This window comes from Molossus molossus, unplaced genomic scaffold, assembly GCF_014108415.1.
Source record: "Molossus molossus isolate mMolMol1 unplaced genomic scaffold, mMolMol1.p scaffold_m16_p_9, whole genome shotgun sequence".
Taxonomy (NCBI): domain Eukaryota; kingdom Metazoa; phylum Chordata; class Mammalia; order Chiroptera; family Molossidae; genus Molossus; species Molossus molossus.
Genome location: NW_023425403.1, coordinates 48,963,100 through 49,491,727, shown reverse-complemented (window position 1 = coordinate 49,491,727; position 528,628 = coordinate 48,963,100). Strand labels below are relative to the sequence as shown.

General features: G+C 41.3%; 2 protein-coding genes and 2 pseudogenes across 13 annotated transcripts; all 4 read left to right on the top strand.

The window, feature by feature from the left end:
* The first annotated feature begins 78,678 nt into the window (after window positions 1–78,678).
* DOCK9 (dedicator of cytokinesis 9) lies at window positions 78,679–371,688 on the top strand. 12 transcript variants are annotated; one of them, XM_036250431.1, is made up of 56 exons: window positions 78,679–79,134; window positions 219,228–219,344; window positions 239,100–239,189; window positions 242,850–242,932; window positions 245,005–245,074; window positions 246,911–247,006; window positions 247,975–248,109; window positions 254,351–254,525; window positions 255,929–255,996; window positions 265,864–265,938; window positions 267,209–267,349; window positions 267,625–267,828; window positions 268,483–268,605; window positions 272,015–272,097; window positions 272,690–272,812; window positions 283,089–283,168; window positions 283,252–283,439; window positions 283,574–283,639; window positions 284,816–284,908; window positions 285,953–286,076; window positions 286,411–286,532; window positions 287,741–287,827; window positions 288,438–288,527; window positions 289,831–289,946; window positions 290,207–290,276; window positions 291,205–291,330; window positions 291,922–291,993; window positions 301,895–302,041; window positions 302,262–302,345; window positions 302,888–302,999; window positions 307,151–307,329; window positions 307,573–307,686; window positions 309,607–309,727; window positions 314,230–314,363; window positions 316,383–316,497; window positions 320,869–320,935; window positions 322,306–322,353; window positions 324,971–325,038; window positions 332,063–332,178; window positions 336,308–336,445; window positions 336,564–336,746; window positions 338,251–338,364; window positions 338,483–338,698; window positions 340,355–340,412; window positions 343,063–343,169; window positions 352,828–352,950; window positions 353,648–353,761; window positions 353,984–353,989; window positions 354,431–354,466; window positions 355,364–355,510; window positions 358,669–358,879; window positions 364,172–364,362; window positions 368,023–368,123; window positions 368,258–368,396; window positions 369,296–369,303; window positions 370,365–371,688. In XM_036250431.1, coding segments are annotated over exons 1-56 (6,144 nt in total). In that variant the 5' UTR covers window positions 78,679–79,005; the 3' UTR covers window positions 370,366–371,688. The 12 variants fall into 12 exon arrangements, with proteins under 12 accessions (XP_036106324.1, XP_036106313.1, XP_036106322.1 ...); XM_036250420.1 differs by lacking the exon at window positions 369,296–369,303 and adding an exon at window positions 341,360–341,437 and having other exon boundaries at window positions 324,902–325,038; window positions 370,365–371,602; XM_036250423.1 differs by lacking the exons at window positions 78,679–79,134; window positions 369,296–369,303 and adding exons at window positions 200,520–200,823; window positions 341,360–341,437 and having other exon boundaries at window positions 370,365–371,602.
* A 58,803-nt stretch (window positions 371,689–430,491) lies between these two features.
* SLC15A1 (solute carrier family 15 member 1) lies at window positions 430,492–468,875 on the top strand. Its single transcript, XM_036249793.1, has 23 exons — window positions 430,492–430,654; window positions 430,704–430,720; window positions 431,115–431,196; window positions 431,302–431,443; window positions 432,609–432,728; window positions 434,772–434,871; window positions 435,098–435,188; window positions 437,183–437,266; window positions 443,352–443,434; window positions 446,974–447,060; window positions 447,615–447,704; window positions 449,674–449,718; window positions 449,876–449,908; window positions 449,992–450,080; window positions 451,477–451,558; window positions 453,259–453,378; window positions 454,950–455,096; window positions 457,916–457,965; window positions 464,949–465,056; window positions 465,181–465,289; window positions 465,824–465,967; window positions 467,050–467,157; window positions 468,137–468,875. Exons 1-23 carry the CDS (start codon window positions 430,492–430,494, stop codon window positions 468,320–468,322), a joined length of 2,280 nt encoding a protein of 759 aa, XP_036105686.1. The 3' UTR covers window positions 468,323–468,875.
* LOC118622566 lies at window positions 455,752–456,314 on the top strand (annotated as a pseudogene).
* Window positions 468,876–470,834: 1,959 nt separating the features above from the next.
* Window positions 470,835–496,698, top strand: LOC118622374 (annotated as a pseudogene).
* The last annotated feature ends 31,930 nt before the right edge of the window (window positions 496,699–528,628 follow it).

Genomic DNA, 528,628 nt, shown 5'->3' with positions numbered 1-528,628 from the left:
TTCTTCAGTGGTTTAGGTTGTCACAGTGAATTGGGGGATACCACATGGGGTCCAGGGATGCCAGACACAACCCTTTTTCAAAAATGGAAGTATTTTTTTTATATATATATATGAATTTTTATTTATTTTTTTGTTACAGAAATTTTACCTTTTTACCCCATTGGCACCCCCCACCCCACCCCCCCTCCACCCTGTCCCCGGCTTAGTTGTCCATGTCCATTGGTCATGCATACATGCATATAAGTTCTGTGGTTTATCTCTTCCCACCCCCCCACCCCCCATCCCCTCTTCTGAGGGATGTCAGTCTGTGCCCTACTTCCATGTGTCTGGGTCTACTGTATTCCTCAGACTGTTATGTTCATTATATTCCGTATATAAGTGAGATCATGTGCTATTTGTCTTTTTCTGCTTGGCTTCTTTCACTTAGGATAATACTTTCCAGGTCCCTCCATGTCGTCTCAAAGGATAAGAGATCTTTCTTTCTTACCGCTGCATAGTACTCCATTGTGTATATGTACCACAGCTTTTTTATCCATTCGTCTACTGGTGGACACTTAGGCTGTTTCCAGATCTTAGCTATTGTAAATAGTGCTGCTATGAACATGGGGGTACATATATTCTTCCTGATTGGTGTTTCAGGCTTCTTAGGATATATTCCCAGCAGTGGGATCACTGGGTCAAATGGAAGTTCAATTTTTAATTTTTTGAGGTAGCACCATATTGTTTTCCATAGCGGCTGCACCAGTCTGCAGTCCCACCAGCAGTGCACTAGAGTCCCCTTTTCTCCACACCCTCGCCAACACTTGTTGTTTGATGATTTGTTGATGGCGGCCATTCTGACAAGTGTGAGGTGATACCTCATTGTTGTTTTAATTTGCATCTCTCTGATGATTAGTGATGTTGAGCATTTCTTCATATGTCTCTTGGCCATTTGTATGTCCTGTTTGGAGAGGTGTCTATTCAGCTCCTCTGCCCATTTTTTAATTGGGTTCTTTGTCTTCCTTTTGTGGAGTTGTATAAGCACTCTATATATATTGGAAATTAACCCCTTATCTGATACATCATTGACAATAATGTTCTCCCATACAGTGGGTTGCCTTTCCAAAAAATGGAAGTATTTTCTTTTCTAACCAACTGTTGAGTCTCCCACCTCATGTTTCTTATGTAGGTAATAGCCTGTTTATATTTGAGTCCAAAACCATTTCCATTTTAGATGCAAACATGTGTGCTTTGCAGAGTTTTAATTCATGCTGAATTTTCCAAGAATACAACTGTTATACTGTTTTGGTTGTCATTTGGAACTTAATCAATAATTCAAAAAACCATACCATCTATATTAACACTGCTCATTCTGTCTGAGTCCCCACTATCAGTTTACATTGTGGCTGGTGTATTCTTAGTGATTCTATACCTTTCACAAAAATGTACTAATGTTGCCCTTATTTATTTATTTTTTTATCCTTACCCAAGGACATTTTTTCCATTTTTTTGTTCAGATAGAGTGGGAGGGAGAGAGAGGAAGAGAGAGAGAGAGAAACATCAACGTGAAAGGGACACATCGAGTGGTTGCCACCCACACGACCCAACCAGGGCTGGGGACAAACTGCAACCAAGTTACATGCCCTTAGCGGGAACCGAACCTGGGTCTCTCAGGACTGCAGGCCAATGCTCTCTAACCACTGAGCAAAAACAGCAATTTTTTAAATACTATGTAAAGAAAAGGTGTTGAGCAACAAAAACAAACAATCCAATTGAAAAATGGTCAGAGGACCTGAACCAACACCTCTCCCAAGAAGATATACAAGTAGCCAAAACGTATATGAAAAGATACTCAACTTTACTAGTTATTAGAGAAATGCAAATCAAAATTAGAATGAGAGACCATCTTACAGTGGTGAACACACAATGCAACATACAGATGATGTATAATAGGATTGTACACTTGAAACCTGTATAATTTTATTAACTAATGCCAGCCCAATAAATTTGATAAAATTTTTTAAATGTTGAGAATATTTAGTTGAATATTTGAAAGTGTCCAAACTGACAACATAGTTTTTTAAAATTCATCTAGATTAAGTGAATATTTCATTTTTTTAAAAGATGCAGAGTTAGAAAAGATGGAAACTTCAGAAATTAAAGGAAACTTTGAAAATCATAGTACTATCCCCGAAATGTTTCTTTTAAATCTAATCTGAAGGACATAAGGTATCATTTCTTAAAGAATAGCACAAATGATAGCAATCTGTGGTAACCCAAACAATAGAAGAGAAAATTAATTTTACCAGCTATAAAAGAGGTTACTATTATGAGTGTAAGAGAGTTAAATGATTTATTCTACTCTGTTGAGCAATAACATTGTATGAGAAATCCAAGGAGGTAGAATATAGGCTATGAAATGATCTACAGTCAGGAGAATGTTTGTTGCAAGTGAATGCAAAAGCTTTGCTGAACACAAATGTAATATTTATGGGAATAAAAACAGGGCTTTCTCGCCCTGACCAGTTTGGCTCAGCAGTTGGAGCGTTGGCCCACGGGCCGGAGAGGCCTGGGTTCAGTTCCCACTAAGGGCATGTACCTCGGTTGCAGAAAATTGATTTCCATATGTACAGACAATGGAAACTAAGAGTTGTGAAATTATTAAAATAATTTTACAGGAAAACTTTTTCAGTATCATCATGCAACAAATGGAGTAGCAGCCATGGTCAGCTAGTAACATGGGTTTATAAACAACTTAAGGGTAACAACAGCCATGTTTGTAAGTCATTGAATTATTCATTAACACCCTCAGTCACCACAAATATTTAGTGGAAGACCCACAAATCAATGAATGCTGTCAGTGCTAGTAATAAAATTAAAATTTATGCCTTGAATAAAAGGTCATTTTGTAATCTTTGCAGTTACTTTAAAATTCTTGTTTTTATTTATTTTTTTTAGAGAGAGAAGAAGGGAGAGGGAGAGAGAAACATCAATAAGAGAGATGTTTGCAGCATTATTCATAGTGGCCAAGAAATGGAAACAACCAAAGTGTCCTTTGTCACCTCCTGCATGCTCCCCACTGGGGGTTTGGCCCACAACCTAAGCATGTGCCCTGACTAGGAATTGAACTGCCGACCTCTTGGTCAATGCTCAACTGCTGAGCCACACGGGCCAGGCATCTTTGCAGCTACTTTAAAAGGAGTGTGCTTTAACCAATATGGAAGTTAAATAGCATTCCAAAGGAAAAAGTTTTAAAATATTTCAGGTATTCTTTAATACTAACATGCAATATTTATTTCTATCAATAAAAAAGTAAATAGTGATATCAAAATATTATGAAGTAATTTGACACATATTGCATATGTATTAGAAATGTTAAATGAAGTCCTTAAGTTGCAAACAAATGAGATTGATATTATTAAAGAAGGATTATCATGAGAATTTTCAACAAATTTACATCATTTTAAGAGCTTTCTCACCCTGACCAATTTGGCTCAGCAGTTAGAGCGTCGGCCCACGGGCCGGAGAGGCCTGGGTTCAGTTCCCACTAAGGGCATGTACCTCGGTTGCAGTTTGTTCCTGGCCCTGTTTGGGTTGTGTGGGTGGCAGCCACTTGATGTGTCTCTCTCACATCGATGTTTCTCTCTCTCTCTTCCTCCCTCTCTCCCTCCTGCTCTATCTGAAGATGGATGCAAAAAAAAAAAAGCCTTGCCCAGAATTTTCACAGTTCTTTTATCTGTAGCAGATACAACTAGGTGTAAATTACTGGTTTTGAACTTTATTGCTAATTTTGATGCTATTTAAAAACATACAAAGATTATATCTGAAGATCATTTATAATAAATGTGGGTTTATAATATCAGAATTGGTGAGTAATACACTTGAAAATTCTGTAACTTATTAGCCCATGCTTGCAGGTAATGTTAATTGGGATTAAACATGATTTGGGGGACAAAAATTATGATTTAATCTAATTACAAAAAGTTTTAAATTCAGCTAAGGCTTTTATTTGTCCTTTTGTAACATGGGAACTACATTATTTATTATAGTATTTCCAACTGCATATTTAGGTAGAAAGAATTTCAGTGAATTTAGGTAGAAAGGATTTCAGTGCAGTGAAACAATTCTTGCAAAACCAACAAAATGTAACAGAACATTTGAGAATTATTTTATCAGAATCAGAACCTCATTAAATCTCATCAATCAAAATTTAAAAAATATTTTAGATCATCATCATATGGTTTAGTTTGGGTCTCCCCAAAAGCAAACTCTAAGCCAAAGTTTCAAGTTTTCTGGGAGTAGTCCTAAGAAAGACCAATGTGAGAATGGGGAAGTGAGACAGTGAAAGGAAAGATGGAAGACAGGAAAGATGAATTGTCAAACAAATTAGCACTGTGAGTAACGAGCCAGTGCTCGAGTCATCCCACCAGAGGGCAAGGCAGCAGAGGTATTCACCCACTGCATCCCAATAGAACTATTAAGGACTATCCCAAAGCAGTGCAATTTCCCATCACTTTCAGCCCCCCATGTGAGTGGGCAGAGGCTCTGGGGGCAGGGCAAGCCCACAGGCAAAGAGCTGCAGTTGGGAAGTATACCCCCAACTTGGGATAGGGCAAGACGCTGACAGTATCGCCTGCACTACCCTGCCTCTGGTTTTCATAGCACACTAAGAAAATCATGCTGAGAAAATTACACATGGAAATCATGGTTTGGGAGATTTTAAGAGAAGTGATGGGGTTGGTTTGTTTGTTGTTGCTGTTCAGTCTTCCTCTAGTACCCACCTTAGAAGTCCACCACATCATTTCTCTAGAGCTTTTTTTTCCTTTCTGATTCATCTCTGTTTCCCATCACATACCAAAGAATGTGGTCTCCAGTGTCTATGTTCTAGAGATGGAACATATACCCTAATATGTGGTGGGATTTCAGAACAGAAGACAGTTTTCTGTCCAACTTTATCACTACCACATTAAAACATGGGGCAATGTTTTTAAACCACTGATCTAGAGCCTGTCATATTTATCAGATAAACACACTTCCTCATCTTCTTCACCCTGACCATCTGCTCTTTCTCAAAGGTGACTTAAGGTTACTTCTCTTTCTTATGTTACATATAAACATGTCTGGTATGTTGGTACCACTCATGCCCACGCTCATCCTATACTAGTTTGTATTCTGCTCTTTCGTTTTTCTATACATCCTGTGTCACTTCTATACATCACTTCTGATCTTCTTACTTCTCTTATATATAAACTAAATATATATGTATAGGTAGATGCAAGCATTACCTCCTAGTGTAGTCCAAATACCTACAGATCAAAAATTGTATTATTTTAAGATAAATTTATTTTCTTTGTTTCTTTATACCAAAGTAAGGGTTTTATTTTGATTATTTCAATTATGTATAGCTCTTGAGTTTCATTTAGAATATTGAAGGCAGAATTAAAGAATATTTGTTATAAAAAGGAGAATTGGGTCTCCTAGGATTGAAAACCATTAGATGAGATACACGCCATTTACGTCATGCATACATTTGACAAACTGTAATTGAATTTTGAATAGCCTAATGAGAACAAAGACAATGCAATCTTAAGTAATCTTCAGAATTATGTATCAGAGGTATAGGCATTTTCTTATACATTGTTTTTAGGCATATGACATAAATAGAAGACACAGCAGCTTTTCATTAATGCAATATGGCCACATATATTCCATAACACTGACCATTGCTTAGAATATTTATAATGGTACACATATATAATTATTTCATTCCCATTCATTTTTATTTCCTGAGAGTAATTTTGATCCAGCAGATAAAATCTTACTCACAGTACACTGCAGTAATGAAAATGGAATGGATTCCTAGCCTTCCTCTGTAGTGTGTCAATAACACATTCCTCATTTCCTAGCCCTTCCATAATGTTTAAACAAATTGAATAAGCTTCATAAGAGGCAATATTGGGTATAATACTATTAGTTGTGTTCCCCCAAAGCCAACCGTATGACAAAAATTTGGGTGCAAATCCCATCTCTGTATTTGAGAAGTGATCCTAGGAAGGATGATGAGGAGCTAGGGAAGTGAGACAGGGAAGAGGGTAGTCAATAATGAGTGAGTACCTAGAATTAAATCTTACTGGAGCCCTCTAAGAGACTTAGCAGACCACACCTCAAAACTATCTCACCAGTAGGCAAGGAAGCTGAGCTATCTGCCTACCAACTTCTTTCCCTCATTGGATGAGGGTTGCTTCTGGGGGTTATAACCACCTCCTACCCTCACACTGCTGCATGTGTGGACCAAGCATCCCACATCCAGAGAAAGCCTTCAGGCAGAGGGATGGTTGAATGAGAATTGTCCTCCAAAGAGTTAGGTGACCTCCAGGGTTGGTGACAGGGCCATTGTTGGGACACCAGCCAAAAGCGGAAAGAAGGAAGTGAGTCCAAAATGCCAATTTCTCCTGTCCTCTTACACCTGGTCCCAGGACAGGACATTTTTGTGGAGCCAGCATCTTCCTCCTCTTGATGAATGTGGCTAGCAATCAATGCTACATAGGTGACTTCTCCTGGATCATGACATAGCTGCCTTGGATCCTTGCCAAGGTGCAAGCTGGATTTCCGGGCATCATCAAAACAGAAAGGATATGCCAAACATCTTTTTTTTATCCTCACCAGAGAACATTTTTGCATTCATCTTCAGATAGAGCGAGAGGGAGAGAGGGAGAAACATTGATGTGAGAGATACACATCGAGTGGTCACCACCCACACAATCCCAACTGGAGCCAGGAACAAACTGCAACCGAGGCACATGCCCTTAGCAGGAACCGAACCCAGATGTCTCTGGACCATGGGCTGATGCTTAACCACTGAGCAAAACTGGCCAGAGCTATGCCAAACATCTTAATTTTATCCCTTGACCAAGATATGTCCTCTTATGGAACTGCCCAGCCTCCTCCTCTCCATCAGAGCAAGGCCAATGCCCACAGGTCTACTTCCTCTCAGGTTGTTTCAACAGAACTGGGAGCTTATCTCTCACTGGCTTACTTTTAAGATCTACTCAGAGATGTGAGGGTCATTATTGGCTCAAATGCTTAATCTTGCTTCTGTTTCTTTGTGGTCAGGTCATGCCGACCAGTAACACATTGATTTGAATTCATGTATTCATCATAATGTTCTAAAACAAAATATATTCATTTGATCCTTTCTTGAGGTATAATTAACATATAACATTATATTAGCTCCAGGTGTACAAAATAATGATTCAATATTTGTATACATTGTAAAATGATTACCACAATAAGTCTAGTTAACATGTTAACACTCATTTGATCATGTTTTTATCCTTATGAGATAAATATGAAAATATTGTGTAGGAACTTCCTTATCACTCTTATTTGAGCTACTGGCACTGTTTATTATTGTAAATTCATGGAAATGCAATTGAAATATGCATATACAGGAAAAGTGTCATTACCACAGCATCTAGTGAAAAAATAAAAAAAATATTTCCTATGTCTTAGAAAATAAACTAAAAATTACAAAGTAAAGTATTAATAACTGACTAATCATTGTATGCTACTTGATTTTGCTTATTGATTTTAGATTTTCTGTTTTTAGGGAAAACTAAGCCCAGGATTCTCTTTTACCTACATCTTCAATTCTTTTAGTGTTATGAGTTGAATTGTGTACCCAAAAAAGGTATATTAAAGTCCTAGCCCCTAGCACCTAAGACTGTAGTCTTATTTTCAAATAGATATAATTAGTTAAGATAAGGTCATTATGAAGTAAGATGGAACCTAAGTCCAACATGACCAATGTTCTTATAAGAAGGGACTGATGCAGACACAGGGACAACACCGTGTGACAACGAAGTCAGAGAGTGAAGTGTTTCATCTGCAAGCCAGGGAAATCCGTGGATGACCAGCAAACACTTGAAGCTGGAAGAGGCAGGGAAGGATCCTCCCCTACAGGTTTCACAAGGAGCACAGCCTGCTGACACCTTGATTTTGGACTGCTAGTCTCCGGAACTGTGAGACACTACATATCTGTTGTTTTAAGCCAACGAGTTTGTGTACTTTTTATGGCAACACTAAGTAACACTCAGCTTTTCTCTTTAATTCATTTTTTTATCACCTGTTGATGGATATTTTGGATATTACAAATAATGCTGCTATGAATATTCATCATGTCTTCATATGGACATATGCTTTCTTAATAAGCAGAAAATGACTGAATCTGTGATATGGGTAAGTTTATTTCATGCGCTTATTAGCCATTACCTATTATCTTTGGTGAAATGGCTGTTCAAATCTTGCATCTATTTGTTTTTTATTAGGTTGTTTTCTCACTGTTGAGTTTTGAGAGTCCCACATGTATATCCTAGTCACAAGTCCTTTACCAGCAATATGATTTATAGATATTTTCTCCCAGCTGATGGATTATTTTGTCATTTTCCTTTACTTTTTTTGACATGTAATCTTTTTTATTTATTTTTTGAAATTTATCTTTATTGTTGAAAGTATTATAGATATCTCCCATTTTTCCCCCCACTGTCCCCCTTCACCCTAATCCTACCCCCCACCTCAGGCCTTATTTCATCTGCCATTCATCTGTTTCTCCTTTCCTCCTTAACTTCTACCTAGGGAAAAGCTATACTAAGGTTTTACTTCTGCCCAGCAACCACAGGGCCACAGCTCACCAACCACTTTATAGCAACCTTCTTGTCCCAAAAGTGACAATATGTGTGATATTATCTGCCACGTGTACAATGATAAGATCATGAACCAAAAGGCTGTTGTTGCCTGGCTGGTTTGGCTCAGCAGTTGGAGCATCAGCCTGTGCACCAGAGAGTTCCAGGTTCGGTTCCCGCTAGGGGCACGTACCAAAATAATAATAATAATAATAATAATAATAATAATAATGTTAAGGCTGTTGTTTTCAAATCTGTTCAGCATAAGGAGAAACTGTTAGTAACTCACATGACTGGCTCTAGACCCTGGCACCAACCTTTCCCGACAGTCATAGTTCACCATAATCTTCCTCAGCAGATGAACCTGTGGCCCAGTTACTAGGACCAATTCTGACATTAGGTAAGAGAAATTTGAGATTCCAGTCCACTGCTCTGTGATGGGGGCTGGATGCCATGCCCTTGGGCTCCATCTGCCCTTGGGTATTCTTTTATCACACTACATCGTGATCATTGCATAGTAATTGCTTATCTCCTCCGCTCAACTGCAAGCAGGGCCTGTCTTTTATCTTTGTTTTCCAGAGTCTTGGTACAGTGATTGGCTCACAGTAGGGCTTCAGTATATGTTTATATATTGAATGAGATGAGTGAGGAAGTGCAGCATCAAGCCACACTGGCTGCTTCCCCCAGTTTTGAGTTGGGTGGACTTTAGATTGTCCGGAGATCCAGGGTCTACCTCATGCCTTTGATTAATGAGTAGAGCATGCCTTGTGCTCCTAGACTTCTTTTTCTTGCTGTTATACTCCACTCTGCGGTGGTAAATTTTATGTCAACTTGGCTAGTCCACCATACCTAGATACTTGGTCAAACACATCTGGATGTTGCTGTGAAGGCAATTTTTAGATGAGGTTAACATTTAAATCAGTTGACATTGAGTAAAGCAGATTACTCCTGCTATGGACTGAATGTTTGTGTTCCCATTCCAGATTCCTATGTTGAATCTCAAATCCCCAGTGTGATGGGGTTTAGAGGTGAAGACTGGGAGGTAATTAGGTCATGAGGGTAGAGCCCTCATGAATGGGATTAGTAAGAAGAGACATGAGAGACATGATCTCTCTATTTACAATAGAAGGACACAGCAAGGTGTCTATCTGCAAACCAAGAAGAGGGCTCTCACCAGACACCAAATTAGCTGGTACCTTGATTGTCAACCTCCCAGCCTTCAGAACTATGAGATATATACTTCTGTTGTTTAAGCCAGCCAGTCTATGGTATTTTTGTTAAAGAATCCCAATCATCCCAAAGGTAAAGACAATCCTCCATAATGGGGGAAGGACCCTCATCCAATCAGTTGAAGGACTTAAGAGAAAGGCTGACAGAAGAGGAAATTCTGCCAGCAGATGGCCTTCAAATCAAACTGCAACATCAGCTTTTCCCCTAGTCTACAGCCTGCTGGTCTTCCCTGCAGATTTTGGATTTCCAGCCTCCAAAATCACATAAGCCAATTCCATAAAATAGATAGATAGATAGATAGATAGATAGATAGATAGATAGATAGATAGATGATAGATAGATAGATAGATAGATAGATAGATAGATAGATAGATATGGAGAGATAGATGAATATATAGATAGATATATAGTCATATATTCTCCTGATTCTATTTCTCTGGAGAACCGTAATAGATCATCCCATCCCCTTCCAAGGACCAACAACCTGCTGGAAATGCCAGATTCAGCAGCTCTCTTGCAGACAGATGGTTCCTATCTCCTTGCCTCTCCAAATAGAGTATGCCTGCAACTACCCTCATGCTCTATGATCAGTCTCATCACCATGTGCTCTGACAGGCAGCCCCTGTTGCCAGTCGCACCATTCCCCAGATTGTGTGTGTAGACTGCCTGACTACACTTGGAACATGAGACCCCTGTCTTAGTCATGTGTTTTGTTTTCTATACTTTTGGTGCTCTGAAATACTGGGGCCTGGAAAGACTGCATGCCTTTCATATACAAAGCAACCAATCCAGGGCCCATGCCCCCAGCTGCCTCCTTTATCTAACTCTCAGATACCAAAGCAATAGTTCTCTGCCCTGAATGGCTCAGGGCCAGGTCCCAGACAACTAGAGACCACCCATATAGCTCAGAGCCCATGAAAATTATTCAAACTGTTTAATCCTTAACTTGCTTAAATTTGTCTACACTTCCTTGCTCATTCAATCCTGCAGAAACCACAACAAAGGCTCTGGGCCATGCTCTCTCCTCACTTCTGCCTCCTGACTGACCCTGGTGCTTCCCCCATGTGATCCTGTGTGGCCTGACCTGATCCCTCCTCTTGGGAATGGTAGATAATAAACTTTTCTTCAAAGACAGTTGTCTCCATGTCTGTCATCATACCATACCTGGTTGAAACAAATCCTAGGTACATTTCAAGACAACTCCACCTTCCTTCTTCCTTCCCATCCTCCACTTCCCCTACTCTACCAAGTAAGGACAAAGGATTTCCAAAACCATTGTAAAATAAATTATGTTCTGGGATAGTCTCAGAAAGTATGCTGGTAGAACTGCATAAACAGAGGGATTTAACATTGTCTTTTATGATATTTCAGTGATAAATGTATAAAAACTGAAGTTGGTTAAAAAGTTAGGTGATGTCCTGGTTTGTGTGGCTCAGGTGGTTGTGCATTATCCCATGCACTGAAAGGTCACCAGTTCAATTCCTGGTCAGGGCACATACCTAGGTTATGAGTTCGATCCCTAGATGGGATGCATACAGGAGGCAATTGATGAATGTTTCTCTCTCGCATTGATGTTTCTCTCTCTCTCCCTCACCCTTCCTCTCTCTCTCTCTCTCGCTCAAAAAATCAGTAAAAACATATTTAAAAATAAATAAATAAAAAGTGAGGTGATTGTTCTGATTTGGCAATTATTTATGTGTTTACACCTGCTGGGATTAGAGTATTTATTTATAAGGAAATCATTCAGCAATGATCACCCCACCTATGGCCAAAAAAGATATGAAAGAATAATAACCTGGGTTTTCTGAACCAGCTGATAGCAGTCTATCCTAATGTGCAGGTCAAGGAAGTTTTACCCTGTGCACACGTGCCAGGCCAGCAGACTGGGACTCAGGTGGACCCTGCATGAAGGAGCCAGACTCCAAGGAGGATGGACCACCCACAGTAGTGGTGGGATCCTGACACTGATATTGGACAGTCCCTGAGACCATATGTCCCCTCTAGCAGAGTAGTGTTTAATAAACCACTGCCTTTGTGTTCCTATCATTTTTCCAACAAAAACATGCTCTTCGTTGGTTATAACCCTGATCTCTGGTGCTTATGCCCCTATTTTATTCCCTTGCAGTTGCTTGGTATAATATCCTTAACCAAACCTGTTCTACCAGTTACTAGAACATCTGTTTAATATCCTCCTGGTTTGTTATACTCTTTGAAGTGAGTTTTTTAAACATCTTCAGTCTCTTGTCTCCAGATTAAATATTTCTGTAACTTTTCAATCCTTTTATATTTTTACTCTTTTTTTGAATACTCTCCAATTTTCCATATTATTCTTACACCATGGAGTTTAAGTGTTATATAAATAGAGGTATTAAACATTATCAATCATGCTATATTTGTGATACTAACTGACAAGGTTGAATCTCTTACTTCAGATTTCCTAATGGAAAGGAAAAGGGACACCAACACAATCTGCCAATAAAGCCGAGAGTTGGATTGATAAGGACAACAACCCACCTAGATTTTTAAGATAAAAAGCATCATTAAAAAAATCATTTCAAGCAAATTTATAGCAGAACAACCTTTTCCCCAATAGTTTATATCAATTCCAGCTAATAGCCCATCATGCCAATTACGAACAGGCCAGAGCCGATATCAACAATTCTATTTAGAAGAAATTATTTATATAATATTACAATATGTTATATGTTTCTTATCACCTTAAAATGTGAACACAAATGTGTTGTGTACATAAAATAGAAATAGGTAATTATGCCCTCTGTGGTTTTTATGGCACCTTGATATATTGCAAGAATTAAACAATTCTAGGCATCTGTTCAACTTCTTGGGAGAGTCAGGTAGTGTAGTGTAGTGGTCAAGTGCTCAGAGTCTGGAGCCTGGCTTCAAATTCCGGCTCTGTTCTACCTCATTTCCTCATCGTAAACAGGGAATGAAGGTAATAATAATAATACCTGCCTCCAGGGGTCTTCTGAGCATTAAATTAGTAAATTCATTTTTTAACAAAAGATGCTAATAACAAGTCCTGCCCATAGTGCGTTCTTGCTTTTATTATTATCATTTTAGCAATTACACTCTGAACATAGGCAAGGAGGCTAAACCAGTTCTCAAAATTGAGTCTATTTGTGCCAGAACACTCATGAGACAGTTTGTTCCTAAAGTAATACCTAGAAATAAAGAACCAGAAGAGTGTGATCATGCAGTTTGATAAAGGACATGGGCATGCAGGTTTTGGCTTAGTTCTGCCAGATCCTGATTCTCAGGGGGGTTGAGCTATGCCTTTCATGGTGTTCCTAGGGATGCTGAAGCACAGGGAGAGACAACTCATCCTCCCTCCTTCCCCCTCCTTCCTTTCTTCTTCCTCCTTCTGGCAGAATCCATCTTTGATCTGTTTATTACTGCAGCTCCTCTCACTGCCCTGAGGTTCAGGTGGGCCATCCCCGAGGGAAGCAGGCTGAGTGTAAGCAATCAACAAACATTCTTAGCTGGCATGTTAATCATACGGTAATATTCTCCCACTCACACAAATAAATGTGTTCTCTCCCAGTTTGTAAAAACACAGGATCACTTGATTAATCTTTCATTTTCCTACTTTTGATAGTGACCCAGATACAAAGAACTGGTTTTGTTTTCCTATAAAAAGTCAACAATACAGCCTTGGCTGATTTGGCTCAGCAGTTAGAGCACTTTCAGTCCAGAGAGACCTGGGTTCGGTTCCTGCTAGGGGCACGTACCTCGGTTGCAGTTTGTCCCCAGCCCTGGTTGGGTTGTGCGGGTGGCAGCCACTCGATGTGTCCCTTTCACATTGATATTTCTCTCTCTCTCTCTCTCTCTCTCTCTTCCTCTCCCTCCCTCCCACTCTGTCTGAACAAAAAATGGAAAAATGTCCTCAAGTGAGGATAAAAAAAAAAAAAAAAAAGTCAATAATACAGTCATCAGAGCAGCCCCTAGAGTATAGGGATAATACGAAGTGGTAGAAAATGTGTTGAACTGGTCAACACAGGTCCCATCTGAAGAGTTGAGCCACTTCTAAGTTCTATGCAGGAATACCCTGAGGTATTGGGGGATATAGAAATGCAGCCCAGAGCTTTGGACTTGAATGAATGAATTTCCCAACTGTTAAATGTTGGCTTATACTGATATATGTAGACCAATTGAAATAATGTCACAGGAAGGCTCACCCTACAGCTTCATGGGGTGCCATTAACATTGCAAATTGAACACAGTATCAATGGTGACTCCGGAGTTGTGCAAGACAGTGGCATGGTTCCAAACCACAGTAAGCAAGGAGTCGCTGTCTCTGGGCAGATTCTCCAAGACACTGTTTTAAAGACTTTAGTATGCACAAAACTACTAAGATGCTTGTTTAAATTGCAGAATCATGAGGCTCGTTACCTGGGATTCTGATGGAGGTTCAGGAATTTACATTTTTTAAAAACCAAATATTTTTAGTAAACTTTATTTTTTAGAAAACTTTCAATTTACAGAAAAATTGAGAAGATAGAACAAAGAGTTTTTATAAACCCTACCCCTAGTTTTTCCCGTTATCAATATATTATATTACTATATTTGTCAATTAAAAAACTAATACTGATCCATTACTATTAACTAAAGCCCATAGTTAAGTCAGATTTCCTTAGTTTTTACCTGCTGTCTTCTTTCTGCTTCAGGATAGCACCTTGGATGCCACAAGACACAGTTGCCAAGTATCTCGGCTCCTCTTGGCTGTGACAGCTTCTCACACTTTCCTCGTTTTCCATGACCTTGACAGCTTTGAGGGGTACTGGCTAGGTATCCTGTAGATTTTGTAGGGTATCCCTTTATCGGAACTTTTCTGACATTTTTCTCATGTTATGATTGAGGTTATGGATTGCTGGAAGACCACAGAGGTAAAATGCCATTTTCATCACATCATATCAAATGTACATACTACTAACCTGACTTATCACTGCTTATGTTGACCTTGATTTCCCGGCTGAGGCAGTTAGTGCTGGTCAGATTTCTATCCTATAACATTTCTGCTAACTACAGAATCCCACCCATTCATTGATTCCTTCAGCAAGCAGGTAAAGAGTGACTTCTAAGTGCCTTATCCATTCAGCAAATGACTGATTGTCACTCCCTGCCTCCTTCCTGCCGGCACTGTGCTTGATGCTGGGAATGCAGACCTGGCCTAGAAATTCAGACTTGGGGATGAATGTGCTATGGAGGAAATATGGATATAGTTCACAGAAGAGAGTAAAAGATGTCCCTACCAATCCATTTACCTATATTTAGTCAGCTCCCCAGAGAACGTAGAAAAGAGCATGTTAAAAATTGGGAGAAAAGCCCTGGCTGGTTTGGCTCAGCAGTTAGAGCGTCGGCCTGCGGACCAGAGAGTCCTGGGTTTGGTTCCCGCTATGGGCACGTACCTCTGTACCTCCATTGCAGTTTGTCCCCAGCCCCGGATGGGGTCGTGTAGGTGGCAACCACTCGATAGTCTTTCTCACATTGATGTTTCTCTCTCTGTCTCTTCCCCTGTCTCTCCCTCCCGCTCTATCTGAAGATAAAAAATGCAAAAAAATGTCCTTGAGTGAGGATTAAAAAAAAAAATTGGGAGAAGATATGTTAAGGAACAGAGCATGGTCCCAGAAGACATGACAGGGGGTGGGGATGAGCTCAAAAGCACCTATGGATGATTTGGAATCACACCCAAAGAAAATGCTTTATCCTCTGAGAAGAAAATAAAATTGGCCATAGAAATTTTTATAAATTGTATGGTGTGAGAGGCATGTTTGAGGTCACCTTTAGTAGCTCTAATTTGCTGAATGAAACTGGAAGCCAGGTCATCCTTACTAGAGTGAGGGGTCTGGGGTTAAACATGCTGCCTGGGAGAACATTAAAGGCTTGAGATGGTGGTTTGGGGTGGGGGTGGGGGTCATGATGTATCAGTTAGAATCCATTCAAGTGAAAAAAACCACAGCAATAATTTGAAAAGAGAGAGCTAAATATAAAGAATTGTTAACTACATGAAAGCTAAGAGAGAATTCCAAGATATCACAGAGGAAATAGCTACCACCTCTCAGGCTGGGCAAACAAGGTAAGTGTCTGGAATTACTGAAACCTACAACTTAGGGGAGTGGGACCCAAACCTCTGAGTGGGGCTGCTAGCTGGCTGGTGATGGTCAGGATCAATGAAACTGTCTCTGCAAGGGTGGGAACAACTGAAAACAGAATTCAGCTGCTGCTGCAAGAAGGCACAGCCCCTGTAGCTGAGGCGTGCTGGGGTGTTGCTCAGAGGAACCACAAACAGAAAGGAGGTTGCAAGTCCCTCCTTCCTCCAGGCTTGCAGCCTTCCTGTAGCACCCCTAATTCATAGAGCCCAACATAGGGTTTGCAAGGTCTCAGCCCAGCATCACAAAGCCAAGTAACGAAGCGTAGGTTTGGAGCTGAGAGTCAATGTCAAGGGGACTACACAAAGCCATTAACCGTGTGAGTGACATTTAGGGACTGTATACACATGTGAGTCTCTATACTGACTGAACTTTCTTTCCTCCCTTGTCTGCAAACCATTTCTTGTTCTCTTAGTCCCTTGCCCTGTTGCAGATGTTGCCTCATTCCAGGAGTCAGCCACTGGTTTCCTTGGTGGCTTAACCTCTTCCAGAAATGCTTGATGGACCACCTGGTTCAAAAGAAACTAAACAAGGGTTACAAGTGTCCGCTGAAAAATGAGAGGATAAATAAAATGTAGAATATATATATGATGGAGTATTGTTTGGCTTTAAGAAGGAAGGAAATTCTGACACATGCTACAATATGCATGAACCTTAAGGACATTATGATAAGTGAAAAAAGCCAGTCACAAAAAGACAAATTCTACATAATTCCACTTAAAAGAGATACCTAGACTAGTCAAATTCATAGAGACAGAAAGTAGAATGGTAGTTGCTGGAGGCTGCAGGAGGAAAGAATGGGGAGTTATTTAATGGGTACAGAGTTTCAGTTTTACAAGATGAAATGTTCTGTGGATGGATGGTGGTGATGTTTGCACAACAGTGTGAATGGACATAATGCCACTGAACTGTACACTTAAAATGGTTAAGATGGTGAATTATATATTATGTATATTTTACCACAATTTAAAAACATTTTAAAGGCACTAAGCAAAGGTTACAGGTGGAGAATGTGGGTGGGCGACCCCTAGCCTGATGTGTCACAGGTCCTCAAGTTCCCATAGTGATTCATTCCTCAACTCACCTTTATGAGCAGCATTTTCCAGGCTTTGCTTCATGAGTTCCAATGTACTTCTGTCCTTGTTTGCTCTGCTGCACACCCTCCCCCACAAGGTGCATATGCGTGTACAGGGGCAGCCTTCCCCTCTGGTCTTCCTGTGAATAATACGTTATTTCAGTGGATGATAATGATAGCTAATAGTAATTGAGTATTTCCAATATATCATGTATTATCCACAACAAATATCTGTTGTAAATAGTGTTCTTGTCTCCATTTTACCGTTGAGGGAACTAAAGCTCAGAAGCATTGTAACTAGCCTTAGGTCACCTATCTGCAAAGTGGAGAAGCCAGGACAGATCTGGGCTCTGACTCAGAGCCTATGCCCTTAAACCCTGTACTCCGCCGCCCCCTAGTGGATCTAGTCTTGAATGGGTCTCAGGTAGGAGCTCCAGCTTCTTTCCCACTCAGTGAGAAGTCATTTCGCAGTCGTTAGTTATGCTTTCAGTGCATTTTCAAGTTCTATAGCATGGCCCCTCTTTTCCGTACTGGCACCACATTGGCTGCATTATGGCAAGTGGCAGCAGTGGCTGAGTTTTGCTGCACACCTAGTGAGCTGTGCAGATTCTCAGCTCCCAGCAGCATCCCTGGTGGCTCGCAAGGCTTGGAGCAGGATTAACGTGTTGGTTACAACAGCCCTGTCACTCTCCACAGGAGCATCTCTGATAGATTTAGGAGTTCGCCTAAGCCTCTCTGGCTGTGTCGATCCTTTGAATGGTAAAGAAATCTCTGGATTTCTATTTTCCAGCTACATGAGTATTTGGGGGTTAAACAACTCTCCCAGTTTCTCTATTGATCTGAGTGGTCTCTGTGGGGTTCGGAGTGGGGGATCTATTCCATGAGAAGTGCCTTATCTATACCACAGAGGCCACTGTGGATGTCTTCAGGATTTCTGGCTGCTAAGTATGGGTATGCTGGGTGATGTAGATTTCTTCTGTTGTTTGATCCAGTATTCAGTTGAAGTTCACACATTACATTTGGTCGTTGTTTATTCAGTCTCTTTTAATCTAGAGTAATCCACCTGCCCTCACCGTTTTTTTGGTCACATGGAACTTTTGGGAAGGTTTCAGATGAGTTGTAGATTGTCTTCCACGACGAATTTATGTGACAGTTTCTTCATGATTAAATTCAGATTCAATAATTTTGGCAAAATTATGTAGATGATGTTTTGTACTTCTTATCACCTTATATGAGGAGGCACATAAAACCTCATCTGGGAATTACACTCAGCAAATATAAATTGAGTGTGCCGTATGGTGTGCTGAGCACCCTGTTGTGCAATGAAGACACATGAGACCCACTGATCCAACTGTGAGGTGAACAGATAAGAAAAACAGAAGTACAGGCTTATCAATGGGAACTAGATTTGCTTATACATAACAGAAACTCCACTTACAGTAGCTGTACCAAATAGAGGGAGGTTTGTTTTTTCTTTTTTTTTTGTTTTTTATTTATTTATTTATTTATTTATTTATTTTTTTCATTTTATTTATTTTTTATTTTTCCACATCTTTATTGTTGGATGTAAAATGTATTACAGATGTTCCACATTTTTCCCCCATTGACCCCCTCCTCCCCACTCCCACCCCCCTCCCACCTTTTCCCAAACTATTGTCCGTGTCCATTGGTTATGCATATAAGTTCTTTGGTTTATTTCTTCCCACCCCCCCAACCCCTTTCCCTTTGAGGTTTGTCAGTCTAGCAATGAATTTGTGCTTCTTAATCCCTTCACCTTTTTCATCCATTCCCCCAACCCCTTTCCCAACTGGCAACCAACAAAATGTTCTCTGTATCTATGAGAATGTTCCTGTTCTTCCTGTTCATTTTGTTTGTAGATTCCATTGTTGATAGATATGTATTCATTGCCATTTTGTTTGTTCATACATTTTATCTTTTTCTTTAAAAAGACCCTTCTATATTTCATATAATACCGGTTTGGTAGTGATGAACTCCTTTAACTTTTTCTTGTCTGGGAAAGTTTTTATATGTCCATCGATTCTAAATGACAGCTTTGCAGGATAGAGTAATTTTGGTTGTAGGTTCTTGGTTTTCATCACTCTGAATATTTCTTGCCACTCCCTTCTGGCCTGCAAAGTTTCTTTTGAGAAATCAGCTGACAGCCTAATGGGAACTCCCTTGTAGGTAACTAGCTGCCGTTCTCTTGCTGCTTTTAAGATTCTCTCTTTGTCTTGAACCTTTTGCATTTTGATGATGATGTGTCTTGGTGTGGGCCTCTTGGGGTTCATCTTGTTTGGGACCCTCTGTGCTTCCTGGACTTGTATGTCTTCCTGGACTTGTTTCCTTCACCAAGTTAGGAAAGTTTTCTGCCATTATTGTTTCAAACAGGTTTTCGATTTCTTGTTCTCGCTCTTCTCCTTCCGGCACCCCCAAGATGCGAATGTTGGCGCGCTTGAAGTTGTCCCAGAGGCTCCTTACACTATCCTCATTTTTTTGGATTCTTTTTTCTTTTTGCTGTTCTGGTTGGGTGTTTTTTGCTTCCTTATATTCCAAATCGATGGGTTGCTCCTTGGATTTACGTACTCTATTATTGAAGCTATGTAAATTATTCTTTATTTCAGTTAAAGCCTCCTTCATTTCTAACTGTGCAGCGATCATTTCTGACTGGTACTTTTTTATGCTCTTGAGGCCCTCACTGAGTTCATTGAGCATCCTTATAAGCAGTATTTTGAACTCAGCATCTGTTAGGTTGCTTATCTCCATTTCGCTTAGTTCTTTTCTTGGGGTTTTGTTCTGTTCTTTCATTTGGGACCTGTTTCTTTGTATCCTCATTTTGGCTGCCTCCCTGTGTTTGTTTCTGTGTATTACTTAATGAGAGGTATGGAGCTCACTGAGACCCGATGCTGCTCATTTGAAAGAATTTAGGAAAAACCTGAAGCAGGATCCAAGACAGGCCAATCCTATGGTTAGGCAAGTAGCAACAGCTTGGGTGGGCTTGAAAGTTGGGTGGGGCGGGGCCTCAGGGAGTCAGCAGGGCGGGGCTACCAGTGTGAGCCAGGTTGCTGGAGTCCCAGATATGGTGGCTGTCTGCCGCCCCAGGGAAGGGCTCACCAAAGGAACAAAGGCCTCTGACAGCACGTTTGTCCCCGAGAAAGCCCCCTCTCCAGCCCTCGCTCCAGTGCCAAACAGCTCAGTTCTTCCCTGTATTTCTCTGGTGCCCCTCGAGCTGCCTCCCCTCCGAGCTTAGAGGGAGAGAGTCCGATAAGTCCGTGCGCGGGCCCTTTAGGGAGCTGCCTGTGGCTCCAGCCAGGTCAGCTTCCCTGAGCCTCAGTTTCTGCTGGTTTTTCCAGCCAGAAGTTATGGGGACTTCTCTTCCTGGCACTGGAAACCTGAGCGGGGCACCTGGTGTGGGACGGGGACCCCTCAGTCCTCAGGAAGGACCTTCCCAGCCACGGGAGCCTCCTGATTTTTATCTGCCATACTTGGGTGTGGGACCAGCCCGTCGCGCTGCAGCACCGCCACTGGGCCGCTGCCGCTGCCGCCACCGCCACCCCTCGTGCTGCCGCCCCTCCTACCGGTCTGGATGTAGCTGCTTTTTTTTTTTTTAATTGCGTAGTTGTAGGACTTCCATTCAGCTTGATTTCAGGCGGTTTTGGATGATGGTTGTTCTGTAGTTTTGTTGTAACTTGGATGTGGTTGTGGGAGAACGCGATACTACGTTTCCCTACACCGCCATCTTGACTGGAAGTCCGAGGTTTGTTTTTTCTTGCATAGCTACAAGTCAGGAGGCAAACAGTCCAGAGATGAAATGATAGCTCCACCATATTCTCTTTCTCTCTATCTGCCATCATTAAGGTATGGATTTCATTACAACATGGTTCCTGCCCGCCACAGACATTGTGATCCCCTTCTGAGCAGGAAGAAAAGGGGCATGTCCAGTGACTGCACAACTTTGGAAGAGTTTTCCCAGAGGCAGCACCCAGTGATTCTGCACATATTTAATTTGTTAGGACTGTGTCACATGGTCAACCTATATTCAAGGTTGTGTGGGAAATGCAGTTTTTGGGAACATTGCAACCCTTAACAAAAACAGGATTCTGTTAGTAAGGAGGAAGGGGAGAATGAATAACAGGTAGGCAATTTGCAGTCTTTGCCATGGAGGAGAAGGCAGATATGTAATGACTAGAGAGACAGCTACACATATTATACATGAGAATTTAAAAGTTCGCATTAACCTGGGGGTGGGGGGGGGACTGAGTCTTCTGTAGCCATGGTAACAACTTGCCACCAGAACCAGTTTTACATCTGTTAAATTGATCAATGACAACTTGCCTCAATGAACACACTTGTACAAGCTAACCAATCAGATATTGACTCACTTTACTAAACACACTTCTGAGTGCCAACCAATCAACAATAGCTCAGCTAGCAGCCATAACTCTACAGAGATGTTAAACCCCTTATGCCTCTGACAGTCTTTCAATCCCCAAACCCCATGCTCCCAAAACCTTTTATAAATTAATACAGTTTTCTCCTTGAGAGACTGAGCCCAACTAGCATAACTCCCCCTGACTACATAGTAAACAATACATTCAGCTTTGTTTTCTCATTTCTGGTATTATGTTTAGTCCTGTTATAATCAAACCAGAACCACAATCCTTAACTTCTTTGTATCCTTCATGGAGAACTCATTCTCTGAGCAAAGCCTTCAAGCATCTCCATTTGTAACCTCAGTGGATTAGGCTCCAAAGCATGTAGAAATGTCAGCAGCCCAGGCTGATAGAGAAAGAGACAAAACAGGGTCTCAGAGCACCTAGCGTTGGGGAACCATCCAGATGTTGACAGGTAATCTGTCTATTTAGAGCACATCTATTGCTTATTATAAGGGAATTATTTAATCTTAATTACCTCTTTAAAAGCCCTTTCTCCAAGTACAGTCACAGTTGGAACTACTAAGGGTTAAAGCTTCAACACATGAATTTTGAGGGGACACAATTCGGGTTATAACAGGGCTTGTACATCATTCAGGAGATACTAGGCTTTTACATAGCAACAAATTCTTGACTCAATCTAGTAGTGATGGTGTTGGAAGTGTAGAAAGGTATATTGATGTGCTCCTGCCCTCATAAATAATGGCTCAGAAACTGAGCAGGCCTTGAGTCTGATAGTGAAGAAAACTGGCTGTCATGGGGCTTGCTGAGGACAAGTGTTAAATACTTCCTTTTTGACACATTGTATTTTTATTCATTAAAAATTAATTGCAGAATTTCTTGGCTTTTTTTCTTATGACAATAAAAAGAAAAGAAAATCCAGTATAATTTTAGCAACAATTAACCTGAATTCACATAGGAGTGCTTTTGCCCTGCTGTGAGCCAGCTTCAGCAAAGGTGTCCAGTCCAGGTTTTCCTCTGGGAATTCTGCTCCCATATCTCTCTGTCTAAAAACATCATTACCCCTTCCATGGTTATCTCTTCCCTATTTCAAAAAAGGCACAACTAGAAAACACCTTGAGGGAACATGATCAGACACACTTTGGGGCCAAGAAATGACCTGTCCCTCAGTGAAGGCAGCTGGGGCCAAACTCATGTCATATTTTTCTTTCTTCTCTCTGACTCAGAGGCAGAAAAATGCTATAGTGTCTGACCTCTGACATGAACAAGAAAATATAGACGCACACACAAACATAAACCCAGCCCACAGGTCCCCACATTTCAAGCCCCTACCAACAGAACAAGAATAGAAACTTTGAAATGTTTAAAACAAAAATTTCACATGGACTGACCTTGTTTCATTTTAGGACACTGGAACAGATTCTAGTTAGACGAATTTGAGGCAACAGAGATAGAGGATCCAATTATGAGAACTATAAGACAACCCTTTTAAAATACCATAAAACTGCCCAGCCAGTGTGGGTCAGTGGATTGAGCAATGCTCCAAGGACTGAGAGGTCCTGGTTTGATTCCCAGTCAGGGCACATGCCTGGGTTGTGGGATTGAACCCCAGTAAAGGGCGTTCAAGGAGGTAGCCATTCGATGATTCTGTCTCACATTGATGGTTTTATCACTCTCTCCCTTCCGTTCTTTCTAAAAAAATCAATAAAAACATATTTAAAAAATAAAATACATAAAACTACCAAAATGTTTCCAGTGTACCAAAACTGATTTGGAGAATATAGAATTATTTGTTTAAGGTAATATCCTCATAGGGCTGCTTAAGTATACTTACAACACAGCAGCTGGCTTCCTCCAGAAAGAGTGATCCAAGAGAGCAAGGCAGAAGTCACAATGACTTCTATGACCTAGTCTTGGAGGTTACCTATCACCATTTCTATTTTGTCCTATTGGTTACACTGTTCAGCCCTATTCGGTGTGGGAGGGGACTACACAAAGCATGTGAATACCAGAACTTGGTACCAGTGGCCATCTTGGAGGTTGGCTACCACAATGACTATATCACAATTTATTTGTCTTTTTAATTTATTTATCTATCTATCACAATTTGCAGTGAAACCTTGGTTCTTTTTTATCCTCACCAGAGGACCTTTTTTGCATTTATTTTCAGACAGAGGGAAAGGGAGAGAGGAAGGAAGAGAGAGAGAAACATTGATGTGAGAGAGACACACCAACTGGTTGCCACCCATATGACCCCAACCAGGGTCAGGGATGAACTGCAACCAAGATACGTGTCCCTAGCGGGAACCGAACCCAGGACTTTCTGGTCTGCAGGCCGAAGCTCTAACCATTGAGCCAAGCTGTCCAGGGCGAAACCTTGGTTCTTGAACTTAATTTGTTCCGGAAGGCTGTTCGAGAAATGATTTGTTAGAAAACCAAATCATTTTTTCCCATTAGAAATCATTTAAATCGAATTAATCCATTCCATACCCACAAATGATTTCCTGTTTCAACCTTTCTTATATATAGTCATGTCTAATCTATAAACAAACACGTATTTTCTTAAATTTATTGCGCCACTCCTACTAGTCTTAAACAAATCACTGTCTGCACTGGTTCCAGGGGTGTCTTTCAGGTCAGCATGCAGCATCTTCGCCTTTTCACACATCACTGCCTCCAAAATGCTATCACCAGCTAGCTGCTTTTTGTTTATCCAAATCAACAAGTTTTTCTACCTCTTCAATTGCCTGTGATTGTTACGTGAGTACTTTCACACCCGTAGCAACGTTAGCACTCCTGATGGACTCTACATTTTAAAATTGTGCTAAGCATAGATTTTGCCAGCAACAAAAGCATCCTCTCCTTTGTTGCTTGAAAAACAATTTTTGTCATACTGAGGTATCAGCATGAAAGGGTTGTCAGGTCAAAAACTGAAGTTCTGATGAACAACTTGGGGGAGAACTGAGGTTTGACTGTATTTATCTATTCTCATGTTAATGACATTAATGTTCTTTCTTTCTTTCTTTTTTTTTTTTAATTTTCACCAGAGGATATGATTTTCAGACAGAGTGAGGAGGTCTTTTTTTTTTTTTTTGCTGTTGTAAGCAGTACTTCTGTGATCAGTCTTGACTGAGGTCTTAAAAATATTTGTATATACTTCCTTCAAACACTTTTGAAGTTCTGCTTTTCATATTTAGGTCTTTCGTCCAAGTGGAACCTGTTTGGTAATATAGGGAAGGTGGGGACTTAATTATAATGTGTGTTTCTGTATGGATAGTCACTTGGCTTCAGGGACATCACTTACTCCAGGTTTTCCTTCCATCTGACTCATTGCTTTTTCTTGGTCTCCATTGCTGGCTCTTCTTCTCTCAGAGTCCTCTAAATGCTGGAGTGATTTGGGAATGCCTCTCTTCTCTTGTTTATCTAGTTTCGCTCAACATTCTCTCTGTAGTTCAGGGATGGGGAACCTTCTTTCTGCCAAGGGCCATTTGGATATTTATAACATCTTTTGAGGGCCATACAAAATTATCAGCTTAAAAATTAGGCTGCTATAATTTGGTGAGATGTGTGATGTTAGCTGGTATTGATTTCATGGGTCTTACGTGGCCCGTGAGCTGGACATTCCCCACTCCTGCTCTAGATGATCTCATTCAAATCCCTGTCTATGAATAATATTTGTATGCTGAACACTCCACATTCATTTCTTTACCCCCTTTCATATCCCTACATGGCTCACTCCCTTTCATTTCTTAGGGCTCCTATCAAATGTCACCTCCTCAGAGAGGCCTTCCCTGACCATACTATGCAAAATAGCAGCAACTCTATACAGTTACCTTGCTTTAGTTTATATCAAAGCATCATCAGTTACCTCCTGACCTTCTATTAAAAATCTATTATATATTGCCTGCTTAGAGCTAGAATATATGTTATAATTCATGGACTTTGACTTGTTTGCTGATACATCTAACTGACTAAGAACAGTGTCAGTGTCTGACTTAGAATATTATAGATGCACAATAAAGATTTGTAGTAAAAGATGCAATGATGACCTTCATTCAATAGTGTTTCATAGCTTTTATGTATCCTTTACATGCAATCATGTTTCTCCTAGCAACAGTTTAATCCACAGAGGTGTGATTTTTGCCTACATTTGTGAATATCAGAACAATAACATCCTTTCGAGGTCTCTTAAAACTTTTTACCCAGAACCTTTCATTTTATTCCCAGTTTTGTGCATTATTAGGTGTGTGACTGTCACTTGAGGAGATTGAACTATAACTTCTCTTAGATGACTTTCGGACCACACACTCTATCACTTAGTTCACATAAAAGGAATGTAGTTCTGAGAAAGTGACAAGCAATTCAAATTCATGCAGGTACAAAGCTATTTGAATGTTAATCTTAAACACAAAAAATGCAGAGCTACTTAAACTAGTGGTTTTCAATCATTTCTTTTCAACCAAAATACATGACCATGGGCTACTTTGATTTTTATACAACCATAAACATTTTTGCTGGAAACAAAATACTATACAACATTCTTATTCACCACAACTGTCAGCAGCTAACTCTCAGAATCACAACCTACACTTACACCCAGGGTTATCTAGCAGACATGGTCTTTTCATTGGGCCCCTTCAGGAGACATACAGACAATATCCAGACCTCTATCCATATTGTATTATTGTAAAGCTAATAAGTCTATGTGGCTAAGTCCATAAAAATACACACTTAGCAAAATTGAGCAGCTAGAGAAATTCATTCATTTACTAGGTCTACTGAGGGTTTTTGAGTTTAATACTTGAGAATTTGGTCACTTGTGTCAAATTACTGCTTTGCCCTCTGACTCATTCCACAACACAAATAGAATGAATTTGTGCATATTTCTCCCTGAGGACACAAAAAAGGGAACTTGAGGCTGATGTTAAAATAGATTCCTAATTCTCTGGGAATTTGGTGGACTGGTTATGTTATCGAAAGTTCTGACCCTGTGTGCTGACAGTTCACAATCTTAATGCACATGTTCAAGAAAATGTGGGAAAGATTCCGGGCACTTTGCAGGAGTGTAGGGGGGCGGGGGGTGAAGTTTTAAGGCCTGTTAATAGAGTTGGTGAAGACAGGAGTGACAAACTGTAAAGCATTGTTTTATAGTTTGACTCTGGAAAGTCAAAGCCTGTGGTCAGCAACAGAGCTAACTGTCCTCATGGAAATCTCCTGCTAAGGTTGCTAGACTGATTGACGCTGAATGGTAGTGAAACAAAAACTAAATCAAGAGGATGAGCTTGCCTTGGGTACCAAAAGAGCACAACACCAATGTCTGACAAATCCAAGAGCAGCAGTTATGTCCAGGTAAGAGTCTTAGCAATTTCATCAGAATCTAAGAGGTATGTTGTACATTATTCAGGAGAAGCTCACTTCCATAACATACAATAGTCAAATCCAATTGGCTTAACAAAAAGGTGTCACAATCCAATGTGGATTGGGGGGTGGGGCAGGGGGCTCTGTTCCATGTAGTTATTCAAGGTCTCAGCCTTCATTCATCTAGTGGCCTGTCCAGCCTCTAGAGTCCTGGAGTTCTTAGAAGGTTCTCTCTATCCAGCCAACAGACAAGGCAAGTGGGACACATGGAGAATCCAAGGAAGGATTAGGGGCCACATCTGAAAATGCCACACATCACTTCTCTCCACATTTAATGGCTGAGACTAGTTTATGATCACCCCCAGGCAACAGGGACCAGGGAGGTGCAGTCAGGCTGTGTTACCAGGAAGCAGAGGAAAGCTTGATATTGGTAAACCTTAGCAGCCTCTGTTACAAACAATTTATAAAAGAATGAAGCTCAGTTTTGAAAACAAATTTGTTAAATTTAAGAAAAGCCAACACAGGACTGACCTTCAAAGCAGGTTCTATAAAACATCATATGTTTATTTCAAGTAGTACTGTCTGTTTTCAAAATGTTCTTTGGCCCAGCACCCTTGGAATTTCCTTCAGAGACAACACAGACTCTCATTTTTTCATAGTCATGCTGGTTTAAGCCAATCCTCAAAGGATTGAATTTATTCATCATTTGAAGAATATTAATCACTGATACCCTTCACTTTGATATTTGATTCTAAAGAAAATGCCCTGAGTTGCTCAGATCTTCACAATTAGAAAGTATAAATAACATAAATCTCTGCAAGGTATGAGTGAACAAAGATAAATTAATCTTCCCAGGTATATTCTCAGTCTTTAAAAGGAAGTGACATCAGCAAAATGGCTGAATAGGATTTTTCTACTGTTGACTCTGAGAAGGAAAATTAATATGTGCCAAGAAGGTCTCCTTGTGGTTAATTGGACCCCAAATCATAACTAGGGTCTAGCAGTCATTGCTACTGGAGGCCTCTCACATATACATTGCATTTCAGAGAAAAGCCACAGCCTGAGCTGCCAGCCTCCTGCACTGTGCAGACCCTTATACAAAAGTTGCTGGTGTCAACTTTCAACCAATGAGCTGAGACCTGTCCCATCCAATCAGAACTGCATAGCAATATACTTATTTGTATTCATCTTTACTGACCAATCAGAGCTGTTCCATAACAACTAATCAGAACACGAAATTCCAACCAATCAGAACATTGGACCAATCAGACTGTGCAAATTTGGATTCCTTAATTGGATAAAATTGGGCCAATCAGGGACTAGGACAGGGATTTTTTTCTATAAAAAGTGGCCTCCTACCCTGGCTGGTTTGGCTCAGCTGTTAGAGCCTTGGCCCTTGGACCAGGGAGACCCAGGTTCATTTCCCGGGTACCTGGGTGGCAGTTTGTCCCCAGCCTTGGCTGGGGTCATGTGCCCTCTCTCCCTCCCACTCTATCTGAAGATAAATGCAAAAAAAAAAAAAAAAAAAAAAATGTCCAAGGGTGAGAATAAAAAAAAAAAGTGGCCTCTCCTTTATCTCAGTGGAGCACACTGTTCAAGTTTCCACCAGAGGCTATATCTCCCCAGTTTGCAAACTGTTTACTTGAATAAAGTTTTTTTTTTCTGCACCCCAAATTGGGGACTCCTTTTGATATTAGATTGGTGGCAGTAAATTTTTGTTGACACTACCATCTTCCCTCTAAATTTTGACAGTCTCCCGCAGGTCAGAGTATATTTTTGGAAGTGGAGGAATCCAGCAGGGAAGTTCCAGCACATTACTGGAGGGAAAAAAGGGGGGTGAGGTATGGGATGCATTGAAGATGGTAAGAGGCAGTTTCATTTTATCTGTATCACCCCTCCCCCAAAGCCATAAACTGAATGCCAAGAGAGACGTTCTCTGCTGGTGACAGCATGTGAGTCAGCACCTGGCTTCCCCAGCTGTGCAGGACACTGCCAAAGAGGACCACCTCTTTCTCGCCCCATGCAGAATACTGAGGTGTGCTGCAAGGCTCTGGAGGGGAGGGGCTGAGTAAGCAGCAGCCAGTGCTGTTGGAGGGCATCTAAAGGACACAGATCCTAATTGCTTCTCAGACTCAATCAGGAAGCCTGCCCATGAGCCACTGGGGCTGCCTTGCCTGAAGTTCCATACAGATACTGTAGTAGTGGCAAGTCGATCTTTTAAAGTAGGTCTTTTAAAGTACAATCAGAAATAGAAAAAACACTGGACTTCAAGTCTGAAAACCAAGGGTGGGTTTTGGCCTAAGACAAGCCAGTGGCCACATATGTAAAATGAGAACTAACCATTTTCCTACACGAAAGGAATTTTTCCCTTTATGTCAACACAGCAGAAGTAAGATGCTTCTAGATCAGTCTTCCTAAGACAGCCTCTGGTCATGTTCTTGCATGCACAAACACCTTCAAGGGTTCTCCTTGTCTCAGTGTCTGAGGGGTTCTCGGAATCTGAGGCCTCCATGCTCCCGCCCCAACCAGCCTTTCTAGGCTAACTTCCAATAACTTGTGTTCCAAACAAACCCGATAATCTGGTTCCTGCATTCCCTCTGCATCTGTGCCCTCCCCACACCCTCCACCTGGAATGTTTCTCACCTCTCTCTGTAGCATTTGCCAGTGGAACTCTCATCCATTCTTCAGGGTCCAGGATAAATGCATCTTCCTCTGTGAAATTTCCCCTGATCTGTCTGAATCCCATTACTCTTGAGTACCCTCTTTTATGTCAAGTGTTTTGTTATTATTACTGTTTTTCAATCTTCAACTGAGATATGTTTTTATTTATCTCAGATAGAGTGGGAGGGATATATATATATATATATATATATATAGAGAGAGAGAGAGAGAGAGAGAGAGAGAGAGGGACCACCTGCAACCGAGGTTCGTGCCCTTGACTGGAATCAATCCTTGACTCATCGGTCTGCACATCGACGCTCTACCGCTGAGCCAAATCAGCCAGGGCTCAAGTACTTTGTTATCTATGTAATTGTTTTCTTCTCACCCCTAGGAGAATTTATGTTTCTCTCAGTGGTGTATATATCTCTTTCAACTTTCTGTTCCCCCATACAGCCTAGCAACACCACTTTTACCATGTAAAAATACACTAAGTATTTTTTACGTATTCATGGACTTAAAATGAAGAAAATTAAAGACATCAACTTTGTCAAGTAAAAAAAAAAACAACTTTTATTGAGCACTTACTATGTACTAGACTTTGTCTTAATCGCTTTCCATGAATTATATAATTGTCATGTAGATATTTCTACATAAATAATACTTATACTTTCTTTGAGTTGGTTTGACTTTTTTATAAGTATTTTATATTTAGTTAATTTGTGTATAACTTAATAATTCACTAATTTGTAATGTATAAGCTCCAAAGAATATCAGAAGAAATAAAATATAAGTTTTCCTATTTAGATAGTGATGTATAGGAATTTCACATTTTTTAATTAAAAAAGGCTTTGATTTAAAGTATATTGATGTTTAAAATAGTGCACATTAGTCAAAATGAGGGAGGGCAATTAATAAAATCAAAGAGTAGATTTCTCATCAATTGTGCTCATGATAACAACAATTAAAAAAACTATTATTGCCCTGGCCGGTTTGGCTCAGCGGTTAGAGCGTTGGCCTGCGGTCCGGAGAGACCCAGGTTCGGTTCCCGCTAAGGGCACGTACTTCGGTTGCAGTTTGTCCCCGGCCCTGGTTGGTCGTGCGGGTGGCAGCCACTCGATGTGTCCCTTTCACATGGATGTTTCTCTCTCGCTCTCTCTCTCTTTCTCTCTCTTCCTCTCTCTCCCTCCCACTCTATCTGTACAAAAAATGGAAAAATGTCCTCGAGTGAGGATTAAAAAAAAAAAAAAAAAAACTATTATTTCTCATTAGATCATGACTACCCACTATTTTTTAAAAAGTAGTCTTTAACAAAAAATTGTAGAGAAGTTCTGCTCTGTGAGAAGAATTCTTTTCCTGCCCGACATGCTTCCCATTGCTAACATAAGGCACAGGTCAAATTTTTGACCTCTTATCCTTAAGAGTATTCCCTTAATCACATTCTTCCTTATTCTGTCAGCAAGTCAGAAAATAGACTTATAGGGAGGGAAATTGGGGTTTTGGATGAAAAAAGGCAAGAGGATTAAGCAAAAATACCCATATATATAACACATAGACACAAACAACAGTGTGGTGACAGCCAGAGGAAAAGGGGGAGTTGGGGGGAGGTTGAGGTGGGAAATGGGGACAGAAAGAGGCATTGTTTGGGGTGATGGATGCACATGCAGTGTGTAGATAATATTTTGTTGAGTTGTACACTTGAAACCTGTATACTTTTGTGAACCAATGTCATCCCAATAAATACAATTTTTTAAAAAAGAAAAGAAACATATCTTATAATGAAAACCAGTACAATATTCCTTGAAGCTGTTGATTTTTATAGTCAATCAAGCCTAATCATCAAGTTCATTGGTCATTGCCAAGGAGATTGTATAACCCCTATTATAGTTAAGTTTCTGAAGTAAATATTTTTTTTACTGTCGTAAAATAAATATAACATAAAATATAACATTTTAACGATTTTTAAGTATATGATTCAGTGGCCTTAAGTACATTTATACTGTTGTGTAATCATCACCACCATTATTTCGAGGTACCCATTAAACAATAACTCTTGGCCCTCGCTGGTTTGGCTCAGTGGTTAGAGCGTCGGCCTGCAGTCCAGAGAGACCTGGGTTCGGTTCCCGCTAAGGGCGCGTACCTCGGTTGCAGTTTGTCCCCGGCCCTGGATGGTCGTGCAGGTGGCAGCTGCTTGATGTGTCCCTTTTGAGTTGATGTTTCTCTCTCTCTCTCTTCCTCTCCCTCCCACTCTGTCTGAACAAAAAATGGAAAAAAAGTGTCCTTGGGTGAGGATTTAAACAAAAAAACAGTTAACTCTCCACTTCTCCCCTTCCCAAAATCTCTGGTGACCATAATTCACTTTCAGTCTTTATGAAATTGACTATTCTAGGTACCTCAAATAGAATCAAGCACAAAATATTTTATAATAATCTATTAAAAAACTCATGTGTTATCTGTCTTAAGTATCTTAGATTAAGCAAATTGGCTAGTTTACTCAAAAGCCTAGATAAATCTTTTTCTACTTCCATCAAAATGGGACTATAGAAAAGGAGTTTTTTAACCTGTTTGTGTATCATAGCTTTTTCACTATTGTTAATCCTCACCCGAGGATATTTATTCATTGATTTTTATTTATTTATTTATTTGCATTTACCTTCAGATAGAGCGGGAGGGAGAGAAGAGAGAGAGAAAAACATCAATGTGAGAGAGACACATTGAGTGTTTGCCACCCATACCACTCCACCCGGGGCTGGAGGCAAACTGCAACCAAGGTGTGTGCCCTTAGAGGGAAGGGAACCCGGGTCTCTCTGGTCCGCAAGCTAATGCTCTAACCCCTGAGCCAAACCGGCCAGGGCTATTCATTGATTTTTTAGATAAAGAGAAAGGGGAGGAGGGAGAGAGAGAGACAGAGACAAAGAGAGAGGGTGAGAAACATCGATGTGAGAGAGAAACATTGGTTGCTTGTTTCCCGGGGAAGAACCTGCAACCCAGGTATGTGCCCTTGACTGGCAATTGAACTCTAGACTCCTCAATTCTCAGGCTGACGATCTAACCACTGAGCAAAACTGGCCAGAGCTGTATCAAAACTCTCCGTCAGGATTCCAAAATGGCGGAGGGGTGAATGGAAGCTACACAGACCACCTCCCGGGACCAAACTGGAATTACAACTAAAACACAGACAAATCGACGGGAAAAAGCAACAGAAAAGCAGCTTGCAAGGATCATATAACCGGGGACACTGACTAAATCCTGGTATGATTGTGGAGGCATGAGAGGGGGGCTGGGAGCCCACAGACAACAGTGGCCTTAGCTGTGAGCAGCACCCTCAGGTTAAACTCCCAAGTGGCTCTACAGCACAGAGCCAGGACAGACGCTATAATAGCCACAGCCACTCACCTTGGGCTCTGGCAGAGGGAGGGCGGACTGGACTGGAACTGTGTGTGAACGCTCGGATTTTGGAGGGTGCTCAGAGCTTTTGCTGAGTTGCAGCCACGCAGGAGGGTGGACATCTTGCTCCTTCCCAGAGCTCTGGGGAGAGGCAGCGGCCCCTCCCTTGGACATTCAACCCCACCCTGTGGCCACTGAAATGCAAATTGAAGCTCACTAACAACCAGCATCTGCCCCACCCTTGGGAAATCCCCTGAGCACCTGAGGGAGTTTTTCATTCAACTGACAACCCAAAACTCTTCAAGTAACCTCTACTGATAGCTTCCAGGCAAAAAGCTAGAGGATAACTGTACCATTCCTAGGCTAGCAACAATAACCAGGAAAGTAAGACTTGACAGTGGTGTTTAACATGGGTCCTCCCTCGCTCATCCAAACCCAGGAGAGGGAGCCACAAACAGCAGAACACCAACACCCACAGGGAAAATTTGGCAGGCTTCACAGCCCACTGTGATAGCCGAAAAGGTGAAACAAGGAAACAAAAGCCAAATGAAAGTACAAGAGACTTCTACCGAAGATGAGATAAATGTGGAGAGGTAGGCAAGTTAAAAGAGCTAGAATTCAGAGTCATGAACTCGAGGAAGCTCAACAGCATGAGTAAGGACATAGAGATGTTGAAAATCAACCAATTGGAAATTAAAAACCACCAAGAAGAAATCAAGAATGACATATCAGAAATAAAGAACACATTGGAAGGTCTAAACAGCAGAGTAGAGGAAGCTGAGAACTGGATCAGTGAATTAGAAGACAGGGTAGAAAAAAATCAACCAATCAGAAAACCAAAAGGAAAAGACAATTAAAAAACAGGAAGACAGCTTAAGAGAACTGTGGGACAATTGAAAATGTAATAATATTCGCATCATAGGAGTCCCCGAAGAAGAAGAAAATGAGCAAGGGTTAGAGAATATATTTGAAGAAGTAGTGACAGAAAACTTCCCTAATTTGATGAAGGAAGAAGGCATTCAAGTTCAAGAAGCACAGAGAGCCCCAAGTAAGAAGAACCCAAACAGGCCCACACCAAGACACATAGTAATCAAACTGCCAAAAATTAAAGACAAAGAGAGAATCATAAAAGCAGCAAGAGATAAGCAACAGGTTACCTACAAAGGAACACCTATAAGGCTATCAGCTGACTTCTCACAAGAAACCTACAGGCCAGAAGGGAATGGCATGAAGTAATCAAGGTCATGAAAAACAAGGATCTGAATCCAAGATTACTCTACCCAGCAAGGCTGTCATTCAAAATAGAAGGTCAAATAAAGAGCTTCCCAGACAAGAAAAAAGGCTAAGGGCCTACATTAGCACCAAACCAGCACTGCAAGAATGTTAAAAAGACTGCTGTAATTAGCAGAAGAAATGGGAAGAAAAATAGAACCACACTAAACAAAAATGGCAATAAATAAGTACATATCAATAATCACCTCAAATGTAAATGGACTCAATGCTCTGATAAAAAGACAGAAAGTAGCTAATTGGATAAGAAAGCATGACTCATCTATATGTTGTTCACAAGAGGCCCACCTCACAACAAAAGACTCACATAGGTTGAAAGTGAAGGTATGGAAAAAAATCTTCCAAGCAAACGTAAAGGAAAAAAAGCTGGGGTAGCAATACTCATATCTGATAAAATAGATTTCAAAATGAAAACCATAAGTAGAGACAAAGAAGGCCACTACATAATATTGAAAGCATCTATCCAACAGGAAGACATAACCTTGATAAATATATATGCACCCAATATAGGAGCATCAAATATATATTTAAAATCTTCTGGAGAACTTCAAAAAAGAAATCAACAGCAATACAATCATAGCAGGGGACTTCAACACCCTGTTGACACCTCTGGATAGATTCTCTAGACAAAAAATTAGCAAGGAAACAGAGACTCTAAATGAAGCACTAGACCAAATGGATTTAATAGACATCTACAGAGAATTACACCCCAAAACTACAGAATTCACATTCTTCTCAAGTGCACATGGGACATTCTCAAAGATAGACCACATGACAGGACACAAACTAAATCTCTACAAGTTCAAGAAGATTGAAATCATATCAAGCATCTTCTCAGATCACAATGGCGTGAAACTAGAAATCAATTGCAACAAAAACATGCAAAGACATTTGAACACATGGAGGATAAATAGTATGTTATTAAACAATGAATGGGTTACCATGGAGATCAAGGAAGAAATTAAAAACTTTCTGGAAACCAATGAATATGAACACACAACAACACAAAATCTATGGGATGCAGCAAAAGCAGTTCTGAGAGGAAAATTCATAGCACTACAGGCCTACCTCAAGAAACAAGAAAAATTTCTAATTGACTGTCTAACCTCACAACTTAAAAATTAGAAAGCAAACAAAAAGAAAACCCCAGAGCAAGTAGAAGGAAGGAAATCGTAAGGATCAGAGCAGAAATAAATGACATAGAGACCAAAAAAACAATTCAAAGGGTCAATGAAACAAAGAGCTGGTTTTTCGAAAAGATAAACAAGATTGATAGACCCTTAGCTACACTCACCCAGAAACAAAGAGAGAGGACCCAAATACACAAAATCAGAAATGAAAGAGGAGTAGTAACAACTGACACCACAGAAATACAAAAAATCGTTAACAGCTACTATGAACAATTATATGGTAACAAATTCAACAATCTAAGTGAAATGGACAGATTTCTAGAAACACACAGTCTCCCAAAACTGGAGCTAGAAGAGATAGAAAATTTGAACAGACCAATAACAACTAAGGAAATTGAAGAGCTAATCAAGACTCTCCCAGCAAATAAAAGCCCAAGCCTGGATGGCTTCACAGGGGAGTTTTACCAAATGTTCAAAAAAGAACTAACACCCATTCTCTTCAAACTATTTCAAAAAATTCAAGAAGAAGGAAGCCTTCCAAACTTGTTTTATGAGGCCAGCATAATTCTAATTCCAAAACCAGAATAAGAGACTACAAAGAAAGAAAACTACAAACCAATATCCCTGATGAACATAGATGCCAAAATCCTGAACAAACTACTAGCAATTTGGATCCAGCGATATATCAAAAAAATTATTCACCATGACCAAGTGGGATTCATCCCAAGGATGCAAGGCTGGTACAATATTCGCAAATCAATAAATGTGATACACCACATAAACAAAATGAAGAATAAAAACCACATGATCATATCAATAAATGCTGAAAAAGCATTCGCCAAAATCCAGCATCCATTTCTGATAAAAACATTCAACAATGTGGGAATAGAGGGATCATATCTCAACATAATAAAGGCCATATATGAAAGACCTACAGCCAACATCAATGGGCAGAAACTAAAAACATTCCCCTTAAGAACAGGAACAAGACAGAGATGCCCAATTTCGCCACTCTTATTTAACATAGTACTGGAAGTCTTAGCCACAGCAATCAGACAGGAAGAAAAAATAAAAGGGATCCAATTTGGAAAGGAGGAAGTGAAACTGTCATTATTTGCAGATGACATGATATTATTATACACAGAAAACCCTAAAGACTCCATCAAAAATCTACTAGACTTAATAAATGAACTTGGCAAAGTAGCAGGATACAAAATTAACATCAAGAAATCAACGGCATTCTTATACACCAATGATGAACTCATAGAAAGAGAAACTGAAAAAACAATCCCATTTACCATAGAGGCAAAAAAAATTAAGATACCTTGGAATAAACTTAACCAAAGAAGTAAAGGACCTATTTGCAGAAAACTATAGGACTTTGAAAAAAGAAATAGAGGAAGATATAAAAAAGTGGAAGCACATACCTTGTTCATGGATTGGAAGAATTAACATCATTAAAATGTCCATATTACCCAAAGCAATCTATAGATTCAATGCAATCCCCATCAAAATACCAACAACATATTTCATAGAACTAGAACAAATACTTCATAAGTTCATATGGAACCAAAAGAGACCCTGAATAGCCACAGCAATTTTGAAAAAGAAGGACAAAGTAGGTGGGATCACAATACTAGATATCAGGTTATACTACAAAGCGACTGTAATCAAAACAGCCTGGTACTGGCACAAGAACAGGCATATAGACCAGTGGAACAGAATAGAGAACCCAGAAATGGACTCAAGGCAATATACTCAATTAATATTTGACAAAGGAGGCAAGAGCATACAATGGAGTAAAGACAGCCTCTTTAATAAATGGTGTTGGGAAAATTGGACAGCTACATGCAAAAAAATGAAACTAGACCATCACCTTACACCATACACAAGAATAAACTCAAAATGGATAAAGACTTAAATGTGACCCATGAATCCATAAAAATTCTAGAAGAAAATGTAGGCAACAAAATTTCAGACATCATACGCAGCAAAATTTTCACTGATACATCACCGAAGGCAACAGAAACAAAGGAAAAAATGAACACATGGGACCACATCAAACTCAAAAGCTTCGGCACAGCAAAAGAAACAACCATCAAAATGGAAAGGCAACCACTGTATGGGAGAAAATCATTGCCAATGATATATCAGATAAGGGGCTAATTTCCAAAATATGTGGAGTACTCATACAACTCAACAAAAGGAAGAAAAAGAACCCAATTAAAAAATGGGCAGAGTAGCTGAATAGACACCTCTCCAATCAGGACATACAAATGGCCAAGAGACATATGAAGAAATGTTCAACATCACTAATCATCAGAGAGATGCAAATTAAAACAACAATGAGGTATCACCTCACACCTGTCAGAATGGCTGCCATCAACAAATCATCAAACAACAAGTGTTGGCAAGGGTGTGGAGAAAAAGGGACTCTAGTACACTACTGGTGGGAATGCAGACTGGTGCAGCCACTAAGGAAAACACTATGGTGTTTCCTCAAAAAAATTAAAAATTGAACTTCCATTGACCCAGTGATCCCACTTCTAGGAATATACCCTGAGAAGCCTGAAACACCAATCAGAAAGAATATATGTACCCCCATGTTCATAACAGCACTATTTACAATAGCTAAGATCTGGAAACAGCCCAAATGTCCATCAGTAGATGAATGGATAACAAAGCTGTGGTACATATACACAATGGAGTACTATGCAGGTGTAAGAAAGAAAGATCTCTTATCCTTTGAGACGACATAGAGGGACCTGGAAAGTATTATCCTAAGTGAAACCAGCCTAGTAGAAAAAGACAAATACCACATGATCTCACTTATTTATGGAATATAATGAACATAACAGTATGAGAAATAGGGTAGACCCAGAAACATGGAAGTAGGGTACAGACCGACAACCCTCAGAAGAGGGGGTGGTGGGGGGAGGGAAGAGATAAACCACAGAACTTATATGCATGTATGCATAGCCAATGGACATGGACAACAAAGCCGGGGACGGAGCAGGGGGCATGGGGAGGAGGGTGTCAATGGGGTATAAAAGGAGAAACATTTGTAACAAAAAAAAAAAACTCTTCATTACTCTGGCTGGGTGTCTCAGTTAGTTAGAGCATTGTCCTGACATGCCAAAGTTGTGGGTTCAATTGGGACACATACAAGAGTCAACCTATGAACACTTGAGTGGGTGGATCAGCAAATCAATGTTTCTCTCTCTCCAATCAAATTTTAAAGCTTTATTTATTTATTTATTTATTTATTTTTAATTTTTAAATTTTTATCCTCACCTGAGGACATTTTTGCATTTATCTTGAGATAGAGTGGGAGGGACAGAGGGAGGAAGAGAGAGAGAGAAACTTTTATGTGAGAGAAACACATTGAGTGGCCACCACCCACACGACCCCAAACTGCAACAGAAGTATGCGCCCTTAGCGGGAACCAAACTCGGGACTCTCTGGTCCGCGGGTCAACGCTCTAACTGCTGAGCAAAACCGGCCAGGGCTCCAGTCAATAAATTTTAAAAAATTAAAATTAAAAAATAAATCAATGAATTTTTCTTAAGGAAAACAAACACAACTCCTTCAACATGGGTTAGTGCCATTGGGAGTCTCTGAAGATGTTTCACTTCTATGGTATAGGGAACTATCCCAAGAATTCTGGCATTTCTCCAATCTCAAGAAAAGGAGAAGTTTATGCTTTTTTATTGTTAAAGTAAAAGGTTTTGCTTTTATTTTTTTTCCATTGCGTATGAAAGGATATCTGCTGAAAGGAGCACAGTTTTTTGTTTTTAAATCAAATCAAATAGCTGAAGTTAACTGGTTAAAAAATTCAGTATCATTTTACAGGTAGTTTAGTTTTACTAAAAATGAATGATTGATTTTAGTTTGATTTGGAAATGTCATCAGAGCCCTGGCCAGTTTGGTTCAGTGGTTAGAGCATCGGCCTGCAGTCCAGAGAGACCCAGGTTCGGTTCTCACTAAGGGCACGTACCTCGGTTGCAGTTTGTCCCCAGCTCTGGTTGGGTTGTGTGGGTGGCAACCACTCGATGTGTCCCTTTCACGTCGATGTTCCCCTCTCTCTCTCTCTCTCTTCCTCTCTCTCCCTCCTACTCTATCTGAACAAAAAAATAAAAAAATGTCCTTGGGTGAGGATTAAAAAAAAAAAAAAAGAATGAAAATGTGTAATAATTGTATACAGGGTTCCTTTGAGTTTGTGAATGTAAATTTAGGCAAATGGAGCTATTTGCTTTGGCTCAATCACCTGTTCTTCTTCAGTGTTAAAAAGGACAATATAATATGTCATAATATTGGAAACTTCCTAAGCACAGACAGACTCACAGTTTGCCCCCCTCCCCTTCATCTCTGCAGCCGTGTGACAGAAACAGGCTTCCTGCAGGTGCAAAAAGCCCCCCCCCCCGACAGGTCTTCTCAGCACTTCCTGTTTTCTACTCTAAAAGTGTCTACTTGGCACTCAGGTATGTGCAACCTGTCAAGTATGGGCAGTGTCCTGGTTAATTTTATGTGTCATCTTGGCTGGGTCATGGTACCCAGTAAAATAAAGATACTTTACTTCACCTTGGAACTAATACATTATAAATTAGTACATTATTAAGAATTATACATAAAATAGTCGATTATAAATAATCAAACAAAAATGTATATTATTTATATAGAAATAGCTACATGACTAATAATGTAATTTTCACACATTATTCTGGATATTTCTATTAAGGTGTGTTTTGTTTGTTTTGTATGAGATTAACATTTAAATCAATGGATTATGAGTCAAGCAGATTGCTCTCCCTGGTATGAATGGGCCTCATCCAATTAGCTGAAGACTATAAGAGAAAAAGACTGACCCTCCTTTGAGCAAGAAGGCACTCTAACAGAAGATGGCCTTGGTACTCAAACTACAACTTTTCCTCGAGTCTTCAGCCTGCCAGATAGTTCATCAGATTTTGGACTTGCTAAGCTTCCACAATTGTGTGAAGCAATTCTTTAAAATCTATCTATCTATCTATCTATCTATCTATCTATCTATCTATCTATCATCTATCTATCTAATTAGCAGACACTTGGTCCTGTCTAAAACATCCATGGGAACATTTGGTCCATGCCAAAAGGTCCTTGATACTTGGTGGGGAGAATAATAGAAAGGACATAGGTTTGGGAGGGGAAATCCTGAGTTAAGTTTTGGCTGACCCTTGTTCTCTACTATTTTCTATTTCTGAACTTTATTCCCTCAGACTTGTGATGGTCTATTTTTAGATCCTTTACTTTTGGTTATCCTCGGGTTTCCTTTGTCTGCATGACTCCTACTTCCCAATTTCCTTCCTAAGCAAGATCTTAACTTCGATCTCCTGAGGTTAGGGGCTGTCTTGCTCAATGTGGTCCTCACCACTCCCCTATCCTCCCCACATTGCAACTTTCAGGAGACCACTTGCTCTGTCTACTTAAGGTAGGCTTGGCTGCTCGTGTTCATCACTGTCACATGGCTACTCCTATACTTGATCTCACTCAAATATTGATTATATCAGCAAGTAAAATATGTTTCATGAGAATAATGAGAGACTGGGAAAAACGATATAAAAAGGGTTAATGATTCACCCCAGTAGGTGAACTAAATTATTAGTTGGCAACTGCTTTTTGGCATGTCCAATAATTTTATTATCAAAGGCATGTATGAAAAATAAAATATTAAAGATTTTCAGTAATACTTTCAATAATGAAAAACAAAAACAGATTTTCAGAGATTTCCTTGAGATTGGCTTAAATTTCCAGAGGAGATTATTCCATAACATTTTTTTTCCTCTTTCAGTAAGATTTTCTTCCCATTGTGTGCCAACATTAGGTTGCATAGAAGTATTAATCATCTGTGTAGAATTTTATGTTTTCCAAGTCTCTTAAAAAATCAACCTTATTCTCCACCCCCATTAACTGAGCTCACACACCATGGCCCTTTGGGCATGTACAAACTGGTCTGATTTTTTTTGTAATTGGGTTCCCAGGCCATGTTGCTAAACTGACTAGACTCATCAGTTAACTTGTAAATTCAGAGCAAACTAGTCAAACTTATTTAAATCAAATCTAGACACAGAGGTGGGTCAATGTTTCCCTTATAGCATAATTTATGTTCAAGTCTCCAAAAGAAGTCACAAGCAGACATTGGGTGAGGCAATGATGTTGCAGGTACTATGTTAACTCCCTTGGTCCCTAAGTCACTACCTATGAATATATGCAACATAGAAATGACAGTTTCTGATATACTAAATATATAGCTTGACTCAGCATTTCACTTTGACACAAAGAACCTTAGGAGACAATGAATGAATATTATAAAAGCAGGCATGTAGAAGCATGTTTCTAAAACAGGTTAGAGACTTGCTCCTCCTAAAATCTTGCCCATCTCTATCAGTTACATCATTGCCCACCTGGTTATTCAGGCCAAAAACCTTAGAGCCATCATCTCTTTCCCTCACCTTACCCCTCCCCACTACCATATTTAATACATCAGCCAAGCTCTAGCTTCATAATATCTACATCCTGAAAACTACATCCTATCACCACATCCACTAGCATCACTCTAACCCAAGCCACCTGACCTTCCTATCTGGACAACTGCAATAGTCTCTCCTACCTTCTTGATCACAGGTTCTAGACCAACCTGAAGAACTTGACCTATAGGCAAGTGGGATCCAGTAACTAGAAGGTAGTTTTTCATAAAAGTACAACACATGTTGTTTGTTGAAATCAAAAGCACCCCAAAGAAGGAAAGAATACAATGGTGGAAAAAGATGTGAGAGAATCAAGCAGAGCAACAGCATCATCCAACATGTCCAATGACCTGGCTTGTAATATTTGGAGTCCAGAAAGCAGGATACTGACTTCCAGTCCTGTTATTCACTTGAGTAAATCTGGAAACATACATTTGCATCTTGGGCCTCAATTGGCTCTTCTGTTAAGAGATAATAATGATGCTTTACAATTTTTTTCACAAAAAGTTCACTTCTCAGGGCTGAAACTCATCTGGTATAGTAAAATATCAACTGTTAAAACATAAATAGATCTGGCTCTGTCTGGTTCGGTTCAGTGGTTAGAGCATTAGCCCACGAACTGAAGAGTCGGGGGGTTTGATTCTGGTCAAGGGCACGTACCTCAGTTGCGGTTCGATCCCTGGCCCTGGTTGGGGTCGTGAGGGAGGCAACCAGTCAATGTGTCTCTCTCACATCTCTCTCTCTCTCTCTCTCTCTCTCTCTCTCTCTCTCCCTCCCTCCCACTCTATCTGATGATAAATAGAAAGAAAAAAAAATAGCTTCGGGTGAGGATTTAAAAAAATCATAAATCTGTATTGGGTGGTAAATAGTCACTGCCTTGAATGCCCCATTCTACTTTGGCCCCTTCTCTGGAACCCCTGGACTTCTCTATGACCCCACAACTAAAGTGCTGGGCACCGCTGGGGGAGTCCCCAGTGCTATGGCCAGTGTTTTTTCCACCATGGGAGGTTAGTGAGAAGATATCTGTCTATGAATCAGGAAGTGGGTTCTCACCAGACTCTGGATCTGCTGATGTCTTGATCTCAGACTTCCCAGACTCCAGAATTGTGAGAAATAATTGTTTGTCATCCAATCTAAGGCTGCACTCTGAGTCTCCTTTATAAGAGCGCTAATCCCATTCATGAGGGCTCATGACCTCATCACTTCCCACAGGCCCCATCTCCTAATACCATCACTTTGGGTATTAGTTTCAACATATGAATTTGGGGGGTACACATTCAGTTCATAGTACTCTGCAATCCTGACATGTAAAAGGGAAAGATTTTCTGTGGGAAAAATTGTAAAAGCATTATACAAGGGCTTAGTATTAATCTTTCAACTTTCCTGAATGCTTGAGTTCACCCATGACCTTCAGGTTTCAGTAAGGCTCCAGGCTACTCATAAATTCATCAGTCAGTGGTTTTATTTATGCACTTCCCACCACTTCTACATTTTTTTCATAAATCAATGAGCCCTTTTCACATTGTGTATATAGACACAAATATATGTAATACACAAGGAACCTGTAAAATTTATCATCAATATTTTCTGTAACAGGATCTGTGGCATGTTAATTTTCAGCAAAAAGAGGCTTTCTCCAAGGCAAAAATAAAATAGCCAATGCAAAGACACTTGTGATTTCCTTTGGAGTATTCCAAGTCGTGTGTGTGTAAGGGAAAAGAAGATAATGGAAGAAGACCAATAATCTCCCCAGTGTAAGGCTTTGAAATATAAATTCATTTTCACTTTGGGTTCAGAACTTGACCATAGACCAGAAGATGGACATTTGAATGAAAGCACGTTGATTGTGAGAGTTGCATTTGGCCCAAGTGTTTACATCAGTGTCAGTTTTCTGAGGTAGAAAATATGACCAAGACCTACCCATGAATATTGCCTAATTGGTGTGTTCTCAAGGTCTATGGAGAGTCAAAGATGAGAATTACGTATAGTGATTAGAGCCCAGGACCCAATTTAGGATAAGTAGCAGCTATTGGGGAAAACCCTTTTATTTCCTGGAATTTTGAGTGGGCTTTGGAACATAATTTGGGAAAACAATGAACTCCTTTGCATAATTTTATGTTGACATCTAATTGTTTTCATCATAAATTTGCCATTTCTGAAGTATTATAAATGTTGACGGTTTAATTTTTAATCTGTCACATCACTCTAAAATAAACCCAATGGAATCTAAATGCTATAGCAATTTAATACTCACATCATCCATTTAAAAAACACAGATCATCTTTTAACAGTTGGACAGTCCACATTGTTCTCTCCCCACCCCCAACTCTTATTTCTTTTCCACTCCCTCCTTAGAAGTTTACCCTGGTGTCATTTTTTTTAAAAATGTATGTTTTTATTGACTTAGAGAGAGAGAAAGGGAGAGGGAGAAAGAAAAAAGCAACATTGATGTGAGAGAGAAACATTGACTCCTGCACATGCTCCAACCTGGGGATCAAACCCAAAACCTGGTATGTGCCCTGACTGGAAATCAGACCAGCATCATCAACCTTTTGTACCTGGATGATGTTCCAACCAACTGAGCCACACCAGCCAGGGCTAGTGTAACTTTTTATGCTTGAAAGTTTTTTTATTTCTCACCCTTTTATGATATTTTGTAATAAAAGTATATATATATATATATATATTTATATATATATATTTATTTTAACTTTCTGTGATAGAATTATATTTTATATTGAATTTATATTATAATGGCCACAATTGATTAAAACCCAAAATATATTACAAAGTCTGATAAATGATAAAGTGCACTTTTATTGACAATAGTGCCAAACACTAGGTATCCATCAATAGAAGAATCAGTAAACCATCTGTGATATATTCACACAGTGGAATCCTATTTAGCAGTAGAAAGAAATTACTTATGCATGAAACACTATGGTTGAATCTTGAAAACATTATTCCAACTGAAAGAATCCAGACACAAAGAGCACATATTGTGTGATTCTCATTTACATGAAGTTCTAAAACAGGCAAAACTAATTTATGGTAGATGAACAACAGAACAGTGGTTGCCTCTGGGGTGGATTTGAGGCAGGGACTACTAAGAAATGATATCAGGGAACTTTCTGGATGATGGTAATGCTCTGTACCTTGATGGAAATTTGAGTTACATAGATGTATGCATTTGTTGAAACCAACAGAGTGGTTCACTTAAGATTTGAGCATTTCATTGTATGTTGATTTTACCACAAAAGAAAAAGAAATAACCACCTGCAAATATTGAATTTAACTAGTGATACATATACTTACATATTTCGGGGGGAAATGTACTTGTGCCTGCAATTTATTTTGAAATTTATATAGGTTGATAGGTGGAGAGAGAGAGAAGGACAAATGGATAGATATGCGACATACCAAGCTTAGTAAAATAACTCTAGAGTCTAGGCAGTATGTATAAGAACACTTACTGCAAAATCTTTTTAACTTTTCTGTAGGCTTCAAGTTTTTTGTAACAAAATATTATAAAATGTATTGAAAGTGCATCACTTACTGAGGTGGGTGGAAATATCTTCAACCAGTTCATGTATTCAGGGAATATTAATTCTTGCTGGAATTAATGCTAGAGGTAAGCATCAACTTCATGTGTACTTTCTTCTTTTTAAATTGTAAGCACTGGGAAAACATGTAAGCAGATGGAAGAAAATGGAGGTGGGTAGAGAGAAAGGCATCAGTTGAGAGATGGAGAGGATCTGACCAGGATTGGTGGTGTGGAAAGAAGACACTGATGTAGAGACACTGTAGAAGTAGAATCAAATGGACTCATTGCAGAGAGAATGACCCAGACTCACCTGTTTAGGGAGATAAGACAAAGCGTTTCAGAGCCTTCTAACCCCAGAGGCAGTAAACATGATGATCCCATCAGCAAAGGGATCATATCTGGAGCAGAGAGTGGTCATTCTTGGACATGTTTATCTTAAGACACCAGAAGAATATCTAGAGGGAAATTCTGAGCAAGAATTCAGAAGTTGTGGTATGAAGTTCAAAGTGAGCTCAGGGACAAAGAAGTTGATTTTCAGGATGGATATTTAGATGATTTTACTGCTTCCATGAACATGCTAATGCATGAGAGTAGATTAAATTATCAAGAAGAAATGGAGAGATTCTAGGAATCTACCTACCCTGGGGATGATTGAGAAAGCATAGGCAATGAAGAGAAGAGGAGGATTGGGGAAATAAATTCTCATTGAAGTTGGGAGAAGAGAGAGTTTACAGAAGGACATCATGGTCCGACAACAATGTTAAATGCTGTGGAAAGTAAGCAGGATTAGGACTGAAATGGGATACTAGTTCTTCTTAATCAGGGTAATTTTGTTTCCCACAGCTGGGAAGGTGCTGCTACTGGCATCTAGTAGGTAGGGCCTGGGGTGCTGCTAAATATCCCACAATGTACAGAACAGCCCTTCCCACAGCAAAGAATTGTTCTGCCCAATATGTCGATAGTGCAGAGACTGAAAATCCTGCTGACACAGCAACTGGATTTTCTGGGATAAAATCATTTTCAAACATTCTTATCAGATCAGAGCATTTATCTCAAATACAGGTTTAGATGTCTCAAATGGGTACTAATTAGGGGTACCCTGAGGGGAATCATCCCCTATAATTTAGCCAGGGGGATAGAATCTGCTTTCTATCTTATATTGGAACCTATTTCCCATTGACTGGCCTCTTTTCCACTCTCGTTTTTTAAATCTTTGATTGATACTCCTGAATGATTCCTAATCTTTCGTGATCTCCAGTGAACCATGTCCCAGTCTGCTTTAATTATTCTCACAAAAATTCTCTCTCACACACACACAGACACACACATACATGCCTCTTTGTACACATTCCCTATCTTCCTCAACACATCATCTAACTTCTCTTGACTTTCCACCAAGAGGTCTGGTTGAAATAACCTGAAATTGCCTCCTACTCATTGGGTTGGTCTATTTGTTGCCACTTACCTGATCCTTACCTAATACTGACTTGCTCATCACAGCTCCTCCACACTCTATGCCCAGTATACTTGAAGGTTTGGAAATTATGTGCTGGCCCTGACCCCTTAATAAGAATTAGAGTTGACATTTTTTTTTAAAAAGAACAAAATTTGTTCCTTCTTATGTAGTCTTTTTTATCTTTTCCCCATAGAACTTTTCCAGTGAATTTCTGGGTTGGTTAAAATCTACTTGACCAAATTCCATGTTCTTCACAGTACTGATTTTTCTCTTTCTTATTCCTTCATTGCTTTGGATATGACATCAAAGGGCCAAACAGCAATTAAAAAGTAAAATAAAAGCATTTAATACCTCTTTTTCTCTTATTAAACTCAATAGCACCTCTTCATCCCCGTCCCTTCCCTTTCATATTGGCTAGAAGAGCTTCCTGCATTTTGGCTTGCCAAAGCTTTGACTTCTGGGACTTTCATTTTGAGTTACTTTCATTCTGTTTTCCAGCATTACATCTGTCTTCTGAGAGGGGGCAGGAGGAAGTAAGGGGTTGATGGCAGCAGTTCTGTTCTCCTCTAGCCAATGTGTCCCATATTCTACTTTGAGCCTCTTCTGGCTTGAGAATCCGGAGAACCTAAAGTTACTATTGAACTTTGTACAATTAAACTGAGCACTGGCAAAAAGTCCACAGTTTCTTGGGGATTTTTTTGTATATTGTAGATTAACCAAACTTGTTTCTATTTCTTTGAAAATGTCATAGAACATAAAACAACAATAAAAATAGATTTTCCAAACTGTTATTTGATACATCAGTTGGTTACCTTTAAGTTCCCTACTCCTCTTGTTAATATTTCAATGAGTTTATGCTAATCAAACCAGGAAAGATTTTATTTTTAATAATGGATATTTTATTGTCAGTCTCCTAGTGGGCAGCTTTAACTTTCAATCTAATGGTTTATTTATTTAGACATTGGCTGTTTTGACCATTTGTATATTTTGTTTCTGACTCATGTCTCCAAGGCTCGATTATTTTTTTTTATCCTCACCCGAGGACATTTTTCCATTTTTTGTTCAGATAGAGGGGGAGGGAAAGAGAGGAAGAGAGAGAGAGAGAAACATCGATGTGAAATGAGTGGTTGCCTCCCGCATGGCCCAACCAAGGCCAGAGACAAACTGCAACCAAGGTACGTGTCCTCAGCAGGAACCGAATCCGGTTCTCTCTGGATCGCAGGCCAATTCTCTAACCGCTGAGCCAAACTGGCCAGGGCATTGATTCTTTTGAAATGTAGAAGCACAAATAAGGACAGTTATACAATCAAATGACGATTTGATAACAGGTACAATGGGCACCAGACATTAAATATGTATTCAAAGGTCAGATAACAAGAAAGACAGAAAATAGACTGAAACAAAAAAGTGAACAGAGCCTCAGGGACCTGTGGGACAATAACTAGTGATCTAACGTTCTTGTCATTGGAGTCCCCAACCTTTACCAATGAGCACTAGGGAATAATTTCTACTATTTTGAGAAGACTTTATGAGGTGCAGTAGTTTATACCACCTGCCCAGAGAGGGTCAAACTTTCAGTTGTGCTTTTTATGAAGTTGTGGCAAACTCCGAATACACCCCTTTGTAACCACTCTCCCACCTTCTCTGCCTCTTTCCCATTTCCCTCCCTGCTGATTCAGGGAGCTTGCACTCACCATGAACATGTTAGCACAGAAGATTTGATTATTTTTTCTAGCAAACCATATCTTTCTACCTTTCTATAATCCCGTTATTTTTCCTTCTAGTTATACTTTTCAAGGTTTTTTCCTCTCTTATGATTTCCATTACTTGATATGTTTGTCCTGTCTTGTAAACTTTTTCTCCTACTTGTCATTCATGCCACCGCGTTGGATCCTGACATTGACTATTTTATCTTTTAATAATTTAGTTTAAAATGTATAGTTTTAGCCTGGCCAGTGTGGTTCAATGGATTGAGCATCATCCCATCGACTAAGAGGTCCCAGTTTGATTCCAGGTAAGGACCCATGTCTGGAGTTTTGGGCTTGATCCTAAGTGGGGGTTGTGCAGGAGGCAGCCAATCAATGTTTCTCTTTCACATTGATGTTTCTATCTCTCTTCCTTCCTCTCTCTCTAAAAATCAATAAAAACATTTTTGGAAAAAAAAAAAAGACATCTTTAAAAAATAAAATGTATTTTTTAAAGAACTTTAAATTTTATTTTTTAATTACAGTTTACATTTAATATTATTTTGTATTAATTTCTATGTATAGCCTGGCTGGTTTGGCTCAGCGGTTAGAGCGTCAGCCTGCGGTCCTGGGAGACCCGGGTTCGGTTCCCGCTAAGGGCATGTACCTCGGTTGCAGTTTGTCCCCGGCCCTGGTAGGTTGTGCGGGTGGCAGCCACTCGATGTGTCTCTTTCACGTCGATGTTTCTCTCTCTCTCTCTTCCTCTCTCTCCCTCCCACTCTACGTGAACAAAAAATGGAAAAATGTCCTCAGGTGAGGATAAAAATAATAATAATAATAATAATAATAATTTCTATGTATACCATAATGGTTAAACAATCATATACTTGGCAAAGTATCCCCACTCCCACTCTTTCCAGTTCTCACCTGGCACCATACATAGTTATTACAATATCATTGACTATATTCCCTATGCTGTAATTTGCATCCCTGTGACTATTTTATAACTGCCAATTTGTGCTTCTTAATCCCTTCACCATTTTCACTCAGTCCCTCAACCCCATTTTCACCATGAGTCCCTCAACAGACTCATAGACACCCCCTTTCTGTGTCTATGAGTCTGTTTCAATTTTGTGTGTTCATTCATTTTGTTCTTTAAATTCCACATATAATGGAAATCATATGGTATTTGTCTTTCTCTGACTTATTTTACTTAGCCCTCTAGGTCCATTAATGCTGTTGCAATCATAAAATTCCATTCTTTTTCATGGGTGAGTAATATTCTACTGCATATGCAGAGTGTCCCCCAGAAAAAACATATACCTACTTTATTTTATCTTTTTTTATTTTTGTTAATCCTCACCCAAGGATATTTTTCCATTAATTTTTTTTTTTTTTTTTTTTTTTTTAGAGAGACTGGAAGGGAGGGAGGGAAGGAAGGAGAGAGAAAGAAAGAGAGAGAGCGAGAGAGACATTGATGTGAGAGAGACACATCAATTGGTTGCCTCCCACACAATCCAAACCGGGGCCGGAGATCAAACCTGAAATCCAGGTATGTGCCCTCATTGGAAATCGAACCCGAAACATTTTGGTGTATGGATGACACTCCAACCAACTAAGTGGCCCAGCCAGGGTTGTACTACTACTTTTTTATCCACTCATGTATTGATAAGCACTTGGGCTGCTTCAATATCTTAGCTATTGTAAACAATACTACAATGAACATAGGGACACGTACATTCTTTTGAATTTTGAGTTTCTTCGAATTTATACCCAGAGGTGGAATCTCTGTGTCATAAAGCAGTTTCATTTTTAATTTTTTGAAGATGTTTCATGCTGTTTTCCATGGTTGCTGCACCAATCTGTATTTCCACCAACAGTGCACGAGAGTTCCTTTTTTTCCACATCTTTACCTGCATTTGTTTGTGGATTTACTGGTAATAGCCATTCTGACTCGTGTGAGGTGATACCTCATTGTCATTGTCATTTTCATTTCTGTGATGATTAGTGATGTTGAGCAACTTTTCACATGTCTATTGGTCATCTGTATGTCTTCTTTCTAGAAGTGTCTGTTCAGGTCTTCTGCCCACTTTGCTGTTGGGTTGTTTTTTTGTTTTGTTTTTCTGGTGTTAAGTTGTCTGAGTTCTTTATCATATTTGTTAGTGATAATTAGTCTCTTCAGATTTTCTGTTTCTTCTTGATTTAATTTTGGATGATTGTATATTTCTTGAAATTTATCAATTTCTTTCAGAGTATCCAATTTTATGGCAAATAGTTGTTCATAATATTTTCTTACAATCTTTTGTATTTCTGTGGTGTCAGTTGTTACTGCTCTTTCATTCTGATGTTATTTATTTGAGTCATTCCTTTTTTTCTTGATGAGTCCGGTTAAGTGTATATCAATATTATAGCTCTTTGCCCTGGCTGGTGTGACTCAGGAGGTTGAGTGTGGTCCCATGCACCAAGAAGCTACTGGTTTAATTCCTGGGTTGTGGGCTCGATGTCCAGTAGGGGGCATGCAGGAAGGAGCCGATTGATGTTTCTCTCACATTGATGTTCTTTTCTCTCTCCCTTCCTTTCTCTCCAAAATCAATAAAAATACAAATTTAAAAAAATCAATGTTTCATTGATCTTTGTATTTTTTTGTTGTTGTTCTATTTTGTTTATTTCTTCTTTGATCTTTATTATTTTTTTCTTCTACTTGCTTTGCTTATTGTTCTTTTTCTAATACTTTATAATAAAGTTAGATTGTTGTTTTCTTTTTTTGAGATTTTGTTTTTCTTGAGGTAAGCCTGTAATGCTATGTATTTCTTAGAATATCTTAGGATTGTTTTTGCTGTGTCCTATAGATATTAGGTTGCTGGGTTTTATTTCATTTGTCTCAAAGTATCTTTTGATTTCTTCCTTGATTGCATTGTTAACCCATTCATTGTTTACTAACGTGTTTAGTCTCTATGTGTTTGTACGTTTTTCAGTTTTTTTCTTTTAATTGATTTCTAGTTTTATACTATTGTGGTTGAGGAAGACGCTTGATACGATTTCAATCTTCTTAAATTTATTGACACTTGTTTTGTATTCTAAAATGTGGTTTATCCTAGAAAAAGTTCCATGTGCACTTGAAAAGAATGTATATTCTGCTGCTTTGGAGTGAAATGCTCTGAAAATATCAATTAAATCCATCTAGTCTAGGGATTCATTTAAGGCTGCTGTTTCTTTGTTGATTTTCTGTCTAGAAGATCGATTTATTGATATCAATGGATTGTTAAAATTCCCTACTATGACTATATTACTGTTGATCTCTCCCTTTATGTCCATCAAAATTTGCTTATATATTTAGGTGCTTCTATGTTGGGTGTATAAATGTTTACAAGGGTTATATACTCTTGTTGGATTGATTTTTTATTATTATGTGATATTCTTCTTTGCCTCTCATTATAAGTTTTGTTTTAAAGTCTATTTTGTCTGATGTAAGTATTGCTCTCCAGGCTTTTTTGTCTGCTTGTTTCCATTTAGATGAAGTATAAACATTTTATTACCATTTGTTTTATCATTCATGTTCTATGTTTTTCTTCCTCTCTTTCTAAATATATATATATATATATATATATATATATATATATATATATATAATATTTGTGGTACATATTTATATATACATACATACATTTATATACATGTATTCATATATATATTTATTCATACTATATATGTGGGTATATATGTTTTTTTAATCCTCACCTTAGGATATTTTCCCACTGATTTTCAGACAGAGTGGGAGGGAGGGAGAAAGAGAGAGAAACATCAATGTGAGAGAGACACACCAATTGGCTGACTCCTGCATGACCCCAACTGGGGACTGAACCTGCAACCCAGGTACATGCCCCTGACTGGGAATCAAGCCCATAGCCCTTTGGTCTGCAGGCCAATGCTCTAACCACTAAGCAAACCAGTCAGGGCTATAGGATTTTTTAAAAATCTGAATAACTTAAGAATAAGTTACATTTACCATAGCCTTTAACTTTAAATACTATATTACACATGTTACAAAAGGGATAGTCTCTTATATAACCACAGTAGTTATCAACCTCACAAATTTACACTGGTACAATATTTTATCTAATCTACTGTCCATAGTCCAATTTTATTTATTTATTTTTATCTTTATTGTTTACAATAAAGAAAGTATTATAAATGTCTCCCCCTTTCACCCTCAATCGACCCCCTCTTCTCTGTCTCTTGCTTTCTCTTTGTCTTTAATTATTTATTTTTTTATCCTCACCTGAGGACATAGAGTGGGAGGGAGAGAGAGGAAGAGAGAGAGAGAGAGAGAGATAGAGAGAGAGACATAAAAGGGACACATCAAGTGGTTGCCTCCTGCACGACCCAACCAGGGCCAGGGACAAACTGCAACCATAGTACATGCCCTTAGCAGGAACCGAACCCAGGTCTCTATGTACTGCAGGCTGATGCTCTAACCGAATAGCCAAACTGGCCAGGGCTTGTCTTTAATATTTGTCATTTTAATCGTTTGCTGCTCTGATTGGGTGTTTTCTCCTACCTTGTCTTCAAAATCTCTGATTTGATCTTCTTCTTCATCTAACCAGCTGCTGATTCCTTCTGGTGTATTTTTCATTTCAGATATTTTATTTTTCATTTTTGACTGGTTCTTTTTTTATGATTTCTTCATCTTTTTTTAATGTTAACTATCTCTTTAAGTCCTCACTTATTTCATCCATTCTTCCTCTAAATTCTTTGAGCAAGCTTATAACCATTGTTTTGAATGCAGTATCTAGTAGCTTGCTTGCCTCTATTACATTTGGTTCTTTTTGGGGGATATCTCCTGTTCTTTCATTTGGGGCTTGTCTCATGGTCTCCCCATTTAGCTGCCTCTTTGTATGTGTTTCTGTATATTAGGTAGATCTGCTATACCTCCCAATCTTGGTATAGTGGTCTTATGTAGTAGGTGTCTTGTGGGCTCACTGGTGCAGTCTCCCTGATCACCTGAGCTAGGTGTTCCAGGAATGTACCTAGTGTGAGTCATATGAAACTTTCTGTTATAGTTGTATCTTGATTGCTGTTGGCCTATCTGTGGATTGTCAGGCTAGTTGACTATAAGGATCTATTCTGACCATAGTATATGTGCTGCTATGCTGGGGCTGATCCCATGAAGAGTAATTCACACCAGCAGAGTCTGGTGTCTATTGGGATCTCCCTTGGGGTGTACTGTTTCTGCAGCTAATTGGATTGTGCCCTGAGGTGGTCTGAATCCTGTTACCAGGTGTGTTGGTTCTGGGGCCTTTCGAGCGGGGGAGGACTCTGGTGCAGGTCATTGTCAGGTGCTACCTATGGGCTACCTGTTGGAACTACAAAGTAATTAAAGTTTGTGGCTGTCTCTGCTGGGCCTGGGAGAATGTGGGAAGAGATGTAGACCATGGCTGGCTTTTACCAGCACCTAGCCTGTGCACAGGTTAGCAAAAGGCCCAAGGTACCCCAAGATCTGCCTCTGCCTGCTGGCTGCCTATTAGGCTCATTCACAAAAGTGCCATTGGCTATACATGGATTATGAGTTGTGTGGGGTAGGTTCTCAGTGAGTAACCAAGTAGGGGCTAGTGGTGTTCATCAAATTCATACAGATTCAAACTTGGTGTCAGTACTGGGTCTGAGGCTACTCAAAAAAGTCTCAGGGTATGCCAAGGATAGCTACCACCTGCCAGGTACCTGTGGACTTTTATGGTGGGGCAGGGTCTCAGGGAGTTTTCAAGGTGAGGACAGCAGAGTTCATCAGGCCCTTGCAGACCAAGATTTGGCTGTGTGAAGGGAGGGCTCTGCACAGGAATGGTGGAACCTGTCAGGCATTGGAGGGAAAAATAGCCCCCGCCTTAGAGTCACACAATTCAGTGTCTTCTTGAGTCTAACCAGACCTTCTCAAGAGTCTTCCAAAAGAGCCTGCACTGCTAGTCCAGGCTTGTCACAGACAGCTGACACTATTGCAAAGCTCGAGCTTGGCTGGGAGGGGCCACCAGGAGTTGGAAAGGTGGGAATAGCAGATCTCTCTTAATGAGGCTAGTGGATCTCCCGTGGGGGTGTGGTGCCAGTCAGGTTCACAGGGGGAAAGGGGAGGAAATGGTTTCCACCCAGAACCACACGATTCAGTCTCTGACACCTGTGTTCCCCCTCAAGAGCCCTCCAAGAAAGTCTACACCACAGGCCTAGGCAGCTGACTCCTCCTTAAGGTTTGAGTTTGGCAGGGCGGGGCAACTGGAGGTTGGGAGAATAAGGCTAGTGTAGTCCTCCAGGCTACAATATAGAGAGGAGTGAACAACTCAGAAATGATGGCATCTCTTGATGTTGTGGAGGAGAGACTTGGCACGGGGTTTTTGAGTTCTTTCAGCTCTTTCCCCCAAGCCACACAACCAAGGTTTACTCCGCATGACTCCAGTTTGCTTCGATTCGCTCTTCCTCTGCTGGAGCCCAGGGTAAGTGGTCACAAACGAGATTTTATGTGTTGTTTTTTTTAAGAGGGCACCTGGGTTTCTAGCAGACTCCATCAAATTTTGGCTGACAGAATCCCAGCTGATCTTCACCCCGGCTCTGGTGCTCCAGGCTGGGGAGCCTGATGTGGGGTTGAGAGCCCACACTCCTCAGTGGGGACCTTTGTAACTGAGATAGCTGTCCAAATTCTCAGCCACCATACGTGGGTACAGGGATAGTGCTTTTTGTGTCTCCACCTTTCCTACTAGTCTCAATGTGACTTCTGTAAATCCTTGGTTGATTGTTCTATAATTTAATTGTAATTCTAGTTTGGACCCAGGAGGCAGTGAGTGTAACTTCTACCCACTCTGCAGCCATCTTGGAGCCTCCTCTGTATTTTCCTCAAAATGTTCCAGAAAGTTTATGAGTGTGTGTGCTGTGATTAATTCTTATATGCTCTTCTTATATTTTACTTCAAGTTTATGTCTGTCTTCTCCAACAATTTTATTTTCCTAAAACCTATATTATAAGTACTCTGATGGTTGTTTCTCTCTGGAGGTTCTAGGGAAGAATTTATGTCCATGTTTTCTTCAGCTTATAGAAGCTATATTCCTTGACTCGTAGCCCCATTCTCCATCTTCAAAACACTCACCCCAGCCTCTGCTTCACTGACTCTGACTGTCCTGAAACCTTCTTATACGAATATTTGTAATTACATTGGCCCCATCTGGATAGTCCAAGATAATTTCCCATCTCAAGATTTGTAACTTAATCATATCTCAATATCCCTTTGGCCATGTAAGATAACATATTCAGGTTTCAAGAATTAGGATGTGGACATCTTTGGGGGAGGGTTAGTATTCTATTTACCACATTACTTAAATTGAAGTCATTCTTTGAATGACAAAAGCAAGACACTGCCTGCCCCAGTGGGCCTGTTGTGTAGCAGTTAACATGTCATCAGTTCTCTCCTGTGACACTGGGAACAAGGCCCCCTGACCCCTCATGTTCTCAGCTACGTGGGTGCATATGTTCTCAGCCTCAGCAGTAAGACACATTTGCCCCTTCCCTCCTTCTTCAGCTTCTTGGAATTCAGGAAGACTAGTAGGTTCTTCTGGAGATAACATAAGGGGCCAGAATTATTTCTCTCAGGGGCCTGTGATGGTAAATTTTATGTCAACTTGCCTAGGCCACAGTTTTTAGATATTTGGTTAAGCATTGCTTTGAAGTTATTGCATTGTAGTTATTTTTTTGGTGAGATTAACATTTAAATCAGTAGGCTTTCAGTAAAGCAGATTACTCTGCATAATGTGTATGGGTCTCATCTAATCAGTTAAAGGTCTGAAGAGAAAAAAAACTGAGAAAGAGGGAATTCTGCTTCCAGATGGTCTTTACATTTAAGCTCCAACATCAACTCTTCTTGGGGTCTCCAGCTTGCTGGCCTGCCTTGCAGATTTTGGACTTGCCAGGCCCCCACCCCACATTGTATGAGCCAATCCCTTAAAAGTCAATCTGTTTGAAAACCCTCTCCAAAAAGACTTCTCTGATTTTTCTCCAAGATTTGGTCACTTGTCCCATAGCACCTCTCTGATCTAGTGGTGGTAAGTCCTGGGCTGACTCTAATAGAATGGCAGCACAGCCCAAGGCTCTCCTCTCATCTTCTAGGTTCCCTTGGAGTTCATTAGAGTTGGGAAGGGAGTAGAACATGGGGGCATTAAGACAACTTTTTCTCAAATTTTGTCAGAATTCTTTTTTTTTTTAAGGTGTTTTAATCTAATTTAATTTTTTTTTTTTTTTGATATTTTGTTCAGATAGAGTGGAAGGGAGAGAGAGAGAGAGAAACATCGATGTGACAGGGACACATCGAGTGGTTGCCACCCACACAACCCAACCAGGGCCAGGGACAAACTGCAACCGAGGTACATGCCCTTAGCGGGAACCGAACCCGGGTCTCTCAGGACCACAGGCCGATGCTCTAACCGCTGAGCCAAACCGGCCAGGGCAGAGAGAGAAATATTGATTGGCTGCCTCCTGCATGCCCCGTACTGGGGATCAAGCCTGCAACCTGGGCATGTGCCCTGACCAGGAATCAAACCAGCGATCTCTGTGTGCATGGAACAATGCTCAACCAAATGAGCCACACCAGCCAGAGTTGTCAGCATTCTTTCTGAACCTGACTTTATAATCCAGAATTTTGCTAGCTTCCCAGAATTTTATCATTTTCTAATTTGATAACTATTCATTTTATATCTTTATCTAAGACATTGATAAATACATAAAATAGATGAAAGCCAAAGCTACATCCCAGAAACCATCTCTTTAGGAGCCAATTATTTTTGTTTTCATTTAGTCCCTCATTTTCCTAAGATACTATTTTTAAATACTAAATTTACTTTTTTTTTTTTTTTTTTTTGCATTTATCTTCAGATAGTGTGGGAGGGAGAGAGGGAGGAAGAGAGAGAGAGAAACATCAATGTGAGAGAGACACATCGAGTGTTTGCCACCCACACAACCCCAGCCAGGCTGGGGAAAAACTGCAACTGAGATATGTGCCCTTTGTGGGAACCGAACCTGGGACTCTCTGGTCCACAGGTTGAGGCTCTAACCGCTGAGCCGAACTGACCAGGGCTAAATACTAAATTTACTTTTGTTCTTATTCTTCTTTGGGGAACTTGGTGGTCTTTTCGTCATGAGTCTCAATTTTTGAAAAATGGGTGCCTCTCTCCCTCTACTTTTCAGGAATCAAAATTTTTATTCTTGGGGATTACTTATAGTGTGATCTGCCAGATCCCCTGCCTCTGTACCTGCCCTCCATGTTCTAATTAACTAACATTCTTCCCTCATGCTACACACATGCTCAGTAAACAATCCTCCCCCCACCCTACCCCAGCACCCCCCCCCCTTCCCGCTTTGGAGCCAACTACATTCTTAGCTGCAGCTGCAGGGAATTCAAAAGTGTGTAGGTAAGTACTGGTAGAATCTGCCATGTCATAGGTTTTCTTACACCTTGATTCTCCTTCTAGAGGCTGATCACCTGCCCCTTCCTACCCCACCTCTGCCCCCAACCCCACCTCCGCCACACTTAGCAGTCAGTTCTGGTGTCTCTTGAGTTCTAAGATTACTTTTGTAGCCTGACAAGTGACTGCTGCTTTTAGCCAGTCCTGTGGCTGTTAGACATTACTACTTGTCTGTCTGGCTCATCATGTATTACCCCCTCCCTGCTGCCATGCTTCAGTGGTCTGCAAACACCAACATACTACTTTCTTTTTGAACTTCAGAAGTGCTGAGCACTGCCTGGTCCTTTGCCCCCCAAGGCTCTCTCACCAGGTGATACTCTGCCTACATGTGTGTCCACCTCTCTCCAAGCATCTATCTTTGTCCCATGAGCATAGCTAGACTCCAGGTTAGACCCTGCCTGGGCTATTCTGTCCCATCCACTCTATCTTAAGCTCCTGTTCTGATAGAAAAGATGTGGAATTCAGAGACTTTCCAGTAGGGCAGCTCCATGGAGATGGGGGCCTCATTTTACATGTTCTCAACTATATTGAACTCTTAGTTGTTATGAAAAAGAATCTGGTTTTGCTCAACCATATTAAACTCTTACTAGTTATAGGGAAAAAAATCTGATTTTTGCATTCTCATTTTACCTCCAAATGTATATAATTTCATCAAACTCCCCTTCCCAAATGGATCTTATGTAGCTAATTACCACAAGGTTTTGTTCTTTTATAAAACTATATCAGAAAGTTTTGAGCGTCTGAAACTGTGAGGAAAACTTCATTTCAGCTTGAGCATATAAGGAGAGTGGTCAGGAACATTTTCTTCCAGGTCTCCTAAGACAGCCGCTGTAGTCTTCAGCACATTCTTTTTATGGTTTTTGTGACTCATTTCCTCATTTGGGGCACAGAAATATTGATGCAGTGCCAACCAACCACGAAAGAGTGTTGTGAGAAGTCTGATCACAGAGTAATTAAAATTTTATTTTATACATCATTTTGACCTTATATATTTATATTCTAATACTTTGGGCTTGAATATCTTACATTATTTTTGGCTTTACTTATTGTGATTAGAAGCTGTGAACTATATAGACCATGATGGAAAATCACTCCCTGCATAGCACCCCAGACTGCAGTGTCCATAAAAGGCAATGTGCTGGCTTGAGAAACTGAATGATTTCATACCTAACCTGTGATCCTAGTCTCCCCCCACCCTCCTTCACTTTGAAAGCACACTGGCACAGAGAGGAGAAAAATCTCTTCACATGTTTTCATCTTACAGCTCCTTTTTCAGGTCTCCTTGTTGGAGAGACATTTATTTCTACACAGGCAGAGTATTGCTCCTGGAAGAATTCTTCATGGTTATATGCTCTAGCCTCTTTCCCCATGCAGAAATCCCATTTTCAAAATTGGCAGAGGACCTGCCAAGGATTAATTAATAATTTATTTACTGAGTGCCTACTGTGTACTTTAACATTGTGCCAGGCCTCACACATTGGCAGATCCTGAGATAAAGATTCAAGTGTAAGTAGTTTCAGAGAGAGTCCCAGGAAACACTGGCCATGATGGACATTAGACAGGGAAGGAATGGAAGGCAATGAAGGGTTCATTGTCAAGCAAGTTACTACTGTGGGCAGAGAGCTCAGTCGCAGTAGGGAACTCTCAAAACCAGTGATCAGAATTAATCCAACCAAGGGGCAAGGGAGCTGGAGTATTTATTCATCAATTCTCCATTGGTTCAGGGTGCTATCAGGATAATTAACTATCTGGTATTTCTGGTTTCCTTATGCCTGGGCACAGTGTGTTCCCAAGGCCAGGAAAAGCTTTCAAGTGGATATTTTCGGGGTAAGCTATAAGCAGCTTTTGATTTTGGAAGTGAATCCAAAAGGAGGTAGGTGTAGTGGGCACCAATAACATCTGCTGTAGTAGGAAAACAGAAAGAATTAAGATTCCCTCCCTCTTTTGACCTGAAGGAGGGAACATGACATTCATTCCTTAAATCCAGTGGTGTCTGAGGTGGGGAGGGGTACAAGCGAACAGGGGAAAAACACTGCAGCAATGGAGGTGACAAGTCTGAGGGAGTATGTGCAAAACCTAAGTCAAATTGGGGTGAAGATGATCAGTGAGAAGCACAACAACTCCAGATGACATCAGGCCATGACTAGTCGCCAGTAGCCCCAATCATGAAATTGTCAGAATGATATGAAAATGCCAGCCTTCCTGCAGTTGTCTGAAGTATATGGATGTTCCCTTAGGGAGAAAAACCTGACACAGAGTCAAACCTTGGGTAAAGGGGTTGGAAGGAAATAGGTGAGCTGGGAAGGGCTTCCAGTTCCTCCTCCATCTTTGGGGAAAGCCAGATAAAAATATGTGTTAGGGAGCCAGGCAGGAGGGCCAGCAGGGCAGGCTAATCAGGGACATGGAAGATGCAAGGCCTGGACTGCAGCGTTTTAATTCTACCCGGCACCGTTTAACACCAGTTACTTAGGACAATGCAAGGATGTCAAGACTGGCCCAAGCCCACTTGCTTGCAGTGAGGAGTAACTCACATCTAGCTGGGCTGCAGGTTGTTAAGGTTATGAGAGGAGTGAGGGCTGAGCCCATTCAAAGTCAGAAATCATTAAGGGGAGCTACTGGATGCTGCGGCTAGTGGGGGTGACTTTCCAAGATAAGGGAGCTTGGAGTGAAGCATTTCAGTTTTTAGGATGTTGTTTTCTGGGTTGGACTGAAATTTACCTCCCTTGAACTTCTCCTTGGTTCTACTGCTGCCGTTTGAAATTCCTTGATCAGTCCCAAGAAAGTTTTTGTCAATGTAATGCCTAGTCCATGGCAGCCAATAAAAACTTGCACTTGAGTAGGTGTTTGTGCTTTGTGAGATATTACAAAGGTTATGACAAAAATGTTGTGGCTAATACCACTCCCCTAGTTTTGGCTAGACAGCCTACTCCATGGACATGGACGTGAGCTTTACTGCCAGGCTCCTCGTCTCTAATCTACTTACCATTCCAGGCTCACAGTTCAAGGCTCCATCTCAAACAGCAATGTCTTTCTCCTTTTCCTTTGGTCTGCCATTATTATTATTACTATTATTATTATTTATTTATTTATTTATTTATTTTTGTTAACCCTCACCTGAGGATATTTTTTTTCCATCAATTTTTAGATAGACTGGAAAGGGAGGGGGAAAGAGAAACATCGATGTGAGAGAGATACCTCGATTGGTTACCTCCCGCACGACCGCGACCAGGGCCAAGGATCCAACCTGCAACCTACTTCAGTCCTCAGGCTGACACTCTAACTGCTAAGCCCAACTGGCAAGGGCTGGTCTGCCATTATAAGCCCATCACTGGGATTTCTCCCCATTGTGATGCTCATCTTCTTACAGAATTTTAAATACATTCAACATTTGTTCAGTTTGACTCATTGAAAGAAACATATTTCACTACCCTGTCAACCTGCCATATGGGCCAAGAAGGACTTTAATTTATTTTATGTTATCTGAAACTTAAAGCATTAGATTTAAGAATGAATGACAATGATGTACACATATTAGTAAGTCTGTTTGTGGTCACTCTGGCAAATTTATATAAATGATACTCTTATATCCTGATTAGGATTTGAAACATTGCTCCTTTTAAAACTGAATCAAGAGTTTTATTGTTCACTTTGCTTTATATCACCTCCCAACTAAAGACAAGAGATAATTAGGTTAACCTAGAAGTTATAGAAGGGAATTGAAAAGTTTGGCTAACAGTGATTGTGTCTTTTGAGCTAAATATTTTCTATTTCATTTTAATTGCATGTTTTTTGAATTTCTGAAAAATTAAAAAATTTAAACCTGGAGAATTTACATATATACACATATTCTCCAACATCAAGTATAGATAGATAAGTAAATAGAGAAACACTATCTTTTTTAAAAATATGTCTTTATTGATTCTTTTTTAGAGGGAGGAAGGAAGGGAGATAGAAATATCATTGTGAGAGACAAACATCCATTGGATTTCTCGTGCACGCTCCCTACTGGGGATCGAGCCTGCAACCTGGGTATGTGCCCTGACTGGAAATCAAACCATGGGACAATGTTCAATCCACTGCGCTACACTGGCTGGGTGAGAAACACTTTCTTTACCTTTATGTTATTTACCCTGAATCTGACTGAATATGTATTTAATGTGAATATATTTCTTTCATAAATGATCTTTCTTCTTTCTCTATTTTATTTGGAAGGCCATTTCTATTAATTTCGAATCTATCAAAGAAGGAACCTTTTTAAAACTAGGTTAAATGTTTTTTTCTTTTCTTTTGATCTTTCTTAATAATTGATGTAAAAGTAGGTTATGTCCTACTTCTAAGAAGAGAAGCTATGTATGGTGAGGAATACATAGAAGGGAGTAAAAAGAAGTCATTTGTCATTCTGTATTTTCTAAAATATTGAAAATATCAAAGTTGAAATTATCCCTATACAGGATTTTGCTTCTTCTAGTAGTGGTTCTCAACCAACCTAATGCTGCAACCCTTTAATACAGTTCCTCATGTTGTATGTGGGCATATCTGCATGTGGGTGGACCCACCTGGAGACAGATAGAGGAGAGGTGTGTTGGTTCCTGAGACCATCCGAAATTTTCCGATGGTCTTAGGTGACCCCGGTGAAAGGGTCGTTTGACCCCCAAAGGGTCGCGACCCACAGGTTGAGAATCGCTGCTCTAGAGTAATACAGATTTATGATGAAACTTAAATCCTAGAGCAAATGTCATGACCGTTTAAAAGGAAAAACAAATTTTTTCAAAAAATAAACAGAGCAAACTATGGTAGAAACATTGATGTGAGAGTGAAACATCCATCAGCTGCCTCCTGTATGCTCCCTACCAGGGAATAAGCCCCAAACCCAGGCATATGACCTGACTGGGAATGCAACCTGCAACCTTTCTGTGCACCGGGCAACACCCAACCAACTGAGCCACATTGACCAGAGCTTATCTTTTCATTTAAAAAATTCTCCTAAAAAGTACTTACTGGTGCCTTGTACATTAAAAGGCTGACTAATCATTGTCAATAAATTGTGCTGATAAAAAATGAAAATTAAAAATAAAAATTAAGCCCTGGCCGGTTTGGCTCAGCAGTTAGAGCATTGACCTGTGGTCCAGAGAGAACCGGGTTCGGTTCCCGCTAAGGGCACGTACCTTGGTTGCAGTTTGTCCCCGGTCCTGGTTGGGTTGTGCGGGTGGCAACCACTCGATGTGTCCCTTTCACATTGATGTTTCTCTCTCTCTCTCTCCCTCCCACTCTATCTGAACAAAAAATGAAAAAATGTCCTCGGGCGAGGATAAAAAAAAAATTAAAAAAATAAAAATTAATAATAAAATAAAAATGCAAAAAAGATTAAAATAAGGGTTCTATGAGTAGGCCACTTTTTGAAACTATCACTTGGTAGTATTGAATGTAATTCTATTTTACATATGCTAATTGTACTTCTATTGTACATATGCTGAATTGTAATTACAAAGTGTTGATAATGCACCTGACAGTTTGAATGTCACTTCATTTTAGAGCCTTCGGCTCCTGAATCTTCCATTTACTCGTGTAATATCTAGTATACGTGGAAGGGCAAAGACTAGTAGAAAATAGAGATCATATCTGGGGCATTCTAAATTGTTTTGTTATTTTTCATTGGTCAAAATAGATTCTTTCTTTGTGTGAACTAAGCGGTGGGGGAGGGGGAGGGGGATAGTGGGGGTGGAGGTTGGTCCATAGTTGGCTTTTCACTGACTGTCACCCAGTGACCCGCTCACACGGGGAACATTGGCTGCCCTAGCTCTGGGTCAGTGTAGACCTGAGCTGAGACTCTGCACCCTGGGAGGCTGAGAGAAATTTGGCAGCAGCCAAAAAGGGAGAAGGAGAAACATTTCCATCAGGTTAATGAAATCTGTCAGCAACCGCAGGGCTCCAGAGCATGATATCCCAGAATGCCAGAGAAGTGGAAAGGCAGACAACAAAAGGAGGAGGAGGGGATAGGAAGAAACGAAGAATTCTTCATCATACCCATCGCAGGACTAGGATGAGTTTGACAGGAGACGGTCATGAAACAAAATAAAATTAAAGTATGGTTCAACAATTAGCCAACTGTTGACATTATTCTCTGGGCATTACTTCTAAGGTGCAGTTCTATTGAGGCTGGTGGCAGAGGCAGCTTACCTACGCTTGAGGGCCCCTTTGTGCACTGGCCTTTCCAAGGCCTTGGGAGGGGCCATAGCAATGTTTCATATGGTCTTACTTTTTAAAAAACACATGGAATCAGCCCTGCTGGTGTGGCTCAATGGATTGAGCATCCTTCCATGGAGTGAGAGGTCCTGGTTTGATTTCCAGTCAGGGCACATGCCCAGGTGCAGGCTCAATCCCCAGTAGGGGGAGTGCAGGAGGTGGCTGGTGGATGTTTCTCTCTCTCTCTAAAAAAATCTATAAAAACATATATATTTTTAAAAAGTGCATGGAATCAGAATTTTGTTTTTTTTTTAAAACTCACCCGAGGACATTTTTTTGTTTTTTATTCAGATAAAGTGGGAGGGAGAGAGAGGGAGAGAGAGAGAGAGAGAGAGAGAGAGAGAGAGATCGACGTGAAAGGGACACATCGAGTGGCTGCCACCCGCACAACCGACCAGGGCCAGGGACAAACTGCAACCGAGGTACATGCCCTTAGCGGGAACCGAACCCGGGTCTCTCTGGACAGCAGGCCGACGCTCTAACCGCTGAGCCAAACCGGACAGGGCATGGAATCAGAGTATTTTAACTGCAGTCTTTTAAGCCCATAATGGCTTTCCATTTCTATTTCCTTCATGGACAATTTTGAGATTTGCCAAAGGAAAGTTCAGTTAGGAATATGCTATATTAAGTGCAATTTATAAAGATGTTTCGGAAAATTGCAATAAAAACACGGGACACTATAAATCTTTTAAATTTACACAAAGGTAGCTTATTTTCTATTTCTTAAAATTAATGGAGTATGAAACAAAAGAGTTAAGAGGAGTGATTAAGTCAATAGAAGTTTTCTGACATCAAGAAGGAAAACATAACACAAAACTTTCACATTATACTAAAACCAGTCATTCATTGGTTGGGACTATGAGGAAGGGACATTCTATCAGGAGAAATAGATGGTATTTGAATTGTTTGAAATTCGATTAATGAAGAACTGTGAATTGTAATAACTCACTGGAAAAGAATTTGAAATTCTTATGAATTAAATATGAAATATTGACATTGATAAGAACATAAAACTCTTTTTTGTTGTTGTTTTTTTATCCTCACCTGAGGACATTTTTCATATTTTGTTCAGATAGAGTGGGAGGGGGAGAGAGAGAGAGAGAAAAACATCGACGTGAAAGAGACACATCGAGTTGCTGCCACCCATACAACCCAACCAGGTTCGGGGATAAACTGCAACCGAAGTACGTGCCCTTAGTGGGAACCGAACCCGGGTCTCTCTGGACTGCAGGATGATGCTCTAACTGCTGAGCCAAACCGGCCAGGGCAAGAACTTAAAACTCTTAATACTCCAATACAATGAGGACTTTGATGACAAACCGGCTATTGAATCCTGTCAGTTTGAAGACATTGACCAAAAACCTTAAAAGACACTGAAATATTCAAATTTGACAAAATCCAAGAAAGTTATAAGACATTACTAACAACTAGTTGCAAAGTTAAGAGAAATTTTTCTAAGTTATCAATAATAAAATTTTCAATTAAGGATGCGTAAGGAAAGACTGAATTTTCTTTCTGTTCCTGCTATTAAAAATATGACAAAATCATTGTCTTGAAGAGACTATCAGAGTGTATGCACACAAAAATTGTAGGAAAAAGGTATTTTAGAGATACATAAGGAAGTTAATTAGAAACACTTGATTTTATGATGTTTGCGGTATCTAGTAGCTTTAAGAATTGTAATTTGTGTAATTTTTCTTATTCTAAATATTTACTTTTGTATCTATTTTTTATTGTTTTTGTAAAAAGGGCCCCTTGAAAATTTATGTTTCATGTATTTTTTTATTTTGGTACGTGCCCCTAGTGGTAACCAAACCCGGGACTCTCTAGTCCGCAGGCCGATGCTCCAACTGCTGAGCCAAACTGGCCAGGGCTCATGTATATTTTTTAATTGTGATAAAACATACATAACAAAATTTACCATCGCATCCATTTTTTTTTAAAATTATCACCCAAGGATATTTTTCCATTTATCTTCAGATAGAGTGACAGGGAGAGAGGGAGAGAGAGAGAAACATTGACCTGAGAGAGACAGATAGACTGGTTGCCTCCTGCATAATCTGACCAGGGCTGGGGACGAACCTCAACTGAGGTACGTGCCCTTGACTGGAATCAAACCCAAACTCATTGGTCCGACGGCTGACACTCAAACTGCTGGGCCAAACCGGTCAAGGCCATCTCACCCATTTTTTTGTTTTTTTTTATTCCTCACCCGAGGATACTTTTCTATTTATCATTCGATCGAGTAGTAGGGAGGGGAAAAGAGGGACAGAGAGAAACATCGAAATGATAGAGCCACATCAACTGGTTGCCTCCCGCACAATCTGACCAGGGCCCCCTACAAACTGCAACTGAGGTATGTGCCCTTGACTGGAATTGATCCCGTGACTCATTGGTCTGCGGACCAATGCTCTAACCGCTGAGCCAAACCAGCCAGGGCCCTCTCATCCATTTTTTAAATGCATAGTGGCATTAAGTACATTCACATTGTTGTATAACCATCATCACCATCCATCTCCAGAACTCTTTTCATCATTCCAAACGGAAGCTCTGAACCCATTAAATTCTAACTCCCCATTCCTTATATCACCCAGCTCCTGGCAATCACCATTCTACTCTCTGTCTCTATAACTACATATCTTATAAAGTGGGATTATACAGTATTTGTCTTTGTGTGATTGGCTTATTTCACCTAACACAATATCCTTAAAGTTCATCTGTGTTGTTGAATGTATCAGAATTTAGTTTCCTTTTTAAGGCTGCATAATATTCCATTGTATGTATAGAATATGTTCTGTTTCTCCATTCACCTATCATTGGACACTTGAGTTGTTTCCACCTCTTGGCTATTGTGAATAATATTACTACAAACATGGGCATACAAATATCTATTTGAAACTCTGCTTTCAATTCTTTTGTGTATACACCAAGATGTGAAACTGCTAGATCATATGGTAGTTCTATTTTTAATTTTTTTCAAGGGCCCACCATACTGTTTTTTCACAGCAATAATATCACTCTCACCAACAGTGCACAAGGATTCCAGTTTCTCTACATCCTTGCTGACACTTGTTATTTTCTGTTTTTTATTTATTTTTGGAAGGCAGCTATGCTCACCACTATACCACCAACGCCCGCTGTTTTTTATTTATTTTTGGATAGTAGTATTCATTTTAACGGGTGTGAAACCCTTTATATATATATATACACACACACACACATATATATACATATATTTATTTATATATTTATATCTTTTTAAATTAATTAATTTTTGTTACAGATGTTTCTCCTTTTCTCTCCCTAGACACCCTCCTTCCAATTCTCCCCCACTCCCAGCATTGTTGTCTATGTCCATTGGTTATGCATACATGCATATAAGTTCTTTGGTTTATCTCCTACCTCCCCCGACCCCCCTCTCTGAAGTTTGTCAGTCTGAACCATACTCCTTTTTATGTCTATTTTCTTCATCAGCTTTTTCTGTTCATTATATTTCACAAATAAGTGACATCATGTGATATTTGTCTTTCTCTGCTTGGCTTGTTTCACTTAGGATAATACTTTCCAGGACCCTCCATGTAGTCTCAAAGGATAAGAGATCTTTCTTTCTTACAGCTGCATAGTACTCCATTGTGTATATGTACCACTGCTTTTTTATCCACTCATCTATTGATGGGCAGTTGGGCTGTTTCCAGATCTTAGCTATTGTAAATAGTGCTGATTGGTGTTTCAGGCTTTGTAGGATATATTTCTAGAAGTGGGATCACTAGGTCAAATGGCAGTTCAACTTTTAATTTTTTGAGGAAACACCATATTGTTTTCCATAGTGGCTGCACCAGTCTGCATTCCCACCAGCAGTGTACTAGGGTCTCCTTTTCTCCACACCCTCGCCAGCATTTGTTGTTTGCTGATTTGTTTTTTATTTTATTTTATTTTTTTATCCTCAACCGAGGACATTTTTCCATTTTTTGTTCAGGTAGAGTGGGAGGGAGAGAGAGGAACAGAGAGAGAGAGAGAAACATCGATGTGAAAGGAATACATCGAGTGGCTGCTACCCGCACGACCAACCAGGGCCGGGGACAAACTGCAACCGAGGTACATGCCCTTAGCGGGAACCGAACCCGGGTCTCTCAGGACCACAGGCCGACGCTCTAACCGCTGAGCCAAACCGACCAGGGCTGTTTGCTGATTTGTTGATGGCAGCCATTCTGGCAGGTGTCCCTTACTATATTTTTAAGATATGGCTAAGGATTTGGTTTTGCTGGGCAAGCATTTACACAACATCACTGAATTGATTCTCCTCTCTCTCTTTTTAATTTATTGATTTGAGAGAGAGAGAGAAACAATGATTTGTTGTTCCACTTATTTATGCATTCATTGGCTGTTTCTTGTATGTGCCCTGACTGGGGATCCAACCTATAACCTTGACATATTGGAACCATTCTCTAACCAACTGTGCTACCCAGCCAGGGCTTCAGTTCTCCTCTTTATGGCTACTTCCACAGTCATGGTTAGAACACAGCTCAGGCCTTGGCCAGTTTGGCTCAGCGGTTAGAGCATCAGCCCTTGGCCCAAAGAGTCACAGGTTTGATTACAGTCAAGGGCAAGCACCTCAATTGTAGTTCGTCCCTGGCCCTGGTCGGGGTTGTGAGGGAGATAACCAGTCGATGTGTCCGTCTCACGTCGATGTTTCTCTCTTTCCCTCTTTCTTCCTCCCTCCCACTCTATCTGAAGATAAATAGAAAAATATCCTCGGGTGAGGATTAAAAAAAAAAAAAAAGAATACAGCTCAGTAAAGCTTTTCAATTTTGCTGCTCGGTGCTTCTGTATAGTTTGGCTTCTCTTTTTCTCTCTCTTGAGGTCCTTGGTATCAATTTATGCAAACTTGGTTTTGGGTGATATCACGAATCCCAGCTTTGTGGGTTTCTTGTTTATTTCTATTTTAGAGTTTACTGTATATACGTACATTTCTATCCCATTGGACAAGAGGATTCATTCTGTGTGCTTGTTCATTCTACCATCTGTCAGAAAACTTTAAGGTCATTCTGTAAGGATCATTTCCATATATACTCAATGATGATGCTCTTTCTATGTCTGGCTGATGTTAAAGCTGGTATAGTTGCTACTGTGGGACTTGTTGCTGAAACACTGAACCGTGTCCTCATTGGCTGATAAATAACCACTACCTTGTAACTCTGAGCACTTTCCTATCATCTTGCAATCATATGGAGGGTTAATGGCTGATGGAGAAGAGGCCTCCAGGCCTGTCCTTAGAAGGGCTCCTGGAGCCCTTGAAATTCTTTTGAACATTTTTATTTTCCAGGGGGCTTTACAGATTATGTAGCCAGTCCTGAACAGACTATGTCGATTATGATAAATTATGTAGCCAGTCCCTCAACAGAATCATTACCCTTTTATATGGTTTTATTAATTTTTTTTTTAGGGAGAGAGAAATAGAAACATTGATGTGAGAAACATCAATCTGCCGCCTCTTGCACGCCCCCTACTGGGGGTCAAGCCCACAACTGGGGCATGTGCCCTGACCCGGAATTGAACCAGGACCTCTCAATCCATGGGATGACACTCAGTCCCCTGAGCCACACTGGCAGGGTGAATCAGTACCCTTTCAGACAATGGAGCTTTTTCCCATCTGGGAAAGGGATTCTGCCTTAAGGTTTCTTCCAGGGTACAATGTAGGGATGCCATATCAGGCCTCTGTGCGAATCACAGATTCCCTTTGGCCCTGCTCCTCTGCCATTTACCCTGGCCAACATTCTCCTGGAGCCCAAGTCTGCAAAAAGGTTTTTAAAGATTGGCATTTTTCTGTTGTGAGAAATAGTATATTTTAAGAGGCATAACCCTTTTATAAGTTGTTTCCCCTCCTAATTCTCTTTTCCTTTGTTGTTGAAGACATCCCTCCATCTGTTTAAACTATATTTTTATTCTTATTACTATATTTTCTAGAAAAACTACATAAATTTTGCTAAATAAATCTTTTTTCCAAAGGAAACTTGTTTTCAGGTCTTATTTCAACCAGCAAATTCAGGTAGATATTTTAAAATCATGCAGGATAGCCCTGGTCGGTTTTGCTCAGTGGTTAGAGCGTCGACCTGCGGTCCAGAGAGACCCGGGTTTGGTTCCCGTAAGAGTATATACCACGGATGCAGTTCGTCCCCGGCCCTGGTTGGGTTGTGTGGGTGGCAGCCACTCGATGTGTCCTTTTCATGTCGATGTTTCTCTCTCTCTCATTTCCTCTCTTTCCCTCCTATTCTATCTGAACAAAAAGTCAAAAAATGTCCTTGGGCGAGGATAAAAAAAAAAAATCATGCAGGATTTCTATCTAATTTCTGCTGTATTGGTTCATTGAAAAGCCTTACCTACAATGGAAATAAACAAGGAGAAAGCTCTAGTTATTTCTTCAGATAAGACCTTGATGGACAAGGCCCCTTTTATCCTTTTCTGAGAGATACTAAAAGACCAGGAACACATTTTTATTTATGTTTATACATTTCACCTGTGACATGAACTTTAACTTATAATGCAGAAATGTTGTGGAAATTCATTTTCTAAGATCAGAATGATTTCAACTACAGCACTTTTAAGCCAAACTAGTATAATTGTGCATTCACTGCTATCACATATGATCATTATTTGATTATATCTAGTATAGCTGTGATAATAGTTGTTGATATTCAATGACAGTAAAGGCAGTTTCCAGTCAACATCAGTCTCCAGCTCTCTTTTATTAAATGACGGCATGACAAGCTTAGATTTTGTAATACAACCTGCTGCAAAATGGTATTAATGGTATTCTGAACTACACATTACAGACCTAAAATAAAATGAACAAACACCATTTGCTCTTTTGGTGTCACTGAATCTTTGTAGAATGTGAACAATGTTCAGAAATAAAAGCAAAACTGCTGGTGAGAAGCAGTTAAAGAGAGTGACAATTTGAGGCTAATTCAGAGAGTAAAAGAGAGAAGTAGCCTTGGGGTATTTCATCTTGCTATCTAGACCCTTTCAGTGCGTATAGTAAACAGCTCTGACAACAATTTTTTAAAACACCTTATAATTATTTGATAGCTAATAATTATTAATCATTTATTATGGGACAGATTCTGTGTTGATGTTTATAAATGTTATCATGCAAACCTATTGTGCCCCAGGACCTCTTGCTGTTCTAGGCACTGGTCACAGCATCCAGTGAAAGCATCCACTTCAACTTTATCTTCTCTGTGAAGTGGCCTGTGGCTCAAATATCAAGTTAGTTGTTCCTCCTTTGTTCCATTTTCCTTATACATGGTTCAGAGCTATATTTATGAAGCTGTCTTCTCCATTAGACTGAGTAGCTTTTCAGAAAAGTGGAATGCTATTTTTATGAGTAAATTAATAGACATAATCACAGTTCTCTCTTGGTTGGGTTGTTATCATCTTCATGATTTACTTGCCTCCATTCTCCTTCCCCAATCCCAGTCAACCTAACAATACCTGAACTTGAGTGGTTTAACACAATCAAAGTTTCTTTCTTGATCACACAAAGTCCAATATGGTTATTCCTGGTCAGGAAGCACTCCGACGAGCTCTCCTCTAAGCAATGACTTAAGGATCCAGGTTCCTTCCATTCTGAATGCCTCCATCTTCAACATGTGGTTTCCATGGTAGCTGTAGGAGAAGAAACAGAATGTATAAAGGGTCACACAGGGAGTTTTATGTCTAGGCTTGGAAATGGTATACATAACTTTGATCTGCTTTTGTTGACTAGAACCCAGTCACAGAACCCATTAGGTTGGGAAATGCAGTCTTCTAGGGTGTCTAAGAAACTGGACTAGTTCACATCTGACAATATCACTCAAAACACACCAGTGACTTCCTGACTCAGTGGCCTCACAGTGGCCTACAAAGTACCACCTAATCTGCTCCCTCGGTAGGCCCTATGGTTCTAGCTTCACATCCTCTGTGCACATTTCCTCACTCCACTCCAGCCACACTGGCTTTGCTGACTAAGCCTTTGCACTTCTACTTCCTTTGCTTGGGATGTTCTTCCCCTAGCCACTGTGTGGTGGGCTCACTCTTTAACTTCCTTCGGGTCTTTATTCAATAGTTCCTTTCTCATTGACACTTTCCCTGCCGGAAATTACACTACTTACATTTCAATCCATCTCATCCACAATAAATCATAGCCCCTTCCTTGCTTTATCTTAGCACTTGCCCTTGACAAAATACCCTACCTTTTGCTTATTTGACTTTGTATGGATTGTCTTCTGCACTAGAAGGTAAGTTCCACAAGAGCAGAAAATTTGATCTTTTTAAAATCATTCTATATCTTCTACCTAGCGCATAGTGGATGCTAAATAAATATGTGCTGGCTGAATAAATTTGTGTTAATTAACAAAATATGAGAATAAATTAATGTTTTGCAGAGATAGGTATTTCCTAATGCTATCTCTAGGTATCATTTTAAGAACATTCCCTATGTGAAAGATAATAGAATGTTTTCAATTTGTATTTTGATGTTAGAAAATGACAGATCATTCTAAATTATCTAAACAAAATGACAGTGACTGAGAAAAGAGTAGTCAAAATAGGATAAAAGGAAAAAGTCTGAACCAAGAAGTAGCACATGGTTGCCCTGTTTTCTATCCCCAGATCCCTTACTTAAAAAAAGATTTATAAGTTAATAGAATCATTTTACTAATAATTCCTTAAATTTTATTTGTATATTACTGCTTAACTGTTCCTTCACCTTAATAGTAAGGGCTGTTGATGCAGCTGGATTTTTTTCTCTGCTTGTTGGATGGCAGAAGTATTGAGATTGAATGTCAAAGCAAGTGAGGAAAAGGTCCTGATTAACACTTCCATTTGCCTGCAGTTTTTCAGACAGAATAGGTTAGGACAGGATGTTTGGTTATGACATTGATAGCTCAGTAGCTGTTTTATTCTTCCATATCCTCATGATACAGCACTATGAGGGAAAAATTTGTGTGCTTAGAATTTTTAGAGAGAAACTACATAGGTACTAAAACAGTCATTGGGTTTAGTTGGGTAAGATTAAAGTGATCCCAAATGAAAAATCTGGGATGGAAAAAAGAATGGTAAACAAATAAAGTAGTAAATATGTAAGCATATCTAATCAAATATTGACTACATAAAACAAAAATAGTAATGCCTAATTTGTGGGGCTTAAATCAATTCCAAATATAAAGCAGGATGATGTTGACTAGTCATTTTATATATTTTCTGTGGATTGGTTATAAGTTTTGCCCATTTTCCTATTGGGTGTTTGGTCTTCTTTTCTCTTAAGTTTTAAAGGTCATTTGGAGGAATTTTAAGGGTTTGCAGTTGCCATATTGCTGGAAATGGAAGCCTAAATACTTGCCACTCACAGAATGTGGTCTGCAGATCAGTACCACCTGCATCAGTGAAGAGTTTGATGTCACCCGGGAGTTTGTTAGAACTGTAGAATTTTGGGCACCACACTTGACATTCTGAATCAGAACCTGCATTTTAAGAAGATCCCCAGGTGATTTATATGCCTAGTATAGTTTGAGAAGCCCCGGTCTCAACATCTCTTAAAGACCTCATATTTCATCTCCTCTAGGAATCTCTCCTAACTAAAATAGAAGTGAAAGAGGACATTATATTCTTCCAGCAACATTAACCCTAAGTGGTGTCTGAAAACTTATGTGTTAGATTAATTGCATACCTTTCTCCAGATGCTCTATCTTGAAGGAAAGTTTGTGTCTTCTATTTATGTTAGTAAAATTTTAAAAAGTTTGTTTTCTAAAGTTAATCAATCAATTTTCTTAGAAAACAAACATTATAAGAAACATTTAGAAAATGAAGTATAATATAATGGTTCCTCAAAAAATTAAACATAAAATTACCATATGACCCGACAACTCTACTTCTGGGTTTATACTCAAAACAATTAAAAGCAGAGATCCAAACAAACATTTGGACACTCATGTTCATAATGACGTTATTCACAATAACCCAAAGAGGAAACAACCTAAGTGTCCACTGATGGATAAATTGATAAAAAAAAGTGATATATATATATATTTATATATACACACACAATGGAATATTGTTCAGCCTTAAAAGGAGGAAATTCTGATGCATGCTAAGTGAAATAAGCTGGACACAAAAAGAATTATATTGTATGATTCCATTTACATGAGGTACCTAGAGTAGTCAAATTCACTAAGACACAAAATAGAATGGTAGTTGCCAGGACTGAGGGAAAAGGGAATTACTGTTTAATGAGTACAGACTTTCAGTTTGGGATGATGAAAAAAGTTTTGGAAATGGGTGTTAATAGTGGTTGCACAATAATACGAATATACTTAATGCCACTGAACTATATATACACTTAAAATAGTTAAAATAGTAAACCTTATATTACATGTATTTTACCACAATACAAAACCCAAAGTCTTTCACTATTAGACAGTAAGACACTTCAGAATTTTATTACACATTTTTGATCTCTAGTAATGCCTTGTGTACAAGAGTTCACATTTTTTTATAAAACAAAAGGTTCAACTTTCATAGGAAAAAAATGAAGTATAAAATTAATAGATGAGTATTTTTAAAATGCAATTAATACAAGGATAAAGTAAAGAATGAAAGTCTCCTCTGCACTTCCTTTGATGCTACAATCCACAGATCTGACTACTCTTTATAGGTTACTTTTTATATATGTTAAAAACAGAGGTGCTGTTTCAAGATATACCTGAAAAAGGTTTAAAAATAATGATGTGTCGTTAAGACACAAATCATATAGCAACCCTAACAAGAAAATGATGCAGTAAGATGTTATTTAAATATGGTTAATATTTGAATTACAAATATTTGAGCATAGTGCAGTCATTTATATACAATTTCTTAAAACAAGCTGCAATTGAATCTCATCTCCACTACCTAGTAGTATCATCCTCATCTAAAGGAAAGTTTTCTTTCTATAGTTTTGGGAAAACCAAGACAGGGTTACTCCTCAAGCTAAAGTAGTTGGATGTATCTTCTACCACACCTTAAACACCATCCATTCATTCCCTTTCCACAAAGTGCCTTTGCCTGGAGCTGATGCTCCTTCTGTAAAGGCATGACTGCCTCTCTCCAGGAGTTGATTCAGTGAGAGTTCACACAATTCTAGGTGGCGATTAAAAAAAAAAAGTCTTGCCCTGGCCTGTTTGGCTCAGCGGTTGGAGTGTCAGCCTGCGGTCTGGAGAGACCTGGGTTCGGTTCCCACTAAGGGCACGTACCTCGGTTGCAGTTTGTCCCTGGCCCTGGTTGGTCGTGCGGGTGGCAGCCACTCGATGTGTCCCTTCACATCGATGTTTCTCTCTCTTTCTCTCTCTCTCTCTCTCTCTTTCTCTTCCTCTCTCTCCCTCCTGCTCTATAAAAAAAAAAAAAAAAAAAAGTCTTTGGTAAGTGTATTAGTTTCCAAAGATTGCTGTAATAAAGGACCACAAACTGGGTGGTTTTGGACAACAGAACTTATCCTCCTACAGTTCTGGAGGCTAGAAGTTCCAAATCAAGGTGTTAGCAAGGCCATACTCTCTCCAAAGGCTCGAGGGAAGAATCCTTTGTCTTGTCCCGTTCTGGTTGTTGCTAGTGATCTTTGGTGTTCCTTGACTTGTAGATTCATCATTGCAATCTTTGCCTTTGTTGCCACATGGCCTCCATGTGTGTCTATGTCTGTTGTTTTCTCATAAGGACATCAGTCATGTTGGTCCAGTATGAGCTCATTTTAACTTTGTATCTGCAAAGACCTTATTTGCAAATAAGGTCATATTCTCAGACACTGGGATTAGGACATCAATACATATTTTGGGGGGATACAATTCAACCCACAACAGTGGGACCAAGTTTCTGCTGAAACTTAAGCATGAGAAATGTTCCCTTTGTTAACAACACACTTTACCAGGAAGAAGGGAATCAGCTCTGGGTTGCTGAGAAAATCAGTCTTTCTGGGCTTAGTTCACACTTCCATGCTTCCTTCTCTGACTGTAAGAACTAGCGTTTGGTTAGACACTGTCAGTAACTACTGTCAGCACCTTACATACCATACCCTGCTTTCTAAATGACAATCTGCCAGTTCTAGAATATAATGAGTCAGCTAACAAGCAGAGAATTTAGAGTTGGTAGAGGATGAAATTAGAAGGTTGGCGAACCCTTCACTTTCCAGATATGTGACCTTTTCTTAAACAAAACAAAACAAAACAAAACAAAACAAAACAAAACAATACAAAACAAAACAAAACAAGAAAGAAAAGACCTGCCTGAGTAGATCAGTTAGTTAGAACGTGGTCCCAATATGTCAAGGTTGTGGGTTCCAGCCCAGGTCAGGGCACATACAAGAAACAGCCAATGAATGCATAAACAAGTGGTACAATAAATCAATGTTTCTCTCTCAAATCAATAAATAAAATACTTAAAAACAAATTAAATCACAATAACTAAAATTTAAAAGAAAAAAATCCAACAAAAATAAAAACCAACAATTTTGTGTACTTTTGTTGTTATATATAATCTGTTTAGCTACCCAAATTAACATAGAGGGTAGAGGTTTGTGCTGTTTGGGACTTCTTCAGGAGTCAGAAGCTCAAAGGGAAATCTTAATTTAGGATTCATACTAGCATCTGACAGTTCAAGTAAGAACTGAGCTGACATACACCAGTGTAGCTCAAAGGTGTAAATTTTGGGTGTGGATGCATAGGGTCCCTATGAAAGGCAGGGTGAGGCTGGTCTGTACCTCCCTATCCTATTGAGGTAACCCAGTCTACTCTTATAACAGAAGAAACCTGGGAAATGTCTAGGCCTGTCTCTGATTTCATAGAGGAAATAGATTATTGTGATTGTTTTTATTATCCACACATTACTTGTTTTGTTTATCTTCCAGTCTGTCAAGCTTACTGAGAGCCACATCCTGCATCCCAATCCACTAGGAAAACAATCCAATCCAGCAAGTATTTATTGAGTGTTGCATGCCTAACTTCCATTCTTATTATGTGCTAGACCTGCCCATTAAATCCTGAACGGCGGTGTTTTGCTTTCAGCACTGGATTGGTAGTTTTTCCTCCCACTTAAGATTCTGCTTTAGGCCAGTGTTTGGTTTTCTAGCAGGGTGGGACGCAATGGGCGGCCTACTTTTCCGCAGTATCAGCGGTTACCACGCCTCTGGACACTTGGGCCAGAGGAGCGGCTGGGATTCCCGTGAAGGACCGAAGCATGAGGCCAACGCGCGCGCCGCGCAAGCTGATCCGGCAGGTAAAAAGCTGTCCATCAGCAGGGCATGGGCGTGGCCTGCGCAGAGCGGCCAGTCATCGGAGCCACTCTTAAGTCGGTTGCCCCGGGATCCGCCCAAAGCCAAACCACTGAGCATGCGCCAAGGTCTCTGCGCAAATTGTCTGCCTGCGCAACCCTCCGCGGCGGGGGTCAGTGATAGGATGATCAGGATTTCCTCAAAAAAGAGAAAAAGAGGAAAGGCAGTGGGTACCCTTTTGGGATGGGAAAACAACAGAGGCTGAGTGAAGAAGTCCCTCAGAGCGGCTGCGGTCGCTAGCAGCCGCCAGCTCTCGGGTCACGTTGCGCTCGCAGCCCGGCGCTTCAGGGTTTCCCGGCCCGCGCTTTGCGGCCCGGCCGCGGAGGGGCGGCAGACCGGCATGTCGTATCGTCGCAGCCTCTTGCAGATTGGTGTCCTTAGTTTAGAGAAGAGATATGGGAGGCTCAGAAGTTTTGATCCCGTCCAAGGTGACGCAGCAGGTCTGCGTGACTCGCAGCGACTGTCCCGGCCTACGACGTCCCTCACTCCGGGGGCTCCCAGAGGCTTCCCAGTTTGCTCGACGCCTCGGGGTGTGAAATGGTGGATTTAGGCCGAGAAGCGCCACCACGGGGGCCTGGGGCGCTCCGTCCGGCTCCGCACCGCCTCGGCTTCGGAATGGCCCTGTGTTCTCTCGGTGCAGCTTACAGGCCACCTTCCTAAAACTCCTAGTCCCTTAGGTCCTAAGCGCACGGGGGGCGTGTGCCCCGGAGCCCAGACCCTGGGGGTGACCGCGGAGTCCCCATAGGGAGGTGGGGGCTGGCTTCACGGACAGGGCACCCAGAGTCCCAGCGTACGGGCGCCCGTTCCTAGTCTTCGCCCTTTTCCAGCCCCGGGCTGTACGGTCTCCCACCGGCGTGCGCGGCCCTCGCCTTGGGTCATCGGGCGTGCAGCTCCGGGAGCGTCGGGTCGGAGCGGAGATGCCCCCCGAAGTCGTCCCTGCCCCGCGGGGGACTCTGCACCGCATGCCGTCCGCATCCAGCTGCCTCACTCCCGCGCAGCGCCGTGCGGGCCGGACAGCCCCGCGGGGTCCGCCGTCCCGCCGCGCCGGCCCCTCCTCCCTCCGCCCCGCCCCGCGCCGCGCCGGACACCCCGCCCCGAGGAGGCGGCCCGGCAAGCGGCCGCGAAGGGAGGCTGGTGGCATGGGGGAGCCGCCGCCACCACAGGCACGGTTGCCTCTAGCAAGCCCAGGCGCTGCTCCGGACACGGGGGACTGCGGACGCCGCGAGGGTCGCCTCGGAGCGTGACACGGCTCGGAGGGCGCGGCCCGGGCTGCGCCGCCAGGACCGCGGCGGAGGAAGCAGGCAGGCGGCGGCGCTGGGAGCCTCGGGCGGACGGGCGGGCCGGGCGCCGAGGGCGCACCTGGCGGCGGCGCGGCCAGGCCGGAGCGCGGCAGCAGGCGCGGTGGCCGCGAGGATGTCGCAGCTATCGCTGCTCCCCGCGTCGGCGGAGACTCGGAAGTTCACCCGGGCGCTGAGTAAGCCGGGCACCGCGGCCGAGCTGCGGCAGAGCGTGTCGGAGGTAGTGCGCGGCTCGGTGGTCCTGGTGAGTGCAGGACGAGGGGACGAGGGGACGAGGGACCGAGGGACCGAGGGAGGTGGGGGCTGCCGCCGCCTCCGTGCTCCTTTAAGTCGGCCAGACCGAGGTGGAGCAGCCGACCCTTTTGCGTCTTACAGATTAAGAGGTGGTGAGAAAGGGGGTCGGGGGCGTTGGTCAGTGAAGAAGGTACCGTACTGGAGGGGCAGCAACTTCCAGATGCCATCCTGCGTCCGGGGGTCCTCTCTTCACTGCTGCCCCTCCCCTGGGAGTGAGGCCGCCGCCTCCATTAACACCCCCCTCCCCTCGCAAGTTTATCTCCCTTGCCAACTGGGAAATTACTCTCCTCCCCACAACCCCTTTTTTCTCAGGTATGTGGAAGGGCTTGGCACCTGTAGCTCGGAGGGGCGCAGGGCACGGAGATGGGGGCTGTCTCTTCCACTTCGCAGCCCAGGGTTGGAGATGGCCCTGCGGACCCTTTGGGTGGGCTGAGCTCCAAAAGGGAAGGGGTGTTCCTCATCCTCTTCTCCAACCCCTTCTTCCAGCCGGCATCCTAAGGTTTGGCGTCCTTTTATGAAGGATCAGGGGCCATGATAGGAACCCTTGGTAATTTCTGTTTCGTGCAAATTACTACGAAGTTTTGGGGTTTGAAGCAAGCGAGGCAAGCATCTGAGAGATTAATCTGATTGTAGCAGAAGGTCTTTAGAGAACAGGCCCCTGGATGCGAGGGAGATGAAGTTTTAAATCAACTTTTCCACAACTAGGGCTAGTCCTGCTATGTTTGGAAACGCAGTATGCCAGATCACTTGGATGGTGCGGGAGAGGAGCGACAGTTTAACCAGCAGTGTGCTCTCCAGGGCAGCTGGAAACTTTTAGTAGCGACTTGTCTTGTCGCTGACGTTTTCTTGAGAGGGGCTTGTCTGTGGATGGGTGACTTGTGGTGTTTGTTGGAACGATGCAAGAAGATGGGCCTTGGGATGGATTCATTATCTAGATTTTGTGGCACCGAGTGGGGTATTATCAGGGTGGAGTGCCAGGTCCTTTAACACAGGGGCTGGGCCATCTTTTTGGTGGCAGATAGATGCCCTTCCTGGGCAGACACAGGATGACATGAATGATGTCTGTGGAGATTGGAGATGAAGTTTCTCTGATTTCCAATGTCATCTTGCTCAGTTTGATTTTTCTCTCAGTTGCGGGCTCTGCCATCTCACTCCAGATTCCACATACTCCAATTTGTTCATAATAAACAGGGATTTTATTTTTCTATTTTACTGAAGATCCACTGATGGTAACAAGTAGAGCAGAAGCTGGCAAAAGACCAGAACCTGGCATCTCATCTATAACCTGAACTAACTTCTGATACTTTGGCATAAGTAGGATGTCTTCATCTTCCCAACTTTAGCCAATGTGTGTATGTTAAGGATAAAGCCCACAAACATCTGTGGCATCTTTTCTGTTTTCACACAAAACTTAGTTCTTTAAACTGGGGGCTGCTGTTCTCATCAGGGATTTGAGGCAAAAGAAGAGTAAATAAAACATGACAGTGCCATGATTCCCAAAGTGCTGGCAGATCAGGACTGAAGAGGAGGTATTAGTTTAATAAGCCATTAGGTTGAGCACAGAAGAGCCAACATAGACACAACACTGCTAATTATTGATGTGCGACAGTCCTTGAGTATCTGCTCTTCCTTTTGGAGGATGGCCTACTGATAGTGGCTTAGTGTCCATTCCCGTGTGTGACATACTTCTACTGTGTTACCTTATTGCACTTTTAATAGTATATCTGTTTTCCTTGGATACCCTTAAGCATGAACAGCCAGGCATCTGGCCGGTGTCTCAATTCCTAGTGTTATCTATCTGTGATCACTTGTCTGATGGAACAAATACAAAACACAGGAAAGCAGGTGGGCCTACTCTGGTGAGTGTGCAAGGCTTCTCCTGAATAGGAAATGCATTACAATGGTTCTACATTGCAGAAGGAGGAATTTGGGATAGCTTACAGATACTAAAAATTACCCGTAAACTTCACTTTCCTCACTTCCTGCCAGGTACTCTGCCACTGACTCCTTTCTCTTGCTTCTCCCCAGTGTCTGCCAGGAAGCCACAGCAGGTGCGTCTGCCACACATGTTCTGGCTCAGCTTTATTCTAGGAGGACTAAGAAAGTAACTCTGTTCTAGGCAGAAGACAGAGCCATAACCAAACCAGGCTTTAGAATCCCATGGTCCATTGATCTATGCCTGGATGGAAATACTACTCTGCTCTATCTTTGACTACTTGTGTCAGTGCTAATACAATGCCTCCAGCATAATAAACACTTACTAAATATTCTTAACTAGCTGACTAATAAAGCAGTTTTGCAGATGGATTAAAAGAAAAAACAAATAGGATATCGTTTTAACTAGATCTTCCCATGATTCTAGTATTGATGATGGCCGGTAGTGAGTTCAGAAACAACAAAATTAAATAGTTTAGTGGGTTATTAAGGGTGCCTTTTAACAAACAAACTTTAAAATGTAAAAGTGAGATGTACTCATACATTTTTCATTGTTTCATAGCTTTTTTTTTTTTTCTGTTTGGGTCATGGACCTTTAAAAATGGCTTTGCATAAATTTACTTGAAAAACTTGAAAATAAAAAAGTGGAGACAATAATATAATGAACCCTCATATTCCATAACCCAGATTCAATAATTATCAAGATTTGGCCAGACTTATTTTAGCTGTTTCTTTCTTTCTTTCTTTTTTTTTTTTTTTTTGTGATTGTGAGTTCCAGGCCTCTAGTTATTTCAGCCTTATATACCTAGTACGTATTTTTAAAAATAGGGATATTTTCTTACATAATTATAATGCCATTATGATAAAGTTGACAATAATCTGTTGTTATACTATGCAGTTTTTCCAGATTACTTAAAAAACATCTTTGATTAGTAGTTTGTTCTAATCAGGCTCTAGCAAGGTTTGCAGACCTTTTCAAATGTAGTTTGCTTTTTCATGAGCCTTAGAATTATTTATGGTGGAGAGAATCCTTGGTGGGGTCAAGAGTCCTGGGTTTTAATCCTAGAGGTTTAGTAGTTCAGAGCATGGGCCCTGGAGTCACACACAGCACCTGGGTTGTAATCCCAGCTCTACCTCTTATCAGCTGTGCAGTGTTAGGCATATAATTTAACCTTGTTGTGCCTCAGTTTCCTCATCTGTAGAGTGGAGATAATAATCGTACTGAAATTATAGGGCTGTTGGGAGGATTAAATGAGCAATATAGGTAAAGCTTTTAGTGCTTGGCATATATCTTAAAAGCTACTTGAGTCACCTTGTGCTGTCACTTAACTTCTTTGAATCTCAGGGCTCCTGTTCTATTAAATAGGGGGCTTTACAGGATTGTTTCCAAAGTCCTTTTCCCCAACAACAGGCTTTGACTATAAGCTGTTTTTTATAAGAGTAGATGTTCTACTAGTAATATTCCAGTAATATTTACTGTAGGAAAAGTAATTTATGATTTTGAAAGGGTAATGAAAGAAGAATCTGCACGATCCCAGAATTGGCTTTACATGGTTTAGAATCTTCAGGAGGGCAGCATGCTCAAAATATATACAAGCTAAGAAGAAAAACTAGAAATAATTCCCAGAGCAGAGTCGAGTTGTGATTGCTTTTGGAGCTCCTGAGGCATTTTTTACCTTGGGTCTCTCAATGTATTAAAGATAGCATCATAATGGCCTAGATCTAACAGCATACCACCCAAGGCCTAAAAATATCCTTGCTCTGAAAGATTTGTTTAAGTATTGTGACACAGCTCTTTGCGTGGATTTGCTGACTATATGCACTTGGGTATTGATGCCCAAGTCATTTGGCTGCTGGCTTCCTTACTGATCTTATCTCAGTATTTTCAGTTTCAAACTCTTCCATGTCAAGCCCCCGCCAGTTACACCATTCTGTGCCCCTTGGAGATCTAGCAATATGGAATGAAATGGAAAATGAAATTAAATGACACCAAGTCAGGTCATTACTAAATTTTCCTTTGTGTTACTGGAGAAGGATAGACAGAAGGTGTGGAATGATAATCTCCCAGAGTATATGCTTGGGCCTTCCTCACCCTCCCAGCTCAGTCAGCTCAAGATTCCAGTATTATCTGAGGTAATGTGAGATCCGAGTGGTGTTCTTTGAAATGGTCTGGTAACATAAAACCTTGTTTTGGCTGTAATTTTAAATCAGATATGTTAGTAAATCGGCAACTGAACTGGCCTGAGCTTTACCTCACTGTCTTTCTCCACCCTCTGGTGGAGTCCTAACAAACAGAAATATCCCAAAATACAGGAAGCAGGGTGGAGGCCCATCTCTAACTAGATAATCAACAACAGGTTCTATTTCTTTGGCTTCTAGTCTATTTAACTATTAGGACACAGAAGGGCCTTGAATTTGAAAAGGGAGGGAAGGAATTATGAAATCTTTATCCACATTTATTGAGGGCCTGCTCTGTGCTTGAACTCTTTGCTGGGTGCTGAGGATATGCTATTTTGTTAGAGCAGGCCCTTATCCTGAAGGGTTTATGGTCTAAATAGATGGACGGATAACAGTACAAAGGATCAAATTTAAAGGGTTAAATGCCTGTTTCCGAGAATTGAGGAAGATGAAATGAAAGAACTGATATATTAGGAAAGGATTTATGAAAAATTGAACTTGGAAAAATTGGACCTGGAAGATGCAGACATAAGGGGGACTGTTTTTCCAGAAAAGAATGAGAGATTGAACAAATGTTAGGATGCCCAGGTAGTCCAACAGGGAACAGAGCAGCTTGGGCAAAGAGGACCAAGTTTTAGGAGGAAAGGAGAGAAGTTTTGAGAAATACAGTTGCCAATTTGAAGGATAGTTTCAATGATTGGCTGAGAACACATCATAAAATTTTTTTTCCTTGTCTTTGTGAAATCTGTTTTAGGAACATACATTTTTTTAGAGTGATCTTCCTCTAAGTATACTTTTGGGGTAAATGTGATAGTTTATGTCATGCAGGCCCAAGGACAGGGTAGACGTCTGTGGTATGGAAGAGAAAACAGAAACATCTCTGTATGTAAGCATTTAGGGTATCATGGGAGGAGTCAAATATGGTGGGTGCACCATTCCGTAAATGGTGTTGCATAAGAACAGTGCTGGGCCCTGACTGATTTGGCTCATTGGTTAGAATATCAGCCCATGGACCCAAGGGTCACAGGTTCGATTACTGGGTTGCAGATTCAATCCCTGTGTGGGAGGCAACCAGTCAGTGTCTTTCTCACTTTGATGTTTCTCTCTCTCCCTTCCTCCCTTCCACTCTGTCTAAAAAAAAATCAATGGAAAAATGTCCTCAGGTGAGGATTCACAAAAATAAAAACAAAAACCAAAAAAACAGCCCTGGCCTGTTTGGCTCAGCAGTTAGAGGGTTGGCCTGCGAACCAGAGAGTCCTGGGTTCGATTCCCACTAAGGGTACATACCTCGGTTGCAGTTTGTCCCCGGCCCCAGTTGGGGTCATGTGGGTGGCAACCACTTGATGTATCTCTCTCACATGGATGTTTCTCACTCACTCTCTTCCTCCCTCTCTCCTCCCTGCTCTATCTGAAGATAAATGCAAAAGTGTCCTCGGATGAGAATAAAAACAACAACAACAAAGAACCAAAAACAGTGTTGGAGCCCTATCTTAAATCATGTACTAGAATTAATGATAACTAAATGTAAGAGTTACACATAAAATATAATGAATTATGAAACAGCATAAATCTTGGGTGAATAATCATATAAGGCTGAAACAAAAGGGAAAAACCAGTTTGGCCTGGCATTGGGAGGTGAGCTGTGACTTTGCCACATATGAACTGAGATCTTTGAGCAAGTTACTTCACCTAAGCCTTCGTTTGCTCATTTGAGAATTGGGATTGTTATTGTTATTTTAGAGAGTTTATTTAAAAAGAAAGATTAAATAAGGTAATGTATGTAAAGTACTTAATAGTAAGTGCTTAACAAATACAAGCTTGTATTATGTTAATAAAGGAAAATACTGATTTTCTTGACTACATATATATGAAGCCAGCATTGAGTACTTACGATGTCATAGAATATGTGTGTTAGGGCTTTACACATAGAAGGGTAAGTCACCTGAAGGTCACACAGGTAAATGGAGGGCCTGGGTCTTGAACCTGGACACCGTGACTTCAGATCATGTGTTCTTTTTTTTTTTGGTATGTGCCCTTAGTGGAAATCGAACCCGGGACTTTCTGGTCCGCAGGCCGACGCTCCAACCGCTGAGCCAAACTGGCCAGGGCAGATCATATGTTCTTAATCACTGTGCCTACTGCCTTCCCATGTAAACAAACCTCTGTTCTGTATGTCACAAATACCATAAATGTAAAAGTTAAACAGTAAGCTTAGAAACAGTATTTGTAAATTAAAAGTTACCATATGACCTAGCAGTCTCTCTCCTGGGTATATACCCAAAAAACTAGAAAACATGTATTCGCAAGATATATGTACCCCTATAGTCATTGCAGCATTGTTCACCATGGTCAAGACATGGAGACAATCAAAGTGTCCTGGGATAGAGGATTGGATAAAGAAGATGTGACACATATACACAGTGGAATACTACTCAGCCATAAGAAAAGAAGAACTACTGTCATTTGCCACAACATGGATGGACCTTGAGAATATAATGCTAAGTGGAATAAGTCAGGCAGAAAAAGCTAAGAACCATATGATTTCATTCATACGTGGGATATAAAACTGAAACTCGTGGACACAAACAACAGTGTGGTAGTTGCCAGAGGAAAAGGGGTAGGGAGGTGGTGGGGAGAGGGCTTAATATATGGTGACGGAAGATGATTTGACTTTGAGTGGTGGGCACACAGTGCAATATACAGATCTTGTAACATAGACATCTATACCTGAAACCTATTAGCCAGTGATCCTATTAGCCAGTGTCACTCCAGTAAATTAATTAAAAAAAAACAAAACAGTATTTGGCCCTGGCCGGTTTGGTTCAGCGATTAGAGCGTTGGCCCGCGGACCAGAGAGTCCCGGATTTGGTTCCTGTTAAGGGCACATACCTCGGTTGTAGTTTGTCCCTGGCCCCGGTTTGGGGTCGTGTGCGTGGCGACCACTCAATGTGTCTCTCTCACATTGATGTTTCTCTCTCTCTTCCTCCCTCTCTCCCTCCCGCTCTATCTGAAGATAAATGCAAAAATGTCCTCGGGTGAGGATAAAACAAAACAAAACCGTATTTGTACTCTATCTGTTTCTGTATCTCAAAGTGTTACATTTCTAAAATATATAGAATTCTTACAAATCAATAAGAAAAATCAAAACACTCCAATAGAAAAATGGGAAAGGACATTAATAAGCAATTCTTCCAAGAAAGGAATACAATTAGCCAATAAAGAGCAGAAAAAAAATGTTCAGCTTTACTAATAATCAAAGAAACATTACTTAAGATGCCATTTTGCCTGATAAATTTGCAGATTTTCAAAGATAGAAAAGGTATTTACAAGCATAGGTGAACTGGGCACTCTTATTTGCAGGGCTACACCATTCCACAACTCCAAGGGCCCCATTTACATAGTATTTTATAAGAATCCTGTCTCCTATATTTTATAACATGGTGGATGATACAACCTTTTTGCAGTTGGTCTGTATCAAGAATTTTAATAAGCTCCTATTCTTTGGCCCAGTACTTAAATTTGTGGGGATTTCTCCTAAGGACTAACCTGAAATGTACATAAAGTGAAGTCCCAGTGCTGACTGTTCAAGGCAGAACATGTGAAATGCTGACCAACTGCAAACTATCTAAAAGTCTTAACATAGTTTTAAAAAATCCTGGAACATGAAGTATTTGTGATGCCAGTAAGTTTTGTTTTAGAAGAATAATGACTCGAGAAAATTCTTCTGTTATAGTATTGGAAAGCAGGGACTTGGACCTGGCTGCCCAGGTTCTTTTTGTTACTAACCACTGTGTGACCTTCAGTTGTAACCCTGCAACCTGGCTTCTATCCTTTGTGTGGGGTGGCTTCTCAGTCTTCCTTTAATTTGTCTTCAAGATGTCTGCAGCACTTGATACCATTCACTACATCTCCTTTCCCTTCTGTGGTTCTCCTTCCTCCTCTGTTATCTTTACTCTGTCCCCTTGCTACACTCACCTCCCAAGGGCTTTCTTAAATAATTTCTTCTCCACCATTGGCTTAGAATTTAATCTCCTCCCTTCACTCTGAAGGGAGCTGTACACCTTTATTGCAATTTCTAGGTCTTTATCTCAGTTCTAATTTTTCTTCCAGCTCAGATCTGGTTTTCTACTACCTTTCCTGATGTATACTTGGTTATCCTACCAGTCCTTTACCTTCAGCATCTATGAAGCATAAATTGTCACTTTTCTTCCCAAGTCAGCCATCATTTTTGCATTCTTGTATCATTTTCATGGTCACCAACTTTGAAATCTCCTTTTGCCTTCCTCATGCTATCATCGCTACATCTATTATGTTCTATTTCTGCATCAGTCAGTATGGGCTGATGACTTCCAAATCTCAGTGGCTCAAAACAGAAAGATTTATTTTTCCCTCAGTCTTTCTCTCCATTGAGGGTGGCTGGGGGCCATGTTTCCATTTTCTGGAACCTGGTTTGATAGAACAGCCACCATCTTGAATGTAGTGGGCCTTTGTTGAGGGAAAGAGTGTGGGGACTTCCTCATAAGCTCTTAACTTCTACCCAGCACTTCTGCTTATGTTTCATTGGCTAAAGCAAGTCTCATGGCCATATGTATCTCCGAAGGGCAGGGAAATACAGTCCCATCTGTATGCCTGGAAGGAGAGATGAACTCTGGTGAGTAGCACTCATGACTATTGCAACCTGTAATTCCTCCCCTCTGTCTTTTGCCCTTATCTTGGTCCCTGGTCCTTATCTAGGGTTCCTGTATCTTGGCCCCCAGACCCTTATCCAGAGCCTCCCTTCTGGTCTCTGCTGCCATTCTTATTCTATCCTTAAGGCTTCAATTCTGAATCCTTAATACATGAGTATTTCCCATGGTCCTTGGAGTAGAGTATCTTCTCTTGGACAGTAAGGTGATCTTATCAGGCACCACTCTGTTTTTGCTCACCAGCCTGGCTTTAAGATTCTCCCGATTCCAGGCTCTCTCATACCTCAGGACCTTGGCAGAAGCTCTTACCTTTGCCTGGGGTAATCATCACCTCCTTGTCTGTCTTCTCATCTGCTAGGTTGCTCCTTTTGGTCTTTGGAACTGTACTTACACAGCTTTGCCTATCCACCCCAACTGAAACAGGCCCTGCCTGTTTTTTGTTTTTGTTTTTTTTATTTGTACCACTTAGCACTTGTGTATGCATTTGTCAGTACTTATTTTCCTCATTAGACTATTTGTTCACCATGATTTTTTCAGTGCCTGGCTCAATAAATATTTTGTGGATTAATCCTGAAGACTCTACCTTACATGTTTTAGTTTTTCATCCTTTTTTGATTTCACATGTCCCTAAATTCTCTCTTCTACACCTGTTTCTATTTACTTCATTCAGTCCTATCTCTCTCTGTCAGATTAATTTTCCTAACACACAGGTTCCATTATATTATTAATTTTTCATTGCCACCTGACAAATTGGTGGTATTCTCACATGTATCACTTTGGGGCTGGCCCTGTGTTTACAGTAGTTTAGAAAAAGCTAGTCAGGTTGTCAGCGAATCTGCATCATCTTTGCATAATTTTTAAAACAGTCACACATTTTGATTCAAGTAAGGTTAATTGCTTTTTTCAGGACCATTTGTTTTCACAACTCTGGGGATCTCCAGTATGTAAAAGAACACTGATCTAACTCTTCTGTTAGGTTTTAGTAACTAATTTATTTGGAGAAAAAAAACAATACACACACAAAACAAAATAAATATACAAATAATAAAAACCATTGGAACTGCTTTTTATTCATTTAAACCATGAGGTTTGCAAAACATCAAGGAGCACTTACTTGGATGGTGAAGTTGTTTATATTTCTTTACATTTTTGTCACTTTTTCTCTCATGGATTTCTTGGGTCATTACCAGTGAATTTGTAGCAAGGTCTTTATCTGATCAGAATTCTGTAATGCCAAATGGTTTATTTGAATCTCCCTGCCCTTCATTTCTTTGAAGTTGGCAGGGATAATTCAATTAAGATAGTGCTTGGGTGTGTCTACTTAGAAGCAGGCTGGGTCACTGCATGTGTTAGAGACATGCCCGTTTATTTATTATAGATTAACATTTATTGACTGTTAATCTGAAAGTGAATCTGAAAGCAGATGTCTGAACTGCTGAGGGTTTCCATTGACCACTTGAGGTTTATTCACAAACTCTTATGTACTTAGTTTGAGATTCACATATTCTATTTTCATACATTTTGTCTTAATAGAAAATACACGTTCTGTTGTGTGGTTATAGTTGTAAGGAAAGATGTTTACCATGCTAAGTTTAAAAAATTATAAACAATATTTACACGTTTCACTTTTTAAAAAAATAGCAGTATTTTGTTCATGAAAAAGTTTTATAATTTTACAGGTGCTATAATAAACTATTCTCTTTTGTTTCAGGAATAAGTATCAAATGTTTAGTTCCTGAATTCTAGAACATAGAAATCATGGTGGTATAATCAAGTTTCTATTAGGGTGTTTTTTTCTTGCTAGGAATGATAGATAGTAGGGTATAGTTGATAAGAACTTGCTCTGAGGAGGTTCTAAACCTTGCACTTCTGAGAAAGCTCTTCACTTTGAAAATGAAAATTATACTAGCATTTATCCCATAGATCTTTGTGATGATTAAGTGAGCAGATGCATATAAAGCACTTAGAAGAGGGCCTGGCACACAGTAAATACCCAATAAGTGCCAGCTTTTGTAATTTATGAATATCATATAACCCTTACAGTGCTGCTTCTGGAGAATTTATAACATGGAAAAATTATAATGTCGGGTGAAAAAGACACTCAGGATTTGGAAATATGTATGATCACAGCTGTGTAAAAAACATAACTTGTATGTTAAGAAAAATGTGGAAGGAAAGACATGAAAAGTAGGCATATGGCTTTTTCTTATATAGTCTAACATTTTCTGATTGTTTTACTTTTAAAATAAGAGAATAGGTAATTATCAAGAAAAATAAGACTGTGAATATAGGAGGGAAAATTTTGGCATATAAGACATTTAAATTAGTACTCTTTGAGAATTATACCTGCACATCTTTAGTGCTTGTACAGGTGTGCATCTTAATGTAAAATGTGTTCCTCAAGTGACACACAGACACTCATCCTGACAGCAGTATTGTCAACTAGTTAAGGGCCCCACTCATTAAATGCTCTTAGAGGAAGGAAGCCCATGTGAAATAATGAAATTTTGCATTGGACTGTGTTATAAAATTCTTTCAAAAAACATCTTGCTTGAGCCTCTGGAAAATCTAGTCAGATAGGGATAGTTTTTTAATTTCTGGTTTTCAACTCACTTAAGGTCACCTAGCTAATAGTTAACATCCCCTCCTCCCCCAATTTGATGGCAGGAATTATCTAAAAGGTACTTTAAATTTCTTGGAAACTTTTGTTAACTTGAATCATTAAGCACTTTTCTGGAAAGTACCATGAATTCTCTGGGTTGATAGAAATTTGTGACATGGAAATGAAATCATACTGTTTGGAGGTGAAAGGTATCTTTAAAGGTCATTTGGTACAATTTTGCAGATGAGGAAGATAAGGTCTTCGATTTATCTGTGATTATGCAGCTAGTTAGTATTACAGACAAGAACAAAATCTAGTTTGCTGACCCCTGGTCTAATGTATTTTCCACCGACCACAGGAAGTAATTGAATTGACTTTGTTTGCACTTGCATTTTTCATCAAGTATCTTTACAGACCATGGTAATGGGATAATATCAGAATATGAAACATCTATTTGTGCCATGGATCTCCTCCCTGCTTGTATATTTCACTAGTCCTAGGCCAGTTTTTAGGTGAAATTGACATACATTTTTTCCACAAGCCAAAACAAGAGTTCTGTATTTCTGTTGGGGTATTAGGAGGGATGAGAGAAAGAAATAAAAAGCAAGAATTATAGGATTAATCTAAGAAAGGTCTCAATAGAAACTTATTAAAGAAGGAAGAATTAATTTAGTAGTCAAATAAATTATTTAAGGGAGGGAAAATCATGGTTTTGTGTATACTTTGGTTAAAATAATTATGTGACTTGAGAAAAACACCTTCCCAGGCTCGTTAACCTAAAATTCTTTAATGTAGAATAAACTCTGCTAATCTACATCATTTTACCTTGCAGGCTGCTTTGCTTTGGTGAAAATAAATATTCAGCTATAAATGGCAATTTGGTTCAAATTGTATGATTACAGAAAGAGATGTATTTCTAAGATTGTTTAGAGAATTTATTCAGTCTGTCATTTTAACATATTGCTGTTTTCTTAAGTAGACAGCAGAGTTCCTTGGTGATAGCAGAGGTGCCATAATATTTATAGTATATTAGATTCATTTATAAACTATTATACTAGTTAGAATTTACAGGATATTAGATCTGTTAGGTGAACTTTTTTTCTTCCCAGGCTTTGCAATATGTTCATTTATCCTTTTTTATTTTCTTTATTCTTTGAAGAAGACCTCTGAGGGAATGCTAATTATTTTTTTCTAGAAGATCAGAAGTAACTGATGTTATATGGTTTTTTTCCCCTTTAAACTGAATGATGTGTGTGCTTTATTGACTTCTTTGAAGGTGATTTTTGTGGAAAACCCAATCAATATATCAAGTTTTTAAAGGAACTTAAACTTCTTAAAACTGAGAGGGCAAAGATTCCTGAAACAGTGTTAGTTTCTCTTGGAATTAATACATTAGGCAGACCTGAGTGAACACATTGGTGTTGAGATTTTTCTTAATGTGTAAGAGGTGGCATGAGAGAGGAGTGATGACCAATAGTAGGTGATGGTTTCTTGAATTGGGAATAGTCACATTTTATAAATCATATACCATGGTTTGGAGTTTCAAAGCTGGAGAGGAGCAGGTTGAAGATTATGGGCCCTGGAGACCCCATTTGGTGGGTGGTGGGGATAGGCTCCTTTGGTGTAGATAAAGGGAGCTCCATTTGAGGCAGGGGGTTTCAGAATAACTTCTACAATTTGATAATCACAGATGTCTTTCTCCATGGCTTCAGTAAATTGTCAAAAAGAAAGCTGACTTCTGTCTTCAAAATATACACTCTTGATGTTTTGGCTATCCTCCACTCTGCTAGTTTGAAGTAAGCCCCAAACTAGCCCTACCCGACAATCTCCCAGTATTTCAGATAAACCATTGCAGATATTTCAATGAGCAGTACACTTTTTGTCAGGAGAACTGGGTTCTGCCTGTGATACTTACTCCTTTGTGGTCTTGGCCTGGTGCCTGAGTTGTGTCATCTGTATGGTGGGGGAGACCCTGACTAGCCCAGAGTGGATTTAAGCTACTTTCTGACCAAATCCTTTGGTTTGTAGCTTGGCCTGGTACCGCCCTGGAGTTCATCTCATTTCCATCAGCAACAGTGTCTGGAAGAAAGGAGCAGAGGCCAGATGGAACTCCTCTTCTCTGCTCGAAGCTTCCCTGTGATCTTCTACATTATCAGGCCAGGGTGTTTTGCCTGGGAGCCTTCTGAGGATTCAGTGTTCTTGATTATCTTTTAGTAAGGGTCTTAGCAGGTCTTCAGACATCTTTGAGTTCCTAACAATGACATTAGCAGATAAAGATGTAGTGTTATTGCAGTATATTAAAGCTCTCATGCTTCAGTATTCATTGGTCATTCATTTACTCTAACACTTAAGGCTAAACATTTGGTTAAGACATTAGACCTTGTCCTCAAGGCGCATGTAATCTAGAGGGAAAAAGGAGCATAGAAGCTTTTGGGTGGTCTCCTTTGAGAGTCCTCTACCTCTTGGCTCTTTTGCATTCTTGAAGGAAGAAGAAAGGCTGTGACCAATGCAGATAAAATTCGTAGGAAGGTGCTGAGACTAAAGTCAGCTTTCTGGGAAGTAGAAACATACCAGGACTTCCACATTTATTACTCTGCTTTCATGAGACCCAGGAAAACATGTGCATGTTTATTGTAGGAGTAGTGATTGAATGTTTCTTTCATAAAGATATTGGGAAAGTATAGATGTCAGTGATGAGAGTGCAATGATAATTGTGGATCAGGGCTCAAAGGAATAGTCTAGAAAGGTGGAGGGAAAACTCTTATTTTTTATGGTAATTAGCTTATAACATTCAAAAGAGTCCTAAAATTAAGATTTTTAGCTATATACATGTAATTTACTTTTAAGTAAACTGGGCATTGAAAAGATTTATTTCTCTTGGCATCTAGAATATGTCCCTTGGTGCAAAGAACCTCAAATTTTCAGGGATTTGGATCTCAATTTTATCCTTAATTAATCCTAGAAATAACATATGAAACTTCTGTTAAATATCATGTTAGCATTTTAAACTTATATAAGCTAATATGGTAGTATATTATTGTAATTCTTTATATACTATATTTGAGGGTGCAAGAACTATAAAACCTCTGGTTTCTTCAGAACTAAAAATGAAACCAATTTTTGTGGAGCTTCAGATTAAAAATAATCTGAACTGGTTATGAGAGCTGTGTGAGAAGAGAACATTAAGTTTTTTTTTTTTTATGTAAAATCATCGGAGACTTTAAGCTCCATGGAACACAGATTTGCATGGCGCCATTGCCTGGGTTTTTAAGTAAATGTAAAAAGTACTGAATACTTAGCATGGGGGTTTTTATAAGCAAGGTGACATCCTGCTTTTTGCAGTTAGGTTAATGATAGCATTACTAAGGTACTGGTCATTGCTTCTAGAAAAGCACCACTTTTGAAGTGCCAAGAAACATCTTTATTTGTAAATACTAAAATTGGTTCTTATGTACAAGTGTATGCACTTGATTTAGGCTTGATTTTTGTTTAGTTTTATCTCATTAATTTTTTTTATTTATTGATTTTAGAGAGAGACAGGAAAGGAGAGAGAGAAATATTTATTTGTTGTTCTCCTCATTTATACATTCATTGGTTGCTTCTTGTGTGTGACCTGACTGGAGATCAAACCCACAACCTTGTCATATTGGGACAATGCTCCAACAAACTGAACTACCCAGTCAGGACCAGTTTTATCTTTTTTATTTATCTTTTATTTAACTTCCTGCCATTAAACACTTGTGTGGATCATGTTAATAATCCCATGGGGAAAAGAAACAAGTATTTAATTGACAAATATGCAAGCACATGTATTTTGTAGATGTGGGAACATCTATATTATGCACCTATACATGTATAATATACATTGCAAAATAAGCTTTATACACATTTACATGGAAGTCTGTGTCATTGGAGAGTTATAAGTAAAGTGTTAAAGGGACCTAAGGAGAGAGACTTCCTTTCATCTAGGGAGTAAGAAAAAGTTTAATGAAGGAGATGGTATTTTGAGCTAAAGCAGACTTGAGAGATAACAGTTGTTTTAGATGTAGGGACCTGTGTGACTGAAGGCCCAGAGGAAAGAAATTATGGGCTATATCTAGGGAATAGTGAGCAGTTGAGTGTAGCAAAGTGTAGGAAGAGTTAGGGGTACACAGGTCTGGGTCACCCATGGAGTGGGGAGGTAGACAAGGGCCAGGTCGTGGAGTGTCACCTTTATTTTCTGTTGTAGGTTTTGAGCTGGAAGGCACCTAGATCAGAGCTTTGCTGTGGGAATATGGTGACTGTGTGGTTAGAGCCTACTAGCTGGGGGTTGGGGGGCATAGAGCTGAGGGTTTAGATATTACTTAGGAAACCTTTGCCATAAAATACGTAACAGTTAGTAAGGAGGTCCAGAAGTAAAGAAGTTATGTATGAGAAGTATTTTGGGATAAAGTGGATGGGTATTTGAACCTGATTAGATCAGGCTATTTATTTATTTATTTATTTGATGAAATATTTACCAATAATTCTTCATCCCCCACACCCTGGTGAGGTTGATGTTCCCTAGCTAGGTGAGATAGAAAAGCTGGAGGTATTAAATGTAGCCTTAGGTTTCAGCCCTGTGAGACCTGGAAGGTGGTGATGCAGAAATCTGAGAACACCCACCCCTGTTACCAGGCTTTGAGGGGAGTGTAAATTTATCTGGTCTCCAGCTTTCAGATAAACCATTACAAACAGATTAGAATCTCATCTCCCGTTATAAACCACCACCTGAGAAAGGGATTAGCAGTTAGGGAGCTTCATTTTTTAGAGTGTTTAGGATAGAGCAGGCAGCTTTGAAAACCATCTCTATAGTCCTCTTTAAAATAGTCATAATCAGTGTGCACTTAACCGTGAGTCCCCGATCAGCTACTTTCTTCACCACTGTGCCTTCAAGGCTGGCATTCTGACTTTGTATTGATTTCCTAGGATGAACTTTCATCACTCTTCTTTTTAAGGGAAAATGAAAGATTTTTTAAAAATGGTAGGTTTGTAAACAGTTTTTCAGAGACAAGATAGTTAATTCTTTAATTTTTTTTTTGGTGTGCACATTTCTATAATATACTTGTTTTAGGTAAGAGAAAATAAATGTAACTGCTTTGTACAACAGAGGTCTCAGTTCATTTTTGGATGTGAGCTTCTTTAACATTTTCATTTACAAGCTAAGTCACTCACTATGTGGATTGATAAATTATGGATAAAAATGTGTTCTCAGTTTTCCTCCTCTTGGATTTCTTTGCTTCCTAAAACCACAGATCTCTCTTCTTTGGAATTTTGTTTTCCTTTGATATCAAAATGCTGTTATTATTACCTGGTTATTAATCAGTATGGTAATAGTGGTAATAAAGGTAAGTATTTTTTTGTATCTTTCTTTTTCACTGCTTTCCCATTTAGCTTCCTACTAAGAATGAGGACTTGATGCTGTTCTCCTTCCACCTTCCAGAGAGTTTAGTTACTACCTTTATTTTGATGACTCATCCCCATGTCTTTATTTCTAGCCTTGACTAAGACATTTGTGAGGGTCAGGAGAAAGCCAGTTGGTGAAGGAATATGATAAGTAAAAAGGGGGGAGGATAAATAAGAATTTCTCCCAATGGAAGAAGATCTGCAAGTATTAGTGGAAGCCTTCAGAATGTAGAAGCACAGTAGGAAGTGAAGGTTTTGAACCTCCATTTCTTGTTGTAAGGCAGTGCTATACAATGTGAAATCCAAGGGCAGGTTTGTCTGCGAACTGTTTATAACTGACTAATGATGAGATATGTATAGAAACTGAGAATACATGTTTAGAAACCTTTAACAATTTGAGAGGGCAACTTTAAGTCTGTTGAATCTAATAAAAATTTGGGACTTATATTTTACATGTCTTTGTTTTATTTATTAGTTGTTGTTCTCATTTTGTATTTTATGCAAGTGGATTGGGGGAGGAAGTGGACCTTTACCACAAGTAGTTTGAAAAAGCCTGTTGTGCCTGGCAGGTGTGGCTCAGTGGATTGAGCATCATCCCATAGACTGAGAGGTCCTGGTTCAATTCCTGGTTGGGGCACATGCCTGGGTTTCCGGCTCGATCCCTAATAGGGGGTGTGCAGGAGGCAGCTGATGAGTGTTTTTCTCTCACATTGATGTTTCTATCTCTCTCTCCTTTCCTCTCTCTCTAAAAAAATAGTAAATATATATTGAAAAAAAAAAGCCTGTTGTAGGTTTGTGGGGATGGTAACTTTATTTGAAGTGTTTGGTTTGGGCAGCTAGAACTAGGGATACCTGAGGGAAGGCTATCTTGTGTGATGGAATCTTGTGACTTGAGGAAGTCACAGGTGGAGGACAGTGTTTGGACACATGGCGCCTATACCTAGGTGAGGTCTAGACCCAGCATTTGATAGGAATGTGTAATATAGTACTTCCCATTATCCGTGGGTGATACATTCCAAGACCTCCAGTGGATGCCTGAAACCATGATGGTACCGAACCCAATTTACTGTTTTTTTTTTTTTTAGACATACATACGTTTTCACCTAAAGGAAGCACTTTATGGCTTCTCTTTGGCAATCCAAATTGCCAGCAATACTACTCTTGTGCTTTGGGCACTATTAAATAAAATAAGGGTTACTTGAACACACGCACTACAACACTATGACAGTTGATCTGGTAAATGAGTTGACTGCTAAGTGACTAATGGTTGGGGAGTGTATACAGGTAGATACACTGAAAAAAGGGATGATTCACATCCCAGGAAGGTGGAGTGGGACAGTGAGATAGTCCATAACTCTACTCAGAATGGTGCATAATTTAAAACTTAAGAATTGCTTATTTCTGGAATTTCCCACTTAATATTTCTGGACCTCAGTGGATGACTGAAATTGCAGAAAGAAACCAAAACCATGGATAAGGGGAAACTACTGTATTGCCCATCTGGCAGGGCCTCATAGCCTGGAAGGGATTCCCTATAGTCTGAGGAAGGGCTTCTGGATTATCACCTGTAGTGTTGTTTTTGGCTCACTGGACATGAATAGGGTATCATATCTTTGTGTGCCCTAAGCTTGCTTTCATCTTTTATTGTCCCTGCACTTTCCTGCTTTGACTCTGCCTAGACATATTGCACAAGCCTTAGTGGTGATTCTTTTGTTTTGTTTCTCAAACCCTTAAAATTCTTTCAACACAAAGAATGATTCCCTCTGTTGATACTTTTCCAGGCACCTTCCCGTGGCCTTAATTCTATCACTTGTCTGACTGGCTAGTTTTTCTTTCTGTGAAAGGTGATGTCATGATGGATGCCAAGCAAATATTGTCACCAGCAGAGCACATTCTGGATCCCGGACTGGCAACTTCATAATTCTCCCTTTTCCCCCAAAGCGACAGGATATTAAACCACTGAGCTGGCGCAGTCCTTGGCTGCCTGCCAAAGGAATATTTGGGGAAAGAATGGACCAGCTTTTGTTTCTCTTGCCTTCTCTGTAGCCTTGGGGTTGGACTCTGAGGGGATGTTTTTCCTTGCCCATTTGGTATTGAGAAAGCAGGAAAGCGAGTTTTCCTGTTACGAGTAGTGAACAAAAAGCAAGCAGCGGATGGAGATATCCTGTTGGAGAAGGCTTGGGGGAGTGAATGCAGACAAATGTACCTCATTCTTTCTGTGTCTTTAAGGAATATAAGGAGATGGGAAAGAAATCAGTCACTCTGCAGGCCAAGTCAAAATGAGTTTCCTTTTATTTATGATGCTTAATAAGAAGGTTATAAGTTTATGTTTTGTGATTTAAAAAGTTGTCAGATTCAAAGATGTATAGCATCTGACAAATTAGTAAAACAAGAGTTTTTTTTTTTTTTTTCCCATGAGGTCATTCTGAGTTTGCTTGGGATGGGGCAGTGAACTGTAAAAGTAAATGTAAACTCTATCCAAGTTTTATTTATTTTTAAGTTTAAAAATCACTTAAAGTGGTAAATTCTTGCTGAATTAGGTTTATAAGACGATGGCTTGTCTTCTATTCTTAGGGGACCCTTCCTTGGTACTTTTAAAAAAGAACTTTTTTCTCTCATTTATCTTCAGATAGAGTGGGAGGGAGATAAGGAGGAAGAGAGAGAGAAGCATCGATGCAAGAGAGACACATTGATTGGTTGCCACCCACACGGCCCCAACTGGGGCTGGGGACAAGCCGCAACCAAGGTACGTGCCCTTAGCGGGAACCAAACCCGGGACTCTCTGGTCTGCGGGCTGATGCTCTAACCGCTGAGCCAAACCGTCTAGGGCAAGAACTAACTTTTTCTCTCTTATTGTAAGAGCAATACGTATTTATTATAGGAAAGTTAGAAAATACATACAGGTAACTGAACAGTACAGGAATGGTCTAGAAAGATATGAAAATGGAAATTAGAGCCATGTGGTGAAGGAGGGAAAACCAGGGTCTTCTGGGAGCAGTGGGGATGGGGACAGGGTCAGGGAACATCTACCTAGAAGCCCCAGGGAGGCTCTCTTGCCTGCATGCCATACCTTCAGTTGTGACTTCATACCCTTTAAGGCTGGCCTCCCCAGTCTGCCAGAGGTCTAGATCTGACCATTCCAAGTTAGGTTAGAGCTAGAAAAACTGTGTAATGACAAGTTGAAAGTCCAGTTAATTGCCCACATTTTACATCTCGTCAGTCAAGGAGAAGGAGTGCAAAATGAGATTGTCTGAAGAGACAGATTTTTATCAGTGAGTAAGTGTTGTCTGTGTGTGTGTGTGTGTGGAGAATATCTTTGAGAACTTTGGCTGTAAGGGAGATAAAGAAAATGATGAAGAGTAAAATAATTTGGGTGTGGGGAGGTGGAGGAAATGTTCAAATGACTTCTGTCATCCTTCATTGTCTTCTTGACTTTCCCATTCCCCCCACGTCTTGCCATATTGACAAATGCTTAGGTGTTCTATGGAATAAAGAATGTTCAGTGGAATGAAGAAACTTCACTGAACAACTGTCAGAGTTTACACTTTCAGTCAATTTTAACTTACATAGCGAGAGAAATCCTTATAAGGCATGGGATTAAATTGTCTTGGGCTTTTTTTAATGTGTGAAAATATAATCTATCATCAAATCCACCAGTCATTTTTTTACAAGTAATGTAGGATTAACATGTCAAATGGGAAGCCTAGAGGCTTGGTCTGGATAATCTGTTGATTTTGGTAACTTGTTAATTAACAAATATTCATTGAGTACTGTTGTATACCGTCGCTGGGCCAGAACTTGGCAATAGTACTGTAAATTGGACAGACACAGTCCTTGACTTTGCAGACCTTTCAGTCTGATCGGAACATAAGTAGATAACCAGACAGCTCCAATATAGTGGAATAAGACCTCCAAAAAGAGACATGTAGGGTGTCCTGTGATAACATGGGAGAGGAACTAAAAGCTGGTCAGTATGGCCAAAACCTGCAACTCCAGGAGGGAATGATAGAGAGCTGGGGCCCAACACGAAGGGTCTTCTACAGCATGTTAAAGTGTGTGAAATTAGGAGTTCAACAAAGATGCAGGACATCAAAATACAAAAATTAATAGTATTTCTATACACTAGCAATGAACAAAATAAAGAACAATTCCATTTACAATACCATAAAAAAGAATAAAATACTTAGGGCTGAAGTTTACAAAATAAGTACAATACCAGTATAACAAAAAATTATTAAAAGAATACTAAATAAGTGGAAAACATCCAATATTCATGGGTTGGAGGACTAAATGTTGTTAAGATGGAAGTACTCCCAAATCTATCTACAGATTTAACACAATTTCTGTCAAAATTCTAGGTCCGTCCCTTTATAGGTATTTATAAGCTGATCCTAAATTCATATGAACATGCAGGGAACCCGAAATAGTGAAAATAATGTTGAAAAAAGAACAAAACTAGAGGACTTACATTTCTTGAGTTCAAAACTTACTACAGGGCTATAGTAATAAAAATAATGTGGCCCTGGCCAGTTTGGCTCAGCGGTTAGAGCGTCGGCCTGCAGTCCTGAGAGACCCAGGTTCGGTTCCCGCTAAGGGCGCGTACCTCGGTTGCAGTTTGTCCCAGCCCTGGTCGGTTGTGCGGGTGGCAGCCACTCAATGTGTTCCATTCACATCGATGTTTCTCTCTCTCTCTCTCTATCTCTCTCTATCTCTCTCTCTCTCTCTCTCTCTCTCTTCCTCTCTCTCTCTGTTCCTCTCTCTCCCTCCCACTCTACCTGAACAAAAAATGGAAAAAAATGTCCTTGGGTGAGGATAAAAAAAAAATGTGATCCTGACATAAGGACAGACATATATATCAATAGACTAAAATTGAGATTCCAGAAATAAATCCATACATTTATAGTCAATTGATTTTCAACAAGAGTGCGAAGATCATTCAATAGATATAGAATAGTCTTTTCAACAAATAGTGCTAGAACAACTGGATATGCAAAAGAATGAAGTTGGATCCTTACATCACACCGTGTGTAAAAACTAACTCAAAATTAATCGTAGATCTAAATGTAAGATCTAAAAGTGTAAAACTCTTTGTAAAAGAATGTGGGTGTGAATTTTCATAACCTTGGATTAGGCCATGGTTTCTGAGACATGACATCAAAAGCATAAGCAACAATGTAAATGTTTGTGTTTCAAAGGACACTATGAAGATAGTGAAAAGACAACCCACAGAATGGGAGAAATGATTTGCAAAACATATGTCTGATAAGGGACTTGTGTCCATAATGTATAAAGAACTGTTACAACTCATTAATAAAATAATGAGCAAAGAATTGAAACAACCATTTCTTTTTTCTTTTCTTTTTTTTTCTTATCCTCACTGGAGGACATTTTTGCATTTATCTTCAGATAGAGTGGGAAGAGAGAGGGGAGAAGAGAGAGAGAGAAACATCTATGTGAGAGACTTATCAACTGGTTGCCACCCACACGACCCCAACTGGGGCCAGGGGCAAACTGCAGCGGAGGTACATGCCCTTAGCAGAAACCGAACCCTGGTCTCTCTGGTCCACAGGCTGACACTCTAACCGCTGAGCCTAACTGGCCAGGGTGAAACAAACATTTCTTTAAAGAAAATGCACACGTGGATCTGCTCAACATCATTTGTCATCAGGGAAGTGTGATTCAAAATCACAATGAGATGCCACTTCACACCCACTAGGATGGCTACTATATAAAGACAGGCAATAACCCTTATCTGTTATTGTCTTGTTGGTAAGGATGTGGAGAGATTTGAGCTCTCATACATTTGCTGGTGGGAATGTAAAATGCTGCAGCCACTTTGGAAAACAGTTTGGCCGTTCTTCAAAAAGCTAAATATAGAGTTGCTCTGTGACCCAGCAGTTCCACTCCTGGGTATAGATGTAAGAGAATTGAGAATATACGTTCACATAAAGAATTATACATGGATATATTAGTCAGAATTCTCCAGAGAAACAGAACCGGTGGGATATATATGAATAGAAAAGATTTATTATAAGGATTAGTTGACACAATTATGGAAACTGAGAAGTCCCATGATCTGCTGTCTGTAAGCTGGAGACCCAGGAAAGCCAGTGGTGTAATTCAGTCTGTGTCTGAAGGCCTAGGAGGCAGGAGCACTGAGGGCAGAAGATCAGTGTCCCAGCTCACGCCACCAGGCAAGAACAGCCAAATTCTTCCTTCCTCTGTCTGTTTGTCCTGTTCAGTCCCTCAGTGATTGGATGATGCGCACCCATATTGCGGAGGGCAAACTGCTTTACTGAGGTCACTGAATCAAATGCTACTGCCATCCAGAAACACCCAGAAATAATATTTAGCCCCTTAAGTCAGGTCCATGAATGTTGCACACTGGGCTCCTGTGATCCAGTTAAGTTGACACATAAAATTAACCATCACAATGGATGTTCATAGTATCATTATGGATAATAGCCCAAAAGTAGAGAACTCAAATGTCTATAAATGATGAATGGATGAACAAATGTAGTATGTCTCTAAAATTGAATGTTATTTAGCCATAAAAAGGAATGAAGTACTGATACACCTCACAATGTGTAAACCTTGAAAACATGATCAGTGAAAGAAGCCAGACATAAAAGGCTAACTATTGTTTGCTTCCACTTCTTTGACATGTCCAGAATAGTCGAATCCACAGAAACAGAAAGTAAAGTAGTGGCTGCCAGGGACGGGGGAAAGGGGACATGGAGAGTGACTGCTGATAGGTACAAGGGTTTTTTTGAGTAATGAAAATTAGATTGTTGTGATGGTTGTACAACCCTGTGGACATCTTAAATCACTTGAATTGTATACTGTAAATGGGCGAACTTTGTGGTATGTGAATTATATCTCAATAAAACAAAAGAAAAAAGAAGTGTGAACTTTATCAGGAGCTTAGTTGAAGGATTTTAAGCAGGACAGTGACATGGTTGGATTTGGGTTTTTGAAAGATCTTTCTGTCTGTAGTGAGGAGAGTGGCTTAGAAGGAGCAAGACTGGTGGCAGGGATCCAGTAGAGGTTATTAGAGTAATACATGTGAGAGACTGATGTTTTAAACTAGGGAAATGGCAGTGGGAATGACAGGAAGTAGACAAGTTTCAAAATACAGTAGCGTTTGGTGATTGATTAGATGTGGGAGGGAGGAATCAAAGATGATGCCTGTATGCCCAGATTAAGCCATGGGTGGAGGAATGAGCAGGTTAGGGAAGAAAAGGTGACCTATGAATGCCCCTACCTGGACCCAATGAAATGTCCCTGAACCAGGCACATTGAGATGTCCAGTAGGTAGTTGATATAGAGCTCAGGAATCCCAAACCTCAGAGGGCTTGTTAAAAATGCAAATTCTTGGGCTTTACTCCAGACATATTGAGTCAGAATCTTTGATCAGGATGACTGTACCTAAAATGTGAGGCCTCCTGTGGATGTGCCTTGAAACCATAGGAGTGGCTGGGATTTCCTATGGACAGGGTGTTGAGACAAGAAGAGACTTCATCAACATTTACATGCCCAGTAGTGGAAGAGGAGACCTCACAGGGGCCTGGGCCCTGAGACTAGAGAGAGAAGAGGTATCTGGGTGGGTGGGCATCAGGGAGGCTAAGGGAAGAGTGTTTCAAAGTGAGGAAGTGCCCAGGGGTGTTAATAAGCTTTGAGAGATAAGAGATGCAAAGTGTGAATTGGATTTACCAACAATATGGTGACTTAGGTAAGGGCCATGAATGATGCAGACATGTCCCCAAAACAGGGCTTGTGTGGTACTGCCCCATGTGACCCTTGGATGCTCCAAGGGTGGAGTTCTTGTGCTGATGGCCAGCACCAGCCAGCATGTTTTTCTTGGCTCTGCCCCATTCCATGGTGTGGCCTCATAGCACAATATTCACTTCCATGGCCTTTGCTGTGGAATTGACGCTGAATGTTTGACCAGGTCTGATGGGGGAACCCTTGGTGAGTGGCCCAGGCATATGGGGTACATAGACCTGGGTGGGGGAGGGGAAATGCAGCATTAGGACAGAGGGTCTCATGGCCACTTGAAACAAGCAGATATTCCATCTGATTCTTCACTTGGCCTAGTAGAGCCCACTGCTTGGCTCCGTCACCCCTACACTGTTTGTGTCAAGATATGGATTGCTATGCTGTGGGTCTGAATCACTGAAGCCCTGGGTTTTTGAAGTTGGGGCATTACATATTTTTCTTGGTTTGTTGGTCTTGCACAGTTTTGAGAGCAATACTGTACAAATACTTGGAAGTAATAGCCATCTCCACTCCACCCCTGATTTTTGCACATTCTTTTTTGCTTTTTGAAATATTGTCTAGTAAAAGTTATATATTCTCTTAAAATTTTAAATCTACCTCTCATCAGTTTTCGGTATAACAGTTACAGTGTATTATCTGTATAAGAAAAAGCACTGTGAATGACAGTATCTTCAAAAACACAGATAAACAGAGTGCCTGCTGGTCTTTAGTCTGTTGTGAGCCAGCCTGGAATTCTGGGTCTGCTTATCTGTGTTTTTGAAACTGCTGCTCTTTAAGTAGGGGATAGTTATTGTTTCAAAGGGCTTTGAAGCTATTCCCCTTATAAACTTAAATTTACACTCTTAACCTTCATTTTATAAATTACAGTTAATTTTTGTTTATTAAAAGGAAGCACATTAGTGTTATGGAAACATTTAGGTGTTCAAATAAATGTGTTTTTTTTTTAAATTTGGGGAATATTGTACAGCAGCAAGATATGGAAGTACTCTAATTGCAAAATTGACCCCGTGTCAGTGATTAGTAAAGAAATCAGAGGTGAAATGATAGCTAGGTCATCTGGCTCAGCCAGGACTTCCTTTCCTGAGAGACAGGGTGATGATTTAAAAATGAGGATTTAAAACATCATTTTTATTTCTGTTCAATGCTTATCTATTTTGTGCTGCAAGATTTCAGGCACAGTGTATCAACCCCTAGTATTTTGAGGGCAATTCTTTGGTGTGTATGCTAGGAATTCTGTGTATTTTTTTTTTGACTCTCAGTTATAAGTAACAGAAACTAAATCCAAGTAATTTAAGTATAAAAGGGGACTTTATTATAAGGACACAGGGTATCTCCCAGAGCCTAAGGGTGAAGATGCAACTAGGTGTATTGAGAAGTTTCCCAACCTCCAAGAATCTCCCTCATCTCTGCGGCTGTCCTTCAGTCTGTTCCTTTTCTACCTGGAGATTTCATTTCTTTACTCCCAGTCTGCATGGTGGGAAATGGCTGTCTCAGAGTCCAGTTACTTGGCAAGAGACTGGTTCTTTTCTCAGGCCCACTCTAAACCCCTAGGGAGGGGATCTGTGTTGGGTCAGATGTTCACCCTTAGAACCCTCTGCTGTGGTTGAGATCACTGGTCATTGTAGGAATGTGGCTCCTGGGAGCCCCACTACTATACCCATGGCTCCACAGGGCCACTGCCTTTTGTTAGAGCAAGGGACTGCTTCTTGGTCCCAGAGAAGAACTGGCCTGGATGGTCTTTCATCTTGTTCTGGCATGAGTGACCCCCATGCCATGGAGCAGGAAAAAAGGGACATCTCAAAAAAAGATGTCTTTTGGGGAAAGGGAGGTGCTGGGCATCCACTCCAACAGATACTCCATGAAATTTATTTTAACTTAGAAAACCAGAATTGGGTAGGGATGTTTGTAGCTCCAAAACATAATGCATTCAGAAATGACTTTTGGATTGCTCATTTCTTTATAGTGGATGGTTAGGGGTGGTTTCACTCAGAACAAAGCCTGGGCCACACCTAGTTGAATCATTACAGACATAACATCTTCCCTCCTGTCCCAAAGTAAATGTACAAAATAATATTAGTTATTCTTCATAAGGATGCTAACATATCTTTATAATACTGTTGATTATTTAGTATTTAAATCTCCCTTGGATGATGCTTTTTATTAAGATTTGTTGCTTTAAAAGACAAGCTCAAAAACAGCTTCATCAGCACCATTTCATGTGCCAAAAACAGTTAAAAAAGAAAGTAATTGGATGTCCAGGGAAGCTGAATTGCCTATCATTAGTCTGTGTGGCTCAACATCTCACAAATGCATTTTCAGAAGTATTTTCTACATGTATATTCTAAAAATGACCCCAACATATATTTAGTGTTCTTTTTATCATGGAAAAAAAAAAATTCAGGGAGACATTCTGCTCACTAAACTGGAAGAAGACCTTAGGAATTTGAATTTGTCATCTTCAAAGCATTTGGTGTGGAATACAATAACCAGATTAGGTTCTTTTTCATTCTGCTACAAAGGCACTTTTATTGTTAAAATTCCATGTCCCTGTGATATTAGTACAGCTGATATTTGGTTCTGATGGTGCTTTTGGAAAGCTTGGCGTATTTCAGAAAAAGTTCAAATGCCTTGGGCTAGGAATTTATAATAGGCCTCAGATCCTGAATCTAGTTGCTGCAGACGTCTAGGATCTGTTCCGAGCTGTCTTCCTCATATTTGCTGTCTGTCTTTATTTAATGCTGGAGAGAGGCTGTGCAGGCTTAGTCCTGTTAGAAGCCTGGAGAAAAGTTGACTCTGTGTATAGTAGTAATTAATTACAGTTTATGCCCCATATAATTGCATATATTTTTCCATTCAAATTCATATTTCTTGTGCCTCTTTTTCTGCTCTGCCCTGTGGTTTTGAAAGACCACAGTGGGAGTGCTTGCTAGGCTGCCCTTCTCTTAGAATCTCTTCCATTCATTCTCTTTGTACAGAGAAGCCCCAGCTAGCTTTCTTGTATCAGGTGCAGCATTGTCCTGCATTCGCCTTCTTTCATTTACTATAACATGCCCAGCCCAAACAAATATCCAGTCTCTCAGTCCCACAGGATCTTCCTCTTTCCTTTCCTCACAGGGGTTCCCCTTTTCCTGCTTCTTTCTACAAAGGGACATAGATTTTGCTATTGAAAGTTTCTAGAATGTTCCTTTCGTGTTGGTCTTCAGTGGAAGAAACCTTACACAGAGGGCAAATTAATGTATTTTTTCCCTATTCTGTTTTTTGGTACTGATCATCTTCCTAAAAGCACACAGAAAAAGCATTAACTAGATATGATTTCTTTTCTACTCTGAAATCCCACACTTTCCTTGTACTTTTAGGCCTTTTAAAAGTTCTGTCTTATATTTGTGTACATATGTGTGTGTGTTACATGCCATTGAGTCAGCTCTGATTCTTGGAGATGCTATGACTGAGTGATGTCCACTGTGTCCTGTTCTCAACAGCCCTGCTCAGCTCCTGTAGCCTCATGCCTGTGGCTTTGTTGATAGAGTCAATCCATCTCATATTCAGTTTTTCTGCGTTTTTGAAAGACCATAGTGCTGCCTTCTTTTCCCCCCAGCATTATTGTCTTTTCCTAAGAACACTGCCTTCTCATGATCAAGCAGTATTTAATTTTGTATCCGTTGAAACATCCAATGCAGTGCTATAGTGAGAACCTTAATAAGTGGATGAATGCAATCATGCAATCATGATTTTTCTTACTATGTCCAGTTTCTCCCACTCACTCAATAAGCCATTTTTTATGTGTCCTCTGTGTGCCAGGCTGCAGAAATAAGTGGGGAAAGAAGAGAGTTGTGGGCTACTTTCCCCCTTTGTTCTGTGGGGCTTGGGATCAGGAAGAAGGTGAGGCACACAGAAGTGGATGAATGAGACAGCCAGCTTTGCAGCTGAGGTGATAGCTGGCAGGTAGATAAAGAGTGCTGTTCCTTCTTCAATTTTTTAAAAAACAGCTTTATTAAGATATAATTCACATACCATATACTTCACACATTTAAAGTATATAATGCAGTTGCTTTTGATGTATTTATTAATTTTTTAAAATCGTGGTAAAATATGTATGACACAAAATTTACTATTTTAAGCTAAGCAGAATTTGTGCTAAATCTTTGGGATGCTGAAGGAGATGAATGGGCTTTGGAGTGAACATGGCAGTTAAAAAAACACCTTTTTTTTGTGGACCTGCATATTTAGCTGATTTGCAATGCAACTGTTTCCTTATTGAATTTCAAGCATAAGACTGCTGCAGTCACATCACAATATTCATTGGTGAAACCCTGTTTGTTACTGTTATTCCCACTCCCTTTCCTTTAGAATCAGAATAAGGTTGAATTTCAGATATCAAAAAATTTACTATTTTAACCATTATTTATATTTATTTTATATATTTTTTGGAATATCTCCCAGAGGCATAATTTAAAAAAATTTTTTCAGTTAGGTGTACAGCATAGTGGTTAGACAATCATATACTTTCCAACGTATTCTCCATAATATTTCTAGTACCCACTTGGCATGATACATAGTTATTATAATACTATTGACTATATTCCCTATGCTGTGCTTTACATCCCCATGACTGTTCTGTAATTACCTATTTGTACTGCTTAATCTTTTCACCTTCAATCCCCTCCTTTCTAGCAATTCACACATCATCAGTCTGTTCTCTGTATCTGAGTCTGTTTCTGTTTTGTTTGTTTGTTTTTATTGTTCTTTAGATTCCATATATAAGTAAAATCTATGGCATTTATCTTTCTCTGACTGACTTAAATGTATCTATTATGACTGTAGTACTGTTGATCTCTCTATGTTCTTCAAGATTTGCTTTATATATTTAGGTTTCCCTATGTTGGGTGCATAAATGTTTACAATGTATACTCTTATAGGATTGATCTTTTTATTATTATGCAATGTTTTTCTGTGTCTCTTGTTATAACCTTTGTTTTAAAGTCTCTTTTGTCTGCTATAAGTATTGCTATACCAGTTTTTTTTTTTCTCATTTCCATTTGCATGCAGTGTCTTTTTCATCCCTTTCAGTCTATGTGTATCTTTTGTTCTGAGGTAGGTACACAATATATATATATATAGGTCCTGTTTTTTCTTTTTTCCATTCAGCATTTAATCTATTTACATTTAAAGTGATTCTTCATAGGTATGTATTTATTGTCATTTTATTCTTTATAACTATGTTTCTCTTTGTCTTTATTTCTTCTTTTTAAAGAAGTCCTTTTAACATTGCGTGTAATACCGGTTTGGTGTTAAGTTCTTTTAGCTTTTTCTTGTCTGGGAAGCTCTTTATTTCTCCTTCAATTTAAAATGATAGCCTAGCCCTAGCAGGTGTGGCTCAGTTTGTTGAGCATTGTCCCATGTACTGAGAGGTTGCCAGTTAGATTCCTCCTGGTCAGGGCACATGCCTGGATGGTGGGCTTGATCCCTGGTAGGGGGCATGCAGGAGGCAGCTGATGGATGTTTCTCTCTCATCAATGTTTCTCTCTCTCTCCCTCTCCCTTCTTTTCTCTCTCTAAAAAAATCAATTAAAAAAACCCATATTTAAAATGATAGTCTGGCTGGGTAAAATAGTCTTGGTTGTAGGTCCTTGGTTTTCAGTACTTTGTATATATCATGCCAGTCCCTTCTGACCTGAAAGTTTCTTTTGAGAAATCAGCTGACAGTCTTATGGGAGCTCCCTTGTAAGTAACTGTCTTTCTCTTGCTGCTCTTAAGATTCTTCTTTGCCTTTAATCTTTGGCATTTCAATCGCGATATGTATGGGTGTCGGCCTCTGGTTTTATCTTGTTTGGGATGCTCTTTGCTTCCTGGACTTGTGTCTACTTCCTTCACCAGGTAGGGAATGTATTAGTCATTATTTTTTTAAGTAGGTTCTCAATCCCTTGCTCTCTTATTCTTCTGGTATCCCTATGGTGTGGATGTAGTCACTTGATGTTGTCACAGAGGTCCCTTAACCAACCTCATTTTTAAGAAATTCTTTTTTCTTTTTGCTGCTCTGATTAGGTATTTTTTGCTACCTTGTCTTCAGAATCTCTGCTTTGATCCTGTGCTTCATCTAACCTGCTACTGACTCCTTCTGGTATATTTTTCATTTTAGATATTTTATTCTTTTCTTTTTTTCTTTTTTACGATTTCTTTGTCCTTTTTTATGTTTACTATTTCTTTGTGTAAGTTCTCCCTGAGTTCATCCATTATCCCTTTAAATTCCTTGAGCAACCTTATAACCATTGTTTTGAACTCAGTATCTGGTAGCTTGCTTGCCTTTATTTTTTTATTTTTATTTTTTTTTAATCCTCATCCGAGGACATTTTTCCATTTTTTGTACAGACAGAGTGGGAGGGAGAGAGAGGAAGAGAGAGAGAGGGAAACATCGATGTGAAAGGGACACATCGAGTGGCTGCCACCCACACGACCAACCAGGGCCAGGGACAAACTGCAACCGAGGTACATGCCCTTAGCAGGAACCGAACCCGGGTCTCTCCAGACCGCAGGCAGATGCTCTAACCGCTGAGCCAAACCGGCCAGGGCTTGCTTGCCTTTATTTCATTTAGTTTTTTTTTTCTGGGGATTTCTCCTGTTCTTTCATTTGGGGCTTGTTTGATTGTCTCCCCATATGGCTGCCTCTCTGTATTTGTTTTTGTGTATTAGGTAGATCTGCTATACCTCCCAGTCTTGATATAGTGGCCTTATGTAGTTAATGTCCTATGGGGCTCAATGGTACAGTATTCCTGATCATCTGAGCTAGTGTTCCAGGAATGTCCCTTTTGTGGGTCATGTGAATCCTTCTGATGTAGTTGAGTCATGATTGCTGTTGGCCCAGCCATGGGTGGGTTGATTCTCAGGCTTGCTGACTATGAAGATTGACCATGACCACAGTGTATATGCTGCTGTGTGGAGACTGACCCCATGAAGAGGAATTTGAATCAGCAGAGTCTGGTGCCTACTGAGATCTTCCTTAGGTTTGCTGCTTGTAGAGCTAATTGGGTTGTGTTCTGAAGCAGTCTGAATCCTGCCTCCAGGTGTGTTGGTTTTGGGACCTCTTGGAGATACTGTGGTAAAGATCAATGTCAGGCACTGCCTATGAGCAGTCGTGGGCTACTTGTCTGGCGCTACACAGCAATCCACAGTTTATGGCTTCCTCTGTTCTACCTGGGTGTGTATGGCAGGGGCCAAGCTGCGCATTGAGGCTGGCTTCTACCAACACTGAGTCCAGGCACAGGTCAGCAAAAGGGCCAAGGCATCCCAGCTTTTCCTGCTTGTTTCCTGTTAGGCTCAGTCACTAAAAAAGCCTCTGGCAGTATGTGAGCTCTGTGAGGTAGGTTCCAGGGAGTCATGAGGTAGGAATGAGTGGTGTTCATCTGATTGATTACTGATTCAAATTTGATACCAGTACTGGTTCTGAGGCGACTCAGAAAAGTCTCAGGGTATACCCAGGCCAGCTGCCACCTGCCAGGTGCCTGAGGACCTTTGTGGTGGTGTGGGGTCTCTGAGTCATCACGGTGAGGCCATCAGAGTTCATCAGGCCCAAACAGACCATGATTTGGTTGTGTGGAGGGAGAGCTCTGCACAGGAATGGCATGCTGATAGGGTGTGTGAGGGAGAAATGAACCCTGCCTTGGAGCCACACAACTTGGTCTTTCCTGGATTCTGCCCAGACCTTCTCAAGAGCCTTCCAAGAGAGTGCAGGGAGGGAACAGCCTGGCTATAGCCAGCTGACTCCCTGCAGGATGTGAACAAAACATAAATTTGCTATCTTATCCATGTCTAAGTGTACAGTTCAGTGACATGAAGTACATTCACGTTGTTGTGCTATCATCACCACCATTTTTTCACAGAACTCTTTTCATACTGCAGAACTGAAACTCTGTACCTATTAAATAATAACTCCCCACTCACCCCAGCCCCTGACAACCCGTTTCACCTTCTGTCTCTATGATTTTGACTTTTGTAGTACCTCATATGGATGAAATAATACAGTTTTTGTTCTTCTGTGACTGGCTTATTATTATTCAGCATAATGTCCTCAAGTTTGATCGATGTTGTAGTATGTGTCAGAATTTTCTTTGTTCCTCTTTAAGATCGCATAATATTCCATTGTATGGCTCTACCACCTTTTGTTTATTTATTCATCTGTTGGACACTTGGATAGTTTCCACCTTTGGCTACTATGAATAATGATATGGACATGGGTATATAAATATATCTTCAAGTTTCTGCATTCAGCTCTTTTGGGTATATACCCAGAAGTGGAATTGCTGGATCATGTGATAATAATGTATTTAATTTTTTGAGGATATTTAAATGATTTTTAAGTGTACAATTCAGTGGCATTGATTACATTCACAATGTTGTACAACTATCATTATCTATTTCCGGTCTTTTTTATCACTACAAACAAAAACCATGTACCCAGTAAGTAATAACTCCCTATTCCTCCTCCCCTGCCCCTGGTAACCTCTATTCAACTTTCTGTCTTTATGAATTTGCCTATTCTAGGTAGCTCCTTATAAGTGGACTCATAATGCATATTTATCCTTTTGCTTTTATCACTTAGCATGAGGTTTTCAAGGTTCATTCATGTGGTAGCATGTATCAGAATTTCATTCTTTTTTATGGCTGAGTATATTTCATATTTATATGCCACATTTAAATAAATCTGTTCATCTATTGATGGAGACTTGGGTTGTTTCACATTTTGGCTTTTGTGAACAATGCTTATCAATGAATCTATTCGAGTCCTGGCTTTCAGTTTCTTTGGGTCTATACCTAGGAGGGGAATTGTTCCTCCTCTCTCTTGACACATTCTCTGTGTAAGTTAAACAGAATCAGTTAAGCCACTGAACTCCCAAGTAGTGGTGCAATGGGCCATTCATTCAGAAATTTTCATAACAGAGGCTTTCTGTATTAAAAAATGGATGAGAACCTTTCTCTCCCTACTTCGTATCTATGAATAGCAAGTCGCGACTGTGATTTAGTTTCCTGGTCCATAAAATGGGTGGATGAAAACCTCTTTTCTGAGTTGGGAATGTAAATGGAGAAGGTGCCGCATAATTCTGAGATACTATCATTTATATCTCTTTTGTGGGATATTGATTTTAGAAATGGCTTATAGTAAAGGCAAGCTCAGATGAAAGGTAGTTTGAGGGTTCCTCCTTTCTCCTTTGGCTTCATGCCTTAACTTCAGTAAGTGATACCTGTATAGTTAAGAATCTCCTAGCAGAGTAGAGAGAACCTAAGTAGCAAAGGTAAAAAGAGGAACAGGTTTCATCAAACCTCAGTGCTTTATGCCTGGGGCACAAAACAATAGCAATAAAAGATATTTGATGTTATTTTGTGCCTGTGTTTCTTTTGTACTTGCCCTCAAACCTTGTTCAACAAACCAATAAACAAGAAAAGCTCAGTGTTTAGGTTTGCCACAGTTAGGAACTCAACTGTATTGTGTGGGCTTGTGTGGTTTTCCCCAGTTACTCTGTAAAACCCGTTTCATCAAGATTTGTATTATTCCTGCTATTGTGGGCTCACATTGTCTGTGTCTGGTTTTTCGGGATGTACTAAGATAACGATTAAGCTATCTTGACCTAGAGCTATAGATAATAGTGGACTGTGTAGCTCGCCTTCTCTCAAGTTTTCAGCTAGGACAGAAGTCAGGTCCCATTAGGGTCTCAGAGAATGGAGAGTCACATTTCTATATAACAGTTACTCTAGAACTGAGGCTTCTTTTTTCTAGGTGAGAGCAGTTATATTTGTAATTCTGCATCCATCAGGGTTTATAAATAGACCTGGATAATCCCCACGAACTAGATTTCAGAGTATGCCACCCCAAGAGTTGCATCCTTTGACATGTGACAAAGCATCACAACATCTTTTATGGGAGAAAAGTGAAAATGAGCAATGTAGAAATTCACCCCAGATTTTGACCTCAGTTTCTCCATGATTCCCTCTTTCTTGTTTAATGTGTTAGGGCAGATAATCTTCTTTGAAAGGTGGTATTTAAACTGTCTCAGTCCTAGCTGTTATGTGTTTTTCCAATGTAGAATTAACCTTGTCCCCAGAACCACCTGGTATTTTCTTGGGTGTAGGAAGGTGGGTGTGTGGAGGTGGAGGGTATGGCATGCTGTGCTCCCTTTACTAATAACCCTCTGAGTCTGGGCTATCTGATGGGCCCAGGCCTATCTGTCTATCACTGGGGAGCAGGTAACAGTCTGAGGTTTCTTAGTTACTACAGTAACTGAACCTGACTCCAGCTTGTGGCAGGAAGCAGAATTCTCTAGTACTTACTGAAAGCTGGGATCCTGTGTTTATTTCTTTATTCCTTTGTACACCTATCTGAGTTACAGAGGTTTCTGTTTGTTTCAGAAAATTCTTACCATTGCCTTAAATAAAACCAGGTGTCTTTCTTGGTTCAAGTGGCTTATAGAAAGAATATCTTTGAAAACAATTTAGTGTAATTACATTAAATTTGAATAAATTGAATTTAAATAATTAAGTTTAAATTGAATTTGAATAATTAAATTTATATTTTTAGTTTTTTTCTTAAAAGCACAATGTGATATTTTGGAAATATGTATCAGAGTTGCTGGAGTTTTTTTTTTTTTTTAATCTTCACCCAAGGATATTTTTACATTTATCTTAGACAGAGTGGGACGGGGGAAGAGAGAGAGAGAGACAGACAGACAGACAGACAGACATCGATGTGAAAGAGACACATCAATTGGTTGCCACTTGCAAGACACCTACCAGGCTGGGAACTAACCGCAACCAAGGTATGTGCCCTTGGCTGGAATCGAACCCAGGACTCTTTGGTCCGCAGGCCAGTGCTCTAACTGCTAAGCCAAACTGGCCAGGGCAGAGGTGCTGGTGTTTTGTTTTTTTTTCTTTTTGACATATATGATTTGTGTGGGAAAGTATAGTACTCATTGCTGCAGTTTTGAACAACATACGAGTGACAAAATTTATCTTAGTTCTCCTGCAAATTTAATAGGCTTGTGAATTTTTACTTTTCTCATTTAATTTACTTTTCTCATAGTTTAAAATATAATCAACATAATTCTTGCCTGATTTCAATAGAGAAGGATAGAAAGAAAGTGAACACAGTTGGAAGCTGGTAGAGGGAGTGGTGTGATATAGTAATTCATTGTTTGGGGTGGGGAGTGGAGAGGTTGCTGCTCAGAGGTGGTATTTTCAGGGCTATTTAGGAACAGGGCTCCTTGTGACAACTGAGAAACAGGGTTCTGGAAGTGGTCTGAGTGAAGGTTAATGGGAAAGACTTCATTCCACCATGTAATCCTTACTGAGACCTGAAAAATCTATTAGTAATTCATTTGTTTGTGTTAAGCACAGCTGTCTTCCTGTCATCTCCTTTTATTGAGTATATACCACTGGAGCAATAATGTCTTAGCTCACTAATATCTTAGTGCAAATACGTTTTTCTGTGAGATTTTCTAATTAAATATTTTATGAAACAACTGATCTCCCAGATAAGATGAAAAATAGAGGGGAGGAAAAAACATAAAATGGTAGAGCAACTTCATAAACTTCCCAGATTGGCCTTGGTTGATGGCCAAGTTAGCAATGGGATTGGGAATTTCACTATCAGGACAGCTGTATCTGGCAGGAATGGATCAGCAATGATTCAGAGCACCTTTTCTCTGTCACTGATTTTCTACTCTAACCTGGCCTGATGATAGATGATGTGTATAGAATATCTGGCTTAAGCTTTGGCAGATGGTAGGCATTAAATTCATGAAGCCTCTGAAAAATAATATATTATTAGTGGTTATCAATAACTAATAATATAGTTTTACTCTCTTTAACAGCCTTTCTTCCTTGGAGATTGTGGCAAGAGCATGACTGGAGAAATTGATACTGGGAAATATTTTAGGATAGTAAAATTTTTTGTTGATTAGTATTATATTTTCAAGGAATCTGGGGAGATGGGGAGTAAGCTGTGTACTGGCACCCATTTAGCATAGATTTTTCCATCCTATTTCATGTCCAGGTAATGGGTGGTGGCCAGGGAAGGGCTTCCTGTGGAGGAGAGTCTTCTGGTGCACCCCTTCCTTTGCTGGGTATCCACTAACCTGGCAGGTCCCTCACTGCTTCCTCATGAGCTATGGAGTGGTGGTTTTATGCCAATCACCCTAGTTCTGCTGGTGTTCAAGCATTTCCATGGAGAAAATGGTCATGCTGGGTTGCCAGGAGCTAATGTCTTACGGTTATTAAGGATGTTTTGAATCTTTAAACAGGAATGATACCTTGGCTGAATATCAGTTTGGCTTCTGTTGCTTCTTGAATTTCTTCTTTATTTTCAAAAAGTCAGCTTGTTTCTCTTTCCTGTGAGGAATTTCCTGTGGTTTTGTGGGCAAATTTATAATGAGGGAAGTTCAACAGATTATGAGTTCTGACTTTTTTTTTTAGCCACTAGAGAGGTCAGACGTGTTCTTTATCTCCAGATTGAAACATAATTTTTATTTGATGATTTTCGAGAGGGTTTTTGTAGTTTGTGGATCATCTTTAGCAACTAGGACCTTTTATTTTTGGTCTGTGGATTGAGGTATTTGCAGGTGAGAAGGATGAATATGATGGTGGCGAAAGACTCGATTCTGTAGCTAGTCGAGTCCTCTATAGATTGTCTTCATCATTCACATTGTGCTTTCTTTGATTTGCTCCATATCTATCAGTGAATGACTTGTAAATCATCCTGATAACTTTAAGTCCTGGGTATTAAAAGAAACCCACAAGTTTCTTGTTTGGGTGGTATTTTCTTAGGCTTGAAAGCTGCAGGCTTCAGGTTCCTGTTAAGGGGTGGAAGAGAAGAGGGAGATGTTAGGAAGAAAAGTGTTAGGCCCTTGGCCCCAAACCCTGGGTGAGGGGTATGTTCTTCTGCTCTGTCCTCAGGGACTTAGAGAAGGTTGCAGGTGTGGTGAGCATGAATAGTGAGTGTGTGTGAAAATCAGTGAACTAAAAAGCTATCATTGAGCTTTGGAACTGAGGAATCAGGGGAAAAGGGTAGCCTGGGAGAGTCTGCAGTTTTAATTGTCAGGTCCCTGTTAACAAAGTGTGTTGATTTAGCTAATAAGTGAAGAGAATCTGGGTCAGGTTTCTCTTCGGCCTTTCAGGTTCATTCTTTCCCCTTTGCTTCAGGTGACAGTGGAGGGGGCTGTAAGTCACACAGAGGGCAGAAGCCCTCACACCCACTCTTGCTGGATTGAGGTGTCCTGGCGGACATGGGCTTGGGGGCTGAGTGTGAGGGTGGGCGCTAGAGAAAGAGGTCTCCCACCTGCCTCTCCCTCCTCCTTACGTCCACTTTGGGAAATGAGCTTATCATGCTTGGCTTTACATACTGGTATCTGTCTCCAAAAAGTTTTGATCTTTGATTTTGAGAGTCAGGCACCTTTGGTCGGGAACCCACATTTGGGGAAGTCATGTGAAGTGGAATCTAATTTCAGAGCCAAAAGCACCTTAGAGTGGGTGGGGCTGCGGCTGTTCCAGGTTATAGATGAACAGTTCACGGGACTTGTTTGTCAGTGTCTGGGATGTAGTGAGTGCTTAGGAAATGTGTATTGAATGGACAAGAGAGTAAGTGAGTCATTCAGAATCAACTGTTTGTTGTTGATTCATGCTCCTGCTTTCAAATGTTTCTACTGACCTATTACCCTAGGGAAGCTGTTTTGTTTACTTCTGCTACAGGCCTGGAATACAGGACAAACTGTAGGTAATGGATTATGATTAAAGCATTACTGAAATTTTATCTTCTGGTTTGTGATATACATAAACTACACATTCTACGTGTGTTTCAGTTTTTTATTTGTTTTGACTTGCTGTCTCTCCCTGTTTGAAATTTTAGACAGGATCCAACATGTAATCAGGTGTCATCTTACATTCTGAAACCTACATATCTTCTATAAACTTTGAAAGCTTCATAGATTATTTTAAATATATTTACATATTAAATAAAAATTTTTTTGTTTGTTCATATTTAATAACTGCTTGTATTTTTAGGTATGATTAAGTTGTTGGCCTAGGGTAGTGCCTACAGCATTGATTACCTTGGAACATTAATAATTTCCTATTGAAACTCAATTTTATGTGTTAGGAATCATTACCTGGACACATAGTATATGTCACACCTTCAAAAATTTATATCAGTAGCCTTTAACTGGCATCCTCAAATCAGATTTCTCTTTTTCTAGTATGTCCTTACTTCAAAGCTACGGCAAGCTTCCTGGAGCTCTGGGTTGGCCAAGCCGCCCTGCTCTGGGAAACCTTCACCATCACCATCACCTGTTACCTTCCCTCAGCCAGATATTCTGAAGTTGCAAGGTGAGAGGGGACAGGTATGGTGTGTGAGTTTGGAGGTATTGTAAACATGTTCAGATGAACTCAGTGTTATTGTTTATGAATTTTTGCTTCACTGTTGGGCTTCACCTCTAAAATTTTTAAGTAATAAGTGACTTGAGTAAGAATAGCCATTGATTACATTGCCAGTTGAAACCAGGGAGCAGTGATTTACTGAAGCTCATACAATGTCAAAGCATTAAATTCCTTTTCATTCCATTCTCAGCCACATAATTTATCAATTCATATCAGTGGCAAAACTAAATTCCAGTGATTCAGATTTTACTTTTTAGTAGTGATATCTTTACAAAGTGGGAAGTTAAGAGAAACTTGCTTCAGTGGTAGATTAGTATAATAAAGTATATTACTTAAAGTTACACAGGTAACTAAAGAGACCTAAAAATAGTGACTTTGTGAGATGATGGAAATGTTGTTTGTGTGCTGTCCTTATCTCTGGGTCAAAGGGGAACCCACATTTGGGGAGGTCATGTGAAGTGGAATCTAATTTCAGAGCCAAAGGCACCTTAGAGTGGGTGGGGCTGTGGCTGTTCCAGGTTATAGATGGACAGTTTGTGGGACTTGTTTGTCAGTGTCTGGGGCATACAAGTAGAAAGTTGATTGGAAGTGCTTAGAAAGGGTGAATTTAGAGGTACGGAGGGAACTACCAGGAGACACACCAAAATCATTGAAAGGATTTGCCTCTGAGGAGCAACACTGGGAGTAGAGTGGGGTGAGCCAGGCTATGTTTGCTTTTTTTTTTTTCTTTATTGATTTTAGAGTGAGGAAGGGAGAGAGAGAGAGAGAGAGAGAGAGAGAGAGAGAAACATCAATGAGAGAGAACATCCATTGGCCTCCTCCTGCATGCCCCTGACTGGGGATGGGGCCCACAACCTAGGCCCTGACTGGGAATTGAACCCGTGACCTCTTGGTGCAGGGTCGATGCTCAACCACTGAGCCACCCTAGCCGGGCAACACATTTGCTTTTCATTATAAGCCCTCTACTTATATTTATATTTTTAGATATGTGCCTATGTCACTTTGATAAACACAAAATGCTCAATATTGAAAATTTTACCTTATTTTCTCTTCCAGAGTAGGTACCAGATAGAGCAGAGTGGTGAACGCTAAGCAGTGGGAGTGAGGGATGAATTCGGGGAAGCCCAGAATCCTGGTCACCCATAGGCCATCTCCAGGTTTGCTTCTTTCTCCAAAATCACAGTTTGGTGAAAATTTTGCCAGAGCTTTGAACCATGAAAAACAAAACAAACAAAACAGTAAACCAAGAAATGGACAATGGCGAATCATTTTTAACACATGTAAACATTTCCCAGAATCTTGAAGCACAGTGGACTGTGTTATTGGTGAGTACCACAGTGAGCTTTTGGATGGATGCTTTTGCTGCCACTGTGGTCTCTGGTGCCTCCCACTGACTAGGGCCTTGCCAGGCTCCAGTTTGTGTCAGAGACAATTCTTTGATTAGTAGGAGCTCTGCTGTGGAGGTGTATGATATGGGAAAACAAACAATGCGTTCCAGACTTGCAACGGCCGGGAGGGAGAGCAAAATGTTGAGTTTGTGTCCAGGGGCACTGTGGGAAAGGCTGTTGCTTCAGGTTCGTGCTTCTTAGAATAACCAATTCTGAGAACAAGTTTGTGGAATTCCTGTTTAGTTTTTTGTTTGATCACTTTCGAACATCCCGGGAGTGAAAAATAATGTCAACAAAGGAGACATTCTTAGACCAAAAAAGTTTAAAAATTGAAAAAGAAATCCCTAATACTTGTCTCATTTCAGGACCTTGACAGTAATAGGATTGCTTGTTTGAGACCTGAACATCTGGATGGCAGGGCCCTGTGTCCAGCCCCGTACTTCTCAGTCTAGCAGCTCTCTGCCCTGTCTAGGGAGAGCTGGGACCTCAGTCTTTCATCTTCAGGTGAAGACTCTTTTCTGAGGAAATCAAGGATATGAGCCGTGGCTGGGTAGCTCAGTTGGTTGGAGCATCATCCCATACACCAAAAGGTTGCAGGTTTGATTCCCAGTTAGGGCACATACCTAGGCTGTGGGTTCAGTCCCCCATGGGGATGCTTATGGGAGGCAACTGATCGATGTTTCTTTCTCTCTTCCTCTCTCTCTCTAAAAAAAAAAAATCAATAAAAACATATCCTCTGGTGAGGATTGAAAAAAAGGAAAATAATATATAATTTTTTTTGGTAAATAGGCCGTACTTTACTTCCAGGGTTAATTGGAATATATTTTAATTATAGCTTATCATCTTATGACATTTTACTATTGTGAAGAGTTTAGTGATAAACTAAGTTCATTTTATTTATTTGGCCCCCATATGTGAGTCCAAAAATGATTTCAGTGGCTTTTTGGCATTGTTTTAAATAAATATTTTATCTATTCATTATTAGGGATACAAGAGATTAAACTTTGATTCACTCAACATTTGCTCTCTTCACATTCAGCCTATGGGAGAGGAAATTTCAAGATGAATTTTCACTTGAAGTGTAACCTAAACAAGATCCTTTCAGCCCTGGCCAGTTTTGTTCAGTGGTTAGAGCATTGGCCTGCGGTCCAGAGAGACCCGGGTTCAGTTCCCTCTAAGGGTGCATACCTTGGTTGCAGTTTGTCCCCGGCCCTGGTTGGGTTGTGCGGGTGGCAGCCAATGTGTGTCCCTTTCACATTGATGTTTCTCTCTCTCTCTCTCCTTCCCACTCTATCTGAACAAAAAATGGAAAAATGTCCTCAGGTGAGGATTAAAAAAAAAAAGAAGAAGCATTCACAGCTACATTTTCTTTTTTTTTAAATCCTCACCTGAGGATATTTTCCCATTGATTTTTCATTCAGATAGCGTGGGAAGGAGGGAGAGGAGAAAGAGAGAGAGAGAAACATGGATGTAAGAGAGACACATCAACTGGTTGCCTCCTGCACAACCCCAACCAGGTCTGGAGATGAACTGAAACCGAGCGAGGTATGTGCCCTTTACTGGAATTGAACCTGAGACTCTTCAGTCTGAAGGTGATGCTCTAACCGCTGAACCAAACCGGCCAGGGCATACACACACCTATGTTTTGTAGCATCAGTGCATGTGTAAAGTTAAGCATGATGTATTTCTGGGGATATCTATCAGAGTTGGATATAAGAATGAAATAAAGCGAATGATGGATTTAGATAGAAGATAGATATCAGAATCTAAGTTTATACCCTCAATAAAACTGGTTTCGAGGGTGTGTAGGAAATACACTTAAAGTATTTAACACAGCAGTGATTCAGAGTGGCTCATTAGGACCACCCCCTCTGTGGGCCCTTGACTTTCCTGTCAGGTATGTCTCTTAATAACCATGCAAGTTCTATGGGGTGTTTGCTGCTAAGACAGATCCTGAAAGTTGGGCAACCCTTTAATTGCTATTTTCCAGAATAGACCCAAGGGTGTTAGCACATTGGGTGTAAAATCCTTCCTCCTTTTGAAAACCTCAAAACCAACAAACTACTTCCTCTTTTAATCTCCAGTGCTGAGCCTTTAGTTATGTAATGTGTGTGGCCCCAAGGTCAGGATCCTCCTACTCAGAGCCCATGGGCGTCATTCCAGCAAAACCTGTTGGTGAATGTTCCACCTTTCATCTTCCAAGTGGAGAAACACAGGTGGGAGCAGTCACTCAGCTTGGTTCTGCTGAGTTTGGGGTGGCTGGCCTTTTCTGTCTTTGCTTTAGATATTTCCTGGTTGTTTTGTTAGTGACAGACACTGACACTGATTAACATAGTAAGGCATGTCTTGCGGAAGGTCTATCCACCTGGCTGCTGCTAAATGGTTGGTTGGTGGATATTTTATGGGCTAGAATTAGGGTGGAAGTTTTTCTCCTTTTTTTTTCTCAGTATGATAAAATCCCATCCTGTCCCTGAAAAACAAACAAAGAAATGACGGAACACATACATGTGTGATGTAAGCAGTTGCATGTATAATCAGGAATAGTTCTTTTAGCTTTAGTTTTACTCCTTGGTTTTAAAAACTGTATTGTAGTGGGGAAAATGATCACTCTTGTCTTCAATCCATTGTCAGTATGGAAACAATTTCTTTTTTTATCCTCACCTGAGGACATTTTTCTATTTTTTGTTCAGGTAGAGTGGGAGGGAGAGAGAGGAACAGAGAGAGAGAGAGAAACATCGATGTGAAAGGAACACATCGAGTGGCTGCCACCCACACGACCGACCAGGGCCGGGGACAAACTGCAACCGAGGTACGTGCCCTTAGCGGGAACCGAACCTGGGTCTCTCCGGACCGCAGGCCGACGCTCTAACCGCTGAGCCAAACCGGCCAGGGCTGGAAACAATTTCTAAAGGAGCCCAAAAGTATGTATCTTTCAAGATAACTTAGTTCTTTTTTCTAAGCTTTTGGATTTCTAAATTCTATTTTTTCTTTCTTTTTTTTTTGTGGCAAAATTTGCACTTATATAAAGCATCAGTGAGTAGTTATTATATATCATTTTAAAATAAAGAAGTAGGAAGTAATCCTGGTTTTCATAAATAGTGGTCTTTTTTTCTTTCTAGTTGCTACCACATCACTGCCCTGAGTGGTGTGGGTCTGGCTAGGGCCCTCAGCCAGGTGAGGGGACATTTGTTGTCTCCAGAGGTCGAAACACCTCAGCTATAGAAAGCATCTGCTGCTGCAGGAAGCCTTAGGGTAAGCATTTATTGATGGCCTACTGTATACCAGGCATCCTGCAGGCTGCTGAGGAAATAAACATAAGTCTTGCCTGTGGCTGAGTTGCCTGCAGGGTTCTTGTTTGTTGAGTCAATGATTCCAACAGAAATAATTGCAAGAGGGCTGGCCAGTTGTTTCTCTCAGTGCCTGTGTTTAAGATCAATTGGCTTACTAAATCCGGGGTGGTGAATGGTCAGGGTTGGCCCTGGTTTTCCAGAATGAATGTTGCTGGAGCAGTTGAACATGCTTTGTGACCAACAAACCATGACTGAACCTCCCTGAGCTATTGTTAGCAGATAACTTTATAGCAAAGTTAATGTGTCATATAAAGGAGAATTATAGGTGGGTTATATGGTAATTACATGTAAATGATAAGTAAGTGCTCACGTTCATTCATTCAGCAAACATTTACTAGAAGCCTCTGGCGCCAGGTAGTGTGGAAGGGAGGTCACACCAGCTACAGTAGCAGACATACAATGGCTAGTGGGGGGCTGGTGTGAGCAGACACCGAAGTTTACCCTTTGTGGTCTTGGGGGGCTTAAGAGAGAAGCTGATCTGAGTGTGGGGCTATGGACATGATGATTCGGGTAAAGGAGTCAGTTCTCCATTATTAACGCTGCCTGCTTGAAACCCCTAGTTCCCTTTGGGGTGTCCTCAGCTTTCCTTCCTTACCCTCAGTGGGTTAGGAGTAGAGACAACCGTGGCGGCTACACCTTGTCTACCTCATTTTGTTCATGGGTCCTGTTTATGTACCTATCTGTCTGCCTACCTCTCTCTCCCAGGTATCTGAAGAGTCCTCGAGCCCCCTGCTCCTGGGTTCTATGTCATAGTGATAGAAAACTAGAGGGACGGACACTCCAGGACACAAGACTAGAGAAACAAGATGAATGACCCTTCTATACACGGGGAGAGGAGGCTTGTCCAGAATTGCTGAGCAAGGGAGGCCCCCAGAGGTCTGGGGCACAGGGATGGCCACACACACCAGGTGCCTGCAACTGAGGGTAGGTTGTCTTCAGGGCCAGCTCTAAGGAAAGTTCTATTTCCAAGGCAGGAAAGAGTCAGGATGATTTCTTCCATTTGCTTTTAAGTCCTGTGGGGGTGATGTAGTGGGCTCAAGAGACTTGGGGCTGGTCAAGGGAAAATTTAGGTGGTGCTTGGAAGGGTTGTCTGAGTCCAGCCAGGGATTTATAGTGAATGGACCACCATTCAGAGGGGGAGGAGGGCAGGGGATTCCCGGGGCAATGGGGACTGGAGAGGGCTCCTGTCTAGGTGATGATGTACTGCTCAGCAGCAGAGAACTCCGAAGGGCCCTAGCAGCTTAGGGCCTTGTACCCATAAGACCCTATCTTATCAATGTCAGGTGAGGTTCATGGGCTATGTAAAGCAGGCTAAAATGTAAAATGGCTAAAAATCTGCTTGCTTGCGCTATTTTATTTAATTAATTAATTAATTTTTATTTTTTTATCCTCATCCGAGGACATTTGTCGACATTTTGTTCAGATAGAGAGGGAGGGAGGGAGGGAGGAAGGGAGGGAGGGAGAGAGAGAGAGAGAAAGAAACATAGATGTGAAAGGGGCACATCGAGTGGTTGCCACCCACACGACTCAACCAGGGCCAGGGACAAACTGCACCCGAGATACGGGCCCTTAGCGGGAACCAAACCCAGGGCTCTCTGGACCGCAGGCCAACGCTCTAACCGCTGAGCCAAACCGGCCAGGGCTTGCTTGTGCTATTTTAAAAATAATGGGATGTGCCCTGGCCAGTTTGGCTCAGCGGTTAGAGTGTCAGCCTGCGGTCCGGAGAGACCCGGGTTCGGTTCCCACTAAGGGCACGTACTTCGGTTGCAGTTTGTCCCCGGCCCTGGTTGGTCGTGCGGGTGGCAGCCACTCGATGTGTCCCTTCACGTCGATGTTTCTCACTCTCTCTCCCTTCCTCTCTCTCCCTCCCACTCTATCTGTACAAAAAATGGAAAAATATCCTCGGGTGAGGATAAAAAATAAAAAAAAATAAAAAATAATGGGATGTGTAAACATTTGTGTTTGGTGCCAGTGGGCTTTCAAGCTAACCAGTCTTAGCCTATAGTGAAGAAATAAACTACCTGGGGGCCAATGCACAGAGGCCATCTTTGGCCCATTTATATAACAATGACAAATCTTTTAGTTCCACAGTTGAAAGTAAAATGTCTAAAAATGTAAATGCTTGGGGAGTGGTAACTCACTGGTGTTAACATTTTTAAGCCCAAGTTTAAATATATTTCCAGGTTGCTTCCTCATTTGACAGGGAATTCAGAAGTCTGGGAAGCATCACTCTGCTCTGTAGGATGGGGCAGTGGCGGGTGTGTGTGTGTGTGTGTAGCTGATGGACAGGACGAGGAGTCTGGACAGTGCAGTGAACCTAAACACATTTTTTTGGATGGAAGGCATGGAGGTGTAGGAAAAAGACATTTAGTGGATTCAGGGGTGTGAAATGCTGCTCCATCCTATGTTACTCCATGCTCTCAAGCAAGTTAACTTTTGGTGAATCCAGGACTCTTTGTAGAACAGAGATAATACTTATTTTGTAGTGTGTTAGAATCATTGGCTACCACAGAAATAAATGTGCCTGACTGTAGGCTGCCAATAAAAGGCCACCAGAAAATTTTACAAATTTCCTTGTATTAAAAGCATTGGTCTCTGTATTTCTTTCCTAAGGCTACCACAGCACATTATTCCAAACGTGGTGGTGTAAAATGGCTTATTCTCTCATAGTTCTGGAGGCCAGAGTCTGAAATCTGGCAGAGCCGTACTTCTTCAGAAGGCTCCTCCAGCTTCTGGTGGCTGCAGGTGTCCTTGGCTTATATCACTCCAGTCTTGGCCCCTGTCTTGGTCTTTTCCTCTGGGTCTTTGCCTTCTCTTCTTCTGTCTCTTCTAAGGTCACTTGTCATTAGATTCAGGGTCCACCCGGGTAATCCAGGATGAGCTGATTGCAAGATCCTTCATTACCTCTGTCGAGTCCCCTTTTCATAGGTTTTGGAAGTTGGGACATGAACATATCATTTGGGGAGATACCATTCAAGTCACTATACTTTTCGTTTATCCTGATGACTAGACAGTGTACCAGAGTCACCCCATGGTCTGCACTAGGTGTCCAACTCTGGGGGGAGTGATACTTTTAGATATCAAGGTAGTTTATTCTTATTGTAGAACATTGAAAACATACAGAGGAGTATAAAACCAGAGGAAGAAAATGTACCTGCTTACCAGTATATATCTTCTCTAGCAGGGTAGGAGAAAGTAGCTTATTTTTGCCTGCCGTCCTGCTTGAACATCTTCATGCCTCCTTGTACTCCTTTCAGAATGCTCTGGCCATAGATACTCAGTACTTCCTCTTATAGGCTGAGCTGTGCCCCACCCCCCAATTCATATTTTGAAGTCCTAACCAGTACCTTAGGATGTGACGGTATTTGGAGATAGGGTCTTAAAAGAAGGAACTAAGTTAAAATGAGATCATCGGGGTGAGCCCTAATCTAGTAGGACTGGTGTCTTCATAAGAAGAGATCAAGACACAGACACACATAGAGCGAAGACCTTGTGGAGACACAGGGAGTAGATGACCATCTATATGTTGCGGAAAGAGGCCTCAGACGAAACCAATCCTGCCAACACCTTGATCTCTAGAACTGTGAGACAATATGTTTTTGTTGTGTAAATCATCCAGTCTGTGGTACTTTGTTTTGGCAGCCTGATCAGGCTAATATACCCCCTCACACCTAGTAACCCCACAGTTATTTGATAGCTCTTAGATGCCTGTGGACAAAGGGTTCTGCAGAGCCCACCCTGGGTGTGAGTACAATAACTAGGAACAGGAAAACCAACCCTCCAAACGTTTGTGTGAGCTACCAAACCAGTTTTCACTCTAGTTTGCTTTAAAGAAATAAAGCCATCTTTTGTTACACTGCTGACTTAGGGAGGATAGTCTCCTGCAGGGATGCTTTGGGGGTTCCGGGTGGAGCAGTGAGGCAGGAAAGGGTTGGTCAATACTTCTGTTATGAGTAGTGTCCTTCCTCCCCTTAGTCTCCCCATCTCCTGTTGTCATGGGCTCTTTTAGGAGGGGAGCAGGTCTTCCCTTTGTGTATCCTCTCCCTCCAGTCTGGAGCAGAATAAGATGTCTCCATTAATGTTTGGTGAATGAGTGCTTGAATTCTGGAGATCCATGAATATTTTATGCTGCCACTGAATCTCTGGTCCAATGTTTGGATTGAATTTTGTAGAATGGTTTATTTACACAATCACTGTGTACATCATTTTTGGAAACCTGTGTATCTCTGACTGAGGTATCTTTGGCTTTGTAGAGAGTCAGTATCAGTTTTTTTCTGTTTCCACTCAGGTCTCAGCAATACTTGTAGATGTCCTTCCTGCTGAGTGTGATATAAAAAGAACTGTATAGTGATAGCTAGTATTTATGGAGCACTTACTATGCTAGAGGTAGGAACTGTTACTATCCCCCTTCAACAGATGGGAAAACTGAGCCTTAGAGATGTTAAGCAACTTGCTCAGTAAGGATGGAGTTGGAATTCCTCAAACCAGTGCTGTCTGACTCCAGAGCCCCTCCAGATTTTGAGCACCCTCTTAGTATTAACCATAAAATATAACTCCCACAAGGCAATCCAGACAGGAACTTATAATTAAAATATATAATGGTACTTGGCCTCCTTGAAGGTGTTGCTGTGCTGATGATTGAGCAGATATGGAGGAGGAAACAGTCTATTACCAAGAATGGGCTGGTCTTTTATCTTGTGTAGAAAACTTCTCTACTAGACAGAGACCCTTGTGGGATTGAATTACTTTTTTACTATATTTCCTCCACCAAGCATAATGCTTGTTGAAAGACTGGCATCATTTTGTAGAGAATAGCCATTCTGTTTTATTAGTAGTAATATTCAATTAAAGTATTACATGTATGATTTTCTACCAAGTTTTCTTTATAACATTTTCCCACAGTTTCATTTGAGAATTGATTTTATTCTATTTTAGTAGTTAAAAATAAAACAACTCCCAAGTGTTAAGAAGTAAAAAACATTTTTTTTTCTTCCCATGAGTCATGGTTGACAGTGCCATTTAAAAGTTAGGTTGTAGAGCCATTTTAACACCCATAAATTATAGGGTTTATTTTGTGAGCTGGAATGTTAAGACTTTTTAAGATCTTGTCTTATTTATTGGAAACTTTATTAACATAATTATTATGTGTACAAAACAATACATTTTATAACTTCAAAAAGTAAAATATTTTATATACTGGATCTATTGCCCAAAGAGATGTTGTTTTTAAAATCATTATTTTAATGATAAAAATCATAAAAATTAATCTATAAAAGGTATGAAAGGTTTTGGTACTTCATGCTGGGTATAGCAAATGCAGTAGCACAGATTTTTATTTAGAAATTCTCTAAGGAAGTAAGTAAATATAAACCAAGTAGATTATAAAGTTAAATTACTTTTTTTTTTTTTATCCTCACCCAAGGACATTTTTCCATTTTTTGTTCAGATAGAGTAGGAAGGAGAGAGAGAGAGACATCATGTGAAAGGGACACATCGAGTGGTTGCCACCCACACAACCCAACCAGGGCAGGGGACAAATTGCAACCGAGGTACTTGCCCTTAGCAGGAACTGAACCCTGGTCTCTCTGGACCGCAGGCCGATGCTCCAACCGCTGAGCCAAACCAGCCAGGGCTCAATTACTTTTTTTATGTTTCACAATCATTCAGAGGATGATGTGGAACAATAATTGTCAAGCACCAAATGTGTATAGCTTCCAACATATCCAATGATATTATATATTTATGAGTTTTTTATTGTATTTTGAGAGATTTTCATAGTGGAATTATGAGAACTTTGGTTCGTCCACTAATGCTTGATAACTTTCAGGTACTACTTGTCCTTTTCTTTCTTAACCCCCCTTTGAAGAATATACATGTGCACACACTGAGTGTAAATGTACTTTCCCATGGGAGAAGCCAATAATGGCATTGGGGAAAACTGAAATTCTCTTATTTTTCAAAGGACAGTGTGAAATGCGTGTTCTATGTTTTTCAGAAGTCAGTTTTGTTTAGAGTTAAAATGGCATAATGTCAGCTTTTCAGCTTAATGATTAATTCTAGGGTATTTTGATAACTTTAGAGCAGAGTTTGAATTAGATTGGTTCAAGCTAAAACAAGTGAGTATACATTTGAGTCTTTGTGTAAAAATGCTACCATAAAGATGTTTTCCTTAAATAGCTTTATTGAGGATAATTGACATACATTAGACTACACATATTTAACATGTAAAATATGATGTTTTGACACCTATAAGACTATCACCACATTCAAGATAGTGAACTTATCCATCACCTCCAGAGTCTCCTTGTGCCCTTTTGTAATCCATTCCTCTTGTTTCTTACTCATTTTTAGGTAATCACAGATCTGCTTCCTGTTTCTATAAATATGCTTTTAGAAAAATGCAGTCAGATGTTACCTGTTTTGATATCATTTTATTCAGCATAATTATTTTGAGATTTATTTCTGTCATTTTATATTTCAATAGTTCATTCCTTTTTTATTGATGAGTAACATTTGATTACATGGATATACTGTAAATTATCAATCAATCAATTCACTTGGACATTAGGGTTGTTTCCAGTTTTTGGTTATTATAGATAAAGTTGCCATGAATATTTGTGTATAAGTTTTTTATGGGTGCATATTTTAATTTCTCTTGGGTAAATATCTAACAGTAGAATGGTTGGGTCATATGGGTGGAGACTGTTTTACTTTTTTTTTTTATCCTCACCAGAGGACATTTTTGCTCTTATCTTCAGCTAGAGTGAGGACATTTTTGCTCTTATCTTCAGATAGAGTGGGAGGGAGAAAGGGAGGAAGAGAGAGAGAGACACACATCAAGTGGTTGCCACCCACATGACCCCAACTGGAGCCGGGGACAATCCACAGCTGAGGCACATGCCCTTAGCGGGAACCAAACCCGGGACTCTCTGGTCCACTGGCCGAAGCTCTAACTGCTGAGCCAAACCGGCCAGGGCAAGAGACTGTTTTACTTTTTAAGAGACTTCCATACTGTTTTCCAAGGTGGTTATACCATTTTATATTTCCACCAACTGTGTATCAGAATTTATTAAGAGTGCCTTTGCTCTACATCCCTGTCAGCACTTGCTATGGTCAGTCTTTAATTTTAGCCATTGTAGTAAGTGTATAGAGGTAGCTTGTTGAGTTTTAAAATTTGCTGATTACTAATGATATCAAACATTTTTTCATGTACTACCTTCTGTGTATCTTTTTTGGTGAAGTATTGTTTATTTTTTAAAAAATTATCATTGAGTTTTAGAAGTTCTTTATATATCTAGATACAAGTCCTTTATGAGATATATGATTTGAAAATCTTAAATCACTGAGTTAAAAATTTTTTTTCTGAATTTTTCTTTTTGCATTCTTTTTTATTGTTGTAAACTATACATAACATAAAATGTACTGTTTTAAACATTAAGTGTATAGTTCAGTGGCATTAAGTATATTCACATTACCCCCCCCCACACACACACACACACTAGTCCAAAGTCTTAAAAAGCCAATCAGAGTGTGAGCTCTTAGTGTGCAGGAATTGCACCTTATTCTCAGTTATATTTCTAGAGTCTATACTATGCTTGGCATATAGGTTCCAAATACATATTTGTTGAATGGACAAAACGTTTTCACGTTTGTAGCGTTTCAATATTAGCTAGGATTTAACTTTTACAAAGACTAAAAAACAGTGGCTTATAAAGAATGAAAGTTAGGTTCTTTCTGACATAATAGCCCAGTTAAGCCCAGGCTTAATTGATGACTCTACCATTTTGGGGCCCAGGTTCCTTCTGCCATCTTCCACATGATCTTTCTTTTTTGTAGTTTCAGATAATTGGTACTCGAGCTTCTGCTGACTTGTCGGTATTCTGGTTTGCAGAAAGAGAAGATGGTGAGAGGATGGTATTCTCTTTCTCATTAAGTGCATGACTTTAAAGTTGCACACATGACTTCTGACTACATCCCATTAGCCAGAACCTAGTTATGTAGCCACACCTGACGGCAGGAGAGGCTTAGAAACGTAATCTTTAGCTAGGTGGGCATAAGCCCACAAATACTTCTATTATTATATTGAAAGGGGAGGCTAGATATTGGAGTTAGGGAGGCAACCAACAATTTCTGACAGTGTTCAGTGTTCAGATTTTGTGTTACATTACAGTTAATAGTTTAATTGTAGTTTTACTGCTAATATTAAATATGCTCATTCAAAACGGAAAGGTTGAGAGTTATGACTCAACAAAAGGTTCATAATTGGTGTAATTGAATTTGATCTTTTTTTAAGCACTTAAAACATAAGTCTTGGGTGAACATGTATGTTCAAGTTGACATACAACTTGTGAAACTGAGGCAGAAGACAGAAACCCACCTTGTTAAGAACATTCTACCACATTCTTTGGGAAATGGGTTGACAAAGTTTTGGAGCAGTGTGGGAATGTGACAGATTGGGGTCATGGAAGGATAATCTGGTGGCTCCCCATTAATTGTTGAATGAAATACAAACATATTAATATGGTTTACAAGGACCCACCTTTTTGTTTCACCTCAGCTCGTGGCATCTACCCTTATCACCTATGTTTTGTTCACACTGCGTAAACAACAGTTCCTTGACTGTTCCTTATTATTCTGTATCTCCTTATCTTCTAGTAACTCTGTTTGCCATTTGTATTATCTTTTTAAAATAGAAATTTTGAGGTGAAGAAAAAGAAGGAAAGGGCCCACAAATTGGAGAAGTGAGCCTACTTAGATCCATCTGTATGTCTCTGCCATTCACTGAGTGCTTTGGTCCTGTGGGAAGAGTGTGAAGTGCTTCTCATTGGTCATCCCTTTTCATGTTCACAGAAACCCTTTGGGTCTACCACCATCCATGTTATATACAAAGTAGGGACCAGGCAGGAGTTAAATGGCTTACTCAAGGTTGCAACATTCAGAAACTTGGCAGGAACAGGAATGTTGGCTGACTTCTGAACCTGGGTTTTTCTCACCATCTCTTGTTCTTTACTTTGAGAGCTAGCTCTACTCTTGGATTTAAGATGAAGATTAGTAGCCACAGTAGTATCAAGGGACCATAGAATGTGTGTGAGCTTCTAAGTCAGGTCTGAGTTAGACTGGCTGGGGGTGTGCCACCTGAGAGCTCCTTCTTTGATTACTAGTGAGGTGAGCTGCCTCACTGACTCTTTATGACGTTGGGGGGAAAAGAAAACAGGAGAGGAAGCAAATTTAGAGGACAGTTTTAATCCATTAGAATGAATTCATCCTTGACTATTGAAAGCTTGTAATCTTAATCTCCTTTTTAGTGCTGCTATATTTGGTAGAGGTGTGGGATGGCAAATGAATGCTTCAGGGTTGTGTGAGCTGAGCAGTTTTAAAAATGTGCATTTCCCTAATCCTGAGGATCTTCCATTAATCCACTAGATGGAGCACATGCTTTAAATATATTTCATGATTAAAAGGAAGAAAACATGTGGTCTTCACATCAGAGCCATATTGCAGACCCCTGAAGTTGGTCAGGCATTTTGATCTGTACATTTTTCCCTCTATAAATATAAATTTTCTGTTTACTTAGGTGTAAGGAATATGCGAGGTTCTTTAGGGGCCTGACAGAGAGCATCATGGTAGAGTAAAAAGAGTTCTAATCTGCAAGTCGGGGGATGAGGGGATAGATGTTCTAGTTCCGACACTACTCTGTTTGGTCATGTCTTTCTTTTGCATTTATCTTCAGATAGAGCAGGAGGGAGAGAGGGGGGAAGAGAGAGAGAGAAACATCAATGTGAGAGAGACACATCGAGTGGTTGCCACTCACACAACTCCAACCGGGGCCGGGGCCAAACTGCAACCGAGGCACGTGTCCTTAGTGGGAACCGAACCCGGTACTCTCCAGTCTGTGGGCTGACGCTCTAACCACTGAGCCAAACCAGCCAGGGCGGTCCTGTCATCTTTAAACATCTTTGAGCCTCAGCATCTTCACCTGTAACTAGATAATATGTAAGATGTTGTAATAGGTGATATGTAAGTTGTACCTCATACATGTTAGGTATATTGGGCCTTCCTGACCATCCCTTCAGCTCACCCTTTTTTTTCTAGCTCCCTTTTTGTTTTACTGAAATTACACTCACAGCCATTGTCCATAGAATGGAGGACTCCAAATTGCAGGACCCGACAGGATTTTTGAGGCAATTTTAGTTCATTGGCCATTGCCAAGTCACTTGCCTGGTGAGCACACACTGGGGCAGCAGTTTCATTTCCTCCCAAAGAGCCTATTCTATTTTAGAACACTGGTGATTAGAGAATTTTTACATATTGGTCTTTCTAGAGCAGCCCAGATCTTGTAAATCTAATCTGTCTTTCATATTCAGAGTTGCTGTTTTAGAGCTCAGAGGGAGCATTTGTCTTTGCCTTCTCTACTTCTGGGCATGGCTGAATTAAAGGATCTGTAAGAAATGAAAAGTATCATCAAGATCTTTGTCAGTTTTTAGTTCTGACCTAATGGCTAGAAAAGTGGCCATTTATATTTAAATCTGTTATATGTGCCCAGCTATATTAAAACATCATATGTCTTAAAATTTTTAGATTTCATAGCAAGGAACTATAACAGTTGTTAACACATGTTCCTAAAAGGCAGTGATATCTTAGACCACTGGAATATGCTATTAGTGTTTAATGAAGTAAAATTAAAACTTTCATTTTTAGGCATCTTTGACCTTTTTATGGGGATGGGTAATTTCACCATTTATAATTTCTGTTCATAATCTTTAATTAAATAGACATTGCCAAGTATAAAAGACTTTGTGATATTTGGAAGCAGATTCTTCGCAATTTCTTTAAAATTATACAGGTTTGGTGTCTTCAATGGAAAAGCAACAAAACGACCAGCCCGCTTTAATTTATAGTATATGGTTGATGAAAAGGACCTGATCTCAGTCTTTCTTTCCCATATAGAGGGGTCTTAGGGATTCATATATTTGAATGGATTTTGGAATCAGTATTAACATTGGTATGTAATCTCCTCTGAATCGTCGTTGGCATTGAGGTAACATTAAATATATATGGCCATTTTCCTGTGTATTGGGTGAAAACTAAGAACTGAGAAACTTTCTTGGACTGAGGCCATTTAGTGTCGGTATGAACTATGATCTCCTGATGACTTCCAGCCAGTGATCTATGTTGGTGACTCTGACAGGTTAAAAGAAAAAATTTTTCCTTCATAAATTTTTTCCAGGAAATATTGAATCATCAAGATATTTCTTTGATCACCTAATAGGTACAATCAAGCTATTGGCTATTATGAAATTAAGAAGCATGTCTTCTCAGAGTGGACTTGAGTTTGTTCATTTGTTGAAGTTGGAAGGTTCTAATTTCTTCCTCCCATCATAGGTTTATCAGATGGAGTGTCCTAAGCAGGCAACTGTGACATCAGTCTCTGAATTCCCTCACTTTCTATGGAAGTAGAAAATGCAGGAGGAGGCCTTCAGACAGATTTTACACTGGCTTTACATGAATCATCCCTGCTATTTTAGAGAGGTCTATTATGGGAGGTCTAGATAGTAATAATGACACCTGGCTACTTACTGAGGATCTTCTTGGATGCTCTTTGGCTCTGGGGTGTGTACCTCCCCTTTTAGTTGATGAAAGGATGTAGCCCTAGCCTTAGATTTCTCAAATAGAGGACCAGCTCTGTTTTAATGAATATATTTAATGAATATAACTACATAATGCATTAGAAGGTCAGGTTCTCCCTCAGAATCTAACATATATAAAGACTTCATAATTTTTAATTCCTCCTTGTGTAATCATTATTTTTTATGGGATTTGTGACATGCTGGAAAGAATAGGGACTTGGAGCTAGGGAGCCCTGGTATGTGGTATATCTCACATACCCACTGTGCGACTTTCCTCAAGTTAGTGTACTTCTTTGAGCCTCAGTCTTACCATCTGTAATGGGATTGAGTAGGTGACCCATGTCTCATGGACTAATTATTAGTTCCTGGATAAACATTTATAGAGATGTCTCTTAAATTGAGCTTGTATATTTCCCTTAGGCACAATGTTACAAATTTGGATTTTATTGCAGAAAATAATTTTATACCATAAAAGTACCAAAGATTATTTTTAAGCAGTTATAATAAATACATGTTCTTTAAAACATTAATCATGAAAAACAAGATATTATAACATTTGTTATTCCTTTTTGAGATATTTTACATGGATTTAGGGGGAGGTCTTCTTAAGGTATGTATGTAAAATATGAATTTTGGGCTACAGAATAGTTCTTTTCTCTGTAGCAAGCATAGACATTTTTCATCATCCAGGAATCAACAAATGAGTTTAACATCTGAGCTGTTCATTTTTTAAAAAAGTATTAGCTTATCTGAATGGTTTGTTTAGTGGAGGGAGTGTTTCCATCTTTAGAGATCTCCTGCCTTTATATTGTAATGGTATCTGAGTTCAAGTTTATTTTCAAGGTCAAGCACCATTTCAGTGATATACATGATATATTTAGTTGTACAGTATTTGATGCCTATGGACAATTAGTCTTTGCTGTTTTGAATGAGACATCAATCTGTCTTCCTTGTCAATGTCATTGCCATTGGTCAGAGGCATTCTTCAGGGGAAAAAGAGCCTGTCCCTTCACACGAGAGAATGTTCTCAACTTTAAAACAGTATCTTCCTCTTTAATGACATTAGCTAGATCGGAATGCTGCTGTAATCCCATTTGTTCAGTTTTAGACAGTCAAACCATCTTTCACTCAAGCTGGGCATTTCTTTAATGTCTTACTCCAGACCTATTCTTAAGCACTTGAAAGAAAGACTTTTCATTTGCTGAAATTATTTGATTCTTAGGCATGCTGTATTTATCACATGCAATTATATGTATGTCCAGACACAAACATTTCATTTTTCTATTGTGATTTATTTCATTTGCCTGTGACACTAGATTTTCTTCAAATCTTTTTCCTATTTTTTTGTTTCATAGCTTTATTTAGAATTCACTCTAAAATTTAAATGTACAATTCTATGAGTTTTAGTAAATTTACAGACCTGTGCAGTCATCACTGTGATCTGATTTTAGAACATGTCAGTCACCTCCAAAAGAAACCTTTTTATCCTCACTCGAGGACATTTTTGCATTTATCTTCAGATAGAGGGAGGGAGAGAGAGAAGAAGAGAGAAAGAGAACATCAACGTGAGAGAGACACATTGACTGGTTGTCACCCACACGACCCCAACGGGGGCTGGAGACAAACTGCAACTGAGGTACATGCCCTTAGTGGGTACCAAACCTGGGTTTCTCTGGTTGGCAGGCCGACACTCTAACTGCTGAGCCAAACTGGCCAGGGCATCCAAAAGAAATCTTATGCCTATTTGCATTTATTCTCAGTTCCCACCCACAGCTCCAGGCAACCACTAATCTACTTTCTGTCTCTATAGATTTGCTTTTATTGAACATTTCATATAAATGGAGTAACTTAGTGTGTGGCCTTGTGTCTGGCTTTTTTCACTTAGTTTAATATTTTTGAGGTTCATCCATGCTGTAGCACGGATCAATACTTTATTCCTTTTTATTGCCAAATAGTATTCCATTCCATTGCCTAGATAAAGCACATTCTGTTTGTCTCTTCACCAGTTGATGGACATTCCATGAATGACATTGGTTATCATGATGACATTGCTGTGAATATTTTTATACAAGTCTCTGGGTGAACATGTGCTTTCATTTTTCTTGGTGGATACCCAGAAGTAGAATTGCTAGGTTATATAGTAACTTTTTGTTTAACATTTTTAGGCACTGTTCAACTGTTTCCAAAGTGGCCTACGAACAATGTATGTGGATCTCAGCTACTCCACATCCTTGCCGGTATGGCCGGTTTTAAAATTTTAGCCATCCTAATAGATGTGTAGTGGATGACATCGTAGTTTTTATTTGCATCCCCCTAATGACGTTGAGCATCTTTTTATGTATGTATTGGCCTTTCTTATTCTTTGGTGATCCTAGTCTTTTGAATCTGTTTAGAATCTAGTATAGTATAGCAGTTAGGGTCCAGCCAGGAAACAGAAATCACGTCAGTTATTTAACAGAGAGAATTAAATATAAAGAATTGTTATTCGGTATGAAGTTAAATAGGAAACTGAAAAGGCAAAAAGAGCATTGACATGTTATAGAAGTAGTGCCTGCAGGAAGCAGCCATCAGCCCTGGGGCTGGGTGAACTGTGGGATGAGATTGTGATATTAAATCTTAGAAGCTTAAAGGAGGGGCCCCACGGAGCTGAAACCCAGACCTCTGAGGAGTGGATGCTGGGTGGCTGGTGATGGTGTTTCTGCGGGAGCACAGTGAGGATAGTTCTGTAAATGCTGGCAAAACGGCAAACCTGATTCAGCTGCTGCATAGGAAGGAACTGCAAGTGCCAGGGTGAAGAAGTGTTGTTGGGTGAAATGAAGAACCAAAAGCCAGAGGGAAGCAGGCACCGAAGAGCAACCTCCTTCTCCTTCCCCAGCTTTATAAGTTTCCCTTTGGTGCCCTTGGTGGTGAGCCTAAACAGAGAGTGAATTGGTAACCCATTGTGGTTTTCAGAGTGCCAGACCTAACTAGCATCACAGAACTAACTATGTAAAAAGGTGGGGTGGGAGCAGGGAGACAATAACTTAATAACTGGTGCAGTCCTACTCTTTGACTACTCAGCATGCAGACCCATCCTCCCAAACATATCTGAACTTCCTGCAATAAAAATGACTATGTTTCAGCCTAACAGAAGACAGATGCTCTTTATGCAAATGAAGATGTTCTAACTGGCTCCTCAAAACAAGGAGTCACAGTCTCATTAGTCGTTGTATCCATCTTGAAAGAGACACACAGTATCATCTCTGGGCTTTGTTAATTTATCCTCAAATTCAGTTGCAGTCTTGCATGGATATGTGCTACCCAAACTCTAAATTGTAGAGTTAAGTTTCAACAATGTTTGTATATGGTGATACAAGAGGAAGGAGGAGAGAAGAAATTGGTACACACACACACACACACACACACACACACACACACAGAGAGCAGGAAAGCAGGAAAGCAGGAAGGAAATATGCATAGCTGCTGCAGTGCTCGTTTCTCTAAACTCTTATTTCCTTTACCCCAGGCAGGACCTCAACTGATTAGAGTTCTTTACCTGAAGGTCTGAATTTTCAGTGGTCCTGCCTTTCTTTGGATTGCTCTGGTGTTCCATGAACTTTTTATTATTTGAGATAGAAGCATTAATTGATGCCCTGAAGAATATACCCTGGGCTCTAGCTGTAGTCTTTCCTTATGTTTGGAAACAGCAACCCAATTCCCTCTTACTCTGACATTGGGAGAGCCAGCTGATTCAAAGCATATACTTTATTGTATGAGATAGAACTCCATCCTTTCAGAATGTTGTCTTACAGCTGTTGTCTTATTTAGTAGGCTATTCTGTTCTTCTACTAGGCCAGCTGCTTGTAGGTAATGAGATATGCAGTGAGACTGGTGAATTCCAAGTGCTGATAGACACTACTTAGTAACTGGTGTATGTGTTATTTTTCAAACTGTGGGCCATGAACCAGTGGTTCTGAAAACAGTTCAGTTCTCTTCCTCCCTCTCTTCTTTCCTCCCTTTCAATGAACTATAATAGACAGGAGAGGCTGGAATAGAAAATAAAATGGTATAACTTGCTGGAAAGGTAAATGTTCTGGTGGAAATATTCTTACACAGATTTACTATATCATGATTTAAAATTAATTTGTTACCATAACTCATGGTGACAGTATTTTGAAAGGAGATATTTGAGCTTGGGGATTACTCATCTCCAATCCCTGTGGTTTATTAGTCCCACTGCTCTGATGTTAGTGCTGGTTTCAGTCTTTCCATGGGCCCACACACAAGGGTTTCTGTAATCGTGTATACTTGAAACAAGGTCAAAGAACAGCAAACATGAGTGAGATCACCTATAGTGTAAGACTTAACTTTTAGAGTTGTTTAGAAGATTAAATGGGACCATGGGGCTACATTCTTTGTTCAGTGTTTGGCATATAGCAGGAATTAGGTCTATGTAACACACTCTGTTAAAGATGTGCCCAGCACAGTGCCCTGGCTGGTTTTGTTCAGTGGTTAGAGCATTGGCCCATGGACCAAAGAGTCGCGGGTTTGATTCTGGTCAAGGGCATGTACCTCGGCTGCGGAAAGGTTCCCGACCCTGTGCAGGAGGCAGCCGATGGATGTCTCTTTCTCACATTGATGTTTCTCTCTCTCTCTCCCCCTCCCCCCTCCCTCCCTCCCTCCTACTCTGTCTGAAAATAAATGGAAAAATATTCTTGAGTGAGGATTAAAAAAAAATGTGCCCAGCACTACTTAAATAATATTTTTCTTTAAATTTTACAATAAAATTTACATTTAAAATGTAAATCTCTTAGCATGGCCTAAATAGAGCAAATTCTGCGATTTGAATAAAATTTCAGATCCCCTGTTAACAGCCTCTTTCCATTCTTCCTCTGTCTTTTTGTCCAAAATTATTATTAGTTTTTTCTTTCTTGGTTCTTGAGAGCCTATGGTTAAAACAGATGGAAATTTTGTGGGAAAAGATCTGCAAAATGAATTTCTTAGAATGAATTGGGATAGATGACTTGGCTCTCAGGGCCAGATCTTGCCTAAAAAAATGAATGAGCCCAAAGTTATGGACCAGACAAAAGGTTTCCCTTAAGTGCTCTATAACTTTGAAGCAGAATAACAGGCCCTTGTCGAAGAAATCATCTTACATTGTCTTCTGTACTCTCTTTCACATATACAGTGCCAGGAATGCTTTTGGAAATTCGCTGTATTGGAGGTTGATGTGTTGTGGAGAGAACATTGTGTTGAGGACAGAGTGCCTTCAGGAGAAATACAACTTCTTAGAGGTGTGCCCCTGATATGGCCTTTCTTAAACAGCTGTATCATAGCAGCATTATTCATAACAGCCAAAAGGTGGAAGCAACTTTAATGTCCATCAAAATATGAATAAACAGAATGTGGTATCTGCATACAATGGGATATTATTATTGAGTCTTGAAAAGGAAGGAAATTTTGACATGTGCTACAACATGGATAAACTTTTCAGGACATTATGCTAAGTGAAATTAGCCAGTTACAAAAGAACAAATACTATATGATACTTATTTAAAGTGTGCAATGCAGTGGTTTTCAGTATTTCATAGTTGTGCATTCATTGCTATAACCAATTTTAGAACATTTTTATTACCCCCCCATAGAACCTTGTACCCCTTAGCTGTCACTACCCAGTTTTACCCTCCTTAGTCCACTAGCCATAAGCAACCACAAATCTATTTTCTCTCTCTGTAGATTTGCCTTTTTGAATATTTTATACTAACAGAATCATACAGTATGTGGTCATTTGTAACTGGCCTCTTTAACATGTTTTTAAGGTTCATCCATGTTGTACCATGTATCAGTACTTCATTTCATTTTATTGCTGACTATTATTCCATCATATGGATATACCACATTTTGTTTATTTATTCATCAGTTAATGGACATTTGGTTTGTTTCTACTTTTTGGCCATTATGAATAATAACTGTTAAATTCATGTGCTACAAATTTTTGCATGGATAAAAATTTCAACTCTCTTGGGTATACAACTAGAAGTAGAATTGCTGGATCATATAGTAATTCTATGTTTAACTGTCTGAGGAACAACAGTAAGACTGTTTTTCAAAGCAGCTGCCTTATTTTACACCTCCACCAAGAGGTATGAGTGATTTAGTTTCTTCACTTCCACAACAACACTTACTGTCTTTTTTACCTTAGCCATCCTAGTAGGTGTGAAGGGTTATCTCATGGTTTTCATTTTTATTTTTCCAGTGACTTTTCATTTGCTTGTTGGCCATTTGTATATCTTTTTTTAGTTCTGTTTTTACTTGGCATGGAGGGTTAGCAGTATCTGTAATCTGTCCAATTCTTATGTGGAAAGTGGTTTCCCCAGAACACTTCCCACTTCTCTGACCTTGTGAACTCTGCTTATGCATTAGGGAATGTTTGGTTGAAATAATATTCTTTTAGAACACAGTTATACTTAAACGATAACTCAGCCATAGGCTGTGCATAACAGAGAATCTTATGAATGTTCTGAATTTGTGTTTTTGTAAAAAGAAATGAAACTTTGTAAGGAGTCAGGTAGAGAATCGAGTTTTGTGAGACTTTATAAGCAGGGACATGTGATATATCTAGTTCCTTCTGACTTGACTGGAGCCTGGACAAAGGAGTACATATTTTATTTTGTGTCTTTTCACTATGCTTTTTCAAAACCATAGGAATATTTTTTTAAATTACATTTTCTCTCCTATATTTTGGAGAGGTAACCACTGTAGTATCTTTGTGTTGATTAATCTAATTGAAGATCCAACTATATTGCAATAGTTTTTAAACTGGCAAACTAAATTTCATATTTATGTTTTCCTTTTTATTCATTTTTTTTCCTTGCTCTCGTGGAGACAATATTTCTCAGTTGACACAGTAACAGGAAAACATTTAAAATGTTAAAAGGTGATAAATAAGGATTTGAGGTACGTAGACTCTGAAATTCAGTCTCTCTTCACATGAAAGAACATCTTTCCAACAGCTGTAACTCCATATTTGAAGCACATAAAACATTTCATGGGTGCATTTGTACATGAATTATGCTGTGTACTACTTCTGTTGTTTAAAGTCAGTATAACTTGCTGCTAAGTGATCTTTTCAGAGGTGTCTGTTGACAATAGAATTTCCTTGAAGAGGCTGGCAGAGGCCAAGAAGAGGTCACTGTGAGCTCTGATTTTATTATGCCATTGTGACTTTGCTTGACTTCCTTGCTTTTTCACTTACTGTCTCATTTTCAGTTGGACACAGAAGCTTTACAGTATTCATTTCCACCTTCTGTGCCATCAACCTCCCTTCTCCTACTGATGTTTGTACAAGATGTAAAGCTTTGCAAATAGCTGAGCTCTTTTGGCAACTTCTCATAGTTGACATTGGATCAGAATTTGTGGATTTATTGGTTTCTCTTCGAAGAACTGTTTTCCCTCAGAAACCGTGATTTTGTTTCATGACATCTCATAGCAGTAATTGAAGTTCTGGTGTCCCCTGCAGCTTTCTGAGCTGAGGGATAAATTAGAACCTGTATAAATGCTGTTGGTTTGTTCATTTTGTGACCTGCAGTGAAAGAAGTGGAAGTTGTCTATGAATCAGGAATTTCAATCTCAGCTATTTTTCTGTGATGGTACCTAGTTCAAAGGTTTTTCTAACAAGTGCATTACCAACTAGAATGATGAAATACTTATTAGTTATGTAAACTATAGTGTATAAATTAATCTAATATAAACTATTAGAAATAGTTATGAGGAAAATAAACATTATGAAGCCTATTCCTTGGGCTTGTCTGCTCTTTATGAGGTGTAGGGAGAGAGAAAGGGAGAAAAGATTACTTACCCTGCTGGTTTTCTGTTATTTTACATCACTTGTTCCTGGAAGTCATAGGAAAGCTGTGCCTAGTATGTAAATTGGTTTTCTTTCTTATTTTTATGTTTATTATGGTAAGATTTACATAACATAAAATTTACTATTTATATCGTTCAGTGGCATTAAGTAAATTTACATTCTGTGCATCCATCTATCTTCGGAATTTTTCATCATCTCAAACAAATTCTCTATTCATTAAATAATAACTCTACTGGCCCTGGTAACCACCATTGTATTTTCTTTCTCTGTGGATTTGTTTATTCTAGGTAATTCATATAAATGGACTCATATAGTATTTGTTCTTTTGTAACTGACTAATTTCACTTAGCATAATGTCCTGAAAATTTTATCCATTTTGTAGCATGTGTCAAAATTTCCTTCCTTTTCAAGGCTCAATAATAATATCCCATTGTATGCAGATATCACATTCTGTTTATTCATCTTTTGATGGACATTTAGGTTGCTTCCACCTTTTGGCTATTATGAATAATGCTGCTATGGTCATGGGTGTCTAGATATCTTTTAGAATCTCCACTTTCAGATTGGGTACCTATCCAGAATGTGGACTTCATGGATCATGTGGTAATTCTCTGTTTAATTTTGTGAGGAATCACCATACTCCATTTCATAGAGGCTGCACCATTTTACGTTCCTACCAGTAAATAAGTTGGTTTTCTTCCCTTAGGAGATGTTTTCTTTTAAAAGCTTTTTAACTTGGTCTCCTGCCAAAAAAAAAGAAAAGAAGGATTCTCCTTTCTTTTGAGAGATTGATCATCTCTGGAGGACCACTGCCCTCAGTTCTGTAGATCCCATTTTGTTGCTTACACTCCTTTTATTTGGTCACCCAGGGATCATGTCAGGTGTTCAGAGCAACCCACAGGGACTGGTTGCCTCTTTAATATTCTAACATCAACATGGAGGCACCAGTATAACTTTGCATTCTCTACTTTTGAGACTGTTTAAATGCCACTGTGTTAGCAGTAGACCTGACTCTAATATTTTATGTGGTCATGACTTTAGAGATACACCTTTTAGCAAAGTTATTTTGTTTCACCATAGTGGTATACAGGAGTACCTACTGTAGCTCTCATAGGGGTCTAAAGCTCCTGTCTGTACCATTGTCCTCTAGGCTTGCCTCTCATCTCTGTTCACTTAGAGGTAACTGGTACTGGCATTTCAAAGTGCTTTGAGGTGGGGGTGATAAATGGTTCGTAAATTTAAATATGCTTAAATCTACTCACCCTATTCCCCCATCAAAATTTGAGGTTTATGTTCTTGAAATACATAATGGTAAGAGAATTCACCTCTTCCTTCTTTTTTAAAGGTTCTTGTTTAATAACACTTCCTTAATTTCCCTTATTAAAAAAAACAAAAACATTCTAATGATCATTGCTGAAACCTCCACTTCTTCACCATCTTAACTCCCCTTTCCCCCCAATACCTGCATTTTTCTGTTTTTATCATTTTTATCAACAGAAGCATATTGTAGGTTGACTTTATTAGATCTGAAATCCTCATATTCTTTAACTATGTCACTCTTTACTCTTAATATCAAGGAAGGAAAATATTTAATTTGGGTTAAAAGGGAGGAGGGAGACCAACATTTGTTGAGCACGTGATATATATTAGGCCCTGTGTTAAATATTTTATTCTACTTACCTTTGATTTTACTGATTGAATATAAAATGGATAGGGTGTTGACAAGCCAACTTATATCAGGTTTCTTTGTTCAGCCGAATTCACTAAATCAGCATATGAAATATGTACTGTCAGGGGTGGAAATAAGCTCTTCATATGGACTGGCCCTCATCATGGTACTTAAATAGAATAAATGACATGTTAGATTGAGTTCTACCCATACTCCATTTATTTAGGTTTTGTGAAGTGTGGCTGTATCATGTGTGATGTATTATCATAAGGTGAGGTCTTCATTTCAGCCAATGCAGAACAGACAGAAGTTCACTTCCTTTCTGGCCTCCTAAGGTAGGACCGAAGGTCTAACCTAGGTAGAAGACCTTGTATCTGTTTGAGATACAATATTACTTTTCCTTTGTAGTTCTAGATTTTTAGGTGTCACATCAGATTCTTTTTTATCCACATTGTCCTGGAAGAATATTCAGTAAATCTATCAGTCAAACAAAACTGACTCTTAGAAGATATTTAAAATAGAAAGATTTTGGGAAAGAAAGAACTGCAGATGGGAGCATCTCTAGATGGATACACCTTGTAGGATATTTGCTATGGTCTCTGTGGCTGAATGGTAGAGGTTTGTTGGTGAGCACCAAGTGGGCCAGCAAATCTTACCCTCATCTTATTGTTTGTACAGGCTTTCTGGTGGTTTGTACAGCATGGGGCCATTTCCTCTGGTCTGAAGTGCACACCCTGAAGGCAGGCACCCATGTTACTTGCTGAGTGTATTTCTGAGAACTGGGGCCAGAGCAACATTCAGAGGTTGTTAAATTCATTAAGCAAGGAGACTATTTTGAGTTACTCAGTAAATCCTTTGTGAAGTAGAAAACAATAGCTATGTACATGTTTATAGCAATTTCATAGTTGAATTCTTTCCTATTATTATATTTGAACTTGACAACCTTTGGGGTGGGCAGAGTAGATGTTTCCCTCCTCCCTTCTCCTATTTTTAATAACAGCTTTATTCACTTCTGGGGCCCCTCCACGGAAACAGCATGGATCTATCCCCAACATTTTCTTTGGATGTTGAGGCTAATGACACCACACAGACACACCACAAGAGGGTGTGAAAAAGTTTATTACTCGTGTAGTGAAGCTTTCTAGGGAGAGCAGGGATGTCCCCAAGCAGTCCCTAAAATGGCTTAAAGAGCAGGGAAAGGCGACTAGCTTGGGGTTTTTGTGGTGGTGAGGGGAGAAGCTGGGTGAGTGGTTTTTAAACTTTCCCACTGGCACTAAAGGGGGGAACCACCTGGAACTTCCTTTCAGCTTGTCCAGATGTTGGACAGAGGGGGAGAAAAAGGGGCAAGACTTAAAAAGCTTTCAACAGTAAAACAGCAAGCCCTGGCCCGTTTGGCTCAGCAATGAGACCATTGGCCCTTTGACCAAAAGGTCTCAGGTTCAATTCCCAGTCAGGGGCATGTAATTGGATTGCAGGTACAATCCCTGGCCCTGGTCGGGGTCATTCGGGAGGCAACCAGTTGATGTGCCTCTCTCACATTGATTTTTTTTTTCTCTCTCTCTTTTCTCTCTCTCTCTCCCTTCCTCCACTCTCTCTAAAAAGCAATGGACAAAATATCTTTGGGTGAGGATTAAGAACAACAACAAAAATGGAGTCAGATATTTTATTATATTCACATACCATAAATTTCATCTTTTTAAAGTGTGGTTTTTTGTATATTCATAGACTGCATTAGATAATGTAGATGTTAGAAACACTGTCTAATTTCTGAACATTTTCATTACTCCTAAAATTCTGTACCCATTAGCAGTCAGCCCCTATTCCTTCCTCTCTCAGCCACTGGTAACCACTAATCTACTTGTAGTCCCTGTGGATTTGCCTGTTGTGGACATTTCATTTAAATAGAGCGTATAATATGAGATCATTTGTGACTGGCTTCTTTCACTAAGCATGCCATTTTTCAGGTTCATCCATATTATAGAATAAAGTACTTTATGGTACATTGTATCAGTACTTTATTCCTTTTAATGACTGAATAATATTACATTGTGTGAATATACTATCCTAGTTTGTCGTATTGAAAGATTATTGATTTGGACCATCTGAGGGTGAGGCAGTGATGGAAGAAGTATCAGGAGAGGAAGACATGTGCTTGGATCGCAAAAGGGAGTCAAGGGGGACATCCAGTCTTGGGAGTTGTGTAAATTACAGATGACATTTAAAGATGTGAGAATAAATGTGATCTCTATAGTGAAACATGTACTTTGTAGGTAGCTGAACTGGTTGCCAGTATATACCATTCATCTATTCCTGTCCTCTAGGAATTCATGCTAATTATCATTTTAGACCAATCTAAGATTATTCTGATGCAGAAAAATCAGTGAAACCAAGTACACATTTTGAATGATTCATTTTGTCATACTTCTGTTAGCATGAAACCCATTTTTTTGGCCTTTTTGAATTTTTTACTCTAAATATTTTCTGATGTTTTTCTTGCCCATGAATTCTTTTGGTTAGAAAATGATTAGCATTTGTATTTAAAATTGGTACAGTTGCTGAAATGCTTTTTTTTAAAATCCTCACCCGAGGATTTTTTCCCCATTTATCTTTAGATAGAGTGGAGGGAGGGTGGGAAGGGGGGAGAGACATCTATGTGAGAGACCCATCGACTGGTCACCTCCTGCACGACCTCAACCAGGGCTGTGGATGAACTGCAACCAAGGTAATGTGCCCTTGGCTAGAATCGAACCTGCGACTCTCTGGTCTATGGGCTGACGCTCCAACCACTGAGCCAAACTGGCAAGGGCTGAAATGCTTATTACTGTATCTCTAGGAAGCATTTTTTTTTCCCTCTGAATGATTGTTAGAAAATTATTCCATTTTCTCTCATTTTAAATATTAACTTAGAGCTTTTTAAGCGAATCAGTTGTATACCATTAGCTTCAAATTTGCTTGGTGAGACTTCCGGTCAAGATGGTGGCGTAGGTAAACGCGGTATCGCGTCCTCCCACAACCATATCAAGTTACAACTAAACTACAGAACAACCATCATTCAAAACCGCCTGAAATCAAGCTGAATGGAAGTCCTACAACTACAGAATTAAAGCAGCAGCCACATCCAGACTGGTAGGAGGGGTGGAGGCATGAGGGGCGGCGGAGGCAGGACGGGCTGGTCCCACACCCAAGTGTGGCCGATAAAAATCAGGAGGATACCTCGGCTGGGAAGGTCCTTCTTGAGGACTGAAAGGTCCCCGTCCCACACCAGGTGCCCCGCTCAGGGTTCCAGTGCCAGGAAGAGAAGTCCCCGTAACTTCTGGGGGGAAAAACCAGCGGGAACTGAGGCTCAGGGAAGCTGAAGCAGCTGGAGCCCCAGGCAGCTCCCTAAAGGGCCCGCACACGGACTTATCGGACTCTCTCCCTCTAAGCTTGGAGGAGAGGCAGCTTGAGGGGCGCCAAAGACATACAGGGAAGATCTGAGCTGTTTGGCACTGGAGCGAGGGCTAGAGAGGGGGCTTTCTCCGGGACAAACGTGCTATCAGAGGTCTTTGTTCCTTTGGTGAGTCCTTCCCTGGGGCGGCAGACAGAAGCTATATCTGGGACTCCAGCTCACACTGAAAGCGCTGCCCTGGTGACTCCCTGAGGCCCCGCCCCGCCCCGCCCCGCCCCGCCCCGCCCAGCCCAGCCCAGCCCAACCCAGCCCAACTTTCAGGCCCACCCAAGCTGTTGCCACTTGCTTAACCGTAGGATTGGCCTGTCTTGGATCCAGCTTCAGGTTTTTCCTAAGTTCTTTCAAACGAGCAGTATCTGGTCTTAGCTAGCCCCATACCTCTCGTTAAGTAATACACTGAAACAAACACAGGGAGGCAGCCAAAATGAGGAGACAAAGAAACAGGTCCCAAATGAAAGAACAGAACAAAACCCCAAGAAAAGAACTAGGCGAAATGGAAATAAGCAACCTAACAGATGCTGAGTTCAAAATACTGCTTATAAGGATGCTCAATGAACTTAGTGAGAATCTCAGTGAACTTAGTGAGGACCTCAAGAGCATAAAAAAGGACCAGTCAGAAATCATGGATGCGCAATTAGAATTGAAGGAGGCATTAACTGAAATAAAGAATAATTTACACAGCTTCAATAATAGAGTACGTAAATCCAAGGAGCAAACCATCGAGTTGGAATATAAGGAAGCAAAAAATGCCCTATCAGAACAGCAAAAAGAAAAAAGAATCCAAAAAAATGAGGATAGTGTAAGGAGCCTCTGGGACAACTTCAAGTGTGCCAACATTTGCATCTTGGGGGTGCCAGAAGGAGAAGAGCGAGAACAAGAAATCGAAAACCTGTTTGAAACAATAATGGCAGAAAACTTTCCTAACTTGGTGAAGGAAACAGACATACAAGTCCAGGAAGCACAGAGAGTCCCAAACAAGATGAACCCCAAGAGGTCCACACCAAGACACATCATCATCAAAATGCAAAAGGTTCAAGACAAAGAGAGAATCTTAAAAGCAGCAAGAGAAAGACAGATAGTTACCTACAAGGGAGTTCCCATAAGGCTGTCAGCTGATTTCTCAAAAGAAACTTTGCAGGCCAGAAGGGAATGGCAAGAAATATTCAGAGTGATGAAAAGCAAGAACCTAAACCAAGATTATTCTATCCTGCAAAGCTGTCATTTAGAATCGATGGCCATATAAAGACTTTCCCAGACAAGAAAAAGTTAAAGGAGTTCATCACCACCAAACCGTTATTATATGAAATGTTGAAGGGTCTTTTTGAAGAAAAAGATAAAATATATGAACAAACAAAATGGCAATGAATACATATCTATCAACAATGGAATCTACAAACACAATGAACAGGTAGAACAGAAACATTCTCATAGATACAGAGAACATTTTGTTGGTTGCCAGTTGGGAGCGGTATTGGGGGAATGGGTGAAGAAGTTGAAGAGATTAAGAAGTATGAATTCATTGCTAGACTGACAAACCTCAAAGGGAAAGGGGTTGGGGTGGGGGGGAAGAAATAAACCAAAGAACTTATATGCATAACCAATGGACATAGACAATAGTGTGGGAAAAGGTGGGAGGGGGGCGGGAGTGGAGAGGAGGGGTCAATGGGGGGAAAATGTGGAACATCTGTAATATATTTTATATCCAACAATAAAGATTAAAAGAAAAAGAAAAAAATTTGCTTGGTAATCATTTATACTGCTTTGTAAAGTTCAGACATAATTATTTGCGTCTCAAATAATGTTCCCTGGCTTCTATACTCAGGATGTCTAAAATAGGTAATAATAATACATTGTTTTAAATTTTTATGTACCATCTTTTTGGATTCAGTAAACTATAACTTTTTAAATTGTTTCTCTTGTAATATAGAAGTTAGGTTAATTGGTGAATTTCCTGATTTCTCAAAACACACAATTTAACCTACGTGTTGAGTGTTTTACAGTCTCAAATATTCAGTTTCTTCTTCTTTTTTTTTTTTAATCTTCACCCAAGGATACATTTATTTATTTATTTTTAATTTTATTTTTGTTACAGATGTTTCTCCTTTTTTACCCTATTGGCACCCTCCTCCCTATCCCCCCCACCCCGTTCCCTGGCTTTGTTGTCCATGTCCATTGGCTATGCATACATGTATATAAGTTCTGTGGTTTATCTCTTCCCTCCCCCCACCACCCCCTCTTCTGAGGGTTGTCATTCTGTACCCTTCCTCCATGTTTCTGGGTCTACCCTTTTCATCAGACTGTTATGTTCATTATATTCCATAAATAAGTGAGATCATGTGGTATTTGTCTTTTTCTGCTTGGCCGGTTTCACTTAGGATAATACTTTCCAGGTCCCTCCATGTCGTCTCAAAGGATAAGAGATCTTTCTTTCTTACACCTGCATAGTACTCCATTGTGTATATGTACCACAGCTTTGTTATCCATTTGTCTACTGATGGACACTTGGGCTGTTTCCAGATCTTAGCTATTGTGAATAGTGCTGTTATGAATATGGGGGTACATATATTCTTTCTGATTGGTGTTTCAGCCTTCTCAGGGTATATTCCTAGAAGTGGGATCACTGGGTCAATGGAAGTTCAATTTTTAATATTTTGGGGTAACACTATATTGTTTTCCTTAGTGGCTGCACCAGTCTGCATTCCCACCAGCAGTGTACTAGAGTCCCCTTTTCTCCACACCCTGGCCAACACTTGTTGTTTGATGATTTGTTGATGGCGGCCATTCTGACAGGTGTGAGGTGATACCTCATTGTTGTTTTAGTTTGCATCTCTGATGATTAGTGATGTTGAGCATTTCTTCATATGTCTCTTGGCTATTTGTATGTCCTGTTTGGAGAGGTGTCTATTCAGCTCCTCTGCCCATTTTTTAATTGGGTTCTTTGTCTTCCTTTTGTTGAGTCGTATGAGTACTCTATATATGTTGGAAATTAACACCTTATCTGATGTATCATTGGCAATGATGTTCTCCTGTACAGTGGGTTGCCTTTCCATCAGATATTCAGTTTCTGTGTAGATGTGTTCCCATATATTTATATGCCAGCATTGTGATGTCACATGAAGAATTGGATCTTCTGATGTCAGGTTCTTGGGTGTAATTTTGAACACTATAGCTCTGTTTTAACAGAATTACCATTCTGAAGCAGAACATTCTAGATCATATATAAGTCGTCTGTTTTTTTGCCTGTGGCCAGTGTCTCTACTCCTTTGATCTCCTGTGGTTATTAGGTTTTTGCATAAAAATGCAGGAGATAGACAAAGCCTAGATTTTTTGTTTATCTATGGGGCCGAATAGGTGAACTAGACACAGAAAACAAATTTGGGGGTTATGTGACTGCATGGTGTTCTCTAACGATCTGCTTTTACTATATTACACAGGTTTCTGTTATTAACCATAGGTACTCAGTCATTCCAATCCACTCTGACTTTGAAATCTATACATAGAAAATGAAAACCCTCTGTTGCCTTATAAAATATAGAAGAATATCAGAACAGATCTTAAGAGTCACTCTTTTCAGATGCCATGTTATAGGTGGAAGGGGATTGCCTGTGTCTTTTTACATAATTCTCCTTTCACTTTTTAGAAGGAAAATGACAAGAGTCAACTTAGTATTATATTAACAACAAGCTTCTCTATTAGCTATCCCCAAAGATACACATAAAGTAGTATAGTGTCAGTGAGTTCAGCCTGTAATGGAAGGATCTGGATTACTTATGCACCAAAAATTATAACCTTGTTGGCTGTAGGACTTCAGTGTGTATTTACCATTGCACACTGCTGCTGCTTCAGAAGGACCAGGTAAGCCTTTATTGGTGTTCTTATTTGCATATCCTTTATCCATGTTCTCATTTGCATCTTTGGGTGTCAGAAAGGAGAGAATCCTTTTAAGCAGTATAAACTTCTAGCCCTCTCTCTAGCAAAGAGTACAAGTGGACAGAAGTCAAAATCAACACAGCAATTTTGTGTTCCCTTGTGTATTGCTGTCAGCAAGCTATTACCCACACATGCAAACGTTTGAAGTAGGCTTACACGTGTTTCCATAGCAGCAGTCATCTTAGTGATTTCACTCTTTTTTGGACTTTTTCTTTTTTCTTTTGCTCCTCTGTTCCTTGCTGATGCAGGATTAAACAAACAGCATATTTAGGTCAAGGAAAGAGAAGTTTGCTAATATAGATGCTAGGCTAAGCATTCTGGGAGAGTGATTTCTTGCAGCAGATGAACATTCTTTGTGCCTTCCAGCAGTATCTGCAGCAGGGTGGCTGTCTGGTACCATCTTTTTCATTTTGTGCAGGTTCTGAGACTCAGACCAATCCCAAGCAATCACAGGAGCTGGCAGTTTCCCGGTAACCACATGTAAATCTTCTGCTTATTTGTTCTTTGATATTAACAGTGAAACAGTCTCCTGGAAAAAAACAATACTTTAAAGGTTTTGGTGTGTCATCTTGTGTTTGCACCACCCCTCCTGTTTTACACCCGGAGCTTGGATTTTTTTGTCAGGCTGTTGGGCAGGAGCAGATTCTAGTGCGACAGCTTGGAGCTTCCCTTCTGTTCCGGTGCCGGCAGCTGCCTGTCATGAAGATGGTACAGGGAGCCTGCTCTGAAGAGCCAAGGAAGATGATGTGGAAATGGAGTAGAGATTACTAGAAATCTGAACATCCACACCTTGGGGATGGGTTGCACTACTAGTGTGATTCTGTTTAAAGGCATCCGCACCGTTTTTGAAAGAAACTGTGCTTATATGTGCAAACAGCAAGGAGAGAATAATGCCTTTGAATATACAGCATACAGTTGGACAAAAGAAGATTCAGAACTATTGATCTCCTCCTGTCTGGTAAATGCCGTTTTGCTTAATTAACAAGTAATTTGGTGGTGTTAAACTAGTCTTTACTTGTAAAGCAAATATATTTATTTCAATATGGCTTATATATATATACATATATATAATATATATATACACACATACATACATATATATATAAAATCTGTGTTGTATAAATGGGTAATTAGTAGCCTTAAGTTTAAATCATGAGGTGCCCATTTGTATGTGTGAGAATGTTATGTATTAATCAAAGCTAAATACATACAGAGAAAAGCTGGAGTAGGCTATTTGATTACAGAACAGTTTTCTAAGTTAGCGTTATGGGCTTACATGGTCTTGGTATCGTCACAGAAATAATACTTGGTAAAGTGTGTTTTTAGAGTATTAAATATTGAACCCTCTTTCTGTGATAGAGAATTATTCAGTCCCTTTACATCTTAGTTTGTTACTTGGTTACATTTTTCTTACTAATGGCTTGTGGTCAGTCCTGTGACTCCAGGGGAGAAATTTAAAGGGAACATGAAAGAAACTGTGATGGGTATAAGAAAAATATAGTTTTGCTATTTTAAATCCAACTATATATAATGTTTTTGGGTGTGATGTTTTATTCTCTTTACAATGCTTGAAGAGGTGTCAGGTCACAGATGGGTGTGCTCTCCATGGCCTTCGACAAATTCCAGGTTTGTGAGGAAGCTATATATTGCTCCCTCAGGATGACTTGTCATTTTTTCTTCTGTTCTTATCACAGTTTTTGTCAAAACGAGTGAGAATAGTACATGCGAGAGTTCCTGTGTGTGTCTGGCCAGCAGCAACTTGGAATGGTGAGGGCAAATTGTGCTGAAACCCCAAAACCTTCCCTGGTTATTGGGCTGCTATGTGAGACTGATTCATAGGGCTGGTGTGCCCTATGAATCTGGGGATCAGATTGGGTCAACCCAACCTTCCAGGGCCCAAAGAAGGTGCATTTTGTGGAGGGGCTTATTGATGTTAGCTCTCTAAATACTTGGAGGAAGAAATGGAGAGCATCCCTCAAGCATCAGATGCATTTTGGAAAGCCGTATTATGCATGGGTATGGGATTTAAGTGGTGCTGTATTAACTATTAAATATTTTAAACCCTAATGTATTTTGGAATGGTCTTTTGAGAGTAACTGGTATCAGAGATCAGAAGGACTAGCTCATTATGGTGTCTGTCCCATTAGCATGATCCATAACCCTGACAGCCTGGGACTGCTTGTCTAGTAATGGCAATGCCTCTCCCACCCTACTAGTGTCTACTCCCTCAGGCCACTGACTTGTCTCTGGTTAACCCACCTTTGTTTTTGTTTTATTGCATGAGGGAATAATAACCTTCCAAGGGCTTTGTTTGCGCTCTGGACTGGATTTGGAGACACTGCTCCTGTGTGTTGGGTTGGATGCTCTCTGTCCACCACCCTTGCCTGCACCAGCAGATTGGGAAAGCTGATATGATTATGCATGCATGGGGCTGTGAGGTCCTTTGGGTGGGAAGATACACCCTCCGAACTGGTCTCCCTGCTTCTGTCCTTGATCCTATGACTTCTTTTCCACATGGCAGACAGTGGCTTTCCTTTGAAAAGGAGAGTCAAACTGTTTCTTCTCTGCTCAGGGTAAGACCCCGTATCCTTCCAGTGGCCTCCAGGTCTGTGTCAAGCATGCCTACATCCTCTTCCCCACCTTCCTTTACTTATCACTCTCTCCTCATTCCTCACTTCACTCCAGCCTCTGAAGCTGCCTTGCTGTTCTCTCCTCCTGGGACACGTTATTTACCTGGTTCAGTCTTTTATATCTTAATTTAAAATTTTTAATTTAATTTATTGGAGTGACATTGGTTAATAAAATATATAGATTTCAGGTGTACAATTCTATAATACATCATTTGTATATATGATATATATATAAGCCTCACCCGAGGATTTTTTGCCATTGATTTTCAGATAGAGTAGAAGGGAGGGAGGGAGGGAGGAGGATGAGAGAGAGAGAGAGAGAGAGAGAGAAAGAAAAAGAAATATTTTGATGTGAGAGACACACATCAATTGGTTGCCTTCCACATGATCCTGACCAGGGCTGGCGATCAAACTGCAACTGAGGTACATGCCCTTGACCAGAATGGAACCTGAGACTCTTTGGTCTGTGGGCCAAAGCTCTAACCGCTGAGGCAAACTGGCCAGGGCCATCACCTGTATATTGTATTGTGTGTTCACCATCCCAAGTCAAATGTCCTTCCTTCACCATTTATCCCCCCTTGACCCTCTCCTACCCCCCAAAACCCTTTCCCTCTGGTAATCACCATGTTGTTCTCTATGTCTGTGAGTTTTTTGGTTTTTTTTCTTAATCCCTTCACTTTTTTCATCCAGCCATGCAACCTCCCACCCTTCTGTCTGTTCTCTATCTGTGAGTCTATTTCTATTTTGTTAGTTTATTTTGTTCATTATATTTCACATATGAGTGAAATCGTATGGTATTTGTCTTTCTCTGACTGGCTTATTTCACTTAGCACAGTGTTTTCCAGGTCTATTTTTGTTGTCACAAAAGGTAGGATTTCCTTCTTTTTTATGGCCGAGTAGTATTTCATTGTGTAAATGTACCACAGCATTTTATCCACTCATCTACCGATGGGCACTTGGGCTGCTTCCAGATCTTGGCTATTGTAAATAACACTGCAATGAACATAGCATATAGTTTCTCAAATTGGTGTTTCAGGTTTCTTTGGATATATTCCCAGAAGTGTAATCGCTGGGTCATAAGGAAGTTCCATTTTTATTTTTTTGAGGTCACTATACTGCTTTCAACAGTGGCTGCACCAGTCTGCATTCCCACCAATAGTGCATGAGGTTTTCCTTTTCTCACATCCTTGCCATCACTTGTCGTTTGTTGATTTATTGATGATAGCCTTTTTGACAGGTATGAGGTGATATCTCATTGTGGTTTTAATTTGCATTTTCTGATGATTAGTGACGTTGAGCATCTTTTATTATTGGCCATCTGTATGTCTATTCAGGTCCTTTGCTCATTTTTAATTGGATTTTGTTTTTGGTGTTGTGTTTTATAATTTCTTTATAAATTTTGGATATTAACCCCTTATCAGATGCATCGGCGAATATGTTCTCCCATTCAGTGACTTGTCTTTTCATTTTGTTGGTGGTTTCCTTTGCTGTGAAAAAACTTTTTAGTTTGCCATAGTCCAATTTATTTATTTTTTCTTTTGGTTCCCTTGCATGAGGAGATATATCAGAAAAAAAAAATAGTTACAAGCAATTTCCAAGATTTTAATGTCTATGTTTTGTTCTAGAATTTTTATGGTTTCATGACTTACATTTAAGCATTTTATCCATTTTGAGTTTATTCTTGTGTATAGTGTAAGAAAGTGGTCTAGTTTCATTTTTTTTGCACACAATCTGTCTAATTTTCCCAACACTATTTATTGAGAAGTTTATCTTTACCCCATTGTATGTTTTTGCCTCCTTTGTCAAATATTAATTGACTATAAAGGTGTGCGTTTATCTCTGGGCTCTGTATTCTGTTCCATTGATCTATTTGTCTGTTTTTATGCTAGTACCATGCTGATTTGATTACTATGGCCTTGTAATATAGTTTGATATGAGGTAGCTTGATTCCTCCAAATCTGTTTTTTTCCCCTTAAGATTGCTGTGCTGGTTCAGTCTTTTTTTTTTCTATAATATGTTTTTATCGATTATTTTTAGAGAGAAAGGAAGGGAGAAAGAGATAGAAACATCAATCGGCTGCCTCCTGCACATCCCCTACTGGGGGTCGAGCCTGCGACCCAGGCATGTACCCTGACCATGGGATGACTCTCAATCCACTGAGCCACACTGGCTGGGCTAACTCTTGATCTCTTGCAAGTCTTTGCTCAGATTTTCTTTTCTCAGTGAGGCTTCCTTATCCACCAGTGTCATCTTGCCACACCTTCAGCACACCCTTCTCTGATTCCCTGCCATAGTTTCTTCATATTCCTACCTGACATATAGTTAATCAAGAGTGCCAGTATAAGTATAGCATTGGTAGTTAGTAGTAAGTATCACTTTTAGTAATAAGTACAAGAGTAAGATTTATGGTGGCAGGAATTTTTGTCTGTTTTATTTACCACTCTGCCTCAACAGCTAGAACAATTCCTGATTTATAGTTAAGTACTCAGTTAATGAGTGAATTCTGATGAAATGGTTTTATTATCCTGAATTTGAAGTTGGAGAAGCTGCTGAGAAGATAGATGATAACTACTTATTATAAAACCAAAGTCTTGAAAAAAATTTATGTAGTTTCCCCAAACAATAACTGGCTCATCTTTAGTAATCGCTCCTATCCGGTTGATCTTCCCTAGAGTTATACTTTGCAACCCTTTGTCCTGAAGCTACACCAAATAGTTATGTGGTTCAAGACTGAATGTTCCATGGGTTTGATGTGGTCATGAGTGACAATTGATGATACTATCTTTGGTTTTATCCAGACTAGCTCTATTGAGACCTATTCCATGGGGCTGGCATTTGGGGACTTTTTCATCTTTTGGTTTGAGGCAGCCAAACCCTTTCTTAAGGGAGCACTGCCTGTTGTACTCCCTTAGGTCACCTCTATGCAAAGGTAGGCTGACTTTCTCTTTAGGCAGATGTTGTTAGGCTCCTCTTTAGCATTGGTTGGGAGGGTATCTGTTCTTCCTCGGGCTCAAGTGGCCACTCCAGCCTGTGACTCTACCTTAGCTTATCATCAGGTTAGAGCTGTACTTCACCTGTTCCTCAGAGTATAATTCCTACCTTGGCCATTCAACGTGTACCAAACTTTTTTTTTTTAAAGTATGTTTTTATTGATTTTTTAGAGAGAGCGAAACATCATTTGGCTGCCTCCTGCATGCCCCTCACTGGGGATTGAGCCTGCAACCCAGGCATGTGCCCTGACTGGGAAGTGAACCAGGACCTCTCAGTTTAGGGGACAACTCTCATTCTGCTGAGCCACACTGGCTGGGCAACGTGTACCAAACTTTATGGAGGGAAAGTAATATTCATGAAGAATAGCTGGAAGGGCTTGAGGCCGCCCATTTTTCTAGAGACTCTAAATATCCCAAATATCTGTCCATCAGTCAAACTCACTGCCTTATTTTGGCCCCAGTGAAATTGCTGCTCCCGAACTAAGTAAACTTTGTATTTTTTCTTGGCCTATACTGAAGGATGTCATAAGAAACATTCTTATGAAAGAGATGTCTACTATGAAGGTATTTTTGAGGGCATTACTCATTTACTTTCAGAACAGTGAGAGAAAGCACTGTGTGTAGTAGTTAAGAGTCATCTCTGGAGCCAGTCGTCATGGTTTGAATCCCAAATCCACAAGCTGCTAGCTGTGTACTTTCAGCGGTTTACTTAATCGCTCTCTTCCTCAGTTTCCCTATCCACTATACACAGATCAATAACAGTACTTACCACATAGGGTTGGTTATTAAATATGTGGATACGTCTAAAGTTCTTAGGACAGTGTCTTGCACATAAGTTAGTGCTAATTGTTATTCCTGTTGTTTAGTGTTCTCTTTATGAGGAGCCTTGGAAAAAACTTCTCTCCGTATTCTGAATGGTTTTACTTTTCCTGAGGAGCTACTTTGTTTTCATTTTATATGCGTTTTGATTCAACTGACCTTAGCCATCTCTTCAGTTGACTATTAAAAGAAAGCCACCCTGGCTGGGTGGCTCAGTTGGTTGGAACATTTTCCCATACACAAAAAGTTTGCAGGTTCGATTCCCAGTTGGGGTGTGTATAGGAGGCACCTGATCAATGTTTCTCTCTCTCTCCCTTCCTCTCTCTCTAAGATCAATAAAAATATATCCTTGGGTGAGGATTAAAGGAAAAGAAAGTGTAGTTCCAAACATATGACCCAATTCTAACAGATACGTAGGCTCTTTCAAATGATTTAAAATTTTTTATTTTATTTTATTTTTTCAAGTGATTTTTTAATATTCCTCTTCAACTTTGCTTTTTATTTCCCTATATTACTATTTTATTACAGCCTGCTTTTCTCATCTTATTTAAATATTTTAAATCTTATTTTATATGTATTTATGTAAATCACATTAAATCCTTTGTAATTTAAGGGCAAAGTGTAAATTAATAAGCCAGTAGAGCCTGGCTAGTTTGGCTCAGCGGTTAGAGCATTGGCCCACAGACCAGAGAATCCTGGGTTTGGTTCCTGCTAAGGGCACGTACCTTGGTTGCAGTTTGTCCCCAGCTCTGGTTGGGATCATGTGGGAGGCAGCCATTCGATGTGTTCCTTTCATGTCGATGTTTCCCCCCACCCCCCTCTCTCTCTTCTTCTCTCTCCCTCCCACTCTATCTGAACAAAAATGGGGGAAAAAAATGTCCTCAGGTGACAGATAAAAAACAAAAAGCCGCCCTGGTCGATTTGGCTCAGCGCCTGTGGTCCAGAGAGACCCTGGGTTCGGTTCCGCTAAGGGTGCGTACCTCGGTTGCAGTTTGTCCCTGGCCCTGGTTGATTATGCAGGTGGCAGCCACTCGATGTGTCCCTTCCACGACGATGTTTCTCTCTCTCTCCCTCCCTCCCTCCCACTGTATCTTAATAAAAAATGGAAAAATATCCTCGGGTGAGGATTAAAAAAAAAAAAGCCAGTAGAGAACTGTGTAGTGAAGAGAAAGCCTTTTTACAATCATTAAGTTGGGCTCTGAAGCAAAAACTAGATGTCCTGAGTACAGATGTCAGCTTTGTAAGACTGCGTCTGTGCAGTCTGTACTGGAAGCTTCCTTTTATATTTCCAGCCCCAGCCTGGGTCGTCCTCTAGGAAATGGGCTTATCTGGCAATTTCAGTGCATTACACTTAAATTTTGACTAGTAATTCTGCAACACAAGAGCAAGGCTGAATTGGTATAGATTTTATTCCTGAGTGTAGATTTTTCCTAAAGTCTCCCTTTTCAAATTAGTTGAATTTGAATTTCATTCAGGAAACTACCCTGAGTGCTTTTTTTGTGTGCTGGATATACAGAAGTGATGAGGAAGTGCACATCCCCTTTGGGGGAAGGCTGACATACAAGGCCCCCAGGGCACTGTCAGAAGGCCTGAAGGCATCCAGACTGGGCATTTTCCCTGAGGAGGGGAAGTTTGAGCTGAGACAAAAATGCTTGTAAATCCCATTTTTCCTTGTCTGTGAAGATTTGTGATGGGCCTAGCCCAGCCTTATTGACTAGGGCTTGACCCGTTTTACTCCTAGCTAATCATATAATAGTCTTCTCTTTATCATTTCTGTGGAAGAATTGAGGAGCTGTGGGATTATTCTGTACCATGTTCTCTTTCTGCCATTTGTACCTGAAGTGGAAGAAGTCACTCAGTTATAAACTTGACGGCAGCTAGGACCCTGTTGGCAGCTTGATGAAGAGCAAATAATAAGTCACGGGGAAGAAAAAAAAGTGTTTTGTCTTCAGTTTCTTTTGTGATGTTAAGACAGTATAGTTATAATTTTACCCATTTTAAATTAATATTTAATTTTTTTCTTACCTCCTCAAAGCTTTAAAGTTTTTTCATGATTTTCCTATTGCAAGATTTGCTACATGTCTTCATTGTGTCCTCAGCCTTTATTACCGTATAGAATTTTATTAGATCACCTAGATTCCCCAGGCCAAACAATCATTTGTAATTTTAAAAACCTATTGTCTATGGAAATCCTTTGATTTATCACATACTTATATAACAGTCATTTATTGAATATATGCACTGTGCAAAGGGAACAAGAGTTGAAGGTGATATGATCTCTGGCTCATAAGAGCCTGCATTCCTGCTTGTGTGTGTCTGTGTGTGTCTGGAGGTGGGGATGGGTGGGGTGGCGGTGGGTGGAGTGGAGCAGGTGAGGGAAGGTGGTGGTATAATCAATGGCAAGTGAAAAATGGTATAATACCTGTCAGTTTAATGCAGTTGGAAAAGTAAAGGTTAGATCTTGATTATTTTAAGGTGTTCTTTCATAACTGTTTTTTGCATTGTTATAACTGTCTTGAAGAAAGGAAGAAAGCAGGAGCCTACTTGGCTGCCTTCTGGAATACTTTCATTCCAGTTCTGGTCATGGGATGATGGCTTTGGGTAGGCTGTGTTTTACATTTTATTTCTAATATTCTTCTTAATGATGCTCAGGGTTTTGTTGTTTATTTTGATCACAACAATAAATTGGGCTGATGTTTTCAAGGAACAGTCTGCTCTCATTCCTAGATCCATTTCCTGTCTCCTGAGATTGTACTGTTCAATTGATGCTGCTTTTTGTGAGTATAGCCACTGTGAGCTAGCTAGCATGAGAGCATACTGCACCTTTCTCCAGTGCTTTACTAAATGTATCACTTTATTTATCTATGGGATTCATTTGTTTTAATATTTATTAAATTATAAACAATTATGGCAGAGACTAAGCATGCTATTTTTACTACACAGAGGTAACCACTGATTTAAACATTTTGAAACAAAATCTTTCAGAATTTTATCCATGTATAGCACTGTGTGTGTATGTATGTATGTGTGTGTGTGTGTGTACTGAATTGTGTGCCCCCTCAAAATTTATATGTTGAAGCCCTAACCCCTAGTGTGACTGCTTCTGGAGATAGGGTCTTTAGGAAGTCAAGTTAAGTAAGGTCATCATAAGGGTGGAGCCCTAATCTGATAGGACTGTGGCCTTATAAGAAGAGGAAGATCCCTCTTTCTCTCTCTCTCTCTGACATGTGAGGACACGGCAAAAAGGCAACTGTCTGCAAGCCATGACCTGAGCCCTCCCCAGGAACTGACCATGTTGGCACACTAACCTTGACTTCCAGTTTCCAGAACTGTGAGAAAATAATAAATACATTTCTGTTGTTTAAGTCACCCAGTCTATGGTATTTTGTTATGGCAGCCCTAGCTGACTAATACACAAGTATAATAAGTGTGTTATTTTGTTTTATAGTCTTATAACTTGCTTTAAAGAGACTCTATAATATATCACAAACATCTTTCCATGTCAGTAAGTACACATTTATGTCTCCTTCTTAGTGACATAATTTCACGGTATGGATGTGTCTTAGCTACTGTAACAAAATAACATAGATTGGGTGGCTTATAAACAATAGACATTTATGTCTCACAGTTCTGGAGGCTGAGAAGTCCAAGATCAAGGCATCTGCAGGTTCGGTGTCTGGTGATGGCCCACTTCTTGGTTCACAGATGGCTGTTTCCTCACTATAACCTCATATGGTAGAGGGGGCAAGGGATCTCTGTGGAGTCTTTTTTGTAAGAACACTGATCCCCTTCTTCACGAGGTACCCATCCTCATGACCAAATCACTTCTCAAAGCCTTCACCTTTTAATATCATCACATTGTCGCATTAGGTTTCAACTTAGGAATTTTAAGGGGACATAGACTTTCAGTCCATTGAAGGATGTGACATTTTATTTAACTTATATCTACTATTTTTTGTTTGTTTGTTTTGGTACATGCCCCTAGCGGGGGCTGAACCCGGGGACTCTCTGGTCTGCAGGCCGACACTCCAACCACTGAGCCAAACCGGCCAGGGCTATATCCACTATTTTTTTTTTTTAATCCTCACCTGAGGACATTTTTTCGTTTTTGTTCAGATAGAGTGGGAGGGAGAGAGAGGAAGAGAGAGAGAGAGAGAGAGAGAGAGAGAAACATCGACGTGAAAGGGACACATCGAGAGGCTGCCACCCCCACGACCCAACCAGGGCCAGGGACAAACTGCAACCGAGGTACGTGCCCTTAGCGGGAACCGAACCTGGGTCTCTCTGGACCACAGGCCCGACGCTCTAATTGCTGAGCCAAACCGGCCAGGGCTACTATTTTTTTTTTTTGTTTTAAGAATTGTAAATGCTGTGATTAACATCTTTGTATGTGTGCTTTAAACACTTGTAAAATTGTTTTCTTAGCACATATCTAGAGTTGGAGTAACAGGTCAAATCATATTTACTTTTATTTTTTTTCTTTTTTATCCTCACCTGAGGACACTTTTGCATTTATTTTCAGATAGAGTGGGAGGGAGAGAGGGCGGAAGAGAGAGAGAGAAACATCAGTGTGAGAGAGACACATCGAGTGGTTGCGACCCACACGACCCCCGGGGCTGGGGACAAACTGCAACCGAGTCACATGCCCTTAGTGGGAACCAAACCCAGGCCTCTCTGGTCCACGGGTCGATGCTCTAACCGCTGAGCCAAACTGGCCAGGGTGAATCATATTTACTTTTTATAGAATTTTGAAATATATATATATATATATATATATATATATATAGCCAGATTGCCTACTAGAAAGATTATTTTGAGATTAAAAAAAAATTAAAGATAAGAAAGTTTGTTTTCTCCCTTTCTGACTTCAAGTAGTTTGCCTTCCTTATTGGTCTTTATTAAGCTATTGACAGAGTGATTTGCTGAACAGAATAACATTGACTTAGATGCTGTATACTTAGGCAAATAACATAGTTATACTGGGGTTCAAATTAGCACTCATTTTGCCTCAACTTCTGGAAGCATGACCACTAGCATTCTTAAGTATCCCAAGAGAATTCTGAAATGTTCCATTGTGGGGCTGGAATGTGTTTGTTCTGGGCGGTCTTTACCCTTGTAGAGTTGGAATAGCTATTTCAAAGAGACTAAAGTGGGAAGGAGCCCCAGAAATACTGAGTAGAAACAGATGAGTAGAGCTGTTATTGCTTTGCTCAAGTCTTCCTTTTTAGATATCCAAAGTAGTTGATTTATGTTTCTTCCACAGATTTAGTGAGAAGCAACAACTTTTTTTGCTTTTTAAAAGTAACATTTATCTTTTATATTTAGAATACATAATTATTACAGAAAATTTAGAGACTACAGAGAAAAATAAAGAGGAAAACAAAAATCAGCCATAATCCTACAGCACAGAAATAATTACTTTTAACATGTAGTGTATATTTTCTAATGGTTTCCTTCTTATGCACATATCAAAAAATGCTATAATATTTTATAAATAATTCCTGATGTCTTTTTAACTTATCATTTTCTTATGACCACTTTCTTATACCCATAAATGTTCTGCTAAAACATGGTTTAATATATGCATAATACTCCATTGTAATGTATGTACGAGAATTTGTTAAAACATTTCAGTGTTGTTAGGCATTTAGGTTGTTATAAATTAAGATTATAGAGGACATCTTTATTCCAAAATTTTTCTGTGGATCTATAATTATTTTCATAGGCCAGATTCATGAACCTGGTAAGGCAGGGATGAATTTTTTAAAGGCCTTTTAAGGCATATTGTTTGATGATTGGCCCAACTTACATTCCCAGTACCAGTTAATATTAATCTTGTTTTGTAAATGATGATTGTCAGCATCATTTTTGCCAATTTTAGAGGCCAAAGATGAATTTAAAACTCCAAATACTCTGTAATAGTCATTTAAAATATTTCTCCATTTTATTTGCTCTAAATTTTGTTTACTTTCTTTATAGTACTTATTTTACTAACAGAAGTTTAAATGTAGATGATAAGCATAATCGTCTTTTCCTCTGTGATATTTTTCATTATATGCTTAGAAATTCTTGCCTATCTAAGATCATATGTTCACCAGTATTTTCTTTTCGAATTTGTTTGCTTGCTTATTTATTTATTTACTATTTGACTTTTTTTGCCCCAGGGGCCTGCTTGCCAACTTTTTTTTTTTATCCTCACCCGAGGACATTTTTTGATATTTTGTTCAGATAGAGTTGGGGAGAGAGAGAGGAACATTGATGTGAAAGGGACACATCGAGTGGTTGCCACCCACATGACCCAACCAGGGCCAGGGACAAACTGTAGCTGAGGTACATGCCCCTAGCAGGAACTGAACCTGGGTCTCTGGACTGCAGGCCGACGCTCCAACTTCTGAGCCAAACTGGCCAGGGCTATTTTTATATTAAAAAAATTGTATTAGCACATAGCCACACCTGTTTGTTTACATGCTGTCTATGACTGCTTTCACTGTGGCAGAGTTGAGTGGTTGTGACAGAGACTTATGATATTTACTAACTCGCTTAAAATATTTATTAACTGGTCCTTTATAGAAAGTGTGCCGACCCCTCCTTTAGTCAAACTAGAATTTATTTGGATATGCAGTTTAGTTGAGGTCCTAACTTGATTTCTTCCTTAGCCCAACACTCATTTGTTTCTAATCCTTTTTGTTGAAGAATTCATTCCTTACTCATTGATTTGTGATCCTTCCATCATTATACCTTATGTTCTTTTATATACTAGGATTTGCTATGGTCTCTATATTCATTATAGAAGCAAAGTTCTTATCCAGGTCTATTCAACTGCAATTTAGTAAAAATGGAAACAAGAAATTTGGAGAGCCCTGGCCGGTTTGGCTCAGCGGTTAGAGCGTCGGCCTGCGGTCTAGAGAGACCCGGGTTCGGTTCCTGCTAAGGGCACGTACCTTGGTTGCAGTTTGTCCCCGGCCCTGGTTGGTCGTGCGGGTGGCAGCCACTCGATGTGTCCCTTTCATGTCGATGTTTCTCTCTCTCTCTCTCTCCCTCCCACTCTATCTGTACAAAAAATGGAAAAATGTCCTCGGGTGAGGATAAAAAAAAAAAAAAAAAGAAATTTGGAGAGAAAAACAAATTCTACAGGATATATACTGCATAAATTACTGAGTTAAGTAGTTTAAAAAGCACATATTGGTCAAGATTCAGGAGCTAATGGTTAAGGTTTGAGTGTAGAATTAAGTATATTTGTAAATTTGTTTCCTTATGAAATAGTCTTTTTGCCCTGGCCGGTTTGGCTCAATGGTTAGAGCGTCGACCCATGGACCAAAGAGTTGCGGGTTTGATTCTGGCCAAAGGCATGTACCTTGGTTGTGGTTCGTCCCTGGCCCTGGTCGGGGTCTGCAGGAGGCAACCAGTCAGTCTTGGTGTGTCTCTGTCTCTGTCTCTCTGTCTCTCTCTTCCTTTCTCTCCCTCCCCTTCCCTCTCACTGTATCTGAAGATAAATGGAAAAATATCCTCGGTTGAGGATTAAAAAACAAATAGTCTGTTCATAAAGTAGATTAAGTTGTCTGTATAAGGACTCTCTGATGAAAGAAAAATTCCAGTGTGGCAGCTGCATCCTCAAGTAACCTTGATTTGAATCTATATTTTTTGTATATCCGGTCTTTGCTAACAATAGGAGTCCCAGCAAAATATAAGCAGAAGTACTACCAGAGTTTTCAAACCAAGTGTATTTGTGTCTGCAGGAAACACATCTGTATCTTAATAGATGGAGAGTAAATTCTAGTTTCTCTTTCAAATATACATTGTATGAATTTCAAAGATAATTTATTTTCCATCTTACCTACAGGTTATGTGTGTGTGGTTGGATATGTGTATGTCTGTGTGAATGCATGTGTGACTGTATGTACTTGTGTATTTTTTGTTATCACCTCAGTACTGGAATAAATGGATAAAGGGGTACTTCACTTTTTTCACATGTCAATAAACAGTCCAAGGCTTTGTTGTAGGATGCATTTCAATAAACATTTTTTTCTCTGCCAAGGAAAAACCCATATCTGAGAAAACTGAAGTAGATGTGACCTGTGAACCTAAGCAAAGGGACATGGAGCTAGTTGCTGACTGATAGGTGTTCTCTTCTCTCCTGGAGGAGGTTCTGCACTTGCAGAGCCTCTGTGATGAGAGTTTGTTTATAGAATTCTAAGATATGGGTTTGGTGGCAGTCCTATATGCTAAATAGCTTTACCCTTCTGCACGTTTGCTATTCCCCACGTATTTTCTAGGCTTATGAGAAAGGCAACAGCAGCATCAAAGAATCAGTCTTATACGTTACTCTTCTTTCTCTATGCTCTCTTTATTGTTGAATAGCAGTCAGAAGAGAACACTGAACCGTCTTCCTTGTTTTTCCCCTCTACTAGAAAAAACGATTTCCTCTTCTCACAGCACTTCTGACATCAAATGTGTGGGTTTTCTCCCTCACATTAAACAGTTCTGACACTAACTACCCAGAGTTAGTGCACACCCCACCAGTTAAGGGCTCAGTCACACAAGACTGCCCTCACTTCAGATGCCAATCTGAGTAACCTGTGCTTCTGTCAGATCAGCTATAAATTGGGGTTTCCCATGACCCCCTCCTTGGGTTTGATAATTCACAGAACTTGGGAAAACACTTTACTTACTACTGGTTTATTATAAAGGATACAACTCAAGAACAGCCAAATGGAGGAGATGCACAGGATAAGTTATGGGGAAGGAGTATGGAGCTTCCATGCCCTTTCCAGGTGTGCTACCCTCTCCAGGTGTGCCACTCTCCCAGCACCTCTGTGTTCACCAACCCAGAAGCTCTTTAAACTCCTTCATTTAAATTTTTTATGCAGGTTCCATTATGTAGATATAATTGATTCAATAATTGGCCATTGGTTATTAAACTTAATCTCCAGCCCCTCTCCTCTCCACAGAGGTCAGGGAGCAGAGCTGAAATATACAACCCTCTAATCACAGGATTGGTTCCTGTGGCAACCAACTTCTTTCCTGAGTCACCTCATTAGCATAAACTCAGATATGGTTGGGAGGGGTTTATTATATATAACAAAAGATGCTCCTCTCATCCCTTTCACTCAAGAAATTCCGAGTTTTGGAAGCTCTATGCCAGGAACCAGAGCAGAGGTCAAATAATATTTTTTGTTAGGTCACACCTAATATCAGTTGGATGCCTGCTGATACAGTGGTGAATAAGCCACAGTCTGTGCTCTCAGAGAGCCCAGAGATGGCTCAAGTGGGATTCAGACTGTAATTGGAGTAAGAACAACTGTCATGAGAAAACCTACAAGGGACTCCCAGCTCATTTATGGGACAGAGTCAAGGAAGGCTCCTGTAGGAGGTGATGTCTAAATGAGTCTTACATGAGAATAATTTAACCAGGTGAAGGAGTAGGAGAGGCACATTACTGCCAAGGGAGCAAAGTCCCAGGGAGGGAGAGCTGAGACCTCCTTGGAGCTGCTAATAATTCCACAAGGCTGGAGGGGGCTTATTGGGCTGGAGGAAAACTGTGGGGGTACAGGGTACAGTGGTGACCAGTTAGGCTAGAGAGGTAGTCAGGGACCTGATCATGGTGGGCCTTTGGGAACTTTATTCCAAGATTAGAAGGGAGCCATTTACTAAGGTTTTCAACAAGGAAAGAGGTGGTCAGACTGATGTTTTTAGAAAAATCACTCAAACTGCAGAGTGAATGATGGGTTGAAGAAAGGGGGGTTCTGAAGACAGGAACACTAATGAGGAAGAACTTGCAGCAGGGTGGCAGGTGATGGTGACCTCATTAAGGTAGATTGTAGCGGATATGGAGAGAAGCATCTGGATTTAAGAGGCAGTTAAATGAGAGGAGTCAGGAATGTTCATATGTCTGCCTAGAGCACCTCCAGGGTGTCATCTGTGGAGCTGGGGAACAGTTTTGAAGGAATGAGTCTGGGGAAGTTGAGATGGAGAAGAGGATTTCCGTTTGGGACATCCTAATTTTGAGGTTAGGCACATCAAAATCGAGACATCTGTAATTTAATGGGCCATGACTGTTGGGACTATTTCACTCAAGAAATTCTGAGAGTTGTGGATCTCAGCAAGGTAAAGAAGGCATGGGAGTAGATAAGGTCTCCTGGTGGGAGTGTACAAAGAGCAGGGACTTGGGAAGAGCATAGAAAAAGGTGAATAGCTTTCCAGAGTGGAGTGGTCAGGGAGGTGGAAAATAGATTTGCATTTGGTAATAGGATCATAGCCACCTAAATACCCAAAGTTTGGAGAACTTTGCCTGCATGTGTTTGTTTAAATCTCTTGTCTCTAGTGCACTAATATCGTCATCTATGTTATTCATAGAACATTTAACAAAATATGTGCACAGTATCCTTCTTGGGGCAACAGACTTTCAAGGTAAGTGTTTCCTCTGTCCTTAGAAGGGGCTTCTGTAGTGGAATGGGAAATAATATCTTCCCTGTCTTCCTCCTACCCCTCCCCACCCTACATCAGACTAGGTGATGTTTATTGACTGTTCACTAGTTATCATCATGCACTATTCTAAGCTTTTTATGTCTGTTTACTCATTTAATCTTTATGACAACCCAGTGTGGTAGATACTCTTGTTACCTTTATTTTATTATTTTATTTTATTTTTATTTTTATTATTTTTTATTAAGGGGAAACCAAGGAACAAAGAGAAGGGTAGATATTGTCTAAAGTCACATAGCTAGTGAGTAGCACAGCTGCGAATCTAACCAATTCATTGAGTTCCAGAGCCCTGTGCTCTTGACCATTATACCTGAGAGTCCTGCCTTCTAGTATAGCACACATGAGTATTAAAGCAAAGTGAAGATGGGGCCTGGGAGAGTTCATTCATTCAAAAATGAATGAATCCCACAACAGTGGAAGAGTGAGGAAAAGATAAAGAGGAGTGAGAAAGACAGAGATGAACAGGGAGCCTGGTCTAGTTTGGGAGATAAAAGTAAACAGTAAAAAAATTGCTGAGTTCCAGAGACATCAAGGGGTGGTGTAAACCAGCTGAGCAGGGCAATGGGGGGAGGATTGAAGAGAAGGTGGCATTTGAATTGGGTTTTGAGGGGTTGGGATGTGGGTGTGGTGGGGAGAATCTGTAGCTGAAGGGAATAGCATCTTCACAGGTGTGCAAGCAAGGGTGAGGAGGAGTTCAGAGCTGGGTGTGAGAGGAGTTAGCCAGTCTGTGCCAAGCTGCGCCATGTGCTGAGTAACTGGTGTTTGTTCTGAAAACTTATTTTAGACCATCCTTCTCATATGAGAGTGGGGTCAGAATGAAAAAGCAAGAGACTGCAGGCAGGGGACCAGGGGTAAAAGCTCTGAACCCCCAAACAAACTCTCTATTGAGGGAATGGAGGGAAAGGGTCAGACTTGAGGGATTAAAAAATTTTTTTTAATTGATTTTAGAGAGAGGAAGGAAAGGAGGGAGGGAGAGAGAGAAAAAGAAACATCTATGTGAGAGAGAAACATTGATCGGCTTTCCTTCTGCATGTGCCCTGACTGGGGATTGAACCTGCAAGCCAGGTACGTACCTGATTGGAAATCAAACCTGCCACCTCCTGGTGCATGGGCCAACACTCTAACCAATGAGCCACGCCAGCCAGGGCTGGAGGGATTTTTTATGGAGCTGGAATTTACTTGACTGTCGTGTACCGGAAGTGGATAAGGGAGCAGAGAGTAAGGACTCCCAGGGAGGTGGTGATGCCATTAATAAAATTCCTGCACTGAAGGGGTGGGCACATTTACGTTTAACTGATATGAGAGCAGAGGAAGGAGGAGAGAGAGAGATCATGAATTCACTTTTGGTCTTGCTGAGTTGGAATGCCTGAGGTATCCTTGGGTCAGTAACAGATCCAGCTTTTGTGGGGCCCTGAAGCTTTTACAACATAGATTCCTTCCTTAAGAAAACTGATAGAAAATTACAAACACTTATGTAGGTACAGGACCTTTGGAGGGGCCCCTACTAGGGAGGATCCTGAAGCTTAAGCTTTATTAACTTCTGGTGAATCTACTTTGCATCATGGCAGGTGTCTGAGGCTCCCTGAGGTTCTCCTCTCAACCTTAGGATGGTCACCATTTGTTTAGATTGTTACAAGTAATTTAAGTTAATCCAAGGATTCCCTTAATGTGATGTCTAGCAGGGCCAATGCTGTGCCTTCTGACTTTTCTGCAGAAAAGGTAACTGCTTCCACGGTCTTTCTAACATACAGGAGAAATGGAAAGGAAATGCCATAAAGAGCTTGTATGGAATGAGGGGTTCAGTGTATTGTCGTTACCTATGACCAAAAGAGGATAATGCTATGAGGTATGCTCTCTCTATTTAGATTATCAACAGGAATTAGTAGCCATGTGTACATTGAGCTGAAGCACTTCCAGCTTTTTCTGTTAGGAAAGAGTTTTGGGGGAACCATTCTACATAAAACCTTTTACTTTGGACAAAACCTTTTAAACCAAATTTAAATGGTTTCCAAATAGAGATGAAAATGGTTTCATAATAGTAAATGTAAGCCAGCACATTTAGATAGGTATCTCAGTAATATTTACAGAATGGGTTCTGTTACAGCAAGATGGGAATGGCGAACACCAGGATTGTTTAGTCTTTCTTTGATAGCTCCTGCTGAAAAGCCTTTCCTTTCAGGGAGATAATTGCTGACACCACCAAGGACAAGATTATATTTGGGCAGAATGTCCTGTGTCGTCCTGCTGTGGTGTGGTCTTTGAAACCCACACCAGAGTGGCTGCTCCTCTGGGTAGCAGCCCACCAACCCTCCCTCGGTGGTCCAGAATTCCACCCTCATTCCTTTTTCACCTTCAGTTTCTGTGTGTGAATGATCTCAGCTAATTGTGAGGCTCTTGTCTGATTAAGACATTCACACCATGGAATAAATAGCTAACAGAATTATGTCTGCTAAGGGGTGTCTGCATTTTAGAGGGGAGTTTGCTAACTAAGGGTAGCACTGCAGGCGATCATGAAAGATTTTGGAGCAGATTGTCATTCATTTCCAAACTGCAGAATGAATGGAGTTTGTATGCCAGTGAATCTCTGTGTGTGAGTTTGGGTTTTGTTTTGATTGCAGGAGGAGAATGTTTTGTTTGTTTTTTTTTACCTCATTTTTCTTCTTCATTTTCTAAGTAGGCCTCCGTTTTCTGTATATAGTTATCTAGAGCAAATTTCAAATGTTAAATTGGGGAGAGCATGAGGTTTTTATTGGTGGCATTCTCTGCTGTGTCTTGCCAACTACCAGCCACCTCGGCTCCTCTTCCGAAGCCTCATAAAGTTGAGCTTGGAAATCTAGCACCTTGCTTTGGAAAGGCTGGCCCTGCTCTTGTGAACTGAAAACATCTGCATATTGTGTGGCTGGGACTAAAATCCTGGGTCTTGTAAAGACAGGTCACTAAGATGTTGCTTTCCTGTGTGAATCTAATGTTCTTGAGTCTGTGTTTAGAACTGAGTGCTGCATCTTAAGGAGGACATACAGGGCAGGAGAAAATCCAGAGAAGGCCCATTGAAAGGACCGGTACATCTGTATAACCTACGGTTGGTAGATGGCAGCCTCTTCTATACTCTCTCCCAGAGCCTTAAGTCAGACCAGGTCATTCTGCTTTTATAAATCTGACTTGGGGGTTGGTTGGGATGGAGTATTGAAGTCAGGCAGAGCCCTGAACGTTTTAGCCACTCCCCAAAGTAGGCATAATGGTCTTATTTTTGGTTTACCTTTTCCACTAAAAAATAATAGGATTTCACTAGTTCTCCTTTGCCAGATTAATGCGGGTGCATTGACGATTTCTGGGAACTTTGAGGCAGGCGAGTTAGTGCTGAATTTCCGTTTTCACTTTTCACCCTTGTAATTCAACCACCTTTTAGACTGGGCTGTTGTGTTAGTTAGAGAAGGATGGAGGCCACTGTCCAAATCATACTCTCTTGTGACCAGTGTTGTAAAACAAGTGGAAACTCTGATAGTTTCTGCAGATGTGTGTTTATCTGAAGAAAGCTGGGCACTGTCCAAGGCAAAGCAGGCAGTTATGTTTTTAATTTTAAAAACAACCTGCACCAGAACCTTAAAACTTTTCATTTTTTATTTCTAACCACCTTTTGTTAAAAAAGAACATAAAAAAAAAAAAGAAAGAAACACTGAGGATAGGTTTTAGGACTGCTTGTGTTATCTGCCAGACATGCAGGACTTGGCTGGAAGCAGGCAATTAGAGAATTCAGGAGAAGGCCAGATGATCTTGAAACAGACAAGAGAGTTCATCATTTAAGAATTCCATCTATTGGGAAATGCATTATAAAACAACAACAACAAAACTTAAAACTATTTTTACTTTTCTTATTAAAAAAAGTTGTTTTGTTATCCTCTCCTTGGCCACTTTCCAGTATGTCAGTATGTGTGGTTTTTATTTTTTTTTTTGGAGTTGGGTTCATAAGCTGTTCTTATGAACCTTGTTCCAGGCCACAAACCCACCCTCAGAGTCTGTGAACAACAAGATTAATTAGTTGGAAAGACTGTTGAAGGAACTCAAGAGAATTGCTATACTAGGTTTTGTGAGAATTCTTTGGCCATTTATTTCCAAAATACACAGTATATGAGCTTCTCGTGCCAAACTGAGTTTGGGTCAGGTCTTCTTATCACAGACATAACAGGGGGAGTTGATACATAGCTTTGACTTCCTATCCACCATGTTATCTGTGGTTAGATGACTTATACAGTAGAACTGTGATTCTAAGCTTGCATCCGCTTTCCTCCTTTCTCTCCCCGCTCCATCCACAAGGACATTGTGGCTGTCTTTTTCTGCCACCCACTCACTGTGTGTTTGGAATGGAAACTGATTTTGGTAATAGCCCTAAATGAAACATTAGGAAGATGAATCTGGTTGCTAAGATCCATAGGCAAATATAGATGGTTTTGGATTGTCCACCATGATGGACAGTCTGGCCCATCACCTCTCTTCATTACAATTTTGGAAGTAATGGAGAGTAATCTGAACGACTGAGAAGAGTTATATGCCTAGAGTGCCAAGTTGCAGTGTTAGCAGCCCTATAACCTCCCTTAGAGGGTGTTTCTATTACTCTATTGGGTAGGAGATAGATTGGGAAGAACTCAGCTGGGTGGGGAGTCAGGGAGGCTGGTCTGGAAGGAGGAGGTATTGACTAAGACCATGCTTCCTGAACCACAAGTCTTCCTTTATGGATTTTACCAAGTCTCTTAGGTTGGAAACTCATAAAATACTTTGGCACTTTGCCTTGAGTCTCTGCGCGACTCAGATGGAAACCGAAGCCCAGAGTGGTGTGAGTGCACTCGAGGTTAAAAAGGGCTCATCACATAATTGGTGACAGGCCTTTTCCATTTGTCTGTCTTCCTGGACAAAAGATCAACCCCTAGTTGACACCCAGCTGGTGAGCACAACTTGAACCATGAAGGTGGTGTGGTTCCTACCTCCAGTGGCGTCCATTTCATTTAGTAAAATGAGGTCTGTATGCAAAGGTAAGAGGTTACCCCAACCCTGGCTTTGTCACACTTCCTGTGGCTTTTCTGTGTGATGCTGTCTCAACACACTTTATGGCTCCACCGAGCACCCAGATCCAGAATTAGCTGTTCTCAGCTGTGACTCACTCATGGAAGGCCAACCACGTGCAAAGGAAAAGCAGAGGAGGGTGTCAGAGTAGGCACTGTGGTGTAACTTTACCACCATCTGGGATGTTTCTGGGGTCTGCAGCACATCTTAGTAAAGCATACCGGCCTCTGCCTCACAGTCTGAGACACTCCTCAGGGTTTTAACAAAGAGGATTCCGGGGATTTGGCAGGGATTTGTTCTGTTGGCAGAGGGTGGACTGGGCCAGTACCACACCTATGCAGAGCAAAACCTTCCCTTAACTATGAGGTTGGAAAGCAGTGTGCTTCTCCCCATGCTCCTAAGGTCCCATGTGGAAGTGTTTTTATTCTGTAACAAAGATGCACAAAATCAGGGAGTCTTTGGAGTGTTCCTGTCAACCCAGGACTTAACATCTATCTGGTCCTGACCAACTGTGAATGAATCAGTACAGAGAGAGGGGAAGTGAATTCCCAGGAAGAAGCAGTGAAGGCTGAGCATGCCCAACCCTGGGAAATAATCTGAAGATAGAGAGGTAGGTCCCGTGGATGGAGTGAGGCAGGGAAGTGTTGAGAAAATGCTGAAAGGGGTCAGAGAAGTGGGTAGTTTTAAAGATAAACCTTATTTCACATGGTTACTGGTCTGCTGTTCCTTCAGGTGTGGCAAATATGAATCTAGTGGTCAACTGGGTGATATATTATCCAAGCCCCTGAGAGATGTTCTCTTTACAGAGTTTTTTTAGTCAAAGCAACTCTAATTAATCTTGTTCAGCATGACTGAGAAGGCTTTTAGTTAGAAATCTGAGCCAAATTGGTGAGTTCTTTTTATTCCAAGTTTTTATATTGCTCCTGTTTGGAAGTGGGGGTGGGGAACTGTGCTTAATTAACAAGAGGAAAGTGTGGCTTTATCTGTGGAGGTCCTCAGTGAAGCAGTTTCACTGTGTGTCCCTGAAATGACTGAGGTGTGTGGCTCCCCAGACAGCATGGGCAGGCACCCCTGTTAAGCAGGTGTGTTCTGGACTGACTGCCCCCTGCAGGCCTCTTTTCCTGTTCAGAGGTTGTGGAAAGGCGAGCATGCCATCTCTTCTTTTTGCTGTTAAACCAGCTGAGAAATGAATGCAGATTGGGCCTAGCACAGATGGAGTGTCTTTGGATTTCAAAACACTCAGACATTTTTCTGTAGAATGCTAGTGTTATTTGCTTTCCCATTGGCAGAGCAATTGAATTCCAAATTATTATTATAATAAAACATAAATTTACATAGGAAATTAGGCATTGTGTTCATAGCCATTCTTCTAGAATAGCCCATGACCAGTGTGAACAGACCTTGACCAGATTGCTTAATTTTCCTGAGCTACCATTTTCTTGTATGTAAGGGGAAATTTGAATTAGATGATCCCTTCCACGTCAGAAATTCTTTGAATTTGAAGTTAATTATTGGAATTTTTACACACACACACACACACACACACACACCATCAGGGAACTATAAAGCACAGTCCAGTTGGAGTAGGAGATATAATAGGTGGAAGGTTAAATATATAATGTTAGTATTGATGTTAGCTCAGGATGACTCTACAAAATGCAACATAAGCCAGCTAATGGTGAATTGCTGTTAATATTCAGGATCTGGAAAAAGATGTGTGCCTGTTGTCATAGCTCTGTTGGTTTATACCACGAATGCAGTGTGGGTAAGAAGGAGAGTTTGTAGTAATTACTGGTAGTACCTGTGTTATTGAGGGCTCTGGCCTTGGCCAGCATTCTCTTCTTAGGTGATACCATTCACTTGTATTGTGTTAGTCGCCACCTGCCTCTATGTGGTTTCCCACTATATCTGCATCTGAGCTCTGTTCTTATCCCCATGCATTTATGGCCGGCCTTGTGTCATTTTCTGCTTAAAACCCGTTAATAGCTTCCCATTGAGCTCAGGTTAAACACACAGCCCTTAATACACCTATCAGCACAATCCACACTTTGTTTACACACCAGGCTCATTGTGAGCTATTTTCTCCTGGACCACTGCACTGAAAACACTTGGGCACCTTTCAACTCCCCAAAAGGAACAAGCTCTTTTGTGCCTCAGAGCCTTTGCTCATGCTGTCCTCCCTGCCCTAACTACAACTCAGCCATTTTGACTTTCACTCTTCCTTCTAGCCACAGCTCAAGAGTATCTTCCGCAGATAAGGCTAATTTGACCATAGATTAAACATCTTCTGTATTTCTTTCAGTACACTTACCACAATTGTAAACAAACTAGTGATTATACTGCTAGTTGCTTACTGGATGATTCCATTGACCTCTGGATATGCTTGTAGAAATCGTGGACTGTTAACGTGTCTCCCTTTGCGCCTTTCTCCCAGTTCACTCACTGATGTAACAGAAGAACCTCTGTAATGTTATTACTTCAAACAGTACCCTGGCATTAGCTTTATATGAGTGAACAGTATTAATGGAATGTCCACAAAGGCCTTCTGGGGAAAGGTGTTTCTGTAATGGTGGGACTCAGTGTCCTCATAGTCTGACGACCTGCATGTAGACCCAAACAGTTGAGAACCATTGACTGTCTAACAGATGGACTTCTAAGAGTATGATTTAGATCTTAGTGACTTTTTTTGTGTATAAACATTTCTTTAGAACACCTGGATCATTTACACAATTTTCTATTTGTAAAATGTTAGTAATCGTACCTCACTAATGTGTTAACAGTTTTTTACTTGTTTACAATTTAAAGTAAACAGAAACATAAAACTTAACGTTTAATATTGTTAGGCTTCTGGAATGTACTCTTCTAAAATGTAATAATTATATACTTATGACACAAAATTATAAAAATATTAGTTGCCATATGTAAGGCCTAGATTTTTGCTAAGCATGTTTCAAATTTTTTTTACCCAGAAATCATACAAAAGAATATATGGAAAGAGAAGGGAAAAGGAACTACCATTTTATATACAGAATGAAAAGACGTTATATTGAGAGGAAGGAACAAAGACAATGAATTAATTGATCTTGATTAGCAACATAATTGTAAATATATATGATTATAAATAACAATTATGAATATAGATAAATATATAATTATAGGATGAATGCACTAAACTCTTTGGATATATATTCCCTTGTTGCAGAAGAAGACTGGTACATTTGAGGAGAGAGTTGATATCTCCTCTGATAGGATTAGACAGGGTTTGTCAGTCTTAGCACTGGGCTAGATAATTCTTTGTTGTAGGAGGCTATCTGGTGTATTGTAAGATAGTTAGCAGAATCCTTGGCCTCTACCCAATAGAGCCAGTGGCAACCTCCCCTTTCACAAATCATGACTACCAAAAATGTGTCCAGATATTGCCAAATGTCCCTTGGCAAAGTCATCCTCAGTTGAAACCACTGGATGAGAATATCTGATGCTTCAGGTTAAGTCTGTATTCTGAAGGGTGAGTACTTAAAACAAGCCCAGCATAGGCAGAAGAGGTGCCTGTCTACATCAGAGTTCCCACTGTGGGAGATGGGTGCATACCCCAGGTTCTGTTGGGACTCACGTCAGCAGCCCTCCACCTGCAGTAGGTGTCTCATTCTGGACTTCTCTGAAATAAATGAAATCTAGTTCACCGATTTAACAAAATCTTGAAGCACCAATCCAACTCAATTATTCTTTCAGAGCTAACTCAAACCCACCTTTGCAAGGAGCAAGGTGATCATCCATCAATTCCTGTGAGTTTTTTGATCTGTGTAGAAATGAGAAACATAAGGAAAATGTGGTGAACTCTTAAAGATTTAAAAGCTTTTACAAACAATTCCAACATTACCATTCCTAATTTTAAGTGTGTGTGTGTGTGTGTGTGTGTGTGTGTGTGTTTATATCCTCACCTGAGGATATTTTTTCATCCATTTTCAGATATAGTGGGAAGGAGAGAGAGAGAGAGAAACACTGATGTGAGAACGACACATTAACTAGTTTCCTCCCTCATGACCCCGACCAGGGCCGGGGATGAACCACAGTGGAGGCACATGCCCTTGACTGGAATTGAACCTGCGACGCTTTGGTCCAAAGGCTGACACTCCAACCACTCAGCAAAACCGGCGAGGGCTGTGTGTGCGTTTTAATAGTCTTTCTTTACAAAACAGTGGTAGTGATGAATATTATTTGGTTTTGGTTGTTTGGGTTTTGTACTTTAGTATTATTACTTGGCAAAATAAATGTTGGAAACCTATGACAGTGCCCTGATAAAAATAAATTGATAATATATGTGATACTTTTTTTATAAAGTATGTGAATGAAGGCTATCAAAAAGTATCTTCTCATCTTTTTTGTTGTTGTTGTTAATCCTCATCTGAGGATATTTTTTCCATTGATTTTTTATTTTATTTTATTTTTTAGAGAGAGTGGAAGGGAAGAAGGGAAGGGGAGAGAAAGAGAGAAATGTTAATGTGAGAGAGACACATTGGTGGTCTCCCGCAGGAGCCCCGACTGGGGCTGAGATAGAACCTGCAACCCAGATATGTGCCCTTGACTGTGAATTGAACCTCCAGTGCTCAGGCTGACCCTCTAACCACTGAGCAATGCCGCCCAGGGCATATCTTCGCATCTTGTGGCTTGATACTATTAAGACATATTGATGAAAGTAATATCATAAATTATTTTTCTCTTTGACGTAAAACAAGTTTACACTGTTGAATTTTTGATATAGCAAATTTCATGTATTGCTCATCTAAGTCTAACTGCAGTGAGAGAAAACATTTAAGAAGCTTCTTTTAAGCAAACCATTTTGATCACTTTCTTTTTCCTCTAAATGATCATAAAGGGACCATTTGATTTCCTTATGCAGCAAAGACTATATTAACTTAAACAGAACTCTTTTTCCTTATGCCATTAGAAAGAAAAATACTAAAATTTTTTCCCCCAGCATTCATTTGGATACAGTATTGTTAGCATACCTGTTTTATCATCTATCACCTACCCAGCAACCTATTTTCACCATTTACTTGTTATGGTGCCTGTATATTAACACCTGCGGTAGGTAGGGATGGGAATTTTGTATAGTTGTAAAGTAGGCTATGATTTTAGAGGAACTTATTTGCAGCTATTCATAAGACACCAACACCTGGCTTTTAATCCAGTTGAATGAGTTGGGAACTGCTTTTTATTTTTGTTTTTTTTTTTCAGTCTGTCCTGAAAAGTGGGAAGAAGGGCACTCAGATTCTACTACCAGAAAGGATTCCTAGTGAATTCTTGGTATTCCACATAGTTCCTGTCTTCCTTAACCATCACATGCCCATATCTTCCATCATGGTCTTTATCAGTTCTGGTTGTTTCTCTCCAAAGCAATTAACCGTTCATATCTTTCCAGGTTGAGTAATACCTGGTTAAAGTAATGGAGTCTCTTTGTATATAAATTATATGCTTTTCCCTAGGAACACATTTCTTTATTTTTCTACATCTAATCTCCCAAGAGTTCTGTGAGGTGGATTGAAGGTAAAGGTTACTCTGCACAAATAGCAGTTAAATTGTTTTTCAAGTCACATAAGATTATAATAAATGGGTGGTTGATCCAAGAGTTGTGATTTTGAAGTCTCACACTTGGTCCATAATGGTCAAGTTATCATACTGTACCCCTGTCATTTCCCAGGGGTACATAAACAATGATTATGTACTTTGTTTTATAACATTTTGTAGTTAATTGAAGTATTGGTGTATGAATTAGTAAGTATTCATATTTTCTTTAGAGTAAGTATGAATTCCATATGCTGTGGAAATGAAAGCTCTGCTTCAAAGTTCTCATTGAAGAGGCAGAAGCCAAACTCCTGACTGCTGAGCATCTTTTCTTCCCATACTCCTTTCCCAGCTCCTGTGGTGCTTCTTCACCAAAAGTCTTGCTTATTCTCTGGAATACATGTTCTTCCAGCCCTCCAAACTTTTCTATATATGAGATTTCCATTTCCCTTGAATGCCTTTTGTTCTTTTCACTGCTTGGTAAAATATTGCTCATCCTTTAACAAGGCAGTGCTCCCTGCCTAGTTGATGCTGTATCTTGAGAGTTTGTTAGAGATGCACATCTTCACCTGTGCTCCGGACCTACTACATTGGAGGGGTTGGGGCAGGGAGACTGAAGACAGCTCAGAGAAGGGAGAGGGGCAGGGGTGGGCGACCTGTTGCCCGTAGAGGGCCAGCACTCTCACACAGACTTTCCTTTCTAGCTGGGTCATCCTACAGAGGATTAGAAGAGGAATTCAGCAGTCTGTTTTTACTAGCTTTCTGAGTGATTCTGACCAACGAGTTCAAGAACTACCACGTTTAGACAGGTCTTATCTTTAAAGCTTATTCTGACAATACTTTTTTTTAAATTAATTTATTTTTGATTAATTAATTTTTGTTACAGATGTTTCTCCTTTTCCCCCCACTGATTCCCCCCTCCCACTCCCTCCCCGCCCTGTCCCCAGTTTGTTGTCCATGTGCACTGTTCATACATACATGTACATAAGTTCTCTGGTTTATCTCTCCCCCACCACCCCCTTTCCTGGGGATTGTCAGTCTGTACCCCACTTCCACATCTCTGGGACTACCCCATTCCTCAGACTGTTATGTTCATTATATTCCACAAATAAGTGAGATCATATGATACTTGTCTTTCTCTGTTTGGCTTGTTTCACTTAGGATGATACTTTCCAGGTCCCTCCATGTCGTCTCAAAGGATAAGAGATCTTTCTTTCTTACACCTGCATAGTACTCCATTGTGTATATGTACTACAGCTTTTTTATCCATTCGTCTACTGATGGACACTTGGGCTGTTTCCAGATCTTAGCTATTGTAAATAGTGCTGCTACAAACATGGGGGTACATATATTCTTTCTGATTGGTGTTTCAGGCTTCTTAGGGTATATTCCTAGAACTGGGATCACTGGGTCAAATGGAAGTTCAATTTTTCATTTTTTGAGGTAACACCATATTGTTTTCCATAGTGGCTGCACCAGTCTGCATTCCCACCAGCAGTGTACTAGAGTCCCCTTTTCTCCACACCCTCGCCAACACTTGTTGTTTGATGATTTGTTGATGGTGGCCATTATGACAGGTGTGAGGTAATACCTCATTGTTGTTTTAATTTGCATCTCTCTGATGATTAGTGATGTTGAGCATTTCTTCATATGTCTCTTAGCCATTTGTATGTCCTATTTGGAGAGGTGTCTATTTAGTTCCTCTGCCCATTTTTTAATTGGGTTCTTTGTCTTCCTTTTGTGGAGTTGTATGAGCACTCTATATGTATTGGAAATTAACCCCTTATCTGATATATCATTGGCAATTATGCTCTCCCGTACAGTGGGTAGCCTTTCCATTTTGATGATTGTATCTTTCGCTGTGCAGAAGCTTTTGAGTTTGATGTAGTCCCATGTGTTCATTTTCTCCTTTGTTTCTATTGCCTTTGGTGATGTATCAGTGAAAATTCTGCTGCGTATGATGTCAGAAATTTTGTTGCCTACAGTTTCTTCTAGGATTTTTATGGATTCATGAGTCACATTTAAGTCTTTTATCCATTTTGAGTTTATTCTTGTGTAAGGTGTAAGTTGATGGTCTAGTTTCATTTTTCTGCATGTAGCTGTCCAATTTTCCCAGCACCATTTATTAAAGAGGCTGTCCTTACTCCACTGTATGCTCTTGCCACCTTTGTCAAATATTAATTGAGCATATTGCCTTGGGTCCATTTCTGGGTTCTCTGTTCTGTTACACTGGTCTATATGCCTGTTCTTGTGCCAGTACCAGGCTGTTTTGATTACAGTGGCTTTGTAGTATAACCTGAAATCTGGTAATGTGATCCCTCCAAATTTGTTCTTCCTTTTCAAGATTGCTGTGGCTATTCGAGGTCTTTTTTGGTTTCATATGAACTTTTGAAGTACTTGTTCTAATTCTGTGAAGTATGCCATTGGTATTTTGATGGGGATTGCATTGAATCTATAGATTGCTTTGGGTAATATGGACATTTTAATGATGTTAATTCTTCCAAGCCATGAACAGGGTATGTGCTTCCACTTTTTTATATCTTCCTCTATTTCTTTTTTCAATGACCTGTAGTTTTCTGCAAATAGGTCCTTTATTTCTTTGGTTAAGTTTATTCCTAGGTATCTTGATTTTTTTGCTGCAATGGTAAAGGGGATTGTTTTCTTAGTTTCTCTTTCTGTGTGTTCATCATTGGTGTATAAGAATGCCGTCGATTTCTTGACGTTAATTTTGTATCCTGCTACTTTTCCAAATTCATTTATTAAGTCTAGTAGATTTTTGATGGAGTCTTTAGGGTTTTCTACGTATAGTATCATGTCATCTGCAAATAATGACAGTTTCACTTCCTCCTTTCCAATTTGGATCTCTTTTACTTTTCTTCCTGTCTGATTGCTGTGGCTAAGACTTCCAGTACTATGTTAAATAAGAGTGGCGAAAGTGGGCATCCTTGCCTTGTTTCTGTTCTTAAGGGAAATGCTTTCAGTTTTTGCCCATTGAGTATGATGTTGGCTGTAGGTCTTTCATATATGGCCTTTATTATGTCTAGATATGATTCCTCTATTCCCACATTGCTGAGCGTTTTTATCAGAAATGGATGCTGGATTTTGTCAAAGGCTTTTTCGGCATCTATTGATATGATCATGTGGTTTTTATTCTTCATTTTATTTATGTGGTGTATCACGCTTATTGATTTGCGAATATTGTACCAGCCTTGCATCCCTGGGATGAATCCCACTTGGTCATGGTGGATAATTTTTTTGGTGTATTGTTGGATCCGATTTGCTAGTATTTTGTTCAGGATTTTGGCATCTATGTTCATCAGTGATATTGGCCTGTAGTTTTCTTTCTTTGTAGTGTCTTTTTCTGGTTTTGCAATTAGAATTATGCTGGCTTCATAAAACGAGTTTGGAAGTCTTCCTTCTTCTTGAATTTTTGAAATAGTTTGAGGGGAATGGGTGTTAGTTCTTCTTTGAATGTTCGCTATAACTCCCCCGTGAAGTCATCCGGGCCTGGGCTTTTGTTTGCTGGGAGAGTCTTGATTACATCTTCAATTTCTTCTGTTGTTATTGGTCTGTTCAAGTTTTCTATCTCTTCCTGGTCCAGTTTTGGGAGACTATGTGTTTCTAGAAATTTGTCCATTTCTCTTAGATTGTCAAATTTGTTGCTGTATAGTTGTTCATAGTAGTTGTTAACGATCTTTTGTATTTCTGTGGTGTCAGTTGGTACTTCTCCTCTTTCATTTCTGATTTTGTGTATTTGGGTTCTCTCTCATTGTTTCTTGGTGAGTCTAGCTAAGGGTCCATCAATCTTGTTTATCTTTTTGAAAAACCAGCTCTCTGTTTCATTGATCCTTTGAATTTTTTTTTTTTTTTGTCTTTATGTTGTTTATTTCTGCTCTGATCTTTACTATTTCCTTCCTTCTATTTGCTCTGGGGTTTTCTTTTTGTTTGCTCTCTAGTTCTTTAAGTTGTGAGGTTAGATAGTCTATTAGAGATTGTTCTTGTTTTTTGAGGTAGGCCTGTAGTGCTATGAACTTCCCTCTCAGAACTGCTTTCGCTGCATCCCATAGATTTTGTGTTGTTGTGTGTTCAGTTTCATTGGTTTTTAGGAAGTTTTTGATTTCTTCCTTGATCTCCTCGGTGGCCCATTCATTGTTTAATAACATGCTATTTAGCTTCCATGTGTTCAAATGTCTTTGTATTTTCTTCTTGCAATTGATTTCTAGTTTCATGCCATTGTGATCTAGGATGATGCTTGATATGATTTCAGTCTTCTTGAACTTGTAGAGACTTAGTTTGTGCCCTAACATGTGGTCTATCTTTGAGAATGTCACATGTGCACTTGAGAAGAATGTGAATTCTGTAGTTTTGGGGTATAATTCTCTGTAGATACCTATTAAATCCATTTGGTCTAGCGCTTCACTTAGAGTCTCTGTTTCCTTGCTAATTTTTTGTCTAGAGGATCTATCCAGTGATGTCAACAGGGTGTTGAAGTCCCCTGTTATGATTGTATTGCTATCAATTTCTCCTTTGAAGTCCTCCAGAAGATTTTTAATATATTTTGGTGCGTCTATATTGGGTGCATATATGTTTATCAAGGTTATATCTTCCTGTTGGATAGATCCTTCCAATATTATGTAGTGGTCTTCTTTGTCTCTAGTTATGGCCTTCATTTTGAAATCTATTTGATCAGATATGAGTATTGCTACCTCAGCTTTTTTTTCCTTTCTGTTTGCTTGGAAGATTTTTTTTCCATCCCTTCACTTTCAACCTATGTGAGTCTTTTGTTGTGAGGTGGGTCTCTTGTGAACAACATATAGATGAGTCATGCTTTCTTATCCAATCAGCTGCTGTGTCTTTTTATGGGAGCATTGAATCCACTTACATTTAAGGTGATAATTGATATGTACTTATTTATTGCCATTTTTGTTTAGCGTGGTTCTATTTTTCTTCCTATTTCTCTTGCTAATTACAGCAGTCCTTTGAACATTTCTTGCAGTGCTGGTTTGGTGCTGATGTAGTCCCTTAGCCTTTTTTTTTTTATCTGGAAAGCTCTTTATTTGTCCTTCTATTTTGAATGATAGCCTTGCTGGGTAGAGTAGTCTTGGATTCAGATCCTTGTTTTTCATGACCTTCATTACTTCATGCCATTCCCTTCTGACCTGTAGTGTTTCTTATGAGAAGTCAGCTGAGAGCCTTATGGGGTTTCCTTTGTAGGTAACCTGTTGCTTATCTCTTGCTGCTTTTATGATTCTCTCTTTGTCTTTAATTTTTGGCAGTGTGATTATTATGTGTCTTGGTGTCGGCCTGTTTGGGTTCTTCTTACTTGGGGCTCTCTGTGCTTCTTGAACTTGAATGCCTTCTTCCTTCATCAAATTAGGGAAGTGTTCTGTCACGATTTCTTTGAATATATTCTCTAACCCTTGCTCATTTTCTTCTTCTTCGGGGACTCCTATGATGCGAATATTATTACATTTCCAGTTGTCCCACAGTTCTCTTAAGCTGTCTTCCTGTTTTTTAATCGTTTTTTCCTTTTGGTTTTCTGATTGGTTGATTTTTTTCTACCCTGTCTTCTAATTCACTGATCGGGTCCTCAGCTTCCTCTACTCTGCTTTTTAGACCTTCCAATGTGTTTTTCATTTCTGGTATGTCATTTTTTTATCTCTTCTTGGTGGTTTTTAATTTCCAATTGGCTTATTTTCAGCATCTCTATGTCCTTACACATGCTGTTGAGCTTCCTCAAGATCATGGCTCTGAATTCTAGTTCTGTTACCTTGCTTAACTGCACCTCATTTATCTCATCTTCGGTAGAGGTTTCTTGTTCTTTCATTTGGCTTTTGTTTCTGTTTTTCACCATTTTGGCTATCATAGTGGGCTTTGGAGTCTGCCAAATTTTCCCTTTGGGTGTTGGAGTTCTGTTTGTGGCTCTCTCTCCTGGGTTAGGATGAGGCAGGGAGGACGTACTTTAAATACCACTGTCAAGTCTTAACTTTCCTGGTTAGAGTTGCTAGCCCAGGGAATGGTAGTTATCCTCTAGCTTTTTTTGCCTGGAGGCTATTAGTAGAGGTCACCTGAAGAACCTTGGTTTCTGAGTTGCCTGAAAAACTCCCTCAGGTGCTCAGTGTAAGAGGATTTCCTGAGGGTGGGGCAGATGCTGGTTGGTAATGGACCTCAATTAGCATGTCAGTGGCCACCAGGTGGGGTTGAATCTCCAAGGGAGGGGCTGCCGCCTCTCCCCAGGGACCTGGGAAGGAGTTAGATGACCACAGCCCTGCGTGGCTGCACTTAGCAAAAGCTCTGAGCCCCCTCCAAATCCCTAGTGTCCCCACACAGTTCCAGTCCAGTCTGCCCTCCCTCTGCCGGAGCCCAAGGTAAGTGGCTGCTGCCAATTCAGCCTCTGTCCAGCCTCTGCGTGGTGGAACCGCCTGGGACTTTTAACCCAAGGGCGCTGCTCCCAGCTAAGGGCGGCTGAGGCTGCGGCACCAGCCAAGGGCGTAGCACTCAGCCGAGACCACAGGACCCAGCTGAGACCACAGGACCCAGCCGTGGTCGCCGGATGCAGCCTAGGTGGCAGCAGCTTCCAGCCTAGGTAGCTGGACCCAGCCGAGGGTGTAGCACCCAGCCGCGGTCACAGGACCCATCCGAGGGCGCAGCTTACAGCCGAGTCCACTGCTCCCAGCCGAGTCTGCTGGTCCCAGCCCAGGCCGTTGCGGATCGTGGCCTCCCGGCCCCCTCTCGCGTCCTCGCAAGCCTACCAGGTTTGAGTCAGTGTCGCTGGTTATGTGGTCCTCCAAGCTGCTTTTCGGTTGCCCTTCTTGACGATTTGTCTTTATTTTCGTTGTAAATCCAATTTGGTCCTGGGAGATGGTCTGTGTAGCTTCCATTCGCTCTGCCGCCATTTTTCACTCTCTCCTATTCTGACAATTCTTGAGCAGATAGTCATCCCTCCCATCAAAGCACTCATTCTTAGTGTATTAATTAATCAAAGTATGTTAATTGCTATAACCAAATTTCAGTAGCTTAACATTGTGTTTATTTTTCACTGGTGATAAGATCTCATTGGCTATACATCAGGTGGTCTTTTCATGTGATGATTTAAGAAGCTGGTTTCCTTACATTCATGGCTTCTCTCTTGCCCAGGACCACCTGAGAGGCCTCTTGTGGAATGTCTGCTTTCAGCTGGCCCATCAGGAAGGGGGGTGGGGGGGGGAGAGCACGCATGAAAGTGGGTGAGAACACTGGAATGATTATGTACCTTGTTTTATAACTGCATCTGGACTTTGCTGCCTCATTTTCCTTATATTCCTTTGGGCAGAATGCAATCACATAGTTTTAACTGAACTATCAAGGAGTTTGGGAAATGTGGTCTTTCTGCCCAGGAAGAAGAAACAGTATTAGGGAGCATCTAGTCCAGCATTGTTCAAAAAAATACAATGCCAGCAACTTATGTAATTTTACATTTTCTAATAGTTGCATTTAAAAAGAAGTATAAAGAAATAGATGAAATTGCCCTGGCCGGTTTGGCTCAGCGGTTAGAGCGTCGGCCTGCGGTCCAGAGAGACCTGGGTTCGGTTCCCGCTAAGGGCACGTACCTCAGTTGCAGTTTGTCCCCGGCCCTGGTTGGTCGTGCGGGTGGCAGCCACTTGATGTGTCCCTTTCACGTCGATGTTTCTCTCTCTCTCTCTCTTCCTCTCCCTCCCACTCTATCTGTACAAAAAATGGAAGAGTGTCCTCGGGTGAGGATAAAAAAAAAAAAAAAAAAAAAGAAATAGATGAAATTAATTTTAATAATGCATTTTATTTAATCTGGTGCATTCAGAGTATTATTCAACATGTAATCAATAAAAATTATGACTAAGGTGTTTTATATTATTTTTCTCATATAAAGCCTTTGAAATCCAGTGTGTATTTTTCACTTAGAGCATTTCTCTATTAAACTGGACAGATGTCAGATGTTCAATAGTGCCATGTTACTATTGGCTATTATATTGGACAGCACAGGTCTATCAGGTCCCAGTCACATTTGGTATTGAAATCGCTCCTTTAGCCCTGGCCGGTTTGGTTCAGCGGTTAGAGCATCGGCCTGCGGTCCTGAGAGGCCCGGGTTCGGTTCCCGCTAAGGGCATGTGCCTCGGTTGCAGTTTGTCCCCGGCCCTGGTCGGTTGTGCGGGTGGCAGCCACTCGATGTGTTCCTTTCACGTCAATGTTTCTCTCTCTCTGTTCCTCTCTCTCCCTCCCACTCTACCTGAACAAAAAATGGAAAAATGTCCTCAGGTGAGGATTAAAAAAAAAAAAGAAATCGCTCCTTTACATCTTTCCATCATACTCCCTCACTGGACTGTGCACTCCTTACATCTCTCGGTCCTTGCACAGTACCCTGTGGTTAAGAAATATTGTTGAGCCCTGGCCGGTTTGGCTCAGCGGTTAGAGCGACAGCCTGGGGTCCAGAGAGACCCGGGTTCGGTTCCCGCTAAGGGCATGTACCTCGGTTGCAGTTTGTCCCCGGCCCTGGTTGGTCGTGCGGGTGGCAGCCACTTGATGTGTCCCTTTCACGTCAATGTTTCTCTCTCTCTCTTCCTCTCTCTCCCTCCCACTCTATCTAAACAAAAAATGGAAAAATGTCCTCGGGTGAGGATAAAAATAAAAAAGAAATATTGTTGAGTGATGGAGCAGGCAGGGTGTTAATGCATATATATGGGAGAACATTCCTCTTGGCTTTTTTGAATACTTAGTGAAAGTTCCTAAGACTTTTTCTTTTGTGATAAGTACTTGTCTCACAGAGTAAGACAAGATTGGTGTCATAGAAGAATAAAGCAAACCCAATTAACTGTAGAACTGATATGTATCACTGAATTGCAGAAAGTTTGAGTTAAAGAAACTTGACCATCAGATAGTTTGATGTTCTCATTTGATAGACTTGTTTCCCCCAGACAAATAGAAATTTGGAGATTGCACATGAACTCTAGGGAGCTGGCTCTGTCGATATTTTTGGCGGATTTAACTCTATTGCAATAAATCTAGAAGTCATGTATTTCTTCTAAATTAATGAACACATATTGTAGGCTATGCCAGTTATTTCTAAATGAGATGATATGGGAAGTGTTAACATAATCTTCGTTTTAAAATGTTGCCAACAAGATTGGTTTAAAAATTTTTTTTGTTTATTTTAGTGGCTTTTCTTCAAGTCCTAAATAAGGGACTAGGAAAACTCATGAAAGCTATATCAATACAATATGTAATATGAGTAAAAGAATCTATTTAAAAGAAAAATAAAATACATTAAGCCTGTAATATTGGGGGGGGGGTATTTTTCCATCACTGGCCTAATTGCAGGGAGTTGTGGAGGATGCATATGGCGGATGTAACTTTGGCATGTTATTCCTCTTATGGCAGGGAGGAAGGAAATCCTTAGAAGCCCATGTTGCCTCTCTCTAAACAGAGTGTTTCATTGCTCTCAGTTAGGGACATGGGTCACACATGTGAACTTGAATGAGAGCTTGTAACTGAGCTGGCAAACCAGGAAGGTGTTTGTGAAGGATTCTAGGCAACAAAACCCTGGGGTTGGTTTTGTTTTTCACTATCTTTAGGAAAGTATACTGTTAAGCAAGTATTTAATTACATGATCATACCATAAACAGTATCAGAGAGATGTGTGAGGCTTGTACTGTTTTGTAGGTCCTTTCTTGTTGACTCAAAGGGCATTTTATTTTGGCAGATGTGGGAGAGAAAAGAGCAAGGAAGGTGGGTGAAGGGTAATTCTGGTGGAAGAACCCACCCACAAAGTTATGTTTTTCCAGAAGTTCAGCTAAATAGAAACAATTAGTCATTAATGAGTCAAAACCTTCCATGGCATTTTCAACAAGGCTAAGGTCCTGTGGAGGATAGTAAACTCTTTGGTCTCATCCTCACCCCACCCTCAACTTTCAGCCAGATATAGTCATCTCTGTCATACCTGTGCAGAGACATGTCTGGGAACCCACCTATGGTCCCTTGTGTCGGATCTGTGTCTAAACACCCTGACTGTTCTTTCTGTATCTTGTAAATTCTTAGATCAGTGATTCTCAGATATAGATAGATGAATAAGCAGCATAAGTATCACCTGGGGAGCCGTGAAAATTACAGATCCCTGGGTCTCAGCTCAAGATTCCAATTCAGAAGTTTTGGGTCCTGGAGTCTGTATAATAACAGAGGTGAGCAGACATTGGACAGATTAAGATGAGGACGTGGTAGGGGGACAGCATTTATGGAAGCATGAAGGTAAGGCTTGAGGAGGCAATACAGTCCGTGCTTCTTGTGCATAAAGTTAGGCCAGCGGGTGGTAGGAGGATGGAGCATCTGTGAGCCTCATAGCCTTGAAGGCCATGGGTTACTCTGAAGGCCATGGGATGAGGGTTGTCACAGGGGAGTAAAACAGAGACTGCCTTGCCCTGGGAGCCAGATCTCCAGGTCTTTTTGTTTCTTCCTTCCTTCCTCTGGGGAATTAAAATGAGAGGAAAGGCTTTGACTTTACGTCTGCATTTCCTCTTTCCCTCACTCTTTTCATATTTTGAACCATTAGGAGGTTTCACCTGTGTGTGAATAATAAAATAATAAAATAAAATAAAAGTTTTTAATAGAGTGAGATTTGGATCCTTTGTCCAAATTGCCTCTGTATTACTTAATTTTCTAAGGAAGAAGAACTTATGTCGAGCTTGAGTTTTAAGGCTTTCAAGCTGTGCATGATGTCTGAAGATCTGGTCACTTGTAGATGAGTTTTAAAAATAGTTGTTGATTTTATCTTTATGGTCAAGGCAAATAAAAATAATCTCTTATTAATCTGTTTAAAGTTGTTTATCCACATAACAGCTCTGTGTCTCAGTTTTCTCATCTGTAAAATAAGAATACCTATCTCAGGACTGGTGGAGAAATAAATACACTGCTAATCACAGTGCCTGGCACAGAGTAAGGCCATGCTGAGCAGAGCCATATTGGAGTCTGAGGGAAAAAAGTATTTATTCTATCTTTATTTCAGGTTTTGACTTGTTTATTTCAGGCTTTTTTTGGGGGGGGTATTAATTTTGATTTTTATATTAGTATTTCATTAAGCTTTGTTTATGTTGATGGCCAAGGTTTTTAGCACCCTCTAAAATTCTGTTCCTGAATTGAATGCCTCACTCACTTACCCCAGCCCTAGAGGAACCCTGTATGTGCACCAGCTACTTTGTGGACATTATCTGTTAAAATTCCCAAATAGTTATACATGGCTTTAAAAGTTTAAAAAATGTGTTTAGTTTAAAGTAATTCATGCTTATTAAGGAAAAATTGTAAAATATACATAAGTAAGGAATATAAAAGCCTCTGTTCCATATTTCAGATACAACCACTACTAATAATAACTTTGGGGTTTTATTTCCTGTTATATTCATTCTTATATTTTCAGGCCTTAGAAAACTCTCCAATAGTCTGTGTGGATCTCCTAAAGAGATATATGTTCTAAAGGAAGATAAAATTATGTTTGAAATAAAACTTAAAATATTCTGATCTATTTAATATCCAGGTTTAAGATTAATTTTGGAACATACCACCAAAGCATAATAACTGTGTGAATTTAGGGTAAGCTATTTAATTTATAAGAACATCAGTTTCTAGAAGCATTAATACCTAATTATAGTATTGGTTATATGTTTTATTGTAAGGGTTAAACTGATCTAGATTAATTGTGCATGCATGTCAAGGGCCTAGCACACAATAGTGGCTTGGGAAGTGTTTTCCTTGCCCACCTCTGTCATTCATTCTCTTCCCTTTCCTCTCCCCTTCTGCATTGAAATATCTCTATGACAGTTACAATAAATAAATAAACATTGATTTCAAAACAATAAATAAATATTGATTTCTAGATTTAGGTCTTGGCAAAGCATAAATGGAAGTGTGTGCCTGGGGAGTTCCTAAATGGTTTATGTAACATTGGAAGTCTCGTTCATTTTGTAATTATTTAACCTGCTATTTTTGAATCAACAGGGGATTTTAAGACTTGGCTCCTCTTTGTGGATGGGCTAGTAGGATATTCATAGCCACTGGTGGTCCAGTTTTCGGATCTTGATTAAACATCACCCTCTCTTTTAACCACCCATTTTCTGGAAGAGATTTTTCATTTGTTTGAGAGGGAAAAGCTGAAGCCCATTGTGTCACATGTATAGTAATTTAGAAATATAATGGGAGTACATTGGACTGTTAGTAAAGGACCAAGGGTGACTGCAGCTTCTTCTCTGTCATTGTCACCACCACTGTCATCATTGGTTTCTAAGCTATGTGATGTGTGTGTTTTGGTTTGGCAGTGAAGAGAAAGGAAGCTTCGATGGCCTTCGGCATTTGTCCTCCCCACCTGCCCTGTTTATATCTCCAATTCTGGTCACCCTTATTGTAGCATATCTATAGAGAAAGTCATTTAGTTTGGTTACATATTTTTACAGTCACTTGGGGAAAGTGTGACTGGTCAGGATGTGTTGCCCAGGAATAACATTTGAGTCCCCTCAAACTTGCTGGCTTCTTTCCTTTTCCTTGGCAGTCTTTTAAGTTCACATAGGAAATCAGTCACAATGAGCTGGGAAGAAGTGGAAGGCCCTCATTTAGGCAGCAGGATGAGAAGGGATACATCATCTTTGTTGCTGATGAGTTCACCTTATGGAAGGGACATAATCTACTGCTTTTTAGAAGAGGGGACTTCCCAGTTATTGTTAGGGAACCTGGTATTATTGTAAATGATCGTTGTCTTTTAAATACAAGCTATATTAAGCCAGGGGGCAAGGGGAGAATCTAAAACCCCCTTTGTAAAGTTTCCTCATAGCGAACTTTCCCCTTATAGCCTGTCGGTGTTTTCCTTTTTGCAGAAATAGGTGTCCAGCATTTTCCTGTAGGCCTGTCCTCTCTCCTACCCCATGTTAGGTAGCTGATGGCCATGAACTTTGATACTGGGGAGTAGTCCGGGTTATGCGACCTGTGCCAGTCAGTCCCATCTCTGTCATCTATAAATCTAGATGGTTCATTTGTGCTCTACTTTATAAGCACTGATGGAACTTGCTGTGTGAATTTAACATACACAAAGATATTACAAAAACTATAAACTTGGAGGGTGGTTATTTGCATTTTACATTAGGTTGCTTTGGGAGGTGGATATGGGAGAAGTGGAAGAATGGATATTTGTCTTCCAGTTGTAATTGAATGAAGCATTTTATTTAGAAAGAAACACTTGCCCGGCTGGTGTGGCTCAGTGGTTGAGCATTGACCCGTGCACCAAGAGGTCCCCGGTTCAATGATTCCTGGTCAGGGCACATGCCCAGGTTGTGTGCCAAATCCCCAGTCAGGGGCATGCAGGAGGCGGCCAAGCTCTCTCATTGATGTTTCTATTTTTCTCTTCCTCTCTCTCTAAAATCAATAAAGAAAAAAAACATTAGAAATAAATGCTTTTAAAAAAGGTTTTGATTGATTTCCTCACCAAGCATTTATTCTCTGGTCCTCAACCTCAACATTTGTCATGTAAAAAGGACAGTTAGAAAATCCTGCTCCATGTGAACTCCTATGGGGCTTGGGTCTCTGATAAATCAAACCAAGATGAGACAGTTTCATCATTCATTCTGTAAGCAAATCATTATGGACTGCCTACTATATACACAGTACAAAGAGTGCATGTGTATGCACACGTGTGGATACCTGCACACATACATACAGGGTTTAAAGCTGTCAAGAGGTGATAAAACATGCCAGGATTGCTCCAGTTAAGGTTGAGACTGTGTGGCAGGCCAGGCTTTGGGAACTCAGTCTCAGAGTTTGGTTTCCTGAGAAAAATCCCAGGCACATCATGTTTTCCTTGGCTTTGTAAATTTCCATTTCTAAAACAAATCATGGACACTGTTGGATGAATAGTTATTATTGTGATGAAAATAAATGGACAGTTCACAAAAAAACTATTGGTGTCCATAGTGTAAAAGCTCTATATCCAGACTGAGGAGATCCTGACCTTCGGTGAATTCACTCAAGAAATGTTTTGTACCTATCCTGTTTTAGGACCTATGAGTAAAGCAATGAACAAAATAGACAAAATCCCTGCTCTTGTGGAGCTGCTGCTGCTTCTTTTTTATTTAAGTTGGGGTTAGACATTAAACAAATAAGAAAAATAGAATAGAGAATAACAGATGGTGATAGAAGCTGTGGAAAAATGGAAGCGGGAAAAGGGGCTGTTTTAGGAGGCAGTCGGCTGTCTTTATTGAGAAACTTTGTTGTTTTTTTGTTAGTCTTCAGGCAAGGATATTTTTTCCACTGATTTTTAGAGAGAGTGGAAGGGAGGGAAGGAGAGAGGGAGACACACACACACACACACACACACACCCCGATGTGAGAGAGACACATCAATTGGTTGCCTCCTGCACGTGCCCTGACCAAGGCGGAATTGAACCTGCAATGCAGGTATGTGCCCTTGACCGGGAATCAAACCTGTGATCCTTCAGTGTTCAGGCCGGTGCTCTAACCACGGACCCACACTGGCCAGGGCATCAATAAACTTCTTGAACATGGCTGCAGGCCATGCAGTAGGGCATAGCCATTATCCCACTTGGGCCATTGGAATTAACAGAATCTACCTAGGATTATAATGGTGGGCATTGTAATTCCTGTTTTCCGGATGAGGGGACTGGAGCCCCCAGCATGGTGAAGTCATTGTACTAAATACACATAGCCAGTATCAAAGAACCATCTCTAGAAATGGATGGACTCTTCCCATCTTGGTTTCTCCCCTGCTGTCCCAGCACTGTAGGCTTACCCTAGAGCTGTGTGGAGAGGGTGGCAGTCCTCCCTCGGCACTCTTCTTTACCAAATGGACATCTTTTAGTTCTTTCTGTCTGCTAGCCTCTCAGCTCTTCCTCTACTCTGTTGGAAATAAGGGTTTGACACATTCATAAGTATGTCTTTGTATTTTTCTTTTGTGTGTATTAGAGCAATATGATTTAGAAGTATTTATCATTCCATTGAGGTGATTTATTTTTCCCTAAATGTCCTCAATAAGGGAAGTTTTAATAGTTAATGTTATAGGTTTGTAGGGCTGGAAAGATCTTTTGGTCGAAGTCATTTATTTTACAGGACCCGGAGAGGTGGGACCTAGAGAGGTACAGTGAGTTTTGTAACACACACAGCTGTTGAGGGGTACAGTGGAGGCTAAAACCTCAGTGTGAACTTTTTCTATACCATTATCTAGTAATCCAGTGTTTTCATTTATTTCTAACTGTAGAAGTGATAAGTGCTTTTGAAGAAAACTTAGAAAACAAAAGAGTTTCAAGAAAAAAAATCACTAATAGTCTCACCTACCAGAAGTCATCAGAAGTCATATATTCTTTTAATCCTCACCTGAGGACATTTCTCCATTTATCATCAGATAGAGTGGGAGAGAAGGAGGAAGAGAGAGAGAGAGAGAGAAAGAAACATCCATGTGAGAGAGACATCGACTGGCTGCCTCCCGCACAACCCAACCAGGGCCAGGAATGAGCCACAACCAAGGTACATGCCCTTGACTGGAATCAAACCCTCGACTCATTGGTCCACGAGCCGAAGCTCTAACTGGTCGGCCAAACTAACCAGGGCCAGAAGTCACATTTTTTTGTTCTTCTTTTTTGTGAGCATTTTCTTAATGTCATTAAAAGTTCTCAGAATACAATTTTATTGGTTATATTATTTACCCTGTTTTGGAGTTACACTTTATTGGCCTTGGGTTGTCCACTGGGCATTGGGCTTCAGGTAATGACCCACTTGCTGATCTGGCCATCCATCAACAAATGAGTAGATTGTAGGTGTTGACACTGGGGATTGCCTTCTGAAGCTTATTTATTTAACTGGGACTTGGTATTTATATTGTTGTTATCTCTGCTTGAATAGAATTGAACCTGCTCAAGTGAAGAGCTTTGTATCTCAAAACTTTGGGTGGTTTTCCAGCTTATCTCTTTAGACCTCAGTTTCCTTATTCTGAGTGGAAGGTCTTCCCTTGGTTCCTTCTCTAAGAACTAGATGAATTCCAGAGTCCTCTCCTCAGAAAAATCACAAGTACACGAAATTTTAAATGTAATTTTAGAGGGTTCAGCCGTGGATTCCAGGCTAAGAAACACTAGACTAGCTGATAATGCATATTCCATTTCTGTGATCATTTGTTAAATCTCTAATGACATAATTGAGGTGAACATCAGGCTTTATATAAGAATGTATTTTTAAATACTAATTCTTCTAAGAGCTCCAAGGGTTTCATGTGGAGACCCTCTCTTTTCTCTCACCTCCACCTGCTCCCACATCTGTTTCCTGTTCATCGCTCCTTGCCTCTAATCCTCTCCTGTTCTGTTTTGCTGCTTCTTGTGCCTCCTTGTTCCATATTTTTGTTTTTCTCAAAAGGCAGATCATTTTCCTGACACCTTTTCTTTTCTTTGGCCAGCAAGCTGACTAGTAACAATACATCGTGGAAAATATGTAGTCATTTGCTCCTTTTTGCAGTTTTTCTTAATAATTTTTACTTATTGTTTCAAAATTTTCCAGTATAAGAAAAAAGGAATGATTACTTTGGAGTAGAGCCATATATGTACATATATTTAATATTTAGATACATATTTAAGGCTCTATTCCAAAATATGTGTATGTGTGTTATATATATCTATATACTTAATATATTTAAATATACTTTATATGTACTCTAAAAGCACATATATGTACCTTAAAGTCTTTACACACACACACACACACACACACACGCACACTCTTTTAAAGTTAGTTATTATATTTTAAATATGCTTCTGATATGCCAAGAGCCTCGAATAGGAGAGTAAAAAAAAATCCATTAAGTTGAGATATTTATTCTATGTATGGTTATTCTTTACATGGTTATTAGCTAAAGCAGAATGCAGTTTCAAATTTTGTATAATTTATTGCTAGATACAAGTTTATTGTTTCCCAGTATACCTTTGTCTCAAAAAATGACAAACAAGTTATTCAGTATAAAATTTTCTTAAGGAACACTTTAATTATTAGTAAATGGTCCAGTGGGTTTCAGTTTATGAACAATTGAATTCTTCTGCCTTAATTTTGGCCATTAACAAATGAAAATGTTTGCATATTTTTATAACTGCTAAATTCCACTTTGGGGCTAAATATAACCAGTGACATTAAACTGCCACAAGCATTAAGTTCAGCAAATATGTTTTGAGTGCTTGCAATGCCCAAGTCACTGGAGACACAAAGGTGATGAAAATATAGTCCCTGCCCTTATGAATTTACAGTGTCACCAAAAAGTATGACATGTGCAAACTTAATAAAAAGAAAACTGTGAAAAGCTCCAAAATAGAAGTAAATAAAAGTTTAACAGAAGAGGAGTTAATTAATTCTGGCTAGGAGGATCAAGGGAGTTTCCTAGAGAAGGTGCTATTTAAACTGGGTCTTTAGGCATGCATAGGAGTCCCCTGGGTGAAAGGGTCCTTTAACTTCTTGCTTTTCAGAATGTGATGGAACCTCATTGTACAGTGGGAAGGGAAAGATGGGGGCTTTAGAGTCTAAAGTTTGCCTTACAGTAAAAAATTGCCCTTAGAAAATCTTTTAAATTTCCCATGTTTTTATGGTTTTGTGTACCTAATCTGTATAATAATTTGTATGTATATTAAAATCTGAGAACTGAAGCCCATATACAGAAGCATTCATTCCATCCTACTTCTGAAGTGTTCCTATTTCCCCATGGGGTTTATTTACTCCATTCTGTTTTAACAGTAAAACTCTATATCCTTAATACATGTTCATAGATGTGTTTGTTAATATAAGAGGTAAACCAGTTAATGTGTGAAAGAACTTGAGGTTGCTAAGTAGTAGGAGCTCAGTAGATGTTTGTGGATTTGAATCTAGAAGTCTAGCATATACCTTGTTCTTTGAAATGGTGTAAAGGAAACCTTGGCCACCTATTTCCTGTCCTTCTAAGATGGCATTTCCTCTTGTGGCTGTTCTGACCAGATGTCATACTCTTGTCCTCAGACACTGATCTCATAAACCCCCTAGAGAAACCACATCCTACTCGGAGGTTTAGGTTCTGGAGTTGAATGCTGTACCATGTGACTGCTTGATGGTCAGATTTCTCAAGTGTTGGTCTGTCCTAAACAAGCAGAATATAACAAGGACACCTTACATTGCCTGAGAAGTTACGTAGCAGAAAGGCTCACGATAGCATCCCCATTCCTCTAGGTTGTGGGAATTTCCTTCTTCCATAAATTGGGCCCACTTGAAAGCGATAGACTAGATGTCAGTCTTGCTCTCAGAATTGCTTTTCTTGATCCAGGATTTAAGCATAATGTTCTGAGATGGTGGTGAGAAAGCCATGTGAATTTGGCTGCTGCCTTTTCTATAAATATGTTGAGAATCTTGTGTAGTACAGCAGTCAACTTTTCCGTAAACCTCCCTATGAGAAACTTTTTAAAAAATTTACTTGGTTTACAGCTTTGTATGTTTTCTTGTTTTGATGATATAAATCATGGAACTGATCATGTTTGCCTTTCTCTCCTGGCTACCTGGAAGCTCAGAGCCAATATGAAATTTTTTCCTTGATTACAAAAGAAATATAAATTCACTGCTAAAATTTTGAAAAATATGGAACAATTTAAAGAGGATGCCTGGCTCATGGCATGAACACAGGGGTTTCAAGATAACTGTTTGAAGGCATTTGTCGTAGTTGAGCTGCAAAGAGGGAAGAACAGTTGATTTTAAATTGCTGAAGCACTTTGTAAAGTGCTATAGCAACACAGTTGGTGGAATTGTTATTTTAGATCACACAGCTAAAGTTCTGAATTCAAGACCAAAGTAAATTTCATCAGATTGCAATAATAACAGCAACAATAACAGTAGTTGCCTGGCCGGTGTAGCTCAATGGCTGAGGATCAACCCGTGTACCAAGAGGTCACTGGTTAGATTCTCAGTCAGGACACATGCCCAGGTTGTGGACCAAATCCCCAGTGGAAGGCATGCAGGAGGCGGCCAATTGATGTTCTCTCTCATTGATGTTTCTCTGTCTCTCTCTCTCTCTGCCTTCCTTTCTCTCTAAAATCAATAAAGGGAAAAAAATTAAAAACAAAACAAAACAATAACAGTAGTTACCATTAAATGAACACTCACTGTCTACCAGGCACTGCACTATGCTATTTTTACCTTTTTACCTCTTCACTAAATTATCTCTATGGGATTAAACCCAGATGCTGCCTTTATCTTTAATTGCTGATCAGTAGATTTTACATATTTGTACTTTTTAGCAGTTGGCATAGTTGGAATAGACAACTGGCTCAGCATAGTATCATGGGTTAACTGTATGTACACTGGATCCATATTGCTACTGCTTGTTGTGTGACCTTCTGCACACATGTAACATCTCTGTGCATCTATTTTCTCGTCTGGAACATGAGAATAACTATGTTACCCACTTCATAGGGTTGTTAATGAAGATTAAATAAATTTATTATCTAAGCAGGGCTTGGGACACAGTGAGTACTCTAGTTTCATAAAGTATATAACCGCTTATGTTCCTTCTTATTACCTAGAGAATGTCAGGGTATTTTGACCCAACAAATAGGATAGCATTTCTCTCAAAGTCCAGAACTTCTGGTGGCTTAATGATGATGGGGATGTGAGGAAGGACTGGGCTATTTAGAACTTCTCAGGCCATTTCACAAAGTTTTTTGAGTTGTTGGTTATGCTGTATTTTACTAAGGCTCAGTTTGTCTGTTTAGTGCTTGTGGCTTAATCCTTTATTGCCTCTTCTGATTTATAGGACATTTATAAGTTTTTATTTAACTATTATTTTAATTATTTATTTGTGTAACTGGGGCTTTTTTCCTATTTATTTATTTTTAAAATATGTTTTTATTGTTTTTTAGAGAGAGAGGAAAGGAGAGAGAGAGAGAGAGAGAAATATTGATGTGAGGGAGAAACGTAGAGTGACTGCCTCCTGCACACCCCCTACTGGGTATTGAGCCCACAACCTGTGCATGTGCCCTGACCGGGAATTGAACTCAGACCTCTCAGTCAATGGGATGATGCTCAATCCACTGAGCCATGCTGGTGGGGCTGAGATCCTCTTTTAAATTTACAAAGATAGAGTTTTTAAATTCATAGAGCATATTATTTCAAAACACATTTTGGTGAGTTTATATTTACCCCAAAAGATTATCCAAGGTTGAGGGATTGGGCAATTTAAAAAAATTATTATAGAAATACTAGTATTTTTATTGTGGACTTGTTGAACTCTTGTGATTCATTACACAATTAATATCCACACTCAGAAGGATTGCTGATGTATGAGTTACAGGTGCTGTTGGGAGGAAGAATAACAGGTGGGCATAGGGTGCTATCTCGGCACCCCCAGGGACCCCCCTGAGCCCTCCTAGGCACAGTTACTTTGCCTGGAAAGTGGGAGACTTGTACCTACATCTTATATAATAATTTATATATTTCCCTGGGTGGTATACCTTATGGCATCTGTTGTTGCTAAACATCACCCCTTTCCACTGTTTATTTACTAGTGTACTACTTCTGTTGTGTACTGTAACTAAATCCCTGATTTGAAGAACATAAGCAGAGTAACTGATTGGGAGAAGCACCGCAGTAGCCCAAGAAGTGCAGAGTAATACTTAATCCCATCCTAATGCCTGTTTTTATGAATTTTTAAATACATCCCTTAACACTTCTGTTTTTGTTTTCCCTTAGAGATGATTTTAAAATAATTTAAAAATTACTCCACTATTATTATTAGGAAATAATAAAAATAGCAGGATTTTGGGAAAATACCTTTTGGGTGTGATCCCCAATGAACCATAGGATGGTGACTCAGCTACTTTCTCGTGCTTTGTGTAAATCTAGGTTAATTTTGCTACTCTGTCACTTACCCTGTCCGTTCATCTTGCCTTCCCAACTAGCTCTGACACTGCTTGAAGGGAGACACACTGCCTTTTGATGGACTTAATGTAACATTCTGCTTAATAAGAACATTCACCATGATATGTGATTTCTTGTGAAAATGTTTGATGACCTTGTTTTTCCGGCACAAAGTAACGCACAAATTAAGTTTTGCATTCAGGGAGAAACTGTTTACACCTGCAGCCATGAGGCACAGGCTATGGAATCTCTTGCTGGCTGCTCTTCTGGCATTGGTCATCAGCCAAGTGTTTGGTATTTAACCATAACATGAAGAAAAGTATCCCAAAACTAAGAATTTTGGAACACCCAGATGACCGAGCTGTCTCTTCAGCTCCATGAGCTTTAGATTTGAAGTAATTATTGAAGGAGTCTAATTGTGACTGGTTTTCTTTTAAACACTGTACTGTTTTGATTCATGTCCATTTGGCCCACCCTGTGTGGAGCAGACACAATGAGTCCGGTCTTTATCAGAGAGGCAGTACACTGTGTATTGTACAATTCAGGGTTTGTTTTCCTTTGGCCTGCGAGAGGGAACCTCCCATTTTTTGAGCAGTAGTAACACCCCTGGAGGCCGGCTCTCACCGACATGCCCTCCCACCCCAGCCGTCTCTTCAGACCCAGGCAGTGGAGCTGACCACTTGTGCCTGGGCAGTCAGCTAGCTTCCTTTCCTTCCTCAGGCCACTGGCATGTGTGTGGCTTGCACAGCCAGGGACTCACAGCTGTTCAAATTGCAGACTTTCTGACTTGCATTTTCAGCCGAGAATGCAGGCTGATAAATGCAGGACAAGTAGTAGAAGTGTCAAAAAGGAGCTGGTGATTGAGCCCCCTCTGCAACGCAAGGATGCAACTCAGGGAGAAGTGGAAGCAGAGAGCCCAGGGCCAGTGCTGGTAAGGGGCTCGTCCACAGCGATCTTGTTGCCTTCCCCAACAGTGCTTATATTGTGTGCATGCTTAGTGCCTTCTTGCCCTCTGTTGGATTTTAAAACTTGCTCTGCCTGTCTCCTGTGAACTCTCCTCTCTCTCTTTTCCTGTAGATTGTCTTCGGTTCCACTTTGATTTTCTTTGTGAGGAAAGATATGTTGACATTTTGTGGGTGAATGTGGCTTCCAGAAGGCTTCTTTGTATAGAACAAAACCATGTATTGTTCAAAATTATGTCCCACTTAGCTGCAGTGTTGCCAAAGGTATACCCAGGGAGGCACATTTTAATTGCCTTCTATAGGGTTAGAAAAGATGTCCTTTGCAAAGTTAAAACACTTTTACATTATGTATTTATGTTATTGTGAAAATGAGGAAGATGACATTAGAGGGTTTTAAGGAACATAACTGTTAAAGTAACATGTGGTCTCACTCATTTTAACAGGTTTGCCTTGAACAAAGAAAGAAATAACTTTATTTTGACCAATTAATTGATAGAAAAGTTTCTGTTAACATTAGCTAACTCATAGCAGTTTGGTAAACTCAAGAGCTTCGGTAGACTTTGTAAGGGAGGAATGTGAAAAATGGTTGTGTTGTTAGCACCACTGAGTAGGTTGTGCTTCTCTCGGAATTTCTTTAGTACAATAAAGGCACATAATTTTTTTAAGCAGATGAAAAAAACCACCAACATACGCTTCAAAGGGACAATTGAGCCTTTTAAATGAGCTGTTAAAGGGATTGTTACACTAGTACTTAGTGATTTTATATAGTGATTTTTAAAAACAGAGGTGCAGTTGCCATTATCATAAAGTGTTTGGTTAATTAACTTAATTTTCAACTAATGTCTTTGAGAATCTAAACTTAAACTTTTCTATAATGGATTTAATTTTAATTAAACTGCTTTCCTCTGATACATGAGTGCACCTTATACTGAATTGCTTTCAAAATTATATTGTTAATCATCAACTGAGGAAGCCAGTCAAGTATGATGGGTCTTTTCTCTGCAGGTTTTCTTCTGAGAGATTTAGACACACACACACACACACGGTATATTGTTTAGAGATATTATTCATTATCTTGGAATCCTTTCTGCTAGCACAGTAGTTCATTTATTTATTGAGTAGCTTGACCCACTTACATGCTATGTAGATTTAACTGGTTAAAACTCCCAGCTGATGTAGCTTATGATTTCTTGGAGGAAGTTGTGTGGTTTGGGTTCCCTTGTGAATCTTCTTAAAAATCTTTTGTCAGTGATTCTTCAGATGTGTAGATATATTTGTCCAGATGATTAAATACACTATAGAAAGATGCTTTGTGATTTACTTTTAATTTCACAAGTGACTGTTAAAATTTTTTTTCTTTCTAGTGCTCAAAAAAAAAAAAAAAAAAAAAATCGGCTGCTAATATTTCAGTCACTCTCGGCATTTCCACGAGGAGTTTTTTCCCTACTCTAATGGATAAGGCTGTGCTGGCTGCAGCTGCACCTGGTGGGAATGCTTGTCAGGGCTCAGCAGCTCTGGCAACATGAGAGTCTGGCTCTCTGTACCTGCAGAGGGAGGTGTGAGGGAAAGGTGAAGGCAACAGTGATACAAGAAACTTGTCCTTATCTGATAGTGTTTCTTTCTTCCATGGGGATAAGCAAGATAAAAAGAGCTAAGATCAGATAAGAGAAGCAAAATTTAAGTGGGGCCTCTGTCCAGAGCAGATCTCCTTACCTGTGATTATCACTGCCCACAGCAAATGAGAATTCAGCAAACTGCTTGGAAGACAACTTTTTTCCAAGATGGTTTCTAAAAAGTATGCCTGCACAGCCATGAGATCTATTTCTTAGTGCTATTTGTGATGTCAGTAGTCCAGTGATACTCAGTGAGAATCCCCAAGTCTATAATGTTTAAATGTAAATAACTTACTTTATTCAAGAGATAGTATTTTGAAATCAAGTTCTGCTGGTTTTAGTTATGTATACAATCAATCCATGGTGGGAGGTGGGGTGGGGGAGGGTGAATATTACATAGTTTAGAAAGCATGAAAGTAATTAATGCATATAATAAAAAATATAAATAGTGTAGAAAGATGGAAAAATAAAGTATCCAGTATTAATTATTTGGTGTATATACTTCCAGACTTTCTCCTCTGCATATAAAAATACAGCTGTGTGTGTGTGTGTGTGTGTGTGTGTGTGTGTGTGCTTGGAAAATGTGCGGTACCATAGATTTCTGCATTAATTTTCTCTCAGAACATATCAAGAACATCTTTCTTTGTCACTATATGTAGATTTATGCCATTCTTTTTAATAGCTGTATATTATTCCACTTTATAGCTGTACCAATAATTCAATGGTTATTCAATTTATTTTCACTATTTGCAATTATTACCATGTACAGTCATTGGAAAAATGACTTTGTGGGCTGTGAACGACTAATACTAAATGTACTAGTAGATATATCTCAAAGTACTTGTATTATAAAACTTCTATCAGAGTCTCCCCTGGGCATTCATTGGCAGTGATCTATCTTTCCCCTCTCTCAGGACCAAGGTTAAGGTTGCCCTTAGCAGTGGCTGCTTGTTCTGTGCAAGGTAAAGTCAGTGTTTCTAAGAGAGGTATGTGTTTGGACGTAATCTAGTTCCAGAGGCTGCAGTGTTCAACTTATGGGCACCTACGTAGGTGTTGTCCTCTCGTTGTGACAGTAAGCGGGGGAGGAAGTGCATGGTGAAATTTCCCTGTTCCTATCCAGGCTCATTGCCAACCCCATTGAAAAATGCCTTTGTGGACTGTGAATGACTAACAGGGGAACAATCAGGATATTCTTGATGTATACAAGTTAGTTACTCTGTTTACATTTGAATAACTATTTTTGTACCCCAAAAAGTTAAAGTAATTCCTGGAAATAATGCATTCTAATTGTTACTGCCCAACAATTTAGAGGAAAAGGGTGTGGCCTCCCAGAGTCAGAAAAGGCGGGGGATGTGTTGTTTGTGCTGTCCTTTCATTGAATTACTTTCGAAATGCAGGTAAGGACTGCAGCACAGGTCTTATGGAGGGAGTTGTGAAAGTGGAAAGATGTGAAGATAGAAAAGAGTTGAGCCCTGGCCAGTTTGGCTCAGCGGTTAGAGCGTCGGCCTGTGGTCCAGAGAAACCTGGGTTTGGTTCCCGGTAAGGGCACGCACCTTGGTTGTGGTTTGTCCCCGGCCCTGGTTGGGTCGTGCAGGTGGCAGCCACTCGATGTGTCCCTTTCACATTGATGTTTCTCTCTCTTTCTCCCTCCCACTCTATCTGAACAAAAAATGTCCTCGGGTAAGGATTAAAAAAAAAAGAGTTGAATTTTTATGAGTTAGATATACTCATTAGTTAGTTTTTGAAAAGTTTCTTTTCAGAGACACCTTTTCTATTTATGTTATTTTTTCTGGGATCTTCAAGTGTTAAAAACCGAATCTGGGTTCTTACTTCGATATTTGAATGAATAGATGATTAGCTATCTCACTACGAGAGAAGGCAGCATGTGTGCCAATATAGAAAGGAGGAGGGGACTGGGCTTCTGGTTGGACAAGTCAGTGCATTACCTGGGAAAACCTTTTCCCTCTCCAAAGTTCTCTTTACTTGACAAATAGCAGAAGAAGTGAATTAAGACACAAACCCTGAAGTATATGCTTATGGGCAACCATCAAATTGTTGTCAATATCCAGATGTCTGTGATAGTTTAATTAAATTATACTTATAAAGCCCTTCTGCCCTACAAGTTTTCCTACATCCCTGTAGATGTCTTTAGAAAGAATTAATGGTATTAACTACCTTGGTGATACTTAATAAGTAATTTGTAATTTGTTTGTTTTAAAAATATTGAGTGGTAAAGGAAAAGCTTTCTTGCAAGGTTTATGTAGTGACATGTTCCCAGATGACAAAAATGGGAATTTTACTTATTCAGAGCCACAAGCCTTCACTATGCTTTTTGGTTTGCTCTATTTGTTCATTCTTATGTTCATTAGATCCATATTTATAAGCACTGAGATTTGCCAGATTACTATATAGTACATTGGGGAGACAGGTGAGCGAGACCAGCATCCCCTCTCTCCCCAAACAGCAAGGTCTGGGTAACCAGGGGCTTTGTTCCCTCTGAAATGTTTTTCACACAGTGCTTGTTAGGCACGAGTGAGTGTTAATTTCACCCGTCCTTTCCCACTAACACAGATAACATTTAAATCGTGGCTCCAGCAAGGACAAATTGTTGATTTTTTTTAGTGTCTAAAGTAGGCCTAGCCATGCTTTATGGAAGGCACAGGGGTCCCTGACTGTTCATGAGGCCCCCAGAGTTTCACACATACTCTGTGGAGTGGTCAGTAGAAGGCGTCTTTGGAGAGTGCGTGCTTAGATAGTGTCGGAGGAATTTAATAACCTTGCCAGCATGGAACACTGTCCCTGGGAAGGGCCTTCCGCAGCAGTGTCACTGCCTCATGGCAGCGCTGAGCCGCTCTTACCTCTGGGCTTCTTGTGTAGAACATGAAAGTCCACCCAGCTCCAGTGTGTTTCTTTGCCCATGTCTGTCATTAGTGTGGAGGCAGAATGGCTGGTCCCTGTTTTTTATAACAAGGTAATGACAATTATTTTGTGTGAGTGTGTGTAATAATAAAATAGGAAAAAATATATAGTGCCTTGCTCTGTGCCAGACACTGTTTTAAGCCTGTTAAATATGTGAAATGAGAAGCATGTAGTAAATAATCTCTAAGGTCTCTTCTGGGACTAATATTTCAGGGTAATTAGCGTTAATCCCAGAATAATCTGATGGAGTCAGGTCAAGACCCTGGAAATTTTAGTTTTAGGTTCTAAGCTTAATTTATCCAAAATCATTTGGGTTTTGAGTTGTAACAGCTGCAAAACGGGGATATTGGCTTTTTACCCAGTGTAAATGAGTAACACCAGTGGAATGCATTGAACAACCTGGAAATAAAAGTGGCAGCAGAATTTGGAGTTAGCAGGGAATACTACACAGGAGAGGCAAGAAGCCAGTTTGAGCCTACAGATGACATATGACTACGAGTATAATTTTAGAACCAAGGAGGCTTGGAAATTATAGTTTATCCTCAACTTTCCAGAAGTTTGAAATATCCCCGTAATGTGATACAGCTAGTCCTACATTTCTCCTCGCGTGACATTTTGAGGCTTTAGAAGTTTTAGTGCTTGATTTTTAGACAAGTGTATGTGCCACTTACCAGCAGGTCTCTGAGGGCTTGCCAGGTTCTGTGGGAGGATCTGGTCTGTAGTTCTGTTTTGGGATCTCCTTGCTATTGAGAGTTGTCTGAATTGAAGTGAGAAGCTGAAGTGAGTGGTGCAAAGGGGACCTTGTGTCTTTTAAACACCACTTGACATTTCTAAGCCGAGATTGCACTCCTATCAGATGGAGATAGTATTAGTGTCTGCCCTCTAGACACTTCATCTCCAAAGGTTATCTGGACTGCCCAGGTCAGCTTACCATATTCAGTCTTTCCTTACTCTGAGCCATACTCCAGTGTGCGACCTGACCGTTTTTTTGTTTGTTTGTTTTCCTTCAAAACACAGATAGGATTATTAACTTCACAGAGAAGGCAAAGCATATCCTATATGACCCTCAGAGGCTGGCCCAGAACTTACTTGCTGGCCTCCTCTCCTGCAGCTCTCAAAATTCATCCTGCCCTGGGCTTTCTATTTTTCCATTGGGGATGCTTCCACACCTGGGCACCGCTCTTCCTTTGCCGGTCATGTGCTTCACAGCCTGACCATTTCCTTTTATCCTTCAAGTCCCAGCTCACATGCTAGCTCCTCCAAGAAACCTTTTCAGACCTGTCCCCACATGTTCCCATAGACTGTGTACTCCTGTGACCCATCATTGGCATCATTATTCTAGTGGGTTAAATAATTGTGCATCACTGACATATTGTAGCTAAGGTTTATAACTCCAGTCTCCCTCACTAATAGGGGGAGTATATTCCTAGCAGGAACCATGGTTTTGGGGGTTTGTGTGTGTGTGTTTTGTTTTGTTTTCAATTGCAGATGACATTAAATATTATTTTAAAAGTAAAAATAGATGCAGCTAGAGGAATCTGCTTGACTAAATATGATGTGGGTATTATGCCACCAAACTCTCCCATGCTTCTGTTGTTTTTATCTAAATTAAAACATTAGCTGACATTTTCTGTATTTGAGTACAGAAGTGGAAACTTAAAGGACTACAGTCAAAAGCCTTCTCTCGCTTCCTCTTAGCCAGCACCCCTTCTGTTATCAGTACCACCTCTTCCTTGTCAGCCACACCTGAAACCATAACATCACCTTTGATGGTTGTAACACACTTGGAAAAATCATTGTGTGCCTTTTTACTAGCATCCCAGTAAACTGATTATACGTGGAAAAGTGTAAGGTTGTGTTTTTCTTGCAAAGATCATGTCCTTGAACTATTTATTGGTAAATTAAGTATGACCTACTGACATTCATGTGTTCCAGCATTCAAACCCAGTTCTTCAGGAAGATTTAATATTTGGGAATACGATTTTAATATTCTTGAGGCAGAAAAATGAATAACCTTTAGGAAAAGATTCTGCCTTTTCCCTCTTCTTTGGTGAGATCACGGGGCCTGGGCAGTTCATTTCGGCTTATGTTTCCAGATATCAGAGCTGGGCAGGGAGCAGAGTCTCAGACTTCTGTCTTCTCTGAGGTGTGGCGGCTGAAGCATCACAGTGTGGAGTGAGGTTATTTAGTTCTCATACAAAGGGAAACGGAGTGACTGGGGAAGCATTTCCTGTCCTAGAACTCTGAAATTCCATCATGCTTATTGCCAGTCAGTTATGGGAAGGGTCCTGGGCTTGGAACCAGGAGACCCAAGGGTCACCATCTGTGTGACCTTTATTCATATAACCCTTCTGAACTTCAGTTTCCTCATCTGTGAAATGGTGATGATACAACCATGGAGTTTGGGGGAAGTTCAGTGAGAGAATGTGTGTGATTCAACAAAGTTGTGTATGTTGGAGGGGCTAAAATTCTCTATGTCAATAATCAGTGGAGTCAGGATTTCTTGAAAATACTTTTAATATGAAATTCTCAAACATACACTCAAGTAGATAGATTAATAGTTCTCAGCTTGGGTGAACATCAGAATCACCTGGAGGCTTTGTTAAAACCCAGATTGCTTGGCCCCAACCCCAGAAGTTCTGATTCAGTAGGTCTGGGGTGAATTTGCATTTCTAACAAGTTCCCAGTGATGCTGATGTTGCTGGTTTAGGGACACACTCTATAAGAAACTGGCAACTGGTATTATGATCCCCCATCGACCTGTCACCACCTCCAACAGTAGTAAACATTTTTGGGACCAGGATTTTAATCCTCAGTCCCTACATCTGCCCTTAAATGGTCTCTGAATCACCTTCCTGGCCATGAGGTATGTAGAAACTCTTTTGTGAATTACGTATATATGTTATGAATATTCCATCTTCTACCGCCAATGTCTTCAAATAAGTAGCTTAAAGTAAATTGTTTTGAAATCTTACTAAATCTGGCTCTTAGAGCCCTTTAGCTGAATTACTTGACCTCCTCATTTCAGAGTTCTAAAAATAGCTTTTGTGGCCATAGGAAGAATTAAGAATTTCAGGCCATAATGCAACAAAGTGGTGTGTGTGGGGAGGGATTATTGGCCGGGAAAGAATCTCTAGTATAGATTTAAGGTGGGATTATTTATGCAGCTACCATGGGTGCATCATTTTCTCTTTTGCTTTCACATGTGAAAAAAAGGCATGCAGAATTAGAAGCTGGGATGGTTGTGTGTGTGAAAGACACATGCTGAGCCCGCCACTCAGGCTCTGTATCTGTTCTCTCTCTCTGTTTTCCTTACATCCTTCTTTGCCTCTCTTAGATCATCTGTGTCAGGATAGATGACACTTCAAGGTCTGTCTTTGCAAAGGCAACTGCCCCATCCACTTAGCTTTCTGTTGTGTGCTCCCTGGTGAGGAGAAAGTCCCCTAAATCCCTGTCATGCCTTTCTTCCTTCATTAGCATTCTTCATAGCATCCCCAATGAGCACAGCTGACTAAAGGCAAGCATTTATGGGGGTTTTGGTAATCAGTATGATTATTTTTATGATTACTTCAGTTTCCATTATTATGTTTCTCTTACATGATTTTCTAGATGCTACTGATTTGATAGTTTTTTTTATACAGTCTTTAATTCTGCTCATTTTAGTAATAGAATATTAATTTTGGGAAAGCCACAGTTATTTATAAAGCTGACAAATACCAAAAAAACAAAACAAAAACCTAGTCTCTTTTTCTTCTATCAAATTGATTGATTTTGAGTGTTCAAGTTTTGGTAATGCTGCCAAGCCTAACTAAAGAAAATCTTTGTTCAGTAACAAGTTCTCTAATTGAATGCTTTTTAAAGACTGTATGAAAAAGGGAATTTATCTTGCCCATGTTTATAAGATACAAAACTAGATTAATTGAACTGCCATTTGACCCAGTGATCCCACTTCTAGGAATATATCTTAAGAAGCCTGAAAAACTAATCAGAAAGAATATATGCACTCCTATGTTCATAGCAGCACTATTTACAATTGCTAAGATCTGGAAACAGCCCAAGTGTCCATCAATAGATGAGTGGATAAAAAAGCTGTGGTACATATTCACAATGGAACATTATGCAGCTGTAAGAAAGAAAGATCTCTTATCCTTTGAGACTACGTGGAAGGACCTGAAGAGTGAAATAAGCCAATCAGAGAAAGACAAATACCACATGATCTCACTTATTTGTGGAATATAATGAACAGAAAAAGCTGATGAACAAAATAGACATAGAAAGGAGTACGGTTCAGACTGACAAACTTCAGAGAAGGGGGGCCGTGGAGGAATGAGATAAACCAAAGAATTTATATGCATGTATGCGTAACTAATAGACATAGACAACAATGCTTGGGGGGTGGGGGAGGGAGGTGAGGAGGGTGTCTGGAGGGGAAGAGGAGAAACATCTGTAACAGAAATAAATTTAAAAATTAAAAAAAATACCTGAAAAAATTAATTAATTTAAAAAACCTAGATTAACAAGTATGCCATTCTTGGTGTTAGTCTGTTCTTGAAGATAACCCCACATTTCAGTGTGAGAAATATATTTAGATGTCTGAGTTAGGTGGTCGTTACACATTCTTCTAAACATTTTCCATTTCATTCACGGTTGTGGTTTAATGCTCAGGTTTGATCTTGCTTCTCAGTCCAAGCTTAGATAAGGTTCTCCCTTTCTCCAGTTTTTTTATATCATGTGCTGTGCAGGTTGTCAGTGAAAGTGCAAAAATTACAATGCAGAGGCCAAGAAGGAGAGCATAGACCATGGATCAGCAGACCTGGGACCCAGGTCCAGTATTGCGGCAACTCCTCCTGGGACCTGAGACAGTGACTTAATTCCCATGCTCCCTAGTTTCCTTGTCTGTAAGACGAGAAGGCTAGACCAGATAATCTCAGGTTCTAATGTTTGCACAACTGTGGTTCTAATGTTACTGAACCTCCAGCTCTTTTGAAACAAGCATGCTTCTAAAGAGCTGCCAAGACCATTGTTCCTACACACACTGGTGAACAATCTGGAGAAGAACACGTACTACTGAAAAGGAAAGTGATACTTTGATTATCAGGGTCTCCTAAGTGTTAATGTCCTGCGTTAAGGGAAGAAGAGCATGTCTATTACAAGGTGATGGGGGATCATTTTTCATGGCTGGAGGATGGTACGGGATCTAGTTTTGTCTTTAGTCCCCTTCTTCATTCATGAATTTGCTGGCTTCTTTAGGGCCCTTCTCAACATAGTCCACCTGCTACTCTGGCCTCATCTTTTATCACAGGTTGTAGGCCAGGGGTGGCTTTGAGACATGTTGCATCCCAGGCAAGCTGATCATCGGTGCTCCCTCAAACGGGTGCTATTAAAATTGTTTTCTATTTTAGATGAGAGACTGAGGACTGCTTAGGACACAGGTGCAGCAGGGACCCTTGTAGGGAGCCATTGCTCTCTGATTCCAGAGAAACTAAGGCCCTGCCATTAATCATCCATTGTTTGTTAAGCATGTCCATCTAGAGTCCCCACTGCTCACCTCAGGTATTCTTTGCAGTCACATAGGAGTTCTCATAAATGTGGTTTTCTCCATCATGTTGGATTTCCAGTGATGCTGTAGCACCCCTGGAGACTCTGCCCCAACCCTTGGCCTGCCACCACCCTGTGCCCTTGATGCAGCTCTGCCCCAGCTGTTGAAGCTGCTTGCTGCTTCCTGAACACACCGTGCTCAGAAGAGGATTTATCTTGAAGCTAGTGATGTGTCAGTTTCAGGATCCCTTCCAAGGTCATGGGAGGGACTCCAGCAATTTCATATTCATAATTTTATATATTTTTAACACCCCCTCCCTCGATTATACAGATTTCAGGTTCCACAAGATCCAGTTCCATCTGTGAACACACTCTCTGGCATCTCTGTTTTCTTTGCAGGGAATCCCCAATCCACCCTGAATCCTGGCTAACTCATTCATCTCTTAGACTCAGCACTAACAACCTCCTTTAAGAAACACCCCTGTTGTCGGGTTCCTTCTCTTCATCCAACACATTTATTGAGTGCCTATCCTATGCCAGGTGCTTTTCTAGGTGTTGGAAAAAGTAATGAATAAAATAGAGAAATCTTTACCTTCCTAGAGCTTGTAATCCAGTTGAGAGGAAGTCAGGTTCATTCTGGTGGATCAGATGTCACTCATGGTTCCCACTGCTGTCAGTCATTCTATTTTAATTGTTCACACATCTGTCTCTGGTCTGGATTGTGAGCTCTCTGGGATGGGGACTGTGTCCTTTTTATCCTGGTGTCCCAAAGACCTGGCACAGTGCACACGGACAAGCTCCATAAAATTCTGGAGAGAAGGAGCACACAACTGCTAATAACATTTGCTTGTGAGAAAGGGAGGCAGCTGCTGATTTCCTGTGCCCACCCTAATTATAGAAAAATGAGGATTCTTCCTTCAAATTTGACAACTTCAAGAAGTTCTTGGTGGGCCCAGGATGGTGTGACTCAATGATTGGAGTGCCGGCCCTCGCACCAAAGTGTCTCTGGTTCAATTCCCAGTCAAGAGCACTTACCTGGGTTGCAGGTTTGATTCCCGGCCCTGATCTGGGCATGTGTAGGAGGCAACCAATTAATGTGTCTCTCACATCGGTGTCCCCCCACCCCCTCCACTTGCTCTAAAAATCAGTGGAGAAAATATCCTCTGGTGAGGATTAAAAAAAGAGAAATTCTTAGTGGGAGTTTGTAGTGAGATTTGTTCACAGGAGAGTAGTACAGGAAGCCTTGTGGGGCCGCACTGATATTTATCTGACTTCAGAAGCCCTTTCTTTCTTATTACAAGCTCATTGTCCCCCTCCCCAACAACAGTACCGTGTCCTATTAGCAACATTGAAAAATGTACCATTTTGAAAATGGACCAAGTTCCATGAAAGTTTTTATCTCAGCTGATTGAGTAGCTTTCATAGCCATGGAGATAAATCAAGGAAGTCCTAAATTCTTCATGAGCAGAAATGATAAATTTCTCATTTCTTATAATAGAATGCCCAAGAGTTGCCGTTTCCTTAATTTTCTATTTCAAGAAGTGGCATTTGGAGTTTGTTTTAATTACCAGAGACACAAAGGCAAGAAATGACTAGAAAGATCACAGGAAGCTATCATGTCAGAGGGAAGAGCAGTAAAATCTGTAAGCCTTTTTGCTTAGCTCTTCCCATGGTTTTCTAGACTTTATACGTGTTTGGCCAAAACTTCTTTGTGGTCTGACTCTTTCCAGTTCTGCTGGATTTTTGAGGAATCTCATTTTCCTGGCACGGAGAAGATTCCCTGGTTTCTGATTGTCTGTGGATCTGGAATTTCGATTTGTGTGGATGTTGAGCAGCCAGACCCACAGCAGCACATGCTGTAGAAGGGAGGGAGTTCAGAGAGCCTCAAATTGAGACCAATGGGAGGGCACTTGAGATCCGCATGATCACTGGAGATTTGCAGGGCTGCCTGCTGCTTTGACCAGTAGATGGAGGCTGGTGGGGCATCCGCATCAGCGGCCAACCTGTGCACATGCTGGTTGAGGTGGAGCTCCTTCTCTCCATTGTTCTGATTATGTGGCCCTGGTCTCAGACCTGGCCTGTGGGTCTCCTCCATGGAAGCCGGTTTTGATGATCTGTTAGAAAACCATCTGTGGGTCCTGGACCTTCCAGGCTCTCCAGCTGAGTCTGTCTCCATCTTCTGTCTCTGTGGGCAGCATCCCTTGGGGTTTACTGCTTGCCCCTCTCTTCTCCTTTGGAATCTTAGATCCTGCTGCTCTGGTGGAGCTTGCCTAAGGGGAGTGGGTCTAACGGGCCTCTGTACACCCTGATCCCACCCCCAATTGTTGTTCTTCTCAGTCCTTCCTGATACAAATTTTATCAATACTCTTCAATTCAGTATATAATGTAAGCATCTATTTATGTTTATTTTGGGCCCAGTCCCTGAATTCCAGTGTCATCTCTATTTATTATTGTATAGTTAGTTTCCTCTGTCTTTGGCCTTTTGTTTTTTCTCCTTTGTGAACGCCCCTGCCATTGTTGTCTGTTTTACTTCATATGTTCCTGGAGGGTACGGAAAGTTTTGTAAACAGATTGGTAAAATTGAATGTACATAGAGCATTAAAAAAAAAGTAAGATCACTGTCATGTAAAACAACACATTTAATAATAATAGCAACAGTTATTATGTGTTTATGGTTTTGCCAAGCTCTGCCAAACATTTTACCTGCATTAATGCATTGAAACCCAATAATAGCTTCATGTAACTGCACAGCTCAGCTTTCTTTACCACTTTTGCCTTCAGTTTGATCAATATGTGTGGGAGTGTTGGCCCTGTCAGGGCAGATCCAGGTTTTGTGAGCAGCGAAGCTTAGAATTTTGGGGGCCTTGTCTAAGAACAGGGATTCAAAGTTACCAATACAAAATAAGACATGGAAGTGAATATTCAGAATTTGAAAAGAAATCACAACAAATTACAAATTTAAAAAAGGTAACTCAAATGCTAAATGTCGGAAATACAGGAAAACGATACATATTAATCAATAACTTCTTAACACAACTCAGTAATACTTTCTTCCCTACATTTTTTGGCTTCATATATGATCATCTCTTCATGGGATCACGATTTTGTATCATCATTCTATATTGCAAGGATAGATAATTTAATATTTTTCGTAGCATGATTAGTTGACATTTGTATTTTATTAATCATAGTTTAGAAAAGTTTCTTCCAGCTTCATAACATTAGGTAACATCACATTCATTTTTAGGACTGGAAAAAGCCTCTATTAGGTTTCTTTCCTATATGAGCTGTATTATTTTGGGGCATTCTCAGTTTGTGCAATAACTTATCCGAAATACCCCCAAGCAGTTCTGGGGCCACACACCTTGGGATCTGTCTATATTGCAATATAGCCAGTCCCTCATGCTGCACTTCCGTGTCATGAGTCATGTCAGTGGGTGGACTGACAGTGAGTGTGTTCCTACACATCATCCCAATAAGCCAAAATGCTGAACTCTACACATACATGGGGCCTGGAGAGGTGTCTGTGCAAGTGATGGGCATTAAGTTGTATTAACCTCACAGTCAATATGTCTTTGGGTTCTGGGCTAGATGCTGAGGGGACACAGAAATAATGAAACCTGGCCCTGTTGCAGGGCACTAATAGTTGAGATAAGCTACTCATGGGCCATTTCAATCCAAGCAGAACGAACTGCACCCTAGGACTGCTACTAACCAGGGAAGCAGCAGTCAAAGAAGAGAAAGGCTACCTTTTAATGGGTTGAGGGAGGTGGTGCCCAGTTATATGGCTAAGTACTGCATGTCTGGGCTAGAGCAACTCTGCTTTCACTTTTTGGCATATTTGTGTGTGAGAAGGATTCTTCTGCTAAAATAAAACATTTGTACACCACTGCCTGAAAGGCTAAAGGACTGTAACAGGAACAGAAGTGTGAGGGCGTGACAGGAGCAGGCTCATGTCAGAAATGGTGAATTGCATTGCTTGTGTCATGGGTCTGGGGTTGGGGAAGTGTGACGGGAACCTGCACATCGACCTAGCCGAGGAGGGCTGCGTTGTGAAGGAGTTCAAAACGCTGCCCACCTGAAGAATTCTCACTCTGGAAGTATCACTTCCTTGGTGAAGTGAGGAAACTTCACAGCCCATGGATGGCACTTGTCTCCACTCCTCCCTCAGTTCTGTGTTTAACTTCTGCCAGCACCTCTCACTGTATTGAGGTGTTTACGAGCCTGCCTCTCCCACTAGTCCAGGGTGTCTTCAACTCAGTTCCATGGCTGTTCTCCAGGGAATGACAACCCTCCCCTCAAAACTGGATGTAAAATTTTGGAAAGTGATGTGTGTATACATTTTTGGGGGAGTGGGTCCAGGTTTTCAAAAGAGACTGTAATCCCAAGGAGGTTAAGCTCAGCACTGGGCTTATTCTGCCTCTGAATTTACAAATTCCAGCACAGTTCCTAGAACATCATTATATACTGAGAGTTCTTCAGAATCTCCTGGAGAGCTCGCCTAAGCACACATAGCTGGTCCCCACCCCTAGAGTTGCTGCCCTAGTTTACTTTTGTGTCAACTTCAACTTCCAAGGTGATGCTGATGCTACTGTTCCTGGGACCCCACTTTCAGAACCACTGTGAAGAATGCTGTACATTGAATGTACCACATCCTCTCCCTTTTTGATTTCATAATAACCTGAGAAATGAATGTTTATACATAAGGACTTTTAACCTCCAAAACTGGGTAGAAATCTGAAGGACTTGTGTATATAGATCAAGTTACTTTTTTCACACACTGTGAAAGCAACATAACCACACACTGTACCAGTTCAGAATGTCATAGACATAGGAGATAGCTGAGTCCCCCATCATGCTTAGGAAAACACAGTGTCCTTGAATAGTTAAAATTCAAACACTGGTTTCAAAGCACAGTGTTTCTGATGGTCTAGGAGCAGCTCCATTCATGGCAATTGGTCAGTTTGGGTAATTCTGGGCTCAGAATCTTTCTTTGACAGAAAATGAAGAACTTAGCTCTTGTAGCTCTGCCACCAGGGGAAAGATTGAACTTAAGCATGTTGACATGACTTTACAACCAAGGCCGTGTGCCAGACCTGTGCCATGCCTCTTCTGAACCAGAGGTAGGGGACTGGCAGTCTGGTAATCAGCCTAATTTCATTTCACTATTACGGTGATGTTCTTGTCACCAGTGATGCTGCAAGGCAGTGAGTTCCCTATCCTAGTGGGCTGTCCCCAACTCATGTGACCACTTGGAAAAGCTTAGAGAAGCTGAAGAATTGTGAACAGCTCTAACCATTGAATCATCAGTTTAAAGAAGAGTAGAGAAGAGGCATTTTTACTCTTAACTCACAATTTAGTGAGCAGAGTGATGGGACTGCCCAGAGACCTACCTCAAGTCTCCTCTCTTCTGTCCTTCCTTTTTGTATCTTCTTTTCCTCTTAATCTTCCTCCTGTTTTCCTCCATCTCTGCATCATCTGCCTTCCTTATCCCCAGGTTTCTGTCCCTTTTGTCTCTTCCTCCACCATCTCTTTTTTCTGTCTTCCCTCTCCAGTTTTCATTCTCAGCCTTATCTCCTCTGATGACCTCTTTCTTTCCTCTTCCTGAGGGCCATGTACAGAAGGGAGGCATTGTGTCACTTATTTGTATTTGAAGCAAGAGCTTTTTGCCTTGTTTTAACTTAAGTAGCACGTGAGTCACTCAGACTTGACCCTTTTCCCTTGGAGTCAGTGGTTTGTCCTGGAAAGTTCTCCCTGCTACTGACTGCTAAAGACCTCTGCCCAATCAGGTCTCCAAGGATTCATTTCATTAGGTGACCTAAGGGCTTGTACAGCTTTCAAATCTTTGTAATCCTTGAGACTAAAGAAGACGCATCATTGTTCCACGAAGTCTCCCAGTTGTTGAAATCAGTCCTGTGGGCTTTCTTAGTCAACATGCATCGTTCATCTTTAGCAGAAATGTTGGTTAATAAATTCTGGACACATTTACTACGGCTGAGCAGTGGTGATCCCAGACCATTAAAAGGGCAGCCTGGAGAAGAAGGAGTCCCACTGGATAGAAGACTGTGTTCCAACCCTACTGGTTACTTGGGGGGACACTTTAGGCAATTAGCTCAACTTGTTATTCCCAGTTTCCACCCTCAGTAAGACAGAGCAATGTGTTCATGTCTACCTTTGGTGTTAAGAGGTTTTAAAAGATAAACAGAGGCATATTAAAAAGTTTAAGAGTTTATTTGAGCAAAACTCAGTTCAAATCAGGTAGCACCAAACTGGAAATGGTTAGGAGCATTCAGCTGACAGAAGCTGGGGAGGGCTTTATATAGAGAAAGTGTGGGAACAAAGAAAATAAATTATTTGATTGACTGTAGCTGAAAGCCTAGTTGGCTGTTTGTGATTAGCTGTCCTAAGTATTTTGATTTTGTAATCATGAGGCATTTACAAGTTTAGATTTTAGTTTGGTTATGTAGGCTGCCAAGCATTAGAACCACCTCAATCTAATGGTCTTGTTAATTAATTTAACAGTGGATTAAGTGTGATCATCTGTGTGGAAATACCTTGAAAGTTACATACTGGCACACATAAGCAAGACAGTCCTAATATAATATTACATTCTGTCATTAAATACTTCCAGGATACCTTCAGGCAAAAACAGTAATTCACCTATTTAGCAAAAACATTAATTTGTGCTAAATAGGTTGTTGACCTTAAACAAATAGCCAGATATTTCTCCAGAAAAATGGGTTTATTTAGGAACAACAAAGAATTGTAATTCGAGACATGTGGTCTAATAGCTGCCCACATGCAAGACCAGAGAAAAAAAGGAGAGGAATGCTCTTTTGGGACTTGGGAGGAGCGGTTGTAAAGGACAGTCTAGGCACTGGCATAGTCCTTGTCTGGTGAGGCCTGCTTCCTGGTTCATAGACAGCTCTCTTTCTGTGTCCTCACATAGCAGTAGGGACAAAAGATCTCTCGGGAGTCTCTCTTAAAAGGGCACTAATCCCACACATGAGGGCTCCATCCCCATGATTTCATCAGTTCCCAAAGACTTTACCTCCTGATATCATTATATTGAGGATTACGTTTCAACATATGAATTTTGAGGAGATACAAACATTCAGTCTGTGGCAAAGGCTTTTATGGGCCAGACTTGGCAGTGGCCACATCCCTTCCACTCACATGTCATTGGCCAGCAGATGGTCATATAGCCACACCTAACCATGGGGAGGCTGGGAAATGTAGTCCAGCTGTATTTGGAAGGAAAAGAAACAGGTTTTGGGAGCATGTAACAGCCTCAGTTACCATATCCCATTTAGATGCTACATATGAGATGTTTTTTAATATATATCTTATATTAATTGTCATTTTAGTATATTTAGCATTTGTTGAGATTATGAACATTAGATGGTTTTTAATTAATATTTTAAAAACATAATCTTGCTCTGAGTGTGTGGACCTATTTTAACACTTGACATACTGTGCTGTAGTCAGTTGAATATGTATCTATGTCCCTGACCTAGCCATTAGTGCCTTGCAAGTGGGAAGCCATCAGTGAACACCATGACAATGACTGACAAAGATAAAAGAGATTTTTACTGAGAAGAACAACTTTGGAAGTAGTTAGAAAAGGCATATTATCTCTTTCCTTTCCCCACTTGCTTGTTGCCTCTTCTCTGAGTGCATGGTAGGGATGGCTATCTCTACCCGCTGAGGTGATTTAAGTAGTACTCTTTTTCTCCCCCTGCTTGCCTGGTTTTTCTTTGTTTAGGTATTACATATCTAAGTTGTAAATATTTCAGGATAGACAGGGATATTTTGAGACTCAGAGATGAGTTTCACAGAGTCTTATATGAAATACGGAGCCCTGTGGATGCTTTAAGCCCTGAGCCAAAAAAGGGTGATCATGGCTGGAGCCACTGTGGGCATCCAACCTTTACTGCCAGACCATAGCTGGAGCCCTATGTGGGCAGCTCTGGCAGAGCCTAAGGCTTGGAAGGGAACTGACCTAGCCAGGGATGACCCAAGACATGACTGGAAGTTCCACCAGAGTCCATAGCCTCCTTTGTGCTTAAATAACTAAGCAAGCATGACTATATATAGATAGAGTGCCTGAAGTGTCTTCTTTTCCTTTGAAAACAACTTTTATCTCTTGTTTCTGATTCTTCCTGGTAGCAGAACTAACACACTCTAATTATAGAAAAGTTGGAAAATACAAACATTTGGAGTAGAATTTATAAAGTTCTTTACTCTTAAGAAATTGCATGTATCTATAAGAATGTTTCAAGTGCTTATTTTTCACCTTCTAGGCAAAGCCAAAGCTGATTGAGCCACTTGACTATGAAAATGTCATTGTCCAGAAGAAGACACAGATCCTGAATGATTGTTTAAGGGAGATGCTGCTCTTCCCTTATGATGACTTTCAGGTATATAACTTTTCAGTTTCTGTAAATAGAACCATATGGTTGATCTTTACAATTATTTTCTATCTATTGATTTATTGTTTGTTTAATTTAGGATTGTTAATAGATGAAAAGATGTTATTTACTAAGAGGGAAGTTATGTCATTATATTCTTTAGGCATTATTTCATGAGTTGATATTTTTATTTATTTATTTTATTAATTAATATTTGTTACAGATGTTTCTCCTTTTCCCCCCACTGATTCCCCCCTTCCTCTCCCTTCATTATTTTTGCACATATATGAATTATAAATATATGTTATATGCGTGTGTGTGTATATATGCAAACATATGCATATATATAACCCACACACATATTACTTTTTTTTTTTCGTGTGTGTGTGTGTTTTATTTTGAATACAAGTGCTATTCTTTGGGCTGATTTAATGGACACAAGTGCTTCCTTTGTCTTGTGAGATTTGTTTGAAGAGGACTTTAGGGTTTTTCCCCTAGTGCCTTAGAGTCTTAAGGTTGAGATCTTCTGGGGAGAAGTGGAGGATTTTGTCATGCACCTTTTTAGGAGACTGCCATGAGAGAGGCTTTGAACTGAATGTGAGCTCACAGAGAAGGGTTTGGAGGTAACTAGGTGTGTCATGACACCTACCTCTCTGGTGCAGTGGCAGGTGCTGTTCTTTGGAGCCCAGTAAGCTAGCACAGCTTCTGCTGTGAGCTGCACTCGAGATTGCTACTAGAAGCCTTTCAGACTATGGCCTGCAACTGACTGACTCACAGAGACTTTGAGGCTAGTGAGGAGCAAGAACATTCTTCCTCCAGGAACTTCATATAGTAGTGTTAGATACCTGGTAGCCTAGAGTTACTTCTATCTATTTGGAGGTCTGGTTACTTCCCTCGCTCTTCTGGAACCTAATCTCCTTCTCTACCTTGACACTTTTCTACCTGAGGCTGTTACTGTCCAAGCCTCATCTTCTGTGAATTGAGTTGCCTTAGTTTTTTAAAAACTTCATTGATTCTTTGTTTTTAATTTTAAAAATACTACATACTTATAAACAAACAAACAAACAAAGAGCTATTATCGAAATACTTGACATTAAAAGCCTCACCCACCACCTTCTTTCTAATCCCACTCCCAGAACATAACCTACTATATCCAGTTCTGTGCATGCAGAATTGTCTTTGGAAACTTCCATGTTGATTACAATTGTTGAATTACATTCTGTAACATTTTCTTACCCCACCAAATTTAAGATACTTAGTGTTGAAACAAGGCTGAGAATTTTCCCATATGTTCACTTTTTCTAACTTGTTAGAGGTACATACATATGGAGAAAATTACTGTTCTTTAGATCTTTCCTGAAAAGTAAGATTCACCATGGAAATTAAATTGACCATTGGTGTGATGCTGCTGCCAAAGTGTGTTCCACTGATGAATGGTTTCAAATCATGCCTACAAAGATGATGCTTTGAAAACCTCATTGCATGGAGTACTATGCAGCTGTAAGAAAGAAAGATCTCTTATCCTTTGAGACAACATGGAGGGACCTGGGAAGTATTATGCTAAGCGAAACAAGCCAAACAGAGAAAGACAAATATCATATGATCTCACTTATTTGTGGAATATAATGAACATAACAGTCTGAGGAATGGGGTAGTCCCAGAGACGTGGAAGTGGGGTACAGACTGACAATCCCCAGAAGAGAGCGTGGTGGGGGAGAGATAAGCTACAGAATTTATATGCATGAACAATGGACATGGACAACAAACCTGGGGACAGGGCGGGAGGGAGGGGGAGGGGAGAATCAGTGGGGGGAGGGAGAAACATCTGTAACAAAAATAAATTAATTAATAAAAAATAAAATAAAGAAAACTTCATTGCATGAATAAACTACTCAACTAAAGGACAAATAAATGGAAACCTCAGAATGATGCCTCTTGTCTGTGATTTTGGCAACAAATTAACCTAAGTTAATCAGATGATTACAAATTGCAATCTATGTTGGCATATTTTTCCTGGAGTGTGTTCAGAGGAAGCTAAAGGTTATCTCAAATTTTTCTGAGAATGAAGTATATACATTCTTGGTATTAATTAGAGTAACAAAGTTATTTCATGTTTTGTAACCTAGAATGAAAAGTTGTATTTGCAGTCCTCAGATAAAGCTGCTTAAGAAGCAAACAAACCAAAGAAACAGATATGATTAATTTAATTTCATCATTTATCCCAGAGACAAGGAACCCAGATGTTTAAGCAGTTGTAGAATCAAATAGCTGAAACTTCGAGAAAAATTCCTTTGTCCTTTTTGGCTGTAATTACTTCTCCAAGGATACCAGGTAGAAATATTCTAGGAAAGGCAAAGAACTTACTGACGTTTTGCTGGCCAAGATTGAACAAGCAAGTGTTATTTTATGTTTTGGGGAAGTTTTTCCAGAGATTAAGGAACTTGAATTTCAGCTTTGATCTCCATCACAGTAATTGTGATGTTCTCCATTTAAGTTTGGATGCTGTTATTTGTTTTCTTGGAGACTCCCATTTTCTAATCAAGTAAGACCATTTACACTGTGCTTTCTTGCCAGTTTGTCTTGGTAATTTTAATAACTGTCTAGTTAGCTAAATAAGCAAAATGTCTTAGTAGTGTCACAGATTCCTTTCGTTTGTCCCTGTTTTTGTTTTTTAGAGGCAGTGTAGGAATGGAATTACTATTGTATTATTAGATGCAGAGGGAACAAATTAGATCAGGGGAAAGTATTTTATTTCATATGGAAAAAAGATAGCAAGTGGACTAGCAAATGGTTCATATAGTGAGCAAAATGCATATTAATTTGCAGTACTGTACTTACTAGCTAAACAATATTAGTTAACTATTAAAATAATAGAACTATGTGTAATTCTGTCAAATAAATTCAGAATAATAATTTACTAAAATATAAGTGTGGATAGTGGTGATACATTTGTACAGTTCTTGAGGGGAATACAGCTCCTAAGGACACCTAAAGTGTTACCTGAAAACGAGTCTCATGGAGAGGTTTGTTTGTGTGACGTACTTACCTAAGTATGGGGGAAAAATAAGACCTGAGAGACATGAAGTAAATGTGGATTTTAAAAAACAAAAGGATAATTCTCAGCCCTCAGAATATTTATAAAGTGATGTTTTCATCTTCCATGGCCAGAGACAAGAATGCCATGGCTAACATAGTCCTTATTAGTCTACTATACTTTTTTTAGAATCAGATTCTGGTACTTTGGGGTCTGTTCTGTTCTTTCTCTGTCTTGGCTTTGTGGTTCTCCTTGCCAACAAAATCTTCTCTTCTTTTCCATCCTCTAGAACCATCTGAGGCCACTTCAAATCCCACAGTGATTTCCCCCACTCCCCCCATTCTCTTATTTCTTCTAATGTTTACTGTGTTACTCTGTGTACATTAATATCCAAGTACACTGAGCTTTTCCCTAATAGCTTCCTATGCTTTTTGTGCTCAAGTGTCTCTACCTTGCTGTGGCCCTCAGGAAGGCTAAGGCCTGGTGTTTGTGCCACTCTAGCCTCTCTCCTCCTGCCCACCCACCTCCACATCACATAATCTCTGCACACTGGGTACTGGAGTTTGGTACTTTCAGCTTCACTTAAATTAGTAAAATCATTGTGAATACTGGTAGTTTTCTTTGATTCAGGAGGTAAATATGAATGCTATTGAGCATGTGTGGAAATCCCAGTGACTAGATTTGTAAAATTTTTGCCTGATCATTGATTTGGTTTGGTAGAAGTTAGATAATTTCTGAAATAAAAGAATGAAGGTGAAACAGAGTCTTAAAAGGCATACGCTTTTTGGTGGCTAACGAACCTTTATTCTGAGAACTTACTTTTCCATGGGCAAATTGTAGGTAAACTTTACTGGGCCAGTTAGATAGAGATGATAACCTTTATGATTAAAATGTTTTAGATCAAGGAATATAAGTTGATTCGTTGCTTAAGAAATGACAAATTTATGTATAACTGAAAGTAATGCCCAGGAGTCCTCCCTTCCTATCCGAGATATAGAATTCGGTGTGGGTTTGGCCATTGATTTACAGTTGTCATTCTCCTTCAAGGGAAGACCTTTACCAGATGCCGCTGCTGCTGTGATATTCTTAACTGTTGCCATCAATATTGACTCTATAGCTGGCTTTTTGAGCTCTTATATCCTGAATTGTTACATAGCTTACTAATGTTTGTGTAGTTACATAAAGCGATGGAATATGGAGAAGGTAGTAAATGATAAAATAAATAAATAAAAGGATATTGGGAAGCAATTTATGGATACCATTTATATTTTATAAATATTAGGCTTTGATGTGTGATATGAACTAACCAAGAATAGAGTTTGTATGGAAGGAATAAAAGAATATGTCATATCCCACTTATGGGGATATATTCAAATAATTGAAAGTAGGGACTCAAAGAGATATTTATACACCTATGTTCACAGCAGCATGATTCACAATAGCCGAAAACAACCCAAGTGTTCATTGATGCATGAATGGATAACCACATATGGTAGATGCACACAATGGAATACTATACAGCTTTAAAAAGAAAGGAAATTCTGATACATACCACATCATGAATAAACCTTGAAGACATTATGCTAAGTGAAATAGACAGTCAATAAAGGACAACTATTGCATGATTCCACTTATATGGGGTTCTTATGATAGTTAAATTCATAGAGATAGAAAGTAGAATGGCGATTGCCAGAGGCTGGGGGAGAGGGAGTGGAAAGTTATTGTTCAGTGGGTACACAGTTTCAGTTCTGCAAAATGAAAAGAGTTCTTTGGATGGATGGTAGTGATGGTTACACAATAATAATAATGACACCGAACTGTGACTTAAAAATGATATTTCAGCACAGTGTTTTTTAAAGAGCCTGTTACAGGATTTCTGTGCTACGTGGATGTGAAATTATTGTCATCCTTAACACTGTGTGTTCTCAGTTGCTCTTTCTACTGGTATTTCATAGTGTATTATCAATGTTGAATCTCTTAGCAAAAGAATTCAAAAGGAAAGGTAGGAGTGAGTATAAAGCAAAGATTATTAATAATTGGCAATTTTATAAATTCTCACTTTTGAAAATGCTTCGATACAGGAGAATCCTAGTGTTCTCAGCAGTGTATAGGAAAGTGTGGTTAATCCATTTCCCTTTAAATAACATCCTGATTTTTATTTTTCTTCTGTTTCTTTTCCTCTTCTACTTACATGAGACTGATAATGATCAACCAACCACTGACCTGAAAAGGAAGCCAGGCCCCGCTATTGACAAAGGGTTTGGCAGTCTCTGATCTCATTTCCCATCTGTTTTTTTTTGTTTTTTTTTAAAGAATTTTTTTTTCTGTGGGGTCTTGTCCTCACTTTTTATTATATGCTGCCAAAAAATAATCTCAATACTTTATTTTGGGCTTTGATTGAAAAGTGTGGGGATTTTTTTCTGTAAATTCCTCGAAAAAATTTTTCGGTCAGAATTCAGTGGCCAACAGTGTAACTTTCTGTGAACATTGTGGTTTGTGGGCTGTTCATGTCTAGGATTGTACTTTCCTGAAAAATCTGGATAAATAATATTTCTGAATTGATGTTGGCCAGAACTTTAGGAGATGAGCACTTTAATTATAGTTCAAGTATAATGCCTTTTACAGAAAACAGTGACAGGTCATTCCTTTATGATCAAATATGCCTTAAAGAGAAAAGCTTATTTTTCAGATAGCACCAATTAGCTGAGTTGAAAAGTGTATTTGTTTAGTTTGTAGTTTATGGTTATACTACTTGTGCAAAGGGCTCAGCCTTGTGAGATACTCAGCCTTATAAATACATGATAGGGTTTCTGCTTTCAAGTTGCTCAAATCTTAGGAGATATCAATATTAGTAATAAGAAGGAGAATGTGACCATGTCATGACATAAATAGAGTCCCATGGGAATTTCTTCTATTAAGTTTGAGATAGTAGGAGATTCTGGTGTCAAGAGTCCATTATGTGTTGGAAATGGAGAAGTTCAGTCTCAGAGAGAAGCCAGGGTTCTTGATCCGGGCTCACCACAGAAATATGAGACAATAGTCAAAGGAGTTAAGAGCATGAGAGTGCTTATGGGGACCGCATCTTGGGGAGTACCTTCACTGGGAAAAAGGGAGTTGGGAAGCAGAGATAGAAAGTAAGAAAAGAACCAGGAAACTCAGAGATCCTCCGAGGTAGCAAGAGCAGTTTGAGGAAGGCAGATAGACAGCTGGCAGTCATGCACTTCTGGCTCATGAGGTGGGAAGAAAGGTCCTTAGAGTCAGTAACTAGGGTGGCTTTGCCAGTTAAGATACTTTCTAGCCAGGGCTGAAGAAGTGAGTGGGTGTGGCACAGAGATTAACATTAAATAGTAGGAGAGAGAAGGAATCATTTGGTTCAGCAACAAGAGGTTTTTATCAGGATTGGGGAGAGGTGAGAATGAGCTAAGGAGAAGAGTCCAGGAATGAGGAAGAGATTGAAGGTGCAAGGTATTATGGGAATGTGTTTTGAAGCAAGGTGCTTAGGGGCTTATAGGGATGAAATTAAAGTTCTTTGGGAGAAGAATTTAGGAAGGAGAGAGTTCTATATCTGAACTGCAAAGAGTGGACTGGATATTGAGAAATTGAGAGGTGACTTGGGCTCAGGTTGACCCAGGTGAGGTGCAGCTTGTGGGGGAGAGTAAGGAGGGTTTGGAAAGCAGGCCATAGGGAATATGATGGGGAGGGGGTAACAGTAAGAGTCATCAAATAGCATTCCCACTGCTGTGACCATGGCCACAGCCCTTACCCTTTCTTGCCTTAGTTAATGTAAGAGCCTCCTGGATCAAGTCTTCTGAATCCTGTTCTTGCTCCCTTCCAGCCTATCCTAACAGAGTAGCCAGAGTGACTGTTTAAATGACATCACTCCTGTGTTCAGACTCCCTCAGTGAAGGCCTTACCGTAGCCTGAAGGGCCCGTGATCATGTCTACCCACTACCTCTCTGACCATCTCCCCAATCCACTCCCCACTCTCACCTGCAGCCACACTGGGCCCCACGGAGAGGGGAGAGGCTCCTCTGCCACTCCTGCCTTAGGGCCTTTTCTCAGGCTGTTCCCTCTGCCTGGTACATTATTTACCCAATTGTCCCTTACCTCCTGCCAACCTTTTCCTAGATCTTACCTTCTCAGTGAGACCTTTGCCACTGCCATACCCTCTAAACCCTTTTGGCATTCCTGGCCTTCTTTACCTTGCTCTGTTTTATTTATTCTTCTCACTGTATCACCTATCTGCTTCTAACATACATGTTTATTGTTTATTCATGTGAACTCTACATGGATAGAAGAAGGATTGAACCAAAATGATGTTTTATGACACAGATAGCTTAATAAGAAAGAAGACCTCTTATCCTTTGAGACGACATGGAGGGACCTGGAAAGTATTATCCTAAGTGAAACAAGCCAAGCAGAGAAAGACAAATATCACATGATCTCACTTATTTGTGGAATATAATGAACATAACAGTCTGAGGAATTGGGTAGACCCAGAGACATGGAAGTGGGGTACAGACTGACAACCCTCAGAAGAGGGGGAAGGGGGAAGGGAAGAGATAAACCACAGAACTTATATGCATGTGACATAACCAATGGACACGGACAACAAAGCTGGGTATGGGGTGAGGGGATAGGGAGGAGGTTGTCAATGGGGAAAAAAAGGAGAAACATCTGGAACAAAAATAAATTAATAAAAAAAAATTTTTTTAAGTATTAAATATTCAAAAAAAGAGAGAGAGAGAGGTTAAGTGGGTGGAGACTTTTTTATACTATATCTGTAGCATTCATTAAATATCGTTCTTTATTATAATTTATTTGTAACTATAAAACTGTTTATTTTTCCCCAAATAGAAAATAAAATCTCCGTGAGAATAGCAAACCATGATTGTTGGGTTTTTATTACAAACTGTAGTTTTTTGGCATTTCACCTTTGCATTTGCCAAAGTTTCTACAACAGGGTATTGATCCATGGTAAGCACTTAATATGTATGGAAGAAATGGATGGATTTGGAATCTTGGCATCAGCTGCCTTTGAGATTCTAAGAGCGTATCTCAATGGGGCAGATCAGGAGAGTAGAAGAGAGGGAGACACTGTCTGTAGGCATGCAAAAACAGAAAATAAAAGTCCTTAAAGAAAAAGAAAATCTAGGTTTTGGCCTCAGAATTAGGATATGCCATTTAACATATTACCAGGTACAAAATCTTTGTGGGTCCTACTGTGTCTGTACCTCTGCCCTTTCCTACCAGGTTGCTTGCAGAGCCTGGATACTGCTGAGTGCATCCTGCATGGGTCTGAGCAGCGTTGTGTGAGCAGCACCAAGTGTGTGCATGAGATCCAGAGGGGACAAATGAAATTCAGCAAGGTCCCCTGATTTCAGAAGTCCTCATATCAGCTCTTCCCCATCTGCTGAGCATTTTATCTGCAGAGCATAATTGCTGCTCTGAATAAGACCATCATTTTGGTGGTGCTGGTAAATGCATGGGGAGATTTGAGCAAAACGCCCCTGGATGCATTAGTGAAACCTTACACAGGAGTGATGAGGGCACATGAGGTACTGTGACTTCCTGAAAGTCGAGTTTATTGGTGTATTGGAATATGTAAATAGCGGACTTGTTTTAACATGAAGCATATTCACTATGCTAGGTGTTCACACAAAGGTATGGTCTCTTTAGCAACTAAAATTGTGTTCTAAAGAGAGACATACAGTGCCATATACAGACAACTAGAAAACTTGCTCACACCTCCCTCAAGGTTATGTTACCGAATGCAATGCAAATAACTCAGAGGGATGGGAGGTGCTCTGGTTGAGAGGGTTAGTGGCTAGAGCCAAGGTTTAGTCATGTGACCCTAGGTTTTAGCCCTAGGGCTGTGGGTTACTAATCTGGGTGTTTGGGTAAGCAGTATACCCTCCTTAAAGTCACTTTTCTTAATCAGTAATTCAGAGACATTTGCCCTAAAATGTGTATTCTCATAAATGGGTGAGAATCCAAAGAGATCCCACCATTCAGGAAAGCTCTTTGCATACCCTGGCTGATGTCCTTCAGTTGGCAAGGAGGGAGCTGAGGGACTAGGGCTCTTATTGCAGCCATCTTCCTCTGATCTAGGTAAGATTGTTTCATTTTTGAGTATGGCAGTTTTTGATTGCAAAGCCAAGTGATATGCAACAGGCTGAGCTCCTTACTAATCGGGGAGCCATTTGTCCCCCAAATGACTACAAGACCATTCCTGGTTTTCTGGATCTTCTCCCCTCCTCACTTGTGTAGTGGTACTTAAGAAGTGATTTAAAACAAGCTTCTTTGTAATACCAAACCAAGCATAAACTAAAAAGTATTCTCTTTTGAAACTAAACTTGACATGTCTGGTCATTCAGGGTTCTGAGCATTGAATTTATTTAGTTATTGTTTACTGTATTTGAACAGGCAATTATAATGCATAATTGGTGGGTTTGAAAAGGTAGCAGAAGAAATTTTTATGAAACTTAAAGGTCTACTGAAATTTTTAAATGTATATGACATTTTAGGAACCAGGACATTATTGCAGTTAACAGAAGCTCTGTGATGTCTCACCAGTTGCTGAAACACTCTCATTTGGAACCTCAAGTGATCTCACAACTAAATAGAACGATCTCCATGTTTAAAAAATCTGTTCATTCATTCACCAACATTTATGTCATGCGAGATGTTATGTTGGGTGTTGGAGAAACAAAGGTGAATTGTAGTTGGAGGTTCTCAAGTCTAAAAGGAGATACAGGAAGGTTTGTGAGCAATTTCAGCAGAATGACGTGTGCTGATTGAGGGCAGTAGGCTGCAGGAACCCTGAGGTTGGTAAGAGCGCTCTGCAGCCAGGCAGAGAGGTCGGTGCATTAGGGAGTCAGAAGTACCCCATATGCTGGAGTGGTGAAATGTAGGAGAAAAGTCAGGAAACGTCAGTACGGCTGATCTAGGAAGGTCTTAGGTCATGCTGAGGAGTTTCGACTTTGCTCTGGTGGCAGTGAGGAGTCATTGAAAGAATTTAATCTGAGGCATGATGCTATCAGATCAGAGTTTTAGAAAGATGACTGGCACTGTGTGGTGAACGGATACAAGGGATGATGGAAGGAAGGCAGGCATGCCAGTGAGGGAAGGTGCTGCACTGAGGTTCATACATGAGCACTTTCATTCTGTGCATTGTCATGGGGATGTACAGCAAGGAGAATCATTGACCTCACAGGTTGTCACTGTTGAGTGACATTGTTGAGCTTTGGGACCATGCAGGAGCTAGCGAAGAGGAGCTGTTAGGAAGAGGTAGAGAGATGTCCATTTCTCTGCACATAATCAAGGCTTGGCCCTTGTAATGTTTTAATTAATTCCTTGGGAGTTGTTTTTTATTAGATCCCTCCAGAAACCTAAATAGAGTTCCTTCTCCAGATTCTTGTCTTGTCCCATGCATTGTCGATTTTCTTAATTATTAGTGAATTAAACATTGAAAATTCTCAGGAAACTGTTTCCTTGAAAATGGAATTGTGTGATCTTAATAAAACGTGTTGGTCAGCTGCCAAGACATGATCTGGCAATGAGGCGTGGGGAACTCCCTGTATGGATTGCAGTTTCCATCCTAGTTTGGGACTGAACCCTCCTGAAAGCGAGTCATCTGCTCTGAAACAAGTGCATTGCCAGACATTTGGAAAGGCTTCATTACTGCTGTGCTCAGTCAGTCACAGTAATGTTTGGTATGGCCCTGGATGCATCCAGGGGTGTATCCAGCAGACATGAAAGGGACCTAACTCCACAGACATGGAAGGCACTTGCGGATTGCCTCAGACCTAGAGACAAAAGGAAGGAGGCATTGGGAGCCATCTCTCTAACAGGGAGTAGTTGAAAATCTGAGATAACTTGAGAGCATTGAAGCAGACACTATCCACTTGGCCCAGTTGGCACAGTAAACATTCAAATCAGAGCTTAATATTTAGTAAGGGAGATGGGCCAGGCCTGAGGGATGCCCACCTAAAGGGCTCTTAGTCTTACCTAGACTGCCTGGGCTCTCATTTCTGGCAGCATCCTCTTCCCTCACCTAACTGAGCTCTGGGCCGTTCCTACCCTCGCTGCAAGGGTGTCCTTTTCCTGGCAGATCAAAGGACTCTTTCTCTGACAAATGCATTGAGCTCGCAAAGGTTTAAAGGGATAGTGCTATTAAATATACTCAAGTACAGGTGCCTTATATGGAATTACAAAGAGGAGGGGTTGACTACTAAACGAAGATAGTCTGTTTTAGCCTAAGAGTAGATTGGAGTTGGCCAGGCTCTGAGATCTGGTGGGCTTCTCTGTCCAGCAGGTCAGCAGAATGGCTCTTGGGCCTTCTTCTCTGACTTCAGGCCATCTGCACCTTGGAGGTAAAACAGCAGGTACTTAGGAAATTTCCCTTTATGTGGCTACTGGCCTGTTAGAAGAGAGCCCTCTTCCTTCACCTAACCCAGTTGTTCCATTTAGGACACCCTAGAAGCCATCTCTTCCTGTTTCAAAGCCTGCACTCCCTTCTGGGCTGCCTGTGATGTTTGTTTTTCTGTCTAAGGCAGGACACTCCCAGCTCTGTGCTCCTTTGAACAAGATGGGAGGGAGACAGTCTGTGGTGGATCCACACAGCTGGCTCAGCTGCAGCCCACCCACTTCTCTAGAATATTGTCTTCAGCTCATTGTTCATGTGGTCCCAGGAGAAGGGTGGGCCATTGTTTCAGTCTCTTAATTAAAACCTTATAAAATAAGATATTGTAAACACCCAGTGGATATATTTCTCACCAGGAATTAAGAGGGCTATTCTGTTATAGTTTCATGTCCATTGTAAAATGATTATTAAAATACCCAGTGCCCATATGGTTGCGAGGTTTAGAAAACTAAAGAAATGATGACATGTCATGGCTGGTTTGGCTCAGCAGTTAGAGCATCTACCGGTGGACCAATGAATTGTGGGTGCGATTTCAGCCAAGGGCACATACCTTGGTTGCACTTTGACCCCATCTCTGGTCGGGATTGTGCAGGAGGCAACCAGTCGATCGATGTGTCCCTCTCACATCAGTGTTTCTCTCTCTTTCTCTTTCTCTCCTTCTCTCTCCCTCCCACTCTATCTGACGATAAATGGAAAAATGTCCTCCGTGAGGATTTAAAAAAAGAAAGAAAGAAATGATGACACAAAGCATGTCTTGGTTAACACTTATGCCTCTGTTTATTTAAGTCTTTGTGGTGAATCTTCCTTCCTTTTAATCCGACAGTTCCTTTCATTAAACAAAGTAAGCGGGGGACTATAAATCAAAGCAAATACAGTATTAATTTTTTTTCTGGACATTTTTTATGTGCCAGTGTCTCACTAAACAATTCATAGCACTTACATAAACCATTTGAGAGAGACAAACTTAGTATTCCATGTGCACAGAACTGTGGAATTTTAAACCACAAAGGAAACCTGGAAATCCTAAAAATCTCTTTATTTTATGGATGTGGAAAGTTGAAACTCTCTCCCAAGGTCACACAGCTAATTAAAGGCAGAGCTCAAATGAGAACTCAGGTTTCCTGGCTCTCAATTCAAACCCCTTTCCAATGTCACTTCTCAGATTCTCCCCCAGGAAGTTTAATTAAATTGTGCACTGCACATTGCTTGTGGCTTGCAACATGAGCCTCTCGGATCCCAGCCACAGTGGGTTAAGGTAGCATATTGGCCAGCACTGATGAAGGAAGACAGAGCTCTAACCAGGTTGGGGTCAGGATTTTGATAGTAGAGAGGGATTCCAAGGTGAAGCTGAAGATACAGGGTTGCAGCAGGCCATCAGGGGAGAGAAATGAGTGATGAAGAGGAACAGGAAATGCCAGGAAGCCCCAGGGTTGGCCCCAGGTATGGAGACCTGATACCTCTGTGTGTTCCCTTTAGATGGCCCTGACTCTGCCCCCTGGGCTAATAAGCATCCAGATGTGGCTCATAGTCAATCAAATGATCTCAGTTTTTGGAGGCAGTCATTTGAACCAAGAGAAAATATGTTTTTTAAAATTAAAAAAGGATCTGTTTAAAATTTGTTATTCCAAATTAGATTTTCAGATTGTTGTAAATTTTACTCTTCATATTCTGGTCTGGAGGGACAACTCTGTACTTCTTCTTCTCATTCCAAGGCGGGGAAAAGTCCTATACAGACTTACCTGGGGCTCTCAGGTGTTTATGCATCATTATATAAGCCCTTTGGAGGAGGACTTCATCCCTTCCTTTTTCTTCTTTAGCAGTTCAGTTTTCCTTTCAATTTCTCCTATAATTTTGTGGAACTTCTGCCCTGGCCAGTTTGGCTCAGCAGTTAGAGCGTTGGCCTGCGGTCCAGAGAGGCCCGGGTTCAGTCCCCACTAGGGGCACGTACCTCGGTTGCAGTTTGTCCCCGGTCCTGGTTGGATTGTGTGGGTGGCAACCACTCAATGTGTCCCTTTCACATCTATGTCTCTCTCTCTCTCTCTCTCTCTCTCTCTCTCTCTCTCTCTCTCTCTCTCTCTCTCCCTCCCTCCCTCCTTCCCTCCCTCCCTCCTACTCTATCTGAACAAAAAATGGAAACATGCCCTTGAGTGAGGATAAAAAAATAAATTTTTTTTGTGAAACTTCTCATAAGACTCCTGCCCATACTTGGTCAACATATTTAAGGATTTCTATGTGTCAAAGATTATCAGTGTTTAACTTAAGTAATGGTACTGACCAAATATAGACTATTTGTTAGACTCTAAATAGGCTGTTTTTTAGCTCTTTTAGTAGCTAGAAGAGGGCTTTATTTTTAAATTGTGCTTTATGCTGTGAGATTTATATCCTAATGGTTGTCTGAGATGCTAGCTATGTTTAGATTTAATTTTAGGTCTTATCACACTTCATAATGTGAAATGTTTTTCCCCTCCTCCTTGCAAATGTAGAAAGTTACTTAGTCAGAAGCTACTAAACTTTCTTAGTAGAATGGAAATAATTTATTTCCAAACATAAAAATGGGACTTATAATCTTTGAATGTCCAACCTTGATACTTATTTATGTAGAGTGGACACAGACTCATGTTTTAGCAGGAATATTATAATTTTAACTGTTAGAAAAGTAGAAAAAGAATACCACAAACATGAAAAAGAAAATTTAGCTAATTTTTAAAGATGGGCTTTAATGTTCACTGAGTATAAATATTCTGGTATTGACTTGAATTCTGTTATAAGCCAGATAAAACTACAGAAATTTAGTGTGAATTGATTTGGCATACACAGTTGACTGTTATGCGAATGTAACATTTAATACCTAAAATCTGTGGAGCAATTAAAATTGAGCATTCACTTACACTATAGCCTTCCCTTGTCATTTCCCATAATGGACCAGGTAATTTTTGAAATAAAAGGAAAAAAACCATATGCAAGTAATGGATGATTATTGGTAGGTTCCTCTTTCTTTCTCCATTGTCTATTTTATTCATTCATTTATTAAGTGCTTGGCACAGAGATGCAAATAGAAAGATGCATCTCCTGCCTCCAAAGAAAACCACAGTCTGGTAAGGCAGAGAAGGATGTGCCTGCAGGAGACTTTTGGATAATAGAATCAGAGATTGATGAGCTACCTATCAGATAGGGCCTCATGGGGCATGGTTTAAAAGGTCATCATCCTCTAGCATCAGATCTCTACTTTGCAAGTCCAAAGACAGAGTTTGGTCAATATAACCAGAGTTATTTGGGCTCGGGGGAATTGACTTATGGTGGCCAACCCCACAAGAGAATAAACCAGAATACCCTTTAATAATGTGCATTGAGAACTAGAATTAATAAGTAGATCAGGATATATTCACTGGTATGCGTTCTAACTAGCAAAGTCTAAATGGGGATCACATTATAAACAAGTGGATTGTTGAGACTGGACTCAGAGCAAAGGCAGTGAGTGGAAGACCTTGGCTACAGGGGGTGTTAAACAATGACTTCTTATTGATGCCAAGTCCAGTAATCCTCCCGTGGGTCCCAGCCTGATGGATCCCACCTTTCCTTTTACAGATGCTGAGAAAAGTGCTCTGGTCATGAAAGCCCTTTTCTTTCTGTTGGCCCATTCTTTCCCCAGATGAATTAAAACCACTGACTAACCTGTGTGTTGGTGGGGTTTTAGTTTAATTCAATTTTTTTTTTTTTTTTTTATCCTCACCCGAGGATATTTTTCCATTTTTTGTACAGATAGAGTGGGAGGGAGAGAGAGGAAGGAGAGAGAGAGAGAAACATCGACGTGAAGGGACACATCGAGTGGCTGCCACCCGCACGACCAACCAGGGCCGGGGACAAACTGCAACCGAAGTACATGCCCTTAGCGGGAACCGAACCCGGGTCTCTCCGGACCGCAGGCTGACGCTCTAACCGCTGAGCCAAACTGGCCAGGGCGTTTAATTCAAATTTAAGTAGAGTTCTAGGATGTTTTTCCTTGGACATAGAATATATTTTAGTTCTAGGATTTGATGGGTTTGTTTATTTTGTGTGTATGCAAAAAGCTAATCTCATTTGTTGTGTCTTGACTTTGCTCTTTTAACTTTCCAAGAGTAAGCTTATCTCCAAGTTTTAAGTGTACTCAGTTGAATACACTTGCACTCATCCTGTACAATTTAGCTTAAGCCTCAGTACACATCTTCTTGATGTCCTCTTCTCCTTGTTGGATTTAGTCTCCCCTGCTCTTTCCTCTCTTACCAGCCTGTGGGTCTGTGGTATTTTCCCTTGTACCCCTGTAGTACTTGTCACACTGTAATGATTTATTTCCTCATCTTCCTCTGTTATCAGACTGTAACCTCTATAAGAACTGAATTTTATTTAACGAGTCTCTAATGCTAGTTCAGTGTCTGTTGGTAGAAAGTAGGGACCCAGTAGAGAGAGGGAAGGAAGGAGGGAGAGATATTTATATTGAGCCCTTAAGTGATCAGTAGACTGTTCTTTGGGAAGAGAAGCCACTAAAGTCTATTCTCAAGGTCTAACAGACATTTTTCTCTTACTTGACTGCTCTTAGGACACTGACTGAATGGAGGGTGAGTGTGGAAACCAGATTTCAGCTTAGTGTAGCCGCTCAATGCTTCTGTCCTAACACTATACTGTGATTCGCATTTGAAAGACATTTTCATGAAAATGGCAATATTTTCCAATATTTTAATTAGGAGATGTTCCTAGTCTCTTACAGTCTTGTTACAGTTATCTGTTGCTGAATAACAAATTACCCCAAAGCTAGTAAGACAATAATTTATTGTTTCTCACAATTCTGAAATCTGGCTGAGGCTAAGTTGGGGAGTTCTGCTTTATTTAGTGTCTACAGGGGCTGGGATATCTAAGATGACTGCTTCACTCACACTGAGGTACCTCAGCTAGGATGACTGGAACCAGCTAGAGGCTGGTGGGGCACCTTTCTATGTATGGCCTTTCCATATGACTAGCTTGAGTACAGCATGGTAGTCTCAAGGTAGTAGATCTAAGCTAATCCTCACCTGAGGATATTTTTTCCATTGATTTTTAGAGAGAGTGGAAGAAGGGAGGGGGAGGGGAGAAAGAGAGAGGGAAACATCAATGTGAGAGATACACATTGATTGGTTGCCTCCCACACACACCCTGTAGGCAGTAAACCTGCAACCCAGGTACGTACATGTCCTTGACTGGGAATCAAACCTGAAACCCTTTGGTGTGTGGGCTGCCACTCTAATGACTAAGCCATGCTGGCCAGGGGGGTAGTAGATCTTTTAATATGCTGGTTGTCTTCCAAGAAGGAAGAATCAGAAGCTGCCAGTTCTCCTAAAGACTAGGTTCGGAATTGGCACAGTGTCACATCTACCTCATTTTATCTGTGCGTGGCAGCCCGGATTCCAGGGGAGGGGAAGTGTACTCCACCTTTTGGTGTGAGGAAGAGGATGAACATATAGGGAAGGACGGTAGGCATCTGAAAAAGAGGATCTAAAACAGACATGTACAAAAAACTACACATAAAAAGAACATTTAATCTAGATGTGTACTGAAGAAGCATGTCTAATTCAAGTGACTGATTTTTTTAATTTATTTTTTTATTCTCACCCGATGACACTTTTCCTTTTGTTCAGATAGAGTGGGAGGGAGAGATTGGAAGAGAGAGAGAGAGAAACATCGATGTGAAAGGGACACATCAAGTGGCTGCCACCCACACGACCAACCAGGGCCGGGGACAAACTGCAACCGAAGTACATGCCCTTAGCAGGAACCGAACCCGGGTCTCTCTGGACCGCAGTTCAACACTCCAACTGCTGAGCCAAACCGGCCAGAGCCAAGTGACTGATTTTAAAGACCTGTACAGAGTTTATTAGAGTACAGTCTCTGGGGGAATAAAGGGGCTCTCTGTGATCAGAAAACTAAGCTTTACGAAAATCCTAGACTTGATCAGTAATGGAGTCAAACCTGGTATTCTGGTATTGGTGGGTGGTAATAAACATGTGTGTGATTGGTTTAATTATGTTCAGTGCTCTCTAAACATTAAGTCAGTCTTGAATGATTTTTGCTTGCCTGCTTTTTTTTTTTTTTTTAATTTTTTAATTCTTACCCAAGGATATTTTTCCATTTATCTTCAGATAGAGTGGGAAGGAGGGTGAGAGAGAGAAACATAGACATGAGAGGGACACATTGACTGGCTGCCCCACGCACGACCCCAACCAAGGCAAGGGATGAACCACAACCGAGGTACATGCCCTTGACTGGAATCAAACCCAAGACTCATTGTTCCGTGGGCCGATGCTCTAACCTCTGAGCCAAACCTGCCAGGGTGATTTTTACTTTCTTTTTAAAGTGTGAGCATAATGGCAGTTTGATCCTCAAGAATCAAAAAGACAAATTTTCTATTATTTTTCTCACCTTAAAGGAGTGCTTAGTCAAGTGTCACATATTCAGAGTTTCCTGCATTGGTAATTCACTGGGAGAATTTTGTAATCGTTTCTCTCTTCCTAGTCTTGTGATGGGAAATGGTCTGGAAATGACTCCTAATGGTCCTATTTCTTAACTTGAGCCATTTCCTGAATATTTTCAAAGTATACTCATTAGTTTCAAAAATCTTAATAGACCCAAATAATCAAGATAAGGACACAATAAGTGGGGATATTAAAAAGTATACATAATTTCTTAAGCAATTTCCCTTTACTCATTTTTGCCTGATTCTTAACAGTTTAGGCAATCTTTTATAATTGATGTGTTATTTTGAAGCTTTTTGAATAGATTGTGCCTCTGTAATGCTTACTGTCACATATGGCATTTCATGGGGACAGGTGTGTAATGAGAGTCACCCTTTCTTTGAGATATTCTCAAAGAAACCAAGACACCCAGGGTCTCAAAAGCCCTCTTGGAGGCTGAAAGAATTAATAATTCACCTGTAAAGGGCTTTGGTAGAGAATTGAGTTCCATACTTTCCTTCTTATAGAATAAGGAAGCCTTATTCTAAAAATAGGTAAAATTAATTTCAAAGATGGACACAGTGCAAGAAAAGACTAAATATCAGTGAGGCAGACACAACATAGAGAAAATGTGGGCAGGAAATCAAATTAAGTTATACACAAAGTATATGCCCTGGGGTTCTCCACCTGTGCTGGTGAGGGAGGGATCACAAATTTGACCCAAAGTTTCTTCTAACCAAAGGAAGAAGAGAAACAGCTGGAGCAGCTGTTGGGGGATTCCAGCTTAGTAATTAGCCATGAAGAGCGAACAGGATAGATTCTGTTTGCAAAATGTTTTCATATATGCTGTTTTATGATCTGTTAATAGTTCCAAGGACTGTAGTCCATGGGAGAAGAAATCTAGAACATTTCTTTCTGAAGCCTGAGACCCAGTTTCCTCATTTTTACGTTACTGTCCCTACCAGACAATGTTAACTGGGGTAGTAGACATGCTTCTGCCTATAGTCTTAAGGCATTTTATTATTTAAAATAAGCATGTAAGCCTCATGAAACAAGAATCGTTTCTTAAAATATGTGTTTATTGATTTTTGAGAGAGAGAAACATCAATGTGAGAGAGATACATCTATCTGCTGCCTCCTGCACACCCCCCACTGGTGATTGAGTCCACAACCCCCAGCACGTGCCCTAAATGGAAATCGAACTGGGATCCCTTAGTCCATGGGATGACACTCAACCCACTGAGCCACACCTGCTGAGCAACAATAGTTTGAAGATTCATAGGAGGGGAGGTAGAATTCACAATTCATAGATTCAGTGAGAACCTTCTACCTGTCTGGTTACCTTGTTCTTGGGCGCTGGAATTGTGGCAGTGAACACAGACATAAAGGGCAATTAAGAGAGATGGATGGTGGTGATGGTTGCACAGTAGTGTAAATGTACAGTGACACTGGACTGTACACTTAAAAATGGTTAAAATTATAAATTTTATCTTATATTTGTTTTACAACAATGAAAAACAACAACAATTAAGGCAAGTAAAAAGCAGTGTAATGGGACTAGATCAAGTACCTGGGGGCTTAGGGACTTCTGAATGGGCCTCTGCTTTGCCTTGGGGAGCAGAAGGGCTTCTTAGAGGAGTCACTGGGACCCCGATCCAGAAAGAAGCAGGAGCCCTTGCCCTGCATGACTTTTGAACTTTAGGGTGTCAAGTGGGGTTTGTTGTGTGACCTAAGGAGGAAGGTAGTAGAGGCTGAAGTGACTCTCCATGCCAGGCCCTGCTGCCCTTGGAGGCTGCCCCTTTCCTGGTTCACCTAACCAAGTCCTTGCTTGGTGCTTTCCTCCACAGACTGCCATTCTGAGGCGACAGGGTCGGTACAGATGCTCCACAGTTCCTACAAACGCCCAAGAGGAAGCGCAGAGCTTATTTGTTACAGAGGTAATGTGTTCATGCTACATTCATTTATGTTATTTTAAAGTCACTTTTTTCTCCCACCGCCTTTCTTTAAATTTTAATAATGTTTTCAAGAAAGTGTCAGGGAGACAATTGTACTTTTTATAATGGAAGTTAAAATCAGAATAACATGAGGTTTTCAGAATCTGAAACTTAGAAATGTCAACAAAACATTCTGACAACAAAACATGAATTCTGCAGAACTTATAAATAAAGGGCAACTTGTCAATGAACTCACTGGTGTAATGTCAGAGGCTTCGTTATTGGTATTTTTTTTAATGAAGGCTAAGCACACACATTTTTGTCTTCATTGACACTATTTACATGTTTATGCTTGGAACTTACTTTCAAGACTAGTTCAGTATTTATAAAGTGCCAGGTGAAAATGAGCCAAGACTGATGATCCCTGACCAATGTATGATTACTGTTACTTTTGTCTGAACACCCAAGTGATGATCATCATGAGGAGGAAAGAAAAGGCATTGCATTTAGATTGCTTGCCCTCTACCCATCTTGGGGTGTTTTTTCCTTCCTCCAGGTGCCTTTAGGTAGGATGAACTAATTAGGTGTTTATTTTTGTTTCTTTGAAGTGCTCCTTCATTTCAAAATAATGGAATTTTATTCCCATTTTCTGGATGATAAATATGTCCATCGATAAATTTGCCCACTATAAGAAAGTTATGTTTTTAAAAATAAAGACCAATCAAAATAACAAGATTTAATTTCTCATGATATTTTTGAAATGTATTAAAATGTTTAAGTGAGTTCTCTCATGCTTCTGAAATAACTTATCTTACCTCTTTTGCTACCATATTAGTAAAATTAATTCTAGACAAATATAGCCAAGTATGTATATATAATCTTTTTATTTTTAGTCCTCACCTGAGAACATTTTTCCATTGATTTTTTTTTTTTTTTTTAGAGTGGGAGGGAGGAAGGGAGAGATTGAGAGAGAAACATCGATGTGAGAGAGACACATTGATTGGTTGCATCCCACACGACGCGACCAAGACCAGGGATTGAACCCGCAGTTCTTTGGTCTGTGGGCCAACACTCTAACTGCTGAACCAAACTGTCCAGGGCTGCTTATATAATCTTAAATGTTTATTTTAAAACTGGATATAGGCAGATTGTAACCTACAGGTAAAGTCTGGTCTGCAGCCAGTTTTTATAAATAAAGTTTTATTGCAGCATAGCCACACTCATTCGTTTACCTATTGCCTATGACTGCTTTTACATCACAGCTCAGAGCTGAGGGGTCACAGCAGAGACAGTATGTCTCTCAAAGCTGAAAATGTTTATTGTACGGCCATTTGCAGGAGAAGTTTGTTTACTTCTATTTTAAAACATTTAGTAAAATTATTAATTACTAATTTAATTTTCCCATTGCTTAAAAAATACAGTTTTTGAAGGGCAACTCTCCATTAAGTTCTTTAATCTCTGCGGGTTGAGCAATAGCGGCTTCATCCTATGCAGCTGGAGCCAACATAACTAAACCCTCTTGGGACCCTTCCACTAGGGTGGAGTGCAACAACACTTCCTCTCCATCCTCTTGTCCAGAGGAGAGTGACCTAATGGCTTTTTAAAAAACAACTTCAAAAACCTTTCAGTATAACTTCAAAATATTATTGACTTTTACAAGTTTGAAAGGTCAGTCATGAAATCAGATCCCTGTGCTTTTAGAGATACAGTTCTCTGGATACTGATTTCTGATTGAACCCATTGTCTCCTAGACTTTGAACATCCCCAGAGGGATGGGTATTGCTTGCCTTATTCTGTGTTTCTACCTTGGAATTTAGTAGATACCTGCTATGTGGGCAGTCAACAATGGCTCACTAAATGAATGAACCTCTGGCTACTTAACCTGGCTAACATTTTTGTAGTTCCTTATAATTTAAAATATTTAAACATTATAGTTATGTTTTTTATTAGTTTTATCTAAGGTACTAAACATTTGGACACTCAGGGATTCCATTCATGAATGCACAGCACATGAACATGTATGCCTTGTGCTTATTTATGTTTTAATTGAGTAGGTACATTTTATACTTCAGAATGGTTGTAGTGACCTGCAAGAGACTTTGGTAGCACTTTAGTGGCCGTGCTTGATGGAACCACCATGGCCCTACAGGCTACTACTGTCCCTGATTTGGCTTCCACAACAAATAGAGTAGAGGCACATCCACAAGACTACATCATACGCAGTCAGACTTGACTTAATTATGATAATGGACCTACAGGCATTAGTGGGGAAAATCCAAACTTAAGGATAATTCTGAAATCATATTGATTTTGGAATGTAATTTTGAGTGTGGATGTCTGATGTTCTAAATGTGAAAATGCTTTGAAAAAATTTTAAAAGCATTTACAAGAATAAAATAGTATTTAAAAACATTTGTAACTACGTGGCCAAGAAATTGAAAAGTTGTTTATCTCCCACATCTGACTCTGTCCTTAACCCTTTTCTGCTGTTTATTCCACCTCTCTGACTGATGAAAGCTTATACTACCTTCCCTTCACAGCCTTGCCGGTAAAGTGCTCAGCGTAGGGCCTGGCACAAGAGAGGCACTCTCTGTTGTTGCTGTAGTTATTTTTATAACTTTGGGGTGGAGGACAGTTTGCCTCAGAAGGCCTTCATCTACGAAATAGATGAAAAGGTGCGTAATTAAACAATGAAGAGAAGGCAGCAGAACAGAGGCTTTGTTCACAATGTTAGTTACAGCCAGTGTCGGGTCAGCTTGGTAAGACATAAACACATTTATCACCTATGTTTTCACTTACTCACTTCTTTTGCCATACTGAAGTGTACATACATGTAGTCAAGAGCTGATCACACAGAAAATTTATTTGGGCTAAGCTGATGGTAACTAAATCAAACACTATTGATTTTGACTTATTAATAATGTATTTGATGTATATGAAGATCTGGCAGATGCGTCCTTATAAAGTTCAGACTCTATATTCTACTCAGTGGATCCTTCTGGTAGATGAACGAAAGACACCATGCCGGCCCATTGAGTCTGTCATGTAGTTTAATGTAGTCTCTGTTGGTTGTATCACCGATAGAATCATTGGCAGTGGAATGCTCCATACTTTGTGCATTCTGTGCACACATGAAGATGTCACGGTGCCACTGTGAAATGGAATCTTTCCTCCTAATAACCTCACTCTGTTCCTTACAAGTAGAAGGATAAATTGAGGGCAAATGTATGTAATACTAACAGAGCCAGTTACAATATTAGGAAATATCATGAAAGAGTCTTTTGGTTCACACTTTCTGTTCATGTTCATGTTCTAGTAGAGGCCACACAATTTTTTAAAAAAACAAGTGCTTTTAAGTCAGAAACTGTACACTGTTATGTAAAAGTAGCAAGAAGAGGTGAAGTTTGTCCCCTGTAAAATCTTTTGTCAGACTACGAATGATAGTAACTTAAAGTGACCCCTCTCCCAAGGGTAATGATTCAGTGGTTCTTAAGTGTCACAGGAACCTCTGATGGTGGAATTCAGGCATGAGAGTGTTGAAAGGTAAGAATTTTTTTGATGTATGTATGGGTGTTTATTCATAAACCTTCCCAACTGTTCTCAGTAAGTCACCACATTTTTTCTCTCATATACTTTCTATTTTTTTTAATCCACCTTCAATAGTGCATCAAAACCTACAACTCTGACTGGCATCTTGTGAACTATAAATATGAAGATTACTCAGGAGAGTTTCGACAGCTTCCAAAGTGAGTAAATGGGCAGACCACACAAGGTGCGGTTATACACAAAGGGAAAACTCTTTGTATTTAAAATATTGAGGGACGTATGTAATTTCTAGCAATCAGAGTAATTGGAGAAAATATTTCTAGATGGTTTGTGTGTATATTGGGTAGCTGTTGTTTACAGGGCATTTGATAATGGGTCTCAATCCCAGTACCCTAGGATTGGCAGGCAGTAGTAAACACAGGGGTGGTTTAATTATGTCCAGTGATTCTTCTCAGTATACCACTGATAAGGCACAAACAGGTGAAATTCTTTCAGTGAGAAATAAAAAAGAAAATGTATGAGTATTGAAATATGCTATAATGTGTTTTATTTTTAAAATAATAGTTTTAAGAAACAGAAATTTTGTTTTATATTGAATGAATGACATTTTTTCTTCATTTTTTTTACTGAAAAAATTTTATGTTAAAAGTATATCAAAGAACAAGCATTTTCCCAGACAAATTTTTTTACCTCCTTTAAAGTATTAGCACATTCTGTAATACACAAAAAGCACGTGTTTAGATTGATTAGTGGTGGTTAAGGTAAACCAGGAGTGGGTAGGTCTCACCTTGAGAGGATATTTGTTATAAAATGGTATGTCTTTAAATGATTCAATTGGCAAATTTAAGTGTAGTTTATTATGAAAATTGAAAGTAAATAATGATGGATTGTGTTTCAGGAGTAGCCATTGCCAATGAAAATTTTACTTGAGATCCTATTAATATATTTTTCTTTGTGTTTGTTACATCTATGGGTTTAATCTATTTATACAGATTGATGGACCTAGCTATTTGTTTTTTCTTAAGCTATTCCTTAAGAGGGTTTAGCCAACTTCCCAAATTTCTCTTTTTATTTTATTTATTTTTAAAAAATTATTATTTTTTTTATTTTTTAGAGAGAGAGGAAGGGAGAGAGAGATAGAAACATCGATATGAGAGTGAGACATCCATTGGCTGCCTCCTGCATGCCTCTTACAGGGGATTGAGCCTGCAATCCTGGGCATGTGCCCTGACCGGGAATCGAACCGTGACCTCTCAGTCCATGGGATGGTGCTCAATCTACCAAGCCACACCAAATAAGCACCAAATGCCTATTTTTTAAACCTCAGCTGAGAACATTCCCTCCAGCAGTATCTTCTCCTGAAGGGCATGCCTCTTAGCTCTATGTTCACCCAATACTCATGTGGGAATTTCTGAATTCTTCCCATTTGATCAGATTAACTTATTTTTGCTGATAGTTTTGTTAGTACTATTTTCATAGACTGTGAGATATGTTGTACTTACTATATAATACTTTACTTTTATTGCTGGTAGAGTTTACTTTTTGGCATTAGTAAGTTTCTGATTATGATGAGAATGAGAGGGAAGATTGTAACAATGATTAAAAACAGATTCTGTTCTACATCTGCCTGTGTCATCTACTTGCTCTGCTCTCAGTAAGCCTCAGTTTTCTAATCTATTAAATGGTTTTAACACCAGTCCCCACCATCAAAAGGACTAAGGAGAAAACACATGAAGTACATAGCACAGTACCTAGCACATACTTGTTTAATAAATGCTACCCGCTATTGTTATTGTCATGTTTTTGTCATTAATGCCCACCAAGTCTTTATTTATTAATAAACTTTCCCATTTTAAAATACCTGTGTAACTCCCAACAAGCTATGCCATTTTTTCTTTATTTAAATCAATGTGAGAGAGATACATTGATCAGTTGCTTCCCACATGACCCTGACTGGGGCCAGGGATCAAATTTGCAACCCCAGATACATGCCCTTGACCAAGAATCAAACCTGTGACCCTTTGGTCCTCGGGCCAACTCTAACTGCTGAGCCTAACCAACCAGAATAAAAGCATATTCTGTCTTTTCTACATAGCTTTTGGAGTTGTCTTAACTCCAATGTGAAAAGCAATGACATTGATGGTTTTTATCTTTATCTGAGTGGGCCAACTTTGGATTTGTTAAATGCTGGTTCTTCTGATGGAAGAAGAAATGCAGTATCTCGTCATGGATCAGGTATTTATAAAACAAGTTTTTTTTCTTCTTTTTAAAGCAAAGTGGCCAAGTTGGATAAACTTCCAGTTCATGTCTATGAAGTTGATGAGGAAGTTGACAAAGACGAGGTAGGATGATTACGCACAGATTTAAAAATTGATTGATTTTACAGACCTAGAAGATTAATTAGAAAATTACCAACATTTAGCCAAAACAGGAATTGGAATTTCTTGAAACGGGAAGAATTTTTTTTTTTTTTAATGTGTTGTTTGATTGATTGAAATACGGTTTCTGTTTCTACTTGACTGCTTAGCATACGTAGCGTGTTCTCCTGGTCCTGTTTATTTGTTCTGAGATCATTTTCAAAGGGCTGGATAAGATTTGGCTACACTATTAAAAGATATCAAGATTACTTAGACCTTACATTTATGTTGTTTTTCAACAGGATGTCTTAAAACAAACTGGTAGCCAGTAAATTTTAAATGGCTGTTTTTCAGTGATTGCTTTGAGTGAAGTATGTAGTACTCAGAAGCTCTGATTTTAACAACCCTGCTTCCCCTACTACTGGAGAAATTATTAGGGCTAGGAAAGTGTACAAAGAGAGCAAGGCATGAAGGTGACTATGTCCACTGAGCAAGGGAAACCTACTAAATGCTGGTGCTGCCCATCGAATACAGCTAGTGCTGTATTTCTCATTTTCCTCTGCTCACTACTGGATACCTCATCGTGAGTTTAGTTTTTCTTTTCTTTTTTAATTGTCAGCTAAGCCAATAACACCAGCCACTCAAGAATTTTAGTAATGTCCTTGACAGCAAATTATTTTAGAAACCACTTTTTAAGTAATTCTGGGAAGCAGAGGTAGTCATTCAAAATGAAAAACAAGATACTAAAAACTTGGTACTGATTAATAGTAAGAGGAGGACCAATTAAAATAATACACGTAAGGACACACAAAGCAAAGTGCAAAATCCTAGACAGAAAAGTTACTTCTGTTACTGCCAATAATAACAACAATAAAACCACCAATATTAATATTGAGCTGGTCCAAAACAAAGCATAAAATGGGTCTTTATGCAGTTGTCTGCTTGATTACAAAAATGAGGATCGTAATTAGAGACTAAGTTTAGGAGGTGTGAGCTGGGTAACCTGACACTGTGTGGCCTTCTCTTCCCAGGGTACCTCCTGAAGTGTGTATTGGGCACAACCTTAAAGGGGAAGAAAGTCACATGGGAGCACTCTTAAAGAGTGTGGAAGACTTGCTAGATTGTGTATTTGTGTGTGCATATATTTCATCGGTCTGTTTATGTGTACAAATATATGCCTATATTTTTAGCAGCAGCTGGCAGCTGCACCCTCTTAAACCCAGATGTCTGAGCCTGGGGTCAGAACTTGAAGAAGCATGTTTCTTTACTTTTCTAGCTGTTTCCTTTCTCTCCTCCTTTCCTCTGTCTCTGTTACATTCTTCCCTCTTTCCTTCCTTTCTGTTGCCTCGTTATGTTACCTCTCTTTTCTTCATTGCCTCACATTTCCTTCCTTCCTGTCTTTATTCACCTTTCCCTGAACTAAGCCTCTGGGAAGTTTTCCAGGAATTTGCTTTTGTCCTTCAATTATAGGGGATTGTAATTTAAAAACATTTTTCATGAAACCAGGCGAGACCTTACAACCTGAGTGGTCAAGTATGGTATGTACTTTCTGTGGCTCATTAAACACTTACAAATAAAAATTTGTACTGGAACTAGCTTTGCCTTTTAATGGACCAGGGTTTCAGAAATTTAGGCTTGTTCCTCTCTTTCCCTGTTAAGTGAACTCTAAAGTGACTTGCAGGTGTTAGTGTTAGATGGTTACTCCAATAAAGGGTCAAAGGGCAAGCTGGCATCAAATGAGTGATCTTTTTATTAACCAGGCTCACAGCAAATAACAGATAATAACAGGAGAGTGACTGCAGTGTTTTTCTTCTCTCCTAGGATGCTGCCTCCCTGGGCTCTCAGAAGGGTGGAATCACCAAGCATGGTTGGCTGTACAAAGGCAACATGAACAGTGCGATAAGTGTGACCATGAGGGTAAGGAGGCCTGCCACCCTGTTTTCCCCTCTGATAAACCCTCTTTGCTGTAGGTCTTAGGAATAATGCTCAAGGTGAAGAGGTGTACTATTCTTTCTGATGAAAGTGACATTGTCTGGTTACTAAGATGCTCCCTTTGGTTAGTGAGATCAACCCCCATTCGTACAGACACTTCCACCCATGCACCCCATCACCCTCTCACCACCAGTGTGAAGAGATCGTCATTGGGCTGGTATGAAGGTCCAATTGTGAACACAGTCTTTTTTCTCTATATTAATTACAAAAATGGTACTTGGCACCTCAAAGAACATCCCCAAGAGGCTAAACCTAAGCGTTTTTGCGGAGGTCTACTGCGACAGTCAAGTGAAGTAAAAATTGAGGACTAAAGGTAAAATGGTCATGTGGAAGAAGGTTGCAAACAGGAAAGTAAAACCAGTGTAAAAATCTACTCAGGAGAGACATAGGGCAAGAGAAAGACCAGGACTAACAATAAAGAGAAAAGAAGCAATGGAAAGAAGACAGAATGGAGAGGGAGATAAAAATTATATCACGGGGAAATGCTGACTGTTTTAATCCTGAGGCTGGAAAATCATTCAGTGTCACGAGACAGTTTCTATTCTGTGTGAGCAAGGAACCCTGGGGATTTGAGAAAGTTTTCATAGCTCTGAGCTGCATCCCAAATAAGAACTCACTGCACTGCTTTTGGATAGGTATGTAAAATCCCAAATTCCGTGGTGAGAAAAATGACCTGTAGATGTTAGGTGAGTCACATTCTTAGAATTGAAATGCAGTGGAATTATTAGATGTGAAGGAGAGTCTTAACTCACCCAGTTACCTATGGCATTGGCCAGAATTAAATTTCATTTGAAGAGAACTGAACTGGTTTTCATGTGTCAAATTGTAAGTTATTAATAGAGATTGTGACTCTTCATTTTGAAACAATAGCTTTGTGTATATTTTTCTCTTAGTCATTTAAAAGACGGTTTTTCCACCTGATTCAACTTGGTGATGGATCCTACAATTTGAATTTTTACAAAGATGAAAAGATCTCCAAAGAACCTAAAGGATCAATATTTTTGGATTCCTGTATGGGTGTGGTTCAGGTAAATATGGAAATAATTGTATAAAGTTTTCTATTTGTAAAGGTACCATCTGTGAATGAGCAAATTCAAACAAACACTTCCAAAAATGGCACTTTTGTGGTAGAAATATAATAGCTGACTTCAAATGAGATAAGGTTTGTTTTTTGTTTTTTAAAAGATGGCAGGTATAACATAGAGGCAGAATTATGTTGTAGTAGTTCTTGTGCTTAAGATCTTGTGTTTAAAACCTGACTCAGCCACCTGGCCAGTGTGGCTCAGTGGTTGAGCGTCGACCCAGGCACCAAGAGGTCACCTGTTCGATTCTCGGTCAGGGCACATGCCCAGGTTGTGGGCCAAATTCCCAATAAGGGGCATGCAGGAGGCAGCCAGTCGGTGTTCTCTCTCATCGATGTTTCTGTCTCTCTCTCCCTCTCCCTTCCTCTCCTCTAAAATCAATAAAGGAAAAAATGTTTTTTAAAACCTGGCTCAGCCACCTTTTAGCTGACCTTGGACAGCTGTTACCTGAAGTTTCTTCATTTTCCAAATTCAGATAATGATAATGCTTCCTTAACAGGGTAAGTGGGAGTATTGGTTGAGCTAACTTGGAAATATTTAGTACAGTTCTTAGCATTTCAGTGATGACTTTTATCACTACCACCATAGACCAATGGCAGAGTAGTATATTGCTCAAGAGATTAGGTTTCAGATCCAAACTGAGTTCAAATCCCTGCTCTACCACGTAGCAACTGTGTAACCTTGGAGAAACTATTTAACCTCTCTGTGCCTTAGTTTCCTCCTTTGTTAAATAGGGATGGTAATCGTATCAAATATGGTTTCTGAGATTAATTGATGGAAGAGCTTAGAATAGTACTGGCACATGGTAAGCATTCAGCAGCCAGTATTAGATATTTTTGTCATAGTGCTATTGCAGTTGTAGAGTTATTCTTAAAAATTATCTTTGGCCCTGGCTGGTTTGGCTTAGCGGTTAGAGTGTCAGCCTGCGGTCCTGAGAGACCCAGGTTCGGTTCCCACTAAGAGCATGTACCTCGGTTGCAGTTTGTCTCTGGCCCTAGTTGGGTCATGGGGGTGGCAGCCGCTCGATGTGTCCCTTTCACGTCGATGTTTCTCTCTCTCTTCCTCTTCCACTCTATCTGAGCAAAAAAATGGAAAAATGCCCTTGGGTGAAGATTTAAAAAATAATTATCTTTGGCCTTGGCTGGTTTGGTTCAGAGGTTAGAGTGTCAGCCTGCGGTCCAGAGAGGCCTGGGTTCGGTTCCCACTAAGGGTGCGTACCTCGGTTGCGGTTTGTCCCCGGCCCTGGTCGGGTCATGTGGGTAGCAACCACTTGATGTGTTCCTTTCACATCAGTGTTTCTCCCTCCCTCCCTCCCTCTCTCCCTCCCTCCCTCCCTCCCTCCCACTCTATCTGAACAAAAAATGGAAAAATGTCCTCTAGTGAGGATAAAAAACAATTATCTTTGATTATAGATAATACACAAATATATACATATTATGACAATCAGACAATACTGATAATGTGGAAGTTCTTGTTGACCCCAGTTGCTCCCTTTCCCAAAGAGCTGCTTTTGCCAGTTTGGTGTTCTCCTTTCATACCTTTGTAGAATTGTCTTTGAAAGCAGATTGCCAGTTTTCCTCTCTGTTCGACAATCTAGCCATCTACCCAGTCCCCTGCCATTTTTCAGGAAGATTTAAGGCTGCAACTTACAAGGATACCATATATTTAAAGTGGGTTTGAAAGCAGAAAGGTAAACAAAAAGTCAGGGTAGGGAGGAGGTAAAGTGGAATTAAGGTAAGGAAAAAATATGTGTTATAAAGATCTAATACCAGCTTTGGTGGGCAATAAACTGGGCCCTGCACTTCCCAGCTGGGAGACCGGTTCAGTCACACAGCACACAGATACAATCTAATTAGTCAGAAGCTGCTCAGGCGATCTCAGAATGAAGATCATTCAAGCATTTCTCTTGGGGGCCCTCATACAGAGGGCACTGTGTGATTAATGAACAATCTCCTTGACAACTGCTCACAATAGATACTGTCACTACTATCAGAGAATTCCCCCTTAAAATGGCTCAACGTTAGCTAATGACATCAGTCAGAAGCTTGATTCTACCAGAAAGGTTGTTTTGTGGAGCCAGAGTGGTTAATTTTAGACTCACAACTCTTTGGTTTGACCCTCAGGTATACTTGTTTATGTATGCATGTTTACTTAAAATTACATTGCATTTTCACTTAAGTAATTGTTCAAACAGTGCAGAAAGCTAACACTAAAGGCACAGTCCTGCCTGCATCACCCCCACCTCACCCACTCCTCACTCTCCTAACATGGTCATGTTCAACTCTTTTCATTAGTTTTTCTGGGACTTGTCTTCATATTGCCGGAAGGAGTGTTTGTGCTCTTCATTCATCAGTTGTGGACATTATGTGCTGGTGATAGGATTTTAGCTCCTGCTTCCTTCCTTTCTGCTCCAATCTGGACTACATTTGGCCCTTGAACAACATAAGGATTAGGGGCACCAACCACCTGCAGAGTCCAAAATCCATGTATAATTTTTGACTCCCTCAGAACCTAACTATTGTTGACCAGAAGCCTTACCAACAACATAAACAGTAGATTAATACATGTTTTGTATACTATATATATATCCTGCATTTTTATGTTTGTGCCATGTATGGATGAGTTTTTATAAATTTTAACTTTTTATAATAGACTTCTGAATATTTTATTTTTTTAGAGAGAGTGGAAGGGGAAAGGGAGGATGGGGAGAGAGAGAGAAACATCAATGTGAAAGAGACACATCGATTGGTTGCCTCCTGCACATGCCATGACTGGGGCCAGGGATTAAACCTGAAACCCAGGCACGGGCCCTTGACCAAGAACTGAACCCCTGACCCTTTGCTATGAGGGCTGACACTAATCACTGAGCCACACCGGCCAGGGCATCCCATATATTTATTGAAAAAATACACATATAAGTGGACTTGTGCAGTTCAAACCCATGTCATTCAAGCATTAAATGTAATTGCATCAAATGTATTTCAAGCCTCTGCACAACCACCATCCTGAAAATTCCCTTTACCTTCTCCCCTGTGTTGGGTTCCCTGTTTCAAGGACCCTATGTCGTCTTCCTTCTTATTTTACTTTCTTATTTTGGAGGAGTACATCCTCCAGTAGCTTTTTGAGAAATTATGTGTAAGATGTTAATATTTTTAGGGTTAGCATATCTGCAAATATCTTTATTTTTGCACTTATACTTAACTAATAGTTTGGTTGGATATAGAAAATCCCATAAAATTTACCTTAGAATTTAAAGGCATTTCATTATCTTCTAGGTGACCATGTTGTTTTGGAATCTGATTTTATTCTTAGTCCCTGTTCTTTATGATCTTCTTTTTATCTCTGGTGACCTGAATTTTAAGTTATTGTGTCTTGATTTTTACTTTTTGGTAAGTTTTTAGTTAAGGCATAACATAAAAAAAGAAAATATACAAATAGTGAATGTGAGACTGAATTTCTACAAAGTTTGGATCTCTTTTGTTTTTTGTGCTAAGAGCTCTGTTCTCATACTGAAAATTGCCCTGCAAGTTCTAGCCACCTGGGTCTTCCTGACCTCCAGTCTGTCTCTTCAACTCAGGGAAACTGAAGGACTCTGTTTGGGTTTCCCTTCCTGAGCCATGACCCAGATATTGCCTCCAGGCAAAAAGCTGAGGTGGTGGTAGGGCTCACTTCATTCATTTCCCTTCTCTCAGGGATCCCAGAGCTGCCCTCCCTATCGTCAAATATCTGAAAACAGTTGTTTTATCCATTCTGTCCAGTTTTCTAGTAGTTATGATGGGAGAGTAAGTCCAGACCCTGTTACTTTATCATGGCTACAAGTAGAAGTTGACGGTCCAAACTCAGATATTTTCAGGAGCTAAGCAGATAATTAAGTGACAGAAGAGAACAGGGTGTAAAGCAATAGTGAATACTCGGGACTGTGACAGCCGGTGGTCCCACTTAAAGAGGATGCTGCCAGGTGGAAACACCAGATTAGGGTTGCCAGATCATCGGGTTTTTCAAGAGAGGTGGAAATACAAAATTTAAGTCAAATCTTGGTGTTGTTAATTATTGTTAACTAATTAAAAAACAAAACTGTGCAGAACCCCCCACCCCCAGATTGGGAGAGGAGTGGAATACATGAAAGTGTATTTGGGCCCTGGATCAAGAGTAAAGCATCACTTAACACTGAAAATTATTATGTGTCAACAACTAATTGGCATGTGGATATCTTCTGGCTAGTAACCCAACCTGACCTGAAAGCTGCCACTGTAGAAACCTAATTATATCACAGTATGTTTATTCTCAGTGTAAAGTTAGGAGCACCAGAGTGAATTGGTCTGTGATGGCAATTTAATTTCTTGTATGGGATTCCCAAGTAGGAGTTTGATTTATCTTTTTAAGTTGAGAGACTATTTAAGTTACTTTTTAGTTGAGCTTTCTGGCATTTGGAAAGTAGGAAGTAATTGCTTTGTTTCATAAGAGTTTTGTTGCTGGTCTTTGGCACAGCGCATACATGATTTGTAAGTACAGCATCTCTGGGCTATCATTCAGTCTCTGGAGGGACGTCAGAATCTGAGGTTCTGACTGCATATTCTTTTGTAGATGTGGCTGATGGTGTTTTTCATTTAATAAATTGTATCTAAGGCTTCAGAAAGTTAAAATCATTTGTTTTTATCCATATCCATTGTGAGCCAAGCTCCCCAAAGTTGTGATTTAAGTGTTTTGGGGTCTTTAAAAAATATATTGCTATTAGACATTATTAAAAATTAGTTGATCAGTGCTGTGAGTTCAAAGAAATGCCTAAAGTAAAATTTTAAACTAGTCCTGTATGGAATTCAGGCTAGAATGTTAAGCCCTCAAAGTATTTTAGAAGCTTGGAGTGATTATACTTATTTTGTAGATAAGGAATAATTCAGGATCAAGGCCTAATGTTCTACCCACACCCCCTTTAACATTTTACTTTCAGAATCGTGAGGAAAAAGAAAACTCTTTTCACTTCCAGACTTTGATTCTGATTCTTGCCTTGAAGTGAAGTTGAAGTGAGGTCCAGGGCAGCAATTAGGGCACCCACAGTGGGCAGTCTGTACACAGCAGTTTGTGTGGCTTTGCTGGGAGCAGCACTCCCCTCCCTTCCTGTTTCTGAGAACTACACTGAGAGGCCTTTGGGAGGGTGTCTGTGTCCCTGAGACCTGCACTGAGAAGCCCCCACAGGGACTGCAGCTGACCAGCTAGAATTTCAGTGGACAAGGGATCTGCTCCGCACCGAACAGATTGGCAGGAGTTTGTGATACCATGTCCCTCAGCCTTTACCTACAAGGAATCTTGTGCCATGATCCTTAGAGCTTAACCTCTATCTAATGCAATCACAGGGGATGATTTTACACCCCCCCCCCCCTTGGGGATGTTTAGCAATATCTAGAGACACGTTTTGATCTCCACAACTGGAGGGGAATGCTACTGGCATCTAACGGGTAAGGCCAGGCAGGGATGCTGCTAAACCATCTACAGTGCACAGGACACCTCCAGAACAGAATTACCAGTCCAAATATCAGTAGTGCAGAGCTTGAGAAACCCTAGTCTAGGACACATTCATCCTTCATTTAATGCATGTGGACTACTGTTTATATACTTTGAGTCAAATACCCTTTCACAGGCGTAAAAACTACAGGCACGAGGGACTGGGAAGATAGACACAGTGCCAATACCTTTTGGGACTCATAGCGATGAGAAAGTTCTAGAAAAGGAAGTCAAGCAAGTTCATAGATAATAGTTTGCTTTTAAAAACGTAATACCACACACTAGTTCATTAAAAGGGGGGGGGGGGGGGACTGGAGGGATTGAACATTTTCAGTGAAATTTCATTTGCTCAGATATCTTTCAAAAGCCTTTTATTTGTCAGGCAGCATTCTAGAAATGGGGATACAGCATTGAGCAAATGAAATCTCTGCCTTGAGGAACTTCCATTCCATTGGAGGGGACAGACAGCAAATAAGATGAGTATTTAAACTATGGAGTATGTCAGATGGAAAAACAAAGCTATGGAGAAAATAAAGCAGGAAAGGTGGACATTGATGGGTTTTATGGAGAGGGGGCTTGTTCTGAAATGCCAATGTGATAGCATCCATCAGCAAATAATAAAGAGAAAATGTTTAAGGCCATTCCAATTCTTTTAAAATATATCTCTTTACCCTCTGTTCCATTTCAGAACAACAAAGTCAGGCGTTTTGCTTTTGAGCTCAAGATGCAGGACAAAAGCAGTTATCTTTTGGCAGCAGACAGTGAAGTAGAAATGGAAGAATGGATCACAACTCTAAACAAGATTCTCCAGCTCAATTTTGAAGCTGCCATGCAAGAAAAGCGAAATGGAGACTCTCATGAAGGTAGGTAGGTCTAGCTTTCCCCAAGTGCAGGGTACATTCTGCAGGTGTCCTTTAATTTTGCCAGAAGGCATAGAAAGTAGACAAATATATTGCACATGTACATGAGAGGTGAGGCAGATGTTTGCTTTTCACAGAGAGCCTATCTAAAAGACATTTTGTCACATTACAGTTTACTACCCTGACATCATTGTTATAAAGAAATCATGTAATTGGAAGAACCACAGGATTTGGAAGCAGAAAGGAAGAACTGAGTTTGAATCCTAGCAATAAATACCATTTTTTCAGCTGTGAGACCTTGGGCAAGCTGCTTACATTTTCTGAGTGTTGGTTTACTCACCTATAAAATGGGACTAAAAAATGGAATTTGCTGATTAAGGGGAAGATTAAGAAAGATAATGTATGTTTTTTTGGTTTGTTTTTTCAGGTCTTTAGACAGGTGATTCTCAACTCTGTCTGTGTCTTAGAAATGCCTAGGAACTTTTTTAAAAATTCTTTTTTTTTGGTCCCACCAAGATTCTGACTTAGTTGGCCTGAGGAGGCCTGACTTTCAGCATGTCTGATGGGTGTGGTCCTGTGAGCTGATGTTCATGGCTAGTATCAGTTCTAATTAGACAGTGTCTGTTCATGCTGTACCACCTATCAAATGATGAACTCTCACCATTGGGCCTGGGCATCAGAGTTTGTTTTTGTTTTTTTGTTTTTTTTAAAGAATAGTTTATTGATTTTTGTTGTTAATCTTCACCCCTCACCTGAGAATACATATACATATTTTCCACTGATATTAGAGAGAGTGGAAGGGAGGGAGAGAGGAGGAGAGAGAGAGAAACATTGATGTGAAAGAGACACATCAATTGTTTGCCTCTTATACTCACCCTGACCTAGGCCTGGAATCGAATCTGCAACCCAGGTACGTGCCCTTGCCCAGGAATCAAACACTCAACCCTTCAGTGCACAAGACCTATGCTCTTACTACTGAGCAAAACTGGCCAGGGCCGTCAGAGTTCTTTTTTTAAAGCTCCAAGGTGTTCATCGGCCTGCGGACCAGAGAGTCCCGGGTTCGGTTTCCACTAAGGGCATGTACCTCGGTTGCAGTTTGTCCCCGGCCCTGGTTGGGGTCGTGTGGGTGGTAGCTAGTCGATGTGTCTGTCTCACATTGATGTTTCTCTCTCTCTCTTCCTTCCTCTCTCTCTCCTGCTCTATCTGAAGATAAATGCAAAAATGTCCTCGGGTAAGGATTATTAAAAAAAATAAAAAATAAAGCTCCAAGGTGTTTCTAATGGACATCCAGAGTTGAAATCCACTGCGTTCTAGGGCACATAAGAGAAATGGCCTTCCTCCTCCTCTTTTAAAAAATATGTATGTTCAACTGCAAGTGACTCAGGTAATCTTTTTTGCCATTTTAGATGATGAACAAAGCAAATTGGAAGGTTCCGGTTCTGGTTTAGATAGCTATCTGCCTGAACTTGTCAAGGTAACATCATCTTAAATCTTTTGCTCTACATAGAATGATATTAAACTATTTCTCATTTCATCTGTTGAAATGATTAGGAGTTATATTGTAGTAAATCATTAAAATGACATTGTAGTTCCTGCTCTTTCATTTCTAGCTTTGATATTTGCTGAGGTGAAATATACTAGTAGTCTGAGTCAAATTTCAGTCTGTTTTCCAGAAAGTGCCTTACAAAGTATATCTTTAAGTCAGTGTTTTCAACTGGTATGCCATAAGAATTTTTAAAACATGCAATACCTGATTATTTAGTCAGAGACACTGACCTCCAACAGCCAACACAATAATAGCTGTCTTTTGATTCATTCAAAATTATACCTATTTTTTTGTCAGATCAACAAAAATTTAACATTTTTTGGTGTGTTGTAGAATTTTAGTAATTAGTTTATGTGTCATGAGATGAAAAAGGTTGCAGGTCGCTGCTTTATGTGTTTTTCCCTCCATAATATTTAGTACTGTATTACAAGTACTGAAGAAATGACCAAAATACACATGGTAACAAGTACTTATGCAGCCCTTATTCAGTTAATAGACACAATTCCAAAGATGATGATTCCATGGGAATCTTGCCTCTAAACCAGAGAGGGGTAACCTATAAATTGTTCATGGGTCATTCTGAATGAAATAAAGTTACACCTGTTTTTTATAATTTTGAGAACCTTACAAGTTTTACTGAAAAACACAAAGAACAAAACAACTATATTCCCACCACCCAGATTCAACACTTGTTACTATGTTTCTAGCTTCCATATATTTTAAAGAAAGAAAATACCAAGTTATAATTTTTTTTAAACATCGTTCTTACTCCATTCCATCCTTTTTCTGCAACCTCACCCAGAGACAACCACTATTAAGAGTTTTCTGGGGTTACTCCCATTTAATTTTTATCCTTATCAGTATATCTGTTATAATGACATATATGGTTGTGTTTTGTATGTTTAAAAATGTTATATTAAAAATGTTATATAAAGGCTAACATATTATTTTGCACTTGTTTTTATTTTTTAATTCAGCATGGTTTTGAGCTCCATCCAAATTGACATATAGATCTTGCTTATCCCATTGTGTAAGCTTTTATATTAGTTGTTCTATTATTTTTAGTGTTTTCTGTTACAGTGTTACAATGAATATTCTTGTACTTGTTTCCTTATGTGCATCTATGAATGACTTCTTTTTTAAATGAGAGAAATATCTTTGTCTTCTCTAGCTCTTTCTATGCTTACTCTGTTACTGCCTTTCTATTCTTTTCCCCCCAAATACAATGAAATAGAAACTGCACACACCCACATCTTAAACACTGTAATAGAAAACATGGTTTATCTATATACGATTATAAATAGACTAGCATTCAGCTTTGACCTTTCCGTTAGACAAAATGGTTCTAAAATATAAAATCTCCCTCCCTGGCTAGGACCTCAGAATATTGTTTTTCTTAAAACTTGACTGTTACCACAATATCTTTTTAGCACCTGCCTATTAAAGCTAATTTTAGTACCACCATTGTAACCACCTTTTAGGCTGGAGAGAGTTTTGGTGTGTTTGCTTTTTCGTGTTATGAACTTCTGTGCATCTTATTTTACATTGAGATTTGCTTTTTATTTCTAGATGTTTGGGGCTTCATAATTTCTCAAAGCAAACATTTGTTGAAACAGATAATATATGCAATACAATTCTAAAAGTAACTTTCTACACTTACTGGGTGAACACAGTGGATACCTAGGAAAAAACTCATTATTTGAGCCTAATGTTGATTAATTAGAAATCTGTATTCTTTCTTGTGAAGACATACAGGAGTTGTGCTCTCCTTTCTTCTCTCATTGCCTACTACTACCTAGCTAGCATAATTCAGAATTCCTTGATCCTAAGACCTAGGGAGATTTAAATATATATATATATATATTCATTCATATTTGGAGCCATTTTCAAATGGGGCGTAAAAACCATGTAGCTGAAGCTATTTTAGTGGGTAAAATCAATTTAATTGGTTTCAACCCCCATTTCTTATTTACATTTTGTTTTATTTTTTATTTTTTAATTGAAGTAGTACTTACATACACTGAATTATCAAGTACTAATTGTACAGCTTGATGGATTTCACATTTGTGTACCCAGATAACCACCATAGATCTCAATACATAGAACATTTCCAGCACCCAGCAGACTGTCTTGTAACCCCTCCAGCTGATATGCCCGTTCTTTTGATCTCTGTCATTGTGGATTAGTCTCAGCTCTTCTAGACCTTCCTGTAGATGGAATCATGCAGTGTGCACTCTCTGTGTCAGGCTTCTTTAGCTCCACATTGTGTGACCGAGATTTTTAATAAAAAAAGGATAGAGGATAAAAAACAAAAAAAAAAATTTAATTTTTAGCCCTCGCCGGTTTGGCTCAGCGGTTAGAGCATCGGCCTGCGGTCCGGAGAGACCCGGGTTTGGTTCCCGCTAAGGGCATGTACCTCGGTTGCAGTTTGTCCCTGGCCCTGGTTGGTCTTGCGGGTGGCAGCCACTCGATGTGTCCCTTTCACGTCGATGTTTCTCTCTCTCTTCCTCTCTCTCCCTCCCACTCTATCTGTGCAAAAAAAAATGGAAAAATGTCCTCGGGTGAGGATAAAAAAAAAAAAAAAAAAAAAAATTTTAAAAAAGGATAGAATTGAATAGAGAATGTGAAGCACACTGCTCTTAATGATGATATATATTACATTATAACTATAGCTATAGATACAGATATTGCATGTGCATTGGGTTGTGATGTAAATGTATTTTTTACTGTGGGTCATGAAACATGCAGCATTATAAGGGGCTTAACTGTTGTCTTTTTATCCCTGGCTCTCAAGTGTTTTAAAGATACTTTCATTTAAGAAGGTAGAAAGAGGCAAAAGGTCATTTTTCAAAGGGTAAAAAAAAGAATAAAGAAAATTAAGATGTATTATCCTTCATCATGCTGCCATCATGCTCTTAGGTGGCAGGTGTCCATCCATGGGTGTTGCCTTTGTGGTGCACAGTGTGAGGGGCCCAGGTTCCTACTGTGCCCGGCTCTCAGCTCCTTTACAATCTAGGGCCCCGAGTATAAGTGTGGTTTTGGCTGTTTACACCTCCCTCCAGTGTATCTGGAGTGGTGATCATTTATACCTGTTAAGAAAGCAGGGATATTGACCAATAACTGGTCATCTGGTTTTAGAAGGAATGGATTCAGTAGTGGAGAATTTGTGATTGAAGTGTACAGAGTGGGAGCGGGGAGGGAGAGAGGCTGGAAGCAGAGCTGTACAAGGAGGGGAGTTTAATCAGGGGATGACAAAGTTACAAGGTCAGTACCAGGGAAGGAAGGTGTAAGAAAGGGCCCAGCTGGTGATCAGGCCACAGTTAAGATTTTGGAGAAAAGACTAGAACAGTGGGGGCAGGCAGAAAGCTGTTAAAGGTATAATTTAACAGCAATTCCTCTCTGGTCAACTCTTCTTTCTGCTTCATTTATCCTGTTCGCCTGGTTTTTGTTTTCCACTGTGACTGAGACATGACCAAAGAGGATATGAGTGACAGGAAGTTGTTTTAGTACAAAAATAACTGAAGTCTCATTCTGGAATGTAATGGAGGGGCCCTTTACATGTGGTAGGGGATGATATGAACTTAGGTTTCAGAATATTTTGTATATTCTTGGCCCTTATGTTGTTTGTACATTTAGTGTTGAATATTGTTATTTTATTAGGCAACATGCTGTATTTACCCTAAAACCTGTTCTTTTCTTCCTTTTGTCTAATATGAAACCAAACATGTTTGTTGTCAATTTAACAGCATTTATAGCATCAGAGTACTTAGTCTTATAAACATTTTTATTGGTTATATAAACTATAAAGTTAGTTAACTCTTCAAAGTCTAGGGTTAATGTGACCAGATTATTAAACCTGATTACTATTTAATTTCTTTCTCTGGTTATATTTATCTTCGGTGACATTGGGACATATATCCCCTCCTTGTGTAGAGACAGTATGAAGAAAACCTTCATGCTTCTAACTTATATTTTTCTCCTCCAGTTTTTGTTTTATTTTTTTAGCTTTTTTTTTTTTAATGTTTTTATTGATTTTTTTTAGAAAGAAAAGAAGGGAGAGAGAGAAACATCGATGTGAGAAGCATTAGTGGGCTGCCTTCTGCATGCCCCCTACTGGGGATCAAGCCCACAATTGGGGCATGTGCCCTGACCAGGAATCGAAGTAGGACCTCTTAGTCCACTGAACCACACCAGCTGGGCTGAGTCTTTTTTTCCCCCAGTCCACAGAGAACAACACCTCACCTGAATTTGGTCTGAAAGAGAAGCATTATTTTATGTTAACCCAAAATTGCTCACATCCAAATACCTTATAACTTCTCTTTAGCTAAGGCACTTATCTTTCTGGGTAAATCTTCCACAGTTATGCACAGAATAAAGAATGGTGTCCCAACCTTTATGACGAGGTTGAGTAGGGTTGGGTGGCTAAGCTCAGCAGTACATATCAGAACCCAGTTTCACAGACACCTTTGCTGATTTTGTAAACCAAGTCTGCAACAGATGTTTTCTTCCCTATATCCTAATCCAGAAAACTGTGTAATTGTATTATGATCCAAAGGACTTGGCGAGGGTAGTGTTTGTGAGGGCAGCTGGCGTTCCATGTCTGGGGCCTTCTTATTCGATAATGCTTTACGATAGCTTTGTGACCCAGGATGGATGGTCCTGGGGAGTTGGGTATCTTGGAAGTAGTGGAAACAGAACAAATCATGACAGCTCTTTGAATTAAAAAGTATATTTTCTGGCCTCAAAGGATTTTGCTAAATTTTCCTATTTTAACTCATTCTGTTTAAAGGAACAAGCAATCAACACAGTATCATTCTGATAACTCATTTTCAAAATAAAATGCTGTTGGCCATAGTCTTTGACCTTTGATGGTTTTGTCTGTGCTCAGAGGTAACCTTAAGATGTAAAGTAGGGCCCTGGCCAGTTTGGCTCAGCGGTTAGAGCGTTGGCCTGCGGTCCGGAGAGACCCAGGTTCGGTTCCCGCTAAGGGCACGTACTTCGGGCCCTGGTTGGTCGTGCGGGTGGCAGCCCCTCGATGTGTCCCTTCACGTCGATGTTTCTCACTCTCTCTCCCTTCCTCTCTCTCCCTCCCACTCTATCTGTACAAAAATGGAAAAATATCCTTGGGTGAGGATAAAAAAAAAGATGTAAAGTAGGCCTACAGCAGTCCCTCTTGAAACTTGAAATGTTTGGTCCATTATTACCCCTTAAGACAGGGGAGAAAACATTGTCAGGGTGTGTCATTCGTGGTTAAACTTAGGGTTTACAGAAGTGGGGGAATAGCCTTTGTTCTACAAATCATTCTCTTCTTTGACTTCTGAGCAAGTGCCAGTTTTTACAGAGAACAGCTTTGTCATTGTCCATTTTCCTCTATACTGAGCCCAAAGTATTAGATGGGGCTATGGATAGAACAGCAGCTACAGGGTTTGGGGAAGCACCAGTCAAGTTCTTCCTACCTCCACAGTATGAACTAACCACAGGTTATTTTAAAAGCAGAGCTGGTTTCTGTCACTTTGAAAAGTGTTAGATGGCATAGTCTGTGGGATAATGTTTTTGTTTTGTTTTCACAGCTATATTTTGTAGGCCTTTTCAATTGTGAGAGTACATAACAAATTTGTCTTTACTAAAATTTAAGTAAAAATAAATGTGCTTACTGTAAGTAAAAATATCCAAAATTAGCCCTGGCCATTATGCTTAGTTGTTAGAGCATCAAGTAGAGCTGAAGGGTCATGGGTTTGATTCCTGGTCATGGGCACATGTAGCAGATTCCCTCCCTGGCCCTGTTTGGGGCATGCATTCTGGAGTTAAACAATTGATGTGTCTCTCTCACATCTATGTCTCTGTCTCTGTCTCTGTCTCTCTCTCTCTCTCTCTCTCTTTCTCCCCCTCCCTTTCCTTTCCTCCCTTCCACTCTCTCTTAAAAAATTAATGGAAAAAATATTCTTGGATGAGGATTAACAACAAAATATCCAAAGTTATATAAAGAAAAGTGATTCTTCTTCCTCATGCTTCATTGCCACATTCCTTAGAGCACCCATGTTATTAACCTGTTGTAATTCCTCTTTCACTAAACCAGTTACTCATAGAAACATAAACATGTATGTAGTGTTTTAAATGATTTTTTAAAAATATGCTCGTGATGTATATGTTACTCTGCAGCTTGTTCTATCACTTAAAAGTATTTCATAGCTGTCCCTGCATCTAGTTCACTCATTTTCATGGCTGCATAATATTCTAGATTTGGATATTGCACACTTTTTTTTTACTATGTTTTTACTTACGAACACACTTTTTTACTTATGAACACTTAGGTTATTTTCCATTTTTAGCCTCTACAAACACACAATAAACATTATAATATATTTATGAGCTTAAATACAAGTATTTTTATTTCAATAGGAGAAATTTTCCAAAGTGGGATTTCTGGATCAGAGGTTAATGTTTTCTTAATACTTTTAATACAGGTTACTTTCCCCGTAGGTTGTAACAATTCACATTTCCATTTTCTGCATCCTCGCCAGAAAGTGGTGTTTCACTGCTTTAATTTGCATTTCACTGCTTAGTAGTGATATTTTTTATATTTTCATATATTTATTTGCCATTTGGATTTCTTTCTGTCTGACTGGCCTGTTCATATTCTTTACATATTTTGTTTCTTGTCTAATAAGAGCCTGGGTTGTGAAACCAGACAGCTTCGGAAGCCAGGCTTCTATTTAATGTGGTGAGTTCCTAGGCAAAGTATTTACCTCTCATGCCTCAGTGTCTTCTCTTTTAAACAAGGATAATAATAGTACCTGCCTCCTAAGTTTGTACAAACTTTGAATGTGCACATAGGATACCTAGCATAGAGATATTTGCTATTATCAATAAATACTCAGTTTATCATTATGATACTTCCAGATAATTATTATTCCCTGACCCTGGGGCAAGGCCTTGCCACTCCTGAGCCTCATTTTCTTACAATCTAGGTTTTACTTGGTAATTTCCTCAAACACTGTTTATCGGGCATCCCCTCTGTTTAACGCATCCTGGGCTTTGGGAAGGATAGGAGGAACTTTGAGAAGCTGAGTTTGCTGTTCTGTCTGTCATAGCAGAACTGTCCGTGCATGTAAGGTGGATTATAAGCTTTTCGGTTATTTTAACATATAAAGTTGTCCAATCTTTCCTCTTAAGTGATTTCTCTAGTGAAGACTCTATCTCTTGGATATAGCGACAACATCAAAATGCTTTGAGTTTATTTTGGCTAGTTGTTGACTTTATTCTTTTCATGTGTCTGCATCCCTGTTTGTCCTCTATTTGTATCGAGTCATGGCAGTCATTCTTGCTTGATTTATTTTTCATGTCCTAGCCCAGTCAGCTTGGGACAATGAGCATCTTTCAGAAAGGCTCTAGGAATTACACCTACATGGAGAACCCACTGCTTTGCTCCAGTGTCTGAGATGAAAGCATTCACCTTTGTTGAAGGACTCAAGCAGAAATTCAGGAGTGGGATGCATTATTGTTGGTGGCTCACAGCCCCTCATACTGATGTGTTTGTTAGGAAACATTATGGCTCTGTCAAAGTGAAGCAAATTCTTTGAGTTCAATTAAGTAGATTCTGTATACACATGTTCTGGCTCTTTTGATGGAAAAATTAAGAAAGGTGATAGGAGCTTGCCTCAGCCACGGGCACGTGTTTTCCCTGGTAAGCATGAGCAGACGATCTGTAGGAATGCCCCTTACCCTCCAGAAGCCTGAAGCTCTCAGAGAGAGCATCAAGATAAACTTTTCTGTGGCAAGAGACCTGAGCCATCATCTTGTTCAATATTTTTATTTAGAAATGAAAATAGAGACCAAGGAGGCAAGTGACTTGCTCAAGTTTACACCGCTAGTTAATGACTGAACTACCACTAAAATCCAGTTTCTTAGTTAGTATTCTGGTGGTCATTTCATTTTGCTAGACCTATAGACTATTGGTTAAATACAGTTATGATAAAATTCAAGTCAATGCTAAGAACCTATTTTAACAGCTACATGCCTGAGAAAATTAAGGCAATGCCCAATTTCTTGTTAGCCATGATTAGAAATGTAATAATAAACCTTGTTCAGCCATCAGCAGAGAGAACAAGATACACTCTACTCTGTGACTCTCACTGACCCATCACAGGCTGAGATGTGACTTGTGATCTTTGCAGAAAGGAGCACATGAGAGAGGACATTCTATAGATTTATAGATTTAACCATTGAGATGGAGAGTAACAAGAAGAGCAGGATATAGATTAGAGGCACTGGGTATGAGAAATAATAAATGTGGTTGGAGATGACTTTGTCTTGTAGGTATCTTAGAATCGTCATCTTTCTGTTCCCAAAACCCAATTCTCCAGTACCCATCTCTGCCATCATATGTCTCCTTCCCTCGATGGCTTCTCTTCTCAAGTCTGTGATTCTAGCCTTCATCCCTACCTTGTGCTCAAATTTCATCTCTCTAGCTGTCTACTAGATGTTTCCAGTTGGAAGTCCCACAGATAACTCCAAACTCTAATTTATACCCTTTTCCACAGACTTGCTCTTCTTCCTGAACTATCTATTTCAGGTAATGGATTGAGTCAGCAGACTACTCCAGCTAGGAATGTGGAATTTGTTATGGGCCTTGCTGTGGAACTGAGAGGCAGTTTTGATAACCCAGGAGAGACCATGTGGGCCTCTTTGTCTTTCTCCTTTTAGTCCAATACCTCAGCCCTGCCCAGATGATGCTCCTGAAATGCAAGGTTATTTTATTCCCTTGCTTAAAATACTGCATGATTTTTTTGGATTTCTAATGAAATCCCCATTCCTCAACATACAAATCCCAGACTCATTTTTCTTTACTTTCTCCATTGTGCCCAAACAGTCAGTTATAACCAATGATTAAATAATTGCTCAGGTGTGACTTGCACCTTTGTACCTGCACTACCTCCTCCTAAAGTGCTCTTTGCTCCTTTCCTGGTCAAATGTTCTGGTCCTTCAAGATAGGCTTTCCTCTGGGAGCTTTGTCCTGACTTTCCCCTCCTGGTCCAGGTTAGCTGTCACTGTCCCTTATGCTTTCTTCTGCCATTCTTATTGTCCATTCATATCCTGTCTTCTAAGCTATTATTCCTTTGTTTCATTCATGTTTGTGTCCCTAGTGCCTGGCACATAATAGGTGCTCAGTAAATGTTTGCTTAAAGAATCATCGATACTTCCTCCCTGCCACAGACACCTGTGGCTGTCCTTCAGTATCTGCCATAGTTTTCTGTATCCTGCCATTCAAAACAGATTCTTTTCTCTTCTGTTGCTTGTACCCTCAGTCTTAAGTGGACCCTAAATTTTTCCACTATCTGGGTTCATTTCCTCACTCTGTATCTATCTATCCATGCTGTGCATCCTCTTCATTCAGCTTCAAATGTTTGTTTTCTTCCTTTTTGCTGTCTAAATTCCACCCTTTCTTGCAAAGCCCAGTCCCTATTCCATTACATTATGAAGCCTTTCTTGTTAGTAATGCTTACTTACTCTCTTTTGCTTTCTTTGTATTGTTTCTGACTCTCCAGTTGATTGTCAGCCTCATAAGGGCAGGGATCAGGTGCTGACCTCTTTTTCCTCCCACAGCACTCTCACTGTGTGCTACCTGCTTGCCAGTCTGTCCTTGTTCCTTGGCATGCGGCTGACTCCTCGAGCTGAGGGCAGAGTCATCTGGCAGCCTGGCTCTGCAGGCCATCCTACAAACATCCTCGGACACCTCTGTAAGACAATGGGTTATTTTTAAATGTAATTTGTATATTTTTTTGCTTATCTTTTCAGAGTACCCGAGAAGCAGAAATCAAACTGAAAAGTGAAAGCAGAGTTAAACTTTTTTACTTGGACCCCGATGCCCAGGTAGGAACTCTTTTAATGTTTAAAATGTAAAACTAAGTTTGGGAAAGAAAACTTTTGACAGATTATTTCTTTCTTTATTTTTTTATTTTGAATTGACAAACAGTATAACAACAGTATAGAAAATTCAAGGGGAAGAGGAAAAATAAAAATAACTTATAATCTCATTACCATAGCCCAACATTGTGAACATTTGATATTCAGTAGATTGTTGAAAATTGAGTGAGATTTATCCAAAGACATTTTCAGGTCCACAAAGAACATGTAACTTACTCCATAAAATAAGTCAGAAAATAACACACATCGCTGCAGATGCCTGGTGGGCGATAATGTTTCCTGACTAGCCCAAGCTCAGTCCCAGGTACAACTGGCAGTGCACAAAATGCACATCTATGTCCCAGCAAAATCCAAGACATGGCATGATGAGCACCAGCAGGGCTGCCCACAAATGGGGTGGCTCTGGAGATGTGGTTCTGCAGTACTTCCTTCTGTGTTTTCCCCTTTTCATCTGTGGCCTTTTTTTTTAGAACTTCTTTTCCCCACTTAACTTGAATAATAAATGTTGTTCTATGTTTCTTCAGTGACTTTATAATCATATACATTTTTTCACTTTTTGACCATATTTTACTTGTTGTGATACAGTATACATAACATGGAACTCACCGTGATAACCCTTTTTAAGTGTGCAGTTTAGTGGTTAAGAACATTTATGATGCTGTGCCACCGTCACCACTGTCCACTTCCAGAACTTTTCATCATACCTCACAGAGACTCTGTACCCACTAAACGACAACTTCCCCTCACCCTGGTAACCTCTATTTCACCTTCTGTCTTTGTGAATTTGCTATTTTAGAAACTTCATATATGTGAAAGCATACAATATTTGTCCTTCTGTGTCTGGCTTATTCCATGTAATATAATGTTTTCAAGGTCTATCCATGTTATAGCATGTGTCAGAATTCTATTTCTTTTTGCGGCTGAATAATAATATTCCATTGTATGTATATATCACATTTTGTGTATCTATTCATCTCTCGATGGACACTGAGTTGTTCATAACCATAATTTTTAAACTCTGTATGATAATCCATTGAGTAGCTATACCATCATTTTTGACTGTTATTATAAACTATATAAACTTATAAAATAGTAGCACTATTGTGAGTAATGGCATTTATGGCTTTTCCATATGTCAGTTTCCTTAGGGCATTTATTATGAAATTTTTTTTTAATGTGAGCATAATGTATTTATATGTTTACTTTTTTAAAAAAGAAGCTTGACTTCTCATCAGCTGAGCCAGAAGTGAAACCATTTGAAGAGAAGTTTGGAAAAAGAATTCTTGTCAAGTGCAATGATTTATCTTTCAATTTGCAATGCTGTGTTGCTGAAAATGAAGAAGGACCCACTACAAATGTAATTGTTTTTTTTTTAATTTCTGAAAAAACAGTCAGAGGTTTCTATTGTGCCATTGCAGTGCAGTCGGGACATGAAATCCTGGTTCCTGGTATCAAGGAGGTACAGGTTTAGATCAGGATGTGGGGGCTTGTTTAGCCTACAGGGACAGGATGTTTGTGACAAAGGATCGGGATTGAGGCTATTTCTCTTTAGCAGTAATTTATAGCAGCAGTCATAAATAAGTCTAGTACTTTGAGCCACAGTGATGGTCTGGATTGTTTTGTTTTGTTTAGGTAGAGCCTTTCTTTGTTACTCTATCCCTGTTTGACATAAAGTACAACCGAAAGATTTCTGCCGATTTCCACGTGGACCTGAACCACTTCTCAGTGAGGCAGATGCTGGCCAGCACGTCCCCCGCTCTGATGAATGGCAGTGGGCAGAGCTCTCCTGCCCTTCAGGACATCCTTCATGAAGCCGCTATGCAGTATCCGAAGCAGGTGGGGGGCTGGAGCCCAGCAGTCATGCTACTGACACTTACCTTGCATGTGCTCTGTAAATACATAGAGTCTTTATAATGCATACTTGGGGTGAGACTATTGATTATATTGACAGCTTATCTAATTAGACAGTAAAAGCAAACTGTGAGAAGTGATTGTGAATTCCTCATTCCCCTTTTCTAAACTTTCTGCTAGTTGCCTCTCCCGCCAAATAGCCTATTTTAGCAGATGATGAACTGTTGATCAGTTAACCAGTTTAGCACTAGGTGCTTCTTCTTTTTTTTATCCTTACCAAGGACATTTTTGCATTTATCTTCAGATAGAGTGGGAGGGGGAGAGGGAGGAAGAGAGAGAGAGAAAGAAACATCGACATGAGAGAGAGACATCTACTGGCTGCCACCCACATGACCCCAACTAGGGCTGGGGACCAACTCCAACCGAGTCATGTGCTCTTAGCGGGAACCAAACCCATATCTCTCTGGTTCACGGGCCGACTCTCTAACCACTGAGCCAAATCAGCCAGGGCGGCACTGGGTGCTTCTTAATAGCTAAACAGTTTCGCCATGCTTTGCCGCTTAGAACCTTTAATGTTCGTGGGATTTGTTTCATGTAGCTGTGAATTCTACTTACTGAAGAAAATCTTTTGTCCCCTAGGGAATATTTTCAGTCACATGTCCTCACCCAGATATATTTCTCGTGGCTAGAATTGAAAAAGTCCTTCAGGGGAGCATCACTCACGGCGCTGAGCCATACATGAAAAGTTCAGACTCTTCTAAGGTAGGGATGACTGTTATGCTTTCTAAAAATAAATAGCAATTGGAAAAAAGGGCTCTCTGTTGAGGTAGAAATGCTTAAAGAAGTCAAAGTTAAACTGTATTTATATTTCCAAAGATGGATACTACTGTACATAGATTTACCCTTATATTTAACCTTATATGTCCAGTTTTCAAAGAAAAGTAGTCCTATGTGTAAATAAAATGCTTCATTTGGCTGGACTGTCCTGATGTCATGAAATAATTTGCAGAGGAATTATCAGCTTAATGGTAAACTTTCTGTCATTATGAAGTTTGTATATTGTATTCAAATAGAGTTCATTTCACTTGTTGATGTCTCTCTCAGGTTTTGGAATTATGTTTGGGTCTATTTACACTTAAATATGAGACTGAGACTGGGAGACTGTCTGGCTCAGATGGTATGGCCAGTAGGATTGCTGGTCCAGGTCTACTTGTGTTTTGTCAGATGGGGCAGGGTTATGGTGGCAGGAGTAGTATGACCTTAGGTAGAAGAGGGAAGGGAAACATATAAGGTGTGTGTGCAAAGGACTGTTTCTTACCTCGGGAATGAATGTGTAGGTGTGGACATACTGTCGACTTATTGATTATCAGAAGGCATCTAGTTTGAGACCTCCTTTCAAAGGACACTTGACTGTTACTTGCTAGCACATTGAGCTTCCTGGTTAGAGTAAGCTGTTGAGTGCTGTCCCTGCCAATTTTATGGTATTTTTATTTTGAAATGTTTTTTATACATGGTCATTTGAAGATTACCCTGATACATGGACCAAAGACTGGTCAGCAGTAGGAAGGGATGCCCCAGAGGCTCTAATGGGAGGTCTGCTGAGCTGACTCAGTTTCCTCTCTTCCTTTCTGTGGCCATTCATACATCACAGGTGTGTCCACCAAGATGCAGGATGGTCTTCAAAGAACAGGTCCTAAGAGTCAGACACACACGTGCTGAGCACCTAACTAGTCTAGGTACTTTGGACAAATCATGTCTCCTCTCTGGGCCCCAGATGTTTCATCTGTAGCCTAACGACAATGTTGCTACCTGCCCCTACTTTCCTCTCAGGGACAGTGCTAGGAGCAAACAGATAATGTAAAGGACAGCGCTGATATGGTCTCCACAAACCACTGACCCATGTAGGACATCGTTACCATTTATTACAGCCCCAGTCAAGTAAAAGCCCATTTACCCCGGCACATTGCTTCCAACAGTATGCATTTCTGGCTGATAAAGTTTGGTCTCTGGAGAGAAGCTGTTTTATCTTTTAAATCAAGTCTGTAAAACTGTGGATGAGAGCCCTTTCAGCTCTTTGATGTTTTGATTAATAATCAAGGAAGGTCTAAGACAAGATCTGCTCCCCTGACTGTGCATGAAACACATTTCCCAGGCCCATACGTACCCACTTGGCTATTTCTGTCTGCCACATGCATGGTTTGAATTGTGGCAGCTCACCCTGGTGCAAAAATCACCTATCACTGTGGGCTAGACATTACACTGCACACTGCCAGTGTCCATCGAGCACACCTGCTGACGTCTGCTGTTTTGTCATCACTTGTGAGTGGAGCTCAGCCATGTGCACACCGTTCCATTTACTCACACCTCCAAAGCAGTCAATTAAAGCAGAGGTTAAGATTCAACCATTTTACACCAGAATAGAAGGTTTGGCAGAGATGACAGAAGGATGATTCTTTTCTGTATATAAAAATTGTCTCTTCATGTTGTCCAAGATGGTCTAGAACATCTTTTGGCGTAAATTTTGTGTTGGAAGAAATTTCTATGAAAAGTCTCTGTAGGTCCATCACAAACAGATTTTTTTAAAAAAAGAAAGAAAAGAAATAAACCCAAAAGGCAAATATGAGTTTCTCACTTTGACTTTTACATACACCGTGTTCCATTTGCACCATTGGGGAGTCTGAGAACCCAGTCCTCGTTCACTGCAGGGAAGACTGAAGCTTGTTTGAAGCCTTGTGTTTTAGCTTTAAATTTTATGCAAATGTTGCATTTTACTCCACAACATAGTCATTGTTGTTAAACCTAAAAATAGTAGTTTCTACCAAAATTGCCATTACAGAAAAGCAGGCCATTTTACCCCAAGTCCCCCATGAACGCATCCCATCTGAAGAAGAAAGGGAGGGACTAGATGAGCTCCTGACATTTATTTCAATCAAGATGTGTTTTCCAGTTCACTTATGAAGGCAGCAATTTCCACAGCATGATTATGGTAGAATCATAATGTTTTGTAATGAAAAGTATAAACCAAGCCCTTCATTTTTAAGGTATGGAAAGTGGAACCTAGAGAACTGTAATGGCCTATAGATTTACACAGCTGGTTTTCATTTGACTTAGAGACAGACAGCTCTATTATTCTACTTCTGAGTCTTCTAGATGAGCACTTTCAAACCCAGTCCCAGTGTACACAGGTCACCATAGGTCTGGTCAGATGCAGGTTCTGACCCAGGAGGTCTAGGGTGGGGCCTAGGACTCTGCATTCCTCACAGGTTCCCAGGTGATGCTGCAGCTCTGCAGAACACACACTGGTTTACAGGAGCTAGATTACTTCCCCAAATTGGTTTGTCTTGGATGTACTTAACTAATATAAAAGACCCTTCAACATATCACTCTGACTGAAGGAGGCTTTGCATTGGTAACAATGCAGTATCCCAGTACAAGAAAATTTGGGGAAATTAAGTATTAAAATAGCAATGGGGTATAGTTGATTAATAGACCTGCTATGTGTACATCTTAAGCCAAAAGCAAATCTGCTGCACTGTGTACTATAGGGTTAATCAGTCAACACCAAAAAAGTTAAAATTGGTCACTGAGAAGTGAAGATAGCAGAATTTATACTTAGAAGGCAAAAATATAGGAATTGAAAACCTTGCCCTAACAAGTCAACACCTGTAATGTTTTAATAATGAATATTTATCCCCATATTGTGGGATTCTGCACAAGCCAGCACACATTAGGAACTGTGAGAGCTTAGTATTTTCATTAATGTTCTCATTTAAACTCTAGTAATGCAATATATTTTGGTAGAAATACCAATATTGGTAATTATTGATAACTCACTGGACTTATAATTAGCCCTTAGTCATAAAAAACTATGGAAGCCTATTGTGATACGGCATGCTTGTTGCCTGTGGAAGCAACATTTTTGGTAAGAAAAGACATAACATTTTGAAAATAGTCTTCATTCTATATTTGTTGAAAATCACTGCTAGAGAATTCATTAAACAGAATACTCTGTACTGAGTGTAAATCCAGCCATATTTATTACAGCAAAATGTGCATTTGCATCTAATACTACAGTAAGAGCTTGTTTAATGAATATGTGATGATGGTTCTTTAGATGATAATTCTGCCAGTGGGATGCAGAGTCTTATGGCTTTATTCTGATGTCTTCAAGGTTGCTCAGAAGGTGCTGAAGAATGCCAAGCAGGCATGCCAAAGACTAGGACAGTACAGGATGCCATTTGCTTGGGCAGCAAGGTAAGAGGAACATATTTTATACCTTTGATATAGACATAGATATATGGAGATAGATAGATAGATAGACAGACAGACTTATAGACTGACCAACCTGTTCTGTTTATTGCCCAGAGACAAAGAGGATTTAAATGTATAAAGCTGAAAAATAAATAAACCTCATATCTAAATACTCATTTATTAGAGTCACAGGGAAGATGCTGGTTGGAGGGTAGCAATGTGAAATTGGCAGAGTAAACAGGAATGTTTTTGCAGAGCTGATATTTCAGGTCCAGCCATATGTCTCCAGCTGGATGTGGGGTGATAGCCCAGTGAGGTCTGCAGATCCTCTTTATTTTGTGATCTCTGCTTCTTAAGCATTTGACTATGTATGTTGTTTCCTAAACACAGGCCATTTGCTGGAAATGTTTTCTATGTAAATTGAGTTAGTTGTGTTCATCCTCATAAATATCTTCCATGTTTTTAGATAATGAGATTTCTGTTGGCTACAGCCATTGGAATAATAATTAGTCTTCACATAGAAACCAGAATTAAGTTGTGGATTTATTTTGGTCTTTTGGAAACTCAGTTTAGAAATGTTGTTTTGCTATTTCAGGACGTTGTTTAAGGATACATCTGGAAACCTTGACAAGAATGCCAGATTCTCTGCTCTCTACAAGCAAGACAGCAATAAACTCTCCAACGACGACATGCTCAAGTTACTTGCAGACTTTCGGAAGTAAGTCTCCAGGCCTTACTTATGTCCACATCTGAAAAACAGAAGTTGTTTGGTGGGGAGGGAGGAAGCCAGAGCACTCTTTTAAGTTGCTCCACTCATAGGGCATGTTCCATGAATGAGCATGGAACTTTACCCCAAGCCCTTGGGAAGGAAGAGAGGGTTTAAAATTGGAAGAGTAACCTGGTTAATTTGAATTCTGTAAAGGATGTGTTTGGTGGTTCTGTCAAGGGTGGCTTGAGGGTAGAGATGAACCTAGTAAAGAAGGAGACAGTCAAGGAACCTTTGCAAGAGGTGGGAAGGGCTTCAGCAAAGCCACTGCAAGTAGAAATAGGAAAAATGAAATGAATTCAAGTTACGTTGGAGAGGCCCAGTTACAGGGTCTTGGTTTCCTGATTGGGTGGTAGGGTAGAAAGAGAGAGAAATGGCTGGTAGTCTCATAAATAAATCGCAGGTGTCTGACTTACATAGTGGAGTGACTTGTGGTACTATTAACTGAATGGGTTGGGGGAGGATAACATATAGTACTTTTTTTTTTTTTTTATCCTCACCCGAGGATATTTTTCCATTTTTTGTACAGATAGAGTAGGAGGGAGAGAGAGGAAGGGAGAGAGAGAGAGAGAAACATCGACATGAAGGGACACATCGAGTGGCTGCCACCCGCACGACCAACCAGGGCCGGGGACAAACTGCAACCGAAGTACGTGCCCTTAGCGGGAACCGAACCCGGGTCTCTCCGGACCGCAGGCCGACACTCTAACCGCTGAGCCAAACTGGCCAGGGCTATAGTACTTTTTTATAAGCATATTTCTAAATACTTTACACATATTAACGAGTGTTTCCTAGGGCTGCCATAACCAAGTACCACAAACTGGGTGGCTTAAAACAACAGAAATTTATTCTCACACAATTCTGCAGGCTGGAGTCCCAAATCAAGGTGTTGGCAGGGCCCACTGCCTCTGAGATCTCTAGGGGAAGATCCTTCCTTGCCTCTTCCAACTTCTGGGAACCTTAGGTGTTACTTGGCTTTGGCAGCAAAACTCCACACTCTGCCTCTGTCTTCACATTGTTGTCTTCCTGTGTGTCTGTCTAAATTTCCTTCTTCAGCAAGAACATGTTATATTTGGATTAGGGCCCACCCTGGTGGCCTCATCTTCACTTGATTACATCCACAAAGACCCTATTTCCAAATAAAGCTACATTCATAGGCACTAGAGTTAGGATTTAAACATATTTTTTTGGAAATACAACTCAACCCATAACAGTGTGGTAAATAGAGGTTGAGTAATGTTAAAAGTCAGTCTGGCTAAGAAGCTACTCTTATCCACTCTATCATAAGGAGTTCATTTCTGAACTTACAAAAACCTATTTCCTTTGCTAGGGATGTAGGTTTTAGAATTTTTCTGGGAGAATTCCAGGAATGAGAAAGAAGTGAAGATATTAAAAGATAATGAAATGAAAAAAGTGGCCAAGAGCCAGCTGCTAGTTACTCTATACCATAGGAACCTTTCAGTCTTTTTTTTTTTTTTTTTTTTTAATGTATATCAAAATAACAATATCAGTTTGCTTAGAACTCAAGAGTGGCTGGTTAGCTTTTTTTTCACTTCATTTTTACCATTTTCTTTCTTTTCTCTTTCCTGAGTTTTCAGAATTATAAATAGACCATAATAACATCTCTTAAAAACCTTCACTTATTTGTAGGACGAAATATATTGTCATAGATAGTGTGTCATACAGTAATTATTGTCATGTTTTTATTTGAGTTCCAGGAAAAATTTAGCCTGGCTTATAGAATAAAATGGTTTTTTTAAAAAAACTCCAGTCACCTTTAGTTAAATAGATTTTAATTTTCCCTCACTAGATTACCATTCAATTCTCAATAATCATGATACAGGTCTTGTATGTACTCAACTTAGGAAGGTGAATACCCTATATTGTTAAGGAGGAGAAAGTGTATCTGCATAACCTCTTTTTGAAAAGTAAATATTTTATACATTTTTTAATATATAAATGAAGGAATGGATGTACAAATAGCTGTTTAGATGGAAAGATAGGTGTAAAAATATCTTAAAGGCTATACACCAAAATTTTAGTCACGGTAATCTCTGAAGAATGGGTTTATGGTAACTTTTCACCCTCATGATTTTATGTAGATACTTTTTTTTTTAATCCTCGCCTAAGGACATTTTTGCATTTATCTGCAGATAGAGCAGGAAGGAGAGAGGGAGGAAGAGAGAGAAACATCGATGTGAGAGAGTCACATTGAGTGGATGCCACCCACACAACCCCAACCTGGGTGGGGGACAAACTGCAACTGAGGTACATGACCTTAGTGGGAACCAAACCCGGGACTCTCTAGTCCACACGGGCTGATGCTGTAACCGCTGAGCCAAACCGGCCAGGGTTATGCAGACATTTTTTTTTTTCCGTTCAGATAGAGTGGGAGGGAGGGAGAGAGAGAGAGAGAGAAACATCGATTTGAAAGGGACACATCGAGTGGCTGCCACCCGCACGACCAACCAGGGCCGGGAACAAATTGCAACCGAGGTACGTGCCCTTAGTGGGAACCGAACCCGGGTCTCTCTGGACTGCAGGCTGATGCTCTAACCGCTGAGCCAAACCGGCCAGGTATGCAGACATTTTTTATGACTAACATCTACTCTTACATTTAGACAAAACAAACAAGGACTTCTTTATACGTGATGGAAGTTGGACACCATGTCTCAGATTGTCTCAGAAGTTACTTCCTAGCTGGGAGCTTAACGTTTTCCCTGCAGTGGCTGTTCTTCCAGAGTAGCCTCAGTTCTTCGACCTGGCTTCCTCCGTGGAGGCCGGAGGGTGGGGCTTTACAGGGTCCTTAGTCAGCAAGTGATCTGAGTTCAGAGCATGGCATGGGTCCTCCGTCCCCCAATGCCTACATCAGGCCTTCTTGGGTGTGCTTAGTAGGAAGGATTTTGTGGGAAGAGTGTGCTCCAGGTGGCCAGTGAGAGACTCAGAAACTTGATAGTAAGGCTCCAGTGTTTTATCATCAGAAGGTGCGACGGCACTAGAGAGCAACGGTCCTCCTCAGCGTGAATCCAGAGAAACACCAGGTCCACTGCCTGTGTTCTTCACAGGAGAGTTAGGGGTATGGGGGATTCCTTTTCTTTCTTTCTTTTTTTTTATTTTTATCTTGATATTTTATTTTTTATTTTATTTTATTCTTTATTGTTGAATGTAAAATGTATTATAGATGTTCCACATTTTTCCCCCATTGACCCCCTCCTCCCCACTCCCGCCCCCCTCCCGCCTTTTCCCACACTATTGTCCGTGTCCACTGGTTATGCATATAGGTTCTTTGGTTTATTTCTTCTTCTCCTCCCCCCCCAACCCCTTTCCCTTTGAGGTTTGTCAGTCTAGCAATGAATTTGTACTTCTTAATCCTTTCACCTTGTTCATCCACCCCCAACCCCCCTCCCAACTGGCAACCAACAAAATGTTCTCTGTATCTATGAGAATGTTTCTGTTCTACCTGTTCATTGTGTTTGTAGATTCCATTGTTGATAGATATATATTCATTGCCATTTTGTTTGTTCATATATTTTATCTTTTTCTTCAAAAAGCCCCTTCATCATTTTATATAATAACAGTTTGGTGGTGATGAACTCCTTTAACTTTTTCTTGTCTGGGAAAGTCTTTATATGGCCATCGATTCTAAATGACAGCTTTGCAGGATAGAGTAATCTTGGTTGTAGGTTCTTGCTTTTCATCACTCTGAATATTTCTTGCCACTCCCTTCTGGCCTGCAAAGTTTCTCTTGAGAAATCAACTGACAGCCTAATGGGAACTCCCTTGTAGTTAACTATCTGCCTTTCTCTTGCTGCTTTTAAGATTCTCTCTTTGTCTTGAACATTGTGCATTTTGATGATGATGTGTCTTGGTGTGGGCCTCTTGAGGTTCATCTTGTTTGGGACTCTCTGTGCTTCCTGGACTTGTATGTCTGTTTCCTTCACCAAGTTAGGAAAGTTTTCTGCGATTATTGTTTCAAACAGGTTTTCGATTTCTTGTTCTCGCTCTTCTCCTTCTGGCACCCCAAAGATATGAATGTTGGCACGCTTGAAGTTGTCCCAGAGGCTCCTTACACTATCCTCATTTTTTTTTTATTCTTTTCTCTTTTTGCTGTTCTGATAGGGCATTTTTTGCTTCCTTATATTCCAACTCGATGGTTTGCTCCTTGGATTTACGTACTCTATTATTGAAGCTGTGTAAATTATTCTTTATTTCAGTTAATGCCTCCTTCAATTCTAACTGTGCATCCATGATTTCTGACTGGTCCTTTTTTATGCTCTTGAGGCCCTCACTAAGTTCACTGAGGTTCTCACTAAGTTCATTGAGCATCCTTATAAGCAGTATTTTGAACTCAGCATCTGTTAGGTTGCTTATCTCCATTTCGCCTAGTTCTTTTCTTGGGGTTTTGTTCTGTTATTTCATTTGGGACCTGTTTCTTTGTCTCCTCATTTTGGCTGCCTCCCTGTGTTTGTTTCAGTGTATTACTTAATGAGAGGTATGGGGCTCGCTGAGACCAGATGCTGCTCGATTGAAAGAACTTAGGAAAAACCTGAAGCAGGATCCAAGACAGGCCAATCCTATGGTTAAGCAAATAGCAACAGCTTGGGTGGGCCTGAAAGTTGAGTGGGGTGGGCCGGGGCCTCAGGGAGTCACCAGGGCGGGGCTACCAGTGTGAGCCAGGTTGCTGGAGTCCCAGATATGGCTTCTGTCTGCTGCCCCAGGGAAGGGCTCCCCAAGGGACCAAGGCCTCTGACAGCACATTTGTCCCGGAGAAAGCCCCCTCTCCAGCCCTCGCTCCAGTGCCAAACAGCTCAGTTCTTCCCTGTATGTCTCTGGTGCCCCTGGAGCTGCCTCCCCTCCAAGCTTAGAGGAAGAGAGTCTGATAAGTCCGTGTGCAGGCCCTTTATGGAGCTGCCTGGGGCTCCAGCCGCCTCAGCTTCCCTGAGCCTCAGTTCCCGCTGGTTTTTCCAGCCAGAAGTTATGGGGATTCTCTTTCTGGCACTGGAACCCTGAGCGGGGCACCTGGTGTGGGACGGGGACCCCTCAGTCCTCAGGAAGGACCTTCCCAGCCGCGGGAGCCTCCTGATTTTTATCTGCCACACTTGGGTGTTGAACCAGCCCATCCGCCTCTGCCCCTCCTACCAGTCTGGATGTGGCTGCTGCTTTAATTCCCTAGTTGTAGGACTTCCATTTAGCTTGATTTCAGGTGGTTTTGAATGATGGTTGTTCTGAAGTTTAGTTGTAACTTTGATGTGGTTGTGGGAGGACGCGATACCGTGTTTACCTACCCGCCATCTTGACCGGAAGTCCTTCCTTCTTTCTTTTTTTTAAACTTTAGCATTGCTCTTTTTCTTTTCTCTTTACTTTTTGACAAGGAACAATTTCTTGTCAGTGGCTTGGGCACCAGCTTGAATCCAAAGCTGTTATTTCTGTTCCCATGATTGTCTCAAAATGTCATCTAATAATGGGTGAGAAAATTTTTCTTAAGCTGCCCCAGTCTTTAGAAAACAGCTGCCAAAGCTCTTGAGCCACTTCCCCTTTTCCTTGTAACCATTACCAGGGAATACTGTCCAAGGTTTAATGAGAAAACAATTCTGTCAGATGGCATTGCCGATATATAGGCTCCAAAAAGTATTTATTTAAGAAGAGAGAGTTGGTATACATTTTATGTTTATTTGATTTGCTCGTGGTGATGTCTTTTCTCAATTCTGCAAAAAATCTGAAGGCAAAGTATAAAAAACAGAGTATTTTCTTTAAAATGTAGACCTTTTTAATGTACCACATTGGGTAATTTAGGTAATAACACTATTAGGGCTTTTGCATGAGACCGATGTGTGTTTATTTATACCTTTATGTTCTTTGTCTCCCAGTTTGACATTCTTGTCTCCATTTCCCTCTAGTTACACTGCAGTCAAACCAGGTGGGCTGCTTGCCTTTCTCTACACCCCCTGTACTCTCAGCTACCATGTTCTGCTTTCTGCCTGAATCGTGTCCCCTTTCTGCCCCATGAAGCAGCAGCACACAGTGACAAGCACATACAGCATACACATTCCCCTCTGCCTTTGTGTCTTCAAGGCAACCTTACCCATCTTCCAAAACCCCATTCCAAGTCACTCCCATGTTGGAAGACCTGGGCTAGGTCACTCAGCTTCTTTGCTTGAGTCTCCTCTTCCTTCTAAGGGAAATTGTAATAGGCCTGCCTTCTAGAACTATCATGGAAAATACACGTCAGGTGGTTTTTCACAGTGTAAATACTCGTCTCATCCCCAAATGTGTCTCAGTGCCCTAGACCTCTGCCTCCTGGCAGAGGTTCATACAAACTCCATGAAGTAGTTGTCATATGTTTCAAGTAGTTGACAGTATTTACTGGGTTTTGGGTTTCTTGAGGCCAGAAATCATATGTTGTTTGTATTCTATCCATGGTGCCTAATGTAGTGCATGTTGTATCACACTGTAAGCACTTGATAAATGCAGATTGAAATTTCTCATAGACATGAACTCAGTTATTTTGTTTAAACAAAAATATCTCAAACTTCTTTCAATCACACACAAATTGTTTTTAAGTGATACCAGTGCCTTTAGGGAATATTTCCCTTTACAAAATGCAATCAATTAAAAGATAATATTCGCCACCAGCAACATCCCCAAGCATGCCTACACTGCCAATTAATCAATCACAATAATAGGTCAATACAGGAAGTAAGAAGAGAGAAGCAGGCTGCAGAAACGCAGACATAGGGACACTAAATCTGTGGGCATGAGATGACTGCTGGTTTGGGATGCGGTTCCTCTTCACTCGGTAGGAATTAATTGAGTCGTAGGCATGTATGAGCAGTGGGAAGAGAAAACCTCTCCTTTTCCTGAGAGAGTTTGGGCCTCCTTTCTAGGTTTACACACAGACAGAAATAGTTCCCAAATTCCAGACACCCTACATGTATTTACATTGTACATATATTTAATCAATACAGTTTTAGGATGGGTTTTCCTGTTTAACTATTATAAATTTGCATAAAATATATGCACTTTTTAGCATCAAACAAAAACTAATCTCAGCTATGAAAGAATTCACTTTGTGTAACACACACATCATTATTATCATCACTTTGTAAATGCATATAAAAAAAGCAATAGAATTTTTGTTGTGTGTGAGATTTTTATGTCTAATAAGACAGGTTCAATAAAAATCCTAACCTTTTGAAATAGGTTTAAGATTATGTTTTTTAAAAAACTAAATTGGTAGAAATAGCTTCCACAAAACCTATGTGCTATGTGATGTGGAATTAAGCTCAGATCTGTGCTTGCTTTGAAATGCCTGGACATTATAATGCCTCTATAGAAGTAGCAACTAGAAGTCAGACCTCTCAGCAGAGGGAGGAACCTAAATAAGAAACAAGTAAAGTTAGACACAGAAGTATACAATACATTGTACAGAGTTCCAGTGAAGAGTGTTTAAAATTTGCTGTTTAGAAATCCAGTTCTCTCAGAAGTTTACATGTGGATCATGTCAGAATGAAGAAAGGTACATATTCACAGATGGGAATAACAAGGAAGGGGTGAAATTCACCCCTTGAGTAATTACATTTAAAAGTATTACATTTAAACAAAAATATCTCAAACTTCTTTCAATCACACACAAATTGTTTTTTGTAATAAACAGAATATGATTCAAGAAAGCAAATGCAATTTCTTAGGTGTCTTCTAAGATTTTGTGGAATGCAATGTTTTGTGTATTTTACAGTGTTAAATTCTTTGAAGAAGAGGTAGAGCGAGGCACTATGTCGAGAAAATTTATACCTGCAGAGAAACCCATGGGTTGAGGGTGGTTGCCCCTGAAGAGCTTTGTGTGAAGCTGAGAGGCTCTGACAATGCATCACTGACGGAGCTTTGTGGGTGCTTGGGAGGCCACCAGCAGCTCCCTAGAAATTATTGTCAAAGGCACAATCTTCTGACAAGTAGAAAAGGACACTGTTTGTGAACAAATCACAGAATGGGCACCAGGATAACATGTAGGATAATGCTGGACTGTAGTACCTGGGCACCTTTTGGCCATAGGTGTGTTTTTTTTTTTTAACTGAAGGCAGAATATGTGAAAAATTGTTGACTTGCCTTCCTGACAGTTATATCTGAGCTTTTCAAGGAGTTACTCATTTAAACTCAGATGTATACAAGACAAGTGGAAATGAGAAGGAACCCTGTGAGAGAAAGTGGTTCTGGTTTGACAGATGAATATGCTAAACATAGTCTGTAGTCATAAGGAAGCAAAAATTTAGACGGTTCAGGAAATCAGATTCAGATGAACAATAAAATGACAAGTTACACGTGAGACTGCTTAACAGATTACAGTAATGTCTGAGGGATCTTAAAAACGGGAGTTAGGAACTTCTCAAAAATGGAAACAAAACCAAATGCTGAACCTTTTGGCCAGTGAGTTTTGATGTTTCTTGGCAGCGTCTAAAAGACATTATTAAACAGGTGGCTGACGAAGAACCATGAGATTGTTTTGTTTTCTGGGAGTAAGTCGTGTCATGTGAAACTAGTCATCCTAATCACATTTCCACTTCTTTTTTAAATTGTGTTGCTACGCTGGTACAATAAAGGAATACAAAGCCTTTGACAAGTGTGTATTCCAAAATGTCCCGTGAACAAGTCAGAAGTGTAGTGCACTTGAGTGGAGAGATGTTTCACTGCTAGAGCAACCCGGTGCCAGGAAGGGTGATGAGTGGACTAGCATCAGTCTCGTGATGAGCATGTAGAGGTTTGAGAAGGAGCCTGTTCATGGCAATCTTCTGTGTAGTATCTTCAGCAATGACTTTTATAAGAGAATGTAACATGCTGGTGAAATGTCTTCACAACATGAAGCTGTTAGGGATATGTAATAAATGAGATGTTATCAACTGGATGTAGGAGGGTTATGAGAAACTAGAAATGACTCAAATATATAACAAGATGAAATTTCATCAAGACTAAATCCGGTTCTGAGTTCCAAAAACATAATTGTATAAATACAGAATGGATAAATGGAGCATGATGAGTTAGGGATTTTAGGTGGTTATAAATGTCATATGTGTCACTAGGTGTGGCTACCTAAAAGTAATAGCATCAATAGATGGGTGCATTGTTCAAAACCAGACAGTTGTGGCCCTGGCTGCATAGCTCAGTTGGTTAGAGCATTGTCCCTATACACCAAGGTTGCAGGTTCCATCCCCTGTCAGAGAACATACAAGAATCAACCAATGAATGCATGGATGGGTGGAACAACAAATCGATGTTTCTCTCTCTCTCTCTCTCTCTCTTTCCCCACTCCCACCCCACCCTCTCACTCTAAAAATCAAAATTTTTAAAAAGACAGCTATCCTACCCTCACCTGCACAGGTCATACGGGGCCTGATCTGTGCAGTTCTGGGTGCCATGATATAAATGGGACCTTCTTTTAGAAGAGAAATGGCATTGGAGGAAGGTGTGAAAGGGCTGAAAATGGAAGACTTCGGAAAGCTGTTTATAGATGGTTGAAATGTGTTACATAGGGAAACATAACTAAGCCCCTTGATGAGTGGAAGTTTCAGAGGGGTGAATTTTACCATGCTTTGAGGAAGAGCAATCTGAATGTTGAAAGTTTCCTTGTCACTAGGAAGGGTTGAAGCAGTAATAGTGCTTGTCAGGCACACTATAGCGGAGATTCCTGTATTGACTGGATTGAGTCGGACCAAATACAAACACCAGACATGTCATTGAGTACCTGCTCTGTACCTGCATTTTGCTAGACACTAGAGACTAAGATGACTTCTAATTCTGAATTTTCATGATTCTAAATGAGCCAAGAATGTATGGTGAGGTTGGAATGGTTCAGGGAAACTTTACCTTTTTGCTGGTGTTCGTATCTAGACTTTTGCTATCCAACTAATTGGCCACTGCCACATGTGGCTATTTAGCACTTGAAATATAGCAAGTCCAAACTGAAATGAGCTGTAAGTGTAAAATGCACATCTGGTTTTGAATAATCAGAATGAACTTTTTATACTGATTACATATTAAAATAATATTTTGGATATAATGGGTAAAATAAATGTATTCTCACAATTAATTTTACGTGTTACTTTTTTTAATGTGGCTACTAGAAAGTTTACAACCACTTTTGTGGCTTGCATTATATTTCTCTGGGAAGTGCTCTCTAGAAGTTAGGTTTTAAAGCTCACCTAACTAAATGTTTGATTTTTCTTTTCTTTGTTTGTAGACCAGAGAAGATGGCTAAGCTCCCAGTGATTCTGGGCAATCTAGACATTACAATTGATAATGTTTCCTCAGACTTTCCTAGTAAGTATAAATAAGTTCTGTGTAGTAAACAGATAAAATTTTGTTTGTTTTTTACTTCAATTTGTTTGTTTTTAATTTTTCAGATTATGTCAATTCATCCTACATTCCTATAAAGCCATTTGAAACTTGTGCAAAAACTCCAGTCACATTTGAAGTAGAGGAATTTGTGCCCTGCATACCAAAACATACTCAGCCCTACACCATCTACAACAATCACCTTTATGTTTATCCTAAGTACTTGAAATATGACAGTCAGAAATCTTTTGCCAAGGTGCGTGCAAAGATTGAGGTTTCATTTTTGGTATCAGGTTTTGGCTTCTCATGTTCTTTTATAAATATATATTCTGGCTTTTTATGTTTTTGTTTTTGTTTTTTTTTTCATTTTTTTCTTTAAATATACTACAGGCCAGAAATATTGCTATTTGCATTGAATTCAAAGATTCAGATGAGGAAGACTCTCAGCCTTTGAAGGTTTGTGTTCTATGTATATGTTCCCATTTTCCCATTTTTATAAGGCAGTTGCTTGATATTGCACAACTAAAGGAATTTAGCACATTTTAATTGGCACAAATACAAAAACAGATGACATTGCAACATATAACCACATATGTTGAACCTTACAGAGTATGGAATAATTGAATTTTTGCTCCTAATTGACTATTTCTGTTTTGTTATACATTTTAGGGATGAAGGTTTCTTATGCATGTTCAATTTAGTAAACATTGTACACTTGCTATGAGCCAGGCATTGTATGAGTGCTAAGAATTATAATAAAAATGATAATTAAAAAAATAATATACTGACATTTATTAAAAGTTTATTATAGTATGGTAATAATCATACTAGTAGATTCTTAATGTTTATTGAGTGCTTATTACATTCCAGGCTCTGCTGTTAGAGCCTTAGAGGTATTAAACTCCTTTCATTCTCATAGCAGTCTTTTGAGTTAGGTACTGTTATTATCTACATTTTTTAGATGAGAAGATGAATGCACAGAATTTAAATAAATTGCTTAGGGTCATACATTAGTGGAACTGATGTTCAAACTCAGGCAGTCTGGCTCCAGAGCCCAAATTCTTTACTAAAACTGTGAAAATGACTTTGCAAGAAGAGTAGACAAAGTTGCAAAGAATAATGCAGTATAGTTTTTGCCCTCAAGGAATTTCATAGTTTGGTGGAAAAGACAGTTATGGAAAACAAAAAAACTCCTGGCATACAGAAGTTACTGAAATGGTTTATTTTATAAAACTGAATATATTAGATCAGAAAAATGCTGAAGGGAGACTGAAGAAGGAGTTAATCATTTCTTGAAGGGTGCATGAGAATTTGCTTGGGGTGCACAGAAGGGGAAGCTTGTTGAGACAGAGGGATTGCGTAAGCAGAGGCAGGGAAGTGTGAATGGGAATAGTGAGCAAGGTCTGGTTCAGAGCTACAACATGAAGGGGTGGGAGGGCTCCGAGGTGAGCTAGAGGGTGAGTTGGGCCCAGAAGTAAGGGGGCTTACAGGTCTAGAATCTCACAGGCAGAAGAAATCTATCAGAGATGGTTATGTTTATACTTTAGGAGTGTTCTTTACAACACATCTGAGTTCAATTTCTTACTCTCTTAATTGAATGCTGGTGTTTCCCTTTGCTAACTCTTATTTTAGTGCATTTACGGCAGACCTGGTGGGCCGTTGTTCACAAGAAGCGCCTTTGCTGCAGTTTTACACCATCATCAAAACCCAGAATTTTATGATGAGGTAAGATTTTCAAGGGAAAACCCAGTTTAATCAGTTTTAAGGAACACTCCAAGTTCTTTGCTTAGTAATGCAAAAGCCAAGAGAAGCTACATAGTATACTAAAATCACAGTGATAGAACTAAATGTTGAATTATTTATTTTACATAATTTGTTCTAATTATAAAAGTAATATATTTATTGTAAAAAGTAAAAACTTGGAAAATGGAGATAATATAGAAAAGAAAAAATTAAAATTCCTCCTCTATCATTACCACAATTAATAATTCTAACAGTTTCTTTCAAATTCATACTTAATTATAGTTACATTTGTTGGACCTTTCTTACTGTTAGGTTTCCTTATGTAAAATTATATGTAGTTCATTAAAACTGCTGTATGAATTCTATTTGTAAATGTTCTACCCTGGTTTTTCATCGTGCCTTGGCTGTGTTAAGTTAATTTAGTGGTTTCTCTCATGTGTTTTCCAGTTCCTGTTATTGATCAGTAATGTCTTAGTCTGTTCATGCTGCTATAACAAAGTACCATGGACTGACTGGCTTCAAACAGCAAATACTTATTGCTTACAGTTCTGGAGGCTGGAAGTCTGAGATCAGAGTGCCAGCATGGTTAGACGAGGGCCATCTCCCAGGTCACAGATTCTCAGCTGTGGTCGCACATGGTGGAAAGGGCTGGGAGCTCCACAGGATCTCCTCTATATGAGAGCATTAATCCCATGTATGAGTGTTCCACCCTCATGACCTAATCACGTCCAAAGGCCCCTATTCATACCATCACCTTGGGGGCTTAGAATTTCAACATGTGAATTTGGGAGGAGGTGGCAAGGACACAAATACTCAGCCCATTAACGGTATAACATTGTATTAAGGATTCCATGTCTTCTTGAGCTCAATTTACAGTCTCAGATTTCTTTGACTGCAAATGTTACTATCTGTTTGGAGACCAAATGCACACTTACCCATTGGGTGACATGTTGTGTGGCTGCTTTCACCAAGAAATTTTGCTGTTTTGGAATATTAGAAAAATTGTTCTTTTTGTTTTCCTTGCAGATTAAAATAGAATTGCCCACCCAGCTACATGAAAAGCACCACTTGTTGTTCACATTTTTCCATGTCAGCTGTGATAATTCAAGTAAAGGAAGCACAAAGAAGAAGGATGTTGTTGAAACACAAGGTTTGAAATGTCATCATTCCTTTGATTGTTTATAATGTACACATTAGGCTCTTAAATTTCATTTTGATCTGAATTTGCATCCTTTTGCAAAGGAGATTTTAGATGACATTTGTGAATGTAGCATGCCTGACTTATGTGTGGAAATTTCTATAAAATTTAATTTTAGATTTCTAATCTCAAAGTATTCTGCAGAGACTGTATTCAGGGTCTTTTCAATTTCTTAACCCTGATTGATATCAACAGTTCTTAAAGATCAGACAATTTGGTAACATTGGCTTTCTTTCATAAGTTTTTATACACTTACAGTGAATTTTTTTGTTCTTTGTTTCAACAGTTGGATATTCCTGGCTTCCTCTTCTGAAAGATGGAAGGGTGGTGACCAATGAGCAGCACATGCCCGTCTCAGCTAATCTCCCATCTGGCTACCTTGGCTACCAGGAGCTTGGGATGGGCAGGGTATAGGACTTTAAGATTGATTTATCCCAGTTCCTTTAGAAAATATTAAAGATCAACTAAAGCAACAATAACACAAAAAAAATGTAGTATTTTTCCCAGTCCCAGCATTTTGGTTTTTGTTATTCATTTTCAAGTAAACTTAGGCCATTGGAAGACAGTGCCACTAACAGTGTCACAATCTAGAATTACAGTTTGGGCATGTTAGTATAAGCCCAGAAGTAGCAATGTCTCACCAGGGACATGAAGACCTGGAGATGCTGGATGAGGTAGGAAATCTCTGCAAGCTAGCCATGCTCAAACAAGGATGCATTCTTGGGACCATGCAAATGATTAGGAACTGTCTATCACCTTTTAATGTAATAAGGGTAGTAAGCAAATATCTCATCCACGTGGTAGCTCATTCTGATACTTTTCTGATTCACTAATGCCTGAATTGTCTCAGATTTTTCCAATTGGTTTGTGGGTTTTGCATTTTGGGGGGGAGGGTACATGCCCTGAGAGGGAACCAAACCTGGGACTCTCTGGTCTGCAGGCGGATGCTCCAACCGCTGAGCCAAACCGGCCGTTGCATTTTGCATTTTTTTAGCTATCTTAGATTTTGTAGACTTCAGTTTTGTAACATACTTCAATAAGGTTTGTTTCCTTTCATTTTGGATAGCTTAATGTTTCTCTACAGTTTAATAGTACCCAGTGTGGGCCCATGTTATGGACAAGTAGTTAAAATATCCCAAAATAAGGTTAAGCCATATAGCATTAAGTTGCAATTCCTAATCTGAACATTAGAAAAACGGAGGTTTCTGAAATTAAAATAAGCACAGATGTTGAGCCCTTAACTGTGACAGGAATACTTACTGTCCTATTCACTTTATCTGGTACCTGTGCAATCACTTTCAGAATCCTGAACTTGAGTTTGGTTGTCATTGGTGAAATAGGATTCTTTCCCTCTCAAATGGACAGTAGTTCTTACAGCTGCAACTAAACGAAAGGATTACTTAGAAAACCACTAAGAAGAGCACCATATTTGGGGAAGGGAAGTGGGCAGAAATGAGTGTTGGTTGCATTCTGCTGCGAACCAGGCATAGGCATGACTGTCAAGTCGTCAAAGCTGTTTGGGTCTTCAGCACCTCATCAGTACCCTCACTCACGATGATGATTGAAGCCAAGATCACTAATATGTTGGGATGTTTTGTTCTCCCTATATTTTTCAGCATTGTGGTCCAGAAATTAAATGGGTAGATGGAAGCAAGCCACTGCTGAAAGTTTCAACTCATCTGGTTTCCACAGTGTATACTCAGGTACGCACTATTCTTTTAAAATTAGCAGGGATTGTTCTGTGAATGAGTTTGTATGATTTTTTTTTAGCAAAACAAAAGTCTAATTGATATGTAATATGGAAATATTTATACTCCATAAGTCCTCTTTTGAAGAAAGGAAGTACATATAAGTGCTCATTTGTACTGAAATAAATGAATAGTACAGGTAACTTTTCTCTTTTTTTTTTAAATGTTTTTATTGATTTTTTAGAGAAAGGAAGGGAGAGAGAGAGAAACATCGATGTGAGAGAAAAACATCCATCAGCTGCCTCCTGCACACCCCCTACTGGGGATCGTGCCTATAACCTGGGCATGTGCCCTGACCTAGAACCATGGGACAACACTCAATCCACTGAGCCACACCAGCTGGGCCAAGTTACATTTCTTAACAGTTTTCCTCCTTTGTTGGGAGGATCTTTTGAAATACTGTTTAAATTTCATTTTTATTTTTATCTCTCTGATGTTTGCATTTTTATATGATCAGTTTTCATAGTCTAAATAAAATATGCATGCTATAAGAAGCAAATACTTTTATTTCTACAGCAGATATGCTAATAAACTTTCCTTTTCTTTTCTTCCCCCCACCCCCCAGGATCAGCATTTGCATAATTTTTTCCAGTACTGTCAGAAAACTGAATCTGGAGCCCAAGCCTTAGGGAATGAACTTGTAAAGTACCTTAAGGTATCAGATGGCTTAGTAACCCCTTTTTAATGAGTCTGGAGTTGATTGTGTTTTCTTTTTGGTGGTGCTCTTAGCTAGATGCGCTCACACCAACAGCTTCTATACGGTTTTAGATAGTGTCAAGAAGGGGACGCAGAAATAGTGTTCCTCCTACCTCCGTTCTAGTCCCACGCATACTTTTCTCAGACCAGACCTAACATGTACTGTTCCCTGCATAAGACACCCCTCACTTAACCGAGGCCCTCCATGTTGAGTGCCCACTGGGCACGCAGCACAGTAACAGACACATAAGAAGCAGTAACTTTAGTCTCACCATGAAGGAACTTCTAGTTCATTGTAGGAGATAACATAAGTTTCATGAATGCACAGTAGGTGGGTTAAAAACAAACAAACACAAAAACCCCGGATAATACATGCCAGCAACCCCAGCTTTGTGCAGGGTTAGGGAGACTCCTGGAGTCCTTGCATATGGGAGCAAGGAGGGTTTGTCTAAGGGAGTTCCATCCAGAACATGATTTTGGGGGAATATTTTTAAAAAGACAGTTGTAAAAGGGCATTCTAGGCATGGGCACAAAATGTATGAAACATGAGAGATGGAGTAGAAGTTTGTTTGAGTTAAGCAAGGAAAATGGAATCACTGCTGTGCCAAATCCCCTCTCAGCTGCCTCAGAGAGAGCCGTGTGACTTGAAGGAGAGCCTCTATTAGTTTCCTGTTGTTCTGTAGAAATTACCACAAACTTGGTAACTTCAAACAACACAAATTTATTATCTTACACTTCCATAGGTCAGAAGTCTGACATGAGCCTCACTGGTCTAAAATCAAGGTGTTATTAATAGGGAGTTTCCTTTCTGGAAACTAGGGTAGTCTGGTTTCTTATCCTATTCAGCTTCTAAACGCTGCTTTCATTCCTTGGCTTGTGGCTACTTCATCTATCTCAAAGCCAACAAAGTTGTACCTCTGACAATTCTTTCTTAGACACATCTCCTCAGACCCTCCTCTTTTGCCTCCCTTTTCCACTTTAAAGGACTCCTGTGATTACATCAGCCCACCTGGGTAAATCCAGGTGTGTCCTTCTGTTGTAAGGCCAGCTGGTTAGCATCCTTAATTTCCCTTTACCATGTAATATATTCAGAGGTTCTGGGAATTAAGACATGGACATCTTTGTCCCTTATCCTGCCTGCCACTGCCTTCCATTTGTTTTAGATAGACTTCTTCCATCTGTATTTGAAACTGAGTGGAAATTGCTTAGGGTTGGTTTACTTTTCAAAGAATAACTTGAACATTGGTATTCCATGTCTATAGAGCCTGCATGCAATGGAAGGCCACGTGATGATCGCCTTCTTGCCCACTATCCTAAACCAGCTGTTTCGCGTGCTCACCAGAGCAAGTCATGAGGAAGTTGCAGTCAACGTGACACGGTGAGGGAGGTGGAGAGGTGGATGCTCTTCTTCCCTTTCAGTCTGTCCACATCTGGAGCACAATCATACATATCCGGGGAGCTAGTATGTGTTAAATGTTATATTTAAGAAATTTCTTTTGATCCCATATGTAGAGATCCCATCTAATTCCTTGTTTCCTGTGGTGCCAGTAGCATCATCATTGTTCTACCGTGATAATAATGAAATGTTTCCATTTTCACATTACAATTCATTGCTTTATTCATTCCTATGGTGTGTAGGGTCATTATTCATGTGGTTGCCCAGTGCCATGAGGAAGGATTGGAGAGCCACTTGAGGTCATATGTTAAGGTATGTAAAATAAACTGTCCCGATCACTTAAGTCTGTGGCTCTCCAATTTTCCTTCTAAGAACTTATTTTTTAAAAATCTAGTTATTTTGGGATGTACTTTGCGATGAAACGTAATACCTCTGCTTTCTTTTCTGTCACACAGCCAGTACTTGCACCTAGACGAGAGAAGGCCAAAGAGGGACAGCCATTCATTTATTCACTTAATGTCATTTTGTCAGCTACATTTTTTTCTTTCAATGGTTTTGCAAATAATGTGACCCAAGTGATGGTTAAAGAAGACTGTTAACTCACTCTTAGCTAGGCCTCTGGTATAGCTTGTTATCTTAAAGTTTCTTTTCTCATCTAAAATTTCCAGGAAAACTGTTTCTCCCAAGATAGGAAGGTTAGTTAGCCTTGACCTCCATCTGAGTAGATGACTCCTTGGGACAGCAAAAGGTGTTGTTGGGATAAATATCAATGAGTTCTTCATTAATATATAGTATTCAGTAAGCATAGTGGCACATACTATTCTACACAGTTACACATATTCCCTTTAGTCTTTGATACCCTATGAATTATAGCTATGTTAACGTTTAGCAAATAAAGTTTGAGTTGTTCAGGGAATCAGTTACGCAGTGTCATGTGACACATTTCACTTCATGAAGTTCTTAGGAGATGGAGCTGTGGGCTGGAGGACCACTGACCTGAGTCAAGTGATTCACTTATTTAGATGGATTCCCGAAGACATCCCCAGTTCCCTCTTTCTGTCACATGACAGTGACCTTTCCGCCCCCCTTCCATTTCCACACTTTCCTCTCCCGCCCATGCAATTATACCTCGGTCCCTGATCCTCATCCTCTGGAGCCTTAGTGTCTCCCCAGCCCTCTGCAGCTTTCAGCTCAGCTTGGAGAATCAGTGCATTAAAGCATCTTTCTCTCTTCTTCCAAGTATGCGTATAAGGCTGAGCCGTATATTGCCTCTGAATATAAGACAGTGCATGAAGAACTGGCCAAATCCATGACTGCCATTCTCAAGCCTTCTGCTGATTTTCTCACCAGCAACAAACTACTTAAGGTATGTTGGGAGGGCCAGTGTGACTCTACAGTACTGAAATTGATTAAAGAAAATGCAAACTCCTCAGCTGGATCAATTCACCCTTTTTGTGTGCTTTTGAATACAATCACCACCTCCTAAAAAGTGGTAACAGAGTTAGCTCTTCAGTACCAACTTTGCTACTTATACTGGTGTTCCTATTGAAGCTGCAAATGACTAGATATTGAAAGTTCCATGGGCTCTTAGGTAAGAATAAATCATTGTATCTGAATCATCAGAGGACCATGAGTTAGAGATTGTACAGGCAAGTGTCAGCCGGCGAGACTTAGCCAAAAAGAAAGCGCACATCTCATTGAGCAGTGCCTCTTGTGTGGGTTGTGCCATGCTGAGCCTGTATGCCCTATTTCCTGGTGGGATGGAGTCACTTACTGTCAGACATATGAAAGCAGAACACCTGCCACACACCTCTGCTCTGATAATAATTAGCCAAGAGGTTCGGCCATGTTATTTGGTCACATTTGTTTTACATCAGTAACATTGCCAGCCTAAGAGAATAAACGTATCTTCTAATTGGTTGATTTTCTCACTAGAATCCTTTTTATTTTCTTTCAGTATTCGTGGTTTTTCTTTGATGTATTGATCAAATCCATGGCTCAGCATTTGATAGAGAACTCCAAAGTTAAGGTATGTCACTTTATATCAGGACTTGTGTGGTGGTTCTTAGGGAAAAGTTTCTTTCATTGTGTTTGTAGCTAACATTTATTAACACTTTCTGTGGGCTTACAGTCCTCTTTTAAGTGCTTTCCAATAATAAAGCATTTTAGCTTCACGACAACCCTATGGAGAAAGTATTCATCTTACCCCTCATTTTATAAATGAAGAAACTGAGTCCAGGATGCTTGAGCTACTCGCCCAAGGTCATGCTGCTATCTAATGGAGGGAGCCCGGTTTCGAAACCACACTGGTTCTGAAGCCCACATTCCTCAAGCACTGTGTTATTAAGTCCAAAGAAAAATGTGTCGTTTTCTTTGAGTAGCTCAGAAATCTTCAAGTTTGTTGAAATGGGAATAGTAGTGTAAGCATTCATTTAAAATGCCTTTACCTAGTGTTTCTTAAGTGTCTTGAACAGCTTAGAAATTTCTTAGGGACCTGGACGAGTGTCTCATGCTACTTCTGTAACCAATGAATGGACTCTGAGATAACTTAGTCTCCCCACAGCCCTCCTCTCCAAGGCGCTGGGTATGTGCTTGTAAGACTGTCTGGGTCCCTGTGCTGTCCCTAGGCTCATATCCAGACTGATGCCTATCAGGGTATAACTGGTTGCTGCTGGCTTTCTGAGTGTAGATAATTTTTTCTAAAATTCCAAAGCAGTATGCACAGGTGGCAAGTCACAGAGCTCCTTCTAAAATGCACAGTCTTGCAGTTGCCATTGTGACTATGAATTCTTGCAGCATTGTAACTGTATAGAAGTGGAGGCTGGAGGAGTTGGGTGAGAGCCGGAGGCACTTCTGCAGGGAGCAGCGGTTGTGGTGCCTGGCAGTCTCTCTCAGTGTATGTGGGAAGGAGGGCAGAGTCACCGGCAGGGAGGGTCAGGATCTAGGCCATCTGGACTCTAGGAAGAAGCCTTGGGAAAGGCTGATGGATTTTGTCAGGTAGGAGGTTGGTGGTTCAGAACATAAAGTTGTAGTTTCCTCTCGTGGAATGGGCACTGGTGCCTGACCAGATGGTTTCCTTTTTTTTTCTTTTAAATCCAGTTTTAGCACACAGGGAAATGCCAGATGGAGGTGGGCCCTGCCTTTCACAGAGTAAGGCACCATCTAAATCATGCCAGAATGGCCTGCCAAGGGAAAAATCTAGCAGACTGTCTACTTGGCAGTGTGCAGCTAGTATACGTGCACACACATGCACATATGCATTGTATTTGGATATATTACCTTTCTGATAGAAATGTTGTCATGTGCAGGATAGGCTTTAGGCCTATATTCATTTGCTTGGGCTGCCATAACAACTACCACAGCCTGGGTGGCTTAAACAGTAGAAATGTATTTTCTCACAATTCTGGAGGCTGAAAATTTGAGATCAAGATGTCTGCAGGTTGATTTCTTCTTGCAGCTTCCCTCCTTGGCTTTTAGATGGCAGTCTTCTTCCCACATCTTTATACTGTCTTCCTTCTGAACATGTTTGTGTCCTAACCTTTTCTTTTCTTAGGATCGGCCCTGTTGGATTAACTCCCATTTAATGACCGTGTTTTAACTTAATTACCACATTAAGGACCCTGTCTCCAAATACCGTCATATTCTGAGGTGCAGGACCTTAACATATGAATTTTGAGAGGACATAATTCAGTCCATAACAAGGTTCCACTAGGTTTTTTATTATTTTGGACTCTAAGTAAATATAATCACTTCAGAGGGACTGAAGACTTGCTTATATTTACAAATATAACTGATTTGTTCAGATAGTATTCCTTGAGCCCTTATTGTGTGCAGGCTCAAGGGTTACACAGTTAAATGTAGTGTGTCTTGCTTGTGCCCTTACAAATTTAGGTGGGAAAATGTATCATTAGACCATGGGAACGATGGTCAAGGAGGTAATGAACATTTTAGAAACCTAAGAAGTGTATTTAAAATCAAGTATCAATGATAACTTTCTGAGACCTGTAATAGACAATTAATAAAGGGACTCCATTGCATGTGTTCTTTACTCCAGAGGCCAAATTAAACCATAGAATTTTAGGGATAGTAGAGACCTGAAAGCTACCTTCTGGCCCAATTCCTCCCTTATGTCACAGAAGTTGAGATGGAAGTATAGACCCGTGAAGTCACCTGCCCGTCATCACACAACTGAGCAGAGCCAAGGACGCATCCCAGATGCCCTGCCATTTCCAGCCTGATAGCTGGGAGATAGTTTGTTTTGGGAACTCTGTGGGACAAACCACTCAAATGCTGCCATGCACAACCTTTTCCGGAAGTAAACTGTGTCTTGGTGCTAAAACAGTATTCAGAGAATTTTTTGACGTAGCTTATTTTAAAACTGTTATCCAGCTTAAAAATAAACACTAGCATCCAAAAGGAGAAAACTTAACTGTAACAATTTACTATAAAAAGAGATTCAGAACACCTACTTACCACTTGGGAGAGTTGAACATTTTCACTTTTGGAAGGCTCCCTTCTGACTTCCTCTTCTGTGTCACCCCAGAAACCATGCCAGTCTTTCCCTAAATCATGCATTATTGATCTTGGAACCTCTCTCACATTTTTTGAAGCCTTCATTCAGTTTGCCTTATATCTTAGGAGTGATGAGTTTTATATGTTTGAATTAGTGATTTTTACATTTGTCTTATACTTATATCTTAAGAATTGTATGTCCTAGTCCATGATCTCAGGGTTCTGAATTTAAATAACAAGTTCATGATCGCCAGTCCTGTACCACTGGTGATTTCCAAGATCATGATCAAATCCCCTCAGAGTTTTTACATATTTTTTTGACTGAAGATTATTAATATCATCCAATGTGTTTATAATCCTGACCTCATTTTCTTCCTCATTGGTGAGTTTTTCTTTAAATGCCATGATCAGGCATACACCTGTCTTGTAGGGGCACCGGGGCCACAGATTCCTATCAGAGACAGATAATGCTTTTGGTGTTGCTGAAAGTGTCCTTCCCAAAGATATGTGGTGTTGATCTGCATTTGGGAGCATAGCGTATGCTGAGCAGAGTCCTTCATATGTTAGTGTACACTTCATATGTTAGTGGGGTTGTTCTGTCTGGTGCACATTTGTATGAAAGGGTAAATTTGCATGCTGTTCTGCTTGCTTCTGATGCTACACTCTTTCTGAAGATGGAGGTGGCCAAATATGCCCACCTTCGCATACCCAGGCAATCAAACTACACTTTGTTACATTTGCTGAGGAAGGCTGTGGGTCAGAGCCTCTCTTTGAACTAGCATCTAAAATAAGCAAAATAAGACTCTAGTGTTTCATAGTTGACATGTGCTTGGAATTTAAAGTAAGTGATTTTTGAGTTGATCTCATTGAGGCCTACTAAGTTTATAACCCCCTACTCGACACTGCTTCAATGGGCAACATATTTTAGGTCAGTTTTTTCTGTCATTTATATTTAGCAACTATAATTTCAGCAGACTCATTTTGAATTTCCTGTCCTTCCACATTGAATCAAGCAAATTGCTGGCATTCCACAGGTGTACTTTAAGAAAGTTGGAACACCTAGCATAGGATAGGATGAATATATACCCTTAAGTGTTACTTAAGCATTTGTTGGAGCCCAGACAGCATGACATGTAGGACGTGGTGTAGCCCATTGCCGATGTCTGCAAAGATGTGGCTGCTAGCAGGGGGGCTCACAAGACCCTTCACAGAAAGGCTGAGTATGGGTCAGGGAGATTCCACTCAGTTGAGGGTTCGGTTGGCAGGAGCTGAGCAGCCAGCAGGATGGCACAAAGGTGTTGGGCTCACAGCAGGAGAGGAGAGGGGGGCATGGAACACAGCAAGTTGGCCTGAGGAGGCTGATCTGGTGTGGACAGGCAGAGTCCACACCAGCAGCATTCGTCGGAGGAGCAGATGGCATGGCTGGGCCACCCGGGATGCTACAGCAACAGAGTGGAGCTACCGCAGCAGGACCTGGTCAGGAGTTGGGATTTTGTTTGGCTGAGAAGTCTCGTAGCATTTCAGCAGCCTCTCCGCTGAGCTAGATCTTATATACTCACCACCCTGGATGTCAGCCAATATTCTAAATGATTTTCTTCCATTTCAGTTTATAGTACTCTCCAGAAAAATGTCTAATTACCCCAGTCTTTATTACCTTTAAATGTATATCTTATCTCATTGTATTGTTGCCAAATTATAATTCTCCACCATAGCTGTTTGTCACTGCAGAGAGCCATTTCCATCTTCAAAGACACCGAGTTGTCATCTCCTAATCACTGAACAGCATTGTTGTTTTGTGTGTTAATTATCCACCATTCTTCACCATATTTTCTTTCTTTTTTTAAAAATCCTCACCCAAGGATATTTTTCCACTGATAGATAAAGTTGGGAGAGAGAGAAACATCGACGTTAGAGAGATACATCAATTGGTTGCCTCTGTACTATAGGGTCAGGGATTGGATTGAGCAGCAACCAAAGTATGGTGCCCTTAGACCAGAAGTGAACCCGAGACTCTTTGGTCCGTGGGCCAACGCTCTAACCACTGAGCAAAACCTGCCAGGGCCATGTTTTCTTTCTTTTTTAATAAAAACTTTTTATAACAGAAAAAAAATTTTTTATTAATTAATTTATTTTTGTTACAGATGTTTCTCCTTTTGCCCCCACTGATGTCCCCCTCCCTCTCCCTCCCCGCCCTGTCCCCAGCTTTGTTGTCCATGTCCATTGTTCATGCATACATGCCTATAAGTTCTGTGGTTTATCTCTCCCCCACCACCCCCTCTTCTGGGGATTGTCAGTCTGTACCCCACTTCTACATCTCTGGGACTATCCCATTCCTCAGACTGTTATGTTCATTGTATTCCACAAATAAGTGAGATCATATGATACTTGTCTTTCTCTGTTTGGCTTGTTTCGCTTAGGATAATACTTTCCAGGTCCCTCCATGTCGTCTCAAAGGATAAGAGATCTTTCTTTCTTACAGCTGCATAGTACTCCATTGTGTATATGTACCATAGCTTTTTTATCCATTCGTCTACTGATGGACATTTGGCCTGTTTCCAGATATTAGCTATTGTAAATAGTGCTGTTATGAACATGGGGGTACATATATTCTTTCTGATTGGTGTTTCAGGTTTCTTAGGATATATTCCTAGAAATGGGATCACTAGGTCAAATGGAACTTCAATTTTTAATTTTTTGAGGTAACACCATATTGTTTTCCATAGTGGCTGCATCAGTCTGCATTCCTACCAGCAGTGTACTAGAGTCCCCTTTTCTCCACACCCTCGCCAGCACTTATTGTTTGATGATTTGTTGATGGTGGCCATTCTGACAGGTGTGATGTGATACCTCATTGTTGTTTTAATTTGCATCTCTCTGATGATTAGTGATGTTGAGCATTTCTTCATATGTCTCTTGGTCATTTGTATGTCCTGTTTGGAGAGGTGTCTATTTAGTTCCTCTGCCCATTTTTTAATTGGATTCTTTGTCTTCCTTTTGTTGAGTTGTATGAGCACTGTATATATATTGGAAATTAACCCCTTATCTGATATATCATTGGCAATTATGCCCTCTCATACAGTGGGTAGCCTTTCTGTTTTGATGATTGTATCTTCACTGTGCAGAAGCTTTTGAGTTTGATGTAGTCCCATGTGTTCATTTTCTTCTTTGTTTCTGTTGCCTTAGGTGATGTATCAGTGAAAATTCTGCTGCATATGATGTCTGAAATTTTGTTACCTACAGTTTCTTCTAGGATTTTTATGGATTCATGAGTCACATTTAAGTCTTTTATCCATTTTGAGTTTATTCTTGTGTAGGGTGTAAGTTGATGGTCTAGTTTCATTTTTTTGCCTGTAGCTGTCCAATTTTCCCAGCACCACTTATTAAAGAGGCTGTCCTTACTCCACTGTATGCTCTTGCCACCTTTGTCAAATATTAATTGAGCATATTGCCTTGGGTCCATTTCTGGGTTCTCTGCTCTGTTCCACTGGTCTATATGCCTGTTCTTGTGCCAGTACCAGGCTGTTTTGATTACAGTGGCTTTGTAGTATAACCTGAAATCTGGTAATGTGATCCCTCCAACTTTGTTCTTTTTCAAGATTGCTGTGGCTATTCGAGGTCTTTTTTGGTTCCATATGAACTTTTGAAGTACTTGTTCTAATTCTGTGAAGTATGTCATTGGTATTTTGATGGGGATTGCATTGAATCTATAGATTGCTTTGGGTAGTATGGACATTTTAATGATGTTAATTCTTCCAATCCATGAACAGGGTATGTGCTTCCACTTTTTTATATCTTCCTCTATTTCTTTTTTCAATGACCTGTAGTTTTCTGCGAATAGGTCTTTTATTTCTTTGGTTAAGTTTATTCCTAGTTATCTTAATTTTTTTGCCGCAATGGTAAATGAGATTGTTTTCTTAGTTTCTCTTTGTGTGAGTTCATCATTGGTATATAAGAATGCCATCAATTTCTTGACGTTAATTTTGTATCCTGCTACTTTTCCAAATTCATTTATTAAGTCTAGTAAATTTTTGATGGAGTCTTTGGGGTTTTCTATGTATAGTATCATGTCATCTGCGAATAATGACAGTTTCACTTCCTCCTTTCCAATTTGGACCCCTTTTATTTTTTCTTCCTGTCTGATTGCTGTGGCTAAGACTTCCAGTATTATGTTAAATAAGAGTGGTGAAAGTGGGCATCCTTGCCTTGTTCCTGTTCTTAAGGGAAATGCTTTTAGTTTTTGCCCATTGAGTATGATGTTGGCTGTAGGTCTTTCATATATGGCCTTTATTATGTCAAGATATAATCCCTCTATTCCCACATTGCTGAGTGTTTTTATCAGAAATGGATGCTGGATTTTGTCGAAGGCAGAAAAAATTATTTTAAATATGTTTTTACTGATTTTTTTAGAGGGAGATATAAATAGAAACATCGATGTGAGCCTGGCTAGTGTGGCTCAGTGGTTGAGTGTCGACCCATGCACCAAGAGGTCACCAGTTTGATTCCCAGTCAGGGCACATGCCCAGGTTGTGGGGGGGCAGGCAGGAGGCAGCCAATAGATGTTCTCTCTCATCGATGTTTCTATCCCTCTCTCCCTCTCTTCAAAAAAACTCAATAAAGAAGAAAAAAAAAAGAAACATCATTGTGAGAGAGATACACTGATCTGCTGCCTCCTGCACACCTCCACTGGGGATTGAGCCCGAACCTGACTGGAAATGTATTCTGACCGGGAATCAAACCAGGACCTCCCAGTCCGTGGGATGATGCTCAATCCACTGAGCCACACCGGCTGGGTTATTACAGAATTTTTTTAATAAATGTGAAAAAGGAAACAGTTGATTGGATCTCATGTCACTATCACCCAGCTTCAGTAGTTACCAGCATACTGCCATTCTTACTTTGTAAGTTCACCCTCACGCTTTTTTACTAGAGCCTCTTGAAAGCAATTCCCAAATATTTTATCATTTCATCTGTAAAAACTTTTTTAATGTGCCACCTTTAACATATAAAGCCTTAAAAATAAAAACAGAACTACACCATGTCACACTCAGTGAAATTAGCAATATTTCTGTGTTATCATCTAACACCCAGTCTGTATTCAGTTTTCCCCCAGGTGTCTCAAAAATGTCATTTTACTATTGGTTTGTCTGAATCGGGATCTAAACATAGCCCGCACATTGCATTTGGCTGATGTGTCTCCAGTTTCTTGAATTCTCAAACTGTTTTCTCTGCATTTGTTTTTGTTTGGTTGGTTTTATTTGTTTAATGCAATGTATTTGTTGAAGAAAGTGGGCCATTTGTCCTTTCAGAATTTCCCACATTCTAGATTTGGCTTATTATAACTTCACAGTTTTCTGTGACGTGGTTCTGTGTCCCATCTTTCCTATAAACTTGGAGTGATATCTAGAGGCTCAACCTCATTTCACTTGCTTTTTGTCAAGGATACTTCATAGCTGGCACTATACTGCATCAGGGGGTATACAGTATCTGGTTGTTGCATTGTTAGTTATGATAGTACCGACTAATAGATTTACACGGTGTTCCACCCCGTCCAATCATTATAAGTTCTCCATGCACTTTTCATGGTTTAGCACCCATTGGCTCCGCCGCATGCTGAAGGCCACAGGCATTTCTTGGGAGACCTGTTTTTCAGGAATGGCCATCTTGGGTTGCTGGCAATCACGCCTGGCCTGGGTTCCTGGAAGCTGAGCATCTTCTGAGGCCAACACCTCAGGATATAGGGTTATTGGTTGCATGTATAGAACACAATCTCTTTGTAATTTCAAATTTTACTGTATTGTGTTTTAAAGTAGCTGCACTTTAAATTCATATTACTTGATCTTTACCGCCATGAATTCTTGAGTTTATAAGTTTACAAAGATGTTCTTGTTACTGGTTCGAAAATTAAATTATTATGGAGCTAGTATTTCAAAAGTTTATAATAGGTTCTGGTATTTAATGCATAATATAAAGCATGCTTTTATGTCAGAAATACCTGGGTTCCATTTCTAGTTTTACAAAATACTACTTGTTTCATATTGGGATACTGGTTTGGTTGTTCCAAACCAGGCCAAAATAATAGTGCCTTAAATAAGATAGAAGGTTCATCTCCTTTTTTGAAAAATTATGAACTAGTAGGCAGTTCAGAGAGTGGGAGACCTTGTCCCCCAAGGTCATTCAGGGACTCAGGCTCCTTCTATTCAGTTACCAGCCTAGGTGTCATCCTTATCCACAAAGTTGAGAAACTGGCTCACCATCACCATGCATTCCAGGCAATTGTAAGGACAAGAACTTGAGAGGCAAGCCACTGCATTCATGGACATGACTGAAAGAGATGTGTGTCACGTGCTCTTGCAGCCCATTAGCCCGAACTCAGTGACATGGGCCTTATCTGTCACAAATCAGGCTGGGAAATGTCTCTTTTGCAGCTGTGTTTCTATAAAACCTGGGGGTTCCACCACTAAAAAGGAGGAGGAAAGTAAGGATATTAAAAGGTCACTTAGTACTTGTTACTGAATCTCTCTAAGTTTCTGTTTCCTCATCTTTAAAATGGGAATGAAAATACTGCCCTGTTGTGGCTGTTAGAATCACATACATGAATGGACAAATGCATGGAGCATCTAATTCAGCTTCTTGACACTTCAGGCTATTAAATGGTTCCATTTTCTATGGGCAGGGAGGGGGCAGTGGGCATCACGGAACAGAAAGAGCACAGGCCTTGGACTCATGGTAGATCTGAATTTGAATCTTTGTTAGTTGATAATTTTGTAACCGAGGACATATTTGCTTAACCTCTCTCACCCTCTGTGAAATGAGGGTTAAACACTAAAGTATCTTATAATAATTTAATGAAAAAGTACATAAAAATATCTAGTGCAGTTCCCGACATGTAAAAGATGTATAGTAAGTGGTAGCTAATTGTTGAATGGTCTGTATAATTTCTTAGGTAAGCATTCCTGATGGGGAAAAATTACCATTTAAAATTAATTTGAAGAAGACTGCTTCTAAGCAGTTTCAACTGGTAACATATACTCACCAATTCATGTATTTTCAGTTTAAATACTTGAAGCTCAAACCTAAGGCAGTGTTTTCTAAAGAGCTCTCTCAGAGGTACTGGCACTAAAATCACCAGAAGTACTCGGGAAAAATGCAGCTCCTGACCAGCATCTCTGTGACTGCAGGCTCCTCTCCAAGTTTTTATAAACTTCTCCAGAGTGGTCTTTATCATGCCGAAGTTTGAAATCTCAGGTCTAATCCACAGCACTTATTTGAAATATTAGAATACTTGTACAGTACTTTGAGAAAAGAAAGATAAAGTTCAGATAAATAAGTTAGAATGCTGGGGTTTTAAATGGACTCAGGGATGAGATCTTTTCCCCCAGAGGGTTGCAACTTGAATGTTTGCTCTAAATTCTTTTCAGGTGTTGCGAAACCAGAGATTCCCTGCATCCTATCATCATGCAGTGGAAACAGTTGTCAATATGCTGATGCCACACATCACTCAGAAGTTTCGAGATAACCCAGAGGCATCTAAGAATGCGAATCACAGCCTTGCTGTCTTCATCAAGGTGGGGAGCTCCAGGCCAGAGGGTGTCAGCTAAGTGATTGAAATGTCCTTTCTGGAGGAGTAACTAGTATATAGTAGTTCATTGTTAGTTGCTCATGCAATGTATGCGGCATATTTGTATGCTAAAGGATATACTTACTAACAAGAAAGACTTATTAGAACCCAACTTTCCAAAAAGTTTGGGCCTAAGTATTTACTGTCGTGGTTGGTTTTGTCCACAGAGATGTTTCACCTTCATGGACCGGGGCTTCGTCTTTAAGCAGATCAACAACTACACCAGCTGCTTTGCTCCTGGAGATCCGAAGGTAGTGTTTGTGTTACATGCTGTTCTTTTTGTCTCGCTGATTCACTTCCAGAAACCCGCCCGTTTCTCTTGATTCACATCAGAATTTTCTTTCAGTCCCAGAGGCACATCTATTTGATTTTCTCATAAACACCCAAAATGACTTCTTAACTGCAAAACTAAAAGTTTATGTGTTGGGAGTCATAGTTTATTCAGCAAGGTAATAGAAGTAACCGTGGCCCTTCTCTTGCTCATCTTTTTTATTGTATTCAGTCTGTGTCTATAATTGTAAGCAGCCTGAAGTCCTTTATTGAAATAGGAGGGGCATGAATAATAAATGCCCTAAAAGTCAGTAGAGAACATCCTTTAATGAAGTGTGTTCTCAATTTTCAAACAAATCCCTGTGGTCATTCTAAAATCTAAAATAGCATAGAGCATGCCGTTCCAAGAAGGTCAGGAAGCTAAAGACTGGGTCTGTTATTTCTTACATGTTTTTTAGGGTACTGTATAAAATATCCAGTGAGGTACATTTAACTTAGGACTAAACTTTTTTTTTTCCTGCAGACCCTTTTTGAATACAAATTTGAATTTCTCCGTGTGGTGTGCAATCATGAACATTATATTCCATTGAACTTACCAATGCCATTTGGAAAAGGCAGGATTCAAAGATACCAAGGTAATCTTACTTTTACATATACTTACACAGACTTTTCACTACAAAAGTCATTTATTTTTAATAAGATGAGAGATTTGATTCCAACATGACTTTAGAAATTTTTTTTTTTTTTATTGATGGATTGGTGGTTGTATTTTTCTAGTTAAATTTCCATGTTAAAAAAAAAAAATGATAAAATGTTCTATGGGAACTTACTTTTCAGCAAACTTACCAGACTACAGATCCTGTAGGTGTGACTTTTTCTTAAGTGTGACAATTCTTTTGCTTAAACAATAGAAATCCATTTTACTTACTGTAGTTTGTTTTTATTTGTTTCACTTTTCCTTTTTTCTCATGAATTAGCTTCTCTTTCACCAACTGTGGAGTCAAATGAAACTCCTGTAGGTAGGTGTGAGGTGTGGGGTGTGACACTTGCTTTCTTGCATTTTCCTCCTGTAAAAGAAAAAGAATGCAAGTGATTGCTGAAATGCTTCCATGCGCTCTTCATCTAGGCATTTCCCATACAGCAGCCAGTTTCTAAACTCATGATAAACCAGGGAACGTGTCTCACTGTCACTAAGACATTGCTGTAACATCCCAGGGAGGCATCTTGCTTTTTGCTCCTGAGTCCTCTAGGATGTTTCTTTAAGAAGTAAAACAAACACAGAGCCTGCTCACTCCAAAAGTGTATTATTTCACCATTTTCATAGCCCATGTCCATAGCAGTGGCAGTGACCTAAGTCACAAGCAACACGGCTTTTCACATGCTTTTACGTTTGCATGTTGAGTCTGTATCAACTGTCCTGTATCCTCTCTAACTTTAGCTCATAGTGACTTCTTTATCGTCACTGAGTAAATCGAAGCAGTCTGCCAGGTGATCCTCACTAGGTGGGGTGCCTTGTATGTGCTCCAGATTACTTATGGGAAAGGAGAGAAAAAGTAGGAGGATGCCACCAAACTATTAATAACACCTGAATCAACTGACTCTGAAATTCAGAGAGAAATATACAAAGGCATTCATTCAGAGGCATAAATATCTCCCCCCCCACACCCAGACTCAGACGATTTTTAAGGGATGAGAAGAGGAACTGTGGCCCTGAAGTTGGCATTCACATGTCCAACAAATATTTACCCAGCACCAGCTATGTTTAGCCTTAGGAGACAGTTGTGGACAAGTGTCCAAGTAAAAACATCCAAACCTGTGAAGAATTTTTGTAAGATTTTATTTGAGCAAAAATGATGACAGTTGCCAGGAAATACCGTCTCAAATGCTTCCTAGAATGGCAGTCAGCTGCTTCCTTAATGCTTTTTGAATTAAGGAGGGAAGGTACGGAAGAGTCCATGAAGGTAGGAGAAAGCCACGTGGGAATGAGATGACAGGATAGTTAACAAGAATATGTGCTTTCTTAGGGGTGGTTGCCCTTATGTCAAAGGAATGTAACCTAGATGCACAAAAACAATGTATAGGTCTTGCTTAGAGCGAAGATAAACCTTTTACTTAAAAAGTTATATGCCTGGGGCATCACTACCTACCATGACCTGCCCAGTTAGGAATTTGTGATCAGATCACCCTGTGAGGTTACTTTCTGTAATACCCCTTTTTCATCCACACAAGGATGATAATCTCCGGCTGTTTTACCTAAGGTAAATTTACAGAATGTTAGAGAGAGACAGTTGCTAAGGAGAAAAAACCAAAGCAAGGAAAGGGGATGTGAAATGGGGTGACATTTGAGATAGGGTAACCAGAAGATGGTAATCTGAAGAAAGCGAGGGGTTGGGCCATACATACACCTGGGGGAAAACATTCTGGGCCATGGTAACAGCCAGCTACTCAGTATCCTCCGATCCAACCCCAGCCCAGCTGTCTTGTCTCACTCCCCACTCGTCCCCATATTTGAGACATACCTGCTACTTCCAGCTCCTCAAATGTGACATATCTACCCTTGACACCCCTTAACCTCAAATAGCCACCTCGCTGGGGGAATCTTCATCTCACTCCCCAGTCACAGCACCTCCTATGTAGTACCTGCCAGGTCTCCTCCTCACCCTCTCCCAACACCCAGTCTGGACTTAAGTGCTCTCCACCCTTCACTTCAAACCTTGTCACACCCTCCCTCACCTCACAATCTGTTACCATCCCCCCTGGACTTGGGGACTGTGACTGTCTTCCTTTCATCTGTCAGGATGCGGAGGGCAGCTCTTTAGACCCACTGGTTGAGCAGTGAACATGTGCTAGTGCCTGCCTTCCACTCTGACCCAGCAGGGCCCAATTGCTTATCCTGCAGAACTTAGTGAGGAGGAAATCCTTACTGCCCGGCAGGCTGGCACAACTCTTAATAGAATGCTGGGTATTTGGTGACAAGAGGGATAGCCCCAGGCAATGGGCATGGGTCACCTACAGATAATTTACCTTACATTGATAGGAATAAGTATTTTCTTTATCTTTCTCCTTCCTCTCCCTTTTCACTGCCCCTCATCTCTCTGCATGTGCACATGCACACGCTCACACACACATGCACATGTGCACACTCACACACACGCATGCACAATTAAACCCATAAATAGTTTTCTTCTAAGGGGTTTATATGAATTCAAGCTGTGAGCTGTCACTTGGATACACAGGGCATAGAGTAAAGAGTGGATATGATTATTCTAGAAAGATAAATAATCTTTCTCTTGCTTCTGCTAAAGGGTTTCATAGGATTTGGGTTAGTATTTTGGATAGGTTTAGCAGTAACTAATATAAAACTAAAGTCCAAGGAGGGATCAATAGATCTTCCTGTACAATAGATTCAGTATAAGAATTTAAATCCTACCCTGGCTGGTGTCACTCAGTGGTTAGAGCATCACCCTATTCACCAAAGAGTCTGCAGTTCGATTCCCAGTACCTTACATTGGGTTGCCGTACTTGGGTTCCAGCCCTGGTTGAGGGGCGTGTGTGTCTCTGTCAGATTGATGTTTCTCTTTCTCTCCCCACCTTTCTTCCCTCCCTTCTACTCTCTCTAAAAATTAATGGAAAAATAGCCTTGGGTGAGGATTAACAAAAAAAAATTAAAAATAAAATAAATAAATAAAGAATTTAAGTCCTAGCTACAGCTTACTGAAAAGGTGTATTTCAGCTTCAGAGTGATGCTTAGCTGCTTTCATTGCCTCTCTCAGTAGACTTCACATTTGCTTGTATCTCTTTTCCAGAGGAGCTTATAGTTTCCTCATTTAGCTTGATGATGATTTTCTAGTTTGGGTTGGTGTTTTGTCCCTTTTGTTTTAGGTTGTTTGCTTTTAGATGTGCAGAAGCAATAAGAGTATATATTTTTAAATTGTGCATTAAATAAGTTCTTCATTTAGTGATAGCAAAATAAATAGGTTGTATGTTAACTTGTCAATTTTGAACACATTGGATTTTAATGGGAGTATATAGGCCAGGAAATGGGTAAATGAACTCATTTAGTAAAGAACATTTTAATAGACCATGTATTTTTATTCTTTCTTTAATTACATGTTTGTTATCTATAGACCATGCCTCTAAAATATTGTTAATTAGTACCAAAACTTTTATTTTATTTTATTTTTTAATCCTCACCCGAGGACATTTTTCCATTTTTTGTTCAGATAGAGTGGGAGGGAGAGAGAGGAAAAGAGAGAGAGGGAAACATCGATGTGAAAGGGACACATCGAGTGGCTGCCTCCCGCACGACCAACCAGGGCCGGGGACAAACTGCAACCGAGGTATGTGCCCTTAGCAGGAACCGAACCCAGGTCTCTCTGGACCACAGGCCGACGCTCTAAACACTGAGCGAAATCGGCCAGGGCAGTACCAAAACTTTTAAAAGTTCATGTCAATAACAAAAGTACATTTGTAATGTAATATATGTTGTTCTGTAGTCCAAAAATTGGCATTAAAACTGTTCAGTAACTGAATTATATAGAATGTGATATGCTTAAAAATCAAAATCCAATGCAATTAATTGTATTTAAATGTTGTTTTTATTTACGATCTCCATGTGCTAAGTACAACAATATTTTAGATAATCAAACTTTTCCCTTGGAAGCCAAGTCCAATTATCTGTTGCCACCCCCAGGGTGGGCTGAATACAGAGAGTGGGTTTAGTTTTTATTTTATTCAAAGAGCGGTACATTCTCTCTAACTAAAGCAATTTCTATCCTCATTTCAGATCTCCAACTTGACTACTCATTAACAGATGAGTTCTGCAGAAACCACTTCTTGGTGGGACTCTTACTGAGGGAGGTGGGGACCGCCCTCCAGGAGTTCAGGGAGGTCCGGCTGATTGCCATCAGCGTGCTCAAGAATCTGCTGATAAAGCATTCTTTTGATGACAGATATGCTTCAAGGGTGAGTGGTGCCAATGGAAGGAAATATGCATTGATAAATGTCCTCTATTTTAAGTAATGTAAAGAAAGTAACCAATTATAAAATTAGTGTAACAGTATTAAGACTTTTCTCTGTTTATGCGGTAAAATCTAGCAGCCATCTTTATAGGAAGTATCTAAGTACTGGAGGTGGCTAGTGCTGGCTCAGTCCATCATTAAATCCTCAGAGCCTGGGAGAAACTTATAATGTGTGCCTTTGTTTCAGAGCCATCAAGCAAGGATAGCCACTCTCTACCTGCCTCTGTTTGGTCTGCTGATTGAAAACGTCCAGCGGATCAACGTGAGAGATGTGTCACCCTTCCCCGTGAACCCCGGCAGTGTACGTAAGCAGACTTACATAGACACAACTCGTTTTGGTTTCCTGTGGCTGCCCTGACAAAGCACCACAAACTGGGTGGCCCCCAACAACAGAGATGTATTCTCTCACAGTCAGGAGGCCATAAGTCCACTATCAAGGTGTCAGGAGAATTAGTTCCTCCTGGAGGCACTGGAAAATTCTGTTCCCTGCCTCTCTCCCAGCTTCTAGTGGCTGCCTGGAATCCTTTTGTGGCTGCGTCATTCCAGTCTCGGCCTCCATCTTCATGTGGCCTTCTCCCTGGTGTGTCTGTTCTCTGGTGTCTAGTTCCTCTCCTTTTCTTGTAAGGACACCAGTGATTGATTGGATTTAGGCCTCACCCTAATCCAGAATGACCTCATTTCACCTTAAATCTTAATTACATCTGCAGAGACCCTATTTCCAAATAAGGTCACATTTACAGTTCTGAGCAGACATTCATTTGGGAGTGACACTATTCAACCCAGTACATATCTGTTCTCTTTTTTTGTCACTAAAACAATAATAATACACAAGACTTAGTACATTATATTTCTGGCTCAGATGAGTGTAATCAGTAAACCTTCAATTTTTGTTAAAAATCATGCTTTCCTAATGCCAAATATCTTGTAAAACATCAGAATCTTCTTTGTGTTGTCAACAAATCTTTATAGAGGATGGAGGTTTAAAAAAAGAACAGGCATAGTTCTAACCTATGCGTTATGAAAGCTCAGTGCTAGCAGTTCTGATCATAGCATACAACCAAGTCTTGGGAAAGCCACTCTTTGGGCTATAGTCTCTCTGCCTGTAAAATCAGAAAGCAAGCGAGATGTCAGAGAGACCAGGCCCCACCTCCAGTAACTGGCCACTTTAATTTATATCATCTTTGTCCACTCATTTAAAAATGTTTAAACTCATTTAAATTGGGAATTAAGTTGACTGATGATTCCAGAAATTATCTCAAAACTTTTTAATTGGGACTACCTGCCAGTAATTTAGACAGATATTACCAGTTTAGCAATTTCCTTTTCCCCTTTCCTTCTGGACCCATGAACCAGCTTAGGTGTTACTCATGTCATTTTGTCATCTAGTGTATACTTGGGAAGTTTCTTTTAGTCTTTTTCTCCCTTTTCCCCAAACAGTGATGCACTGTTCCATTTTTTTTTGCTCTCCACCTCTGGATACGTCTAAATAATGATGCCCTGAGAAGAGCTATATTTATAGAATTTTTTTTGTAGTTTCAAAGGGCATAAACATTCACTGTCCTTAAATAAACTGAACCTCAATAATCTCACCCTATACAACATTGTATTTCACAGGTATATTCTCTAAACCTTTTCTAGTCAGAATGATTAATTCAGGGCATAGTGCTACCCTTCTGTGTTGCTTCAGTCCTCAGGAAAAGGAACACAAGGTCTTTCCCAGGAAAATCCCTTGAGTGACATCACTTACTTCAAAAGTAACATAGTTTCCCCCCAGTTGAGAGGTCACATGCAGCTCTGGACCTGCAAAGATGTCTCACTGCTGCTCTTATAAATCACTGGTGCTCATGTGGGAGGATTTCTGACATGAGAGAAAACCCAGTGTTCCAGTGAGGCTTTTTCTCAAATAATGAAAGAACTGCTGGACATCAAAGTGCTGGAAAAGGAAAGGCCCCAGACCTTCTGGGGAAAGAAATGTCTTTATGGGCCAAGGTTTATCTCACCCTGACCCCCAGGCCTTGAATATTCTATGCTTCCTTCTCCTTGCTCTTTCTCTGGTCTACCACCTTCCTCCCTCCCTCCCTGTCCCATGTGTCTGCTCCTCCCACTCAGGCACATGTGCTTGTCAGGCTGTCCTGTCTTGTTCTAACACTTGCCCTCACACTTCCAAGGTCAGCTGGTGACTCTTGTTAAATCATCTTTTATTATTTCTTCCCTTTGGCAGACGGTGAAGGAGGAGTCACTCACTCTGCCCGCTGTGAACCCATTGGTGACCCCGCAGAAGTCTGCAAACACGCTGGACAACAACCTGCACAGAGATCTCTTTGGCGCCATCTCTGGCATCGGTAATGCTCGGGACTCTTCTCGGCTTGGCTCTAGATGATTCCAAAAGTGTGTTTAACCCAGTCGTTTGTTAGCTTTCAGATCAGAACTCTGAAGTCTCAGTGTCTGCTTTGAATATTATCTTCCTGGTTTTGATAGCTAACGACTGAAATCCCTCAATTCTACACTGAAATAGGGATCCCAGAGGCTCATGAATTCTGAATATAGTACACTCAATCACACATTTGTACTGTGGCTTTTCATTAATGCTTAACATATTTTAAATCTGTAAATTGGAGTGTTTATGCTTTTAGAAAAGGAATATCTTTGCAGGTGTATGCAAGGGCGGTGGTAGGATTTATCTGTAGTGTTGGCAATTTAGATGAAATGTGACAGAGTAATTCCTGAAAGGGAGAGTGGTTTATGACTAGAGTGCAGTTCTGAAAGTGGTTTTCTAAACTCTTCTTTCCTGGAATATTTTTCTATCTGAAATAATGTAAGAGTAAACAGATGGCATAAATCAAGATCCAAATGGAGTAGTTTCTCTGAAAGAATATGCCTGAGAAATGTGCTTGTTAATATTCTGAACTATTGAGCCCCTGTACCAACTCCTTCATAAAGAAAATGATACAAAAAATATATGTCTTCACAGAATTGTCACAGACACATTCCTATTCTGTCTTTTTGTCCCTTTCTCTTGTACCACTCAGAATAAATGAAACATCTTGCTTGACAAGTGCTTAGACCACCCAATAAAGGGACTAACTCTCAGGGCAGAATAAAGGGCAGTCCTTTTAGCTGAGTAATTTGCAGGACTGTTGTTCATGTCCTTACTCTTTGTGTTGTTCTTGTTGTTAACATGCTGTTTCATGTAAGTGATGAAACTAGGCAGAATATAAAACTGGAAATCTCATATTAATGCCCGAATCTTTCCTACAATACCAATCCTTAACCCTATTTATGTTCATGTATATTTTTCATAGTTATACTTACCTCATTTGGTATCATAGAGATTAAATGAGTTAATCCATACACAGTGCTCACAGCAGAGCCTGGCACACAGTGTTTCCATTAGTCATTCTCCTGGGACTTTGCTCTGTCTTCTTGGCCTTGCTCTGCCCACATACCCAGCCGTGGCTCGGTGGGTGGAGAATGGCTCTCTTCAGAGGGTCTTGTCTGTAATGGCTCACAGAAGTGACTGTAAGTCAGACAGGTGTGGCTTTGGGTCCAGACTCTACCATTTACTAATTACCATGAGCAGGATTCCTTGCCTCTTTACCCAGTGTCCACATCTCCAAAACAGAGTCACTCAAAGAGTAAAGAGCTAATATGATGTGTGCAGTGCTTGGCATGGTAAATACACAGTGTTAACATTTGACTGCCATTATAATAAGCACAATTCTTTGGCATTATTCATGCTTTGTGATATATTCTCAGTTCCCAATTAAATGAGTCCCAGAGCCTAGGAATATGTTGACATCTTGAATTCCCTGACCAGTACTCTGTAGGATTCAAGACTGTGGAAATGATCAGACTAGAATAAGGTAATATTTTGATTCTGACTTTATTCTCCAATTCCCCATTCACCTTGTTAGGGTTTGGAATGCATTGAGAATGTAAAGATGGACCAGTGGGTATCTTCAGCATGACTTGAATGGCATAAATGGCCTTCAGGACTCTGTGTTCATGGTGAGGTGACCAAAAGTACATGAGATTTAGTGTCTTTTTACTCTTTCTTGCATTTCAAGACCTGAATCCACTTTTCACAGGAATTCACACAACAGACTTATTTATACCCAGGCTTTATCTGTATTTTCTCTCATCTTTAAAGACTTAAACCCATGTTCCCTTTTGGGAATGCCTTTCAGAGAAGCCTCACCTGTAAACTGGGTTTACTAGTTCTTTTCTGGTAGCTTTAGCAGCTCTTTTTTTATTCATCAAGGAGTTTCAGGTTAACTTCAAGAGCAGACTTTCTTCTTTTAGATGAAATTCTGTTTCCATGCATATTAAAAATGTGCCCTCAGCAGTTTTTTTAAAAATATCTTTAGAATATGGTGTATTAAATTTTTAAAACTGATTTATTGCTGAATATAGATACTCTGAGATTAGATTCATTTTAAAAGGTATTCTTTCTCAGTATATTGCATTGGGATGTCTGTATAAAGGGGAAGGTGAACTATGTTTCTTTTTATTTTACATGTTGTTTAAGATATTTTAAACTTATGTACTGGGCCAGGATATTAAATATAAACACACATACAATATGAAGGAACATAATTCTAAGCATGTTTATTTTGATTTATTGCATGTTTATCTGTTTGCCTTAGTTTGGGATGGTAGTTCTGCAATAGAACCTAAAACTCTGAGAATGTAGGATCTAATTTTACTGAGGATGTCTTTTTCCTGAGCTCTGTGTTCTACATTATATATAAAGTCTAAGTATATTAGGAGAACTATAATTATAATTTGGTCATAGTGTGTGTTTCTTTTCTCTCTGAGTGTAAACAAAGGCTTGTAGTTTTTCTGTAGGGTTTTTACCTGCTCCTTGTGACAATCACATAGTGTCTGTTCTGGGGAATGCAGCCTGTGACCAATGATTTACATGTGCCATCCTTCACTTACATTTTCAAATTCCTCTGGCTCTTTCTTTGGCTTTAATACACTGAAATGGTTTCAGGGATGGTGGTATATGAACCTGAGTGTTAGATAGAGGGAGGGATTGATTTAGAAGTGTCTTAGTCCATGGCAGCTTATGTGTGTGCTGAAACCTGAAAACAGCCAGCCTCCTGTGAGGTGCCAGGTAAAGGCATCTTTAACTTGGGTGTAGGAGGCTGTGTTTACAGCTTACTAGAGCACAGTGCCAAAAGTCTCCTCATGCAATCTGCACGACCAGCCAGGCCTTTCATGTGGAGGTGTGCATTTTGGTTCAGCACAGAATGTACAAGTCTGAGAGTCATCTTTAATTATGTGATTTACATACATCTTATCTGAGCAGGAAGTTAATCTTTTACATTGAAAAATTCCACAGTACTGTGGTGGGTGCTGCTTTCTGCCTTCCAATGCTAATTTTTCACAGATGTTACAAATTTATGTTCAAGTTAGATTTTGTTTCTGCTTGTAACTGTTTATTACCGAGTTTCCCAAAAATCCTCAGTTCATATCACTCTTTATTGTCACAGTAATTTTTTCATGGAATCCCCAGGCCAAAAGAAACACCTAACAGTTCTGTTTCTTAAGTACTTAGGACCAAATAACTTAAGTATTTATATTCGAACAACTTAGTAGGCATTTGAAAAAAAAACATACATAAATTTAAAGAAAACCATTTGTATTTAATTTTTAATAACCACAACTCTTACTGATGGGGTGTGTGCCTGTTGAGCACTGCCCAGCTTCTTCAGTTTGGAGTCAGATTGCTCACAGCCCTCCTCATTTTGTTCCACATTGATTTTCACCTAGTACTTGCTTTTTGTCATAGCAACCGCCAGACACCCAGCTTCACAAAGATATGACATCATCCAAAGGAATGTAGCGTGATCTAATGTTAACACTACAATTTCCAACAGATATCAAGTATCACTGTGTTTTCCTTGAAAATGTAAAATATGCCCTGGCCAGTTTGGGTCAGTGGTTAGAGCGTTGGCCCACGGTCCAGAGAGTCCTGGGTTCAGTTCCCGCTAAGGGCATGTACCTCGGTTGCAGTTTGTCCCCGGCCCCAGTTGGGCTCGTGTGGGTGGTGACCAAGTCTGTGTGTCTCTCTCACATCGATGTTTCTACCCCCCGCCTTCGCTCTATCTGAAGATAAGAGCAGAAAAAAATGTCCTCGTGTGAGGATAAAAAAAAAGAAAAAGAAAATGTAAAATATCTCATGGCACCTCTCTGAGTTTTCTAGGGCACCTCAACATACAGTTTAAATACTGAGGGTTTGTTACATGGTTTAATTCCTTTTTTTTTTTTTTTTACCCTCACCTGAGGACATTTTTCCATTTTTTGTTCAGATAGAGTGGGAGGGAGAGAGAGAGAAACATCGATGTGAGAGAGACACATCAAGTGGCTGCCATCCACACGACCCCAACCAGGGCCGGGGACAAACTGCAACTGAGGTACGTGGCCTTAGCGGGAACCGAACCCGGGACTCTCTGGACCGCAGGCCGACGCTCCAACCGCTGAACCAAACTGGCCTGGGTGGTTTAATTTCTTTATTTGATAGTTATAGGTGGTTTATTTTTTTAATTTGTTTTTAAGTCTTCATTCTATCCCATTCTGAAACTGTGTGTGCTTCTTTAGGCTTAGCACTCCAAGGTGGTTTCTTGTAAGTGAATTGGTATCTACGTCTGAATGTTTTTAATTAAAGTTTTGGGTTTTTTGTTTTTTTTATCTACTCTATAGGTGATTGAATGCAACTCTTGAACCAGATTCCTAACAGAAAAAAATAAGTCATAAAAGCAATTTTTCTTTAAGTTCAGTTCTTATCTTTATTTTGTTGTCTCACCAAATCTTTGGTCTTGGCTTAATTTTCGTTTAGCTTCTCCATATACAACTTCAACTCCAAACGTCAACAGTGTGAGAAATGCTGATTCTAGAGGATCCCTCATAAGCACTGACTCAGGGAACAGCTTTCCAGAAAGGAATAGTGAGAAAAGCAATTCCCTGGATAAGGTAATTTCTTTTCATATAATGTGTTTCTTATAACAAGTAGCTTTAGCTCAAAGTAAACATGCTTTGTGTTCATTGTGTGACCTTTAAAAAACACGCAACACCACTCACTTAACCTGGGGTAGATAATCGGAGGACTAACTGAGGATGGGACCCATTCCCTGAAACCCCCTGATTCTTGTTTCCAGAATTTCAGATCAGGGGAGTGTTTACAATTCGAGCAAACAGCTCTGGAAGGTTGGATAGCTAGGGAAATCAAAATGCCACTCATTTAGAATCCCGGTGGTCTATGTTCCAGAGAACACTATCACACAGCTATCCATACAGGTGGGCATCGGGTCCAAAGCCAGCTCTAGAAAAGAGTAATTGGTCATACAGGTGATTCAGGGGCAATGCTTTATTTGAAATCACTTTGTATTCACACTGCACCCCCAACCCCAGCGCAACAGACCTTCCTCAGAGTTAACCTTTTGTCTTGAAATAGTAACTAAGTCCCAGACTATTTGGAATTTTGTGGGAATGGATAAAACATGGATTTAAACCTGGAACCATGACAGGTTGGTCTCACCTTGGCCACTGTTGTCCTAATTTATTTCAAGGTATAGGCAAGCACACATATGAATAAACAAGTGAACCATTTAGGGATGTATTCCTAGCTCTCAGAAACATGGAACACGTCCTTCCTCTGCACCAGGTTTGTCGTCTTAGCACGAGTTTCCCTGGCCGGCATTGACATGATTATCCTTAACTGCAGTTCTGTAGAGGCACGAGCATCACAGTGTGGGTGTGTGTCATGACCTGGTGACCTTTTTCCTTGATCTCGACATGCCTTCGTGCGTAGAGGGAGAAGCTGCTCAGGAGGCACTCCGCTTGTGTCATGCGAAGTGCTGGCGAGGAGGAGGAGAGTTACCAGCCAGCCAGGAAACACCGGGTCACTGTGGATTTTTCCCTTCTAACAATTCCATCTTTGCCCGAGGACACATTGCATGCTGCACCTTCCCTCCCGCCGCAGGAAGCTCTGAGTTCCAGCGGCTCTGACGAAGTGGGTGGGCCAGGTGACACTTCTACACTGCGGTTTTGCCACTAATTGTTCCTCTGTTTCTTCTTCAAATACAGATACCCATGGATGTTATTAATTACATCTGTCTATTATGTATTTTTTTTCAATTGCCCACCAATATTTTGAATGAAAGATAGTTTTTCACTGACCTTTCTGCTTTGGTATTTAGCAAAAAAATATCCTGACTTCAATTGGAGATATAACTTTGAGGATTTTAAAATCTTCTGTGTTTTTATCTCGAGAAGAGATTCTTGTTCTACATATATGTATATTTTACGTGAATCCTTTGAACATGCGAACCTGCTATCTAGTGGCAAAACTGCCCTCACCCTGCACCCTGAGCTTTTTGACGTTTGTGGTACTGAGCTAAGCTGATGATGGAATGACCTCATCAGTTTAGGGTCTTTCGCAATGCTGTGCTGAGGTGTCCTTCTTGTCCCTATCGGGCCCCTGTCCACTGTTTTCCCCCAAGAGTGCCTCACAGTGTAACTGAATGATAGTGACTTGGCTCCAGGCTTTTGTGGCTGGTACTACGCAGCACCATAGACTTTATTGCTGTGTCAGCCACTGACGTTTTCCTGAGGATGTGGTTGGTTCTGCAGTGTCCTCTGAATCATCGTTTCTGTGTTTGGTCCTAGCACATACTTTTCTGCATGAGGTTTTATTTGGCATTTCAGAACTAAGCTGCTAACTAAACTGGATGGTTATCCAGTTTGAAAGGTTTGTGCCTCTGGCTTGTCCCTTGGGATTGTGCACAGAGACAAGCCAGAGCATCTGGAGCAGCACTTGTGAATATTCGGGGAAGGCATACCTGTCGTTTGTTGACAAATTATGTACACCTTCCAATTTGAATGGACTGGACTCAATTCTAAGAGTCTTTCTCTTCCAAGGGAGAAAAGTGAAACTAGTTTTGATGTACCTGTTGTTGAAGGAGAAAAATCCACCTGTATTTCCTTTTTTAGCACCAGCAAAGTGGCACTTTGGGAAATTCTGTGGTTCGCTGTGACAAACTTGACCAGTCTGAGATTAAGAGCCTGCTGATGTGTTTCCTCTACATCTTAAAAAGCATGTCTGATGGTAGGTGAAATGAAGAGCTCTGCTCTACTTTGTTTGTTTCGGTATCTGGTTTATTTTTTTAAATTGTAATTGGTTGAAAGGATATAATGACTTTCTTCCTTATTTGAAATACATGTTAATTTTCTAAATGGGGTAGAAATAAAAATCTAAATTTGGAAACGTGTTTTAATTATTTTATTCTACAAAATGAGTTCTAAAATGTGAAGGAGCCTATTTTAAGATTTTTTTTTTTTTTTTTATCCTCACCCGAGGATATTTTTCCATTTTTTGTACAGATAGAGTGGGAGGGAGAGAGAGGAAGGAGAGAGAGAGAGAAACATCAACGTGAAGGGACACATCGAGTGGCTGCAACCCGCACGACCAACCAGGGCCGGGGACAAACTGCAACCAAAGTACGTGCCCTTAGCGGGAACCGAACCTGGGTCTCTCCGGACCGCAGGCCGACGCTCTAACCGCTGAGCCAAACTGGCCAGGGCAAGGAGCCTATTTTATACATTTATATTAAACTCAGACCTACCATCTTAACTAAAGGAGGCAGATACAGATAATAAAGTAGCTTTTGATTTTAAGTTTGTTCATTTGTCTAAACAAACTTACTGGTAACTTGTATAATTTTATTAGTCTATCTCTTAAACTAGAAAATACAGTGTTGGGGAACTTCAACATCTCTTCCATTTAGAGTGTGTGACATTCCTGGGTATAACTGGAAGCAAAGCGTGTTATTTTTGTTTTCTAATAGAATAGTGGTACCATAGTAGACTAAGTTTCTGATGAAGGATTTGACAACCATATTTTTTAATAGAAATGACCACAACCATTAATGCTTTATTGGTACCACATAAAGCTTCCAAACATCTACAACAGGACAGTTTCAACTCTGGTTTTGTGATATAACCAGTCACATGAAATTGTGCCGTGGTACAATGTCACATTTCTTATTTTGGTCTAAAATCTTGGCTTATTTTCCCTGCAACAAATTAGAAAGTGTACTGTGAGCTTCATTGAGGTCATTGAGTAAAGATGAACTCTTTTGAAAGCAAAATGCGAGTTTCTTAAGAACCTGAAGACTTTCATACTGCCTGTGCCTGGTGGCAGTAGGTGTGGGCATTGAACCCCTGGTGGAAGGTGTTTCTGCATGCAAGTAGTGTTTCTTTTATACTGAGCTTCTGTTTTAGCAGCAAAACAGATCTCTTAACTAAGGTGTTAGGAACAGCATACGTGTCCTTAAAGTGCCTCAGGACTGTTTATGTTCCTCTGTTAATCTGTTACTTTAAAATAACTATTTAGAAAAAGAACAAACAAGATTTTCTTTGATAACCAAATGCAAAAGCACTGGGCAATTATTCTGATATTTGGGTTATAAAGTTGAAATTTCTTCCATTAAGTCAAAAGTTCCAAACTTTACATTACATTATGGTAGTGACTTTTAGCCAGCTATGATCCTGATTTTCCTTTGTTGAATGTTTTTTGATATTTTAAGTTTCAAATAATAAATATGATCTATAACTACAACAGAACTGCTTTTTAAAGACAAATACCAGAAATTTTGCATCCAAGTGAAAGTTATCCTTTTAAACCGACCCTTTGGAAGGCCACACACATACTTTAAGATTGCAGCGACGTCTTCAAAGAATTTTATTTTATTTTTAATTTTTATTTTTTAATCCTCACCTGAGGATATTTTTCCATTTATCTTCAGATAGAGTAGGAAGAAGGGAGGGAGGGAGAGGGAGAGAGGGAGGGAGGGAGGGAGAGAGAGAGAGAGAAATATTGATATGAAAGAGACACATTGATTAGTTGCCTCCCGCACAACCCTGACCAGGGTTGGGGACAAACTGTAACTGAGGTACATGCCCTTGATTGGAATTGAACCCAAGACTCATTAGTCTGCAGGCTGACACTCTAACCACTGAGCAAAACCAGCCAGGGCTATTTTTTCATTTTTTATCCTCACCCAAGGATATGTTTCTATTGATTTTAGAGAGAGAGGAAGAGAGAGAGCGAGAGCGAGAGAAACATTAACCAGTTGCCTCCTGTTAAGAGTCCTGACCCGGAATCGAACACCTAACCTAGGTATGTGCCCTGACTGAGAATTGAACCTGCAACCTTTTGGTGATGATGTTCCAACCAACTGAGCTACCCAGCCAGAGCTCAGAAGAGTTTTATAATATTTTTAAAAATTACCTGAAGTTATTAATTCCTTTCCTGTATAATTAGAGTTTTTTGTGTGTCATGTTTAAGAAATCTTCACCTATCCCCAGGATTCATGAAGATATTCTCCTATATTTTCTTTAAAAGTTATATTATCTAAATTTTCACATTTAAATCTTAATATCTACCATAGAATAGATTTCTGTGTATGGAAGGGGGTCAGGGAGAAATTGCCTTCAGTGTACCAGACAGGCAACCGGAATCATCTGTGTAACTCTGTAGCTACTCTTTCCTTTATCCCACGTTTAATGAGCACCTTCTACACGCTGGGTCCTCACTCTGTGCTTTCTTGTGCCTTCTCCTTCATAGAGGTTAGCTCTGGCTTGCCCCTCTTCTTAGTCAGTAGTCTGGCTGCTGGCTGGCTGGATCCATCTGGTGTGTGCTGGAGTGGCCACACCTACCTACAAGTTGACCCAGAGAGGCCCAGCAGCATTCACTTGGCTTTCTGGATTCTCACCACACCAGGGTGACCAGGCTTAAGTAACCAGAGTCTGTCCCTCTGGAACCTAAACTCAGAACTCCTGAAAAATGGAAGCTCCCTGACTCACCCTTGTTACTGGCCTAATAGGCCAAATGTGGCTTCTAAAATCAAGTGTACTTGATATATTTTTTTAATTGATTTTTTTTAGAGAGAGAGAGACAGAAACATCAATGAGAGAACATAGATTGGCTGCCTCCTATATGCTGTACACTCTTTAGGGATCAAGCCCACAGCCTGGGCATTTGCCCTGACTGGGATAGAACTGGTAACCTCTTGGTGCATGGGACAATGCTCAGTCCACTGAACCACACCACTGGGCAAGTGTACTTGATTTAAATCCCCATTCCACCATGATTATTTAGGCTGGTGATTTGGAGAATTACTTAACTTCTCTAAGCTTTCATTAGCTTCTCTGTAAATTGGAATGCTCTGCCTCTGATTATGGTGAGAATTCGATGGCATGCTCGCTATATGAGACCACCTAGCATAGTGCCCACACATAGCAGATCTTCGACATGTATCCTCTGGCTTCCCCTGCATGTCACCATTCTCGACAGTGCAGAGTCCAAGTCCATGGCTGTGCATCTTCACAAGCTCTCGGCATCTCTGCAGCCACCTTCTCACTCAACCTCAGGCCCCCACAGTCAATGGCTTTTTACAAAGAGAATCTCTTCACCTATTCCTCAACCTCAATGTAAAATACTCTTAAGAATGCAAAATTTTTAACTATCAAATAATAACAGTCTTGGTGCAGTGTGCTAATGGTTGAGGGTCATACACACAACGTACTTCCTGTAAATAAATTTGTAGGATTTGCTTAAGTACCAATATGCCAGGTCCTCTTGTTGAAGAGCAAGGGTGTATCATCATGCGAGCAAACAGGCACTCCCATACACTGCTTGTTTGGGGAACAGGCACTCCCATACATTGATTGTTTGGAGGGCTATTGGCTATTTGTCAGTATCTATGAAAATTATAAATGCACATACCATTTGATACAGCTATTTCTCTTGTAAGAATGTAGTTGGACAGGTGTGCAAAAACCCATGTAAAAGGATGTTCGTCAAAGCACAATTCATAATAGCATAAGATTAGGGGGAACATAAGTAAATGTCTAACAGTAAGGGACTGGCTAACAATTATAGAGCTTCCATGGAGTAGAATATTATGCAGCTTGAAAAAGATTGAGATAGATTTAAACTCAAAGGATGAAACAATGCATGTAGTATGTACGCTTTCATTTTAGTGTGTGTGTGAGAGAGAGAGACAGAGACCGAGGGGGGGGGGGGAGGAAGTACTTTATGGACATACAAGAATTTTTAGCAAATTCCTTACTGGTGAGGGATTCTGTAGTATTCAAAGAGAGAGCTTGACTTTAAATTTTATGCCCACTTATATTCTTTGAATATTCTAGTCCACTTTAGAGCACATTAAGTTAAATATGTATTATGTAGCACTAGATATATGAAGAAATTAAAGTTCAGGTGTTCAAATGTAGTTTCTTTAAACTGAATAAGCCCATTATGTATATTATCCAGTGTAGATTGATCACTGTGGATCATCCTTTGATTGGCTATAAAAGGGGGCAGGGTTTGGAGGCCTATACTGAGATCTTGTCCCGTCTCATAATGTAAAGAAGGTGCATCCTGATACTGACCCGATAAATGTTTACTTTCTAGATGCTTTGTTTACATATTGGAACAAGGCTTCAACATCTGAACTTATGGATTTTTTTACAATATCTGAGTGAGTAGTTTTGTTTTGCTAATTCCCTCTTGATTTTTCCTGGCCAGGCAAGAGGTGTGAAGATACTGTGTAGTTGAACCAGGAATGCAGTATATTCACATCCATACCTACTCTTAAGCTCCTATTCCTGGACCTGACCCAGCACCTGCTCTCGGGAGCTTATGATTCAGTGGTCAGTGACCAATCTTAAATTATTAGATATGTGGTTGTTATGAGAGGTAGTTACTTATTTGTACAATCCATTTTAATAAAATGACAGGAAACGTATTAGCTGAATTGGGTGGATGCTGCATTTCTAAGTTGAATCCAACTTAACTCAAGTAGAGGCAGAAACTGAGATAGAAAAATTACTATAATTTAAAAATATATGATAAGTAAAATCTCGCATATTATTTTATCTCTTCAGTTTATGTTTCTGATTTCCTTTAAGGTCATTACATGAATCTACAATCCATTATCCAAAACTGCTGGGCCCAGATGATTTTCCAAATTCAGAAATTTTTTTTTTTTTTTTTTTGAAAATTTTACATATAGAGTAAACTCCGTAAGATACCAGCAGGGTCTCAGGCAACACCCCCAAAACACATTAATGTTTCTTCAGTAAACAATTATTTCTGTAGTATGATTGTTCACAATCATTGAGTAAATCATAACTATAAACAGCTTTCTATCTGTTAGTGGGGCCATGATTTGCTGTTTGTGCAAATGTATTTGCACAAACTCAGCTGGAAACTGTGGTGCTGTGAGCTTTATACATCTTGGTTCATAGTCTCAAGACTGTTCTCTCTGCTGAGTTAAAGGTGCGAGTTGCCACATGGTGAGACAACATTCAGCATCAGAAGAACTCACTGGACATTATTTTAACTGCCTTTTATTAAATATATGCTTTAAAATAAAATAAATGTTGTCAGTATATTAAATAAACAAAAAAATACATATTTGATGTCTGTAAAGGACCAGTCCATTACTTAAGCCAAAGGAGAATGCTCCTCTGTAGGTTTGAATGAGGACAAGTAAGCAACTCAGAACAATGCAGCATTGCATACAGTATCCTTTGCGTTTCTGAGGCAAAGTGCCTGGAGTCAATGTCTAACCCTGAGTTGGATGGACAATCCAATGGGTTCTAGGCCTTTCTTCTGTGTGGCTTTCACTGCCCACCACAATACTGACAGCAGCATGATATAGGGCCTCCTTTGCTGGTTAGTAATTTTCTCTTGGTTTAGAGGGGCCTTCCAGAGAATTTCTGAAAACCAGAAGTAAGGGGCTACTAAGAATTTATTGAATATATTGTTGATGGGTTTAAATAAAACAATGCATTGAAAATAATTTTACTTTCATGTTTCCCTAATAATCTTTCATCCTGTCTGCAGAGTCTGCTTGCACCAGTTCCAGTACATGGGAAAGCGATATATAGCCAGGTACTGTGGGAGTTTTAGTTTAAAGTGTTGTGTCATTTTCTGTATTACTTGGATCTGAATGTATGGGAATTGTCATCTGTGGTGATTGGCAGTTGGAATTCTTATAAACAGCTATGAAGACAGTTGGCAAGTCTTTGGATTGCTGTCATAAAATCTGTTAGCATCTTTCGCCTACATTCCTTCTGTCTTATTTTGTCTCATGCATATCTCTGTGGCCTGTTGCTACACTTCTACCCTTGCTTCCAAATTCCCTCTCGTGCCCTGTTCCTTCTTCTTCTCTTTCCTTTCTCCCAGCTCCTCTTGTGTGTCTTCTGGCTCTTGTGTCCTTCCCTGATCACTTCTTTCCCTATTTTACTTTCCAAACTCATTTTTTACCATTCTGCCTCCCAACTACAAAGATAGCAATTTCTCATCTAAACACTTTCCTTATTCCTTAATGAACGAATGTTTTCAGTTAATCTCAAATTTGTTTGGACCTGCCCAAAACCTCTAAAATTGAGCCTTTTCTTCTCCACTTCTAAGTAAGCTACCCGTGCCCTATGTTTTTATCCGGCCAGAACTCTTTGTGGAGTATCCTAAATCCACACTGTCCTGTCCTACAACTCTTGGTTCTGCATTGAGTTTGAGGAGAGCTAGAAACTCTTTGCTGACAAGCACTCACAGCTCCTTCTATGGAGGTATTTCCCCGGAGCACATTTTATTGTTACCAAGTTCTTACCTCTGCCCGGTAGCCATTAAGTGTGTCTGTATTTGTTTGTTTATTTCATGTTGTGTATTCTGTGATAATGTATTTATGGCGTCCTGGTCTAAATATTGTATCTTTCTAATGCTATTGTTTTTAATGATAACTAAACGTTTGTTTTAAGAAAAACTTTAAAATTTAGTTGTAATTGAGATTTTTTTCTCTTACCTATAATTTTGTTTTATAGCAATGAAATAGGAAAGAAACTTTTAAATAGATTTTCTGTTTGAGTATGAAGATTGTGCTTTTTATGTTAATATTGTTCTTTTCTTGGGATATTTGAGAAATTTTCAGAATTATATTTTATGTTAAGTATATGTTTTCTTTTAAAAAGAACAAATTTAGATAAAATATTATTTTATGCTTTCTTCCTGTTAATATTTTCTGTTTCTAATTGAAATGTGGTGGCACTTACACTCCTCTAACCTTAATTACTTTATTTTTTATCATAACAGTAATTTTTACATTTGATATTTTGAGTACCAAATGCAAGTATGAACAAGGTATCCTTATACAATATATTCCCTTTGACTTTGTCCCATAAAATGGGCAAACAGTGTATTTGTAACAGAAAGGCACTGAACTGGGCAAGCTTCACACCCTTCTTGCAGAAACTGTCACCTGCGTCACAAGATGGCATTTGGAAAATGTGCAAAATAGAATAAAATGCCTCAGAACTATATATGTGGTGAATGTGGGAAGCTGAAATTTTCTGCCCCAACAAAATATTTTAAAATTGGGTTTTATGAAACTGTTAACTCATTTTTCAATGGTTATACATTTAATTTTTTTTTTTTTAGAGACAATCCTCCAACTTCATAAGCACCTTGTATATATTTGCATATAAAAGTATGGCATCCTTTGACCATCTTAAAAATAGATGAGCAGAGGAAAGTGGGAGGTGAGGGCGGTGGTACTTTGTAATGTGCACTGTGGAAAGACATGCCATGCTTTACAGAAAATTGCCGTGGTCTCTGCTGCATGTGAAAAAGACTGAATGATAATTTAAACGCCGTCAGTGTTTGCCATTTATGGTGGTTTCGTTTTATGAATACTGCGCCTTCTCATTGTGTCACTTTGAAATCACCCAGCAGCATGTTGCCCGATGATATTCCATGCATGCCCTGTTCTACTCCACACAATAACACAGTGAGGGAGACGATTGGCTAATGGATGGGGGACAGGTGTCATTCCAGCACTGGTCTCATTTTTCATCTGCTCTGGTGATGGTACACAAAAGGAAGTTAGCTGTTTGATTGCTAACCCAGATCACTTTTCTGTTTTCTTTACTTGACTGCTGACAAGTTTAACAAAGTGTGTGGCTCTTCTCCTTCTTGTCTGGGTAAGAATGAAGGTGTTAAAACCGCTTCACATAATCTTCCCATTGCATGTTTGTTTTCTGTTTCTTCCAATGCATTATTTTAATTAAAATTTTTTTTTTTGCTTTTTAATAACATATATAGTTCAAAAGATTTGTGGTGTTTTGGAACTTGTCAGAACACTGATGTTAGCACCACATTGAACTGCTGCTCAATTTTCTTTTTAAGTAGCATCTCTAAAGTACTTTCTAAAACTGAAAAGTTCTCTGCTTTGGCTTGGTTTTTGCTTCTATGTCATCAGTGCTTTGCTGTGAAGTCTGTGAGAGCAGCTGCCTGTATGTCTTCAGTTCACAGACAGGCTCGCTGGGCTTGGTCTGTGCCTGGCCAGTCTCCTTGCTGCCGTGTCCTCGCCTCACTAACGCTCCCCGTCTCTCTGCAGTGTAACAAGTCTAACTTTTGCTTCTATCCCATTTCACTCATGTTGCAGGAACCAGGAAGGGTTGGGACCCATAGTTCATGATCGAAAATCTCAGACATTGCCTGTTTCCCATAACAGAACAGGAATGATGCATGCCAGATTGCAGCAGCTGGGCAGCCTGGATAACTCTCTCACTTTTAACCACAGTAAGTCCCATGACATACCATCGTAACAGACAGCCATCTCATGTGACACCTCAGGGGAGAGCCCCAGGCCACACCACACCACATCACCAACCTGACTTTTCTTCCAGCTCAAAGCAAGTAGGATGAAGAGCTCAAGGCGCAGTTCCCTTCCTTGGAGGAGAATGCCATAATGTGGACCGTGGTCAACTACAACACCAGACCTAAAAGTGCTAGAACCTTTGCCCCAATCTCTCTGCTTGTGTTTTTAAAACAAACTTTGGCAGGTTTGATAGCCAAACATTCTCTGATCTTTTAAATTTAATATTTGGATTCAGTGCCTGTCACCAGTTTATCACTGATTTTTTTTTTCCGCTCACAACTTCTGAAAACATCTGGGACAGACTTCCTTCGCCTCAATTCCATGCATGTAATTGATCAGCGTCCACATTCTGACATTTCGGCTTAGAATGTATGTTAAACTGCTGTGAAACCATAAAGCCAGTGGTGAATCAATTTGTGAGGGTGTGGAAAAGCCAATAACAAAGTGACTTTTTCTGTGTTTTCAGTGTGAGAAAGATATCAAGTGTGCTTGGAATTTCTGTAGACAATGGTAAGATTTAATCAGGTTGAAGTCTGCTTTCCGAGGCTGCTTCACTTGCAAATTGAGACCTTTTGTTCATCTTGCCTTCCTAACTTTGGTGCTTTCTAACTTCACATATTTTTAATTGACTTTTTTCAGTCACCAGAGGGGATGTGGCATCATGTGCTGTTCCTAAAATTTAAGTGTTTCATCTTCTTAAGGGTTTCTCAAAGCAGAAAACCTAAAAGATAACCATGCAGCACTTTGAAAACTAATGTGATAATTTATGATAAATACCATTTCTGTTAGTGGTGTGTTCTCTGAATTGTTTCATCTTTTCTCCAAGCATGACATAGCTAGTTATTGTTCTATCTAGACAATTAGTTGTGCTCATTTTAAGTAATGTCTTTAATACATGGTTATTAATATCTCCTCATCATTTCTAATCATAAGAACTTCATTCACTGTGATTTCCATAACCTCTTTCTTTTTAAAAAAAAAGTATTTTTTCTTTATTGATCTTAGAGAGGAAGGGGGAGAGAGAGAGAGAGAGAGAGAGAGAGATTGATGAGAGAGAACATCAGTCAGCCTCCCCCTCCCCGGCCCCCACTGGGGATTTGGCCTAAAACCTGGGCATGTGCCCTGACCAGGAATTGAACCATTGACCTCTTAGTGCATGGCTCACTTCTCTACCAGTGAGCCCCACCGGCCAGGCTCCATAACTTCTTTCTTAATGTAGGGCAAAAGTAAAGGCAGTATACCCATCACACTAAATCAGTAATACAGCTGACCCTTGAACAACATGAGGGCTAAGAGCACCAACCACCCCCACAGTCCAAAATCCATGTGTAACTTTTGACTTCTAAAAATCTTAACTCTTTTTTTCTTTTAATCCTCACTAAGGACATTTTTCCATTTTTTTTTTTTTTTAATTCAGAGCGGGAGGGAGAGAGAGGAAAAGAGAGAGAGAGAAACATCAACATTAAAGGGACATATCGAGTGGCTGCCACCTGCACAACCCAACCAGGGCCAGGGACAAACTGCCACAGAGGTACATGCCCTTAGCGCGAACTGCACCCGAGTCTCTCTGGACCGCAGGCCGACGCTCTAACCGCTGAGCAAAACTGGCCAGGGCTAAAAAACTTAACTCTTAATAGCCTATGGTTGACAAGGAGCCTTATCAGTAGCACAAACAGTTGATGAACACATATTTTGTGTGTTATATGTATTATATACTATAGTCTTGCAATAAGTTATCTAGAGAAAAGAAATATTATTAAGAAAATCATAAGAAAAATACATTAACAGTATTTACTGAGAAAAAAAAACCTCTCTAGCCCTGGCCAGTTTGGCTCAGCGGTTGGAGCGTCGGCCTGCGGTCCTGAGAGACCGGGTTCGGTTCCCGCTAAGGGCACGTACCTCGGTTGCAGTTTGTCCCCGGGCCCTGGTTGGTCGTGCGGGTGGCAGCCACTCGATGTGTCCCTTCACATCGATGTTTCTCTCTCTCTCTCTCTTCCTCTCTCTCCCTCCCGCCCTATCTGAACAAAAAATGGAAAAATGTCCTCAGGTGAGGATAAAAAAAAAAAAAAAAACCTCTCTATAAGTGGACCCATGCATTGCAAACCCATGTTGTTCAAGGGTCAGCTGTTGTTCTAAGTAGGAAAGCTGAGGAATCAAAATACAGCAGCTTCCCATTCTTCTACCCCAGCAACATTAACTGTAATGGGTGTAGTCTCTCTAAAGTTCTAGGCTTAATTTAAATCAATATTATGTCTGCCACATACTGACTTGGTAGCTTGCAACTGCTAGTTCTGAGTTCTATACTTAGCTGTAGACAGTACATTAGCGACACAGCTACCGCTACCGTACTTGATTTTTCAGCATCCTGTCAGGGCTTTTTCTAGCTCTGCAGACAAGGGGTTGAAACAAACAAAGCAAGGAGTTTTGTTATTTTTAGTTTTCATTTCCTAATTAACAAACAGAAATTAGGAGTCCCAGTAGACTGCAGGGCCTGCTGCACTGCCTTCGCCCAGGTCATTTAATAACACAGGAACTACCTCACTGTCAGTTGACATAAATGCTTAAACTTTAAAGCATGTTAAAAAAAAATCATGAGCAGACCAGTGCCCCACCTTCAAAGATAATCGTTTAGGAAACACAGAAAACAAACAAAAATAAAATAAATTATCAACAAACAAATAAATAGCCTTAATCCACTGAGATATGCAGCAGCTCCTCCCACTGCAAATGGATTTTGCGGTGGTGGCTTGAATTGGAGGAAAGAGACAGCTGGCTGTGTTCTGCTGCCAAAAACCATATTGTTAACATGGTTGGTTTTCATTCTGTCCTGCTACCCACAGAGAACCCATCCTTTCTGCCTTTCTCCTTTTTCATCCTGGAGTTTTTTCCTTGGTTAGTTTTCAGTGACACTATCCTCAAAGTTTCTCCTTCTGCCTTCCCAGTAACCAGTGCATAGCTGATTCTTTTTGCTTTCTCCTGTGTTCTTACAATTCCTACTAATTCCAGATTGGTTCTGGGTGTCTCATAGTCCCTGCATCGTCCCCTAGTACTCAGTCTTCATTGACAGCTCTAATTCTGATTATATATATTTAGGTGGCTTTAGCCCTTCCTTTGTTAGCTTTTTGAGCTTCAAATCATCAAGTTGGCCAAAAACCACAGAGAAGAGAGTGTATACTGTATGTATACATGTATATGTGTGTGATCATGTATATGTATATTTATATGTATATGTACACACATGATTGTTTACATCTGTACCTAGGCATTTTATGGGAAATGTATAGCCAAATATGTTTCTCTTTAAAAAAATCCTCTTTAACAATAAATACATTACCTTCTGTTGGGCCAATCAATATGATATAGATCCAATATGTGAGATATTTTCTGGGGTGCTAGAATCTAAAATGAATTTATTTTAGAGAAGAATCAAAATTGGAAGAGTCCCCTCTACACCTGCATTTTTTATTTCCTCTTCTGTCCCAGTAGGAAAGGCTTTTTCAGACCTCAGCTTGACCAGCAGGGAGCAGCAGAGGACTGTACAAACTTAATCCAAAGTGAGGGTGGGGAAGCCATATGTTCCCCATGACCCATTAATAAAACATGAGAAAAGACATCAATCATATGCACTACACATATCACTCTAGCAAGGACTTAGCTTTACTTTCAGATTTTAATAGGAAGTAATGAAAATAACAGTCCCCCTTGGCCAGTAGTTTTAACTATTTCAAAAACACTCAAAGGATAGAGGCTTGTTGTTTGGGTCATTGCCCAGGTATATGAAAAGTAAATGTTCACAACATTGAGACATTGACCTATTTACTGTAAAATGCACTCATTATGTATCAGTAGAAGAGATTTGTACCAGGTGACAAGTTGAGAGTGATAGCTGCACATAGAATATTTTATATTAACCGGGTTATGAAGGGGAAACTATGTGAAATGTGTTTGCAAATTACCGATACATTTGCAAAAATATATAAAATAATACTTTGTATTTATTTTGATGTTATGTATTATTCTAGGAATATACTAAACTAATTTGTATGGTAATTCATATTTCCCACGGGTGTGGGAAAAACTAGCCAAGAAGTAGAAATGCTTGAAGAAAACCTGTATTTCCTGTAATTCAATGTAAGAGGTTAAAATCACTGGATTAAGTTGCAGAGAATTAGATTTCAGGTCAACATTGGAAAGCTTTTCTATGAAATGCCCATTAGCTAGTGTGGGCACTTGCAGCTGGAGGTGTGAAAACAGAGACTGGGTGAGGACCCAGTGGGGATATTGTCTGGGTCACTTACGTATCATATGAGGAGTTGGAAGAGAGGGCTTGTAAGACCCCATCTAACTCTGAAACTCTTTGATATCTATGAATTCAGAGTAAGAAAATGAATATAGATGATAATTAAATTAATTTATTATGTGTAATGTTGAATTAATATGAAAAATGAAGAGAATGAATATCTGATCTGAAGAAAAATTAATATTTTTCCAAAGTTTAAACATGGACAATATATATTTTAAAATAGGTGAAATGGGCTGAATGCTTTAAATATCTGTACTCAAGAGAGTTAATAAAATGCTATGAAGCCACATTGCCTTGATTTTGAGACATGTTTCTTTAATTTAGAAATACAATTTTGCACATTTGCTAGCATTTTCAAAATTAAGTAAATTCTTTGGGGACTCTTCGGTATATAGACCATCTTATCTATAATAATCACCTGGATACACTTAGCCAAAAAGTTATCTAGAAAGAGAAAGGACACCGTTATGTTCATTTCAAAATTAAATTTTAAAAATAATGACTATTACAAAATAATTGTAACTTACCAATGCATTTTGGGGAATACATCAATTAGGCAAAGTGCCATTTATCTTTAATGTGATTGTTACTTTTCTGTAGAATTTATGTCTAAATGTAAACACTAATATGCCATTTGAATATTGTCTTCACCTAAAAAGAAAAGAGAAATAGAAAGACCAAGTCCATGTAGAGAAAGAGAGAAATAATTAAAATAATCACCAAAGCAAGTTCCTTGTTGCAGTTTAACCCAGACTCTAAAACTTTATTTGAACTAAATGGCAACCCTCAGTAAAGGGTCCTTCTGATCTGTGTGACCGTTTTGGTTGGTCTAATAAAAGGTGTATTTTTTGTTCCTTCTTGCCGCAGTTTGTGATCAGTAGTCATCATTCTGTTTTCCTCTTTCATTGTCTCTGTATCTTACCAAACAAACCTCACTGAATGAGGAAATGCCTTCGCTTGCAAAGGCAGTACAATGAATATTAGTTTCAAAAACATCCATCTTTCTTTTCTCTGGGAGATTTATTACCCAAAAAGCAGAATTAAAAAGAAACAGAACTAGCATGCTGCCAGATGTGTTACATAGCATCACTAAGGTCGCATGGACTGTGTCACAGTGCAAAAATAACAGTCTACAAACACAGGACTTAAGCCACTTTTTAAAAGCCAAGTCAAATCAGATGAAAGAATGCAGTAATATTCTTATCATATTTTGAAAAGCAACTTGGTAGCTTTAAAAAGTATTTTTTTTTTTTGGTAGTCTTTTAAAAATCATCCTGTAACTGATATTTATTTATTAAAATCAGAATAACATCATGCTAGTTACTTTATTTTATCCTAATAATAGGTAGTATGATACAGTGACCTAAATATGGAATTTGGAGTGTAGTTTCTGGGTTGTTGTTTTTTTCCCCCACTTCTGGCCTCAAGAACATTCTGTAGGTTTTCTGTACTTCATTTTCCTGATCTATGTATAAAATGTCCTCCTCTCTGGAGTATTAAGGAAATTACCTACATAATAAGTGTTGATTAGTTTTTGCTCCTTGGAGAAAGACATTACATGATGTTTTATTATATTGCCATCTTTCTTTGTAATCTAGATCAAAACTGTAACATCTTTACATTTCTCTATATGTTTCTGCTAATGCATATCATTTCATAATTTAATATCTCAAATTGTATGTCAGTCTACATTTTTATTGGTACTAAATTGATTTTACAGCCACATGAAGATATCAGTTTGTACTTAAATTATGATTCTTCAAGTTCTTTCCTTTTCTTAAACATTTCTTTCAGACATACTGGCTTTTGTGCTTTTCATTAAAGCAAGTAGAATACTATTAGCAGTACAGTCAACTCTTGATTATCATTCATGATTCTAGCTGATAATACAGCTCTGTATATTATTGACTTAATGCTTACATAGCATTCACTACGTGCTATGTGCCAGGCACTGTTTTAAGAGCTTCACAAATATTAACAAATTTAATATTCACGACAGCCTCTGAGATAGATACTGTTATTATCCCCATTCTACAGATGAGGAAACTGAGGAATAAAGGGGTCAAATGACTTGCCCAAGGTCACACAGCTAGTAGGTGGCCAAGCTGGATTCAGTGACCAACAGCCTGACCCTTGGCTCATCTTCTTATCCCCCGTGCTGTGCTGCTGCCTCTATCTATGTGGGAAACTTGGGAAACCTCAACCTCCCTCACCACTCTTGCCATCCTTCAGCTCAGCCACATGGCTAGATTGATTGAGTCCAGCTGTTTACTAACTGTGTGACTTAAGACAAGTTGTTTAGCCTTTCTGGTCCTCCATGTCCTTATCTGCAAAGAGGGTTTAATAATGTACATATTTCATAGGGCTGTGGAGGGATTAAATGAAGTAATACTTGTAAAGTTCATAGAACTGTGGCTGGCACATAGCAAGCACACAATAAATGTTTGCTGCTATTCCCTTCTGGAGTTGAAAACAAGGTATAATTGAATGAAAACGTTATTAACCACCACCACCAGCACCACCACCACAAAAAGAGTAAGCAAGCCTTCTGTAAATAATCAACAGTTGACTGTGACTCTGCCATCCCACCAGCCTCCCTGTCTGCAGCCACTGGCAGTAACCATGTGTTGTAATCTATGCAGGCTACGGCCACTCGGACGCAGATGTTCTTCACCAGTCGTTACTCGAAGCCAACATTGCTACTGAGGTGTGCCTTACGACTCTGGACACTCTCTCTCTGTTTACACTGGCATTTAAGGTTAGTATTGAGCAGCTGCTCATGGTTAGAGCTTTACCCTTTACATTCATTCTGCTTATTCAGCTGAACTGCAAGAGCTGCTTATGTTGTCTTTTTACTTCACCAACTGTTTTTGTCCCTGTCAGAAACCATTAATCCTTAAAGTCCCTTAATGAAATTGCTGCATGGGTAATGGCTTGAATTCCCTGAAATATAATAAAGCTTAACGGGTCAGGGTATGCCACAGGCGTACAAGCAGTGGAAACAGTCTCTGGAGGTGGCACTTATCTGGAAAACAGCTTTACTGTGCCCTCAAGGACGATGCATGTGAAAACATAATCAGGCATTTCTGCCTCTACCCTCTCTGAACATGTCGAAATGTGGTAGCAGTTGGGATTATTTATCCATAAAGAAGCATTAAGTACAAATACATTCACCTTTCTAATTTTTAAAACATCTATTACTAAATTAGCCTTAGCCAGTTTGGCTCAGCGATTCGTGTTGAGTTGGCCTGCAGACTGAAGGGTTGCATGTTCGATACCTGGTCAAGGGCATGTACCTGGGTTCTGGATTCGATCCCCGGCCTCAGACAGGTGTTGTACAGGAGGCAACCAAACAATGTGTCTCTCTCACATTGACATTTCTCTCTCTCTCCCTCCCTCGCTTCCACTCTGTCTAAAAAAGGGGGTGGGAATATCTTCAGGTGAGGATTAACAAAAAAAATAGTAATAAAAATAAAAATCCATTACTAAATCAAATGGTAGAAGCATTTTAGGGATAGAAAATAAGATGTTGTTTTGGTCTTGTGTTTGGCTTATAGGAAGTAATATTCAGGTAGGTGGAGATGGTCTCTTTAGATACTCTCTTGTTTTTAGGAACCGAATGCTTCCCATTCTTGCTTAATAATTATGTCCATTTCTAGCACAGAAGGAGAAATTGAGTAAGTATTAATATGCCGTGAATATTGAAACCGTATGTTTATTTGCAAGGGTATCTGGGAAATTTTTACCCTGGTATCATGTCACTTTATTGTAACATACCTTTATTCTTCATAGTAGCCATGCTATACTCATGTCCCCTGAACTGTCATTACTAGGAACCCCGCTGAAAGATGAGGAAATGCAGGTCCTAAGAGAATAAGTGTCTTTTTGCAAGGAGCCTCCCTTCTGGTGGCACCCAGAATGTGGTTCCCAGGCTACCAGGAGCTTCCGACCTGGGAACTTGTTAGAAACACAGATTCTCGGGCCCCAACCCAGGCCAACTGATTCAGGCTTGGGCTGAGACCTGAACATGACTGCTTTCCTGGGAGCCTCTTTCTATTTTCTTTTGGATATTTTTAGTTAAAAATGCTTGTGTAAATAGGCAGCGAAGTTTTGGTTTTTGTTTGTTTTTCAATCATCACCCGAGGATATTTTTCCATTGATTTTTCAGAGAGAGTGGGAGGGAGGGAGAGAGAAACATCTATGTGAGAGAAACACATCAATTGGTTCCCACCCACACGACCCCAACCAGGGCCGGGGACCGAACCATAACTGAGGTACATGCCCTTGACTAGAAACAAACTTGCGACTCTTTTGGTCTGCAGGCCGACACTCTAATCGCTGAGCCAAATTGGCCAGGGCTAAGCAGTGAAGTTTTTAATGTGAATATTTGCCATGTACACCTGTATCAGTGCTAACCATGAATCCTTAAGTTCAGAACAGTAGTTGAGACCCTTTCCTCTACTCGCTGCCTGGGCCTGGCCACATAGCTGCAAGGCAGGTGCAGACCTGGCGTGGTGGACAGGGACAAGGCACGTGCAGCACAGGTGTGGTCTGACAGCACCTGAGAAATGAGACAGTTTCCTTACCAAGCAGCCTCTAGTTCTTACCTGGCCCCCTTTAAATTGCTGGCTTCACATTAAAGAAGAGTATTGGTCAGAGTTCCCAGATCTCCAGTGTCTGGCCATTAAATAAGTTCTGATTCAAGAGAGAAACATCTGATAAACTGGTTGTAACATTTATTAGCTGACTATCTTTGGGAAGATTACTTCAGGTCTCCAGACCTAAGATTCCCTTCTTGTGAGATTGAAAAAATTGTTTCTACCCCACAAGACTGTTGCTAGTTTAAAGTGAGAAAGGGCCTGCCACTGTGCTGACACAGACCAGCTCCAGTGCACATGGGAGACAGCGATGCAGACAGGAATGCTTAAATCACAATTCCTCTGTTAGCCAGATCTTAAGCCTTGGGCATGTGAGCGTAACGTCTCTGTGCCCTGATTTCCCTACCTAAAGCATGGCAATTATAGCTACTGTGTAATGGATTCATTCTCTGTCAGAGTCTCTATATGCCTATGTGCAAAAACATTTGATATTTCAAGCTCAGCCCCCCACCCCATTAAAAAGTGGGAAGATGGGCAGATGTTATGGCATCAGTGGGTGCAGATGTTGAGATCAGAACCTAAGAAGACTGAAATTGGGGAGCAAAACCTTGATCAGAGAGTGACAGGAAATAAAATTGAACTCCAGAGGGAGAAACTTAGAGACGGGCCAATTTAGACAGCAAGACCAGGGTTCTTGGCTATTTTTGTGAACCATTTCTTCTGGATCTCTCAGCAAAGAGCACTTAGAAAATAAGAGCTCACATCCAGACTCGCCCAAACTTTAATCCACCCATAATTAGGAAGGACTGTAGTTCCTGGGAAAGTGGTGTTCATAGACAGCAAACTAACACTGGAAACAGCTGGTTTGGGGTGTGTTTTTGTTTTTGTTGTTGTTGTTGAACAGCTGCTTTTGGTTGAGAAGTATATAACCAGCTAATTAAATCATGCTTTGTGCTCATTAAATTGCATCTCTTTCACATGACGGGATTCAATACTGTACCACAGTGTTCATGATATACAGATCACTGTGAACTCCAGGTGTCCTACCAACTGTGACTGCCTCTGTGAATCACTGAAAAAACAAGACTTACTCCTTGAGTGAAAATTTTTTTCCAACAAGATGCTGTAACTCATTATTATTACTCCAGCCAAAATTTATGTCACAGAATATGTTATTTCTATTCATTTTGGCTAAATTGTAACATTAGTTTGAGATACTGTCCTCTTGACATTTTTTATTATAGTCATTTTTGCCTGCCTATGCAAAGTGCACATGTGTGTCCTCTCCCAAACACTCACCTTTGTTCAGACAGGCTTGTCTGTGTTTGGAGATGCAGGTCTTGGGTGCCACACACGTGTAAACACGATGGCTGTCTGCTGGCCTTAGCTGGGCAACACCTCTGTCTACTAGGTGTCAGTGACAGTCCATGGGAATTCTAGCCACGAGACTTAAGTGTTTAATTAATGTGAATTTGTTGCTGGTGTGAGGAAATCTTGACGAATGATGGGAAGTAATGGTGACCATCTTAATTTGTTTTATCAAGTAAAATCCATGGCATGTCAAAATCCTGCTAGCTGCCACTTACTGAGCAGATCAAAGTGTGTGCCAGGTGTTTCCTATACTTGACCTCAGGTGTTCACAGTAGCTGTGCAAGGTCAGTTTTAGGTCATCTGTTTTACAGATGAGAATGGTGAGACCTGGTTTACTTGCTAAATCCATGCACATGATGAAAGGTGCCTGAGCAGAGTTTCCCATCTTACCAAACTGACTGTCACAGCTTAACAGAGTGCCTGAGAAGCCGGGGGGGGAGGGAGGGGGGAGGTGTCCCTACTCTTAGAAGACCTGTTTCATACCTCACCTCAGTATTTTTTCTGGCCCATTATTTAGTCAACAGCTGTAAGGGTACATCTTGGTTGGAATTAAGATGTCACAAGCATTACCTTTGTATTACTTACTTATATACAGTAAAAATACGGAAATAAATAGAAGCCAAATTAGTACTGAGGAACGCTGGTCCTCTGAACCATTCTACAGTTGCTGGGAAGTTGTATAATTAGTCCCTCTTTTTATAGATAAAAGTAATCTTTATAAAGTATAAATATATTAACAGGCTTATTTACAATACAAGAGGATTCTGTGCTTTCCTAGAGGATTCATGGCAGAGTTTAGGTTATAATTTGTCTTACTTAGTAACTGGAAAATTTAACTTTGGAGACTCAAAATTGTGTGAAACCTATTGGAGATGTCTGATGTGGCTCACTAATGAAGCCGTCCTTGTGTGTTTTAAGAACCAGCTCCTGGCTGACCATGGACACAATCCTCTCATGAAAAAAGTTTTTGACGTCTACCTGTGTTTTCTTCAAAAACATCAGTCTGAAACGGCTTTAAAAAATGTCTTCACTGCCTTAAGGTCATTAATTTATAAGGTAAGTTATTTAATCAGGGAAGGTCTTTGCTGGTTGTTATATGTTTTCCCCTTTGCACCTGGAGTTGAAGGGAACACTGACCGCGACATGATTATTTGCTTTCTCATGTTCCGTCCAGTTCCCCTCCACGTTCTATGAAGGGAGAGCAGACATGTGCGCTGCTCTGTGCTATGAGATCCTGAAGTTCTGCAACTCCAAGCTGAGCTCCATCAGAACGGAGGCCTCCCAGCTGCTCTACTTCCTGATGAGGAACAACTTTGACTACACTGGGAAGAAGTCCTTTGTCCGGACACATTTGCAAGTGAGTGTAGTTCAGGTTTAATGTACTCTCTGAAATTCTGTTACAGCAGGACGACTTTGAGTGTCATGCTTACTGATTTATTTCTGCATAAGAACTACAAGATCCAGCCTTGAAGTGGAAAATCTGAAGTCATATTGACGGGTTTGGTTTATTTCATCCTCCACCATGTAAGATTTAGGCCCAGGATGTGTTTCTATTGGTAAATTAATGTTTACATATTGAATCAATATGACACTAACCAAAATTCCACTGAACCAAGATATATTAGAATCTCTGTGAGGATGCCTCATAGTAAATATTAGAGGTAAGTCACAAAAAATCAAAGTGGTTCTTTTCTGTCTTCCTTTCTCTAGAGAGTTAAAAAGTTGTCTGCTCTGGGAACCATGCAAGATACTGAAAAGTCATATGTATTTTTGTAAGCTTCTTTTCTGCAAACATATATAGGAGTACCCTCTTCCTCCCTATATTTATTCCTTTATTTAAGCAAGTATTTATTGCAAACTTTATGCTAGGATCCATAGATCCAACCATGAAAAAACAGAACCCTCTCTTGGCCCCCACGGGGAATACTTCCAACTGGAAACTAGACAAACCCTGAAGCTCTTGCAGTGCCATGTGCCCAGGTCTGTGATGGAGGAACTTCAGTGCACCACGGAGGGTCATCTGGCCAGGGGCCCAGGGGCTCCAGAGGATGTGAAAGATAAACAGGGATCATCAACCCAGGGGAAAGGGCCCATTCAGGGAACTGGAGAAGATCCTTATAGTGGAGTTGAGAATATGGGTGAGAACAAGTTGAAGAGACATCATACTTCTCAGCCTGGACTCAAGTGCTGAGAGTGGATTGGGGGTGTCAAGACCTTATCTAGGGAGACCTTGGGCAAACTGCGGTCAAGTGTAGGCTAGAGAGGGCCAGTCACGGTGAGGTTAGAAGGAAGAGGAGGTTGAGTTGAAGGCACTTTGGGATTGGTTGCACTTGGGTGTGGTGAAGGAAAAGGAGTGAATATGGATGGCATCCATACATTTTAGCTTGAGTAACTGGGTAAAGGCAGTGCTATTCATTAACCCCAAAAAGAAAGAGTCCCCCCTTTGCTTAGTTAATATATATAACTTTTAACAGAAAATTCAAAGGACAGTCTACTTATTGAAAGTTCATGCCAAAACCCAAGGAGGTAAATACTAAGGTCGCTTTTTTAATTAGAGAAAGCAATAGATAAGTAACTGTCCAAGTCATGTGGGCTTGTCTGATTCTCATTCCTCTACACTCTCCTGATCACCATTTTTCTACATGAATAAAATACTTAATGATGGCATAATCACCTTCGGGAATAATTCTTGAAAGGGGAGAAAAACTAATTGGACATTGTTTCCTGCACTGGAGTGATCCCTGCTCAGAATGTCCCCTTTGCCCTTTCCTCATGTGCATCCTAACTGAAGGCAAGAGCTGAGCCTGGGTGAGGAGTCATTTGAAGGTGAATTGATTTACTCACGTTTGTGTGTCCCTAAGGTCATTATTTCTGTGAGCCAGCTGATAGCAGATGTTGTGGGGATTGGAGGAACCAGATTCCAGCAATCCTTGTCTATCATCAACAACTGTGCCAACAGTGACAGGCTCATCAAGGTGGGTGGCCTGGTCCCATTTTCTTCTTCACCCCCACGACTCTGCCTCATACCTCCTCTGCATGTGGACAGGCAGGACACAGCTGAAAGCCACGTGTCTTCTTCCACCCTTGTTTCAGCACACCACCTTTTCCTCGGACGTGAAGGACCTGACTAAAAGGATACGCACGGTTCTGATGGCCACTGCCCAGATGAAGGAACACGAGAATGACCCAGAGATGCTGGTGGACCTCCAGTACAGTCTGGCCAAGTCCTACGCCAGCACTCCCGAGCTCAGGAAGACGTGGCTGGACAGCATGGCCAGGATCCATGTCAAAAACGGGGATCTCTCCGAGGTAGCCCTGCAAGCCTTCCCATCGGTGTTTTTGAGAAAACTGTGCCCTATTCACTAGAAGCAACTAATTTTGAGAAAAATTTCCCAGTAATTAAAAGAAGTCAATTAAAAATATGAGGTACTTTAAACAGTGTTAGGCTCAGGGTGACTTCATAGTCATCTAAACATTTTAATAATTTACCAAATTGTAAGGGGATACTTATGTCACAAAAGAGCATTGTTTGAAAGCTCATAGAAAACATCCATGTTCATGCAGAGGCCTGCTAATTCTAGTGTACTCAGTTTCTACATCCAAAATTATCTCTAGTTCTACAATTCCTGTCTGATAAAATTAAATTTTCTATTTTTTAAAATATATTTTTCTTTATTGGTTTTAGAGAGAGAGAGAGATAGAAACATTGATGAGAGAGAACATCGACTGGCCGTCTCCTGCATGCCCCCCACTGGGGATTGGGCCCACAACCTGGGTATGTGCCCTGACCGGGAATCGAAACAGCGACCTCTTAGTGCATGGGTCAGTGCTCAAGCAGTGACCCACCGGGCTGGGCAAATTTTCGTATCATTAAAGTAATGATAGGGCAAAGGTTTCTCCTTTTGAGGGTGTCCAAGCTGTGGATGTGGTAGATGCCAGAGTGCCCTTCGTGTACAAAGCGGCCATGTTTCAGTAAGCAGACAGCGAGGGAAGGAGTTGGGTTGTGGGCTCCAGAGACATGCTGAGTCCCAGATCCAGCGTTTACTGACTCTGTGACACTGAGCCAGTTTCTAACCTCTGTGCATTGATGACATCATCTGTAAAATCGCAGAAATAAGGAAAACAATAGGCTGTAAGGCAAGTTCTGTGTTCCCATGAAAACTCTGTTCAGGGTTGTGCCTGAGGCATTTAGGCATGATCAACAGTATTACCAAAGAAACGTGCTCTTACTTTTAAACTCTTATAATTGCTTAAATTAGTAAAATTATGTTCTACATCTAAAAAAGTCTTTTAACTATTTTTACATATTGATTACTTATGGAGTCCATTCTGTTTGACCATAACTTTAACGTATGTTAGCCATAATAAAAACAAACTACATGTTATTAGTAGATGTAATTTTTCTCTTATTCTGACAAGAACCAGGGGCTCAGGCATCAGGACTTAACAGTAGGTTCGTTTCTAACAACTATCTTTGATTTTTATGACTCTGGTGACTTTATTTTTTTCTTTCATTTTAAGGTATTTATAATATTATCCTTTATGATTGCATTATAATTTTGGTTTATAATTTTATTATTGGAAAAAGTTACAACTTCATTTTTAAGATCAGAGAAAACTATATTAGCCCTTGAAATTTGAGTTGTTCTCTCAGAATCTAGGAAGGCACATGCCTTTTCTTCAAATGGTTATGTTTTCACTATATGAGAAATGATGCGCAATCTCAGAGTAAGGAAAAAATGCCTCTTTTCTTTTATATCAGAATCTAATAACTCCAAATAGAAGCCATCCTTAGCAAATCTATCACCATTTGTCTCAATTCACAGTTTATTTCAAAAGGTAAGATGTCAGCTATTAGGAACACTAGTTGGTGCCTTGAGATCTGATAGAAGTACATACTTCTGTCTGCGGGCATTTTGAGGTGCTTTATAGGTGGCAGTTCTGAGGCGTGTGTCTCTCTTACAGGCAGCTATGTGCTACGTCCATGTTACAGCCCTGGTGGCAGAATATCTCACACGGAAAGGTGAGGAGTGACTTCTGTGTTTGTGAAATGAATATGAAACTATACAAAGAAGCAAAGACAAGCAAGAGCTGTTGAGAAAGATTTGGATGTGGCGGATTTTGTATGTGTGTGTGCGTGCGCATGTGTGTACATGTATACTGTATTCATTGTTTTGTTCACGGGTGTGACATTTGCTTGACTTGGTAGGCACAGCAGAAATGCCAATATCAAAAAGAAAAATGGATGACATGTTGTCATATAACCTCTTAGCAGTGTCTCCATTACCCAAAAACTAGTTAATCAGCTTTGCCTCTGGGTGTCCCTGACCAGCCATACTTTAGCTGAAAAGATTTTATATTTCCCTTAAGATAGTTCCCACTGGAACTGTTGATTAATCAAAAGGCAGTTGTAACAGGAGCTCATCAGACATCATTTTCTGGAATGAGGCCCAGTTGGCTTTGTTGTGTGAGAAGGCATCCTTGCTGGCTGGAAACCTTGCCTCCCAGCAGAAGGGGAGGGCAAGGAGTGAATGGTGCCCGTTGGTGCATTTCATATTTGTTCCCAGATTAGCAGGCATGAATTCTCTTATGTGTTCCTTTTGGTTAAACACCAGTTGCTCATTTCCATTTCAAAACCAGTGCAGCCTCAGATGGTGGCATTTATTTTTGGAACACAGAGGATCTTAGAAAAGCTGGCCTTGTGTGCATGTGGACTGGAGCACAGCAGCACCAGACCTGGCTAATGAGGAGCATGTTTGCAGAGTGGGAGATAAAAGGAAATCACAGGTGCCCAGGCCAGTGAGTTTCTATATTTCTGGTGCAGCTGCAATGAAATTTAAAGGAAGCTAGGCTTGTCATGCCTCAGAGCCTGAAAGAGAAAGAAATTCAAGAAGGGCTCCATGTTCTCTTACTACCAGCACGATTTCCTGTTGAGACCTATTGTCAGGTAATACATTTCCTCATGTTTAGAAGCAGGCATAGCCCTCCGACGGGAGCCAACGCTCTCCCCCTACAGCTACAGCATCTGCCAGAGGAGGCGCCAGGGAGGTGAGCCTGAGGGTCGGCTTGGTACCTGGGGCCCCAGCTGCCCCATCCACGTAATGCTCAGAGGTGTGGGGATTTCCTTTTTCAACTCTGCATGGATGGCCTTGGTCTTGGCTCTCCTTCCTCCCTTCTGTTCCTCGCCTCTCCTGTTTGATGGGCAAGGAGAGGAAAGCACTTTGGCCACCACTGTAGTTGTTCCACTGGAGTTAAATTGTATATTTCAGGGTACTCTGTAGCCTAAAAGTGGGTGGTTGGCTTGTATAATTTTGCTTTTGTATGTTAATCTATCCCCAAGCTCCTGAATTAATGCTTTTCATTTGTTTCCATAAAACAAAAGCAAGGCTAAACTAGGACAGTGGCAGAGACACTAGACAACCCATGAATGGTGTGGAGACCTTGACCTGCATCTAGCAGGAAAATCTCTGACTTTAGGACCTACTCCTCTAAGATTTGATTTCAAAATTCTTTGTGTTTCTCTTTTTCCCTAAATATGAGAAGTCTGAATTCAGGTTTGACTTCTATTTTGTTTAAATGTACACAGTGATCACAAAATAGAGAGAAAGACATTTGAAGACCTTCTTCCTTTAATTATTTTTGCTTAGCTGACATTGTCCAACTGACAGAATTTTTCCCAGTGACTACAAGATGATTAGAGGCCCCAAATGGGCCATTATTGCTGTTACCTGACCCCAGGTATTTATCCCAGCTCCAGACTTATTTCATTGCCCCTTAGAGAACTGAGTGCCTAGGCCCCTGAAGTACTCATGCTTTCTGTGCTCCTTCTCTCCAATTTGGGGGGAGAGGCCTCTCCTTACCCTAGAAAGCCCATGCGGAACCGGCTAAGACAGCCTCTCAGCTCACTGCTGTGGCTGAGTTACATCTTGGTTTTTATAGACTGTTTCATGAAGGAGAGGGCAAGTTCTAATCTAAGTTCTGGGTTACTCCCAGCCAGAGTGGGTGAGATGACAAATTGAAGGAAACAGAGTTATTTTGAGTCCAATATTTTCCCTTGATCAGCTTTGGCTTCTTTATTTTTCTTGGTATCTGAGCACGTCATCTTACCAAATCAAATTACTGTTTACTGTTACTATTTTATAATAAGTTTTTTCTTTACTGATTTTAGAGAGAGAGGAAGGGAGAGGGAGATAGAAACATCAATGAGAGAGAGGATAGATTGGCCACCTCCTGTATGCCCCCCCCACCGGGGATTAGGCCCACAACCTGGACGTGTGCCCTGACCGAGAATTGAATCAGTAACCTCTTGGTGCATGGGTCAGTGCTCAACCACTGAGCCACACCGGCTGGGCTTATAATTAGTTTGATTCAATACCTATTTCAATTCATTTACAGTTTAAAGATTGCATACATTTTAATAAAGGTGGGTGAAAAATAAAAAGGCTGAGAAAAAGAAACAGATTGAGAGAGATGAAGATGAACTATGAGGAAGTGAGTGAAGAAAAGCACACCGTTGTCCCCAGGCTCCCATGGGAATGCTGGCCTGAGACTATAGTGGATTTCAAAATCGGTTATGTTGTTCAGTACAAAGACATACAGGGCAGGAGGAACCCTCAAGGTTCATCCACTTACAGGTTAATAACTAACTCTCTCCCCTGCTATCTCAATTCTAGGGATGTTTAGACAGGGCTGCACGGCCTTCAGGGTGATCACCCCCAACATAGAGGAGGAGGCCTCCATGATGGAAGATGTCGGCATGCAGGATGTCCATTTTAATGAGGTGAGTGTCCCAGCCTGGATTTTCAGTGACTTGATTACCTCAGTGCCCGAGGTCTGCTCTGCCAGGGCATCAGACAAAGGCTTTTCTCTCTGTAGCTGCTGTTGACACACTTGATCTAACTAAAATAATGCTCTGGACACCTGGAACAGAGCAGCAGAAGATTCCACCATTCTCCTTTTCTAGGGATCCTTCCTGGATTCCGGAAAGAGTTGAGAAGCTAGTTAGTAATGAAGTGAGTCTGAGAGGTCAGACTCTTCTGGTGAAAGGTCCAGTATTTTAGCCATAAAGTTTCTCATTCTTTCCAGCAATTAATTTCTCCAGTCCACGGGTTTTATTGCTGTTTTCATCTGACTTTTAAATCAGTGTCTCTAACACTAGACTTCTCCCTGGTGTCTCCAAACAATCAAAGCCATGGGAGACCAGACCGGGCTTGGGGGCTCCTGCTGCAGTTCCGCTTCCACTCATGCTGTGCCGCCCAGCTTCTGTGCACATTAGTAGATGAGTCCACCCTGTCCCACCCCAGCAGAGACCAGAAAGCTTGACATTAGATCATTGTAGCCATTTGTGTGTCTCGCCAAAACAGGATCGTCTTGCAGTCACTTATCTATAACTAGGGAGTTTTGAAATGAAGCTAGAAATGTGAATAAATGCCAGTTTTCTGTGGTTCCCTGAATTTCCTCGTCCTTGAATATGTGCCAAGGCTGTTTCATGTGTGCCTGCCTCTCCTTCCCTCAGGGCAGAATGGAACCGTCAAGGGAAAGTTTTGGAGTCCTGCCCATCTTTTAAGGAAAAATAAATTGTCCGTTTCTTTATGTTGAAAGAAAGAACAGAGAAAGGAGTAAATATCTTCTCCCTCTGTTCTACTTGCATTTATCATGTGGAGTCCTACAATTACTATTATGACTTTAATTATGTTCTTCCCCATAGGTAGCACCTGTGCACAGACATTTTCCCCTGGGTTCAGGAAGTCTTTAAGGTCCTTACTTTCCAACTGAGTGCCTGTGTGAGGCTGGATTTTCTTTGTGTATATTATCCAAAACAACACAGAACAGATTGAATGGAGAAGCAGATAGAGGAATCCAGGTTTCTCCTGTGATAAAGTCAGACATTAAAGAGACTTGCAAAACATAAAACAATGCCCCCTTTTCTCTAAATTTTTTGAAAATATCATTTTTTCAAGTTGTGTTTTTGTTAACATGCAACAAGTTTTTTACTTAAATTAATAAATAAATATTTTTATTTTTTTGTTTTTATTCCTAATACTATAAATATTGAGTGATAACACTTACATACATAAAGGTTCTTAGTAATTTTTAAGGAACTCTCAATGATTTGTATTCTATATAAAAGGGTCTAAAGCCCCAAAAGTTGAAGAACCACTATCATAAAATGTCTATTCTCAAATGATGCTCTAAATTAAAACATGAGAAAGAAGGATAATATATTGAGTGTTTTTCATGTGTATTTAAATATGAAAATAATTTTAACCAAAATAAATAAAGTTTTCTTAGTATCCTGAAAAAAATTGCAAGTTGTTTAATTACATTAACAGTTTAGCAATCCCCACACCTTGAAATGCCTGGACAGATGGTAATTTTTTATTTATTTATTTTTAATTTTTATTTGAACCCCTCACTTCAAGACAGTTTTAACTGAGAAGAGGTTTGAATGGATTTTCTTCTTGCAGAAACCATCCTTGTCCCTCACGCCAAGTCAGACCTTTGGAGTGCACCATTCATTTAGAATTTAGTGAGGAAAACAGTGATATCAAGAACAATCAAAGATTTTAAAGTAAACAATTGTCAGGAATCTGCCCTCAGGAATGATAAGATAAAGCTCAAGTTTTCCCATCTGATTAAATATTAGGCTGTAATAGTCACTACAGCCTAGAGAATCAGCTGGTGAAATCAAATTGGGAAAAATTATGAATGACACCTACTCTGAGCAGTAGCTAAACCTGTGATAGGGATAACTTTATCAGTTATTTTCAGAATATGGATTTTCCACCCTGTCCTTGAAACATACAGTTGGTAAATCTTTAACAAAGTCCTTAATATGTAACAATCTATGATGATTAGGATGTGACCCAGCAGAGTTATAAAGTCCTGAGCACACCCTGCACATCAAGATTGAAACTAGCTGGAAATGGAAAGAATAACATGTGTTCTAAAAAAAAAATGTGTTCTAAAAGCTAGGAAAACAAATTGCCACATGTATTTTTCCTTTAGCTAGCAGGACATTTTAAGAGAAAGTTGAAAATCTCTGCCAGAGAAGGGAATAGTTGTATAACTCGTAGCTTAATAAAAATCATTGTCCTTTTAATCTGCATTATTAGCTATATGTAAATGCCTTTAATGATACCCTAAATGGTTTTAGAGAAGCTACCTAAAAATACACAATTCTCCTCCCAGTGGGCCTCAGATGAGTTTTTATTGGTCGAAGTACATCTTTCCTGACTCTGATCTCAAGGGCAGAGTCCCTCTAGCTACTTTGGTTAGATAAAAAGGAACATCCCATTTCTGTTTGTAATTCTATTTCACAAGTTGGATCCTGTGCAAACTGAAGAATTCTGAGTCCTCCATGGTGTCAAATTCTACACGACCCATTATGCTAGATCCCTCCCTCGTTAAGCTAGATGGTCCGGGTTCTGGAAGGAAATAGGTGGCATGCTTGGGAAACTGAGAAAAGTCTAATGAAGGGGCTATTTTGAAAGTTTGGACACTGTTTAGGGAAACCATCAAAGAATATTGCAATTCCCTTGAGGTTAACAGCAGCTGGGTTACTACCCTCAACCTGTGGACTAAGGTTGGGGAGAGAGAAACTACACCGAAGGAATGCCTGATAGGACCCCTGTTGGCTTTATTTAGGGGTAGGATGCAATTCTGGCAGCCTTCCAGGGAGGGAGCCATTGAGTAGCCACCCCACCCTCAATCTCCTCCTGACCTTTAGTCTCCCCCCTTGGCCTTCCATTGGCCAACCTGGCCAGGAGCTAGAGGACAGGGAGCAGAGCAACAGCCGTGGTGCACCTGCCCCCCAAAGCACCGAGCAAGGGAGGACAGGGCTGACAGGGACTCTAGAGGGGAACATGGAAAGTGCAGTCATCCTCATTATCCACCCGCTTGCTAAATTTTTTAAAAATTATTTTTATTAATTTGTTTTTGTCACAGATGTTTCTCCTTTTCCCCCCATTGACACCCTCCTCCCCATACCCCCCGCCCCATCCCCAGCTTTGTTGTCTATGTCCATTGGTTATGCGTACATGCATATAAGTTCTGTGGTTTATCTCCCCCCCCCAACACCCCCTCTTCTGAGATTTGTCAGACTGTACCCTACCTCTATGTCTCTGGGTCAGTTTTGTTCATCAGTTTGTTTAGTTCATTATATTTTACAAATAAGTGAGATCCTGTGATATTTGTCTTTCTCTGCTTGGCTTGTTTTGCTTAGCATAATACTCTCCAGGTCCCTCAGTGTCATCTCAAAGGAAAAGAGATCTTTCTTTCTTACAGCTGCATAGTGTTGCATTGTGTATATGTACCACAGCTTTTTTATCTCATCTACTGATGGACACTTGGGCTGTTTCCAGATCTTAGCTGTTGTAAATAGTGCTCCTATGAACATGGGGGTACATATATTCTTTCTGATTGGTGTTTCAGGCTTCTTAGGGTATATTTCTAGAAGTGGGATCACTGGGTCAAATGGCAGTTCAATTTTTAACTTTTTGAAGTGACACTATAGTGTTTTCCATAGTGGCTGCACCAGTCTGCATTCCCACCAGCAGTGTACTAGAGTCCCCTTTTCTCCACACCCTCGCCAGCACTTGTTTGATGATTTGTTGATGGCGGCCATTCTGACAGGTGTTAAGTGATACTTCATAGTTGTTTTAATTTGCATCTCTCTGATGATTAGTGATGTTGAGCATTTCTTCATATGTCTCTTGGCCATTTGTATGTCCTGTTTGGAGAGGTGTCTATTCAGCTCCTCTGCCCATTTTTTAATTGGGTTCTTTGTCTTCCTTTTGTTGAGTTGTATGAGTACTCTATATATTTTGGAAATTAACCCCTTATCTGATGCATCATTGACAATTATGGTCTTCCATATAGTGGGTTTCCTTTCCATTTTGATAGTTGTTTCTTTTGCTGTGCAGAAGCTTTTGAGTTTGATGTAGTCCCACGTGTTCATTTTTTCCTTTGTTTCTCTTGCCATAGGTGTTGTATGCTTGCTAAATTTCTTTGTAACCCCCCAAATCAGTATTCATTGAGGTGCTTTTGTGGTCACTGGGGACATGTACAAAGCGGCAGAAAGTTTGAGCTTACTTACCTCTTCCTAACTGCGGTGGAACAGGGTAACACTCTGCCTTCTTGGTTGAGCTCTCATGCTGTAAACAGGTGTCCTTTTCTATTTAGTGCCATGTTTTTCACACCTTTGTTCTTTTAGTTGGTGATTTTGCTGTTTCAGATGCCCCCCAAGTGTAGTACTGTCTAGTGTTTCTGAGCACAGGAAGGCTGTGATGTACCTTATAGTAAAAAATACTTGTGTTAGATAAGCTTTGTCTATGAGTTCAATGTTAATGAATCAATGATATATGCTAAATTAGGTGTCTTTAAACAGAAACACATGTAAAACAAGGTTATGTACTTGATCAGTCCTCAAAAATTTTGTAACCAGAGACTCTTGGGAACCTAACCCTATGTTTCCCCAAGGAGGGTTGGTTCAGTATTCACTAATTCATTGTTCATGGTGACTTTATACAATGTAACTACAACGAATCATGGGAATGAGAATTGACTGTATCTAGCACACTCAGCTAAGTATAGCAAATATATGAAGTTAACCAGGCAAGTCTTTGGCTTATATTAGCCAAAATGTTTATATCTGCAGAAAACCTCAAGAGATAGATATATTAACAGAACATATTGGATAATTCCTCTGTTTACATCTCATCCAAGCTTGATGATTGTCTGTAACCAATAAAGTTGTCTAACCATCAACTTTTCCTTGACTGAGAGTGCTCTTAGAACCATGAAAGTTATATAGTGTATTCTCACTATTATAATAATTCTGCAAAATAATAGCAGTAGTGAGCAGTGAATTTGACCCATGGAACTTGTCTAATGCTCTACCTTTGGCTCATATCAGGACATATGTGCTAACTTGTCCTATCTCAGAATGTATCACTTAGTGCAGTAGTGTGCTTAGAAATTACTTGTATTCTTGTTACAAGTATAGATTCCCATTCTCCCCCCACCCCATCCCAACACACACACACAGATTCAGCTGGGTAGGTGTAGCACCTGGGAATCTTTATTTTAACAAGCATCCCAGGTGATTTTTCTAATGCAAGAGGTTCTCAACTGTGTCGTGAGAGATGATAATATAGTGGTAATATGGAATATGTCCTAAAGTACAACATTGCCTAAGCTAAGTCACACATTCACAGTTCTTCCCAAATGACAGTTATTCCTTTCCTTCATAGGAAAGGTTAAATTAAGTTAATCCTAAAATGGAGCAAATGGCATTTAAATGAAAACATTTTAAATACCCCACATATGCACAGCATTAGTCTGCTGTTTCCACACACAGGTGCTGAGTGCCCTCAATTGTAGCACTGTGGCACACTTGCAAATGGAACTGGCTAATTTCATGTTAAATAGCTTCTTGAATGGCATATGAGCCCAGTGCACTGAGGTCTTTTTAAGACTAGTCATAAAATGTGTACTTTTCAGATGCATAAAGTTCACTGAGGGTTTTTGTTTTTTTTCCAACCAGTAATTACTTACAGTTCCTTGTGTATATCAACAATTTAGAAAAAGTATCTTGGCATTTACATTTTAAACCGGATGTTAAAGCCATTAGGCTTTCTGTATGATTGCCTTTCAAAGTCATTGCTATCTGACCATTGTCTGGATTAGTTCTGGTTTTCAGGTGCAGTGATTGCTGAGAATTTAGTTAGTTAATACATGGAATCCCTATTGATTTTTGCACTCCAGTGTTTAGTTACTATGACGTCTTAGTTTTTATGATACTTTATACTTTTGTGTTGTTGACATACGGTTTTTCAAACTTACCTATCTATGGTCACTGGTTCAAAGAATTATTCCTTGATTCCACCAGCTGTAAATGTCTAGGTGTAGTGTTGACATTATCTTGAACGGTGTACCTTACCAAATTTAACATTGATGTTCAGTAATCTATACTCTGCTTTTCTGAGAAAAGGACTTAACCTTTTTTATAAAAGTCATTGTTAGTCTGTTATTAGATAAAATCTGCACAGACTCTGCTGTTTATAGTATACATTGCCATTTTAGAAAAAAAAAGATAAAAGTTGATGATGTGTTATTTTCTAAGTTTTAATTACCATCAAATTGTAATACTTACTGCATGATTATTTACTAAGCTTGGTTCACTTTACCAAACTTTCCCATTTTCCAACCATTCTGGGGAGGTTCCCTGGTTGAAGTCCATATTTTTATACTAAATATGGCAGGTTTTTTTCTTAGTGAGCTCAGTTGTCTGGAGTATTGATCTGCTACTTGAACTAGCCTTCACTGTTATTAAACTTTCCTTGTGTTTTTGGTTTGACTAAACAAGAGTAAAAATAATACTCAGCTCTGGCCGGTTTGGCTCAGCGGTTAGAGCGTCGGCCTGCGGTCCTAAGAGACCCAGTTCGGTTCCCGCTAAGGGCGCGTACCTCGGTTGCAGTTTGTCCCCGGCCCTGGTCGGTTGTGCGGGTGGCAGCCACTCGATGTGTTCCTTTCGCATCGATGTTTCTCTTTCTCTCTCTGTTCCTCTCTCTCCCTCCCACTCTACCTGAACAAAAAATGGAAAAATGTCCTCGGGTGAGGATTAAAAAAAACAAAAACAATAAAAATAATACTCAAATCTTAGTCTCCCATTTAGGAGCATTTGGCCCAGGAGCTTACCCATAAACTCTATTTTATATATATTCATTAAGTGACTAAATCTAGGGCCATTTAAAAATATTCCTGAAAGGTTACTGTGCACAGATGCCTTACATGGATAAACAAAATATCATTTTAAAATCAACTAACATCTGTCTTATATATTACTTCATTGTTGTGGTAATTGATGTATGTCTGTACCCATTTTCATGCCTCATAAAATTACCAACATTTAATTTTTATTTTTATTTTTTTTAATCCTCACCCAAGGATATTTTTTCATTGAGTTTTAGACATAGTGGAAGGGAAGGAGGAAGAGAGAGGAACATTGATGTAAGAGAGACACATTGATTGGTTGCCTCCCACTGGGACTGGGGCCAGGGATGAACCTGCAACCCAGGTACATGCCCTTGACTGGGAATCAAACCCAAAACCGTTTGGTCTACAGGCCAACACTCTAACCGCTGAGCCAAACCTGCCAGGGCATAATTATTAATTTATGTTTGACATAGGAAACTTTGACTGTGGCCATACAGTCTTTGTTTAATCCTTTTCACCTCCCCAGGCTCATCTCTTGTCACTCTCTGGTTCAGATTTTATACTCAAACTACTTGTAAATTCCTCGAACACCATGCTGCCATCTCTCCTGTGTCTGCCTATGCTGCTCCCTCTCCCTGGACTGTCTCTCCCTTTATCCTTCCTACTTCCGCTCCTACCTTTCATCTTCACGTGACCAACTCCTGATCTTTTTTTTTTTTTTTATACTCACCCGAGGACATTTTTCCATTTTTTTGTTCAGATAGAGTGGGAGGGAGAGAGAGAAACATTGACGTGAAAGAGACACACTGAGTGGTCGCCACCTGCACGACCCAACCAGGGCCGGGGACAAAACTGCAACCGAGGCACATGCCCCTAGCAGGATCCGAACCCGGGTCTCTCAGGACCACAGGCCGATGCTCTAACCTCTGAGCCAAACCAGCCAGGGCCTGATCATTTTTAAGACCCAGTCAGCCGTCACCTTCTGCCACCTTCCATGCCCACCCCCTTTCCTCATCCCTAGATGCTGCTTCTCTCTGCATCCCTGATTCCCTGGACATTCTTTAGCAGCACACTTACCACCATCTTTTATCACCTCTTTATGGAAGTTTCTCCACAATAGGCTCAGCTCTTTGAGAGCAGGAAGTGGCCTCCCCAATACTCACCCAGAGACACACTGACTACTGTTATATAAACAAGCCCTGCTGTTCTTAATTCAGTGTCTACCCTTGTGACAGGTCCTACCATGTCAGAGGATCAAACATGCCAAAAGGCAACTATAAAAAGCCTTAAAACTAAAAGTATTTAGTTCCCTGGCCAACTAAAAGTATTTTAGTTCCCTGGCCAGTGTGGCTCCATGGTTAGAGTGTCGGCTGAAGTACCCAAAGGTCATAGGTTTGATTAATGGTCAAGGTCAATCCCCATCCCCCGTCAGGGCAAGTACAGGAAGCAGCCAATTGATGTGTCTCTCTCACATCGATACCTCTCTCTCTCTCTCTCTCCCTTTTTATTCATTCCCCCCTCCCTTCCACTCTCTCTAAAAATCTAAAAATGGAAAAAAATATCCTTGGTGAGGATTAACAAAAAAAAAAACAACAGAGAGAGAGAGAGATAAAAATGCATTGTGACCAAGTGGGTTTTACCTGGAAATGTACCATTGGTTCAACATTGGAAAACCAATAAATACAATTCAACATATTAACAGAATAAATAAATACTATATGACCACCCTGTCACTAAGGCAGACAGGCCTGGCTGTTCATGAGATGAATGCTAGCCCCAGTCAAGCTACATGCTGCCTCGCTGTCCAGTCTGGTGAGAGCACTTCTGTCCCCTAATTCCAAGTGGAGGTCCAAAAATTTACCCTGTTTAGGTCACAGGTCCACCTATGATAAAGCAGTGCCTGTGACCAGGAAATAGATTAATGCTGACTAGTTTAAACCTGAGCCACATGCCCCAAACTTTGAGTCATGGATAATGTTAGCTTCCTCCAAAGTTTAAGGATTTTAATGGAGGCAGGGTGACTACCCAAACTTCAGTAAATAGAAATCTCCAAGGTGAGGTGGAAAAGATATTGGCGAGGTAGACACAACGCCTACCACACGCCATCACTGAATTGTTCTGCGATGTTTAATTTGGGTTGAAGTCATGCTTAGTACTCTCCGTGTCTCAGCATTGTCATCATTCCTCAGAAAGGAAAAAAATATTTTTCTAATTATAAAAAGAACTAAGAACAAAAATTGAAAGCCCATGTGAAGCTATCAGTGTCAGTTTATTCCTTGTAATTAACTACTACAGAGTCGTATAATGGGACTCTTCATTTCTGCTGCGCAAACATATTTGGAAAGTGGCTCATTAAAAAAGAACATAGGAGGGATTGGGGGTGGGGGTGCTGGTGGAAAGAGATAAACTAAAGAACGTGTATGCCTATATGCACAACCAATTGACATGGACACTAGGCTGGAGAAGGCAGGAGGGGGTTGGGAGTGGGAAGGAGGGGGCTCAATGGGGAAAAAAGGGGGACATCTGTAATACTTTCAACAATTTTTAAAAAAAGAACATAGGGATCAGTTGTTATAAGCATGGAAGTTAGTGTTTAAAAATATTCCTTGTTTTGAAATATTCCTCCTAGCGGTCTTAACCAGTTATGCATTCTGCAAGGTTACAATGTCACGTTCCTCAGTAACACTCCTTTCTGGCCCATGGCTGTCTTCCTTGGTCAGGATGTACTCATGGAGCTCCTCGAGCAGTGTGCCGACGGACTCTGGAAGGCTGAACGCTATGAGCTGATCGCCGACATCTATAAACTCATCATCCCCATTTATGAGAAGCGGAGAGATTTTGAGGTATCTGAGCGGCTTGTTTTTCCCAGTTGAGAGGAGGCTGGAGTGACATATATCCCCAGACTTTCATACATGCAAAGAGAGCAAGTAGGCACAGTCGGAGGTGAGCACATGGTGCAGGCAGGGCACCCCCCTCAGAGCCATCAGGCGTCTCACGTGCAGGCCCCACCTCTACACAGACTCCAAATCTCTAAACAACAAGGTTTGGTAGTTCTGGCATTCCACTTAGAAAAGTTGCTAGGAACAGTTTTATAATCACTAGGTGCCTTTTTTTCTCAGAATGCTTTCTTGCTCCTCCTGCATGGGAAAATGATGTCCCTTCCATTCTTCCTGGGCTAGGGAGGTCCTTTAGTTTCTCTTAGCATATCAAATGGAGTAGGAAAATCAAGGACTAAAATTATAGGAAAAATGTAGGAAAAGTATAGGACTTTCTCATCTCCGACATTTCATGTTAACTTGAAAGTGGAATTTGCTTACTGCATTGTGGAAATCTGATGGGTACTCATAGGCACACAGGCCCTTTGAGTAGGAAACATCACAATTCAAAAATGATCACTACCAGTTGTGCAATCAAAATATATTCTTGATCTTTTTAAAACTCAAGTCCAAGGATTTTTCACACACACAATCTCATTTGTTATTTTAAAATTGATTCTACTAGTCGAAAGTGGGAACAAATAGGTTTTGTTCTGCTTTCCAGAGGTTAGCCCATCTGTATGACACACTGCACCGTGCCTACAGCAAAGTGACCGAGGTCATGCACTCAGGCCGCCGGCTCCTGGGCACCTACTTCCGAGTAGCCTTCTTCGGACAGGTGAGCCTCCTTTCTGTTCTGTAGGCTGTCCCAGTTCTCCCCTCCCCCCCCCCACGCCTTTTTTTAACTCTATAAAATTGTATTTTGTAAATTTTCTGCTTTCTATAAATGTTGATTTGATGAATTTGTCATATTTAATATGATTCTTACCTCCCTCAGTAGTAAACTTTCTGCTTTTCTTTTTTTTCTTTCTTCCTGTCTTTTCTTTATTACTTTCTTAAGGCAGCGGTAAGTTCTCTCTCATAAGACTTTCTTAGCAACATCTTTGGTACTTCATGTGGTTTGCAAATTCCCTTTGCAAATCTGTATGTATATCTGTGTAGCCATTACAGACTCAAATTAACATTTTATTCCATTTACAGAAATAAATCATCTGTTTCCTCATACATCTATACTGCATGTTTTAAACCAAAATTAAGACTTTCTGGTTTCTTTTGTCCCTGTGCATCTCTACATCTTGTAATATAATATCTCCACAAGTATATTTACCATTGTAATATTTCAGAAACCATTTATGAAAGGGTTAATTTAAATGTAACTGAACATTTAACCTCCAAGTCTCTAACATGATTAAATGGTAAACATTGTAATCCATTTATTTAGGTTGTGCGGTGTTTCTATGAGCATTATATAACTTTCAATTTATCCTGTTGTCTTTTATAACTATAGCAATACCAGTTTACAGACAGTGAAACAGATGTGGAGGTAATTACAGCAAATGCTTAATAAGCAAATAATGTAGTGAAATTACTGCATCTAAATTCCTAGTTTGATGTGGGTGTTTTTCATTTCATGTTAGCCTGTATTTTTATTTATATATGTATATATATGTGTATATATATACTGTGTTTTTGGCACCATTTTCTCTCTCCTATTTTAGATGAGAAATGTTTTATTTGTTTAAAATATTAACCCCAATCTGGACTTTTACATTTTCAACCTTTTTCACTTCCCATGCAATTCTATGCCTTATTTTATTCAGGCATGATTGGTGCTGAAACATGATAATAATGCAAATATTGGTGGTATGGCATCAGATATAACTGATGATGATGAAAATATTTTCTGATATCATGCTACAGCCCTTTAATATTTTTCTCATCAGTAAAAAAAAATAGAATTTACACAAACTTTACACAGCTTTTGCTGAACCTGCTCCAGACCTGAATGTTTCCTCGTATGTCTTGAGTGGCAATGGTCCAGAGAAGCGATGTGTGTGGATTTCTGAGGCCGGCCTCGAGCAGGCGGCTGAGTCATTTCCTAGCTGAGTTCTGTTTCTTGGGAATGTGAAACAGGCTTGAATCCCGTCATCAGACTTCACCAAGAGAACGAATCTTGAATCCCCAACCTCTCATATCACTCAACACTTAATGACAGCATTCTTGAATGAGTTTGCAATTTTGTGTTCCTCCTTTATCTTTGCACCCAGAATTCATGTTATTATAATTTTCCTTCTTATTTGAAAAGCCTATTTAATTAGGATTTTATTTTAGAATCATTATTCTTTTCTTTTTTTAACCCTTATAACAAAAGAACCCTTCCCAGGCAGTAGCCTTGGGCTTGTATTTGGTGATAGTTCTCTAACTGTGCTCTGTGTCACAGGGATTCTTTGAAGATGAAGATGGAAAGGAATATATTTACAAAGAACCCAAACTCACGCCTCTGTCAGAAATTTCTCAGAGACTCCTTAAACTTTACTCAGATAAATTTGGTTCTGAAAATGTCAAAATGATACAGGATTCTGGCAAGGTATGATCATGTTTGGAAACACTTTATGGCAATACGATATTGTTTTGGTTGTATATATTCATAAATGTGTATAGAAAGAAACAGAGACCCAGGAAAAATTAAGAATGGTTGGCCTTGAGTGGCAAGTGTATATTTTTATTAATAATTTTCTGCACTTTCCAGATGTCCTTCATTAAGCAAATTTTTATTTTATAATTTTAAAAAGACCTTCATTTACAAAATAACATCTGAAAGGATATACCCTTTTTAGTCCAGATATTTAGGACCTCTGTAAGAGGAGAGTCCAAGGTTCTGGTTCTCATAGCACTTTCCCCCGCACTCCCCAGGGCATAGTACCTGGCACTCTGACTGACTGGTGGGTGTGTGGACAGATGGACCAGCAAACGGACACATCACGGAATGAATTAACTAGCCAGCTTGTTTGTAGGAACGAGATTCACCTTCTGTCTAGCGAGGCTGTCCTCTGTTGCATTGTTCCCATGAAGACTTTTTCTTTACCTGCTTTGTTTTTCTTGTACATGTATGTGTCCCTCTGCCTTCAGGATGTCTCCAGGAGTGGGCTATCCATTTGCTTCCTGAAACACAGGTCAAAAAGAGCTCCTGTTCTTTGCATCAAAACTGCTTCCCCTTCTCAGTTTCCAGCAATGACAAACTCTTCTTTCTAAGTCCATCCTTTAAGAGGCTCTTTTGTTCTCTTTCTGTCCTGAACCCGTGTCTGGAATCTGTCTCCTTGGGTCTCTTCATTTTCTCCAGAGAAGAATCTTTCAGTCTCCTGCCCAGTGGTAGGGAGGGGACAAAGAAAGGGGTGATTCTGGTTTCTGGATGCAGGAGACAGGCAAAGGCTGAAGGTCCCATGTTTGGCCTGCAGCCTTTCACCTTCTTGCCCTGTGTTCCATTTGTACCTCAGTTCTATTTTCCACTGACACTGGTGACCCACTTCGACTTTTTCCAGACAAGTTTCTCCAAGGAACATTCTCTTCTCTTGCAGGGTGAGGACTAGGGAAGAGAACCTAGGGTTCTGCCACTCCAGATAGACTTTGGGCCACTCGCCCTGGTTTTTGCCCCATGCCTCTCCCAGTCACCCTAATCCTAGCACTGGTGCTCTGCAGATATCAGTCCATGCAGGCTGCTGTAACGAACACCATAGACTGGGTAGCTTATAAACAACAGTTCTGGGGACTGGGAAGTTCAAGATCAAGGTGCCTGCAGATTCAGTGTCTGGTGAGGTCCTTCTTCCTGGTTCATAGATGGTGGCAGTCTCCTCTCTGTGTCCTTACATGGTGGAGGAATGAGGGAGCTCCGTGGGGTGTCTTTTATAAGGGCACTAAAGTCATGATAAGGATTCCATCCTCGTGACCTAATCACCTCCCACCTTCTAATGCCACCACATTGGAGATTAAGATTTCAACCTGTGAATTTTGGGGAACACAGACATTCAGTCCATAGCAACAGGCTTCTCAGGGGGGATCTGCCTCAGTCATTACCCCTCTCTGTCAGAACTTGGATTAGAACGTCTTTGCTCTGCTGAATCAGATAGTACGCCTGTATTCACCTGCCTTCTGAAAACCGTTCAACTCTCTCACCCACTGCTGTCTTCCGTCCTCTTGCTTGGTCCTTGTCGTGAATTCTATACTGTCATTTCAACAGATTTGCACAGAGGAAAAGGAATAAACACACGTGTTGGTCCGTTTTTAAACAGGAACCCAAATGCAACCTTATTAAGCCCTACTTTCTTCCTAGGCCAAATTACTCAGGTCCAGTTTGCCTTTCTCTCTGAAACTGAAACCTTTATATGGGTCAGTTGTGTCTTGAACATTATAGCTTTTCTCAAGGTTCTCTTGTATTCCTCCCCTTTTCATGTGTAGTCCTTGATGCAGCTGCTAAAAGACTTCCTAGACCTCTTCTTCCCCTAAACACCAGTCCTCCATCCTTCTGCTGATACTTACATGCAACTTTGAAAATGAAGACCAGGGAAATACCACTAAAACAATAGGAAAGAATGTTGTTCATTTCCACTGCTCTAAATTGTTTCTGCTAAAGGAAGTTAAGTATAATAGTCTTGAATACAATTAATATGTGCAAAATTGATTTGTCTCCCTAATAAATTAGCTATTTTTTTTGTATGGAAAATGCCTGTGTTTGCCCTGGCCAATATGGCTCAGTTGGTTGGGCATCATTCTGTGTACCAAAAGGTTGCTGGATCAATTCCCAGGCAGGGCACATGCCCCGGTTGAGGGCTTCATCCCCAGTAGGGGTCATGCAAGAGGTACCCAACTGATGTTTCTCTCTCACATCAATGTTTCTCTCTACCCCTCTGTAAAAATCCATTTAAAAATATCTAAGAAAATTATAAATAAATAACTAAAAATAAAAAGTTATGTGATAATTTGGGGACCTAGGTTTTATTTTATTTTTTATTTATTGACTTGAGAGAGAGAGAGAGATATCAATTTGCTGTTCCACTTATCTATGCATTCATTGGTTGATTCTTGTATGTGCCCTGACTGGGGATCAAACCCATAACCTTTGTGTATAGGGATGATACTCTAACCAACTGAGCTACCCAGCCAGGGCAGTTGAGGACCTAGGTTTTAAACATTTTTACTAAAATAAACATTTCAATATCATAAAAAAAAAAAGTGGGAAATTAAAATTCTAGAATAAACAAGACTAAAGAGACATAAATATAAAATATGATCATTGATTAGTTTCTGGTTCAAGCACAAATAGCAATAAATAACATTCTGGGCACATTTGGAAAATTTTCATACAGAATGGGTATTGGGTGATATTAGGGACTTGGTGTTAATTTTGTTAGCTATGGTAATGTATTTTGGCTATGGAAGAGAATGTCCTCATGTTTAGGAGCTGTTGGCTGACGTGTCAGGATCTATACCGCTTACTTTGAAATGATTCAGCTAAAAATAAGTCTGCGTGTGTGTGTGTGTGTGTGTGTGTGTGTATTTGAAACAAATATAGCAAGGTATTAGCAGTTGTTATCAGTGGTGGATATGTGGGTGTTCTTTGTACTATTTTTTCCAACTTTCCTGAATTTTTCTAAAACTTTTACTGATAAAAAATGGAAAAATACAGCTTAAGCATGCTTTGAAGGAGTCCTTGAACTGGCATCAATCTTTCATTTTATTATTCATTGAAAGGTCAACCCTAAGGACCTGGATTCCAAGTATGCGTACATCCAGGTGACTCACGTCATCCCGTTCTTTGATGAGAAAGAATTGCAAGAAAGGAAAACGGAGTTTGAAAGATCTCATAACATTCGCCGCTTCATGTTTGAGATGCCCTTCACGCAGGCTGGGAAGAGGCAGGGTGGGGTCGAGGAGCAGTGCAAACGGCGCACCATCCTGACAGGTACGCTTCCTGGTCCCTTCCTTTAAGACACATCCAGACAGCGGCCTGGACCCAACACAGCTCTCCGGAAGGGATCCAGCGGCTTCTGGAATTGGAAGGGTCCTTCGAGCTGAGTTAACTTTCCCCACAAATTTATTTCAGTTTAACATTTATCTAATGCTTGCTTTTGAGTACTCATGACATTTTTCTAGTTATTTGTTTGCATTCTCTTCTGCCAGACCAGAAGTTCATATCCAGTGTCAGGTCACTTACCCTTAGACTCTGATGAAAACAGTGGGCCCTTATCTCCTCAGCGTGCTTTTGCACACAATTTTAGGTGGTTTATAGACTCCTGAAAGCCACATAGACCCCTCTTGGGCCCGTGGCAGGTCAAGAACCCCTGCACACACTACTGTGTCTTCCTTACAGGAGGAGACCCCTTATGATCTCTATTGCACAGATCCCAGAATGCACCTGCTCAGAAATTTTGAGGGACTAAATGGGACATGAGGCTGGATCCCTCCTACCTGGTCTCTGAGAGTGGTTGGTCAACCTCAGCTTGCACAGCTCCGGTCCCAGGAAGCTCACTGCATTCCGAGGACGCCTGTCCAGCTGCTGCAGAGTTTTAATTACTCCTTTGGTACTGCTTAGTCATCCATAGTCCATCCTCAAAAATGTGTTTTGCACTATTGCCTAGTTTCTGACAAGTGTAGAATCATATTAGGAGTGGTTTTTACCTCCTTTGGGAGAGCTTGACTCATCCACTCTTAGGTTAGGGTCAGCAACATGACAGGGGTAACCTAAAATAAAACACATTCTCGACTTTAAAAAAAGTCAGTGGGGAGGCCTATTCAGAAGGCCAGGTATGTATACTCACTGCCTAGGCACGGTTTTCAAAGACTGGCCATAGTTCAGTTGAAGCAGGAAGCACCACTGCTTGTCTAGGAGTCAGTGTGGTAGATGATCACTGCCCATTGTGATAATAAAGGAAAGGGCGCTGTAAGATGTTGCATTTCAGGTGAGGCTTTGCTCTCCCCATTGAATTGTACACTTTAAAAGGGTGAAGTCTGTGGGGTATGATTGATATCTCAGTAAAGCCATTAACAAAGAAAGAATATGGCTCATTACAAAATAGCTCAGAACACTATATTGCAGAGAATTTTTCACCCTTTCTCTGAGGGAACTGAGATAAAAGTAAAAATTTGAGAAAACACCAAAAACCTACATTCTTAAAGATACCTGCTCTTAGAATAATAAATAACATGTAAAGCACAAACAGTATTGTCTCTCCCCCATATGTCATGAATTGTTTTTCTAATGGACACAATAGCAATTCTTAGTAAACGAGATAACTACATTTCCAAATGGAGTCATGGTATGAGAATTACCAGCTTATAGTGTTCGTCACTGTAGTGGTGACCTTAAATCAGTGCTTATCAAAGGTTGTTCCTGGACTGCAGCATCAGCATCACCTGGGAACTTGTTAGAAATGCAAATTCCTGGGCCCCATCCAGACCTATGAATCAGACAGTGGGGTGGGGTGAGGTGGGGGAGCAAGTTGTAGTTAACAAGCCCTTCAGGTGATTCTGATGCCATTCAGGTTTGAGAACTGCTGCTTTAAATAAACCTCATTCACTGGTAAGTCAGGGCCAGGATTTTTTTTTTATGATTATTCCACTCAGGTAACATACTGATTCATAAATAGTTACTACCATAGGGTGTTTTCCCTGGGCAGATTTCCTCCAGGGTTACAGTTTACCATTTTGTCACAGAAATATTTTAGATTAGATAAACAGTATGAGCAGAACTCTGTACCTGCAGGAACAGAGGGGACCAAGAATAACTCCACTGCTGGAGAGACAAAGTAGACACCTTACACAGATGGGAGGCTGAGCAGGTGTGGGCAGCGCAAAGCCCGGGCCTGAGTCCTGCCAGACCCAGGTCAGAGCCTCACTGTGTGACCTTGGGCAGGTCACTTAACCTCTCTGTGCCTTGGTTTCCTCATCTGTAAGAGTTATACTTTCCATCTCATATTAAAGAATTTTGTATATCATACCCAGGAGGGGAAAATATGTACTTCATTTTGCTAAATCTCATCTACCATTGAGCACCTTGCCTCTGAGGTTAATGATGACCAAAAGGGGATTGTAGTACAACAAAACACAAAAACAAGGGTGTGGTTTTTGCCATAAAAGTTCTCAGAATATCAAAAGGATAGTTACTGGGCACGGTAAAGATTTAGAGAAGGGCTATAAAAATGCTACTAAAAACACGTAAACACTGTATCAACCTTTAGTTAAAGATACACAGATCAGCATATCCTGAAGACTTTGCCCTTGAGTTTTCCCTCATGTTATTAATCCCTTAGGTTCTTCTTTCACTGCATTGCTTCCAGCCTGACCTTCAGCCTTCCATGTAGGAGAGCCCAGGCCTCCCTGCCCTCTGATCCAGCACTCACTCACTTTTCTGGACAGTTCAGTCGACTACAATTTGTGATCATTTAAAAAACCTAATAATCACCTACTGGCCGCATTTCTGAGCCTCACTTCCAAAACAATCCCCTTCGTTTCTTCTTTCATAAAACTTCTGGCCTGGAATTTCTTCCTGATCACTATTCCAGAGTTTTCTAAATCACACCCAGACTCCCACTCAGGTTGGAAATACTCTCCTCCCTTCATCTCTGTTCAGTCTAATCAGACTGTACAAATCATTTCTCAGCCGTCTCTTCCTCACCCGCCTCCTTAAAGAGCTGCTGTTCACTGGTGTTGGGCTGTTTAAGGTGATAGCTTGCTCAGTTTGTCACCTAATTTACCACCTTCCAAGCCACGTTGCTCTTTCATTTAGCCATTTGGGCAGTTCTACTTTCATTACTTCAGCAAAATGTATCGAGCATAGGCAGTGCTGCAACTTGGCATACTAACAAAACCAAGCTCTCTGGCTTGTGCAGATTAGAAGCTAGCAGGAGAGAAATGATAAACAGGAAACATAACGCATAAATGTACCTCTGTTGGGGACAAAAGGAAAGGGAGATTGGAAATGTGGGGTTGAGGAGGAGGGTTGCAGTTTAAATAAGTTGGCTGGGGTAGACCTTATCGAGGAGGCGGTGTTTTGAGTCCCAACTTGAAGGAGGTGAGGGAGTGGGCCATGCAAACATGCAGAGGGAGAACGTACTGTCTGGGTAAAGGCCAGTGGCAGGGCCCTTCATGCCCTGCTCATTCGGGGGCCAACCAGCAGGCTGGTGTGGCTGGAGCTGAGGGAGAGGAGAGATGAGGCCAGCAAGTAAGGGAGGGGTGGGGTGGAGGATCACAGATCACATGGACCTGGTAGGCTCCTGCACGGACTCTGAGTTTTCTGTATCACTATACAGGGTGGGGCAAAGTCGGTTTATGGTTGTTCTCATTGAAAACAATGCAATAATTAACAAATAATAATACAACAATAAACTGTGTTTCACGTACTCACGACTGTAAACCGACTTTTGTCCCACCCTGGATCTCTCTCTCCTCTTTAAGTCTCTGGTTATCATCACAACAAGCAGTGATTTAGGACTTTTATGCCAAGCGAAATGAGTATAATTCATGGACATATATATATACATCTTTGGAGTTGGTTTTTCTCTCTGAAATAGCACTCAACACCATGACGAAACTAACTGCATGTGTTTTAACACGGGTGTTAGCCTCATGAAATGTTTGCACGCATGCTGCTGCTTTACAAATGGGAAAACTGTAGTGCTCTTCCATAAAGCCTGTCAGTCTGTCCCATCCAGGTCTTGGAGCATTTCCCGTTTCCCTGGCTGGTAAGCAGCAGTGCCCAGGTCTTGTCACATGTTCAGAGGAGCCTTTGGTTCAAATCGGATTTACCAGTCCCAGTGCTGCCACTTAAAAACTGTCCGCAAGGAACACAAAAGAAACAGGAGACATGGTCCCTTGGCCTTAGATTGATAAAACATGTAGAGACTAGAACAGGCCTGTGTAAGACAAATGTGGTTGTGTCAGGTTGAAACTCTTCTCCAGCTTTGTCCAGACGTGGGGCGGTCCATTGGAACTCTGTGTTCTGTGGGACTGACCTGTTTTCTCAACTTGTGATAAATCCTTTCTGAGTAACTCCCCACCCCAGCCACTTGCTCAGTAATAATAAATCCAAACTCATAATATACTCTTGTCTTATTTTTGTTTATTAAAAATAAGCATATGGCCCTGGCCAATTTTGCTCAGTGGTTAGAGTGTCGGCCTGTGGACCAATGAGTCATGGGTTTGATTCCGGTCACGGGTTTGATTCCGGTCAAGGGCACGTACCTGGTTGCGGTTCCCCAGCCCTAGTCGGGGTCATTCAGGAGGCAACCAGTTGATGTGTCCCTCTCACATCTATGTTTCTCTCTCTCTCCCTTTCTCTCCCTCCCTCCCTCCCACTCTATTTGTAGATAAATAGAAAAATATCCTTGGGTGAGGATTAAAAAAAAAAAAAAGCTTATATGTTAAGGTCTGTTAGTAAATATATGTTAGATGAGACTATTACAGATATTTGTATACCATATAAAGCAACAAAGTAGAAATGTGAAACAGACCCAAATTAGAACCAGCTGTTTCTCTGTTCTTTTTTAAACTTAACTCTTCAGTGTTGATACATTCAAGCATTTTATTATGATAAATAAAAACTATATTGAAAAAAATCTTGGGTAAAAAAATATGTAAGAAAAAGTAAATATTTTTAATTATTTTTTATTTATTTGTTTCAAAATATATTATTGTGACTTCAATAGTTTGTGCATTTCTGGTTTATAAAATATTTTGCTTGGGAATATATTCTTATTTTTCATTAATTTCTCTGATTTGTGCAAACTTAAGCATGTAATTCAAAGTTGTGTATGGATAAAAATGAATTTTTTTATATTTTGTTAACGGACTTAACCTTAACCTGTATGTGATACCTTAAAACTGTTTAGATTTTTTCATATTTCCAAAGCCATCTTGTATCTACTGGCTCATTCAAATCTCACAGCTCCCAAGGAAGGCAGGGCAGTCATGGATGAGAAAACTGAGGAGGGAACTATAAAGCAGTTTCTTCAAAGATGCACTTCTAACATTAAACGTTAATAAGCACCCAGTTCTCTTGACTTGATATGCTACAGCCTGTCACTAAACATACACAATGAGGTAGAAAGACAATATTCTGGTTCCATGAAATACTGGCATATGACTTGGGCAGGCTTTGGTTCTCTATCTGTAACATGGGAATAATAATTACCTCTACCTCAGTAAAAGTAAAGACCCTACAATCCGTGGAATAATTCTGGGACCCATTCCTCCGCAGCGATACACTGCTTCCCTTACGTGAAGAAGCGGATCCCCGTCATGTACCAACACCACACCGACCTGAACCCCATTGAAGTGGCCATTGACGAGATGAGTAAGAAGGTAGCCGAGCTTCGGCAGCTGTGCTCCTCAGCGGAAGTGGACATGATCAGATTGCAGCTGAAACTCCAGGGCAGCGTGAGTGTTCAGGTGAGCCAGGTGCCAGAAGAAGCAAACCACAGGGCCACCGAGGGAAAGGCTCCTTATTTAAGACCTTGGAACATTTTGAGTCAGTTACACCGGCAAGGTCTAGTGTAGATCTCTGGCTTCACCAAGTGATCCCCATTGTCTCCTCCCAGCATCTGTGCAGTTTCTCCTGATAGCAGAGAGGGCAGTAGCCTTAGGACCCCCTGTGCCCCTCTTCTCCCCCACAACCTGCAAGAGTATCATTCTCACTAAACTGTCTGCCAGAGGCAGGAGACAGATCTCCACACTAACGTGTGTTTTTTTGGTAATTTGGGGGATTCTGGGTGCCTTATTGGAAGCATTACAACTCTTCCAAATATAAAGAAATGAGGGTAGCCTTAGTTTTTCTTATAAAAAAATTGTTTTCTGATTTCTATAAAAATTGTTATCTGAAAAAATACCTTAAGTTTTATTCTCTTCATGGTATCTTTTGATTACCATAAATTTTTTATTTTAATATAGTTTAATAGATTAATTTTTTCTCTGTCCACTTTAAGAAACCTGTTCTTAAGAGAACATCTTTGAAACATATTTATGTTTCCTTTCTTTGCTTAACATTCCTGTGTAGATCTGCAGTCCATCTAGAATTGATTTTTGCATGTGGTAGCAGATGGGGGGTCAAGACTCATTTTTTTCCATATAGCTATTCAAGTGATATGTACCGTTTATGGAAAAGATCACCCTTGATCTCAATAATGATTATACAATTGTGTTTACTTTCTGAAAATTCATCAAGCTATATACTTTCATTATGTACACTTTTCTGATTGTATATTACATTAAAAAAAATTTTTTAAAGGTTTTATACATGGTTTCCCAGAAAATTGGTAAATGTTAAATCACATCCTACCAGTGACCAGTATGTCTCTTATTTTATTGATATTTTTAAGTGTATGTAATTCTAGCACGTTTTTTATTTATTTATTTATTTTTATATATAAATATTTATATTTATATATATATGTGTTGTGTGTACGCACACACACATGTACGCATGTGTATTTATATGTATCTCCAATTTTTTTCTCTTTCAGGAAAAGTGTTTATGAAAGTTACATGTAGATTGTAATACACAGACTTTGGGATTTCCTTGGTTTGTTTTCTGAAATCAGCTTTTGTCAACTTTTTATCAGATTCATTCTCAGTTGCTGCCTAACATTTTTCTAAATATCATTCACCACAAAAGTATTTATAGGTGTTTTCACCCTCTTCTCTTATGGCCCAAAAGACTTGTGTGCCAAAATATGTTATCAAGTGAATATGATTATTCCAGCAACGTGAGTGATTACATAATAGGGCCAGAGGCCACAATTTTCTGCAGCTAAAAACAAAACCACTCAGAAATGTGACCTGGGAACCTCCAGCCTCTATCGAAAGGCCAGCAGAAGGGTGTGGGCACCAGTGAAAGGTGGGGCTGGACAGATTGAGCTTTCTAAAGGGCAAAATGTGCCCTACCATTTGACAGTGACCTTTGGGTTTTACGAATGCTCAATCATCTTAAAAAGCAAAGAATTGCATGATGAAATAAGATCCCCCTCCCTCCCTTCCTCTCTCTCTCAAAATAAAAGAAAGTTCATATGTGTGTACCCACAAGGTTAACACAAAGTTAGAGCCAGAGGAAATTAGGTTTATCGATTTATTTGTGTACTTCTGTAACTCTCTCACCAAGAGCCTCACTGAGGTTGCTGTTGTACAGGGTGGCTTCATGGCACTGCACCCCAAGATCCAGTTACATTAGAGCTCATGAAGTTTCATCAGCTCAGAATGTTCTTGAAAGTGGATACAGCTGTCCCTTAGTATCTTTGGGGGATTGGTTCCAGGAACCAGCAGGGGATACGAAAATCCATGGATGCTCAAGTCCCTTACATAAAATGGCATAGTATTTTCATATAACCTACATACATCCTCCTGTTTACTTTAAATCATCTATAGATTATTTATAATACCTAATACTGTGTAAATAGTTTTTATACTGTCTTATTTAGAATATAATGGCAAGAAAAGCAGTCTGTACCTGTTCAGAACAGAAAAAAAACATTTTAGGCCTAACTACGTAGTACATGTCAGCAACAGTGTAACTTTTTTATTTTTTTATTTACTTTTTTTTATCCTCACCCGAGGACATTTTTCCATTTTTTGTTCAGGTAGAGTGGGAGGGAGAGAGAGGAACAGAGAGAGAGAGAGAGAGAAACATCGATGTGAAGGGACACATCGAGTGGCTGCCACCCGCACGACCGACCAGGGCCGGGGACAAACTGCAACCGAGGTACACGCCCTTAGCAGGAACCGAACCCGGGTCTCTCAGGACCGCAGGTCGACGCTCTAACCGCTGAGCCAAACCGGCCAGGGCTAACTTTTTTATTTTTAATCCTCACCCAAAGATATGTTGAGAGAGAGAGAAACATCAATGTGAGAGAGAAACATCGGTTGCCTTCCTTATTCCCCAACCAAAACCGCAACCTTTTGGTGCACAGGATGATGCTCCAGCCAACTGAACCATCCGGCCAAGAAAACAGTGTAACTTTTTTTAAGAAATATTTTTGATCTGTGTTAGTTGAATCTTCAGAATCAGAACTTTTAGATACAGAGAGCCAACTATTTTTGTATTATTTTGGATATCAGTCATTTGGGTCATCTTGAGTTCGTTAACATAGTCTCACACACACATCAAAAGTTATGACACATTCAGTCTTCACAGAAGGTTAGCTCATGATTCCTGTCTCAGAGAGCCCACCTGTTAGAGATGGCCCTCGGTCTCTCCTCCTCTGGTATGACTTCCCACATTTCAGATGTCCTGCTGTTACTGTGTAAATCCTGCACACCATGGATCAGAACCACAGCACATTCCTTCACCAACAGCAACAAAAAAGACAGATGGCCCTTTCTACTTAATTACCTTCCAAGCCCATCAGACCTTCCAGGAAAAATTATGCAGTAATCACGTGGTAAAGTCCTTTCCCAAGCTTTTTCACATGCCTGGAACTTTTTCCTTCCCATCCAGTGTGTCTTAATTTTCTTTTTTTTCTGTATTCCCACATTGCCTGACCAACCCAACAGAGAACTCTTCTTGGCTGATTGAGATATGCAGGGTTCTGGTTCACATACTCTGTGGTAAATGCCCCTAGTCTTTGACCCTAAAGCACACTTCAGATGGTTACTTCATTTGAGGATAGCAAATCAGTTTGCCCATGGCTACACAATTCAATGAGGTGAACAGTTGGTTTTTAAACAATTGGCATACATACTACTTTTTTTTCAGTTTTTCACTGAACTCACCAAGTTGAGTATAGTGTAGCCAAATATTAATTGGGAGACTTGGGCTCTGATCTCAGGTTTTTTGCCAACTGATGTTTAACCTTGAATAGGTTCTTATGTTTTCCGAGCTTTGTTTTGGTACTTCCTACAAGAAGATGAACCATCCCGAGGATGGCTGAGATGGTAAAATCAAATGACATGTAACAGTAGATGCTTTATTCCTGGTTTCCTCTTTGGGGTTGTAAGTTTGTGGAAGGCAAGGGTTATGACTAACTCAAACATCATTTTTAGCACATACCAACTGAACCTAATTTTGTGATAAGGTCATTTCCTTTATAAAATAATTTTAAATCTTTGTTCTTTATCTAGGTCAATGCTGGCCCACTAGCTTACGCCCGGGCTTTCTTAGATGACACAAACACAAAGAGATACCCTGACAATAAAGTGAAGCTGCTTAAAGAAGTTTTCAGGTAAAGCACACTGGAAAGATTATTTTCTCTTCAAGTGTTAAAACTTCTGTGCTCAGTCAAGACAGAGGCACTACCACTTGGACTCATTCTTTGTCTTCAACATGCCTTTATTTTCCTCTCCCGTACCGCTTCAGGCAATTTGTGGAAGCTTGCGGTCAAGCCTTGGCGGTAAATGAGCGTCTGATCAAAGAAGACCAGTTGGAGTACCAGGAGGAAATGAAGGCCAACTACAGGGAAATGGCAAAGGAGCTTTCTGAAATCATGCATGAGCAGGTCAGTGCCACACTGCAGTTCTCATTTTAGGGAACATGTGTTAGTGGGGTCTTAATACACCTATGACAGCCTATACCTTCTGACAGCCTTCAGAATTTTGAGGAAAATGTAGCACTCTACACAGCTGTTACGGTCTAATCACAGGCTACTTGGGGAACAACTAGCAGATTGTCCCCCGTTATTACTGAATGTGACCAGAGAGAGCAGCTCCCACCTCCTCTTCAGCACTCTTAGATATGGCCCCTTCACACCCCAGTCTCACTTGAAAAGAAGAAAAAACCCACATAAAAAAAAACACCCATACTGTTCCTAGAATTTTCTTTATTCACCCAATCCTTTGAAAGAACAGAGTTATACCAGCCAGTTTAAGGAATTATCTGTTGTACTAAATCTTTTGCTGTTTGCAAAAATAGGGTTTAATTTTTTACTATTTACAGCTGACTTGGGTGCCCCAGTGGATTCTTCATGGCTACTGCTCTATTCCTTCTCATTATGGGATATTTTCCGATTATACTGCTACTATATCCTCTCTGTACAAATTCCTTTCAGTAGAATCATGTATGTGAGCTCAGTAGAGGGGACAGCTGCCCAGGGAACCCAGTAAACGTCAAAGAGCAGCTTCCACGTGATTGCAGAGGTCCATTCCCCATCAACCACAGTGACTCCTTCCGAGTCACAGTGCCAGAGTTCATATTAGTGTTAGCACCTGGGTAGCACAGAACCACCTCTGTCTCTTCCCTGCACTCTTGCCTTTTAGTTTTGCGAAATGGAAGCCAGGGCCATTAGTGTCAGTCAATATATGGGATGGTTTAGTTGGGAAATGTCTGTTGTGGGAAAGTCAATGTCTGAGCTTTAACTTGCTTGCATTTTTTTTTCCTCCTTCATGCTACCACATTCAGATGGGATGGTAATGTCACTTTTTAATTCAATTTTTCTAAAACTTGCTTAACTGACTCACATGAAGTTATTCCTGGATTTGGGCAACCGCAGACATTGGTATCATGACAAATACAAATGCATGTGCTAAAGGAGGCAGCCCTCTTTGGGGCACTTAGAAAAGTAGGGGGAAATTGAAATGATTAAAGAAATAAATGTGTAAACAATTAGCCAGGAACATGAAGGCCTCATGTGAACAAATGTTTGGAGAACACACAAAGGTCTTTTCCATGGGGCCTCCAGATTCCTGTAGACCAGAGGGCTGGTCAGTGGGTGCCAGCATTTGGCACTAGAAAAGATGAAAGTAGGAAAAAATTATGGGCTGAAACTATGAACATAAACTCCCAAATTGTATGGACATTTGCTACAACACTGTGCTCTAAACTTGAACTCTCTGTCATTTCAACAACTATGAAGATTAAACTCCTTTGAACCCTTAAGAAAAAAGGGTTGAAACCCGAAGTAGACTTGCTTTTTGGCTTTTCCAGGGGAGCCTTTGAGTGTGTCTTCTTCTGACTAGAAGTAAGTCACGTCTTGCCCTTTGAATCCTTCCCTGCATTACTGAATGCAAAAAGAGACTTGTTCAGGGTCAAAGGGGCAGCCACTCTCTCTGTCCCAAGACCCTGAGAAAAGGAGCCAGTAGAGAAACACAGATGCTCCGTGTTTGTTTTAAAAGATTTTTCCAGGAGACAAGGCTAGGTCATGTCCCCATGAAATGTGTGTAAGGTAGACTTCAAGCCACCGTATAATCTGTTGAGTCTAAAAGGCTCTCCCTCCACTGACTTGTGAAAGAAAAAAAACGTTTGTTCTGACCTTTCTCCTTACAATCCTGATCTGAAAAAATGGTATTCACTAGATGAGCTGACACAATCCTGCAAACCACCAAAGCCAAACTATCGACCTGAGCAGATCATCATTCACAGTAACACTTACCTGTGGATGATAAGTTGTGTGTGTGACATGAAATGCGCCGTTTTGAGAACTGTTGTTCAGGCATTACACTTGGGTAATACTGTGTTTCTGTGCCTCAAGATTTGCCCCCTGGAGGAGAAGACGAGCGTTTTACCAAATTCCCTTCACATCTTCAATGCCATCAGTGGGACTCCTACAAGCACAGTGGTTCACGGGATGACCAGCTCGTCCTCAGTTCTGTGATTCGCTTCAAGCCGCGCGTGTGGGGACCTGCTTTGACATTTGCAAACTCAGGATGATTTCCAGAGCTAATCACTGGGCTCGTGCAAGACACGAGGAGACCGAGCACAACGAGAGATCAGGGGAATGGGAGAGAAAGGAAATAAAGAAGTCTGTTATTTCATAGCAGCTTTTCTAGAGGAGTCAGAAGAGGGCACATATTTTTTAAAATCTTACTGGCAATATTCAGTTTTCTTTATGTCTTAACAGAGGTGTGTAGTGGACGCTCATTAACTAAAGCTAGATTTCGTCCTTCCTTACGAAGTAGTGTTGAAATAACTGGCCTATAGAAAACGAGTGTTCTGGAATGAACACAGTAGCACTGAAATGGAGGCCGGGTAGCCCTTTGCCTCTAGGCTAAGCTGGAAAATCTTGAAAATATTTTTTTCCTGTGGCACATTCAGGTTGAATACAAGAACTATTTTTGTGACTAGTTTTTGATGACCTAAGGGAGCTGACTGTTGTAATTTTTGTACCAGTGAATCAGGAGGTTTAGTGCTTTTATACTTACTTGCGTCTAAAAAAACAAAAGCTTAAGAAACTATGTGAGCTTAAAACTAGTCAAGCAGTTTAGAACCAAAGGCCTGTATTAATAAACACAACTATGCTAAAAAGTTTAAAGTCATAAAGTATATTGTCATGTACATAAAGTTTGTTAATACAGTCTTGGCATTCTGTACATACATGTGTTACATTTATACGTTTTTAATACTCCTCACATGAGCTTCTGCATTGAGTTTAATTGTGACAGATCTGTGCTGTTCTTAGCATATGCAAGGCACTTGACTTTACTGTTTTATTCTTGTACATAAAAAAGTGCAATATGGAGATGTATACAGTCTTTGCTATGTTAGGTTTATAAACTGTTTTAAAAAGTTCATCCTTTTGCCAAAGTTGTGGAGTACGTTACTGGTAAATGATAAATTCTGTGGTGAATACTGGTGTGATTTAAAGCTTTCACCATGTTATATTTTCTTTTGAGACATTAATTTAGTAATTTTATATTGGGGAAAATAAAGGTTTTTAATTTTATTTAACTAGAATCTCTGCCCTGCTGTAATTAAATATTCTGTACCACATCTGTATTAAAACTATGCTGATTTTCTGGTAGTGAATATTGGATATTTATTGTTTAACAGTCCTGAGAGGGACAGGACATGGAAATACTCAGGAGTGAAAAAAAGTGGAATCTGAAGTTTGTTTTAAAATACTTGAGGAAAAAAAGGGGGGTTGGTAGGTGAAACAGGACTGACAACTGTTGGTCATTCTTGCGGCCAGGTTGGGTATATGGGAAATCATACCCTTTCTCTGCCTTTGTGTCCATTTCTGTGATACAGATGTCGAGAGGCGGGTGTAGGGAACAGATCTGGCAGAAGATTTGTTGCCCCACGGTCTGGCCCTGAATTCCGTTCCCCAAGTACACAGTAGACACCATATTCCCTCCGGCTTTTCCTCGTCCGCTGTACCAAGGCTTGCACCTTTGTCATCGCCCTTGCTGGCTTTTCGATGAATACTCTGGGACAAGGTGGGACCTTACCCCTGTGCCCTGCCTTACCACAGACAGGGAACCCAAGTCAAGTGATGGCTCAAACTGCAGGCCAGTCCCGCCTCTGGTGTGCCCAGCGGCCCAGCAGGTGAGTCAGCTCGTTGTCACGCGGCCCATATGGTCCCAGTGCGGGGAGAAGAGGAGTCTTTGCACAGGAAGCACAGTGGCTGGTTTTCCTCCATGAAGGGTTGTGAAGGCTGTTCTTTTACATAACCAGCTGGGGAAAGGAAGTGTGATTGTGTGTGCCTCTTGAGCACCCAGATGCCAAGGATCATTTGACATCTTTGAAACATCTTCTCTCAGTGGTAAGACTATGTTTTACAGGTGGAGATCGTGAAGAGATGGTGAAGTGTTATGGGAACTCACCAGAGTCTAAGCTCATTCATTAGTGGATCCAGATATAGGGCTTAAGAAATTTTTCTATATAAGTTTTTCCGGAAAGTCATGTCCCCAGCCCTTGACTGGCATCAGCAGGAATGGGTATAAGATATTGTCTCACGTGTCACTGAGCTGGGTTTCCTACTCATAAATGCCTCATTTAGAAGCCATAAAATGCAAGTCACCATGTAGTAATGTAAACATAAGACTAGGAAGAGCTAACTTGATATCTCATCATTAAACTTAGAGAGTCATCTGTACCAATGTCATTGTCAGATAAGACTCAACTTGGAAGGTGACCAACCCTCATTTATTACAACAGTGGAGAAAGAAGCCATCGCTGTGATGAGGACATCTACTGTGGACCCTGCAATGACACAGATTCGTATCAGTTAAAAACCTCATTTAGTTTGTGTATCGAAATTTAATTTCAACATAAAGTTATTAAAGTAACAATTTATTGGAGAAAATTTTTTAGCACTAAAGAATCTTTATGACTGTTTTTCGGGAACTTTTTAGTGTTTTACATAAACTTCATTCTTTTTTTAACTGAGGTAAGTATACATAACATAAAATTTACCATTTTAATGGTGGGGGGAGAAACATCTAACAAAAATTAATTTTTAAAACTTAATTATAAAAAAACAGTATTATAAAAATTTTAGCCCTGGCCACTTTGGCTCAGCGGTTAGAGCGTCGGCCTGCGGTCCGGAGAGACCCGGGTTCGGTTCCTGCTAAGGGCACGTACTTCGGTTGCAGTTTGTCCCCGGCCTTGGTTGGTCGTGCGGGTGGCAGCCACTCGATGTGTCCTTTCACGTCGATGTTTCTCTCTCTCTCTCGTCCTCTCTCTCCCTCCCACTCTATCTGTACAAAAAATGGAAAAATATCCTTGGGTGAGGATAAAAAAAAACAAAAAACAGTATTATAAAAATTACCATTTTAATAATTCACACCCATCGCCACCATCCAGCCACAGACTTTGTCATCCCACACGGATACTTCATTCTCATTAAACAGGAGCTCCCTATTCTCCTTTTGGGAAAGTTGTTTTTGAAGTAACTTTGAAATTAAAACTATAGTTAGTACCTCATCAGGTATATTTGCTACCTAGGAACTAACTCTGGGTAGCAGACATAATAGAACCGGCTCCTTGCATGGAGAAAGCTGCTGAGACTAGGGGTGAAAGTGGAAAGGAGGCTTACGAAATAGCCGTGAGGATTTGTTTAAGCACGTGACGGAGTTACTCTTTTGTTATTGTTAATCTTCACTGGAGGATGTTTCTCCATTGACTTTTAAATAGAGTGACGGGGGAGAGAGAGAAACATTGATGTGAGAGAGACACATCAATTGGTTGCCTCCTGCATGACCCTGACCAGGGCCAGGGATCAAACCTGCAACCCAGGTGTATGACCTTGACCAGGAATAGAACCCGAGACCCTTTGATCTACAGGCCGACACTAACTGCTGAGCCAAACCAACCAGGGCAATAGAGTTACTCTTCGTGGGGACTTCATTAAAAATAAACTTAATTTCTGTCAGTAGGGGATTGTTTGCATAAACTAGGGCACATCCACACAGTGGAGGACTATGTGCTATAAAATGAAGTTAAGAAGATCTCTGTACACTGATGGAGTGATCTTCAAGATACTGTAAGTAAAACACACAACATAGAGAAAAGTATGAATAGTATACTACCCATATTTAACAAAGGAGGGATATGTAAACACAAATTTTTTTGTTTTTTTTTAGATAGAAGAGAAAAAATGTTTTAAGTTACTACCTTTAGGGGGATAGAGAGAATATAGGGGACAGGGTTAGAAGATAAATCTTGTCCAAGTATAATTTGCTTTAATATTTGGCTTTAGAATCATGTGAATATTTACATAATTATTTAAATGATTTTTTTAATTCCTAAAAATTGAAGGCAAATGAAATAAATGAGCATAAGCAAACAGCAGTTAGGTGTCAGATACACAGGAATTGTTTTACGTGACTTCATAGGAATGTCACCGCTTCCAACTGGAGTATACCCTATTGGCAATAAATAAAAGAATGGTAATAAAAACCACTTTCAGTAATGGTTCTGTTTGTGGAAGCAGCATATTGTTTTTGTGAGGTTGTACTGTTATTCTGAGACTGTTGTGTGTTTACTGCTGGAGAAAGTACGTGAGTTATTATGTTGATATCATTGGGAATCAAGTTTTTGTCATGGGAGGGGGAAAAAAGTTGTATATAAGACCAAAGAAATTAAATTAAAACCCTTCAGTTCTGAATTTAATATGGAAATACCAATTTGAACTCATGTTAGAATTTTTTTTTAATATATACACACATTTCTTAACTTGGTTCACTGCAAAGGCCTAAAAATAATGACCAAACCAGTAGCTAGTGATCACCCCTAAATGTCCAAATCCTGTATTCGAAATACCTTTTTTACCCCAGGGCTCCAAGGGGAAAGGCTGATTCTAGATTTAGGGCAAAAGGGTCCAAATGAGTCTGCAGCACCTTTTCATATCAAGCATCCAGAGACAGGCATACACACCTGGGGCCCTTTCAAAAGAATTTAAAGAAGCTCCTCCTAGCTACACATGGGATGGACATCAACAAGAATAATAATAGCAATAGATTGAACTTATAAAATTCTTGAGTTCATAATGACACCAGAAAAAAAATGGATAAATATTGAAGGAGTTATTATTACCAAAAAGACTAAGAGATGTCATGTGCCTCGTGATGGAAGTAGATGCTACCACCTATGGTGGAATTATTCCCAAGACTCTAACCTGAATCTGACGAAGTCTCTACATCTAACTACCAATTCCCGGGGAAATATAGGGCACAGAGGAACATGTTAAATGGCACCACAGTGAATGCAGTCAGCAAAGTCCAATTCTGTGGAAAGCTCTGTTGGACAACAGCCAGGTTTCTTCAGTAAATTTTCACCAAAAAAAAGAAAAGAAAGAGAGATGAAGGGGGCACCTATACATTATAAGAGATTCAGGTTCTCGATATGGTATATCTACGATGTAAAGCAGATATATTTTTCCCTAACCCTGGACATTATACATGAAAAGGAAGACTCTGGAAGGTGGGGTGAAGAAAGCAGACCAGGTAGGGACATTGGAACCCAAAGAATGATACAGGGGCATGCTCTTGTTTTTCTTTTTGCCTCATATATTCCACACTTGGAGCTGAAGAAGCCAACAACAAGAAGATGCCTACAGGCACAAATTTTAAAAAAGAGCAAGAGAGACCAACACCACACCCAATATGATGGCTATTATATATTTTTAAAAAAATTTTTAAGATGATGAGGATGTGAGGAAATCAATCTTTGTGCACTGCTGGTGGGAGTGTAAATTGTGCAGCTCCTATGGAAAACAGTATGGTGGTTTCTCAAAAATTAGCCACAGAATTACCATATGATCCAGCAATTCCACTTTGGGGGCTATGCCCAAAGAAACGAAAGTAGGAACTTAAACAGATATCTGTACACGCATGTTCATAGCAGCATTATTCACAGTAGCCAAAAGGTGGAAACAACCCAAGTCTCCATCGAAGAATGAATGGATAAGCAAAACGTGTATGTACATACAACAGAATGTTATCAGCCTTAAAAAGGAAGGAGACTCTGGCACATGGTACAACATGAATGACCTTGAGGATATTATGCTCAGTGAAATAACACACACACAAGGATAAACACTATGATCCTACTCATATGAGGTACCTGAAGCAGTTAAATTCATAGAAAGTAGCAAGGTAGTTACAGGATCTGGGGGGAGGGAAGTGGAGAGTTAGTGTTGACCTGGTACACAGTTTCAGTAGGATAAGACAAAAACATGGGGATGAATGGAGGTGGTGGTTGCACAGTAATGTGTATATACTTAATGCCTCAGAACTGTACACTTTAAAATGCTAACAAGTCATCTGTTGGATATATTGGTTTGCAAATATTTTCTCCCAGTCCATAGCTTATATTTTCATCTTCTAAACAAGTCTTCTCGGAGCAAAAGTGTTTACTTCTAGGACTGGCTCTTCTCAGCATAATTCTCTAGACAATCCACTTAGAACATGGGCAAAAGACTTGAAACATTTCACTGGAAAAGATGGACAGGTGGCAAATGATGAAAAGATACTCAACATCATTAGCCATGAGGATAAAGTAATGCCAATCGGAACCACAATGAGAAGTCATACACACTGGTCAGGATGACTACAACGCAGAGTGACAACACCAAGTACTGACAGAAATGACCACACGTATTGCTGGTGGGAAAATAAATAGCCCCTCTGCGAGAAGTTGGACAGTTTCTTAAAAAGCTAAGTATGTAAAGACCATAAGACCCAGAAATTGCACCTACACACCAGTGTGTATAGCAACTTTATATATGATAGCCCCAAACACACTGGGTGCTCTTCAGGCAAACGGATGGTGCACCCGGGCGGTGGACGCTGCTCAGCAGTTAAACAGAATGAACTTCTGAGGCTCCCAGTGACCTGTGACTAGAGGATTATGCTGCGTGAGAAGAGCCAGTCCTGAAAGGTTGCATACAGTATGAGTCCATTTACGGAACATTCTTGAAATGACAGAATTATAGAAATGGAAAGCAGATTAGTGATTGTCAGGGATTAAAGAGGAGGCGGGATGGGAAGGAAGTTGGGGGCTGGGGAAGGGTTGCGAGACAGCTACCCGAAGCTGCCTGCTGCCTGTCCTGTCCTGTCTCCTGCCAGTCAAATGCTCCTACTGCTGAGATGGCCTGTGTTGCCTTTTTAGGGGTGTTGTCTGAACCAAGACCACAGCTGAGCATCAAGCAGAGTGCATGTAACCAGGCTTAGAGTTAGGGACATAAATACCTGTCAAATGAGATCAATCCTCTTCTGGTTTCTCTCCCACTTCTGAGGAAGTGGCTCTGATATGCTTGTTAGAGTGTAGCAAGGAGCACAGGTGCAGCATTCACATCCTCTACCTGGGCAGCCATGTGCTGCTGCCCTTGGCCCGTGCAGTGACGTAGGACACACATCCACTGAGGATCGGCCGAGCCTTGCCCTTGATGTATGAGGTGGCATGTTACAGACCAGCCTGATGCCCAGCAAGGGTCTGGAGCTTGTCATGCTGCACAGACATTGAAGAGCAAAAGATTTGGAACCAAAATCTGGAGTATGCTTCTTCTTTGTCTGCATGTGACTTGAGCAAGTTAATCTTTTATCCTCTGTACCTCCCTCTACAAGTCAGGGGAAAGCCGTGTCATCTCCCCCGTCTAATGAGGGTGGAATGCATATCACTGGGAACCAGCAGGCTGAGAAGGAACACCCTCCTCTTGTTTGGAACAAGTGAGAACAGTGCTTACAATAGTTCCTTAAAGTCACTGTCAATCAGAATTTGCTGGAATGTGGACTCACTGGTTGGGGCGGGGGTGGCACCCGCAGGTATGTTGGAGGTAGTCACCTGGAGTTTACCTATTGTATTAGGGTTCGTGATTGTATAAATATAAAGATTTATTTTAAGGAACTGGCTCCATGATTATGGAAGCTGGCAAGTCCCGAGACTGCAGGGTGGGTGCGCAAACAGGAGACCCTGGAAGCCGATGGTGAAGTTCTCGTCTGAAGGTCGGCAGGCTTGAGACCCAGGAAGTCCCAATGTTTCATTTTGAGTTCAAAGGCAGGGAAAAAATTGATGTCCCAGTTCAAAGGGTGTCAGGCAGGAAGAATTCCCTCTTATTTAGGGAGGGTCAGCCTTTTGTATCCCTCAGGCCTTCAAGTGATTGGATGAGGCCCACCTACAAAAGGGAGGGCAATCTGCTTGACTCCGTCTACTGATTTAACCGTTAATCTCATCCTAAAATACCCTTATAGAAACATTCAGAATGTTAGACTAAGTATCTGGGATCACACATACAATCAACCGTCACACCTATGACCTGTACTTTGCAAATGGAACCATGGTGAAGAAATGAGGTTGAATTGCTAACTGAACCTTAGAGACTGGAACAGCATTGCCCCTGATTAGAGGCCCAAACCCACTATTAGGAGGTTGAAGTCACAGGCACAAGAGAAGTTGCGAGAGAACTTCCTTCTTTCTTTGGACATAAGACATGTGCTGAGCTCTGAAAGTTGCTCAGTGGAGAAGGATGTTCATTAAAGAGGCCCAGAGACTGTTCTGGGCAAATTGTGTTCTAGGTGTGACTGACTCATCAGCTCAGACATAGAACTGGCATCTCTTTGTAAAAGCTGGTGATTTGCTTGAGTGTCAACCATAGCCTTTTCTCACTGGGCTCCTCCCAGGCAGCAGCACTTGACAGACATGTCACTCTTAATCCTAATGACAATCCTATTAAGTAGGTGGTGGTTTCATGTGAAGAAACCAAACCTCAGGGAGGTGGAAGATATTGCCAAATGTCACACAGTGAATGATGGACCTGGGGTTCTCGTTCAGATTTGTCTGACCCAGATGTCTGGTCAGCTGCTGGCTCAAGAAGAGTGGCCCTGGCCAGTCTGGATGCCTGTGGCCACCTTGCAACGTGGGTCTGTGTAGAAGCTGGGGCCCCAGACCTCAGAAGGGCAAATATTATGTGATGAATATGTCCCCCCTATATTCTTATGTTGATGTCCGAACCCCTAGTACCTCAGAATGTGACCTCTTTTGTAGAGGTAATCAAGTTAAAATGGGGTCATGAGTGTGGGCCCTATTCCAATATGATGGGTTTCCTCGTGAGGAGAGGGAATTTGGACACAGACATGAACAGAAGGAAGACGGTATGAAAACACAGGGAGCAGATGGCATCTGTGAGCCAAGGAGAGGGAACTCAGAAGGAACTAACCCTGCTGGCATCTTGATCTCGAACTTTCAGCCTCCAGTGCTTGTTATGGCAGCCCCAGGACACTAACACGACAAGATTCCCGTCCACAAGGGAACACAGAGCAAAGGCTTCCCCAGGGACATGTAGAGAGACTGGAACCCTCGGAGGGACAACAGTTTGAACAAAAAATGTCACTAAACTGGGACAGAAATGAAGGCAGCAAGTCTTTGGAGGAACTAACCCTTGCTCTGCAACCAAGATTGGGAAATATTGTCACCATTGACTATGGCAGTCTTGTTTGACTGGTTTTTAATGTGCCTCCTCAGAGTCGATAAACAGCAATGCGGGTATGTCACCTGCCAACTACTTCACACCTCTCCAGATGGGAAGTCACCAGGAGTAGGAGGCATATGGCCCTTCCTGTCATCATCCCTCGCAAGTGTCACAGAGAGCTGTCCTGGTGCCCCACTACTTACCTTGGCACAGTGAAAGAAGTACTGGATTAGGAGTCTGAAAAGTTGGGTTCTGGTCCAATGTAACAAGTGTGGGGTTATATCACCATCTCTGAGCATCAGTCTTGTCGTTTGGAAATGAGAAAAATCCTTGTTCCTCTTGACTTCACAGAGGTTTTCTCTCAAATAAGAGCATTCATTAATATTATTCCCACACCCTGTCTAAAAGGATGTTACAAAGACATACCAAACAGAACCATCTAAGCAAGCATAAATAATGGAGGGAGGAGGTGGTTGTGTCATACAGATATACCTCATTTTATTGCACTTTATTGTACTTCACAGATGTTGCATATTTTTACAAATTGAAAGCAAGATCCTCCATTAGCAAAAAGATATGACTCGCTTTATTGCAGTGGTCTGGAACCAAACCCGCAATATCTCTGAGGCATGTCTGTACTGTACAACATAGACTAAACCCAAAATGTAGCTTTGAGCATCTTGGTGAACAAAAGAAAAAAATACAGCACTTTCAAAAGTAGGAAAACAACCCTGGCCAGGTAGTTCAGTTAGAGCATTATCCTGATACACCACGGTTGTGGGATTGATCCCTGGTCAGGGCACATACAAGAATCAACCAGTGAATGCATAAATAAGTGGGGCAACAAGTTGATGTTTCTCTCTCTTTCACTCCCTCCCTCACTCCCTTCCTCTCTCTAAAAATCAATAAATATTTTTCAAGTAGGAAAAAGAAAATGAAAAAGGTTAAGGTACTGCTTTTTCATTTATTGTACTCTTTTTTAAAAGTATCTGCACAGTATTTAAAAGGATCGTTTTATTTCAATGTGCAAGTTCCAGTCATGAAGAACAGAACCCACCCAGGTTCTAAACTCACATTTCCTACATTTCTAGACATTTTAGACTTCCTAGACTCGTTTAGCTTAGAACACACAAGTGTTCCACTCATCTCTTCACAGTCTCAGTCTCCTGTTTCAGGCAAATCAAAAAATGTTTTTCTCCTCTATAAAAATAGTAGTTACTCTTTTTTCTACGTGTGAAAGCAATACTTGCTCCTAGTAGAAAATATATGAAATCCTGAAAAATATAAATAAGGCCCTAGCCAGTTTGGCTCAGCGGTTAGAGCGTTGGCTTGCGGTCCGGAGAGACCTAGGTTCGGTTCCCGCTAAGGGCATGTACCTCGGTTGCAGTTTGTCCCCGGCCCTGGTTGGGTCGTGTGGGTGGCAGCCACTCGATGTGTCCCTTTCGCGTCGATGTCTCTCTCTCTCTCTCTCTCTCTCTCTCTCTCTCTCTCCCCCCCCCCCTTCCACTCTATCTGAACAAAATATCAAAAAAGTTCTCGGGTGAGGATTAAAAAAATATATATATATATATAAATAAAAGTAAAAATATCCATAGTCCTCCCTGCTCCTTCCCTTCCAGATCCCTGCCATCAACATTCCAACTGACTTCATTCCAATGTGTTCTGTGTCTCAGCCACAGCTTTTGGCTCGCCTCAACCTTGGAAGGTTTTGTTCCAGGTAAACACTGTGTCGGAGCACCTAGAATGACCAGCTTGTCAGCTTCTCCTGGACTTGGCGTTTCCTTTCCAAGAAAACTGAGCAGCCGGCTTCGCTTCCTCCCACCCGAGGACGCAAGGCAGCAGCTGCCTCCCCAGGGCTGAGGTGCGGGCGTCTCGTCGTGGGCACCCAGCCCTACCAATTCCCGCTCCGAAATGAGTTCTTTGTGTCAATTGTAAGAGACCGCGTCTAGATGGAAACCTGGTTCCAAGCCGCTACTAACTTCTTTGGCTCGATATGTTTATCTTCTTGGTAAAATTCATCTGGAGGCAGAGTGGGCTTTGGAAAGGGACTCCTCAGCACCATCCCACTCCATGAAAATGTCTACTGCACCTGTCTGAATTTTCTTGCCCCTTCTTTCTTTGTGTAATTAAGATATAATTGACATATAACATTGTATTAGTTTTAGGTGCACAACATAATGATTTGGTATTTACAATATTGCAAAATGATCGCCACAATAAGTCCAATTTACATCCATCACCATACAGAGTTCCTTTGTTCCTTCTTTTCTTATCTCACTGTTTTAAATTCCACCAGCAGGAGATACATACAAATTAAACGTGCCATTTAAGAACCCCACTCAAGCCCATCTGATCATCCATCTTTGTGAGAACTGTGTCAACCGTGGTCCTTTGCCCACGTGGTACCAGCTGCTCCAGGAGAGGGGAGCTCACTGGAGGGAGTGAGAGAAGTCGTGTTAGAGCTGAGTCAAGAAATCCTCCCTGGCTCTGCAGGGAGGGTCAGGCAGCCCCTGGGGACATGGAGTGGGGGAGGTGCCAGTTGTCCTGCCTGCTGCTCCTTGTCCTCAGTGCAGCCCCTGTTCCACGGAACCCACGTGTCAGCCTCCTTCCCCTGGTCTCTTTCAAGTGTCATCCTCCTGTAGTTTCTGCTGGAAAGGGGGGGACGGAGCTCCCACTTATCCTGAGTTGTCCTCATGGCAGTTGCCCCTCCTGGGCCACCATGCATGCCCCTGGGGTTACTGCCTGGGCCTCTTGGAGACCTCTGCCCTGAGAAGAAGCCTCTCCTTCAGCCCAGTGGAGGGCAGGTGGTGACCATGGTGCAGGTCGCGGGTCCCCTCACTTCCTGCAGCACCACCAAGGCTGTACCTGTGTGGGAGACTCCACCCTACGATAGTAGCAATGGTACAATTGGCAAAGGCCCCTGGACCCAGCAGAAGCACCCATGTATCTAGCCTGTCCTGGGGGTCCTCTCAAGAAGATACCCCAGGTCTAACTGCACTCCATGACCTCAGGTCTAGTCTTCTCTGGCAGAAAGTGAGTCCTTTTGCGAAGCTCCATGGAGATGCCCCTAACCCCGTACTCCTCTGCCAGGTCAGAGCTGTCATAAGGAGCATAGGTTAGCACTCCTCCACCAAAACTCTCCTATAAAATCCTCCCATGCCTTTCATGTTGCCAGATCCTTGGACAATCCTCTGTGCTCACCTTGCCTGACCACCAGCAGCATTGGATGCAACAGTCTGTCTTTGATTCACCAACTTCACTTGGCTTCCAAGATACAGCCCTCTCTTGTCTTCCCCCTGCCTCACAGTCCTTCTTTCTCAGGTGTCCGTGCTGCTCCCCAGCTTCTCTGGCAGAGTGCCCTGGGGCTCGACTTCTTTTGTTTGCCTTCACTGGCTCCCTTGGGGATATTGGCTGACCTCCTTCCTCTGCTGACTAGATGATGACTCCCATCCTCTATGTGATGACTTCCCACCCTGTCTCCAGTGCAGACTCCTCCAAACTTCAGACTCTCTGTTTACCTGTTGATTTGACAACCCCATTTGGAAATGGATTAGAATCTGTAATTCAACACGTGCCAAGTCGAAGTACTCATCACCAAAAGCCTTTCTTGATCTGGTTGATAGCAGAGTCAAAAGAAAAAGAGGTATAGAGCCCTCATAAGGAAATGGGGTTTTATATGCATTGCTATGGTTTCACCTTCCCAGAGCCAGGGAGAATCTGATAAAATCCTAGAGGGCTTTGGAGCCACACGGTTCTCTGCGTTCAAATACTGGCTTAGCCACTTACCAACCGCGTGACTTTGGGCAGGTGACTCATGCTCCCTCTCCCTGCCAACATCAGAGGGCTGCTGCAAGGACCCAATCCCAGGCGAACAGGACCTGGCACATAGCGAGTTCGTAGGAAAGGTGCCTTTCCATCCTGCCCCTGTATTGCCCAGAGGATGCAGTTTCAGAAACATTCTGAGGACCCATGAAATTCCTCTTTGTCCCACTGTGGCCCACTGAGCTCTTCACTGTTGCTTCAGTCTGCCCCAACCTTGCAGGGTTCTGCACCTTTGCACATGAGATAACATTGGCCTGGGATGCCCTGGCCCCACCACAGCCCTCTTTGTGGACCAATCTCCCATAATGTGGGTGCTGGTTAGCTGTTGCAGCCTCTGGGGTGTGGCCCACACCATCCCCCCAAGCAGAGGTAGCACCCACAGAGTGCTCTAGTGCCTCTCACTTAGCACTCATTTATTCCACTCTCCTAGCCTTAATCTGGAGCTGAAGGAACAAGATGGGACGCTAACACGTACTTAGTGCTTACTCTGTGGCAGCACTGTCGTGATTGACAAATGTGAGCTTATTGAATCTGTTCGACAACCCCTAAAGTGGCATTTCTATTAGCCCCACTTCCCAGATGAGGGAACCAAGAGGAAGGATGACAAATCTGTGCAAGGTCATACAGCGAGGGAATGACAGAGCCGGTGTTTGGAGCTATGCACTTGGCTTGAGTCCATGCCCATAACCATCAGGCTCTTCTGCCAAATGGGAGCCATCACTAATGATCCTTAAGGCTCCATGCAGGCCCAGGTTACAGACCTGGCCACGGTACCAAAGAGTGAGAGAGCCTGAAGGTAAATACAACATAAAGACAAAGACATCTCTTCCTTTGGAGCCTATGGTTTTCATATACATTTTTTTAAAAACTGTTTATTGATTTTGAGAGAGAGAGAGACATGGATTTGTTGTTCCGTTTATTTATGCATTCATTGGATGCTCCTTGTATGTGCCCTGATCTGGAACTGAATCTACAACCTTCGCTTATGGGGACAACACTAACCAACTGAGCTACCAGCCCTGGGCTGGTGTCTGTATCCACTTTACTCTTCTGTGCGGGGATGGGCAAAGGTAGGTTTACAGTTATGAGTGTGCAAAACATGGAGTTTATTTTTTCTTATTATTAATCATTGTGTTTTGCATTTGTATTACAACTGTAAACCTACTTTTGCCCATACCTATATTTATTTTTTACTTTTTTTTTATCAGAGAGAACTTCAAACATATACGAAAGAGACAGACCAGTACAATGGCTCCCCATGAACCGGTCCCCCAGCTTCGGCAGTGATCAGCTCACTGTCACCCCCGCCCCCGCCGCCTCCCTCTCGTGTCCTTCAGAAGCACGTCCCAGACCCGGCTCATTTCATCCCCAGGCATCTCAGGATGTAGCTCTGAAAGATAAAGATACCATTCTTATAGCTTAATACACAATTATTCCTTAACGTCATCAAATACCCAGTGTTATTTCCCATTGTCTCATTAATGTCAAACTTTCTTAAAATAGTTATTTTTATTGTTATGCACATTTTGAGAAGCAGACATTTCTTTTGAGCCCCTTTTCATTGATAGGTTTCCCTCTGCCTTTTAGTTTTTTGAAAGTTAGTTGTTGAAGAAAGCAGGCCATTTGTCCTGTGAGGCTCCCCCTCGATTTTGCAGACTGCATCCCTACAATGTCCCTTGATGTGTCCTGTTTCATATTGCCAGTCAGTGGGGATTGGGACCCAGAGGCTTGATTAATTTTAGATTTGGCTTTTTTTCCTTCCAGGTGGAATCAGCCATTCTCCAAGGATCCCTGGGGATTGTTTCTGTTAGAAATTTGCAAATCGCAGTCTGAACATCTGGGTTAGTCACTGGTTTTAGGCCTTTACAGCGGAAGAACTCGGTATACACATCTCTAAAATACCTCCTACTGTGAGCTCCTAATGCTACTTCCTCCTCATATCCGGGCCTGCAGATGCTCACTTAGCCTCTGCCTTCCACGGACACGCCTGGCTCTCAGAACTCCCGGAGTCATAGAATATCACTAATAACCTCTCTGCTTTATTCCACAGTAGCTTCCTGACAACCTCAGATAACAGTACCAACACTGTCTCAAAAAACAGCAACACTGTATAAGCCAAGTATTAAAAACAACTTTTTGTAGTTATTTTGTCCATTACTGTGCTTTAAAGTCACTTAGAATAGTTAAGTTCATCTGTATCATTTTGTTTTCAATTAGTAAAGATTTCTCTTTTCAAATTTAGTCTTGTTTACAACTTGGTAAAATATTCACATAGCACAGAAGACATGGAAGAAACTTTATCTCTTTCTTTTTTTCTTTTTATTGATTTTAGAGAGAGAGGAAGGTAGAGGGAGAGAGAGATAGAAATATTAATGAGAGAATATCGATAGGCCGCCTCCTGCATGCCCCCTCACTGGGGATTTGGCCCACAACCTGGCCATGTGCCCTGACCGAGAACCGGACCTGCAACCTCTTGGTGCATGGGTCAACACTCAACCACTAAGCCACACCGGTCGGCCATGGAAGAAACTTTAATGCATAGTGGTAAATGAGAGATACCAACCTGAAAAGACTACATCCATACTGTGTGATTCCAACTATATGACATTCTGGAGAAATATCAGCGTTGCCCGGGGTGGGAGGAAGGATGAATGGGCAGAACATAGAGGATTTTAGTGAGACTATCCTGTTATCATACTGTAATGATGGATACATGTCCATATACATTTGTCCAAACCCATAGAACACACAACACCAGGAGTGAACCCTAATGTAAGCTGTACACTTTGGGCGATGATGGCGTGTTGGTTCACGGCGTGGGACAGTGGTCCCACTCCAGGGCAGGATGTCCGCGGTGGGGGCGGCTGTACTCGGGTGGGGTGGGGAGGAAGTATGTGAGAACTCTCTGCTTTCACCTCAATTTTGGTGTGAACATAAAACAACTCTAAAAATTAAAGTCTATTTATTCTAATTCACATAGTTCCAAGAAAAAAAGTTCCATTTAAAGAAGTCTGGTGTCTATACTTGTCCCGTCTAGTCCTTCCTCCTCCTTAAAGAAAACCGTTTTAAGAGTTTGGGATTATCCTCCCATTTTTTCAAAATAACACACATGCTCACTATTCCCACTTAACACTCTCTGTGGAGCTTTCTCTGTTGTCCGTGGAACTTGCCACCTGAAGGCTTGTTTTTGTGCCTTGGGAAGCGCAGTAGTTTATCAAACTGTTGAAGTACAGTTGTCTCATCTTCTCATCCTTCCTTCAGAGCAATAAAAGCCAATAGCACCTTTCCAAATAAACAGGTGTCCACGTAGGCAATAGCCACTCCTAATCTTCCTTTCCACTCTCTGCTCTCTGTGGCGCTCAGTCTCCAGACTCTCCTCATCCTGGGCGGGCCCGAAATGCTGCCTTTTCGATTAGTGTTGGGCCTCTGCCCTTCCCATGTGCACTGAGCAATCAGCTGCTCATCCAGCCCACTTAAAGCCCTCGCATACTCCTAGGTCCCATGGATAATGGGAGCAAAGTCCCCTGCACAGAAAGGAACACCTTGCTGATGGAGATGGATTGCCCTCTTGCACTGAGGAAGAGCTCCAGGCTGAGGGCACATGTCCAGCAGGGGGGCTCCCATCTGTCCTCGGCAGGGTGTGACTGTTGTGAAGACAGGTTGGTCTGTGACCTTGTATCTTTAAAAGAACTGTTAGAGACCAGCTCTGGGGGCCTCTTTTCCAGGCTTAGTGCCGTGTGTGTTTTCAAACTAAGAGGTTTTGATGTGGGCTTTTGATCACAGAAACATGGACTTGGGAGAGTCTTTGAAAGTGATCTAATCCAGTGGTTCTCAACTGGGGATGCTTTTGCCCCCAGGGGACATGTGGCAATGTTTGGAGACATTTTTGGTGGTTACAATTGCGGGCACAGGTGCTACTGGGACCTACGGGTAGGAGCCAAGGATGCTGCTAATAGTCGCTGATGTGTGGGACAACCCCACAACGAAGAACTGCCAGGCCCAGAGTGTCACAGTGCTGTGGCTGAGAGGCCTGATCGAATTAATCCCTCCGTGGTCAAGGTGTGGTCGCTGACCAGCAGCCTCAAGCAGACAAGTGCACAAGTTGATTAAATAGAGCATCTTGGCCTCTACCCCAGACCTAATACAATGTAAATGCCATGTGAACAGTTGTTATACTGTATTGTTTGGGGAATAATGACAAGACACAGTCTGTAGTGTTCAGTACAGAGGCAACCAGTAACCATCATAGGCCTAACTACATAGTACATGTCAGCAACAATGTAACTTTTAAAAATATTTTCAGTCTGTGGTTGGTTGAATTGGTGGATATGAGATACATAGGCATGAGGACTGACTGTATTCTACACTGGATTAATGGGAAGAGAAAGGAAGAGAGGAAGGAGGAAGGGGAGGGGACGGGGGAGGGGAGGGGGGAGGGGAGGGAAGGGGTGGGGAGGGGAGAGGAGGGGAGGGGCCGCCTAGACAAAACATCAGGACCCAGAATGTTAAGCCCAGGAGCACGAACTCCCCACGCACAGTCTCAGGGTGGCCCGTGGCCCCGCTGAGGGCGGCTGAGGAAGCAGTGAGACAGCAGAGCCAGGCAGCCCCCGCCAGTCCCCTCTCGGCCCCAGAATTGCTTCTGAATGTTCTTCTAGCTGCAAGTCATTGGAGCCTTTACTTTCTCCCTCTCTCCTCACAACCACACGTTGCTTCGGGAGTGGTGATCTCCGTGACCGGCCAAGAGTTCAAGGGGCCTGACCCCTGGGCTGTCGCCGGCTCCCGATGGCCCTTCTGCACGTTGTAACCTCAGGGCTGGTTTCCGTTCCAGTAGGAGAACTCACCTCAATTACGCCTGTCACTGTGCTGATAAAGCACCTGAGCCACGCAGGTGTTTTGTGCTTATCTTGTTATTCGTCCCCCCTTCACAGTTAGCTTCCTAACAGGAAAAGGAGGCTCAAAGGGTTAGTGATTTGCTGGCAGCGTCAGGACCAAACTCCAAGTGCCCTGGGCCGGTGCTCCCTGGGCCGGTGCTCCCCGGGCCGGTGCTCCCCGGGCCACAGCCAACAGCGCGGCTCGGAGCCGCTGAAGAGACATGCGGTGAGGACAGAGGCCGCTTTTCCTCCTTCAGTAATATTAAGACTTCAATATGTTTACTTTATTTGTATTTCATATTGTCCCATAAATAACTTCAGGTGGAAGGGGGCGTGGAAAGAGAAAAACCGAGCCAGGAACATAAAATAGAGGCAAGAGTGGGACGGAGACAAAAACGTGTGTAATTAAAGACACGGATATTTGCCTACGGGAAAGCACACATTTGGCTTTTTAGTCGTCAGTGAACAAGAATCTCAGTTTTCAATAGACGAGAAAAAGAACTGCTCAAGGAAAACATAAGTGGTCCTGAAACCGAGATAGGGCATGAACTTTTTCCAATGAAGGGCCATTTCGACAACGAGCTTCCGGTAACCTTGGGTATCAAAAAGCCGAGGGTGGCCTATGGAAGGGCAGGTCAGTAAAAGCAGTTCTGCAGAGGGCATCGCCGCACAGTCCTGGCGCATATCCCTGCCGCTCTGGGTCATTCAGGGGTGGAACCGAATCGCCAAAGGTCTGCCTTCAAACATGACACCCCCCCTCCCCCTCGAGCATCTTGGCCAAGATGCTGAATCTCCCAACCACCAAGCTCAGCTCTTCCTCAGCTTCCTATCTGCCCAGGGCCCCAGCATCCCTTCTTCCCTACCCGCCCCTTCAGAAACACAAGCATGGCCAAGGGGTGGGTGGAGGAGGAAGAGGGCCTCGGGGGGATAAATGGTGATGAAAAAATTAAATTAAATTTAAAAAAAAAAATTTTAAAGCATGGCCGACGTTCCTGAGAGACTTTAGAGCAGAATGGTGAGTTCTTGGCTTCTGGAGTCCAGGGGCCTGGGCTTGAATTCTGACTCTGCCACTTCTTGACACTGTGATTTGGAGCCATTAACTCATCTCTGCCTTGGTAAATGGAGGATAATAATAGCATTTACCCACCAGGTTTCCTGTGAAGAGTTAATGAGATTACACGGTTATTCAACAAATATTTCTTGAGCTTCTATTATGGACCAGACATTTTAAGCCTTCAGGATTCATCAGACCACAACCCTGGTAAACACCCCGTTCTTGTGGAACTTAACAGCTCTGTTTGCGTGAAGCAGGGTTTGCCATATACTTAAGAAATGTCAGCTGTCCCAGCGCTGTTGTGAAGGAGTTAATGGCCATCATGGGAAACACCTTTCTTTGTTCCCATCAGCCGGGTAACTGAGGACCCGTGGGCAACTGGGGCGGTGTCACTGGGGAGGTGGCAAGAGTCTGATTCATGTTCTCAAAGTTCACAGTCCCCATGAGGAGACAAAATCTGAGGAAAAGAGCACAAAGAACGCACACTATAAGCAGGTGATGAATTGATGGTGAAGGAGGAGACCCAGGGTGTCAGTGGCAGGGGGAGGAGCTCATTCTGCCTTGGGGAAATTATATGGTGACAGAGAGGTTCACCTAGGTAAGGCCAACCAGCTGAGAGCTCACCCCACATCCATCTCCTCCCCCTGCTTCCCTGCCCATGGAATTCCACGTGCATTCAAGTATCTTCCTCCCCCATGAAGTGGGAAGGGTAGGGCCTGTCTGTGCTTCTAGCTCCCAGTTGGATGGAGGATCATGATTGGTCTACACTGCTCATAGCAATCCCAGGTTTCCGGCCAGCGAGGACTTCGGGATCGGCCGTGTGGGCTGCTGCGAGATCCTGGAAAAGCTTCCTGTCCGCCTCTGGGACAGCTGCCACTAGCCTGACCCCAGACTGAGGGGAGCCACCCGAGACCACTGCAGAGCCGGAGATAGGCAGAGACGGGCCAGCCCTGAGAACCAGCCTCTCTGACTCATGCTGCAAGAAAACAAGTTTTCTCATTGTTTAGGCGAGTTTTAGTCTAGGTCTTCTGTCACCGGTAGCCCAAAGCAACCACATTAATGAAACCAGGAGAAGAGAAACAAGGATTTAGCAACACTGGACCGCCTCCCTTTCTTCCTGATGCTCACCTGTACCTGAGCTGTCCTTGGCTCCATCGTCTTCCTCTCCCGGAGCATCCTCTCAGGTCTTCCCTGTCTCCTTTATATTTCCAGAATCTCTCTTCTTCCTTCTCTCTTCACGGGCACTACTTCTGTTTTCAGTTTTGCCATCACTTTCTTGAAATATTACAATTGTTTCCTATCTCGTCTCTGTCCCCAAGCTGCCTCTCTCCAGGTCATTCTGTAAACAGCTGCCTGTGTTCTAAGAGGTGATGGTGACCATGCTGTGTTCAAATTTTTTTTTTTAAAGAAAAGCTGCCTCCTTATTAACAGCATTAAGGCAATATGCATAATCTTCCATTCCACTCCTGGTCTTACCTCCTCACCCCCATCCCTCATCTCCCTCTCTCCTCATCTTCCCTGCAGCTACAGGGGAGCTGTGGCTGTCCCAGCCTGGCCCTGTGCTCTCTCTCACCTCAGGTTCTTGCCCAAGCCACCCTTCTGCATGGAGACCTCCCTCCTACCCAGCTGTGCTGCCACTTTTCTTCTCTTGCAAGTATATGTAATGCAAGTGTTATTTCTCCTGAGCAGAAACTCCTGACTCCTGGGTCTGTGCTAAGCGCTCCTCGTATAGGCCACCAACGCATCTGGACTTCACCGTCTTAGCACCCGGCACTCTGTGCAATCTTCTGCTTACTTGGGCTTGCATAAATACTAGGTAGCCCAGTAAAACTTTGGCTTTTGGGAGGAGATGTGGGTAGCTGAGAAATAGGAGTAGGAGAAAGAATTTTGACTCACCTATACTCTTGAATTTCAATATTTGAAAAGAAATTTTGGATAGGGCCTTCTAACTTACAAAAATGAACATTTAATAAGTGCTCATAGTATGCAGGCATTTCATAATGTATTGAGCCCTCAAAATAATTCTAAGACATAAGTACTATTTTAAGCCCCGTGTTACAGATATGGAAACTGTTACGCAGGGACCACCACAAAGCTGGGTGTCCCAGATCCCAAAGCCGGTAAGTGGTAGAATGGTTTCTGGGCCTCGGCTCCTAAGACCCCAGACGGCATGTAGCACCTCGCTCAGCGTCCTCTCCTCCACATGCCACTCTGAACCCAGGAAGGTCACTCATTAGTGTGCACAGTCTGTCCCCCAAGACTGGAAGTTTTATGAGGCTTCTCTTTCTTTTTTTAATCCTCACCTGAGGATACATTTTTATTGATTTTAGAGAGCGAGGAAGGGAAAAGGAGAGAGAGAAACATCAATGGGTTGCCTCCCCTATGCACCCTGACTGGGGATCAATCCCACAACCTGGGTACATGCCCTGACTGAGAATCGAACCCACGACTCTTCAGTGCATGGGGCGATGCTCCAACCAATTGAGCCATACCGGCCAAGGCAAGCTTCTCATTTTTATTATGACTTGCATAATCGATGCTCAGTAAATATTTTGAACAAAAGAATTCATTCTCCTCAGAATATTTTCTTTTTGCACTATGGTGTAAAATCTGTATTTCCTCTGGTCACCTGGAAACTACATAAAACACATTTCAAAAGGTTAGAGACCCTGGAGGGTGGTTTAAGAGTCAGAAAGTTTAAGACAAAATGTTCTGATTTTTATTAATCTCCAGAAGTTGTCTGACAGCCTCTTGCTTTCGTCTCTGAGCTTCTCAGAGGCGTGTGGGTGGGAAAGGTACCTTGTGTATAATCTGTGTATACTCAACCTGTGCCAGGCACATTCGTGCACGTGCCAAGGGTTACAAGTCACCCAGTCCTCTGGCTCCCACCCTCTTTTCCTGGCTGCACTCTCAGAGGCTTCCCCTGCTCCCTGCCCCAGGTAGAGTCCAAAAGTCACAGAGATTATCTGTGAAGCCCAGTGAACCATCACTCACTGATTCTAAGATACATTTTCCCATTGCAACATCTCTGAAACCAGGTGCCTCATGTAGCCAATGATAAGAAAGCCTGTGTCATTGCTTAGCTGTAGTTTTCCTTCCCCAGTAATCCCCGCAGCTTCTCCTAATAACTGGCGTCTTAGATTTAGTGGAATGCAGTGGGCAGAAGGAAAGGCAGAAGTTCCGTTCCTCTGAAAACTTAAGCTCAACTAGAATCTACACTTGGGTCTCTGAATATTCCAGAGTCACTCAATTAATAATAATTAGTAAAAACAGTACCAAGATAGCTCTTATTATATGCCACACATTGAACATACTCTCTCTCCCCTTTATAACAAGAAAAGACAATTTTCTGATTACAGAACAGAAACTGAGGGTCAAAGATACCAAGTAACCAGGCTCTGCTTACCTGCGCCCCTTCCAGCCAAATGTACGTCTGCCCTTCTCCTTATTTAAAAACATTTTCTTGAGTTTGGCTCAGCAGTTAGAGCATCGACCTGCAGATCAGAGAGACCCGGGTTTGGTTCCCGCTAAGGGCATGTACCTCGGTCGCAGTTTGTCCCCGGCCCTGGTTGGTCGTGCCGGTGGCAGCCACTCGATGTGTCCCTTCACGTCAATGTCTGTCTGTCTGTCTGTCTGTCTCTCTCTCTCCCTCTCTCTCCCCTCCCAGTCTCTCTGAACAAAAAATGGAAAATGTCCTCGGGTGAGGATAAAATTGTTATAACCCAGTAATTCTCCATCTGCTAGAAGAAGGAACCTCTCTTGGGTTCCTTGAACCCGAGTTGTTTTTGCAAAAATTCTTGAAGAGGAAGGTATGCATCAGCCATGACCACAAGGGTATTGACCATGAGCTTAACTAATCAGGAGATGCCAGACGGGGCAATGAGATATTCAAGGCTAGGGTCTACTAAATGTTAAAAAATATAAAATAAACAACTTGTACAGCTACTAACTGCTGATATCTGCTTCTGTACCCGTAGCTTGCTTGCTCTGCTAAACTCTTGAGTGATCCCTGTCCTATATAAGCAGCCCTCCCCCTGAGCTCGGGGCTGCAGTTCTCCTCTGTGTAGGTTGGCTGCAGTCCCTGCGCAGGTAATAAAGCTCCTAATATTCAAAATTACTTGGTGTCTGAGTGAGGATGACTCTCCTGGGTTACAACAAAATAAATAAATAAAAACATGTTCTTGAGTCTGAAGAGTACACATGGATTCCCCCTGGACGCCTCCCTTCCTCTGTCGCATACTGTCACAGCTAACGAGGACAAGGTCACCCACTGTCCTGAGGTTAGCAGCACGAGAGCCGCTGGAGGCCACACGGAGCTGCAGCCGGTGCCGAGCTCAGACGGTTACACAGCAGGGTGGGGGCGCCACGCTGGGGGCGCCTCGCTGGGGGTGCCACGCTGGGGGTGCAGAGGGCGGCAGGGCGGCGCTGGGACAGATGTCGGCACGAGCAGGAACAGGGGGGAAGCGGGCAGACGGCAGCTGAGCCGGCCTGGCTGCTGCGGAGGGATCCAGCTTAAGCAGGTGGGTGCAGCGCTGGCCCGGTGCCTGTGACATGCTGGGTGCCCCCGGCAGTCTTGGAAATAGATCCTCCGGAAGAGTGGCGACCGCCGGCCTGGCCGCGGAGAGGAGGGTTGGATTTCAGCCAAGGGCGCCTCCCGTCCAGGCTCCTACCTCGGTGGCGGGTCAATCCCAGTTGGGGTAGTTTGGGGAGGCAGCCAATTGCCACATTCTCCCTCTCCCCGCCCCATCTGAAAATCAATGGGAAAATATCCTCAGGTGAGGATTAAAAAATAAAACAGTAATGACATTATGAGATTTTTTTCATGTTCAACATATTTGGCTCATTACCTTCATACACTGCTGAGGAGAGAAAAGAATTTCTGGAAGGCAACTGGGCAATGTGTTTAAAGAGAACCTCAAATTGTTTTCATACCCTTTGGCCAAGCCAATTTCTAGGAATTCAGTATTCTAGGAATACTGGGGAAGTCAACTGGTGAGACACACCACTATTTCAGTACTAGAGTCTTTATTGCAGTGTTGTTAAAACAGCCCCAAACAAGAAACCAACTTATAGGCACAAATAAAAGGGGAAAACTTAAATTATTTATGGTACCTATTTACAATGAAATACAGCCATTAAAAAATAACTTAAGACTACTTAGTGGCATGGGAAAATGCCCAGGAGATAAGGTTGAGTGAAAATAGAAAGTTAATAGATAACAGGCACGATACGATCCAGTGCTGCTGAGTTTATTAATTGATGTACAAAGAAGAAGTACACAAAGAAATACAATACAATATTAGCATTACCTATATCTAGATTTTTTGGAAACACCTTTCAGAACTTTCCAACAAATGTCATGGTGAAAATGTATTTTACATTCAGAGGGGGTTAAAAAAATATATCTAAAAAAATTGTCCACTTGATTTTGTTGATAACATGGGAGTAACTTTCTTACCCTCAGGAAGGATGTTAGCTCTTCTCGGTGAGTAGGTTTAGAGAAACTATCTTTGATTAAATAGAGAATTTCCCAGTATATTTACTGCAGAGAGCAAACATCACTTGCTAAACAGACGCAAGTAGGGAGGGTTGATGTGACCCTAATCTCTGTAGATCTAGCCTGTTCTCACCAGCAGTAACACACTAGGATTTTAGGGCACAATCTCCTGGACAATGAGGAATGAGCATTATTTGGTCTGTTTTACAGATAAGAAAACTCACACACAAAGCATTACTTTTATTTTTCTCTGGATTTACCAGCTCAATAACATCAGTGAACTTATTCTTTGAGTCTCTGGCCACTCTATTGGCCTTGTTGCTTGTCTGTAGGCTATTAGGGAGTAGAATCCCCAAAGAAACACGATCTTCTAACTCTAACGTTTGTTCCAGAAAACCTTATTTCCAAAGATCAGTAACGCTTCAGTTAACTGTAGCGAAGCTGTTTTTCTTGTCCAATCACAGACTCTGTCATGAAAAGGAAAGTATGCTTTATGGTTTCATGTTGTTCTCACTGAAGTGATACAATTCAGCTTGCTTATAGAATATTTTTCAGGGAATTTTGTTTCCATGAACCCTATAGGAATTATGAATGAATGAAACGTATTCAACAAAAGATAACTGGGAAACTTTGGCAAAGGGACCGACCAATGGTGAGCACTAAATATATTTAAAAATAAATTGAGACTAAAACAAATGTGAGAAAAAAAGCGACAGGTCATAATGTAAATGTTTGGGGTCTTGAAAAGCTAGAAAGGATGCAACCGATAAAACTCATTGGGGAAAGAGGGATGAGGGTGGAGAGTAGAGGAGGTTTGTTGATAGCCTTATCTGTTTTAGATGGGAGTCAAAAATGTTCCTTCAAGCTGACAAGTCAAATAACAGAAGTATAAGTATGTGTAGCAGTACAAACGCAAACACCAAAAAAGAGAACACTCTTTGATTGGGTGGTGAAGAAGAGAAAAGCAATACCAGAGGAAGATAAATATTTTAACGTTATTTCTCATAGTAGAGAACAATTGATAATATCTAAAGAAATAGATAATTAAGGCTATTACATAAGATTATAATTACAAACAGATCACCTGTACAAAAATTCAAATCTTCCCTAAATATCAGGGAAAACTAAGTCCCCAAAACATAGAAAACTAAAATTTATTAAACTGCACATTTAAATGGACAGATTTTACTTTGTATAAATTGCATCTCTATAAAGCTCTTAAAACTACAAAGAAAAGGACCACATAACGAAAAGCCCTTCTTAAACTATGAAAACATAAAATATAAAATAAAATAATAAGACAGAACTAAAATCAAACATCCGTAAATGGATTGACTTGCCTATTAAATAAGAGTTTCAGATCGGCTCACAAAGCAAAGCTCAGCTCTATGCTGTTTGCAAGAGACATATCCAAAACAAAGTGATTTAGAAAGACTGAAAATAAAAGGATGAGCAAAGTTTCTCTTTTAATTCCAATTTCTATCAAATGATCCTCATCTATCATGCTCAACACATAACATTTGATGGTTATTTTACTTCCATATATACTATCTTAATTAAACTTCTCTAAGTTGATGAGAAAGGTCATTTTATCACTCTTTTACAAAAAGGGAACCCATACATGAAACGTGAAGGTGACTTACCCAAGGTCACATAGGTACCGTTTGACTGAGTGGGAATCAGGCCTGGGTTTTCAGAGCGACTCGTCCCATGCCATTTTGTCAACACTGTGTTTTCTCAGAAAGAACCATGAGGGAGAAGGTCGTAGGTATATTTATGCAAATCATTCTCTCTTTATAATAAAATTTGCTTCCAATTTTCAGTGCTTTCTTGTGTTATGGGACTCCTAAGACTAGAATTTTTATATGTTATGCCCTTAACATATGTTATGCCCTTAATCCCCGTGATAGCACCATGGGTTGAGTATCATTACCTGCATTTTTTTCATTTATGTTAAGTAACCTGCCCAACTACACAAAAATTGAGATCCCAAATCAGGTACGCCTGACTCCAGAGCTTGAGGGGTTTCCAGTGTGTTACCAACAATGATGTTAGTAAAGGATAGGGCTGTGGCGGTTTAAAAGAACTTAACTTAAACTGAACCACCAATCCTTAAACATTGTTTATACTTTGTAAAGCTGGTTTTATGGGTATACGACCTGTGCCATCACCCAGGGCCACGAACTCAGAAGAGCCCTGTACTCATTTAATGCTCTGTCCTGAAATTCTCAATAATGTCATAGTTGCGTTTGTGTTTTGTATGTGAAGTCTGCGGGGACACTGGAGCATGAGCAATGGGGATACGCTCGTAGCATCGCCCGCTGCCGTTCCTCGCCGCCCCACTGACTACCACGCTCACAGCGGTCCGTGAGATCCCAATGGGCCTGTGATGTGTGGGAGTTCGGCAAGGTCCAGAGTGAGAACAGGCAGTTACATCCTATGACTCAGCCAGCAGGGGTGCCGACGGCCCCGAGACGCCACACTTTCCATTCCAACCAGAACCTGCTTTCAATGCAGAAAGAAGGCATCCAAAGAGCTCTATCGTGTTCTTTCTTATACTTGTGTTCTTGTTCCCTGTGTTAGCCGATGACTTACACTGAAAATGATGACATAGAAGGAAAAAGGAACATAGGGCAACTCAGTTCCTTTTCCTTCCAGATCTCCTTGCTCATCAGTAAGCCAAAGTTTGAGAGTGTTGGTACCGTGTGTGTGTGGCAAGAATTGAAATAAAAACAGTAAGTTAGTTTCACCCAGTGTTTCCACTCTTCTGGTGAGAACAAAACACATCTGCATGGATAAGCTATGAAATGCGAATTATGTAATTTTGATGATTTTGCATTTGAGTTAAATGGACTTATACTTGCATTTAAACTGGCATCACATAATATAAACATGAACAGTAAAATTGATGCTAATAATTTACATTTTTTCTTTACCTAAAATGACATTAAATAGCAAATGAACCATGTGACAAGTCAGGAGAGAAACTGTGGAGGAAAGAAAAGGCAATATGTCCTAGCACTTTCGATGGCACATTTGTCCTGCTTTTGGAACCAGGGGCCCTGTATTTTCCTTTTGCTCCAAATACTCAAATTAAGTAGCTGGCCCTGAATGAAATACACACATACACACAAACACATACACATGCATAAACTGAGCTTTTGACAAACACTGTCCAGTTTACCAATACATTAATATCATAAATATTTTGGGATTTGGACATTTCAGTAACACCTCCAAATTCAAAGAAAGATCAGTCCCCGGTGCTCATCTGTTCAACCCAATTCCATAGTCACACAATTTTGCACCTCAGAGGATTTTTCCTTGCCACTGACTGACCCTGAGAACATGTCCATCATGCCAAAGTGGCAACCTCTGTCATGCTTTGCTGAGGTGGTACCTCAGTTGCTGTATGCACGACCAATGGCCTTGCCCAGAGGAGGTGAGGTTCTTAGAGGCTGACCAACAACAGTACAAAAATAGATCAGTAGGTATGGTAGGTTGACAAATGGCCTCCCCAAAGATAGGTCTGATCCCTGAACCTTGTACATGTTAATTATATGGAAACAGGGTCCTTGTGGATGTGATTAGGTTAAGATGGGCCTGGTTTACCAGGGTGAACCCTAAGTGCAATGACATGCATCCTTATAAAAAGGAGTCAGAGGGAGATTTGAGGACACACAGAAGAGGAGTGATGTGAAGACAGAGGCAGAGACTGGAGTGATGTGGTCAGAAGCCAAGGACACCTGGAGCCACCAGAGTTAGAAGAGGAAGGAAGGGTTCTGTCCTAGAGCCTCCAGGCGTATGGCTCTGTTGACATTTTGATTTCAGACTTCTGGTCTCCAGAACTGTGAGAGAATTAATTTCTATTGTTTTAAGCCACCAAGTTTTGGTAATTAACTACTCCTTCAAAGAAAAACAAAACAAAGGAAAGAAAAACAAAACAAAGCCTTGTTCTTAAGGTAGAAAATTACGACTGTAATAGCAATTTCTCATATTCAGAAGAGTTAAAGGAAATTCTTTAAAGACCTTACGAAGACTGAAAACCCCAGTTAACAATAGTATTGTCTCCTCTCTTCCTGTCCACAAAGTCCATGGACCACGTGTAGCAGAAGTTGAGACTCAAAACACAATTTATGCAGTCATATTAATTTATCCTTGGTAGCATGTCATCACAAAGAAAAGCTTCAAAACATTTACTAAAGCACATAGGTATTTTGGAAGGACATAGTTTTATAAAGAACACATTTTCATAAATAATTTTGTGACTGGGGACTTGTATAATCATTAGCAAGAAACGTGTATTGTGACCCTTGTAACAAAACAGCACCACCTCTCACATTACTCATTTACAACTTTGTTTCTGTTAAACTTGGTTTCTTCTGTACATGCAGTTTTCTCCCTGCCTGATAGTAGTTTTGCAGCTTTGGGAAGCTGATTCATACTGCAACTGTGAGTGCTTTGTACCCTTGTTAGGTTCATATCATTCATCCTTTGTTTTCTTTTTTCAATAAATAAATTTACACAATATAGTCTGAGCAGATATTAGAGAACAATACTGTGTACAGTAGGTCTTTATAAATACTTGTAGAATTTAATGTGAATAATGGACTTTATATCATTTGAAACAAAACATAAAGGAAACAGAAAAACATGTGGTCTTAAGATAATCTGATACTGTATGTAAAAACTATGTTATTGGTATTTATAATCATATAAATCAGCTCTCTGGGGGGGCAAAAAAAACCAGTCCTGGCTAGAAGCATTTGCCAATTTCTTTGGTGTAAATGTTCTGGCCAGGGCTGATATCAAGCTACCCATCTGAAGTCTAAAGGTGGAGTGGGGAAGAGACGAGCAGTCAGTTCAGGGGGAGCCACCCCAGTGCTCAGTCTCCAGAGCTCAGAGGAAAGCCCACTGAGGACATCGATCTACCTGCCACATGCAGGGGAAACCCACGCCAGCTGCCTGCAAAGTCTACATATTCCTTCCTTTTTTTAAGGGACAGATATAGAAGTCTCACCAACTGAGGAGGAAATCCAGCAACTTAAAAGAGGAGTCCCTGGACGAGTGAAAAGACCCTGCAGGGGGACTGAGATGGTTTAGGGACAAGTGGGGATTTTATTTTGAAATTTCAGTTTGTATTTACAAGGAGATTCAAGAAGATATTCCACTTTTAAATGCAATACAAGGAGCTCTTAGAAATTAAAAATATTTTTTGCTAACTAAAAATTTAAGGATGAAGAATAAAGAAATCTCCCATACTGTCAAGGCAGTGTAATATAAAAGAAAAAAATTATTTTATTGTATAAAAACTGTTTAAATTGCCATATATCAAAAAAATATATAATTTAGATGTCATAGCTTCAAAATATTTTTATTTTAAAATAATTTTAGACTTATGAAAATATTGCCAAAATAGTACAGAGAGTTACCATATACTATTACCCCATCTCTCCTAATGTTAACATCTGTAACCATGGTACAATGATCAAACCCAGGACATTAGCAATGATACAAGACTGTTAATTAAAGCTACAGACCTATTTGAATTTCACTGATTTTTTTCACTAACATCTTTTTTCTGTTCCAGTATCCCACATTGCATTTCGTCATCACATGTCTTCAGTCTCCTCTAATCTATGACAGTTCCTCAGTCTTCCTTGTTTTTTGTAGCCTTCACATTTTTAAAGCATTACTAGTCGGTTATTGTGTAGCATGTCGCTTGGTTTGGTTTGTCTGATGTTTTCTCATGATAAAGTTATGCATTGTTGGCAAGTATTCTACAGAAGTGATATCCTGCCCGTCTCAGTGCATTGTATTGGGGGTACATGATGCTGACATGTCTTCTTCCTGGTGAATAATGGGCCTTGATCACAAAGTCAAGGGAGTATCTATAGAATTTCTCCACTGTGAAGTTACTGTTTCGCCTTTTGTAATAAATACTACCCTGGGAGACATTTTGAGACTAGTGCACTGTCCTTTGGTTGATCATTTCTATTGGTTATCCATTTCTTAACATTCCCTAAGGGTTTTTAGGGTGGCTAGGTAATGAATGACTCCAATAATAACAAAGGATCTAACTTGTAAATATTCTTATCACAACTTTTGAATATTCCCCAGGTCTCCCCTTCCTTCCTTCCTAGTGAGATTTGTACTCCTTCTAACCACACTTGAAGGCTTATATACACTTAGGACTTTTATACATGTAGGACAGTCAGTGATCAGTATTTTTTACATATTTATTTGCTTTATCTTTTGTTTGTGTTATTAATGCATGTTACGTAAAGTTTCCTGGGGCCAAGAGATCAGAGAAAGAGACTGACAACTCCATGGTTAGTTACATTAAGAACTTAAGCAGGCTGCCCTGGCTGCTTTGGCTCAGCGGTTAGAGTGTCAACCTTCGGACTGAAAGGTCATGGGTTCAATTCCCGGTCAAAGGCATGTATCTGGGTTGCAGGTTCAATCCCTGGCCCTGATCAGGGTCATGCAGGAGGCAGCCAATTGCTGTGTCTCTCTCACCTCTCTCTCTCTCTCTCTCTCTCTCTCTCTCTCTCTCTCTCCCCCCCCTTCCTCCTCTTTCTTTCTCTCTCCCTCCTTCCCTTCCACTCTATCTAAAAATTAATGGGCCCGGGCCGGTTTGGCTCAGCGGTTGGAGCGTCGGCCTGCGGTCTGGAGAGACCCGGGTTCGGTTACCACTAAGGGCATGTACCTAAATAAAAATCAATCGGTTGCAGTTTGTCCCCAGCCCTGGTTGGTCATGCGGGTGGCAGCCGCTCGATGTGTCCCTTTTACATCGATGTTTCTCTCTCTCTCTGGTCCTCTCTCTCCCTCCCGCTCTATCTGAACAAAAAATGGAAAAATGTCCTCGGGTGAGGATAAAAAAAATAAAAAATAAAAAAAATAAAAATCAATGGAAAACTATTCTCGGGTAAGGATTAACAAAAAAAAAATATATAAATAAATAAGAGTTTAAGGAAACCTACCTACTTGCGTTTTGGGTTTTGGACTGTGGCAAAACCATGTGGGTGTCCTCTGCACCACATGGCGGGGGCTAAAGGGTCACACAGGACAGTCAGGACATGAGCCGCCCCACATCAGAGGAAAATACCTTACATGCTTTCCCAGGGCATCTCCCAGGAACCAGCACACCTAAGGCACAGGGTGAGGGTCAGAGTCTCGGAGGGGTATAGGGGAAGCGGTCTCTGTCCTGGCCTGGGTCTAGCATGAAGGTCCAGCAGTGGTCATGTCATGAAACAGTCTCCCCTCCACAATGCATTAATGTGAATTTGAGGGATGAACTTAAGGTTATCCATTGTGTGCCACCGTGTTGCCTTCTAAGAAAACATTGTCTCGTGCCAGCACTATTCAGTTAAATATGTTACCACCTTTAACCAATATTCAGGAATGATTAGTCATCACAGTAGAATATTCTAGCCTTATTACTGCCCGAGGTGGACAGCAAAATGCCCTCCGCCTGCACAGACATCCATGCCCAAATCCCCAGAGTCTGAGTGAATGTGCTACCTTAAACGGCAGAAAGGACTTTGCAGATGTGATTAAATTAAAGATCTTGACATGGAAGGTCATCCTGGATTATCCAGGTTGGCCTAGTGTGATCACAGGGTCCCGTCGGAGGAGAGCCAGGGTCAGAGAAAGGTGAGCAGGGAAGCAGAGAGAAAGACTTGAAGATGCTACACTGCTGACTGAACACGGAGGATGGGCCACACGACAATCTCCAGAAGCTGAGAAAGGGCGGGAAACAGATCCTACCCTGGAGCCTCCAGAAGGAACTCAGCCTTGCCAGCTGAGGGAGAAACTGAGACTCGGCCTACACCTCAGCCACCCCACGCCATGTCACGAGGCAGGCCAGCCTTGTGCCTAGGAGGGGACCCATGTGGTCTAATTTCCTAAATGCTAGAAAGAAACTGGTTTTTAAAAACATCTTCCCTTCTCTCAGTTCACAGATAGAGTTTCCTTGGTTTCATTGAATGGGGGGCTTTCCCCCCTCTGTTAAAATGCAGATATTCCACACACGGAAAGTAATACGTAGAGGCTTAGCAGGCCTGGTGTGGGTGAGCTACCGGGGTCCTTCCTCAGCAGATTCTGATGGAGACAGAGAACATGGAGACCTTGACAGCCAAGGAACAGGAGGCGTTTAGGAAAGGAAATAAGTCAGAAAGAGCAGACTGTTCACAGGGAATCAACATTTCATAGGTTATCCTGAAATAAACCTTTGTTCCAAGTATAATGATCTATCCATTCTTTATCCTTCTTCATCTGTAAATCTGGACGCTGCCTTCTCCACCCCATGACCACCCTCTCCTCGCCTCCCCCACCTGCCCCGCAAGGACATAACCTCGCAGTCACTGCTGACACCAACGACCACAGTCTCATCACCGCTGGAGGTGCCCGCTTGGCTCTAAAGAAAGCAGGTGGCAGATATATTTCAAATGCTTCCACTAATATTAAAATGTATTAAATATTATGTCACTATATTAAAACATATGTAAAGGTATGTTAAAGTATTAAAAATGAGTCACATCACTTCACACTGCCTAGGACGGCCGTCATAACAAGTGTTGGTGATGTGGGGAAATTCGAACCCTCATACCCTGCCGGTGGGGCCGTACATGGTACAGCTGTTTTGGAAAGCAGCCTGGCAATTCCTCGAATGATCGAATATAGAGTTACCACAGGACCCCAAACTCCAATTCTAAGGCACATACAAAAAAAGAAATGAAAACATATGTTCACACGAAAGTCTTGTGCACACATTTCACAGCAGCAAAAAACTCACAACTGCCCCAAAGTAGACAAAACCCAAACATGCAGCAGATGAACAAAATGCAGTTGATCCACACAATGGAATGTTATTCAGCAATAAGAAGGCAGGACATTCTGACGCACACTACAACGTAGATGAACTTGACATTACGCTAAGTGGAAGGAGCCAGCCACCAAGGACCACATATTATGTGCTTCTGCTTACATGAAATGTCCAGAATAGGTAACTCTGTAGAGACAGAGGAAAAGTAGTTGCCCAGGACTGTGGATGGAGAGGGTGACTGCTGATGGGTGTGGGGTTTCTTTACAAGGATGGTGAAAATGTTCTAAAGCTGATTGTGGTGATGTCTGCCTAACTTTGAAAACTATTGAATTATACACTTTAAATGGGTGAATTGTATGATATGTTAATTGTATCTCGATAAAGCTACTATTTTTTTAAAAAGGAGTAACATGACCACAGAGGCCAGAATCTCTCCTCAACTATGTTGAGGAATTTGCCAACTGTTTAATTTACACTGGAGCTCACAAACCCAGAGATGCTGGATCCTGACACCTGTCTTCTCCCCACCAGTGTTCACTGGAGAGTCTCATCAACCCAGGTGGTATCTCACCCCGGGTCCTGAGAACCACCCCTACCTCCAAGTACCAGGGACTGCTGATTTTATGGTTGTTGAAATTCAACTTGCAAGGTTTTTATTAAAGAAAACAAATTCTTATTTAGAGTGGGTACATCCTATCAACTATATACATTTTATTTATTATTATTATTTTTTTATCCTCACCCGAGAACATTTTTTCCATTTTTTTTGTTCAGATAGAGTGGGAGGGAGAGAGAGAAACATCGAAGTGAAAGGGACACATCGAGTGGCTGCCACCCACATGACCCAACCAGGGCTGGGGACAAACTGCAACCGAGGTACGTGCCCTTAGTGGGAACCGAACCCAGGTCTCTCTGGACCACAGGCCGACGCTTTAACCACGGAGCCAAACTGGCCAGGGCTCAACTATATACATTTTAAAATATACTTATATATTTTCAATGTAGGAAGAGATGGAGCCACATCAACATAAGAATGAGTCTGTCGGTTACGCACAAATATCTATTGAGCAATTTACTAAGTGCCAGACACTGTACTTAAGGGGGACAGGCAAGAACAAGACAACATGACCATTTGTGATCATGATTCAAATGATAGACAATGACCTCCCAACAGCGACAGTGCCCTTCCCCCACAATAAACCCAATACCACAATGACTTCTACTTTGGAAACTTTGTGAGGAAAATAAGCCCAGTTGTTGAGAGCAGATCTCTCTTTGACTAGAAGAAAATGAAACCCAGCGAAGGAAGATGAGTTGCCCAAGGTCACACAGGGTGATGCCACTGAGCTAGCAACTCTCTCAAATTGACCGTGGGGCTCTTGAAGTCATGTGAGCGAGTCTCCCACTCCATGACCAACGGAGGATGCTTGGGAAACACTGCGCAGTTGTCGTTGGCTTTTCCTTCTAAGATAACGACTGTTGTGAGCCCCCCTCCTCGCCCTGCACCAGAATGCTACGGAAATGCATATCCTGGGCCCTTCCCCACCCCCTCCAGGCTGTGATCTCACAACTGAGACACCACACCCTGAACTGTGGTACTGTCATTCCCTTGCTTTAAGAAAGAGTTTGGTCAGATATAAATATATAGCTAAAGTCACTCTGGAATGTTCTAAAGAGAGGCATGTTAAAGAGGAAGACTTCTTACGTATGTGTGTGTGCTCCCAGCAAGGTGCTGCTGCAGAACAGTGCCCAGCAGCCATGCGCGAGACACCCGGGTCTCCCAGGAGGGGCCTGGGCTGCAAAACCAGACGCGTATCTTTGAATCAACTTGAGCTGGTTGCTGATTCTCAATTCCTGGAATCTGTTTTCCAAGTGACCTTTAGTATATCTCCAGACCTCAAATTCTTCCTTCCCCATCCCAGACCATTTTGCAGAGTCTTTCACTCTTCTCAAACAGACAGTCGTGGCACCCACTCTTTCCATGTGTTTCTAAGGTGCTCCCACTAACCATCAGCATCTCCATTGTGACTCCAGTTCCTCTATAGAAAAACTTCTACTCAATTTTCCTCTGAGATCAAATGAAAAGGCATTTACAGTCAAGAAATTTGAGGGGCAGAGCTGGGGAAAATGATACTTTATTACTCCAAAAAGTTCACACGCCGCCTTCCACGCAGCATTCATGCGGAAATGAACGCTACGAAACCTCTGCCCTATTGCTTCGCTAAAAGAAAATAATTAAAGGCCTAGGTTTGAATGACTCTTTTTCTATTGTTGTTAATCCTCCCCTGAGGATATTTTTCCACTGATGTTTTATTTATTTACCTATTTATTTATTTGTAATCCTCACCCAGGGACATTTTTGCATTCATCTTCAGATAGAGTGGGAGGGAGAGAGGGAGGAAGAGAGAGAGAAACATTGATGTGAGAGAGACACATCAGTTGGTTGTCTCCTGCATGAGGATGTACCTGCAACCCAAGTAAGTGCCCTTGGCTGGGAATCAAACCCAAGATCCTTTGGTGCACAGGCCAATGCTCTAACCACTGAGCACACCAGCCAGAACTTGAATGACTCAATGCAACCATTTTGTGCTGATCTCATTGTGACCATGAACATTCATTTCACCCCAGCAGTTTTCATGAGGGCAGTCCTCTGAGGCCCAGTAACAGCTCTGTGGCCAGAAACAGACAATTCTGTACATTCAAGTCCCTCACATGGGGCCCTTTGAAGATGTGTGGTGGGTTCAGTGGGACCCTCCCCTACCACTGCCCCAGATATGTCCTCCTGGAACCTGTGACCGTGACCTTATTTCAAAAGGGAGTCTTTGCAGATGGAAATAAGTTAAGGATCTTGAGATGAGACTCTCCTGGATTAGGGTGGGCCCCAAATCTAATGACAAGTGCCCTTGGGAGACACAGAGAAGGGGAAGTGAAGACAGAGACAGAGATTGGAGGGATGCAGCCACAAGCCAAGGACGCCTGGAGCCACCAGAAGTTGGACGAGGCAGGGAGGGACCCTCCCCTGTCAAGCACGTTGATTCCAGACCTCTGGCCTCTACAATGTGAGAGAATAAATAGCTGTGTGTGAAGCCACAGGTTTATGGTAATTTGTTATAGCAGCCTTAGGAAGAACACATGGAGGGCTGAGGGAATTAAACAGAGGCTGACAGTGTTACTGTCTCTGGAGACAGGGTGGAGGAGCCACATACAAAGGCGCCTCTGGGGGAAAGTCCAGACCATCCTGGGAACGCTAGGGAGCTCTAGGGATTGGCGGAGGCACTCAGGGTCAGCAGAGCTTGTCTCTCGACCCCTCTGATTTCGTTCTTCATTTTTGCTTCTCCACCTCGAGTAACCTGCTCCTTCTTGTCATGCTTAAAAGATAACAAAACAACGTAAGCTCTGTGAATGCAGAGCTGTTTGCCCGGTGCCTGTCACTAGCACAATAGTTCGCCCTTGGATGTGATAAATAATGGCTGCGTGAAGGTGAGGCAGGACAGTAAGAAGCTGGGAAAATTCCTTGGCAAGTGGAATGGGGAAACTGAGAAAGATAGCTGACCAAACAATTTACAGCAGATACAGAAGGTCACCTTCCTAGAGTCAACGTATAGGCCTCAGTTGTATTTCAGCTCCAGTCCCAGAAAAGCAGCAAAACCAGGTGGGCAATGTCAGGACCAGCTGCAATGAGTAATGATCCCCCTGCCCTGGCGCTGACCTGGAAAACTCATGGCTATTCTGCTGAAACCCTCCCCGAGACCTCCTCTAAGCTTCCCGCCTGCAAGCGAGAGATGAAAGCCTCCAGAAAAGGACCTGATTTGCTCTCCCTCTGACCCTCTGACCTTGTCCTCAAGGCCCCCTTTTCTTTGACATCTTAGTGAGCCAAAGCATCCCAGCCTCGGCTCATTTCCCCACCTAGCCCCTCTTCTGTTGCTTCTTCTACTCTAGGCCCTTCCTTGTTTCACTGTCCCCAGTTTTAGTAAAGTCCTGTAAAAACCACCTGGACTCATTGGTGAAATCTGTTCTGCACAAAGGCCCTAGGCAGACCCACTCAGGACCAAGTCCCCTGGCCGGTAACAAAGGATTTAAATGAACATATGGAGGAAATAGCATTTACCTCATGACTACTGAAAAGTGTGCTACATGCCATCAGAGAGTTTCTGCTTCACTAGATCTGGGTTGGGGCCTGAGAATTTCTTTTGTTATAAATTCCCAGGTAATACTGATGCTGCTAGTCTGGGGACCCCACTTTGAGAACCACTTGCATATATATATATATATATATATATATAGAGAGAGAGAGAGAGAGAGAGAGAGAGAGAGAGAGAGAAAGAGAGACTTCAAATGGAGAGGGAGCTGTCATCCCAGAGGAACTACCTTGCACGTCTGATGCCTCAAACCTTTGGAATGTCAGAACAGGGCAAAATAAACTTTGGACTGGGCCTAAAGCAACATTGTGCCTCAAAGAACTGTTTGCACAGATAACCAGACAGCAGTTATTTTGACTATTGGAGTGAAAGTTAAAACATTGTTTGGAATTAGCATTGCTCTGTTAGCTCATCTCCACCAATAGAAATGCCTGCCTTCTATTGATGTAATGGTTCCCCTTCCCTTTCTCCAATACTCATTGCCTTTGTCTTAATCGGAACATTATTTGGACTTCTACCTGTATCACTGCTTCACTATAGCTACTCTTCGATCTCAAATAAATGCTCGTTGTCTCTCTCTTTGAAAGGCCTTTTATTTTTAGGTTAACATGGCCTAGAACAAGAGCTCCCAGGCCCGGCTGATGTGGCTCAGTGGATTGAGCATCAGTCCCATGGACTTACAGGTCCCAGCTCAATTCCCAGTCATTGCACATGCCAGGTTGTGGGGTTTCCAGGCTGGATCCCCAGTAGGGGGCGTGCAGGAGGCAGCCAAGTAACGTTTTCTCTCTCACATCAATGTTTCTATCCCTCTCCCTTCCTCTCTCTCTCCCTTCCTCTCTCTCTCTAAAAAATCAATAAAAACATTTTCTTAAAGGGCCCAGGATTTCAAGCTCCTTGAGCTCACCAACAGAAATACCATCTTGTAGAGAAAACTCTAATCAAAAGAAATATCGCAAGCTTTCCCTTTCTGCCCCTGGCCTATCTGATAGCAGGACAATTATGGAGCATGCTTCCAACCCATCAAGAGCAGGTTTTCTTTCCTTCAGTCAGTGCTACATTTTTCTACTTGATGTACTTTTTCTACTTGATGCACTCTTTCTACTTGTAGCCCCCTGCCTTTAGGTAACATCAGCTGCAGCCCTGTGTGTATCAACTAAGCCATTACATGAAGAGGTTTCTCCTCCTCCTGTGCAATGCAGAAAGCCTGCGGAGGGCAGGGCCAGGCACCTTTGGGGAAGAGCTGCCTGGGTTTCTCCCTCCACACCACAGTCTTCCAGTCCGGCTTGGGGAATGGCTGAGACTCACGTTAGTTGAGACAGATGAATGGATACACACAACATGTGGAATGTGCATTCCTTAAAAAAGAAGGAAATTCTGACACATGCTACACCATCGGTGGACCTTGAAGATATTATGCTAAGTGAAAAAAAGCCAGACACAACAGGACAGATACTTTTTTTGATTCCAGCTATATGAGGTGCCTAGAGTAGTCAAATCCAAAAAGACAGAAGGTGATAGCCAGAAACCAGGGAAGGGGGAGTGGACATTTAGTGTTTAATGGGTAGTGTTAATAGAGTTTGTTTGAAAAGATCAGAAAGTTCTGGAAATGAATGGTGGTGACAGTCTCACAACAATTTGAATGTACTTAATGGCACTTAACGTACACTTACAGTTATGATGGTAAACTTTGTTGTGTATATTTTACCACAATTTTCTTAAGGCAATAGAAACTCACCTTCATTTTCATTTTTAATGATCCTGTCAGTATTTGCAGAGCACAAATCTCTCAAGCCAAACAAGAAAACAAAACAAAACAAAACAAAAAAAACGGTCTGGAGATAATTTGCTATATCATTGTCTTGTTTTTTTAATATTTTTAATTGATTTTAGAAAGGAAGGGAGAGAGAAACATCAATTGGCTGCCTCCTACATGCCCCTTACTGGGGATAGAGCCCCCAACACAGGCATGTGTCCTGACAGGGAATCAAACTGGTGACCATTTTGATGCATAGGACTACACTCAACCAATTGAGCCACACCAGCCAGGGCTGTTTTTGTTTGTGTATGTGTGTGTGTGTATTTTTTTTAAGTTTATCTTTATTGTTTTCCCCCATTGACCCCCTCCTCCCCACTCCCACACCCCCTGCCTTCACCACACTATTGTCTGTGTCCATTGGTTATGCATATATGCATATAAGTTCTTTGGTTTATCTCTTTCCCCCACCCCCTTACCCCCCTTCCCTTTGAGGTTCGTCAGTCTGTTCCTTTCTTCTGTGTCTCTGAATCTATTTTGTTCATCCATTTATTTTGTTCATTAGATTGCACATGTAAGTGAGATCATGTGATATTTGTCTTTCTCTGACTGGCTTATTTCACTTAGCATGATACCCTCCAGGTCCATCCATGCTGTCTCAAAGGGTAAGAGATCCTTCTTTTTTTAACAGTTGCATAGTATTCCATTGTGTAAATGTACCTCAGCTTTTTTATCCACTCATCTACTAATGGACACTTGGGCTATTTCCAGATCTTAGCTATTGTAAATAGTGCTGTTATGAACAAAGGGGTGCATATATTCTTTCTGATTGATGTTTCAAGAGTCTTAGGATATATTCCTACCAGTGGGATCACTGGGTCAAATGGCAGTTCCACTTTTAGTTTTTTGAGGAAACTCCACACAGTTTTCCATAGTGGCTACACTAGTCTGAATTCCCACCAGCAACATACTAGGGTTCCCTTTTCTCCACATCCTCGCCAGTACTTGTCATTTTTGTTGTTTTTAAAGAAAGTGTTGCTGTACAGGGGACTGGGCCCAGAGCAGGCAGCCTAGGCCAGTCTGTAGCATGTGGGCCTTGGCTTTGTGTAGGAAAGATTTCATGAGTCCAGGTGATTTTGAGTCCGTTTATGAAAGCTGGGGACAGTGAAACAAGGAAAGGCCTAGAACAGAAGCAGCAGCAGGAGGGAGCCTATGAAGGGCTGCTCTGGCTCTCCAAAAATGCTATAAGAAAGAAGTGGGCCAAGGTGGGCTGTCTTGAGCTCACTGGAGAGTCAGAGGAAAGGGGCCTTGGGAACAGGTTCCGGGGGTTAGACCCTCACAAGCTGCCCACTGCTGCCCTGGTTGCAAGTCTGGTGGGGTCCCTAAGAGTTTAAGAGATGCATGCCTGTGGGGGAAGGGAAAGGTGTGGCCATGCTTCTGGGAGGGAGTTTAGGGCAGGTCTTAGGGGAGGATCTTAATAGACTATTCATCAGCTTTTCCAGGCCTGCCCTTTCAGGGTAGTGGTCTCCACTGATTGGTCAGCACCAGGGCAGGGGGTCTAAACTGCATGACCAGCATTATGCCAGGGGAGGGAAGGCCACCCTTGGGGGAGGTCCTGAGGGACACCAGCTTTGCTTATTGCTAGGGACCAGGAAGGAGCTTTCTCCTCCCGGGTGACCTTCTGTATCTGGCTGAAATTGCTCAACCAGTCTGTTCAACTATCTGTCTCAGTTTCCCCATTCCACTTGCCAGGGAGTTTTCCTAGCTTCTTACTAACCTGCCTCAAAAGGATAAGTAGAGTCCTCCAGAAATGCTTTCCTCCTCACATTCCAGCTGAAGCTACGCAGACACACGTGAAACTGATCAACGCTCCACCCTCGGGGCCTCCCCATGCAGAAGTGTGTTTTCTCAGCGCAGTGGTTTCCAAAGTGGTGTCCCCAGAGCAGCAGCGACATCACCTTAGACCTCGTCAGCCGGGACCTGCGTTAAAGAAGCCCTCCAAATGACTCATGAGTGCTCACGTTGGCAGGTCCCCAGCCCAGCCCGTCTCCCGCTGCAACCTGCCGCCCTGCCCCTTGCCCTCCCCCAAGGGCCTAGGGCAGAACAGAGGAGTCCTGGGGTTGGACACGGACAGGTGTGCCTCTGCTGGGGCTCAAGGAACGCTAACCTCTGCTCCCTGCTATCCTACCGCCCCCAAGGGTGGAGTCCGGCCGCCCTGCCCGCACACCTCCAGCTGAGCAGGTGGCTGGGCAGAGTCTGGAAACAAAGTCATAGGAGCAACTCCTTCAAAAAAAGTCCTCCCGCCTGGACTCCTCGCTCGCCAGTCACAGGAAGCCCTCGGAGCCGCCACCATGGGTAGGCTTGCGCGAACGGGCTGGGGCGGGCCCTCGGAGCGGCGCGGTCCGGGCGCTGCAGACCCGGCCGGGCTGCGGCGCCGGTCCCCGCGGTGGCCGGCGGCTCGCGGACGTGCGCACGGAGCCGGGAGGGCGGGCACCGCGGGCAGGCGCAGGGGCGCGCGGCGAGACACGTCGCCCACGCGGGAAGCGACCGGGGCCAGTGGAGCAGGTGTTAGGGGGGCCGGGGAAGTTACCGGGCTCGGGATCGCCCTGCCAGGTGGTCTCCTCGCTCCCGGGGCGCAGAGGCGGAGGGCCCCGAGGCGCCCGGAATGAACGCGGTCACTTTGACCGGCCTCACCTGCTGGGAATTCTCAGACCTCCGCTTTCCACCCTGCGGGCTGGGAGCGGGCTGGGACCCCGATGGGTCGCGCGCTTGATGGCAGGGGCGGCAGAACCTCCGTCCGCTGTGGGCGCTTAGCCGCTGCCTTGGCGCTTACTTCTCTTGCCGCGGGCTGCGGGGTGACCCCGGAGCTCCCGAGGGGGTCCTGCCTGCCCGAGAGGAATTGAGGCTGGCCCTTTGAGGCCCTTCTTATCATTTGGCCCCATCCTCAAATGTCAAGAGAAGGCACAGAGAAGAGTGGCTGGTTCTCCATAGGCACGGAGTGTCAGCAGAACATCTAGGAAACAACGTAATGCTGCCTGCCTCGGAACAGAGCCATCCGGAGTGAATACAGAAGCCGAGAGCAGGTTCTGGAACAGACCAGAGGCCAGCCAGCCCTCGTCTCCCTTAAACATGGGGGAGGCAAGTCAAGTGACTCCCCCTAAGTGGTGCCATGGATGGACCCAGGCAGACATGTGGCTTTGGGAGTCTGACTTTGGCCTGCCTGTGCTAATATTCCCCTTCTGCCACTTGCTACCTCTATGATTTTGCATCAGTAAATTAAACGCTTTGGGCCTGACTTCCTCAGCCATTAGACAGAGGTATCAGTGCCAAGCCCAGGAGCTGGGAGGTGTGCAAGAGCTGCTGTGTGGGCTGTCTCACCGCCCCCACAGTGTCTTGGCTCCGGAGCAGCAGTACTGATTGTTGCCACCATGGGGCTTGCAGCTGTGACCGGCAGTGCTGTTCCAGAAAGATGCTCGGCCTCTCTCTCAGGTGCAGGCTGCGTGTGTGCGGTGGCCAGCTGACTCCCGGGCTGGAGCTCTGGACAAACACCCTGCTTGTCAGTCCCGTTAACTTCTCTGGGAGGTGCTCTATTTGTTTTGGTCTTTAGATGACAAATACTTGAGTAGCATCTAGGCTGAGTTACAACTTCCCTAAAAGAGTTCTAATCAGGATAGCTGATTATTGCTGAATGAACACAACTAGCTTTTTGTAGTGTAGCGCCAATAAATCGACTTCCCTGTTTGCGACTTGGTCCTGGAGGGGTGTTTTTTGCAACTGAGTTTGACGTAGCATGTGAGTAGCAGCAAAAAGTTTGCACGCAAGCACCAGTTTTATGTTTGCTCGAGTCCTAAAATTTCAACATCTAGGTTCAGTTAGTGAGACGTTTAATTAGAAAAGTTCTTAGTGAAGAAGTAGCAGTAACTTCCCCTCTTAAGAACAGATCTTTAGTGCTTAGCTAATGCCAAGCTGTTTCAGATCCCCTGGGGACTGAGAGGGGAACACTGGGAACAGTGGATGAAGGCAGCAGGAGGGAAAGAAGCAAGGAGACTATTCACAGAAAAAGGTTTGCTTTGAACTGATTTTGTCTCGTGTGTCATTGGAACTAATTTTCACACCAGGTTCTTCCACTCACCCTGGAAATGGAGGGGCGGGAGTCACGACCAGGTAGGGAAGTGAGGGATGCCTTGAGAGTCGGAGCCGTGCCATGAAGGCATTAGTTAGACTGAGCAACGTAGGCAGTGGGAATCGACAAGAATGAACTGGACAGAAAGTCGCTTTGGGGTGAGGATACATAGCTAAACCAGGCTGCAGTGTCTGGTTAGAATCGTGAATGGCTCACCAGCTTTTTGCTTTAAGGGGAGTCGGCAAACCTTTCTTGGAAAGGGCCAGATAGTCAATACTTTCTAATTTGGGGACCATACAGTCTCTGTGGCAAATACTCAACTTTGCCCTTATAGTTAGAAATATGTAAACAAATGAGTGGAGCTGTGTTCTAATAAAACTTTATGGGCATGGAAATTTGAATTTTATGTAATTTTCATGTGTCATAAAATAGCCTTTAAAAATTGTTTCTTCAGCCCTGGCCAGTTTGGCTCAGCGGTTGGAGCATCGGCCTGCGGTCCTGAGAGACCCGGGTTCGGTTCCCGCTAAGGGCACGTACCTCGGTTGCAGTTTGTCCCCGGCCCTGGTTGGTCGTGCGGGTGGCAGCCACTCGATGTGTTCCTTCACGTCGATGTTTCTCTCTCTCTCTCTTCCTCTCTCTCCCTCCCACTCTATCTGAAGAAAATATAAAAAAATGTCCTCGGGTGAGGATTAAAAAAAAAAAAAAATTGTTTCTTCAGCCCTGGCCAGTTTGGCTCAGCAGTAAGAGCGTTGGCTCACGGTCCCGAGAGGCCCAGGTTTGGTTCCTGCTAAGGGCATGTACCTCGGTTGCCGTTTGTCCCTGGCCCCGGGTTGGGGTTGTGTGGGTGGCAACAAGTCGATGTGTCTCTCTCACAACGATGTTTCTCTCTCTCTCCCTCCCACTCTATCTGAAGATAAATGGGAAAAAAAAAAAATGTCCTCAGATGAGGATAAAAAAAAAAATTGCCCTGGCTGGTTTTGCTCAGTGGTTAGAGCGTCGGCCTGTGGTCCAGAGAGACCCGGGTTCGGGTCCTGTAAGGGCATGTACCACGGATGCAGTTTGTCCCCAGCCCTGGTTGGGTTGTGCGGGTGGCAGCCACTCGATGTGTCCCTTTTGCGTCGATATCTCTCTCTCTCTCTCTTCCTTCCGCTCTATCTGAACAAAAAATGAAAAAATGTCCTCGGGTGAAGATAAAAAAAAATTGTTTCTTCAACATTTAAAAATGCAGAAACCATTCTTAGCTTGTGAGCCATACAAAAACAGGCAGTGAGCCAGATTTGGCCCATGAGCTACGCATCGTGTGCCAACCCTTGCTTTAAAGTATGGGTGTGCTGATCAGAGTCAGTAGTGGAGAGAGGGTCAGGTTCCCAAGGGCTGTCTTGTGTAGTCAGGTCTCAGCATGGCCGAGAACCTCTCAAGTGACTGGAGAGTCACCTCTGAGGTCTTTGTGGGCATTGAGATGTTTTGGTTAAAGATTTCAAATATTTGCTCTCTCTTCTCTCACCCCACCCCACCCCACCCTTTTACCCAGAGCTCAGCAAGTGTCTACGTTCAAGTTGTTGCTATCATAAATTACTTTGGCCTGAAAAACCATAGGTCCTGGTCTGTCATTTGCCATTTATTTGACTTTGAAAATTAAGTTTGAGGAGGCTTCCAGTTCTATGAAGCAAGCTCCTGTCTCGCTCTCCCAGGGCCTCCAGGATGATTTGAGAAATTCACTCACTTAATGAAGGACACATTATTATTATATTCCTGCCAATACCCCCACCTCTCAGCCTCCTGCTGGCCTTGTATGGGATTCTGGTGAGTTTTGCAAGTCACTCTCCTGCCCAAGCATAAAATGATAGACTAGCCTTAGAGGTGTGGCAAACCTGGTCATTTAAAATCCTTCCGCATTCTTTCCTCTTCTAGAGGCTCTTGGGTAAACCAAGAAACAATGCCGGAGTTCCAGGAAAGCTGGCCCTCCTGCTACAAACTGCATGTGTACAGCTGGAAGCTGAGGTTGCTCCACACCAAAGGTGGCCTTGGGCACCTCACCCCTGGGAGAACCTTCTTCTCCCGAGAAGAGAACAGCAAGGAGAGAACTGGCATTGGCCCTTCCATGCTGGCACGACTGAGTCAGTGGTGTGCAAACATCAGCAGGCATCAGGGCCACCCGAGCGAGGGCCTATCAAACAGGTTGCCAAGCCTTATCCCTAGCGTGTCCGCTTCAGCAGGGCTCAAGGGTTAGTGTTTGCACAGTTTACCCAGTGCTGCTGCTGCTGCTGCTGCTGCTGCTGCTGCTGCTGCTGCTTCTGCTGGGCCGGAACCACACTTTGAGAATCACTGCTCTAAATGACAGGCTCTCTTTTTCGTGTCCCTTGCCATGTCCGAATGTTCCCACTGAGCCCCAAAATGAGATCATGGCTAGAATCTAGTGCCGTCTGGCCTCTGGCTTGCCCATGATGATCACGTTTTGGGTAAATTAGTAGCTAGAATTTGAAAATTAGCTTGCAGAGCCCAAGAACATGGGGTAGAAAAGAAAAGACGTGATGAATCATGTGGCCCAGCAAAGGCCGTCAGGGGGAAGCCTCAATTCCTTAAATATTCATCCAGATATTTACTTGCAAGGTATAAAGTAGTCCTACCTTGAAGAAAAGCGTATCCTCAGAGGCAGGAACACATGCCCATAAACAACATTTTCCCACACTCTGCTTTAGTTGAGGTGTGAGAAGGATCATAAGGCCAATGAAAGCAGCAGCTAACGGGCTCGTCGACATTGGAGGATTGGTCATCCTAATGCTACATTTTTACATAGCCCTTCATACTTCTGCACAATGTCTGGAGTGGAATTATTCCTTTTTTTTTTACTTGGATTTAATGACTCATAACTTTCCTGCTGCCCTTTGAGTTGCTGAGGAGCAGAAAACAGATTGCGAGCTTAGTCAATGGCTAGTTGAGTTACCAGGGAAGTCCACTAGGGAGAGGGACAGTCATGGGGGGACGAATGGAAGCAAGGGGCTGGGACTTCACCACCAGCTATGTGCCTCTCAGGGTAGCTCTAAGACACAGCTGCATCTTGATTTCATCCCTGGCAGGAGAGAAAGTAGGTAGGTGTCCCAGGTGAGCTGATGAGGAAATGAAAACAAGGGTGGAATCCAAGTTCCTCCAGAGGATGGGGACAGAATGAGAGCAGCATTATCAGCTGCTGAATGAGAACATTGACTCAGACTGGGGTTGCAACACAAAGAACCAGAGAATCACTGTTTTGCAACTTCATCCCTTGGTTTCAGAGGCCAGGAATACAATACAAATCACTGAGGAGACTGGCCATTGGGTCATCTCATGGGGTTGATATGAACGGGCCCTGCTTTTGCTCGCTGCTGAGATCGGGCACAAGTGCAGCTACAACCCTCAGGCAGTACAGCGTGAAAGGACAGTCTCAGGAGCTGGAAATCGCCACACTCAAGGAGAACAGATCTGATTGTCACAGGTGCTCCTGAGAAAGGAGGAAGATTTAGTTCCTCCAGATTGGAAACAGGCTTGTGAAACTGAGCATGTACCCAAAAGAAATGTGGTTTAAAAATCAGACTTAAGACTGGAAAATTCATAAAATGTACTCACATAAGACAAGTCATTGAAAGTGCTCACACTTCTACAGTCTGCCCTGGCTGGTGTGGCTCAGTTGGTTGGAGCATCCTACTGTACACCGAAAGGTCAAGGATTCGATTTCTGGTCAGGGCACATACCTAGGTTGCAGGTTCAATCCCTGATCAGGTTGCCTACAGAAGGCCACCAGTTGATGGGTTTTTTTTCTCTCTCTCTCCCTGCCTTTCTCTAAAAATCAATAAAAACATATCCTCGGATGAGGATTAAAAAGAAAAAAACTTCTACAATCTGCCTCAGGTGGCAAGATTTTGTTATAAAATCTATCAGGACATATCAGGAGGTATCTATCTGAGACGTCCTTGGAGGAACAAACCTTTTTCCGTTTAGTGAAAACACATAAGCTCACGTGGTATATTGTTTCCTATGGCTGCTGTAAGAAAAGTACCACAAATTGATTGGTTTAAAACAATGGAAATGTGCCCTGGCCTATTTGCTCAGTGGTTAGAGAGTCAGCCCACTGACCAACGGTCATGGGTTTGATTCCCAGTCAAGGGCACACATCTAGGAATTCAAAAATAATAAAAATAAATAAACAAAACAATAGAAATGTGTTCTCTCACAGTTCTGAAGGTTGGAAGTCCACACTCCTGGTGTCGGCAGGGCTGTGCTCGCCCGGAAGGCTCTAGGGGAGAATCGGTTCCGTGCCTTCCTCTTGGCCTCTGGTGTCGCCGCCATGATCACCTGGCCACCTTCTCCCTGTCCGTGTGTCTTCACCTCATCTCCCTTTGTGCACATCTGTCTTCACGTGGCCGTCTTCTTATAAGGACACTAGGCGTATTGGATTAAAGACCCACTCCACTGTGACCTCATTTTAACTCATCATGTCAGAAATGACCCCCTTTCAAATGAGGTCACATTCTGAGGTTTTGAGAAGGAAATGAGTTTTGGGGGGACACATTCTTCAACCCAGTACACATGGTAATAGGCAGTGTTCTCTCTGAAACACGTGCACCACTAGACATAACTTTAAGTGGAAAACATTCTTGGTGTGTAAGGATGACCGTGTCATGGCTGCATCCTCAGCTTCGGTGCTACATTCGGTGACCAGCATCTTCCCCCAGCACGGCAGATGGACTCTTCCGGCCATAGTTCTAATCGATCCTAAACAACAATCCATTTTATAACAGGTGTGTAGCAAGCATCCCCCATGTATAATAGTTAGTGAGTCAGAAACGCTCACAGTGATGTCATAGACTCAGGTGATTTACCTCAAGTTAATTGTAAAATTATGTGCACCCTCTGTTGGTACTGTGCTGTTTCCAGGCAACATTTAGCTATGGGTAATGTTTGAACTTTTTCTTATAAAGCTGTTTCTTCTATGCATGCTCATTTTAAAATTACAAGACTGGAAAAATGAGTCACCTGACACTTCTATGGGAGTTGTTAGGTAATAGCTAACAAAATTTAACACATGCAAATGTTTTACCAGCTTTCTACTTCTAGAAATTGCTCATAGGTAGACCCATGATAGGAATGAGGCCTATGCAACCTGAATATCAGCTGGGGGAAATGCGCATTGCGCATTTTGTGTGTAGCTTTGTAGCCTAACTCACTCTTCCTGTGATCATAAAGCAAACTTTCTAGCCACGATTCAACATCTAAGAGTAAAAATTCTGTCTCTAATATTTAGAGTCTCTAACTTAATCGCCATCAAAACAAATCACACCCCCTCCACCACCTCAGAGGCCCAGACTGGTTCCTTTTGATTTAGTCACACTTGCATGTCTTGGGTACTTATTTCTCTGCCAATGTACAACATTGCCAGGGCTGAAGCCAGTACTCTTAGTGGTGCCTGTGGGTGTGTGCAGCGGGCTGTGGTGGGAGAGTGTGTTCGGGAGGCTGACAGCTGCTCCCCTTCCTGTGCTGTCCTCCTTCCTTCTGGAGCCTGCTCTGAGGATGTTGTTTTCTCTGTAACCTGAGAATGGAGTTGTTTATCCACTCTCAGCAGTCATAGCATCTAAAGTACAGTACGCCTAACTCCAAGTTCAGAATAAAGGCTGTCCTTCTAGAGTGAAAGAATGTCCAGGTGTGGCTAAGGGACATAACCTGGAGAGCAAGGCCTGCCTTCCTAACACCCGGTAAAACCATCTTGCCGGAGGAACTGGCCCCTGCCTGTACCTGAGGCAGAGCTAAGCCTGTGCCGGGATCGTTCTGCTTGCACAACGGCGCGTTGCGCATTGACTGTGCGGCGCCCTCCGGCCTGGCTGCCCTCTCCCGGCAGGTGGGAACTAACCATCTCTGGGCATGTCCAGGGCCGGTTGGAGCTGCGGCCCAGAGGGATCACTTCTGTCTGAAAGAGAACTGAAGTGGCGGTCAGTGATACCCATCTGTAGTTGTAGAAACAGTGATAAAAGTCATAGGTTATTTATAAAACCATCCGAGGCAGCTATTATTTGCCTCTTAAGCCTATCGTTTTAGACAATTGTGTGTAGAAATCTTTTCAAAAGGTCGGAGAATATCTGTAACCACAGCGATAGATTGTGCACTACAGATGCTCTGACTGTTATGAGTTGAATTGTGTCCCTCCCTGACCACCTCCCAAATTCATGTACTGAAGTCCTAGCCCCTGGTGCCTCAGAATGTGACCTTGTTTGGAAGGAAGGTCATCAGGTCATCATAGATATAATCGGTTTAGATGTGGTCGCAGTGGAGTAGGAGGGCTCATAATTGAACATGACTGATGTCCTTACGGAAAGGGGAAATTTGGACACGGACACAGGAAGTTAGGGAAGAGGCCTGGACCAGATTCTCCCTCACAGCCCTCAGAAGGAACCAGGCCTGCGCACACCTTGATCTTGGGGTTCCAGCCTCCAGAACTGTGGGTCAATCAGTTTCCGTTGTGCCCAGCCACTCCGTTTGTGGTGCGTTGTCATGGCAGCCCCAGCAAATTCACGGGCTGACCCGCAGCTGCCTCCCTCGGGCTGACCTGTGGGCCCCGAAAGGCCACGGCGTGGCTCAGACACCCGCAGGACAAGGCCTGGCTGGCGGATGGCTGGACACAACCAGGCAGTTTGTCACTCCCTATGGGCCCTGTTCCCACAACAGAAAGGGCAACGGCGAAACAACAGGGGCGGATGACGGTGGCAGCACGCATCGTGAGGTTCCCGTTGCTGAGAAGCCTATGCCAGACTGTAGCTAAGAGGTTTTATATTCTGCATCTGTCTTCTCAGGGGCTGGACAGAGAGCCCCACTCCTTATCAGCGGGCTCACGCCTTGGCCTGCGAGGCCCGCACGGTATAAGCAAGGCTGCAGCGCCAGAGCGGAGCCTCTCCCTGCAGTGGCGTCATGCCAGTCACCTAATAAAACCCACGCTGCCCATTGGCACTGATTTCCCCCCATCTCCCGTCACTTCAAGCGTGAGGGTCCGTTGACACCCTTCGTTCTCAAAGGACGGCTCACCTGTTTGCTGTCAGCAATGGTGCAGGCGGGACGCCAGTGGCCGGATCACTGTGGCCTTCTCAGGACCCACAGCAGTGAGTTCCGTGTTCACGGAGCTACTTGATGGGTCAAGGAAAAAGCAGATTCTCTCTTAGTGGGGAAGAGGGTGTTGTGGAAAGAAGGCTGCTTCTATTTTTAAAAAATTGAAGGCGAGGCAGAGCTACTACCCACAGGTGTGCAGGCTGGACCCTGCATGATGGCCCCGGCAAGAGGGCCCCGGGCCTGGGGTGCAGCCCCTGCTCCGTTGCCAAGCGGTGCTCCTCCCCAGACACACCTTTCCTCATCGGAGCCAAGGCACGTCCAGTCGTCAGCCACGCGTCCCGGGCAGCATCTGGCCTGAAAGGTCACAGTTTTCTAATGCATAGAAAGAAAAGTTCCATGTGGACCAGCAGGGACCCTGAGGGTGGGGACTGTGGCAGAACATTCAAATAGGGAGCTATCTCACCAAATCAGGCAAGAAACAGCCTCAGGAAGAGCCAGTCCAGAAAAAAGGGGCTGGTTACAGGCACAGGGCTTGTTCTCAGGTTAATCTGACTGCTGGCATGAAGTCACTCATTCAAGAAACAAAGGCACACTTCACTTCATGATCAAAGTTGATCAGTTGTGGGGGAAAATTAAACCAAGTGTGCAACAGAAGGCACTCAAGCTCCTTCCTCTTTTTTTTTAATCTTTACCCAAAGATATTTTAGAGAGAGTGGAAGTGGGGGGTCGGGGAGAAACATTAATGTGAGAGAGATTCATCTATTGGTTGCCTCCTGCACATCAAACCTGCAACCCCGGTACGTGCCCTTGACCAGGAATCAAACCCATGGCCCTTTGGTGCTCGAGCCAACACTCCAACCAGTGAGCCACGCTGGCCAGTCCCCCCCCCCCCCCGCCCCATTGTTGCCTCGCCTCAGGTCAGCCAAGGTGACGCCTCGTGCATCCTGTAGGCTCTTTTTGACGTGGTACCCACTGTTTTCTCAAAAAGGAATGGTAGGTGAGGCTCTGTAGCATTTTTTGAAATCAGAGTAACTTGCTCTGTCAGGGGTGGTTGTAAAGAGGCCAAGGAGGGGAAGAGAGTCTGGGAGGCCAAGAGCTAAGGGGGTGGCTGAAGTGCCACCTGCCCCAGCGGTGGGGTGCGGAGAGCAGGAGCCTGCTGCAGAGGGGCTGTGCGCCTGCACTGCGCGTGGGAGGAAGACGGACGGCCGACCCCCAAGGGCTCTGAGTGCCGTGCCAAGCCGCAGGTCTGGCCTTCCAGGAGCAGGGAGCCAGCAGGGTTGAGAGCAGTCCTGAAACGCTCAGGTGGGGAGGGTGGACAGGAGACCAGGAAGGGGAGACAGGGAGGGAGCCTCAGGAAGCAGGAAGGAGTAGCAGAGGCCAGAATCACATCAGAGGGGCTGACCCCCCGGACAGGAGTTGCCACTGAGCGTGCACAACTGCACACCAGGCGCTTTTCCTGATGTTGCGTAGTGTCACTCTAGAGCAGTGAGTCTCCCAGCCTGCAGCACTGGGCGCCGCAGGGACGGCCGACCACGCAGCCGGGCCCCACCCAGTTGGTCTGGATTGACCTGAGAGTTTGCATTTCTGATGGGTCCCCAATGCAGCTGCTGGTTCAGAGACCCCACTGTGAGAACCACTGCCCTGGGGAATTAAAAATGATCTTTAAACCCTGCAGCTACCCATGTGTCTCACACTGCAGTGCTGCCCGCTGGAAAAGCAGCTGGATGAAAAGCAGCGCCTGCCGCTGGGGCGTGTACTTGAGAAGATGGGCGCTTCTCTGTCCTAATCTCTGCCTGGCATTGCCAGGGTGACAGCATAAGGACCTTCTGCTTCTGAATGTGAGCACCGCTGGAGGGGACTGCATCTTTCCTTGAGAGTAGTCTTACCCCTGCCAAGGCTCTCCATGAGAAATTCTTGTCCATGTTCTCAGGTTAAGTCAGTTCATCCCAAACATCCATCCAGGCTACCCAGCTGTCTTCATGGATGCAGTGACTAGCAGACCTTATTTCATTCTTGTAGACTCTGTCTGATTAATCAACTTGCAAAGAAGGTGTTAGCCCCTCTACATGAAGGAATAGAGGTCCAGTGGTTAAGTGCTTTGAACAAAGCCACGTGGCTAGGAAGAGGGTCTCCAAGCTGTGGGTCAACCTCCCTGTTTCCAAGGCCCATGTCCTTGCTTCAGTCAGATGCAGGGCAATGTTGAGAGAGGAGTTCTCACCTGAACTCAGAAACCACTTAGGCTAAGAGTGAGGCTAAGTGTATTCCAGCAGAGGCCACTGTGTTCCCTAGGGTCTAAAGTGGCCAGTTTGGCTCAGCGGTTAGAGCGTCAGCCTGCGGTCCTGAGAGACCCGGGTTCGGTTCCCGCTAAGGGCGTGTACCTCAGTTGCAGTTTGTCCCCGGCCCTGGTCGGTTGTGTGGGTGGCAGCCACTCAATGTGTCCCTTTCACATCGATGTTTCTCTCTCTCTCTCTCTGTTCCTCTCTCTCCCTCCCACTCTACCTGAACAAAAAAAATGGAAAAATGTCCTCGGATGAGGATAAAAAAAAATAATAATAAAAAAAATAAAATAAAGTGACCTGCTTTGTGAGGCCTGTGCATGACCTAAAAGAACAATGATCAACTTAACTCATTTTAACTCTGCTTTATGAAACCATTAGCAGACCATGCCTGCTTTGCAGCAGCCGCGGGAAGCAGCCCCGCGCTAGGGATGGAGTCAGTAGCCTGCAGAAGGAAGAGGAGCTCACCGATTCTGCCAAATCGCCTTGAGAAGGCAGGCGACAGGTGTGGACTTCTAAGGCCCCAGGTAGAAAAAGTAGCTTAGGAAAAAATATATATAGAGAGAAGGGGCATTCTGCCAACAAATAAAACTGTTAGGAAGTTTGAGTCTTGGTTCTATGTAAATAGTGATAAAAACTTACATTTACACGCCCTGGCCAGTTTGGCTCAGCGGTTGGAGCATTGGCCTGCGGACCAAAGAGTCTCAGGTTTGGTTCCTGCTAGGGGCACGTACCAAAAAAAACAACAACAAAAAAAAAACAACAAAAGCTTGAGGCTAACCCATGTGTTATTTACTATGGCTGCTGTAACAATTTAGCACAAACTTAGTGACTCAAATGCACCATCTTGCAGTTCTGGGGGTCAGAAGCCGACGTGGGTCTCGCTGTCAGCAGGGCTGCGTTCCTTCTGGAGGCTCCAGGGGAAAATCCACTTCCTTATAATTTTTAGCTTCTAGGGGCCCCCGTTCCCTGTCTCTGTGGCCTGCCAGCAACTGCATCACTCCAGCCTCTGCTTCCTTCCTCATATCCTCCTCTGACTCTCATAAGGACCCCTGTGATTGCATGGGCATGGACACCCCATCTGCAGCTCTGTCACTGAATCCCATCTGCAGAGCCCCTTTGCCTGGAAGAAGGTAATGTGGCCATACGTTCCAGGGATCAGGACATGGACATCTTTGGGGCACCACACCACCACCTCGGAAATACCATCTGTAACACATCCAGCGACACTTAAAGTATTCCCTCAATTTCATTCTTTTTTTAAAAAATATATTTTTATTTTTATTTATTTATTTATTTTGGTACGTGCCCCAAACGGGAACCCAGGACTCTCTGGTCCACAGGCTGACGCTCCAACCGCTGAGCCAAACCAGCAGGGCTGTTTGTTTTTTTTTAGAGAGGAAGGGAGACAGAGATAGAAACAACGATGTGAGAGAGAAATATCCATCAGAGGCCTCCTGTACGCCCCCTTCTGGGGATCCAGCCTGAAACCCAGGCATGTGCCCTGACTGGGATTCGAACTGGGACCTCTCAGCCCATGGGAGATGCTCAGTCCACTGAGCCACACCAGCCGGGCTCCATTTTATTCTTGGAAATAATAGAGAACAATTTCCTCTCTGCCTGAAAGTGAGAGCTCCTCTCTTCGACTTCAGCAAAATATCTCATTCCTTCTCTTCCAAGGCCCAGTCCTAGAAATGCACTCTTGACATCATCACGGTACCAAGGGAGTTCTCAGTGTCTAGGTAAGGGCCCACCAACGTTTGGGTTTCCATCCCTGAGTGATTCAGAATATGGAGTGTGCTTTGTGAGACAGTAGGAAACATTCACCTTCATGGAGAGGTTTCATTAAGTAATAGGAAGTATTACTCTTATTTTTTTCCTGTTGCCCACCCCCCAAGTCAGTAATCATAGAAATTTATAATGTACATTTATGTTATTAGATTCTTTAGCCAAAAGAAAGTAAAGAGCACTGCTGGGCCTGGAAGAACAATAAGAACCGGCAGTGATTCAGGGATTGCTGTGTGTCCGGTGCTGGCCGAGTGAGCTCCATGGTGACCCTGATTCCTAACTGTTCTCCTCAGATCAGCAGTTAAATCCAAGCGACTCGTGAATGATGCTAGAAACATCAGACTACTCCAGTATGCAGATTAGACTTACTGTCAGGATGCCAAGAACAGGCACAGTTGTACCAAAATAAAACACCCCTGTGACAGCTGAAATTTGAGTTCAGACTTAAGACTCAACATAGGCACAACTTGACTTTTGCTTTCTAAGATAGTTGACGCAGGTGTGTGAAGATAAATGCTGACAGCAATGTCACATCCAGTAGACAGCTCCGAACCCTGCAAAGGCAGATTAGCAACCTCTGCCCTGCACACCTCTGGCAATCACACTCGTCAGAAAATGGAAGGCTCCCTGAGTGACGACCGAGTACTCAGACTCTCTTGAGTGAGTTTAGAAATCTCATCTTCCATAATGTAGTTCTGGGTGTGATGGTGGTTAAGTTCTGTGATCATTTTGGTCTTTTTTCTATAACCCTATTTATGTTTGAAGTAAACAAAAACCTTTGCCATTCTTCTTTAGCAAGTAATCGGTGTTAAATAATATTTAGCAAAAAACTACAGGTGCTGCCCTCGCCTGGCAAAGTCTTTCCCTGAAAACCAAAATTCTGAGAAATACGCAAAAGGAACGATTGCAGTGAGGTGCTGGGCTCTCTCTGTGGAGTTTGGGTGTCTGCCTCCCTCCTGCTTTTCGAGGGAGGGTCTGAACCCCTGCATGGGTGTCACTCTGCTCGTCTGGTCTTGGGAGACAGTGGTAAGACCACATCGTCCGAGGCGAAGCAGGCGGAGCGTCGCAAGGCCCACGCTGTCCTCAGGCAGACGAGCACCTCTGCAAAGAAACTGGGCTCTGAGTGCTGCCAGCAGGCTTCCCAGGAGCACGTGTCCTTGGGTTTCCCTGGGGAGAGGCACTCTCCTCAGTCCGGTGATGAAACCTGCCCAGGGGCTGTGTCAGTCGTGGTCCCATCAGGAAGCACATGGCATACTCAGAATAGGAGCATTTATTCAAAAAGACTAATTAGGAAAGACTACTTATAGGAATCACAAAAGACAGTGCAGGAAGTCGGTGTCATGGCCTCTCTGCTACCAAGCGTGGAAAGTGGTGCAAAACAGTGGCCATGCCCTGGAAGGAGAGAGTCACGTGGAAAGTGCTGACTGCAGAGGAGCCGTGTCTGTCCCCCGAGGACACAGCGGTGTGAGGTGACCTTTTGGGAAGGAGCTGGGAAAAGGGAAACCTGGCCCTCTGATCTCCCGCCAGGGGTCCCCATTGGCCAGACCATATGGGGGATTGGGAGACATGGGGACAACTGGTGAAGTCCATGTAGGTCAGCTTCAGGGGCAGAAGGTGGCTGGTGGGCCTGGAGAGTCAGGCTCTGAACATGGCTCTTGATGACACAGCCCTGGTTCTTCGGAATACATATTCATTCAACAAGCATCGATTTCCACTCTGTGAGAGCAGCATGCGAGGTGCTGAGTATTCCTCGGTAATAGCATCCCCTGCTGCATGATGGGTCAAGGCCTGACCGGGGCTTTTCAGAGGGAGCGCCTACCGCAGTCCGGTAAGGTGGGCGGTGGTGTCTTCACTGGATAGGCACGCTATCCAAAGGAAAGATGGGCTCGCCCAAGGTCACAGCCGGAAAGTAACGAGACTGAGATTCCACCCCATATCTGACCCCATGCCCTCATTCTTCACAGGATGCCCCAGAGCAGCCCGTCCCCACAAGGAGGTCTTAACTGAGGAGAGGACCAGTCTTTCAGTGTTGAGGAATCCCCTTCCAGAACTGCCATAGGCAGGAAGAGTTCGGAGTCAGAGCCCTGTGAGATGAGGACATTTATTTTCCCCCTTAGGAGAAGGACTAAAATAGCCTCACTGTTCTTAAGCGGGCAAGCGTGAGACCGTCTGGTGTGAGGCTGCGGGGCCGTGCTGAGCTGGAGGTGCACATAGCCACGGACAGCTCGCCTGGAATCAGGAAGCGAGGCCCAACCAGATGCGTGGAGGAGGCCTGGAAGACCCCTGGGTCTGGGCCAAGAGCAGAGTCTTCAGGCAGAGTGCCCAGTTTTGTTTGTTGCGGGATGGGGCCCTGGACTTGCACTTACTGAAAATACAAGGTGGCAGATCCGAGAGGAAGGGCCCCAAATGAGGAACCACAGTGAGAGTCTGAGGTGGGGGGCCTTGGTGGAGACTTCAGCGTGCTGTCCAGCTTCTGTCTTCAGTTTCTTCTCTGAACTTGCACAGAAGGATCTGCCTGGGTCTCAGGGCCAGAGAGGTGATAAATAAAATGTGCTTGTGTAATTGATCAGGCAACTCAACATCAGAGCCTGTCGGTGGTTCTCAAAGTGCGGTCCCTGGACCAGAGTAGCAGCATCACCTTAGGACTTGTTAGAAATGCACACTCGGAGCCACCCCAGACCTACAGAGACAGCAACTCTGGCACGGCGTCCAGCATGGAGCCCTCAGGGTCCATGCTGAGGCAGGCACACTCCTAACAGAGGCAGGGGGTGCTTAGGGAGCCCTAACAACAAAACCCTAAGATGTGCCAGGCCCTAAGACGTGGCTTCGTGGTTGAGTGTCAACCCATGCACCGGGAGGTCGCCAGTTCGATTCCCGGTCAGGGCATGTGCCCAGGTTGTGGGCCCGATCCCCAGTGGGGAGCATGCAGAAGGCGGTCAGTTGATGTTCTCTCTCCTCAATGTTTCTGTCTCTCTCTCCCTCTCCCTTCCTCTCTCTCTAAAAATCAATAAAGAAAAAAAAAACCCTAAGATGTGGTCAGTGGGGGCTGGAGAGGGGGCGGGGGATGATTCCCCGTGGAAAGGGACCTAGCACATAACAGGCACTGGTAAGTACTGAGCAATGTGTTGGTGCAGGAAACAGCATGAGGAAATGTTAAGACTTGAGACAAGACTCTGGGTTGAATCTTGTCAAAGTCTAGGGAAAACCGAAGAGCGAGCAGGGGATTGGCAGCAGGGATGAAGGGCACTAAGTTTAGACGAGAGTCAATGGCAGTTGGTTTGTACCAACTCATTTGGATTCTCACCCTTTGTCTTTTTTGCTCCTTCTAACAGTAGGCCCTGCTCTGGTAGGTATTGGAAAGGTGTGATTCTTCCACTAAAGTGGAGGCAGAAATAGAAACTGTCATTGCTCTGTGATGACACAGGAGGTCAGAGAAGGCGTCAGGAAGGGAAGGAGGGCATACAGGGAGCATTCCTGGCCATGGAGTCGCTGTCTTGTGCCTTGAGGACTTTGGGTGGGTGCACGTGTTCAGTGAACAAATGGTGGGTCTTGTGGGAGCCCTCTGTGCATGGGGAAGGGGCTGGACCAAGGGTGGGCCAGGGAACTGGAATGGTGGTTGAACCCTCACTGTGTTTTAGTACCCGTAAGCATTTTATATTTCCATCATTTAATCCTCACCAAATCCTCTGACCCTGTGAGATAGTAAAGAACATGCTAAAAGTTGGGATTTTATCCTGTGGGCAGTACACAGCCTTTGAAGCGTTTTAAGGAGAAAATGGTGTGGGCTCCACTCTCTGTGCCTCTGGTTCTCTATTCTGACCCGTATGAGAACTGCCCGGAGCTCATTAAAAGCGCCTGCATTTGTTCTGGGCTGGGTTCCCTTCCCTCTGGGCTCTGCGGGGTATCAGGTCCAGTCAGGGTGGTTTACTCAGATTTGTGTTGGGGGTGGTGACTGTAGCTTGCTGGAGAGGCAAGCAGTCTCTTCCTCTCCTTGCAATGCCTCATTTCTGCCTGGGTTGCCTGCACCCCACCCCAAGCAGGTGAGAATAGGGGGGAAAAAAGTAAGGAAAAGAAAGAAAGAAATGCCCTAAACAGGACATACAAATGGCCAAGAGACATAGGAAGAAATGCTCAATGTCACTAATCATCAGAGAGATGCAAATAGAAACAACAATGAGGTATCATCTCACACCTGTCAGAATGGCTGCTATCAACAAATCATCAAACAACTGTTGGCGAGGGTGTGGAGAAAAGGGGACTCTAGTGTACTGCTGGTGGAAATGCAGACTGCAGCAGCCACTATGGAAAACACTATGGTGTTACCTCAAAAAATTAAGAATTGAACTGCCATTTGACCTAGTGATCCCACTTCTAAGAATATACCCTAAGAAGCCTGAAACACCAATCAGAAAGAATATATGTACTCCTATGTTCATAGCAGCACTATTTACAATAGCTAAGATCTGGAAACAGCCCAAGTGTCCATCAGTAGACGAATAGATAAAAAAGCAGTGGTACATATACACAATGGAGTACTATGCAGCGGTAAGAAAGAAAGATCTCTTGTCCTTTGAGATGACATGGAGGGACCTGGAGAACCTTATGCTAAGCGAAATAAGCCAATAAGAGAAAGACAAATACCACATGATCTCACTTATTTGTAAGATATAATGAACAAAAAAAACTTATGAACAAAATAGACCCAGAGACATAGAAAGGAGTATGATTCAGACAATCCTTAGAGGAGGGGGCAGAGGGAGGGATGAGATAAAACAAAGAATTTATTATATGCATGTCTGCATAACCAGTGGACATAGACAGCAATGCTTGCGGGATGGAGGTGAGAGGCGGGATAGGAAGGAGGGTGTCTGGGGGAAAAAAGGAGAAACATCTGTAACAAAAATAAATTAATTAATTTAAAAAAAGAACGAAAAGCCCTGCTCGGCTCTCTAATCTTTCAGCAAGGCCAGCTTGTGCTGGGCGGGGCTACTATGCAGGCTCCCGCCTGGCCAGACATTTGCATCGCCGACGCTCAGTCCCTACCGCTGGGGTGCAGATTTCCTGTCCTATGCCCTGTGCTGTTCCCTGGGGTGGCAGTTCTGTGGGCTCCCTCCAGGTCTGGTGTCTGATTCCCCAGTGCATCAGCTGAGCTGGTGAGGGTGTGGGGAAAAGGGACTCTACCACACTGGTGGTGGAAATGCAGACTGGTGCAGCCACTATGGAAAACACTATGGAGTTTCCTCAAAAATCTAAACATGGAACTGCCATTTGACCCAGTGATCCCACTTTTCGGAAGCCTGAAACACCAATCAGAAAGAATATATGCATCCCTATGTTCATAGCAGCACTATTTACAATTGCTAAGATCTAAAAACAGCCCAAGCGTCCATCAATAGATGAGTGAATAAAAAAAGCTGTGGTACATATACACAATGGAACACTATGCAGCTGTAAAAAAAAAAAAAAAAGAAAGATTTTTTGCCCTACAGACAACATGGAGGGAACTGGAGAGTATTATACTAAGTGAAATAAGCCAGTTGGAGAAAGACAAATATGACATGATCTCACTTATTTGTAGAATATAATGAACAAAATAAGCTGATGAACAAAATAGATCCAGCGACATGGAAGTAGGGCTCAGACTGACAAACCTCAGAGGAAGAGGGGTGGGGGAATGCGGGAAGGGATGAACCAAAGAACTTATAAGCATATGTGCACAACCAATGGACACAGACAATATTGTGAAGGGGGGGATGGGAGCAGGGAAGAAAACAAACCAGCTCATGCAGCTGCCAGGCTCCACTCTGGACAAGAGCATGGCGTCGGCCGAGGATCCTGGGGGCAGCTGGAGCTGTGTGGACAACACATCGGACTGCCAGGAGAAGTCAGAGGGTCTGCGTTTAGACTCAGCAGAAAGTATTTTCACTATTTGACTTTAATAGCGGCATTTTTGTTTTTCTTTCAGGAAAGTCCACAACGCCTGTAAGTATCCTTTTTTTCTTTTCCATGCAGCTTCATCGTATAAGTTCTAGTCTGTTTTGCTCCTAAATGTTCACATGTGTGCCTCATTCGCATAACAAATGCATATCGTGAACGAGGGGAGAGTCCTGAGTTTCTGCGTGAAGTTCCTTTTCCTCGGGAAATGCTTTGTACAACCCTTCTCATGAGAGACGAGCAGCCAAACCAGCTCTTCCTTTCATCGCCGTCTGTGTGGCATGGGAGGGAATAAAACTTTTACATCTAGATTCCACCTCTGGATAGTCACTGACAAGTTACTAAATAGGCATGGTATTTATTTTCTGGCTGTTAGCACTCATTTGTGAATAGGGGCCAGCGAGGAGCGCATTTTAACCCTGGACTCTTTTTGTTTTGTCAGAGTTTGTTTGGTTACCCCCTGAGCATCTTCTTCATTGTGGTCAACGAGTTCTGCGAACGGTTTTCCTACTATGGCATGAGAGGTAACTGTCCCCGCCACCACCCCCCGCCCCCTTGTGTGCAGATGTTCGTTGTCGCCGCCACTCCTCACTAACTGTGTTTTCCCTGCCCCTGCGTGCTGCGGACAGCACTCCTGATTCTGTACTTCACACAGTTCATCGGATGGGACGGCAATCTGGCCACCGCCATCTACCACACGTTTGTGGCTCTCTGCTACCTGACGCCCATCCTGGGCGCGCTCATCGCCGACTCCTGGCTGGGAAAGTTCCGGTGAGTGTTGTGACTTCCGTGTTCACAAGCGAGCCAGACCGTGATTATTAGCCTTGTGGTTTGACATGCTGGACTCTGGGAGCAAAGGATCAGAAACGTTAAACTCTTAGGAGAGCGTGCTAAGCCCTGTTTCCGCTCAGCGTCGTACCCACAGAGCTTGGCACAGTGCTTGGCATTAGCAGTGAATGTAAGTAGCGTTCATAGGTTCCTTTCCCTCCTTCAAACAGTAATAACCTCTTTGCCTCGGGGATACCATCTATCATTAACGAGGCACCCGGTTCAGGGTGAGGAAAACAAGCCCCCCAAGTTATGTCCCAGCTGCCAAAAGGCCCACACCACACTGCTCCGTGGGCAGAGAGGACACCCACCCAGTCCTTTGGGAAGTACACTCAACAGAGAATTTTCAGGAAGTTTCTAGGATTTAATAAGCAAGGATGTGGAGGCTCCTCCAGGCCAAGGCATGATGTGGGCAAAGGCAGGAAAATTCACTCTCAAAATAATTCGATACAATTCAATACAAAACTAACCACTGGTCCACTCCTGGCCAAAGGTTGTTAACCAGGCACAGATAAGGGTCTCTCATTGTCTAAAGATGTTAAGTGCTGCCCTGGCCAGTTTGGCTCAGTGGTTAGAGCATTGGCCTGCGGTCCAGAGAGACCTGGGTTTGGTTCCCGCTAAGGGCATGTACCTCGGTTGCAGTTTGTCCTCAGCCCTGGTTGGGTCGGCTGGCAGCCACTCAATGTGTCCCTTTCACGTCAATTTCTCTCTCTCTCTCTCTTCCTCTCTCTCTCCCACTCTATCTAAACAAAAAACTAAAAAATGTCCTCAGGTGAGGATAAATAAATAAATAAATAAAATAAAGATGTTAAGTGCTGATTTCAGTCGTTAGGTAAAATAAAACACTGAGTCTTCCAAAGACTTCAGAGATAAAACAGATTTCCCCCCTTGCCCCGACTCCTCCAGCCAAAACCTCTCTGCACTTGTGGGCTGGGTACAAATTCTTCAGCAGGTTGTCTTTCTAAGAGTTACCAGTTTTACTCAAGTTTGAGAAACAAGTAAATTCATGAACAGGCTCTTGAAAGTTTGAAGCAGGGGGCCTTTCTGTGGTGGAGTAGGGAGTGGACTGTACAATTAACTTGGATTTTCTTGACCCCTTTACACACAGGACCATTGTGTCGCTGTCCATTGTCTACACGATCGGACAGGCAGTCACGGCCATCAGCTCCATAAATGACCTCTCAGACTTCAACCACGATGGCGTCCCCGACAACCTCCCTTTACATGTGTGAGTTGGTGTTGCCTGCTGCCCTACCCCCACCCTCCCACTGGTTGCTTGTTGGCTGCTCTAATTTCTCATCTTTTCCCTTGAACTTCACCGTAAGTATAAGGAGGCTTGACTCCCTCATCAGCGGTCTAGAGAAGCTGTATAATTAGCTGACTAAGAGTTGGGTCTTCAGTGTGTCACCGTGCTGACCACTGTCTGGAGTCATTGCTCACTCAGAGGTCGCTGTCTGGGCTACATCTCACGGTAGCGCACGGGATGCTCCTGTTACTCCCGATCTTCCCCAGAGTGGCCTCCCTCCCACAGACCTGATCTTTAATTGCCCCAGGTCTCCTCACAGCTCTGTACCTTTGGTGTTCTGTCTCGTGCTGCATGCTTGCTGAGTTCTGGGTTCCTAAGCATTTGTTCGAGCCCTCTGTTCTGAGTCCCTGGAGGAAACGGCCGCGGACAAGCGCTCCTCTGTGAGATGACTCTCCCTTCGCTGCAGTCTGCTCTGGTAGACATGTTCCAGAGGTTTATTTTGTTTCCTGTTCCTGTGCTTCAGTTCCTTGATCTCTGAGTAAACTATCTTATCGGCTGGAAAAAAACATAATTGAAATTCAAATTTACATCTGCAGTCCCTGCGTTTCTGGTCTGTTGGTCCATCAGATTGCTGTCCAGACTAGGCCCTTTGATGTAGCATCCTTGGGGCCCCTGGGGAACTGTGTTGGTCCAGGGCAGGGGCTCTTAGCTCAGGCTGGCCGCTCAGACTTTCGGTACCGGGTCCCCAGCCCTTCCACAGAGCAGCTGTAAGACCTGAGCAACTAATCTTCTCCATGACTCAATTTCCTAATCTATAATATTGAAAAGAACACGGACTTTGGAGCCTGGCTCTGTGGGTTCAAATTCTGGCTGTGCCCCTGACTAGTTGTGTGATCTTAAGCAAGTTTCTTAACCTCTATGCCTGCTTTTCCTCATTTGTAATAGCACCTACCTCGCATAAGAGTGTCGTATCTTAAGCCAGATAGAGCACCTGGAACATTGCCTGGCCAGTGATAAGTACTCAAGAAAGCTTAGCTACGTTTTTATTTCATGGAGTTGGTGTTAGAGCGCACCTACAATTCTCACAGGGGTGCTTGGTGTGTTACCTTCAACTGGCCATGATTTTGTTGTCTTTTAAAATACTTAGAGTGACCGCACTTAAGTTCTATTAAGAAGCAAATGAGGAAAAAGGTGCTTTGACCAGCTAATTCGGGAAGATGAATGGGATTTTTAAAAGAATTCTCTCTATGTGTAGTGTCTTTCTTGACTTTATCTGTTTCATAAAGTATTTTTTTTAACATTTTAAAGTAACATAGCAACAAGAAAATATAGAAAAAACACTCATAAAACCTAAAATTTGTAGTACCTACTATAATTCAACAAAACTATAAAATGGGGGTTGGTAAATTTTATGAGTGATTTTTTTTTTCCAATTTAGAAAGTAAAGCACAGCTAGCTGGGAAAAGCAAAGGTAACTGAAAAGAAATAACCCTTAGTCCCTTCTAATTATTATAAATAATCTTTTTAATATTGTGAAAGATTATAATAAATATTTTGGTCTAGTTCTTTCCAGTCTTCAGTAAACAAGCTAAGATCATACTACATAACCTGATATTCTGCTTTGCCATTAAGTCATGTTTTCTAATGTCCTTTAATGACTGTTATGAGTCTATTAAGATTATACCAGAGACAATCCTTAAACATTTCACTTACCTACTCTTTTACTGAAAATGATAAGGTTGCAGAAGAACTCCACACAGAAGCGCTTGTTCAGTATTCAAGCTGTTGCTTTAAATTTTCTAGCTGGTAAATTATTAGATAATGGTATAAACTTGAAGGCCCCCGAAATCAAGTTTCTTTCACCTGTCAAGACAGCATTCCTCTGCGTGATCTACTCACAGAGGTTGTGTTCCTTCTCTGTGTTCACCACTGCGCCGGGCCCACTGGGGGAAATTAGGAAACAGGGGACCCCTGCTTTCAAGAATCTCCCATTTTGGTGATAATCCCCCACCCTTCTTTCTCTAGGGCTCTGTCCATGATCGGCCTGGCCCTGATAGCTCTCGGGACTGGAGGAATCAAGCCGTGTGTGTCTGCATTTGGTGGAGATCAGTTTGCAGAGGGCCAGGTAAGAGTGCGTGCCTCCCCAGAAACAGCTTAAATGAACTGTAAAACTCCTGGAATCAGATCCCGCCGACACAAAGTCTGTTCTCCGCTGGATTCTTTTCAAGCAGACTTGAAAGTGAGATACTGACCAAAACTAAGTTCAAAGTAAGGTCAGATGATCAGCCTCATTTGGTCGGTTGATATATAGCCAAAGTCATTGTACTTTAACTTGATCCTTTTTATTATAGGAAAAACAAAGAAACCGATTTTTTTCCATCTTTTATTTGGCCATTAATGCTGGAAGTTTGCTTTCTACTATCGTCACTCCCATTCTCAGAGGTAAAACATGTCGGAAGGGGACCTCTGTTCTTCTTTCTGTGATTGTGGGGAGAGTCAGGTGGGAAGTGTGTCCTTGCTTTGTCTGCTTCTTCCTTATTCTCAGCCACCGGACACACTGCAGCGAGTGCACATGGAAATCCAGACTATGAGCTGCTTTCTTTCGAGTTTTCTCTCCTTTTCAATCTTATTTGACTCCCTTCTCTTAATGAAGACGCTATAGCATCTGTAGCAGAGCAGTCAGTTTTTCTAAACTATTACAAATGCAAAGTCCTTACTCATGGTAACAGCTAAAAGCAGAAGCTGTGAAACCACACGTTCGCCTTCAAGCTTTGCTCCCAGTGATGTCCGTTGAGTTAGGAAGAATTTTGCAGGCAAGGTTTTATTCTTTGTAGATGTTTCATATAAAACTGCCCAGGAAAGAGGTTGAGATAGAAACTGGCAACGGCACTTGGATTTTTGTGTTTGCTAAGGATCCACTGAGGGTGTGTGAGTTTCCTACGTGGAAGGTAATAAAACAAGATTATGATGTACACACGGAATCAGATTAAATTATGAAATACAATATTTTGTGAGGCTTTCTGTATTTCTGCATAGACTAGTAGTTTGGAGATGATACTTAAACCACATCCCAACTTGTTTTGTATAAAACCGTAGTGGTTTTTATTCTTATGTTATGTGGCCTCACCTACCTCCCCCCGCTTCCCACCCACCAGAATATCTATTCCATGTTTGAATTAGAGAATGTGTTAAAGAATAGCTTTTTCAAAGGTAAAATCATGACTCACACAAATATGAAGTGGGCATGTGACAAAAATTTTACAGAACTTATTAGTTAATGAGGAAACTGTAAAGCTACTAGTCAGTTCAAATCGGGATTTGATACCAGGGATTCTTGCTGTTCTTCACAGGGAGGGTATTATTTGGCAAGCCACGAGCAGGAATCATTGCCTGACTGTCAGCTTCCCCCAGGGTAATTTCTTTCTCTCTACAGAACTGTGAACTAGCAGGTCAGAGGCAAAGTCAGACCCCTGTAGGATCGGATTCCTAGAGGCTCCAGCATCCCATCCAAAGGGTTTCCAGAGTTCTCAGCTGCTCCTTCCAATGTCTTCATTTTTTTCATGCCAATCCTAGGATTTTAGAGTTAAAACAGATCCTCAGTGAGGAGTTAGCAAACCACGGCCCACGGGCCCAACCCGGAAGGTAGGCGAGGCTCCACTTGTGTACACGTTCACCCTGCGGAAGCAGGCCGAGTGGTGAGGACAAAGACTGAACGGTCCTCGAAGCCTAAAATGTTTACCCTCTGGCTCTTTACAGAAAAGTTTGTTGACCCCTGCCCTGGGTCATCTAAGTGTTTTCAAATTGGCATGAATTCAGGAACATACAATCTTGGTTTTCCAAGCCACTTTTGATGTTATTTATTGAGTATTCTGGTTTTTTTGTTTGTTTTATCCTCACCTGAGGACATTTTTTGATATTTTGTTCAGATAGAGGTACAGGAGAAGGGGGGGGGGATAGAGGAAGAAAGAGGGAGAGACATCGATGTGAGAGAGATACATCAGTGGGTTGCCTCCCACATGACCCTGACCAGGGCCAGGGATTGAACCCACAACCCAAGTATACACCCTTGACCAGGAATTAAACCCATGACCCTTCGGTTCACAGGCCGACGCTCTAACTGCTGAGCCAAACTGGCCAGGGCAAGTATTCAAATCATTTTTATCTCCCCCACTAAGAAAATCCACTGAAGGTAAGAACTGATTTTGGCTTGGGTAGTATCAGACTTAGGGGCTGAGATTAGACCTGTCTACCTCTCCTGCTCTTTACCACAAAGCTGCTTTGCTCCCCTGGCGATGGCCCAGCAAGGCAAACACATAAGCTTAAAGCATTGAGTGAAAACAATACACCATAATCTGTTAGGGATTTTTTTAAAAAATGGGAACTATATGAGCATTGCCAATTCCATAATGAATTTTAATCTGGTCTTTTCTCCCCAGTTCAAGAATGTGGAATTCACAGTAAGCAAGCTTGTTATCCAATGGCGTTTGGGGTTCCTGCTGCTCTGATGGCCGTTGCTTTGAGTAAGTACCATCAGTTGAAGTAATACAATCCTGTGATCAGACCAGGCCTTCACGTGAATCATTGTGACCATTTAAACCTTCACTGACCAAATTTTAATGATAAGAAGAATTGCCATCCCATGCTAAACATGCTCTGAGAATTCAAGGAAAGTAGAGTTGGCAAAGAAGGTAGAGGGAATACGATCAAAAAAGTGTTTCCAAGAAAAGGGATCAACTGAGTTGGACAGCTAAAGGTTTGACATTATTTAGGCAGAATAAGATGAAGATGACAGAATCCACTGGACTAGCTGAACCTGAAAGTTTTTCTTCTTATCAATATGCGCTCATCGACAACCTCAAGACATGGCAACCTGGGCCAGCTGTTGTTTAAATAATTCCAGTACCATCTAGATTTCCATAATGTTTCTACTAGAATGTCTTCATTCTAGGGTGGATATATGTGCATATTAAATGCATTCATGTGCCCATGAGTTCTTGGCACTGGCTTTTTAGGAAGTTGAAGAGATTTCTACATGAGATAGTCTGGCTTGAGAGATGGTAGGGGTCTTCATTTCCAGGATGACCATACAAAAAAGCACAGACTGAGTGCCTTTTCTGAAAGATATTTATATTTTGTTCATTTGTTTGTTTTTGTTATTGTTAATCCTCACCCAAGGATATTTTTTCCATTATTTTGAGAGAGAGTGAAGGTAGCAGGGTAGAGAAAGAAAGTTATCAATTAGTTGCCTCGTGCTCATGCCCCAACCAGGACTGGGGATCAAACCTGCGACCCTTCGGTGCCAGGGCCGACAGTCTAACCACTGAGCCACATTGGCCAGGACTCAATAGATATTTATTTATTGTCTCACAGTTCTGGAGGCTGGGAGTCCAAGATCAAATGTCAGAAGGGTCATGCTCCCACTTCAGGCCCTGGGAGCACCTCTTCCAGGCCTCTCTCCCTCTCATCGTGCCCTGGCTTGTGGCAGCATAATGGCAATCTGCCCCGACCTTCGCTCTGACGCTGGTCATTTTGGAGTAGGGCCACCATAAAGGCCTCATCTTATCTTGATTGTCTGCAAAGTTTATATTTCCAAATAAGTCACATACTGAGGTCCCGAGGATAAGACTTCAATATCTTTGGGGTGGGGTTTGAGGGGCATAATTCAACCTCTAACAGTAGTACAAGAGGGAAACAGAGCCCCTTTACCGTTTCAAGCCTCCATAGCGGCTTCTCCTATCACTTTCTCTGATTTTTAAAAAATTCTTAATGGTATCAAGTATGCACCTTTTTAACCTCTTTTGCTCATGTAGCACTTTAGCTTTTTCCACACACTTATGCAAGAGCTCAGCATTCTCCCCTGTGTATATGTCTGTTTTCTTCCTTAATTGTTCAATTACTGCCACACTCCCTTAAAGGCTCTTCCTCTCTAATTCTGGGTAAGGAACTGGAGACAGAGAAGACCTCAGAAAGTGTTGTTTTAGGCTGGACACCATATTAAGTTGGCATTAGGTGAGTTGTCATTTAGTCTGTATGAATCAGTCTTACATCAAAGATTACGCTTTTTCTTATGGAGGAATTAAGAACAGCTAAATCCCATGTATCAGCATCATCTCTAGAAGTTTCTGTCTATAACAATCTGGTGCTTGAATTAGGCTTCAGTTAATCAGAAGTTTAAAGATGAAAGTATTAGTTAGCAAAAATAAAAATGTAGACTCAATCTGTTGGGCACCTCTACCATCCTCGTCTGGATGGAGGACAGTGGCATTGGGTGAGAATACAAGTAAACTCCCCTTTCTTCAACTATAGAGAATATCTGTAATTCAGGTACATACTTGGAGATATGCTTGAGAGTTGGCACCTACAAAGTCTTAGGCCCTCTCTTAACTGATGGGCAAAGGTCTAATCCAGACAGTCCATTGGTGTTTTAAAATTTTTGAATTCTGGTATTGGATAATCAGAAATCCTAGTGTAGGGATTGTGTTTTCACAGTTTCTTCCAGAAATGCTTTTTTTTCCTGTTATTTTCACAATATATCTTTCCTAAGAGGGTTCATGGAAGAATTGCCTCATTGTAAAAGTGCTTTTACTTGTGTAAAACTGTAGCTGCCGGTGCAGATAATTGTAACTATGTTTCTGCACCATGACCACAGAATAAGTTCTGTTACATATAAGTAAAAGTTTCAACAGATTAGTTTCTACTTTTTTCTGAAGATTAAAAAAATCTCTTTTATTGAACTTTTATCAGTAAGCTTTCTTTTTTTCTTTTAAAACATATCTTTATGGTTTAATGTATTACAGATGTTCCCCCCCTTTTCACCCCATTGACCCCTCCTCCCCACTCCTGTCCCCCTCCAGCCTTCCCCACACTATTGTCCATGTCCATTGGTTGTGCATATATGGATAGAAGTTCTTTGGTTTATCTCTTCTAACCCTCCTTCTCCCCTTCCCTTTGAAGTTCATCAGTCTAACAACCAATTTGTACTTTTTAATCTCTTCTTTTTCACCCATACCCCTAGCCCCCTCCCATCTGGCAAGCAACAAAAAGTTCTCTGTATCTATGAGTCTATTTCTGTTCTGCTTGCTCATTTTGTTTGTAGATTCAATTGTTGATAGATATGTATTTATTGCCATTTTTTTTATTTCTATTTTATTTTATTTTATTTTTTTGGTGTGTGCCCCCAGCGGGAAGCGAACCCAGGACTCTCTGGTCTGCAGGCCAACGCTCCAACCACTGAGCCAAACCAGCCAGGGCCTTTATTGCCATTTTTATTGTTCATATTTTTTGTTCTTCTTCTTCAAGAAGACCCTTCAACATTTTATATAATACTGGTTTGGTGGTGATGAACTCCTTTAGCTTTTTCTTGTCTGGGAAACTCTTGATATGTCCATTGATTCTAAATGATAGCTTTGCAGGATAGAGTAGTCTTGGTTGTAGGTCATTGTTTTTCATCACCTTGAATATCTCTTGCTACTCCTTTCTGGCCTACAAAGTTTCTTTTGAGAAATCGGCTAACAATCTTATGGGAGCTCCCTTGTAGGTAACTAACTGCTTTTCTCTTGCTGCTTTTAAGATTCTCTCTTTGTCTTTAACCTTTGGCATTTTGATGATGATGTTTCTTGGTGTGGACCTGTTTAGGTTCATCTTGTTTGGGACTCTCTGTGCTTCCTGGACTTGCATGTCTGTTTTCTTCATCAAGTTAGGAAATTTTTCTGTCATTATTGTTTTAAATAGGTTTTCAATTCTTGGTCTCTCTCTCCTCCTCCTGGCACTTTATGATGTGAAAGTTGGCATGCTTCAAGTTGTCTCAGAGGCTCCTTACACTATCCTCTTTTTTTTTGGGGGGGGGGATTCTTTGTTCTAATTGGGTGTTTTTTCCTTCCTTATATTCCAAATCAATGTTTGCTTCTTGGCTTCACCAACTCTCCTATTGGTTCCCTGTAAATTATTCTCTATTTTAGTTAGTGCATCCTTCATTTCTTTGTTTGTTTGTTTTAATAATTTATTTTTGTTACAGATGTTTCTCCTTTTTCCACCATTGACACCCTCTTCCCCACCCCACACTACCCCCAGCTTTGTTGTCCATGTCCATTGGTTATGCATGCATGCATATAAGTTCTGTGGTTTATCTCTTCCCTCCCCCACACCCTCTCTTCTGAGGATTTTCAGTCTGTACCCTGCTTTCAAGTTTCTGGGTCTACCCTGTTCCTCAGACTATGTTCATTATATTCCACAAATAAGTGAGATCATATGATACTTGTCTTTCTCTTCTTGGCTTGTTTCAGTTAGGATAATACTCTCCAGGTCCCTCCATGTCATCTCAAAGGATAAGAGATCTTTCTTTCTTATAGCTGCATAGTACTCCATTGTGTGTATGTACCACAGTTTTTTATCCATTTGTCTAATGATGGACTCTTAGGCTCTTACCAGATCTTAGCTATTATAAATAGTACTACTATGAACATAAGGGTGCATATATTTTTTCTGATTGGTGTTTCAGGCTTCTTAGGGTATATTCCTAGAAGTGGGATTACTGGGTCAAATGGCAGTTCAATTTTTAATTTTTTGAGGTAACACCATAGTGTTTTTCATGGTGGCCGCACCAGTTTGCATTCCCACCAGCAGTGCACTAGAGTCCCCTTTTCTCCACACCCTCGCCAACACTTGTTTGATGATTTGTTGATGGCAGCCATTCTGACAGGTGTGAGGTGATACCTCATTGTTGTTGTTGTCGTTGTTTATTTTCACCCAAGGACAGGGTGAGGACATTTTTTTGCATTTATCTTCAGATAGAGTGGGAGGGAGAGAGGGAGGAACAGAGAGAAACATTGATGTGAGAGAGACACATAGAGTGGCTGCCACCCACACAACCCCAACTAGGGCCAGGGACAAACCGCAACCGAGGTACATGCCCTTAGCGGGAACCAAACCCAGAACTCTCTGGTCCGTCAGCCAATGCTCTAACTGCTGAGCCAAACCAGCCAGGGCCCTCATTGTTGTTTTATTTATTTTTTATTTTTTAAATTTTTTATTTATTAATTTGTTTTTGTTACAGATGTTTCTCATTTTTTCCCCCATTGACACCCTCCTCTCCTTCCCCGTACCCCATTCCCAGCTTTGTTGTCCATGTTCATTGGTCATATATACATGCACGTGGTGTTACCTCAAAAAGTTAAAAATTGAACTGCCATTTGACCCAGTGATCCCACTTTTAGGAATATACCCTAAGAGACCTGAAACACCAATCAGAAAGAATATATGTGCCCCTATGTTCATAGCAGCAGTATTTACCATAGCTAAGATCTGGAAACAACCCAAGTATCCATCAGTAGATGAGTGGATTAAAAAACTCTGGTGCATGTACACAATGGAATACTCTGCAGCTGTAAGAAATAAAGATCTCTTGTCCTTTGAGATGGCATGGAATGACCTAGAGAGTATTATGCTAAGAGAAACAAGCCAAGCAGAGAAAGACAAATATCACATGATCTCACTTATTTGTGGAATATAATAAATTAAACAAACTGCTGAACAAAATTAACCCAGAGACATAGAGGTGGGGTACAGACTGACAAGCCTCAGATTTGGGGGTTTGGGGGTGAAGAGATAAAACATCCTTCATTTCTGACTGGTCCTTTTTTATGCTCTTAAGATCCTCACTAAGTTCCTTGAAGTTCTAATGAAGTTTCTTGAAATTCTCACTAAGTTCATTGAGCATCCTTATAACCAGTGTTTTGAACTCTACATCTGTTATATTGCTTATCTCTGTTTCATTTATTTCTTTTCCTGGAGTTTTGTTCTGTTTTTTTTTTTCATTTGGGCCATGTTTCTTTGTCCCCTCATTTTGGCTGCTTCCCTGTGTTTGTTTCTATGTATCAGGTAGAGTTGCTATATCTCCTAGGCTTTGCAGGGTGACCTATTGTAGTAGATGTCCTATAGGGTCCAGTGGCACAGCCTCCTGGTCACCCCAGCTGGGCCCTCAATGTGCACCTCTCGTGTGGACTGTTTACCCTTCTGTTGTAATTGAATCTTGATTGCAGTCTCATTGTGGCTTCTTCTTTAAGTTGTAGGACTTCCATTCAGCTTGATTTCAGGCGGTTCTGAATGATGTTTGTTCTGTAGTTTAGTTGTAATTTTGTTGTGGTTGTGGGAGGAGGAGAGTTCCACATTTACCTATGTTGCCATCTTAACCAGAAGTCAAGAACTTTCTCATCATTACAACTGGAAAATTAATCTGGTTTTTGTCTTTATAGAGTAATGCATTAATCAGTTATGTGAAAGCACTTATTCCTTTTGTCTCCCTTTACATAGTGATAGAACTTGTGCCTGAATCGCTATACTAAGTGTCTCTGAGCTGCCCCAAGTTCTGGGAAGTGGATAGGAGTAGACTTCATTGTTTGTATGTGAGAACACAAATATAACAGTACTTAGCAGCTCCTGTGAGCGTTAGAATCAAAAGCACTTTTTAAACTGGGAGGGAGGGAGGTATAACTATTCTATGAGTAATCCTAGTATGTCTGAAACAAGGACATAACTCAAATTGGAGCACATCTTTAGGTCACAGGGTTCTGACGACACCCTGTTAATACCTCTTCTTTTGCCCTCTAGTTGTGTTTATCGTTGGCAGCAGAATGTACAGGAAGGTCCAGCCCCAGGGTAACATCATGGGTAAAGTAGTCAACTGCATTGGGGTAAGTATCTCTCCGTGGCATTTAGTCACCCCAGGACCTTCCACCTCCTTCAAATTAAAATCCAATGAGGTGTGCCCTGGCCGGTTTGGCTCAGCAGTTAGAGCGTTGGCCTGTGGTCCGGAGAGACCCGGGTTCAGTTCCTGCAAAGGGCACATACCTCGGTTGCAGTTTGTCCCTGGCCCTGGTTGGGTCGTGTGGGTGGCAACCACTTGATGTGTCCCTTTTGCATCGATGTTTCTCTCTCTCTCCCTCCCACTCTATCTGAACAGAAAATGGAAAATTTTCCTCGGGGGAGGATAAAAAATAAAATTAAAAAATAAAATAAAATAAAATCCAATGAGGTGTTGACTTTCCTCTATGCATTTTATTAGTGCTCTTTACTACAGAGGTGGGCAAAAGTAGGTTAAATTACCAGCCATCATTACCTAAAAGGCATATCACAAGTAAGGATACAAAATAACAACAATAAGAAGAAGACAAACAATTCAAATAAATAATACAATGATTAATAAATAATAATATAAGAATAAACTGTGTTTTGCATACTCATAGCTGTAAACCTACTTTTGCCCACCCCGTATTTTGATAAATTGATGTTTCTTATAAAACTTGTCACATGGAAAAGGACACAAAACAGAACTCAAAAAAGGAGGGATGGAAATGACCCTTAAACTTATAAAATAAGATCAATGATCAAAGAAAATCGAACCAAAGGGACTTCACCCATCGACATGGTGAACAGTGCCGGCCGCCTGGGCGGCAGTGGGCAGGGAAGAGGCGGTTCGGTTCCGCCTACGTGGGGTCTGAAGCCTGGCAGGACTCCCTTGATCCTCCTTTCAGGAATCGAGGCTAAAAAATAACTTTTAAAAATGAACACAAATTCACATTTGAAGATTATCAATGTAATGTTTACAACAGCACAAATGACACCACCAAACAAAACAAACATTTAGGGCAGCAAGCATGTACGTCCACCGGAAGCGGGAGAAGAGCCCACCTACAGGCGTCTGCGCAGCACAAGTTTGTCCTCAGAGGCTGTTTGGTGATGGGAACGTGCAGAACATGGTTTCTTCCATGTACATCTACAAGGTGTATGCACATACAGGCACGGTTAAAGTCAAGAAATAAATGATGAATGTGGGAATTTTTAAATAATAGAGTCAAATAGCTTTATTCTCCTACTTCCCCCCTTTTTTAGTGAATATATACAATGTATAATCAATGTGTCACTTATTTATTTTAAAAAAATGATGTGGGTGGATAATTTTTTGAATGTAAAGGCAGCCTTAAGATACTATTAGTCCCTGGCCAAGTCATTCATTTGATTGGATTGTCATCCCATACAGCAAAAGGTTGTGGGTTTGAGTCCCCGTCAGGGCACAACCTAGGTTGTGGGTTCAATCCTCAGTCGGGGCATGTAGGGGAGGCAACCAATCGCTGTTTCCCTCTCACATCAATGTGTGTCTCTGTCTCTCTGTCTCTCTGTCTCTCTCTCTTGTCAATAAAAAAATATATCCTCAGGTGAGGATTAAAATATATATATAAATAATGTTAGGTCACTTTCCCTTTGCCTGACTTTTTTTTTTAATCCTCACTCAAGAATATTTTTCCACTGATTTTTTTAGATAGACTAGAAGTGGTGGGGAGAGAGAGAGAGAGAGAAACGTGGATGTGAGAGAGACATATTGATTGGCTGCCTTCTGCAAGACCCTGACCAGGGCCGAGGATGGAACCTGCAACACAGGTATGTGCCCTTGACCAGGAATTGAACTTGAAACACTTTGGTTCAAGGGCCAATGCTCTAATTGCTGAGCCAAACCTACCAGGACTGCCTGGCTTTATTGCATTAAATTATATATTTGCACTTTGTGAAATTAACATGTCCTATCAGGGTCAAAGACATTATTTTTCCTTTCAGGTATTTCTTTGTCCTTCAGTATTTTCCTCTAACAATTACATCGATCCCCATCACAAATTTTTTCCAAGCCAGGAAGGGATCTTACCAATGATCACTCCAAGTCCTTCTTTACCAAGTAATTGACAACTTAGTTCAAACTCCAAAAGAACAACATCAAGCTATTTAGAGTCATGAGACTTGTATTACCCAGGATCCAAAACCAGCCCTCAGCTTTGAGTCATTGCCTTTCAGTCACCTGCATGTCCCCGACCAGCCCCACCATCGCCTTCTCTTGCTGCTACATAGTTACAAATGCATTTGCTTTTCCTAAAGCCCTCTTACTAGCAAGGAATCCTAGAAGCCCCTAATTTTACGATGGTTGGTCAGTATATTTTTCTAATCAGTGTTACCATATTTTAAAATATGTTTAACTATAACTTTTTTTAGTGAATCCATTTCTGTGTAGTGGGTTCTCACTATCCTTTGAGGGGCTATAACCCACTTATAAACCTTCGCTGTAATATGGTAGCCACTAGCCACACATGGCTATTGGACATTTGAAAAGTGCAAGTTCAACTAGGGAACAGAATTTTAAATTGGATTTCACTTAAAGTAATTTACATTATATAGTACCTTATATTTGTATTTCTATGAAGTGGGCTCTTTTAAACCTAAAAACCAATATTTAATTCAATTATTGGAAAACTTTAAAGTATGTTTGGAACAACTTAGGTATGTAAATCTAGTTTTTCAAAGATAAATTTTATGAAATGTAAATACAGATCAAATATTCTCAGTAAAAATTTAGCATTCAAATTAAAATGTGCTATCAGGGTAAAGCATACCCTGGGTTTCAAAGACTTGGTATAAAAAAAGAAGGTAAAACGTTTTATGAATTTTTAAAATATCGATTACATATTAAGGTCATGTTTTAGGTTTGTTGGGTTAAAGAAAATACATTTAAAATTAATTTTACCTGTTTCCCTTTTGCTGTTTTTTCTTTTTTTTTAAGAATCAGACTTTTGAAGTACTTTATCTATTTTTATTTTTTCCAATCACCATTACTTTGTTGTTGTTGTTGTTAATCCTCACTCCAGGACATTTTTCCATTGATTTTTAGATAGAGTGGAAGAGAGGGAGGTAGGGTGGGAAGCGGGGGGGGGGGTTGGTGAGGGGGGGGATCAGTTGACTGCCTCCCACACAACTCCAACCAGGGCAGGGGATTAAATCTGAAACCCAGACACATGACCTTGACTAGACTCGACCTGAGACCCTTTGGTCTTTGGGCTGATGCTCTAACTGCTGAACCAAATTGGCTCCATCACCATTGCTTTTTAATAATGACTATCAGAAAACAGAAATGTTACCCATTATTTCTATTGAATGCTACTCTCTGGAGAGTAGAGTAGTAACAGTGTGAGTTTGTTTACCCTAACTCTACACTTGAAGTTAGTAAGAGATTAGAAATAAATGTGTCTTGACTTTTAGTATTTTTCTTATACTAGTGTATACAATTTTACATTTTGTTTCTTTCACAAGTTTTCAATTAAAAGCAGTTTAATTGAACTGTGTTTCCCTGATAAAGTAATCGGTTCTGTTTTTGAAATTTGCTTTTTTTTTTTTTTTTCATTCCTTCCTTCAGTTTGCCATCAAAAATAGGTTTAGGCACCGGAGTAAGGAATTTCCCAAGAGGGAGCACTGGCTGGACTGGGCCCAAGAGAAGTATGACGTAAGTGAGCAGTACTGCTGCCGTGGTCCCGGGCACCTCTAGAAAGTGAGCCTCCACAGGTGCAGCCCATGCTGTTAAGGCTTTGTGGGCAAGATGACCCGCTGTGTCTTGGAACCTTCATCAGCATGTTAAATAAGACTCTGGGAGTGTGATTTTTTAATATTGAGGAGAACTTGATAATCAAGGGATATCATTTATCTGAGAATAATAGTACCTTGTCATAGATTTTCATTTGGTACAATCTGCCAATTAACATAGGTAATTGTGATCACATAACTTTAGTTTGAATACAGAAGAGTTAAGTGGTGGTGGAGTTTACATTTAGTAGAATTTAAATGTAAACTCGAGCAATTTACCTCCTAAAAAGACAGTTTCACTCAGATTTTAAATAGCTGAGGAAGTTTGGGTTTTCTAAAGGAACCTGGGGTAGGGTTCTGTGGAACTTAAGGCCACCACCCACTTGTCTCCAGATGCAATTAAGTCTGCACTGAAACTAGTTGCTGATGACTGTGCCACAGTCCTGTCTGATCTGTCCCCCCCCCCCCCAACCACAGGAGCGGCTTATCTCTCAAATCAAGATGGTGACCAGGGTGATGTTCCTGTATATTCCGCTCCCCATGTTCTGGGCCTTGTTTGATCAGCAGGTAATGTGAAACTATGTTTTTGTACATCTCCGTGTAGCAAGTTCTTTGGGCTCTACCATGTATCAAGCCATAGTTATCTCATTTTCAAAAATGTTCTCTTCCAGTTTATCTTTTGTTTATTTGATCACTTAATCACACTGAGTCTCTTCTTTATTTTTATTTTTTGTTGTTAATCCTCACCCGCAGACAATTTCTCATTAATTTTTAGGTAGAGTGGAAGGGAAGGAAGAGGAGAGGGGGGGGAGAGAGAGAGACAGAGAGAGAGAGAGAGAGAGAGAGAGAGAGAGAGAATGAATGAATGAGAGAGAGAATGAATGAATGGAAGAGAGACAGACAGACAGACATTGATGTGAGAGAGACACATCAATCTGTTGTCTCCTCCACGACCCCGACCAGGGCTGGGGATGAACCTGCAACCCAGGTATGTGCCCTTGACTGAGAATTGAACCTGTGACCCTTCCATCAGCGGGCCAACACTCTAACTGCTAAGCCAAACCAGCCAGGGCCTGAGTCTCTTTTTAAAAAAAAAAAACCTGCTCGAGGTGATTCTATCCACATCTCCATTGCAAAACAATGAAGAAATTAGCTGTGGTAGAGTAAAGGAGCCTTAGGAAAGATTTGATCAAAATGTCCAAGACTCTTTAGAATTAAAACTGAGAATAAAGAAAAAGAAAACTAAACACAAACTGAGAATAAAGAGCTTCTCTGTTGATACACCATGGTAAGTGGATGTATTACCTTGTATGGGATCCACAGAATATTTAAACTGACAGGGACTTAATATCTTTCTATCTAAAGTGGAATGCTTGGTTTAGAAGTACCATCCAGGGATGCAAAAATGATTCCCCAGAAGCCCTTCTTACCAGAGCAGGGAACTAGAACCCTGGCCATTGCCCCGTGGCCCTGCTCTCCCCCCACAGCTGTGCACTGCATGCCTGGGAATTGTTAACACAGGGTTAGATAACACAATGTGTGATGCCTCCTGGTCAAAGTGATAAGATATTATTATTCCTTTTAGAGACTGGAGTTTTAAAAAAATTTACAAACATGCGTAGTTTTATTGTACAGGAAGGATTATTATAAGGGTAAACCTCTCTTGGAAAAAAATGTGAGCGTACACATTAATCTCCTTATTTGTAAGTATGGAATCTAGAACAGCACTTTAAAGACCAGGAGGCAGTTTTGCACGTTGAACACAAACCTGTTATTGAATTTGGACTTGCACTAGAAATACACTCATCACGTTTTAGCTGTGTGAATTGGGGTAATCCCTTAACCCTTCTGAAAGGCTGTGAGAATCAAAATAAAGAGTGTATATAAAGTAATCAGAGACTGGCCTATATTAAGAATTGGAACAGTGGCATATTTCCTGACTTTCGGTGATGACCTCCTAGTGGAGTTGATAGATTATGTTGAAACACTTACATCTTTAGTCCTCTGTGGAAATAATAATATATACAGTACAGTCCTGAGTCATCCTTTCCTATAAAATAGGTTGAATGTAATGAGGCTGCTCAGGTTTGAATTCATTACTGTCTTCATGGAATCACATCTGAGGACAGCCGAGGCTGTCAAATTTGATTCTGAGCGATAACAATGTCCTCGAAACTCTGATGCCAGTCAATATAGAGTATCCTTGGGCTGTGAGGTGTTTTCACCTGGCAGGTGACATCTTGCTTCTCACCAAGCCTCAGAAATGCGTTTTTGTCTTTCCCAAGGAAAGCTTTGTCTCAGAGTAGAACTTTGTAGACTCCTTGTGAGGGGCGGGGGTACCATGTGTTACGTTAACTTGTAGAGCAGAAATGCACATTGTTTCTTCCTACACAGTAGCACAATGGTGCTGGGAGACGAACTTGATGTTGGAAAAAATTTTTAATCCATTCCTGATTTGGGAAAAAACTCAACATTGACTTGTAAAATGTTTAAGCCCATGCTCCCAAATGATGCAGTAAACGTATTTGTTTTCAAGGGCTCAAGGTGGACACTACAGGCAACGACCATGAATGGGAAAATTGTAAGTTTCAGACACCAAGAGATTTTACCTCCTCTGGTCACTATTCCTTGTTTTAGTCCCTTTGCCCCCTTTCTCCTTCCCTTTCATGACATTCTTAAGTCCCCAGTTGACCATCTGTGGGAACTTATCAATGAGACTCCCTCCTCCCCATTTTTAGGGAATTCTTGAAATTCAGCCGGATCAGATGCAGGTAAGAGAACATCTTTAAGTTGCTTTCAGAGATCAAGTCACCTTTGAGACAGTGGTAACAGTTCATCTCCACTTCATCTGCAGACTGTGAATGCCATCTTGATTGTTATCATGGTCCCCATCGTAGATGCTGTGGTCTACCCTCTGATTGCAAAATGTGGCTTCAATTTCACGTAGGTGACCGGCGGGCTGGGGTCGGGGTGAGGCTCCATCAGTCCTAGGGCTTTGCCACGAGGCTGTACCCCCTCAGCTTCCAGGCCTCCGTGGAAAAAAGATGTCTCCCCTCCCATAACATCACTTTTATGACGGAGCTTTTAAAGCCAGTGGTTCTCACCCTCCCTAATGCCGTGGCCCTTTAATACAGTCCTCTTGTTGTGGTGACCCCCAACCATAAAATTATTTTCATTGTTACTTCATAACTGTACTTTTGCTGCTGTTATGTCTTAGGCGACCTCTGTGAAAGGGCCGTTCGACCCCCAAAGGGGTCATGACCCACAGGTTGAGAACCGCTGTTTTAAAGAAATACCTTTGAGCCCTGGCCAGATGGCTCAGTGGGTTGGAGAGTCATCCCATGCACCAAAATGTTGTGGGTTCAATCCCTGATCGGGGCACATACAGGAGGCAACTGATCAATGTTTTTTCTCTCTCTCTCTCTTTTCCTTCCTCTCTAAAATTAATAAAAACATATCCTTGGGTGAGGATAAAAAAACTTTTTTGAAATACATTTGAATTAGATGTCTGTATGTGGATGTTTCTGAAAACTTAATAAAAGTGCTATTACTGCAGCCTGGAAACACCTGTGATTTAGGCTCTCATGTAGCTGGGGGTTCGGAACAGGCTTCCTCAGGAGCTGCCACTGGGGCCTAGAGAGTAATTTTGGGGGCCAGTCTAGACCTTTCGGACTCACGAAAAACTTTTACCTCTCCCTTAAAGAATTTAAATGTGGGGGCTTGCCTATAATGAGTCATTACCAGAAATAACTTTTCATGACTTATCTAAATGGCAGGGTAAATATCTGAACCACGGCTTTTCTTGTTCCCTTGCAAACTGCCTTCTCCCCCTCTGTAGCCTCGTTACCTTCCATGAGGCTTCTTACCTCATTGCTTGACTCAGGATGCATGTATGTCTCATTTCCCTTTGTGTTTCTGAACCTCTCATGTATGTGTGGTCCTGGACCTCTCATATGTGTGGGGTTCCCATACATAATATATTAATTCAATGTGGTTACTTTCTCTTGTTAATCTATCTCACGTCGATTTAATTATTAGACCCACAGAAAGAACCTAGAACGGTAGAGGGAAATTCCTTCCTCTCCCATAATCTAGATGATAGAAATGTTAATTAGAATCCAAATTATTGCCCACATTATAATTTCTAGAAAGTAAGTGTAAAAATGCAAATGAGAAGCTGGAATACATTTAGCGTCCCGAGTCTGGGTCATGAATAACAGAGGAAGAGATGCCTTTAATTTCATGTGTTTGGGAAGGGAAGTTAGTTTTGTTTGGGGGTTTATCATGACCTTGTTTGTATGAGGCGGGCTGGGTGTCACTCTCTTGCTTGTCCCTTCAGCTCCTTGAAGAAGATGACAGTAGGAATGTTCCTGGCTTCCATGGCTTTTGTGGTGGCTGCCATTTTGCAGGTGGAAATTGATGTGAGTTGCCCTGTGATTCTCCTGTGGCCTTTCTTGGCTCAGGTGGGGTGGTCAGCAGTCTTCTTTCTCCAGGACTGACAGGATTAGGGGAGACCACGACCTTTGCTGACAAACTCTCCTAGAGCTTTGGACGATGTACCACAGGGACAGAACAGTCCCATTCTGACCTCATGGACTGCGGGGTCTCATCTCTGCAGAGGGTGCAGCCAGGAATCGGGTCAGATGGATCCAGTTAATTAGGAGAAAAACTAGATGGCTGTTATGTAAGGAGCTTCCATTGCCGTTTTCATAATGGGACAGAAGTTTATGGAACTTATTATTTTATGAACTCCTAAAATATATAGTTAAAAGAAGTTCAGCACTCACAAAGTACTGTAAAGCTATGTAAATTGTCTTTTTGATGGGCTTCTTCCCGTTTGTACTCTAAGTTTCTAATGATGCTAGTTCCCAAGCTAATTCACATGTCGGTTGGACCCACATGGGGCCCTTAGTCTGAGATCAGGTCCAGAAACCAGGAGTTATGTAGTAAGTGAGATAAGAGGTAATAGGGAGGACTCTCTCTCTCTCTTCCCCCCTCTCTTCCCTCACACCCCCTCTCCCCATCCCTGCATCCCTCCCTCTCCCTCATTCCCTCTTTCCTTCTCTCTTTTTTAATTTGTATTTTTGTGATAGAATATACACAATAAAACTACCATCTTGAGCATTTCTAAGTGTGCAGCTCAGTGGTAAGTATATTCACATTATTGTGCACACAGTATTCAAATGCTTCTCATCTTCTCAAATGGAAACCTATATTCCTCAATAGCTCCCCATTCCTCCCCCACCCCCAGCCCCCGGTAACCACCATTCTACTTTCTCTCTCTATGAATTTGAATATTCCAGACACCACATTAAGTGGGATCCTGCAGTATTTGTCCTTTTGTGATGGGCTTATTTCATTCAGCACAGGGTCCTCAAGGTCATCCCTGTGGAGCATGGGTCGGAATTCCCTTCCTTTTTGAGGCTGAATGATATTCTGTTATACAGATGTAGCACATTTAGTTTCTCCATTCATCTGTTGATGGACACTTAGGTTGTCCCACCTCTTGGCTATTATGAATAATGCTACCATGATCACAGGTGTACTCACTTTCCCTCGAACGTAGCTCGCTTTGTGGAAAATGAATTGTGGGGCTAAAACAGAAATAGATTGCTTTAGTGACACTGGGGTTTGAGAGAGGGCATGCAGGGAAAAGCAGAAACCCCGAGAAAAGGTGTGGAGGCGTGAGGGTATACGGCATTTGTGAGGGGCTGTTTAGGGCACCGTGTCCAGGGCTGAGGTCTGGGCTTCCGGGGTTTCAGGGGAGGCACCCTGGGGAGCAGGTCTCAGGTGCCACAACGAGGTAAGAATTCATTGACGCTATGGTTAGTCTGATCCCTCAGATAGATAATAGGCTTCATAACCTGGCATCCCTTCACCTGGAGGTAAATAAGTAGGTCCAAGGTGGGAGCAAGAACAGCCTCTTTCTGATCACGTCCACGTTCTGTACAGACATCGTTGTCCGTGGGCGCCATGACGTGAGCCACCGGAGGCTTTGCGGGGTTTGGTGAGCCTCGGCCAGCACCATGTCCATGGCTGAGGAGAGACCCTAGTGCCCAGGGTAAGGCCTAGTCCATGCCAACTGAAGATCTCACTGCCAACTGTCTTTTATTTTGCTCAGAAAACTCTTCCAGTCTTCCCCAAAGGAAATGAAGTCCAAATTAAAGTGTTCAATATAGGAAATAATAACATGACTGTATATTTTCCAAAAGAGATGGTGGACCTTGGCCCAATGTCTGATGTAAGTAGAAGAAACTGTTTTTTGGGGGTTTTTTTGTATTGTCTGACATGAGTTATAATAAGATTTGCAAAATCTGATCTCCTTGGTCCCTGTATAAATTCCAAGACAAGCCCAGAAGTGAAATGTCTTAGTATCTTGATCTCCTTTTAGCTTCACACCAGACTAGTGCACCTCAAACTTCAGTGTGCATATGAATCTTCTGGGGGCTTGTTAAAATGCAGGTTCGTGATCAGTAGGTCTGAAACCTTCCTTTTTAACAAGCTTTTAGGTGATGTGACTGCTGCTGGTGCGTGGACCCACACGTTAACAGCAAGGTCCGCATCACTGGTCCTCCACCAGGGGCACTATATCTCGGGGGAGATTATGGAACTTACTCTTTAGCAATATGAACTCCTAAAAGATCTAGTTAAAAGAGTTCAGCACTCACAAAGTACTGTAAAGCTGTGCAAATTGTCTTTTTGATGGGCTTCTTCCCTTTTGTATGCTAACAATAGCTAGTTCCCAAGCTAATTCACACGCCTGTTGGACCCACATGGCGCTAAAATGCCCTTAGTCCAAGATCAGGGCCTAGAAATCAAGTGTTATGTAGTTAAGGGACATTTGACGATCTCTGGAGACATTTTTTTGTTTTCACAACTCAGAGCGTGTTATAGGCATCTCCTATGTAGGAGCCAGGATGCCAGCACACAGCCCCCACTCCCAACCCCCAGCAAAGAATTATCTAGCTCCATAGTGCCGAGGTTGGAAAACCCTAAATGTGGACAGTCATTGGTCTGGATTAAAGGTTCTCAATCTTGTATGCATAACCAATGGACATAGACAACAGTGCTGGTTGGGAGGGGGCACAGGGGGGCAGGATGGGGAGGAGGGTGTCTAGGAGGGAAAAAGGAGAAATATCTGTAACAAAAATAAATTAATAAAAATTGGGGGAAAAAAAGGTTCTCAATCTTGAGTCCTTATTGCAGTCACCTGGAGAGCTTTGAAAATTCTGATACCTGCGTCCCACCCCCACAGGTTTTGATTGAACTGGTCTCACTCCTGTTTAGAGACAGTTGAGAACCACTGCCTTAGATCTTGCCAAACTAATAATCTTGAAGTAAAAAGGAAGTGTGACTCCTAATGCTTGGGGCAACTCAGTTCTGATTATCTCCAGGGCTGATGCTGTTCTTTGCCCAATGATAGAAGTGATTTCCATAGCCTTTATCTTCATAGAACAATATAAAAGTAAAATGCTGGATGAGAAGTGTAATTCCTGTGATAGTACTAAACAACTTCACGACAGAATCTATAAAGTGGAAAGCCAAGGCACACCAATACGCCCTGGCTGGTTTGGCTCAGCGGTTGGCGCATCAGCCTGTGGACCAGAGAGTCCCGGGTTCGGTTCCCGCTAGGATTACGTACCCCCCCCCCAAAAAAAAACACACCAATGCCAGCTCCCACAAGGCATTTTTCAACGTGTATGAACGTGCACTGGGAATGTCTAATAATACGCCACAGCAGTGTTCAGTTACACAGTGCAGAGCAAAACTCTGCAGTGTTAACTGTGTATGGCTCCTTTTCCCCCGTTACAGACAAAAGAATTTATGACGTTGAATGTGGACGAACTGAGAAGTATAAACATTTCTTTTCCTGGATCACCAATCACTCCAGTAACTCCTGACTTTGAGCAGGGCCATCGCCACAGCCTTCTAGCGTGGGCCCCCAGTCAGTACCTAGTGGTGAGTAGCTGGACAGCTGCCGCTGACCCTTTCCTAATGTGATACTGGAGACAGAGTCTTTTAGTGGTGTGACTTTGTTACCCCTATGCTGCATTACATTAGATAACCCTCAATTTCTTCCTTCTTCAACGACACAAGTCGTTTGACTTCCAGTAAAAGTTTGACTGTGGATGGGAAGGGTTGATATTAAATTGGTTTTGTTTTTGCATTTAAAAGTAACTTTATTAAAGTTTAGAGCAGCTGTCTTATACAGAGTTTGATATGATATGGCTACCAATAACCAGAGCACACATCACGTCACTGAGCTTCGGGGATGACGCTCTCCTTTGCTAACACTTAGTGCCGTGGCACTGGCTGGGCTCTGCACGACAGGGCACCTGCCTGTGGGGACTCCCCAACTCTCCCGCTCCCACCTTCGGACTTGGGCATTATTAGTCCTGAGAAGAAAGTCCAGAGCCTTTTCTGTGATACTTATAACTTACTTTGCTGCAGTTTTAAAAGGCTGAGACACTTGTGAATTTCAAATGTAAAAATGGAAAGTAAAGTATTTGTCCAGATAAATTGTGCTAGAAAATGAAAGGTTTTATTTACAATTTATACAACTTCATAAAAAATTTTTTTTTAATTTAAAAAAGCACGGTTCATGGGGTGCCAGGGCCATGGGAAACAGATCAGTCCTAAATAGATGTAAAAGCTGCAACGAAAGGAAGATACTTTGAGAGGAGAAGATTCTAGAAGTTCCTATTGATAAAGGCATGGGAGATGGCCAGGAGATAACATCATGGTGAAGGAGACCAAGAGCCAGGACTGGAGCGAGGGGATGTTATCATTGTTTAGGTCAGGACCATGCTGTTTTCACTTCCTGGGGAGGACCTTCCCATGGGTATGGACATGCAGCTGCGTGAAGCATTCTGTGGCTTCCAAAAGCCAATAGCTACTCTTGACAACTGAACCATAGTCATCACCTCTCATCCTGGTCAGATTGTCAAGCAGTGAGGTACCAAATGTGTGCCAAATGAAGGCATGCCAATGTATCATCCACCATAAGAAAGGGTCATCTGATTACCATATTTAAGGCAAACTTTCCTGAAAATGGCTTTCTCTCTCCTGATAAACTCTGTGCTGGAAAAACTCCTACCAAATCTCCATTACAATGGAGAAGCATATGAGGATGATGAACATCATCCTAGGGGTGGTGTTCAGTGTTAGACCTCTTAATAGGGCCGATGAATAACCCTCACTGCTGGCATTTTATATACAGTAGTGAATGAGTAAAGCACTATAATCATAATAGGCTCACAACTTGCTATTGTTTTTGTTTTAATATTCAACTATAGTAGTGTTTTAAAAGTTAAATGAAGAATAAACTCAAATATAAAACTCAAAAAAAAACAAAACATTGTTCAGAATCCAGTACCAGCTACGTTAAACATTTTTTTGTTTGAAAAAAACTGGTAATATACCTGTTTTTAAATAATTCAAACATATCATTAAATGAACTAACTTTGATCGAATGTTTCTTAAGATGAGTTTTAAACAGAAAGGTTAACGTAATTTAAGCACATTTTATTAAATATGCAGATATATCTGTCAAGAGTAAATGTGAGCCCTGGACAGTTTGGTTTAGAAGCTGGAGAGTTAGCCCGTGGACCAAAGGGTCTTGGGGTTGATTCCTGGTCAAGGGCACGCACCTGGGTTGCAGGTTCAATGCCCGGCCCTGTTCAGGGTTGTGCGGGAGGTAGCTAATCAATGTGTCTCTTTCACATTGATGTTTTTTTCTCTCTCTCTTTCTCTCTCTCTTCCCCCTTGCCTTCCACTCTATCTGAAAATCAATGGAAAAATATCCTCTAGTGAGCATTAATGGCAACAACAAAAAGAATAAATGTCAGCTTTATTTAGAATATTTAGGTACAAAATTTTTTAAAAGAAATTTTGAGTGCCCTGGCTGGGTGGCTTAATTGGCTGGAGCATTGTCCCCTACACCAAAAGGTTGCAGATTTGATTCTCGGTCAGGGCACATACACAGGTTGTGGGTTTGACCCCCGGTCAGGGCATGTACAGGAGGCAACTGACTGATGTTTCTCTCTCTCTCTCAAAAATCAGTAGAAAGATATCCTCCAGTGAGGATTTTTTTTAAAAGAACTTTTGAACATAGTGTGTGTGTGCGTGTGTGTGTGTGTACATATACACAAGTCACACAGAGTACATATGTGCATTCTCAGTGACTTTTTGAGATAAAGTTTAAAATATATCTTTAATTGTATTAATTAAATTAATTTTATTTTAAAATTAATTTTTAAATTAATTTTAAAAATTTTTCCTGAGCAATTGGGAAATTGGTGCAGTTTCTTTAAAAAGTATAGTGAACATATCAGGTAAAATATATAAAAATACATATAAAATATTTCATGACAAAATATAGGATCTAGATATACCTACCATTCAACATATAAAGAAGCTGTGAAGGTATAGCTGAACTAAATGAAGCAGTTGTGGAGAATCTGCAAGGTGAATTTAAGTGAGCTTCTACAGAACTGCAGTATAAAAATTAAGACTTCTGGGTCATGTGTTTAATTAGGGAGCTGTTGAATGGCTTGTTCTAAATTCTTGGAGAGCAGTGTTCTGTGGAACCACTGGAAAGCAAGCATCAAAAATTGTAGCCTCCTGTTAACTTCAAAGAAAACCAGGGCTAAAGATGGAGCCCTGCAAATATGATCATTATGCCCTTAGCTCCCAGGATAAATGTCAACATCATTCTCCTTTTCAGAGACTAAAATGGTCATCTAATGGTTTAAATATTTAAATGTTTTCTTTCGTAGGTAAACGATGGCCTTAACCAGAAGCCAGAAAAAGGACAAAATGGAATTAGGTATGTATATCCCTTTAAAAATTAAGTATCAGCTTCTTATTGAAGTAATGCATACCCATAGTAAAATCCAACTGTAATAAGAATATAAAATGAGAGTATGGGTTTATCCCAAGAAAGTAAGGCTGGTTCAATATTTTTTTAAAATTTAACCAATATAATTCATTATCTTAATAAACTAAAGAGGAAACCCCATAAAATCATATCAATTGATACAGAAAATGCATTTGATGAAATTCAGTATCCATTTATGAGAAAAACTCTCAGCAAACTAGTAATTGAAGGGAACTTCCTTACTCAGAAAAAGGACATCTAAAAAAAAAAATTCCTGAGTTACCATTATACTTAATGGTGAAAGATGAAATGCTCTCCCCATAAGATCAGAAATAAGGTAAAATCATCTGTTCTCTTTACTCATATTCAACACCCTCCCAGAGGCTAATGCAATAAGACAAGAAAAAGAAACTAAAAGTATCTAGATTGGCCCTGGCTGGTTTGGCTCAGCAGTTAGAGCATTGGCCTGCTGTCCAGAGAGACCTGGATTTGGTTCCCGCTAAGGGCATGTACCTCGGTTGCAGTTTGTCCCTGGCCCTGGTTGGGTCATGTGGGCAGCAGCCACCGGATGTGTTCCTTTCACATTGATGTTTCTCTCTCTCTCTCTCTTCCTATCTCTCCCTCCCACTCTATCTGAACAACAACAAAAAAAGTATCTAGATTAAAAAGAAGGAAATAAAACTCACTGCCACAAAACAAAAATATTTCTATACACCAGCAATGAACAATTGAAAACTGAAACTTTAAATACATTTACAATAGCTCCCAAAAAAGATGAAATACTAGTTATAAGTCTAAGAAAATATATATGGGATTTGAGAGTTGAAGATACAAAAGGTTTATGGAAGAAATCAATGAAGACCTAAATAAATGGGGAGATATGCTGGGTTCATTGATTACAAGACTTAATATTGTAAAGATGTCAGTTCTCCCCATATTGATCTGTGGGTTTAGTGTAATTCTTATCAAAATCATAGCATTATTTTTTGTTTAGTTTTTTCCAGTTTTATTGAGTTATAACTAACAAAATTGTATATAGTTAAAGTATACATTATCATGATTCAATATATGTATACATTGTGAAATATTTACCACAATTAAGTTAACATATGCATCACCTTACAGTTACTTTGTTTTGTGATAAGAATGCTTAAGATCTAATCTCTTAGCAAATTTCAAGTATACAATACACTATTATTACCTATAGCCACCATGTCATACATTAGATCCTCAGAACTTACTCATCTTAGAACTAAAAGTTTATACCTTTTCATCAGCATCTCCCCATTTTCCACCCCCTAGTCCCTGGCAACCACCATTCTACTCTCTATCTTATGAGTTCAGCTTTTTAAAAAAGATTTCACATATAAATAATACCATACAGCCCTGGCCGGTTTGGTTCAGCGGTTAGAGCGTCGGCCTGCGGTCCTGAGAGACCCGGGTTTGGTTCCCACTAAGGGCGCGTACCTCGGTTGCAGTTTGTCCCCGGCCCTGGTTGGTTGTGTGGGTGGCAGCCACTCAATGTGTTCCCTTCGCATCGATGTTTCTCTCTCTCTCTGTTCCTCTCTCTCCCTCCCACTCTACCTGAACAAAAAATGGAAAAGTGTCCTCAGGTGAGGATAAAAAAAAAAATATACCATACAGTATTTGTCTTTTTCTGACTGGTTTATTTCACTTGGCATAATGCTCTCAAGTTCCATCCATGCTGTCACAATGCCAGGATTTCCTTCTTTTTCTGGCTGATTAATATTCTGTTTTATATATGTATTTATATATATATATATGTAGACAGATTAGATAGATAGAATATATATTATATACACAACAAAAATTTTCATATATATGAAAATATTGATAAATTATATTCCAATCAAATGAAAAACATTTGTTCTAGAAATCTCACTCTTAAGAGAATGAAAGGATAAGCTACAGACTAGTAGAAAATATTTACAAGTGACGTATCTGATGAAGAATTTGTATCTAGAATATATAAATTACTCTCAAATCTCAATTATAAAAAAATAACCCAGTTATAAAAGAGAACAAAAGATTTTAACAGACATCTCACCAAAGAAGATATACAAATGACAAATAAACACATGAAAAATGTTCAACATAATCAGCCATTAAGGAAATAAAAAATTCAACCACAGTGGGTTTATGACACACCTATTGGATGGCTATAATACATTTTTTAATTGACAATGGATTATAGGTCCCACCCTAATGACATTTTATCTCTTTAAAGACCCTATCTCCAAATACAGTCACATTCTGATTGTTAGGATTTCAACATAGGAATTTGGGGTGAAAGGAATACAATGTACAACACCTTCTTTTGTATCTTCTGGATGTTGCTCTGTCCTGCGCACATGCACATACACAGCTGCCCTGGCATTTCCGAAAGGAAATACTGATTGTAGTCACCTGGCCCTTTCCTGATTTTTGTATTGGATTCTGAGCCAGAAACACCTCTGGGATTTCCTTTGTGCGTCAGAATGATCCATTGTTTCGATTTCTTCATAAATGTCTCCTATCTTTGTATATTTTGGACAATTTAAATTGTGGTATCCTTTCTTGTTTCAATGCTGTTAAAGCTTCATTCTTTTTTCTTTAATTGTCATTGTTGAGATCTTGGAAAAGAAGGATCCGTGAAATCAGCAACACTTTACCCCACCAACCCACCTGTGTGGTAAAAGATAAACCAGAAACTTTTTTCTTTTAATTGCAACATCACATCCTTAATGGATCCAAGGTTTTATTATGTCAGTAATGTTCAGGAGACAACCCTTTAAAAAGGGGGAAGTTCTGAAAAACTAGTCAGAAACTAGCTGATAAATAGAATAACTTCAAAAATTTCAGGAAGTCAGATTTCTAAGTAATATATGGATTAAACACAGAGCACACAGAATTTTAAGCAAAATGGTACCCTTTTAATTATGTGGTATCAGTAAGTTGCAAGACTTAAATAGACTACCCTAAATAGAGTCTTTTAAATAAGGTGGCAATACTTCAGTCAAAAATTGGTTGAAAATTTGATACTGATTTTTCTCATGCATTTTAGAAATTTTATTTATTGAATTTACTGGGGTGATGTTGGTTATAAATTTATTGAGGTTTCAGGTGTACAATTCTATAATACATTATTTGTATACTGTGTTGTGTATTCACCACCCCAAGTCAAGTCTCCTTTCATGACCATTTATCCTCCCTTTACCCACCCCCTCTCCCTTCACCTTTTTCATCTAGTCCTCCAACCCCTCTCCCTTCTGACAGCTGTCAGCCTGTTCCCTGTATCTATGAGTTTGTTTCTTGTTTATTTTGTTCATTAGATTTCACATATAAGTGAAATCATATGGTACTTGTCTTTCTCTGGCTTATTTCAATTAGCATAATACTCACCAGGTCTATCCATGCTGTCAGAAAGGGTGAGACTTCCTTCTTTTTTACAGTCCAGGAGTATTCCATTGTGTCAATATACCACAGCTTTTTTTATTCACTCATCTACCAATGGCCACTTGGGCTGCTTCCAAATCTTGGCTATTGTAAATAACACTGCAGTGAACATAGGGGTGCATATATTCTTTCAAATTAGTGTTTTGAGTTTCTTCAAATATGTTCCCAGAAATGGAATTGCTGGGTCATAAGGCTGTTCCATTTTTAAATTTTTGAGGTTACTCTATACTGCTTTCCACAGTGGTTGCACCAATCTGCATTCCCACCAACAGTGCAGAAATGTTCCCTTTTCTTCACATCCTTGCCAACACTTGTTGTTTGTTGATTTATTGATGATAGCCATTCTGACAGGAGTGAGATGATATCTCATTGTGGTTTTAATTTGCATTTAATGATTAATGACATTGAGCATATTTTCATGTCTGTTGACCATCTGTATGTCCTCTTTGGAGAATTGTCTCCAGGTCCTTTGCCCATTTTTCAAGTGGATTGTTTGTTTTGTTTAGTCTTGAGTTTTATGAGTTCTTTATAAATTTTGAATATTATCCCCTTCTCAAATGCATCATTGGTGAACATGTTCACCCATTCGGTGGGTTTCCTTTTCATTTTGTTGATGATTTCCTTTGCTGTGCAAAGACTTTTTAGTTTGATTTAGTCCCTTTGTTTATTTCTTTTGTTTCCCTTGCCTGAGGATTTGTATCAGAAAAAAATATATATTGTTACAAGAGATGTCTGAAATTACACTGCCTATATTTTCTTCCAGGATTTTGATGGTTTTGAGTCTGTCATTTAAGTACTTAATCCATTTTGAGTTTATTCTTGTGTATGGTGTAAGAAGGTGGTCTATTTTCATTTTTTTGCATGTATCTGTCCAATTTTTCCCACACAACTTATTGAATAGACTATCTTTACCCCCAGTATATGTTCTTGCCTCCATTGTCAAATATTAATTGACCATAAAGGTGTGGGTTTGTTTCTGGTCTCTCTCTTCTGTTCCATTGATCTATGTGTCTGTTTTTGTGCCAGTACCATGCTGTTTTGGTTACTATATCCTTGTAGTATAGTTTGATATCAGGTAATATGATCTCTCCAACTTGGTTCTTTTGTTTCTCAAGATTGCTGTGGTTATTTGGGACCTTTTGTGGTTCCATATAAATGTTTGGAATATTTGTTCTAGTTCCATGAAATATGCTATTGGTATCTTGATAGGAATTGCATTGAATCTATAGATTGCTTTGAGTAGTATGGGCATTTTAATGATGTTAACTCTTCCAATTCATGAACATGGTATATGCTTCCACTTATTTGTATCCTCTTCAGGGATTTTCTTCAGTGCCTTATAATTTTCCATGAAAACATATTTTACATCCTTGGTTAAATTTATTCCTGGATATTTTTTATGCAATTGCAAATGGGATTGTTTTCTTAGTTTCCATTTCTGATAGTTCATTATTGGTGTATACAAATGCAACTGATTTCTGGATATTTATTTTGTATCCTGCTATCGTATTAAATTCATTTATCAGTTATGATAGTTTTTTGGTGGAAATTTAGGATTCTCCATATATAGTATATGTCATCTGCAAATAATGACAGTTTTACTTCTTCCTATCTAATTTGGATACCTTTTATTTCTTCTTCTTGTCTGATTGTTGTGGCTAGAACTTCTAGTACTATGTTGAATAACAGTGGTTAAAGCAGACATCCCTGTCTTGTTCCTGATCTTAAGGGAAACGCTTACAGTTTTCCCAGAGAGTATGATGTTGGCCATAATTTTGTCATATATGACCTTTATTACATTTAGGTATGTTCCCTCTATTCCCAGTTTGTTGAGAGTTTTTATCATAAATGTGTTCTGGATTTTATCAAATGTTTTTTTCTGCATCTATTGATATGATCATATGATTTTTATTCTTCATTTTGTATATGTGGTGTATCACAATTATTGATTTGTGGATATTGTACCTACCTTCATTTGAAAAGTTGTAAAGGTTTTGACAAAAGGTGCATGGAAATTCACATGCAAAAGACTAAAGTTAGAACTTCCTGACCTGATACCATACACAAAAATGAACTCAATGGATCATAATTCTAATATAATGAAAATAATAAAATTTGTAGAAGAATGACAGTAGTAAATGTTTGTGACCTTGGGTTAGATAATGGTTTCTTAGGTATGAAACCAAAAGCACCAGAGGACATTTTTGCATTTATCTTCAGATAGAGCAGGAGAGAAGGGGGAAGAGAGAGAGAGAAACGTCGATGTGAGAGAGACACATAAAGTGGTTGCCACCCACACGACCCCAGGCAGGGCGGGGACAAACTGCAATCGAGGCTGAATTGCACACTTTAAATGGGTGAATTCTGTGGTGTGTAAAATTATCTCACAAAGCTATTTCTTTTTTAAATGAGAAGGAACCATCTCTTGGCACCTTGGATATTCTTTAAGGAACTGGTCCCATCTGGTCATTTTCTCAGCTGTTTCCCATTCTCCATACCTCATTCCATAATCACTTTGTAGCCTTATATCCTGGTACTCCTGAGAGGCCTCAGCTAATAGGAACCTTAATGGGACCCTAGGACTGACTGTGCCTGATCAAAGCTATTAGAGGACAACAGATCTTGGATTGGTGCTCTCTTCACCCCTCAAAGCACTCAGCATGTGTTTGCTGCTTATGCTGTACTATTTTCCATATAAAAACACATCTGATATGTATGATGTTGCATTTTTTCAGATTATTTTCATTATTTTGGGTATCTGGTACCAGCCTGAGACATATGTCAGGCAGGAAATAGTACCCTAGTCTTAGGGTGGGATTTATTCAGTCTTACAAGTTATAAAACCAGCACCCAGGCCCAAGGGTCTACTTCTTAACTTCATATTCTGCCCACTGTCTCTCTTCTGAATGGTTCATCTTAATCTTTGATAAAAGCAGCTTTGACAGTTTAGAGCACTATTAATTCTACCTATTAGGTTCCTGGTGACACACATCAGGTTCAGATTGCTTTATTAATCACCTGTCAAACTATACTAAGTCAAGTACTTAAGGATGTCCGACCTGAGTTTAATTCCTATGTTCTCAGCAACTTCTGCTTTTGGTCCTTCACCACTTTCGCTTCAAAGCTTCGGAAGCAAGGAATGCAAAGGCATCGCCCCTTCTTGAAGAGGAAGGGATCAGCACCTATTTCAGCCCGTACTTAATACCCCAGACATCACTGAAATAGTTTCTAGTTACAAAGTACTTGGAACAGTTCCTGGCATTTAACTGAATTAGATAAATTTAGGAGTGTCCTTGTGAGTAGGTGAGCAAAGGCAAACCCAAGTTGCTTACTTTCTGCCTTTCCTTGAGAGATCTTTTGTAAACATCTTCAATTCCTTCTGATAGGGAGCATAGCCCCACTTCAGGTGCATATACTGTGATTTAGAGCAAATCATTCCTTAGTCCAGTCACAAGACAGATGATTTTCTCTTTCAGATTTATAAATGTTTTTGGTGGGAGCCTCAACATAACAGTGAATGGGAAAGGCTACGAATATGTTACCAGTTACAATGCCAGCCAGTACCAGTTTTTTCCTTCTGGCATGTAAGTACCTACTATACTGGACACTTTGTTCAAAGTTCATAGATTCCAAGCCTCATTCTTTAAACAGTACATTGAAGCTTTTAATACCAAGAATGTTAACCTATATTATTCTTTCTTTCCATAGAAAAACCATCACACTAAGCTCAGCAGAGATTGCAACAGTCTGCAAGAATTCTTTTGAATCAGTCGACCTTGGATTTGGTAGTGCATTTACCTATGTAATTTTCAGGAAGGTTAGTAGCCCATTCCATCCCATCAGAAGTGCTGCTCAGACCGTCTTCATCTGAGTCCTTGCAAACACTTAGGACATAGTCATGATTTAACCAGAGTAATATTAGATCTGTGTTTTAAATGGGCTTAGAATCAGTCAAGTTCACCAACAAGTCTTCAACTTATCATTGGTTTGAGTTCACGGTTAGAATAAAATTGACAGATGGACTCACTCTCACTAAAAGTTCACATTGACCAGTGTCTGATGCTTTTAGTTCACAGAGATGGCAATGTTTTAAACAAACCCAACTCCCAATCCACTCTCTTATTAAAAAGAAAAATACTAGTAAACACATTTTCAAATCCAACCATGGCCATCTCATCTCAAGTATAAAAATGCAATGTTACATGTTTACATTAAAAATGTGTACTTACTTGATAAACAGTTTGACGTAACCCTAGAAGTCGGAACTCAATTTGCCAGTTTGAGCAATTTTTACTTTAGAAGCGATCTTGATTTTCATTTTCTTTTTCTCACTTTTGCCTTATTGGTTTAGAGTGATGGCTGCCCTGACCTGAAATATTCTGAAGATATTCCACCCAACACAATTAACATGGCCCTGCAAATCCCGCAGTATTTCCTCATGACCTGCGGCGAGGTGGTTTTCTCTGTCACAGGACTGGAGTTCTCATATTCTCAGGTTTCTTATTCATTGATTTTACTACCCCTCCTCTATACCCCTGCCTTCAAAATGCTGCTGGGACTTCATTTAAATCTGTGTTAGCAATACATTTATAGTTTAAAATAACTCTAGAAAGCATATGGTATATTCCAACAAAACAAGGTTTTTGAGGTCACTACGTCTTGTCTTTATTGACTAAGAATATTACTGTTTAGCTTTGTGAGTGCATATGTCATGTATGTCTCTATTTTCATAGTCACACACAGAAGTTTATAGTCCTAAGCAGGAAAAACTGCATTAACAATGGTCGCTAGGGTCATGATAGTCAGGGTACTCTGCTTTCTGAAACAAATGAATGGCCTCGATGATTCATAACAGTGTTCACTTCCAGGTCTGTGTCCTCATTCTCTTTAAGGTTCAGTAGAGGTCTCTCTGTAGCTCCTGGTAAACACACTGATTACAGCCTAGCTTTTAAACTTTAACAAAATATCACTTTATGTATATTGCATTAACGAGGCAAATTTTGCCGATACCTGACTTAGAGCTTAATTTCTGAATGATTTCATCAAAGCTACAGTTTAGTCCGTGTATCCCCATCATAACCAGTACCTTCAAGTTTTGCAGTAAAGATTGTAAATATGAGCTGGATCATCCCTTTCTGTGGTGACCTCGCAGTCCAATAAAGAGATGACCTAGCATAGGTGACCATAGTTTGAAGGGAGGTGTTGGTGGGTAGCAGGGAAGCTCACAGCCCGGAGAGCAGCTCCGCGTGGAGGGAAGAAGGTATCGGGCTGGCTGGTTGGCTTTGCTTGGAAGCTCTTCTGTAGAAATAGAATCAGTTCATCTATAGATTTGTCTGTTTAACTAGGATGGAAACTTTGCAAGTATGTAGAGAGTGAAGAACAAGGGCTCCCTGTATGTTTGTGCAACTTGAGGATTTGGGGTATCTTGCTACCCAAGAAATTATCCTTTCATGTTTAAACCAGCCTGACGTTCAGTGGGCATTTTTAGGGTAACTGCTTAATTAAATGAACCACCGGTTGTGTTCTCCCACTGAGAGTGAGATCCAGGTGGGAGTTCTCTTTGCTTTGTTTCCTCAGGCTCCTTCCAACATGAAGTCGGTGCTTCAAGCAGGATGGCTGTTGACAGTGGCTGTCGGCAACATCATTGTGCTCATCGTGGCAGGAGCAGGCCAGTTCAGTGAGCAGGTACGGGGTGGGAAGGAGACGTGCCTTTGTCTTCTCTACCAGTGGTCATCCCGATGACCCTCCCTCGCCATCTACAAATGCATGGTCATCTCAGCTAGTGGCTGAACAAGACCACTAGACCAGCCAGAGAGGGTGGTTACCAAATGGTCTTATGGCCAAGCAGGTACTGATTCTTCTTATGTCCACTGGGTGTCACACCGTCGAAAACGGACAACCAAAATAACCAGATTGAGTTCACATACATATACCCTGATGTCATTTACTATCAAGGAAAATGTCTTTCCTGGCTTTGGTGAATGCAGCGTAATGGCCCCAAACCAGGCATGTTATCCAGAAACTGTCATCACACCTACAGATAAAGCCATTCTAAAGGTGGTTGTAAGTTTTGCAGCTAACATAAAGGAAGGGCTGTCTATGCGAATTAAACCCTCTCCTTCAGCATGTCAGCATATGTGTCTCATAAGGGAGTTGCCCCTCACCCCACCCTGTCGCTTCATTACTTCCCCCACCGGGTCCCATCTGAGCGTGCGCTAATGCTGCGTGCTCCGGACCACAAGGTGCCGCCAAAGGATCACATGGGGCCCCTCACTTCAAACAGTTTGGCATATCGTTTTTTCTTTGAAGAGTACTGCCTGGTTTCTATTGGTCTCCATCCTTCCAGGGGCCAGCTAGGTGCCTTAAGACAGGTTTTTCAGAAAGTTTCTCTCATCTTCCCAAAGTCTTGTTTGTCCATTCTAGTACTGTAAGAAAAATGTTATCTTAATACTTGAGCATTCAAGAAAAGCTGGCACTTCTGTTATCTGTGGCAATAAGTGACCATTCCATAGTAGAAGCCTACCAGTTTTTCCCTAACAATTTAATTCCTAAGCACCTTCCATCTGGACATAGCAAGAAAATATACACGTGCTATATACACTATTGTAACCGGTGTTGTTTTTGTCTTTTTTTTTTTCTTGCTCCAACGCCAATTTCTTCAAAGTGGGCCGAGTACGTTCTGTTTGCTTCGTTGCTCCTGGTCGTCTGCATAATTTTTGCCATCATGGCTCGATTCTATACTTACATCAATCCAGAAGAGATCGAAGCTCAGTTTGATCAGGATGAAAAAAAGAAAAAGCCAGAAAACCTATATAGCACAATGGATCCCGTCACACAGACACATTTGTGAATATCAGGAAGCCAGTGGAGAATGGATTGGGCCGAGAACATGCCCTGACTTCTGTCTCCAGGTGGCAGGACACTGTTGGATGACCCTGATGGGGAAGACTTCAGAATTATGAACCAAACCAAGAAAGCAATTTTCTAAGCAGCCATCAGTGAACCTCAAACTCTAGAAGAAGTCTTTTTTTTTTTTAAGAGAAGTCTTATTTAAGGTACGCATGCATGCACACACACACTTTTACAACATTTGCAAGTATACCCTGCAGTCAGCTCTTTTCCTATCACAAAAATGAAGTTATTTTGGACTAACTTAATATTTTGAAAGGGTGACAAAGTTCCATATTGTTTGCATTCTCACACTGTATGAAAACAATGTTAAATGAGGCCAGAGAAATGTGAAAGTGAATCTACAGGCTAAAGGATGGTACATAATAAGCTAGTATTAACTGATACCTTTACCTTTTGTTTTTTTGTTTTGTTTTGTTTTGTTTTCCCAGTTCCTACCTCTTTTTAAATTATGTGTAACTCAAAAAACCACTCAGGTAAAAGCCAATAATGATTTTTAGAGTCTCAGTGGAATGAAATAAATTTCCATTCTTAAGAATAAGTGTCTGTGTGTCTTTGGGTGGTGTGAGAAATTCTTAATGTTTCAAGATTATTAAAGCTGTGCACACATTAAAATTTCATCAGAAGTTTATAAAAGCATGAACAAAAGAAATGCCCACATTAATAAATTCCAGGAACATAAAATATGGAGGTTTGTTTCTTCCTGGTTTTGTTCTCCCCAGGGAGAGAGAGAGAGAGAGAGAGAGGAGAGATTTCTCTTTTATTACTAGGGTCGTTCTATGTGCATATTTATGTACCATCTCAAGTGATCTTTTTCAATGCTCAAGCATTTTTCTGCTTGAATGAAAATTCTTCCAAAACATTATAAACACTGAATGCCTAATTCATTCTATAGATACTTATAATTCAATCATTTCCAGGTTTCAGACCCAAAACAAGTCTATGTTAGTAGTTGTGTAAAAACCAGCACCTGTTCTTGGACAAACTTGGCTCCGCTCTGAAGGCTGGAACGTGCCTGGGCCCGAGGAAGGGCCATGCTAGACTCTAAGGTGCTTCGTGTACCAGCTCGTCACTGCACTGTGGGAGCAGACTGAAGCTGGGGTTGGGGGCCTCCCGACCCAGAGAGAAACACACATGTGATGACCACACCTTGCTGAAGACCTTTTCCACCCTTAGGATCAAGTGCTCATTCCTTAACTGGGGCCCATGAGGCTCCTTTTTCTCTGGACACATCTCCCGGCTGTCTGCTCGCTCTGACCTAACCAACATTGAGTTTCTTCTAGTTCCTGGAACACATCAGGTTCTCCTTTCCAGGTCAAAGCTAGAGAAAAATCAGGTCCTAAGACACCTATTCTCTCCCTACCACTCACCCACCCCCTCCCCTGGCTCAGTCCTTTTCATTTTCAGGATTCAGGCCACTTCGTCCGGTTTCCCTGACCCAGTCCCCTGCACTGGTTGTGCCTCCTCGGAGGTCTCTCCCGCCGCACACCCTCAGTGTGCTGTAACTATGCAGCTGTCCCTGGGCTGGAAGCTTTCTGCGTGCGACCTGTTCTGCGTTCCTTCTCCAGAACCCAGCAGGCCTCCACGTGTTAAGTAAACGTTTTGAACCTCCTGGGCTTTGAGGACTGAGATGGAAGAGGGGAGGAACTGAACATTCAGTAGTGACTTCAATGAGCCTAATTAGTAAAACCTAGTGTGGAAGACTAGTTATAAGGAACAACTAATTTTGCCTCTTCGATCATTTCTACCCTCTAACTTCTTTTTTATGCCTTTGATGAGGGCAAACCAATAGTTACAGTGATGAGCACTCAATTTTCACTACTTGTCAATAATCGAAAGAACTAATCCTTAATCTGCAAAAGATATTCTAGTTCTAACTCGTCTTACTGCCTCAGGGTGCCTCTGGACCTTTTAGATCTCATTTTCTTCTACAAAATAGAGAACACTAGATGATGAGGTCTTAAAAATCTTTCGTTTGGCTCGGCCACTGTGGCTCAGTGGTTGAGCATTGACCCATGCACCAAGAAGTCGCTGGTTCAATTCCCAGTCAGGGCACATGCCCAGGTTATGGGCCCAATCCCCAATGGGAGGCATACAGAAGGCTACCAATCAGTGTTCTCTCTCATCAATGTTTCTATCTCTCTCTCTCTCCCTTCCTCTCTCTCTAAAAATCAATAAAGAAAAAAAATTAAAAAGAAAAATCTTTTGTTTGAGGATGTCTGGCACACAGTGGGCTTCCAAATACTTAAATGAAGGCCTGCTGCTCTGTGGCCTCTAGTTAACATTAGGTCACTTTGCAGATGGATGGAAATGACTCCTGCGTCATCTTCACTGGCCTTTAAACAATATGATGAAGGCATGGTGGGGAACTGGGACACCTCGCTCCTCAGGGTTGAGTTTTTACAGTTATTTGACCACTTCTTCCAAACATAATCAGACTGATGGGTGCCACCATGAGTGTTCTAGATGTGAGACATTAGACAATGGCAAATGTCATGGGGCAGGGGTAGCGGAGGGAGACACATGAGACCAGATCAATACTTTTGGTAGTCTGCCCGTTCCTCGCCCCCCATTTTTTTGGGGTGTGTGTGTGTGTGCGCGCGCGCGCACTTGGTGCCTTTCTCTAAGTTCTGGACTGATCAGTGTATAACTAAAATAGTATACTTGAAAGACTGGGTGACTGTGAAGGTACAATTCAACGTGGGATGGAGACTGGAAATGCTTTCATTGAAAATAGCAGGGCTTCATTGCTTATTCAAAAAAAACCCAGAATATTGTGAGAAGTGTTTATAATGTTCATATTCATCTTTTTCATATCAACCTATTGTTTGATTTCACATTTCTCCATAATATTTTTTAAATATTGTGGATGTTCTTTAGTTCTTTCATGGTACTAAAATATAACATGACTTTTATAAAATGACTTTATTAAATGTAAGTTCAAGTTTGATTTTGTTGACCACTTTAGCCATAGATTTTGTCATGCATTCTGGAGTTTTGTGGCAGCCTCATTTTTTTAATGACAAATAATAGTAGTTAACACGTATTGAACACTGACTATCTGTAGCTAGCCTGCTAAGCACTCTATTGCCAGAAGTTAACGAGCATGAATCCTTGTAACAGCTCTATAATATAGATTACTGTTATTATTCCCATTCCACAGAGGAGCAAACAGGCACTGAGAAACCAGCTAACCTTCCCAAGGTCATGTGTGGCTCCGGGGCCCAGGCAGCCAGCCACTGTACAAACTGGCCTCTTGATGCCAATGTTCATGGACAGTGTGGATTAACTCAATTTACTCCTTATAATAATACTCAGGAAGGTCTTATTACCCTTTTTTTAGAGATCAGGAAATAAAGGAATAGCTAGCTTAAGTAACTTGCCCAAGGCCACATACCCAGCAGTTGGCTGAGCCAGAATTTGAACCCAAGCATGTCAGAGCAGAAAGGCCTGTCTCTTAACCACCAGGCTGTGCTGTCTCCTCCCACACAGTGGACTGCAGATGCGTGCTGGTGGAAGTGACGGAAAGGGACACTGCAGGGCCTCAGAGTGGCAACGGTTCCCCTGAAATCCAGGGTGGGCCGCCCAGGGCGGACCCGGAAGGACAAGAGGGGCTGTGGGGGGAGGGGGGGAGAGGCTGGTAAGTCCTGCCCTCAAGGGGCTACACAGAAAAGATGAGACACATTTGCCACCGCAGAAGGAGCCAGGGTGTCCTGGAAACACTGGAACCCCTGACAAGTCTGAGCTCCGCACATGCCCCGCCAGTGGCCGTCCCAGTGTTGGCCCCTGAAGGCCTTGGTGATTCGCTCTGAGGCTTTGCCGTGCAGAGGCCAGCGTCCCCCCTGGGGGGGCAGCTGGCTTGAGGGCAGAGGCGGGTGTGAGGAGCAGTGGTCTGTGGCAGAGCTGGAGAAGGGGGGAGGCAGGGAATCACCAAACTGGACGGCAGGCAACGTGCAGGCTGTTTTGTTTTCATCGTGGTAAAGTCTACCTTAAAAAAAAACAGACCATTAGCCATTTTTAAGTGTACAGTTCAGTGACATTAAGAGCCTTCATATTGCTAGGCAACCATCACCACTATCCATCTCCAGAACTTTTTTTTTCTTGCAAAACTGAAACTTCATGCCAACTCCCCAGTCCCTTCTCTGCCCAGAAACCTCCAGCGAGACAAAAACATTTCCCCTTTCAGTTGCCTCCATCGTGTGATATCAGAGGGAGCCCCATGGGTCAGGGCCTGTCTCCAACCTGATCCAAGGCAATAACAGGAGAGAGAGCCTGGGCCTCCCGGGGCCCAGGTTGTGTCAGGAAGGACGCAAGTTTCCCTCCACCCACTGCAGTGTGACCAGGATGGCTTCGTCTCACTTTCCTGTATCCTGTTAACCTCTGATGATTAGAGCCACCGGAGTGTTTATTTGACGTAACATCTGGCACGTTCTAATGAAACTTGTAGAATCCATAAATGTATTTAAAGACTCAAAAGGAACAGGGGTTGGATATGCTAAGTCACTACTCTGGTGACTCAGGAACAAAGGCTGAATGTTCTGGAGGCCAGTGTGGGAGTCAGACGACTGGTCCCCACGGCAGACTGTGGTGCCTGGGTGCTGTCCTATCCTAAGCACTGAGTCAAGAACGTTTCCTGGAGGTTTCCATTCCATAGGAGGCTCCTAAAGCTTTCTCTGTCCCCCATCGCCACAGGAAAGAGAGAGGAGGGAGGGACAGGCCGCCTGCCACAGAGCTCTGTTTGACAGGTTCCCCCAGCTTTGCCCTTGTCAGCAAAAGGTGCCAAGAGCACCTCCTTCCCTAAACTGTACCTCTGGGCAGAGATGACATTCTCTGCTGCCCCCTGCTGTTCAGCCCGGATTTTAGTCTTCTGTAAGACCAACCTTCAGGGACACTAAACTTTAGTAGGTCACTGGTCTTTACTTGGGTCTTGGGTTTGCTTTGCAAGCCTGGAAGGAATTCTTAGTTCAGGCATGCCTCGGAGGTACTGAGGCTTCGGTTCCAAAACACTGCAATAAAGCTAGCATCGCAATGAAGCGAGCCTTAATGATATTGCTGCAGAGGGTCTTGCCTTCAAATGGTAAACTGCAACTTCTGTGAAGCACAGGAAAGCAAAGCCCAATAAATATAAACAAGGTATGGCTGTATGCCTCACTCAGCTGCTAAAAGTCACAACCTATGTGTGTCCAATAAGCATTAGGGACCTACAGCCCTTGTCTGGGAGAGAGGGAGTGAACCCTCCTCTCGGAAGCAGAGGAAAGAAGATCTCCCCTCTCGCCACAATGAGAAGACAGCAGTCTACCAGCCTGGAAGAGAGGTCACACCAGAAACCTACCCTAGTGGCATCTTGGATTTCCAGCCTCCAGAACTGTGAGAATATTAATTTCCGTTGTGTTGCTTAAGCCCCCAGCCCCACCCCCACCCAGACTGTGGTATAATGTTATTAGCCTGAGGTGACTAATCCAGGAACCACTGTGCCCGTTTGTTAGGGATGAGGGAGCTCCAGGGGCAGTTCTGAGCAAACCAGGACGAGGTGGTCACCCTAATTTCTGCGCTGATGTATGTGAAGTGCCTGGGCTTCCTCGTGCACGGCACATAGGGCTCTGTAAGTGCTAGCAATTCTTATCTCGTTCCTTCAACAACTGCTTAGTAACCCGCTCTGTGCTAAATGTGCTCTAATCTACAGATAAAGCCTGCCCTGTGGAGTTTACAAGAAGTTAGCATCAGGATCCAGCTGTTGATAATGGGGGCTGTGTCAGAAGAAGCCACCAAGGAGGCAGTCGCCTCAGTTGTCTCGTGTTTCTAAAAAATGGAAGCCCAAGGAGCTGAGTAGCACCAGGGCCTGGGCAAATGGCCACAGGTGTTCTGCCAAATGGCTCTGGGCCAGCCCCACTGCCCCCAACTCTCCTTTTGACTAAGCAAGTTCATCGCACACTATTTGGAAATTCCCCATCTTGGCCACAAGATGGCAGAAGAGAACACGCTTTGGAAAATGTGATGCCGACCAAAGGGTTTTGTAAATATCAGAAATATCTTATTAGGAATTTTTCGTGAACGCCCATCAGAAGGCCTCATCAGATACTGAGTATTTTTATACCTAGAAGCTTTTGGGAACTGGCTTTAGTGGACTTCTAGTCTCTCTGGGACGCCGATACAAATTCCAGCAGGGATCACAACCAGCTTTGTGTGAGTTGGGAAAGAAATGCACATTTATCGAGCACTTCCTACATGCCTGAGCTTGCATTGTTACATCTATTCTTATTCACTCTTTGATCATTCAAACATATTTATTAAACTTCTACTGTTTTCCAGGTATTTATGTAGGCCAGATAAATTAATAAATATATAACAGGTCAGGTGTTGGTAAGTGCTATGAAGTAAAAATACAGAGTAAGGGGAGAGAGAGCGGTGAAGGCTGGTATTGTAGACGGAGTGCGCAGGGAGGGCAGAGACCTGAATGGAGTACGGGAGCAAGACATTCCTAGGGGAAGAACATTCCGGAAGGGGTCCTAACAAGGGCAAATGCCCTGACGTGGGAATTTGGTTGGTGTGTTTGAGAGAGCAAAGAGGCTCCTGTGACCAGAGTATAGTGAGCCAGGCACGAGGGAGAGGTGACACCAGTTGATCGCGTCATGAGGCCTTATGGGCCATGATAGGGACCTTGCTGAGAAGCTATCGGAGCAGTGATTCTCAGTGCCACCTCGGAATCATCTGAGGCGCTCTAATTCCGATGCCTGGGCCTCACCCCAGACGATTGGAGTCAGAACTCTGGGGTTGCAGCCTGGGCATGATGGTTTTGTTTTTTATTTTCCTAGATGCTCCCAGGGATTCTAATAAGCAACCACGGCTCATGTGTGAAACCAAAATAAAAACTGCAGAGCACTATGGTTAATAAAATGTGCCTTTCTGGAAAGACAACTTTAGATCTAGCAATTTCGTGGAAATGAGGCGTAGGTCATTGAAGACAGCTCTTTAAGAACTTGAAGTTGGAACTCCTGCCTCCCATCAACCCAGATGAAGCTTTACTGGGGAAAAGGCACTTTCTAAAGCATCCTGAAGTGCTTGATGCTGTAATGATTGCACGGTGATATAGCTAAAATACAGGCATATTTTTGTTCCTGTATATTTTTCAGAATACAAAGTTTAGATATAAACTTCTCCAAAGTAAGGTTTGGATTTCCATGGAGTTGTTGTCGATAACAAGCATAATGAGATGCTGGTGGTCATGTCCTAAAGGAATCTATGGAAATAAGAATGTTACTTTAATTGAGTGAACATACTGATTTTGAGCTGGAAAAAAATGTTTTTAAATTTTTTTTTCTTTATTGATTTTAGAGAAAGAGGAAGGGAGAGGGAGAGAGCGATAGAAACATTAATGAGAGAGAACATCAACTGGCTGCCTCCTGCATGCCCCCCACTGGGGATTGGCCCACAACCTGGGCATGGGCTCCGACCGGGAATTGAACCGGCGACCTCTTGGTGCATGGGTCGACGTTCAACCACTGAACCACACCAACCAGGCTGGAAAGAAATTTTTATTGGGGGTCTTCTAAGGAGAGGTCAGTGGTGCCTGGAACCGTGGGACAGACATGTGCAATTTTTAGATTGTTTTCACAAGCCAGGTAGGCCAGCCAAGGCCACTGTGCCTTTCATTCGACATCAGAACCTCTGCACAGAGGAACTATGAATATTATATACACATGCCCTGCTTGGACCCTATTTTGTTGAGCAATAAAGTGTAATGAGATTCCCTCATGACCTGAGTTGGACTCCTGTCTCTGCCTTGGGAAGATAACCAATTACCAACAGGTTGGAATATCCCCTCCTTTTGCTGGAACTCCCTCAGGAGTTCTGCCGGATCCCGCAAGCCCCACTTCTGGACACTCCCTCTCACCCCACTCCTCCTTGTCACCGCAACACCAGCCCCAGACCCAGGAAACCTTTAGGTGTAGATGCTGACATTTATGTTTTCCACATTTAGGCTGAAGGTTGAAACACGTGGTTGAAAACCAAATGTCAGCTGGATGTAGCATTTAATGGAGATTAAAGTGCACAGGAAGCTTTTTGACTGGTCCCTGAAATTTCTGCCTCCTTGGTATTACAACAAAACAAGGAATGGCTGTAACAAATAAATAAATAAATAAATAAAAATTTTCAAAAAAAACCCCAACAAATTAATAAAAATAAAATAAATAAATGTAAAATATTAAGTGAAAAAAAAAACAAAAAACAAAAAACAAGGAATGGTGGACCCTAAACTGTGGTTTGGCAGCAGAGATGGGAGAGACCACTTGGCGGGCCCTTTGCTCCTCTCCAGAGAGCTAGCGAGGTGCTCTAGGCTGGCAGACCGTGTTCTGTCAGTCAGTGGCTGGGTGACACTGGATGCAGGGTGGCCGGTCACTTGCACAAGTTGGAAGGTAGGCACCCAGTCAGCTTCTCGCTAGAGCTTTGAGTACATGAAATCTCTCCACACCCACCTGAATCAAAGTGTCTGTCCAACCCAATCCATCCTTTTGAATACTCTGACTAATGTAGTATATATTTTTAATTAGTATTTTTAAATCAAATCAGTATATGCGAAATCCAAAAAGGCAAAGATCTTGTTTTGAAAAAGAGCAATCCTTCATTTTCCCTGCCCCACCCAATGCCCTCTCCCTAGGAAACACTGAATTGTTTCATCTGACTATTTATCTCTAAATAGCATTCTTACGTAACTACTTGTTGGTGTCCCAGTTTTAAACTTTCTGTATGAACTTCCTACTACAGAGGATGAGAACTTAGTTCTTCTTTGCATGCACCTAGCCACTCACGCCAGCTACAAATAAATGTATACTCATCTGTGTGGGGGAAGGGGATCTCCACTCCCCAATACAGCTATATGGTGACTTTTTTTTCTTTTTCTTTTTTTTTTTTTTAAATCCTCACCCGAGGACATTTTTTTGTTCAGATAGAGCGGGAGGGAGAGAGAGGAAGAGAGAGAGAGAGAAACATCAATGTGAAGGGACACATCGAGTGGCTGCCACCCGCACGACCAACCAGGGCCGGGGACAAACTGCAACCGAGGTACATGCCCTTAGCGGGAACCGAACCCGGGTCTCTCTGTACCGCAGGCCGACGCTCCAACCGCTGAGCCAAACCGGCCAGGGCTATGGTGACTTTTGATAGATTAATATTCACTGTTACATTATTATGCTCATGTGAGTTCTGTTTTCACATAGTCACATAGTGTACTATGATTAATTTTTTCTTCTCTGCACAATATTGCAGTTTGGTTTTTCTGGAGTTAAGCGTTCTTTTAAAATTTGATACTTTCTTTTTTTTTTTTTTTTTATCTTTATCGTTGAAAGTATTACAGATGTTCCCCCTTTTTTTTCTCCCCATTGACCCCCTCCTTCCGGCTCCCACCCCCCTCCTGCCTTCCCCACACTGCTGTCTGTGTCCATTGGTTATGCATATATGCATAGAAGTTCTTTGGTTTATTTCTTCCCACCCCTCCCACTTCCCCTTCTACATATTTTTACTAATTCAACCTACAAATCTCCCTTCGTTTATTAAATCTTCTCTCAATATGATCAAATACACTAAATGTTTGTCTATTTTATAATTTTAAAGAGGTCTCTTCTGTTACCCTCTAAAGGCCAGAAAGATTCTTTTAAAACGATCTTGGGCCCCGGCCAGTTTAGCTCAGTGGTTAGAGCATTGGCCTGAGAACCAAGGAGTCCTGGAGAGAGTCCGGCCAAGGGCACGTGCCTGAGCTGCAGTTAGTCCCTGGCCCAGTTGGGGTTGTTTGGGTGGCAACCAATCCATGTGTCTCTCTCACATCAATGTTTCTCTCTCCCTCACTCTCTCGGTCCCCACCCTCTCCCCACTCTGTCTGAAGATAAATGTAAAAATATCCTCTGGTAAGGATTTTTAAAAAAACTATTTTGGGCCCTGACCAGGTAGCTCAGTTAGTTGGAGAGTCATCCTATACACCCTAGGTCTCAGGTTTGATTCCCAGTTGGGGCTCATATCCAGGTTGCAGGTTGATTTTGGTTAGAGCACCTATGGGAGGCAACCAACTGATGTTCCTTTCTCATGTCAATGTCTGTCTGTTTCTCTCTCCCCATCTAAAATCAATAAAAGCATGTCCAAGGGTGAGTATTAAAAAAAAAAACAACACACAACTGCTTGGCCAGTGTGGCTCAGTGGTTGAGTATCAACCCATGTACCAAGAGGTCACCGGGTCAATTCCCGGTCAAGGCACATGCCCAGGTTGTGGGCCAAATCCTCAGTAGGGGGCATGCAGGAAGTGACTAATCGATGTTCTCTCTCCTCGATATTTCTGTATCCCTCCCTCTTCCTTTCTCTCTCTCTAAAACCAATAAAGAGAAAATTAAAAAAAAAAAAAAACTGTCTTGGGGCTTTCTTTACCTATTTACTTTGTTACCTCTTGTATTGTGTTTCCTATGTCACTTCTCTTGATTTATTATTATTTTTTTTTTTCATTGGGCACTTTTCTGTAATATCTTCCTGAGAAATGGAACATGAGAGGTTAATTTTTTCTAGGGCCGTGCATGTGTAAAAATGCTTTTATTCTACCTTCACATTGGATCAACATCGGCAGTAGAGCTCCAGTTGAGAGCAATCGTCTGTTAGTTTCACGTCACTGTTGAAAAGCCTGAACCATTCTGATTGTCGATCTTTGGTACGAAAACTTTTTTTCCTCTCTAGAAGTTTGTCAGATCACCTCTTGGCTTCTAGTAATTGGAAATTTCATGGTGATGTATGTTGGTGTGGGTTCATTTTGTCTACTTTGCGGAACACTCAATGGGCCTTTTTGATCTGCAAACTCACATCTCTTCAGTCTGGGCTATTTTCATGGATTTTAGAAAATCCTCTCTTCTCCATTTCCTGTTCTCTCCAGAACTCCTGTTATTTAGATGTTATTCCTTCCTGACCAGCCCTCTAATGTTCTTATCATTCTCTCCTAATTTTTTCTTTTTGTTTTACTTTACAGATTTCTTCAACTTATTTTCCAAACCCTCTAATGTATTTTTAAAATGTCTATCGTGTCTTTATTCCAAAGAGTCTTTTTAATTCTGAATGGTTATTTGTGATAGTACCCAGCTTACATGACAGCATCTTCTAGTCTAACTTTTGGACTACTCCTGAGTGTGTTTAGAGGAGTCGTCTCTGAATAGTCTCTGTTCCCTTCCAGTTGCTATTTTTCTGGTTTGCTTGTTTCCTATTCTGTGCTCAAACACTGCATCCCCAGCAGTGTCCGGGGTTCCTCGGCTGTTGCTCATCCTCGAGAGGCGAGGTCTAAAAGGCGGATGGAATCTCCGAGCACAGGCCCAGTTCTTCACTGAAGGGAAGTCTGGATGAGCCGTTTTATTGCAGATGGTGGCGTTTTTAGATTTTTTTCCCTTTCAGCTAATCCAGAGGGGAGGATGAAAGTGTGACTGTCCTGAGCTCCGGGGGGGGGGGGGGGGGGGGGGGGACTCGAATTCAGGGTGTAAAATTTCATTTACATTCTGTTTGCCATCTGGTACCGTGCCCCGAATTGTGCCAGCTGTCTCCTGAGCCGCTGACCCTTGGCGTTACCCTCCAGAGACTGAACTACCCTGAGGCAGTGAGGCCGGAAATGCTCTGTACTTCACAGGGACGGAGGGACTTGAGCAGTCACAGTCCTGCCCTGGCCGGTTTGGCTCAGCAGTAGTGTTGGCCAAAGAATCTCAGGGTTGACTCCTGGTCAAGGGCACGTACCTGGGTTGCAGGTTTGATCCCCAGCCCCACTCAGGGTCTTGCGGAAGGCAACCAGTCGATGCATCTCTCTCACATCGTGTTTCTCTCTCTCCCTCCCTCTCTCCCACTCTATCTGAAAAAAAAATCAATAGATCGGATAAGGATTAAAAACAAAACAAAACAAAAATTGCCCTGGCCAGTTTTGCTCAGTGGTTAGAGCATCAGCCATTGGTTCAATGAGTCTCGGGTTTGATTCCGGTCAAGGGCACCTCAGTTTCGGTTTGTCCCTGGTCGTGGTGGTGCGGGAGGCAGCCAGTCAATGTGTCTCTTTCACATGGATGTTTCTCTCTCTCTCTCCTTCCCTCCCACTCTATCTGAAGATAAGTAGAAAAATATCCTCTGATGAGGAATAAAAAAAAAACGATCATTTGTTGCCCCACCTTCCCCCTGCTTCCTAAGGTACTGGTGCTGCTGATCCTGACACGTGTGTGGGTGTGTGAGTGCATGTTCACGGTGTGCACATGTGTGCATGCGCATGTGTGTGCGTGGCGTGTGTGTGTGTGGTATGCATGCAATCTGATTTGTTTCATAACATGCCTATAAAACAAGCTTCTGACCCAGCTTTCTGAAATCAGCTAAGTTACCACTTTTTGGCTTCCAAATTTGTCGATTTTGTCTTCTCTCCAATTCTTGTGGGCTTATACATTTTAAAGAACATATTTTCCCATCTTTGCTGTCAGTCAGTGAGCTTAAGGAGGAAGTAAATATAAATGTTGATATTTCGTTCTCATCTCTATCTAGAAGTCTGAAAACAGCCTTCTTTACATTAAACATGCTTCCTGTCTGTACTCTGTCCAACAGTTTGTTCAGATGCTTGAAAAAGCTGCCTTTTCCTCCAGGTGCAGTTTGCTGACCTGTTCTTCCCAAACCCCAAGCAGTCTGTCGGACCCGCCGAGGTTAGCTCCCTGCCACTCGCCTTCCACGGGGGCGTCAAGCCAGAGTGTGGCATCCACGTAAGACAGTCCCGGGCTGAAAACCTGGGGATCCAGGGAGCATAGACATGATCCCCATCAACATACTGAGAACCAGGCAGCCTCAAATTCTGATCTGACCACATTGCATCCAGGACAGTTATTTTCTGATTTGATTTAAATTTTTTTTCTATCTGCTGATAATTTTTTTCCATCTGCTTCGTCATTTAGAAACAAGAAATAAAATAAAACCCTAGCGGTGTACGTGCCTTTGGCTGCAAGTAGCAGAAACCCCAGTGTAAGAGACAGGCATATTTTAGGTTGCATAACTGAAAGTCCGAGGGCGGGACAGTCTTCAGGGCGGGTTGAACCAGCTGTTCTACGATGTCATCAATGACCCAGTTCTTTCAGGCTTTTCATTTTCTTTCTGTTTTTCTCCATCCACATTATCCTTGTCTTATTCTAAAGCCAGTCCCCTGGCGGTCATAGGAGGGCTGGCCAGTAGCAGAGCTCCCTGAGTCGTTATCAGTGTGTACTGACGACAGTGTGGACAAAAGGGGCCACCTGACAAGCTCGGGGGGGGGGGGGGGGCGGGCTGTGAGGTGGCCGCACAAACTCAGAGACAGAAAGTAACCACATAGGATGGTTTGAAATGGAAACTTCTTAACTACCCTGGCAGGGTAGCAGCTCAGTTGGTTAGAGGATCATCCCAATATGCCAATCTGGTCAGGAATCAACCAACGAATGCATAGATAAGTGCAACAACAAATCAATCTTCTCTCTCTCTCTCTCTCTCTCTCTCTCTCTCTTCCTCCCATCCTCTCTCTCCCTAAATTAATTTTTTTTTTAATTAAAAGAGAAAAAAAAGCCCTGGCCAGTTTTTCTCAGTGGTTAGAGCGTCGGCCCACAGACCAGAGAGTCCCGGGTTCAGTTTCCGCTAGGGGCGCGTACCTCGGTTGCAGTTTTTCCCCAGCCCCATGGGGTTATGTGGGTGGCAGCCAGTTGATGTGTCTCTCTCACATCGATGTTTTTCTCTCTCTTTTCCTCCTTCTCTCCTTCCCACTCTATCTGAAGATAAATGCAGAACTGTCCTCGGGTGAGGATTTTAAAAAAACAGCCCTGGCCAGTTTTGCTCAGTGGTTAGAGCGTTGACCCGTGGACCAATGAGTCTCGGGTTTGATTCCGGTCAAGGGCACATACTTTGGTTGCGGTTTATCCCCGGCCCTAGTTGGGTCGTGTGAGAGGCAACCAGTCGATGTGGCTCTATCACATTGATGTTTCTCTCTGTCTCTCTTTCTCTCTTCCTCCCACTCCAACTGATAATAGGTGGAAAAATATCCTTAGGTGAGGAATAAATAAAAAAAACAGCCCTGGCCAGCATGGCTCAGAGGTTAGAGCGTAGGCCCACTCACAAAGGTCACAGGTTTGATTTCCAGTTAAGAGCACGTACATAAGTTGCAGGTTCAATCCCTGGCCCAAGTTGGGGTCATGCTGGAGGCAGCCAACCAATGTGTTTCTCTCACATCAATATTTTCCTCTCTTTTCCTCCCTCCCTCAATTTCCTTCCTTCCACTCTCTAAAAATCAATGAAAAACAATATCCTCAGGTGAGGATTAACAAAAAATAATAAATAAATTTTTAAAAACCTTCTTAACTAAAAGTGAGTCACGGAAGGTAGTCAGGTCCTCGGCCAGTATCTTTCTTGACAAAGGTGAGTCTTTTTGCATCTACAACAATATACGTTTGGAAGGTCAGAGTAACCCCATTTCCAGACCCCTCAGGGCACAATCTCCCACCAGAGCAGGAGACCCCAGAACCCCTCATGGTTATCTTGCTCCCTACATGCCATCGGCATGTGCTGTAAATGTTAGTTGTTAACCATCCTATCCTCACCAATGTAAAAGAAGTATTTGTCTCTTCATTTTACTCTTTATCCATCTCAGAGAAGTCTCCGCTTTGCTTTCTCCTGTCCTCTTAATCTACCACTATTGAATTTCATGTCATTTCAGCTCCCTGTTTTATTCTAATGCATAAAATAAACTGCAAAACTGCCATTCTCTGGAGCATTTTCTCAACCCATTGAGATTGTCCTTCCTGGCAGTTGTCATCAGTTTAGCTCAAATAAACTCGTAAAAATTCTCGGCAGGTTTGAATGTTTCTTACGTCGACAAGAGAGACAAGAAGAAAAGGAGACTCACCCCTATTCATCAGACGAAATTCCTTCTCCTCATTCTAATTGCATATCACACGCCAGCCATGTCTGTGCTAATAACTGCTCACAGAGAAGGCCATGGACAGTTGGCTCAGGTCCGGGATGCAGGGGAGTTAGTCAGGAGACCAGGACAGGGCAAGAAAATGAATGTCTTCAAACGAGAGGGGTGGCAACAGGACCAGGACAGAAAGAGAAGTGTTCGGAGGGACACTGCAGTGATTGGGAAATCAAGTAGGAAAGTAGCTTGAAGAGGAAGAGGCAGGAAGAAGGACCTGCGGAGGGAGAGCTGGGGCATGGGAACCTGGAAGGAGAGAAAAGTCCCCTTAAGACACTGTATTGGTCAGGCCCTGTTGTGACTGAACTGTATCCCCCCTTCCCCCCCCTCCAAAAAAAAGATTTGCTGCGGTCCTAACCCCCGGCACTTGTGAATGTGACCTTATTTGGAAATAGGGTCTTTGCAGATGTAATCAAATTAAGATGGTGTTACATTAAAATAGAGTGGAACCTTAATCCAGTGTGACGGGTGTCCTTGCAAGAAGAGAAGAGACACAAACGGGGAGGCTGCCATGTAATGAGGAAGGCGGAGATTGGAGTGATGCAGCTGCAAGCCAAGGGTGGCTGGCAACACCAGAAACTAAGAGAAACTGCTGGACAGAATGTCCACTAGAGCCTTCAAGGACAGCGTGATCCTGTGGCAGCTAGCACCTTGATCAAGGACATCTGGACTCCAGATTTGAGAGAATACATTTCTTCTGTCTTAAGCGTCCCCCCACCCCACCCCCAGTTTGTGGCGATTTGTTATGGTAGGAATCTAATATAGCCCTGGCAGAAGACAGATGGCACACTCAAATGGGGGAATGAGGAAAGTCCATAGGAACCATAAGCAAAAGTGTAGGTGAACTTGATGGTACCACATGTGAAGATCAGCACCTGGTCTAGTAAAGACCTTACCAATATGATACTTGGGGGGCGAAAGGAGAGAGCCATTCCTGGAACCTGATGAGAATAACTAGGCTACAAAAGAGGGCTGTGGTCCTTGATGGAGGGTGAGCTCACCCAAGGCAACCTGGAAGAGTCAAGTCCTTGACCTTCCTCTCCTCCACTTCCATTGCCTGAACCCAGCCAGAAGCCAGAGCGAGGGCGGCTGCTGATGCAATTGAGACAGACCAGCCTCCGGAGGCAGAGAGCAGTGGAGATGGATGGAGAGTGAACCCTGAAGGGCCTCTGGAAACTATACCTGGAAAAAAGCAGAATGTGGTGTCAGCTACAACCTTCTGCAAGGACCAGTCAATACACTGGACGTTTTTTCTGAAAAGTAAGGCCCCTCAGACAGAGAACAAATGAACATGACGAGATGGCACCTTGGCCACATTTCAATGTGTCCACCTATGCAGAACTCTTCAGGTTACAGCCCTTCTGATCCTCTAAACTGCCAAGAGTAGAGTGCTGAGGCGAACAGAGGGCAAGGCCAGAGCTTCCAGCAGGGCTGACTTCCACGCTGTAGCCGTTCTGCTCATCTCCACAGCTCCTCATGAAATACGTTTCTTCAGAGAAATGTGCTGATCCGGTTTCCTTTCCCTGCTAACCAGCTGATGTTAAACTAGCTTCTTGGTTTGCCCCATTGGAATTGGGTCTTAAAGAGCCATAACAATTTGGGGGGAGGGACCTTGGAGACCCTGTCCCAAAGCCCCAGGCATCCATGCAGGCCTCACCCCAGTTGGTCCCTGCTTCTGGAGGTTACTAGGCTTGTTCTTAACAACTCAGAACTCTTTGCATTTTAGATTTAGCCCTTTTTTTTTTTTTTTTTTTTTTTAAGGCCAGCATATTATCATGGAAATCATTCAGATACTTTATTATAGCATAAAAGGCAGGACTTTTAATATCCAAATGAAATAATGAGAATTGAAAAATCTGCCTTAGAATGGAGCAAATAACCAAATTTCAGTTAAAAACTCTAAAGATTGCTATGTCTCCTAGCAGTTTTAATCTATGAACCACCCCCAAGGATGGAGGACTCAGAATTATCATAATAGTTGTGATATAAAACAAAACCATCCATTATGACCCCTTTCCTGAATAAGCAGGGTTTTCCTTCTCATTTAACTATAAAAATGATGAAGTAGTGGCCTCCATGAGGAATGTAAAATGCTTTTTAATTAAGAGACACATTTGAGGGAGAGGATTTTATTTATAGATGATCGCAATCATAGAGTCACATTAATGAATCCATGTTGGATTGGTGTCCAATAAATCATATTTCTCTATTTTAAGAATTCTCCAAAGTTTCCTTACCATACAGATCTGTACATATTTAAATGGTTAGAGCTGGAATTTTTCTGACCAAATGAGATGAAAGATCACTGTTACAAAAAAGAAATATTTATGACAATTACAATCACTACTAATTATCGAGCTCTTACCATGCCTGGTCCACTTGCATGACCTCATCTCATCTTCACAACAGCCCTGGGCGGGGGGATTCTATTACCCATTCAACAGAGGAAGCCCAGGCTCTATTAAGCGACTAGCCATACCTGTCTACTATGTTTTTCATCCTTGGGGTTTAGAGAGCTTTCTCCCAACTTATTTAAAACAAAATCCAAGTTTTGATTTTTAAGAAGAACTGCAATTCAGGTATAAATTGATAAGGACCTGAATTATAACACTGACCATGAGACTACACCAAAAAGGTGTGTTTGATTCCTGGTCAGGACACATATCTAGGTTGCGGGTTCAATCCCTGGTGTCATGGTGTGTAGGGGAGGCAACTGATTGATGTTTCTCTCACACTGATCTCACATCGATGTTTCTCTCTCTCTCCTTCCCTCCATCCCTCTCCCTCCATCCTTCTCCCTCCCTCTCCCTCTTTCCCCTTCCCTCTCTCTAAAAAAAACAAATAATCAATGAACATATCCTCAGGTAAGGATTAAAAATAAACTTCTGCCTCCAGCCTGCCCCACAGATTTTGGAGTTGACAACCTCCACAATGGTGTGAGCCAATTTCTTAAAATCAATCTCAATATTTTTCTATTTATCTATATAAATATATCAACATATATAATTGTTTCTCAGGAGAACCCCAACTAATACAATGGGTTACTAGCTATTATATATGTCAAGTATATCCCTACAATTCATTTATTAATTGCAAAGGGGAAAAAAGGGAACTTTGCAGTGGAGACCTAGAGGGTACTACTGAAACCGAGTGATCACTGGGACAAACCAACATCGCGTACCCCTTGATGCAACATACCAGAATGATTCATATCACCGGTGTAGAAATCCTGTCCAAAATGAACAACCCAATTCTAATCAAGAGGAGAGTAGACTGTAATCATAAAGAAATAACCAAAGCTAAAATGGAAGGGCAATCTACAAAACAAATGGCCTGTACTTTTCAAAAAGACCAATGTCATTGAAGAACAGCAATAAAAAAAAAAAAAGGCTGGAACTGGTCTTGATCAAAGGAAAGGAAAGAGACATGACAACTTAATGCAAAGTGCAATCTTGGATTCAATTCTGGGTCAGAAAAAAAAGTGCAATAAAGGATATTATGGGATAATTGGGTAGATAATAAGATGGCATTATTATGAAATCTCCTGACATTGATCAGGTGTGCTTAGGTGAGATACCATCTTTGTTTTTACGCGAGAACGAAGAGAGAAGAGAATGAGAGCAAGAAAACAAATGTGTAAAAATGTAAAATTGGTGAAGGGTATATGGACTTCATTGTACTATTTTTTTTTCCAATTTTTATTATTTTATTTTTGTTACAGATGTTTCTCCTTTTTCCCCCCTAGACACCCTCCTCCCCATCCTGTCCCCCCACCCCCCTCCTCCCCATCCTGACAACCCCCCAACCAATTGTCTATGTCCATTGGTTATGCATACATGCATATAAGTTATTTGGTTCATCTCATCCTTCCCCCCACCCCCTCCTCTGAGCTTTGTCAGTCTGAACTATACTCCTTTCTATATCTCTGGGTCTATTTTGTTCATCAGCCCACCTTGTTTATTATATTCCACAAATAAGTGAGATCATGTGGTATTTGTCTTTCTCTGATTGGCTTATTTCGCTTAGCATAATACTCTTGAGGTCCCTCCATGTTGTATCAAAGGATAAGAGATCTTTCTTTCTTACAGCTGCATAGTATTCCATTGTATATATGTACCACAGCTTTTTTATCCACTCATCTATTAATGAACACTTAGGCTGTTTCCAAATCTTAGCAATTGTAAATAGTGCTGGTATAAACATAGGGGTACATATATTCTTTCTGATTGGTGTTTCAGGTTTCTTAGGATATATTCCTGGAAATGGGATCACTGGGTCAAATGGCAATTCAATTTTTAATTTTTTGAGGAAACACCATAGTGTATTTCATAGTGGCTGCACCACTCTGCATTCCCACCAGCAGTGTACTAGAGTCCCCTTTTCTCCTCACCCTCGCCAACACTTGTTGTTTGATAATTTGTTGATGGCGGTCATTCTCACAGGTGTGAGGTGACACCTCATTGTTGTTTTAATTTGCATTTCTCTGATGATTAGTGATGTTGAGCACTTCCTCATATGTCTCTTGGCCATTTGTATGTCCTGTTTGGAGAGGTGTCTATTCAGCACCTCTGCCCATTTTTTAATTGGGTTCTTTGTCTTCCTTTTGTTGAGTTGTATGAGTACTCTATATATTTTGGAAATTAACCCCTTGTGTGCTGTATCATTGGCAACGATGCTCTCCCATTCAGTGGGTTATCTTTCCATTTTGATGGTTGTTTCTTTTACTGTGCAGAAGCTTTTTAGTTTGATGTAGTCCCATGTGTTCATTTTCTCCTTTGTTTCTGTTGCCTTAGGTGATGTATCAGTGAAAATTGTGCTGTGTATGATGTCCAAAATTTTGTTACCTACATTTTCTTCTAGAATTTTTAAGGATTCATGGGTCACATTGAAGTCTTTTATTCATTTTGAATTTATTTTTGTGTATGGTGTAAGTTGATGGTCTAGTTTCTTTTTTTTTTTTTTGCATTTAGCTGTCCAATTTTCCCAACACCATTTATTAAAGAGGCTGCCTTTACTCTATTGTATGCTCATGCCACCTTTGTTGAATATTAACTGAGCATAATGTCTTGGGTCAATTTCCGGGTTCTCTGTTCTGTTCCATTGATCTATATGCATTTTCTTGTGCCAGTACCAGGCTGTTTTGATTACAGTAGCTTTGTAATATAACCTGATATCTGGTATTGTGATCCCACCTACTTTGTCCTTCTTTTTTCAAAATTGCTGTGGCTATTCGAGGTCTTTTTTGGTTCCATGTGAACTTTTGGAGTATGTGTTCTAGTTCTGTAAACTATGTCATTGGTATTTTGATGGGGATTGCATTGAATCTATAGATTTGGGTAGTATGAACATTTTAATGATGTTAATTCTTCTAATCCATGAACAAGGTATATGTTTCCACTTTTTTATATCTTCCTCTATTTCTTTTTTCAATGTCCTGCAGTTTTCTGGAAATAGGTCTTTTACTTCTTTGGTTAAGTTTATTCCTAGGTATCTTAATTGTTTTGCCACCAATGTAAACAGGATTTTTTAGTTTCTCTTTTTGTGAGTTCATCATTGGTGTATAAGAATGCTATCAATTTCTTGATGTTAATTTTGTATCCTGCTACTTTGCCAAATCTATTTATTAAGTCTAGTAGATTTATGATGGAGTCTTTAGGGTTTACTATGCACAATATCATGTCATCTGCAAATAGTGACAGGTTCATTTCCTCCTTTCCAGTTTGGATCCCTTTTATTTTTTCTTCATGCCCGAGTGCTGTGGCTAAAACTTCCAGTACTATGCTAAATAAGGGTGGCAAAAGTGGGCATCCCTGTCTTGTTCCTGTTCTTAAGGAAAATGCTTTTAGTTTTTGCTCATTGAGTATAATGTTGGCTGTAGGTTTTTCATATATGGCCTTTATTATGATGAGATATCCCTCTATTCCCACATTGCTGAGCGTTTTTATCAGAAACGGGTGTGAATTTTGTCGAATGCTTTTTCAGCATCTATTGATATGATCATATGGTTTTTATCTTTCATTTTGTTTATGTGGTGTATCACATTTATTGATTTGCAAATATTGTACCAGTGTTGTATCCCTGGGATGAATCCCACTTGGTCATGGTGAATAATTTTTTTTAATGTATTGTTGGATCCTATTTGCCAGTATTTTGTTCAGAATTTTGGCATCTATGTTCATCAGGGATATTGGCCTGTAGTTTTCTTTCTTTGCAGTGTCTAATTTTGGAATTAGAATTCTGCTGGACTCATAAAACGAGTTTGGAATTCTTCCGTCTTCTTGAATTTTTTGGAATAGTTTGAGGAGAATGAGTGTTAGTTTTTCTTTGAATATTCAGTAAAACTTCCCCGTGAAGCCATCTGGGCCTGAGCTTTTCTTTCCTGGGAGAGTCTTAATTACATCTTCAATTTCCTTAGTTGTTATTGTTCTGTTCAAGTTTTCTATCTCTTCCTGGTCCAGTTTTGGTAGACTACGTGTTTCTAGAAATTTGTCCATTTTGCTTAGATTGTCAAATGTGTTGCCGTATAATTGTTCATAATATTTGTTAACGATCTTTTGTATTTCTGTGGTGTCAGTTGTTACTTCTCCTTTTTCATCTCTGAGTGTGTATATTTGAGTTCTCTCTCTTTGTTTCTTGGTAAGTCTAGCTAAAGGTCTATCAATCTTGTTTATCTTTATGAAGAACCGGCTCTTTGTTTCATTGATCCTTTTTTTGTTAATTCTCATCCGATGACATTTTTCCATTATTTGTTCAGATAGAGTGGGAGGGAGAGAGAGGAAGAGAGAGAGAGAGAAACATCAACGTGAAAGGGACACATCGATTAGCTGCCACCCACACACCCAACCAGGGCCGGGACAAACTGCAACTGAGGTACGCGCCCTTAGCAGAAACCGAACCCAGGTCTCTCTGGACCACAAGCCAACACTCTAACCACTGAGCCAAACTGGCCAGGGCTCATTAATCTTTTTAATTGTTTGTGTGGTTTTTTGTTTTTGTTTTTTTTTTTGGTCTCTATGTCGTTTATTTCTGCTCTACTCTTTACTATTTCTTTCCTTCTACTTGCTCTGGGGTTTTCTTTTTGTTTGCTTTCTAGTTCTTTAACTTGTGAGATTAGATAGTCAATTAGAAATTTTTCTTGTTTCTTGAGGTAGGCCTGTAGTGCTATAAATTTTCCTCTCAGAACTACTTTCGCTGCATCCCATAGATTTTGTGTTGTTGTGTGTTTATATTCATTGGTTTCCAGGAAGTTTTTAATTTCTTCCTTGATCTCCTTGGTAACCTATTCATTGTTTAGTAACATGCTATTTAACCTTCATGTATTCAAACGTCGCTGCGTGTTCTTGTTGCAATTGATTTCTAGTTTCATGCCATTGTGATCTGAGAAGATGCTTGATATGATTTCAGTCTTCTTGAACTCGTAGAGCCTTAGTTTGTGTCCTAACATGTGGTCTATCTTTAAGAATGTCCCATGTGCACTTGAGAAGAATGTAAATTCTGCAGTTTTGAGGTGTAATTCTCTGTAGATATCTATTAAATCCATTTGATCTAGTGTATCATTTAGAGTCTCTGTTTTCTTGTTAATTTTTTGTCTAGAGGATCTATCTAGTGATGTCAGCGGGGTGTTGAAGTCTCCTCCTATGATTATTTTGCAGCTGATTTCTCCTTTGAAGTCCTCCAGGAGATTTTTAATATATTTTGGTGCTCCTATATTAGATGCCTATATGTTTACCAAGGTTATATCTTCCTGTTGGATAGATTCTTTCAATATTATGTAGTGACCTTCTTTGTCTCTAGTTATGGCCTTCATTTTGAAATCTACTTGATCAGATACGAGTATTGCTACCCCAGTTTTTTTCCTTTCTATTTGCTTGGAAGATTTTGTTCCATCCCTTCACTTTCAACCTATGTGAGTCTTTTGTTGTGAGGTGGATCTCTTGTAAACAGCCTATATATGAGTCATGCTTTCTTATCCAATCAGCTACTCTGTGTCTTTTGACTAGAGCATTCAATCCATTTACATTTAAGGTTATTATTGATATGTACTTATTTATTGCCATTTTTATTTAGTGTGGTCATACTTTTCTTCCTATTTCTCTACTAATTACAGCAGTTTTTTTTGTTTGTTTGTTTGTTTTTAACATTTCTTGCAGTGCTGGTTTGGTGTTAATGTATTCCCTTAGCCTTTTTTGGTCTGGAAAGCTCTTTATTTGACCTTCTATTTTGAATGATCACCTTGCTGAATAGAGTAGTCTTGGATTCAGAGCTTTGTTTTTCATGACCTTGATTACTTCATGCCATTCCCTTCTGGCCTGTAGTGTTTTTGTTGAGAAGTCAGCTGATAGCCTTTTGGGAGTTCCTTTGTAGGTAACCTGTTGCTTATCTCTTGCTGCTTTTAGGATTCTCTCTTTGTCTTTAATTTTTGGCATTTTAATTACTATGTGTCTTGGTGTGGGCCTATTTGGGTTCTTCTTATTTGGGGCTCTCTGTGCTTCTTGAACTTGAATGCCTTCTTCCTTCACCAAGTTCGGAAAGTTTTCTGTCACTATTTCTTGAAATATATTCTCTAATCCTTGCTCCTTTTCTTCTTCTTCTGGGACTCCTATGATGCAAATATTGTTATGTTTCTAGTTCAACAGTTCTCTTAAGTTGTCATCCTGTTTTTAATTGTTTTTTTTCTTTTGGTTTTCTGATTGGTTGATTTTTCTACCCTGTCTTCTAATTCACTGATCCAGTCCTCAGCTTCCTCTATTCTACTGGTTATTCCTTCCAATGTATTCTTTATTTCTGCTATGTCATTCTTCATTTCTTTTTGGTTGTTTTTCATTTCCAATTGGTTGATTTTCAATGATTCTATATCTTTACTCATGGTGTTGAGCTCCTCACTCATGCTGTTGAGCTTCCTCAAGATCATGGTTCTAAACTCTACTTCTGATAACTTGCTTAACTACATTTTCATTTATCTCATCTTTAGTAAAGTTCTTTTGTTCTTTCATTTGGAATTTGTTTTTTTTGTTTCACCATTTTGGCTATCTCAGTGGGTTTTGGAGCCTGCCAAATTTTCTCTGTGGGTGTTGGTGTTCTGGTGTTTGTGGCTCCATCTACTGGGTTTGGATGAGTGTGGGAGGACCCACGTTAAACACCACTATCAAGTCTTACTTTCCTGGGTAGATTTGCAAGCCCAGGGAAGGTTCAGTTATCCTCTAGCTTTTTGCCTGGAGGCTATTAGTCTCAGTTACTTGATGAGCCTTGGGTTGTAGCCCTCAGCTGAATGAAAAACTCCCTCAGGTATTCAGCATAAGAGGATTTCCCCATTGTACTATTCTTGTAAGTTTTTTGGTGTCAGAGTTTTTTTCAGGATAAAAAGTTTAAATTAAAAAACATAAGCATAGTAAAAATTTAAGATCCATTATTAACAAACCTGCTTTGAAAAGGCAGACATAGGATTTCCAGCTCATTTACTTAGATGGAAAATTTTCTTGAGCATCTACTCCACTGTTCTAGGCATATAATCAAGATGAAGTAAGATACTATAGTGAGCTGCCCATCTGCCTTCCCCAAGCTGTCTGATTTGAGTCTTCCTGGGGTCTCCACTCCCTGTTTACTGATATAATCAGTATCAATTCAAGGTCGGGCATCAGGTGGTTTGGTCCAAGAGCTATTTTTTTAATGCCTGTAGTTGTAATATGTTTTTCTTCCTTCACCTGTTTATTCCAAAGATTTCTTGAATTCCAGTTTATTTTGTCTTAAAGCTCCAATCAAGCACATTTCTATACTTAACAATATGGCAGCTGTGCCATTGCTACAGGGTTTCAGCACATGCCAAGTCAGGAGTGAAACCAGCCGATCCCAGAGAGTTGAGGTTCAGCGCAGGAGGAGCCATGCAGGGAGGAGACACAGGATTAGGCCCTGGAAGATGGAAAGCTCTTGTCAGATGCCCTGGCCAGTTTGGCTCAGCGGTTAGAGCGTCAGCCTATGGTTCAGAAAGACCCAGGTTCAGTTCCCGCTAAGAGCACGTACCTCGGTTGCAGTTTGTCCCAAGCCCTGGTTGGGTTGTGCGGGTGGCAGCCACTCGGTTTGTCCCTTTCACATCGATGTTTCTCTCTCTCTTCCTCTCTCTCCTTCCCACTGTATCTGAACAAAAAGTGGAAAAATGTCCTCGGGTGAGGATAAAAAATAAAATAAAATAAAATAAAATAAAATAAAATAAAATAAAATAAAATAAAGCTCTTGACAGAGAACCTGACAGTGGGCAATAGGGCTGTAGCCACAAGCTCAGGGTTTCAAGGGCCAGCTTTGGGGCCCTTCAAGTCTTAGGGGACAAGGTAAGACCTCACCTCTGGAGGAACACAGTCCTCTGGACAAAAGGACTTAGAACAGGAGTAAAAACAAGATGAGGATGCAGGTGTTAGAATACTCGTACCAAACACGGTTGGTTTCAAAACAAAAATGCAGATGCCCCTTCCTTGAGAAAGAGGGGACTCCTGTAAGATGAGCTGCAAGATGAATGTTATCATAAACTCTTGAGTTCACAACTTCTTCAGTGGTGTTGGTTACCCTTTGACTGTTGCCTTCATTCACCTCCACCCTGCCCCACCTCCATTTCCCCACAGACCAGTCATTTAGAGCTACGTAGACTCAGCTTGAGTAAGGGTGTCCTCTGGGACTGCAGACACATTGAATATTTCTTTTGGCTGAATGGGAAAGCTGAGTGTTAAAATCAATATCCAACCACTGATCGTTTTACTATCTCCATAGTTTTGCCAGTGATTGCCAGGGACTTGGGGGAGGGAAGAATGAATAGGAAGAGCACAGAGGACTTTTTAGGGCAGTAAAAGTACTCTGATACTACAATGATGGATGCATGTCATTATACATGTCTTCAAACCCATAGACTGTACACCAGGAGTGAACCCTACTGTGAGTCGTAGATTTGGTGATAATGACGTGTCAGTGAAGGCAACAAATGCACTATGGTGGGAAACGTTGATAGTGGGGGAGGTTATAACCCTGGAGGGAGGAAATATATGGGAACTCTTTGTACTTTTGGCTTAGTTTTACTGTGGACATAATATTATTCTTAAAAAAATAAAGCTTATTAATTTTTAAAAAATCAATATCCGGTTGATGTTGAAGCCAAATATCAAAGATTGAACTCATCAAAGACTAAACTATGGGCTACAAAATTACATCTGAAATATTATCAAGAATTATTTCATTATCTTGCAAAGTTATCCTTAAAAATTTTAGAAGTCAGTTTTAAAATTTGGCATTTCAATCTAGAGACAGTAATTTCTCGTATTCAGATCCCAGCGGTGCAGCAGCTGGCCTCCTTGGCAGGGAGTTCCAGCTGCTTTCAACGGAGGAGAAGCTTGAGCAGCCACAGCCTCGGCTCCATCTCCCCCAGCAAGGGCTGCTGCCACACCACCACCATCATTAGGCTTTCTACAGCCACAGCCACCACCAGCATAGGCAGCCACGGGCAGCCCCAAGGCCCAGGCAAAGCTGCTGAAACACGAGCCAAAACACCCTCCAGCAGCAGCAGGACACACACAAGAGGAAAACAGGCTATAGTGAACTAAATGGTAATGTTGGAGAAAAAGAAATATCTTCAAAGAACCTGGGTTCTGATGAAGCTACCAACTCTACCAGCATCCTCAATGGCAGCCCACAAGTTGTAGACATTGGTCTGAGGCAGACTGTGAAGACCATCACCTTTGGGAAAGCAGGAATTAAAACCACGAATTTTGCCCTGGCTGGTTTGGCTCAGCAGTTGGAGCGTCAGCCTGCGGACCAGAGAGTCCCAGGTTCGGTTCCTGCTAGGGGCATATACAAAAAAAAAAAAAAAAACCACGAATTTTATTCAAAAACAAAACAGTGTGGATAAAAAGAATGGAAAGTCTTATGAAAATAAATCTGGAGAGAACAAATCTATAGATAAGAGTGATACTGTAGCAATTCCAAATGGTGTTGTAACAAACAATTCTGCCTATATTACCAATGGTTATATGGGCAGAGGAGCAGATACTGATGGTAGGGGATCTGAGAGCAGATACACTACTCCAACAAAAGGTGCAATAGTGCCAAGTGTTGTGAAATCCTCAATTTAGTGCAGGACGAAATAATGCAACAAGAGACCAGCGTCCCGACATTAAAGCGGAGACTTGAAACTTTCAAGCCTTACCACTCGCAACCAAAGGGAGCCCATCTGGAAGTGCGAAGCTGGGCCTGGAGGAACAAGTCGAGGAAAACCTGCTGCGGAAAAGCTCTGATGTTCAACCTGGCGTGAGCAGCAGAAAGTTGGGGGGTCGGCCCAGAGCAGGAAAGCATCCTCCTGCTGTTGTCTCCCGAGAGTCGCGTGGACCCTTTTTACACCACCTCGAGTTTTCCCAGTGGACAGTAGTGCTAAAATAAGTTGGGCAACAAAGTTAATAAGTTGGGCCACAAAACTGTAGAACTCTTCTGTGTCACCATCTTCATCACTTACTGGGGAAACTCAGATCCAGTTTTCAAGTCGGTTATCCCAGCTCCCTATGTCAGCGATGAAATCTGTTTCTAATGGGCCTGTTTCGCAGGGACAGGTGTACATGTGTGTTCTCCAGGGGGTCAGCCGCTGCAACTACTGCTGATCTTTTGGGACTGATTCAGTTCTCTAGGACATGAGTCTGACTTCAGCAGCTGTTGAACAAATCAAATCTAGCCTTTTATCTACCCGTCAAATGTGCAAACAGTGCTGTTGAACACGGCACAGGTGGGTCTACCCTCTCAGACAGATCAGCAAGACCTGGGGGATAGCTCCCAGGGGCATGTCATTTATGAATGAGCCCAGAGCTGGCCCTGAGACTGTTATGGAGAAGTCATCAGATCACACAGTGATGGAGGTGACATTCCAAGGGGAATATCCTGCCACTTGGGTTTCATAGGGTGCTGACACAATCCCCTCAGGAACTGAGCATCCTGTGTTTGCCAAGGTGTAGGAGCTGGAGAAACAGACTCATCCTCAAGTTCCGGGCAGCAATTCTAAAATCTGGGGCTACTCGTGAGAGTGGAGCCTCCTCCTCAGAACCCAGTCTATAGGTGACCTGCAAAGGGCAGACGCCTGTAGCTGGGGTGCTTTGTGTTTCTCTCATAGGACAATGAGACAGGAAATCAAATCCTCTGGCATCTCCTAGGAACCCTTAGGCTCGGCAAAGAACAGATACCAGAGGGGCCTAGGGAATGACAGCGGTGGTTCTTTGGACCGGAGGGCTGCTGGTGTATGTCACACTGAAGAAATGGAGTCTGTTTGGAATTTGCAGAAGCAAGATCCCAGCAGGATAACCCCTCACAGTGAAGCCATGGGTCGTCCAGAGCCGTGAAGGACCAGACTGCCTGTGTGTAATCTTTCGGCAGCATTAGAGTCGCTGCTCGTGGGGCGACAGGCTTCTGTGCTCCTGGATCTTCAACGCAGCAGAGGAACTATAAGTAGAATCACAGGATTGTGCGTACATACATAAACTTTTACAGAGAGAGCTATATACACAGGATGGGGCAAAAGTAGGTTTATAGTTGTATGGGAAACAGAGTTTATTCTTGTATTGTTATTTATTAATTATGGTATTATTTTCTATGTGAACAACTGTAAAACTACTTTTACCCCACCCTGCCTTATATATGTGTATATAAACACATGCATATAGTTATTTTTTAAAAAGGCATCTAAAAGTAAATAGACTTCTAAAGGAATCAAATTTATTTCAAGAGATCACATACACATGGCTATTTAATGTCCAGTACTGAACAGTCTTTTTTCTTTTGTTAGTTTCTGTTTTTTAAGTGTGAAAGCAAGTGATTAATGAACACAGATGTGTTAACAAGCTTGGTGCTAAAGTTCCTGCTCTCATCAACTTGGGCAGCAAATGACCCACCAAAAAAGCAAATCTTAAGAGATCTCTGTAGCTTGTTCTGTGGCTAATGGGGTGCACTAATCACAGGGAACCCAGAATGAGTCAGCATTTCCCCCCGATCTGACCATGATCATCTGGTTACACTTTGAGCCCTTCGAGGATGCTGGGTAAGTGCCTGGAAGTTCGCAGGGATATATTTCTTTTAGCAAATGTGATATGCACATCTTAACAGGAGTTAAGCAGCCTCTGTGGGGTGTTGAGAAAATATTTTCTTTCTTTCTTTTTATTTTTTATTTTGTGTATGGGGGGGGTTGGGAGAGGGGAGGGCATTGAATTCTGAAATAGTTGGTGGTACCTAGTTCACTTGACCTTGGTTAAATATTTGTAAATATATATATAATGACTTATCGTATCAGTCCAGGTTCAGAAACTTGGAGTAGCCAGTCCAGATAGTTTCATTTCGCCTGTAAACTGTATCACTTTTACTGATATTTTAATTTTCAAATATTATACATTTGACAATTACAGTATCATGTGATGATATTGCTTTAGGCCAATGGACAGTCGAAAGCAGGGGCATCCTTGAGCTTTTTAAAGCATTGAACAAACTGGAAAATGCAACATACCACATACTGAAGTGCAAGAAGTCTGTTCTTGTGTGTTTTTTTTTTAAATAAAAATTTTCAAACGTTAAACTAATTTCTCTTGTGGCCACTAAACCACGTTTGTATGATGGTAGTGTCGATGTAAGAATGTCCAAACCTCTAGAGAATTTTTATAATAATTTATTTGAACCGAACAAAGGATATACCTGGAAGCAGATCTTAACAGACTAGGAAAAATGCTTTTCTGAATGACGGTTTGCAGCTTCCTTTATGCATTTGGAATTCAGGAGGGAAGGTAAGGAAGATTCCATGAAGGTGGGAGAAAGCAAGTCAGGGATTGGATTACAGAATGGTTAAGAGTGTGTGCTCCTGGAGGGTGGTTACTTTGAAAAAAACATTTCAAAGGTGTGCTAACCTAAATGCACAGAAGCAATGCACTTCCTTAAAGCAAAGATAAACCTTTCACTAAAGTTATATGCGTGGGTCATGAGTAGCCACCATGAATTTTTAAGTTCTGGCCACTTTGGTCCCTGGGTTTGTAAGGCCCTCCCTACGGGCCTCCCTGAGCTTGTCAGTTTAGCATGTGGCCTCTTTTTGTCCACACAGCCTTATCCTCGACCAAAAGATTTCCTGGCCTTTCTACTGAACATTCTTTGGAAAAGTGAGGTACAACGGGATTCAGACCACATGCCCGGTGATTCCTGGAAGCCCTGGGCACTGCAGGCCTCACTTCTTTGGGGCGAGATGGCTCAGACCCTACAGCTTGACATATTTGTTCTCTCATACTTACTCTTCATGCAAAGGCAGACTCTGTCCACATTATCCGAGCAATGCCATCAATCCATTTTGTTGAGTGAATGAGTGAATGAAGGAATCGATATCCAGTAGATTGTAGCAATGTTGACATTTTATTTAAGATAAGACCAGTAGTTATCCGCTTGAGGACATTGGGTCATGGCCTGCCTGGAGGCAGGGAATTTGACTTTATGGTTCATTTGAGATCTTATTCACCCTCTGATGCTCTGCTGGAAACCCCCGTAGGTGCCTGGGGCCCTAGGGAGTGTTTCAGAAGGAGCAGGCAGCCCACTCCACCAGCAAGCAATGGGGAGGACTGGGCTGGAAGAGTCCTTACGGGGGGAGGAGGAAAATGTGCGTGTACGTCGGACTGTGACACCTGGCAGGTGCCTGTGCTCGTTCACGTCCTGCTGCAGCCCAGCGCCAGCCTTCAGAGCAGGGCTTCTTGGGTTGCTTGTTGCAGGGCTCTGACTCACCACCTGACGCTTGTTTTTGCTCTTATTTTCCATTATAGAAACCTTATCTTGTGAGTCAGAATGAGAGATAAAAACATGAGCATCGAAAGGGTGGGGGTGGAGTGGGGGTTAAGGCTGAGTGGGGAGAAGCAAAGGGGAATGTAAGCCCTGATACCCCCCCCTCCAAGCAGGCTTCTCTAAACAGGAACGTGAAGCCCTCTCCCCTCACTGCAGGCTGTGGGGGCAGAGGGGAGACGGGACCTGATGGCTGCAGAGCCCCTGAAACCAGCCGGGGTCCCTGAGTCCTGAATCAGGTGGGGCTGCTCTCGGGGCAACTATGCATTTGAAAATAAGAGGCTTAATTCGCCCAAGTGAGAGGAAGGGGAAAAGGGCTTCCCCCCTTCTTCCTTTTCTTTCAGAATTTCTTTCTCTGTCCTTTTCAAACATCCTTAAATCTTTTTCGTGGCCACATAAGTCACCTGCCAGTCTTATGTCTCAGGATTATTTCCTCAAGGACCTGAGAACCACCTCTTTGCAATGTAATCATCAAGGAAGATAACACCCTATCTCTCAGTTTCCTGAGAACTCATGGCCTAAATTGTCACCTGACTCCACCTCGGGGAAACCTACCCAATGCAATCGATTTAACATGGGGCAACAGTGAGAGCGAGATTGCTTTGTCTTTGCGATTTCTTCAGCAGGTTGCCCGGGACCCTTGTTGCATGCTGGATGAACCCTTGTTTAGTGATATAACTGTTTCCTTTCTCTTCCACTTTTGTGGAGAAATTTCCAGGGTTAGGTGTGGATTTTGTTTTTAATTATATTCCTCACACTTTGTACAGCACCAGGGACATGAATTTCATGTCAAGAACAAGGTGGGTGGTGTGGAAACCTCTCTATTGACCCAACAATGGCAGCCCAGACCCAGCCCTCTGTGGCTTCTCTCCCAGGTTCCTAGCTACTGAGCAGAATTTTGTAAGTGACCTGAGAGGGCTGTTGATGGTCAACATGCTTTTTTATTTTTATTTTTTCTTTATTGATTTTTAGAGAGAGAGGGAGAGAGAGATCGAAACACCGATGAGTGAGAACATCAACTGGCCACCTCCTGCATGCCCCCCACTGGGGATTTGGCCCACAACCTGGGCATGTGCCCTGACTGAGAATTGAACCAGTGACGTCTTGGTGCATGAGTTGACACTCAACCACTGAGCCAAACAGGCCAGATGGTCCACATTCTCTGATTTCATCTCTATTTCCATCTCCAACCTAGGAGGTCAGATGAATGGTATGATTCCTATGAACTGTGGGCCCCAAGGTGGATTCAGAACCCTTGCTCACTCCTCCTGCTGCCTGCCCCTGGCTGTGGCTGACCTCTCGCTCAGCAAGCCAACAAAATTAAAGAGGCCCTCCTCCTGCACAGAACAAGAATTACCTGCCCCAAAATACTCCCCTCCCTTACCACCAGGGCTCCTTCCCTGAATCACACCCCAGAACTTGAACGAATGGGAGCTGCCTTAGCTTCACCCAGCATCTTCTTTAGAGATGCAGAATCATGCAGAAGGTTCTGCAGTCACACTCATCCCTTAATCCCTTTGCTTTTTGCAAATGTCCACCAAGACCTCATGCTTTCAGATGGAGTACAGGAAGGAGAAGGTGAGGACTAAAGAAAGATGGATATGGAAAAAGTTATTTTAGAGCTGTGCATGTCAGTGGAAAGCACCCCGAGGAAGAGGTGTTTTAGGACATCTGTGGGCTATGCATTATGAGAGGCATTACATTATTAGATGGGAGAACCAGCCATTTTCAGTAGGATCTTAGGGTTTGGGAATATGGGGCTCCTCCACCCCATTCTACTCTTCACCTTAACATTGGTGGTCCCCAATCTGTTACCCTTTGGGGGCGATACCTGGAGCAATAAAATGAAGGGAAGAAACTAAGTATACAAAGGGACAATGACCAGACCATATATAACAATAGCAGTTGCAGCAGCCAGCCCAGCAAGCCAGCCTGCTCTCTTTACATCAGACTGGTAGTGACTCAGACCATGATCTCTAGCAAACCATCCAGGAAGCTAAACAGTAACCCCCCTAACAACTGGTGAAAAATGGCTAGGACTTGATTAATAACTGACAGCTTCCCTAATTTTTGTCCCCACTTCCAACTTAGGAACAATCAGGAAAAGTTGAACATAGTTCCTTAGTCGATCATACAGGACACCCCGGTTCTAGTTAGCTAGCTGCCGCCTCCTCCCCAAGCCAACAGCCTCCAAACAGGGCACACCGGGAGCCCTCCCTTTTCCTTATGAAGCTCTCCCCTCCTCTGCCTGCCTTCGAGTCTCTGCCAAATGCAAGGGATGGTGGCTGCCTCTCTTGCTAGAGCAAGCGCTGAACAAGTAGCCTCTGCTTTTCTCATTGGGCTGGTCTTTGCTTATTTCCACAAAGATAAGACCAACTTCTCTTGTCTCAGAAGAGAGAAGGCTCTCTCCAGGGTTGGAAATGGGTGGGTGCATGATGGGGCGATGTCCTCCCCTCCTGCCAAAGTAAGTTCGTGGGGATGTGTCCAGGAGACCAGGGTGCTTTTCAGAACCAGGTGTGACGTTCGAGTCACACAGGCCGAAGCTTGTGGAAGACGTTATGCCAGGTTCCAGCTTGCTTGTGGCAGAAGAGCCCTCTTCCCTCCAGAATCCTCTCTTTGCTCCAGCGAGGGTTCTGCCACCCCATTCCAGCCTGACCTCCCCAAGAGGGAGGTGATGGGGCAGGAGTCTGGGTGGTTTTCACACGGTGTGACAGCACCTCCCCCACGTGGACACCCCAGGACTGAGGCTTCAGATCTGCGGGCATCATTTTGGGGTTTCATGGGAAATGGCTCTGGCCCATCTCCCTTGGAAAGCAAACAGAAGGCCCCACTGGAAATCACCCTGACAGGGCTGTAGGCAGTGTGGCAAGTGCAATGAGGGCTGGAGGTAGGGAGGAGAACATGGAGAAAGAATTAGGACCATGCTTGGCAACCCCTTGGGGTAGTTTGATGGCCAGTGATAGTGATGGTCAGAGACGAGACCCAGGCAGCCTCGTTCCCATCCCAACCACCACTTTTAGACAAAGACTGAGCCAGGGTCCCAATAGAAGTTGCGAATCAGACCTCCTGGGATAGTTTCACGTACCTTCTCCAGGTCTTCCTTCGTGAAATGAAATAACTTTCCATAAAAGCATTCAGAGATGTCCCTTGCCTTTATCTTTTATGCTAAACCCCTAGAGGAAAGACTCTGGTTTTACTAAAACTGATTCTCCCATATTTTGAGAGAATATTAACTCAGCCACGTGGGATGATCCGAAGATTATACAGAGACATACACGACCAGGCCCTCAAATGTCAGTACCGATCAGAAATGAGATCGGACAACTAAATATCCTTGCTAACTCCAGTATTGTTCTTCTTTCATTTGTTTTTGTTACTTTCCACACAAAAAAATAAATAAATAAAATGAAATAAATAGATGGCCCTGTAGGCCTCGTAGAATGAAGGGGTGAGAAAGGAGCGATGACAACGCCACGCGAGCATGCGTCTGTGTGACTGAAAGCACTGGGCAGCAGGGATGCTTAGATCTGATATTGTCATCAAAACGTAGCCAGAAATGGATGCAGAGCTGTCCCCGTTGGCTGGTGACAGCAGTTGAGTCGGCTCTGTCTGGGAATGCTCTCAAAACAACGCCCGTGTGAATATGTAACTGGGTGAAGGCACTACATTTCACATTATTTATTTATTTTTAGGTTTTTTTTTAAAAAAATGCTTTCAAAAAGCCCTCAGAGATGAGCAGAGCGTTGTCAGACTCTGCTGTCTCTCCCATTATGTTCTGAGCCCTTTTAGTGTAATTACTGTGTTGAAGGCCATTATCAGCACTGGGAGACTTTCTCAGCCTTTCTCATTTTTAACTGTCAGTCACCACACTGGGGATTTTTTTTCACTTCCTATTCCATTTCTGTGCTTACTTATCTGAATACTTCCTATCTCTCACTGACCCTTATTTTAGGGATTATACATCTCGATAGAATTAAAACTCCACTAAGAAGAAAACGTGTGAAAGACAAAGCTAAAATGTGCTTATCAACAGAGAGTGCTAGGCATTCAGACCCGGGGGTTCTGCTCACTGAGGCTCCGAGTCAAGGAAACAGCCCCCCCTGACCTGGATACCAGTGCGTTTTGGAGCGCGTGCGTTGCCCTAATGCTATTGAGATGCTCCAATGAAGACAAGTTACCAATAGATGGGCAGTTCGTTCAAAATGTGTGTGTTTTTTTTAATGATGAGGCAGTGTCCAGCTTTTTCCTTAATAAAAATAATTCTATCTCCTAGGCTAGGTCATTTTCTTTTCTCATTTAAAACAGCGTGTCCTCATTTGGTCTGGAAATGTCAAAGAGCCTGAATGATTAATGGGGAAGCTCAGGAGAGGCTCGGGGCTCTGCCAGCGCCTCTCTGTGCACCACAGGAAAACAGTCCGCCGCTCCTGACCTCAGCTTGCCGTCTCGCGTGCTCTCAATCATATTGCAGATTCCGTGCAATTTCAGAATGAATGAGGGTGACGCTGCGGGGGGGCAGAACCTGCAGAGGCAAAGCCGTTCCCAGAGCAGCCAGAGAAAGACCTGAGTGCTAACTGTCTGCGGTGTGTGGGAGCTGTCAAATTCAGACGTTTTCTACCAAAATGGTTGCTCAGGGTCCATTTCTTGCCTCACGTAGCCTCATACGAAAATATATTTTTAGGTTTCCCATGGCAACAAGCATGCGTCCATCGCAAGGATATTTTCCATGGCTTAGTCAGGGTTACTCCTGAGCCTCTGAGCCCTTCTGCTCAGCCCCAGTCAGGGGAAAGCACACCTGTCCGATTCTCTCTTTCTCGTTCTTTGTTCCCCTGTGAGCACAGGACAACATCTCTTTCCATGGCCTTTGTAGCCGAAGCGTAAGCATAGGGATCAAGTCCTTCTGCCTGAGAAGGTCATGGTGGCATCACCATCCCAACTTATGCTTTCCCTGGACTTTGTCCACTGTTATCTCTAAGACTTTCTCAATGCTCAAGCCTTGTGTCTCACCCTGTAGTTTGACATACGCTACGAGCATGTAAGACTTTCTCAACTCCAGATCGTCCCTGTCCAGCCTTGGGTGTCACCTGACCCTGTAAGCTAGAGTTTCTAGACTCCTGGTCCTGGGTCTGCCCAACATCACTGCACCCCAATACCTCCCCATGGACCTCTATCCTCAATGTGACCAAAGGGAGGAGGAGTTCCAGGGTCGGGCCAGGCGTGAGGTTGTCTCAAAGTCACCATGAAGTCCCTGAGAGGCAGCCTCACAAAACCCAGGTGATGATGACGGCTGTTCTCTCTCGTCCAGTGGTTCTAGAAGTTCCTGACCAGCAGCTACAGTGTCATCTGAGAACTAGTTCAAAATGCACAACAGGCTCAGCCAGAGACTCGGGCATGGAGCCCAGAAGTGGACGCTTCAACAAGGCCTGCAGGTGATGCTGATGCACAGGTGAGATGGGCAGAGGACTTCAGGGGAGGTTTTGCTGACACACTGTGCCCTTCACACACATCCTTGTCACCAGGAGAATGCACAGGCCTCAGCTGGCCCACTGGTTTGGCAGACCCTGACCATACCCTGGTGTTTCTGGACTGGATCAGTAAGTCGTGTAGATACCCAGGGACAACAGCCAGAGATTTCCCGAGACAGGACCCTCACGAAGACAAAGGAGCTACAGCACAAGTTGCATTATGTCACTCTTCCAAGCCCCCATCCCTGGCTGGAAGTGATCTCCAAGGGCCACTCGATGTCGAACATGGCTGAACAAAGTTCACCTGGACTGGGGTCAGGCCCTGAATTGGGATCTTATGCATCCAGTAACCGCTGAGAAGGAACACACTGCCTTGCCTTTAAAAAACATGGAGAAGTGAGTTCTGGCCGGTTTGGCTCAGCGGTAAGAGCATCGGCCCGTGGTCCTGAGAGACCCAGGTTCCATTCCTGCTAAGGGCACGTACCTCGGTTGCAGTTTGTCCCCGGCCCTGGTTGGGTCGTGCGGGTGGCAGCCACTCGATGTGTCCCTTTCACATCGATATTTCTCTCCCTCTCTCTGTCCCACTCTATCTGAACAAAATATAGAAAAATGTCCTCGGGTGAGGATAAAAAAAAAAAAAATAGAGAAGTGACCCAAGACCTCTTGAAAGGTATAGGTTAGAATAAACTCCGATCTCAAGTTGATAACTATTTTTCATTTAGTGACTTATGTACCAGGCATTATGCTAGGCGTCTCCTGGTTGCCCCTCAGAACAGCTGTGTGGGAAAAATGTGTCATGGGAGAGATGTCAGGCGGTGGGAAAGAACTGCTCTGGAGTCTGAGAACTTGGATCGGGGCCTCAGTTCTGCCAGTAACCGCAAACTGTGAAATAAGGGACAAATAGTACTGGATTCCTGGTTTGGTTTTTTCTGATGAATAAATGAAAAAAATCATTTTAGGTACTCAAAAGTACATTTTGGTTATGACTGGTTACTCCCATTTTATACATAAGGAACATAAAGCTTGGAGATGTGACTCGGAGGTTCTCAGTGCTGGTTGCACATTTAAATCATCTGCAGGGCTTTTAAAAAAACCCAGTAAGCCTTGGCCAGTTTGCTCAGTGGTTAGAAACTCAGCCCACAGACCAAAGGGTCTTGGGTTTGATCCTAGTCAAGGGCATGTACCTGGGTTTTGGGTTCAATCCCCCGCCCCGGTCTGGGTCATGTAGGAGGCAACCTATCGATGTATCTCTCTCACGTCTCTCCCTCCCTCTCTCTCTCTTCCTCTCTAAAAATCAGTGGGAAAATATCCTCGGGTGAAGATTAACAAAAAAATATATATAAATAAAAATAAAACCCCAGTAATCCCCAAGCACAACAGGTTGGATGAAAACCAGTGGGTTAAATGAGTTGCCCACCATTGCACAGCCGGCAGGTGGCAGGCCTGGGACTGGAGCCCAGGTCTACTGATACTGAAACCCAAGCCCTGCTCAAGAGCCAATTCGTGGAGCTCGCAGTGCCGGTAACACCTCTGAGGCACGCAGCAGGTGCAGTGCGAGGATGCTGGCCTCTGCCGGGCTTCCCCAGTACTTGTCACGGCAAGAAGGATATTTCCCCAGCAGATCCAGTTCAGAGTCTGTCTCAGGTGGTGCTGACCTCAGCCAGAGCGACCCTTCGGGAATAGAGTGGACAAAGTGGAAGACACAGAGAAGGATCAAAAGGTTTCCTTCTGATTAAAGGGATTACTCTGCCACTACAATAAAACAAAAACCTGCCTCCTAACCTTATAATGAGTCACAAATCACTTTCATACTTATTTCCCAGCTCTGCCACTTTCTGGCTGAGTGTCTTTGGGCAACTTACTTAACCCCTCTGTTTCTCACTTTCCTCCTCTAAAAAATTAGGATGATAGTAATATCTATCCCAAAATGTTTCTGTGATGATTGGATGAGAGCATGTATATAAAGCACTGAGAACAGAAACTGGCATATAGAAAGTGTGCCATGACGTCAGTAGTTATTAAATTCAGACTTCACAGAAACCTGTGGCTCAATGTCTTACCCCAAGTGAACAGCACGTGATGCAGAGCTGGTGTCAAACCCAAGTGTTCTAAGTCTCGCCCTAAAGGTCCTCTTCTTCTATACCTGCATCACATGGGTCCTGTCTTCGTCATCCCTCACCTGAGCTCTTCAGGGCTGTCTGTAGGTCCTACTCCATCTAATGCCTTCTTCCTCTGTTTTATTTATATATGTAAAAGTTTTTATTTATTTTCTTAGTTTATTTTATTTTTTATTGTAAAAATAAAGCACTTCACTATGCATGATAAAGGTAAAATAACAGTAGTGAAAATTGTGGGGTAAGAAAAATCCATCAAGAATCTCATTACATCTGGCCCTGGCTGAGTGGCTTAGTTGGTTGGAGCATTGTTCCAATACACCAAAGGGTTGCAGATTCAATCTCCAGTTAGAGGCAACAGATTGATGTTTCTCTCTCACATCAATGTTTCTCTCCCTCTCAAAAAAGGAGGAGGAGGAGGAGGAGGAGGAGGAGGAGGAGGAGGAGAAAGAAGAAAGAAAGAAGGAAGAAGAAGAAGAAGAAGAAGAAGAAGAAGAAGAAGAAGAAGAAGAAGAAATAATCCTATAATCCTATGGTGAGATTTAGAAAACTAAAAAAGAATCCCACTACCTCTGATATAAGATAATGTCCTAAGCACACAGTTCTTTCCATCATGGCTCTCAGGTTTTTGTTTTGTTTTGTTTTGTTTTTTGCATTTATCTTCATATAGGGCAGGAGGGAGGGAGGGAGGGAGAAACACAGAGAGAGAAACATCGACATGAGAGAGACACATTGACTGGTTTCCACCCACACGACCCCAAACGGGGCCAGGGACAAACCGCAACAGAGGTATGTGCCCTTAGTGAAAACCGAACCCAGGACTCTCTGGTCCGCAGGCTGACGCTCTAACCGCTGAGCCCAACTGGCCAGGGCATGGCTCTCATTCTTTAGAGTCCATAAGAACCACCAGGAAAGCCCTGGCCGTTTTGGCTCAGCGGTTAGAGCGTCGTTCGCGCCGGAGAGTCCTAGGTTCAGTTCCTGCTAAGGGCACGTACCTCGGTTGCAGTTTGTCCCTGGCCCTGGTTGGGGTTGTGTGGGTGGCAGCCACTCGGTGTGTCTCTGTCATGTCGATGTTTCTCTCTCCCTCCCTATCTGAAGATAAGTGCAGAAATGTCCTCAGGTGAGGATTAAAAAAAAAAAACCCACCAGGAAAACTTGGTTAAAGTTCAGCTTTCTGGGCTCTGACCTCAAATGGTCTCATTCCACAGACTGGAACTGAGGACACAGATATTTCTGGTAGCATCGTCTTTAGAACTGTCCTTGTGGCATCATGTACATTCCTATGTAATTCTCAGAAACGTTTCACCACGAGCCCCTCTTCCTGGTTGCTACACAGGACTCATAGCTATAATTTGGCCTCTACGGGGCTTCCTCGGGTCTTCACGTTCACTGTGACCGTGTGGGTGGTATTCTCCTAGCCGACCCAGCTCTAACTCTCTCCGTGCTTGTGTTGATCTCGGATAATGGGTGTAGAAAGACAACATTCGGTCAAGGAGATGCTTGGTCATATACCTCTGGTGGAATCCTTACATTGAATCTGTTTACGCTGCCCAGGCAGTTCTGGGTGTGATGAAGCCAAGTAGAGATCCAAAGTGGAGAAACAGACCCAGAGTCTGAGTGGGCTCAATCCCAGAATCTGAGCTGGCCAAAGTCAAAGTCTGGAGCAGAAAATTTAAGACTGCAGAAATTCCAGAAGCTGGTGGTTGGAACAGTTGGGAGAAGGCCTAAACCATCAGGAGACAGACGAGCATGAGCATGTGGCCAGAGCTCAGGATGGAAGGAGGCCCCACCCTGCTTGACCTTGGGAAAGAGAGGGCCTTGCCTGCCTCACCTGTTGCCCCTCCCTTAACCACATTAGCCTTGACTACTGCTTAAGGGGTTCTTCTGAGCTTCACGCTGGACAAATCTTTTATGCCTCCTGACATGCTCACGTGCTCAGGTCCGTCTCTCTGTCCCACTCTGGATTTAAAGGCCCTTCCTTTCCCTTGCCACTTATTGTCTTGTTAATTAAGGAGATTATGGCCTTGGCTTGACTGCTGGGAGGACAGAAACCTTCCATGGGAGAGGGACAGCCAAGTAACCCGTGTTTCAGAGGCTGTGTTTTCTATCTTTTCCCTCCTAAAGACGGCAGGGGCCTTGGCCTCAGGGAGCATGGCTGCCATGCAGATCTGTGCACAGAGACCCATTCATGCTGAAACCCGTTTTGATCACCTCGTTACAGAAAGACTCTCCTGGAAGCAACATGGTCTCTCATCTCGTTGCCATGGAAGTCGCCAGAGGCCTCCTGCTCTGTTTCCAGGCTCCTTGGCATCGCAGGCCCTGACATTCAGCTCAGTGAAGGCGAACAGGCAAGAGTCTGCCAAACCAAACGCTCATTTATTAACTCACCATGAAAGCAGTCACGACTTCTCTTTAGCTGATCAACAGAAAACACGATCTTGGAAAAACATGCCGGAGTCAAAGTTGCACAGTGAATGCAAAATTAAAGTTAAAAAGCCAGAGGCTGTAAGAAATATTCTCACCAAGCCATGGTCAGGTAATAAATTCCCGTTCCTCACTCTGGAGACATGGACGTTCCTTTGTCCCGTCTGTGAACCCTCTTCCTCTGATTCCAGGGTCTCGGACCCATCCCTTTCTCTGTTACCTTTCCCTTTCAGTGCCGCAAGCTGACTCAGAACCAAACTCACCAGCTCTTGTTCCCCATCATACTTTGGGTGGAGTCTGTGCCAATTTTCGATGTACTTCCTCACTATAACTTGATTGCTTTGTGATGGTTTCTGATAGCTTCTCCTAGGCCAATTATCCCTTCGCCTTGCTTTGGCCTCCCTGCCTACATGCCCTGGTGTGCCTTTGAGTTCACACATCAGGAAAAAGGAGATTTGGAAGTGTCGGGGACATGCTGTCAAGCTTGAGAAACTGGTTTTGCAGGAAAGCTTGCTGGGTGAAACAGGCTTTACAGAAAGGGCCGTTGGCACAGAGAAACCTTGAGTGTGTCGGAGTGTGTGTCACAGGGTGCTGTTTCAGGGCAAAGTTCAATTTCCTGTGTCCACATGTGGGCAGACTCCAGGGAGGTCAGTCTTCATCCAGACAAAGCTTCCTGGTTTCGGGTTTCCAGAAGCTGATGATGTCACTGGGCAGAACTGCAGGACTGGCCATGACCCTTCACTTACTTTCTGTGCACTTTGCAAATGACAGCCAGCCAAGGGTGCTAGGCCGGGAGCCCCCACCCTGTCTTCATTTCCCTTATCTCTGAGGCAGGTTTCTCAGCCTCAGCACCAGTGATATTTTGGGCTGGATTGTACTTTGCTGTGGGAAACTCCTGTGCATTGCAGGAGGCTTAGCAGCATCCCTGGCCTCTACCCACTTGATAGCAAGCACCTTCCTCATTTATGACAACCAAAAATACCTCCAGACATTGATAAATATTCCCAGGTGTGGGTGTAAGGGGCCCAGCCACACCTGGTTGAGAACCACAGATGTGAAGGTGACCCTATGCTTTCAGAATCATAAGGAAGAGGTCAGGGTGGGGGAGGGGAAGCAGCTGACACTAATTGCCTCTAATTTCAAGCAGGTGCAGAGAGAGATGGGAGAGAGGGAATGTTGGCGTGAGCAGGTGTATCCTGACACAGAGGGCTCAGAGGGACCCCTGCCACCACATCTCAAAAACGTGTTGATGCAGCAAAGCATTAAACAATCTTTGTGCAGAAACTTGCCCATTCATAGAGTCTGGCCAGTTTTAGAGACCATCTGAAGGCTGCCCATACCTAACATGTTTACTCACTCTGACTCAAACTACACAAGATTTTGGGGGAAAAAAATTTAGAGAACAGGACTTGGCTCTTTTAAAGTTCTCAAAGCCAGAATTTACTGCCAGCATCTTAGGAAGAATTATTATTGCTGTTGATGTTGGCATTGCATGAACAACATTGAGGATAATGAAAAAGAAAAGAAAAATTCTGCTCTTGTGTTATTCCCCAAATCCAATAGCTTTCATTTTTCACTTTCCTTTTTAGTTCTTAACCTTACAGATACATGTTTTTCTCGCACATTAAGCTCTTGAGTAATAAATCCAACTTCAAAGCCTCAACGCCACCTTCTAATGAACCTTTATGGGATATGCAGACATGAGTTGTTCTTTCGGTGTCTCAAGATATTTAGAAAGAGAATGCGGGCTAATGCGCATACACCAGCTATGGCAGGACATTTAGTAGAGGCATCTGGAAGACAGCTTCAGTTTTGATTACTCACACTGCTCCATATCACTCCACTTCATGGTGGAACTTTAAACAAGACATGACCTTAGGACACATCCAGAGTTCTCACTTTACAGATAAGTTCACTGTCATCTGGATATGTTGGCTGTTTGCCACAATAAGATGAAGAGTAAACGACAGGGCTGGGGAGAGACGTCAGGCCTCCTGATTTCCTGCCAAAGGAATGGCCTTCACTCCATCCCCTTCCTTATTGAATGCCCATAAAGTTTACGGAGGGAAGGACAAGCCGGGATGAAACAGTATGTGTACAAGGAAGCTCGTACACTGCTGATTTTCACCAAGGGTTTTAATCTAGTTTCCCACACTGCAAAGATTAAGGTTCGGGGTCTGTCACATTTAGTGGAAATTGCCCAAGACAGAAGTTAGAAAATACGGGTTTAATCTGGATGCGACCATTTCTGAGTGCTAAAACCATAGCTGAATCCCTTAACTTCTCTGAGCCTTGGTTTCTTCATTTGAAAAATGTCAGTAAAGTCCAACCAAGTACATATTAGGAATCTAAAGAACATTCTGTCCTTTGAATAAATAATCCCCCACTTCAGGAATTTTACCATTTAAGAAAGATGTTGGTATGCAGAAATAGCATTATGTACAAAAAAATACTATTGCCCCCCCCCCCTTTTTAGCTACTATTTATTAAGCTGCTATGTGTGAGTGCTGCCGTGCAGATTTATGTAATTGTCTCTAATCATAACAGACCAGAGAGATAGGTATTATGACGTTTATTATACAAACAAGAAAGCCAAAGTTCAGAGAGGAGAAAGGCTCGCCCCAAAGCACATGTGGTAAGTGGTCGGAACAGAAGTCAAATTCACATCTGCCTTTCCCACATCCGTTTTCCTTCTCCTGCACCTTGTTATTTTTGGTAATGGCAAATGTTGGGGAATAACCTAAATAGCCAGTGCTAGGGATTGATTTAAAAATTATACAATGGAACATTTTCAGCCACTAAAATTTATTAAAGTGTTTAATAGAGACTTCTACCTACTAGAGACAGAGAGGCACCAGGACAGAAGGAAGGGTGGGAACAGATGGGCTTGAGTGAGGGGGGGCAGCAGGGATAGGTGTCAGTCCCCCTGGAGGATAAGCATTCACAGAGATGCCAGGCCAGTGGCCCAAAGGACAGAATAAGCATAAAGCCCAAGAGAACGGAGTATAAACTCATGCGAGAAGGTGCATTGTTAGGATTTAGGTTTGACCGCTCTAGCAGAGAAGCTTCTATTTAACAAGACGGAAATGTCATTTTCTGGCGGAGAAATCCCGGCAGGTTGTCCGGAACTGGATTCCCAGGATCAGAGACCCAGCCCCCTTCGATTCTGTGCCTCTGCCCACAGCGCGGCTTCCACCTCGTTACTCAAGGTGATTGTTCCTATATTCTGGGCAAGAGGAAGGATGGAAGGGGAAGACAAGGAAACGCCCTTTCCCGCTGGGGCCACAGGCTGGAAGTTATGACAATCAGTTTACACACACCCCGTTGGCTAGAATTCGGTCACAAAACCACGTCCAAGGGAGTGCGGGAAAGGCAGTGTTTAGTGGAGCCGCCACACGCCCAACTGAGGATCCCATCTATACCAAATTAGGAGAGAACATATGTTGATGGACAGTTAGCCCAGAAGACTAAAGGAAGGCAAGTGAGAAGAGTCGTTATCCTGTTACCATATGTAGAAATTGTCAGAGAAGTGCTACGCACAAAAAGAATAAAGCATCTAAAAATCCATTTACACTGCTCTGTTTACGGAGTTCTCCTTATTCTACCTGCTTCAATCTTCCCTCGTCACCATCTCCTTAAGAGACGTTGAGTCAAGTCCTACCTTATCTCTCTAGGCTTTTTAGAGTCACCTATGAGTTATTTTTTATTTTTTTTATTATTATTTTTTTATCCTCACCCGAGGCCACTTTTCCATTTTTTGTTCAGATAGAGTGGAAGGAAGAGAGGAAGAGAGAGAGAGAGAAACATCAATGTGAAAGGGACACAGTGAGTGGCTGCCACCTGCACCAGCCAACCAGGGCCAGGGACAAACTGCAACCGAGGTAGGTGCCCTTAGCAGGAACCAAACCCAGGTCTCTCTGGACCACAAGCTGATGCTCTAACCGTTGAGCCAAACTGGTTAGGGCCACCTAAGAGTTCTTGTTGGATGGGACATTATACTGAGACTGGTCTGGAGATTATCATCATTGTTTTCATTATATTGAGTTTAAGAACCAAGACACAGCCCTGGCCGGTTTGGCTCAGCGGTTAGAGTGTTGGCCTGCGGTCCGGAGAAACCTGGGTTCAGTTCTCGCTAAGGGCACGTACTTCGGTTGCAGTTTGTCCCCGGCCCTGGTTGGTCGTGCGGTGGCAGCCACTCGATGTGTCCCTTTCACATCGATGTTTCTCTCTATCTATCTCTTCCTCTCTCTCTCCCTCCCACTCTATCTGTACAAAAAATGGAAAAATGTCCTCGGGTGAGGATAAAAAAAAAAAAAATTAATAAAAGAACCAAGACACAAAACTGCATATAAAGTTGAATCACAACTTTTTTTCTTAAGTGCACAGGAAAATATTTTGGGGAAAAGCACCATTATGTGAGTGCCTGTTTTTGGTGTTAGGATAGTAAGTTTTTGCAATTAAAAAAATATATACATATTGTGCCCTGGCCGATTTGGCTCAGCAGTTAGAACGTTGGCCCGAATATCAAAGGGTTGTGGGTTTGATTCCCGGTCAAGGGCACGTACCTGTGTCAAGGCCATGCTGGAGGCAACCAATTAATGTCTCTCTCTCACACCAGTGTTTTTCTCTCCCTCTCTCCCTTCCTCTCTATCTAAAAATCAATGGGAAAATATCCTTGGGTGAGGATTTAAAAAAAATTGTTTTCCAAAATGTCTAAAGTTTCTTTAATGAGCATCTATGAATTTTATGTTCAGAAAAATTTTAAATATTTACTTATAAACCACCATCTCCTTATCAATTCTTAAGTGAAAATAATGTATATAGTACATGTGAAATTACTTTGAAAACTATAAGAAAAATTGAAAAAGCAAACATTCTTATATGTGCCACATTATCTAAAGAATGGACATTACTGATGAGGCCGTGGATTCTGGTGTCTCTGACTCCAGGCGATTAACTGTGTTTTGAAAGATGAAGTTTGCTAGCATAGGCTACTATTTACTAAGATATGTACCAGACAGGAGTTTTTCACATATGAAAGGGATTCTGTCATTATCCCTTTTTTTTCAGATAGAGAAACTGAGGCTTCTAGTTATTAGAAAACTAGCCTAAGATAACACAGTTAGTAATGTAATGCACGATTTTCAAGAAAAACACTATTTATCAAAACTAACCTGTTTACACAGACTAATTACCAGTGAAGAAATAAAGAATTCTACTTAAAAAAAATAAATAAATAAATAACAACAACAACAAAAAAGCCAGGCCCAGACTTCAAAGGGGACTTCCATCTACCTTTAAAGGTCAGATAATCCTGGTGTTATTTAACATAATCCACAGCATAGTAAAAGAGGGAGCATTTCCAAGTCCATTTTATGAAATGTGTCATTTTGATCCCAGTACTTAATAAAGATGACACCAAGAAAGAAATCTATAGACCCACTTAACTTATGAAGAGCAATGTAAAAATCTGAAGTAAAACGTTAGCAGACTCTAACAGCACATTAAAAGTAATTCATCGTGTGCATGGATTTTGGTGCCAGTCATGTCTTATTCCACCTGTTAGCTACCACACTGGACTTTTTAAAACTGTGTTAAGTGCATAACAATGTATTTAAATCATAAGAGTACTAATTGAGAAATTTCACCAATTGAACGTATCCATGTGTAGCACTCATGTTGAGAAATAGAACATTATCAGAATTCCAGACCCCTTTCACTCTTACCCGCTTCAAGGGTATCTACTATCTTGATTCCTAGCACCATAGGTCAGTTTAGCTTATTTTTGAATTTTATATAAATGGATTCATACAATATATATTCATTTGTGTCTAGCTTCATTCCCTTGACATTATGCTTGTGAGATTCATCATATTATTATATGTAGTTAAAGTAGATTTCTCAATAAATAGAGTTTTGTATAAAACAGTGTCAATATACATAATTTCATGGTCCATTTTACTGTTAATGGAGAGTTGGACAGCTTCTAATTTGGAGCTGTTTCAATAGTGCTGCTATGAATATTCTTGTACATGTTTTTTTGCCAAACATATGTATACATTTATTTTGCACACCAACTTAAGACTGTAATTGGTGGGTTTTGGGTATGCATGGCCCAAATGTATGGTAGCATTTGGTAAATATTACCAATTTTTCAAAGTGATTGTGCCAATTTATACTCCCAACAGCAGTACATGAATGTTCTAGTTGTTCCATATCCTGACTAATCCTCAACGTATTTTTGTCTTTTTCCACTTAATCATTTCCACTTTAACCATTGAGTTGAGCATGTAATAGTGTCACATTAGAGCTTTAATTTGCATTCATGATGTCTAATAAAATAAAGAATTTTGTCATATATTTATTGGTTATTCTATTCTTTTCAATTTAATAATTTTATTTGTATTTGTACTTATTTTAGATTAGAGTGGTTTCTTTACTTTTTTCTAGTTACAAATACATGTTCATTATGGAAATTTTTGAAAACATAAAGTACTAAAAAAAGAAAGCAACAATCACCCACAATCTTAGTACACAAAAATATGGAGTAGTAACACTTAACAGTTTTCACAGTTAATTCTGATTTGTGTTCTCAATTCAGCGTAAAAGAGGAATAAATCATGTATTACATAATTTTTCTCAAGGAGAAACCATTTTTATTTAGTTTATGAATAGATATGTTTGATTATAAACTTAAAGTACACAAAGCTTAGCTTAAATCTTCTAAGACAAAGCAAGGAATATCTAACAATTTTCTCAAAAAAATGAACAGGAATCGTAACGTAGGAGGAATTAAAGGAAAATTAAAGGAGAGGGGGTGCCCCTGCCATAGTAGAAGACATGACTGGTAATTTTTTAAAATTAAGTTTAATTTTTCCCATCACCACTTAAACCTCCTATATTCTCTTCTACCTCCTTTCACCCCATCCCCCCATCCCTGGTCATTCTTGAAATCATACTTAAAGTTGTCAAGCCACTTGATTTTCTCTCACTTTGCATCAGTAAACAGATCCATGTGTTAAAACTGAGAGTGGATACATTTGTATCATTGGTAATATAACACTCATGCAGCTCTCGCCCACATGGTCCTGTCTCAGAGCAGTGTGCAGCTCTCACCACGTCGTCCTGTCTCAGAGCAGTGTGCAGCTCTCACCACATCGTCCTGTCTCAGGAGCAGTGTGCAGCTCTCACCCACATCGTCCTGTCTCAGAGCAGTGTGCAGCTCTCACCCACATCGTCCTGTCTCAGAGCAGTGTGCAGCTCTCACCACATCGTCCTGTCTCAGGAGCAGTGTGCAGCTCTCACCCACATCGTCCTGTCTCAGAGCAGTGTGCAGCTCTCACCACGTCGTCCTGTCTCAGAGCAGTGTGCAGCTCTCACCACATCGTCCTGTCTCAGAGCAGTGTGCAGCTCTCACCCACATCGTCCTGTCTCAGAGCAGTGTGCAGCTCTCACCACATCGTCCTGTCTCAGAGCAGTGTGCAGCTCTCACCCACGTCGTCCTGTCTCAGAGCAGTGTGCAGCTCTCACCCACGTCGTCCTGTCTCAGAGCAGTGTGCAGCTCTCACCCACGTCGTCCTGTCTCAGAGCAGTGTGCAGCTCTCACCACGTCGTCCTGTCTCAGAGCAGTGTGCAGCTCTCACCACATCGTCCTGTCTCAAGAGCAGTGTGCAGCTCTCACCACATCGCCCTGTCTCAGAGCAGTGTGCAGCTCTCACCACGTCGTCCTGTCTCAGAGCAGTGTGCAGCTCTCACCCACATCGTCCTGTGTCAGAGCAGTGTGCAGCTCTCACCACATCGTCCTGTCTCAGAGCAGTGTGCAGCTCTCACCACATCGCCCTGTCTCAGAGCAGTGTGCAGCTCTCACCACATCGTCCTGTCTCAGAGCAGTGTGCAGCTCTCACCCACATGGTCCTGTCTCAGAGCAGTGTGCAGCTCTCACCCACGTCGTCCTGTCTCAGAGCAGTGTGCAGCTCTCACCACATCGTCGCAGGATGCAGCTCTCACCACGGGTTCCGAGCAGTGTGCAGCTCCTCACCACATGGTCCTGTCTCAGAGCAGTGTGGCAGCTCTCACCACCGTCGTCCTGTCCTCAGAGCAGTGTGCAGCTCTCACCACGTCATCCTGTCTCAGAGCGTGCATTGTGCAGCTCTCACCCACATGGTCCTGTCTCAGAGCAAGTGGCAGCTCGCACCACGTCGTCCTGTCTCAGCGCAGTGTGCAGCTCTCACCACGTCGTCCTGTCTCAGAGCAGTGTGCAGCTCTCACCACGTCGTCCTGTCTCAGAGCAGTGTGCAGCTCTCACCACGTCGTCCTGTCTCAGAGCAGTGTGCAGCTCTCACCACGTCGTCCTGTCTCAGAGCAGTGTGCAGCTCTCACCCACACTGTCCTGTCTCAGAGCAGTGTGCAGCTCTCACCACATCGTCCTGTCTCAGAGCAGTGTGTAGCTCTCACCACATCGTCCTGTCTGGGAGCAGTGTGCAGCTCTCACCCACGTCATCCTGTCTCAGAGCAGTGTGCAGCTCTCACCCACATCGTCCTGTCTCAGAGCAGTGTGCAGCTCTCACCCACATCGTCCTGTCTCAGAGCAGTGTGCAGCTCTCACCCACATCATCCTGTCTCGAGAGCAGTGTGCAGCTCTCACCCACATCGTCCTGTCTCAGAGCAGTGTGCAGCTCTCACCCACATCGTCCTGTCTCAAGAGCAGTGTGTGATTAGAGTCCACTAATAAAAAAATTAATTTCAAATAACTCAAGTTTTTGTATTACAATTCTCAGACATATGAAAAGAAATACATAGACTACAGTAATGCCTCTTTAAAACTCTTTTTCTCTTATCTCTGACACTAGCTTTCCTAGCATCTTTTTTTCCAAGAAGCATTCAAAAGGAGTGTTATAAAATAATTTTCAGTGGAAAACTCTTTTATATAATTTCTTAAAATCCAAAATTTATATGATATTGATAAATGCAATCTCAAAAAAAAAAAAAAATGACAAACAAAAAACCACAAAAGTTCTGCATCTTCTTTAACATCTCACCGGAAGTCCTAGCCAGTGCAATAAGACAAGACAGAAATAAAGAGCACACATACTGAAAAAGGGACCCAAATAGTTTATTTGCACAGATGAGATGATTGTCTATATAGAAAGTTCCAAGCACCCGCCAGTGTGGCTCAGTGGTTGAGTGTCGACCCATGCACCAAGAGGTCTCCAATTAGATTCCCAGTCAGGGTACATGTCCAGGGTGTAGGCCAAATCCCCAGTGGGGGGCATGTAGGAGGTGGCCAATTGATGTTGTCTCTCATCAAAGTTTCTATCTCTCTCCCTTCCCCTTCCTCTCTCTCTCTCTAAAATCAATAAAGAAAAAAAAAAAAAGTTTTTTAAAGTCCCAAGGAATCAGCATAAAGCCTCCTACATAGAATTGAGGTTAGCAGGTTGTAGAATACGAGGTCAACATAAAAATCAATCATATTTCTACATGCTAGCAATAAAACATGTCCTGAAATTAAAATACATGTAAAATTTACAATAGCTTACACAAAAATGAAATGATTAAGTATAAATCTATAAGATAGGTACAGGATCTGTATGCTGAAAACTTCAAAACTTAAATGCTGAAAGCAATTAAAGAATACCTAAATTAATGGAGGTTCCATGAGAAAAAGTTTTGGAAATAGAGCATGGAGATAATTGTACAACCACGTGAATATTCTTGATGCTCCTGTACACGTAAAAATAGTTTAAATGGTATATTTTATGTTAGGTATATTTTAACCACAATAAGAAGTAATAATAATAAAAGAAAAAAGAAAAGATGAAGTCTTACTGAAGTAGGGTAGGCCCTTAATCCAACATGATTGCTGATCTTAAAAGAAGAGACACAGCAGGGAGAAGGCCATGTGAAGATGTAGAGAGACACATGGGGACGATGGCATTGAGAAGACGAAGGCAGGCATTGGAGTGATGTCTCTGTGAGCCAAAGTGCATCAGGGACTATGGCAGCCACCAGAAGCTCGAAAGGATCTCCCCTAGGGTCTTCAGAGAGAATGGGCCCTGCCAACACCCTGACTTTGAACTTCTAGCTTCCGGAGCTGTAAGAGAATACATTTCAGCTGTTTTAAGCCAGACAATTTGTGGTACTTTGTTTCATCACGCATGGGAAACTATATCATATTTCAGGTAGTCACATACAAAAAGAAGCCTTTGATTAGGGAGGTTGGGGAAGGGGCAGAAGAGGAGGGTCTCAAGGGGATGCTCAGAAAACAATGTTCCATTTTTTCATTTTAAAAAAAAAGCTGCATTTAAATTTTGTCTGAGGAAACCTCATTATCTATTTAGGACTTAGTATATATACAGAAAAGCATATTTTCACTTTCTACAAGTTTTAAATGTTTCAGAAAGACAATATTTGGCCCTGGCCGGTTTGGCTCAGCTGTTGGAGCGTTGGCCTGCGGTCCAGAGAGACCCGGGTTCGGTTCCCGCTAAGGGCACGTACCTCGGTTGCAGTTTGTCCCTGGCCCTGGTTGGTCATGCAGGTGGCAACCACTCGATGTGTCCCTTTCACGTCGATGTTTCTCTCTCTCCCTCCCCCTCCCACTCTATCTGAACAAAAAATGGAAAAATGTCCTCAGGTGAGGATAAAAAAAAAGACAATATTTGTGTGATGGGATACTGTATTTTAAATGTTCAATATATAGAGAGGTAGTTACGAAATACACTAAGTCTGAAGAAAAGGTTACACAGCAACCTGATTCAAAATTTGAAAATGTACGTATGCCAGAGTATTCACAGAGGCTATTATTTTCTCGTGAATTTTTCAAAAAAATGTTTGCATGACTTACTGTAATAATCAGAAAAAATAATTAACATTATAATAAAACTTTTAAGTTTCAAAATTAGAACGAATTCAGTTGATAGGTTGACATTAGCCTCTTGGGAGCCAGCTTGCAAACTCCCAGCCAGAGGTCCAAGAGCTGCTGCTGCCCATGGCCCCAAGCCCCTGGCAGTTGGCTCGCGTCCCTGGTGCTCCACACCCAGTGATCTGGGCGGGACACTCTGTGGAGAACGTAATCCTCTGAGGTCCCCATTTATCCTTGGTCTCGGCAACTATTCTCTGAGCTTTCTCCCACCAGAATGATGATGTTTCTATGTTTAGAGACATTCTCTATATATTTGATTATTTTCTCACCAAGAATAAACCCTCTTTAAATAGCTCAGTTTGTATCGACAAATATTTATTTTACCAGGCACCATGCTGAGTGCTGAGAGGGCAGTGTGGTTCTGTGATTAGGACCATGAGATCCAGAATCAGATGGGCTGGGATTTGAATCCTGGCTCTATAATCTCCTAGCACTGTAAATGAGCAAATCACCTAATTTCTTCAACCCTCAGTTTTTAAATCTGCAAAACGGTGATAATATTCTTAATCAAATCTACGATGCCTTTGACAAAAGGCATCATTTATTTACTTCTAAGGAAGACAAATATTGCCCATTAAACTTTGGCATGCTGCCTTAGCTTAAACAATAGCCCCGGGGAGTGCATAAATCGGTCACACTAGCCTCTCATGGCTTTGACATTTCTTTCGTCTATACCAGAAGCCCTCGGTTGCTGCTTTTGCAAGAAAATACAGAAGTGCAGTCATTTCTCCAACAACAAACGTCCAGCTCTATTGCCACACTTTTCTGTGTTCACATAGTCCCAACAGATCATCTGACCCAGTTGAAATGCTAATAATGACAAAGTCTGGGTGCACTGCCTGATCAATATTGATTGTAAAATACCATCAATTGTTAAATGAATCAAGACTCTGAGATGTTAGTAGGGAAAACAAAGAAACAAAAAACCCAATCGATTTAATAATATCAATGCTACTTCCCTCTTGGAGTTATATGATAATTAAATTCAGTTATGCCTGGCACATACTAAGCTCTCATTAAATGTTAGCAGTTATTTTTATTTTTTTTATCCTCACCCGAGGACATTTTTGCATTTATCTTCAGATAGAGTGAGAGAGAGAGAGAGGGAGGAAGAGAGAGCAAGAGAAACATTGATGTGAGAGAGACACACTGAGTGGACTGCCATCCACACGACCCCAACTGGGGCTGGGGACAAACTGCAACCAAGGTACATACCCTTAGCGGGAACCAAACCCGGGCCTCTCTGTCTATGGGCCGACGCTCTAACTGCTGAACCAAACCGGCCAGGGCAGCAGTTATTATTTTATTCCATACATGATTATGATGTAATCCCAGCCCTTCAGAAGGGCATAGGTCCTGAGGTTTGGATCCAAAAATGAGCTCCAAAAAAATATGTGTGATTATTAAGTTGAACCCTAGGCCCTTCCCTTTCTTTCTGAAGGGATTTCTATATCCCCGCTCTGCCTTCTTTGATCCGGCCGCTTAGCAAACATCCTCTGAAATATGATGTGCGGTGCTCTGCAAAGGGCCCTCTAGATTTGCAGTCAGCATTCCACCAAATCAAGTCCAGTACCCTGTGGGAGTGCCAGCTGAAACGGTCGGTCCCCGAGCAATGCTCATGTGTGTCGAAAGGTGGAAGGCGACTGGGGAGGCAAAAGGACAGCTGAAAACCAAGGAGCAGTTTGGGGCCACAGCGGAAAAAAAGAAGGCCTTAAAGATGGTGGAAAAAGAAAAACATTGAAGGAGGAATGAGAACTAATGACCAGTCCTGTGCTTCTCCAAATTAATGTGAGGTTAACATTTCCTTCCAATATCTCCCTTTTGAGCATTATAAGGAACCACTGAGGCCTCTTATGTCCACGTTATTATTTCATTAAGGAGCAAAGTGAAGCCCAGGTAGGGCAGTGACTTGATGGAGACATGGCTCCTGCAAGGGCTGTGATTTTCCCCCCTTCTTCCTGACTTTCTCTCTCTATATTTTTTTTATCCTCACTTGAGGACATCTTTGCATTTATCTTCAGATAGAATGGGAGGGAGAGAGGGGAGAAGAGAGAGAGAAACATCGACGTGAGAGAGACACATCGGCTGGCTGCCACCTACATGACCCCCAACCAGGGCCGAGGACAAACTGCAACCACGGTAGGTGCCCTTAGCGGGAACCGAACACGAGACTCTCTGGTCCACTGGCCGAGGCTCTAACCGCTGAGCCAAACCGGCCAGGGTTGACTTTCTGTATTTTTAAATTGTTGTATGTGTTCTCAGTACAATGGAAACCACGCATTGACAGAAAAGTCTATTAATCAAGATTATTATTATTATTATTATTATTTTTATCCTCACCCGAGGACATTTTTGTTCAGATAGAGCGGGAGGGAGGGAGAGAGAGAGAGAGAGAAATATATCGATGTGAAGGGACACATCGAGTGGCTGCCACCCGCACGACCAACCAGGGCAGGGGGACAAACTGCAGCCGAGGTACATGGCCCTAGCGGGAACCGAACCTGGGTCTCTCTGTACCGCAGGCCAACGCTCCAACCACTGAGCCAAACCGGCCAGGGCAAGATTACTTTTTATCACAGCCAGAAGGAACTTGATAGCCAGTATGTAAAGAAGTCCCTGGCTTTAAGGGAAAAACCTTAAAGAAAAAATAAGAAAAAAAAACCTCTGTGTCAGCAACAAAACTATCTCTGTTAGGCAGGCTATCGTAGAAGAAACACAAACACCAAATAAGGAACATGAGCTTGTTTTTTCCACTCTATAAATAGACTTTTGGATAAAAGGGCAAAGGACATGAACTTTCCATTAAAATAGTATTTTTAAAGCTGTTAGTTACAGTAAAAATTTTGTTCTAGAACAAAAGTGACAGTTACATATATAAATGTTTATATATAATATTTACATATATTAAATGTATATATTTATTAATAATGAAATGTATGTTTAGCCTTTCAAGGTCTAGAAATAAATCTAAAAGCATAAGCATAGCCCAGAACAGCAGTGGTGAGTGACCTAAACGTCTAGAAATTCTGTCGAAAGCCACTTTTCAGTAAAAGCAGCACCTCTGATAAACTCTAGATGTGTCTTGCTGATAATTTCATCTCCCAGCGGCTGACTATTGGAAATAAGTCATCGATAGCACGGATCTGGAGGACAGTGGCTCTGCCAGCAGGGAGAGCCTTCAGGATGACAAGTCAGGGAAACTGGCTGGGTCAAGCTTAATCCAAAGCGGAAAGTGAGTCAGATTCAGGGGCAGGCCGCAGAGCCAACAGGGGAAATCTCTGGGCCTCACGAGGGACACAAACCAGGAACTAGCACTCTCTCAGGCCCAAAGCCCGCACCCATTCTCTGCCTGCCTGGTTTCCCATGTGCACTGCATCAGCTTCTGCCAACCACCAGGGGTTCAGGTGTAAATGAGATGTTCCTGGGGAATTTACTTAGGGCTGGGGAATGGGGAGCTAAGGGATGTAAATTAGACCTCAGTTTGTTCTGCCTCGATCAATGGAGCTGGACTTTTGTACTTGGGCACCGATCAGTTGATAATTATAGCCTGTGGGAGGAGGGGAGGGGGTCATAAGGGGAAACAAAACTCCCAGGGGCTTCCAGCTCTCCATATGGATGGGGTGGCTCCAGCACCCAAAGGCAGTCCTCAGAAAGTCACTGGTGAGGGTGGTGAGCAACGAGGCTTGCAGAGGCTGGCAACGGGCATGCACGGAGTTGGTAAAGGAACACAAGGGAATTGGGGCAGGGCAACAACTATGTCTGCTGTAGGGTCTCTGCTTCCTTCCCTGGGCATTCATTCTCTCTCTCTCTCTCTCTCTCTCTCTTTCTCTCTCCCCCTGAAAATCATCTTTCTCTGCCATCTACTTGTATCTGGGCCAGAGGTGGCTGTTCCAGGCTCTGCTTCCTACCACTTCCCATGTAAGTGCCTGTGAGAGACTGATAGTCCCTGCTTCCCCGTCCCATCTTCCCAGGAGAGAGAATCTACTGACTTGTTTTGACTGGATGACTCCATCCAAGTCCAACTGACTGTGGTCCTAGAGCTAAGGATGGTCCATCGGTCAACACTAAGTGCAGGGGCTTAGTGCATGTGTGTGTGTGTGCATGCGCACATATGAGATGTTGGGCAGAAGGGTAGAGAGCAACAATTTCTCTGAAAGGGTCAGGATGGGCCTGGCCAACCCTGTGTTGGAGATCCTGCTCTGGGCTCAGTCAGCTTCACGCCCTAGATTTTAGGAAAGCAGGGGTCAAAATGTCCAGATGGAGGTAACAGGTATATTTCTATCTATATAAAACCATGAGTTTGTATGGATGCCTCCAATCCCAGACCAACACCACAGGGCACACATTCTAATCTTCCCTCTGTCCATATTTATAATTCCCTTCTCCAACAGGGAGAAGCCTAGCTCTTGTTATCCTAAATATATCCTATTCATTTGCTCAAGACCTGAGCATACAGAAAATAATTTCAGATTTACTAACAAATACCACTGTATCTACCAGCTAGAGTTATATATTTCTTTATATTTTTTTAGGTAAAATTTATACACAGTGAAATGTACACATTTTAAATGTACAATGCAATGAGTTTTGATGAATGTATAAATCTATGCAATCCATACCCTTATCAAGATATGGACCATTTCTGCCCTGGCCGGTTTGGCTCAGCGGTTAGAGTGTGGGCCTGCGGTCCAGAGAGACCCAGGTTCGGTTCCCGCTAAGGGCATGTACCTCGGTTGCAGTTTGTCTCCAGCCCTGGCTGGTCGTGCGGGTGGCAGCCACTTGATGTGTCCCTTTCACATCGATGTTTCTCTCTCTCTCTCTCTCTTCCTCTCTCTCCCTCCCACTCTATCTGAACAAAAAAGTGGGAAAATGTCCTCAGGTGAGGATAAAAAAAAAAGATATGGACCATTTCTATCATTCTGGAAATTCTCTCAGACTCCTTTGGAGTTAATCTTCATATCCCACCAGAGACAGCCACTGTTCTGATCCACACCCATAGATTAGTTTTGACTGTTCTATAACTTCATATAAGTAGAATCTTCCAGCACATACTCTTTGGTTTCCAACTTCTTTTGCTTAGTACCATGTCCGAAGAGTTGCCACGTTGTTGCCTGTATCAATTCTCTGTTCTTTTTTGTTGCTGAGTAGGATTTTGTTGGATGAATATACCATAGTTTGTTTATCTATCCTCCTGTTGATAGACTTTAGATTGTTTTCTGTTTTTGGCTATTGTGAATAAAGCTGCTACAAACATTCTTATTTAAAAAGACGAAAAAACCACAGTTGTATTAGACATTTTTCTGCCCCCACAGCCCACCTTTTCCTCATTGCTTCAGCAACCCGTTTTGAGCCCATATAATCTGACAGCACCTCGCCTCAGCTGCACCACACATCTGGGACTTCTCCATGCACCGTGGCACTCAGGCACCTGGAGAAGTGGAGCTTGTGGGAAAGTTCTCCCCCTTCTATCCATGGGTAGGCAGGCAATTCTCAGGCATGTTCCACATGGCTTCTCTGAAGTCCCCAGCAGGCCTGAACCCCCAGTTGCCCACAGTGCTGACAATTATGATGCATCTGTACTGGCTCTCCTTCCTTCCCTGGTACACTCTGCCCACCCCTCACTCCTGTTCACTGGCATCAGATCCCAGTAAGCTGCTCAGTTGCAAGCCTTGGCCCCAGGCTCTTCTTCCCAGGCGAAGGCAGCATCAGAATGCGGCTTCAGCATGTTAGTTAGAAGCATACAGGCAAATAGCAGAGGTAAAAAACCAAGAGTGTTCAAGGACTCATTGAACACTCATTTCAATGAGTGTAAGACTCATTTCAACTTCAGCAATGGTGAAATGCAAAAGCTCATGCATCTTCTTTTGTTGTTAATTCTCGCCTGAAGATATTTTTTTCCATTGAAATTTAGAGAGAGAGAGAGAGAGAAACATCAATGTGAAAGACACATCAATTGGTTGCCTCCTAGTTGCCTCGCACACGCCCCAGGCCAGGGATCAAACCTGCAACCCAGGTACTTGCCCTTGACTGGGAATCGAACCCGTGACCCTTTAGTGTGCAGGCTGATGCTCTAATCCCTGAGCCACATGAGGCAGGGGAAAGCTCATGCATCTTGTGTCTGAGTATATAAGGTTGTCTTGGCATTTGCGATCTCCCTGTCTTGCTCTTTTGATTTTCACCAGTGCAGAGATGGAGTCTGTTAAAACATAGCAGGTGGTTAGCACATATTTGTGAATAAGAGAGTGATGGACAGCATAGAAAAAGAAAGCTGAGGAAATTGAAGTGGGTTTTGGAAGAAGAACTCTCAGAGATAAATACTTAGTAAAAGACTTGAGGAGAAAAGGAAATCAGATTGAATCCCCAGGAGCCTGAATGAATCAATAAAAAGGCATGAGTAGGGCCAGGACCAAGAAGTAGCTTAACCAGCAAGAGACCTAGAGAGAGAGGAGGGTTTCCCGTGCAGACCCTCCTTCATTGCATGGGGAGTCAAATAGGCAGCAGAAGGAAATGCTTCTGCCACTACACCCTTCTCAGCATTTCAGAGAAACAATAGGCTCAAAAATGAATATTTTAATAAGCATGCTTCCTAAACTGGCTTATAGCAAATTTTCTGTAAGCCCTTCCAGCGTTGTTTCTGTAATCCACAGAGGAAATGATATTTCTCAATTCTTAATGACACTGCTTCCCAGATAACATACTTGAATTTCATAGATTAAGACGATAATTGTGGATTAATGAAACAAAAACTGGATCAAGAATGTCATGCTAATAAAGAGCAGGGCCATTCGCAAACAGAAAGAATCAGTATTAAGACATCCAAAGACTGGCCCCAATAGTTGTCTCAATGTGTTTTTGAAAAGTCTAGTTTGCTCCTAAAGGTAGGAGCCTGAAAAGGCTGCATATGCGTTGTGTAAGGAAACAGAGACGGGTTGTGTATATGAAGAGAGTTCAGAAAAATGAACAGGTACCTCCGCCTCTCCCCATTAAGGAAATCAGAAATAGATTTGCTTTAGAGGAGTTTAGACTGGGTAGAAAAATAGTCCTCTTCCCATGTGCAGGGAAATGGCGAGGACTTCTGTCTACCAGCGTGGAAAATGTCATAACTCAGGTAAAGGCTGAGTTATTTTTGTGGTTGATGTTTTAAGTGGAGTTTTAACCTTCTTAACGCATCTAGAAAACTGCAGATAATAGGCATTAGGCTTGTGTGCCAGGGTAACAGACCAGCCAGGGTCCAACTGCATTTACTGGTTCGGGAACTCGCTGCCCCTGATGTCCCCGAAGTGCAACAGGAGCCACTGGAGTCTGTGGAGCAGAAGAGTGGCGTGGCCTGCTTTCATCTGGGTGGATCACTCTGTGAAGAGCAGGCTCAAGGGACAAGGACAGAAGTGGGAAAACCCACTGGGAAGCCATTGCAGCAATTCAAGGAAGACATGATGGTTGAGGGCGTATCAAGGGGGTGGTGAGAAAGCATCAGATTCTGGATATATGTTGAAGGCGGAGTGAAATGGATTTGCTGACAGATAAAGTGCCAATTGGGAGAGTTAGAGTGAAGACAAAGGTGCCTCTGGGGTTTTGACTTGAGCAACTGGGATGATGGCACACCATTCCCTGAGAGGGCACAGGCAGTCAGAGGAGTAGGTTTGGGATGGTATCAAGAGCTCAGTTTTGGACAAATTAAGTTTGAGGTGTCTATTAGATAGTAAAGTGTAGATGTTTATTAAGCACTTGGATATCACCCAGACTCTGGAAAGAACTCTGTTGTAGATACAGATTTGAGAGTCCTCAGTGCTGAATATTGATCTTACCAAAAATTATATTACAGCTATAATGGGAGGAACAAGTATATGCACGGTGGGGGGTGGTAGATAAGTGAGATCTTCATTTTATAAAGCAGGGAGTCAATGGTTGATAGCTAACAGAAAAAATCAAGAAATAGCTGTATGAGCCCTGGCCAGTTTGGCTCAGCGGTTAGAGCGTCAGCCTGCGGTCGGGAGAGACCCGGGTTCGGTTCCCGCTAAGGGCACGTACTTCGGTTGCAGTTTGTCCCCGGCCCTGGTTGGTCGTGCGGGTGGCAGCCACTCGATGTGTCCCTTCACATCGATGTTTCTCTCTCTCCCTTCCTCTCTCTCCCTCCCACTCTATCTGTACAAAAAAAAAAAAAAAGGAAAAATATCCTCGGGTGAGGATAAAAAAAAAAAAAAAAAAAAAGAAATAGCTATATGAATCGTATGAAACAATCATCATTATTATTGCACAATATCTTTAACATTTTCTTCCTCATCACTTTTGGGAGGGAGGTATTTTTTAGAATTAATTTTAATTTTTTTTTTTAATCTTCACCCGAGAATATTTTTCCATTTATCTTCATATAGAGTGGGAGAGAGGGGGAGAGAGAGAGAGAGAGAAAGAAATATCGATGTGAAAGAGACACATCGACTGGCTGCCTCCTGCACAACCCTGACCAGGGCCGGGGATAAGCTCAACTAAGGTGCCCTTGACTGGAATCGAACCCACTACTCATTGGTCTGCTGGCCAACACTCTAACTGCAGAGCC

What these genes read in the sequence shown, in the direction of transcription:
- DOCK9 (XM_036250420.1), top strand. Translation starts at nt 79,006, where the DNA reads ATGTCGCAGCTATCGCTGCTCCCCGCGTCGGCGGAGACTCGGAAGTTC. An exon ending in GAGTTTCGACAGCTTCCAAA is followed by an intron (nt 242,933 to 245,004) that starts GTGAGTAAATGG and finishes TTCTTTTTAAAG; the next exon opens with CAAAGTGGCCAAGTTGGATA. An exon ending in AGGATGTCCATTTTAATGAG is followed by an intron (nt 343,170 to 352,827) that starts GTGAGTGTCCCA and finishes TTCCTTGGTCAG; the next exon opens with GATGTACTCATGGAGCTCCT.
- SLC15A1 (XM_036249793.1), top strand. Translation starts at nt 430,492, where the DNA reads ATGGGAGCAGGGAAGAAAACAAACCAGCTCATGCAGCTGCCAGGCTCC. An exon ending in TTTTGCAGGTGGAAATTGAT is followed by an intron (nt 451,559 to 453,258) that starts GTGAGTTGCCCT and finishes TATTTTGCTCAG; the next exon opens with AAAACTCTTCCAGTCTTCCC. An exon ending in CAGGCCAGTTCAGTGAGCAG is followed by an intron (nt 467,158 to 468,136) that starts GTACGGGGTGGG and finishes ATTTCTTCAAAG; the next exon opens with TGGGCCGAGTACGTTCTGTT.